This window comes from Haliotis asinina, chromosome 1 (genome assembly GCF_037392515.1).
Source record: "Haliotis asinina isolate JCU_RB_2024 chromosome 1, JCU_Hal_asi_v2, whole genome shotgun sequence".
Lineage (NCBI taxonomy): Eukaryota > Metazoa > Mollusca > Gastropoda > Lepetellida > Haliotidae > Haliotis > Haliotis asinina.
Genome location: NC_090280.1, coordinates 63,846,656 through 64,397,063, shown reverse-complemented (window position 1 = coordinate 64,397,063; position 550,408 = coordinate 63,846,656). Strand labels below are relative to the sequence as shown.

At 41.9% G+C, this 550,408-nt stretch overlaps 6 protein-coding genes and 301 non-coding genes across 316 annotated transcripts; 2 read left to right on the top strand and 305 right to left on the bottom strand.

Moving 5' to 3' along the window:
- Positions 1 to 22,126: 22,126 nt before the first annotated feature.
- Positions 22,127 to 91,362, top strand: LOC137295893 (uncharacterized). Of its 10 annotated transcripts, none has more exons than XM_067827503.1 (4): positions 22,175 to 22,492; positions 47,849 to 48,058; positions 64,665 to 64,702; positions 88,970 to 91,362. In XM_067827503.1, exon 4 carries the CDS (start codon positions 89,048 to 89,050, stop codon positions 90,581 to 90,583), a length of 1,536 nt encoding a protein of 511 aa, XP_067683604.1. In that variant the 5' UTR covers positions 22,175 to 22,492; positions 47,849 to 48,058; positions 64,665 to 64,702; positions 88,970 to 89,047; the 3' UTR covers positions 90,584 to 91,362. The 10 variants fall into 10 exon arrangements, with proteins under 10 accessions (XP_067683573.1, XP_067683604.1, XP_067683631.1 ...); XM_067827511.1 differs by lacking the exon at positions 22,175 to 22,492 and adding an exon at positions 47,565 to 47,626; XM_067827530.1 differs by lacking the exon at positions 47,849 to 48,058 and having other exon boundaries at positions 22,195 to 22,492.
- Positions 91,363 to 119,488: 28,126 nt separating this feature from the next.
- LOC137295975 (uncharacterized) lies at positions 119,489 to 178,941 on the top strand. Its single transcript, XM_067827591.1, has 20 exons — positions 119,489 to 119,684; positions 122,653 to 122,764; positions 124,039 to 124,207; positions 126,185 to 126,359; positions 156,570 to 156,711; positions 158,304 to 158,398; positions 158,668 to 158,994; positions 163,007 to 163,203; positions 163,516 to 163,627; positions 164,941 to 165,071; positions 165,718 to 165,834; positions 167,149 to 167,291; positions 168,242 to 168,356; positions 169,104 to 169,263; positions 170,345 to 170,532; positions 171,827 to 171,955; positions 173,430 to 173,565; positions 176,415 to 176,594; positions 176,985 to 177,081; positions 178,071 to 178,941. The coding sequence occupies exons 1-20, from the start codon at positions 119,603 to 119,605 to the stop codon at positions 178,162 to 178,164; spliced, it is 2,901 nt and encodes a 966-aa protein (XP_067683692.1). The 5' UTR covers positions 119,489 to 119,602; the 3' UTR covers positions 178,165 to 178,941.
- Positions 178,942 to 187,491: 8,550 nt separating this feature from the next.
- LOC137295886 (E3 ubiquitin-protein ligase ZNRF3-like) lies at positions 187,492 to 251,277 on the bottom strand. Its single transcript, XM_067827452.1, has 9 exons — positions 250,949 to 251,277; positions 209,521 to 209,640; positions 199,595 to 199,669; positions 197,829 to 197,978; positions 197,092 to 197,178; positions 193,580 to 193,777; positions 192,681 to 192,783; positions 188,938 to 190,479; positions 187,492 to 188,278 (listed from the first exon to the last, which is right to left on the bottom strand). The coding sequence occupies exons 1-9, from the start codon at positions 251,135 to 251,137 to the stop codon at positions 188,217 to 188,219; spliced, it is 2,526 nt and encodes an 841-aa protein (XP_067683553.1). The 5' UTR covers positions 251,138 to 251,277; the 3' UTR covers positions 187,492 to 188,216.
- A 5,154-nt stretch (positions 251,278 to 256,431) lies between these two features.
- Trnah-gug (transfer RNA histidin (anticodon GUG)) lies at positions 256,432 to 256,503 on the bottom strand. The gene has a single exon. It is a non-coding gene; the product is annotated as a tRNA-His (tRNA).
- Positions 256,504 to 257,050: 547 nt separating this feature from the next.
- On the bottom strand, positions 257,051 to 257,122 carry Trnah-gug (transfer RNA histidin (anticodon GUG)). Its single transcript has one exon. It is a non-coding gene; the product is annotated as a tRNA-His (tRNA).
- A 552-nt stretch (positions 257,123 to 257,674) lies between these two features.
- Positions 257,675 to 257,746, bottom strand: Trnah-gug (transfer RNA histidin (anticodon GUG)). The gene has a single exon. It is a non-coding gene; the product is annotated as a tRNA-His (tRNA).
- Positions 257,747 to 258,293: 547 nt separating this feature from the next.
- Positions 258,294 to 258,365, bottom strand: Trnah-gug (transfer RNA histidin (anticodon GUG)). Its single transcript has one exon. It is a non-coding gene; the product is annotated as a tRNA-His (tRNA).
- A 529-nt stretch (positions 258,366 to 258,894) lies between these two features.
- On the bottom strand, positions 258,895 to 258,966 carry Trnah-gug (transfer RNA histidin (anticodon GUG)). The gene has a single exon. It is a non-coding gene; the product is annotated as a tRNA-His (tRNA).
- A 547-nt stretch (positions 258,967 to 259,513) lies between these two features.
- On the bottom strand, positions 259,514 to 259,585 carry Trnah-gug (transfer RNA histidin (anticodon GUG)). Its single transcript has one exon. It is a non-coding gene; the product is annotated as a tRNA-His (tRNA).
- A 552-nt stretch (positions 259,586 to 260,137) lies between these two features.
- On the bottom strand, positions 260,138 to 260,209 carry Trnah-gug (transfer RNA histidin (anticodon GUG)). Its single transcript has one exon. It is a non-coding gene; the product is annotated as a tRNA-His (tRNA).
- A 547-nt stretch (positions 260,210 to 260,756) lies between these two features.
- Trnah-gug (transfer RNA histidin (anticodon GUG)) lies at positions 260,757 to 260,828 on the bottom strand. Its single transcript has one exon. It is a non-coding gene; the product is annotated as a tRNA-His (tRNA).
- A 552-nt stretch (positions 260,829 to 261,380) lies between these two features.
- On the bottom strand, positions 261,381 to 261,452 carry Trnah-gug (transfer RNA histidin (anticodon GUG)). Its single transcript has one exon. It is a non-coding gene; the product is annotated as a tRNA-His (tRNA).
- A 547-nt stretch (positions 261,453 to 261,999) lies between these two features.
- On the bottom strand, positions 262,000 to 262,071 carry Trnah-gug (transfer RNA histidin (anticodon GUG)). The gene has a single exon. It is a non-coding gene; the product is annotated as a tRNA-His (tRNA).
- A 552-nt stretch (positions 262,072 to 262,623) lies between these two features.
- Trnah-gug (transfer RNA histidin (anticodon GUG)) lies at positions 262,624 to 262,695 on the bottom strand. Its single transcript has one exon. It is a non-coding gene; the product is annotated as a tRNA-His (tRNA).
- A 547-nt stretch (positions 262,696 to 263,242) lies between these two features.
- Trnah-gug (transfer RNA histidin (anticodon GUG)) lies at positions 263,243 to 263,314 on the bottom strand. Its single transcript has one exon. It is a non-coding gene; the product is annotated as a tRNA-His (tRNA).
- A 552-nt stretch (positions 263,315 to 263,866) lies between these two features.
- Trnah-gug (transfer RNA histidin (anticodon GUG)) lies at positions 263,867 to 263,938 on the bottom strand. Its single transcript has one exon. It is a non-coding gene; the product is annotated as a tRNA-His (tRNA).
- Positions 263,939 to 264,485: 547 nt separating this feature from the next.
- Positions 264,486 to 264,557, bottom strand: Trnah-gug (transfer RNA histidin (anticodon GUG)). Its single transcript has one exon. It is a non-coding gene; the product is annotated as a tRNA-His (tRNA).
- Positions 264,558 to 265,109: 552 nt separating this feature from the next.
- Positions 265,110 to 265,181, bottom strand: Trnah-gug (transfer RNA histidin (anticodon GUG)). Its single transcript has one exon. It is a non-coding gene; the product is annotated as a tRNA-His (tRNA).
- A 547-nt stretch (positions 265,182 to 265,728) lies between these two features.
- Trnah-gug (transfer RNA histidin (anticodon GUG)) lies at positions 265,729 to 265,800 on the bottom strand. Its single transcript has one exon. It is a non-coding gene; the product is annotated as a tRNA-His (tRNA).
- Positions 265,801 to 266,352: 552 nt separating this feature from the next.
- Trnah-gug (transfer RNA histidin (anticodon GUG)) lies at positions 266,353 to 266,424 on the bottom strand. Its single transcript has one exon. It is a non-coding gene; the product is annotated as a tRNA-His (tRNA).
- Positions 266,425 to 266,971: 547 nt separating this feature from the next.
- Trnah-gug (transfer RNA histidin (anticodon GUG)) lies at positions 266,972 to 267,043 on the bottom strand. Its single transcript has one exon. It is a non-coding gene; the product is annotated as a tRNA-His (tRNA).
- A 552-nt stretch (positions 267,044 to 267,595) lies between these two features.
- On the bottom strand, positions 267,596 to 267,667 carry Trnah-gug (transfer RNA histidin (anticodon GUG)). Its single transcript has one exon. It is a non-coding gene; the product is annotated as a tRNA-His (tRNA).
- A 547-nt stretch (positions 267,668 to 268,214) lies between these two features.
- On the bottom strand, positions 268,215 to 268,286 carry Trnah-gug (transfer RNA histidin (anticodon GUG)). The gene has a single exon. It is a non-coding gene; the product is annotated as a tRNA-His (tRNA).
- A 552-nt stretch (positions 268,287 to 268,838) lies between these two features.
- Trnah-gug (transfer RNA histidin (anticodon GUG)) lies at positions 268,839 to 268,910 on the bottom strand. The gene has a single exon. It is a non-coding gene; the product is annotated as a tRNA-His (tRNA).
- A 547-nt stretch (positions 268,911 to 269,457) lies between these two features.
- Trnah-gug (transfer RNA histidin (anticodon GUG)) lies at positions 269,458 to 269,529 on the bottom strand. Its single transcript has one exon. It is a non-coding gene; the product is annotated as a tRNA-His (tRNA).
- Positions 269,530 to 270,082: 553 nt separating this feature from the next.
- Trnah-gug (transfer RNA histidin (anticodon GUG)) lies at positions 270,083 to 270,154 on the bottom strand. Its single transcript has one exon. It is a non-coding gene; the product is annotated as a tRNA-His (tRNA).
- Positions 270,155 to 270,701: 547 nt separating this feature from the next.
- Trnah-gug (transfer RNA histidin (anticodon GUG)) lies at positions 270,702 to 270,773 on the bottom strand. Its single transcript has one exon. It is a non-coding gene; the product is annotated as a tRNA-His (tRNA).
- A 553-nt stretch (positions 270,774 to 271,326) lies between these two features.
- Positions 271,327 to 271,398, bottom strand: Trnah-gug (transfer RNA histidin (anticodon GUG)). Its single transcript has one exon. It is a non-coding gene; the product is annotated as a tRNA-His (tRNA).
- Positions 271,399 to 271,945: 547 nt separating this feature from the next.
- On the bottom strand, positions 271,946 to 272,017 carry Trnah-gug (transfer RNA histidin (anticodon GUG)). Its single transcript has one exon. It is a non-coding gene; the product is annotated as a tRNA-His (tRNA).
- Positions 272,018 to 272,570: 553 nt separating this feature from the next.
- Trnah-gug (transfer RNA histidin (anticodon GUG)) lies at positions 272,571 to 272,642 on the bottom strand. The gene has a single exon. It is a non-coding gene; the product is annotated as a tRNA-His (tRNA).
- Positions 272,643 to 273,189: 547 nt separating this feature from the next.
- Trnah-gug (transfer RNA histidin (anticodon GUG)) lies at positions 273,190 to 273,261 on the bottom strand. The gene has a single exon. It is a non-coding gene; the product is annotated as a tRNA-His (tRNA).
- A 550-nt stretch (positions 273,262 to 273,811) lies between these two features.
- On the bottom strand, positions 273,812 to 273,883 carry Trnah-gug (transfer RNA histidin (anticodon GUG)). The gene has a single exon. It is a non-coding gene; the product is annotated as a tRNA-His (tRNA).
- Positions 273,884 to 274,430: 547 nt separating this feature from the next.
- Trnah-gug (transfer RNA histidin (anticodon GUG)) lies at positions 274,431 to 274,502 on the bottom strand. The gene has a single exon. It is a non-coding gene; the product is annotated as a tRNA-His (tRNA).
- A 553-nt stretch (positions 274,503 to 275,055) lies between these two features.
- Positions 275,056 to 275,127, bottom strand: Trnah-gug (transfer RNA histidin (anticodon GUG)). Its single transcript has one exon. It is a non-coding gene; the product is annotated as a tRNA-His (tRNA).
- A 547-nt stretch (positions 275,128 to 275,674) lies between these two features.
- Trnah-gug (transfer RNA histidin (anticodon GUG)) lies at positions 275,675 to 275,746 on the bottom strand. The gene has a single exon. It is a non-coding gene; the product is annotated as a tRNA-His (tRNA).
- A 550-nt stretch (positions 275,747 to 276,296) lies between these two features.
- Trnah-gug (transfer RNA histidin (anticodon GUG)) lies at positions 276,297 to 276,368 on the bottom strand. The gene has a single exon. It is a non-coding gene; the product is annotated as a tRNA-His (tRNA).
- Positions 276,369 to 276,915: 547 nt separating this feature from the next.
- Positions 276,916 to 276,987, bottom strand: Trnah-gug (transfer RNA histidin (anticodon GUG)). The gene has a single exon. It is a non-coding gene; the product is annotated as a tRNA-His (tRNA).
- A 2,567-nt stretch (positions 276,988 to 279,554) lies between these two features.
- On the bottom strand, positions 279,555 to 279,626 carry Trnah-gug (transfer RNA histidin (anticodon GUG)). Its single transcript has one exon. It is a non-coding gene; the product is annotated as a tRNA-His (tRNA).
- Positions 279,627 to 280,173: 547 nt separating this feature from the next.
- Trnah-gug (transfer RNA histidin (anticodon GUG)) lies at positions 280,174 to 280,245 on the bottom strand. The gene has a single exon. It is a non-coding gene; the product is annotated as a tRNA-His (tRNA).
- A 553-nt stretch (positions 280,246 to 280,798) lies between these two features.
- Trnah-gug (transfer RNA histidin (anticodon GUG)) lies at positions 280,799 to 280,870 on the bottom strand. Its single transcript has one exon. It is a non-coding gene; the product is annotated as a tRNA-His (tRNA).
- Positions 280,871 to 281,417: 547 nt separating this feature from the next.
- Trnah-gug (transfer RNA histidin (anticodon GUG)) lies at positions 281,418 to 281,489 on the bottom strand. The gene has a single exon. It is a non-coding gene; the product is annotated as a tRNA-His (tRNA).
- Positions 281,490 to 282,042: 553 nt separating this feature from the next.
- Trnah-gug (transfer RNA histidin (anticodon GUG)) lies at positions 282,043 to 282,114 on the bottom strand. The gene has a single exon. It is a non-coding gene; the product is annotated as a tRNA-His (tRNA).
- A 547-nt stretch (positions 282,115 to 282,661) lies between these two features.
- On the bottom strand, positions 282,662 to 282,733 carry Trnah-gug (transfer RNA histidin (anticodon GUG)). The gene has a single exon. It is a non-coding gene; the product is annotated as a tRNA-His (tRNA).
- Positions 282,734 to 283,286: 553 nt separating this feature from the next.
- Trnah-gug (transfer RNA histidin (anticodon GUG)) lies at positions 283,287 to 283,358 on the bottom strand. Its single transcript has one exon. It is a non-coding gene; the product is annotated as a tRNA-His (tRNA).
- Positions 283,359 to 283,905: 547 nt separating this feature from the next.
- On the bottom strand, positions 283,906 to 283,977 carry Trnah-gug (transfer RNA histidin (anticodon GUG)). Its single transcript has one exon. It is a non-coding gene; the product is annotated as a tRNA-His (tRNA).
- A 553-nt stretch (positions 283,978 to 284,530) lies between these two features.
- On the bottom strand, positions 284,531 to 284,602 carry Trnah-gug (transfer RNA histidin (anticodon GUG)). The gene has a single exon. It is a non-coding gene; the product is annotated as a tRNA-His (tRNA).
- A 547-nt stretch (positions 284,603 to 285,149) lies between these two features.
- Trnah-gug (transfer RNA histidin (anticodon GUG)) lies at positions 285,150 to 285,221 on the bottom strand. The gene has a single exon. It is a non-coding gene; the product is annotated as a tRNA-His (tRNA).
- Positions 285,222 to 285,774: 553 nt separating this feature from the next.
- Positions 285,775 to 285,846, bottom strand: Trnah-gug (transfer RNA histidin (anticodon GUG)). The gene has a single exon. It is a non-coding gene; the product is annotated as a tRNA-His (tRNA).
- Positions 285,847 to 286,393: 547 nt separating this feature from the next.
- Positions 286,394 to 286,465, bottom strand: Trnah-gug (transfer RNA histidin (anticodon GUG)). Its single transcript has one exon. It is a non-coding gene; the product is annotated as a tRNA-His (tRNA).
- Positions 286,466 to 287,018: 553 nt separating this feature from the next.
- Positions 287,019 to 287,090, bottom strand: Trnah-gug (transfer RNA histidin (anticodon GUG)). Its single transcript has one exon. It is a non-coding gene; the product is annotated as a tRNA-His (tRNA).
- A 547-nt stretch (positions 287,091 to 287,637) lies between these two features.
- Positions 287,638 to 287,709, bottom strand: Trnah-gug (transfer RNA histidin (anticodon GUG)). Its single transcript has one exon. It is a non-coding gene; the product is annotated as a tRNA-His (tRNA).
- A 553-nt stretch (positions 287,710 to 288,262) lies between these two features.
- Trnah-gug (transfer RNA histidin (anticodon GUG)) lies at positions 288,263 to 288,334 on the bottom strand. Its single transcript has one exon. It is a non-coding gene; the product is annotated as a tRNA-His (tRNA).
- A 547-nt stretch (positions 288,335 to 288,881) lies between these two features.
- Positions 288,882 to 288,953, bottom strand: Trnah-gug (transfer RNA histidin (anticodon GUG)). Its single transcript has one exon. It is a non-coding gene; the product is annotated as a tRNA-His (tRNA).
- Positions 288,954 to 289,506: 553 nt separating this feature from the next.
- Positions 289,507 to 289,578, bottom strand: Trnah-gug (transfer RNA histidin (anticodon GUG)). The gene has a single exon. It is a non-coding gene; the product is annotated as a tRNA-His (tRNA).
- A 547-nt stretch (positions 289,579 to 290,125) lies between these two features.
- Trnah-gug (transfer RNA histidin (anticodon GUG)) lies at positions 290,126 to 290,197 on the bottom strand. The gene has a single exon. It is a non-coding gene; the product is annotated as a tRNA-His (tRNA).
- A 553-nt stretch (positions 290,198 to 290,750) lies between these two features.
- On the bottom strand, positions 290,751 to 290,822 carry Trnah-gug (transfer RNA histidin (anticodon GUG)). Its single transcript has one exon. It is a non-coding gene; the product is annotated as a tRNA-His (tRNA).
- Positions 290,823 to 291,369: 547 nt separating this feature from the next.
- Trnah-gug (transfer RNA histidin (anticodon GUG)) lies at positions 291,370 to 291,441 on the bottom strand. Its single transcript has one exon. It is a non-coding gene; the product is annotated as a tRNA-His (tRNA).
- A 553-nt stretch (positions 291,442 to 291,994) lies between these two features.
- Trnah-gug (transfer RNA histidin (anticodon GUG)) lies at positions 291,995 to 292,066 on the bottom strand. Its single transcript has one exon. It is a non-coding gene; the product is annotated as a tRNA-His (tRNA).
- Positions 292,067 to 292,613: 547 nt separating this feature from the next.
- On the bottom strand, positions 292,614 to 292,685 carry Trnah-gug (transfer RNA histidin (anticodon GUG)). The gene has a single exon. It is a non-coding gene; the product is annotated as a tRNA-His (tRNA).
- Positions 292,686 to 293,238: 553 nt separating this feature from the next.
- On the bottom strand, positions 293,239 to 293,310 carry Trnah-gug (transfer RNA histidin (anticodon GUG)). The gene has a single exon. It is a non-coding gene; the product is annotated as a tRNA-His (tRNA).
- A 547-nt stretch (positions 293,311 to 293,857) lies between these two features.
- Trnah-gug (transfer RNA histidin (anticodon GUG)) lies at positions 293,858 to 293,929 on the bottom strand. Its single transcript has one exon. It is a non-coding gene; the product is annotated as a tRNA-His (tRNA).
- Positions 293,930 to 294,482: 553 nt separating this feature from the next.
- Trnah-gug (transfer RNA histidin (anticodon GUG)) lies at positions 294,483 to 294,554 on the bottom strand. The gene has a single exon. It is a non-coding gene; the product is annotated as a tRNA-His (tRNA).
- Positions 294,555 to 295,101: 547 nt separating this feature from the next.
- Trnah-gug (transfer RNA histidin (anticodon GUG)) lies at positions 295,102 to 295,173 on the bottom strand. The gene has a single exon. It is a non-coding gene; the product is annotated as a tRNA-His (tRNA).
- A 553-nt stretch (positions 295,174 to 295,726) lies between these two features.
- Positions 295,727 to 295,798, bottom strand: Trnah-gug (transfer RNA histidin (anticodon GUG)). Its single transcript has one exon. It is a non-coding gene; the product is annotated as a tRNA-His (tRNA).
- A 547-nt stretch (positions 295,799 to 296,345) lies between these two features.
- Positions 296,346 to 296,417, bottom strand: Trnah-gug (transfer RNA histidin (anticodon GUG)). The gene has a single exon. It is a non-coding gene; the product is annotated as a tRNA-His (tRNA).
- A 553-nt stretch (positions 296,418 to 296,970) lies between these two features.
- Trnah-gug (transfer RNA histidin (anticodon GUG)) lies at positions 296,971 to 297,042 on the bottom strand. The gene has a single exon. It is a non-coding gene; the product is annotated as a tRNA-His (tRNA).
- A 547-nt stretch (positions 297,043 to 297,589) lies between these two features.
- Positions 297,590 to 297,661, bottom strand: Trnah-gug (transfer RNA histidin (anticodon GUG)). Its single transcript has one exon. It is a non-coding gene; the product is annotated as a tRNA-His (tRNA).
- Positions 297,662 to 298,214: 553 nt separating this feature from the next.
- On the bottom strand, positions 298,215 to 298,286 carry Trnah-gug (transfer RNA histidin (anticodon GUG)). The gene has a single exon. It is a non-coding gene; the product is annotated as a tRNA-His (tRNA).
- A 547-nt stretch (positions 298,287 to 298,833) lies between these two features.
- On the bottom strand, positions 298,834 to 298,905 carry Trnah-gug (transfer RNA histidin (anticodon GUG)). Its single transcript has one exon. It is a non-coding gene; the product is annotated as a tRNA-His (tRNA).
- A 553-nt stretch (positions 298,906 to 299,458) lies between these two features.
- On the bottom strand, positions 299,459 to 299,530 carry Trnah-gug (transfer RNA histidin (anticodon GUG)). The gene has a single exon. It is a non-coding gene; the product is annotated as a tRNA-His (tRNA).
- Positions 299,531 to 300,077: 547 nt separating this feature from the next.
- Positions 300,078 to 300,149, bottom strand: Trnah-gug (transfer RNA histidin (anticodon GUG)). The gene has a single exon. It is a non-coding gene; the product is annotated as a tRNA-His (tRNA).
- Positions 300,150 to 300,702: 553 nt separating this feature from the next.
- On the bottom strand, positions 300,703 to 300,774 carry Trnah-gug (transfer RNA histidin (anticodon GUG)). Its single transcript has one exon. It is a non-coding gene; the product is annotated as a tRNA-His (tRNA).
- A 547-nt stretch (positions 300,775 to 301,321) lies between these two features.
- On the bottom strand, positions 301,322 to 301,393 carry Trnah-gug (transfer RNA histidin (anticodon GUG)). Its single transcript has one exon. It is a non-coding gene; the product is annotated as a tRNA-His (tRNA).
- A 553-nt stretch (positions 301,394 to 301,946) lies between these two features.
- Trnah-gug (transfer RNA histidin (anticodon GUG)) lies at positions 301,947 to 302,018 on the bottom strand. Its single transcript has one exon. It is a non-coding gene; the product is annotated as a tRNA-His (tRNA).
- Positions 302,019 to 302,565: 547 nt separating this feature from the next.
- Positions 302,566 to 302,637, bottom strand: Trnah-gug (transfer RNA histidin (anticodon GUG)). The gene has a single exon. It is a non-coding gene; the product is annotated as a tRNA-His (tRNA).
- A 553-nt stretch (positions 302,638 to 303,190) lies between these two features.
- Trnah-gug (transfer RNA histidin (anticodon GUG)) lies at positions 303,191 to 303,262 on the bottom strand. The gene has a single exon. It is a non-coding gene; the product is annotated as a tRNA-His (tRNA).
- A 547-nt stretch (positions 303,263 to 303,809) lies between these two features.
- Trnah-gug (transfer RNA histidin (anticodon GUG)) lies at positions 303,810 to 303,881 on the bottom strand. Its single transcript has one exon. It is a non-coding gene; the product is annotated as a tRNA-His (tRNA).
- Positions 303,882 to 304,434: 553 nt separating this feature from the next.
- On the bottom strand, positions 304,435 to 304,506 carry Trnah-gug (transfer RNA histidin (anticodon GUG)). The gene has a single exon. It is a non-coding gene; the product is annotated as a tRNA-His (tRNA).
- Positions 304,507 to 305,053: 547 nt separating this feature from the next.
- On the bottom strand, positions 305,054 to 305,125 carry Trnah-gug (transfer RNA histidin (anticodon GUG)). The gene has a single exon. It is a non-coding gene; the product is annotated as a tRNA-His (tRNA).
- A 553-nt stretch (positions 305,126 to 305,678) lies between these two features.
- Positions 305,679 to 305,750, bottom strand: Trnah-gug (transfer RNA histidin (anticodon GUG)). Its single transcript has one exon. It is a non-coding gene; the product is annotated as a tRNA-His (tRNA).
- A 1,172-nt stretch (positions 305,751 to 306,922) lies between these two features.
- Trnah-gug (transfer RNA histidin (anticodon GUG)) lies at positions 306,923 to 306,994 on the bottom strand. The gene has a single exon. It is a non-coding gene; the product is annotated as a tRNA-His (tRNA).
- A 547-nt stretch (positions 306,995 to 307,541) lies between these two features.
- Trnah-gug (transfer RNA histidin (anticodon GUG)) lies at positions 307,542 to 307,613 on the bottom strand. The gene has a single exon. It is a non-coding gene; the product is annotated as a tRNA-His (tRNA).
- Positions 307,614 to 308,166: 553 nt separating this feature from the next.
- Positions 308,167 to 308,238, bottom strand: Trnah-gug (transfer RNA histidin (anticodon GUG)). The gene has a single exon. It is a non-coding gene; the product is annotated as a tRNA-His (tRNA).
- Positions 308,239 to 308,785: 547 nt separating this feature from the next.
- Positions 308,786 to 308,857, bottom strand: Trnah-gug (transfer RNA histidin (anticodon GUG)). The gene has a single exon. It is a non-coding gene; the product is annotated as a tRNA-His (tRNA).
- A 551-nt stretch (positions 308,858 to 309,408) lies between these two features.
- On the bottom strand, positions 309,409 to 309,480 carry Trnah-gug (transfer RNA histidin (anticodon GUG)). Its single transcript has one exon. It is a non-coding gene; the product is annotated as a tRNA-His (tRNA).
- Positions 309,481 to 310,027: 547 nt separating this feature from the next.
- Positions 310,028 to 310,099, bottom strand: Trnah-gug (transfer RNA histidin (anticodon GUG)). Its single transcript has one exon. It is a non-coding gene; the product is annotated as a tRNA-His (tRNA).
- Positions 310,100 to 310,652: 553 nt separating this feature from the next.
- On the bottom strand, positions 310,653 to 310,724 carry Trnah-gug (transfer RNA histidin (anticodon GUG)). Its single transcript has one exon. It is a non-coding gene; the product is annotated as a tRNA-His (tRNA).
- A 547-nt stretch (positions 310,725 to 311,271) lies between these two features.
- Trnah-gug (transfer RNA histidin (anticodon GUG)) lies at positions 311,272 to 311,343 on the bottom strand. The gene has a single exon. It is a non-coding gene; the product is annotated as a tRNA-His (tRNA).
- A 551-nt stretch (positions 311,344 to 311,894) lies between these two features.
- Trnah-gug (transfer RNA histidin (anticodon GUG)) lies at positions 311,895 to 311,966 on the bottom strand. The gene has a single exon. It is a non-coding gene; the product is annotated as a tRNA-His (tRNA).
- Positions 311,967 to 313,136: 1,170 nt separating this feature from the next.
- Trnah-gug (transfer RNA histidin (anticodon GUG)) lies at positions 313,137 to 313,208 on the bottom strand. Its single transcript has one exon. It is a non-coding gene; the product is annotated as a tRNA-His (tRNA).
- A 547-nt stretch (positions 313,209 to 313,755) lies between these two features.
- Positions 313,756 to 313,827, bottom strand: Trnah-gug (transfer RNA histidin (anticodon GUG)). The gene has a single exon. It is a non-coding gene; the product is annotated as a tRNA-His (tRNA).
- A 551-nt stretch (positions 313,828 to 314,378) lies between these two features.
- Trnah-gug (transfer RNA histidin (anticodon GUG)) lies at positions 314,379 to 314,450 on the bottom strand. The gene has a single exon. It is a non-coding gene; the product is annotated as a tRNA-His (tRNA).
- A 547-nt stretch (positions 314,451 to 314,997) lies between these two features.
- On the bottom strand, positions 314,998 to 315,069 carry Trnah-gug (transfer RNA histidin (anticodon GUG)). The gene has a single exon. It is a non-coding gene; the product is annotated as a tRNA-His (tRNA).
- A 551-nt stretch (positions 315,070 to 315,620) lies between these two features.
- Positions 315,621 to 315,692, bottom strand: Trnah-gug (transfer RNA histidin (anticodon GUG)). Its single transcript has one exon. It is a non-coding gene; the product is annotated as a tRNA-His (tRNA).
- A 546-nt stretch (positions 315,693 to 316,238) lies between these two features.
- Positions 316,239 to 316,310, bottom strand: Trnah-gug (transfer RNA histidin (anticodon GUG)). Its single transcript has one exon. It is a non-coding gene; the product is annotated as a tRNA-His (tRNA).
- A 551-nt stretch (positions 316,311 to 316,861) lies between these two features.
- On the bottom strand, positions 316,862 to 316,933 carry Trnah-gug (transfer RNA histidin (anticodon GUG)). Its single transcript has one exon. It is a non-coding gene; the product is annotated as a tRNA-His (tRNA).
- Positions 316,934 to 317,480: 547 nt separating this feature from the next.
- Positions 317,481 to 317,552, bottom strand: Trnah-gug (transfer RNA histidin (anticodon GUG)). Its single transcript has one exon. It is a non-coding gene; the product is annotated as a tRNA-His (tRNA).
- Positions 317,553 to 318,103: 551 nt separating this feature from the next.
- Positions 318,104 to 318,175, bottom strand: Trnah-gug (transfer RNA histidin (anticodon GUG)). Its single transcript has one exon. It is a non-coding gene; the product is annotated as a tRNA-His (tRNA).
- Positions 318,176 to 319,345: 1,170 nt separating this feature from the next.
- On the bottom strand, positions 319,346 to 319,417 carry Trnah-gug (transfer RNA histidin (anticodon GUG)). Its single transcript has one exon. It is a non-coding gene; the product is annotated as a tRNA-His (tRNA).
- A 719-nt stretch (positions 319,418 to 320,136) lies between these two features.
- Positions 320,137 to 320,208, bottom strand: Trnah-gug (transfer RNA histidin (anticodon GUG)). Its single transcript has one exon. It is a non-coding gene; the product is annotated as a tRNA-His (tRNA).
- A 551-nt stretch (positions 320,209 to 320,759) lies between these two features.
- Positions 320,760 to 320,831, bottom strand: Trnah-gug (transfer RNA histidin (anticodon GUG)). The gene has a single exon. It is a non-coding gene; the product is annotated as a tRNA-His (tRNA).
- A 547-nt stretch (positions 320,832 to 321,378) lies between these two features.
- Trnah-gug (transfer RNA histidin (anticodon GUG)) lies at positions 321,379 to 321,450 on the bottom strand. Its single transcript has one exon. It is a non-coding gene; the product is annotated as a tRNA-His (tRNA).
- Positions 321,451 to 322,001: 551 nt separating this feature from the next.
- Positions 322,002 to 322,073, bottom strand: Trnah-gug (transfer RNA histidin (anticodon GUG)). Its single transcript has one exon. It is a non-coding gene; the product is annotated as a tRNA-His (tRNA).
- Positions 322,074 to 322,620: 547 nt separating this feature from the next.
- Positions 322,621 to 322,692, bottom strand: Trnah-gug (transfer RNA histidin (anticodon GUG)). The gene has a single exon. It is a non-coding gene; the product is annotated as a tRNA-His (tRNA).
- Positions 322,693 to 323,244: 552 nt separating this feature from the next.
- Trnah-gug (transfer RNA histidin (anticodon GUG)) lies at positions 323,245 to 323,316 on the bottom strand. Its single transcript has one exon. It is a non-coding gene; the product is annotated as a tRNA-His (tRNA).
- Positions 323,317 to 323,863: 547 nt separating this feature from the next.
- Positions 323,864 to 323,935, bottom strand: Trnah-gug (transfer RNA histidin (anticodon GUG)). The gene has a single exon. It is a non-coding gene; the product is annotated as a tRNA-His (tRNA).
- Positions 323,936 to 324,487: 552 nt separating this feature from the next.
- Positions 324,488 to 324,559, bottom strand: Trnah-gug (transfer RNA histidin (anticodon GUG)). Its single transcript has one exon. It is a non-coding gene; the product is annotated as a tRNA-His (tRNA).
- A 547-nt stretch (positions 324,560 to 325,106) lies between these two features.
- Trnah-gug (transfer RNA histidin (anticodon GUG)) lies at positions 325,107 to 325,178 on the bottom strand. Its single transcript has one exon. It is a non-coding gene; the product is annotated as a tRNA-His (tRNA).
- Positions 325,179 to 325,730: 552 nt separating this feature from the next.
- On the bottom strand, positions 325,731 to 325,802 carry Trnah-gug (transfer RNA histidin (anticodon GUG)). The gene has a single exon. It is a non-coding gene; the product is annotated as a tRNA-His (tRNA).
- Positions 325,803 to 326,349: 547 nt separating this feature from the next.
- Trnah-gug (transfer RNA histidin (anticodon GUG)) lies at positions 326,350 to 326,421 on the bottom strand. Its single transcript has one exon. It is a non-coding gene; the product is annotated as a tRNA-His (tRNA).
- A 552-nt stretch (positions 326,422 to 326,973) lies between these two features.
- Trnah-gug (transfer RNA histidin (anticodon GUG)) lies at positions 326,974 to 327,045 on the bottom strand. Its single transcript has one exon. It is a non-coding gene; the product is annotated as a tRNA-His (tRNA).
- A 547-nt stretch (positions 327,046 to 327,592) lies between these two features.
- On the bottom strand, positions 327,593 to 327,664 carry Trnah-gug (transfer RNA histidin (anticodon GUG)). The gene has a single exon. It is a non-coding gene; the product is annotated as a tRNA-His (tRNA).
- A 552-nt stretch (positions 327,665 to 328,216) lies between these two features.
- Trnah-gug (transfer RNA histidin (anticodon GUG)) lies at positions 328,217 to 328,288 on the bottom strand. Its single transcript has one exon. It is a non-coding gene; the product is annotated as a tRNA-His (tRNA).
- A 547-nt stretch (positions 328,289 to 328,835) lies between these two features.
- On the bottom strand, positions 328,836 to 328,907 carry Trnah-gug (transfer RNA histidin (anticodon GUG)). Its single transcript has one exon. It is a non-coding gene; the product is annotated as a tRNA-His (tRNA).
- Positions 328,908 to 329,459: 552 nt separating this feature from the next.
- On the bottom strand, positions 329,460 to 329,531 carry Trnah-gug (transfer RNA histidin (anticodon GUG)). The gene has a single exon. It is a non-coding gene; the product is annotated as a tRNA-His (tRNA).
- Positions 329,532 to 330,078: 547 nt separating this feature from the next.
- Trnah-gug (transfer RNA histidin (anticodon GUG)) lies at positions 330,079 to 330,150 on the bottom strand. Its single transcript has one exon. It is a non-coding gene; the product is annotated as a tRNA-His (tRNA).
- A 552-nt stretch (positions 330,151 to 330,702) lies between these two features.
- Trnah-gug (transfer RNA histidin (anticodon GUG)) lies at positions 330,703 to 330,774 on the bottom strand. Its single transcript has one exon. It is a non-coding gene; the product is annotated as a tRNA-His (tRNA).
- Positions 330,775 to 331,321: 547 nt separating this feature from the next.
- On the bottom strand, positions 331,322 to 331,393 carry Trnah-gug (transfer RNA histidin (anticodon GUG)). The gene has a single exon. It is a non-coding gene; the product is annotated as a tRNA-His (tRNA).
- Positions 331,394 to 331,945: 552 nt separating this feature from the next.
- Positions 331,946 to 332,017, bottom strand: Trnah-gug (transfer RNA histidin (anticodon GUG)). The gene has a single exon. It is a non-coding gene; the product is annotated as a tRNA-His (tRNA).
- A 547-nt stretch (positions 332,018 to 332,564) lies between these two features.
- On the bottom strand, positions 332,565 to 332,636 carry Trnah-gug (transfer RNA histidin (anticodon GUG)). The gene has a single exon. It is a non-coding gene; the product is annotated as a tRNA-His (tRNA).
- A 553-nt stretch (positions 332,637 to 333,189) lies between these two features.
- Positions 333,190 to 333,261, bottom strand: Trnah-gug (transfer RNA histidin (anticodon GUG)). The gene has a single exon. It is a non-coding gene; the product is annotated as a tRNA-His (tRNA).
- Positions 333,262 to 333,808: 547 nt separating this feature from the next.
- On the bottom strand, positions 333,809 to 333,880 carry Trnah-gug (transfer RNA histidin (anticodon GUG)). The gene has a single exon. It is a non-coding gene; the product is annotated as a tRNA-His (tRNA).
- A 554-nt stretch (positions 333,881 to 334,434) lies between these two features.
- Positions 334,435 to 334,506, bottom strand: Trnah-gug (transfer RNA histidin (anticodon GUG)). The gene has a single exon. It is a non-coding gene; the product is annotated as a tRNA-His (tRNA).
- A 547-nt stretch (positions 334,507 to 335,053) lies between these two features.
- Trnah-gug (transfer RNA histidin (anticodon GUG)) lies at positions 335,054 to 335,125 on the bottom strand. The gene has a single exon. It is a non-coding gene; the product is annotated as a tRNA-His (tRNA).
- Positions 335,126 to 335,678: 553 nt separating this feature from the next.
- On the bottom strand, positions 335,679 to 335,750 carry Trnah-gug (transfer RNA histidin (anticodon GUG)). The gene has a single exon. It is a non-coding gene; the product is annotated as a tRNA-His (tRNA).
- A 547-nt stretch (positions 335,751 to 336,297) lies between these two features.
- On the bottom strand, positions 336,298 to 336,369 carry Trnah-gug (transfer RNA histidin (anticodon GUG)). Its single transcript has one exon. It is a non-coding gene; the product is annotated as a tRNA-His (tRNA).
- Positions 336,370 to 336,922: 553 nt separating this feature from the next.
- Positions 336,923 to 336,994, bottom strand: Trnah-gug (transfer RNA histidin (anticodon GUG)). The gene has a single exon. It is a non-coding gene; the product is annotated as a tRNA-His (tRNA).
- Positions 336,995 to 337,541: 547 nt separating this feature from the next.
- On the bottom strand, positions 337,542 to 337,613 carry Trnah-gug (transfer RNA histidin (anticodon GUG)). Its single transcript has one exon. It is a non-coding gene; the product is annotated as a tRNA-His (tRNA).
- A 553-nt stretch (positions 337,614 to 338,166) lies between these two features.
- Trnah-gug (transfer RNA histidin (anticodon GUG)) lies at positions 338,167 to 338,238 on the bottom strand. Its single transcript has one exon. It is a non-coding gene; the product is annotated as a tRNA-His (tRNA).
- A 547-nt stretch (positions 338,239 to 338,785) lies between these two features.
- Positions 338,786 to 338,857, bottom strand: Trnah-gug (transfer RNA histidin (anticodon GUG)). Its single transcript has one exon. It is a non-coding gene; the product is annotated as a tRNA-His (tRNA).
- Positions 338,858 to 339,410: 553 nt separating this feature from the next.
- Trnah-gug (transfer RNA histidin (anticodon GUG)) lies at positions 339,411 to 339,482 on the bottom strand. Its single transcript has one exon. It is a non-coding gene; the product is annotated as a tRNA-His (tRNA).
- Positions 339,483 to 340,029: 547 nt separating this feature from the next.
- Positions 340,030 to 340,101, bottom strand: Trnah-gug (transfer RNA histidin (anticodon GUG)). The gene has a single exon. It is a non-coding gene; the product is annotated as a tRNA-His (tRNA).
- A 553-nt stretch (positions 340,102 to 340,654) lies between these two features.
- Positions 340,655 to 340,726, bottom strand: Trnah-gug (transfer RNA histidin (anticodon GUG)). The gene has a single exon. It is a non-coding gene; the product is annotated as a tRNA-His (tRNA).
- A 545-nt stretch (positions 340,727 to 341,271) lies between these two features.
- On the bottom strand, positions 341,272 to 341,343 carry Trnah-gug (transfer RNA histidin (anticodon GUG)). Its single transcript has one exon. It is a non-coding gene; the product is annotated as a tRNA-His (tRNA).
- A 553-nt stretch (positions 341,344 to 341,896) lies between these two features.
- On the bottom strand, positions 341,897 to 341,968 carry Trnah-gug (transfer RNA histidin (anticodon GUG)). The gene has a single exon. It is a non-coding gene; the product is annotated as a tRNA-His (tRNA).
- Positions 341,969 to 342,515: 547 nt separating this feature from the next.
- On the bottom strand, positions 342,516 to 342,587 carry Trnah-gug (transfer RNA histidin (anticodon GUG)). The gene has a single exon. It is a non-coding gene; the product is annotated as a tRNA-His (tRNA).
- A 1,170-nt stretch (positions 342,588 to 343,757) lies between these two features.
- Trnah-gug (transfer RNA histidin (anticodon GUG)) lies at positions 343,758 to 343,829 on the bottom strand. Its single transcript has one exon. It is a non-coding gene; the product is annotated as a tRNA-His (tRNA).
- A 1,170-nt stretch (positions 343,830 to 344,999) lies between these two features.
- On the bottom strand, positions 345,000 to 345,071 carry Trnah-gug (transfer RNA histidin (anticodon GUG)). The gene has a single exon. It is a non-coding gene; the product is annotated as a tRNA-His (tRNA).
- A 1,172-nt stretch (positions 345,072 to 346,243) lies between these two features.
- On the bottom strand, positions 346,244 to 346,315 carry Trnah-gug (transfer RNA histidin (anticodon GUG)). The gene has a single exon. It is a non-coding gene; the product is annotated as a tRNA-His (tRNA).
- A 553-nt stretch (positions 346,316 to 346,868) lies between these two features.
- Positions 346,869 to 346,940, bottom strand: Trnah-gug (transfer RNA histidin (anticodon GUG)). The gene has a single exon. It is a non-coding gene; the product is annotated as a tRNA-His (tRNA).
- A 545-nt stretch (positions 346,941 to 347,485) lies between these two features.
- Trnah-gug (transfer RNA histidin (anticodon GUG)) lies at positions 347,486 to 347,557 on the bottom strand. Its single transcript has one exon. It is a non-coding gene; the product is annotated as a tRNA-His (tRNA).
- A 1,170-nt stretch (positions 347,558 to 348,727) lies between these two features.
- Positions 348,728 to 348,799, bottom strand: Trnah-gug (transfer RNA histidin (anticodon GUG)). The gene has a single exon. It is a non-coding gene; the product is annotated as a tRNA-His (tRNA).
- A 1,170-nt stretch (positions 348,800 to 349,969) lies between these two features.
- On the bottom strand, positions 349,970 to 350,041 carry Trnah-gug (transfer RNA histidin (anticodon GUG)). Its single transcript has one exon. It is a non-coding gene; the product is annotated as a tRNA-His (tRNA).
- Positions 350,042 to 350,594: 553 nt separating this feature from the next.
- On the bottom strand, positions 350,595 to 350,666 carry Trnah-gug (transfer RNA histidin (anticodon GUG)). Its single transcript has one exon. It is a non-coding gene; the product is annotated as a tRNA-His (tRNA).
- Positions 350,667 to 351,211: 545 nt separating this feature from the next.
- Trnah-gug (transfer RNA histidin (anticodon GUG)) lies at positions 351,212 to 351,283 on the bottom strand. The gene has a single exon. It is a non-coding gene; the product is annotated as a tRNA-His (tRNA).
- Positions 351,284 to 352,453: 1,170 nt separating this feature from the next.
- On the bottom strand, positions 352,454 to 352,525 carry Trnah-gug (transfer RNA histidin (anticodon GUG)). Its single transcript has one exon. It is a non-coding gene; the product is annotated as a tRNA-His (tRNA).
- A 1,170-nt stretch (positions 352,526 to 353,695) lies between these two features.
- On the bottom strand, positions 353,696 to 353,767 carry Trnah-gug (transfer RNA histidin (anticodon GUG)). Its single transcript has one exon. It is a non-coding gene; the product is annotated as a tRNA-His (tRNA).
- A 553-nt stretch (positions 353,768 to 354,320) lies between these two features.
- Positions 354,321 to 354,392, bottom strand: Trnah-gug (transfer RNA histidin (anticodon GUG)). Its single transcript has one exon. It is a non-coding gene; the product is annotated as a tRNA-His (tRNA).
- A 547-nt stretch (positions 354,393 to 354,939) lies between these two features.
- Trnah-gug (transfer RNA histidin (anticodon GUG)) lies at positions 354,940 to 355,011 on the bottom strand. Its single transcript has one exon. It is a non-coding gene; the product is annotated as a tRNA-His (tRNA).
- A 2,411-nt stretch (positions 355,012 to 357,422) lies between these two features.
- On the bottom strand, positions 357,423 to 357,494 carry Trnah-gug (transfer RNA histidin (anticodon GUG)). The gene has a single exon. It is a non-coding gene; the product is annotated as a tRNA-His (tRNA).
- A 1,170-nt stretch (positions 357,495 to 358,664) lies between these two features.
- Positions 358,665 to 358,736, bottom strand: Trnah-gug (transfer RNA histidin (anticodon GUG)). The gene has a single exon. It is a non-coding gene; the product is annotated as a tRNA-His (tRNA).
- A 1,172-nt stretch (positions 358,737 to 359,908) lies between these two features.
- Positions 359,909 to 359,980, bottom strand: Trnah-gug (transfer RNA histidin (anticodon GUG)). The gene has a single exon. It is a non-coding gene; the product is annotated as a tRNA-His (tRNA).
- Positions 359,981 to 360,533: 553 nt separating this feature from the next.
- Positions 360,534 to 360,605, bottom strand: Trnah-gug (transfer RNA histidin (anticodon GUG)). The gene has a single exon. It is a non-coding gene; the product is annotated as a tRNA-His (tRNA).
- Positions 360,606 to 361,152: 547 nt separating this feature from the next.
- Positions 361,153 to 361,224, bottom strand: Trnah-gug (transfer RNA histidin (anticodon GUG)). Its single transcript has one exon. It is a non-coding gene; the product is annotated as a tRNA-His (tRNA).
- Positions 361,225 to 361,776: 552 nt separating this feature from the next.
- Positions 361,777 to 361,848, bottom strand: Trnah-gug (transfer RNA histidin (anticodon GUG)). The gene has a single exon. It is a non-coding gene; the product is annotated as a tRNA-His (tRNA).
- Positions 361,849 to 362,395: 547 nt separating this feature from the next.
- Trnah-gug (transfer RNA histidin (anticodon GUG)) lies at positions 362,396 to 362,467 on the bottom strand. Its single transcript has one exon. It is a non-coding gene; the product is annotated as a tRNA-His (tRNA).
- Positions 362,468 to 363,639: 1,172 nt separating this feature from the next.
- On the bottom strand, positions 363,640 to 363,711 carry Trnah-gug (transfer RNA histidin (anticodon GUG)). Its single transcript has one exon. It is a non-coding gene; the product is annotated as a tRNA-His (tRNA).
- A 552-nt stretch (positions 363,712 to 364,263) lies between these two features.
- On the bottom strand, positions 364,264 to 364,335 carry Trnah-gug (transfer RNA histidin (anticodon GUG)). Its single transcript has one exon. It is a non-coding gene; the product is annotated as a tRNA-His (tRNA).
- Positions 364,336 to 364,882: 547 nt separating this feature from the next.
- Trnah-aug (transfer RNA histidin (anticodon AUG)) lies at positions 364,883 to 364,954 on the bottom strand. The gene has a single exon. It is a non-coding gene; the product is annotated as a tRNA-His (tRNA).
- Positions 364,955 to 365,506: 552 nt separating this feature from the next.
- Positions 365,507 to 365,578, bottom strand: Trnah-gug (transfer RNA histidin (anticodon GUG)). The gene has a single exon. It is a non-coding gene; the product is annotated as a tRNA-His (tRNA).
- Positions 365,579 to 366,125: 547 nt separating this feature from the next.
- Trnah-gug (transfer RNA histidin (anticodon GUG)) lies at positions 366,126 to 366,197 on the bottom strand. Its single transcript has one exon. It is a non-coding gene; the product is annotated as a tRNA-His (tRNA).
- A 552-nt stretch (positions 366,198 to 366,749) lies between these two features.
- Positions 366,750 to 366,821, bottom strand: Trnah-gug (transfer RNA histidin (anticodon GUG)). The gene has a single exon. It is a non-coding gene; the product is annotated as a tRNA-His (tRNA).
- A 547-nt stretch (positions 366,822 to 367,368) lies between these two features.
- On the bottom strand, positions 367,369 to 367,440 carry Trnah-gug (transfer RNA histidin (anticodon GUG)). The gene has a single exon. It is a non-coding gene; the product is annotated as a tRNA-His (tRNA).
- A 552-nt stretch (positions 367,441 to 367,992) lies between these two features.
- Positions 367,993 to 368,064, bottom strand: Trnah-gug (transfer RNA histidin (anticodon GUG)). The gene has a single exon. It is a non-coding gene; the product is annotated as a tRNA-His (tRNA).
- Positions 368,065 to 368,611: 547 nt separating this feature from the next.
- Positions 368,612 to 368,683, bottom strand: Trnah-gug (transfer RNA histidin (anticodon GUG)). The gene has a single exon. It is a non-coding gene; the product is annotated as a tRNA-His (tRNA).
- A 552-nt stretch (positions 368,684 to 369,235) lies between these two features.
- On the bottom strand, positions 369,236 to 369,307 carry Trnah-gug (transfer RNA histidin (anticodon GUG)). Its single transcript has one exon. It is a non-coding gene; the product is annotated as a tRNA-His (tRNA).
- Positions 369,308 to 369,854: 547 nt separating this feature from the next.
- Positions 369,855 to 369,926, bottom strand: Trnah-gug (transfer RNA histidin (anticodon GUG)). The gene has a single exon. It is a non-coding gene; the product is annotated as a tRNA-His (tRNA).
- A 552-nt stretch (positions 369,927 to 370,478) lies between these two features.
- Trnah-gug (transfer RNA histidin (anticodon GUG)) lies at positions 370,479 to 370,550 on the bottom strand. The gene has a single exon. It is a non-coding gene; the product is annotated as a tRNA-His (tRNA).
- Positions 370,551 to 371,097: 547 nt separating this feature from the next.
- Positions 371,098 to 371,169, bottom strand: Trnah-gug (transfer RNA histidin (anticodon GUG)). The gene has a single exon. It is a non-coding gene; the product is annotated as a tRNA-His (tRNA).
- Positions 371,170 to 371,721: 552 nt separating this feature from the next.
- On the bottom strand, positions 371,722 to 371,793 carry Trnah-gug (transfer RNA histidin (anticodon GUG)). Its single transcript has one exon. It is a non-coding gene; the product is annotated as a tRNA-His (tRNA).
- A 547-nt stretch (positions 371,794 to 372,340) lies between these two features.
- Trnah-gug (transfer RNA histidin (anticodon GUG)) lies at positions 372,341 to 372,412 on the bottom strand. Its single transcript has one exon. It is a non-coding gene; the product is annotated as a tRNA-His (tRNA).
- Positions 372,413 to 372,964: 552 nt separating this feature from the next.
- Trnah-gug (transfer RNA histidin (anticodon GUG)) lies at positions 372,965 to 373,036 on the bottom strand. Its single transcript has one exon. It is a non-coding gene; the product is annotated as a tRNA-His (tRNA).
- Positions 373,037 to 373,583: 547 nt separating this feature from the next.
- Trnah-gug (transfer RNA histidin (anticodon GUG)) lies at positions 373,584 to 373,655 on the bottom strand. Its single transcript has one exon. It is a non-coding gene; the product is annotated as a tRNA-His (tRNA).
- A 1,171-nt stretch (positions 373,656 to 374,826) lies between these two features.
- On the bottom strand, positions 374,827 to 374,898 carry Trnah-gug (transfer RNA histidin (anticodon GUG)). Its single transcript has one exon. It is a non-coding gene; the product is annotated as a tRNA-His (tRNA).
- Positions 374,899 to 376,068: 1,170 nt separating this feature from the next.
- Positions 376,069 to 376,140, bottom strand: Trnah-gug (transfer RNA histidin (anticodon GUG)). The gene has a single exon. It is a non-coding gene; the product is annotated as a tRNA-His (tRNA).
- Positions 376,141 to 377,310: 1,170 nt separating this feature from the next.
- On the bottom strand, positions 377,311 to 377,382 carry Trnah-gug (transfer RNA histidin (anticodon GUG)). The gene has a single exon. It is a non-coding gene; the product is annotated as a tRNA-His (tRNA).
- A 1,172-nt stretch (positions 377,383 to 378,554) lies between these two features.
- On the bottom strand, positions 378,555 to 378,626 carry Trnah-gug (transfer RNA histidin (anticodon GUG)). Its single transcript has one exon. It is a non-coding gene; the product is annotated as a tRNA-His (tRNA).
- A 552-nt stretch (positions 378,627 to 379,178) lies between these two features.
- On the bottom strand, positions 379,179 to 379,250 carry Trnah-gug (transfer RNA histidin (anticodon GUG)). Its single transcript has one exon. It is a non-coding gene; the product is annotated as a tRNA-His (tRNA).
- A 547-nt stretch (positions 379,251 to 379,797) lies between these two features.
- On the bottom strand, positions 379,798 to 379,869 carry Trnah-aug (transfer RNA histidin (anticodon AUG)). Its single transcript has one exon. It is a non-coding gene; the product is annotated as a tRNA-His (tRNA).
- Positions 379,870 to 380,421: 552 nt separating this feature from the next.
- Trnah-gug (transfer RNA histidin (anticodon GUG)) lies at positions 380,422 to 380,493 on the bottom strand. Its single transcript has one exon. It is a non-coding gene; the product is annotated as a tRNA-His (tRNA).
- A 547-nt stretch (positions 380,494 to 381,040) lies between these two features.
- On the bottom strand, positions 381,041 to 381,112 carry Trnah-gug (transfer RNA histidin (anticodon GUG)). The gene has a single exon. It is a non-coding gene; the product is annotated as a tRNA-His (tRNA).
- Positions 381,113 to 381,664: 552 nt separating this feature from the next.
- Positions 381,665 to 381,736, bottom strand: Trnah-gug (transfer RNA histidin (anticodon GUG)). The gene has a single exon. It is a non-coding gene; the product is annotated as a tRNA-His (tRNA).
- A 547-nt stretch (positions 381,737 to 382,283) lies between these two features.
- Trnah-gug (transfer RNA histidin (anticodon GUG)) lies at positions 382,284 to 382,355 on the bottom strand. The gene has a single exon. It is a non-coding gene; the product is annotated as a tRNA-His (tRNA).
- Positions 382,356 to 382,907: 552 nt separating this feature from the next.
- On the bottom strand, positions 382,908 to 382,979 carry Trnah-gug (transfer RNA histidin (anticodon GUG)). The gene has a single exon. It is a non-coding gene; the product is annotated as a tRNA-His (tRNA).
- A 547-nt stretch (positions 382,980 to 383,526) lies between these two features.
- Trnah-gug (transfer RNA histidin (anticodon GUG)) lies at positions 383,527 to 383,598 on the bottom strand. Its single transcript has one exon. It is a non-coding gene; the product is annotated as a tRNA-His (tRNA).
- A 552-nt stretch (positions 383,599 to 384,150) lies between these two features.
- On the bottom strand, positions 384,151 to 384,222 carry Trnah-gug (transfer RNA histidin (anticodon GUG)). Its single transcript has one exon. It is a non-coding gene; the product is annotated as a tRNA-His (tRNA).
- A 547-nt stretch (positions 384,223 to 384,769) lies between these two features.
- On the bottom strand, positions 384,770 to 384,841 carry Trnah-gug (transfer RNA histidin (anticodon GUG)). Its single transcript has one exon. It is a non-coding gene; the product is annotated as a tRNA-His (tRNA).
- A 1,171-nt stretch (positions 384,842 to 386,012) lies between these two features.
- Trnah-gug (transfer RNA histidin (anticodon GUG)) lies at positions 386,013 to 386,084 on the bottom strand. The gene has a single exon. It is a non-coding gene; the product is annotated as a tRNA-His (tRNA).
- A 1,170-nt stretch (positions 386,085 to 387,254) lies between these two features.
- On the bottom strand, positions 387,255 to 387,326 carry Trnah-gug (transfer RNA histidin (anticodon GUG)). The gene has a single exon. It is a non-coding gene; the product is annotated as a tRNA-His (tRNA).
- Positions 387,327 to 388,496: 1,170 nt separating this feature from the next.
- Positions 388,497 to 388,568, bottom strand: Trnah-gug (transfer RNA histidin (anticodon GUG)). Its single transcript has one exon. It is a non-coding gene; the product is annotated as a tRNA-His (tRNA).
- A 1,172-nt stretch (positions 388,569 to 389,740) lies between these two features.
- Trnah-gug (transfer RNA histidin (anticodon GUG)) lies at positions 389,741 to 389,812 on the bottom strand. Its single transcript has one exon. It is a non-coding gene; the product is annotated as a tRNA-His (tRNA).
- Positions 389,813 to 390,981: 1,169 nt separating this feature from the next.
- Trnah-gug (transfer RNA histidin (anticodon GUG)) lies at positions 390,982 to 391,053 on the bottom strand. The gene has a single exon. It is a non-coding gene; the product is annotated as a tRNA-His (tRNA).
- A 1,171-nt stretch (positions 391,054 to 392,224) lies between these two features.
- Positions 392,225 to 392,296, bottom strand: Trnah-gug (transfer RNA histidin (anticodon GUG)). Its single transcript has one exon. It is a non-coding gene; the product is annotated as a tRNA-His (tRNA).
- A 552-nt stretch (positions 392,297 to 392,848) lies between these two features.
- Positions 392,849 to 392,920, bottom strand: Trnah-gug (transfer RNA histidin (anticodon GUG)). The gene has a single exon. It is a non-coding gene; the product is annotated as a tRNA-His (tRNA).
- Positions 392,921 to 393,466: 546 nt separating this feature from the next.
- Trnah-gug (transfer RNA histidin (anticodon GUG)) lies at positions 393,467 to 393,538 on the bottom strand. The gene has a single exon. It is a non-coding gene; the product is annotated as a tRNA-His (tRNA).
- A 553-nt stretch (positions 393,539 to 394,091) lies between these two features.
- Trnah-gug (transfer RNA histidin (anticodon GUG)) lies at positions 394,092 to 394,163 on the bottom strand. The gene has a single exon. It is a non-coding gene; the product is annotated as a tRNA-His (tRNA).
- A 547-nt stretch (positions 394,164 to 394,710) lies between these two features.
- On the bottom strand, positions 394,711 to 394,782 carry Trnah-gug (transfer RNA histidin (anticodon GUG)). Its single transcript has one exon. It is a non-coding gene; the product is annotated as a tRNA-His (tRNA).
- A 1,169-nt stretch (positions 394,783 to 395,951) lies between these two features.
- Trnah-gug (transfer RNA histidin (anticodon GUG)) lies at positions 395,952 to 396,023 on the bottom strand. Its single transcript has one exon. It is a non-coding gene; the product is annotated as a tRNA-His (tRNA).
- Positions 396,024 to 396,575: 552 nt separating this feature from the next.
- Trnah-gug (transfer RNA histidin (anticodon GUG)) lies at positions 396,576 to 396,647 on the bottom strand. Its single transcript has one exon. It is a non-coding gene; the product is annotated as a tRNA-His (tRNA).
- Positions 396,648 to 397,193: 546 nt separating this feature from the next.
- Trnah-gug (transfer RNA histidin (anticodon GUG)) lies at positions 397,194 to 397,265 on the bottom strand. Its single transcript has one exon. It is a non-coding gene; the product is annotated as a tRNA-His (tRNA).
- A 552-nt stretch (positions 397,266 to 397,817) lies between these two features.
- On the bottom strand, positions 397,818 to 397,889 carry Trnah-gug (transfer RNA histidin (anticodon GUG)). The gene has a single exon. It is a non-coding gene; the product is annotated as a tRNA-His (tRNA).
- Positions 397,890 to 398,435: 546 nt separating this feature from the next.
- Positions 398,436 to 398,507, bottom strand: Trnah-gug (transfer RNA histidin (anticodon GUG)). Its single transcript has one exon. It is a non-coding gene; the product is annotated as a tRNA-His (tRNA).
- A 552-nt stretch (positions 398,508 to 399,059) lies between these two features.
- On the bottom strand, positions 399,060 to 399,131 carry Trnah-gug (transfer RNA histidin (anticodon GUG)). Its single transcript has one exon. It is a non-coding gene; the product is annotated as a tRNA-His (tRNA).
- Positions 399,132 to 399,676: 545 nt separating this feature from the next.
- Trnah-gug (transfer RNA histidin (anticodon GUG)) lies at positions 399,677 to 399,748 on the bottom strand. The gene has a single exon. It is a non-coding gene; the product is annotated as a tRNA-His (tRNA).
- Positions 399,749 to 400,300: 552 nt separating this feature from the next.
- Trnah-gug (transfer RNA histidin (anticodon GUG)) lies at positions 400,301 to 400,372 on the bottom strand. The gene has a single exon. It is a non-coding gene; the product is annotated as a tRNA-His (tRNA).
- A 546-nt stretch (positions 400,373 to 400,918) lies between these two features.
- Trnah-gug (transfer RNA histidin (anticodon GUG)) lies at positions 400,919 to 400,990 on the bottom strand. Its single transcript has one exon. It is a non-coding gene; the product is annotated as a tRNA-His (tRNA).
- Positions 400,991 to 401,541: 551 nt separating this feature from the next.
- Trnah-gug (transfer RNA histidin (anticodon GUG)) lies at positions 401,542 to 401,613 on the bottom strand. The gene has a single exon. It is a non-coding gene; the product is annotated as a tRNA-His (tRNA).
- A 546-nt stretch (positions 401,614 to 402,159) lies between these two features.
- Trnah-gug (transfer RNA histidin (anticodon GUG)) lies at positions 402,160 to 402,231 on the bottom strand. Its single transcript has one exon. It is a non-coding gene; the product is annotated as a tRNA-His (tRNA).
- A 552-nt stretch (positions 402,232 to 402,783) lies between these two features.
- Trnah-gug (transfer RNA histidin (anticodon GUG)) lies at positions 402,784 to 402,855 on the bottom strand. Its single transcript has one exon. It is a non-coding gene; the product is annotated as a tRNA-His (tRNA).
- A 545-nt stretch (positions 402,856 to 403,400) lies between these two features.
- Positions 403,401 to 403,472, bottom strand: Trnah-gug (transfer RNA histidin (anticodon GUG)). The gene has a single exon. It is a non-coding gene; the product is annotated as a tRNA-His (tRNA).
- A 552-nt stretch (positions 403,473 to 404,024) lies between these two features.
- On the bottom strand, positions 404,025 to 404,096 carry Trnah-gug (transfer RNA histidin (anticodon GUG)). The gene has a single exon. It is a non-coding gene; the product is annotated as a tRNA-His (tRNA).
- A 546-nt stretch (positions 404,097 to 404,642) lies between these two features.
- Positions 404,643 to 404,714, bottom strand: Trnah-gug (transfer RNA histidin (anticodon GUG)). Its single transcript has one exon. It is a non-coding gene; the product is annotated as a tRNA-His (tRNA).
- Positions 404,715 to 405,266: 552 nt separating this feature from the next.
- Trnah-gug (transfer RNA histidin (anticodon GUG)) lies at positions 405,267 to 405,338 on the bottom strand. The gene has a single exon. It is a non-coding gene; the product is annotated as a tRNA-His (tRNA).
- Positions 405,339 to 405,884: 546 nt separating this feature from the next.
- Positions 405,885 to 405,956, bottom strand: Trnah-gug (transfer RNA histidin (anticodon GUG)). The gene has a single exon. It is a non-coding gene; the product is annotated as a tRNA-His (tRNA).
- A 552-nt stretch (positions 405,957 to 406,508) lies between these two features.
- Positions 406,509 to 406,580, bottom strand: Trnah-gug (transfer RNA histidin (anticodon GUG)). The gene has a single exon. It is a non-coding gene; the product is annotated as a tRNA-His (tRNA).
- A 545-nt stretch (positions 406,581 to 407,125) lies between these two features.
- On the bottom strand, positions 407,126 to 407,197 carry Trnah-gug (transfer RNA histidin (anticodon GUG)). The gene has a single exon. It is a non-coding gene; the product is annotated as a tRNA-His (tRNA).
- A 552-nt stretch (positions 407,198 to 407,749) lies between these two features.
- Positions 407,750 to 407,821, bottom strand: Trnah-gug (transfer RNA histidin (anticodon GUG)). Its single transcript has one exon. It is a non-coding gene; the product is annotated as a tRNA-His (tRNA).
- Positions 407,822 to 408,367: 546 nt separating this feature from the next.
- Trnah-gug (transfer RNA histidin (anticodon GUG)) lies at positions 408,368 to 408,439 on the bottom strand. Its single transcript has one exon. It is a non-coding gene; the product is annotated as a tRNA-His (tRNA).
- A 552-nt stretch (positions 408,440 to 408,991) lies between these two features.
- Positions 408,992 to 409,063, bottom strand: Trnah-gug (transfer RNA histidin (anticodon GUG)). The gene has a single exon. It is a non-coding gene; the product is annotated as a tRNA-His (tRNA).
- Positions 409,064 to 409,609: 546 nt separating this feature from the next.
- On the bottom strand, positions 409,610 to 409,681 carry Trnah-gug (transfer RNA histidin (anticodon GUG)). The gene has a single exon. It is a non-coding gene; the product is annotated as a tRNA-His (tRNA).
- Positions 409,682 to 410,233: 552 nt separating this feature from the next.
- Positions 410,234 to 410,305, bottom strand: Trnah-gug (transfer RNA histidin (anticodon GUG)). Its single transcript has one exon. It is a non-coding gene; the product is annotated as a tRNA-His (tRNA).
- Positions 410,306 to 410,851: 546 nt separating this feature from the next.
- Trnah-gug (transfer RNA histidin (anticodon GUG)) lies at positions 410,852 to 410,923 on the bottom strand. Its single transcript has one exon. It is a non-coding gene; the product is annotated as a tRNA-His (tRNA).
- A 1,169-nt stretch (positions 410,924 to 412,092) lies between these two features.
- Trnah-gug (transfer RNA histidin (anticodon GUG)) lies at positions 412,093 to 412,164 on the bottom strand. Its single transcript has one exon. It is a non-coding gene; the product is annotated as a tRNA-His (tRNA).
- Positions 412,165 to 412,717: 553 nt separating this feature from the next.
- Positions 412,718 to 412,789, bottom strand: Trnah-gug (transfer RNA histidin (anticodon GUG)). The gene has a single exon. It is a non-coding gene; the product is annotated as a tRNA-His (tRNA).
- A 546-nt stretch (positions 412,790 to 413,335) lies between these two features.
- On the bottom strand, positions 413,336 to 413,407 carry Trnah-gug (transfer RNA histidin (anticodon GUG)). The gene has a single exon. It is a non-coding gene; the product is annotated as a tRNA-His (tRNA).
- Positions 413,408 to 413,960: 553 nt separating this feature from the next.
- Positions 413,961 to 414,032, bottom strand: Trnah-gug (transfer RNA histidin (anticodon GUG)). The gene has a single exon. It is a non-coding gene; the product is annotated as a tRNA-His (tRNA).
- Positions 414,033 to 414,579: 547 nt separating this feature from the next.
- Trnah-gug (transfer RNA histidin (anticodon GUG)) lies at positions 414,580 to 414,651 on the bottom strand. Its single transcript has one exon. It is a non-coding gene; the product is annotated as a tRNA-His (tRNA).
- A 552-nt stretch (positions 414,652 to 415,203) lies between these two features.
- Positions 415,204 to 415,275, bottom strand: Trnah-gug (transfer RNA histidin (anticodon GUG)). Its single transcript has one exon. It is a non-coding gene; the product is annotated as a tRNA-His (tRNA).
- Positions 415,276 to 415,822: 547 nt separating this feature from the next.
- On the bottom strand, positions 415,823 to 415,894 carry Trnah-gug (transfer RNA histidin (anticodon GUG)). The gene has a single exon. It is a non-coding gene; the product is annotated as a tRNA-His (tRNA).
- A 552-nt stretch (positions 415,895 to 416,446) lies between these two features.
- On the bottom strand, positions 416,447 to 416,518 carry Trnah-gug (transfer RNA histidin (anticodon GUG)). The gene has a single exon. It is a non-coding gene; the product is annotated as a tRNA-His (tRNA).
- A 545-nt stretch (positions 416,519 to 417,063) lies between these two features.
- On the bottom strand, positions 417,064 to 417,135 carry Trnah-gug (transfer RNA histidin (anticodon GUG)). The gene has a single exon. It is a non-coding gene; the product is annotated as a tRNA-His (tRNA).
- A 1,169-nt stretch (positions 417,136 to 418,304) lies between these two features.
- On the bottom strand, positions 418,305 to 418,376 carry Trnah-gug (transfer RNA histidin (anticodon GUG)). The gene has a single exon. It is a non-coding gene; the product is annotated as a tRNA-His (tRNA).
- A 553-nt stretch (positions 418,377 to 418,929) lies between these two features.
- On the bottom strand, positions 418,930 to 419,001 carry Trnah-gug (transfer RNA histidin (anticodon GUG)). Its single transcript has one exon. It is a non-coding gene; the product is annotated as a tRNA-His (tRNA).
- Positions 419,002 to 419,547: 546 nt separating this feature from the next.
- Trnah-gug (transfer RNA histidin (anticodon GUG)) lies at positions 419,548 to 419,619 on the bottom strand. The gene has a single exon. It is a non-coding gene; the product is annotated as a tRNA-His (tRNA).
- Positions 419,620 to 420,172: 553 nt separating this feature from the next.
- On the bottom strand, positions 420,173 to 420,244 carry Trnah-gug (transfer RNA histidin (anticodon GUG)). The gene has a single exon. It is a non-coding gene; the product is annotated as a tRNA-His (tRNA).
- Positions 420,245 to 420,791: 547 nt separating this feature from the next.
- Positions 420,792 to 420,863, bottom strand: Trnah-gug (transfer RNA histidin (anticodon GUG)). The gene has a single exon. It is a non-coding gene; the product is annotated as a tRNA-His (tRNA).
- Positions 420,864 to 421,415: 552 nt separating this feature from the next.
- Positions 421,416 to 421,487, bottom strand: Trnah-gug (transfer RNA histidin (anticodon GUG)). The gene has a single exon. It is a non-coding gene; the product is annotated as a tRNA-His (tRNA).
- Positions 421,488 to 422,034: 547 nt separating this feature from the next.
- Trnah-gug (transfer RNA histidin (anticodon GUG)) lies at positions 422,035 to 422,106 on the bottom strand. Its single transcript has one exon. It is a non-coding gene; the product is annotated as a tRNA-His (tRNA).
- A 552-nt stretch (positions 422,107 to 422,658) lies between these two features.
- On the bottom strand, positions 422,659 to 422,730 carry Trnah-gug (transfer RNA histidin (anticodon GUG)). Its single transcript has one exon. It is a non-coding gene; the product is annotated as a tRNA-His (tRNA).
- Positions 422,731 to 423,276: 546 nt separating this feature from the next.
- On the bottom strand, positions 423,277 to 423,348 carry Trnah-gug (transfer RNA histidin (anticodon GUG)). Its single transcript has one exon. It is a non-coding gene; the product is annotated as a tRNA-His (tRNA).
- Positions 423,349 to 423,901: 553 nt separating this feature from the next.
- On the bottom strand, positions 423,902 to 423,973 carry Trnah-gug (transfer RNA histidin (anticodon GUG)). Its single transcript has one exon. It is a non-coding gene; the product is annotated as a tRNA-His (tRNA).
- Positions 423,974 to 424,519: 546 nt separating this feature from the next.
- On the bottom strand, positions 424,520 to 424,591 carry Trnah-gug (transfer RNA histidin (anticodon GUG)). Its single transcript has one exon. It is a non-coding gene; the product is annotated as a tRNA-His (tRNA).
- A 1,172-nt stretch (positions 424,592 to 425,763) lies between these two features.
- On the bottom strand, positions 425,764 to 425,835 carry Trnah-gug (transfer RNA histidin (anticodon GUG)). The gene has a single exon. It is a non-coding gene; the product is annotated as a tRNA-His (tRNA).
- Positions 425,836 to 427,007: 1,172 nt separating this feature from the next.
- Positions 427,008 to 427,079, bottom strand: Trnah-gug (transfer RNA histidin (anticodon GUG)). The gene has a single exon. It is a non-coding gene; the product is annotated as a tRNA-His (tRNA).
- A 553-nt stretch (positions 427,080 to 427,632) lies between these two features.
- On the bottom strand, positions 427,633 to 427,704 carry Trnah-gug (transfer RNA histidin (anticodon GUG)). Its single transcript has one exon. It is a non-coding gene; the product is annotated as a tRNA-His (tRNA).
- Positions 427,705 to 428,252: 548 nt separating this feature from the next.
- Trnah-gug (transfer RNA histidin (anticodon GUG)) lies at positions 428,253 to 428,324 on the bottom strand. The gene has a single exon. It is a non-coding gene; the product is annotated as a tRNA-His (tRNA).
- A 547-nt stretch (positions 428,325 to 428,871) lies between these two features.
- On the bottom strand, positions 428,872 to 428,943 carry Trnah-gug (transfer RNA histidin (anticodon GUG)). Its single transcript has one exon. It is a non-coding gene; the product is annotated as a tRNA-His (tRNA).
- A 1,171-nt stretch (positions 428,944 to 430,114) lies between these two features.
- Trnah-gug (transfer RNA histidin (anticodon GUG)) lies at positions 430,115 to 430,186 on the bottom strand. The gene has a single exon. It is a non-coding gene; the product is annotated as a tRNA-His (tRNA).
- A 552-nt stretch (positions 430,187 to 430,738) lies between these two features.
- Positions 430,739 to 430,810, bottom strand: Trnah-gug (transfer RNA histidin (anticodon GUG)). Its single transcript has one exon. It is a non-coding gene; the product is annotated as a tRNA-His (tRNA).
- Positions 430,811 to 431,357: 547 nt separating this feature from the next.
- Positions 431,358 to 431,429, bottom strand: Trnah-gug (transfer RNA histidin (anticodon GUG)). The gene has a single exon. It is a non-coding gene; the product is annotated as a tRNA-His (tRNA).
- Positions 431,430 to 431,981: 552 nt separating this feature from the next.
- Positions 431,982 to 432,053, bottom strand: Trnah-gug (transfer RNA histidin (anticodon GUG)). Its single transcript has one exon. It is a non-coding gene; the product is annotated as a tRNA-His (tRNA).
- Positions 432,054 to 432,600: 547 nt separating this feature from the next.
- Trnah-gug (transfer RNA histidin (anticodon GUG)) lies at positions 432,601 to 432,672 on the bottom strand. Its single transcript has one exon. It is a non-coding gene; the product is annotated as a tRNA-His (tRNA).
- Positions 432,673 to 433,224: 552 nt separating this feature from the next.
- Positions 433,225 to 433,296, bottom strand: Trnah-gug (transfer RNA histidin (anticodon GUG)). Its single transcript has one exon. It is a non-coding gene; the product is annotated as a tRNA-His (tRNA).
- A 547-nt stretch (positions 433,297 to 433,843) lies between these two features.
- Trnah-gug (transfer RNA histidin (anticodon GUG)) lies at positions 433,844 to 433,915 on the bottom strand. The gene has a single exon. It is a non-coding gene; the product is annotated as a tRNA-His (tRNA).
- Positions 433,916 to 434,472: 557 nt separating this feature from the next.
- On the bottom strand, positions 434,473 to 434,544 carry Trnah-gug (transfer RNA histidin (anticodon GUG)). The gene has a single exon. It is a non-coding gene; the product is annotated as a tRNA-His (tRNA).
- Positions 434,545 to 435,091: 547 nt separating this feature from the next.
- Positions 435,092 to 435,163, bottom strand: Trnah-gug (transfer RNA histidin (anticodon GUG)). Its single transcript has one exon. It is a non-coding gene; the product is annotated as a tRNA-His (tRNA).
- A 556-nt stretch (positions 435,164 to 435,719) lies between these two features.
- Positions 435,720 to 435,791, bottom strand: Trnah-gug (transfer RNA histidin (anticodon GUG)). Its single transcript has one exon. It is a non-coding gene; the product is annotated as a tRNA-His (tRNA).
- Positions 435,792 to 436,338: 547 nt separating this feature from the next.
- Positions 436,339 to 436,410, bottom strand: Trnah-gug (transfer RNA histidin (anticodon GUG)). Its single transcript has one exon. It is a non-coding gene; the product is annotated as a tRNA-His (tRNA).
- Positions 436,411 to 436,968: 558 nt separating this feature from the next.
- Trnah-gug (transfer RNA histidin (anticodon GUG)) lies at positions 436,969 to 437,040 on the bottom strand. Its single transcript has one exon. It is a non-coding gene; the product is annotated as a tRNA-His (tRNA).
- A 547-nt stretch (positions 437,041 to 437,587) lies between these two features.
- On the bottom strand, positions 437,588 to 437,659 carry Trnah-gug (transfer RNA histidin (anticodon GUG)). Its single transcript has one exon. It is a non-coding gene; the product is annotated as a tRNA-His (tRNA).
- A 558-nt stretch (positions 437,660 to 438,217) lies between these two features.
- Trnah-gug (transfer RNA histidin (anticodon GUG)) lies at positions 438,218 to 438,289 on the bottom strand. The gene has a single exon. It is a non-coding gene; the product is annotated as a tRNA-His (tRNA).
- Positions 438,290 to 438,836: 547 nt separating this feature from the next.
- Positions 438,837 to 438,908, bottom strand: Trnah-gug (transfer RNA histidin (anticodon GUG)). Its single transcript has one exon. It is a non-coding gene; the product is annotated as a tRNA-His (tRNA).
- Positions 438,909 to 439,466: 558 nt separating this feature from the next.
- On the bottom strand, positions 439,467 to 439,538 carry Trnah-gug (transfer RNA histidin (anticodon GUG)). Its single transcript has one exon. It is a non-coding gene; the product is annotated as a tRNA-His (tRNA).
- Positions 439,539 to 440,085: 547 nt separating this feature from the next.
- On the bottom strand, positions 440,086 to 440,157 carry Trnah-gug (transfer RNA histidin (anticodon GUG)). Its single transcript has one exon. It is a non-coding gene; the product is annotated as a tRNA-His (tRNA).
- Positions 440,158 to 440,715: 558 nt separating this feature from the next.
- On the bottom strand, positions 440,716 to 440,787 carry Trnah-gug (transfer RNA histidin (anticodon GUG)). The gene has a single exon. It is a non-coding gene; the product is annotated as a tRNA-His (tRNA).
- A 6,783-nt stretch (positions 440,788 to 447,570) lies between these two features.
- Trnah-gug (transfer RNA histidin (anticodon GUG)) lies at positions 447,571 to 447,642 on the bottom strand. Its single transcript has one exon. It is a non-coding gene; the product is annotated as a tRNA-His (tRNA).
- Positions 447,643 to 448,195: 553 nt separating this feature from the next.
- On the bottom strand, positions 448,196 to 448,267 carry Trnah-gug (transfer RNA histidin (anticodon GUG)). Its single transcript has one exon. It is a non-coding gene; the product is annotated as a tRNA-His (tRNA).
- Positions 448,268 to 449,442: 1,175 nt separating this feature from the next.
- Trnah-gug (transfer RNA histidin (anticodon GUG)) lies at positions 449,443 to 449,514 on the bottom strand. Its single transcript has one exon. It is a non-coding gene; the product is annotated as a tRNA-His (tRNA).
- Positions 449,515 to 450,689: 1,175 nt separating this feature from the next.
- Trnah-gug (transfer RNA histidin (anticodon GUG)) lies at positions 450,690 to 450,761 on the bottom strand. The gene has a single exon. It is a non-coding gene; the product is annotated as a tRNA-His (tRNA).
- A 1,175-nt stretch (positions 450,762 to 451,936) lies between these two features.
- On the bottom strand, positions 451,937 to 452,008 carry Trnah-gug (transfer RNA histidin (anticodon GUG)). Its single transcript has one exon. It is a non-coding gene; the product is annotated as a tRNA-His (tRNA).
- Positions 452,009 to 452,563: 555 nt separating this feature from the next.
- Positions 452,564 to 452,635, bottom strand: Trnah-gug (transfer RNA histidin (anticodon GUG)). The gene has a single exon. It is a non-coding gene; the product is annotated as a tRNA-His (tRNA).
- Positions 452,636 to 453,182: 547 nt separating this feature from the next.
- Positions 453,183 to 453,254, bottom strand: Trnah-gug (transfer RNA histidin (anticodon GUG)). Its single transcript has one exon. It is a non-coding gene; the product is annotated as a tRNA-His (tRNA).
- A 6,069-nt stretch (positions 453,255 to 459,323) lies between these two features.
- Trnah-gug (transfer RNA histidin (anticodon GUG)) lies at positions 459,324 to 459,395 on the bottom strand. Its single transcript has one exon. It is a non-coding gene; the product is annotated as a tRNA-His (tRNA).
- A 547-nt stretch (positions 459,396 to 459,942) lies between these two features.
- On the bottom strand, positions 459,943 to 460,014 carry Trnah-gug (transfer RNA histidin (anticodon GUG)). Its single transcript has one exon. It is a non-coding gene; the product is annotated as a tRNA-His (tRNA).
- Positions 460,015 to 460,885: 871 nt separating this feature from the next.
- Positions 460,886 to 460,957, bottom strand: Trnah-gug (transfer RNA histidin (anticodon GUG)). The gene has a single exon. It is a non-coding gene; the product is annotated as a tRNA-His (tRNA).
- Positions 460,958 to 461,512: 555 nt separating this feature from the next.
- Positions 461,513 to 461,584, bottom strand: Trnah-gug (transfer RNA histidin (anticodon GUG)). Its single transcript has one exon. It is a non-coding gene; the product is annotated as a tRNA-His (tRNA).
- A 547-nt stretch (positions 461,585 to 462,131) lies between these two features.
- Trnah-gug (transfer RNA histidin (anticodon GUG)) lies at positions 462,132 to 462,203 on the bottom strand. Its single transcript has one exon. It is a non-coding gene; the product is annotated as a tRNA-His (tRNA).
- A 555-nt stretch (positions 462,204 to 462,758) lies between these two features.
- Positions 462,759 to 462,830, bottom strand: Trnah-gug (transfer RNA histidin (anticodon GUG)). The gene has a single exon. It is a non-coding gene; the product is annotated as a tRNA-His (tRNA).
- Positions 462,831 to 464,003: 1,173 nt separating this feature from the next.
- Trnah-gug (transfer RNA histidin (anticodon GUG)) lies at positions 464,004 to 464,075 on the bottom strand. The gene has a single exon. It is a non-coding gene; the product is annotated as a tRNA-His (tRNA).
- A 1,174-nt stretch (positions 464,076 to 465,249) lies between these two features.
- On the bottom strand, positions 465,250 to 465,321 carry Trnah-gug (transfer RNA histidin (anticodon GUG)). Its single transcript has one exon. It is a non-coding gene; the product is annotated as a tRNA-His (tRNA).
- A 544-nt stretch (positions 465,322 to 465,865) lies between these two features.
- Trnah-gug (transfer RNA histidin (anticodon GUG)) lies at positions 465,866 to 465,937 on the bottom strand. The gene has a single exon. It is a non-coding gene; the product is annotated as a tRNA-His (tRNA).
- A 556-nt stretch (positions 465,938 to 466,493) lies between these two features.
- Positions 466,494 to 466,565, bottom strand: Trnah-gug (transfer RNA histidin (anticodon GUG)). Its single transcript has one exon. It is a non-coding gene; the product is annotated as a tRNA-His (tRNA).
- A 547-nt stretch (positions 466,566 to 467,112) lies between these two features.
- Trnah-gug (transfer RNA histidin (anticodon GUG)) lies at positions 467,113 to 467,184 on the bottom strand. Its single transcript has one exon. It is a non-coding gene; the product is annotated as a tRNA-His (tRNA).
- A 557-nt stretch (positions 467,185 to 467,741) lies between these two features.
- On the bottom strand, positions 467,742 to 467,813 carry Trnah-gug (transfer RNA histidin (anticodon GUG)). The gene has a single exon. It is a non-coding gene; the product is annotated as a tRNA-His (tRNA).
- A 547-nt stretch (positions 467,814 to 468,360) lies between these two features.
- Positions 468,361 to 468,432, bottom strand: Trnah-gug (transfer RNA histidin (anticodon GUG)). The gene has a single exon. It is a non-coding gene; the product is annotated as a tRNA-His (tRNA).
- A 555-nt stretch (positions 468,433 to 468,987) lies between these two features.
- Positions 468,988 to 469,059, bottom strand: Trnah-gug (transfer RNA histidin (anticodon GUG)). Its single transcript has one exon. It is a non-coding gene; the product is annotated as a tRNA-His (tRNA).
- A 544-nt stretch (positions 469,060 to 469,603) lies between these two features.
- On the bottom strand, positions 469,604 to 469,675 carry Trnah-gug (transfer RNA histidin (anticodon GUG)). Its single transcript has one exon. It is a non-coding gene; the product is annotated as a tRNA-His (tRNA).
- Positions 469,676 to 470,231: 556 nt separating this feature from the next.
- Trnah-gug (transfer RNA histidin (anticodon GUG)) lies at positions 470,232 to 470,303 on the bottom strand. Its single transcript has one exon. It is a non-coding gene; the product is annotated as a tRNA-His (tRNA).
- A 547-nt stretch (positions 470,304 to 470,850) lies between these two features.
- On the bottom strand, positions 470,851 to 470,922 carry Trnah-gug (transfer RNA histidin (anticodon GUG)). Its single transcript has one exon. It is a non-coding gene; the product is annotated as a tRNA-His (tRNA).
- Positions 470,923 to 471,479: 557 nt separating this feature from the next.
- Positions 471,480 to 471,551, bottom strand: Trnah-gug (transfer RNA histidin (anticodon GUG)). The gene has a single exon. It is a non-coding gene; the product is annotated as a tRNA-His (tRNA).
- Positions 471,552 to 472,098: 547 nt separating this feature from the next.
- On the bottom strand, positions 472,099 to 472,170 carry Trnah-gug (transfer RNA histidin (anticodon GUG)). Its single transcript has one exon. It is a non-coding gene; the product is annotated as a tRNA-His (tRNA).
- Positions 472,171 to 472,725: 555 nt separating this feature from the next.
- On the bottom strand, positions 472,726 to 472,797 carry Trnah-gug (transfer RNA histidin (anticodon GUG)). The gene has a single exon. It is a non-coding gene; the product is annotated as a tRNA-His (tRNA).
- Positions 472,798 to 473,344: 547 nt separating this feature from the next.
- Trnah-gug (transfer RNA histidin (anticodon GUG)) lies at positions 473,345 to 473,416 on the bottom strand. The gene has a single exon. It is a non-coding gene; the product is annotated as a tRNA-His (tRNA).
- Positions 473,417 to 473,972: 556 nt separating this feature from the next.
- Trnah-gug (transfer RNA histidin (anticodon GUG)) lies at positions 473,973 to 474,044 on the bottom strand. Its single transcript has one exon. It is a non-coding gene; the product is annotated as a tRNA-His (tRNA).
- Positions 474,045 to 474,591: 547 nt separating this feature from the next.
- On the bottom strand, positions 474,592 to 474,663 carry Trnah-gug (transfer RNA histidin (anticodon GUG)). The gene has a single exon. It is a non-coding gene; the product is annotated as a tRNA-His (tRNA).
- A 3,451-nt stretch (positions 474,664 to 478,114) lies between these two features.
- Positions 478,115 to 478,186, bottom strand: Trnah-gug (transfer RNA histidin (anticodon GUG)). Its single transcript has one exon. It is a non-coding gene; the product is annotated as a tRNA-His (tRNA).
- Positions 478,187 to 485,262: 7,076 nt separating this feature from the next.
- Trnah-gug (transfer RNA histidin (anticodon GUG)) lies at positions 485,263 to 485,334 on the bottom strand. The gene has a single exon. It is a non-coding gene; the product is annotated as a tRNA-His (tRNA).
- A 552-nt stretch (positions 485,335 to 485,886) lies between these two features.
- Positions 485,887 to 485,958, bottom strand: Trnah-gug (transfer RNA histidin (anticodon GUG)). Its single transcript has one exon. It is a non-coding gene; the product is annotated as a tRNA-His (tRNA).
- A 547-nt stretch (positions 485,959 to 486,505) lies between these two features.
- Positions 486,506 to 486,577, bottom strand: Trnah-gug (transfer RNA histidin (anticodon GUG)). The gene has a single exon. It is a non-coding gene; the product is annotated as a tRNA-His (tRNA).
- Positions 486,578 to 487,127: 550 nt separating this feature from the next.
- Positions 487,128 to 487,199, bottom strand: Trnah-gug (transfer RNA histidin (anticodon GUG)). Its single transcript has one exon. It is a non-coding gene; the product is annotated as a tRNA-His (tRNA).
- A 548-nt stretch (positions 487,200 to 487,747) lies between these two features.
- Trnah-gug (transfer RNA histidin (anticodon GUG)) lies at positions 487,748 to 487,819 on the bottom strand. The gene has a single exon. It is a non-coding gene; the product is annotated as a tRNA-His (tRNA).
- A 550-nt stretch (positions 487,820 to 488,369) lies between these two features.
- Trnah-gug (transfer RNA histidin (anticodon GUG)) lies at positions 488,370 to 488,441 on the bottom strand. The gene has a single exon. It is a non-coding gene; the product is annotated as a tRNA-His (tRNA).
- A 548-nt stretch (positions 488,442 to 488,989) lies between these two features.
- On the bottom strand, positions 488,990 to 489,061 carry Trnah-gug (transfer RNA histidin (anticodon GUG)). The gene has a single exon. It is a non-coding gene; the product is annotated as a tRNA-His (tRNA).
- Positions 489,062 to 491,463: 2,402 nt separating this feature from the next.
- Trnah-gug (transfer RNA histidin (anticodon GUG)) lies at positions 491,464 to 491,535 on the bottom strand. The gene has a single exon. It is a non-coding gene; the product is annotated as a tRNA-His (tRNA).
- A 26,188-nt stretch (positions 491,536 to 517,723) lies between these two features.
- On the bottom strand, positions 517,724 to 524,719 carry LOC137281915 (glutamate receptor ionotropic, kainate glr-3-like). The gene is made up of 9 exons (XM_067813637.1): positions 524,567 to 524,719; positions 522,921 to 523,055; positions 522,609 to 522,797; positions 522,343 to 522,443; positions 522,013 to 522,097; positions 521,484 to 521,802; positions 521,026 to 521,243; positions 520,510 to 520,775; positions 517,724 to 517,931 (listed from the first exon to the last, which is right to left on the bottom strand). Exons 1-9 carry the CDS (start codon positions 524,717 to 524,719, stop codon positions 517,724 to 517,726), a joined length of 1,674 nt encoding a protein of 557 aa, XP_067669738.1.
- Positions 524,720 to 533,081: 8,362 nt separating this feature from the next.
- Positions 533,082 to 537,640, bottom strand: LOC137274481 (glutamate receptor ionotropic, kainate 1-like). The gene is made up of 9 exons (XM_067807691.1): positions 537,488 to 537,640; positions 536,625 to 536,759; positions 536,297 to 536,485; positions 536,013 to 536,119; positions 535,701 to 535,785; positions 535,287 to 535,605; positions 534,052 to 534,269; positions 533,625 to 533,890; positions 533,082 to 533,289 (listed from the first exon to the last, which is right to left on the bottom strand). Exons 1-9 carry the CDS (start codon positions 537,638 to 537,640, stop codon positions 533,082 to 533,084), a joined length of 1,680 nt encoding a protein of 559 aa, XP_067663792.1.
- Positions 537,641 to 545,277: 7,637 nt separating this feature from the next.
- Positions 545,278 to 549,291, bottom strand: LOC137281908 (probable glutamate receptor). The gene is made up of 9 exons (XM_067813627.1): positions 549,139 to 549,291; positions 548,836 to 548,970; positions 548,516 to 548,704; positions 548,161 to 548,264; positions 547,642 to 547,726; positions 547,220 to 547,538; positions 546,341 to 546,558; positions 545,678 to 545,943; positions 545,278 to 545,473 (listed from the first exon to the last, which is right to left on the bottom strand). Exons 1-9 carry the CDS (start codon positions 549,289 to 549,291, stop codon positions 545,278 to 545,280), a joined length of 1,665 nt encoding a protein of 554 aa, XP_067669728.1.
- Between the last annotated feature and the right edge of the window lie 1,117 nt (positions 549,292 to 550,408).

Genomic DNA, 550,408 nt, shown 5'->3' with positions numbered 1-550,408 from the left:
TTGTTGGTGAAGGTTTGTTATAACGTTTTGTTTTTGTGAATGTTTACGTCGCAATGTTGTAAGTCTGTGAAGGTTTATCTCAATGGTTTATAGTTGTGAAGGTTTGTTACAACTGATTGTTGTGTATGTAAAGGCGTATCCCACAATGGTTTATTTTCAGAAAGTTTGGTACAACAAATATTTGTGTTTGTGAAGATATCCGGCACTTTAGCAAAGAAAAAAAGATTCAAGAAGATTTTTGGGCCGCTTCTTCTGAATGAGCCAGCAGTAGATGTGACCTAACACATATGTTTGACAGTAGGGAGCGAGTGAGTATAGTTTTACGCCGCACTCAGCAATATTCCAGTTATATGGCGGCGGCCTGTAAATAATGGACGAGACAATCCAGCGATCAACAGCATGAGCATCGGTCTGCACAATTCGGAACAGATGACATGTGTCAACCAAATCAGCGAGCCTGACCACCCGATCCCGTTAATCGCCTCTTTCAACAAACATATAGTCGGCTTTTATGGGAGGGAGAGGTTCCTGAAGGCCTATTCTACCCCGGACCTTCACGGGTCAGTTATGACAGAACTTTGAGGAATCTACCTAAAATAGTCACGCGTGCCCTACGTACCTGTCCGTTTGAAGCTTATACACGCAAAGCTAACGTGAAGTTACTGAGAAAATTGAACAAAGACGTAGACATCTCAATTCTCGATTAAACAACAACTTTTCGTTCACGAAACAAAGTGAATATGAGTCTCGTGGTTAAAGCCCGTCAAATGTGCGACGTCCATCTACTAATGGGATTGGGTGCCAGGTTTGCTGACTTGCTTCACACCTCATCGCAACCCAGCTGCATAACCGATGCTCATGACGTCAACCTGGATTGTCTGATCTCTCTTCTATCGCAGAACACTGTCATATAGCTTTAATATTGCCTAGCGTGGTAAAACAAGTACACCTGCAAACAAAAAACAAAGAAACACACTCTCCATGCACAATTAAGGCATCAAAGTATTCTCGAACAATCCAGTGTACATACACGAGTACGAGAGGTGTTCAACACGTAATGAACCTATACTACTTTTCTCCATGTCCAATGTTGGAGAACCTTCCATGTACTTTTTAGGGAATCATCAGCTAAGCCATATCCAGATTTTCACATATGTGGGTAAAGTGGTTAACCAGCCACTGGTCATCACAACAGATTGGGGCATAATGTTTCTTTAAAAATTGCAGAAAATGAAAAAGATCTGTCATTTGGTACATCTTTGATAATGATATGCCCACGATCTGGATTACATGGATTATGCTTAGACGTGGCTGTTAAGGGCCTACCCCACGTTAATCTTTCCAAAGCATTATGTCCAGATATTCAAGCTGGGAATATGTTTACGACATATTGAGAGCAGACACGTGTGGCCATTCAGTATGTCAGCCATTCAAACAAAATGGGGATCGTGAGGCTGGAACATCGCAAAACCAATCAGTTTGAGGTTGACAGATGGTGCGTAGAAAAATAAAACACTAAAACAGCTGCATTTGTATCATCCGCTATTTAGGATTTAAACGCACTGTGTTGGGAAATAGATGAATGTTAAGCAGAATTGATAGGCTCTAAATTTCACTTGGAACCGAACGCGTAGCGCTCCATTCTATCAAAACCGATCTAAAATCGAACTACTTCCTTCCGCTGAAGACACTTAGTAATCCGGCATAGGACGAGGGGCAAATTGAATTGGTCTGAGGTAGGACATTTCGAAATATAAAATATCCTGTCAAAAGAAAACAAATTACTATTTATTCAAAGCAGTAACAAAGCGAGTGAGTGAGTTTAGTTTTACGCCGCATTCAGCAATATTCCAGCTATATGGTGGCGGTTTGTAAATAATCGAGTCTGGACCAGACAATCCAGTGATCAACAACATGGGCATCGATCTGCGCAATTGGGAATCAATGACACGTGTCAACCAAGTCAGCGAGCCTGTCCACCCGCCTATTACGACAAGCATAGTCGCCTTTTAGAGCAAGCAAGGGTTGCTGAAGGCCAATTCTACCTCGGGACCTTCACAGGTCAGCAATAACGTTACCGTAACACCCAAGAGCTTGATATCTGGAAGTAGTTGTTGACGGTATTTACATTTTGAGAAGGGTTGAAATTTGAAGTGGCTGTGAAAACTGCTTGACTGGTTGTCGAATCTAAACCCCGCAAGAATCGAAGAACAGGTCCTGTTTTGATCGACCTACGGCCTGTAAGTCATCAAAGACTGTTGATTTTTATGACCGGCGAGTGGCGATCATGATTTCACGTACGTGCCTCCACCCCGGCCTGCGACGAAAGAGATAGTGGTTCCTTGTGCACATGCTACTAACTTTGGATTCCTTGAAACATTGTTTTCATCACTAGGGACTGGATCATGGCCAAACATTTTTCAAAGTGTACGAACATAGATCTCCAGCAGTGACAGTCTTGCGGGGAAGTTAGCGGCGAACAGACTTCTAGTGGTTCAACCTTTGACGTCTATTTTTTGAATGATGCTACAGGACATGATGGAGTATAAGTCGGTGTTTCGCCTGTCTGTTTTCTTGTGAATTTCCAATTCTAAACGAAAGCAAAATTAAATATACCATTTACCACGTAGGCAAATGTTTACTCACGTCTTGCTGCATATTTTGAGTAGAGAAGGATGGATTTTGAAAGGCTTTTTGATTTATATAAGTTAGATATAGTTTCTTTATGTTTGGGGTGTGTATTACAATTGAGTTTGAATAATGTTATAATAGAAAGTAATATCATATTGAGTTTCCCTAATAATCACACAATTGCATTTTTTCGAATTTTATAAATGTTCTATAAGCATTTACATCACATCTGTTGTGTTGAGATTAGCCATATCGGTGGTCAAGCCTAAGTAGTGTGTCAGTGTTGTATACGTGCGCAGTGAAGCGCCGTGAAATCAGATTTTTCAATCCAAATTGACAGCGTCTGATTTTATTGACTGATCAATCAAATTCAAGCATTTCACGAAGCCATGGTAGAATATATATTGACGTGGCTTACGCTGATGTTTCCGGTGACTGTGTGTGAAACATAGACCCATCCCTCCCTATGTGGGATATATTTACATCGCATCAAGAACTGATCCATATAGCAGTTAGTTCAGTCATTCCTCAGAGGTGGTAAGCCCTGTCCATGCTTAACCGGAAGTTGGCCGTTATAAAGATTTCGTAAGATTTTCATACTTTCTAACAGTAAGTGTTTTATGATATCGATAAGTGTTTTATGATATATTGTCTTATTAGCTGAAACGTCATGGATTCTAACCCATATATCTTCTAACACATTACATCTTATTCATATTTGACGAAATTTCTCGACACGTATTTCGCCGAGAAACCGGTCTCTTGACAGACAGGCAGACACGCAGACAGACAGAAGGTTTATTTATGCCATTGGCAAAAAGCTACGCTTACAAAATCCATACCTTCACAGTCGTAGATATTCGTGGATGTTCATAGTTTGATATACAATAATTTTACAGAGAAATGAGGGATGATAACGTAAGATCAAATAATTATAACATATTCATTGTACTTTCCATTTGAAAGATATGATAAACACATTTTACAATACTAATCAGTAGTTGTACATCAGTAATTTGTAACATGTTCACAAAATAATTCATACTTCGTCCGGCAATGCCATGCTTTGGTAAATAATGATTCCTCATGCTTATACTTGGACAAATGAGCAAGGTATGGTATTCACCTTCAAGATCTTATCACACAAATAGACGAAAATAATACAGTACTATCAGTTGGATTCATTTCACGTATTGTGCATTTAGAGGCTAAACGAGGTTGTGTGGCCGCCGTGTCAGGGTTTTATCTTCTGTCTATACATACAAACTGCGATATACGGCATAAAAGCAATAACTGCGAGCGCCGATGGTAGTTGCTTCATCACCGTCAGGGTTGTTGGTTTCTTCTCGCTAAAAACTGTCTTGGTAGTTGCAGGTATCGCATTCTGATTCGTTACCTTTTCCTCTATTGTAGATCACAATTACATCGAAAAGTCGTACTGAGATGATCTGTTCGTTTGCTTTCAGTCACGGGTGGAAGTTACCTTTGTTATTAGACAAACTAGTCACGACCACAAAATTTGAACGAAAATATTATCAGATCTTGAAACTATTCACATGCCATCAACATGTTGGTGTTATTCAGAAGTAATATGACAGAGGGGGTATTCCAAAGGTTGGATTGGCAGACTATAATATCCATTCAGTTCAGACTCTTTCCTTCCGACGACATATATTTTTTTTATTGTAGCTTCGTTCTGCGACTTTTGATCATTGTCACATGGCAGTTAATGTCTCTTCTTGCAAACGTACCCGAAGGGAGACAATTCTGGTAGCGTTAAGAAACACGCCCTTCACTTTAGACACTTTCTCTTATGTCCGTTGGCATATTTTAGTAGATTATTCTTGTTCTGTGACTTTCTAAAGTTAATCCTTCTCAATTTGTTAATATCCCCAGTCGCAAATACATGTATACCCACTCTGGTAGCGTCATGAACCAAACACGACCACCGAGTTCAGTTCTTTTTTCGGCAGATACTGGGTGCGTAATCTCGCCGTGTGAATTCCAGATACTGTCACTCGCCAGTTAAAGAAATATTAAACTGAAGGAAGAATTCACATGATTTAGTATATGTTTGACAAATGTCTTTTTGGAAAGATTGGCGGTTGAGTAGCCTTCATCACGCTGAAGACCCGGGTTCGATTCCCCACACGGGTAGAATGTGCAAAGCCCTTTTCTGTTGTCCCCCGCAGTGATATTGCTCAAACAGTGCTAAAAACGCTGTGAAACCTTTCTCGTTCACTCATAATTGTACCTGTGCACACAGGTTCAGATTGACTGTTAAGTCAAAATACCAGTTATGTCAGCAATATTCCAGCAGGCCCAACGTACATGTATAGGGTTATTTCGCAACTTTTGAGATCTATTCGAACGTGTCATTTCTACCAATATTTATCGGGACAGGTGTGGTGGTGAAACTTAATGGTTGCAGCCTTCACTCGTCGCGCCGAGGTCCCGGGTTTGATCCTCCACATGGGTGCAGTTTCTGAAGCCCTATTCTGGTGTCCCCCGCCGTGATATTGCTGGGATATTACCAACAGCGGCGTAAAACCATACTCACCCACTCACTTAGCGTTGGTCTAGTGCAGTCCCTTAGGAACTGAAAACTGCGAATTTTTGGCAGCATTTATATACACACGTCCTTCGTGTGGGGCGTCTGAAATATGATTCATGTGGATAAGCGAGCTGAAATTATGATTCAACCCGTGCATCTCCATTTGTCTAACAGTAACTGAGTTAGTTTAGTTTAGTTTTACGCCGCACTCAGCAATATTCCAGCTATATGATCACGTCTGGACCAGACAAACCAGTGATGAACATGAGCATTGATCTGAGCAACTGGGAACGAATGACGTGTCAACCAAGTCAGCGAGCCTGAACATCCGATCCCGTAAGTCGCCTCTTACGACAAGCATAGTCGCATTTTATGGCAAACATGGGTTGCTGAAGGCCTATTCAACACTTTTAATAAAATGTGAGTCCCTGAGTCAATTTACAAAATTTTGGAATATATCAGTCATTTCACAAAAACCATTCATTTGACTGAGACACTACATATGTGGGGTGGGGGGGGGGGGGGGGGGAGAGAGAGATGTGGGGGCAAACGTTTTGACATAAACCATAAGCACAATCGGCCTAAACATGCAACCTTGCTTCACGCTGATCAAAATATTCGTGTAACCTCTGCAAAGAATATGGCTGCAGGTTATCAACAGCAGGGCTAATGTTTCGGCCCAGCCTGTGAAATACCTTTTTGAAATCAACCGTTGCAGACTTGCAAGACTTTACTCATACGTGATAGCTACGTTTACACTAAGAGCACATAAATGAAGAATACTGGCAGATGTAGCCATTAGCCTTCTCTCTTATCACCCAAAATAATCCATTAAAAGTTTAGAACGAATCCAAATATTTTCCGAGGTATATTCCTAACAGTATTCGTGAACACCGTTCTGATAAAATGTGTCATATTTTCATATTAGTGAACCATGGTAGTCTGTATTGACGCATAAAGTAGACAGTGATGGCACTCCAAGAGGGTAATGGCCGTGATAGGATATATATTTATATATAACTCCTGAGTTTTCGTACACATATGTAGCAGTATCAGTACATCTGTGCACCAAGCAGTTGCCGAGCTCTCAGTGTGTCAATATGGATGTCATTGCAGGTGCATGTTTGTACTCCTTTACAAAACCATCGTTCACGCCACCCACTGTATGACACCCACACTATACCCACTGTATCACACCCACGTTACACCCACTGTATGACACTCACGCAACACCCACTGTATCACACCCACGTTACACACTAACTGTATAACACCTACACTTACCCACTGTATGATACCCACGATATACCCACGATATGACACCCACAATGTGATACCCACATTTACCCACTGCATTGACACCCATGCTACACCAACTGTACGACACCGACTTGACACCAACTATGTAACACCCACTGTATGAGTGTTGAGATAATGTGACAAGTCTTAACCTTCATTTAACCACCGGAAAGCTAAAACACAAAACAACACCTATTCCTGCAACATTTCTCACTTCGTACCTGTCTCCCCATGTTGCAGAGCACATACAGTCAGTTTAATTAGCGATCCGTGGCACCAATATGACAGCCATTCTACGGAGCAATTACTTTGACGTTATCGTAGACAGTGGTACTTTGTAAGAAATAAAACATTATTCTTGACAGTGTATGACGTTTGATGACGTTTTTTCCACGTTCTTGACAGACATGACCCTCATCGCTGACACATCCTTCCTCCCTCTCCATTTCTCCTCCCCTTACACCTGACACATCCTTCCACCTCCCTCCCCCTCCCTCTATCCTGCCTCGTGTCACTAACCCTCCAGTCTAGGACGCGTGCCTTCTACAGCATGGGACGCTCAGACGTATGCTGGTCGTTTAACAGCGCCTGTGACGTCAAACATGAGTAACAAATGAGATGCTCCGTGTATTCTAGCTTGGACATGGGCAGTGCATGTAATTGTGAGCGGACTGACGGCTTGCATATTAAGCTGTTTTCAAGATTTACCTTTCTTCTGTGACACACTACGAGGAATGTAAGCACTGGTTTCCTAATCACAACCTTATTTGTTGTTTCTCCGATACCGCAATGTGTGAAATAAAGCCCGTCCGGCCGCCCGAGACGGGCTAGATTTCTGACCAACGGATTAAATTTACAGCGAGCCAGCTTAAATTTTGGTAAAAAGTTTAGATAGCATGTTTCAGATATCTGTCTGAATTCACCATGTCAGTCATTTTTAAGATTGTGCGTTACATTTCAACGTGATAATATTATACCAAACTCAAACCACTGCGGTGATATAAACTATCACGAAAACTGTGATACCTGTCGATGCACGAAGTCGGGTTTCTTTGACAATGACTGTTGGGAATAGTCTGTTAGACAATAACTACACCTCTCATGTCCAGTAAATTATTCATTGTAACTAAAACTGAGTTATTCTCTTTGGATTATCTTGTCTGGTTAAACCCATTATGGGCAGGTAACAATGTGTTACCAGCCATGATGTCTGGTTGGGTTTCTCTCCTATTTCACTGGATATCGTAATACTTGTTAAACCTTTAAGTCCTTCGCAGTGATGTGCATGGACTAGACATAAGGCCAACTGGATAAAAACGTATCATCCCTTTGATATTTAATTTCGATTTCTGTTTAAAGAATTTGAGTGACACAAACTATCAAGAAGACTGTAGATTTGAGAGGATTCCAGGTTTGAATCCCAGATCCCAAAGATCTATACTAGATGTAAATGACTATCAAACGGATTCGGTGGTAAGACTCATTGACTTAGCTGAGTATAGATCATTTATTTGGATCGATGCTCAAGATACCTGGGCTCTGCCTGTCCCAGATTGGAATTTCAACAGACCTCCGTCATATAGCTTGAATTCGCTGAGTGGAATGTTAAAATGTCAAACAAGCTAAAGATATGAATTCCAACAGCTGGATGTACAATCAATGATGCCAACAAGATTTCGAATAGCGTCATAAGGCTATTGGTCAAGGATTAGTTGGTCAAGATTTCAGCATTCAATCACTGGTTTGATTAAAGCACATTTTCACAGCTTATTTACAAAGATCGATTCTCGGGATGTTGATCACCGGATTGTCTGGTTCAGACTTGATTATTTACCGACTGCCTTTCAGCACATGTTATTTGTTATGACCCACCTCTACTTCCATTGAACAATACATCTTCAACAGAGTTTTCTCTATCAATGTGCAATATCACTCAAACCCACGTGCATAAATATATGATCAGTTTAAACCTTTCATTTCCTTTTGTGAGTAGTATAGGTACACAATTATCATGCCGTTGTATCCACACAAACTTTATAGTGTTTTAATTCTTTTTGCATAGTTTTCATGTTTGATATAAATGAATAAATGATATAAACAACTGTGATAAATAGTATGTTTTCAAAAAATGTTTTGAAATACTGATATCTACTAAAGGTTTGCTATCTTATGAAGTGCGACTATTGGCTGCCATTCAAGCAGTACAGGAAGTGTACGTAGCATACAGTCATAGCATTTTTGCAGCGTAACACATATATGCAAATGTCAAGAAAAACGGAAGGAAACGTGCATCATAGCTGCGTCTGGCAGAGTGTATTCCAAGAAGTCACCACACTCAAACGTTTCTGATAAGTGAGAAATAGAAATTGTTAAAGCCCTCGATTCCAGGATTGGAACCTGGTACTGGAGGTGGAACTCTTGACCCTTACTCTTACTCAGACCATTTGGTTTAAACATACTTTTATTCCTAACAAATCTGGTTTGGTGAACAAGCCGAACAAGCTGCTTATATCAATACCTTGCCAGTAGATATATCATTTAAAGAAAATACACATGAACTGGGCACAAAAAACCCCGACAAATTCAATCATAGAAGTGCGTTGTGGGTGCCTATGAACACTGAGCTTGCAGTTACACTTCATCATTGCATATACAATCTTCAAAAAAATATTCAAGGACGTGGAGATCAGCGGAAAACAAAGATACGTGACTGAAATTTTGTGAAACAATGCTCTGCTCTTGTCCATATTTAATGTGAATACGGTCATTACTGCAGTCATCACGGTCATTACTGCAGTCATCACGGTCATTACTGCAGTCATCACGGTCATTACTGCAGTCATCACGGTCATTACTGCAGTCCACCAGGTGGTGTTGAAGTCAGTACCTTGTATGGCCACCTCCGGCTGCTACCACTGCCCAACACCTCCTGGGTATAGATCGAATCAGTCTTCCCCCTGGAGAGCATGTGGAGCAACTGTTGAGGATTCTGTGGTGGGTTACGACGTTTGATTAGATCCAGGGGTCTGGAGGGCCAGGGGAGCGTATTGATGTTATTATTGGCCAAGTAGTACAGGGTGACACGTGCTGTGTGGTGCCTGGCGTTGTCCTGTTGCAAGAGATGTCGTTTGCGGTCAACACGGTGAAGGAGGTGCGGACGGAGAATCTGGTCGATGTATCGACTGGCTGTCAGACTGACTTGGACAAGCACACGTTCCGATCTGCGCGTGTATGAGATCGCTCCCCACACCATAACACTCCCGTCCAACAAATCTGTCCACCTGCCTGATGTAGTTAGGAGCAAAACGTTCATGGCGTAGTCTGTAGACACGGTCTCTACCATCACGTCGCCTGAGGAGATAACGGGATTCATCGCTAAAGCATATCCGCCCTAATCTTGCTAGGTTCCATGGCAGCACCGTGTTACAGCATCTCACTCGTCGACGTTGATGTATTCGTGTCAAGGAGGAGGCAACCTTTGGACGTTTGGCGCGTATTCCGACTTCTCGGAGACGAATCCCGATTGTCTGATCGGACACTGTCCGGGCTCCAAACTGTTCTTGTCCCGGGCGGTACGATAGCGGTTACGTAGGTGGGTTACCCGGATGTACCTATCTTGGGCAGGTGTGGTGACTCTAGGTCTTCCTGATCTTGGACGGTCATTTGTCGAATTTGTTTGAAGAAATCGATCCCACAATCGAGTTATTGTGCTGGGATGAACGTTGAAGATTTTCGCAACCTCACTCTTCGTCCAATTGCCTGGTTTCGATCGGCAGCGTGCGCTGTACTTGCAAAGATCGTGGATGAAATTATGAGATTCATTTGGGTCTTTTATAGTCGTGCTCTTGCTCTGCACGTGAGAAACAATCATTGTGTCTGATATTCGTGCTGCATGACATCAACGCACATCATAACAATCTTGATTGATAAAACCGATCAAAATAATTTTTGCTTGCGTTTGGTCAAGCATGATCTTCTAAAACAATCCAGAAACAATGTGCAACCCTAAAAATGTTTGAGTTTACGTATATGTACAAAATTGTAATTATAGTTTTTGAATTTCGTTTAGCGTTTCCTTTTTTGAGTGTATTAGTCTAGAATAATTTACCAAATCGTTTACACTTAAAGTGAGTGAGTGAGTGAGTGGGTTTAGTTTCACCTTGCACTCAACAATATTCCAGCTATATTGTGTCGGTGTGTAAATAATCGAGTCTGGACAAGAAAATCCATTGATCAACAGCACGAGCATCGATCTGCGCAATTGTGAACCGATGACATGTGTCAACCAAGTCAGCGAGCCTGATTACCCGATCCACTTACGACAAGCACAGTCGCCTTTTATGGCAAGTATTGGTTGCAGAAGGCCTATTCTACCCTGGGACCTTTCACGGGTCCTTTACACTTAAAGTTATATTGATACAAGGACTATTATGTTCTTAATGACATGGTTGTTATCTGGAGGTATTCTGTCGAACACAGTTTGGCGAATTACATACTAGAAATAGGTATTATTTCTAACAGCAGTGTTTAACTCAAATGTAGAAGATAATGAACAGTATTTACTTCATCCGCATTCAGGGTTGTTAGAAATGTGACTCTTTTTTCAATTACTTTATCCGTATTTAAATCACTGCGGCCGAACTTAAGTCGAAGGTATACGATCTGGCAAAATCGACTGCCATAATTCAGATCTAGATAATTCATCATTTCCACCGATTGAATTAGCGAATACGAGTAATGAATTCCAAATTTTGATTGTGTCAGGTAGGAACGATTGTTCATGTATGTTATTCCTACAAATTATTTTTTGTACCGTAGATTTATTACGGAGATTATATTGACTTCTTTTCATAGGCAAATCCAGGAATACCGCCACAGAGCTCGTCGGATCAGGTCATATAGAGAGGCGAATACTAATGACCCAGGTAAACAGTTCATGTCTGCACTTCCTTATACTAATTGTGTACTTTGGAAAGCTGTCACTGATTCATTTTGCCTTAGAATCGTGTTCTGGCATTAACTGATGGTGGTCTGATAATCAAAGTTAAATGTTAAATGGCGGACATCTTAGTTTGGAATAATTTTGCCATTAAATATAACTTCTCTTCATTTGGCGCAGCCATCTTTATGTATTGATCAAGATAAATACCACCGACCACACCTGAGACCAAAATGGGAAGACCGGTTTCTTCAGCAAAATGAATGTGTTTTCTAGCCTCTTACAGTAAGCAACCAGTCTTCTGATGCTATGTGGATATGATTAAAGGCACGCTTGCGCATGGATTTAGCTTGTTTTCTTGGTGACCCTTTAGCGAATGTCTCAAACACTTTTTAAACAAAAGTTAAAAGTGCCATGTTTTGGCGGTGTTTACAACCACACAAAGATAACGTTTGGGACTGAAATAGTATATTTGCATTGTTTTTACCATCGCATCTATATGAGTCCAACATTCTCAAAATTACCAATGCGTTTCATTACTTGAAGAGTATATATCTTTTGCGAAACGGGCCAGGATAGTATTATAGTTCCAGAACACTGAGAGAGGCTATGGCGAATGTGCAAAATGTGACAGAGTTAGCTGACTGGCGAAAAACACTTCGTTTGCCTTTAATCAAATGTTTCTGCTTCTGCTTAACAAAGAACTTCAACATCAAGAGTTCGTCTTTATATAGGAATAAATTTCTTTTGACCAATGAAGGTAGAAAAATCATATACACACGGCTTTGTTTAGGTAGTCCTAAGACCAGAAGACTATCGCTGGATCTAACGCACCTTGACTTTTAAGTCAATGCCAGAGCACTAACTATTGTCCCTGACAACCGAAACAAAAACACTGGGCAGTGACTCTGTAAAACATCCTGTCTCATTTATGCACTGCAACGTCATCAGTTACCATGTTAATATAGGACCAAGGTCTGATCACGTCCCAATTTGGAGAGTCTTACATGGGTGCAACGTCCCGCCCTTTCCCACTACGATTTAAAGAACGCAAAACTTCAGTCCAGAAAAAAAAAGACTTCAAATCAGCCATAGTCGACCATACCCAGGTCAAGCCTGACCACGTCATCCATTGAGACAACACCTAAATCCTGCAAACCAACCGCTAAGTCTACAAGATTAGGAAACTTCTAGAAACCATAAAACTCCAACGCTAAAAGGTTATTTTATGTCATGAGCCTATCACCACCTAATAAAAGATCACCAGTGACTGACCCATACCTCGTCCACCAGCTTCTAAGCTCCCTTTTGTGTATTGTAATCCTAACCTATCACTGTGCACATCAACCTACTCTCTTCAGCCATGTCAGGATACACCAACTTATCTATTGTATGAACTCATCCAACATATTGTTTTAATCTCGATTACTCTGTACATCTACCTACTCTGCTTAAATCACTCACCAGCTATCCACTGTACATCAACCTTGTCAGTTGTATATACACACTTGCAGCTATGTATATATTTTCCATGTTACAACTCTATGTATCACTTGTTTGATAACGGTGTTAGTACCTACTTTGAAACGTCGTACTTATTGCAATAAGGAAGTTGACTATCCATAGAACTTGGTTTTCGTTCATCTATACAACTTCTAAAATGCCTTTCAAAGAAGTTACCCGGGATTAGGAATAAACATTGTATTTTGAGAGCCTTGGCGAACTACATTTGTAAACACATAGTGTTGAATCTTAATCTTAATGCAGTATATTAACCACCACCCCAAAAACACAAGTGTAACAACCTATTTATTATATAATGCTTTATAATAAATAAATAAATAAATAAATAAATAAATAAATAAATAAATAAATAAATAAATAAATAAATAAATAAATAAATAAATAAATAAATAAATAAATAAATAAATAAATAAATAAAACGTTACAAGCTCGTCACAATTTTCGTTTGACCACTGAGATGTCTGCGTTAAGTCATCTAGTTCCCTAAACGTTTTATGGTAAAGCACGTTGAAAAATGGCAACAAACGTGTGTGAATCTTCAGAATCCTTCAATTAACCTTTTGAACAACGAATGCACTTTAATATTCGCGTGACATTCTGCACCTGGATTCATGTGCCGTTCTCTCGCTGACACTAACAGTCGGTCGAGGAACCCGAGTTGGTATCTTTGTAAGCCTTTGGACTTCTATCTCCGCTTCCTAATCCACTCTATTATAACTAGACATGATTTTTTTCGATCAAAACACTTGAGAGTGTCGTAACCATGGCCGTCAATCCGAACACGATCGTCGACCCCTGACGCCATGTTTGTTTACACTGTGAAACTAGTCCCTAGAGTTTGCACATGACCTCTCTGATTTGCATCGACATCCGTATATATCATCCCAACCAATACTGAAAATATTCATTGGTTTTATCCTGCAGAGAAACGCTATCCATTTTACGATAACTAGCATTAAGTATCTATGATGGAATACATGTGCAGGAGGATGTAACGTCAATGTGTCTTGAAACACATGTATCTGTCATGTCCCAGGTGTTACTTTTGTGTTTCTTGTCTGTATTATAACCATGGCAGCCACATGATCTTCCAGTGTGTTGTCATAGCAATCTGCCATCAATGCATGCATGCTATTTTTTACTGAACAACAAAAATATGTTATTCAAAATGCATCATAATTCTAAAGAAAGAGTTAGGTCATCGCTAATAATTAACAGTATGTGTCTAGAAATATATTTCGAAAAATGGGACGGGATTTTTTTCAGGTTCAAGGGGTTCAATGCTGAGAACAAATATGGTTCAAATGCACAAGGCCTTTGCCATTTAAAGGGATATGTGTGAATTCCTTGTCTGATACACAAATAGACGTTGCATTACCATCAATAATTCTCGGTTCTATCGCTTCACGTAACGGGTTCATTTAATGTTTATCGGTTGAGCGCACATTCAGAAAAGTTTAAACGTCAAACTAAGTTTCATAATGGAATATGAACACTTGTTTGATACTAAACCTCGCGGTGCTCTTCTAATGATCCTGCAGTTAAGTAAGTAATTCAATGTAAGTGGATTCTCAATGTAACCTATGTATCCGTTTAACGTCATTTTGATAATGGAATATATCGCCGTGTGGATATTACCCGTAGACGGTGGAGTATGAAACCTTCATGTTTATTCCTGCTTCGTCTAATCGTACGATGGATAATTAATTTAGTATCGCATAACGTCCAACTTTAAGACTCCAACATTTAATTGATATTTCGTATTTGTCTTTAAAGCTGCAATCAGACATGTTCTATCTCTTTGGCGGCTGTTTGTGTATATTCTTGTCTGGGCCAGAATATACACTTACTAGCATCATGAGCATCATCTGGGTTAGGATTACATACGATATGATTGATGGAGGTCCTCTACCGTATGCCGATGAGAACAATTTGCAAGATCAAACTGTGCATTAAACACAACGTTTTACAGTGATTGAACCTTACGGTCTGAATCCAATAAAATACTTGTTTGAGAGCGTAATTTTTGCAGCATAACCACTTTAGCATACCCCCACAAACACGGGAATGGTGCCTACAATCCTTGAAGCGCAGTCTTCGGCAAACCCGGAACCAATTCCACGATGATAAGCTTCAGTCTTGCCCCGTCGTCTGCTGAATAAACATCCATATTTCGTAGTATAACTGTACACATTTTGACAGAAGTATGCAATATATATAAGGTTTGGCCTGTGATAACCCTAAATGCTGGTGATAAATCCATTTAACTATTTATGAAACTGATTCCATATACAATTTGGTTCTCTGACAGTCGACAGTATCAACAGTGCCGCAGTTACCAAAGTTCATCAGATTATAGTTATTACTTCGCCTCATCAAATTCTCCGAACGATGAGAGGTCTTGGAATTCTATATTGCTTGCGTGTAAAACTGTGTTTCAATATCTTAAAATATATACTGATTCGAAATGTGGATCATCGCAATGTCTGCCTAATGGCTTGTCTGGCCTGTGACCTTTGTAATCTGGTTTCTGGTTACTCTTGGTAGTCGAGACGTCTATATTTCAGACAGGTCTTTGATAGGTCAAACATGATCTGGATACTAAATTAAAACGCATCATAATAACTCCTCGTGTAGTGGTAGCTGGTGAGTTGCTGAAAGATTTACTGACCAGCTGCATTCATGGTTAGCCGTCAGTGTTTTAGCAGCTGACGAGTGGCTTGAGTATTGTTTGAGTGAGTGAGTTTTGTTATACTCCACTTTAAGCAATGTTTCAGCAATACTAGACTTCACCCATGTGGGGAATAGAACCCGGGTCTAAGGAATGACGAGCGGACGCTTTATCCACTGAGCTACGACATGGCCCACATTTTTGCTGAAATTTGGCAGCAATCTAATCAAAAAACGAACAAACGGACAAGAAGTCTAGATGATGTAAAGGTTACATTTTCCTGTAGTTCACGTGAACGAATTTGTTGAATGAACGTACGATCGGACGGTTGGACAAGAAGCCTGTGTAGTGTAACAGTTTTATTTCCCATGTAGTTTACATCAACGACTCTTCCCTCCGCGCTCCTTGGCAATATTTATGTTCCCTGTTATACAACAGATGGCTATTGCTGAGATGGCGCTGATTAAACACCCTGTCGTGACCTACTTACAAGTTGAGCAAAGACAAAACAAAACCCTCCCAAACCCCATAGATGACGTCAAGTGAGAGCCTCATTGCAGTTTTTTTTCCAGCTATTTTTATGCCCACGAGTTTTCTAAATGAGCTAAGGCGGTAAACTGGCCCTGGCGCGTTGTGCATCTGCAACGTGCCATTTTCCGACCTATGAGCTATCTGCTGCACCTTTACCGGGGCATTGTACTCGACGAGGATAAAAAACATAATCACATGCACGACAAAAATAATAGGTCGTACTATCTCTTGACATGGCCTATACATCTGACAGTATGTGCTCAAAGTGATCGAGTCGTGTTTGTTGACTTGCGTGGAGTTAACAAAAAAACAATCACAAATATAACAATAGTACTGACACTACTACCACTGTTACTACTACTACTACTACTACTACTACTACTACTACTACTACTACTACTACTACTACTACTACTACTACTACAGCGCACAGTCTCCAAACACCAAGTGGTACTTAGAGCCTGATTATTACTAAGCCGGATTCATAACCTAAGCTGTCTGGCGTTGGAAGGTTATAGTCACATGACTTTATCCAAACTTGTACCCATTTTCTGCTGGGTGAACAGGGGCAATTTTGAACACACTCGCTTGCCTAAGGTGAGACCACACGAGTCCCCCTCCGTGATATTTCAGGAACCTCACTCACTCACTAACGATGCTTCAAACTGTTGATTGATTGCAATTGTTGAGAGTCCGGTAGCAATTAATCGATGGTAGAAGCAAAATCCTATCGACGCATCGACTGAGTGTGTACCGACAGTTTAGTTATTGACTTCCGCAGATACATACAAAATGTAGAAAGTACCACATTGTTTGGATGCAGAGTTGCAGCTTGTTTTAATTGTTCACTTGATCTGGGCTCCCGGTTTCTTGTCAGTTATCAAAAGAAACTGAAACGTCTTCAGCTTGTACTTATTTCATATAAACTATACATTCATTTGAGAAATGACGTCAAATAAGACAATTCAAGGAGAAAAATACTATAGCAATAGTTGTTCCCTGTCAATGAAAACATCACCTCTAATATTCCGATACTAAGCTCTCTTCGCGTTAGTATAATTTCCAACTGGACAATATATTTTTAATCGTTTGAAAATACAAACGGTGATGACGATTTGGAGATTTAACGTGCGCTTTCCGACCTAAATTACTGTCGGAAACAGGGAAAAAACTGTATTTATAATGTTACACTGTATCCCTAAAATGTACACAATTGGAAACAGCATGCGTCGAAGTAACCCACATCGGCCAAACTTGACGTTCAGTGGGATGAATAATTGGATATCCAGAAAAGCATGTTTACTCGTAAAATCGGACAAAACCTGCTGAAAATATTAGGTCTCACTTATAACCACAGTGATTACACGATGCAATTAGGTCTCTCAGCCAGGTTAGACGACGGTCCGTCGACAAACTGACATGAATCGCATGCGCTTCCAACAAGCACAAGGGGCCATCTCAACGATATTTTATATGTTTTCATGTGTATTGACTGTTGAATATGTCTCAGTATTGATTAACATTTTACGGGTCTTCCTTTCCTAAAATGTTTGTTGAGATATGTAAAAGTGTATGCTACGAATAAAAAAAGTTTCAATCAGCCATCGTATCAAATGTCTCAAGACATATAGGTGGCATGACCACCCGAAGATCGACACGACTGGACATAATTTGTAAATTGTTATGACATGCCGTTTGCTTCCCGAAAGGATTAACTTATTTCAGCTAATATGTCTCTGCCCCAGCCCGATCCCAATCACCGTCTGCGGCAACCGTTCTGGTTCCGCTTTTGAGACAACCCATCCTACCTGTTTCTTGCTGTAGTGATGGTGTGATCCTTAATAGTTTCAGTATTATAGTATAACCTTATTTTTATTTCAGCTATCGTTTATAAAGAAGTTACGTTTAATTCAAAAATTTGCATTTACAAAGAGCCCTTTGTAATACCATATGATTAATTTGCATAAAGCAATGGTCTGTTCCAAATACGTCATTTTGGACTATGACAAACTCGTTTCTACTCTAATATCTCCACAGCAAAGTCCTTTGATCTCTCTATCACTGAGACCGTAGTTAGGCCGAACTCGGTTTAACAGATATTTCACTTTTTTTATATTATTTACATAGATAGTGCTATGAATGCGAAAAACAGTTTTTGCCCATTTCCGACAGTATTATTTTAAATTTATTTTTATTTCGCACAAAGGCGCGCCAGGCCATTAAGTGTTGAAGAGTTAATTGACCGAAAGATATGGCAACGTTTTGGGGACTTGTTGCACAAATAAACTTACATAATTTTTGAATTTAGAATTTTGCCACAGGTAGTATTCTGAGCTGAATGAAAGTACATCCAAGACCGCGGGTGATCAATTAAGTGTTACCTGTTTCTTGAAGCCCTGGTCATTCTGACCCGGCCATCGTCTTGACAGGGGAACCTAAAAGCCGGCTTAAAGGTCACTTGACCAGGAAGTCCACATATATTCTTATGCAGAAGAACAAACACCGCCTACTACTATCTGACTTTGAACCTTTGACTCGCGTCATTCTGGAACCAGTCAGGGTTCCTCCGCGGTCAGTCATTATGTAACGGGCTTTCGGGCACTTGTTTGAAGGTTAATAGTCAGGAAAGTAACGTTAAGAGTTGTACGCCTCTCTCGAGGGTAATGTAAGGTCTGATGTACACATCTTTGAAGCAGTGTCACCCGTGCCGGTAAACGAAAGGGCGTCTACCTCTCAACCTGCTTTTTATAATCAGCTATTCTTATAAGCCTAAAACTGCTATGACATGGTTTACTTAATTATGTTAAATCTGAGTGTGTTAAATTCACACAATTCAATGTATAACGGTAGTTTAAACAAAGCAATGAAAGTCGTTAAATAAATGTGTGCATGGTTATCTCAAAAACAGCAAATCGAAAAGTTTTCAAACTCCGTACACTGCATACGTCATATTGTTACGTCATACGATTGTTTGCGATACAGGTACACGGCGTAGAGTTTGACGGTTACCATGACAGCGGGTAATGCTCCCGTTTTTCTCATTGTCACCCACCCGGGAGGGGTAAGCTTGTCAAAGGCAAGCTTGTAAAGGCGTCATTCACTTGTGTGCAAAATAGTTTCTAAATTTTGCAAGCAAGTCGGGTCAGGTATGCGTGAAAGTTACACGCCCACAAAATATTTCACCAGTCTGAAATTTGAATTAGATACTAAGCAAACAATTAACAAAAAAAGTAAAAATTCATTATTTACCAGGCCATAATCATATATGATTCAAAAGTGTATAATTACCTAATAAGACAGCGAGGTGTTGTATTTTTTAAAAATGACCACATTACAATTCACTAGTGAGTCAGGTAGTGGCTGCGGAGATTTAGTGACCCGACCGTATTTTTACTAGCTATGGGCTAGGGGGTCAGTTACTATTTCGCACGCTGTCATTGACCAATTGAAATTAAAGTATTTTGCATGAAATAAGATAATTTAAATTATAGGTTGAATACAACAACAAATTCATTGAAAGTTTAAGTTTACACTACCCTTGACATCATTTTGTTTTTTTGCATTCATTTGATTAATAATTGAATAATTAATTCGTGGAAAGGTTGACTTGCGGTAGCTACAAACTAGTAAAGTGTGAAGGACACTGTCGTTTCCGGAACCGCAATATTAATATAGGCTGTGCAAACTTGTATCCCTTACACCAGCTGGACCGGAACTTCGAACCAGATTATCCCTTGCTATAACTAGTATGGTGCCACAGTACCAATGCTTGTGTGGGGCACAAACAGATATCTTCTGATATTTCATTTTTGCCTTCGTATGACAATACTCTCTATCGCAACCATCGTTCCACAACATTTGCATTTGACCACTTCCTAAATGGCATGGTGTAATCACTGGGGTTCAATGCAATATTTTCTAACTCATCCATCATTGAGCAACTCAATACTCTCTGACTCAACCCCATCCTCCGTGCAACTAACAGGCCGGTGTAAGATTGAAAACATACCCTCGTTGAAAAGTTACCCACCGGGTGCCTTTTCAACACTGAATTATTACTCACTTTTCAACACCATTTTATTTTCGGCAATGAATAATCACCCGACTGCGACTGAAAATTAACACGGGTCACCTGTTGAAAAGGTACCCTGGTTGAATATTGACACGCACTCATCTTTTCTTGACTATTGGAAGTACGTTTACAGTGTAGAAACAACGGTTATTTTTCAAAAAAGGTTTTATCAACACGTGACCAGGGTTAATTTTCAATAGCAGCCGGGAGATTATTCAAAAAGACCCCTGGCGTTGAAAAGCGAGTCCGGGTATTAATTCAATGTTGAAAAAGTACCCCAATCTTACGCAGGCACACAACGCAATGCTCTCTAACTCAACGCACTCACACAAGCACCAACCAGCCGCCTACTTATTAGCCCAGACTGATGAAGTCGTCCGTTAGTTATTCGCTTATCTAAACCCTTTCACGCATCCCCTTATATATCATCACCTGAGAGTCCATAGCTCACGTATTCTTGCTTTTATTCATCCATCATTCTCAATTCGGTTCATCATTGTCATATTACATGAGATTTGATGTTTGCTGTTGTGTTCATTATACACTATTGTAAACTTGATTCAAAACTGTATTGAAGGATTCCTACGTTGGAGGGGATTCTACCCACGTGATATACCTGTCTAGCATATATTAGTTGTAGTAGGACTAACGTTCAGATGGACGAAATAACTACATGCGTTTCTTTTTAATGCCGGAAAATATTGTCTTTCAAGATGGGTGGTCGTGACTCATCTGACCGTGAGCAGAGACATTTCCTTGTGGTAAATGATCGCACTGTTTACTGCTTAACTTTTCAACTATACGCTGAGCCTTGTACATAGTTTACATTGTGCAGGATATCAGTTACAGTAAGTATTGTGCAGGTATCAGTAACAGTAAGTATTGTGCTGGGTATCAGTTACAGTAAGTATTGTGCAGGGTATCAGTAACAGTCAGTATTGTGCAGTGTATCTGTTACAGTAAGTATTGTGCAGGTATCAGTAACAGTAAGTATTGTGCAGGTATCAGTTACAGTACGTTTTGTGCAGTTATCAGTAACAGTAAGTATTGTGCAGGGTATCAGTTACAGTAAGTATAGTGCAGGGTATCAGTAACAGTGAGTATTGTGCAGTTATCAGTAACAGTAAGTATTGTGCAGGGTATCAGTTACAGTAAGTATTGTGCAGGGTATCAGTTACAGCAAGTATTGAGCAGGGTATCAGTTACAGCAAGTATTGAGCAGGTATCAGTTACAGTAAGTATTGTGCTGGGTATCAGTTACAGTCAGTATTGTCCAGTTATCAGTTACAGTAAGTATTGTGCAGAGTATCAGTTACAGTTAGTATTGTGCTGGGTATCAGTTACAGTACGTATTGTGCAGAGTATCGGTTACAGTAAGTATTGTGCTGAGTATCAGTTACAGTAAGTATTGTGCAGTTATCAGTAACAGTAAGTATTGTGCAGGGTATCAGTTACAGTAAGTATTGTGCTGAGTATCAGTTACAGTCAGTATTGTGCAGGTATCAGTTACAGTTAGTATTGTGCAGTTATCAGTTACTGTAAGTATAGTGCAGGCTATCAGTTACATTAAGTATTGTGCAGTGTATCAGTTACAGTAAGTGCTGTGCAGGGTATCAGTTACAGTAAGTATAGTGAGTGAGTGAGTGAGTCCGAACCGGCAATTGTGCAGCTGCATGACGGCTGTCTGTACATCGAGTCTGGACCAGACAATCCAGTGACCAACAGCATGAACATCGATCTACGCAGTTGGGATAAGAATACATGTATCAACCAAGTCAACGACTCGACAAGCATGGATAGCTGGAGAACAAGTCTTCAGTTATACAGTCGTGCAATTCGTTTCGTGTCGTGAAGCTTAGCCAAGCGAGACCCAACTGGGAAACTGCGAGATTACGTCACTTTGACAAAGCAGATATCGGCGCCGTCTGCTGGCAGATCTACACCGTTCACTGTTGCACTTGATATCGTTCTGTCAACCATACAACTCGGGAGTTCACCGTGACCAAGTATACGCGAATGCAAGTGAACCTGATATCCACTACGTTACAACTTTCAACCATCGATATTAGTTATCATCACATATACTTTGTCTCATGAAGCGTGAATCGAGGCAATCTCCAGGTGCAGCCACCCGAAACCCAGCTAAGATTACGTCATTTTGACGAGACAGATATCGGCTCCGTCGGATGGGAGATCTAAATCCTTGATTCCTCGACCTGGATATCGCACCACTCGGGAGCATTTAACTTCATGTGGACGGATTATTTTGGGGTAAGTTAACAAGCGGGAAAATGACGTAACATTAGATCTTTAGCCATGTATTATGCATATGGGATGGATGTTTACGTGTCATCTGTATTTGCGAGGTTACCTCTACTCGATAAATTCAAGGTATCCGAATATGTGTCGACAGGTCACACTTGTCCAAAAGGTCCTGATCTGTGGTTTCGAAAATTACCGTTTCAACATCTAATTCGAAGGCACTTCGTTGCGGTGTAAATGCACTCAAGACTGACAACCCGTATTATACCCTTGTAGATCCACCCTGTACTATCGACGTGACAAGCATATACCGCCACACCCGAGCATACGAGGCGATATTTTAGATGGGGGCATTTACATGCTGGTGTGTTGAGCAAAGATGAAGGTTTCGTGGATATACGCTATAGAAGCTGTATATCCCAGTTGTTGGCATATGATGCATACACACATGTATGTATGCATGCACACACACTCACCAACACGCAGACACACACACACACACACACACACACACATACACTTCAGTCACAGATCACCTCAGTTGTCCTACGTCAGTCACAGACCCTCTCAGTTGTCCAACTTCAGTCATAGACCACCAAAGTTGTCCTACTTCAGTCACAGACCACCGAAGTTGTCCTACGTCAGTCACAGACCACCTCAGTTGTCCTACTTCAGACACAGACCACCTCAGTTCTCCTACAGACCCGCTCAGTTGTCCTACGTCAGAGACTCTCTCAGTTGTCCTACGTCAGTCACAGACCCTCTCAGTTGTCCTACGTCAGCCACAACCCACTTCAGTTGTCCTACGTCAGTCACAGCCCACCTCAGTTCTCCTACGTCAGTCACAGACCCTCTCAGTTGTCCTACTTCAGTCACAACCCACCTCAGTTGTCCTATGTCAGTCACAGACCATCTCGGTTGTCCTACGTCAGTCACAGACCACCTCAGTTGTCGTACATCAGTCACATACCACCTCAGCTGTCCTACGTCAGTCACAGACCACCTCCGTTCTCCTACTTCAGACACAGACCACCTCAGTTGTCCTACGTCAGTCACAGACCACCTCAGTTATCCTACTTCAGTCACAGCCCATCTCGGTTGTCCTACTTCAGACACAGACCACCTCAGATTTCCTACAGACCACCTCAGTTGTCCTACGTCAGTCACAGACCATCTCGGTTGTCCTACGTGAGTCACAGATCACCTCCGTTGTCCTACTTCAGACACAGACCACCTCAGTTCTCCTACGTCAGTCACAGCCCACCGAAGCTCTCCTACTTCAGACACAGACCACCTCAGTTTTCCTACAGACCCTCTCAGTTGTCCTACTTCAGTCACAGACCATCTCGGTTGTCCTACGTGAGTCACAGACCACCTCCGTTGTCCTACGTCAGTCACAGACCACCAAAGTTGTCCTACGTCAGACACAGATCATCTCAGTTGCCCTACTTCAGTCACAGACCATCTCGGCTGTCCTACGTCAGACACAGACCACCTCAGTTGTCCTACGTCAGACACAGACCCTCTCAGTTGTCGTACGTCAGTCACAGACCATCTCGGTTGTCCTACGTCAGTCACAGGCCACCTCAGTTCTCCTACTTCAGACACAGACCACCTCAGTTTTCCTACAGACCCTCTCAGTTGTCCTACGTCAGTCACAGACCATCTCCGTTGTCCTACGTCAGTCACAGACCACCTCAGTTGTCCTACTTCAGACACAGACCACCTCAGTTCTCCTACGTCAGTCACAGACCACCAAAGTTGTCCTACGTCAGTTATAGACCACCTCAGTTGTCCTATGTCAGTCACAGATCATCTCGGTTGTCCTACGTCAGTCACAGACCACCTCAGTTCTCCTACTTCAGTCACAGGCCAGCCCAGTTGTCCTACTTAAGTCAAAGACCACGGAAGTTGTCCTACGTCAGTCACAGACCATCTCGGTTGTCCTACGTGAGTCACAGATCACCTCCGTTGTCCTACTTCAGACACAGACCACCTCAGTTGTCCTACGTCAGTCACAGACCACCTCAGTTGTCCTACTTCAGTCACAGACCCTCTCAGTTGTCCTACTTCAGTCACAGACCATCTCGGTTGTCCTACGTGAGTCACAGACCACCTCCGTTGTCCTTCTTCAGTCACAACCCACCTCAGTCTCCTACTTCAGACACAGACCACTCAGTTTTCCTACGGACCCTCTCAGGTGTCCTACGTCAGTCACAGACCATCTCAGTTGTCCTACGTCAGTCACAGGCCACCTCAGTTGTCCTACTTCAGACACAGACCACCTCAGTTGTCCTACGTCAGTCACAGACCACCTCCGTTGTCCTACGTCAGTTATAGACCACCTCAGTTGTCCTACGTCAGTCACAGACCACCTCAGTTGTCCTGCTTCAGTCACAGACCACCTCCGTTGTCCTACATCAGTCATACCTTACCATACCATATCACTGTACTTTATTATTGGCTTACGAAAGGCATAGTGCCACAATCATGTTATGGATCGAGGCCCTCAACCTCAATCCCTTAAGTTCTATTTCTTACATGAATCGTAGCTTACATGACTTTCCGCCCATGTACAGGAATTTACGTAATAAAACCAAGGCTGACCTTGATTATCTCCTATGCACACTAGCTTTCCTTGATTATGCTACCTGGTCCAAAACTTATCTTGATCATCCTGCCTGTTTCCAAGGTTATTTCAATTGTTATCTTACCTCACCCATAAATGTCGTTTTCTGATTGGCTAAACCAATCAATGTATCCCGCTTACAAGCGAGTAACATTTTCAATGTTACCTGTTGGAAATGCCGAACTGTGGGAATTCGCTTGGTACTTCGGACGAGTAGTGTTTGCTCCTCATTATGATCCAATATCCGTACTTCAAACACTTAAAAAATAACAATGAGGTGCTCGGAAAGATAAATACAACTGCGTCCATTGGTTAACGTACCTTCTTTGCTTATGTTCCCCCCGCCCTTCTAGTAAAAAGGTACATCAAACCATGTCCCCTTGTGACTAGGGAACAACTCATGTTATGCCTGTACACATGCTGGCCTTAGATATTCTGTCATACCGGACCTTAGTTAATAATCATCAACCTATCCCCAAAGCTTAATAAAATTGCTTCTTTCCTCACTTTCATAATTGTTAAGGTGTGCATGTATTATCCTACCTTTACATAAGTGTATCTTTACCACTCTGTCTGTATCCGTGCTTACTTACCATTGTACCCACGTCCAGCATCCCTCCTGACTTATTTCTAGCTACCAGACACATTGAATTAGTCTGTCTGAATATCTTTTTTTACATCCCTGAAATGTTCGAAGAAAATAGCAAGATTCTCCTTACACTTGCAAGATTTGGTTCTGTGGTTATTGGCCTCTTTCCACGCATTTTTTACCGACGTTTTGACAGTGGAACTAGGTGAAAAGTGCTGGCTCCATGCCAAAGCGGAGAATGTGAATGAGTAGACAGGTTAAGGCAAGGCAAAGGGAGACGCACTTCCCCCAACCATCGGAGACTAGTCAGGAGACTAGTGCTGGGGGTAGCGAGACTAGTGTGTGGGGTAGGAAGAATGGTGTGGGGGGTAGGGAGACTGGTGTGGGGGGTAGGGAGACTGGTACGGGGAGTAGGGAGACTAGTGTGTGGGGTAAGGAGACTGGTGTGTGGGGTAGGGAGACTGGTATGTGGGTAGGGAGACTGATTTGTGGGATATGTGGTTATGTAGACTGGTATGTGCGTAGGATGACGGATGTGTGGTGTAGGGAAACAGGTATGTGGGGTAGGGAGACTGATGTGAGGGGTAGGGAGACTGGTATGTGGGTAGGGAGACAGGTATGTGGGGTAGTTAGACAGGTGTGTGGTGTATGGAGACTGGTGTGTGGGGTAGTTAGACTGGTGTATATGGGTAGGGAGACTGGTGTGTGGGGTAGTTAGACTGGGATGTGGGTAGGGAGACAGGTATGTGGGGTAGTTAGACTGGTCTGTGGTGTATGGAGACTGGTGTATGTTGGTAGGGAGACTGGTATGTGGGGTAGTTAGTCTCTGACCTATCCACACGTGTCATGACACCCTCTCTTCTGAACATAGACAACTACCATAGCAACAAGAATTCAAAAGTACTTTTCTGTTTCATACCTGGTTGATTTTGAATAGCTATATTACAGTGCACGTGCCTTATCCTGAAACATGGGGCCCAGTCCATGGCTTCATGCACGTTTTGATCAACTAAACTAAGTATGTGGACATTAGGCGTTTCTACATTACACTTTAAATTGTTCACTGGTAACGAGGGGTGCATCAACCCATGGGCCACGAGAGACCAATGAACAGCGTGTTTATCGTACCGAACACCTCAATGTTAATTTGGAATTTCCGTACATCATTCAAGTTCGGCATTCCCAGCGGGTAGCACAGAAAATGGTACTCGCTTTAATCGCAGTTCGTTGAAAAATAATAGACGAGCGCTCAGCCAATCAGAAAGCGACATCTATGTATGTATGAGGTGAGGTAAGATAAAATCTATTCTCATATTCACCATCATCACTCAGGTAATGTACTCTTCTGTTGCTCGATTTACAAATTCGGCGAGGTTTGTTTACAGCCACAGTATAGCCACCCCAAAAGTGCACTTTAATCACTTATACTGTATTTATTTTATTGAAATATGAAATGGATGGATTAAAACCTATCGATTCCGTAAAGCAACATCGTACAGACAACATCAAACATTGACAATGTGAGGATGAGACAAGAATAAAATGTGGCAATCGCTCAATTTATGGTACAATAAGTTCTTTTCCAAAGTCCGAGATCACGATGTTGCTCATAGTACACCATCAAAACGTCCATCCAGTGTGTCTAGTGTTTTGGGTTTGTTTGTTTTTTACTTTGGGGATCGGGTGGTCAGGCTCGCGGGCTTGGTTGACACAGGTGATCCCAACCGGGCAGATCGATGCTCATGTTGTTGATCACTGAACTGTTAGCTCCAGACTCCAGATTATGTTCAGACCGCCGCCATATAGCTGAAATATTGTTAAGTGCAGCGTAACTCAACTCACTCGGTTTAGTGTGCCTGTTTGTGCTAGTGTGAGGCAACTTCATTAGCATGTTCGAGCCTAAAGCAGTTAGAGGACGGTGCTCTCCATGATGCGGACTCTGTACATAGCAGGAATACAACATGGATTTGTCGATGCAGAGTTATTCTCACTGTGTGTTATTTTAAACGTGGGGCGGTGGGGTAGCCTAGTGGTTAAAGCGTTCGCTCGTCACGCCGAAGATCCGGGTTCGATTCCCCACATGGGTACAATGTGTGAGGCCCATTTTCTGGTGCCCCCCGCCGTGATATCGCTGGAATATTGCTAAAAGCGGCGTAAAACCAAACTCACTCACTATTTTAAACACTGACACGGCACCTCTAGGGCTAACCCTGTCAACAGACATCCTTGTCGACGGTTACGAGCTGCGACAATCACACACAAAGCCACGTACGAGCGCTTAGGATGTACAATACTCGTTCACCTTAACTCATTTAAATGGATCGTGAATTTTCAGGGCATATGCTACGTCATAGTCTTTATAATTGTATCCTATATAATCGTATGTATAGATACAGGCGACAGGGACATGTTTGTTACAAATATACTCAAACTGGGAATAATACTGACATGGAAAAGAAAGTACTTCCTCCTGTGCATAATTACATAATGCGAGTATATAATGCGAGTCTCTAATGCATAAGTTCCAGCAAAAAGTGCGCTGTTGAAGGGTTCAGCGTGCGTTATTAAGTATTGAATTATTCAACATCGCGTCGCACATGAGTTGTTATTATGTTATAATTACATTCGTGAAGATCTGTGTTAGAACTGATCTTCAACCTTTGCTTGTCGTATAAAGCTGCTAATGGGATCCGGTTATCAGGCGCAGCGACTTGGTGGATGCATGTCATCGTGACCCAAATGCGTGCTTTTAAGTAGACTGGGTGCAACAAAATTACCCTGACTGTTCATTTAATAAATAGTGACTATAGTGTTAAAGAAAGCAGCTTGTATTAACAACACATGTTTAGACATACGGCGTTTGAGTTAGCAATTTGCCAGTGACATGCATCAACGCATGATTGTGGTAGTTGGTTTGGGGGTTTTAGTTACGCTCCTGTCTATGAAATGCTTTACAGACTGCACCGGTGTGCGAAATAGTTATATGCCGAGAGTTACTGGGCCACAAAATAATTCACTAGTCCGAAACAGTCTGATATAGAAACTGTAAATGAGTACTCAGCGGTAATATATCTCTGAATTTATGAAACAGTTTGCTTTTGATCAAATAGCTTAAATAAGTCAGCATTAATCTGCTACTCTAATGAGCATATTTATCAGGCCATAATCTTGCATGATTTAAAAGTGATTAAAATTGATAAGTCGGAGAGTGTGATATATATAAACTGACCCCATGAAATTCACTATCCACTCGGGTCAGTTGACATTTACTGTCCCGACTGGATTTTTACTAGCCACAGGCTAGCGGACTAGTGGCTATTTCGCACACTGGTTTTTAAATATGGTGTTATATATTGTAATCTTCTTATGTTAAACTGGTGTGAAGGTATAGAGACGACCACACGATATGTTTGACAGTGATTTTGAAAGTTTAGTGACTGACTAATCTTTTTAATGCATGCAGATAACGTATTCGAGGTTGAAAGATTCGAGATAAAAACTATAATTTACTGAAGGATATTTTTTTCCTGAAAATTAATACTCTTAGTTACTGGGTCTGCAGAATATAAAAGCTGTGGGCCCGAGTGGTTTTCTGTCGGCCTCGGGACCACGAACCAACGTTCTTAGGACACATAAAACGCTCGAGTTCTAGTTACATTGAGATCTGTTGATACGACTGACACTGAACTGGTTTTCTATCAGTACAGGGCCACATTTATGGTCCAAGGTATGCTCTAATTATTAATGATTCATAAACAATAAACATTATGAATAACCCTGATTTCTGTATCCTGCTACAACCTCACTAATCCGGATCACTGCATAAAACCGGACATTAACTTGGGCCTCGAACAAGGTTGGTTTTAACATAATCCTTTTGATACGGCGACAGTGTACACAATGTGGCAGCCATGGCTGTCAGAGATAATGATGAACACTTAGAAAGCCTTGTAACATAGTACCAGTAAATATCCGTGTTAGAATGGATCTCCAGTAACCCTGCATGTCGTAAAAGGCGACGAACGTTATCGGGTGGTCCCTTCAATGATACATGTCATCGGTTCTCAGGTGCGCTAATCGATGCTCATGCTGTTGATCATTGGATTGCCTAGCCCAGACTCGATTATTTACAGACACAAGTCATAAAGCTGGAATATTACTGAGTGCGGCGAAATGCTACATTCACTGACTCACCTTATAACATGGAGTAGTAAATGTAGTACTAGTTGTACATTGTACATAGCATGAGTGAGTCTAGTTTCAAGCCGCTTTTAGCAATATGCCAGCAATATCACGACAAGCAATATCATATATAGGCTTAGCACATTGTTTGCATGTGGGGAATCGAATCCGGACCATTGCCGTGACGAGCGAATGCTTTATCCGCCGGGCTACCCCACCGCCACGGATCATTACATAAACACCCGGTACCCTAATATTTGTGAAAGATCATAACACGAACTCCCGGGAACTTGGTGGTTATAATGGATCATGACAGGAACACTCCCAGTACTTTGATAGTTATAAAGGATCATAACACGAACACCCGATAGCTTGATAGTTATGAAGGATCATAACACGAACACCCGGAAGCTTGATAGCTATAAAGGATTATAATACGAACACCAGGTAACTTGATAGTTGTGAAGGATCATAACACGAAATCCCAGGAACTTTGTAATTATAATGGATCATGATAGGAACACCCCCGGTACTTTCACAGTTATGAAGGATCATAACACGAACACCCGAAAGCTTGATAGCTATAAAGGATTATAACACGAACACCCGGTAACTTGATAGTTATAAAGCAGATAAGACTGTCGATTTGAATAAAGCATAATCTATTGACCATGTGATTTTGTTGCAATGAAAGAAAATGAGTGTTATTGGAATATATACACGCCGTAAGTGAATAGGGTTTGTGGAGTAAACTGCTTTGTGCAAAATATGACCCATGTGTACACCTCTGACAAATTTGGATTCCGATACATGGTGCTCGCGTTGCCGCATTTATTTAGGTGTGTGGTTTTAACATATTTGATTGGGGAACAAATTTAGAAAGGACTGGTAAGCAAGTTCAAATGATAATGCTGTTAGGTAAGATTACCGCCGTCCACGTACAGTGGGCCTCGGGCTCGCTAGCTTGGTTGACACCTGTCATCGTTTCCCACTTGCATAGATCAGTGTTCATACTGTTGATCCCTGGATTGTCTGGTCCAGACTTGATGATATCCAAATTGCCGCTATATGGCTAAACTGTTGCTGAGTGTGGTGTAAATTAAGCACAGTCATCCCCTAATGTTGTACATAATGATGTTGTGAGAATGTGAGGACGTGATCTCTGAATGATATCTCTTGGATATTTACAAATTACTTTAGTTTTGTTTTGTAGCTAGGTAGTTGACACAAATAAGAAAATAATACAAAACACAAAGCTCCTATAAAGGAAGTCGTTTTGATGTAACAATAAATCGATGCACTGACTGTAGAATGTCTATATTCGGCTGATATGATATGAGTTATTACCATTTGGCACATCTCGGAGGGAGAAACCTTTCGCAAAAGAGATATGTTCCGGGACTGATCATGCTGTACCGGTAAAAAGGTTGCACCCAGGGTAAACTGTCTTAGAGATTATAAATGTCGTCTCACATTTTACGCTTTACAAACAATGTACAGACACTTCATTTGGCCTGTTTTCCAGTATTGTTGTTACTTTTGAGACATCTCTACTGAACTGCATGCACAAACACCTGAAAAACATAATCATGATGCATTTGGAACTATTTGCGTAACTGTTCGCGATACGATTAATAACAGAATTTATTATGAAACAAATTTCCAACCACTATGCACGCGAAGATACATCCAAAAACTAACATTTTTGTTTATAAAATAATTCACAAATGAACTCAAAACTATTTGAGTAATGTCGTTCCTTCTATCTGATACTACAAACAGCAATTACCGAGGCTATTCGAAGCTTCAAACTATCGATTGTATAAGTGCAATTTTATGCCAAACCATTTCTCACAGATACAGTAAAATTGTGGACACGTTTGGCTACCGATCCCGTAGAATCGGCTATTTTGAGTAGTTTTAAGAAACAAGTTTATGTGTCAAATACCAATAGCCACAACTACATGTACTTCAGTTTAAATTCATGAACAGCAGTAATAAACTACTTATATCTTAAAATCCCTCTTGTTGTGATGGTTATTGTCATGCAGATCCAATTCACTATTTCTTTTCATGCGTTAATTACACCTGCATAAGAAATAACATGTACTTTTATGCTAAAGGATATGGCATTAATTCAGTACTATACAACCGCTCTAATGAATCTACTAAAGATAACCTTGAAAATATTAGAATCTGTCAATTCTTTCATTATATTGTCATATAGGTTTGTGTTGTCAGTGGTGAAAACCAAATTGTACACGAACTAGTACTTTCCAACACACACAGTTCTAATGTTATAAGAAGAAAGCTAGTTGATCAACTTGTTCGTTAGTTACATGTTTTCTCTTCATAGATACACACTATATTATATATATAATTGCTTGTTTACCAGTCTTGTTCCACTTCTGGAAATAAATATGTTTAAAACCATCTCGAATGTTGTTATATTTAGGATACATAAAGAAATAGTGGAATACATCTTAATGAATAGATGTGAATAGATTCTTAAACTGTCCAACAGATGAAAAAATCATAAATTGGCACATTTAATAGATTTGCATCTTATAGTCTTAACTATTTCATTATTCACAAGATTGTAATTACCTTTGTCAGACATTTCCTGGAACAAGATCACATTTGGAATCCACATGGTTTACCGTTTCATAAAATAATGTTAATTTGGGAGGTTGTCTTCGTTTCCTTAAGGAGGTCTGGTCTGTCTCATTTTGTAGGTTCACATGGCCTGTATCTCTGAGTGCACCGCATATTGTTCGTAAGGCAGCTAGTGAAAGCATTCTAGTGACAAGGACTGTTCGTCTGTACATTTGAACCAGATCAGACAGTAATAATCAAATAAAGGTAATGTGAAGGATGTGTAGAATGTATCGAGAGTTGTGCCGTTCTGTAGTTAAAACTAAGAAGACAACTACACCAACTAATCATGATGCAAATTTTCCTTATTATATCATTAATGTGCAAATGCCAAAGCAGCTTTTCCTGAGAAGAAAGGCTAGTGTTCATGAAACTACTTTATTTATAAGGGTACCTTCATCGAAGGGTCATTTGTGCGTAAAAATTGGATAGTTTTACTTTTGCTTGGATTAAATTTCACTTGCCAAGTTTCCACCCATTTACATACCATTCTGATATTCTGTCTAAATCTGAGTTTAGAGTAAATGCACTCGTATAGGGATCGTCTATTATTACATCGAGTGATGTGTCGTCTGTGTAAAGACGTATTTTTATACTGTCGATTCCATCGACTATATATTTCGTCCATGTACACTGAGAATCAATTACCTTCAAGGACTGATCCTTAGAGGAACTCCGGCTATTATCGGTTTTATTTCTGATTCATACCCTTGAATAACTACTCTTGGGGTTGTATTTTGTATATAACTTTGAAACCATTTCAATACATCCCCGTTTATTCCACATTATTTCAATTAATGGATAATCCCTTTGTGCCCAGCTTTATCGAACGATTTACTTATATTGCAGAATACAGTTCTGGCTTCTTTTCCGTTATCTGCAGTTTTAGCAATACAGTTATACAAATGTGTAAGTTGGTAAGCTGTTGAATCTCTCGGCATGAATTCAGATTGCAAAATTTGAGAGACAGTTTGATCTATCGTGAAATATATAATTTAAATATACATTTTTCAAATACGCTGGATAAGCAAGATGTAGCAGTCGCTAACATTACCTGTCTTAGGATTGGTATGACAGATGATTTTTTCCATATATGTGAAAAAAACTGATATGTGAAATGTCTCTTTTTAAAAAAAAGTGGTTAACGCTAGTGACAAGGAAGATGATACCAAGCGTAACAAACGAGTTCCAGTTCCATCAAGCACGTCACGCAAATAGTTTTTACTATTGTGTAAGGCCGTGTTTTGGATACCCCTATTAAGGTAAGCTATTGTTGCCTGATCACCAACAACTATTTAAGACTTATACTCGCGAATATTAAACTACGGATTTGAATCTGACCGTGTTTTATCGATATTGTTGACAATTGTTACTTCTCTTGAGTATGGCAGGTATTCAAATATTTCGAATTCCACAGATAATTTTAAACTCCACAGCGAGTTCAGAATTTTGAGGGGCCATTGATCAACTGACAGAGTTAATAGTGCTAACGCTTAGGGCATACACTTTGAACGTGCAATATATGTATACACATATTAGCATACTAAAATTAACAGTCAATCCTTCATTTGTGCTTTCAAATGTATATCACTTCTTGCTGCTGAAAGAATCACAGAGAAATAACATACAAAAACATATTACTGCCACTACTGTTTTAAGTTTCGGTTATTTCCCATAGCTTGAAAAATGCAAACCGTTTGACTGATAATCTGCATTGTAAATGATTGCATGCATCGTTCTGTATTGGGGAGTCTATGCAAAAAGAAACCAACAGTTACTGTATCTTCCCATCCCTCAACATGTGCATCCAAACAAATGTGGTTTCATCTCGCTTCTGAGTGGTGGAGAAGACCCAAGACCCAAGTTCTATTCCTCACATAGAGGGGTGTAATGTGTCCGAGTGACACTCATTTTTTGTTTCCCGTACGTCGTTATTGCTGGAATATTGCTAAAAAATTAGACTCATTTAACCAGCTTCTAAACCGTGACTATGCATCAGTACAGAGTGCATCTTTATCATTGACATCACCATCATCATCGTCGTCGTCGTCGTCGTTGTCGTCGTCGTCATCTCAGCTTGGATGTAGGAATTTAGTCCACACAGTTTGAGTTACAGTTCAGTTGTACCGTCTCACTGTTGTTGAATCACATCTTTTACTTTCGTCCGGCCCTCACACACGTTGATGCACAGACTACAAATGAAGCAAGTCTAAATTTTCCTGTTTTATTTTCCATAAAAATTATATATTTTCAGAGATTGATCATTACTCTTCACTGAAGCCAACGTACGGTATTTGAGTTATACATGAACATTGTTGTTAATATATTTGGTTACACGTGAACACAGCTGTTTGTATGGCGTTTGAGTTACACATGAACACAATTGTTTTTTAGTGTTTGAGTGATACATGAACACTGTTGTTTATATGGTGTTTGAGTCACACATGAACACTCTTTTCCATACGGTGTTTGACGTACATATGAACTCTGTTGCTTATGTGGTGTTTGAGTTACACATTAACACAATTGGTATTTTTTTCTGTTTGATGTACACATGAACACTGTTCGTTATATAGTGTTTGCGTTAAAACATCAACACTGTTCTTTACATAGTGTTTGATTTACACATCAACACTGCCCTTTATAAAGTGTTTGAGTTACATATGAACACTGCTGTTTATATGGTGTTTGAGTTACACTTGAACGCTGTTCTTTACATAGTGTTTGAGTTGAACATCAACACTATTGTTTACATAGTGTTTGATTTACACATCAACACTGTTCTTTATAAAGTGTTTGAGTTACATATGAACACTGTTGTTTATACGGTGTTTGAGTTACACATGGACACTCTTCATTATAAAGTGTTTGATTTAAAACATCGACACTGTTGTTTACATTGTGTTTGATTTACACATCAACACTGTTCTTTATAAAGTGTTTGAGTTACATATGAATGCTGTTATTTATGTGGTGTTTGAGTTAAACATCAACACTGTTCTTTGTATAGTGTTTGAGTTACACATGAACACTGTTCTTTATGTAGTTGTTGAGTTACATATGAACATTGTTGTTTATATGGTGTTTGAGTTAAACATCAACACTGTTCTTTGTATAGTGTTTGAGTTACACATGAACACTGTTCTTTATATAGTGGTTGAGTTACATATGAACATTGTTGTTTATATGGTGTTTGAGTTACACATGGACACTGTTCTTTATATAGTGGTTGAGTTACATATGAACATTGTTGTTTATATGGTGTTTGAGTTACACATGAACACTGTTCTTTATATAGTGGTTGAGTTACATATAAACATTGTTGTTTATATAGTGGTTGAGTTACATATGAACATTGTTGTTTATATGGTGTTTCAGTTACACATGAACACTGTTCTTTGTATAGTGTTTGAGTTACACATGAACACTGTTCTTTATATAGTGGTTGAGTTACATATGAACATTGTTGTTTATATGGTGTTTGAGTTACACATGAACACTGTTCTTTATATAGTGGTTGAGTTACATATGAACATTGTTGTTGATATGGTGTTTGAGTTAAACATCAACACTGTTCTTTGTATAGTGTTTGAGTTACACATGAACACTGTTCTTTATGTAGTGGTTGAGTTACATATGAACATTGTTCTTTATATAGTGGTTGAGTTACATATGAACATTGTAGTTTATATGGTGTTTGAGTTACATATGAACATTGTTGTTTATATAGTGGTTGAGTTACATATGAACATTGTAGTTTATATGGTGTTTGAGTTACATATGAACATTGTTGTTTATATAGTGGTTGAGTTACATATGAACATTGTTGTTTATATAGTGGTTGAGTTACATATGAACATTGTAGTTTATATGGTGTTTGAGTGACACATGTATTGATACATAACCAAGATGTTACCAACAGGGATATATTCGGCATATTATAGTTCTGTATGGTGTTATCAAATGCATTTATTGGAAAGATACATTTGTCTCAAATGTCCATATGCCTCTCAGTAAAGGAACACATATACAGTATATCTGATCGAAATTTAAATCATTCGGTGCTGGGCCCCGGTGAGTTCCGAATGAATTAGCGTATATGTCTCTCTGCTTGTTCGTCCAACTCTCTCAGTCACAATTACGAATACCGGGGCTCTCCGTGACTTGCCACCTAAAAACTTTCTTCTTTTCCCCCGTGGAGCATCGTGACTCCATTATGCAGACTAGACAACTGGTGTAACAACTTTTCTTTAAAAACACATGAGCTATTAACTAACTTGGCATTAATCAACACAGTCACGTGACAGTATTTATATACTCTCGTGTTTAAAGTAAGTGGTAAGAATTGGGTCAGTGTGACGTACGACGCTCTGCTCCAACCCGCCCTTGGGTTGATGCCACTTTGAGATATTCAACGATAGGTACAGACGGGCGGCAGAGCGTTCCCATGCCGGTAGTAGAGACGACGATTTCCCTGGAGTTGTACTCATTGTGCATCCACTTCCAAACTCTGTACGCGCTGACCTACTTACAGACACCTGCATAACTCTTTTGTCGACGCCGTAAAATAATCCATAATTGATGAACCGGTGAATGCTGGAAGCATGTGCCTTATAACGAGGGTTGGAGACCATCTCGCAATAACGCAACACTCGCAAGACAACCCGTCAGCTGAGCTCAGACCTGCTGGCAGCTGTTCGGCTGAGCCAGTGAAATGGTGCTACCGAAGGCCCAGTAAACGCGATGGAGCTTAGGGGTCACCAGCCGTACACTGACCGCCAGCCGCCTCGCGCAACCTATGACGTCACCGCGCGCGCCGGTCATCGCCCTAACAGTATTGACATTATTGGAGTAGTGACCTTTCTGCTAGAAGATGGAGTGATGGTTTAGTGGAGGGCTGGCCGGCGCTGTAGTTTGTCTCATGTTGTTGGGATTGGGTGGGATATTCCACCTTATCTGTTGAACAGGTGAGCAATGTACGGGTTCGTTACTTCGAGACTTGCTGACTTGACAGTTTAGCTTAGAGCATGAGGTTAGGAGCACGCGGTGTATATAGGTAAGTAAAACGGCCTCTTCCTTCGTCCGCTGTATTTCGCGTCTAGCGTTTTATAACGCGGTCATTTCGTTGGAACGTTCGTGTTTTCGCCTAATCTGCATGCCATTCATGTAGAGCCCCTTGATATATTGATAATGGCCTAGTATACATATCTAATCTAACAAAAGTAATATTCTACTAAATAAACATTATAATATGTGAGAATATATGATCACACATTCATGCAATCATTTTGTGTTAAATACTTTAAAACATGTAATAGAATTTTAAGATACATGACATAGAAATGTATGAGGCGCGTTTTCCAAGTCTCGCTACAGTTACATGTGATGGATATAAATGAATGGAATCACAAACAATTTTGATGTACAACATATCAATGATCAAACCACACATTCCAGTTTCCAGTTCTATAAATATCTGTTTTCACCAAAGTTGGTTCTTTTAACAAATGTAATTTGACACAGTCGTCCGTATATTGGAGAATCATTATAAATTATTCTGTGGATATTTGAATTCATGAATTTGAATATTTTTCGCATAACGCTCCTGCGATGTAAAACAAATGCATGACACGTCTGTCCCCGAATTTAAGTTTCATAAATTTCGTTTGAAAACTGAAAACATTTACACAGCGTTCATTCGATAACTGCTTTGGTACATCGCTGGATGATGATGGAATTTTAAAAATGAAACTAAAGCTGTAAAGCTAAATAAACATTCAAATCAAATAGTGTTTTAAAAATGTCTGTTATTTATCTTTTTATTCTGTATCAGAGATTTATTCCGCTATATTCGTTCCTGTGCATATATACTGAACAAGAATATTTACGCCAACAGATCATGTATGTATGTATGTATGTATGTATGTATGTATGTATGTATGTATGTATGTATGTACATATTTCTGTGTGTGTGTGCGCGTGCGCGCGTGTGTGTATGTATGTATGTATGTACATATTTCTCTGTGTCTGTGTGTGTGTGTGTGCATGTATGTATGTATATGTATGTAAATATGCGTTACAGTACACATGGATGATATGTTAGATATCCTGTTACCCATATTTGTATATGTCGTCCCATATCACAGAGACACACAGTGGTGCAACTGCTTTGTGTGCACTGCCGACTCACTATATAGTTCTCCCGGAGACAAGATCACTCAATATCTCTGTTTTATGTACGCTTGTTGCCATTTTCATACACAGTCACTATTATGGTTTAGAGATTTGCTCAATACTTATAATATGAACAGCAAAATAAACGCTACTCTGTTTTTTTGGTCACGTTTTAAAGAGTAGACATAAACATGAACGCTTACTTTCAGGAGATTTCATTTTTTCGAAACTTCTGTTCTGAATAGTTTTAATCAAAATATTATAGTAATTTACTCTTTTCTTCGAGTTTTCTCCCAGCGTGACATGTGCTCTCCAGATATGTTTTTACCTCCTTTCAGGGCGGTTTTGAGACAAAAATCTGACTTAGGTCATTTTAGCATATACAGCATGCGGTAATATCAATGCATCGAAGTGAAATTTTAACACAATTTAGATCTCCACGTGACGATTACTGGGATATATTATGTCAAAACACTCTTATATCTGACTTAAGTCGTTGTGCTTCTCAACCCTTCATATCCTGTATTACATAACACAAGGTTGACACAAGACCTCTTGCCCGTCAGTCCGAGACGAGAGAACGCTCATAATTGTTTTCGACTAAATGTTGCTGATTGTTGCATATCTCATTTGTCCTAAATGAGCTTCGGCTATATCGATATTACCAGCATGTACGAGACGACTGAACAGTCACTGTTGCTTTCAACTAAACTTTGGTGATTTGGGGCCATATCTATATTACCATTATGTACGTGATGACTGAACAGTCACAGTTGTTCATCTCGCTTCTGAGTGGTGGAGAACCACGCCAAAGACCCAAGTTCTATTCCTCAAATAGAGGGGTATAATGTGTCCGAGTGACACCCATTTTTTTGTTTCCGGAACGTCGTTATTGCTAGAATATTGCTAAAATTTTAGACTCATTTAACCAGCTTCTAAACCGTGACTATGCATCAATACAGAATGCATAATCATCATCATCATCATCATCATCATCATCATCATCATCATCGTCGTCGTCGTCGTCGTCGTCGTCTCAGCTTGGATGTAGGAATTTAGTCCACACAGTTTGAGTTACAGTTCAGCTGTACCGTCTCACTGTTGTTGAATCACATCTTTTACTTTCGTCCGGCCCTCACACACGTTGATGCACAGACCACAAATGAAGCAAGTCTAAATTTTCCTGTTTTATTTTCCATAAAAATTATATATTTTCAGAGATTGATCATTACTCTTCACTGAAGCCAACGTACGGTATTTGAGTTATACATGAACGTTGTTGTTAATATGATGTTTGGCTACACGTGAACACAGCTGTTTGTATGGCGTGTGCGTTACACATGAACACAATAATGTTTGAGTGATACATGAACACTGTTGTTTATATGGTGTTTGAGTCACACATGAACACTCTTGTTTATACGGTGTTTGACTTACATATGAACACTGTTATTTATGTGGTGTTTGAGTTACACATTAACACAATTGGTATTTTTTTCTGTTTGATGTACACATGAACACTGTTCTTTATTTAGTGTTTGAGTTAAAACATCAACACTGTTCTTTACATAGTGTTTGATTTACACATCAACACTGCCCTTTATAAAGTGTTTGAGTTACATATGAACACTGCTGTTTATATGGTGTTTGAGTTACACTTGAACACTGTTCTTTATATAGTGTTTGAGTTGAACATCAACACTATTGTTTACATAGTGTTTGATTTACACATCAACACTGCACTTTACATAGTGTTTGAGTTACACATCAACACTGTTCTTTATAAAGTGTTTGAGTTATATATAAACACTGTTGTTTATATGGATGATATGTTAGATATCCTGTTACCCATATTTGTATATGTCGTCCCATATCACAGAGACACACAGTAGTGCGACTGCATTGTGTGCACTGCCGACTCACTATATAGCTCACACAAGACAAGATCACCCAATATCTCTGTTTTATGAACAGTCACCTTGGTGATTTGGGATCATATCTATATTACCAGTATGCCCGTGACCACAGATGTTTTCAACCCAACTTTGGTGATTTGGGGCCATATCTATGTTACCAGTATGTCCGTGACGACTGATGTTTTCAACCCAACTTTGGTGATTTGGGGCCATATCTATATTACCAGTACGTCCGTGACGACTGAACAGTCACAGTTGTTCTGGACCAGTTTATACTTCGGGAAAGGGAGAAGCAAACCTCATTTTCATGTTTTAAGGGTAATTTAATGAACTTTTAGAAGAAAATCGGGGTGCAGAGGTGTGTCTTTGATCAGTCCACAACACTGTGACAACGTAAATGAGTATGTACAGAAAAACGTTGTGACAACGAAAGCAAAACGTTGTGACAATGAAAGCAAGACGTTGTGACAAAGTTGCGTGAGCGTGAACGTGTTGGCTGTTTAGTCAGAAATGAGCTTGTATAGACCATCGGTGTCTATTTCTTTAGAGATCGCTCTTTTCATGTGAAACATCTGCAAACCTAGAGTGACCTGTCAAAATGATATATCTTGCGGCACCTAGTGACCTAGTGCTGATGTAACATATAAAATATAGATGTCCAACTCGCCTAGTTTTGTCACGAAGGGTGATTAAATTATATGCAAACATCCAACATTTGTAGTGCACGGGACAACATTGCAGTCATGCCGCGAGGTTGTATGTTGAATATTTACACCAATCACCGGATGCAGCTCACGGACAGCATGCCGTATTTCCGACTATTCCCAGAAATCCACCGCCTGATAGAAGTACCGGGCTTTAACAACCATGCGGATGCCACGTGGACAGATGTGATTGGCTCACATGTCCCCAGTCAGATCCTTATTGACAACAACTTACACGTTCTAAATACTGAACATAAGTATTTCCGTAATGTATTTGAGTGAGTTTAGTTTTGCGCCACTTTTAGCAATATTCCAGCAATATCACGGCGGGGGACACCAGACCTGAACCCCAGACTAACGCTTGGTCTTGATTTTAACGATTAAACACATTTGAACTGAAATGGAGCCCAAGGAAGACCAGAGATTCAGAACCTGTGGAAATCTATATAGACTTGCTTCATTCACGGCTTTAGCACTGCAGAGATGACAAGGCAATAGGGAAAATAAAGTGGTTCAGGGACTAGGAGAATAAATGAGCGTTGCAATGTAGTTTACAATGAAACCCAACGAGAAAAATATAAAATCGTTTCGAGTGGTTCGACCAACCTCTGTGTTCACTGACTCGTGACAAGTCTTCATAAACACTTACATCAGTACATGTATTGATGACGATGGCAAGCGTTCCAGTACTATGTTCTGTGCTATCTGCAGTAGGTTTTAAGTTGTGGGTTATCGGCCACAGATACTACTGCTGTGTACATCCAGCACCTAGACTGGCCAAGGAGAGGAGAAGGGAGTTAAGAAAATAATGTGATTCAGGGACTGTGAGAGAGACTAATTGTGCCCATGTAGGGACATGAACCCGGGTCTTCGGCGTGACGTCCTTAACCACTAGGCCACCCTAATACCCCCACTATGCATCCACACGGTATGATGTACTTCCATGCTTAGCATTGTCACAATACCCCTACTATACCTCCGCATGGTATGATGTACTTCCCTGCTTAGTATTGCCACAATACCCCTACTATACCTCCACATGGTATGATGTACTTCCCTGCTTAGTATTGCCACAATACCCCTACTATACCTCCACATGGTATGATGTACTTCCCTGCTTAGTATTGCCACAATACCCCTACTATACCTCAGCATGGTATGATGTACTTCCCTGCTTAGTATTGCCACAATACCCCTACTATACCTCCGCATGGTATGATGTACTTCCCTGCTTAGTATTGCCACAATACCCCTACTATACCTACACATGGTATGATGTACTTCCCTGCTTAGTATTGCCACAATACCCCTACTATACCTCCGCATGGTATGATGTACTTCCCTGCTTAGTATTGCCACAATACCCCTACTATACCTCCGCATGGTATGATGTACTTCCCTGCTTAGTATATACCCGTACTATACCTCCGCATGGTATGATGTACTTCCCTGCTTAGCATTGCCACAATACCCCTACTATACCTCCGCATGGTATGATGTACTTCCCTGCTTAGCATTGCCACAATACCCCTACTATACCTCCGCATGGTATGATGTACTTCCCTGCTTAGCATTGCCACAATACCCCTACTATACCTCCACATGGTATGATGTACTTCCCTGCTTAGTATTGCCAAAATACCCCTACTATACCTCCGCATGGTATGATGTACTTCCCTGCTTAGTATTGCCAAAATACCCCTACTATACCTCCACATGGTATGATGTACTTCCCTAATGTTACAAAACACTAATGTTACACAACACTTCCCAATAGACGTATAGTACTTTCGTAGTGTTACAGAGCACTTCCCTAAAGACGTATAGTATTTCCCTAATGTTACAAAACAGTTCCCTAAAGACGCATAGCACTTCCCTAGTGTTGCAGAGCACTTCCCTAAAGATGTATAGTACTATCGTAGTGTTACACAGCACTTCCCTAAAGACGCATAGTACTTTCGTAGTGTTACAGAGCACTTCCCTAAAGACGTATAGCACTTCCCTAGTGTTGCAGAGCACTTCCCTAAAGACGCATAGTACTTTCGTAGTGTTACAGAGCACTTCCCTAAAGACGTATAGCACTTCCCTAGTGTTACAGAGCACTTCCCTAAAGACGCATAGTACTTTCGTAGTGTTACAGACTACTTCATTAAAGCTACAGAGTAATTATAATGACCTACTGTTAGAGAATGTTACACAGTGAAGTGACCCTATCGTATATTTAGCCTCTGGCCTTTTGTGCGCGGTGTTAACCTTATCGGTGAAATGACTTCATCTATTTCCGCGTGTATCAATAATAATAACATTTTGTCTGTACATTTAGTCTGGGTAATACTATACCAGTCGGCTCACATGGCCTGTGTGGAAGGATATAAAATGAAAGATTAATAGACTATTCTGATTTCCAGGTGCAGTGTTACCTCTACAAGATCTTTCAGACACAATCTCGTAAATGTTAAAGATATATAGTTGCACACAAATACTTTTTCAACCAAATACGTCATTTTACAGACAGGAAATTCATAGAAATTCAGCAAAGTTTATTTCGAAATCTCCGTTTACGTCACACGACGCTCAGTTTAAAGGTGTACGGATCCAAAGCGATTTCACGGTAACAACCCAAATGCGAACCCCAGTAGCTGGGTGGTCAGTCCCTGCTCCTTTGGCTGTGACAGTCCACCTTGGCACTCAATCAATCAATCAGTCAATCATTTACTCTCAGATAACCACGGGGTTGGTGGTACAAGAGCGAATACAAATATTTCATATGCAAAAATACATATGTATGTATGTATGTATGTATGTATGTATGTATGTATGTATGTATGTATGTATGTATGTATGTATGTATGTATGTATGTATGTATGTATGTATGTATAAATGAAAAATCTAATTCAAGATTAGGATTAGTCTGGGTTGATATGTCTTAGAAGGGCTGATAGTTTTGATACAAACTTTGATAAGTTGATCATTTCTTTGGTGTCATTTGTTGAGAATAATTAAACAAAATTTTGCGCACTTGGGTATTTTGTTTTAGGGGTTGATAAATACATTTTCCTAGCGTCGCAAAGATTTGGTCATTCAAAAATATAATGGAATTCGTCATCAATAGAGGTAGATTGACAGAGTTTACAGGCTCTATTACAGCGTGGTATGTTTTCCCAGCGGGCAGATTATATTGGTAGATACCATCTGAAATATCCTTCACTTTTAAGTGTTTTGTAGACGTTTCGACTTTCATATCCCACTATCAAGTAATTATAAATTAGTTTTGAAAGTTTACTGACTCCATTGTGATTGGTTAGTTTATGCCAAAAGGTAATGAGGCGTTTATGTATATTTATCGCGATTGGGAATCTACCGAGCTCCCCATAAAGCATACATCGAGGTGTAGAAGTCTTTAGTCTACTATTAGTTGGATTTCCCCCCCCCCCCCCCCCAAGATATTCCACATTTTCAATACCCCAAATTTCTGAGCCATAAATAAGGATAGGTATTGTCATTGAGTCAAAAGCAGACAACCGACAGTCCAACGGCAATTCGATATTTCGTGCTTTTTTAACAGGCTGAATATGGCTTTAGTGGCACTGTCACCGAGATCCGTCATACATGTGACTAGTCTTCTATTTCTGTGAAACATGAATTTCCAGTGAATTTCCATGTATCACACTATGTTTTAAACGAATTTAATGCCTTCTGTAGACCTTTGAGGAATTTATCGAATAGTACGGCATCATCTGAATACAGTAAAACTAATAATTGAATGAAGAGTTAAATGTATTTGTCTTCAGCATTTTTACAGTCAGAAGCAAGGACGTGTTATTCAATATCATTAATAAAGATTGAAAATGGTAAAGGAGAGTGGTTTTCCACCAGCCGCACGCCATTATTACACGAGAAGTGAGCTGATATATTGTTCCTACATTGCATAAAAGATCTGATACCATTGTACTTTGCCTCAACCAGTGTCAGAAACCTCCCGTCAATGACAATAGTTTACGTTTTCTTCCATAGACCCACTCTCCAAACTGTGTCATAAGCCTTGGTGAAATAACAATATGGTCTTTGTTTTTCACTTTTCTATATCTGCATAAAGCTATAGATAGCAAACAGGTTGTCAGCAGTCGAAAATGATTTCCTAAATCCAGTTTTTGTTGGTGTCAATATATTGTCTTCATCTAGATGGTTTGATAAGCGGTTGTTCAATATTTCAGTAAATAGTTTTCCTAAACAACTTAGAAAAGTGATAGGTCTATACGAACTTGGATGCGAAGTATCTCCTTTCTTTCTGTAAATTGGTTTAATTATTCCACTGAGCCAGTAGTCCGGAAGAGTAGGATTTTTAAATACTAAATTAAAAAGTGCAGCTAACAAGGGGATTAATAAATCACAACTATCAATTAAGTATTCGTTTTGGATAAACTGGGGTGCATTGAGAATGGTGGATGCCCACCAGGCGCCGTTTGTTTGAAATTATCCCGCAGCCACAGTCACTTGACCAGTTCCGAAAATATCACTAGTGATGACACTGCAAATGTATATAACCATTTGCTTATGAGACTAAAACGACAGATGACATGGAACAGCTTTGAGTGTAACCAGCAGATGAATGGCACATTCCTCTATGTGTATATTTATTATTATTATAAGTGTTCTTGTATAGCGCACAAATCAAACTGCAAGGCAATTTCTCTAGGCGCTAGGTATTTTCCCTCGATCACCGGATGTCAATCTCAACAGCACATCGTATTTCAATCGCAACTCCCTGGGGAGTATACAACTCTTGCTGCCACTAGGCGCACCGAGTTTATTGTGGCTCTCTCATCCTAACGAGGTATTGACAGATACAATCCTCATACAAAGTAATAGCCTGTTATTACGGCCATATCTTTAGTCGATTTTAATTTTGATATTTGTGTTTTGCTTATATTCATTTGTTGCAGCATTGAACGAATCATATTTTCGTCGTGAAGTGTAACGAGGCAGACAGCATATATTATATCGCAATTAGGGCGTGTGTGTGTGAAATATGATTCACGTTGGCAATCTATTAAATGTCTAGATATTATAATGTTATAGTCATGTTATGAATTCACTATAAATAGATAGTGTTCTCTTTGTTAAGTTTCAAAATGCATACATATATAAAAATATAGGATTATAAGACCAAATATATAGACGTACACGGACATCGTTATTTTACATTCTTAGCATATTTACCACTGGCAGATGAAGTAAGACTTCAAAATTGTTACCATAATAACGAAGATGAAATACAAATGAGTGAAAACAGTTTGATCAATTTTGATCAATGCATACTTACACTACCAAATGCGCTTGCGGGAGACGCAGAAGAGATCGTAAACCAGTCAAGAATTCTTTGATTTCCCGTACTCACGGGAGAAAAACAATAACAAATGCAACAACCAGGCCGCGGAAATTGCTCTCGATAAGTGTACCTTTACCCGTCCCTTTCTGTGAAAACGATGACTGTCTACATTGCTGCTTTCGTCCGGAAATAATGATCTGCTTCAAAAGAAAATTCTGTTTGTGCACCTCATATAAAATGTCGAATAATATTGGCAGTCAATATGAAAGGGACCCATAAAGATCCAGGTTTGAAGTTATTTTCTGGAACCCATGCTTATCGTAATAGGCGGTATACTGCATAGTTTGGTCACATTTTTAACTTCGGCGTTAAACAAACCAACAAACCTTGTTGAGGCAAGTTTTGATTCGGCAATTTTTTCTCATACCCGTTTTCCTGTCAGTACACATCTATTATGAATTTATTTAAAGTGTGCTCTGCAGGACGTCTGAGATTGATAATACGATGTGCAGTTGAGATTGGCATCCAATAATCGGGGAAAACAAACATCGCCTTGGGCATGTACTAGTTGCGTGGAAATGTGTGCTGTATGATCATATAATACATGGCAATAGGAATGATAAAGTTTTGCTTCAGTTTGATGATAGTTTGAGCATCGATCCATCCATTTCGAAAAATTTGAATAACAATTCTAAACGGACTTAAAACTCCATATTAGAATATAAAGTCACAAAATTTGAGGAAGATGTAGTTGAGAGGGCGACAACTTTGTTTCTGAGAATCAAGAAGAGTTCTGAAGTTGAGACAGTGATGATAATCCGTTTCTTCGAGCTCAGCATTTCGTCACCGATCCTCCCCCTACCGAGAGTCGCCAACAACGTGCAGCTGCACACGAAGGCAGTAGCACTGCGCCAACTGTGCATTACAGGCAGCGGGAGGTGCAGACACAGTACAGCGAGCAGACGTACGGGTCAAATTACTCAGTGTCGACGCAATTATGCTCGGCTTTACACCGAATCAACTGATAATGCTTAGCAGGACTGTAATAAGCCCAGAAGTTCAGAGTAACACGCGCTGAGGTCACGTGACCATAGTGCGAGCACTATAGGGCCGAAGTCATGGCAACCAGTTTTGACGATTAATTTTTGCATCTTTCAGACGATGTGCTAATGTTGTCTATTTTTAGGGTATAGCTCGTCTGCGAACAGCCAGCTCGAGTAGCAAGCAGCTCGCGCAGTCCTCGTGCTCGAGCAGACGATAGATAGGTCGGTTGGAGTGGTAGACGGTACGCCACGGACTGTGTTGTCGAAGGAATGCGACAGACGGTCAGCAGTCGAGCTGGACAAACGGACGTACGAGTCGAGAGTCTGTGGGCAGGCGAGACGGACGGTTGTAGGTGAGTACGGGTCGAAACGAGGCCGTGATCGAGCGTACAGATTGTTCAGAAGTTTTCAAGTGTTCGCGTGTATCGGATGCCCCTAAACTTGTACCACATACAGTGGATATTAACTTTGGCTGTTTAGTGGGTTGGCAAACCTCAATGACGTCACGCTGTGTGTCTGGAAGGGGTGTTTCGCAGGGGACACGGACGCGGGGAGAGTTTAAAAAGTCCCAAGTTTGACAGTTTTGAAGTCGTCCTACGACATCGTTCATTGGATCACTCGATCTCGTTCGAGGTTATTTCTGCCAGTATCAGATGAAAAGACTCTGAGGGTTCCTATAAAAAACAATACGCAGTTATTTAGAGATTTCACCGAATTAGAACGAGTACAACCTCACTCGAAGTTTTCTTTATTTGCGGTTAACAGCTACATTTTTAAATATTTTAATTTATGTATGGCTTGACTTGAGGTGCGAGTTAACCTTGAGGCAACAGATTAAAAATAAGTCAAGCATGGTCTGAAATGAGTTATTTCATTTCAAATATGACATCATAACTGGTTCAAACTTAGTTTCAAATATAATATACAGTCTTTTACTTGAATATGAATTATAAAAATCCACAATAAAAACAAATTACACCATAACACTAGAAATTAATAATTTAAAAATGAACACCAAATTTCTAATGTAACCTAAAACACCAGTTATCACTGCCAGACAAAATATGTATTTAAAAAAATATATAAATATCCACGGGGGCCTGAATAGGAGCTGTAATCTTGTGAGAATATATATTTTACCTGAATAGTACCAGGATATACATATTTTATGTCTCTGATATGAAATATGTAGCTGAAGCGTCTAGCTTGAAGTCAGAATGATGTCAGACTTTGACGCATGGCTCCTATAAAACCAGTGACTGCGTGTATCACACGAGAGCATTGGATTTTATGGCGTTTTAAGCTCCAGCATTAACTTCATTATGCACACATATGTTTAATAGCAGCGTACATATTTATGTAGAGGTAAATGTTTCCAAGAAACAGCACATTTGGCTCCTAAATGGAGAAAAACTATTCAGACACTCGAACTTGTTTCATTTTATCACCAGGCAGATTTGACATACGTGGGTGTGTGTAAGCAGGCCACTATACCTTCCTCAAATAATATTTATAAAGTATCAAGAACATTTTTCATTTTAAAATTCATAGTCTCAATATGATGTTCATGGTGGAAATGTGTAAACAATGTATTGTGTTGATAGGCATGTAATGGGCTCTATAACATGTAGAAGTATTTCACATTAAAAGCTAAAGCTGATTACTATATTTCATATATCGGCAATTTGTTTTCATTATTCCAAAATTCAAAGTGTTTTTAACGCTGGTAGGAAAATGTATCAAGTGATGAAAGCACAATTATTGTTATTATGCTAATATTCTGTATTATTTTAAATCGATTTTTAAATCGATTATCTATGAGTAATAGAGTAAGGATTATTATTGTAAGTGAATGCAAGAACAACGCTATACGTATCAAGATTCAGTTGTGACCATCAACGCTACTATTGTTATATAAGTTATAATGCCTATGTTATAATGTAAATATAGACATTTCGATTCATCGCTGGACAATCAACACACGAGACGTGACAACATGACAATGCCAGTTGTGCATAATATGCAATTTACACCTTGTACTACTTTTATTTATTCACACAACATACAGTTTCGCTTTCCCAAGGCATCACAATGAAGAATATCTCCACCATGAAGCTTAGGACGCTCCGTTCTAAATCAGGTATGGCACGTGTATCGAAAACAATATTCTGCAATTCATATGCGAGAGGGCTGAATATATCAAAGCCCGATTTATCTAAGAATGATCTATCTAAACCAGCTGTATGGGAAATATTCGTCTCCCCAAAATTAAAAGTTCGTCGGTAGCAAAATGAAGATAGAAATTCCTCAGTTTGTATTCCCCAATGTTATGCTTCATGTGTACTATAAGAAAAGATATAAAACGCTGTGACACATTTGGATGGTTGATGGTGTATATGTTACAGTCGGATTGTGAAATCAGTCATTTTGTGAAATGACTAAAAATTTCAGCCGTTTCATGAAATGACTAAGAGGGTCAGCCATTTTGCGTCATTTGTGTAACAACAATGAATATTCTTCAGTAATTTCATGAAATTTCAATGTCATCAATGTGTGGTGGAAATTTCATTTCATCAATGTGTGATGGACAGCGCTTTATGATGTGTGGCTCCTGTGGACGGAGCAAGGGTCAAACACACCTCGTGGTCAATATTATATGAGTAACACGAAAGTCGGGATAAATCATAAAATTATTCAAAATCTTTAATATGTTTCATATAGTAAATCTGACGTATAACTCGGTCCAAAGCACTACGGAGAAGAATTTCCTCATACTTTGTGATTCTCTGTAATTCTGTTCTGTTTGGTCAAACATCCCGGGTACACAAACTGCATGCAAAGTTAAGGGAAAAATATGTGTTTACCTTCGTCAAAGGCTGCTGCTTTTAAAATATTCTTCGGAGTACCATGACACCATGCCAGTGTTGTAAGAAACAATGCCTACATTGTAATACCAAATACCTACATTGTACAGCACTGTAATTGTATTGTGAAGCACTATATGCCTATATTGTAAGATACTATACATATATTGTAAGGCACTCTACCTGTATTGTGAGACATTATACTTATATCGTAAAGCACTATACCTATTTGTATGACACTATACCTATACTGTAACACACTATGCATGTACCAATATTGTAAGACACTACACCTATGTTGGAAGACACTATACCTATATTGTAAAGCACTATTCCTATATTGTATGACACTAAACTACATTGTAAGGTACTATACCTGTATTGTAAAGCACTATACCTAAATCGTGAAGCACTATGCCTAGATTGTATGACCCTATGCCTGTACTGTAAGGCACAATAGCTATTTTGTATGACACTATACCTATGCTGTATGACATGATACCTATGTTTTGTGACACTATACCTATACTGTAAGACACTATACATGTACCAATATTGTAAGATACTATACTTATATTGTAAAGCACTATACCTATATTGTAAAGCAATATACATATATTGTAAAGCACCATACCTATATTGTAAAGCACCATACCTATATTGTAAAGCACTATACCTATATTGTAAAGCACCATACCTATATTGTAAAGCACTATACCTATATTGTAAAGCACTATACCTATATTGTAAAGCACCATACCTATATTGTAAAGCACTATACCTATACTGTAAAGCACTATACCTATATTGTAAAGCACCATACCTATATTGTAAAGCACTATACCTATACTATAAAGCACTTAACCAATATTGTAAGACGCTCCACACATATTGTTAGATACCATACCCATACTGTAAGGGAAAGCAATTTCCCCAACAGATCAATACTAGTTGATCACACTTACATCTGATATCCTAGGCCAGGAGTTCAGAGGTTACGCACCGTCTTGAAACTACCAAATCTATAAAGGTAACAGCAGTCTTATCGAAAATCCTTCTATCTAATCTTAAAGCAAAACAACAACATGCACATTTGAGTTACCCTGCTCGCTAAATGCGGTCGGCTGACTAGTGTATTCATGTTAACGTGCCTCTTATCTGTCACTTAGAATATGTTGCTTTATACGTCAGTAAATGGAAACGAGAGAGCAGAGCTGCTTTCTGTTTAAATAAATAAACAAACAAACAAGCACACAAACAAAAAAACAAACCCAAAACAAACAAACTTGCCCACCGTCATCAATACGTGTACTGATGTAAGTGTTTATGATTATTGTTATGTCTTGACGCTTGTCTTTGAAGACTTGCCACGTATCAGTGAACACAGGGGTTGGTCGACACAGCTCGAAACAATTTTTGTCTTTGTGTATGAATGTAAACTATATTGCCTGGCCTATTCCGTTTGTCTCACGGTCTCTGGAACACATTATTTTCCCTAATGCCTAGTCCTCCCTGCAATGCTATAGCACTAATTAAAGCAAGTCTAGATCTTCTCAGATTCTGAATCCCTGGCCTCCCTTGGGCTCCTTTTCAATTTAAATGAGTTTATTTGTTATGATCAACATTATATATTCAGAGACTTAGTCCAGGCCTGTTTCCTCAAAAGGAGAAACGAAATTTCAGCTTGGAATTGTATCTTCCTCACTACTTTTAGAGGACAAGATCGTTACAACGGAACGTTTGTAGCCAGAATTTCAGCCTGTCCCATGATTGAAGTGATCGTGTTTAAAAACAGATATTTAAAAAAATAGATCAAAAGGAGGTGGATCACAGTGCGGAGGCTATCTAGACTTGCAAAATTATGTCGGACTTGAGAAGGGTTCATATTTAGGTTATCTTCCAGTGTCTAGGTGTATATTTCCGATCTAAAATAGTTTCAGGCTGGTCTGACTCCGTATGGGCCCACTAGCCACTTATCAACTGTTTTAAACGTGGCTGTGATGGCATCTATTGTTAAAGTGTATACGATGATCCATAACGTGCTGCCTGGAGGTAAGCTACGGCTGACCGATACTATTAAAGTGGAAACGTCATTTCTTTTCCTAGTCTACTGACCAGGGGCAGTACATTGTCGTGAAGATGTCCCCCAGGAGCTGTTTCTGTCCCGTTATGACCCGTAGTCTGGACAGTACAATACAGAATTAATAAAGTCTCAGAGTCTCGTTATTTGAGGCTCAATGTCTCTGTAATGGTGTACGTCATTATAACGTAATGGTGGTCTGAACGGCGTTAAGACTCAGTGCCAGTGGAGTAATATGAATAAATTTTGTACACAAATTTTGAGTGCCGCACATGTAGTCCCTCTGTACATATAGTGCTATCCACAGACACGGCCTCACGTCGTACTCACAAACCGATTGTACACTCACCCTTGTAGACAGACTGACAGTACACCCACCTTCACACACACAGCTCTCATCCCTGTATACACACAGATCCACTGTACACACACATACCCACACACACAGCTCTCATCCCTGTACACACACAGACCCACTGTACACACCCTCTCACACACAGCTCTCATCCATGTATACCATACCCCACTATACACGCACCCACACACACACAGAGCTCTCACCCCTGTACACACACAGACCTACTGTACGCACATCCTCACACACAGATCTCACCCACGTACACACACAGACCCGCTATACACGCACCCTCCCACACATACATCTCAACCCTCACATCCCTCTCACACCTGTACACACATCCCCTATCACATTCTCGCTGTTCATCCTACTGTAAACATACGCACACAAAAACACGCTCCTCATCCCTGTACGCAACCCATATCACACAGTCTAACAGTACACCCTAACTGCACACACACCTCATCTCTGTACACACACACCCTTACCCCTATACACTCACACCTCATCCCTGTACTCTCACCCCCCCCCCCCCACACACACACACGCACACATCTCAACCCTGTATACGCATCCCATATCACAGTCTCCCTATACACCACTACTGCGCGCGCGCACACACACACACACACACCTCACCTCTGTACACATATACCCTATCACACAGGCTCCGTGTGCACCCTACCGTCCATCCCTTCACCCCTGCACACACACAAACACACACCTGTCATGACTACTGTTACACACATCCCCAATCACACAGTCTCCTTGTATACCTTTACTGTACACACACACCTACCTCACCCCTGCACACACACACACTTCACCCCTGCACACACACCTCAACCCTGCATACACACCCCATATCACAGTCTCCCTGTACACCCCTACTACGCGCGTGCACACACACACACACACACACACAAACACCTGACCGCTGTACACATATACCCTATCACACAGGCTCCCTGTACACCCTATACACCCTACCGTACACCCCCTCACCCCTGCACACACACAAACACACCTGTCATGACTGCTGTTACACACATACCAATCACACAGCCTCCCTGTACAACCCCCCACTGTACACACACACACCTGACCCCAGACATGAGTGCCATCAACGTTCCTATGCTACCACACAGTCTCTTTCGCTTCCAAGCAACGAATGACACTGGGAATTAATAGAAATCGTGAAATGTGGAGGCGCTTTATGACAGAGTGCCGTTTACCGGCTGCGAGACTTTACGTGCGCTTCTGACGTTCTTAGTACTGAGTGAGTTTAGTTCTTCTGGAATGTACAGTGTATGGAGAGTTTAGTTCTGAAATGTACCGTGGGTGGTGAGTTTAATTCTGGAATGTACCATGTTTGGAGGGTTTAGTTCTGAAATGTACCGTGTTTAGAGAGTTTCATTCTGCATTGTACCTAGTTTGGAGGGGTTAATTCTGGAATGTACCGTGTTTGGAGAGTTTAGTTCTGGAATGTACCGTGTTTGGAGTGTTTAATTCTGGAATGCACTGTGTTTGGAGAGTTTAATTCAGGAATGTACTGTGGGTGGTGAGTGTAGTTCTAGATTGTACCGTGGATGGTTAGTTCAGTTCTGGAATGTACCGTGGGTGGTGAGTTTAGTTCTGGAATGTACCGTGGGTGGTGAGTTTAGGTCTGGAATGTGTGGTTACTGAGTTTAATGTGCCAACATTTCCTACATAATACCGAGTGGGACAAAATCGTTGCGTTTCATGCGAGGCACTCATTCTTAGCGTGACTAGTGAACATCTTTGCTATACGACCTCCCCTGCGAGCCAAAGCGTCAGGTTCTGATTTGACTGAATAAAGTTTCTGATAGTTTCCTAGAAGATGTAGAGAGAGAGAAGAGATCTAAACCTGATTTTTAGTTACATGAAACTCTAACGATACTAATAAAAAATATGTAATTAAAAAGAAATGTATTATTTTGATATTCTGCCGTTTAACGAAGGGTTTTAGCGTGGTATTGTCACATTATATTTTTTTAGTGATGTTCCTGTAGCACGATGCATCCCTTTAACAACATACTGGGATGCATATACCTAAACATGATATCCACTGTATAAACGTTCACGATAAGACGAAAGGTTCAAGGCATCCGGGATATAACGATGTAATGGATTCAAATTTCTTTTTAAGATTTCGCTTTTTAATAGCTCATATTACACACCCGCCATGTTAGTCTGACTGTCGTGGATGCAGAGAACAGCAGTCGGCGATGGATAGGTGGTGCAGAGCATCAACAGGACCTTGAAACCAATACACAATGATATATATTCTCAGTAGTTATATATATTTCTTCATAGTTTCTTCTTTCTTTATTAAACTTGAAATGTGCTCTCTGGCAATAACGATTTGGTAGGCGTTCAAGTTGTATTTGAACTATCACATGAACAGAAGTGCTAGTTCACTACTATTCTTTTGATATATGCCTCTCCTGTGGTGGGTCTTTGCATGTACTTTTAAAATCAATTGGACAGTGGCGCCCGTTACTCATCCATTCTGCTGTTGAGTAAAGCAATCATCTGATTTGCTAAATTGTGAGACCAAATGGTTCAAGTTGCCAACCACATGTTTATTCACATGTGTAGGATTGGGGTGAAACAGTTCTCTTTACGACAGAACGCAGGTCGCTTTCAGAGTTGCCTCCCTAGCGTGTACGGACGTGACGGAAGCGGCCGTTGTTTCAATCCCAGGTTCCAGAACTGGCCTAAAGGATTTTGCATCAACTTACTATTGGTATTTGTAGACTCTGTGAGACATTAATCACGTTAAGCCTGAATATAGTTTGACCAGAATTCGTTGAGAATTTCTATTGGATCAGTGTTTACACAATATCAAGAGCCATGTAGAATATAGTTACTGATTTGCTTTCAAGGGAAACAACTCTCTCCTCATATTTCTAAGGTATGACCAGAGTTGTCTTCATAAACAATATGGTGACGGCAATCTCACTGTGGAAACCTGAAAATGACAGCTTTGGAAAAAGAAAGATTATAATTGATACAATCCGATCGGACTACGATAATTTTGCACATCTTAAGTACAGTCGGGGTGTTTAAGTGGTTGTCAGTGCTGGCTGTCTCGACATTACCAGTAATCGCGGGTTTCAGGACGAGCACAGTGTACACTGTTATTCTAAACAGACATCTTCCACGTGTTGTATGATGACGGGTGGACATTCTATAAATACTACTATTCATAGGCTAGAACAATGTATTGTAAGGAATGGTTTTATGATACGGCTGTCGTATGTCTTTGTATGGGAGTTACGGTCATCTTAGCGCTACGATCACTGCGAGGAAAGGGGTCCCTGGTCGAGATCCTGGACAAACATCAAGGCGGACACGATGTGACCCGAGTTATTCGCTGAAATTTAAAGGAACAGGTGACCCAGGGCGTGTGCTAATGATTAGGAGGATCGCCTGGTTTGAACCCCAAATTAACCTATATTCATAGCCCATATTAAGACTCTTTGTTTTATCCAAAGGTGTTTTATTAATACCTTAACACGTGCGCAGATCGTGTCAAATGAAATATGTGTGAACAACAAGAATAATAATTATAAGGATTCCTAATGTCCAACCAGTGCTGCTCAGTGGCGCTTTGACATGAAAACAACGGATAAAACCTGCGAGGCAATACAGATACATTCAATTCCTCAATTCCTTTTTAGAATGTACAGATATTTCCTTCTAGTCTCTGTTAAACTGGTATATCTTATTCACATCACACAAGTCATTCTTGTACACATTATAATTTAAATTCAGGCTTAGTGACTTGGCTGATTTCTTCTATCGTCATCAAACGCAGGGAGTCGATGCTTACAATATCGATCACTGTAATTTGTTCGTATTTCACAAGATGACCTCGTGGTGCAGATCCGACAATGCCCGAGTTAGAATTGGTCTTGATCAGCCAATCTTTGTCATAAGAGGTAAGTAAGAAGATCGGGTGGTCAGGCTCACTGGCATGGTTGAGACATGCCATCTGTTTCCAACAGCAGCAGATGCTTTATTGATGCTTCTCATGTTGATCATGTTTTCCCTCAGATTACAATTCAACTCTAATTACACTATTTGCCTGTGGTACCTTTCATTGATATTCCTGTCGTTTTAATGGGTATAGGCGTTTGTTGTGGAGCAACCCAAGACGCAGGACTGCACATTGTCGTAAAGAATATCCTTGCATTGACATTGTTCGAGTGAAGCTTCGTCCTCCACTAGAGCACGTCCAACCACCAACTGATAACACCACCCTCCTTACTATCGGTGTGGAGACTCCCCCTCCCCCAACCGCCCATCTACTCACTCAGTCACCCAGTTACAAACTGTCAACCCCGAACATCGTGGACAGAGTTGATCTTCAGTACCCCATCCTTGTCGGAAGAGACGACTCCCGGGATCGGATGGTCAGGCTCGCTGCTTGGTTGACACATATCATCGGTTCCCAGTTGGGTAGATGATGCTCGAGTTGTTACTCACTGGACTGTCGGTTTCATCTTCGATTATTTAGATACCGCTGCCATATAGCTGGAATATAGCTTTCTGTGGCGTTAAACAACAAACACTTTTTCCAAGATGTCATAACAGACACGAGTATGTGACGTATTACTTGTTGAGCATGGATTGCCTGGTCCAGAGTCGATTATTTACAGACCACTGCCTCGTAGTTAGAATATTGCTGAGTGCGGCGTAATACTATACTCACTCGCATATTCGCTGTTTCACTGTATACAAGATTTCAGGTCAAACACACATACAGGATAAGCTACTGGCCCCACCCATTGTCAAGACCACTAACCTATTGTAAGAGGTTGTTTAACGTCCTTCGGTGTCTTGCCCACACATCTTGACACACATATCTAGTTCGGTTATACACAAATACATATATACAGACTAAGGATTGTGTAAAACAGATCCATCATTCGCATATATCAAAACATTTTTACTTCAATATTCCTTTTGATGAAAATTTGCGTGTTGCACGTAACGGTGACTGTAAAACAAGTCTTTTGAAGATTACCGGGTGATGGTGACATCTAGGCTGAGCATATATGATATATAGATGAGGAAGGAATTTGATACCTGTTTACCGTACATTTTTCACCATGTACTTAGTGAGTTTTAATGCGTTTGTTTATTAGAAGCAGCATGCATTTAGTTTCTTTCGCTTTGTAAAGCGTTACGCAAAATATATGACGTATATGCACCAGACACAGGACTGTGCTAAAATTAGACAGTTGAAGGACGATAAGAAATACCTAGACAGTTTAGAGTGACCCGCTAACTGAAACAGACCGTTGCGAACGTGCATATGCTCGTTGTTGCCGGATCTGCTATTGGTTGCTCCGTATCTTGGTCAAGGATAGGCATTCTCTGAAGGTGTCAGGATCCGGAACTCTTTGCTCAACTGAGCTGCAAGAACAGGTGCTGGTTTCGTCCGGACACCTTCTTAAGTGAGAGTTTAAGTTGCCTTCGGTGGCCTGAAACCCTGCCTTACTAACATGTCTTATTATGACGGTGGGATCTGTAAGAGCGTGTTCGAGAAGTCCCAGAAGGGTGAGAGGGAAAGAGTGAGAGAGGAGAAAGACAACAGAAAGAGTCCAAATTATCGCATTATCGCTATTTGTTTTACTTGTGTGTATGTATTTAACGTGATTACGTGTTGCCACTTATATACGCAGGTGTGTGTGTCCTTATGGTAGTGTGCATGTGTTTCTTTGCCATTGTGTGCGTGTGCGTGTGCCTGTATGTTTGTTTGCGTGTGATTGTGTGTTTACCTCTCTGTTAATTTTTGTCCCTCAGTCAGTGTGTGTGTGTGTGTGTTGCTCTGTGTGTGTTTTCGTGTGTTTGTGGAAACTAAGCAATAGATTACAAAAAGGTAAAATACCATAATAAACAAATGATCCCATGAAAATACACCAGCCAGTCGCGTCAGTGCCCGACTGATTTTTACTAGCCACGGACTAGCGGGCCAATGACTATATCGCAGACTGGTTTGGTTAGACTCGTGTGTCTGTGTTTGTGTGTCTCGGCAGATGTGTGTCAGTGTGTGTCACTGTGGTATCACCTCAATGTATTAACCAATGTAAGGAAATAGTTCAGCAGATAAAAATAATAAATACAATTACCGTAAACGTCTTTGATCGTTCATCCATCTTTCCAGGGAGAGTCCATATAATCCTACGTATACAGGACAAAAATACTTAGGGATATTTGTAAATTTTGAAATTATGAATTATGATGTATTTATTCATTGTCCATGTTATCGTGATTCGTGTGGACACAAATCTGGGGCTCGTACCAGCGATCATAAACATTGGGTTACCCCTGAGTAACAGAACTCTTGACAGTGACGCCTCCAGTGCCGCCCTTCTAAGCCACCGTTATTTCACACTTTTTTGCTGCGTGGATCATGATAACGACGATCACGAAGTGAGCTACATAACCTATCTCTATGTACTACATGGGCGGCAGGGGTAGCGTAGTGGATAAAGTGTTCGCTCATCACGCCGATGATCCGGGTTCGATTCCCCACAAAGGTGCAATGTGTGGAGCCAATTTGTGGTGTCCTAGCGGTGATATTTCTAACAGCGTCATGAAACTAATTTGACTCATCGTTTACTAGACACAGTGAGTTCTCGTGTCTTAGACACAGTGAGTTCTCGTGTCTTAGACACAGTGAGTTCTCGTGTCTTAGACACAGTGAGTTCTCGTGTCTTAGACACAGTGAGTTCTCGTGTCTTAGACATAGTGTGTTCTCGTGTCTTAGACACAGTGAGTTCTCGTGTCTTAGACATAGTGAGTTCTCGTGTCTTAGACATAGTGAGTTCTCGTGTGTGTTCTCGTGTCTTAGACATAGTGAGTTCTCGTGTCTTAGACATAGTGTGTTCTCGTGTCTTAGACACAGTGAGTTCTCGTGTCTTAGACATAGTGAGTTCTCGTGTCTTAGACACAGTGAGTTCTCGTGTCTTAGACACAGTGAGTTCTCGTGTCTTAGACATAGTGAGTTCTCGTGTCTTAGACACAGTGAGTTTTCGTGTCTTAGACACAGTGTGTTCTCGTGTCTCAGACATAGTGAGTTCTCGTGTCTTAGACATAGTGTGTTCTTCGATTCTTGTAAGGATCAGTCACATGGCGATCAAAAGTTTTTTTATCATGTTTTGGTTATCGGAAATCAGTTAAAATGTGATATGCCATTGTTTGCCTCTTTCACACTGACGATTTTGTCTTTTATCGTTCCTATCAAATTACTGTCTGTGTACAAGAGATTGTATAGATGATCCTCAATATAGAACGAACCCTTTTCAATTGTTTATGAAAACACGACATTTAACCGGTTGAGGGATTGATCCTTGAAATGAGATCAGTTGGTATTTTCGTAAATGTAGTTTAGACGTACAGCGCCAAGACCTGTTCTAACACCCCCACCAGTCACCCACCCACTGCCCCATCCAAAGCCTGACGTTTACACCCAGAAATATTGCCGTATTAAACAGATGTCTACACCATATGTAAGTAAACAATTGGAACCAAGGATTAGTTTCTTTTATTGTCAAGGGCTGAGACAATGCAGATTTTCCCAATCAATCTGGACTAGGTCAATTGGATTATGGCGGAGTGTGAGTGAGTGAGTGAGTGAGTTTGACACCGCTTTTAGAAACATTCCATCTATATCACGGTTGGGGACACCAAAAAGGGGCTTGACATATTGTGTCCATGTTGTGAATCGAACCCCGGTCCTCTGTGTGACAAGCGAACACTGTAACCACTTGGCTACCCCACCACCCGTTTGATTTAGGAACTCAGAGCCTAGATTTTCGAAGCCCTCTTAGCGCTGTAAGTCGCAAGTCAGTGTTAATGTATGTATCTTAGCGATATGAGAGCCTAAAAAAATTAGACCCAGGTTACAGCCAATCAGGAAGAATGCAGTTGTACAGTGTATAGGCTTTCGTCATGAAACTTTAAATGTTTGTTTGGCATTTCTTGTGCTTTGAAGTGTCAAGATTTTAAAAAAGTAAGATTTTAACATTTTTTTTGTGATGTATATTTTCTTACACAACTGAAACAGACTGTTCTATTGTTACAACTCTTCAAATGAACAGGTAGGTTTTAAGTAAGAAAACTACTCGTCAAACACTTTGTGGAACTCCACAATCAAGTTTAGTCTTGACGAGTAGTTTGCTCTGTACACGGTTACTGATTTATCAATAAGTATAGCCACATCGTCAATCCGCGTGATTGCTATACGTTTCCGCGTATCAGTACGTCTAGCTCATCGGACTTATGTAGTGCTATAGTAGCCAGAGGTTGCGTACCACCTCAAACCGATCATTGTGTACTTTACGTTATTGATTTTAGCCGCCCGTAAATCCTGCTTTCCCATGAAGCACTTGAATCCCGTGCACTGGCTGGCCTAGCAACGCTATACAAACGCCTATAGAATATCGGTCAGCTCAATACTTCACCTTTCAGTCTAGTCTAAAACAGGCCAAAAAACTCGGATAATTGTTATGGGAAAGTAACATTGAACTGTAGACCATTACTTCATATTCTTACATGTAAATAGTTAAATGAGTGTTTCATATTTAATGTAGACGTATCCTGACATTTTCAGGTATTTTTGACGATTGTTATTTATTCTTCAGTGGTATTTTCTCAATGTTATTACCATTTGTGAAATTATGTTATTGACACAGTGTAAAACAGCTTGCAGAGTTTTTGATCATGAGTGACCATATTTCACTTGTTAACCTTATTTCAGTTAATTATTTTATGTACTATTGAATTTCATCATCAACAGCAATGAATATTTAACATCCCACGCGATTATGATCCAGAGTCCGGTTGTTACTATTTAATCTAAAATGATCCTTTTAATAGGTAAATACCGCATGGTTGAAGTTCACCACAATACAGTGTTAGGTGAGCTGCATGACAGACATGCGTATCGATTTGAATGCAGCCACGTATCACAGGTCACGCTGACATGACCTAGGTCACATTGACACTGCCCGTGACACCGACATCCAATACATGTCCATGAATATTTGAAACGCACGCGGCTGTGTAGGGCATTTAGAAAGGGTGTACAGCAAGTAGGACAAACCCGAGTGCCGACACACATTGTATACAAATAGTTATTGTCCCTTGAAAACAGGCGAGTGGGAAGACTAGGCGGTCCTCTTCGGATTATGTTGTAACCGCTAGTAAACAAACTCGTCTCATGTAGGAAGTACGTCGCTGTTGTCCTCCTGACAACTGCTGTTAATAAATCTGCGGAAAACAATAATACACATAGTAGTAACGTTCCTTTCTATTATTATCATCATTAGCTAAATGTAATTTACAAGACTAGATCAACTTCAGAAATTTTGAGGACGCCTGTTTTTATATTTGCACTTATCTGAGCTTTCTGCTCCATAAAACCTTACTTACCATTTATTATATCAGTTGTCCCATTTCATATCACTGTCCCCAGATATGGGACCTATACATGATTATTATCATGTTATGTAATGATCAACGATCGTCTCTCACAGTTCGCAGCTGCGGCTTATTCCACCCATACAAATATGTACGGATGTCGACTATATGTTGTCTACATCATCATGTCATACTATCAAGCTATAATTTATTCATGGTGGTATAAGTTTGGTAGTATGCCACTTCAATCAGTTTGTATGTTTGCATGTATACACAATATTTCAATAACCTGCGATATTTACATATACACGTGTCACCCGTGAGCCTTATCAGAGTTGTGCTCGTCTACCTTTGCTCTTACCATTCCTGCCGATGCCAACGTGAAAACAAAGAGACGTTTTGGCGTGACGCGTGTACCTGATCGGATACGACCGACGGACCCCGAACCTAAACTGACACTTAGTCTCTGATTATGATTATGATAGAAACAAATAATTCACTGAGATATGAGATTCAGTACCTGGGTGAGTGAGTGAGTGAGTGAGTGTGTGAGTGAGTATGGTTTCACTTTCAGCAATATTCCGGCAATACCACAGCGGGGGACACCAGAGATGCAGTACTTGAGTTAATTTGGAATTCGCCATTTAAGGCATAACCATTGCAGGGAGGGCTAGGTAGTAGTGAAATAATGAGGTTCAGGGGCTGTGATGAAATCTTGACTTCTTCATTTAGGACAAAAGCATTGTAAGGAGGGCTAGGCAGTTGGGAAATAACGCGGTTCAAGGACTGTCAGACTTTATTTGCGGCTATAGCATTACAGGAAAGACCCGACAGTAGGGAAATAATGCGATGTCAACGAACACATAAGTCAGTCTGACCGTGGTGTATATTATGCAGCTGGTCGGCACGCTCACATGATACTGCATATGTTGCCGACGGTTATGCATACACTATACATCAAGTAGATATGCATGTACTTGACCGGCTTATACGCGGACGTTTTGTAGTGCGTGTTCAGACTACAAGGCATGCAGATAGTCTGGTATTAGTTGGTTTCCTTGTTGTTTAAGGTCGTATTCATCAATTTCCAGCATTATGACCTAACCCCAGATTTACTGAGACAGTCTGTCTCACAGTCCTCAATGGCATTATTTCCTTACTGTCAAACACTCCCTGCAATGCTATTGAGGTAAATGAACTTAGTCTAGATTTACTCAGATAGTTTGTCTCACAGTCTTGAACCGCATTATTTCCCTACTTGCCATGCACATTCCCCTGCAATACTATTGTGGTGAATGTACTTAGTCTAGATTTCCTCTGATAAATTGTCTCACAGTCCCAGAAGCGTAGTGTTTCTCTACTGCCTTGCCCCCCTGCCATGCTAAGAGTTCAGAATCTCTGGTCTCCCTGGGGTTCCTTCCCAATTTAATTGGGTCAGCTTGTTCCTTTCAAAATTGTATTTACTCACTCTTAGACCAACACCTGTTGCTCACAAAATGTCGATCACCGGTTGTCATTCAGGATAAGTCAGCAAGTAAAACAATGACGGTACTAAGTACTATGAAAATATGGTAACTTTTACTTGGTTGAGAGGTGTTTGGTAAAGTACGGATTCTGAGTTGATGAAGTATATAACCTGTACCACTTCGATTCATTTAGTAATATATGTGGAAAGGTCGTTGAATGTCATTTAGAAGTGATGCACATAAAGGCTGCAAGTGTATGGATGTCCGCCTCGGAAAAAAATGCTTGAGAGTTGTGAGTAAGCTTTGTTATACGCCGCACATAGCAATATTCCAGCAACAGAACGGTGGAGGACACCCACCGGTTGGGGTAACTCTCTCTCTCTCTCTCTCTCTCTCTCTCTCTCTCTCTTTCCCCCTCCTACACACACATACACACTCTTTCACACGCACGCACACACACACACGCACACGCACACACACACGTGTGATAGTCGCCTCTTCCGGCAAACACGGGTTTCTGAAAACCAATTCTAACCTGGATCTTTACGGTTATCATGCATTCGTATGTCCTGTTATTGAACAATTTAATGACCAATTCTGTTCTTTCACCACTAGGTACAGGTAAAACAAAGAACAATATGCTATTGTCGTAGTAGCTGTAGGCTGTTTGTTACTCGTCCTGAAAACGGACACCATCTGTTACGGGAAAACTGAGACTAATTTCCCTTCCAGGTTACTGAGGACCAGTTCCAACCCGATCTTCACGCGTCGTAAGTATTGCTGCTTGTTTTAAGAAACACCGGATCACGAGGTACTACGTGTCTCCACTCACGGTAGTGGTTTATACATTTAGGCCTCCATGACCCGGGTCACTGACTGCTTGATACACCGAGTACACCCTTCCTACCCCAGATAAACCTTCATATGTGTCTATATGGGCCACAGTTCCCAGAAGATATCATTCTGTTGAGGTTGTCGTTTCGTTGCTGTAAATGGTCTCATGGATGAGAAAACAATGGTCAGGCGTACTCACTGAAATATACGTTCTTTTGTATCAAAACCCATTCTCATGCAACTATGAATTTTAAAATTATGTACCAAGTAGTTCAAATCAATACGGCCCTTGGATATTAAAGAAAATATTTACGCCATGAAAACCCACCGACCTCATGAGAAAACGCTGGTTGTACGTACTCACTGGACCAAATATGTTCCTTCGGAGTAAAATACCTTGCCATCCGATCATGTCACAAATAGTTTCAGTTATAAAGGCCTGTCGTTCCTTCTTTTGGAGGAGGAAATATGTTACGTCCTCAAATAATATATTTTTCATCTCAAGTTCAAAACTTCTCTCACTCATGACAAAACAATGGTTGGGTTGCGAGTTTTAGTGAAAAGGAATAATGAGTCATATCATGAAAAGAGGCTGTTAACAAGATAGTTTGTCATATTTTTGTGTTAGCATTAGTAAATTAAATATTTAGAAAATCAAATGTGTGTCTTCAAGACATTATTTGCATGATTTCTAGCACAAATATGACTTTAAAAAGAGCACATGATTTCAGTCCTTTGTGCTCGGTGTAATACCATTGCCCATACAACTTGAATAATATCTGAGGAATGAGGGCATCTAAAGGAATGTGGGTAGCTATAGAAATAAGGGTATCTATAAGAATATAACATCTATACGAATGAGGACATCTATAGGAATTTGACATCTATGGGAATATGGGTGTCTACAAGAATATGACCTGTATAGGAATATGGACATCTACGAGAATTTGACATCTATACGAATAAGGACATCTATAGGAATATGACATCTATAGGAATGTGGGTATATACAAGAATATGGTATCCATAGGAATATGGACGTCTACAAGAATATGACATCTGTATGAATATGACAAATGTATTAATCCATGAATACCAATGTGACCTTATGCCGGCAGCGCTGTCGTATTATTGTAAGTCGCTTCAACTTTCAATATGTCCTCGACACAGAAGATAATGTATCCTTGTCGCTGTGTTTTTTATGCCATTTTTATGTCCCTTACTTCTCGTAACCAACCAGATGGCGTCACCGCACAAATTGGATTTTCTGAACAAAATATACTGCAATGAAATAGATCATGCTATCTAATTTCACAGAAAAAAGGGTGTAGCAGGTTTTGAGGCAGATACCGAGATAATGTGTTGTGTCTAGCAAAAGCTCTCGTGAATCTACTGATCTACTCTAACGCATACAAAGCTTAATCCCAACATAGAATCGACTACAACCACACTCCTCTCCACCCCACGCAATCCCCAAAATAACACGCACACACACACGCACACCTCCACCCCATGCAATTCCCCAAATAACACGAACACACACACACACACCTCCACCCCACGCAATTCCCAAAATAACACGCACGCACACACACACACCTCCACCCCATGCAATTCCCCAAATAACACGCACACACACACACACACCTCCACCCCACGCAATCCCCAAAATAACACGTACACACACACACCTCCGCCCCACGCAGTCCCCCAAATAACACGTACACACACACACCTCCGCCCCACGCAATCCCCCAAATAACACGTACACACACACACCTCCACCTCACGCAATCCCCAAAATAACACGTACACACACACACACACACACACACACACACACACCTCCACCCCACGCAATCCCCAAAATAACACGTACACACACACACCTCCGCCCCACGCAATCCCCCAAATAACACGTTACCCCACAACTAATATCCCCCGCTCTCTCTCTCTCTCTCTCTCTCTCTCTCTCACACACACACACACACACACACACACATTGTCCCACACCTAATACCACCGCTCACCCCCTAAAAATGCTCATATACCCACAACTCCGGTTCTCCCACATTGAACCCACACACACAAACGCTCCCCCAGGGACACACCCAATGAAACCCACACTCCAACGCTCCCCTAGCGACACACTCATACCGAACCCACATTAACCCCACAGTTGACCCCCATATTCACTCCAACGACAACCCCCACACAGTTTCACCCCCTCAGATTATTCGTGTGCTTCCTTAATGTCAGCTGTCAACGATATCTGCCGATGTTTGAAACCCCGTTATGTTGTATTGTAAGTGATCAAATCCCATGTTTTCCGTTACATTAAGTCGTCATTTAGTCTTCCTCCCTGGAATGTATGAAACCAGGCACCAGAAACAAGAACAAAACTAGACGACATTCAACATATAAATACTTTACTTTTAAAATGGCTTACTGGATGATTACAACTGCAAAATATTAAATATTTACACTTTTAGGGTTCACGTTTCAGTTTGTTCGAAAGGCTATTAGACATTTTGGAATATGTTTTCCGGTTGGCTCGGCAGTCGTTCTGTGGAACGGTACATTTAATAATGTGAAAATGATGCTGACGGTAAATTCCCGTCAATGATTCCATTGCGAGTGTCATGGCAGATAAATTTACAAATGAAAAATGCAATGGAATCAATTATACATACACACATGGGTAAAAGAATCCTTCTGTTTATCCTCAATTCCTTCTCAACTTTTTTCGGGCAAGAGGGTTATGGGAGATAGCATTTGGAGAAAGTCCATAGTCCTTTATATTTTCCACGAGTCTCTGACGTATGGACAAGCCACAAACTGATATATACACTGTATAAAATGTGATCAAAACTAAATTTATTTTAGGTATGTTCTTTTTGACAGTGTGTGTTATGTAACAGATGTATAAGTGCCAGGCCTGAGTGGGTTTGTGCGCTTTGTGCGCTTGTGATTCGGTGCCTGACTCTCTGAGGTTTTGGGTTCGAATCCCAGATGGGACTCAACCCATCACAAATACCAGATTTTGTACTGAATTAAGAAAGTGTACTCCCAAACATAACACTGACAACTTTCTAAATGGCACTGTGTATTTAATGTGTGCCATCATGCCACGGGAAATATATTTTTGTTCCTGTTGTACGTTACCATATGAATAATTATGCTGAAGTACACTGAATCGACCTACCATCAGTCAACATTTGATTAACGAAAACAAGTTGATCCTGTGCCATTTCTGACGTTAACACCGCGTCAAGTGATTGTGACATGTTCGTAATCTTGTGTCACGAGCTGAATGTTCAGGATATTTACGTTCATGACTACAATGCATAGCGGTTTTTGTCAAGTATTACACCGGCTGCCCGCACTGTTAGGCAGACATGACGTTAGGCAGCATAAGATACTGCAGAGTGTTCTCTTTGTAATATTAAAATAAAAGATTCCGATTTATGCACATTCCGTAATGAAGAAAAAAATCTATTTGTTACTTGTAATGGGAATGTGAATTTGTGCAAAGCTTTTGTTATGGTTAATCTAATCTTGTGAACTCACTTCGGAACTGATAGTATTTTGGCTGTAACAAAAATATTTTCACTGATTCTGTTGTATTGTTAAGAATATATCAAATGCAAGCTTAATTCTACTTGACCAAATATTGCTCAGTTAAGACGTGAGTGGAGATTGAGATATACTGTTGTAAAATGTATTTTGTTTGACAAAAGCTGCAACGTCGAATTTTATTCTAAATAGTTCTAGGATGATAGTTTATTTAAAGACGACTGAATTAATTTTACTCTTAATTGATCTATGCGCTAATTACAAATAATCTTGTGCATGTGTGTCGGGTGAGTGAAAGGTTTGTTTCGTAAACCTGTACACCTGTATCCCATTAGACTGCTGCTTATCTTCTGACTGAGCGGTTCCCTGGCTCCTGACTTTGAACTGTAGCGGATTCAGAAATACAATCAAAATTACAAAACAAAACTAACTAACTAACCAACCAACCAACCAACCAACCAACCAACTAAAGCAGCACAGCGTGAAACAAATGGCATGCAATTACCTTCTATTTTAAAACGTAATTCTACAACCAGTGACATTCCTGTAACAGGAGAGAAAAAAGATAATGTTAGTCATCATAACATCAAGAATTTATCTGGGGAAAATATATTGAACTGGGGAAAGTCACTGACATGTGATTTATTTCTCCTCTTGATTTTGAATATTTAACTTGAATAGGTTATCCAAAACTTATCAGTAAGTGCTTATTTCATGTGTATTTGATGACATTTCCTTATGAGTCTCCTGAACGAAAATACACTCATGGCTGGAAGAAAGTCTACACACATGTTGGATAACCGCTGAAAATAACATACACAATATGTATTCCTTGGTAGAGGATTTCACACGTCTATTCAGGTTTGTTCTGAGCCCTAATTACCCAGATCAATATGACCTTGTTGATCCTGATCACAATTTGTAGACCCTATATATTTTAGCTACGATATAAGGACCTGCAGAAAACAAAGGCAAAAACTGCGGGTCCGAGTGATTTTCAGTCTGCCTCGGACCTATGGGTCGATGTTAATTTCAAACGTTGCGTCTATTAGTCATGTTTTGGACTGAATTTTTGCAGTTTTTCGGACACTGTTTTCAATCTGGTGACATAACCATAGCGAATATAATTTGTCTGCAAAACCAATTTTCAACTACGTTCTTCCTTTAGCGCTAAAATGTACTTCACCTACTCACTTATGAACGGTTTAAATAAAACATACATTACTAGCACCAACATACCATCAGTTAATTAGAAACCGAAAATGAACTGGAAATAGTTTCGGTTTTTAATTTTGAAAAAAGAGGCATATTTTTCTCCGTCATTTTCAAATTTAATACTTAACAATCTTTGCATTTGTCATTAAAAAGCACCGGTATAGAAAACTATTATCTCAAAACTAATAATGTACTTACCTCCACCATGATGTGCGATCATGTTGAATTTCTAGACACGCATATACCATGAACATGTTTTAGTTAAAAACTGTTTAAATGATGAGCATATTTAGTCTTTCAACAGAATGGGCATTGCTTAGGCCTGAAAATGCATACACATTGGGTTTTAATAAGGGCATAGTCTTTTTCGTGTGATTTTGAACGTGTAAATAAAACATGAAAGCCTGCGTTCCGTTTAGGAATCAAACGCTTTAAAAAAAAATCTGGAGCTATGTTTACATCGCATGAGCCTGTTATAGTGGTTGCAAGAGTTTTATGGTCCCCAGGGAGTAGAGATTGATAATACGACATTCAATGACCAAGGGAAAAAATACCAGCGGCTTGAGCATGTACTATCGTTGCGTGGTCAGTCCTTAGTGTACAGTACACAACCCTGTGCACTCAAAAGAACACACGAATCCGATGGTGGCCACGTGATTACGTGCAAACACCTAGTTGCGGGTAAAGTAACATGCAGTGAACTTGGACAAAGTATTGTGACTATGTGTCCCAGTCCACTCAGCTCTGAATGGGTACCTCGTTAGGATGAGAATGCCACAATATCTAGATGCACTTAGTGGCTGCAAGAGTTGTATGATCCCCCTTGAAGTTGAGATTCATAATGCAAATGTGTTGTTGGGATTGACATCCAGTGGTCGAGGGGAAAAAATACCAGCGCCTTGAGCATGTACCAGTGCGTGGATATGTGCGCTATGTAAATATCCTATATCCTATACTGCGCTATATGAATATCAGATGGTATAGATACACGCGTGTTATATACTAATGTGTTTATAGGCATTGACTACACGAAGGCCTGAACCACTTATCAGATTCAATAGAAACGGATTCCATCGCACATTGTGTGTTGTGATCAGATAGTCTCACGTTGGGGTCAATGTCCCCTGTAGACAGACACGGCGGTAAAAGCACTGCAACGCACGCAACGGTGATCGTGATTACACCAAGGGAAAATCAATAAACAGTAAAGGTGATATGCATGTCACAGCCATTGTCAGAAGACACGGTGCCTATAACCTGTAATCAAGGACGTCTGTCTCGGAATCGGAAAACGGAAAATGACACTGAAAAGAAATCCCTCTTCATAAGAAAGATACACCAAATGCAGAGATGATAGTTGATAGTACGACGATTCTACACAAGTATGTCTTTCTGTATGACCATGAAACAGCCGGTGTTCGGGCAGGTAAAGCGGATCCTGCGTACATTATTGATAACGTTATAAACACACGCAAAGGCAAAGCGGTAAAATCTAAATTGGGAACTGCAACATCAATTTTAATTAATAATAACTGTGAAACAGTGGATGTTTCTGGAAGGGTTTGAATACCCTGCATACATTACTGCACACATTATAAACATACGCGAGGCAAACGGTGAAAACAACATACATAAATTATGTCACTATCGCGCCAGATTTACATATGGCCTGCTCTTGTCTACCAAAGATTATTTTGAAAGCTTCTGAGCAACAATCGCATGAAGCTCTTTAGAAATAGCGTACTCGATAGTATCTCATAGTTATGAGACCTCTGAAAATCCAGACTGGAATTGGTGTTCGGTAACCCGTGCTTGACATCGCATGGACGTGGTTCTCATATCATCGTATCCTATTGGCGTAGATCGACGCTCATGCTGTTGATCACTTGCTTGTCTGGTCCAGACTCGATTATTTACAGACCGTCGCCATATAGCGGGAATATTGTTGAGTGCGGCATAAAACTAAACTCTCCACTCGGTCGTTAATTCGGATTTCACAGGATTGTGTCCGATTTCAGCAATGATGCGATTATGGTTTTAAGGTTATCCCAATCCAATGTAGTAGGACTCATACAACTACAGTGGCTGCTAAACGCCATCGTAAGTTTATATCACGTCGCACATTTATATCCACACCTAATTCAATAGCCAGTTTTATATTGATATTTTAAATCAAAATGTCATTTTGAACTTGCAGTTATAAATATATCTGTCTTTTGTGTGGGCTTTTTTTATATTACCTTTATGTGATGCTTTAGATAATAACACTTATGACTTACTTTTACGTACGTATTCTGTTTTGATGACCACAAATGTTAGCCTGTATCCGAACTAGGGTTTGATGAACTAATTCAAAAATATCATTTGTAAAGGATTTTGCTAGTGCTGAAATCAGTTGTTAAAAATATGAGTCGTGTGTTTTGTGATTGTGCGGTTCAGTGATCCAAGTCATGCCAGCTGTGGATGTTGTCGTGTCGGAGTTGTGCAATGGACGGTTCCTGTAAGTGGTGTTTTATCCAGCTATATCCAATATTATCCAGCTGTACAACGCTCATGTGTTTCTTATGTAATCAATGAACACAATAATACCAAAAACATTCAGTATGCTTCTGCCATTCAAATCTTAATTATATTTATATTTCTAGGTTTTGTCTTTTAAATAATAATTTGCTGCATAGCTGTATGACTGAGTTAAATGTACGCCGCGTTTAGCAATATTTCAGCAATATCATGGTACTGTACACGACACCAGAACTCCAAAAAGCCATCTTTCACCTCTCTTCACCCCGCACCCCCCACCCCCACTCCAAATACACACCAGCTATAGGTCACCACCCCCCAGCCCCACCCCTGACATGGAAACATGCCCATCACAAACCTGGATTCGAATCGAATCTACATAAGTTTCTGAAATGCTCAATGGTCGCAACTTTGTAAGGCGAATTGAAACACCTGGGGTGCCTGAGCTACCCGCCCCCTTCCCCTCCAGCATCGACCCTTCCTTTCCCGCCCAAGCCTCAACCTCCCAAAGCACTGACCTTCTGTATAGTGCATAAAGCTGTTGCCTATGCATTCTACATTACATATTTCTGCCGACGTGGAAGTCACTGTCTCAGCCATAGACGTGCTCGCTGTCACAGTATTTGACGTACTACAGTCATCCTCTGTGGTCGTCAAATGACATGATCATAGAGAGTAAACCACATCGGTTTATATAAAAGACAGGAAAAGCCAGCCGGAGATCGATATTGCCTCGCATCGACTTAAACTCATCTGGGCACTCCGACCTAGTCTGTCGGGGTCATTGAACCATCGGGCGCTCACTGCGCACGCGTTTCCAGGGAATGATGAATATTCAAGGATGGCTTCGATTCTATATATAGGCATGATGCGATACCAGAAGGCGGCCAGTTAGTTCGAGTTGGGAGGATCAATATAACAGGCAAGTAACGCTAAGAGACATGGCGAGTCTGAGCTGAAAGCGGGCTATTTACAGACAGACATACGGTCGTGATCCACGGAGGTTTCTTGTACTGTTTGAAGCAGTCGGATGTTTCAGGTCGGCCGTCTGCGCGCTTCTTAATGTTTATGACGTCATATACCATCTGCCGTGAAGGAAAGAGATAAGTCGATCTCTGTGGGGAAAAAAAATAATCAGCTCATAGGTGGTATATAAAACACATGTTGAAAAAGACATAGGTTATTTAATTAAGTGAGTGAAACGTCACTGCGAATGTTCCATGTGAGTTTCTTTCTTTTCTTTTTATTAGTGAATATTCACAGTCTGAACATTGAAGTCTGGCGACTGCGTAACAGTAACAATGACATCGGAGACAAACTGTGTCTTTAACTAGGTCCATTACCATGCGACTACGTCTATTGTGCTCGTGGCGGTAGCGAATGCAATAAAGGCCATTCACGATTACATGATATAGAAATCATGACCTTCCAACAGAAGCGGAGCAACCGATCAGATTAAAGCTTGAAACTATACCCACAAAAGGCAGGTTCGGGAGTTCGCATAGATGCAGATAAATGCCGGGACCGCACAGATAATATCTGGCATTATGACGACTAAACATGAGTAGGAAAGGGAAATGAGATACGATGCAACATAGAGTGGCCAGAACCAGATACGACAGAAAACGACACGTGATACAGAATTATGTACATATATATAATGTTTTATGTCACGATAGATAAATCAAAACAACACGTCTGTGTTCATGCATAATGCATATCAGAATTATTTTATAATGCCACGATAGGTCGTAAATAACAAAGCAACAAGTATAATATCTCAACTGAAATATGCCATACAAGTCATTTTGAATTACAAAACCCAATGATTATCTTCATGTCACGGTGACACACAAACAACAATGCATTGAATTCTTACAATATAACCCTCCAAATACTGTATATGTCATAGTGACCTAGAAGCCCATTTCTGGTGTCACCGGCGGTGGTATTGCGGGTACGTTGCTAAAAGCGGCATAAAATCATACGCATTTACTCATGATGACCAAAAGCAACAATGCTCTGGATTCATACAATACAGTCGTTTAATCTGTTTTATGTCACGATAACCCACAAGCAACAAACAATAAATTCTTACAACATATCGCTCCGAAATATATGAATGTCATGATGACATACAAGCAAACAGATAAGGTTCTGACAACATAAACAGTGGATTTACTGTTATAATGCATCAATGCAAATGCTGCAATATTAAGGGTCTGAGATACCCGTATGTATTCATCGATGAATATAAGCACTGCGTTGGACACAAATGCATTAACAAAATCAGTCTTAACTTGACAATTTTCAGAGATGTCAGGGCGAAAATGTAGAACTCTCGAGTTGCAGAAATGTCGGGTGCATTGATTCACACATTGATTGATTCATCGCCCATCCATAAACACCCATGCGTTGAACTCATTCTCGGGCTAGATGGAGCCTTAATAGACATGATGCGCATACAGGTATACAATTAGTGACAGTTTCGCAAATCTTGAAAAGTATGTTTTTAATATTATGATTGTTTGCCGCCGGGCTTCGCGTCTTGTCGTTTTTAAAGGTTCTTGTTTCATTTTTGTCTCTGCAACTGCTAAGCTAATTAATTCGGGGACAGACCTCTCTTAAAGTTTGGTAGCGACGTTTTAATAGTGCGGTGACAGTACTTGATAGGTATGTGAGCGTGAATGGGAAATCAATAATTCAACTTGACATTACCTGTTGGTAGCAAGGTACGATGGTATACAGGCATGCCTCGGTTGCGTTCAGACAGACACACGCTGCACACGCGCTGTGACAAGACCGAGCCACAGTCGGGCAGTACTGTCACACCAGGAAGATCCGCGCCACCCAGGGGAATGCTGCAGTGCCCCCGGGATCAGGTGGAGACTTGGAGAAGACGGGAGGGATTTAGGTGGATCAGGGAGACCTATGGTGGATTTGGGAGGCACAGGGTATGGTGGATTTATTTTAGCATTACTTTATGCGATAATGATCGTATTTGCTTAACTGAAATTGGTAAATATTTGTGTGGACCATTTGCTTTATTTTTCGCATGGAGGTATTTTTGGAGATGAGGACTTAGATAAATATTATTTAAGCGGTATCTGGTTGTATTTTGTTATTGAATTCGATTTTGGTTGAGGGATTTCGCAGTGTTGACGTTGAAATGGCACCTTTTACTTTATAGTTTGGGTATCTATATTTCAACATGTAGAACAACATGTTTCTTTTGCGAAATATTTCATACTGTTTACTCGGAGTTTATTGAATATTTCGTTAGCGTATAAATCTATGTATACTGCAAGTTGTAAATGATCTTACGGCCGGGAACAGTAGTCATCACCTATGTCTGACTGCGCTGAGGATGAAATGAACAAGAAATAGTCATTCGTTGTCTACGGAAATACATTTGTGTTTTGGACCTTAATATGCAGTTGTTCAGCGACTGGTGCCAGTCAAGTAAGTCTTTCACAGCACTTAATAATATATCAAAATGTAATTTCCACGGGTAAAAGAAACGACAGTAAGTAAACAGTCTCGTTTATAATTTTCAGTTGTAGTCAATTGTGTAAAATTGTCACATATGGTTGTATCAAATATTTCAAAATGTCCTGCAACGCACATTAATCTTGCCGAAATATTTTTTGTCTTCGGTTCCTGCAACTGTTTGAAAAAAAATCCTATTTGATCGACACTGCTTTTGCCTCCATATGAACCGAATTGAAAGTCAGTAAAATATCTCCAAACCATACTGAGTTGCAAGTATTCTAGTCTCTCGGTGCGGGTCAGCGCTTGACATATTGCACAGTTTCAAAACCCTACAGCTGATGTATTTATGTGGTACTCCTCAGACAAGGAAGTATATGTGTCTGTACAGGCAGCTGTTACTGTATAGCTCTCTAAAGTCGATAGTTTTATTCATCGTTATGCGTGTTCTCGCGTGATTTGTTTTACTGGATGAGGACTGAGGTCACAATGACCTGTGTCAGTAACAATACCTTACATTGCCGATAGTAGACGGCCAATCTAGTTCCCGACTTGTGTTTCGGTGCATGCTAGGCAGTGTCACGAGTGTTTGCCGAAGGATCATTCACTGTATGTAACGAAATTTAAGTTGTTTTTGCTTTAGTCTACTTGGTAATGTGAACGTATGCATGTCTGGAAATGTTCGACTCAGCGGGTAGGCCAAGGCGTGTCGACTGTGTTGTAATTCTCTGTCTGTTTACGTGCGTGCAGATCGACTCCCTTCGTCTTCGTCTATGTCGTGTTCTGTGTGGGGTTATTGTGTCTTCTCTACTCATCTATCTAATATTCTGTTTGTGTATATGTGTGTGGGTATATTCTCTACTCATCTACCTAATATTCTGTTTGTGTATATGTGTGTGGGTATATTCTCTACTCATCTATCTAATATTCTGTTTGTGTACATGTGTGTTGGTATATTCTCTACTCATCTATCTAGTATTCTGTCTGTGTATGTGAGTGGGTATATTCTCTACTCATCTATCTAATATTTTGTTTGTGTATATGTGTGTTGGTATATTCTCTACTCATCTATCTAGTATTCTGTTTGTGTATGTGTGTGTTGGTATATTCTCTACTCATCTATCTAGTATTCTGTTTGTGTATATGTGTGTGGGTATATTTTCTACTCATCTATCTAATATTCTGTTTGTGTATATGTGTGTTGTATATTCTCTACTCATCTATCTAGTATTCTGTCTGTGTATATGAGTGTTGGTATATTCTCTACTCATCTATCTAGTATTCTGTCTGTGTACATGAGTGTTGGTATATTCTCAACTCATGTATCTAGTATTCTGTCTGTGTATATGAGTGTTGGTATATTCTCTACTCATCTATCTAGTATTCTGTCTGTGTATTTGAGTGTTGGTATATTCTCTACTCATCTATCTAGTATTCTGTCTGTGTACATGAGTGTTGGTATATTCTCTACTCATCTATCTGTTAAAACGTTAAGGGTTAAATGTGTGTGGGTAGATTCTCCCTTCGTCAAGCTAGTAATTCTGTATGTGCATATGTGTATGGGTAGATTCTCTAGTCAAGTATCTAGTATTATGTATGTGTATATATGTGTGTGGGTAGATTCTCTAGTCAAGTATCTAGTATTATGTATGTGTATATATGTGTGTGGGTAGATTCCTAATTAATCTATCTAGTATAATGTGTGTTTATATATGTTTGTGGGGAGAGTCTCTATTCATCTATCTAGTATTCTGTATGTGTGTACCTGTGTGGAGATTCTCTATTCCTGTAGCGAGAATTCTTTATGTGTATATGTGTATGGTAGATTATCTATGAATCTATCCAGTAATTCTGTATGTGTATAGTAGATTCTCTATTGATCTGTCTAGTAATTCTGTATGTATATTTGTGTATGGTAGATTCTCTATTCATTTATCTAATAATTCGGTGTGGGGGTAGATTCCGTATTCATCTACCTAGTATTCTATAAGTGTATATGTGTGTAGGTAGATTCTCTGTTCACCTAGTAATTCAGGATGTGTATATGTGTAGGTAGATTCTCTATTCATCTATCTAGCAATTCTGCATGTCTGTATGTGTGATAGATTCTCTATTTATCGGTCAAGTAATTCTGTATGTATATTTGCGTATAGTAGATTCTCTGTTCATTTGGCTAGTAATTTCGTATATGTATATGATTAATTCTCTATTCATATATCTAGTAATTCTGTATGTGTATATGTGCATGTGTGGATTCTATATTCATATATCTAGTATTCTGTATGCATATATGCGCACATATGCGAATGAAGATGTGGGTGAGAACTGATCTTCAGCAACTCATGCGTGTATTAAGAATAACGGGGTCGGGTTGTGAGAATTGGTTGACATGTGTCATAATATCCCAGTTGCGTAGATTGATGCTCATGTTGTTGATCACAGGATTGTCATAGAGTAGAGTAGTTGAGTAGAGCGGCGTAAAACAACAAATAACCAAAACCTGTGCTCGCTACCCCATAGTTTTGTAACAGCCATGTGTGTTTCCTCGTGTTACCAGGCCGGTATGATAGCCTAATTGTTAAAGCATTCGCTCGTCATGCCGAACGCCTGGGTTTGATTCCCCCCATGGGTACAATTTTTTGTGTTCGCCGCCGTGATATTGCTTGAATATTGCTAAAGGCGGCGAAAAACCATACTCACACATTTGTGACACCGTGATGGCAGAGGCTAAGACAGTGATACGTCTTTATATGTGTATAAAGATATATCACAGATATGAACACCCACGATGTAGCCGTACATTCAGCCTGCCACATACAGACCCTCAAACAAATATACACACTACAGCCCGAGCAGTTCTAAAATATGTGGCCAGTGTAGATCACATTTTCAGAAGAATGTCTCTGTGGTCTTTTTTCACACAATTTATGGATATAATTTTAAAGTAGACTATGTTCACGCCTGAGACTAAGTGTTAGTCTACTTTAAATCGCTTCCTGCCCCCTTCCAAGTCAGAGCGAGGTGTGAAAATTACAGTGGTGAACGCCAAACGGGGATACGAAAAATGTAAAGCTAATCAACCATGTTAGCAAGCATCGAGAACATGAGATACTGAGATTGTATAACCAACCATGTCAACACCTTTGCTTGAGGTTTCATCCGTCCACATAAACCCTATGTTCCAGTGAATGGAACCAAAATCATGTCATGTAGCATTTTCTGTATCAGAAGTTTATGCCAATCTCAGGCTTATCCAAAGACACGTTGAGTATAGTGTCTGATATGAGAAACACAAGTGTGTATACAGCAATGAATATTATTGCGTGATTAATTACTGCATTAATCTGAATATGTAAAGTCAAATAATCATTTACGACATACTCACGCAACAGATATTATTACAAAATTCGCCCTGTACATTAACTTAACTGTAATCTTTTCAACCCAGTTGGTTCTTACAAGCGTGTGGAAATTATAGACTGTATATATTGATAGAATATTTAGAGGTGTAATCGTAGTTGCACATATAGAGTGTTATTCACACACATTAACTGACCGTGTTATGTTTATAATATCTGAAGGAATATATACTACCTATAAAAGTTTAGACTCGATGAAAGCGCTCTCTATATGTCATGTATGTACAAAATTGGATTTCTCAACAAACATGGGGGAACCAACTGCAAATATTATTCAGGTGAACTGCACAAGGGTCATACATCAAATTTATTAAAAGCATGCGCAAATATTGCGCATGTGAACAGCTGCGTTTTTGGTCTAAACTTGTATTAAGAGTTCGCCAGTTGTCACAGAGTTTCATAATTTATTTAACTCTTGACAAGCGGTACGAGTTTGTTTTACAACGGATCAGTTCATAACTAAACCGTACGTTTAAACAGTAGGGAACATTTTGCAAAATCTAGTTTAGAATAGTTGAATGAAATACGTGGCTGTACTTACATTAGGGACTATTACTACTGTCACTTTTGATGGGTAGGAAATATTTTCTATAAAATGAAAAAAATGGAGATAGATGCGTTCTTCTAACAATCATCGACTCGCAATACCACCCCACAAAATCAGGAAAATGTACTGACCGTCTTAAAATGGATACGAAACATATCGATCTGTGCAATATATGCTGAGTGAAAATCGAAATATAAGCGTCATCTTGTGAAAGCAATTCTGTGACATAAATGCATCCACAATCTACCTGTTCAAGCATTTGTGTTAAAATGGAATACGGAATCTTTGACCCCTCTCAGGGCTTCAATTCAACACAAGCTCCGCCCACTGCTATATTCAGCCAATAGGGAAGCAGTAGCATGCTAGTGAGCGTGGCATATTGCAGTTAATGACAATTTGTTTTGATCGAAACATACACGCAAACAAATTTGCCGATGGAAAGACATGAGATCACGAGGCCAAACCGTAGTCGCTAAAATGAACAAAATGAATATATTTCAACAGAAAAATAGTTTACAATAAAAATTTCAATACGATGACTAGGAGACCTTAGACTGTTCATTCCGCTGTGGAAATCTTGTGAGAAAATAATCATGTAGCATTGTATATAGTATATAGAAATCACGAAATTATATCTGTGCTAAGGATCTTCAAACCTTTGTGTGTACGTGAGCGTGTGTGCGTGCGTGCGAGAGTGAGTGCATGAGTGCGTGTGTATTCTGATACACTTTTAGCTTCACTTTAGTATCAAAGGGACATTGTTCTTGTTTAAAGACACATGTTAATGTAAATATATAATATAACCATTTCTTGAAGCGTTGTTATAATTTAAGGAACCTGCGCTTATTAATGTAAGAGGCTGAATCTTGTAGAGTCTTTTGTGAAGAGGGTCACCAGGTAATGTGTACTTATATCTGGCAGCACCATGCATGACATGCTTCAGTAGGTGTAGACTAGTGTGGATATCCAGCATATGTCGTTCTAGAAAATGGTAAAACAAATAATGTAGTTGCATTTGAAAAATGTCCATTCCGATAACATACCACAGAAAAAGTTTCACTATGCCAGGGTGTTGGTAACTGTCGGTATATGTTTGATCGTATGACGGGTGACAAGCTGACCATACTACATGAGCACCATTACTGACCAATACACAATACGTGACGCTCTGGAATTTGAGTCTTTTTCATCTAAGTATGAAATGCTGTGAAAAACAGTTTTTTGTTCAACGCTGGATGTACCTTCTCATATGGAAATGAAATGGTCAGTCCAATATTATGGAAATGGTTTTATGTAAACGAAAATAACTAGAATCCGTCGTTGTACTGCGTAGAATTGTTGAATCTGAGGTTGGTTGAATATTATTGAAATGGGTTAATATGAACGTAAATTACCAGAATCTGCTGTTGTAATTGCGCGGAACAGCCATTGTTTGTTGTCATCGACCTTGACTTCATATGAGTTGTACTGAGTTGAACTATGGTGTGTTTTGTTGCAAGATGTGCAGTAATGAGTATATGCATGCTTATGTGATCACGAAAAAAAGAGAGAAAGTAATTATTTTTTATTATGCATGCTCAAATAGACCGTTTATTGCAATGTGATTGTCTGACCTTAGATATGAGTTTTGCATAATTGATTTCGACATTTTCTGCCTTCGTGCTACAGCTGTGTCTTACTTGCACGTGATCAGTTGTCGGGATGCTTACTGTCCATGTGCAGTGTTCGTTGTTGAGCATCATTTGGGATGCAGCAGTTAGGTTGTGGCATCATACAGTTGAATACCCATGCCATCATTTGGTTTATGTTGAAACATGAGTTAATGTTGATGGGATTTTTAACCATGATCATATGCCTGTCTGCCTCCTTGTCGATCAACCCTCCCATCCACCTACCTAATTTACCTACATATTCTTCCATCCACCCACCTACCTAATTTACCCACCTACCTACAAACCCTCCCAAACACCCACCCACTCGCCTACCTTCCCACCTACCCACCTACCAACCTACCCATCTACCTAAACACCTACCTACCCACCTTCCACCCTGCCACCTACCTAATTTAACTACCTAATTTACCTACCTATTTCTGATTCGATCTCGGATATTACTGGAATATATCTGAAACGTCGTTAGACCAAAGCCAGGCTTCGAATCTTAGCGTAGTCTGGCTTTTTAGCCATGCAGTCTGTTTTTGTCTCTTGCCTGAACCGTATACGAGTATTTACATCCAGACCTGCCAGAACGACCGTAGTTGCATATCCTATCATAACCTGTTTGGGTGGCATTTAGAAGTTCGGAACTACAATATAGAACACGCTATATTCCTAACTACCTACCTGCCTACTTCCCCACCCACCCTGCCTTCGTCTGACTTCTTTATTTCATGAGTGTGACGTTTCAATGTAGATTCTTGTACCCTTGTCCAGCAGGTATAATGTTACAAGAAGCTGTATCGAAACATCGCACTCACAGAATATAAAGTTGTCATCCATAAAGTGTGTTCTATATTATATCCTGTCATGTGTATGAATCAGTTGCTCTCCTATTCACAAGATATTCAGTGGTTCAAGCACTTCCACACTGCCCTTGGCCCGTTCTCTTAGCCACGGCAGTCCCAAATCATTTTCAAGCATATTTTCTGCATTTAGGTTGAGAAACTATCGGGAAATGTCAAATTCCACGTTAATGTTTGCCATGCAGGCTGATACACTGCATGTCATTGTGTATGGCCTATCAAACTTGTGAGTCTCCTGTCCTGGGTATGCCTCAGCAAACAACCTGTTTTCTGTGTAAACATTGCCCCATCAAATATGATTACATATGTGCAACTGTTTTGTAGCATCACTTGTGACAGTGCATCCGACCGAAACGTAAACAGGTCAGTGGGGAAACCTGGACACATTCTCCTCTGAAAACACAGGGAAATTGTTTGTGCATCTTAGGAAAACTTTGAGTTTATCTCGCAGAGAGCGCTGGCGCGGAGGTGTTTATACGCCTCTTGTGAAGGGCAATCTGACCCAATGTACCTCCTGAAAATGATACAAAAACGGGATGAGTTATACCCCGTATCACGTCTGAATAGATAGCAAGACTGCCTTTGTTCCCCATCGTTCAGAAAGGTCCTTGTACCTGCTCGCCAAACTCAACACTTATCTCGTCAGCCAGGTTGACATATCAATATTGTTCTACAGAATTTAGTTCTGGTGTCGTTCATGATGCCAGACCATATCCGGAATCAGACTTATTCTACTTTGAGAGCCCTATTTAAATTTATACCTACCATAGCACCATAGCAAGATGGCGTGTATGGAGGTGTGTGTGGCTGAGTGGCATTTGTCATTTTCACAGTTGGTATTAACGTTTGTGCATTGCACGGTGGGTAACTACAGTTCTCAATTTCTTAGTTGGAAAGCGCTTTTATCCATTACTTCGTTGGCAGTAGCATGTGTCTGCTGCTCAGCAGGTAATACCTTTTCCCACTGCTAAGCAGGTAATAACATTTGTCCATTGCTCAAAAGGGAATAACATTTACCCATTGCTCGGTTGGTAATAACATGTGTCCATTGCTCGGGTGGTAATAACATTTGCCCATTGCTCAAAAGGAAAGAACATTTGCCCATTGCTCGGTTGATAATAAGATTTGTCCATTGCTCAAAAGGAAATAACATTTGCCCATTGCTCGGTTGGTAATAACATGTTCCCATTGCTCAAAAGGAAATAACATTTACCCATTGCACGGTTGGTAATAACGTTTGTCCACTTTGTCATTATATTACTTTGCGCATTAATTATTCAGTTGGCAAGACCATTTATCCATTGCTTAATCTTAATGACATTCATCCACGTCTCAACTGGAATTGCATTGGACAATTTCTCAGTTGGTAATGATATTTTGCCGAGTTGGTAATGACATTTGACCGTTTCTTAGTTGTTAGGACCATTTGTCTATAGCTCAGTTGGTGAGACAGTTTGTCCATAGCTCACTTGGTAAGGCAGTTTGTCCATCATTCAGTTGGTAAGACCATTTGTTTGATTCTCAGCTACTTTAGTTGTTCTTACATGCACTTATAAATGTTCGTCATAATAAAGAAGCTGTTATCCGTGGAGTTTAGGCCTAAGTGCATACTAAAACGAATACCCGTGGGTGTGACTACTAGTTTCTGTCTTAAAATGTTTGCAGTTATACGCATAGTGACAGGGCGAATGCTTTTGTATCCCAACATTGCACAACAAGTTAACAGGGTGCAGGGCAAACTTTTAATAGGTTAACTTTGTAAATATTAAGAACGTCGCTAGAGCACACCCAGACCACGAAACTCTGTCACGTCTGTTGCGTTAATTTGACATGCACGACTGCGTTGCCATCGCTTAGAATCTAGTTAGATAGCTGGTCACACTGGAAATATCTTTCGGAAAAAAAAATTTCACGCATTGTGAATTATTACAAATTATTTTTGTTTTGAATATATATGCTTTGTCCATACATATTTGTACATGTGTGGAAAACGAGGGAGGGGGAGAGTGTAGATGATGTGGACGTGTAGGGGTGGGTTTATAGGGATGGGGTGGGTGTGCGTGGAGATGGAGGTTAGAGACATGAATGTGGATTGGTGACTGTGTTAGGGTAGTACTGTTATGCTGGAGTTTTTATGCTTGTTATGCATATTGTTTTCAAGTTTGGTATTGATATGTTTCATCAATTATGCAGCCAGATTTTTTAAAACACTTCGTGCATTTTAGTCAGTCAGTACGATTACCCGTTTAGAAGTAAATGTTTTGTCTTGAGGCGAAAAGTTTACAGATGAGGTGCCCAGTTCTCAAAGAGATCAATTCCTTTATCCAATTTGCAAAATAGGGACAGCTTATACAGGATTGGTTTATTTCTTATGTATTTTAAAAAATATATAGTCTTTTCATTACACAACAAAATATAAGGTTAAGCAATCACGTTTGTCATTACCAGAAGTAATCCCATTTCTGTATGAAGTCTAGGAAATCAAATTGTATGTAGGAAAAGTGACCTGAAACGGCCTGCTTGAAATTCAAGCTGCTTTTGGGCTGTCCAAATCGGTAACAGGACCTGCCACTGGTGTTTATACCACATATTCATTCGAAGTTAAACTAGGCGTATTTTTACATTTATGAACTACACCATTGTTTTTGGTGTCACAGCTGTGTTGCTGTATCATTTGTGAATACATAAACCTCAATCCATTTTGGGGAGTTTAACATTCTTCTTTATTCGGATGTTTCCGAGCAAACCTGTGTATACTAGTAAGAAATGCACATGATGGGTTGATCTATCCGTCACATCGGCGAAAAATTTAGTAAGTGCCATGCCGGCGGCGTTTGCTCTGGGCAGGTGTGTGAAAGTCGGGGTTGGGGTTTGGATTGGGTGGATCACTGGGATAACACGCGTGCATCAGCAATGCATTTAGTTACACTTTAATTAGATAAAGATGAACAACCGTGGACAGAACGGACCTTCAGTGTTGTTAAAGACAAGGGCCATGTGTAATATCCTCCTTTGAGCGGGCGAATGGAGGTATTGATGAATGGACGGATGTATGGATTGATTGATGGAAGGATGGATGTGTGAGGGGGTGGATGTATTGGTATATGGATTGATGGGTGCAGTAATGAATGAGTGGGTGAGGTGACGGATGGATGTATTGATGATGGACGGATGTATGGATTGATTGATGGAAGGATGGATGTGTGAGGGGGTGGATGTATTGGTATATGGATTGATGGGTGCAGTAATGAATGAGTGGGTGAGGTAACGGATGGATGTATTGATGATGGACGGATGTGTGAATTGATTGATGGAAGGATGGATGTGTGAGGGGGTGGATGTATTGGTATATGGATTGATGGGTGGCGTAATGAATGAATGGTTGAGGGGACGGATGTATGGATGTATTGGTGGATGGGTGGGTGGGGGAATGGATTGACAGATGAGTCGATGGGCGGACGGGTGAACAAATGAGTGATTGCCACCCGGAGATAGACAGATATCAAAGTGTCTTCTGTACATAGAAACAGTGTTCCACCATTGCAGGTACAGTTGCAAGTTCTTGTCGCGTGTCACTATCTCTTGTCAGGCAAACGCAAAGCGTCAATATATTTAATTTTGATTTTGTAACAAGTTCATAATGTCGTGCTATGATTATTACATCATGTGTCCACTTCATTTGTATCACCAACCCTAATCAATATATTCGCACAAGTCAGTATTTCAATGCCTTCCTTCAAGCGCACAATTGTGTCTAGGGGAAACACAATTCCTTAGATATCCTCGAACATGAAAGAACATCAAGCCTTTAAGGGCGTGTTTACCCTTTTTCCATCACCTACATTCACCGATAAGTTCATGTAACTTTAACAATCATTTGTCTTATATTCTCCATGGAATATGTGACGACAGATAATTACAAATATTTTCGGGAATTATATATAATTAATACGTATTCAGTCCCACCGTTCATCACACTCTCTGGGGGTTATGCAGTGTGTATAACCATAGAGCAACACTAGAAAGTATCACAGCAATTAAGATTATTCCTTCTGTCCGTGTCTGTGAACCTGGCCGAGATAGTGTACACCAACTGTTATCTGTTGATCGAAATAGAGGTTACACCGTGTCACGATGACCTAGGAGACGCAATGCTGTCAGGGTGTTTTATGCACAGGTTCTCCAGGTATGTCAACGCACTTTGTCTAGTCTGTTTATCGTGTAATTGCATATTCAGATCTTTAGGTATTATTCATCCGATTACCGTATGTGTGTTAAACGTACCTTTGTCATTATTTCGTAATTGTAGGCTCATGTTATACACGTATAAACTTGCAATGTGTCACTTAGTTCGTTCTGCCATGTTTCATAATTGCCGTACAATATATATGTCCAATATCAATATCTATTAACAGGGAGCGTTGGAATATTGTTCTCGACATGATGAAAATACTTTAATTTCAAAGGGATTTTTCATTTACATATAGTCTAATCGTTTGGCAATTGCCACAGGTCACTGTCGAATAAAGCATTAATGTGAAATATATTACCAAACGAATTTGAAGAAAGTATTTCATTGTTTCATTTTTTTCTGTTGGGGTGATTCACTTCTGTATTTTTTAATTCATTAGACTTATTTGAAGTATGAAGGTCATGATATGTTTACTTTGTTTTCAGTACATACATGAAGTCAGTACTCACATTAAACACAACTGACACTTGCGTTCAGTATGCTAGTCATTTCTCAACATGTTTCGTATGTACGTATTTTTATATAAAACCGTTTGTTTATTGATGTCATGTTAAACGTCAAATGCCAAGTGAACGAGACTCGAATAGGGTACACTACCATGGCAAGATTTTGGATACAAGCGTGACTTGAAATCCATGAGATGAGTGTCTGAATAACTTTACATGGTATGGATGGAGCACAGAAATATGAACCAAATGTATTCGTTGATCAGAAACTGATCTGCAGATCCGACCTCCAGGAGAAGGAGGATTCTGAAAATGTCCACTCAATCAATGACTCTTGATCAGTTTAACGGTCCATTTTCTGTATGAGAGGAAGACGTCAGATAGACAGAGACATGGTTCGGGATGGGCGCCCTTCTACTTTAAGTTCTGATAGTGATGTCAATTATTTTACAATCAATCTCTCAACAGTCATACACAAATGTAACATTTATTTGGCAAACCGTTTGTAAAATCGCATATGTAAGAAACAACCGTGAATTTACACCATTGTGTCCATTTAAAGAAAAAAAATTTCTAAATTATCAAAATTATGTAACATTTGGAACTTAAATAAATAAATCATTAAAAATAGATAAATACGATATACATTATGTACGTTTAAGATATAGGCGTGCAGTAGCGTAACATGCTGTCGTGCACACATGCAGAATTTTTGAGAAGGTTAGATAGATGATGTTCGATAACACTCCATTGTAAATATGGATTAACGTTTACAAGACAACCTAAAACAATATTTGTATATATTTAATGTTAAACAACATATTTTACAACTTCATTAATGATCCAACTGGTCCATCTTGCTGTTTTTGTATGAGTGACACCTGCGGAAGTGTATCGTGTGACGCCAGAAATGTCAGATGCACTTATATGCTAGCAACAGGCCTAGGACTAATAACTGTTTTCTACAAAAGAGTATTAATTCATCATGCACAAAAGTGATGATGATGATGATGATGATGATGATGATGATGAAGAAGAAGAAGAGTACCACCAAAGGGACCCCTGACTGGTTCCCTCACTGGCTCAATGTTTAATCCTCCCCAACATAACCTATCGTTCTTAGCCAGTGAATCTGGTCTTACGTGGATATTATTTTAACCCCCTAGAAGCCGACCACTATAAAGCTGGCATTTTGCGCCGTTAAACAACAAACAAAATCATTACACCTGGATCTTCTTCTTACAATGGTCAGTGGTAGCAGTTATGTGCATCATAGATAACGACTACCGGTGTTAGTACGTCTTCTTGATTAGAAAAGGTCAGTGGTTGTAACTGCTGGTCAGTGATCGTGTTTGCCTCCATGATAGCAATGGTCAGTGATCGTGTTTGCCTCCATGGTGACAATGGTCAGTGGTTATAACTGTATCTATATCTACTCATGTCAGCGAAAGTGGTATATATACGTGTGCCTCATTAAAATGGATGGGACCGGTCGGGTAGCCCAGTGGTTAACGCGTCCGCTCGTCACACCGAAACCCCGGGTTCGATTCCTCAAATGGGTACAATATGTAAAGCCCATTTCTGACGTACCCCGCTTTGTTATTGCTGGAATATTATTAAAAGCGGCGTAATACCATACTCACTCATTCACTATTGTATGTAGGATTCAATAGTAACTGCAGTGGTCACTGATTATGAACATGTCTTTGATTATAATTATCAATACTATGCTTTCTGGTATCCAATTTCGATGTGTAACATCAATAACATACAAACCTCATATGTTGGTGAGGTGAAACGGAATGTCTGTCGAGCTCTTGTAGAATAACGTAGCACACTGAACTCGGCTGTCTAACACGACAGTTGAAAACCACGAGGAGCAATATCTGTTTCATATGTTTCTCAGAATTCGTAAGAAAGAAAACGTTGTTTTTACTGACAAATGAAATGATAAGTTGGAGTTAAGAGACTGTACCTTAAGCCTCCTGTATAGATGGGTCGATGGGGTATCCAAGTTGTCAAAGCGTCCGCTCGTCATGCCGAATAGCCGCGTTCGATTCCTGACACGTGTACAGTGTGTAATGGCCATTCCTGATGTCCCCCGCCGTGATATTTTTGGAATGCTGCTAAAATTGATGTAAAACCCAGCTTAATCACCCACTCGTGCATAGATAACATTCCAGTCATGTTCTGAAACTCTGATTTGTTTCTTCTCCAGGTGGTGCCGGGGTGCTGGGGTTTGAGAGAAGAAGATTCGCCTCCCTGGAAGAGTCACCTTCAGGCCACTGAACCTCAGATGCAGACGTTTGAGCTTGAGATGGAAGACGACCAGCCGCTTGATCTGAGCATGAAACCCCGCGAGCTCATGGAGTCTCCTTGCCCCGGGCAGGTGCCTTCTGGGGAGAAACATCATGGGCAGGACTCTCCACTGTGCCTCATCAAAGACTGTGGATGTAACAACCATGGTACCCGGCAGCGAACGGGTGGCGGAAACTCGGTGTATAATGGCGGGAAGTACGGGCCCCCTCCATCAAATGGAGATCGCCCTTTGTTTTCCGATTCCCATAGTGAAATGACTTTAAAGTCGAGATTTATTGATAGAAACGGTGCATACGAGAGCCAGCACATTTGCTATGACCGCGTTGCCGTGCCAAAGCATGACATGTGTCGGCAGAGCGAAGTGGAAGGGGCCTTACACTATAATCGGGCCATTGACGACGAAGAACGGATGGATACTAACGCAGAACACGTTCCGTTTGAAGCTATTTCTCCAGTTGCTCAAAGCAAATTCAAACCTGTGTTTCAGACTTGTGCCCGAACGCATATCGATCACCCCAGTGTTAACTACAGTCTTTCGCCAAAGTATTATGAAAGTTATGAAAGTCGCGAGCACTGTGCACAGTCGTTCCTTGATCTCAGCAACTTTGGAACAACGCGGGGTAGCTTGTGGAAGCCTTGCGGAAACATCGAAGAAGGGTGCAGACCTATACGACGACCTTGGCACGGTGACATGAACGCATCTTCTCCTTGGGTTCGTCCCTGTAGAGATTGGAACAGGGACTTGGTAGAGGGACCCAGGATGCATTGGAGACCCTTCGTGGACACACCGACCTCCCACGGCCATCCTTCGTCTCCAACCACAGCGCACCAGCCATCCGTTGATACACTAAAATCCACAGGTATTGGGAGTGCGGTTCCGAAACCAACCACAGCAGGTTCGCTCTCAGGGACCAGCAAATCCACCCAGCCTAATTCAGGAAGAACGGCGCAGATATCCACTGGCGCCACTTGTTTACAAACAACAAGGACTGTAGGGCACTCCTTCGCCTCAACTGTTCCACTCATCTCTAAGTCTGCAGTCCCACCCAGATCGAACTCTCACTCTTCTTCATTGTCGGCTATCTCAAGGAGCTCTGGTTCGCCGATTTTGGTCCCTAGAGCTCCGTACACGTCCATTCGAGTGACACGGAGCCCCAAAACATTCCACAACGAATCGGTTCGGACAATACAAGATCCTGATCTGAGAGAAGCTTCGCTCAGGCGGTCCCATGATGGCAGCAAACGACATTTGTCCGGGAAATTGGAAGCGCAGGAAAAGGAAAACATCGATTTGACGGACAGTGGAACGGCTACTTCCGGTGTGGCTACATCCGGGGGCTTGAAGATGCCCGCCCTGGACTATTTGATCTCAAAGGTTCTGGTAGAGCGGATTGATGTTCCTTTTAAGCCGTGCAACACGGAGATAAAGAAGATCTATAATGGCGAGAGTAAAGGAAGACTACGCCTTGTTGATCTCATAGAGCTGCAGGTTGAAGAGAGTCTTAAGGCGTAATGACGTTGTTGTTTAGGGATTGTGTTATTTGTTTTCTTTTCGTCATTTGACCAATGGAGCAGGTTTATGAGCAGTATTGATGATTAACTCGGTGATGGCTGATGAGACTCAACCAGGGTATACTTGTGTCTGTGTATGACTGTACATTCGTGATGTGACCGACTTGTATAATGGCAATTGATGTAACACTTCTAACAAGGAATTGTTGCCTGTGATAGCGACATGTTTCACTGCCCGAAAGGTTCAAATCCTTCCACTTGGGATCATATCTCATGGTTATTTGCGCTCGCGCCGTTCACCTTTTGAAGGGAGTTTAGGATTTCTCAATTTTTGATATATATATCTTGCCATTGAGTGCTTCTTACTAAGGTGACTGTTATACACAGAGAAATATGTCGTATTTATTAATGTAACTTATTATTTTGTTTCAGTTTAGATTGAACGACAGATGTGTGTGTCGTCTGGTTGCTATAACAACTACTTCTGTGACGTCACTTTGACGTCACAGCAATAGACTCGGTGGTGATTGGTTAGTCTCCCGTGTCTTTCATCCATGTACCCAGATCTATTAACAAGATTGAACGTGTGATCTGTGAGTCTACCACTCAGTGAGGTTTTTGTCGTCAGCAGTGCAATGAAGCTGGAGTGCAATATTTTCATCAAATCTCACTTTTCTATCAAGGTAACTACCGGAGTATTTTAAGGAAACCAATCTGTTTGGTGTTCATGTTTTCAATGGCTATGCTATTAAATGAAAATAAAAGTATTACGTACACAAAGAGTCCGCTTATTTTTGTCAGTTCTATTATTGAGCCAAACTAGATCTGTCCATATGTTTGCCATGTGTAACACAACTGGCCACAGTCAGTAATATCCATGCTATATGGCCGCGCTTAAACTAACTATTTGTCCCTGAATATGTATATAATTTTGATTGTGACAAATAAACCCATTTAAATGGGAAAGGAGCCTATGTGATGTGGGATATTCCTGAGTAAATGTTGACTTCCTCCATTTAGGAATTAGCACTGCAGAGGAGACTGACTAGACTAGAGTATACTAAAGTCTCGACCAAACAATCCAGTGGTAAAAAAAACATTGATCTACGTAATTGGGATACGATGACTTTAATTCAGAAAAGATGCAGGCCCTAAGGGTTGAAAACCACAAAAAGTTGTGGATCCTAATCAGAATGTGTAGGCCCTATGTTTTCGTAAGTAAATAATATTCTTAGTTATTGAAAAAGCAGTCGGTCATAAGGACCTGAGGAATCAAAAGCTTTGGGCCCGAGTCGTTTTCAATCGGCTTCGGTCCTGGGGACGGATGTTGAGTTACACGTTTAGCCATACTGGAGTGGACAACACTTGTGACCTGTAACAAGGTGTACTTCCGGTTTCTTGCAGATATCGATATCCTTTTCTCCAACACCCGTCATTACTTGTTGTCAAGATGGGCCTCTGCTGCTCTCATGATCTCGAAGCAGTGATTGAAAATATGGTACCCCCATATTTTAGACTTTGTTTCAAAAAGAATTGGTATTCCTGGATATAAACGATTCGTTTTGTTGGTGCAATTTATCGTCAATGTGGAAAATGTTGATACTAACCACAGGGGGCTTGTATTGCTGAAAATAACACGTCCTGGGTGCAACAAGCGTACACTGATGTCCGTATACATATAAAGAGGAAGGGCATGTAACGCACCCCACTCAATTCTGTGTGGGACATTGTGGAATATACAACCGCGATTCTTACTGAAATAAAGCCAGATAAAGTCCATTTCGAATAAATCCAAAATTATCAAAATCGGTGCACTATGTACTGAGTGACATTGCTTGGAACTCGGGAAAAGATAACTTTTTCATTTGTACGCCAAAAACCTGCCTGCGAAAATCATCGCCTCTCGGAGAAGAAATACCATGTATTTCACTTAAAAACACCCGATCGGCGAAAAAACATAACCTTTCCGTAATCGATAGATATTCCGCTTTCGTTCTACAACCTCTCAAATGAAATAGGTTATTCTTTTACCCGCAATACACGACTTTATTGGGAAATTAGCCGTATCGAGTGATCGAGTCCACCATATTTGTCCTTCACCGTCAACAGGTTCGCACCAACACGATTTATAGCGCCACGACATAAAAATAATACCGTTATTTTTGACCAATCAGAGAGCAGCTCGTCGTTGGTGCGAGCCTGTTGAGAGCTCTTTTATATGTATATGGATATCAGTGTACGCTTGTTGGACCCAGGGCGTATTATCTTCAGCAATACAAGCCCCTGTGATAGGAACGACACCTGTTGTAACTCACAAGACACTTCCTTTCTTCATAGCAAGCTCACAAAAAACGTCATAATTGCACACAGTGAGCGAAATATTTTCCAAATTTTTCTAGCCAGTCAGGCCAGTTACAAATGAATTTACTAGCTCACAAAATAATTCACTAGAACGAAATTTGAATGTAGAAACTAAACAAAGGATAACAAAAATTGATATGAGTATGATATTATCGGCTTGAAACGGGTTTCATCATTTAGCTGCTAATCTGATGAACATCTTTATCAGGCCATAATCGTCCATGATTTAAAAGTGTATTTCAACTTAACGAATTGAAGAGACTGACATATTTACAAAATGAACTCATGAAAATTCACTAACCGGTCGGGCCAGTGACTGTGGAGATTTACTTGACCAAATGGATTTTTTTAGACGCGGGCTAACGGACCAGTGGCTATTTAGCACATTGATTGCACTGCAAGGATCCTTTATAGAATCTCACAAAACTGCACCATTTAATTACTAGGATACTATTTTGTAACAATGAAAAAAACGTTGTTTCACAGCAAAGGTTCCCCCATCATTGCAAGAATCCTATTTTCTAACTTGAAAAACACCATAGCTCACGTTGTTTGAAGTTTAAAATAAATTTTAAATAAACTTCGGTTGACTACAATTTCACATTCAGTTATCTCACTGGTCTAATGATTAAACCTGTCAATTTTTGTTTGACAGGTTCCAGGTTCAAACCAAATGAACGACAACGAACCTTTTCTAACAAATTTAACTAATATACATAATGTATAATTTAAATTAGTCTCATTTAAACCCCATGTTTATCACATGATATCCCGAAGAAAGCACGTGTTCTTAAAAAGCATCAGTCTGTGCCTGACCACCATGCTGGAAAGTTGTTTCACCTCACTATCTGCGAATCACTGCATGTTAAGTAACACATGTAAATTACTTTCAACTTAAAACATTTCCCACTTTATTGCTTCATTATCATTTGTGTTAATAATGAATTAGTTTTTGATAACAGTTTAACGAAATAATGTTCAAATGTTCATTCACCCAAAAGTCTTTGTATAATTTCAATGCCCATTGAAAAGTTTGTTAATGCCAAAAGTAAATAACTTTAAAGTGTATTTATCGGCGACGATTATGGAATTGAGTTGCGCATATATTTTAGTTGGGTTTTTTTTAAACTCATCAGAGCTTATCAGATTTCATTGATGCTCAGTTGTGAAACAGTTCTGTGTCTGATTTGTTGTAGTATGTTTCGTGTTCGGTTTCATGGATGAAATGTGTCGAAGTGATAAATATGTAACCTGACACAGATAGAATAAACTCTGATGCGAGAATCGGATTTTTGTTCTTGCATCTACAATCCTAATTAGTAATTAGGAAAAACACCATTACATCATAGCAAAGATCCACTATCATTACAAGAATCCTATGTTGTGGCTAGGAAAAACAGCATAGCAAGGATCATTTATGGCAAGGATCCTCTGTCATTACAAGAATCCCATTCTGTAACTAGGAAAACCACCATTACATCATAGCACGGATCCTCTATCATTACAAGAATCCCATTCTGTAACTAGGAAAAACACCATTACATCATAGCACGGATCCTCTATCATTACAAGAATACTATTTTGTAAATAGGAAAAACAGCATAGCAAGGATCATGTATGGCACGAATCCTCTATCATTACAAGACTCCAACATAGTTAAACAAAACAAATGGTACATTAGCTGAATAACAAATTTCGTCATTACTTGCCATGAATGTTTCGATAATGAACAGTAATATGATTATTTGATTCTTACAATTACCCACACACATGACAGCATTTGATACAAAGCTTCATTCTATCACCCACAAATATTGACAGTGTTTGACAGTTAACATTCTTTCTGTTAACTTAATTTATTTAGGTCATAAGGAGGCCACACGTTGTGAGGTGAGGTGAGGTGAGGTGAGGTGAGGTGAGGTGAGGTGAGGTGAGGTGAAATTGGGTTTAACGTCGCTTTTCAGATTATTTCGCTCATACATGACAACGTGCATGCGTGTGCCTGTGTGGCTATTTGCACTAGCCCAGACTTCAGCTGGCTTTATAGTGCTATTTCACTGATGTACCATGCTGCAGTTACGCATGAACACCCCATTGAGGGTGATTCCGAGCCGACCAGACCTTCTTGTACCCATGAATACTGAGAGCCAAGCAAGGATCAACCAGTATCATGTTTCAAAATCTTTTGGTATCGCGACATTTCCGCTCTCCGAGAGGATGCTCTAACGACTACACCAAGGAGCCGGTTTGTACAGATTGTGAAATAGTGCTTCAACACTTGGATTGGACTTTGTCTGATAATACTACTACTACTACTACTAATAATAATAATAGCAAATGCTCATTTTTCTAAAAAACGATAGATGTTCTACCAAAGTAGCATGTTCATTTAGTTTAGCATTGGCAACAACTGAACAACTGCAGAAGATCGGTACGTCGTTTGAACACGGGCTCCTGTTCCCAGCAGTAGATAGAATTGGAAAACAGTGATGACCCTGCAAATATCTGATATATAGGGCATTAGCAAAGCTAAAATATATCACGTTCTCGCTAAAATATATCCGGAATAATAAACATCCAAATTTAAAGTGTTTCTTTATTACATGAACAACCTATGACCTTGTTTTGTACCAAAGCCAGAGATATTTTCTCAAGTCTTCATATCTTCTATCGCTGATCAACAGTGCATCACCTAGTGTAAGATCAAGGTCATCACAGGAAGGTAATTTACAACGAGATAAGATAACATTGTATTAGGTCAAAAACCAATATACTGTGGTTGAGATAAATGTGCATGTTTGCACATGGTGAGCCAAACACTTCACACATGCTGATTGTCTACTACCCTTGAGACAGAATGGACAATATAGATGATTGTTATCAGATTGCATATATTCAGATTGGTGTCTTTTATTCATGATATGATATATACCCTTAATGCGATTATGTAATACAATACTATTTGCACATTCTAACTTCAATATAAAGTTAAATCTATTAATAAACTGAAACATATTTAACAAAATTATGGTTTAACAGACAGAGTAAACCGCCACATTGACACTCTGGACTTAGGAGGACACCGTGATACTCATCGTCAGAATGGTTTGGACAAAGTGGACGCAATCTGTAGGCCTAGAAATGGTACTTTAGGTACGCACTTCTTTTATTAGTCGTCACCAAGGCCACTTCTATATTGCCTGACATTCTATATTGTCCAACTATCTGTGATGATATGGTTTAGTTTCACTGAAGGAAGAACGCAACGTTTACGAAAGGTACATTTTTGAGTTCATATGTGCCAAAGGCCGAGATGGCACTGGACCTAGCTGGCCTTGTGTCCTGTGGCTTTTGAATGTCTCTCTGTCTGTCTGTCTGACTGCTTGTTTGTATGTCTCCCCCTCTCTCTCCTCTCTCGGAAGGCGAGGGATGACACTACCGCAAAGAGAAGCACACAGCATCTGTATCTCACCGCCATGATAAATGTACAAATATCATTTTATTTTATTTTGGAGATCGCTACCAATTTTATGAAATGTAAACGAACTGGCGTTTTTAAATGGATAACTGAAAATTCACTAGCCAGTCAGGCCAGTGACTGTAGACTTGTAGTACCCATGGGCTCGGGGGAAAAATCTTCATTACTTACATGTCACGCGGAAGGAAGTTATCCCTCAACGTCATAGTCAGCAGATCTGAATCCTTACCTGACGTCATGTCAGTGGATGTTTTCAGTAGAATAACGATGTTTTTACAACACGGGTACGTTTCGTTCCACAAATAGTTCATGTTCACCACCCTGCTCACTTTTTTGAGAGCTTTTATGGGACCACGGCACATTGGCCGGTTGATGGCGCATTGCAAGACAATTTATTCGCGTAAGTCAGATAGTTCCAAAGATTTAAATGTAGATAGTATTGAGGGCTTGTCCAACTTTCATTTTTTTTATGAGAAGTGTTATCGATTGACGTTTGATGATTTCAATACCTTATGAAATATTATCTTAATAATATTTTGAAATCATAAGAAGGAGAACATAGAGCAATTTGTCATAAATTGTAGTCAGTATGATTCATGGAGGGATTCCTTTTTATATTGTTCTGATAGCGTGTTTGTAGGTAATTGTGGCAAGAATTAGAAAAGAATAATCTTTTTAGCACAATCATGTGTAAACCCTGGTTGTTATTAATGGCAATAAAGAGCAAACATTAATTCTGCTGTGTCCACAAACAACAACACCATTCAAAGTTGATAGCATTCTTTGGTTCTTCTAATTCAACGATTATCTAAGATTTAGCAGCACTGTTTCTTTCTTCGAATTCAATGATTATCGTCAAATTTGATAGCATTTTTTTGTGTTCTAATTCAACGATTATCGTCAAATTTGATAGTGCTCTTTGTTTCCTTCTTCTAAGTGAACGATCGTCATCATTGGACAGTAAGGATGTTTCCGAATCGTATATATTTGCCGTAAAATGAAACAGTAGGCCACTTTGATATGAGCCATCTGTGTTTGATGTTTCCAGCGTTGATTCGAAATCGGTTCCTGAAATCTTGGTGTAACTCTTGAGCCTTGGTTTTGTCTCTGATATTGTCAGTACGTTTTAAAAATAGAAATGAAGGTCACATGTCCAGAATGAATTATTTAATCTGTTCATACTTTAGGTACGTACACCATATGTTTCACGAATCAACAACACCATCAGCACCCAGGTCACTCAGTTTACATGCAGGTCACATTTATTATTACACTGTGAATAATGTCGAAACGATAAACCCGATAGAAAAATATAACATTCTTTCATGGAGAATGCTTTCAAGGAAACGCCACTAGAATAAATATATTATCCAATAATAAATATTCCATGGACCAGCGTCAGGTTACAAAAGTTAAATTTCGCAACATCGACTGTATCGATAACTTATGTCAGCATTGCGAGGTGGTTGCTTCGGATACACGCAACTGAACATCAATGCTTTGAACTGGCGTCAGATACTCGTGTGTCTTTTGACGTCTTTTACAAAGATGCTTGTTTGTTTTTCAACGCCACACTCCACCCAAACACACCAGCTATATGGCGGCAGCCTGTGAAAAATGAATCTGGAACAGAAAATCCAGTGATCAAAAGCATGAGCAACGGTCTACGTAACTGGGATAAGATGATCAACCAAGCCAGCGAGTCTGACCACCCGATCCCTTTACTCGTCTCTTACGGCAAGCATGGGTTACTGAAGGTGTATTCAATCCGGATCATCACGGGTTTGGAACAGACAGTGAGTGAGTGAGTTAATATTTAACGTCACGTCGGCAATATCTCAGCCATATCGTGACGATTGGAACAGACAGAATCGCCTACAGTAGATAATCGTCTTCGGAACTCTTACTGACCCCAATACAGTTAAAGCTTATTTCTAGCCTGAATTTGGATAAAACTTGATCTTGTTTGGCCAACTAGTGATTTCAAATTGCACAAACGTATGTTGAATATGTATTCTCAAACACTGTCAGTAAGCATATATGTATTGCAAACATAAGCGTTTTCTGGACAATATGATCGTTTGACTCACAAGAACGACAAAATGATTTGAATTCATGTTGATTTTAAGATGGTAAGGTGGTAACAGACCACTGGAATGTTTAACATTGAATTTATTGGCGCAAGTGGACTTTCAAAATGTGGTGTTGCGTGTTTTACACGATTCAAGGTCAATACCGAGCGTAACCTCCATGTGTCAGCACTCTCCCCTTCAAACCCCCTGGCAGCCTTTGAAGGGGCAGTCTACGCCATTCCTAGTTTAAAGCCGTCTCCAGTTGGGCCAGGTTCTATTCAGGACGATTCCCCTGTTGCATACGACGACTAATCATGTCCTAAATATACCCCAAAGAGTTCAGACTGATGCTCATTCATTCAGGACTGCTTTAGTTTTCGGTATAAATATAAGAACGTGCTAACAAAATGCAGGGTTGCTCATACCATAAGTTTAAAGTATCAGCGGAAATACAAATTAAGGAAAAAATAATACTGAAGTAGACAAACATAAAGTATTTCACAAGTTTGGAAAAGCAGAGGCTCTGAGTTTTCCTAAATCGAGGTCGGATAAGTTTTCACAGTGAAATAAATGACATTGTTTGATAAGACTTTTAGAGGTGACTCTTGCCTATTCCATGCTTTGGCAGACAAAGCGGTCAAATTGTTTTGAAGCTGGTTTCTTATTTACGATCTCCAGCCAAGATTTGTCATTCGACTGGTGTTACTCTGTGACACCGGGCAGTTCTCATTTCACTTCGTCATGCCAGGCTGCAGATACACAGACACAGATTTCATTGTAAAGCTTGGTTTCCTATACTTTCATTGGCTCTACAATGAATCTATGGCCCTCCTTGAATTTACTTTTTAACCGCATTATGAGTACGACAAGTTCATCTTAACTAGTAAGGTCTAGCTGTAATTTCGTCGCAGTTAGTTCATGTTATATTTGGGATTAAACATTATCAGCTAAGTACAGACACAGTTGGGCTGAGTCCCATCTTGTTCATAGTACATCATATTGATGTCATAGTTAGCACTGATGTATGACTAGCTTAGTCGGAATTATTATATTAGCGCCACGCGATTTTAAGGTCAGGTGCAAGAACAGTTTTTGACAACAAGAAAACAGGATGTTTTTATCTAACAAAGCACAAAGCAACACCAGACACCATAACACATTCACTCATGATTCACAGTTACAGGTTTCAAGAAATTACAGTAAATCTGTGTAAGTTCAAGTTCATTCAGGCTACACTTTTTTCTTCCTTAGGGATCATGAAGAAAGAATTAAGAAAGTCATTTAAAATTTGCAAAATTATGACATAACATCCACGTTTTATGAAACTTATCTTGTTCACTTTTGCTGAAGGATATGTTTTTAATAAAATGCTTATCTTGTAAATAATGTCTAAAGTGTTTAAAACTAAGAGTAGTTTTTAAAATCTTACATTTATGTCTGAAGAATACAGCTAACAGCAATATTATCTTATGTTGTTGATCATGTTGACATTTATCATTCAATTACTCCAGAAACCAAACATGCTTGCAAGACCAGAACAAGTAGGGGATTCTTTCGACCCCATACTGACAAAAGGTACATCAGTTGTTTTCAGCTAATTTGATTTTAAATAAAATGTGTTATTTGATAGGCTACAATGTATAATGAACCCATCGCATTTTAGCATCCCTTGTAGCCTTTAAAGGATTTTAAAATATTTTTTTCCCAATCAAGTTCAGCAAGCATTCATTCCCCTTACTCATTCGTGAATTTGAAGTAAACATTTAATTATTTAAACATGTAATTACAAGACTTGGCTCCCGTCTTAACGATTAACTGTATTACTATCTAACTGCTCAAAAGAATTAGCTTTCATTATCTTTAACTTTGTTTCATAAGTTCAAGTTCAAAAGTGTTCTGAAATTCCTCGACAGTACGATATGCTTAGTCTAAACTGATAAAATCACGAATCCGACTAACACCTCTTTCAAACCGAGCAGAACAAAACTTACCCCTCAACCATTTCTAATTGCTTGTTTTATAATAGATTGGTTCTGTGATGAATTCATCAAATGAGTCTGGTTAAATCTTACATGCACACTTGCCGAAAGCAGAAATACAATCAAGCCAAAACTGGGTTTGGAAGAGTAATTCAATTTTGAAATTAGTAATGATTTTATACAAGCAATTCTACTAAGTGGTATTTTTTTATCCACCAGTTGATGCATAACTGAATATCAAATACTTCATTTTCAAACTTCTTTCTCTTCATAACATTTGAATTTGTTAAATATTTTACACATAGAAGCTCGAAACATTCTGGATTCCATTGTATGCTTAAACAAGTTAGAATCTGATTGAATTATTCCTTCCTAATAAAGTCTTTATTACATACCCATGTAAACTTAGGATAGTAAGACAGGGATGCAATGCGGATGGCAAAATTCCATATCGCACCCCAAATTCCGTATTGAACCCCTGTCTACTTTCTCCAAAGCTCATTAAAACAGATTAATCGAACGAGGGTGTATAATAAATGTAGAACGTCAGCTTTGTGCCTTTGGATGGTTTGCATTGAGCGAGGAGATGTCAAGGGAGCAGAGAAACAACTCGTTCTTCTAACTCGTCGTTTTTCTGCTCCCATGGCATCTCTTTCAATGCAAAACATACAAATGCATTATGCTTTAATATGAAGTTGAATATATAGATAGATAGACAGACACACAGATAGACAGACAGATAGATAGATAGATAGATAGATAGATAGATAGATAGATACCTATATATATTCGTATCATCTGCATATTGCGTCAACAGATACTACTCCTTAGTCATTTTAATTCCTTTAATATCATTATTCTTTCTTATACGACAAGCAAGAATCTAGACACAAAGGATGAAGATATACGGAGAAAGAAGATCGCCTTGTCAACAACCTCTTTCAACAGCAAACCAAGAAGACGTTGTACAACGATCGTGTATCATTATAAAGAATATTGAACCATTTGATAATGCCCTCTCCAAACAAAAAATGATAATGTATTTTTTTCATAAATGACCGGAGGATAGAATCAAACGCCTTTTCAAAATCGATTAAAACTCATATTGGAGGACAATCATTAGATTCCGTGTAATTCAGCAAACCATACATCAGTGTTATGTTATCACCAATATGTCTATAAGATTTGAATCCTGTTCGGTCCGGGCTGATCAAGTTTGGGAAAACTACCCATATACCCATATACTAATATACTATCCACGAAACGTTTAGACTTAATAGTGTAAATGCACCCACTTGCTTCAGTCAACTGTCTCAGGCTAGATTTTGCAAAACAATTCACGTCGTTTAAGGAGGCCCTGTTTATACATGAACTTGTTTTTTTGTGAAAGGAACTCAGGTATTGAAAAATCAATGTCATGAAATCCAGTGAAACATAGCGAATTCTTATGAAAACTTTATACCAAAACGCAGCTGTTCACATGTACAATATTTGCATTTGCTCATCAGCAATGTATACATACATACATACATACATACATACATACATACATACATACATACATACATACATACATACATACATACATACATACATACATACATACATACATACATACATTTGAACTAACTGTGCAATTGCAGAGAACTTTTGTTGTCCTTAAAATTTAATTGCATGATTTTTTAAACATAAAATTAGTTTGTACCCAGCTGGAGAGATCACTGAATCCCTCAGCCATAAACACTGCTTTGCTTTTTAAATAGTTGCAAACCACCATCTGCAGCAATAAACTAAATAAATAAAGTCAATGAACACAAGACCAGTTATTTCAGTGAAGAAAAATATTAGTTTGGTACACAAACAGAAACTGTTTTTTAATGTTAATGCACACTTCGGTGCATGCATAGATTTGCTGAAGCTATTGCCGCTGCATTCTCTTTCCACACAGATAACTCAAGTCATGTCTTCCCACGTATGTGGGGAGTGAATGTTTCCAGTGTGAGCTTGAATTAACATGCCGTCTGCAATATCCTTTGGCGTTTATGCTGAAGTCAGAATCATGTCACCATGATTTCAGTGTTTCAGATCCAACATTTTCAAAAACAGCTTTTGTATTGACCATTCTTTGAACTGAAAATGAATCCTACGGAAGTGAATCATTTCATTTTCTAATGTCAGGTTTAATATCCAGACCACGTACAGAACATTTTTTCACTAATTAAAGTTGGAGCCGCAGATTAGGTTAATAAAACAGGTTAAATTAGACGAAGTTGAAACCAACTTTTCAGCGGTTTATTGGCTAGGTGTTAAATAAAGATCTGCATAAAACTCGGTATTATCTTATCGCGGTGACGCATTTCACAACTCTCATGAAGACGTCGAGCCAATTACTTTGTTGGACGAATGGCCAGTATAGTCTGTGTAATGAGATGAGCAGTAGTTTTGACCAGAGAATCCAGCAATCATTCACGTCTTTCGAGTAATCAACCAGATCACGGAAACCTTTGTCGGGTAATATGAGTGGTGTTACCACTAATTATATCAATTCATCGACTGACCATCAAGTGAATGGCAATTAAACAGCAATGGGGAAGTACATATCATTTTACAGTTTCAAGAATTAATTTTATAGCGTCCAAATGTTGACTGAATGGGATAGTAATCACACTGAATTTGAGTTTCTGTGTGACCGGTCCAGAGAGCTGACCGATGTTACTCTCAACTCATGAGCCCTGGACGAGTTACCTGAGGGTCATGGTTTGACCAGGTCAGCGCTGAGGGGTTGTCGATCTCTGTCTGTGATATTCTTGACCGTCTTTAATTAGGTGAAAGAGCAATGGAATATGAATCAGCCTTTGCATAATCCAACAAGCATTAATATGATAAATGCCCTCTCCCCTGTTTTATGGCTTTGAGGCTTGACTTAAGTGTGTTTGTTACTATTAAGCTGACATAGTAGACTGAAGTATTAATATGTATTTGTCTTTATAATCTGTTCTTGATGACCAGCGATCAAAACAGGTCTTCAACAACCCGTGTTAGTTGTGCGAGGCGACTACCGAGATACGATGGTCAGATACTTGGTGGACATATGTCATCATATCCCCAATGATCGATGCTCGTGCTTTTGATCACTGGATTGTCTATTCCATGCTCGATTTTTTTTAACATATATCCGCCAGAAAGCTGGAATATTCCACGTGTGGTGTTAAAAATATGTTATGATCTGTATTCATTCAGGAAGAGGCTGCCTTTTCGGAGTGACTCAGCCAGCTTTCATGTAATGGTTAATAAATATGTGTGAGTGTTTTTGACGGCTCCCGACAGGTGAAGTAACAGATGAGAGTCCCATACTGTATCCTTATGTGGAATCGAACCCCGGACTTTCAGCGTTACAAGCGACCGCGATTACGAGGCGAGCCAACCGCCAACCATCATACGACGATTTCCAGAGGCCAAGGCTGTACTTTTTTCGAGCCAAAAGGAGGAGGATGTTTTGATCCACCTTATAAACCGACCAAAGACTTAAGATATAGTTTTAGTATTTGATATGTACTGTTCAAATCAGCTGGTATGCGACTGGCAGCCGATACTTTGCCTTGTACGTGCAATGCACGTGCTGCTGTGGCCGCGCTAATCATGTCCAACTTTACACCAAAACATAGCTATTCACATGCACGATATTTGCACATGCTTTTCAGCAATCTGATGCATGATCGTCGTGCAATCCATCTGCGTTAGGCTTGTAGTTAGTTGGTGGGGAAATTAATCTTCGATGAAAACCACACATGCATGCATAAGATATAGTGAATGAAGCCCGATCGCCGTTTTGTCACGACTTTTTTCACGAAACTGAAACGATATTGTCGGTGACGACAGTGTGTAAACGTCCAGACCAAAGACAGTTTGTGATTTGATGATGCAGTGTAACTGAACTGCGGCGACAGTTGGCTCATTCACACCTCATACAACTTTCCCTTTACATGAGTGTACCATAAAAGGTTATGACGACATATTTAGAACGTTATGAAATAAATTAGTATCGACGTATGTTACCTGTAGTGAGTAACAGCAGTTCTTATTCTTTTGAAACAGTGGTATTGCGAGGGAGAGACAGCGGTATAGCGAGAGAGAGAACTGCTAGATGTTAAATTTGTATATTATGACAGGGGAAGAGGGGTGGCCTTGTTGTTAAAGCGTTCGTTCGCCACGCCGAAGGACCGGATTCGATTCCGATATGTGAAGACCATTTCTGGTGCCCCTTGGTATTGTTAGAATATTGCCAAAAGCGGCGTAAAACCGATTCACTCACTCCTTATTAAGTGGAACAAAACATTACTGGGGAGAAGATGGCTGTATCATCAGGAAACTGTTTTCAACCACCAAAGTAGATTTTGATGAAATAAAGCAATAAATCTTAGTAGTTCCCTTCATCTGGAATGAGCATGCGCTCACTGTATGGTCTCGATTGCCAAATGCCAATCTCCAATCAGAGGTAATTAAACGTTGTCTTCACTGTTCCGGTTTCAACCTATGCGATCCCATTACCTTTGTAGCACAGATCTACATCCTGGCACATGATGTAACCATGCACATCGAACAGTAGAAATAACCTAATGGGGGTGGACCGTTCCTCGCAAACCCGTGAAGGTCCCATAGGCCTTCAGCAACCCATGCTGGCCATAAAGGGCGACTAACGGGTTCGGGTGGTCAGGCTCGCTGACTTGATTGACACATGTCATCGGTTCCCAATTGAGCAAATCGATGCTCATGTTGTTGATCACTGGATTGTCTGGTGCAGACTCGATTATTTACAAACCGCCGCCATATGGCTGGAATACAGCTAGGTGTGGCGTAAAACTAAAATCAATCACTCAGTAATACGTCATTCAATACAGTCAGTAATACTGTCAGTAATACGCCATTGAATACAGTTCGGTCAAAAATTTGCCATTCAATGCAGTCAGTAATACGGTCAATAATACTCCATTAAATACAGTCAGTAATGCGGTCAGTAATGTCATATAACTCAGTCAGTAATACGGCCAGTGCTACGGCATTTAATACCGCCAGTAATACGGTCAGTAATATGCCATTCAATACCGCCAGTAATACGGTCAGTAATTCGCCCTTTAGTGCAGTCAGTAATACGGTCATCAATACGCCATTCAATACAGTCAGTAATACGGTCATCAATACATTCGATATTAAATATTTTGATAGTGTGGAGTTACCTCTCACATGACTATGAATTTGACCTTTGACGATCAGATAAACATCTGAATCATATCACTGACATGGCAGGGTTTTTGTCCCTCATTGCAATGTCCATCTTCTGAACACAACACAGCTGCAGTCGTCATTAAGGAAACTGCTAGACCACATCGCGCACTTCCCGTAGGAGATTTCCTACTTCAAGAAGCAGCAGCAACACTGTCTTGTCCACACGAAGTCCAGATCCTCTTGCCATAGAGCATGTTTGGGACACAGTGGATGCAAAGACTTCACCAGAGACTCTCAAATACAATCCTGATGTACTGAAACAAGCCATCTGTGACGAATGGAACTCACAACGTCAAACTGACGTCTGAGCCAGTCATCAGGAGTCAGACATATTGAGTTAAGTTACTCCAGATATTACAATAATATGTACTATGAATCAATGTTCCTGTCCATGCTTCTCTGAATTTGCTATTTAATCATCCAGGTAGTAAGTTAAATTGAGGTTTGGGTAAGTTCCTTGTTATGGTTAATTACTCATATTTATACTAATAAAACGTAAGCGTATTGGAATACTTGTTACGTGTGTATTGAGCCGGGTCCAAATAAATAAGTAAATACATATACAGACACAAACAAACAAATCAATAAATAGTCATTCTGATCTTTAAGGAGGAGTGAAAAAATAAATACAGATAATAGTATCGATTCGTTACGGTACAATCGACAGCGCGAATTTATTCGCAACTGTGCACAGAATAGAAAAAAACTGAAAATGCGCGCTCGTATGTGTGTCGGTCTGCCTGTGTCTCTAGTAATGCCTATCGCATTGCTGCGGGGTCGTCAGTCGAGGACCTTCCTGGTATAAATCTTACATGTCATGAACGACCCAAGTGAACGCGACACGGTCACCCATTTAGAGGACATCATTGATGTACTGTGTTCTGTCTCTAATGCTTACAAACATGTTGATACGGCTTAAAACGAAATCTCCCATCCTATAATCCCTTGTCAACGGGTTCAGCGCTAATGAAATAGGAATTTGTGTTCACGTTTATTGACTTTGTCGAATTCCCTTGGGCGTAGTTACATATTTTGCAGTGTATAGGGGTCACTAGGTGACTTGAATAGTTACATCAGTACATGTATCACGTATGTGATATATATTGTAATATATCCTAGGTGTGATAAGTGTGAAATATACTGTAAATGGTATTTTTATAATTACGTGTATCTAGGTTACGAGGTTACGAGGTGAACTGACTAGATATGCAAGTACCGGCCAGTTTCATGGATGTGATATAACTGTAAAATGTATTGTTTGTCATACAATGATATGTATTCTCTATCTGGTTTGTTGCAGCATTTGCTGTTTTTGATATACCGTAATATTGATGCATGTAATATACTGAAATATATACCATATATGATACATGGTACATTACACTGTGTTTTCGATTCTGTAATATCTTCTGTAAGTGATACACTGTAATAGATAATTTATGTGATACATGGTAATGAATACTATATGTGCTATTCCTCGCAATATCTACAGTAATGGACACGCTGTAATAGGGAATGTATATGATACATTGTAAGATATACTCTATGTGCTATTCTGTAATATACTATCACATACTAAAATGAATACATTTGAGTAATTTATGAGACACTTTATAAGCTACCATGTGTTCGCGAGTTTGGAATGGAGATTTATCATGTGTCCGAGTTGAATACCAAACGAGAACGAAGTTCGAGTTTGACATTTAACTCGAAAGCATAATAAATCTGCATATCAAACTTGCGAACACATAATAACGAATTTATCTCGACGACTACCCCCACGAAATACTTTAAATCTGGACTGGAAAGAATGAAACAATCAAAATGGCGGCCGATTGTGTCTATACCTTGAGAACGTACAATGTTTTGTTTTTGCATTCAGAACAAAACCTTACCGTGCAAAACGGTTCAGAACTGAAATAACGCATACAAATTAAGTTAAACAGTCTTATTTGCGTTTAAACGATCATATGCGTGACCTCGTGCAGACATGCCACCTTAGAACTGGTGCAATCAAAGGTTCGAAATCCACGTACAAACTGTTGTATACATAGTAAGGAACTCTCAAATAACACACAACAGCGTAAGCAACAGCTACTCTATTACTTGTGGGTATTCGAGGTAAGATCAGCATGAACTGTATTGGAAAGCACAAACGTCGAAGAGGACACTGGCATTCGACTACGAGAGAGGTTACTGTAGACGTGTCGATGTTCGACAGCCGGTAAACACATGGACACACGTGTAGTGATTGTGGGGATTGTTTATGGTACACTGCTATGAAAGTGGCAATGTGGCCAAGAAACGACAACATTTTTTATCGCTGACCCCTCTCGTGTGGAAGTTAACGCCGCTTGAAAATGTTCTGGCTGACTCCGGACCGGGCGAGAAAACGGGTCGTTTTGGGTTGCCAGCATCAACTTGCGTCGTCTTACGTCAGATTGTGTACTTTGTTTACAACCAATGCAAACAAGGGAGATAACTCTTGACGACATGTTGCTAGGGTCGTCGGCGGTCCAGTTTAACATACAAAAATATATACCTACAGCACGTGACCGGTTTTCACCAATGGGTAGCCGGTATTCCTGTGTAAGTCAAGATAGTGGAATATCCAATATATGTGTCACTTTGTAATAAATGCTGTATGTGATACACTGTAATTTATACTCTGTGTGATACACTGTAATTTATACTCTGTGTGATACACTGTAATTTATACTCTGTGTGATACACTGTAATTTATACTCTATGTGGTGCACTATGGGGCAGCCTGGTGGTCAGCCCGTCAGCGCCAAAGATCCAGGTTCGATTCTCCGCGTACAATGTTATGAAACCCATTTCTAGCGTCCTGCTGCCTTGATGTTTCTGGCTTTAAACAAAACCCACAATCACTCAAATTTTGTGGTGAGCGCTTATTGAATATTGCCTTGTATTCGTCAACAGTTGCTAAGACACATCCCGAGATATGTCCTTGTGTACATTATTAACGCAACATTCCACGAGGCCTTGATAACATGCCGTATGTGGTTACTTATTAAGATTTGAACAAAGGATCCAAAAATACGCGTCATTTCAAGTAGTGCAATATCATGAACACTGTGTGGAAATATGGATCTTTCGGAAACGCATGTGTTTGTTACAATGCGGAACACATTTGAAAAATACCACCACAGAAACAAAAACCTACAATATATTGGCAGACTACGCTGCATGGGTCAGACAGACCGTACGGTAAGCTACACTGCATGGATAAGCTACACAGTACGGTTAGGCTACCCTGTATGGTTGAGCTGCAATGTATGGGTAAGCTATAATGAATGGGCAAGCTGCTCAGTACCGTTAGTTTCAAAGTACGTTTCACTGTATCTATACGCTACAATTTAGTGGTAAGTTACACTGTATTTGTAAGAGACACTGTATCAATATGCTACAATTTAGTGGTAAGCGACACTATATGTGTACGATACACTGTATCTATAAGCTACAATTTCGGTTTTAAGCGACACTATATGTATAACGTACAGTGTATCTATAAGCTACAATTTAGTGTTAAGCGACACTATATGTGTAAGATACACTGTATCTATAAGCTACAATTTAGTGGTAAGCGACACTATATGTGTAAGGTACACTGTATCTATGTGCAACAATTTAGTGGTAAGCGACACTATATGTGTAAGATACACTGTATCTATAAGCTACAATTTAGTGGTAAGCGACACTATATGTGTAAGATACACTGTATCTATAAGCTACAATTTAGTGGTAAGCGACACTATATGTGTACGATACGCTATATCTATGAGCTACAATTTAGTGGTAAGCGACACTATATGTGTAAGATACACTGTATCTACAAGTTACAATTTAGTGGTAAGCGACACTATATGTGTACGATACACTGTATCTATGAGCTACAATTTAGCGGTAAGTGACACTATATGTGTAAGAAACACTGTATCTATATACTACAATTTAGTGGTAAGTGACACTATATGTGTACGATACACTGTATCTATGAGCTACAATTTAGTGGTAAGCGACACTATATGTGTAGGTACACTGTATCTATAAGCTACAATTTAGTGGTAAGCGACACTATATCTGTAAGATACACTGTACCTATAAGCTACAATTTAGTGGTAAGTGACACTATATCTGTAAGATACACTGTATCTATATGCTCAGTCACTGTTCTGTCTTCAGTGGATTATTAATTGTGGAATACACTACATGTCACTAATCTCACTTGATAAATGAACACCTTGAATTCTTTTGTGTTTCTGAAAAGCAGACTTTACACATAGCATTTATAAGAATTGTACAGATCTTGTACAGACCAAGTGCCCAGGGCATCGCAGTCCCCTGTGTGGAGATGAGCTGATCAGACTGGCTCTGATTATGTTACTATATTTGCATGTATGTAACATGTAACAATCCTTTTTTTGTAGGTTGCACCAAAGTAAAACTTCTGCATCCCGCATCCCTTGGACCACTTCATCAACGTTGAAGCTATCACTATTCAGGATCTTGTGTAGCAATGATGAAGCTTTCAAAGTTGAAACTATCCCCTTACATTATCCTGCACATTAACGTTGAAGCTACCTCTATGCATTATCCTGTACATTAACGCTGAAGCTACCTCTATATATTATCCTGTACATTAACGTTGAAGCTACCTCTACATATTATCCTGTACATCAATCAAGTATGTATATTAGCTTCAGTATGTCTTTTATGCTTTCGCTGCACTGGTGTTCCTGTCTATCTGTTTATTGGTAAAATCAGCCTGAACCACTCATCACTCATGACGTCAACCGGCCTGTCTCTCAGATGCTAAGGAGCGATGGGTCCCAATTATCTCAGCTCCAGAACGTAAGGATTTATACTTTTGAAAGCGATAACTGTATTTATGGGATTAAAAGGAATATGTGTCGACCACACTCAAAGACAAGCATATATGTTATGTTGTGTTGTGGATAAGATAAGATAAGATAAGATAAGATAAGATAAGATAAGATAAGATAAGATAAGATAAGATTATGACATTGTTTTTAACAGGTACAGAAATTGATGTCCAAGACTAGATGAGGATTGTCAAAATCCAACAGCAGAACCCACATCATTAGAGTTGGCATATGATCAAAGGTGAGACAGAAGTCACTTGAAAGTGAGTCAGTAGGTGAACACTGCTGACACTACACTAAAAAGTATTCATTGTGTCCCTTGTTGTGACAGGTACAATGACATAAGTAACAGACACCGAGCTGGCTCCCCGCTTTGCGTAAGCTCTGATTTGTTCATCTGGTTCACGTGAAGGTCAGGACTGGAATCTTACATGATGCAACCTCTGCTTCGCGTAGAGGTCACTTCTTGGGCGGAATGGGCAGGCTCGAGGACCTGGTCAGTGCAAGTCCTCCTGAAGTCGGGTGATGGTCATGACAACTATCATTCGATTGGTTTACTCATAGACAGCCGTCATATAGATAAATACTGCTCACTGAACAGTAAAACACACACACACACACACACACACACACACACACACCTCGAAAAAAGGAACAAAACCCACAGACGGCTTTAAATGATACGATATAAGTTTAAAATGATATATACTTCACATTGCTGGGTCTGTCAAACCACAAATATGTTCAACACAATATGTACTTGCCGATACCTTTGGGATACCTTCTTGGAAGATATAAATGAAGATCAGGGTTCGAAATGATCTTCAGTAACCAAGTTATTCCACAAAAGACAACTATGTATATCGTAAGAGGCGACTATCAAGATCGAGTTGTCAGGCTCACTGACTTGCTTGACAGATGTTGTCGTATCTCAGTTGCGTAAATCGATGCTCATGGTGTTGATCACTTTACTGTGTCGTCCGGACTCGATTATTTACAGACCGCCGCCATATAGCCAAACCTTTCCGACGTTAAAAAATCGATCAATCATATTTTCTTTTATCATGAGATATGTAAAAAAAAACGCTTTATTTTAATCTCTGATGCGAGCTGTTCCACCTGAAGTGATTCTATGTGCTGGTGACCTACTGCGACATGAAAGACCATTCTCTGCGACATGCACGCGGTCTGCAACAGCTGTTAACCATTACCACTTGACATAATACATAATTGTTCAAGCTCATTCTGAACAGCTGGAGCCAGAATGACATCCTAGATGTTCCAGTTGTCGGTGCAACTGTAGAATACCCGGGCCAAATTTCAACACATTGGTAGTGTAGTCGTGTGAAGAAGGGCCATCATTAAAATCAAGTGTGGATCATAATTGCATTTTTTGTTTTTGTTATGTTCATAGGAAATGTGCCGAGGAAATCCCGAAAATGTTTATGAACAGAGAAACATGTGCGAAGTTATACGATATTTGGAACACATTCTAATTGCATCAGGGTGCAACAGCTGATCGTCACAGGCAAACTAAGTGCAATGAAGTACAATTTCAATATGGTGCAAGCAAAACTGTACCTAGAAAACGAAGAGACATGATCAATACATTGAGTAAACCGACACGATATTTCTTATATGGGAATTCGTAATTTATTTTTTCTTTTAATTATTTTTTTTAAATATATATTAAAAAACCGCGAAGTATGGATAACGTGTCACGTGTAAACCGCTTGATCATACGTGCCAGGATGTGACATATGACTTTGTAGTGTAGGGCCTCAGGGTATGTAACCAAACGGAAATGTAAAAAATTAACAAACATTGGAATATTAGTGTGAACATTAAAAGTATGTCTGTTTTAATTGCCGTGCATATTCGGACTTCAGACACGCTCAAGTACATGAGCATGACTAAATTGAGAGAAGAATGCCGATTTTTCGAACTTTCTAAAAAACAAAACTGACCATAAGCATTTTGACGCAACAATTACGTCTGTACCTTGTTTACCGAATTTTACGAAATCAAAAAAAAAAAAAAAAAAAAAAAAAATAGACCCGTAAATACGCAGCCAACAAAACCAACCTTCTTCACATTTACAAGAACTCATTTGAGTGTTCAATTGTTCGAGAAGTTTGCGATTTGATCAAGTATTTATTATGCGTTCACAGCTTGTATACCTTTGAGAATGTGGATCATAAATACACCCATCACAAAATGTTTTCCCAAAAACAGAACGTACACGGAGAGCCTCCCAAAACATGCCTTGCAGCCAACACTTTATATTCTCAGTGTGATGGAACGGTGTCCTCTCACTTAACCAGATTCTGGGGAGGATTTGAGGAAATGCTGAATTGGAGACATTAGTGACATTTGCATCAAAGTGGTATTATTTTAATCCTTTTACAGGATTTCAGCAAATGCTCAATTGACATTTAGAAAGCGGTCAAATGTAACATGTGTCACATTTGGGATAACACTTTCTCAGTAAAGTACAAATTCTAGTACTTTTTGGGGGTGAATCCCGCTGAGTGGGTTAGGCGGCTGACTTTGTGTGCTGGCGATTACGTGCGTGACTCTGAGGGTGCGGATTCGAATCCCGGATGGGATTCAACCAAAAACGTACTAGAAAATTGTACTTTACTGAGAAAGAGTTATCCCAAATATACTCAATAAGTGACTTTAGTGACATAATTTTAACTAGTTCAAGATTATTTTTGCAAAAAAAACTATCATTCCCAGCACAAACATTCAGGCCTCTCGTTTCCAAATCACCAGGTGCATTCAAGAATAAGATGACATTATATTTTATCAATCTTATTTTGTCATCTTGCTCTTTGCAGACCTAAAAGTATTTTTGCGGTATGGATGTTTACATTCATGTACATCGTATGCTTAATGTTTTTATGACATTTATCAGAAACCTTTCAGAAACAAAAATATTTGAACCGAAACTTAATATGACAAGCACACACACCAACACACACTAACACACTAACACACAAACACACACACACACACACACACACACACACACACACACTAACACACACACACACACACACTAACACACTAACACACTAACACACTCACACTAACACACACACACTAACACACTAACACACACTAACACACACACTAACACAAACACTTGCAAACATATTAAATCGTGTCAAATTGTAGATATAGACTGCGGTCCATGAACAGAGGCTCACAAACTGCCTTGCTGAATACCTGGTTATATATCTCCTGGTGTCCAGGGCCAAGACGTACCGGATGCGTGTGATGTTCCAACAGAGAGACTTTAACAGGTATTCCTGGTTCCAGTTATTAAAGAGAGGCCTACACGTCGACCTACCTGGGTCTTTCAAATACAACAAATTGATAAGTAGGTAGACAACTTTGCAGGTTATTGTGTAAGCATATTTTTTCCGACCATCTGATTGGTCTAGAGGCGGTCATAGAAAAGCATATTGACTCCAATCCAGGTCCAACGAAAACCCATATTGATTTGAGTTACTGTGATGTCAAGCAATGGCTTCATTCTATTGGTTACATGTTACAGTATTGTTGACATAAAGTTATTGGTTTCTAGTTAAAATAAAATTACAAATAAAAAGTCAAAATTCTTGACTAAATGGATATGTTTTGGTTTTTAGAAGCTTTTATAGTCGATAATTTCACAATAACACAAGTACAGGCTGGAGAATTAAGTCAATATCTGTTTTTATGCATGGACCCGCGAAAACCAATATTGACCTCTGAATTTTTTTTCGTTTCTCGGTCAATATTGCTTTTCGCCAGTCCACAAAAACCAGGTATTGACTCATGATTAGTCAATTATTTGTTACGTTCAATGATTTACCGTGACAAAAGATATAAGAAATCCCCTCAGAACCAGAAAAATATAACACTGACAAGCCAAAATATTCAATGAAATGTATTGACCAAAGAGCAAGATGCAACGATTCACAATAGAGGCTTCTAGTACATTGCAACAGAATCAAATCTAAAGTAATGGGTCACAAAAATAACATCAACTCACCAAAGTCTTGGCTTTCTAAATCATTCACGGATTTCACGTAGATCTGCTAAATCTTTCACAGCTAGCTATCTTGAATGATGTTGATAATCAGACGAAGAGGCAGACAGATAGGCCGAATGATAACACAACTCCTGTATCACTCTGAGTGTAAATCCGTGTGTGTGCCGTCAACACAACAACCAGTCTTATATATACACACAGTCACTGATTCTTAAGCATCGAAGTATGGAACCTTCACAATCGGCCTCGTTAACCAAAAGTCAAAACACACCAAACGGAGGCAACTCTAAAGCGCTGCCTTAAAATGTGTGCCGCCAAAATACTATTACTGCACTCAAAACTCTAAACATTGTGACACAATAATAACTACCACTTAATCAATAATAATAAAAACAACAGTAAACGCACTCTCGTAACAAACTGTATAATATAGGTAGACAACATTGCAGGGTATTATGTAAGCATATTTTTCCGGGCTACCTGATTGGTCTAGTGGCGGTCAGCTGACCGTGGACAGAAAAGCAGAAAATATTGAATTTCGCGGGTCCACCAAAACAGGTATTGGCCAGTTTATAATTGTATATTATTGACACCACCACAATTATGTTTTTTTTAAAAAACAGAAGGTATTCAAATGTTTTTTCACGTCCTGTTATCCCGGGTCAGGACGTACCGAACGATTGGGATGTCGAGACTACGTTCTAGACACTCATTTTCTTGCAGAAACATTGAAATTTAGACAAAAAAACACCACATTTATACCAATCGTTTAAATTAACAAAACGATTAAAAACGCGTTTTCAGACTGCAGACTGTCAATATTGACTGAGTAGGATTTACGCCGCTCTCCAGCACTATTCCATCAATATCACGATAGGAAGATGGCGTGTGAAGAAATATCAGGGAAATATTCAAGTTGGTATCCTTACTTGTCTGAAAGAAGGGACTTTACTTTTAAGATCAAAGTCAGCTTGGGGCTGATAAAAAGACTTGTCAAATCATTTTGGGGCGGTAGGGTGGTTAAAGTGTTTGGAAATGCCTATGACCCGGATTCGATTCCCCTCAATGGTACAAAGTGTGAAGACCATTTCTGGTGTCACCCGTCGTGATGTTGCAGGAATATTGCTAAAAGCGGCGTAAAAGTAAACTCACTCACTCACTCAAATCCTATTTTCTATTTATGCCGGATGGCTGCAGCTTCTAGTATATTTCCGTGGTGGATTTTTCTTTAATCTACTCACACGAAAGAGTTAAATTGGAGACGAATGAGACCATCTACTTCTTCTGTTCAGTAAAAACAAATCTGATAAATATGTAAATTAGGTCAATACACGAACAACTTTCACAAAACGCCATACATGCCATGCGAATCACGGATGACGTCGTAGCGAGTTTAGTCATAACCATATGCCGCCGCTAAGTATTCTTACTCGAATGTTCGATTCTTTTAACATAAATTCACATTGCTGGATTTTTACAGTAATTTTATGACATTATATAATGAAGAGATTATTAACCTCGAGGTTATCGTACCATTAGTATCATACATTAGAAATGAAAAATATGTATTATGCTCCCATATCCCCATTTTATGACATTAATAATACGAAAACACACGAGGTTAATCATTTCCATGACTTGCCTTTGCGTGTGTTTATGTCCTGTGCCCCAGAAGTGGAGTACGAGCCTACATTTTCGTGTATACCTCATTTAATCACTATTTGATGGTGATTCATACAACAGCATGCTCATACACCGGTAACCATAATCACCAATCCACTCTTTTATCAGACGATGATTTCTTTTGAATATGACAAAGCAATACCTTACACTAGTACGTATTAACAGTTTCAATAGTTGCCAAATAGACGTTCAAGAATAAAACATTTGTGACAATGGGGTTAATTTAAAAATATCATATTTTGCACACGCGAACTAGCAGCCTCGTACATTTTCGGTGATACATCCGCTGAGTAAATGTCAGATATTCTTTTCAAATTAGTGAGTAATAAGTTCACACTTACCTGCAGATGATAATGGGCGATTTGTCAAAACATGTGACTGACGCATACTTAACAATATTTAGTACTTAAGTCTCTTCATAAAAAAATTGAACTTCCTTGTGCATTGGGAACTACATGCTCGGTCGGTAATGCATTGTCGTTCCCAAGGTAGTGTTTTCAGTCATTCATTGTCTATATAATTAAAATATGTAAATGCAAATCTTTAATTAACTTCCTGGTAATTCTACAATACTAGTAGATAAAAACCTTGATGATATGAAAGCCGCCAATAAATAACCTGTGTGATGTGTCAGTTACGTCTTTCATCTTCACAGCGACATGGTCGTACTAAATGTCACTTCGCAATTGAAAGAAGGTTTCAGAATAATCATGGCGCCATGTACGAACTTCAAAAGAAACAAACGCTGGTACAATCACAGGCGTATGCAAAATGGAGACCTTTGCAAGCTGTGAGTGAAGCTGACGTTTAAGTCGTCATAAAAATAGCTGACTTCAGATCATTTCTAAATAACTGACAACGAATTCATTAAGGTAATACAAAATCTATTGTCTGGCACTGCTGATTGCATATGCACAAATGGCAGAGAGAACACGACTGAGTGTTTAGAATTTGATTCTAATTACGGTTATTTTAGTAACTTACATACGGATTTACAGATTGTAGTATTTGCCGCTTTTAACAATCTTTAAACAATGGTAATTGTTGTTGCTGGACATTGTAGCTTGAGATGAGTATATGTCAAAATGCAGCAGTTGGTAGGGCTGTGAGTAGCTAAGAGATGTTTTTAGAGGAGATGTGATTTGGGATGCTGATAGGGATGTAGGTAGGGCGTAGGTGCTGGTTTGTGTAGGGGTAGGGCATAAGTGCTTTTAGTGGGTGAGTGGGTGTAGATATTGTTAGTGGGAGGGGTGTAGATTTTGTTAGTGTGAGGGGTGTAGATGTTGTTAGTGGGAAGTGTGTAGATGTTGTTAGTGGGAAGGGTGTAGATCTTGTTTAGTGGGTAGGGTGTAGATCTTGTTCAGGGGGATGTGGGTAGGTTGTGGATGTTATTTTGTGGGGATGTGGGAAGGTTTTGGAGTTCCTTTCTGTTTCTGAATGCCTAACATTTATTTGTAGGTAGGGGTTTTGGTTTGTTTGTTGCTCAGGGAGGCGTATGTGTTTTTATACACATACGTGTGAAACACTGTGCGAAACAAATTGTGGGTGCATCTCTACTAAGCTAGCTCTTTTGTGACTGTCCCTCTAGCGCATGCTTCCTGGCCGTTTTCATAATTGGCATTTTATGTACATATGACGTTTTTAATTCATGACTTCTTAAGTCATTACAGGTCTGTCTCACAGTCCCAGAACCACAGTTCTTGCCCAGCTCTCCGTGTAACGCTATAGCCCTGAATGAAGAAAGATTTCCACCCATCTCACCCGAGGTCATTTTCAGTGTAAATTGGTCCACTGTGTTACTGTCAAAATTGTATACATTCAGAGACTAAGCGTTAGTCTGTAATGATTATCTGTATTAATGCTTACTGACACGGTAAATAGGCAATGTCCAACCCTTAATCGTGAAATTCCAATTCTTGTGGGTTTGTGGTTCTCATAAGGGGCGAAATAGTTTTCCGCGGTAATAGCTGAACGCGTTATATTGCCTCCGGTTCAGTATACCGTAATGCAATCCAAAAATTATTTTTTTTCCGGTTTTCATATCGTCATTTTGTCAAGAGTCTCTTTTCTGAAATATGCAGAAATCGAATCATTTTGTCAAAATCTCTGCATTTCTTTGCTGGATGGGCCGCTATTTTACTGAAATAAGGTCTCGTATACGGAGCCGACACGGACCGAACAGAACGACTTATGCTATCGGCCTTACCGTTTCACCCCCAGTTCTCAAGTATCCGTGAGTTAGTTCTGACGGTAACGTAAGATATAAGTGTTGATCATCTTCGGAGAATAACAATAAATGAAAAGATAGAAACTGATACAGATAGGTTTTATCTCGGTTTTATTATATTTGCAAATACCGAACTATGGTCTATCTAGATCTGTATGCCTGAAAAAAAAAAAAGATTAACAGTCTTTAGTTCATCAAGTGGGAGAATTTGGATTTCGTTCATCGCATTTTCTAAGACTGATAATGTTTCAATTTAATTAAACGAAATTGGAAGCATATAATAAAAAGAAATTGTGTGTGATTGAAACATGATTTATTACACACGCGTTCTAAATGTCTGTCAGACAGCTTAACATATCGAGATTACAAAAAGAGTGGGTGTTGAATGTAGAAAAAATTGCAACAAGATACTTTTTGATTTGTTCAACACGTTTAAAATATATAAGCGTTGCTCACCTCAGTGGTGTAGTGGGTAGAGCGTCCGCACAGAGACCCTTAAGATTACGGGTTCAATTCCCGGCCGCGTCATACAAAAGGACGTTAAAATATGGTACTTGTTGGAACCTAGCGCACTGCTTATATTAGAACGATGTTCAAGGACTGGTTGACTCGGAGTCAGTAGAATGTATCTGAGTGGGGTATTCTTGCCTAATTGATATCTCAGTGAACTAACACTATAAAACCGGCTGAAGTCAGTCCTAGTACACATACACAAGTATGCATGCTGTCATGTATAAGCGAAGTATTCTTAGTACGACATTAAACCACATTTCACCTCACTTTCAATGCCGTTCGCCTATAGATATTGTACGTCCGCTTCGGGAAATTTCATGACAAATGCATTGATGGTGGAAGGGAGACCACTCTCAATAAACGCCCAACCTCGCAATCTTGAGCGGCTTCTCAAAGTTGACTCATGGTCGGGGTCTGCAATTGTATATTTGACTACAAGGAACGCAGAATTTGACGCAACTGATCGACAGCCATGAAGAGAGGCAGGTCATCGTTGGTGGAGGATGAACAGGGAAGAAAGAAGTCTGATGTAGGAATTAAACTGAGTCAAAGGGGTAAGTAGTGATATGTAGCAGAGACCACATACCTTTAATAGCTTTATATGGTCTCTGTATGCAGTAACATCTTGTGTGGTTGCACTGAAATAATATCCCATATTTCTTCTAGTAATCGCCTCAGAGCTTATTCTTTTTCAATGGACTTCCCGAGCCAGGCCACCAGGATCTAGATTCGTCAGTAAACATTCTCCTTGCACTGGATCCCATGCATATTTATATTCATAGAACCCTAATTGCAGCTTTGACAATTACATCGTATCTACAATGTCCATCAACCGGTGCCATTTAGAGGACAGGAAGTTAAGACTAAAGACACCGTTCCTTTAATAGACCTATTTTGGGGTCAAGGTATAATACATACATAAAAATGTACCCGCATTTTGTTAGAGACCCGGCACTTTTTAGAGGCCCGGTGCTTATTTCTAAAGCTGCTACCTTACACCCAATGTTTATTAGAGGCCTGGGCCTCCTTTCACAAAGCACTTAGGTGATCGTAAGAAGAGACCATATACCGATATGGTCTCTGTCGTAAGTCACTAAGGAAAGCTTAATGCGATGCTAAAGCATGGTCAGCAAACGTTAAGGTTAACCTTAGTAAAGGTTGCTTCTTGAAAGGAGCCCCTGGAACTTATTAGATTGAGTGCTTATTGGAGGAAATATGGTACTGGAAGAACATATTTGCAGTAGCTGTCCATATATTCTGCAGAATCATGCAATCAATAATATATTTTCAATCTACCCTGCTTCGACAGCCGAAAGCATATGGTACTTTGTGGTAGTAATTCTATATCTTGGAACACATTGAATCAGTTTGATGTATGCATGCAAGTTTCCAATGTTTTGCAAATGCAAATTGATGAAAGGGAGATAACTCTAATTTTGCTTTTCTTGTCTGCAAAATCTAGCAATGACTGTGATTCAATACCATTTTCAAACAGTTTAAAGTTAACATTGAGGTGCTCGGTGAGCTAAATACTTTGTTCACTGGTCCCTCGGTGCTCATGAGTTGATGTACCTTTGATCATTATTTTCCCCTCGCCATTCTTTAACTCATGCCCCTTCATGACCTTTGAGCAACTTATATTACCCCTCCCTTTCTCTTAATTCTTACACTTAAATTTTCATTCCATCACTCTCAGACCCGTGAAGGTCCTGGGGTAGAATAGGCCTTCAGCAACCCATGCTTGCCATAAAAGGCGACTCAGCTTGTCGTAAGAGGCGACTAACGGGATCGGGTGGTCAGGCTCGCTGACTTGGTTGACACATGTCATCGGTTCCCAATTGCGCAGATCGATGCTCATGTTGTTGATCACTGGATTGTCTGGTCCAGACTCGATTATTTACAGACCGCCGCCATATAGCTGTAATATTGCTGAGTGCGGCGTAAAACTAAACTCACTCACTCACTCACTCCATCACTCTCTACTGGCTAGCGACCAGTTATCACAATCACCAGGCTTGTGCAGACAGCTTGATTAGTACTCCTGTAGTATTACATACTTTGATACCTCACTAAAACAGTGGTCTATGACAGGTAAAATCAATGTAAGTATTTTACCTTGTAGAACTCACAAATATGAATCCTCTCGGAAGATTAGACACAAACACGTTGGGGGGATGCTACGTGACCATTAGTGTGTTGACATAAAATTTCATAAATGATGACAATTAAATTAAAATCATCCTTACTATGTTGTGAATCTATGACATTGCAGTTCAGTCCATATAAAGTGCAGACTATTATTTGTCTAAACAAACCCATAATGCCAGCACTCAGTCACTAAACTTTGAATTGACCTAAATATCCATTCCTGTTTTATTGACTCAACAGACATCATGCAGACGATGCTAACAAAATATAACTAGCACATGACATGTCAGTTTTCACCTTTTTCTTTACTTTTTCCCTGAAAAAATAAACATTACCAAAATTGCAAACAGCTGCTCCAAAACTCAACTGTGGTAAGGTCAACCGCTCAGTGACATCTCCATATTCCCATCAGTTTATATTTGCATCTGTCAGCATTCACATGGAGAGCGAGTTTTGATCTTTAAACAAATTCCAATTATGAAAATTCTTCAATATGTCATGGTTTTAAAAAAGATAGCTTCATTACCAAATTCAGGTTACATTTGGTGAATGACATGAAAAATTCAGAAATGGCGGTAACTGGTCCTGTTAGTTGTTGGGAAAGCACACTAAACACTCCCACACTTCCTGTTGACTGCATTTCTGAGAAACCCAGTCAGAAACTGTAAGCAACTAGGTAACTTCGGGGAATAGCTAATCTATCAAGATAAATTTTGTTTCATTTTGTTCAGAAACAGTGGAGCAAATCATAAGAAATCGTTACAACTGGTCACTAGCCAGTAGCCAAGAAATTATCATCTCACAGTGCACAATCTACAGTACATGTGTACCACACTTACTGCTCATGCTATTCATCACTGCATGGTTGCCCTTGTGTTTAGGAAAAGGTTGCATTATTGTTGATTGTGACAGAAAACAATATTCATGTTGTCTCAGTTGATCAAGCAAGCAATTTGGAAAGCAATCTAGAGAGCATTTTCACTGTACAGAGTAATTAATTTTAAGTAAAGTAATTGTATAACAGATTTTGTTTTACAGATTTTTTTTAAGAATAAGAAAAAAATAAAAAGTTTTTTCCCACACAAAATAGAAAATGCAAATGTTAATGTGATATAAGTGAAATACTCTTGAAATCAGTGTGACAAACTCACTTAAATTATTTTTAGTCGAAATATACAAACTAACAGAGTTACCATGGAAACTCATGTGGGTTTTTACTTTGGTGAGTTTTACAAAAAGTTTTCCCTCATGTCTTTAGGTTTTCTTAGGTCAAAAATCCATACACAAGAAATACAACTGGTCTGTCCTTATGCGTAGCTTGAAATCCGGTGAGACCCAATTTGTATGACTGCAGAGTTTGTTTTATGCCCATAGACTGGTCAATCCAACCACCCACAACCTCAGCAGCCCGAGTTCAGTGGGGGCCATACCTGGCGGAGAGGCAGTGGGGAACTGTCAGGGAGGACAAGTCAACAGATGGAAACTGGTTTGTACTAACAGAGATTTGTCAGATGACATTCACTGCAAGTCTGTTCTGGGTAGACCTACAGAATACCATATATCTACAAACCATATGTTTTAGCTTTACATGGACTTCCTATTATGAAGACAAACTATGAAAAGACAAAATGATAGATGACCATTAAAATCTGATTAGTTGGGACAACCTCCTGTTAGTATAACTAAGCAAAGATTTTGAAAGTGAATTTTAAATTATCACAAACAGAAAATGTTATGCGTGTTTGAAAATTGGATGCATTGCATTTTGTCAGCTGGAACAAATGAGCATGGGAAAGTTACCTGACCCCAACCTTAACCTTAACCATGGGAAAGTTGCCTAACCCCCACCTTAACCCTAACCATGGGAAAGTTGCCTACCCCCAACCTTAACCCTAACCATGGGAAAGTTGCCTAACCCCAACCTTAACCTTAACCATGGGGAAGTTGCCTAACCCCAACCTTAACCTTAACCATGGGAAAGTTGCCTAACCCCAACCTTAACCTTAACCATGGGAAAGTTACCTAACCCCAACCTTAACCTTAACCATGGGAAAGTTACCTAACCCTAACCTGACTCTAACCGTAACCATGTTCATTAAACTAACCCCAAAGAAGACACTAACAAGTATCCAAGGCTCAAAAAACAAAGTAATCTAAGGTATCGAAGTGCTAAAAATTCCAGTTACGCACAATTTTGCATAGTTCTTAAGTTTGGAAGATGGCAGAAGGTATTTTATAGTCTTTCCCTATTCTTATACAATACATTTGAATTATTTACAAAGTTCTGCTCAGCTTCCTTCTACCTTGTAATTGGGATAGTCTAGTGGTTAAACCATTCACTCATCATGCCAAAGACCTTGGTTTGATTCCCAACATGAGTGCAATGAGTGAAGCAAACTTCTCGTAGGCCGATCCTACTAAAAGCACCATAAAACCTAACCTCGCTCGCTCACTCACTCACTCACTCAGTAAATAACTGAATCTGGACCAGACAATCCAGTGATCAACAACATGAGGATCAGTTAACACAACTGGGATGCAATGACACGTGTCTACCAATTCAATGAGTCTGACCACCTGATCCCATTAGTTCCCCCTTATGACAGACATGGATCAGTAGAAATCAATTCTAACCCAGATCTTCACGGGTTCAAAATAATGAGATTGGGCAGACAAGAAATAGTACATATTTTCTGTGGTCTTATTTCCAATGACAATTTTGTCAACATCTCATTCTTCTTTCTCCTGTGTGTGGTCCAGCTGGTCAAGTGTGTCCCATGATGCCGCAGCAAGGACAGCCTATATGTCAGGTGAGGATGGACTGTTTGGAGTGAGTGACCAGAACTGCATCATGTGTTCAGCCGTCGCTTTGTGGAACCACAACGACCCCTGCCTCAAGGAGAGACTGTTTGGTCTAACAGGTCCACAAGTGAGTTTTAATATATAGATATATAGTCTGGTTCATAATTATTGAGAATTTTTCTTCTTACTTTGAGCTATCCTAACACCTCAACTGATTCACTGATACTTAAAACTAAGTAATGGTATAAGGGAGGTAACTCATCTTGGCCTACTGAGTATAGTACAATTAGAGTTACCTCCCTTGAATTTGTAGCAGACGTCATTTTCCTCAGCACTGTTAACAATGTCTGCTGAATTTAAAAGAAGGTTGATTTTTGAGTTGTGTAATCAAGGAATTGATGATGTAAATACATTGGCAGAGAGAACAGGAACTCCTCTTTCTACTGTGTATAGGATTAGGAAGAATTTTAATGAGGGAAAGGATTTTGGGCACCAGAAAGGAGCAGGGAGACACAGAAAATTGGACTTCTCAGATCGCGTCCGGCTGGGAATTTTAGTGTCTAAAAAGCAAAGGGCAAGCATCTCCAACATCAGGTATGAAATGATAGAAAGGGGATCAACAGTTGTATCAAAATCTACAGTTAGAAGAAATTTGATTGATCTTGGATGGGAGAAAAAGACTGGAATTCCTTCTCCTCTCATGAAACAAGAACATAAAGACAGGCGTGTTGAGTGGTGTTTGGCACATGAAAACTTTGACTGGGAAAATGTGATTTTTACTGATGAAAGCTCAATATGGGTATATCCCAATAATGTGAAAATATGGACAAAGTCTGCGTCAGCACCGTTGTATCGACGACCTAAATACAGCCCAAAGTTTCATGTATGGGGAGGGATATCCTTATTAGGAACGACCCCGCTGTGTGTGTTTGAGGGAAATCTGACAAGTCAACGCTACACTAACATATTAGATAATTTTCTCCTTCCAAGTGCACATGTGTTTTATGGAAATGACTGGATTTTGCAGCATGATAATGATCCTAAACACACCGCAAAACATGCCAAGCAGTGGTTTCAGGAGAAAAATGTGACTGCATTACCATTTCCTGCATATAGTCCTGACTTAAATCCCATTGAGAACATTTGGGGGATGATGAAGGAATGTGTGAATCAAAAGGGGTTGACAAAAATTGAAGACATGAAGAGAGAAGTGGTCCGATACTGGGACAGCATAACTCACGAGACACTAACCTCTCTGATAGGAAGTATGCCTACCCGTCTTAGACTGTGCCGTGAAGCTCAAGGAGACTTGATAAAATATTAAATTGTTACCTACACAACATGAAAAGGTCAGTTCACTTTCACAATACATTCAATTTTATCTGATTTGTTCTCGTTTAATAATATGAAATGCTTTAGCTATTCTCAATAATTTTGAACCATACTGTAATATTACTATAATAATAATTCATTTATATAGCACCTAGTATACATCCGACAAGTTGCTCACTGGACACTGATTTTAGAAGGTTGTGGACACATGACTTATCCCACTGGGTACTCATTTTCTGCTGGGTGAACAGAGGCACTCTTGAACTCACTTGCCTAACATGAGACAACAGTGGGCCAGAGGAATGGAGTCAGTTTCATGTGTGTTTTCTTGTGGTGCAGGACTGAAATCCTAGCAGCTCCCAGGAGTCATTCTGCCAAACATGGTCACCCATCCAAGGACTCTCCAAGTTCAATATTGTGTCCTGGGCTGTATGCACAGGACCACACACCACCACCATATTCTTCATAAACTTAATCCAGTCTGTGCACCTGAGTGCATTACACATATAGATCATTATATCAAAGACAGGAATACATTCAGACCTTCCCTTACTAATTCTTAGTAGCTGATGTTGTATAAGAGGAATGGTGGTGCAATCTAATCATTAAAGCATTCTCTCATGATGTTGAATATCTAGGTTCAGTTCCCAACATGAGTACAATAAGTAAAGACCATTCCTGGTGTTCCTTGCCTTAATAAGAGTGGAATATACTAAAAGCAATGATTGTTCCTGAAAATGTTTTGAGTTGGTTAATGGACTGAATGACACAGGGCAACCATGGTGAAGATGTAAAGGAGTTGTACTACTACCTTGACAACAACCCAGGACACACCTACATGAAGGCCTTGTACAAGTACCCGCAGCAGATCTTTCCTTATGATGAACTGATTGCACAGAATGCCAGCAGAGGATCTGACCAACCAGAGTATGAGCTGCTCGATACAGGTGGGTGGGTCCAAGTTAAACAGGTTGTAGGATTTACAGGGTGGACAGCGTTAATGGCCGTAGTAGTATAGGGAATGGGGGTTTTAAAACACTTTCAAGAAAAGTCTCTACAAAGCCTTATTTACTAAATAAGGCTTTGGTTGGGTCATTAGCTCTTGCTACTATTACCCCTACTACAAAAAAGTTGGCGGTAATTACTATGCCTACTTTGTGTTGGTAGGAGGTAACACTGTGCCGTACGGTACGATCAATAATTCTTCTCTTACAAACCCCCTACCCGGCTCATCCCTCAAGTAGTACAAGTTAGGTTCGTCGGCTTTCATATCCACTTTATCTATGTTGTAAGTTTTGACTGACCATATAGGATCGGTGGCTCGCTTACGGCTATCGCCCTCGTGTTCCCCCTACTACTTAACGTCTGTGCCTATGTCACGTTTATATCGATGAAACAGTTTAACGTGAACCGCCTACGATCTCTTTGGTGTTCATAAAGGCTTGCTGGGCTTTTTGTATCCCCTGTTCTATGTACTTTTTTTTCTCGTCCTCGCTGATAGCAGACTTACGAGACTTGGATCGAATATCTTGTTTCATTCCGTTATATTTTTTGAGTTCAGATAGGATTGAACGAAACTCCTCTTCTGAGATCTTACTGTCAGAGAGTGCCGTGGAAATACGCTCACTCACTGTGTTCAGCTTTGCTTCGGCCAGAACCCTGATCTCGTCGTGTTTCAATGCCTTACGATTAAGTCTGCGTGATACTAACTTAAGCGCCAATCCTGCCAACCCTGCCACCCCTGCCGTTATTTCAATACCTAGCACTATAGGTGCAGCCACGATGGTAGCCAACAACCCAACACCTGCCGCCCCTAGTCCCATGCTGGTTGCCATAAGGGTAGTGTCAGCCCCGTCCACGATATTGAAAGCTCTATTGTACTTTTTACATAGTGCTTTCCGCGTGTCACGGTCTTGTTCTAGTTGACGTTTCACATCACATAACTGCCTCAAGCGGAACCCATCTACGGTTTCCAGCGTCTTCGCTACTTCCTCTACGACTGGGTACAGACCCATCTTATAATGTATATTTTGAAAGATATTTTAATTGGGTTTCAGTTAAAAATCTATCAATGAATTTGAAGTCTACAAGTTCTAGACTACTAGTCAGGGCAATAGGTGAGAGGCTAATAGAATTTCCTGTTGTAATAGAAACCCCACGGAGGTTTATTAAGTGGTTTATAGGACCCGTGGTATCCTGTTGTATAACAATACGACAATATTGGTTTATGTAATACCAGCGTATTGAAACCCCGGGTAAAATTTGGTGTACTATTGGGGGAGCTCCATCGAATAAAGCCGTAAAGAAGACTTCTATGATGAGGGTGAAAGGGGAGGATATTCTATCAAGATTACTGCTAAATATTAATTTATTGTGTGGATAAGCACTTAACCCTTTTTTTTCGTAACCAGTAGATGGTATGTGTATTAATGTCCTCTCCGGAATGAAATCCCCGGCCCAGATACCGTTGTTCTTAATCTTAGAGACCAACCTATTATTTAATGTGATATAAGGTGAGGTGAATGTTAAGTTGATCAACCATTTGGGCTCTTTTAAATCTGGTAATGGCACCCGTCTGTACACGTTGTCTTTGAAGTGCAGGATGTATAATTCATCTTCCTCACCAGGCTGATCGAATCCCTCCGTATCTCCTAGGTCGTTAAGCGTAGTGTTGGGATGATGACTGGTCATTATTATACTATTACGATATAATTTCCAACTGGTTTTCTGATAATAATTCAGGGGTTAACTTCATACCCATGAAGTGTATGTTGTCAGGCAGGAAGATATTGATTAGTGATATCTTGTTTTCCACGATCACGTTGACCCCCTGCAGACTGGTCTTGGAGTCGACACCCACCCGCACGTAAACGTTGCAGACTTGATACTGGTGTCGTTTCCCCCACCCGAGTTTGATCCCCTTCACGATCTCGACATCATTCCCCGATGGTTCCCCTAGGTAGACTTTGATGATCAGTGTTGAGTTTGCCGGTAGATCCTCTAGTATAGTGACCACACCTTCGAATTCAGACACCAACTGCAATTTCACGTTTTGTATGGCTGGTTTACTCGATAGCATGTGGGCTGCTATAGTGTTGACTGGGCTGACGACTATGCTACGTCTCTGAGTTGGGACGTAAGCCACGAGCAGGGTTCCATTGTTCACGACTTTGTTTAGGTGGTTGTCTTTGTTATCAGTGAACACGTAGGGGGAGACGAGTCTAATATTGATAGTAGTATAGGGAATGGGGGTTCTGGCTCACTTTCACAAAATGTCTCTACAAAGCCTTATTTACTAAATAAGGCTTTGGTTGGGCCATTAGCTCTTGCTACTATTACCCCTACTATAAAAAAGTTGGCGGTAATTACTGTGCCTTGGTAGGAGGTAACACTGTGCCGTACGGTACGATCAATAATTCTTCTCTTACAAATCCCCTACCCGGCCCATCCCTCAAGTAGTACAAGTTAGGTTCGTCGGCTTTTATATCCACTTTATCTATGTTGTAAGTTTTGACTGACCATATAGGATCGGTGGCTCGCTTACGGCTATCGCCCTCGTGTTCCCCTATGTTATGTTTATATCGAGGAAACAGTTTAACGTGAACCGCCTATGATCTCTTTGGTGTTCGTAATAAAGGCTTGTTGGGCTTTTTGTATCCCCTGTTCTATGTACTTTTTTTTCTCGTCCTCGCTGATAGCAGACTTACGAGACTTGGACCGAATATCTTGTTTCATTCCGTTATATTTTGTGAGTTCAGAGAGGATTGAACGAAACTCCTCTTCTGAGATCTTACTGTCAGAGAGTGCCGTGGAAATACGCTCACTCACTGTGTTCAGCTTTGCTTCGGCCAGAACCCTGATCTCGTCGTGTTTCAATGCCTTACGATGCAGTCTGCGTGATACCAACTTAAGCGCCAACCCTAACACCCCCGCTATCCCAGCTGTTATTTCAAAACCTAGCACTATAGGTGCAGCCACGATGGTGGTTAACAACCCAACACCTGCAGCCCCTAGTCCCATGCTGGTTGCCATAAGGGTAGTGTCAGCCCCGTCTACGATATTGAAAGCTCTATTATATTTTTTACATAGTGCTTTCCGCGTGTCACGGTCTTGTTCTAGTTGACGTTTCACATCACATAACTGCCTCAAGCGGAACCCATCTACGGTTTCCAGCGTCTTCGCTACTTCCTCTACGACTGGGTACAGACCCATCCTATAATATATATTTTGAAAGATATTTTAATTGGGTTTCAGTTAATACTCTATCAATGTATTTGAAGTCTACAAGGGTTAGATTATTACCAATGATAATAGGTGAGAGGCTAATAGACTCTCCTGTTGTAATAAAAACCCCACTGAGGTTTATTAAGCGGTTTATAGAACCCCAGGTGGTCTGTTGTTGTATAATACGACAATATTGACCTACGTGTTCTTTAGACCAGTGTATTGACACCCCGGGTAAAATTTGGTGTACTCTTGAGGTGTTTTCATTGCCTAACTCAAAGAAGACTTCTATGATGAGTGTGAAAGGGATTAATATTCTTTTATTTGGATTACTAAATGTTAATTTATTGTTTGACCTAGTATTTAACCCATTTTTTTTCCTGTCCCACATAGTTATCATACGTAATCCCCTCTCCGGAATGAAATCCCCGGGCCAGATACCGTTGTTCCTAATCTTAGTGGTATACCTCGTATCTGCGTCTAATGTGATATAAGGTGAGGCGAGTGTTAAGTTGATCAGCCATTTGGGCTCTTTTAAATCTGATAACGGCACCAGTCTGTACACGTTGTCTTTGAAGTGTAGGATGTATAATTCATCTTCCTCACCAGGCTGATCGAATCCCTCCGTATCTCCTAGGTCGTTAAGCGTAGTGTTGGGATGATGACTGGTCATTATTATACTATTACGATATAATTTCCAACTGGTTTTCTGATAATAATTCAGGGGTTAACTTCATACCCATGAAGTGTATGTTGTCAGGCAGGAAGATATTGATTAGTGATATCTTATTTTCCACGATCACGTTGACCCCTTGCAGACTGGTCTTGGAGTCGACACCCACCCGCACGTAAACGTTGCAAACTTGATACTGGTGTCGTTTCCCCCACCCGAGTTTGATCCCCTTCACGATCTCGACATCATTCACCGATGGTTCCCCTAGGTAGACTTTGATGAACAGTGTTGAGTTTGCCGGTAGATCCTCTAGTATCTTGACCACGCCTTCGAATTCAGACACCAACTGCAATTTCACGTTTTGCATGGCCGGTTTACTCGATAGCATGTGGGCTGCTATAGTGTTGACTGGGCTGACGACTATACTACGTCTCTGAGTTGGGACGTAAGCCACGAGCAGGGTTCCATTGTTCACGACTTTGTTTAGGTGGTTGTCTTTGTTATCCGTGAACACGTAAGGGGAGACGAGTTTAATATTGAGAAACCATTTGTTATCGGGTAACAACACCCACTTGTCATCTTCGGTGAAGACGAGCATATATGGTTTGTTTTTGGCGACGGTAGTGCTCTCAACATCGTCTAAGTCGAACAGTTTACCTCCGAACGATGGGTATATTACCCAATTATTATCACCGGTGTTGACAAGGGAGTACTTAGTGTTTACTGTTGCTCTTGTGGTATCTATCATATCACTTAGGGTTCCACCGGAGGGGATTTCAACGCGTTTGTAAATGTTGTTTTTCAGTTGCAAGGCATACGATTTACCATCTACTCCGGGAGCGTCGAAACCGCGTGTGTCTCCGAGGTCGGAGATCCCGATATTGACGCATTTTTTCACTCCGGGCCCTTGTGCGCTGGTCATGTTACATGAAGTGTTAAGCTGAGGTATCCTATATTTACAGGATTATGATTTATATCTAACACCGATATTGTCAGCTCAGGTATGTTGCCCTGGGTTAATCTCTTATACTGCCGTGGTGAAAATGACTCGGTTCTACCGTCGTTGAATTTCTCAGTTTTCACCGGCACTGCTCTCAGTATAGTGGAAGGGTGGCCTCCTTGAATGTTATACGTTGTGCTCACCTGACCGAGATGAATGTATAGCTCTCGGTACGGTACTAGGTCGGGTAACTTCGTGCCTGTGACGGTTGTTGTTGGTTTTATCTCGTCAGGAGACATACCGAGCATCCTTGCTAATGGTCGGCCGAGCCTCAAAGGGTTTATTCCATTGTTGATTAACACCACTGTACCGTTTGAGTCGTTCATCTTGAGTTCGGCTCCCAGGGGTTTGAAGACCTCGTCGTTTAGAGAGCACACGCTGTAGTAGCCGTCAGTTATCTGGCTGCAAGTTCCACTGACGAACAGCTTATTGTTGCTGATATTAATGTTAGTCCATTGCGGTAGGTAGGTGATATCGCAGAGTGCGACTTCGAGTTGACCTGACGTGTTATCGATCGCGTGCGTCAGCTGAACGGCCTCACCGCTCGTTATTCCTGGAAGTGTTATGTACATATTATAATATATGAATTATAAATTATAATATGGATTTAGCACACTTGAAAATCGTGGTGAATGCAGATGGTACGGGGTTTAAAACAACCTTTATTGATATCTTTGAAAAGTATGTCGTGTCCGTTAATAACGCGCAGGCGGTGGTAAACTGGAATCAAAACCCAATGCAGTTTTGGCAGAACCAACTCAACTTTGCTGTGTGGTGTGCGACGACAGGGTCGGGTGTGAAACCAGACTACGGTATAGACGAACTGAGTAAGGCGGTTATTTTGTTTCATATTTATTATCAAACGAGACGAATATTGAAGGAAATAAGTGCTCCTCTTCCCCAAGATAAAGCGTGGAGTATGACGAATAACCCCTATGATAGACGCGCTTATGAACGTGTTTGTGGGGAGTTTGAGATTCCAACGAATAAAGACTTTCGCCTTCCTGGTGTGAACCATGGTCTCGGTATAGTTCTCGTGTACTTCTACAGGTCCGGAAAATATTATGCCGGTTCTAAAGATGGTTCATACAACCCAAACCGGCATACATTTACAGGCCCCACAACGAATGAAAAGATCCATGTCAGCTGTATAAAGCAAACCAGTCCTGATGCAGCCACAGCCTGGACTAAAATGATCTCAAAAACATCGAAAGGATTCACTCGTGCTGGTACAATACGCTTGAACGACTCGATTCGAACGTACGTGTGGGCGCTGTTGGGTGCGCAGTCGATGACGCGTTCTAACATCCTCGGTAAGGGAACTGCTTACGACGCTCAGACACAATTCGTTTCCAACGTTGAGGATGCTATCAATTCTCCAGTTGATCTCCCGAGGGCTATCGACCGTTACCAAAACGTGTTAGAATACGCCAGATCGAAAGTCAATTACGTGTTCGGCGTGGGGTTGTACATGGCCCCGAGTGATATGCAACTGAGAATAAAAAAAGTGGTGGGTTATAACAACAAAATAGTTATAGCCACGAAGGATCAAAAGTTGGGTATCAACTCCGATATTAACACCCCCTATATCCCACACATCCCACCACGTGAAAAGGGTATAGTGGCGCCACCTCCGGAGTCTAAAGTTCAACCAACACCACAGGAGGTGGCCCCTCATATGCAGGCCTCCTATCAGCAGCATATTGATAATAAAACAGCCTTAGTGGTTGGTGGGGTAACTTTGGGACTTATTTGGTTAAAGATTTCTTAGCCGCTACGTACACCAGACCCGCCACGGCGACGATGGCTGCCCACAGGTTTTGACTGAGCCACATGGCAGTTTTAGACAGAGCGCTCAACAACCACGAGACGATGCTACCCAGGATGCCGGGAAGGGCTTCGGCGGCTTTACCAGCCAGTTTAGCTAGGCCTTCCCCGAGTTTTTTTATCCAGTCTTTAACACCACCGCTGGGAGTTCCCCCGCCGGCAGGTGTGGGGGTTCCCCCTGTCAGTGACACCACCAGGGTTGATATAATGAAACCCAATGCAGTCAGAATGCTGGCGATGGTGATCCCTTGCTCCCGGAACAATATCCGAATCCTGTTGGCTAAAGTTGTATCCTCATTCAGTATTCTATCGATTGTTTCCCGAATACGACTGATCTGGGATCGAAGCTGTTCACGATTCGAGGAAGCGGCTTCCAATCGTGTACGTCTCTCGTCTTCTAAATCACATATTCGTTCATTGATACGACGCTTCATATCATCGTTTTCAGTTTCGTTGAGTTTGGTTTTTTCCCTAGCGATGTGCTCGTCGATTTCGTTCAGTTTCCCCATGTTGTTCACGAGTTCTCCACGCACGCGTTTCACGGCTTCGTCTAAGCCGCGCAGTTCCCTTACCGGAAAGTCAAACCCCGGTAACGGTTTGTCCCAGTAGGTGCTCAACAGTTTTTCTATGCTGTCTGAGGCTTCTGTAGCACGCTGTGGTGTCATTTCATCTCTAGTGGTGAGGTGGGATCTGGTAGCTTGCAGATCTTCTTTAACGGCCTTAGGTATTGCACCACCGTAATCATTCATGTTTAGATTTTTACGGATAAATTCAACACCATAGCGGCTGGCTAGAGTTGACAAGGCCAGTGGTTTTTTATTGCTCTTGTTAAAGAGGTCAACCCCTGGGTCAGACTTAAGGCGTAGAACACCCTTTGTATCAATAAAAAAATCCTTATGGTATCGACCCTGTGGTTCAACGTAGTTTTTATCTCTTCTTAAACTTTCGAAATAATCATTTACCGTTGTTTCCAAGAGTTCTTGGTTCAATGGTGAACTAGTAAATGAGGTCTCCTGCTCATCATCGAATGCCTGGGCACTAGCGCCCGGCATCTCATCCATAGGTATGTCTTCATCCATTAGTATTAAAAATATATTTCTTTTATATAACAATGTACGGTAGAAAATTAGATCCTTTCAGAAAATTGAGAGAGCCATTAGGAGCCAGAGCCGTGCGACAGTCGGTGACCATCACCAACAATCCCAGCAAGATAGACCAGAACCAAACTCTGCTGGTTAGATTTCCAAACCTTGGTGAGAATGACCTCATTGTACCAGGCACTGTTCGACTGGCGTTCAATATCACGTTGACCTCCGACAACGACAAACGCGAGCTAGTGCGGAACGTGGGTCGAGCTATCATCAAGAAAACGACCGTCAAGATCAGCGGTAACGAGGTGCTGAGCATCGACGACAGCGACGTGTTTCACTGCTACAAGGATCTCTGGAAAAGCGATGGAGAACGAGTCAATGATGTGTACCAGGGTATCAGCAAATCAACCCGGGCGCGCATAGGGTATGTCTTCACGCAAGACCAACAAGACAAGCTATCGGCCGGTGAAAAGGCCATCGCTCTAGCATACGGGAATCGATTCTGCGTGCCGCTCGACTTCGAGTTGCTCACGGGACACGCGCCGTTTTACCAGGCCGCGCTGGGTGATAGGCTCGAATACGAGCTCACGTTTAACGACTATAGCAAAGTAGTGCGTACGCCGAACGGTGATGAGGCCAGTTATGCCATAGACAACATCTCTCTGGAGTTCGACATGGTCACTAGCCCGGAGCTGGCCAGGCAGGTTCGAAGTCAGTACTCTGGGAAGATGGCTATCCTATACGATCGCGTACTGAGACATAGATCAGTCGTGCGAGATAAGAGCGACACTGTGTGGAATATCAACCTGAACGTGCCGGCGAGATCGATGAAAGGTATCCTGGTCGTCCCCGTGGAGGATTACGAGCCATTCCAGAGGGACAGCGAGAAGTTTTTCAACCCCGAGATTGAAAAGGTGGAAGTGACCATCGAGGGCGTGCCCAACCAGCTGTTCAGTCATGGTATGAGACCACACCAGCAGTGGGATGAGATAAAAAAGCTACCAGTGGGGGATTACATAATAAAGGACCTGGACCTAAGCTCCGTGCAGATCGGTGAATACCTGACCACCAAGTACGCCCTATGGTTGGACATGCGATCCACGGATGATGATAAACTGCACGGTAGCGGGCGCCGTATAGATAACGGCAGCGAAGGGATAACCATCCAGATTACTAAGAAGGCTCAAACCGCTGGTAAGTTGAAATTATATCTGTACGTTATTATGGACGCGCAACTTAATATAGACAATGGGAGATTCGTGCAAGCCATCTACTAGTGGGGGAGACCCCCACACCCCCCAGGGGTACCCACAACTACCCACTGACCCACACTGCGCTATCATATGCGGGCAGACTGGCTGTGGGAAGACCGTTTTCGTGTTGGATATGTTGGAGAGTTACTACAAGGATGTGTTCGATAACATCGTTATCATGTGCCCTACTCTGAGCATGAATAAAACGTACGCGCGACCTTGGGTAATGACGGACCCGGACGTACACAAAATCGACCCTGGAACACGCCTGCAGGACTGGTTGAAAGCTCTTCACGAGAAATTTAAAGGGGAACCGACGCTGTTCATACTGGACGACTGCAGCGCTAATCGCGAGATAACAAAAAAGAGAGACATGCTATCGTACCTGGCCTTCTCCGGCCGGCATGCAAATCACAGCGTCTGGGTGCTAACGCAGAAGTTCAACTCGGTGTTGAAAGACCTCAGGGAGCAGACGCGATGGGTGGCCTTATTTCACTGCAAGGATAGGGATTCGTTTGAGGAGTGTTTGAGAGAGAACGATGTGATGAGTAAATTAGAACGGGAACGGGTGAAGAAACAGCTCGCTGAAACTAAACACGCTAAGCTCGTTCTAAAGACCGACCAACCAGTAGCATATATAGTATGCTAAGCAAAGCTAAGCAAAGCTAAGCAAAGCTAAGCAAAGCTAAGCAAAGCTAAGCATATAGCTATGATATTTGAAGTATTTGTCGTGTGCAACTTAACTTTCATTTCTCTGTGTTTTGTCTGCATCGGGTATTATATAGTTAAAACTAAATCTTACTTGTTATATTATAAGATGGAGTGTGAGGAATTGCTCGAACAATTGTCGTTGGAGGGTTCCCCCACGCCGCCCGCAGGCCCCACTGATGACAAGCGAGAGAAACTGGTGGCGTTGGCTGTTGGCGGCAAAGCCAAACATTACTTTGGAGACTACACTCCGGATAAAATTAACAAAATGTCAGCCGAAGAAATCGATAAGCTGTACGCTAGATACGAGTCCCGGCTCGGAGCAGAAATGACAAAAACAATAGGATCGGCTATGACCCAGATATACACCGGTATTGTATCACAATTCCTTCCCATTCCACCAGAGCGCCGACTTTACCTGTGGGAAGACCTCGAGAAAGACCCTTTTATCGAACACGCCGTGAGCTCTATCAGCTGCGGGCTGTACCACAAATATGGTATGTTGTTGGCTCCAGTGACGGCGGCGATTATCACGGCAAAACATTGTCAATTTGAGAGAAAGAATAATAATAATAGTATAGATGGATGCTGCACAGGAAACCCCAGTGAGTCCCGAGGTGACGGAACCAGTGAGTCCCGAGGTGACGGTGGAGACCACTTCAACAGTAACCAGACAGAAGAATCCTAAGAGAGTAGCTGCCGGTAAAAAACGGTGGTGTAACCAACATAAAGTGACCAACCCAACCCGACTGTTGTTGGCTGTAGGTGTAACTGCTGCCTTGGCTATCTCGTGGTTATATACACGTGAGGGAAACCCTCACCGTGAGGTGGTACCTGAGGTGGTAACCCCCACTGTTGGGGGTGTGGGGGGTACCCCCACCGTCGACCCGCATATCATGTTATAATTTTAATATTTTATATCATATACATAATGTCTGAGGGGAAAACGTTCGTCAACGACGCATACCACGCCACAGTGGTCGCTAGTCTAGCCGTAGGGTACGCTCGGTTGACTAAAATGGTGCTTAAACAACCAACTATCAAGCTAGATTTCAACCTGCAGGATATGGGTATGCTCATAATGAACCTTGGTATGGCGATGGCCACAAAAGACATCCTAGTAAAACAAGGAATAATACCTGATAATATAATGAAATAAATATAGGGATGGCCACGATAGCTATGATGGTCGGTGGGGCGTTAGTGAATGCCCTGGCATTTTCCGGGAGTAATTTCCTCTTCTCGAAACTACGAGATGATCACGCGGCTGAAATACAGGAAGAAAGGAAGCGACACGATCTCGCTACTGAGAAATTACAAAGAGCACAGGACGAGTACGTTAAAAAACGCCTCTACGATGTCGATGAAGCAATGAAAGAATACTATCTACTAACTGGTAAACAATTGGAACCGCTCAATAAACCCACACTCGCTCAGTACTACACACCATCCAAGGGACAAATGAATCGTGAACTGGGCTTCATAGTGTTGGGTATAGCAGCTACTGCGTTGGTTGCGAAGCAATTAAACTAAAATACCTATATAAGTAAACATGAGACCCGCTCCATACCGATGCGAATATATACTTATGGGGAAGACCGAGGCCTGTGGTAGGAAATGCAGGAATCAGGGGTTCTGTTGTTTCCATATGGGAAGTCCTAACTACACGTGTTCTGTGTGTGGTATCGGGGTTAAAGGGCACTACTGTTTATGTAAAGCTCACGGAGCGAACGTAGTCAGACATCAACTCATATACGAGAATAAAAAAGGCTACATAAAAGAACGTAGGCGACTGCTCAAGATAGCCACTTAAGAGTTACCTCCCCTTACTGTGAACCAATTAGAGATTATACACACCTACGTATAGCTATGTCTGCGGAAAGTGTGATCGCATCTCTAGTTAAAAACATATTCAAATATGAACTGGCTTTATGGGGAAGCTTCAGATTTAAGATAATATTGGACGTGGTATGGATTAAAGAGGGTTTTAAGTATACTCACCCCTTCGAATGGGAGCGGGATATCGCGACTCAATACCATATAGAACGTTTTTCAAGTCTAAGTGAATACTATAACCAAGGCGAGTGCTGGATTGAAACAGCCACACTATATATTTTACCAGGTACGTGGGACGATTTGACAGAATTACTAGAATTGGACCCGGCTGCCCGAGTTTGGCCTCTTCTGGATTGAAATATTTTTTAATAAGGTTACTGTGAACCAATTAGACATTAGTTCTCTTAGGTGTAAACACGATGTCTACTGTAAGCGAGCTCAAGAGGGTCGCAAAACAGAGAGGTGTTATCGGGTATTCTAGAATGCGGAAGTCAGCATTGTTGAGATTACTAGGTTTAGAAGCCCCTCCTACGGTAAAACAATTAAAAGCTCAAGCGAAACAGCTTGGGCACACGGGTTATTCAAACCTGGGGAGAGCCGGGTTAACCGCATTGTTATCACATGCCCCCGTAGCAAAACCTCCCACTGTAAAACAACTGAAAGCCGAGGCACACGATTTGGGTTTAGGCGGGTATTCCCGTATGAGAAAACCACAGCTTGTAGAATTATTACGACAGAATAGAGCTATTGACCTACAGTTCGTGCGCACTGAGCGCGCTGTAGGTAACTATTTGAGAGGTTGGTGCATGCACGTTGATAGAAACATAGACATTACAGATATCAAGCCTCTGATAGCTGATAAGGTCAACCAGGAACTAAATAACCTAGGAAGTATCAAGTTTCAGATCACAGTGAAAATGTCGCTCGATAAGCAGGTTGGGAGTACCACTGAGTATGTTCAGCCTTACTTCCGAGGTCAACAAGAGGTCGTCACACATGCAGAGACCATTGACGCATCAATCGATACAAGTTTTCAGCAGATACGAGAATACCTAGAACGCTACACACACTTGGGGTCCGGGTGGGCTGTAGATAAAATCGATAATGTCTATCTAGACATAGCTAACTACGTGCCGTTCAGAGGCGGGTCATACCTAGCCTTGCCTCCCTACTATAGGAACAAACATGCCATAGTAAACGTTAAGAATAGAGGAAACGATTGCCTTAGGTTAGCTATCAGGTCAGCCTTATTTCCAGCTGGCAAGAATTCAGATAGGCTTTCTAGCTATCCCCAAGATGATGGGCTTAATTGGGATGGTATAGATGAACCCACCCCAATATCCCAGATCACTAAAGTAGAAAAACAGAACAATCTGGCTATAAATGTCTTTGGGCACGAAGGCAACACAACAATAGTACACAGGGTCAGCCCGGTGAAGGATCGTCAAGTTATCAATATATTCATGATCCAGCGAGGTGAAAAGTATCACTACACATGGATAAAACATCTCAGCCGGTTGTTGCACGACCAATCGGCACACAGAGAAAAGACCCACTTCTGTGAACGATGCCTACACGGTTTCAGTCGAGCTGATTTATTAGAATCCCACCGGGATGATTGTCAAGGTGTGGGGCAGACGGCCATACGAGTCGACATGCCTAAGGAAGGTGAAAATATCCTAAAATTCAGTAACCACAAGAACCAAATGTCTGTACCTTATATTATATACGCCGACTTCGAAGCCTTAGTTGTGGGTGGGGATTCCCCCACACCCCCTAGTGGGGGTAGCTTCACCCACAAGACACAAGAGCATAAAGCCTGTTCGTTTGGATACATTGTCGTCCGTTGTGACGGGGAAACGAAAGCTCCGGTAGTGTATAGGGGGCCTGACGCGGCTGAAAGGTTTCTAAAGTGTTTGCAGGAGGAAGAAAAAATTATTAGGAATACATTGTATAGAATCGCTCCCATGCGTATGACCCGAGCCGACAGGCTAGCTCACGCTAGTAGCACTAACTGTCACGTGTGTGAATCACCACTTAACGGTGATTCGGTGAGAGATCACTGTCACATAACTGGTAAGTATAGAGGCGCCGCTCACAACGCGTGCAACCTCAAGCTTAAAATCAACCCTAAGACAATAAACATCCCCGTTGTCTTTCACAACTTGAGAGGGTACGACTCACACTTGATCATGCAGGCCATCGCGAAAATCGATGGTAATATAACGTGCATCCCCAACAACATGGAGAGATACATCTCCTTCAGCTTAAACGGACTTAGGTTCATTGACTCGTTTCAGTTCCTCCTGTCGTCACTCGACAGTCTGGTCAAGGCCAACAATACCTTCCCTATCACCGATCGATACACAGACGCCGAGACTAGACCCCTGCTTATGAGGAAGGGTGTGTACCCCTATGAGTACATGGATAGTTGGGTCAAGTTCACCGAGACCAGACTACCCCCTATTGACTGCTTTTATAGCAAGCTGAATGAGGCGTCCGTCTCACGAGATGATTACTCGCACGCGACTAACGTATGGAATAAACTGGGTTGTAAGAACCTGGGTGATTATCACGACCTGTACTTGAGGACAGATGTACTGCTGTTAGCCGACGTGTTTGAGAGGTTCAGGCGGACCTGTTTCAAGCAGTATAAACTCGACCCCGCATGGTATTACACCAGCCCAGGTCTGTCGTGGGACGCCTTGCTTAAAAAGACCGGAGTTAATTTGGAATTGCTCACAGATTACGACATGCACCTATTCATTGAGAAAGGCTTGCGAGGTGGGATTTCCATGGCATCCAAACGATACGCGAAAGCAAATAATCAATACGTGAAAGGTTACGATCCTAACAAACCAACCAATCACATTCTCTACCTCGACGCAAACAACCTGTACGGCTGGGCCATGAGTCAGTATCTACCTACAGGGGGATTCGAATGGGTACCCCACGTTGATGTTATGGGGGTTGCACCAGATTCGAACAAAGGTTATATCCTCGAGGTTGACCTAGAGTATCCCAAGGAATTACACACATCGCACAACAGCTACCCCCTGGCCCCCGAACGTATGAGGGTTAACCCAGACTGGATGTCTGAGTACCAACATAACTTGTCAGGTGGGCGTGTGACAGACGTTGAAAAACTCGTGCCTAACTTAATGAATAAGACCAAGTACATCGTTCACTATCGCAACCTACAGCTGTACCTGTCGTTGGGTATGAGGCTGACCAAAATACACAGGGTGCTCATGTTCGACCAGAGCCCATGGATGGAGCCCTACATCAGAATGAACACAGATCTACGAAAAAAAGCCACCAGTGATTTTGAGAAAAATCTCTACAAGCTCATGAACAACTCGGTGTTTGGTAAGACTATGGAGAACCTGAGGAAACGCGTGACCGTGAAGCTGGTTCGGTCGAGTGAGGAAGACAAGCTCAGGAGATTGATAGCCAGTCCGGCATTCAACCGTAGTAAGATATTCACAGACAACCTGGTTGCCCTACACATGAAGAAAAGCCACATAAAATTCAACCGGCCTGTTTACGTGGGGATGAGCATCCTCGATTTATCCAAACACCTGATGTACGACTTTTACTACAACGAGCTCAAGAAACAGTACGGTGACAGGTGTGAAGTGCTGTACACTGACACGGATTCCCTGCTGATGGAGATTCGAACCGAGGACGTGTACGAGGACATGAAAAAACACCTCGATTTATACGACACCAGCGACTACCCTAAGACCCATGCCCTACACAGTACGGTAAATAAAAAGGTCCTAGGTAAGATGAAGGACGAGTGTGCTGGCACGCCCATAGCCGAGTACATAGGTTTGAGACCTAAGATGTACTCCATACTGAAAGCCGACAATAGTGAGATCCGGAAGGCTAAGGGGGTTAAGAAGTATGTGGTGAAACAACACATCAAACACGCCAGATTCAAGGAAGCCCTGTTCAAGACCCGTACCTTTAGACATAAAATGAACACACTTAGAAGTGATGGACATAAGATATACGGACTGACTATAAACAAGACGTCCCTGTCGCCTATGGACACGAAACGTTGGATAGCTATTGATGGAATAAACACATACGCGTATGGACATGAAAAAATTTGAGGCTATTTACTACAGCCCGCGTGGGTACTGGAAAGGAGCTAACGCAGTAGATAAGCTAGCTAAACTAGCGCGAGTACCCCCGGAGGAAGCCAAAGCGTGGCTTGAAAAACAAGCCCTGTGGCAGATCTATTTACCGGCACCACGCTACGTGCCTAGAAGGAGGTTCGGTATTAACATACCTAATAGCATTCACCAGGCAGACCTATTGTTCCTACCCCACGATAAGAGGTACAAGTATGCCTTAACCGTAGTGGATGTAGCCAGTCGTTACAAGGAAGCCGAACCCTTGACCACGAAAGATTCGGCCCAGGTAGCCAGAGGATTCGAACGCATATACAAACGCAGCCCGCTAACGTGGCCAACAGAGCTGCAAGTTGACCCCGGACGGGAGTTCATGGGTGCCGTGTCACAACTGCTAGCCAAACACGATACAAAGGTCAGGCGTGGCACGGCCGGAGCCCATCGCAGCCAAGCCATAGTTGAGAGATTTAATAGGACTTTGGCTGAGCGCTTGTTCGGCTATCAGTATGCTAGGGAGATGACCACCCCTGGAAAACGATCGACTGAATGGGTCACGAGGTTACCCAAGGTGGTGTCGGCAATCAACCATGAAGTCACCCGTCTCACCGGTAAGAAACCGGCAGACGCTATCAAACTAAAATCAATAGTTGCAGAGTCGGCCGCTCCATTGCGTGGGAAGGAGAAACAGATACCAGATAGGGCCCTAGTGAGGTATCTATACCAGCCGGGGGAACACGAGGGCGATAGCCGTAAGCGAGCCACCGATCCTATATGGTCAGTCAAAACTTACAACATAGATAAAGTGGATATAAAAGCCGACGAACCTAACTTGTACTACTTGAGGGATGGGCCGGGTAGGGGATTTGTAAGAGAAGAATTATTGATCGTACCGTACGGCACAGTGTTACCTCCTACCAAGGCACAGTAATTACCGCCAACTTTTTTATAGTAGGGGTAATAGTAGCAAGAGCTAATGGCCCAACCAAAGCCTTATTTAGTAAATAAGGCTTTGTAGAGACATTTTGTGAAAGTGAGCCAGAACCCCCATTCCCTATACTACTTTGATAAACCAGTTGTTATCGGGTAACAACACCCACTTGTCATCTTCGGTGAAGACGAGCATATATGGTTTGTTTTGGACGACGGTAGTGCTCTCAACATCGTCTAAGTCGAACAGTTTACCCCCGAACGATGGGTATATTACCCAATTATTATCACCGGTGTTGACAAGGGCGTACTTAGTGTTGACTGTTGCTCTTGTGGTATCTACTATATCACTTAGGGTTCCACCGGAGGGGATTTCAACGCGTTTGTAAATGTTGTTTTTCAGTTGCAAGGCGTATGATTTACCATCTACTCCGGGAGCGTCAAAACCGCGTGTGTCTCCGAGGTCGGAGATCCCGATATTGACGCATTTTTTCACTCCGGGCCCTTGTGCGCTGGTCATTTTACATGAAGCGTTAAGCTGAGGTATCCTATATTTACAGGATTATGATTTATATCTAACACCGATATTGTCAGCTCAGGTATGTTACCCTGGGTTAATCTCTTATACTGCCGTGGTGAAAACGACTCGGTTCTACCGTCGTTGAATTTCTCAGTTTTCACCGGCACTGCTCTCAGTATAGTGGAAGGGTGACCTCCTTGAATGTTATACGTTGTGCTCACCTGATCGAGATGAATGTACAGCTCTCGGTACGGTACTAGGTCGGGTAACTTCGTGCCTGTGACGGTTGTTGTTGGTTTTATCTCGTCAGGAGACATACCGAGTATCCTCGCTAATGGTCGGCCGAGCCTCAAGGAGATTCTTCCGTTGTTGATTAACACCACTGTGCCGTTTGAGTCGTTCATCTTGAGTTCGGCTCCCAGGGGTTTGAAGACCTCGTCGTTTAGAGAGCAAACGCTGTAGTAGCCGTCAGTTATCTGACTGCGGGTTCCACTGACGAACAGCTTATTGTTGCTGATGTTGATGTTAGTCCATTGCGGTAGGTAGGTGATATCGCAGAGTGCGACTTCGAGTTGACCTGACGTGCGTCAGCTGAACGGCCTCACCGCTCGTTATTCCTGGAAGTGTTATGTACATGTTAGAGTATATATGCTCATTATATAATAGTTTTAAAATGTATTCCCCTGGTGTGTTTTACCCTAAACTGGATGTAGATTTCTCCCCCATGAAGATCGTGGTTGCTCCTGAGTTGTATTTCAATGCCCAGCTTTTAGATGTGTTCGATAAGTATAAGCTTTCGGTGACTAACATTGAGGCAGTCCACGCTTGGTTCAACAACCCTATGCAGTTCTGGCAGAATCAATTCAACTTTGCCGTGTGGTGCGCTACAACGGGGTGTGGTGTGACATTGGCCGACACTCGGCGTGGACCGCTGAGTCAGTCTGTGTTCAAGTTCCACGTGTACTACCAGGTCAGACGTATCCTTAAAGAGATCAGCGCCCCCCTCCCACAGGACAAAGCGTGGGGCGCAACAAACAACCCGTACGATAGACGGGCCTACGAACGTATTTGCAATGAATTCGAAATAAACCCGAAGACGGATTGGCGTTTGCAGGGGCCGAACCACGGGTTGGGTATTCCTTATGATGGCGCGCGATCAGTGAAAGAAGTCAGTGATGATTTACTGAAACGAGATATACTACGCCAGGACTTTGCTTTGTCGAGTAATGAATGGAGGGATGATCGTATGAACTTTAAAGGTGGTGTTGCTTTCACAGTCCAGAAAGTGGAGCAGTCAACCGCAGACGGGTGGAAAATGTTCATGCTTTACACGTCGAAAGGATTCACTCGTGCCGGGGTAGTCAGGTTGAACGACTCGATTCGAACGTACGTGTGGGCGCTGTTGGGTGCGCAGTCGATGACGCGTTCCAACATCCTCGGTAAGGGAACTGCTTACGACGCTCAGACACAATTCGTTTCCAACGTTGAGGATGCTATCAATTCTCCAGTTGATCTCCCGAGGGCCATCGACCGTTACCAAAACGTGTTAGAATACGCCAGATCGAAAGTCAATTACGTGTTCGGCGTGGGGTTGTACATGGCTCCGAGTGATATGCAACTGAGAATAAAAAAAGTGGTGGGTTATAACAACAAAATAGTCATAGCCACGGCGGACCAAAAGTTGGGTATCAACCCCGATATTAACACCCCCTATATCCCACACATCCCACCACGTGAAAAGGGTATAGTGGCGCCACCCCCGGAGTCTAAAGTTCATGTGCCCCCCACACACCCCCATATTCAGGCCTCCTATCAGCAGCATATTGATAATAAAACGGCCCTGGTGGTTGGTGGGGTAACTTTAGGACTTATTTGGTTAAAGATTTCTTAGCCGCTACGTACACCAGACCCGCCACGGCGACGATGGCTGCCCACAGGTTTTGACTGAGCCACATGGCAGTTTTAGACAGAGCGCTCAACAACCACGAGACGATGCTACCCAGGATGCCGGGAAGGGCTTCGGCGGCTTTACCAGCCAATTTAGCTAGGCCTTCCCCGAGTTTTTTTATCCAGTCTTTAACACCACCACCGCCACTTGGGGTTCCGCCGCCGCCAGGTGTGGGGGTTCCCCCTGTCAGTGACACCACCAGGGTTGATATGATGAAACCCAATGCAGTCAGAATACTGGCGATGGTGATCCCTTGCTCCCGGAACAATATCCGAATCCTGTTGGCTAAAGTTGTATCCTCATTCAGTATTCTATCGATTGTTTCCCGAATACGACTGATCTGGGATCGAAGCTGTTCACGATTCGAGGAAGCGGATTCCAATCGTGTACGTCTCTCGTCTTCTAAATCACGTATTCGTTCATTGATACGGCGCTTCATATCATCGTTTTCAGTTTCGTTGAGTTTGGTTTTTTCCCTAGCGATGTGCTCGTCGATTTCGTTCAGTTTCCCCATGTTGTTCACGAGTTCTCCACGCACGCGTTTCACGGCTTCGTCTAAGCCGCGCAGTTCCCTTACCGGAAAGTCAAACCCCGGTAACGGTTTGTCCCAGTAGGTGCTCAACAGTTTTTCTATGCTGTCCGAGGCTTCTGTAGCACGCTGTGGTGTCATTTCATCTCTAGTGGTGAGGTGGGATCTGGTAGCTTGCAGATCTTCTTTAACGGCCTTAGGTATTGCACCACCGTAATCATTCATGTTTAGATTTTTACGGATAAATTCGACACCATGGCGGCTGGCTAGAGTTGACAAGGCCAGTGGTTTTTTATTGCTCTTGTTAAAGAGGTCAACCCCTGGGTCAGACTTAAGGCGTAGAACACCCTTTGTGTCAATAAAAAAATTCTTATGGTATCGACCCTGTGGTTCAACGTAGTTTTTATCTCTTCTTAAACTTTCGTAATAATCATTTACCGTTGTTTCCAAGAGTTCTTGGTTCAATGGTGAACTAGTAAATGAGGTCTCCTGCTCATCATCGAATGCCTGGGCACTAGCGCCCGGCATCTCCGTCATATCTATGTCTTCATCCATTAGTATTAAAAATATATTTCTTTTATATAACAATGTACGGCAGAAAATTAGATCCTTTCAGAAGATTGAGAGAGCCATTAGGAGCCAGAGCCGTGCGCCAGTCGGTGACCATCACCAACAATCCCAGCAAGATAGACCAGAATCAAACTCTGCTGGTTAGATTTCCAAACCTTGGTGAGAATGACCTCATTGTACCAGGCACTGTTCGACTGGCGTTCAATATCACGTTGACCTCCGACAACGACAAACGCGAGCTAGTGCGGAACGTGGGTCGAGCCATCATCAAGAAAACGACCGTCAAGATCAGCGGTAACGAGGTGCTGAGCATCGACGACAGCGACGTGTTTCACTGCTACAAGGATCTCTGGAAAAGCGAGAGAGAACGAGTCAATGATGTGTACCAGGGCATCAGCAAATCAACCCGGGCGCGCATAGGGTATGTCTTCACGCAAGACCAGCAAGACAAGCTATCGGACGGTGAAAAGGCCATCGCTCTAGCATACGGGAATCGATTCTGCGTGCCGCTCGACTTCGAGTTGCTCACGGGACACGCGCCGTTTTGCCAGGCCGCGCTGGGTGATAGGCTCGAATACGAGCTCACGTTTAACGACTATAGCAAAGTAGTGCGTACGCCGAACGGTGATGAGGCCAGTTATGCCATAGACAACATCTCTCTGGAGTTCGACATGGTCACTAGCCCTGAGCTGGCCAGGCAGGTTCGAAGCCAGTACTCTGGGAAGATGGCTATCCTGTACGATCGCGTACTGAGGCATAGATCAGTCGTGCGAGATAAGAGCGACACTGTGTGGAATATCAACCTGAACGTGCCGGCGCGATCGATGAAAGGTATCCTGGTCGTCCCCGTGGAGGATTACGATCCATTCCGGAGGGACAGCGAGAAGTTTTTCAACCCCGAGATTGAAAAGGTGGAAGTTACCATCGAGGGCGTGCCCAACCAGCTGTTCAGTCATGGTATGAGGCCACACCAGCAGTGGGATGAGATAAAAAAGCTACCAGTGGGGGACTACATAACAAAGGACCTGGACCTCGGCTCCGTGCAGATCGGTGAATACCTGACCACCAAGTACGCCCTATGGTTGGACATGCGATCCACGGATGATGATAAACTGCACGGTAGCGGGCGCCGTATAGATAACGGCAGCGAAGGGATAACCATCCAGATTACTAAGAAGGCTCAAACCGCTGGTAAGTTGAAATTATATCTGTACGTTATTATGGACGCGCAACTTAATATAGACAATGGGAGATTCGTGCAAGCCATCTACTGATGGGGGGTACCCACAACTACCCACTGACCCACACTGCGCCATAGTGTGCGGGCAGACTGGCTGTGGGAAGACCGTTTTCGTGTTGGATATGTTGGAGAGTTACTACAAGGATGTGTTCGATAACATCGTTATCATGTGCCCTACTCTGAGTATGAATAAAATGTACGCGCGACCTTGGGTGATGACGGACCCGGACGTACACAAAATCGACCCTGGAACACGTCTGCAGGACTGGTTGAAAGCTCTTCACGAGAAATTTAAAGGGGAACCGACGCTGTTTATACTGGACGACTGCAGCGCTAATCGCGAGATAACAAAAAAGAGAGACATGCTATCGTACCTGGCCTTCTCCGGCCGGCATGCAAATCACAGCGTCTGGGTGCTAACGCAGAAGTTCAACTCGGTGTTGAAAGACCTCAGGGAGCAGACGCGATGGGTGGCCTTATTTCACTGCAAGGACAGGGATTCATTCGAGGAGTGTTTGAGAGAGAACGATGTGATGAGCAAATTAGAACGGGAACGGGTGAAGAAACAGCTCGCTGAAACTAAACACGCTAAGCTCGTTCTAAAGACCGACCAACCAGTAGCATATATAGTATGCTAAAGCTAAGCAAAGCTAAGCAAAGCTAAGCAAAGCTAAGCATAGCTATGATATTTGAAGTATTTGTCGTGTGCAACTTAACCTTCATTTCTCTGTGTTTTGTCTGCATCGGGTATTATATAGTTAAAACTAAATCTTACTTGTTATATTATAAGATGGAGTGTGAGGAATTGCTCGAACAGTTGGGGGTCTCCCCAACGCCGCCCGCAGGCCCCACTGTGGGGGATTCCCCCAAGCGAGAGAAACTGGTGGCGTTGGCTGTTGGCGGCAAAGCCAAACATTACTTTGGAGACTACACCCCGGATAAAATTCACAAAATGCCAGCCGAAGAAATCGATAAGCTGTACGCTAGATACGAGTCCCAGCTCGGAGCAGAAATGACAAAGACAATAGGATCGGCTATGACCCAGATATACACCGGTATTGTATCACACTTCCTTCCCATTCCACCAGAGCGCCGACTTTACCTGTGGGAGGACCTCGAGAAAGACCCTTTTATCGAACACGCCGTGAGCTCTATCAGCTGCGGGCTGTACCACAAATATGGTATGTTGTTGGCTCCAGTGACGGCGGCGATTATCACAGCAAAACATTGTCAATTTGAGAGAAAGAATAATAATAATAGTATAGATGGATGCTGCACAGGAACCAGTGGAGGTACCCCCAACAGTGAGTTCACAGGAACCAGTGACACCAGTGGGGGTACCCCCAACAGTAACCAGGCAGAAGAATCCTAAGAGAGTAGCTGCCGGTAAAAAACGGTGGTGTAACCAACATAAAGTGGCCAACCCAACCCGACTGTTGTTGGCTGTAGGTGTAACTGCTGCCGTGGTTATAACATGGTTATATACACGTGAGCGAACTGAGGGAAACCCTGGGGGTGTGGGGGTACCCCCCACGCCGCCGGCAGGCCCCACTGTCGACCCGCATATCATGTTATAATTTTAATATTTTATATCATATACATAATGTCTGAGGGGAAAACGTTCGTCAACGACGCATACCACGCCACAGTGGTAGCCAGTCTAGCCGTAGGGTACGCTCGGTTGACTAAAATGGTGATTAAACAACCAACTATCAAGCTAGATTTCAACCTGCAGGATATGGGTATGCTCATAATGAACCTTGGTATGGCGATGGCCACAAAAGACATCCTAGTAAAACAAGGAATAATACCTGATAATATAATGAAATAAATATAGGGATGGCCACGATAGCTATGATGGTCGGTGGGGCGTTAGTGAATGCCCTGGCATTTTCCGGGAGTAATTTCCTCTTCTCTAAACTACGAGATGATCACGCGGCTGAAATACAGGAAGAAAGGAAGCGACACGATCTCGCTACTGAGAAATTACAAAGAGCACAGGACGAGTACGTTAAAAAACGCCTCCAGAGGATCGATTTTATTAACGAACAACTCCAGCGTGAAAACCATGCCGTTCAAACATTCAATGATGTCAATGAAGCAATGAAAGAATACTACCTACTAACTGGTAAACAATTGGAACCGCTCAATAAACCCACACTCGCTCAGTACTACACACCATCCAAGGGACAAATGAATCGTGAACTGGGCTTCATAGTGTTGGGTATAGCAGCTACTGCGTTGGTTGCGAAGCAATTAAATTAAAATACCTATATAAGTAAACATGAGACCCGCTCCATACCGATGCGAATATATACTTATGGGGAAGACCGAGGCCTGTGGTAGGAAATGCAGGAATCAGGGGTTCTGTTGTTTCCATATGGGAAGTCCTAACTACACGTGTTCTGTGTGTGGTATCGGGGTTAAAGGACACTACTGTCTATGTAAAGCTCACGGAGCGAACGTAGTCAGACATCAACTCATCTACGAGAATAAAAAAGGCTACATAAAAGAACGTAGGCGACTGCTCAAGATAGCCACTTAAGGGTTACCTCCCCTTACTGTGAACCAATTAGACATTGGTTCTCTTAGGTGTAAACACGATGTCTACTGTAAGCGAGCTCAAGCGGGTCGCAAAACAGAGAGGTGTGATCGGGTATTCTAGAATGCGGAAGTCAGCATTGTTGAGATTACTAGGTTTAGAAGCCCCTCCTACAGTAAAACAATTAAAAGCTCAAGCAAAACAGCTTGGATACACGGGTTATTCAAACCTGGGGAGAGCCGGGTTAACCGCATTGTTATCACATGCCCCCGTAGCAAAACCTCCCACTGTAAAACAACTGAAAGTCGAGGCACACGATTTGGGTTTAGGCGGGTATTCCCGTATGAGAAAACCACAGCTTGTAGAATTATTACGACAGAATAGAGCTATTGACCTACAGTTCGTGCGCACTGAGCGCGCTGTAGGCAACTATTTGAGAGGTTGGCGCATGCACGTTGATAGAAACATAGACATTACAGATATCAAGCCTCTGATAGCTGATAAGGTCAACCAGGAACTAAATAATCTAGGAAGTATCAAGTTTCAGATCACAGTGAAAATGTCGCTCGATAAGCAGGTTGGGAGTACCACTGAGTATGTTCAGCCTTACTTCCGAGGTCAACAAGAGGTCGCCACACATACAGAGACCATTGATACATCAATCGATACCAGTTTTCAGCAGATACGAGAATACCTAGAACGCTACACACACTTGGGGTCCGGGTGGGTTGTAGATAAAATCGATAATGTCTATCTAGACATAGCTAACTACGTGCCGTTCAGAGGCGGGTCATACCTAGCCTTGCCTCCCTACTATAGGAACAAACATGCTATAGTAAACGTTAAGAATAGAGGAAACGATTGCCTGAGGTTAGCTATCAGGTCAGCCTTATTTCCAGCTGACACTAATCCGAACAGGCCTTCTAATTATCCTCAGGATGATGGGCTCAACTGGGATGGTATAGATGAACCCACACCCATATCCCAGATCACTAAAGTAGAAAAACAGAATAATCTGGCTATAAATGTCTTTGGGCACGAAGGTAACACAACAATAGTACACAGGGTCAGCGAAGTGAAGGTCAGCCGGGGGGTACCCCCCGCTCGCGTTATCAATATATTCATGATCCAGCGAGGTGACAAGTATCACTACACATGGATAAAACACTTTAGCAGGCTGTTGTATGACCAATCGGCACACAGAGAAAAGACCCACTTCTGTGAACGATGCCTACATGGCTTCACACGAGATGATTTATTAGAATCCCACCGGGATGATTGCCAAGGTGTGGGGCAGACGGCCATACGAGTCGACATGCCTAAGGAAGGTGATAATATCCTAAAATTCGGTAACCACAAGAACCAAATGTCTGTGCCTTATATCATATACGCCGACTTCGAAGCCTTAGTGGCTGCCGCCGGCGAGGCTCCCAGTGGTGCCTTTACCCACAAAACACAAGAGCATAAAGCCTGTTCGTTTGGATACATTGTCGTCCGTTGTGACGGGGAAACGAAAGCTCCGGTAGTGTATAGGGGGCCTGACGCGGCTGAAAGGTTTCTAAAGTGTTTGCAGGAGGAAGAAAAAATTATTAGGAATGCATTGTATAAAATCACTCCCATGCGTCTGACCCGAGTCGACAGGCTAGCCCACGCTAGTAGCACTAACTGTCACGTGTGTGACTCACCACTTAACGGTGATTCGGTGAGAGATCACTGTCACATAACTGGTAAGTATAGAGGCGCCGCTCACAACGCGTGCAACCTCAAGCTTAAAATCAACCCTAAGACAATAAACATCCCCGTTGTCTTTCACAACTTGAGAGGGTACGACTCACACTTGATCATGCAGGCCATCGCGAAAATCGATGGTAATATAACGTGCATCCCCAACAACATGGAGAGATACATCTCCTTCAGCTTAAACGGACTTAGGTTCATTGACTCGTTTCAGTTCCTCCTGTCGTCACTCGACAGTCTGGTCAAGGCCAACAATACCTTCCCTATCACCGATCGATACACAGACGCCGAGACTAGACCCCTGCTTATGAGAAAGGGTGTGTACCCCTATGAGTACATGGATAGTTGGACCAAGTTCACCGAGACCAGACTACCCCCTATTGACTGCTTTTATAGCAAGCTGAATGAGGCGTCCGTCTCACGAGATGATTACTCGCACGCGACTAACGTATGGAATAAACTGGGTTGTAAGAACCTGGGTGATTATCACGACCTGTACTTGAGGACATATGTACTGCTGTTAGCCGACGTGTTTGAAACGTTTAGGCGGACATGTTTCATGCAGTATAAACTCGACCCCGCATGGTATTACACCAGCCCAGGTCTGTCGTGGGACGCCTTGCTTAAAAAGACCGGAGTTAATTTGGAATTGCTCACAGATTACGACATGCACCTATTCATTGAGAAAGGTTTGCGAGGTGGGATTTCCATGGCATCCAAACGATACGCTAAAGCAAATAATCAATACGTGAAAGGTTACGATCCTAACAAACCAACCAATCACATTCTGTACCTAGACGCAAACAACCTGTACGGCTGGGCCATGAGCCAGTATCTACCTACAGGGGGATTCGAATGGGTACCACACGTTGATGTTATGGGGGTTGCACCAGATTCGAACAAAGGGTATATCCTCGAGGTTGACTTAGAGTATCCCAAGGAATTACACACATCACACAACAGCTACCCCCTGGCCCCCGAACGTATGAGGGTTAACCCAGACTGGATGTCTGAGTACCAACATAATTTGTCAGGTGGGCGTGTGACAGACGTTGAAAAACTCGTGCCTAACTTAATGAATAAGACCAAGTACATCGTTCACTATCGCAACCTACAGCTGTACCTGTCGTTGGGTATGAGGCTGACCAAAATACACAGGGTGCTCATGTTCGACCAGAGCCCATGGATGGAGCCCTACATCAGAATGAACACAGACCTACGAAAAAAAGCCACCAGTGATTTTGAGAAAAATCTCTACAAGCTCATGAACAACTCGGTGTTTGGTAAGACTATGGAGAACCTGAGGAAACGCGTGACCGTGAAGCTGGTTCGATCGAGTGAGGAAGACAAGCTCAGGAGATTGATAGCCAGTCCGGCATTCAACCGTAGTAAGATATTCACAGACAACCTGGTTGCCCTACACATGAAGAAAAGCCACATAAAATTCAACCGGCCTGTTTACGTGGGGATGAGCATCCTCGATTTATCCAAACACCTGATGTACGACTTTTACTACAACGAGCTCAAGAAACAGTACGGCGACAGGTGTGAAGTGCTGTACACTGACACGGATTCCCTGCTGATGGAGATTCGAACCGAGGACGTGTACGAGGACATGAAAAAACACCTCGATTTATACGACACCAGCGACTACCCTAAGACCCATGCCCTACACAGTACGGTAAATAAAAAGGTCCTAGGTAAGATGAAGGACGAGTGTGCTGGCACGCCCATAGCCGAGTACATAGGTTTGAGACCTAAGATGTACTCCATACTGAAAGCCGACAATAGTGAGATCCGGAAGGCTAAGGGGGTTAAGAAGTATGTGGTGAAACAACACATCAAACACGCCAGATTCAAGGAAGCCCTGTTCAAGACCCGTACCTTTAGACATAAAATGAACACACTTAGAAGTGATGGACATAAGATATACGGACTGACTATAAACAAGACGTCCCTGTCGCCTATGGACACGAAACGTTGGATAGCTATTGATGGGATAAACACATACGCGTATGGACATGAAAAAATTTGAGGCTATTTACTACAGCCCGCGTGGGTACTGGAAAGGAGCTAGCGCAGTAGATAAGCTAGCTAAAATAGCGCGAGTACCCCCGGAGGAAGCCAAAGCGTGGCTTGAAAAACAAGCCCTGTGGCAGATCTATTTGCCGGCACCACGCTACGTGCCTAGAAGGAGGTTCGGTATTAACATACCTAATAGCGTTCACCAGGCAGACCTACTGTTCCTACCCCACGACAAGAGGTACAAGTATGCCTTAACCGTAGTGGACGTAGCCAGTCGTTACAAGGAAGCCGAACCCTTGACCACGAAAGATTCGGCCCAGGTAGCTAGAGGATTCGAACGCATATACAAACGCAGTCCGCTGACGTGGCCAACAGAGCTGCAAGTTGACCCCGGACGGGAGTTCATGGGTGCCGTGTCACAACTGCTAGCCAAACACGATACAAAGGTCAGGCGTGGCACGGCCGGAGCCCATCGCAGCCAAGCCATAGTTGAGAGATTTAATAGGACTTTGGCTGAGCGCTTGTTCGGCTATCAGTATGCTAGGGAGATGGCCACCCCTGGAAAACGATCGACTGAATGGGTCACGAGGTTACCCAAGGTGGTGTCGGCAATCAACCATGAAGTCACCCGTCTCACCGGTAAGAAACCGGCAGACGCTATCAAACTAAAATCAATAGTTGCAGAGTCGGCCGCTCCATTGCGTGGGAAGGAGAAAAAGATACCAGATAGGGCCTTAGTGAGGTATCTATACCAGCCGGGGGAACACGAGGGCGATAGCCGTAAGCGAGCCACCGATCCTATATGGTCAGTCAAAACTTACAACATAGATAAAGTGGATATGAAAGCCGACGAACCTAACTTGTACTACTTGAGGGATGGGCCGGGTAAGGGGTTTGTAAGAGAAGAATTATTGATCGTACCGTACGGCACAGTGTTACCTCCTACCAACACAAAGTAGGCATAGTAATTACCGCCAACTTTTTTGTAGTAGGGGTAATAGTAGCAAGAGCTAATGACCCAACCAAAGCCTTATTTAGTAAATAAGGCTTTGTAGAGACTTTTCTTGAAAGTGTTTTAAAACCCCCATTCCCTATACTACTGCCGTTTTACCATCTTTCTTCCATTTATAGATTGATACCGAAAATGCAAGATCAGATAATGGTTTATTGTGTGATAGTCATTTGCGTAAATATTGCATAGATTACAGCACTCACTGGAAACACTAAACTGACCACCAAGCAGATTGCAAAGTGAGCAATACTTTGCAGAGTTGCCAACCTCAATTTGATGATAGTTGCTGCAAATTTGTCAATATGATTGCACTAGAAGTTTTACAAAATTATAAGGAAATTTATTAACATTCACAAATATGTGCAAAAACATATATTTTCAATACTGAAATACATTTCCAGACGTCACCTACCTTCCACTCATCAAATCTAGTGACAGATTTGAACTGGAAGTAACAAACGTAATTTTGGTGAAATTTTGCATAAAAAATCTGAAACATTCAGCAGGTTAGGACCTTGAAACTACTATTTGCAACACTTTGGGACTGGCATCTCTGACTTTGGCACAAGACTTTTAGTGTGTACTGGGTGTATTGCCTTAAAAGCTTAAAGCTTAAAAGCCTTTTACTGTATTGTTCCAGGCGTTGATGTCTTCAGTTTTCTTTGGGAAATCACTGATAAAGAGAAAAAAAAACTGAATATACTACTTTTTTCAGGGGGTTGTAGACATTATTGTGTTTCCTTTCGGAAATAATATTGAAAGTAACAAGGGGTTAAAAAATCCTATCACCTAGCGCCTGGGACAAGTCAGTTTTCATTTCGGGCAATCAAATAATGGCATCTTACTTGTCTGTGGGCTACTTGATAATTTCCATTTATGGTTTCATACTGCAAATAAATTTGGATTTCATTTCATATCTGCTTTTGATGTAGCTAAAAAATTTTGCGTAAATAATAAAGTTATCGCTCTTTGAAATTTATTACTTTTCGATGTGTAGTCCAGTAAGCATTAACATCAAACATTGTGTCATAAAATCAGGGCAAGTGGAAAATTAGTCAGGACAAGTTACTTTCTTCAAGTTACTTGCCTTGTGGCAAGTGGCTTTAAAAAAAATTGAACCCCTCGTAGCAGAAAGTAAAGTGACTGAGAACATGTAACATGTACTAATCTTACGTCCTTGTAGCTTGTATGTTTAACTAATGCCCAGGAGTGGTTGTGGTGATGGGTCCAGGGTAGGTTATCAAAACTGGGTAATCAAAAAAGTCTAGTTGTTAAGGAACTTGCTCGCCTCACTGAAAACCCGCCTTTGATTTCCCACAATGGCACAATATCTGAATCCCATTTCTGTTGTAGGGGTGTTTGAGGATGGCAGATACTGGGATGTGTACGTGGAGTATGCTAAGATGGCTGAAGAAGGCCTCCTCTGTTGTGTGACGGTCATCAACCAGGCAAAGACCACCGAGAAGATCCTTGTCATGCCCCAGATGTGGTTTAGGTAATTCAATGTCCAGTGTAAGGCAACAGTGATTCACCCACACCTTGAATTGAGGTCATTTATTTTTTGCTTCTTCGTACAAACAAAAACATCACATTTCATTTAATTCTCAGAGTTCAGGTGAGTAATCTTTTTTTAGAGTGAAATACATTGTCAACTTGGTGTTGTCTACTAATGACAATTCTCACTGTCTAATTAGCGTGGCATCAACTAATCACATTTCCCCTTATTTCAGTGCGCAATAGCCAAGTGGAAACAAACTGTAAACACAGTTTATTTATTACCCATATGGGTGAGGAGATCCAGTGTAAAATCTTTTTGATATTTGCACAGTGTGCGATTTTGTGTTATATGTGGTACTGTTTTTTAAAAAAAATAACCTTTAAAAAAAAACCCCAATGACACAAAAACACCCCAATCATTTGCATTGTGTGTAGATAAACATGGTTGTCATTAGGCTTACCCCGATCCTGAAAAGGTCTCCACCAGACCCTCTGCCAATGGGGTACCAGCACATCTAATCTATGAAATTTAGAGGCACAAGAATGTTCAATCAGTAAACAGTTTCTCTTCAACTAATGAGAAACAACATCAGTTCATCAATAAATTGTTGTCAAACCCTTGTCACCTCGCCACTGCGACCACTCTTCCTCTGCCTTAGTGCCTTAGTGACTGACACCATGACATTGCAGTCTTTGTCGCATGCCATAAACCTTCATCCTATAGATTCACTATTCTCCGGTGCAATTCATGATGGCGTATACTGCTTAAACAGGACTTTTCCGTCAGTCGATCATCCCACTGACGAGAGTTATCCTTCTTGAAACTGCTGTACTCTACTGGGTCCAATTTTGTGACTGCAACACACCTTCCACAGAACAAAATGTTGTTTAATCTTTAAACCTGTTGAGTTTCTTGACAGAAAACTGTTGCCAAAGTGTTTCAACAATAAACATTCACCCATCACTTGACATACATCAGTCGTGAATGAATGATGTTCTGGAACACTGACTTGATCAAATAACATTTTAGCCATCATTAAGCTCCATGATATTGCACTTATAAGATCATGTTAGTGAATAATAATAAATTATTCCATAAAAGATATTTTTCTTGCATTTTGTTGCAAAGTGATTTTATGAGATACTATTTAGTAGTGTAGTTATGATATTGTTGCTGGAGACGTTAGGTTCAGTATGCACATGAGTATAAATCAAATCAAAACAAATGTTTGAGGTGACGTGTGCTGTTTACTGGGTGGTTTTTATTTGTGGTTTTCTTTTTAACTTACATTATTTGTAATAAATAGAATAACCAACCAGGCTGGGCACTGTGAACATTATTTCAACTCGGGCATATTTCCCATAATCACTCATACCTTGTTGGTTTTTCTCTAGGTCCTCTCTTATATCATTTGGACAAACAGCCTCCCCTGCTCCCATTCATGAATGTGCTCAACCTTTATGAAGCATGCATCATGCCCTCTGACTGATCACATGACACCTTGGTCATGTCATGGGGCGGACACTGTGTGACTGTGAATTAGAGTAAGAATTAAAACCAAAACCATTGTAAGATTTGAATTTTTACAGGAACACATGGGATGACTTGTCAATTGATGCGGTTGGAAGCAAACCCTTCTTCAGCCTCACAGCATCAGGATCGGTGGAAGCTGGCAGCCATCTTGGTATGACAAAGACCTGGCCGGTCTAAAGATGTTAACGGATAGCAGTTTGGGGATTTAAAGTGATGATACAAGGATTGTCAGCACACTATGAATGGAATATTGCTGTGTATGGTGCTACAAAATAGACAAGCAAAACACAATTAACCCTTTGATATCATAATAAAAGTGGAGATATGTTGTCCTGGATATTCAAGGACCTCTTTAATTTTACCTCATCATCATGGGGATTGTTACAGTTATCTTGTGAAACTTACATTCTGTTCATACAGGGAAGTTTCAAGTTGACTTTCATGCAGATACGCAGAACTCAGGGGAGGTGTTGTTTTGTAACAATGAAACACGGCCTGTCACAGAACAACATGGAACTGAAGGCACAGACACACAACAGCAGAGTACTGAACAGTTACAGACCCAGGAAGAGAGTACTGAACAGTCAGAGACAAAGCACCAGAGTACTGAACAGTTAAAGACTCTGCCAGACACACCACAACAGACGTCTGTACAATCAGAGACTCAGCATGATGTACAGCAGTGGAGTACTGGACACCTACATCCAGGCTTCTTTAAAGATGCCTTTCACAGATACATCATACATGGTAAGATGGCTTTCACAGATACATCACACATGGTAAGATGCCTTACACAGATACATCATGCAGGGTAAGATGGCTTTCACAGATACATCACACATAGTAAGATGGCTCTCACAGATATGTCATACATGGTAAGATGGCTTTTGCAGATACACCATACATGGTAAGATGTTTTTCACAGATACATCACACATAGTAAGATTGCTTTCACAGATACATCATAAATGGTAAGATGGTTTTCACAGATACATCATACATGGTAAGATGGCTTTCACAGATACATCATACATGGTAAGATGGCTTTCACAGATACATCATACATAGTCAGATGGCTTTCACAGATGGATCATACCTTTAACTACACTAAAATGGCAATGCACTGAGATATAGTGTGATTGTTTTTGAAACACTAAAATTAGAGGGGATCTGAGAAATGTCAAATGTATAGAAATCATACTAGTTTATCTTTCCACATTTGTCCTTATTGGAATGATGTTATCTGCCACATTCTGCTAAATCAGGTTGTTGTGGCAGTTACAGCATCATATCGTGACATCATTGATAGTACCATGTTGTCATCCATTGTATTGTGACATCATTGATAGTACCATGTTGTCATCTATTGTATTGCGACATCATTGATAGTACCATGTTGTCATCCATTGTATCGTGACATCATTGATAGTACCATGTTGTCATCCATTGTATCGTGACATCATCCATAGTACCATGTTGTCATCCATTGTATCGTGACATCATCCATAGTACCATGTTGTCATCCATTGTATCGTGACATCATCCATAGTACCATGATGGCATCCATTGTATCATGACATCAAGTATATTACAATGTCATCCATTCTATCATGACATCATCCATAAGACTAAGAAAACACATATGTGCATTTATCTTTTTAAAATTTATCTTATATCACATATTGCATTCTCTTTCTTATGATCAACAACTGAGTGGAAACGAACTGTAAGCAAAGTTTATGGCCTGTCTTGTACCGTTTGCATAAACTGACAATTCTGTTCTGACTCCTGGACATCCTCGGTCTCTGTTATGCATGTAGCGTGCCATCTGGCTGAACAGGTGACACCTGAGTCTGATCATTCTCTTTTTGCTGCACCATTGTGCAGATCTGGTGTAAATGAAGTTTAACAAAAAGTCACTATGAATTCCTATTTCCACCGTGGGTAAGAAGATTTTTTAAGGTAAAGAAACTGTTGTCACTGTATGACAAGCTTCTCTTTTGACTCATCTTACATCAGAGATGCACTTTTTTGAGTGGCTTACATGACGAAAGCTTGCTTAATATAAGAATGGGGGCGACAAACTTCTCTTTGAGTAAAATTTTTAGATGCTAAATTGTTTTGCACTGATGTAGACTCACCTGTATTTGTGAACCCATCGACGTCTGTCTGCCAAATATTGTCAGTCCAGTGGTATTACCACTATGTCTATTTGTCTTGAACCCCCTAGGTGCCAGAGGGACATATATGGATAGTGTTTTCCGCCATATTGGATAGTGTCTACAAAAGCACATTTCGCGAAGGCTGGAATTGTGATGTCAATTTTATCAAGCACATATGATGTTCAGCTGCAACAAATGCATCACTGAATTCCCTGTACAATTTAGAGTCAATTTCGCAATGGTCTTTGTCACCAATACCAACATGAAACGAAAGATATCGGGTGGGAAAACAAACGCTGTGCTCGAAAGGCTATGCTTGTTTGAAATGTCAACAAATTAGAAGTAACATTTTCTAGCATTTTCTGAACCGGCATACAGCAGACTATCCATTGCTTTGAATGGCTCAGTACCTTTAGAATATGCACGGAAAAATTATTGTAGCAAGATATGGGAAATTCAAAATAGATGCAATGCAGTGATTTGATAATTCAAAAGAAAAAGTTTCTGTGCAGCGTGACACCATGACAGATGCAAAATCACAGAGAATAACAGCAGTAATTATCATTTCCGGCTTCTCCTCTTACTTATAATAAAAACAGTAAAAACATTTAACAACACACAGATAGTCAGGCCCATTCTGATAACTTACATCTCATATTTATGTACAAATGATCCTTGAATCAAGGGAAGAGTCCTCGCAAAATCCTGTGTACCCATGTCAGCAAAGTCGCCATTTTGGAAGAAAGTGGTCAGTGGTCGTGATGTCGTGTCATTTTTGTACATATTATGTAATTTCTTTTAGGTGAAGGTATGTTGAACAGAGTAAACACAATCACCCTATCTTTCCGATTACACTTTCAGTATTATGATGTATATTTTGCTTGTCGTTCAGATATTTTTTCGTGAAACTAATTTCAGTATCTACATGTAGCCTTGTTAACATCATATCATACAAGTACTGCTACAGTTTCATATGAACAGGTTAATAATCAGCGATTTAATTCTACCTTGTAAGTAAAACTGATTGAAAATGATTTATACATTTGATCAAATGTAAAGACACACATATGTAAAGGGATTTTCTTGTTCATTTAATTTGTGTAGTTTTATAGACAAAACAGTTATGAATATTGATTAGTCAGGTGTGCTATTGTCAGAAAAGTGTTATCATCCGTTATCATTGTTAACAATAATACATGTATAATCAATTCAAATTTGATGAAACATATTGTGTTGACAGGATATCAAACTCAAGCAATATTTATACTGGTTATTTATAATCTTTTTGTGATGTCAGAAAATGGACAAAACTTGCCATGATGTCAGATAAAATGTTGTATTATTTTTGGTAATTTCATTACATTTGCAGATGTGGGTGTTACTCTAACAATAATGATGCAAAATTAGTCAAAATACATCTACACAAACAGGAGAATATGGGAATCTAAGAACTAACATGTTTTGGATAAGACCGTCCAAATCACTATGACCTGCTTCCTCATGATTACACAATGCCATTTAGAAAGCGGTCAAATGCAACATATGTCATATTTGGGATTTCACTTTCTCAGTAAAGTACAAATTCTAGTACTTTTTTGGTTGAGTCCCATCGGGGATTCGAACCCACCAGCAGCTTAGCCTGCTCAGCCTGGTAGTCTAGACTACGTACTTTGTGTACCCCTAGCCTAGACTTCCATGTCGTGGTGGCTGAGCGGGATAGGGTGCTGCCTTTGTGTGCTGGTGATTAGGTGCCTGACTCTGAGGGTGCGGGTTCGAATCCTGGATGGGACTCAACCAAAAAAGTACTAGAATTTGTACTTTACTGAGTGAGATCCCAAATATGACATAAGTTGCTCCCTCATGTTGTACATTGACGTCTTTTCTTTTTTGTGAAATTTGTGAAACTACCAAAAGGTATCTGCTCACATAGGGGAACGTACAGTCATTCAGACATTAGGCTGTATTTGTTTTTTGCTCACTCTTTCCATAAAGACGAAAAGTTTAAAAAATTGTTGTATAGGGTTTTATAAGTGCACAATGAAAAGCGGACAAATTGACGGTTTTTTAATGCATAACAAAATCTTGGACAACATTTAGCAGGGTCTATTTCTCAAACTGCAGAGGTAATTGGACCAACGGATATGAAATTTAATATTGTTCATTTCTGTGTAATGTTATAGCCATATGCAGATTCAAGATCATGCGAGCGCAATTCTCACACTGCGATCACTTTTCAAACCTAATGAAAATGTGTGCCTTTAAAGAAACTTGGCATCCAGGGGGGTTATGGCTCATTCTAATACTGTTTGTCATAAGTGGCGAGTAACAGGATCAGGTGATCAGACTTGCTGTCTTGGTTGACTCATGTCATTGGTTTCCAGTTCTGCAGAATGATGCTCATGTTGTTGATCACTGGTTTGTGTGGTCGTGACAGGATTATATACAGACTGCCACCATATAGTTGGAATACTGCTGAATACTGTGGTGTAAAACTAAACTCACTCACTTCAGAAATCTGAAAAAAGCATTTTTTTTTAGCCTTGTTAATTTTACTGAAATGTCTCTCTCTACCAAAACATGGAAACTCTGTCCTACAGGTGATAGTGCTGCTGTAAACTCTGATCACTGCGGGAGTAAATGTGCTGCCCCCTACTGGCTGACAGTTCCCTCTGGTGGCCACAAGAAGATCTACTGGTCAATACAAAATTCCAAGTCCTACTCGACTCTGAGTGTTTTGCAGATGGATGATGTCATCAACAAGAGAAAAGCTGAAACGAAAATATTTTATGCTAAAGTTAGTTATTCTGTTACATTGCAGTATTGTAGATAGTGTTAAATGTGCATCTGTCCAAAATGTTGTGGCCTCTCGGTGAAAAGAGAGTTTGCAGTGAAAACATACAAATGAATTTCATTTAAAGCAAAAAAGTAAATAAAATAATGTGAAATTAACATTGCAAATCCTCATAAATTGTAATATAAACCGATAAAAAGGCAGTTTGAAACAATGATTACTTGATAAACCACTTTTATCCTGTGTTGAACAAAATTCTGAGAATTTAACATCACATTTGCAAGGTAAAATTGTGACTGAGTCCTGTTTTTCCAGCTGATGTCCCCAAAGTGGAGTGAAGAGGAAGAATCCGTAGCTCAGCAGGCAGTAGCAGGTCTCCTGTGGTCCAAGCAGTTCTACCTGTATGATGTGAAGAAGGCCATTAACAGTAGGTATTTCTGAACCCTGGACTAGGAGTTCTACCTGTATGATGTGAAGAAGGCCATTAACAGTAGGTATTACTGAACCCTGGACTAGGAGTTCTACCTGTATGATGTGAAGAAGGCCATTAACAGTAGGTAATACTGAACCCTGGACTAGGAGTTCTACCTGTATGATGTGAAGAAGGCCATTAACAGTAGGTATTACTGAACCCTGGACTAGGAGTTCTACCTGTATGATGTGAAGAAGGTTGTTAACAGTAGGTAATACTGAACCCTGAATTAGCAGTTCTACCTGTATGATGTGAAGAAGGTTGTTAACAGTAGGTATTACTGAACTCTGGACTAGGAGTTCTACCTGTATGATGTGAAGAAGGTTGTTAACAGTAGGTAATACTGAACCCTGGATTAGTAGTTCTACCTGTATGATGTGAAGAAGGTTGTTAACAGTAGGTAATACTGAACCCTGAATTAGCAGTTCTACCTGTATGATGTGAAGAAGGTTGTTAACAGTAGGTATTACTGAACCCTGGACTAGGAGTTCTACCTGTATGATGTGAAGAAGGTTGTTAACAGTAGGTAATACTGAACCCTCTACCTGCATGATGTGAAGAAGGTTGTTAATAGTAGGTATTACTGAACCCTGAATAAGCAGTTCTACCTGTATGATGTGAAGAAGGTTGTTAACAGTAGGTATTACTGAACTCTGGACTAGGAGTTCTACCTGTATGATGTGAAGAAGGTTGTTAACAGTAGGTAATACTGAACCCTGTACCTGCATGATGTGAAGAAGGTTGTTAATAGTAGGTATTACTGAACCCTGAATAAGCAGTTCTACCTGTATGATGTGAAGAAGGTTGTTAACAGTAGGTAATACTGAACCCTGGACTAGGAGTTCTACCTGTATGATGTGAAGGTGGTTGTTAACAGTAGGTAATACTGAACCCTGAATTAGCAGTTCTACCTTGTATGATGTGAAGAAGGTTGTTAACAGTAGGTAATACTGAACCCTGGATTAGTAGTTCTACCTGTATGATGTGAAGGTGGTTGTTAACAGTAGGTAATACTGAACCCTGAATTAGCAGTTCTACCTGTATGATGTGAAGAAGGTTGTTAACAGTAGGTAATACTGAACCCTGGATTAGTAGTTCTACCTGTATGATGTGAAGAAGGTTGTTAACAGTAGGTAATACTGAACCCTGGATTAGTAGTTCTACAACCAAAGCATATTGTTGTAGTAATGTTCTGACAGTGAGAAATTGTTACGGATATTGTTGTCTCTGACATAAACATAAATGATGGGTCAGTTTAATGTATTCAGGGTTGAGAGGTCAGGATGAGACCGGCACGATTGCTGAAGAGGTTGCCAAGAGGCGAGTGTGGAACAAGGGATGGCAGCATATCAACAACTCTGACATCATCGCTATGCCAGACAAATGGGAGTTTCCTTGGGTAAAACTGCTTAGAGTGGCTAATGTGGTCATCAAATTGATATTTAGTCAGTTCAAGCATTGTCTCCATTGTAACAGACACCTGGTGAACGTTGATTATCTGTCATAGTATAATCTCTATTCTATGTCATATTTATAATTAGATGTCATCGATGAGGGAGTGGGGAGGAGGGGGGGTAATCATAGTCATTTCAGGGGGCGCTTCACTATAATTTGGTTTTGAAAGGTTGATAGCATAGGTGCTGAATGCAGTTTCTGATTGTACACATGCCCCACCATTAGGGCAGAGCGTCCATCACTTGTCACTGTGACGTTTCTTATAAATTTATTCTATATTTCTAGGTCATCATGTTCTGAAGGTGTAGTGAGCCATCCTTCATGTCACTGGCTCTCACGTCTAAGACCTGCATCGATTCTACACTTTGGCACAATTTGTGAAGCCCATTTCTGGTGTCCCCTGCAGTGATATTGTTGGAATATTGCTAGAGGAGGTGTAGTCTTGAACCCACTAACTCATAACAGAATTGAGGCATAAACCATAGATGAATGAGGATGTATAACAACAAACTCGCGTCATCCACTTCTTCCCCACCAAAAATAATAATCATCATCTCAAACATTGTCGTCTCCATCTGTTCCAATTCCAGTATGCTCCCTGGGACCTCGCCTTCCATGTGATCACGTACATCCGTATTGACATTGACTTCTGTAAGCAGCAGCTGGAACTGTTTCTTACAGACAGATACATGAAGGGTGATGGCCAGGTAAATGTTACATATATGAATGGTGAAAAATACTGAAACTACTTCAACATCTCTACAGAATTTTCATGGACTTGAAAAAGTCTGAAATTTGGATAGTTTACCCTAGAAAGCACTAAATACATTTTAGCTTTGAAAAGGCTTTAACTGAATGTGTTTTGCAATAAAAAATCTCGTAGTTAGAAAAACTTTAAGGATATGATTTTACAGGAAACTAATACATAACAAAAAGGCATTATAATGACTGTGAGGGTTAATTAATCTCAATCCTGAAGCAAAACTTTCCAGTGCAGTGATGTAGCAGAGTTATGTCCATCTGATGGTTGGTCTGACATTTGACAAGCCGCATGTCTATTCAGCTTCTTATGTATTACATGTGTTTCTGTATCCTCAATAATCTCCAGGGTATATGTTCTGATAGATCTCCACTATTGCCCTTGATGCATTTACGGTTTGGCAGAGGTACCCTGAAAGCGGTAGAAGGAGTTTATAAGGAGCATAAGTTTTGGAGGTGTCAGACCTGTCAATTTGTGTGAATGATTTTCCTTGTAATTTGGAAAGACGGATCGAGCATGGATCGAACTGTGTGGCTGTGGCTCCGGCTACCATCTTTGTTGACTCTGGTAAGCTCAGTTGTAACAGCCTGTCGGATTGGTTACTGTGAGAAGGCGGAACCAGCAATGGGAGGTTGTAAATTATTGAGCTGAACTCTAAATGCACCCAAGATACTAGTGGAGATTTATCGGAACGTATATTTTGGAGATTATAGAGACCAGTGTTTCTATAGTTCCTAGAGTTGTTGACTGGAGCATAAGACAAAAAAAGGCCCGAAATGTGATGCCTGAAAATCTTTGCAAACCATGTTCTATGGCATGTTAAAAGTGAAAATATTTATGGGAGATCGGTTACTCACTGACGGTGATCGTTTTCTTGGATATTTATTTAATAATGTCCATTTATCATGTACATTTCTCCATGCACAATGCATGCTCGAAACACCCAAACAATTTGTGTGCTGTTATTACCTGTGATAACCAGATATGATGTTAGGTGCTGGAAGGCTATAGTCAGATGACTGTATCCCACCAGGTACCCATTTCCTGCTGGGTTAACAGATGCAAATTTGAGACTCACTTGCCTTGACCATATGTATATCTTGAGTTTTGTTGTGGGGCAGGATTGAAGTCCAAGAAACAACAGCCAAGCTAGCAAACACGCTCACCCGTACAAGATCTCTCGGTGCCTATCAGTGCTTAACTTCATCTGATTTGTGACCTGAGCTGTATGCACTGAACCATACACCATGTTTCTATTCAGCTTCCAGGTTGTGAGTTTAACTTCAGTGACCCCAACCCTCCCCTCCATGCATGGGCATGTCTGTCTGTGTACAGAGCTGAAGATGGTAATGATGAAGACTTCCTGAGTCGTTGCTATCATCCCCTCAAGAGAAACTTCGAATGGTATGTATCACCACAACTAAATCCAATAATTTTCCTTGTAACTTTGATGCATGGCTATAGATGAAATAACTTTTACTGAGCTTCATAACAATTGTTTTGTTTCTAAAATTTATTTTCATATAGGCCAATAACCGTGTGATGTCATCAGTAATTGAACAAAATGCCATTCATTGTTCATGAAGGGATTGTAGGGTAGCCCAGCAGTTAAAGCATTCACTTGTCAAGCCAAAGACACGCCATGATATTGCTGGAATTTTGCTGAAAGGGGTGTAAGACCATACTCACTCATTGTTTAATCTGTCCTGATGACATAATGTGACATGTCAACAATAGAAAAACTGAGCTATAGCCTCCATTTGAAATTTAGGAACCTATGTTTTTCTACATATTCTCAGAAAACACATTGTGGGTATTATAAGGGAATACCTAATCTGTAATGACCCTTCTCAAAATTAGGGATTGTCACACACTCTGGAATGTGTGTTGAAACAACCATCATCTCTGAGAATCAGATGTAAAATACTGATTCATAATAAACATATCATCTGTAATTCCTCATTTCTTGTTGGTTATTTCTAAACAAGTTGGTGGCTGTTTATGGTTATATACAGTATGTGATTAATTGCTCTTAAATCCAGTTGAGGAACTTGTGTCTAGTTATGCTTGTCTAGGTATACTATGTGTTGAAGAAGCCCATGTGTCTAGTAGTGGTTGTGATCCTGCACGTGGGTGGGCCATCTCAGACATACCACTATACGTTGAGGAAGCCCATGTGTCTAGTAGTGCTTGTGATCCTGCAGGAGGGTGGGCCATCTTAGACATACCACTATGTGTTGAAGAAGCCCATGTGTTTAATGGTGCTTTTTATCCTGCAGGAGGGTGGGCCATGTCAGACATACCACTATGTGTTGAGGAAGCCCATGTGTCTAGTGGTGCTTGTTATCCTGCAGGTGGATGAGCTGTCTCAGCCCAGACAACCTCTACACAGGCGGCGGCTTCTTAGGCTTGGACAACATCAGCATGATTGACAGGTCCAGCACACCATCTGGATACAAACTGATGCAGGTGAAGGGGGGGTCAGGGAGGCACAGTCAGTTAGATGACAAGAGACAAGACAAGGGAAAGGGCCCCATTTCTCAAAGAGATCATAGCTGTATGACTGTCTTATGTCTGTGTTAAATATGGAAGTTACAAAGTGCTACAATCACTTTGAGGAATGAGCCCTGAACAGTAAGTAGATGACTAAAGTCAGTCAAACATATATTCAATTTTGACTTAAGTGATGACATTTTGAAACCAAACTCAAGGAACATATTTTCATTGCTCAAACTTGGAAAGACCAGTCAGTGCCTAATGCAGTGATATATAAAGTACTGGTAAAATCGTTGGTCTTTCTCCCACAAGAACCTGATTCAGTCACTGTAAATACTTTCTTGAGTGGAATACATTCATAAATAAGTTGTGTGATAATATATATCTGCCTTGCCATAGGTGTTGGTTTTGATTAACGTTGAAACATGTAGCATCAGCAGTGTTGATGGTGTGATCATAGCAAAGTAATCTGAGGTGAGGGTCAATTTAACCAATTTGACAGACAGCGAGACAAATGATATGTATATATACAGACACAGAGAGGAAGCCCATGAGAGACACGAAGACACAGAGACACACAAGGACACACAGAGACACACACAAAGATGTACACACAAGAGCAAAAATGATGCACACACACAAGGAAACACAGACCCAGATGCAATATCAAACCAATCTGCCCAGTGTACGTAATTATGGATGTTTGCTGTTACTTTCCAGGCAGATGGGTCAGCATGGGTGGCTCTTGCTGCTCTCAACATGACTGAAATATCTCTCCACATGGGTGTCAGTCAACCAAGCTGTTTCCACCAGTCAAAACAGTTCATAGATGTGTTTCTACACATTGCAGTACAGATGAATCGCAACTTTGATGATGGAGGTAACTGTGTTGGTGTTGGTGTTGTTGGTGTTGGTGTTGGTGTTGGTGTTGGTGTTGGTGTTGGTTTTGTAAGTGTTGGTGTTTGTGGAGTTGAATAGAGTGAGTATGTACATGCTACATAGATGAAATCAGTCACACTGACTGTATGTTGCTTGATTGTGATGGAGATGGGTATATTAACACTGTCTAAGTACACTTAGGCTCATTATAATTTGTTGCAGTGCTATTTTCCATTCCATTTACCCTCACTGTTATGCAGTAGCGCTAAATGAAGCAACTAAAGATCCAGTCTAAGTAAACTTAGTCTCAGTGTATTTCGTTACTCTCCACCTCTGAGTCTAACAAAACCTAGCAGAAGGTCACGTCAGGTAACCTTTGAGCGACCAATGACCATCCAATCAAATGCTAGATGGTTAAATAGATTTATCCCGACAACGGCTACTATTTAGGGATCAGATGGACTTTCAAAATATTCAGGTCACTGACACAGATCTCTCAAAAAACAAAAATCCACATATAACACAATTATTTGACCTGCAGTATATACGCTTTGGGGTTTCTGTTGACATGGTTACCATTAGCTGATATTCCCGCAAGATGACATCCTTGAAAATTGCAAAAACACTATTTTCAGCGACTGTTTACTCACTGTTGTCATGGTTGCATGAACGCCGTGTGCATCACCCCAAAGCGAAGGTACGCTAAATAGCATTCAGAATCATTCAGGTATGAACCTTTTCGAGATAAAAAGTTGTAAAAAAAAAGATATGTGCGAATGTACACTTTTGCGATTTGGTAAGCTGTGTTCTGATTGGTCAATCTCAAAGGTTACCTGACGCGACCTTCCATAAGGTTTTGTTAGATTCAGTAGTGGAGTGTAACGAAAAGTACTGAGGATAAGTTTACTTAGACTGCTAAAGATCTTTCTCGCATTAAAGTCTAAACCTCACTAAAGTTCCTTTTCAGTTTAAATGGAGTTCTTTGTTTCCATCAAATATATTTTCATAGACTAAGCATTAGCTACGAACAAACCAACAAGCATGACATACAGTTTCCAGTAAATTCTCCTGTATTTTTCCAGGCTTATGGCATTCAGGAGATCGATTTTACTATGATGTCCTGCAACAAGAGACAAAGCTGATCCCAATACGGCTCAAGTCACTTGTGGGTCTGGTGTCTCTGTTTGCTGTCTCCGTCATTGATGTCCCGGCTGCTGCTGCAGCCGTCACAGAGAGGCTGGAGAAATGTACCGACAAGGAAAAGGAGCATGTGAGATATCCTAACTTGTGTAATACTTTGTGTAAAATTCTGCAGATTTGTGTTTAATATGCATTTTACTATTGCCAAGATATTTTATGGATTTATGCTTATATATTATTTTATTTTATTTTATTTTATTTTATTTTATTTTATTTTATTTTATTTTATTTTATTTTATTTTATTTTATTTTATTTGCTAGTTGTGAGTAAATAACGAAGCATATAGTTTTATGCATGACAGCTTCTTGTTTATTACATGGAGCAACATATGCCCAAAGAACCTAGTTAAGTAAACTCCTGACACATCTGTCAATTGAATGAGCCCTGATTATAACCCTTTGGAGCATATAAGGGATATGACTTGTCATTGTGTGCAACAAAGGAATCCTCCTGTACTGAACCTGGCCCAACTTTACACAGGAAATGTTGTAGACTGCTCTTTCAGAGGATCAGGAGGCTTACAGGGAGGAGAAGAGGAGAAAAGGTGTGGCTATTATAAAGTCACATAGAGGTTACACTCGGTATTGACCTTGAACTGTGTAGGGCACACAGAATGACATTTTAAATGTACACATTCACCAATAAAATCATCATTAAACATTCCAGGGTAATACTTGTGCAGAAATGAGCAATTATCATTATAAATGAACATTGATTCCAATCATTTCGTTGTTTTTTATGAGTCAAAGGATCACACAGCTCAGAAACACAGATATTTTTGCATTGTGGTCACCATGAGAAGGTTTAAGTTCAAGTTTAAAACCTATCATTATCAAAATACAGGGAGCGCTTAATTAAGTTCTTTGTGTATAGAATTGTACATTGTAATCAAGCTAACATGGCTAATGAGATCAGAGAGGTAGGCTCATCCTTCTTTTCGGCAGTCCTATGAAAGAACAGCAAGCATTTTTCCTTTAAGAGTTCCATTTTACACACAAATGTTTGGTCCACAGTGGATGTGCAATGTTTTTGGATGCTTGATGTAACTATGCTTGACCATGGAACAAGAATCTGGATTGAAATGTTGTAATCATGCAACTAAAGAAGTTGTTATCTATAAAGCTTGTTCAATACTGTATGTCCCAACTTTTAATATGCCACAAAAAGAAGTTGATATAAATTGCCCATTTTTATTTCTGTGATCCGTAATCTTTTATGTATTAACTAAACTGTTACACTGACCCGCCTTTTAGTGAATGCCATCTTCTTGTGTCTGTCTGCTGCAGGTATATATTACGGAAGACAACAGGTATTTTCTGTCCCTCGTCCCCAAGTCTCACCTTGTTGTGTCTGTCTGCTGCAGGTATATAAGATGGAGGACAACAGATACTATTTGTCCCTCATCCCCAAGTCTCGGCTGCAGCACATCCTAGAAGCAGTCTGTGATCCTCGCCTGTTTCTGTCTCCATTTGGTGTCCGCTCGTTAGCAAAGGTATGTTATGTTAACCTCAAAAGACTCCTCTTTAAGATTTTGACACAGTTCACTATTTGTTGCAAGGGAGGAGTGCAAAGACAGCCCAGTGTACAGCATGTTGATATATTTAATGTCTGTTATTTTATCACTCTGAAATTTTGATTTCCTTGAATTCTCAAATAATGCTCCCTTATTGAGCATGCACATCCCTGATTGGACTGACAGACAATATGCTGGACCTTGCCAGATGGATTTGTATGCCATGTTGGTTTACTGAAATCAGTAATACATCCCTAATATGAAGATCGCAAGTTCCTGATTTCCATGACAATCTCAAAGGGTGAAATTTTGTTTATCATACAAAATAATTTTTCTTCCTTTTTGATCCATAGATAAACAATACCAGCCAAATCATCTTTGACATATTTCAGCACTACTCTTTGAAATGTCAGAATTAAGTGTATACATAAGCATGTGCGTATTTCAAACTGGATACATGGCAGATAGTTCTTTCTCAAATCAGATAATATAGGGCATTTATACATAAAATCAGATTTCTCTTTGATTGAATTATGTGGATGAAATGTACAAATTCTGTCTTCTATAAATACTTCTCATTATCTGTGTCTCACCTTTTCTTAACTTGAAGACCCTTTTGATGTATTTACAATGGTCCCATGGAGAAGGTAGACTTAGAAAATGCATATTAAAATGCAAAAATGTCTAAATGTGTGTGGTCAGTAATCTTAGAATACCGCTGTAGTTGCTGGAAACGGTCAGTTTTTATAGGGTTGGGTAGCCTGGATACATAGAACAGTGGTATAGAGTTGGACCCAGGTACCCATCTTAGTACCTGTATGTGTTATGATCAGGTGACTAATAGACTAAACAATGGAATATGTTATTTCATCATTTAAAGTTTCTGTTGTCTTTGAAGATTTAGACACAGTTTACAGTTTACAGAAAATGGTTCAGATATTGAAGACATTTTAGTCTCTGAGCTGAAGAATATGTTTCCATTTCTTACAAATTTGATGTCAGGAATCATCCTAATGGGTATCAGGGTACCTGGAATACTCATAATGTCAACGCCATCTGTATTGCTCATTGGAATTGAAAACCAAGAAAACTGGATGTGAAATTTCAAAATGAGCTATTCAGGAAACTAAAAGTCCTAGTTAAACTGATGAAACAATTTAAACAATAAAAATGGGGAACTAAACTTGAATCTCTTTGAAATAAATTGGGTAAGTAACTTAATGTCATAATGTCATGTCATAACACAAGCAAAGCCAGAACTTAAGTGATATCTAAACTCAAGTCAGACCTTAACACAAGCTAAACCAGGACTTAAGCAGCAGCTAAACTCCAGTGTGACCGATCGTTTCCCACATGGTCTGATTGCTTGGGAAAAGTCGGGTACCGCAAAACATTGTGCATTTGTGAGGCCTGTCTAAACTGCTCGTCTCCAGGCCAATCTGTTTGTGAACAGGTCTACGAGAGGGAGCCATACAGCCTGGTCCTAGAGCCTGACACATCACCCTACACAGTCCAATATACCCCGGGGGAGTCCAACTCTGACATGTTCGGTGGGAACAGCAACTGGAGGGGTCCTGTCTGGCTTTGCAGTGAGTGTTGATGATGTTGAGTGTAGTCACTGGGGAGGTTTGTGTAGTCATAAAGTATCATGGCATCCTCTTCTAACCAAAACAACTTTTGTGTCATGAGTATTACTTATGGGGTTGTAGTGAAACACTGAACACATTTCATAAGGGACGTAACATATTTTATCCCTATGTTCAATAAAACAGGACAACACATCATGTGATATACATATGGCCTTGTGATTTGAGGGCAGTAGTGTTGTCTAGTGGTTAAAGTGTTCGCTTGTCACACTGAAGACCTGGGTTCAATTCCCCACATGGGCACAATGTGTGAAGACCGTTTCTGGTGTCCCCCGACGTGATATTGCTGGAATGTTGCTAAAAAACAATATCCCAGGCTGCTAACAAAATGTGGAACTATTTCACACACAGGTGTACACACTGTATGGATAGTAGAATCTTGCCCTCAGAATGAAGACCAATATCACACAGAAGCTCCAGGAACAAGTAAACACAAAAGTGGACTTGTTCCACACCACTGTTACAAAGGAACGCAAAGCCCTCAACTACAAACTATCACGAATAGGCAACCCCCTCAAGTTTCGGTGTGCTAGGATCTAACCTTATGGATATCAGAGGAGAGAAAACAGTATCCAAAAGAACAAAGGAAAGTGAAAAACGACATCTGACTGTGGTGCTTGTCTGCAGAGCAGACAGAGCTAAACTCAAGCCTATGATTATTTTCAAATCGAAGACTATGCCAGAGGACAAATTTCCATCAAGTGTTATCTTGGCAGTATATCCCAGGGGTGGATGGACAGACGACATGCCGGTAAATTGTTCGTTGGAAGATATCTTGGCTTTTAAACCTCCAGTGATGTCACTCTGTTGTCTCGGAAAGGTTTTCTATTTACAGAGTAAACCTCTACAGGCAGTTTCACAAGCATTCTCAAAGAAATCCTTGGGAGTTTCTTCAGAATTGCATGCATCCTTAGGATTTTCAATAGAATTGCCCTCAACCCAGGAATTTTCTCTGAATTGAGCAATATCCCTTGCCTTTGAATTATTTTACTTGCACAAATTTTGATTATCGATGTAACTTTGTCTTGCTATTTCTGAATACGATTGTAAAATATCACATTATTGAAAATGTGCAGTATATTGTACTGATGCCTGGTTTCAAACCTGCAACCCTTCACTTACTGGCTTGGTGTTTTTATCTCCTAGGCTATGGGTGATTGCTGTGAAGACTGATTGTTTGTCAGTATGAACCATGTGTTTCACAAAAGATGGGTAGTGCATGCAGCACGCGTGCAGGACATATGTAGCCTGTGCAAAGAAAAGTATCAGCTGCCAGTTGCATCCCAGTTGATTTCAACAGTAAAGACCAAATATTGAAATTATATCTAAAGTGTATCTTCGGCTCATAATTTAGATACTTTTTGGATTTGATCCTTCACGATAAGACCAGGGGGGACCAGGGGGCATCAGGGGAAGTTCAACACTGCTTGTCTGGGACATGTTTAGCGTGCATTTGTGCCAGACATTGAAGAAAACAGTAGTAGAAAAGAAGATGCACTAGGCTGTAATACCAGGAGGATGTACATCTTTACCACAACTGCTGGATGTGTCAATAAATTAACTATTCAAGACAAACGTGTTGAAAAAGTGGTTGGGTGGATGGTAGATGGTAGATGGTAAAAACACCTCTACCAAATCAAGTGCAATGAGGGAAGGTCCTCATCATGAAGTAGCTGAAGGGGTAAAGGACTCATTAGAAGAGATACCAACTGACATGGTTGATCATTCCTTTCTTCAATGTGGTATTTTACATGCCATGGAGAGTTCTCATGATGAAGCTTTGTATGAGGAGTTCATTTCGACAGAATCGAGAAAGGATAAAGAAGATGTCCTGGGGGTGAAAATCTGGGGGACTATTACAAGGATTGTATATAGATGAAGGAACATGGCAAATTCTGGCCGGTGAAGATGTTAAACTGTCAGTTTCAAGTGTTCTCCTTGGGAGGACTTGTAAATAATGATTTCCATGTCTGACCCTAATCAAATGTGTACTAACCTTATTAACATACCTATTACATATTATGATTATTATTATTGTGCATGCTCAAAACACCAAAAAAAAGAATGTTTCCCTCATGTTTTTCTTATGGGTTCGTATTTCTAGATGCACCAATTTCACAAAATGATGTCCCATGTTGATATCAATTGTGATCGTTATGTCAGTCCAGATTTGAAGAGGTCATCACGCAACAATGTCGTATTTGCCACATAAGATGTAAAGAACATATATAGGGGTTACAGAACAGTAAAATTATTGTCCCCGGAGAGCATACATAAGTCCCAAAACTTTCAGAATTTGGCTCTGCAGACTTTTAATCATAGCATATTCATTGTTTCAATTTATGGCTTGACTTCCATACACTCACCAGTGGCTGAAGGTATGGTGTAAATCCGACTAGGGTTTTGTCAGGTAGCCAAGGCACTGTATGTCCTCTTGGTCCCTAGTATGGTGATCTACCTTCTGTTTGTTGGTGATATATAGCCTAATTTGATACTTTTCTGTCCTTTTTTTAGAATCCAAGTTTAGAGAGAGATGCTAGCATTATGTCTTGATACTGTGATGTCCTAGTCAGTTTTACTGTCCTTCGATGACAGGTTTTATTATTTACATATGTTTATGGTGAACTCTAAAGTCGTTTTCGTCATATAGCTGAAATGCTGCCAATGTGACAATGTGCCATTTTGACGCACTAACTTGGTGATCGTAATGATATAAGAAAGAAAACAAACACAGGTTCCAACATTAGGGGTCAGTGAAATCATCATCAGGGGTGTACATTTTTGTTATCCAGTGAACTATCTGATTGTGGAGAGTCTGGACACAGCCAGTGAAGTGTATGGGAACACTTACAGGATAGAACATCCCACTGGTTCTGGGGAAAAGGTATCACTGACAGATGTTGCGTCAGATGTTGCTGAACGTGTGGTGGCTCTGTTCCTGCCTGACGCTGATGGTGTTAGGCCTGTTCATGGTGGGTGGTGCTGCGTTGTACCAACTTTCAAACACTTACATGTACCTCAAGTTATGCTGAACATTCTTGTCGAGTGAGAAATTCTATAGGGTTTGGATTCGCTTTAAAATGACCAATCATTTCATTTTCTCAAAGCATGTCTTGGATTGTTTCTGAAATGAATTATGAATGCTCTGTAAAATAATGAGAAAGCTTTTGTAATTCTGAGTTAGCTTTTGCACCAAAAAAAGTAACTTGAGAAAATAATGGTAAATATACTGGGCTGTTTTGAGATGTTTTGATAAACCTATTTCTGTCCCGAATGGCAATTCAATCACAAGCTTCAAACCACACCCAATATATTAGAATGTTTTATTTAACACTGAGTTGCTCCTCATTATCGGCCCACAGGCAGCTACACAGAATACTACACACAGCCAGGGTGGAGACACCTATTGCTGTTTTATGAGTTCTTCCATGCCGAGTCTGGCAGAGGCTGCGGAGCCAGGTGAGATAGCATCATTATATATACTGTACCTGTTGAGATAACATTGTTATATACTGCATGAGGTGAGATATCATTGTTTTATGCTGTAGCTGGTGATATAGCATTGTTACATACGATAGCCAGGAGAGATAACATTGTTATATTCTGTAGCTGGTGAGATAGCATTATTATATACTGCAGCCAGGTGAGATAACATTGATATATACTGTAGCTGTGAGATAGCATTGTTACTTGCTGTAGCTGTGAGATAGCATTGTTATATACTGTGGCTGTGAGATAGCATTGTTACATGCTGTAGCTGTGAGATAACAGTGTTATATACTGTAGCTGTGAGATAGCATTGTTACATGCTGTAGCTGTGAGATAACATTGCTATATACTGTAGCTGTGAGATAGCATTGTTACATGCTGTAGCTGTGAGATAACAGTGTTATATACTGTAGCTGTGAGATAGCATTGTTACATGCTGTAGCTGTGAGATAACATTGCTATATACTGTAGCTGTGAGATAGCATTGTTACATGCTGTAGCTGTGAGATAACATTGCTATATACTGTAGCTGTGAGATAGCATTGTTACATGCTGTAGCTGTGAGATAACATTATGAGCTGTCGCCAGGTGAGATATCATTGTTATATAATGTAGCTGGTGAGAGCATTGTTATATACTGTACTTGGTGAGATAACATTGATATATACTGTAACTGGTGAGATATCATTGTTATATACTGTAGCTGGTGAGAGCATTTTTATATACTGTAGCTGGTGAGATAACATTGATATATACTGTAGCTGGCGAGATATCATTGTTATATACTGTAGCCAGGTGAGATAACATTGTTATACATTGAATCCATGTAAGACACCATTGTTATACACTGTAACCCGATGAGATACCATTGTTATTCCCTATGGCCAAGTGAGATAGTATTATTATACCTGATTTTATCATTTTATGGTTTATGTTTGTATTTGCTTGATGTGTTGCAGCCATCAAACAGGCTGGACGGCTCTTGTGCTGGAATTCCTCTACAGAAAACATAGGTGTAGACAAGCCCATGAAGAAAAAGGGGTTAATTCATGACAAGGTGTGTTGGCAGCAAAGATGAAGGACAGAGACGTGTCATTACATTGCCCACTTGAACACCTAAGGAGAGAGGAAGGCTGGAGACAAGTCATCACATTACCCACCTAGAAACTCCAGCATACAGCAAGGCTAGAGACAAGTGATCACATTACCTCCTTGGCCACCCCAGCATACAAGAAGGCTGGAGACAAGTGATCACATTACCTGCTTGGTCACCCCAGTAGACAGGAAGGCTGGAGACAAGTGATCACATTACCTGCTTGGTCACCCCAGTAGACAGGAAGGCTAGAGACAAGTGATCACATTACCTGCTTGGCCACCCCAGTAGACAGGAAGGCTGGAGACAAGTGATCACATTACCTGCTTGGCCACCCCAGCATACAAGAAGGCTGGAGACAAGTGATCACATTACCTGCTTGGCCACCCCAGTAGACAGGAAGGCTGGAGACAAGTGATCACATTACCTGCTTGGCCACCCCAGTAGACAAGAATGCTGGAGACAAGTGATCACATTACCTGCTTGGTCACCCCAGCATACAAGAAGGCTGGAGACAAGTGATCACTTTACCTGCTTGGCCACCCCAGTAGACAGGAAGGCTGGAGACAAGTGATCACATTACCTGCTTGGCCACCCCAGTAGACAAGAATGCTGGAGACAAGTGATCACATTACCTGCTTGGCCACCCCAGCATACAGGAAGGCTGGGGAGCATAATTACACGGAAAATGTCATTCTTGTTTAAATAAATACATCCACTGCGATTAGAAGCACAAAGTATGTTGAAATAGTGTGATATTAGCAAGAGTGTGTCATGTGCCATTTGTCTCTGGCTTCAAAATGACTTCTGGCAAAATTGAGATACATTTAAAGGTCACATGCAACCAAAAAATCAAACATACTTAAAACACAATTATCACTTATCATGGCATCTAATATACATTGCTGCTTGTTAAAAAACAAATAAACAAAATTATAAGTGTACAATCGCGATTCAAAAGTGCAATATTATGTACTTGGACTTACTTCCCTCGAAACAAAGCCCTCGGGAGACCAAACCTAGTCATAGCGGGTGGGTGTGCACTCAAGGGTAACGACGACTTCCGATTGGCTGGATCATTTGCTGATACACTGAGGGCTCATTGTGTGTACAGAAAGATGATCTGTTTGATGGGCAATTTATAAGTATGGCTAGTCACAAAAAAGTAAGATTCTTTATGGATAACAACTTCTTTTATTGCACTTGATGCATTGTTTCAGTATGGATTCATATACCATTGTCAAACAAAATCATATGTACACTAGAATAAGTTGTTATCCCTAGAGAATGTATATAGAGATGTTGGGTTTTGTAAATACATGTTCTCTGAATTTGAGTTTGATCAAATCAAAAATCATTTGGGTAGAGACGGTGAGCTACTTTGTGGCTGGAAACTGTCATTCGTCCAAGTACAGAGCAGGACTTGAAACTGACAAGAGTTTGCACCAGTTTCCGTCAGATCCACTCATCCGAGAAAAATGGATGTAGTTTGTTTGTAACCCACATACTTAAAAACATGTCATGTGTACAGATATCACACCTGCCTAATTACATAATGTGGCAGAGACAGGACTCGGGTTCACGAGACATAAATCAATTTATTTTATTTATGGCATATAGCCTGATAGGTGTTAAGTTCAAATTGCATGTGGTCAATGATTGAAGCTGTCTATTGTATATTGTCTTTAGCAGACAGGCAGGCAGACATACAGATGTCAATAAATCAGACATTGAGCTTTCTCTGTGACAGAGGCTGCTTACTACAATCAACAAGCTTGTTTATGTAACGAGTAGATTATTTACTTGTTTGTGCACACAACCAAGATTAGACTACTGCTCACGACCTCATACTCCGAGCATGCATACTATTTCAAGCTCCGCGAACCTATTCACTGGGCATGCATTATGGGCGCGGCACAGCGCAGCACAGCTGTTGAAACCAGTTTCCCCCCCCAGCACTGAGGGGAATTTAGTGAATCGTTTGAACTCTGATTGCTCAGGCTTTTTTTCATCGCGTTTTTTTTCAACTTTATAGACTGAATTGGCACTTTTCATGATTTGTTTCGGTAAGTGCATACCTAAAGGTATCAGAATCTGCAAAGTTGTGTTTTACGTTGCATGTGACCTTTAAGGATTATTTCACGTTTTTTGTGCATTCATCAAAGGATAAAACTCACAAATTGTTTAAAATTTTGTAGCTGAGTGACTTTATACAAAATATCCACAAGAAAATGTAAGACAGTCCTTGTAATTACTATATAACGTGTAATAATCCTAAATTGGTTATTTTTTTTAAGACTGAATGGTATCTCTGTTTCAGCCAATTCACAGCTTGTGATCCAACGTGGTGTTTACAAATGACAAACACATAATTATACCTGATAAAGAGACAGAACAGAAACTCTGTACCTCAGACAACTTCACCTGTACATGTAATATGTTTATTTGACAGAACGTTTGGACTGTTTTGTATCACATCATATGACCTTCACCTTAGGTATCTTACTCAAGTTTGATAAAGTAACTAGGCAATGCACCACACAAAGTTTATTCGGGGTCAGCGTTGATGGTTTGAAGTTTGTCAGAATCCCTTGGTAAGTGGAGAGGGGCATCCTCGAGGCAATATTTAATTCATGAATTTAGATGTTAATACAAGGAACCAAGAAAGGGATACTGATCTAACAATAACAGATGCAGTGTCAGGAATCTTGTCCAGTGGTGTTACATCTTGTCCAGAGGTGTTACATCTTGTCCAGTGGTGTTACATCTTGTCCAGTGGTGTTACATCTTGTCCAGAGGTGTTACATCTTGTCCAGTGGTGTTACATCTTGTCCAGAGGTGTTACATCTTGTCCAGTGGTGTTATGTGTGTTAACCTAATGTTTCACTTCCAGAGCGTATCTGATTGGGAAATAATCTCTGGCAGAAGCTGAATTTCTTTTTGCTCTGGCATGTGTCCAAACTCAAACCTTGTATTACACAGAGCACTTGTATGTGTGTCTCCTGACTTTCATGAAATCAGAAACCATACTGTTGTTGTTGTTGGACTTAATCATGTACCAGGTATCATCACAGATGTAACATGTTATATCTGGGATTACAATTTCTCAGTAAAGTACAAAATTTGGTAGTATTGTTGTAGTATTGATTCAAACCCACACCCTCAAGAGTCAGGTACCTAATTGTAGATGGGACGCAACCAAACAGAAAGACCAGAATCTCCACTTCACTGAGAAAGTAACATCCCAAACATACCATATGCTACATCTGACCTCTTTCTAAATGCTGTGTGCAGTGTGAAGTTGCACAATACATCGTTTCCTGTGATAGGTATAGGACAATATGTGTGCAGATGACCCTAGAGTTATTATTTATTATCATAGGCTATAGACTCTTTAAAAAATGTAAGGGATCTTCATTTCTTTTTATTAACAATTAAAAATAGATTTATCGGAGTCAATGTTGATATGATATTATTGAATGTTTTGAGAGTGCATCACCATTTGCACTTCCTTACAACCATAGTTATTTGGAATGTAGTTACTTTTGGAAGATGATTGGTGTGTAGCATGTAATTTTCATGTATACGATTTTCATTTTAAAACAAATGACTAGAAACAAACCCTAAATGTGTGATGCAAGAGGAGCGTCAAAATTAATGTTCTAAGTGATTTCTTGACCTTCATCAAAAAACGTCAAAATCAAGAATGGACCCGATTCACGTGTATGGGGCTACTGCGTTATGCACATGCATATCATGCGTTGTGTTTAGGGGTGGTAGTAGAGGGAAATGGTGGTGCATTCATAAGATGTCTATCCTTGAAACGTTTGTCTGTGTTTGCACTTCCTATCCAAATTGAAAGTTAGGTTCCCCTACATTTTTGCGACCAGTGTTTACACAAGATGCTGGTACTTGTTTCCCTTGATCATTGGAGGTAAATCTCAGTGTCACATCAAATCATCAATCTCAACTCACCAGGGAGTATACAACTCTTGCTGCCACTAGGTGCCCAGAGTTTATTGTGGCTCTCTCATCACAACGAGGTACCCAATTCACAGCTGGGTGCACTGCGACACATAGTCACAGTACTTTGTCCAAGGTTACTGCATGTTGGAGTACCCACAGCTAGGTGTTTGCATGTATTCACCTGGCCACCATCTGGTCATATACCAACATGGGTTCTGTTAAGTGCATGGGGTTGTGTACTGTACTACACTAAAACAGTCAGCACACATCTCGTCACAGGTGGGCTCAATCTCGTTGAATCACTAGCTCAGCACTTCATGTAGCTCACTCACTGCACCGATGTCCAGGAATTCCTGATGATGAAGTAAGTTTTGATTCGTGCAAGGTGATGGCTGGGGTTAAACTGGTTTCAAAATATTCTTGAACTTATTGCAAAGACGAACACTTTACAATACCTAAGATATGACGTGACACGCCTCTGAATTGAATCACTTTCAGTAGTGTGTTTCAGTAGTGTGTTTCAGTAGTGTGTTTCAGTAGTGTGTTTCAGTAGTTTGTTTTTTTTTTAATTTACATATGTTTCTGCAATCTGGATAATCTCTTTGTATACGAATTCTTGAAGATGATGGTTCAGCTTCCATGTATCCAGCTCGAGGTATCCAAGGCTGGCCTCCAGGATTGTTTTAATCGTAGTCACAATATTCATGTACTTGAAATACTGCCACCAATGATTTGAAGTTGCTCACTTTGAATAAGTAATCCCTTTGGTAGTGACACCTTCCAGTACCTTGAACTGATGTCAAGAAAAACACACTGTCTTGATTGACATAATCACTTTATAATATTTAATTGTACAGAGCTTAAATCTGTATCACAAGAAAACGACGACTTCTTCCTCTCTCCATCCCAGTAGACAAATGGATCACAGGAACGACAGACATTTACCCTTGTAACAGAGCAACTGCTCACCAGTCAACAAAAACATGACAATTTCCAAACATTTCAAGACAGGAAAGAACTTCACTGTATGCACTGTATTTGAAAAATTATGTCTTCCATTTGTATTAAAAAAAGAGTGGTGCATAAAGAAATGCACTCATGCCAGCTTCAATATTTACAAATATAATATCATAATTGCACATATATCTGAATTTATATTTTATAAAACATTTATTATAAATTAAAATTAAAATTCCCAACTGATGACACCAAAATTGTGGACTTGGGTGTGACCAGGAGAGTTTGGAATCGTGAACATTGTAAATTTCAAACGTAAATACATTACAAATGTTGGCATCCCAATGATTTTATGGTGCTTCAAATAGTTGTACTACTATTACTGAGAGTAGGGGTAGGGTTTTTCATCGGTTTTAACAATATTCCAACATTATCATGGCAGGCAAGAGCTTCACAAATTGTACACATGGAAAACTGAACCTAGATCTTTGGCAGGACAAGCAACTGTTGGGTACTATGTCTTGAAAAACATGTACAACCAGACCAATTATATTTCTTGTTTCACAGATCCACCGTCATATTTTTTTCAAGAATAAGACAAAAAATTGTAATTAATTTTCTCACCTAAAAATAAAATCCTAATGTTAATGTGATATAAGTGAAATACTCTTGAAATCAATATGATAAGCTCGCTCAGCACATTTTTAGTTTATATAAAGAAACCAAGAGTCTACATGGAAACTCCTGTGGGGTTTGGCTGTGAATGGTAACTGTAATAAAAACAAATGTCCTAACTGCCTTTCCTTTCTGAGGACAAAAGTCTGTAAAACAAAAATTAAAATTGGTCTGGTCTAATTAGTAAATTTCTAGAACACTCATGCCCATATACATACAGGAGAGTACACAAAAACAGAAAAATGAAATTTTTCTAAAATTTATATGTTTATATTCCAGCTGACATTCATGCATCCTTGAACAGCACATATAAGTGCATGCGGACTAAGATAACAATTAAATATTATGAACATTACCATCTTTCTTTTCATTATGACTTTATGAAGACAAATGCTTTCCTGAAATAAATTTAGTATTCAGGACGTAATGTATTATGAAGGTTTCAATATGCAATTGAACAATTGTAACCAGTCACACAGTGTTGTACTGGCAGAATAAATTCCAGCAATTGTGTCTTATGCATTTCATTCCACAGTGTGAAGTGTGAACTTACGCTTCCACAAGAATCCACAAGGTCTATAAAAATCAAATGAGGTAGACATTAAAAGCTTGAACCAATCGTGACCATCAAGCTACATTGTTGAACCATTCAGAATGAATGACACTGTACACTTCATCATTATTACCCGATTATTGCATTGAAGGGCAACATAAATATTCACATTAATAAATTATGTGTAAACAGGCAGTACAGGAGTGAAGAAAGCCACATTGCTTTACAATTTGGGTTCTGATCATTCCATATGGTCTCCAGTACAGGTTGAATATGTCTTCAATTGTGAACTGGAAGAAGAAACTGAAAACTTTAACTATTAATTGTAAAAAATAATACTTATCCTATCTCATGGGATAGATTCCTACCCAACTTGCCCCACAAAACAGATGACATTACATTACAGATTATGCCAATACTCCAAGAAAAGAATGATTGGACTTGGGTGTCTGGTGTCTGCCCCTTGTTTTTGGATTGTTTCTCTAACAATATCCCAGCTATATGGTAGCGATCTGTGAATAATCACATATGCACCAGGCACTATAATTGATTAACTCTGCCATCAACTCCTACATTTAGGATATGACATACATCGAACATAATGACACTGACCACCCATCCATTCAGTCACGTCTTCCAACAACCATAGCTTGCAGAGGACCCTCAATCCTTTCAATCACATCTTCCAACAACCAGAACTTGCAGAGGACCATCAATCCATTCAGTCACATCTTCCAACAACCACAGCTTGCAGAGGACCATCAATCCATTCAGTCATCTTCCAACAACCATTGGCTCCTGGGGACCATCCATTCAGACACATATTCCTGCAACCATTGGTTGTTGGAGACCATCCATTCTGTCAAATCTTCCTACAACCATTGGTTGCTAGGGCCATCCATTCAGTCCAGTGTTCACGATGGTTTTTTCAAAGTAACAGGACATTTGGTCCTGTAAGTTTCAGATGTCTGTCTAACCCACTGAAAATTCACAGGACCCACAGAAGTAAGTTAAACAAACGTTTCAGATTTTACATTCCTTATAACTGGCATTGAAATTATTAACATTATATGACAACAAACGTAAGATTTCTAAATCGCAAACAAGTGTCACATGCCACAAATAACAACTTCACACAAAGTCACTGTGAAACATTCAGCCAGACACTCTGGCTGGCGGGTTGGTGATTTCTATCTGACCACTGCCGAATCAGCCAGATTTGTCAGAGGGTCAGACACTATTCATGAACACTGTCAGTCACATCTTCCTAAAACCATTGGCTGCTGGAGACTATCCATCCATTCTGTCACACCTTCCAACAACCATTGGTTTAAGGACCAGCCATCCATTGAGTCACATCGTCCAACAAACATCCACAATGGACCACTATGTGTGAAGTCCATTTCTGGTGTTCCCCACCATGATATTGCTGGAATATAGCCAAGCGCAGCATCAAACCCAACTCACTAACTCCGACAAACGTTGGCTCTAGTGTTTCTCATAAAAATTTTCAGTAATCCTTTTTGTTGAGGACTGATTAATTAATCCTGTATCTCCACCGGTGTGTATGGATAAATCAGAAACACTGATGTTTCATTGACAACATACATGACTCACATATGTAATCAGCGCTTGTGAAACAGTTGTTGAAACACACTTGAGTTTGCATTGTGAAATTCGGTACATACTCACATTTCATTCCTTAAATGCTGACATAAACAAATGCCCTAGTAAAACACAGAACAGATAAAATCTATCAACTCTCTGTTGAAGGGGTGTTAATCAAAGAACATTTTCACAGATCTTCAAAAATACATGTATCTCATTAATTGTGCTTGCTACAAGTGAGTGGGAATTCCAATCATTTTCAACAAAACTCCGACAATATCCCAGTAGGGAAATACACAAGCTTTGGAAATTATGCTCATATCTGTGGCATGACCAATGAACTTTCTAACCAGTAGTTCACACAAAAATCAATGTTTCTACAAAATCATGACTATTCCTTAACTCTCAGATAATCACCCCTTCAACTTGTTGAATTACAATCTTAAAATGCACAACAGAGACTGGCGTGTTGGCAAGACTGGCACATGTAAGGTTCAAGGAAAGAAAAATACATAGAGATGGCTCTGAAGGTGTTCCAGACTCACTCCAGACTGGCAGTGTATTCCATACTGTGAACATGGTGAGAGTGAACAGTGCTACAATGAAAGTCCTGTCTACTGTAGGACATCTTGCTATAAACTAATGTTAATGCAGAAGCCATGCCCGACTGTTTAGAAAAATGTAAGAAAAGTACTTCAGATCTGTGAACTAGTCAATATTCCTTAACTTCAACTGTGTTGATTAGCTCATTGGGAATTGTTCTAACTGTCTTGAAGGTGACAATCATCCTCTGCCTTTTAGCTAGTCCCTTACGCCTGTTGTTCACCGAGACCCGTGAAGGTCCCGGGGTAGAATAGGCCTTCAGCAACCCATGCTTGCCATAAAAGGTGACTATGCTTGTTGTAAGAGACGACTAACGGGATCGGGTGGTCAGACTAGCTGACTTGGTTGACACATGTCATCGGTTCCCCATTGCGCAGATCGATGCTAATGTTGTTGATCACTGGATTGTCTGGTCCAGACTCGATTATTTACAGACCGTCGCCATATAGCTGGAATATTGCTAAGTGCGACGTAAAACTAAACTCACTCACTCACTATTGTTCACCGAAGGATAAAGCCGAGTTTCAAAACAAGAAAGCTCTCAGTTCTATTCCCTTATGACCCCATTAATGTTAAAGAATTCAAAGTTATCCATATATTTGGTACTATTGAGGTAGAATGTATTGGGTGTTTAATTCCATTTTTCTATGAAATAACGTTTTGAAACAAAGTATATTTTCAAGAATTGGAGTTTTGTGCTGAAATCATGCTGAGGTTTTGACACTGAAAATCATAATTATGACGTACAAGGTTTAAATGCATCACCATAGCAATCATGTTGTTCTACAAACAAAATAACTGTTTCTGCTGTCGGCTACAATCTGGTAATGACAAATTGTTCAATGTATCACATATAAACACAGGTGAAAATGTTGTCTCAAGAAGTACAATGACATCCTGGCGAACACAACAAACACAGAGGTAAACAGGATGACACAAGGAATGGTGGCACCATTCTTCATTCAATCGAATCCAGATTAAAGTGATGTCCTACAATTCTGAAGATGGCCAACATGTAAAATCCTTTGTCACATTCATTGTTACATAAGGCTGTTATCAACAATTAAATATTTATGGTAGCGGGGGTGTTTTAAAACATGAACTTGTTTCTCAATTTGATAGAGATGAGTGACAGAGTGAGTTTAGCTAATGCTGCTTTCAGCAATATTCCAGTTTTTATCATGGCAGAAGAAGAAACAATTTTGAGTCTTGTTTTACAAATTTTGCACATCCAGTAAACTTAACTTGAACAGCCCGAAGTAAGGAATATTTTCACAGTATTTTCAAACCTAATTATTCAGTAAAAATTTCCCTCCCTGACAGCACTAGATCCCTTAGAGAAAAGCAACACCTGTCCTGTAGTTAGCCAAGTGTATTACACAGACGATGTTGTGACACTTGGCAAGTCCAGCATGATACAGTGACATAAATTACATTTAATAGACAATAATAACATCACATTCCTGTTTATCTGTTTTCTTCAACACCATTCTGAGCCCTGTGACCTCGTAAATGCGATCTTGTAAAATACACCAACAAATGACCTAATCATAGGGCAGTTCTGACACTGACCACATGACTGAAGTAATGAGGTAACCATGGTAACAAACAAACAATAACAACAAGTCCCTGTAATGAGTGTCTGCTGCTCTACACGCCATTCTCAGGGTCATACTTTTCTTTCTCACCCAGAGGGATTGTGATGAAAGCGCCTGAAAAAAGAAGAGCGAATGAATGATTTATACATTAATTCCTCAGACAGTGATCAATGGTGGCCTGTTAAACTAAGAGAGGGGTGAAGAAGTGCATATCCTGAGAATTTTTCCACCAGTCACACATGGACAACACATCCAAACGGTCTCATTACCGTATTCCCTGTTGATAATAGCTCCAGGCCCTTGATTTACTTAAAACTGACAAATTGGACTCACTAGAACTGTACACAAGTTCAATCAGTTTTTAGATACAAAGCAGTTTAAATGTTTCAACAATAATCCACTGACCCCTTTCTCAGTCAATATTCTTTTATATAAAGACAAAAACTATTGATTATCATAAACATTTTGGGTTCCAGGAAGGGATGATTGTTTAGACTCTTGTTGAGAATGTGCTCATTAAAGTGAATAGTGTATTGAAAATTTCAACTATAAACTGTGCACTTATAATACTTACCCTATCACAGTTAGTACACTCTCTATTATGATCAACAGCTGAATGGAAATGAGCACTAAACGAAGTGCTTCGTCTCTCTTGTACCATTCACCCAATAACAATACAACCTGCTCTGGACACTTTAACCAGTATGCTACCCCACTGCCCCATGTGATCTTTAAACTATTCTAGAAGTATATGTACAGTTGCCAGTTCCTACCTTGTGGCTCTGTGTACAAGACGACCGACCTGCGGGGAACTGGCACATGGGTGAGCCTGCGACACATCTCACACACCACTGGCCGATACGGCATCGGTCGCACCAGTCTGGAGTAGCCGCGTTCTGCACGGAGACTACTTGAACACACTGTCAGCCGATTGGGACGGCTGCTAGCACCATGGGACCCGCTGCTATTCCACTGGTTAAATGTATGAGAATTCCTAGAACGGAAAGACACATGACCCTGGTGACTTCCCTTGCAGTCAAGACAGAGAGAGTAGCGGCGTGTAGCAGAGAAGTGTATCCCACTGCTGTGTGTACGAGTATAGGAGGATGTAATTGCACTATCTCTAAATGTTTGGGATGGAGCACTAACACGATGTTGCCGTATACACACTTGAGGGTCAAGACTTGAACCGAACTTGACCCCTGACTGAAAATCCCGAGATGATGAGAAGGTTCGACTTCTCTGCATAGATATCACAGATGATTTATGTCTTCGACAGACAGAGGGCCCTGCTCCAGCTCCCTGTTGTGGCCGAGTGTTGATGAGAATATGACTAGCGTCTGACTTTTTGTGATTACATGGAGCAGTGTTGTGAACTTTTTGCCATGTATCACACACACGTCCCTGAGCACATTTTTCTCGTTTCACAATGTCAAGGTTGTTCTTGTCACGTGACCTACACGTATGACTCTGTGCCGCTTCCCGGTGATCCGATTCCCGTCTTCCCCGACCAAGTCCACATGAGGGTCGAACATGAACCGAAGGTAACTTTGTCTCACTAGGCAGATGATGTTTCTCATCCCCACTACTCTGAGGACTGTGGTCTCGGTAGAAATAAGAATCATAACTGCTCACGTCACTCGAGTCCTTATTGTCTGAACTGCCATACGTGCTTCTGTTGCTGTCAAACATAGTTGACCCAGCTGACTGCTTACAACAATCACATTCAAGACTTGTGTCGCTGGGGTTAGGGTCCGAGCTACTGCTGCCCCGCACTGCAACAATACTCGCAGCTCGCACTGCCTCACGTTCAGCCTCACTTTCACAAGCACGTCGGACACTTTGTGGCACTGGCAAGAACAACTGTCGATGAGGACCAGCTCGGTGTGAATAGCCACACTGGCCTTGGCAAGATGGTGACATGACATGGGTAGTGGCGGACAAACGGGACGGAAAATACGGTCCGACCGAACGTCGATATGATCCAACCACCATTCTCCTCTCTGGAATACTGTGAATGCAGTCTATATTTTGGTAATAGTGTTCAGTGTGTGTGTTGAAACCTTGCTGCAAGTAGGAGTCAGTGGATGACTGTGATGACCCAACAGTTCCCTCACACGACGGGCAGGTAGTCTGTAACAGGGGATGATGGTTGGGGATGACATGAACTGGTGCAGGGGGAAAGTCTCGGGGAGGATACTGCAGGGGCATGTAGTTGCTGCGCTGACCAGTTGGGGAGACAATGGAATAGCCTGTATTCTGTGTGTTGTTGTCATGGTTACCAGACACATCGTTTGGGGGCAGTTCAACTTGTGCTGCAACAAACATTACAAATATGAAATCTGTTTATTTATGAAAATCTGTAAACAAAACATTAAAAGAAGAATAGAGATTATGAAAATTCATTTAAACAAGTAATATTTTAAAGGTCACATGCAATGTAAAATACAACTTTGCAGATTCTGATACCTTTTGGTATGCACTTATTGAAACAAATCATCAAAAATACCAATTCAACCTTTAAAGCTGAAAAAAAAAACGCGATGAAAAAAAGCCCGTGAAATAGGAGTTCAAACGATTCACTGAATTTCCCCCAGCGTTCAGGGAAAAAGTGGTTTCAACAGCTGTGCTGCGCTGCGCCCATTAATGCATGCGCAATGAATAGGATCGCGGAGCTTGAAACAGCACGCATGCCCGGAGTATGAGGTCGTGAGCAGTAGTCTAATCTTGGTTGTGTACAGAAACATGTAAATAGTCTACTCGTTACATAACAAGCTTGTTGATTGTGGTAAGCAGCCTCTGTCACAGAGAAAGCTCAATGTCTGGTTTATTGACACCTACAACCTTGTATATGTCTGCCTGCCTGCCTAAAGACAACATGCAATACACTGCTTCAATCATTAACCACATGCAATTTGAACTTTACACCTATCAGTCTATATGCCATAAACAAAATAAATTGATTTATGACTGGTGCACCCAAGTCCTGTCTCTGCCACATTATGTAATTAGGCACGTGTGATACACATGACATGTTTTTATGTCTGTGAGTTTCAAACAAACTACATCCATTCTTCTCGGATGACTGGACCTGACGAAAACTGGTACAAACTCTTGTCAGTTTCAAGCCCTGTTTTGTACTTGGACGAATGACAGTTTCCAACCATGCAGTAGTTCACCATCTCTACTGAGATTAGTTTTTATTGGATCGAACGCAAATTCAGAGACCACATATTTCAAATTCCAACATCTCTATATACATTCTTTATGGATAACAACTTCTTCTAGTGCATATGATTTTGTTTGACAATGGTGTATGAATCCATACTGAAACAATGCATTAAGTACAATAAAAGAAGTTGTCATCTATAAAGAATCCTACTTTCTTGCGACTCACCATACTTCTAAAATGCCTATCAAACAGATAATATTTGTGAACACACGACGATCCCTCAGCACATCAGCAAATGAACCAGCCAATCGGAAGCCATCATTACACTTGAGTGCACACCCACCCGCTATGACTGGGTTCGGTCTCCCGTGGGCTTCCTTTCGAGGGAAGTTAGCCCGATTGCAAAATATTGCACTTTTGAATCACGATTGTGCGCTTATAATAATGTTTATTTGTTTTTTTACATGCAGCAATGTATATTATATGTCATGAATAAGTGATAATTGTGTTTTAATTATGTTTGATTTTTTGGTTGCATGTGACCTTTAAGCGGGGGGTGGGAGGTTTCATATGTTACAATAACTGTAAACTGTATTTCAAAGCTCTATCGTCATCGTCATTGTCATCGTCATCACCACTCACCTAACAACATGGGATACCTGTCATTTTTAATATAATGATGGATATTAACAGTAGGTGGTTCATACTTTTCATGTTGAAATCAAGTGGAATAACTTAACATGATGTATGGTATGGAAATCTACCACTGCATGTCCCTTTTGAAATTATGTCACCCTGACCTTGTTGGATCCTGGGGGAGACACTAACATGTGAACGAAGATGACAACTCTAACAATCAATTTCTGTTACCTAATTGCACTTGTGTCAGAGACCACCTCCATGGTGTGCTGGTTAGAGCGTACATCCAAAGAGTGGAAGGTCGTGAGTTTGATCCCCAGCTGTGTCATACCAAAGGACATTAACAGAAGGTACTTGTTGGTCGATGCCTGGTGCTCAGCATTAATGGGTACAACAAGGACTGGTCAGCTTGGAATCAGTATAATATGTCTGAGAGGGGTATTCTTGATTAAACTACAGCATGGTATCTCAGTGAGCTGGCACTATAAAACTAGCATAAGTCTGGGCTAGTACAAGCAGTCACACATACTAACACATGTACATTGTCACATGAGCGTTAACTGTTCCTAAGTATGACATTTAACACCATTTCATTTCATCTCAACTCACAAGTGCCCTATATTATAATTTTCTCCATTCTCTTTCAAAGCTGCCAGCATCTCTATTTCAGGTAATACAGTATTCTATACTCGTAAGTTTGTTTACCTGTGATGTTGACCTTGCACAAGGGACAGGTGCCCTTGTTGAGGAGCCAGGGGTCGACACACGTGCGATGGAAGTCATGGTTGCATGGCAATACTCGCAGAACCTAAACACAGAGAGTATGAATGTTGTATTAGTAGAATTAGTTAAAACCTGACAGCACTGGAGGATCACTGCTTAAGATATTTTACAGAAACTCTGTCTGTTAGTTTCCAGTGCATTATCTCACTACAGTTCTTTTTAGCTTCAAAAAGTGAAGATTCGGGTTAGTCCGGACGGTTACTGGGCTGCTGAAGGCCTATTCTACCCCGGGACCTTCACGGGTCGGGTCTCTAGCGTGTCAAGCAAACACTTTTACCTTTAGGCTACCTCACAAAACCTTCTTTATAAGAAAATTATAAAAATGTTTTGTTTCCATGCATGAATATGGCAACCAATACATCCAACATGTTTCTAATGGAGCACAATAGTGCAGTAGTAAGGCATCTGCCTATGATGCTGAGGGCCCGGGTTTGATCCCTAGTGCAGGAACCTAGGTTTGGGTCCTAAGGTGGGCACATTTCTTTAGCATCCTTGGACAAAATACTTAGATCCACAGACCCAGTTCACCCAGCTGTAAAGTGGGTACCCATGAGGATATGCTGGCAATGTGAGAGATTAGTACACTGGGTATAACAGGCAGTACGTCTGTATGTTGAACAGGGAGTTAAAAATGTATCGGAAAATATGAAAGTCTTATGACTGGGTATAGTAATGTACATAGCACTGGAAGCTGGCAATGCACTTGGATAATGGTGTCATACAAGCTGACGTTTACTGTTACAGTCAGTACTAGTGAAAGGAAGGAATCTGTACATATAGAAGAGAAATATCAAAATTCTTCCATCTGTCTGTGCACAAACCTGTTCCTCCTGATATCCCTCCAGACAGATGGCACAACTCTCTGAGGCAGAGCTTTGGAGGCTTGAGTCGGAGTCGGGCGTATGCACATGTTTGTGTTTGGTCGTCTTCGGTATGTACTTTCTTGTCTCTAGCTTGGCAATAGCTCGTTTGGCAAGATTTGTCATGGACAGCTGACGTTCCCTGTTTCTCCATCTTACCTGAAATACATATGCCTTATACAGTGTGAAGCAGTATGTTTAATGAATCTGGTTTAGTGAAAAAATGTTTCAAACTTGTTTTTAACAATGTTACACCACTATCATGGCTGGGCACACAAAGAGGAGCTTCAAACATTGAAAACATGGTGGGAATCTAACTCATGACTTTGGCACTAACAACAGAAGTTTCAAACCCCATCTCCAGATCCTGGACAAGAGCACCTGTGAAGATCTGGGTTAGAATTTGTCTTCAACAACCTGTGCATGTCATTTGAAGTGACTAATGGGGTTGAGTGGTCAGACTCACTGACTTAGTTAATAACTGCTTACACTGATGATCACATGGATGACTATTGGATTGTCTGATCCAGTATTATTTATATGCCGTCACCATATAGCTGGAACATTGCTTAGTCGTGTGTTAAACACCAAACAAACAAAATAAACAACAGAAAAAACACAGACAAGCCTTAAAAAAAGAGTATGTTATTCATATTTTTTCTTTCTGAATATTATCAATTTTTCATAGCTCTCAAAATTGGTATTCCACACGGTATTCCATCTGCTTTCCATGCGAACATTGTGTACTGGATCTGACAATCTGCTAAAGACACAAACAGTAAACTGTTTGAAGCAGTCATAAAATATTCACAATTCAAGGAAGTGGTGAAACCTGTATATACTCTTCAAAAAAAGTAGGGGAACCTGAACTTTCAGTTTGGATAGGAAGTGTAAACGTTGACAAGTACAGAATCTTATGAACGCACCACCAATTCCCTCTACTACCATCCCTAAACACAACGCATGATATACATGTGCACAACGCAGTAGCCCCATGCACGATGCACTTGAATTTGACGATTTTTCAAGAAGGTCGAGGAATCAATTAGAACATTAATTTGTAAGGAAGTGTAAATGGAGATGCACTCTAAAAACATTCAATATTATCATATGAACATTGATTGACTCTGATAAATCTATTAAGTATTTTTCATTGAAAATGAAAAAATGAAGTTCCGCAACTTTTTGTGAAGACTATATGATGTGGACAAACCAAAATCATCAGAGGCAAGCTGGGATTCAAACACATAATGATGGGAAGCAATTCTGAATAAATAATTGTGACACATGGAAAAACACATTACCTATGCTGAGTGGAATGTTGAGAACATGGGGCCAGTGTTGATGTCACCAAAATTCAGGATGACTCTACTGCTGATGCTGGAGAATACTCACCTTCAGGATGACTCTACGGCTGATGCTGGGGAGTACTCACCTTCAGGATGACTCTACTGCTGATGCTGGGGAGTACTCACCTTCAGGATGACTCTACTGCTGATGCTGGGGAGTACTCACCTTCAGGATGACTCTATTGCTGATGCTGGGGAGTACTCACCTTCAGGATGACTCTACGGCTGATGCTGGGGAGTACTCACCTTCAGGATGACTCTACTGCTGATGCTGGGGAGTACTCACCTTCAGGATGACTCTACTGCTGATGCTGGGGAGTACTCACCTTCAGGATGACTCTACTGCTGATGCTGGGGAGTACTCACCTTCAGGATGGCTCTACTGCTGATGCTGGGGAGTACTCACCTTCAGGATGACTCTACTGCTGATGCTGGGGAGTACTCACCTTCAGGATGACTCTACTGCTGATGCTGGGGAGTACTCACCTTCAGGATGACTCTACTGCTCATGCTGGGGAGTACTCACCTTCAGGATGACTCTACTGCTGATGCTGGAGAATACTCACCTTCAGGATGACTCTACTGCTGATGCTGGGGAGTACTCACCTTCAGGATGACTCTACTGCTCATGCTGGGGAGTACTCACCTTCAGGATGACTCTACTGCTGATGCTGGGGAGTACTCACCTTCAGGATGACTCTACTGCTGATGCTGGAGAATACTCACCTTCAGGATGACTACTGCTGATGCTGAAGAGTACTCACCTTCAGGATGACTCTACTGCTCATGCTGGGGAGTACTCACCTTCAAATTGACTCTACTGCTGAAGCTTAAGAGTACTCATCTTCAGGATAACTGTACTGCTGATGCTGAAGAGTACTCACCTTCAGGATGACTCTACTGCTGATGCTGAAGAGTACTCACCTTCAGGATGACTCTATTGCTCATGCTGGGGAGTACTCACCTTCAGGATGACTCTACTGCTGATGCTGGAGAATACTCACCTTCAGGATGACTCTACTGCTCATGCTGGGGAGTACTCACCTTCAGGATGACTCTACTGCTGATGCTGGGGAGTACTCACCTTCAGGATGACTCTACTGCTCATGCTGGGGAGTACTCACCTTCAGGATGACTCTACTGCTGATGCTGGGGAGTACTCACCTTCAGGATGACTCTACTGCTGATGCTGGAGAATACTCACCTTCAGGATGACTCTACTGCTGATGCTGAAGAGTACTCACCTTCTGGATGACTCTACGGCTCATGCTGGGGAGTACTCACCTTCAAATTGACTCTACTGCTGATGCTGAAGAGTACTCACCTTCAGGATGACTCTACTGCTGATGCTGAAGAGTACTCACCTTCAGGATGACTCTACGGCTGATGCTGAAGAGTACTCACCTTCAGGATGACTCTACTGCTGATGCTGGGGAGTACTCACCTTCAAATTGACTCTACTGCTGATGCTGGGGAGTACTCACCTTCAGGATGACTCTACTGCTCATGCTGGGGAGTACTCACCTTCAAATTGACTCTACTGCTGATGCTGGGGAGTACTCACCTTCAGGATGACTCTACTGCTCATGCTGAAGAGTACTCACCTTCAGGATGACTCTACTGCTGATGCTGAAGAGTACTCACCTTCAGGATGACTCTATTGCTCATGCTGGAGAATACTCACCTTCAGGATGACTCCACTGCTGATGCTGGGGAGTACTCATCTTCAGGATAACTGTACTGCTGATGCTGAAGAGTACTCACCTTCAGGATGACTCTACGGCTGATGCTGGGGAGTACTCACCTTCAGGATGACTCTACTGCTGATGCTGGGGAGTACTCACCTTCAGGATGACTCTACTGCTGATGCTGGGGAGTACTCACCTTCAGGATGACTCTACTGCTGATGCTGGGGAGTACTCACCTTCAGGATGACTCTACTGCTGATGCTGGGGAGTACTCACCTTCAGGATGACTCTACTGCTGATGCTGGGGAGTACTCACCTTCAGGATGACTCTACTGCTGATGCTGGGGAGTACTCACCTTCAGGATGGCTCTACTGCTGATGCTGGGGAGTACTCACCTTCAGGATGACTCTACTGCTGATGCTGATGAGTACTCACCTTCAAGATGACACAGACACAGATGAGGGAGAAGATGACAAACACAGCCACAAAGATGCCCATGTTGAAGTAGTCCTTCCGGCTGATCTACAACACAACATGCCCAGAATCAGACACCTGAGTTGTAGTGGTTTCACAGTAGTTCAGTCCTGCTGCTCTTTGTGCAAAACCAGGCAAAATAAGACACAAACCACACATACACATGATTCAGGGACACCATCTTACCAAACGTTTCCATCTGCCACTACAAAAGGAAGGGTAAATAGAAACAAACTGAAAGTTGATTCAAGTCAGTTGTTCAACCGACACAATTTGCCATGTGATGTAAAACTAGAAGGTTATAAATATTTAGGGATACTGCTACAACAAAGTCAGAAACCTTTCGGTGTCAGGGTGCGAGAGATATATTCTCCAGCACAGAATCCACAAGCACTCTCTTTTCACATGTCACGTTTTATTTCCCTGCTCACACATACATTTCCAACCAGGATGGGATACATTTTATGAAGATCACATGAACCTAGCAGATGACAACTTTCCAAAATGAGGGTAAGATAAGAGGGTTAGTCTCTTACAGCATGGGATTATATTAGAATGTGAAAGACCATCCTGAATTTTGGAAAATGGGGTGGGGGTAAATCAAGTCCAATGGTTAGGGGGAAATGCTCCCAGGGAAATCATATTTGGCAGCACCCAGTGGATCCACCCCTGAGACTGTTAAGGACAGCTGTGCACACCTCGACACTCCTGTCTTCCTTGTCGACAGGGCTGTAAATGAGGCGCAGCTGGGCCTGGTCCTGTGTGTTCACTATATTCATCAGTTTTGCAGCTTCACGGCCACGGATGATGATGACCGGACGATGAAGAGGCTCCACCACACTCTCGAGCTGAAGCACATTTAAAATCATTCTATGATCAATGACATCTGGTCAGGTTAAGCACTTAAAAGATCACTCTATGATCATGATCTAGGGCAGTGGAATGAGTGAGATTAGATTTACTCAGAAATATTCCAGCGATTTGGCTGCAGTCTGTAAATAATCAAGTCTGGACCAGACAATCCAGTGATCAACAGCATGGACATCATTCTGTCCATTTGGGAACTGATGACATATGTGAAGTCAGTAGCCTGACCACCTGATCCCTTTAGTACCCTTCTATGGCAAGCATGGGTTGCTGAAGGCATATTCTACCACAGACCTTCATGGATCCTAGGGGAGTGGAGTGGGGCTGGCACCTTAAAGAAGAAAAATCTGAAAATTTTCCTGAAAATGTCTTAAAACTTCTTTGAACTGCTGAAAAACAAAATGTTTCTAGCCAGATTCATACATCCTACATGTTCACATACTTGTAGCCTCTGGAATAGGGTTGATTTCTTCCTTCACCAGTTTGTATGCATTTTAGGTATTATTCCCAACTCCCTTGGGAGCATACAAACCAAACTTCCTTCTAGCTTTCTAGCAATACAGCAACCTATTTTGCCTGCCTTCATATGAAGCTGAAGCACACCTACAATCACTACAAAATCACACCTGTTAATCTCATCCAAAGGCAGCACGTATACTTAACCCAGTCAATCAGTGATATCTATTCTCCACTTCTGATAGAGGAGAGGTTTCACATTTAACATTTATTAGCAAGATATTTACATGATGGAGTATAAGCACAAAATATCTACAGAATGGCATAGAATTTTCGTTAGCAACAACAAACAAACTTAAGACCAGAGATGGGGAGACCAGAAATGGTTTTCATGCATTTTGTAGATGTAGGGAACTCAGATCTTGGGTGCAATTACCGAACACTCCAACTACTAGGCCACACCATTGCCTTGGATAGGACAAGACAGAATATATCCCAGCACCATCCATCCCTTTGTGGACCTACAGACAAATGAAGTCCAATTGCAGGGGAGCACATTTACTGCCTAACAAAAATAAAAACCCTCATTTTTTCAGAAAAGGAAAACTAAAAAGATTTTGACTATTGAGTTTTGGAAAGCAAGACCCTTGTACTCAAAAGCATATAGTTTCCATGCAGACCAGTCCAGGAATATGTACAACCCAAGTCCCTAACAAAAATAGATCTTTCGTTGAGTGTCCAAAACTTCAACATTCACATGAATTTTTTTACGTTAAATTGCGCAGCAGGCCCGGAGCAATAACTTTAGGCCTATCATGTTCATTGACAAATATGGAGAATATGTGACAGGAAAACATTCGAAACAAACACAAACTTGGACCATTAAAAAATTATTTGGACAGGCATTCTATCAAGTGCATTTGGGAGATGTCACACAGCTTCTTGTGCTTCCGGCATTCTGACATTTATGTACATGTCTTGCTGCAAATCATGACAGAGAGCCTAAGGAAAAGTAAATTGTGCTAATGCACTCAGTAACGAAGTCAGTCTTTGTTTGAATGAGCAGTATATATTTCTGGTGTTATTGACAAGATTCAGACACACCGTGCCAGCAGCAGGAACTCAGTCTCAGATGGCCTACCTCAACAGCAGCATCAGGGCTGTCGGAAACATCGAAGATGACAGCTGTAGCTCCGCGCTGTATGGCCCTCCGTGCCTGCAACAGTAACACTGTCCTCAGTACAATAAACAGAAATATAGTATTGATCAAAGGTCAGGGCAAGGCTCCACCGGAGGAAATGAATCGTACTTGCTTCCAGTGCAATAATAGGTAATAATTTGCTTGCACACAATGCAACCAAGGCAATATCCTACTTTCACTCCGTGCAACCTTAGGTAAAGTCTGTGTGTGCACCAGTGAGTGGAGAGTGAGTTTGGTTTTATGCTGCTGTTAGCAATATTCCAGAAATATTAAGGTGAGGGACACCAGAAATGGGCTTTAACCACCAGGCTACTGCACCATCCATGTACTGCTGAGTCTGCTGTTCTCGTGGTCATTGTGCAGCTTCTTTATAGATACTAAGGGCAAGTTTTAACAGAACAGGCATGACTATGATGAGTCTGATGAGATTTCCATGTTTTTTTATTAGTTTTTAGTTAGTGATATAGTTGGTCTTTGTGAGAAATCAATGACACGGCATAAAAGGAAAAAAAAAAACATGTTCCTTTTTTAACACAGATTATTCAAAGCTATCCAATTAAGCTTCTCAGGTTGGGGACAACCACAGACTAGTGTGTAATACATCATTCATGTCTAATTCCCTAAACAGGATACTCTTGGTAGATGAAAGTTAGGATTTTTTAAAAAGAATTCAATTTTCTAAACACAGAAATTGTATTCATTACACTTGAAAGTGTAGTAGCAGATCCAGCTATAATATGTAGATGATCAACTCAGAAAATAAAATGACTGACAAATTGAGCAATCAAACTATCATGAGCTGCAATGAATTTAAGTCACTCAACCTGAAGAAATGACTTGTTCAACTGCCCCTTACAACAAGCATTATAAGATTGCTTCATTGGTGGGAAGAAGGGTGGGGGAGAGGGACATGAAGGGAGAAGAGTCATAGTGCAGTCAGGAGCTCATACAGATATGCATATATATATATATATACTCTTGAGTGGCAAAAACGTTTAGTCAAAGTGGAGGTTTTTAAAACTGGACTATTCCCCCAAACCCAAAATGTGCTTGCGTAGGTGTAAAAAGAGCAACATGTGACACTCAGAATATATTACTCTGGGTTTCCAACCTCAACATGTTCACCTTTTGAAGACCAACACATCTATAAACAATCATTATTACAATAAAAGTCAAATCATTAGTTCACAAGTGAGTATGGTTTTACACTGCTTTCAGCAATGTTAAGTAAGAAAAGTTCATTCGAACACAGCATGTCAAAGTTGATTTATCACCTGAGGAATACTGTGACACTATAAACTTGGTGAAACAAGTAAATTCAGACAGCCATGCTGTCCATTACTCGGCAGTGAGGAGGAACCAGACAGATTGATCAAGCATTCGATGAGGAGGTGCCTACTGGGATAGATGCAGTCAGTCTTTCTCAGACACAGGGCTACTAGATCAGGGCACTCTCTGCGAAGGCACTCAGTCAGTTGGGTATCGATAGTCTGCATTCCACAATAAATCAACTCACAACAGATTACCACAGGTTTACAATCAGAAAAGACTATATCTAAGAACAGTCTAAACTAATGAATGTCAGGGACATAAAAACACATACGATACTGAGTGGAATTAAGAAGGACAGAGACAACTCATTTAAGATTCAGGAAACCTGGCTGGGTGCTGTTGTACAAAACCACATTAGTGATATGACTATTTTAAGTCTATGTTAAGGTATGGAAGTAATGGTCGCCTTAGTGCTAAGATCACTTTGGTCAATCACACCCTGATCCCCATATTTCAACTCTATCCAGGTATGGTGAAAGTACATTCACCTAATTAGTGTACCCGAGTTGCCTGTCCAGTGAGGTAATCCGGTCTGATCTGGGTCCTATTCTGGATTAACCCAATTAGAGTTCCTGAGTCATATCAAGTTCAGGCCAGACTGACATTATTTCTTGTTTTATGGATCCATCATTCATATTTTCTCAAGAATAATAAAGAAAAAAAAAAATCTTTCCCCACTGAAAAAATATAATCCTGACTTTTATATTGGCTGAAAATGTAGGCTTATAAGAAGATATTTTTTTAGATTGTATTTTGTCCCATATACACTTCTTACATTTCTTCTAGAACACTGAAAGAACATGACTTTGATGGGTGATTTTAGTTTTATTCTCTCCTACCTAGGTTTTCTGAGGACAAAATAAAATTGGTCTGGCCTTACTCTCTATCATACAGCATCACTGAAAGATACTTGTGCTTTCACAGATGAAGCATATTTACTTCAACATTCTCTCCACCACTCACTTAGTCTTAATATAACACAAGATGTGAATATCCAACTTTTTGATAACATACATTAAACATGAATTACACAGTTGAATATCATGTATTTCGGAGCCACAGATATCTTTGTTGAGGCATTTCACCTGACAGCAAATTGACTTGAATTAAATCTCCATTATGCCATTACAATTCTGCTTCGAAGGACATTTTCACATCCCATATGTTTGAAACCTTTCAAAGCCTTTACCCCTTCATTGACTCTTCACAACTTTGAAGTAATGGCAGCCAATCCTTGCCTTTTTCATGTTCTCTCTAGCTGCAGCAGCAGGATACAAAAGGAAAACAAAAACCTATTTGTGTTTCACAAAAAAACAAAACTTTTAACGAATGTGCCATAAAAGATGAAAAAGACCTCTTTTCCTCAATACAAATATGTTCAAACAAAGCGATAATTACTCATTTTTATGCTGTTGCAAAAAGTGAAGTACTTTCACCTTTAAAGAAAGAAACACAAAATGATTATTCAGGCATGACCAGGGCTGTTGGTGTCCAACTGTCGCCAGGTAAGTATATATATCCTACAGCATTTATTCAACCCCATATAGTGTGACTAGGAATACACAAGGGTACTAACTCTGTCTTACATACCACCCAGTTTATTATTTATCAGAGACAGGATTCAACACTACTTCAAAGGGAAGGCTGTGCCTTTGATGTTGGTGTACTATCCTACCTGATTAAATCTAGGTCATGTTTCCTATACTCCCAGTCTGTGTGAAAACTGCCGCTTAGAGTCCATCTCAACCGCCTCACCACAGACATTACAGTGGTGAAACAGCTTCCAACTTTGATCTCCATGTATCATACACCAAGCACACATTATCCCCAATCTATATATTTTATCAGGAGCTGCTGTTTGATATTAGCAGGGAAAAGTTTCTGTGGGTAATGTCTGTGTTTTCAGTCAGGGATTTGGGGAGGAATGTTATTGTGGTTTGGCATGAATGTGTGTATTGATATCTTTGGGAATACTGACTTCTGCAGACTGGCCAATACAAAGTTCAAAATTTAACACCATTTAACAAAGACACAAGTCGGAAAGGCCAACATGTGCATACTTTATCTGAAACAAGCACAGGCAGATTAAGAAATCTCAACCTCAATAAAGCCAGAGATCATTTCACACGTACCAGTACAACATCCATCAATTTGCCTTTCACATAAAGACAAAAAATGCTACTTAAGTTGAGATAGGGCAATACGCCTCAGTAGACTTGAAAGAGCTTTGGCTTGGGTTTCTGTTCTCTGAGGATGAACAGCTATCAAATGAAGTAATCAATATTTTGGAGCAGTCTAATGATTGATCAGCCATTAAAGCAGCACCTATACTTGCCTATTATATATCAAGGCAAACCAAGTTGGCCAACGTACATTAAATACACAACATCCCCCTTGATGTATCTATCACACAGACAAAGTAGCTGGAAGCTGTTTCAGCACTCACAAAATCAAAGGTAATCAATAGTGGTTAGGTCAGTGTGATGGCTGATACACTATTAAATCTGCACCTATGCCCCTCCAACAGTAGACAGATGAGACGGCAGCCAGTAGCAAGTGAATATCAGTCTGGGTGAAATGCTGTTTGAGTGAGTGAGTGAGTGAGTGAGTGAGTGAGTGAGTGAGTGAGTGAGTGAGTGAGTGAGTGAGTGAGTGAGTGAGTGAGTGAGTGAGTGAGTGAGTGAGTGAGCGAGCGAGCGAGAGAGAGAGAGAGAGAGAGAGAGAGAGAGAGATTTTACACCACTTTTTTGGAATATTCCAGCAGGATCATGGTGGGAACAAAACACATTGTACCCATGTCGGGAACTGAATCAAAGTCTTCACCATAATGAGCTTTAACCACTAGACCACCCCCTCACCCCTCAAGATAAATGAGTATACGAGTGAGGCAAGTGATTTTGTTGCTTAAGGCAGTACTATTCCAGCAATATGACAGCGGTCTGTAAATAATCAAGTCTGAACAAGACAATCCAGTGATCAACATCATGAGCATCAATCTATACAATTAGGATATGATGATGTGACACTTAGTAAGACAATGACACTGACTACTTGATCCTGTTAGTCAGTTCTTACTAATCTAGTTCATTAATTAATGGTTCTTGAGACGAGTGAGGGAGGGAGCTAAGTGAAATTTGACCAACTACTGATCATGTTAACAAAGTGGCAAAGTCATGACTTCAGAGCAGTCACTCTGCCGAGTGAGTGAGAAAATGAGAGAGTGAGTTTGGTTCTATGCTGCTTTTAGCAATATTCCAGCAACATCATGGCAGGGTACACTGGAAATGAGCTTTCTGATTGTACACATGAGGGGAATCAAACCCAGGTCTTCAACCCGACGAGCAGGTGCTTAACTCTTAGGCTACCATATCGGGCCGATGTTTAGTGATATGTACAGCAGAATCATCTCTGCTGAGTTCTGCTCTGTATAAGCAACTAATGAAACATTATTTAACATAAGGAACTACATACTCACGTCCAGCTCCCTCTTTTTAATCTTTACAGTTTATATGTGCATGTAGGCCTGAACAGATTCCACAAACAGTTCTTTATGGAAATGACATAAAAATTGCAAAAAGTTAGTTATGATGATGACAGACCTCAAGGACAACATTAACGTAAAGCCTGGAGACTTAAAAATGGTTTAAGTTATAAATCTCAATCACAAAATTATGAATAATATCAACAAAAATGAATCCAAACTATGAAAGTTCCTTCATCTGACGAAAATCAATACACGAAATACATACACAGTGCTCAAAATGATCAAGCTGAACATCACAAGACATGAGCACGAACATTAAATCTACCTCAGTCAATAGTTCTGTCCATTTCCACAAAAATCAGCCCTAAATCTGTTCTTTGCATGAAAACACCTCAGCAGACGTTCCAAAACCCTGGGCCAAGAATGACACTTAGTCTGCAACAACTAGTCTCCAAGCTGGAATCATCAAGACTACAAAGAGAGCAATTTGGTCCTCTGTTGTAGCTTCTTACTTATTTATGTCCGAGCATCAAACGTCTCCTTCAGCATAGGGCTCGGTGCTAGGCAATGTGCTATTGCCTAAAACCACTGCCTTGATGTTTGGTTTAAAAGATCACGCCATCCTAATGTCCATTTGGGCATCAGCTAAAAACATGGCAAGCTGAATGCTAGTCTACATCTGCAGACAAATCTTTGACATTTTGTCATTAGGAATCCTCTTTGTAAGAAGTCACGGCGATCGTCCGCTGTGTGAAGTTGGAATAACCTGCAGTCTGTGTATTCAGGAGTTACCAAGTTAAGGGGGGGATTTGGAGGTATTGTGACAAGATTTAACAAGATTTCCATTCTCTGGCTTACAGGCACTTCTTTGCTAGCTCATAAAAAATGAAACAGACAACGAATATGCTTTCAGAAATGTGAATGTACACGAAGCATTATCAAGTGGATTCAGATAGGATAGTCACCATACCACCAGCTGTGCTTGGTCAAAAATAATATGCTTCAATATAGATCCCTACTCGGTATTATTTTAGAAAGTGAGTGAGTGAGGATTAGAGCAGCTTTGAAAAATATTTGAGCTGCGTGACAAAGAGATAAATTCTTTACACTATGGGGCAACAAGGGAGGCTAGGTTTAACCACCACATAACATTATATCCTTATTCAGGCCTGGAGTTTTATACAAAATGTTACAGGTATTATATACACCATACATTTCCAAAAATAATTAATGCACTTCTCTGAATAATATTAACTATGAGCTGTCAACAAAAAAGTTCAAATGAATTAATGCAACGTTACAGCAAATCAACTCTCCTGCCCTCTACTGGTCAAACGTCATTTCAACTGAATCCCACAGAGTTATGTCCCATGGAGCGCTCTTTACAGACATCCTACACATTAGTTCTGATTGAAACCATTTCAGCAAATACCAACAACACTGTATACGACAGTTTTCAATGCATGGAGCAATTCTTTGCATTCCATATATGGCAAGTGTTATCTGGAAGCTATTCCCCTCCAAGTTTCAATTATTGATTTCAGGCAGGAATAATAAATCTTACACTGCATCAGTAGGAACTGAAAATGTGTGCATATGCCCGTATATGTATAATATGGGCCAAAATGTTTTTGTAAATTGTGCCCTTGAAGAACACCAGATTCTTTCGTGCTTCTATTTACAACATCATGTAGAATGCAGAATGAAAGCATCAGTCTGCAGATAATGTCAAGAAGCACATATACTTAAGGGCCATGCTGAATTTGCATACCAAATACCTCTATCTCACAGTCTCCGAACCGCATTATTTTCCCTATCACCTAACGATCCCTCGAATGCTAAAGCCCTAAATAAAGCAAGTCTAGCTTGCTCCAGGTTCAGAACCTCTCATCTCACTGGGTCGCCTTTTCAATTTAAATGGCTTTATCTGTTACTATTAAAACTGTACTTCAACATCAACTTTTTGGTTCCCATAAACCACCATCTGTAGTACAAGAGCAAAGAATATACAGCAATAACAAACACAAACATGCATCATGGTGATGAGTTATTCACATATCAATTTATAGAAGTGAGAAATAAAAACTGACAGGCGACAGGACCTTGATAAGTGTTGACAAATTGGCCAAACTGTGATATTTTCGGGGGATGAATAATTTTCTGTAGGAATTAAATGCCCTATATTTAAAAAGATTTGTCACCAACTAAATTACAGTTACATAGTCTACATAATCTTTCTTCTCTCGATATGTTATGCCATCTGCCAGTTTCAATCAAAAGATTTAGATTTGAGGTTCTAAATTTCAAAATAGGGGTACAGTTGTGCCCTGTTTATCCGAACCTCAGATATCCGGAAAACGAAAATTCCTTAAAACAAACATGAAAGAATCGAAAGTGCTGGAACATGAAAGAAGTCGGCAGTCTTTGAAGCGTGAGAATATTAACTACCTCTGAGTAGCAAGGTGACATTGAGTTAATTTTGAGGCGTGTCAATTTGTGCGTCATTATAATTAATTAATCTGGATGACCAGGTAAGTCTGGACAGCTGTGAGCAAAAAGACAATTGCTAGCTGCTTTCGTCATGTGGATATTATCCAATCAAATAATGACCCACAAGAAGACATGGCCTTGTCGGAACTTCATGATGCTGTACGATCCTATGCACAAGTTGCAACTGTGACTGTTACTGCCGATGATCTTGTGAATGTCGCCAGAGACGAACTGACCGATGAAAGTCCTCTTGCTTTTCTACACAGCCAGTGCGAAAAGCTATGACTGATTTCTTACATTGAGTCAAAATGTGAAAAAATTGGAGAGTGAGCGAAAGAGCAAGTCATTGTTTCAGTTATCTGCATGTCACCTTGATAAGCAAGGGGTTGATTGATTGATTGATTGAGTGAGTGAGTGAGTATGGTTTCACGCTGCGTTTAGCAATATTCCCTCCATATCACGTTCAAGGACTCCAGGAAGAGGCTTCACACATTGCACAAATGTAGGGAATCCAACCCAGGTCACTTGTCTGGTGGTCACAAACCAATGAACACAATCAGGATTAACCCAGGATTCAAACCACAGGCTACTCTGTTCCGCAACACTGCACAGCTAACTAGAGCGACTTGTCATTCATGTCCCTAATTGTCATCTATACACCACACACAGGGCCCTGACCACAGACTACTGTTTGTACCGTAGCGGACCTACAACTGTCAATGATAAACCAAGCATGTGGATAAGCGTGTAACATTCTAGCTTATGACAAAAGACAATACCAAGCCTGATGTCACACAAAATACCCGTGAGTACTGCATCAACCTTAGTCTGTCACACAGTGTTGAAGCTAATCTTGAAGCAAATGTATAAAAAGTGGTGATGAAAGTCTAGGATATGCAGAGTGGAAGGCAGCGAGTTTGATCCCCGAATGTGTCACACCAAAAGACGTTAAAATATGGTACTAGTTGGTCCCTGTCTGGCGTTTGCTTGTAATGGGTACAAGGACTGGTCGGCTTGGAGTCAGTATAATGTGTCTGAGAAGGGTATTCATGCTTAACTGTGGCATTATTAAACCTGCTTACGTCTAGGCTAGTACAAGCAGGTACACATACATACGTAGGTACATTGTCACCTGAGCAAATTATTATTAGGGATGATTTTTAACCTACCTAGAATATGTGGCAAGTCTAGATTTTCACAGTTTCAGGAAAATGAGGAAAGTCTACAGTCTCCTTTTCATAATATTTTATGTTTACTTTTTACATACACTATTTTTCATAAAAACATGATTTTTTTCAGACACTATAGGTTAGTCTAAACTAACTCTCTAAACCCAACCCAGTCAGACAAATATTGATGAACATATGCAGAGGATTAGTCATAAGAGAATCCAAACTATAACTAATAAATAAAGAATGAAATAATTCCTCTTTATGGAAATCCATACCTGTCATTATTCAGTATGTTATACAATCAGCACAGCTCAACCCTCATCCCAACAGCTGCCAGCTTGACAAGAAGCCGACTTCATTGTAACGATCAGGTGAATCTAATGAAGGCCTGCATATAGAGTTCCCCAAACTAATTCATTATCATTATATTCCAAACCAGCGCATGACAAGATTTCAACATGAAATCATTAATCAAGCAGCCCTGATTGCAGCCATGCTGGTAACAACCTGGTCACACTCACAGATGCTATTATCCTTACAACCAATTCTTACCCTAATTGCGAATTATCAATAGCAATGACAGTCTATTGACATGTTTTTCTTTTATGTTATGATGCATGCAAACTAGACTGATAGCTTCATGGAATTCACTGCTCTGGGTAATTGTCCCTCCTTCTCTCATTGTATCACAATAACTGTTGTCAGACTGCTGTTATGCTTAATCGGCCCAGCTTTGATGTTGGTAAATAGGCTGTATTATACAAGCACTATGGCAGGGGCAGCAAGCCCATAGGACACGTGGCAACAGTAGCCAGTGATTAGTCTCGCTCAACTTGGGCACTTCACCAAATACTCAGACTGGAATAATATCGTGAAATCTAATGTTTAACGTGAACCTTTCTTTAATGTCTTTGAAGAATCCTTTGTGTTCATGCCAAGCAATGTTTCTTGAATTTAAAAGGAAATTAAGATTGATAATGTTTTGAAGAAGGAAATTCTTCTTGATTGGCGTAAATCAGGAAATAATTACACAACAATGACACATGCGGAGCATGTTTTGCCATTTAGCGTAATTTGCAACACATGATTTTCTCTATTTACTGCTGGGAATGAATGCACAATATAATTAATCTTCTTTTCATGGGTTCCTCCATCTACCAATTCTACGCTCCCATCAAACCACACATTGTGGGCATCTAATACCCATTCAAGTCAGCATGAACAGAATTAAGACTCGATGACTGACTACAAATAAAGGTAAAAAGTAAACACTAATTACAAGAAAAGGTGCAGTTTCAGAAGAAATAAATAGCAAATGCATTCTTAAAATCTTTCTTGGAAACGAACAACTTGAGAAAATGAAAACCTGTATATTCAAAATGGCTTACCTTGCCCACAACTGAGAGACATTTGATTGGCTCATGTTCCTCCAATTTGACCACACCCACCCAGCCAAAGTCGTACACGTCATCGTAGATCTGCGTATTACATAGGCCCAAAGGGTGCAGCTGGAAAAAGAGAGATGAAACCTACTATACTGGCAATTTACAAATCTACAGAAGAACAATAAAACAAAACATGACAGAAAATATTCAACATGATTTTTATGAGAAGTAATGGCCTAAAAACATGTTTTAGTGTTTCTGAAAATGGAAAGAATAATATACATTAACATGGTTTTTCACTCTGACAGAGAAACCCTCAAGTCTAGAGAGAGTGTGTTTGGCTTCACACTGTTTCAGCTTTCTCACGGAAGGGACACCAGAAATGGGCTTCAAACATTGTACCCATGTAGAGAATCGAACATGCATCTTCAACTGAACGAGTGAAAACTTTAACCACTAGGCTACCCCACAGCCCCCTTTTTATCTGGAAATCTGCTTTTTGGACAAATTCTGCCAGTGAGTGAGTGAGTGAGTGAGTTTAGTTTTACGCCGCACTCAGCAATATTACAGCTATATGGCGGCAGTCTGTAAATAATCGAGTCTGGACCAGACAATCCAGTGATCAACAACATGAGCATCGATCTGCGCAATTTGGAACCGATGACACGCGTCAACCAAGTCAGCGAGCCTGACCACCTGATCCCGTTAGTCGCCTCTTACGACAAGCTGAGTCGCCTTTTATGGCAAGCATGGGTTGCTGAAGGCCTATTCTACCCCGGGACCTTCACGGGTCACAAATTCTGCCAGCTATGTTCTTGCTGGACACACAAAATCTTACATAGTTGCTTTTCTTAAAATGGTAATTTTCAATGAAAACATGCTTTCCTATTGAATCTTACATAATTTCTACTGGAACAAACACTGGTTTCAGGAATGAAGAAAGTCTGTGGGCTACATTTCACTATACATGTATTATATGAATATACTTTAAGAACATGTTTACTGTAAAATGGAGTGGTACTTTCACTGGATGACTGTGTGGTATGGCTAGGTTGGGCTGAACAATGTAAACAGTACATATTAGCTTTAAGCCAAAGGTAGTGCATAGTAAACATTAGTTTGTTGGAAAAACTGACCGACAAAAATCTCTGCTAATGCAAAGAAAGTCTCAGGGTTCTCCATTATATACTGAGGAAAAAAAATAAGGGATCAAATGAAAGGACAAGTGTTTCCATATTTTTTCTGAGTTTTTCACAAGCCTTTTTGGTACAAAACTTGTGAAGAACCCTTGGAAAAAATTAAGGAACGCATGTCCCTTAGTATATTTTATTTTCATTTATTGTAAATGTTATATATGTTTATTTCAATGTTAGTCTTAAGGTCTAATTACAAGGATGAATGTGGGATTTAAACAGTTAGCAGCTCTAGTACTGTAATATCAATACAGCAAGTAAAGTGCCAGACTGTCAACCCATGTACCCTACCCTGTAACTCCACACACATTACGACTACATGGAATGACCTGTATACTGCAGTACATGTTTCAAATGATACACACTGTCATATCTTTTGTGAAAAACACTATACTGTGTAAAGAACATGTATGAGGTTTTTGTGGTTATCTTTATGGTGTGAACTGAAACCTACAGACTTTCAATCACAACCGATACTTTAATTCTTTATTCAAAACAGCAAAAACGAAACCACAAATTTATGAAAAAAGAAAATTGGATCTATGACTATGCAGCTAAAATTTGAGACTTCTGTTATCAGCCCATAATGCATATTTTTCATGGTTTTATCATATAGGAAATAAGTAAGACTTGAACAATTGGTGCCGGGTACTCTCAAACACCTTATTTAGTAATACAACATGGCTACTTGAATTGCAATGCAATTTATTTGCCAATACACAACCTCAAATCACCTCTATCCAAAATCCAAAACCCATGCAGCCCATCCCCAGGGCCCCTCTCCTACAAAACCATACCAATTTAAAAAAACTTAAACAAATGGTACACCACAACAACAAACACACACTCTTTCTCACCACTTTCATTGTATTTAGAACACAACCCCCGTGTCTAGAAACTCTTTTAACCTTTGAAGTCTGCTTAACTATCCCTCTACAGACACCAGAGAGAGATCTTGTTGATTGTATCCACATTATTGCCAAGACTATCCATGACTACGCTTTTTAATCAGACCATCTCTTGAAGCAATAAAAAAAGATATCAATTTGAGAAATAAACTTCAGAGATATCATAAAACATGTAGATTAATCATGATACACCTCATTCCCCTATCCAGGTGAGATAATTCTCCAATATTTGGACAGGACCAAGCCCTTCCCATTTAACATTCTTTACCCAAGACTAAGCCTTTGTTGTGGTCTTTACCTACGACCTCAATTACCTGTGTTAGGTGACCCCGCACAATGCTAGAATCCCGAGGTCACCCATGGCTCAAGATCAAGTGATACTGTATTGGTGCTCAGCCAGGCTGAGGACAGTGTGCCTGGTTAATGGTTTCACCAGATGTATGGCCGGTTTGATGTTGTGTTACCGAGGGTTATCAGGGATAACCTGTCTTTGTCAAGTTCCCACCGAGGACACAGTGATCTAATTGATTGAGCAGAATGTTGAGATGAATGTACACCTGACACGCACACAGACTATGAAGCACTGATTGTCTTGGACATTTCATTAACCATCCTGCGATAAATCCTTTTAGCAATCATAGACATGGAAGACAAATCACTTGGTTGGTAGTTTCTGGCAGTTATGGTCCAGTATCACGTAGGACATGGGTACTGGCTGTCGTATTGCCCCGTGTGACAGAAACCATTAATAGCCAGTTACACAATAATCAGGGGAAGGCGATAGGGAATAGAATTCTCACAAATGATATATTTCTTGTTGCTTCAGCTTTAGAAGAGATGTCTGGAATTGAGGCTCGATGACACAACGTGGAATAGACTGCTAATGGTGTGATTCCATCACTCCGACCCAGTTTGTCAGAAAGGCATTAAGACTGGTACACATTTGTGATTCAATCCTTATCAAATTAGATTTGTTAGAACTGAGTCCTGAATAACTGAAAACTTGAAGGAAGTCAGCCTCTCAGAGCATGTACTCAGACAACACTGTGTGAGTGAGTGAGTGAGTGAGTGAGTGAGTGAGTTTGGTTTTACAGCATTTTCAGCAATATGCCAGCAATATCATGGTGGGGGACAATAGAAATGGGCTTCACACATTGCTCCCATTTGGGAAATCAAACGCGGGTCTCCAGCGTGATGAGCGAACACTTTAACCATTAGGCTACCATACCACCCCAGTGAGTGAGTGAGTGAGTGAGGGAGCAAATGCTTTAACCATCAGACCCATAAGTATAGTGAGAGTGGGGTGGGTGGGGGTCATGGCTGGTGTTAACATTGCATTTCAGATAATACAACAACATATTAAAGCATATCTTAGAGTGAGGCAGGTCCATGTTATCCACTTTGGAAATGGTCACGTGGGGCTTAGTCCCGACAAACATCAACAAGGATTCAAACCCATGATTGCCATTCAAAGGGGACACCTCTGCTAAGACACTGGACCACCTATCTGTCCTCACTCTGTTTCACCCATCTTTATCCTGCTCCAAAAAGCCCTCCACCCTGATCAATGATGAACATGTAACAACCACCCCCCAACCCCATCAGCCATGTTGCCCCAAGCAGTCTATTTTTGTTGAAGTCAAATACACATCCCAGCAAGATGTACATAGCTGAGGGTGATAACCCAGGAATTTGGGGCCAACATCAATGACTGGGTGTTATCATTGGTAATGATGGTTATCACTCGTCTTTATAGTGTTATCATTGGGTGATATGACAACAGATGGATCCTGGGAAGTCAGCTGAATCTAAACGCCTCTCACTTCTTTCCCAAGTGGTTTTATCATGTTAATCTAGCAATCAACCCAAGGTATTTACTCTACCAATGTCTAACTAGCATACAAACTTGGCACGAACTGACATTAGAAATTCACACAGGAGTGCTCCAAGTCACACTCTGAAAACTTGGTAATTTGGACCTGCTTCAAGACTGTTACCTTGAACATCATCAGGAGTTATTACTTATCTAATTAAGCTCAGTATTAGTTGTTTCCAGACAAAATGACACCACACAAAAGTGAAAACCCACCTGAGGGACGGTATATAGCAGCAAAGAAAAGTGGCAGTGTTATGGAACATTGCATGTAGAGTGGTGAAAAGCATTTTTTCTGTAGAAGACTGCAGTTAGAGCAGAGAAAAGCAGCTCGTCTATGGAATATAACAGTTAGAGCAGAGAAAAGCAGCTCGTCTATGGAATATAATGGTTACAGCGGAGAAAAGCTGCTCGTCTATGGAATATAATAGATAGAGCAGAGAAAAGCAGCTCGTCTATGGAATATAATGGTTAGAGCAGAGAAAAGCAGCTCGTCTATGGAATATAATAGTTAGAGCAGAGAAAAGCAGCCTATCTGTGGAATTAGTAGTCAATTACTACAGTTAGAGCAGTACACTAATGCTAACTCTCTGAATATACTTAGTTTTTGACAAAAATGAATAATTCACTAAACACTGTGAACCTGAGGAAATCTAGACTTGCTTATTTAGGGCTCAAACACTGAAGAGATTGGCGGAAGTAAAATTATTCCAGTTCAGTGACTGTGAGACAGACACAAAGCAGCTCCACAACTGAATACAGTCATACCAAGATGAGAGGCAAATGTCCTCACATAGAAAACAGGAACAATAATGAAATCCTGTTCTTACAGGGACTAAAACAAATTAAACCTTGAGCTCAATGAATGAATGGATTATATATGTGGCTCCCTGACAATGCCAGTTTCTGTGGAAAGTCCACTCCAGTGCCACCTAATGACTACCTTGTCTTAAAAATTATAAAGATCTGGCATGGATGTTGTGTTATTTCTGTCATCAACACATGGACATTAACCTTTAAAACATGGAAATATGCCATAACATTTATTTGACTTATTTTCCTTTCATTCTGGAAATGGTATTGACTGGGATTAGTTTCTGAGTATTTTCCTGACTGTTCCAGTAACCTCCCCAGCTCACACACACAGACACCTCCTTTGACAGACCACACAGCTGGTTCCCAGTGCTTCCTCATTGGTAGATCCTGTTTTTCACTCAACCTGGAGTGACCCAAATAAATCTGATATTTTCCATCTCACTAGCAGGTTGAGAGGTCAGCACTAGAAGCAGCATGTGGCTGCCATATCAACATGGAGAACACATGGGGGTTGAAGAGGTCTGGGCTATGGGTGGAGTTGAGGTCTGCTCAGGGCCCACCCCACCCCCCCCCACCCCCGGCTGGTGGGATCCACAGGATAAGGGATTATTGCTTAGGGATGAAAGAGTATTGCCCTGTTCACCAGAAATCTCTGATTGTTTGAATGAATATATCTGATCTGATCTCCAAGGCACATATTCCCAATGACAGGAGTAGTGTTTTCAAGATTCCACTGCAGATGTGGTACTTTCTTTTGTTCCTATTCACAGGTCCTTTTTCTTGGACATACTTTCCTCAATGACCGATATACTCCACTTTCAAATCCATTTTTCCTCTGCCATTAGACCTGTGTCCTGAAAAATCTTCTAATTACCCTTTGCTAAATGACTTTCCTCCTCCTTCCCCTCGTCTTACGTCTTTCTTTACTTAGTATATTTAAGGCCATTTAATCCTGCTATTTGTCTTTATGTTTCAAAGGCCTCTTTCCCCTGTGTCCAGATAGTTTTCTATACCCTTGCCCATCTGAGTTAGAATTGGTCCTTTTCTATTCATGCATGATGCAAGAGGTTTACTAACAGGATCAGGTGGTCAGGCTCCCTGACTTGTTGACACATGTCAATGTATCCAGTGATGGGGATCTATGCTCATGCTGTTGAAAACTGGATTTTTTGGGCCAGACTGGATTTTGTATAGGCTGTATGGCAGGAATATTGCCAAGTGCTGTCTTAAACAACAACCACACACTGCATCCCCTTCCCCCTATCCCACAGTCAGATGTCATGCTGCATCCCCTTGCCCCTATCCCACAGTCAGATGTCATGCTGCATCCCCTTGCCCCTATCCCACAGTCAGATGTCATGCTGCATTCCCTTTCCCCTATCCCACAGTCAGATGTCATGCTGCATCCCCTTCCCCCTATCCCACAGTCAGATGTCATGCTTCATCCCCTTCCCCCTACCCCACAATCCCATTTCTCCTGCACCCCTTCCCCCACCCCACAATCCCATTTCTCCTGCACCCCTTCCCCCTACCCCACAATCCCATTTCTCCTGCACCCCTTCCCCCTACCCCACAATCCCATTTCTCCTGCATCCCCTTCCCCCTATCCCACAGTCAGATGTCATGCTGCATCCCCTTCCCCCTACCCCACAATCCCATTTCTCCTGCACCCCTTCCCCCTACCCCACAATCCCATTTCTCCTGCACAACTTCCCCCTACCCCACAATCCCATTTCTCCTGCACCCCTTCACCCTATCCCACAGTCAGATGTCATGCTGCATCCCCTTCCCCTATTCCAGTTTCACATTCTGCTACATGCCCTTTCTCCTTCTCACAGTCCCCCTTTCTCCAGTGTCTGATTTCAGTGTTACAAAATTGCAAAGTAAGGCTGACATTCTCTCAGTCCAGGTCATAGACAGCATATACCATCATAATATGCAAGATGAAAATGAGCACAACACCCCAGAATGTGATCCAAGATATTGATTCCAGGCTTTTTCATTACACAATAAAAATCCCAAAATATCATACATTCTCCCATGTCTCATGAAACATTTTCTAATCTCATTTTTCATCCACTTCAAATGAAACATCAACCCCAAACATTCATAGCAGCCATAAAAATGCCCCCTGCAGTCATTCTCGGAACAAAACACACTTTAACAAAGAACCCAACATAAACATAAAAGATTGATGTATGAAAGTGTTATGTCACAGTAAGCCAGGGGTTCCAATCTGACATAACAAGGAAATACCCTCCGGACCTCTCTCCAGTGAGGTCACACCGTCCACTTACACCCCCAAAGTCACAACACTTGCAGTTACAGATAAAATATAACACAGAAATATTAGAAAAATGTCCACAAGTTATCACAAATATGCCAAACATTGCAAGCTGATATTAGCGACCACATGCTGCTATCTGTTCTGTTGCTATCTGGGGTGGTGGTTAAAGTGTTCATACGTTAAGCTGAAGACCTAGGTTCGATTCCCCACATGGGTATACCATGTGAAGCTCATTTCTGAAGTCCCTTGCTGTGATATTGCTGTAGCAGCGCAAAACCAAACGTATTCACTCTATTGCATGTGACCAGTGTCACATTTCTTGTTTGTGATGACATGGATTGTAACATTCAGTGACCGTGTTGTTTGCAAATCAATTACCTCTGCTTTATTTTTAATACAGTCAGCAGCTGTTTGTCTTGCTAATTTGGGGATTTGCCATTAACTATATGTAAGTCATTATCTTCAGGAGAAACTGGTTGTGTGCTCTACAACCATCCTCTGGTGGGAAGTTAATATCAAACCAGGGTGGTGGGGCAGCCCAACGGTTAAAGTGTCTACTCCTAATGCAGAAGACCCAGCTTCGATTCTCGACATGGGTACAATGTGTGAAGCCTGTTTCTGGTGTACCTGATGTGACATACTGCCAAAAACAGGGTAACACCAAACTCACTCACTAATGTCCTACCTGGGATACTCCACCACTTCCATCTCTTAGTGGGCAGTTTATTTCTGACCATGGGTCTACAACGATTATGTCCTGAAAAATCACAAGCTGTAGCAAAGGCTGGCCTGTAATGTGCTCTTTACAAAGACAAGGCATTTCCATGGAGGGTTAAACAGTGGGACATATTATCCAGAGGGGCAACAATCAAACACTTTTCTGAATAACAATGGCCAAGTTTCCTAAGAGGTTGCCTACTTCCTTCTGTAATTCATTGACAAGAGCCATGAAACAAATTATTTTCCTGGGTGATTGAGTGAGTTTAGTTTTACGCTGCACTCAGCAATATTCCAGCTATATGGCAGCAGTCTGTAAATAATCGAGTCTGGACAAGACAATCCAGTGATCAACAACATGAGCATCAATCTGCCCAACTGGGAACCGATGACATGTGTCATCAAAGTCAGCAAGCCTGACCACCCAATCCCATTAGTCGCCTCTTACGACAAGCATAGTCGCCTTTTATGGCAAGCATGGGTTGCTGAAGGCCTATTCTACTCTAGGACCTTCATGGGTCTATTTTCCGGGGAGACTGACAAGAGCTGCAACATACTGCGTGAGTGAGGGGTGAAATAGAATTTTATAGTACAAAACTGGAAAAAGGTGGGACATTGATATGCAGAAAAAAACATCAATTGAGATGCTTAAGAGGATCGTGTTTGTCATAAATCTTCAGTATTGCAAATGCCACAAACAAGGCACCGATTTCTCGAAACAAACTTAAGTCTGAGTTTTGACTTAAGTTCATGTTTTTGCTCAAATTTGAGAAAATGCAGGACCATGCATTTTCCAGAATGAAAGGAAATTGGTATCCAGCTCAAACATAGTAGACAATCTGAATTTGGTGGACAGATTTCTTTAATTGTTTGGACTTTTTTAGTCTAAATAATGCAGTTGAGATAAAAATTCAGCTGTTTCAAATTATCAAACTCAGTTTGAGATTTGAGTTAAATCTTAAGTTTGTTTCGAGAACATATACGTAAGAATTTTGTCATGACAGTAATAACTAATGTCATGGCTTCACACGACTGACTGGTGGCTGAACAGTCTGCTTGTCATGCTGAAGATCTAGGTTCAATTCCCCAGATGGGTACAAAGTGTCCAGTCCACTTCTGGTGTTCCTTGCTGTGATATTACTGGAACATTGCTAAAAGCATCATGAAGCCAGACTCACTCACTGACTCACTAGATTTTCACTAAATTGGTCTGTGAGGGAAATGTTTTTGGAATTCTAGATAAACTGAAAACACACAAGGTTGAATACATGTAATGCAGCACCATGAGGGAAACGTCATTATTCAACCAAGAATATGTAAGGTATCACTTACACTGCCATCAAACCCCATATTGTAAGGAGATATTTTCCTCCCATTAAACCCATACAAGTGCTAGGTCTCCTGGCCTATCAAAGCCTAATTTACCAGACCTGAGGCAAACTGATCCAATCATTGTACAACCCCGAATGGCCATGTTGTGAGGGTGATAGGACATATTAACCTGATTCCTGCCTGCTACCTGGACCAAAGGCCACACTGAAGGTCAACCTGGTACGCACATTTATTTACAATTTTATGTAAATGTTTTCACAAGCCAGAGTTGACTTTGATATTAAAAATATGGTTAATTTGAACTACATCAAATAATTAGAAAACACTGAAAAGGAAATGAAATATTGGACAAAGAGAACTTTAACACCAATGGGTAGATATATTGTGTTTAAGTCATTATTACTGCCTAAACTAAACCATGTATTCAGCACTATACCAAGCCCACCTTTTAATATAATATAATTGTTTCAAAGAACTGTTTTCAGTTTGTTTGGAAATTTAAAGCAGATAAACTCAAGAGAGATACAATGCCATTACGTAAGCCTTAGAGTTGTGTCATAAGTGTGCCCATAGTAGAAAATGTTATAGCAGCTCAGAAGTAAGCCTGTAAGTAAACCCAAATGGATGTTTCTTTTGTGATCATTTAGTTGAGGCAAACATCATAAAATTGACTGATGCTCTCTACAAGGAAAACAATACTGTCCAAAAGATAAACAACCAGTTTCGAAAAAACCCACTGTCATTATATGCATCATATTTAGACTGTTGTGAAACTATTGAACGATGTGTTGTAAAAGTAATGAACAAGTCAATTTGGTAAAATAATAACATAACAATTGATAACAAGTGTCTGCAACTAACATGGCAATGTATCCCACTGCTAAAGAAGAATGAAATATTTATAACATATTCATTACTTTTTATTTTGTGTTCACACACAAGATGCATGAAATGACTGGTGCCTGGATAAACACCCAATGTAGGCTGTCAAAAAAACTGAGGACTTCGGTTGCAATGGTTTATGGAATATTGCATCAGCAGGAGTTTGAAAAGTGGTCAAAGAGTTGTGGTGACCTTGAAAATACGGACAAGGTCAACAAAATCGACCGGTGTCTGTGTAATTACCCAATGTAGGCTGTCAGGAAATTTGACGGCACTTGGTACAACAGTTCATGAGATATCACGTATGTACGCACATATTTCTTCAATGATTTCAAGGAATTAATTCAAAAAAGGTTTCAAGGGTTGAAACATCTATCGCCCAATACTTACAAAGGATCAACTTTAGTAACTACAGGTCTCTCAAAACCAATATTACCTTATAATATTACTAAAGCCACCATTACTTCAGGTGGTAGATTATTTTATGAAATTCTGCAAAATTCCAAATTTACAAAACTTAAAATCTAGAGCAAATGGAGATGTATTTTAGTAAACGCATTACTGATAGAGAAAGGATAAATTATAGTTTGATGGCAAAATGATGTACACAAAGCAGTGACTTAAGATGGTTTCAGTTTAAGATTTTACATAATATTCTTAGCACTATTTGCTATTTATGTAAGACTGGATATGTCAAGTCACCCGTAGGTTCAGTGTATAATGATCCAGATGAAACTATGGCACAAGTGCTTTGTAATTGTCAATAGGAAATAGATATTTGGACAAAATCTACTGAATATATTGACGGATATAAGAAGAGTAAAATTCCATGACGTGAAGGACATATATTTTTTATTTAAAGGTAAACATGACAATCCTCTTTACGAAGTGATAATAATAATAATCAAGTGTATGTTGTATAAATGTGATAATAAAGCAGTGAAACCCAATTTTCAATGGTTTCAAAGAGAATTATTAAAATATAATGAAATTTCAAAATTCATTGTATTCTTCATTGTAACTTTGCGAGTTTTCATTCTATTTGATATGACTGTAAATGTACTTTGTATGTACGTGTAGAATCTTAACAGGTAATGTACACACTATGTATGTAGATCAACTCTGTTCAGTGTACACGTAAAATACTTTCAAATGGAGAATATAAAACTGCTGTATTATTAATTGTGACATAAAATATGGAAATAAAAAAAATATATATACTATTTAACAGTATCTTCCTTCTGTGTTTAGAATTCATTCTGTCTTCAACTGTCAGAAGAGACAGAAAAAGGTACAAAATAGTTTTCTCCATGAAAAAGCAAAATTTTAATTACTGTATGTGATCATTGTATTGTGTTGATATTACACTTTCCTCCTAACTTTGGATTAATGTGGGAACATTATATCTGCACTATCATCTAATCAAAAAGAAGGAATTTGTGATCTCCAGATGACTTTGAAACTAATGAAGCGTCTGTGTCTTAGATATAAATATACAATATACAGTAAAAAATTAGCTACAAACCTGATAGAAAATATGTTTTCTGATTAGTCAGGGAGGTGGGGTAGGCTAGAGGTTAAAGCATTTGCTCATCACGCCAAAGATGCGGGTTCGGTACACCATATACAAGGTGTGATTTCTGTTGTCCCCTGCCAGGATATTGCGAATATTGTTTAAAGTAGAATAAAACTCACTCACTCAAACCAATCCACATTTTACACCATAAATACCTAATTACATAAATTTAAAAATCAATCGCTTTCTGTATAGACACTATGCAAATGTTAGGATTAATCCTGTGTAAGCTGGGACTTATTTTGTGGTGTCTAATCATTAAAATGTAATGAAGTGTAATCCCTGTATTCTAATCAAAACATTACCTTAAATAACATTACTACAAGTATGAAGAACAAGAACATAATTTACGCACACATATAGCATATGTGAATAATGACGCTCTTATCCAAACATAATATACCAAAATGATCATTATACGCTCAAATTCCAAAACCATAAATGTCAGCTAATTTACACATCCTTAAGATCTAAGCAGTACAAAGCCTATTAGCTTATTTATCAAATGTTAATCCCCCAAATGGTTTTCAATACAACCTAATCGTGCTGTGACTGGTCACCTTGATCAAAGCAATGGCATTCCACATGTGGTATTTAAGTCAAGACTAGAACTAATCAAACCTCAAAATAGCCATGATAAAACAATAAATGTTTTGTTATCAGAGTGCAACATATGGTATACTAATAATTGTTTGAAGTTCTCCTTTTGATGATGATAAAATACAGGCTTAATTAGGCATATAAAATAAACATTGTCACTGGGATATTACAGTTGGATATTCTTGAAAGTTATACTCCTGTAATCAACTGTTTAGTGGAAATGTCAACATCTTAAATAAAACTTAAGTTGTCAGTGTCTGTGACTCTTCCAGTATAACCTCAAACTGTCCCCATTTTACAGTCTATGTCAGTCTTAACTGCAACATTACTGATGGTGATGATGATGACGGTGAAGATGGTGTTAGTTATGATGATGATAATTGTAATGATGCTGATGATGGCAATATTAGTGATGATGATGAAGTTAGTGATGAGGACAGTAATAGTGATAATGATGTTAGTGCTGGTGCTGATGATGATAATGATGATGATAATGATGTTAGAACTGCCGCAGCTGCTGCTGCTGATGATGATAATGATGATGATAATGATGATGATAATGACGATAATGATGTTAGAACTGCCGCTGCTGCTGATGATGATAATAATGATGATGATAATGATGATGATAATAACGATGATAATGATGTTAGTGCTGCTGCTGCTCTTGCTGATGATGACTAATCAGATGGCCACAGGCCTGTTATTCATGACCCATCATATAACCCATTAGCAAATCTCTCTGAATCCCCCAACATCTCTGTTCCCTGCTAGTATCAGAAGCACGTCCCATCCTATCCTCTGTTTCCATCTGACAGTGAACATACATCTCAATTAAAAAAGCATGCTGGGACTTGTCCAACCACAAAATGCCCATTCAACTAAAATGAACTGTGACAGAAAACACCAATTTGGTCCTGGATGGACAACACAGGTAGTAAAGCAGACGCTCACTTCAAAGCCTGCAACTATTCTAGGAGAAATCATTGCTTTAATCCGACTAAACTCTGGGCATGCGATTCATTACCCCCGGCCTGTGGAGAAAGCAGCAGCCATCAGCTCGAGAAGAGATTACAGCAGACTTGAGTATCACCTGTGCCCAGCTTTCTTTGATGTGACGGCAATGAGCTGATTAAGTCCTATTGTTCTCACCTGCACTGCTTGGGTCAAATATATCAGTCACAGGAACACGTTTTATGGACAGAGGGAAAAACTCACACCTTAGCTATTCTCTTTGAAACTATTCTTGTCACTCACATCAATGGTGGAGTTTCCTCGTAAGCTTTTCCTCTGACGTAACCATTCGCTAAAAAGCAGCATTTTTTAATTCTTTTGAGGACTTCTTATAAATGGAATCCATCTAACATTCTGTCGTAAATTCTCTTTGATATATTCTATACTGGTTTCAAGAGATGAATATTTCACAGCCATCTCCCCGGGATGTTTCAAGTGATAGAGATCACTCAAAAAGTCAACACCATTGAGCCTTCTATAATAACAGTACAAATAGACAAAGAAAAAATCACATGGGATTTGATTCCAAGCATCCATTATGCCTCTAAAAGCAGTTCAAAAAGAGACAATTGAAACAAAATATTGCTAGCAATCTTGGTAACATTAAACACATCGCCTGTTGCCACTGACTATCATGAAAGTGTTCATGCCTTCTTTTCCTTGACTCCTTAACATACCACCATCTTAAGCAACACAAAGAATGGGGATATCGATCATGTCTTGTGGTCTAACTAGGTGGAGTGAGTGAGTGAGTGAGCGAGCGAGCGAGCAAGCGCATACAAGGTCAATCAGAGAGTGTATAAGAGAGAATGATCGGGTATGTGTGAGTGAGTCAGGAAGGATTTACACCACTTTTAGCATTTTCCAGCAATTCCATGTTGGGGGACACCAGAAATGAGCTTCATACTGTGAACCCATGTGTCGATTTGAACCCAGGTCATCAGTGTGACAAACGACCATATTATCCACAAGGCTACTCCGTTGTCCCCTGTGAGTGAGTGAGCGAGCTTGAGTGAGTGAATGAGTATGCTTCAGTGAGTGAGAGAGTCAATGAGTTAGTGAGTCAACAAACATATTTATCTCATCCACTGATCTGACACTCAATGGCACAGCTACTAATCCATGTCCACATCTTCTGGTCGTGCACGTTACAAGGACCAAGGACCAAAGTATCAATGTGCCAGATAATCTGTATCACAGAGTAATTACTCATATGGTTTCATACACACAGAGCATTTAATAGTTTTTGGTGGTAGTCAGTATATTTGTAGTTCCTTAGGGCTACACTTTTTGATAATTCTAAACCAATGAACAGATATTTTTCAAAGAATTCTTCTGAAAATACTTCCCTGAATCGTAGTGTTATGGAAGCAGACTGAAACTAATTCTAACAAATAGTGAGCGGGTTTACATCACACACACAATATTTCAGCTATACTGTGATTCAACATGGAAAACCTTCCTGAGTCTTTGATCCCAAATACATCAACGTGAGTCAATAAAAAGTGCAAACCTCAAGACTGCCAACAAGTTCCAATTACTTTCGATGATAAAAAGCATTTTCAAGCTAAATATAGTATTTACTCACTAAAAACCTTGTACCCATAATTAAGAAAGCTCAACACATATCAGTCCAGAACTGAAATTCTCAATCTGCTACATGCTACATTGATGAAAACCTTCAAAGGTCACCAAAACAGGCTGCAATACAACAGTTGGAAGTCATTATGTAATTTATGAGCGGAGATGTGTAAGGAATTTGGCAAATGTGCCCCATTGATGTCACCCTGGAAAATAGCAACTCCTTGCATTCCAGCTGTTTATACCAGCTTTGATGTCATGCACTCAGCGGCACTCCCAGCCTCACTCCCACCGTCAACAACTACATGGTGCATCATACATCACAACTCCATAGAAGCACATACCGACACAAGGACAAAAACATACTTCAGAAAATTCCTAGTGTTGTTGGAATGAAAGAAAGTGATACTCACTAACTTGATTGTCATATGGTGTGATGTAACTGTTCTCATGTCCACATGAAAAAATACGTCTCTCAAAGACAGATTATTGTTGAAAATTTTACAAACAGCCTGGTAACATGCAAAATATAGAGTGTGAGTTAGGTTTCATGATGCTTTTAACAATGTTCCAGCTATAATATTACATGGACATCAGAAATAATGCTTTGAAGAGGAATTAACTTGAGATACCTCATAAAGACAAACCAAGGAATATTTATCAACCTGGAGAATGATATCCTTACGAAATGTGTCAGACAAGATCAGTAGCAAAAAGAATTCCAGATGTATTGGCTTCGTTTATTAACAAAGATCAAAAAGGATTCTTCACTAATAGCTGTATTGGAAAATGCACAAGGCTGATATACGATAGATAGATTATAGAGAATCTATGGAAATTCCTGCAACATTACTACTGATCGATTTCGAAAAAGCGATTAACTCCGTAGACTGAAACTTTATTGAAGAAGTTTATGCGTTGTTAAATTTTGGGGAATTTATGAAAAAATGGATTAAGACACAAAATTGTAATGCAAGCTCAAGTATTAGTAAATGGTTTTGGTTCCGACTGCTTTAATAGAACTAGCGGCTTAGACAAGGAGATCCCCTTTCACCTTACATCTTCATTATATGCGCTGAAATTTTATGTGCAATGATTCAAAACAATCCATAGGAAAGGGATATAACAATTGAAAAATACAGAATATACAGTTTCCCAGTTTTCCTTGTTTTTGGACGATAATGGAAAGTGCCAACAAAATACCTTACCAATATTCGATGATTATGCTTCATTTTCAGGCTTGAGAATAAACACCTAAGCCACAAGGCTACCATCCTGAGGTGAAGTGAGTTGAGGTGAGTTGAGGTGTGGTGAGGTGTGGTGAGGTGTGGTGTGTTGAGGTGAGGCGTAGGGAGGTGAGGTGAGGTGAGGTGAGGTGAGGTGAGGTGAGGTGAGGTGTGAGGTTTACCAGAAATGGACTTTACACACAGTACCCACATGGGGAATCGAACCCAGGTCTTCCTTGTGACAAGTGAACACAATAACTACTAAGCTACCCCAGTGTCCATAAGACACAGTTAACTGGTACAGAATCCCTTCACAATACACTTCCGTATAACAGAGCATGTCCACTTGATATCACCTTGACTGGACTTGGTTTAACTAAACACAATATTCTGTAATCATGGGACTAGATTGTACCTTTCACTGTTTTACAAGCAGTGGAAAGGTTCGTGGTTATCGGTCCAGTACAACGCTGTGGTTAGATACCAAGCCAAGCTAATATCACCAAGACACAACTGGACCTTACAGTATCCCACCAGGCTTCTGATACCACAACACATTAGCCTACTGCCCTGCTATTTTAAGGAATGTGTAACAGTGAGTTTGCTTTTAGACTCACTGCTTTCATCAAGAAGTATTTCACTTTCAGGCAAACCACAGGTGTCGGCTCCATAAAGGGGAGGACAGTTGAAAGTGATGCCCTTCTTAAACATTTACCCTTCTTGTGAGAGTGAATTCTCAGCAATATTTTGGCTATGTGGCCGTAGTCTATGAAGAATTGAGTCTGGACCAGACAATCCAGTGATCAAGTGCAAGAGCATCAATCTCTGCAACTGGGTTGGTTTGTTGTTTAATGAGGCACTCGTCATATTCCAGCAATATCATGAAAATCTGTAAATACTGAATCTGGATCATCAAGTGATCAACAACATGAGCATCATCTATTCAACTGGGAAACCTTGATATCTGACAATCAACTGAGTGAGTCTCGCCTATCCACATGGGGCTGTGGGGTTGCCTAATGATTAATATATTAGACTAAGAACTGAGTTCGATTCCACACAAGGGTACAATGCATACAGCCCAAATTCACTTTGTTGGTTGTCTGACTACTTAGCAGTATTCCAGCTGGCAGCATAGATTACTCTTGAGATGTGATCAATAGCATGAGCGTCAGTCCACATGAGTAACAATGTACACCACCAGGTCAACTTCCCACAGAAAGAGAGAGAACGAGAGAGAGAGAGAGAGAGAGAGAGAGAGTGAGTCTTAAGTGACATTAATAACTGATCCAGTGTTTGTAAGTAAACATGCTAATGTCCCTCCACAAAGACATCTCAAGTTGTGCCATTTTTCTGGATTTCCAAATATGCTGTCATCAGTCTTTAGTAATGGTAGGTGTGACAAACAGATCACAATGATGTTTTCTGATCAAGTGTTTCACTCATAATACCTTAATATTTTGATCCTTTATCAAACACGCCATCTGTCCATACATGTTTACATTGTAAAACAGTCCAAATGACAATGTCGGCAGGTCAAAGACGCTAACCCATCACTGAAGTCTCGTCTTCACCATAAAGCCATCCAGTCCCTCTCCTTTCCCTTGCAGCGCCTCAGCCAGCAGATAACAGCCCTCTCATTTACACACGCATGTGACTTCTCATAGCTCAGTCCACAAAAAGCCGTCCACAGCTATGCCTATTATTTACAAGATCAAACGTAGTGGGTAACGGATACTGTCATTCGACTTTACACGCCCTTTACCCCCCACCGATTCTGTCCTTGTCTACCCTGCAAATAAAAATGTCTTAAAAATAATGATGCACTGATATGGACAATTGTGGAATTTTGGGGATTATTTATAGTTTTTTTGTTAGTTCTTTACTGTTCATTTCAAAACACTCTAAAGTACTTGTATTTGGAATCAGCTAGGTTGATATATTCCTTGGCATGAGCTTGGAGAATAACATGATTGGGAGACTACTTGGTCTTGCTTGTGGAGATCATCAGAGTCCTCATTTATCCTCCAATTTATCCTCCATATCACAGGATGATATCAGACAATCTGGAACTTTGGTTTGGGTTAGGTAACAAAAATATGAGGAAATAATTTGTTGTTGACTTACTGCTTTGCAATCAATCACTCAGTTTCTGGACTGATTTTGATTATATGAGGTCAGACCAATTTTGTTTCTTGTTTTACGGATTCTTGTCCTCTGAAAACCTTACAGAAGGCAGTAAAGAAATAAAAATACAATTTCCAGTCAAAATAATATTCCTTCTAAATGCTCTAAGTAATTACTTATGGCAATTTATGAAGTAAATATATGTAAAAAACAATCTAAATAGTATTTTCTTGTGAGTTTACATATTTAGTCAATAAAAACATTAGGATTTTATTTTTTGAGAAACTTTTTTTATCTTATTCTTGAAAAAATGCGGCAGACAGATCCATAAAACAAGAGACAAAATTGGTCAGACCTGAATACAAATTAAAAAAAATATACACCCTCATTTGGAAATTAACACAAACTTCTGACTGAAACCCTTATACAGACTATTCAGACAGATCTGCTGACACTCCTTGGATATTACCCATCTTGACATTCCTAGTGCACCCACCATCCTTGACATTCCTAGTGCACCCTCCATCCTTGACATTCCTAGTGCACCAACCATCCTTGACATTCCAAGGACATTCAACCATCCTTGACATTCCAAGGACATTCAACCACCCTTGACATTCCATGGACATTAACCACCCTTGACATTCCTAGGGCATAAAACACCCTTGACATTCCTAGGGCATAAAACACCCTTGACATTCCTTGGGCATTATCCACAATTGATATTCTCAGGACATTGACCATCCTTGACATTCTTAGGGCACCAGCCACCCTTGACATTCTTAGGGCACCAACCACCCTTGACATTCTTAGGGCATCAACCACCCTTGACATTCTTAAGGCACCAACCACCCTTGACATTCTTAGGGCATCAACCACCCCTGACATTCTTAGAGCATCAACCATCCCTGACATTCTTCGGACATTATCCACAGTTGATATTCTTAGAGCATCATCCACCCTTGACATTCTTCGGGCATTCCCAGGACTTTCCCCACCTTAACATTCCAAACAATCTGCTGTCTAGTTGTTTCCTAAATGAAATGTGTCATGTTAAACAGATGACAAAACATGTTCTATTCATCACAAAAAAGCATGTTTCTCAACATTAAGCACACAAGCCAGACCTCTCTCTCAATTCATCAGGAACACGAAATGGCTTCGTTTTTGATACTATCTGCAAACATTTCCAGTCAATTTAATTCTCTTTAATGTTGTCACATAAAAGCTGGGTTTACACACTGGTTCATGCCTGAAGTGTCACTGCCGCTATGAAGGTAGACGGGGGACCTAAAATCACTTCAAAGGTAGACAAGGGACCCGCAGTTGATGGGGACCTACACTCAGTATAAACTGCTCTGTAGATAATCAAGCCTGGTCTGAACAATCCAGTGATCAACACCATGAGCACTGATCTACAGAACTGGGTTAAGATAACATGTGTCAATCAAGTCAGCATACCTGATAACTCAATCCTGTCAATCGCCTGTTAACAATAATGCATTGCGGGAGACTAATTCTAACCCAGATCTGTACAGGTGTGGTGCCCCAGATACAAAGACAGATCTATTACATTGGGACACTAATATTTAATACTGTGTACTTCCTCACATGTTAATCTGAACATATTCCATGTTTTTGTAATAATTAATAAGGGCGATGGCCATCCTAGTGGTTAACTTAAAGCACTGACTCACTATGCTGAAGATTCAGGTCTGATTCCCCACATGAATACAATGTGTGAAGCCTATCTCTGGTGTCTCCCTGTCATCATATTGCAGGAATGTTGCTATAAGTGGTGTAAAATCTTACTCATTCACTCACTAGTAATTAATAAGGATTTTGTGGAAGCTCTAATTCCATGATACTACACAGCAGATGCCAGGTTCCTACAGGTTCCCACAGGTTCCTACAGGTTCCCACAGGTTCCCAACAGGCATACCCCTAAAAGATTCCCAGACACAGGTTCAGGCACTTCAGCTTAGTGAGTGGGCTGCTTCATCCCCTTAGCCGGGCCTTCACTGAGGAAGTATGTCCCACCTTGTACTGGGTGATTTATAGGCGCTGGACCATGAACAAACAGTGTTTGTAGAAGCAGGATGTTAATAAAGGTGAAAGATGCCTTGGCCAAGTCAAGTGTGTCCGCCTTTGAAAGTAGTGATAATATCACTAGGTACATATATCACCTGTGTTAACTAGGGCAAGATGAAACCTTTTAGGAAGGATTTATAGGACCAAAATTCAACTGAGCCTGTGTCAGAGATATTTTACTTATAATTGCCTATTTGAAACAAGTTGGTTTGCATATCGGGGATGTTTTATCCATGAGTGTAAATATAAAATATGGTCTTGAACATTTCTGGGGACACAGTCTGAACATTAATTTTTGTAACTGGTTTGTTGTTTAACACCACGCTTAGCAATATTCCAGCTATTCCAATATGACAGTGTTCTGTAAATAATAAGAGTCTGATAATCAAACCAGACAAGCCACTGATTGCATCAAGCATCACTGAGAGTGAGACACAATGACATTTGGCCGCCAAGTCAGCCAGCCTGACCAACCAATCTTCTTAATCGCCTTTTACGACAAGTATGGGGTACTGAACATCAGAACTAACATGGATCTAACTAACACAGCTATCCTCCTAAGGATGTTGGAATGTGACAAAACATGTAAAGTGTTTCAAAACTCACCCTGTGTATCATAACAACCCTCGTATCAAAGGGCTAAATGACTGACCCCACAAACACTTGGTTTTCCCATCCATCCAGTGCTTCATATAGTATGCTGGTAATGGCACACAAACCTTCCACTAATATATGGTCATCCAAAATACATTAACATTTGTAGAAATGTGTTACCTGTTTAATGTCACACTATGTTTCAGCCATAGGATGCCAGCATATTTACCAATTGAGGTTCCATCAGTACAATGACTGACTGAGCTTGGTTGAACTCCACTTTCTGAACATTTTAGGAAAATTCATTAGTCTCAAGGAAGGAAAGTTAACTTTATGACACAGGTCTGGGCAATGGGTTTGTGGGTGAGTAAGTGAGTGAGCGAGCATGGTTTTAGCCTGCTTTTAGCAATATTCCAGCAATATCTCAGCACAACACACCAGAAATGGTCTTCCTGCATTGTACCATGGGTCTAAGCATGACACTTTTATTGATGAGGCGACCCCCATCACCCTGCTTACCACAAGAAATATATGTGAATGAGAATGATGTTGGTGAACATGGCGATATGATCAAGGGCCCACACCCATTCTTAATATCTTAAGGTTGCAGCACTGAGTACTACAGTGTTTCAGACAATGGACTCTCTCATCCTTGTCAATAATCACATTGAACATAAAAGTTCATAGTTACCCATAATGGAATGTATCCAAATGACTTAAACAACATAGAAAAGTGTGTACACAGAGTCAATGCAAGGTTAAATGGCCTACAATAGTGTACAGCACCTTGGAACCACTGAAGTGGGAGATAACAGATATATAGCCCAAAAGTCACTAGCCTGACTTAACCAGCTTAACTGTAATGTAAACAGTACAGACCAGGGTCCTGATCCACAAAGCACTTCTAGCGCTACTACATTTGTATGTCTATGATAAACTATACAGTTACGACATGTCGTAACATTACAAACGCTTTGGGGAATACTGGAATAGTAGATAAATACTGCTGGAATACTTGGTAAATGTTAGTGCACCATCCCTTGATATCAACAGTGTTGTTCTATGGGATTTCTTCATATCCCAGCAAAGACAGTTACTGGAAGAATGATGGCTGCTTACATGGCCTGGTGGACTATCATGTCTTGGTTTGGTGTTAAATTCAAAGTGTGCCATGAAATACACACAATTTGTGTGCAGGAAGATTAACTGGGTGAATGAGTAGTTGAAGTTTTTATACCATAGTGATCAATATTCAAGTGATATGGTAGCCTGCAGTGAGGTAGGGTGAAATGGGGTTTAATGTTCAAGATTATTGCACGTATACAATGACCTGTAAATGTGTGTGTGGCTGCTAGACTCACCTTACAGTGCCACAGTTGGCTATGGAGACCACACTCGGAAATGTTGTGCTGAGTTACTTAGACATATTCTTCTGAATATATCAGATCTAGTTTACTGTATCTATCAGACATATTTTACTGAATATATCAGATCTAGTTTACTGTATCTATCAGACATATTTTACTGAATATATCAGATCTAGTTTACTGTATCTGTCAGACATATTTTACAGTGTCTCTCAGACATATTTTACTGAATATATCAGATCTAGTTTACTGTATCTGTCAGACATATTTTACAGTGTCTCTCAGACATATTTTACTGAATATATCAGATCTAGTTTACTGTATCTATCAGACATATTTTACAGTGTCTCTCAGACATATTTTACTGAATATATCAGATCTAGTTTACTGTATCTATCAGACATATTTTACAGTGTCTCTCAGACATATTTTACTGAATATATCAGATCTAGTTTACTGTATCTATCAGACATATTTTACAGTGTCTCTCAGACATATTTTACTGAATATATCAGATCTAGTTTACTGTATCTATCAGACATATTTTACAGTGTCTCTCAGACATATTTTACTGAATATATCAGATCTAGTTTACTGTATCTATCAGACATATTTTACAGTGTCTCTCAGACATATTTTACTGAATCTACCAGACCTACTTTACTGAATTTATCAGACATATCTTACTGACTGAATCTTTCAGTTGCAGTTTTCTGAATGGCATTTAGAAGTTAGCGCGATGTAGGAGAGATCTATGGATTTATAGATGCTTTGTTATTAATTTGCTTGGAATTTAGTGGATAGCTACAAAGAACCACTATGAAAAATCCAACCAACCAATCAAACAAAACAGTGCAGAGATCAATGCTCACGCTGTTGATCAGCGGATTGTCTGGTCTAAACTGTAATATTGTGAGTGTGGCATTAAGACAAACCAACTAAACAACCAAACCAATTGCATAGACTGATGCTCATGCTGTTGATCAGTGGACTGTCTGGTCCAAACTCAATTATTTACAGGCCATCGCCATATCGCTGGACTATTACTGAGTGTGTCAATAAACAACAAACCAACCCAACTGCACAGGTCAATGTTCATGCTGTTGATCAGTGGATTGTCTGGTCCATACTCAATTAGTTACTGACTGTAAGTGTAACCATATAGATGGCACACTGCTGAGTGTTGTGTCAAACAACAACCAATCAACCAACCATACAACATTGATACACAAGGCAAGGCCAGTTATCATGTCTCCACAGCCTCCTAATAGTTTGTTTGATGTATTGTCTTGTCTATTCATCTAAGCTTTGAAGTTTGCCATGTTCAGAAACACAGCTTTAATACTCAACCTCTACCGCCAACAAGCATACACTTTTAATATTCTCAAAAGAGAAATTAATGAAACAAACGTTGCCATGGTAACAGCACCATAATCATCAGAATATCACTTTAATAAAAATTCAACCTTACACAGAGTAATATAGTTATTTCAAAGTATTCTTAGATGTAGTGTGCTCCTTTTCAATGCTATATCATAAACAATACCACTGAGAATCTTGCAAACATGTCTGCAGAATCACAGTCATGGAGAGCTATGTTCACAGATCCCTGAAACAGGGGTGATCTCTGAGTTGGTTTGATCAGTGGTGGGGTGATCTCTGAGTTGTGTGATAATGTCAAACTTTAGAAAATGTTTGTGTTCAAATTTTTCAGTTACTGAACAAGCAGGTCTTGAACAATTCAGTGCAACGAAATTAACTCTCATCCTCGGACACAGCCTTGTACGGCGTCTGGTCCTGAACCACATCATAGGTGCTGATCAATGATATCACTATCATCAAGGCCAATCCCAAAGTGTTGTGAATAGTACTTTAAAGGATCAAAATTAGCAGTTAGACCATAAAATTAGTAGTAAGCTAAATATTAAAATCATTATGGACTCTTTGAAAAATCAAGTGACACTAATCAAGAGTGAATCTTTAATTTCACGTACCACCAACAGCATTATGTTTCTTCTTGATGTCTCTTTTTGGTGAAAATGTATTGAATCCACATAAAACATATGTTTTTGTCTTTAGATCTGAATTGGAATGAATTTTCTTGGGGAAATTTCTAGTGCACTTCTATAAGCGTAGGTTGAGGCTCAAGTTTGTAGCATCTTAGCGACATGCCTCACAAATAACTCATCTCTCAACTCCTTTATAAAAGAAATTTGTCGCAACATTTTTTTCTTCCCGACATTTCACAAAAACATTCAGCTAAAGGAACATTGTTGATAACATGCATGGAGGACTAGGTGTTGATACACTGCCCAATCATAATCATGAGCTAACAATTTTTTAGCTTGTAATTTTTTAGGGTTTTTTTCATGTCCCTCCCATCAGCTATGAAAATCAGTAGATTACTGAAAGTGTGAGTAATTTTGTTTCCAACATTCAGGACATTCACTGGGAATCTCGTTTCATCCTAATGTCCCTTTCATCTCTTCCACAGATCTAATGCACTTAAATTAAATATTTATTGCCAAAATTTAAGATGAAAGAAAACTTTCACTATGAAATGATGGATCTAATAAACTGCATCCCGTTTATATCAATTTCCAGCATGTGTTAGTATAAAGACAGCACACATCCCTGAGCATGATGAAAGTAGAGAATGTCAGCTGGTCTCTCCCTGGTGTATGTGGTGCTGGATACAACATGGACGGCCAGATCAACAATGTCAGCTGGTCTCTCGCTGGTGTACGTGGTGCTGGGTACAACATGGACGGCCAGATCAACAATGTCAGCTGGTCTCTCGCTGGTGTACCTGGTGCTGGGTACAACATGGACGGCCAGATCAACAATGTCAGCTGGTCTCTCGCTGGTGTACGTGGTGCTGGGTACAACATGGACGGCCAGATCAACAATGTCAGCTGGTCTCTCGCTGGTGTACCTGGTGCTGGGTACAACATGGACGGCCAGATCAACAATGTCAGCTGGTCTCTCGCTGGTGTACCTGGAGCTGGGTACAACATGGACGGCCAGATCAACAATGTCAGCTGGTCTCTTGCTGGTGTACGTGGTGCTGGGTACAACATGGACGGCCAGATCAACAATGTCAGCTGGTCTCTCGCTGGTGTACATGGTGCTGGGTACAACATGGACGGCCAGATCAACAATGTCAGCTGGTCTCTCGCTGGTGTACGTGGTGCTGGGTACAACATGGACGGCCAGATCAACAATGTCAGCTGTCTCTCCCTGGTGTATGTGGTGCTGGGTACAACATGGACGGCCAGATCAACAATGTCAGCTGGTCTCTCGCTGGTGTATGTGGTGCTGGGTACAACATGGACGGCCAGATCAACAATGTCAGCTGTCTCTCCCTGGTGTACCTGGTGCTGGGTACAACATGGACGGCCAGATCAACAATGTCAGCTGGTCTCTCGCTGGTGTACATGGTGCTGGGTACAACATGGAACATGTTGTTCATGTTGCCACAGGGCAAGTGGCTTCAAGAAAGTAACTTGTCCTGACCAATTTTTCACTTGCCCTGATTTTGCATGATGTGAATGTTTACAGGAATATTTATCGAAGAGTGATAATTTCACTCTCTGCTAGCTCTACCTTATCATTCTTGCCAACTTTAATAGCTTCATTGTGAGCAGATATGAAATTAATCCAAGATTATTTGCAGTTTGAAACCATAAGTTGAAATTATCTAGTAGTCCACGGACAAGGAATTTTTGAAAAACTGATATGTCTTTGGTGTAACATAACTTCACAGGATAATCAAGAATGAATTTTTTCTGCTACTTAGATACTTGCATTACTTGATAGTTGTTACAACGTGCAAAGATAGACAAATAGTTTAGCTTTCTTTGATGAGCACACATGATGAAGAAATAATGGATGGTGACAACACTGACTGATAATTATTTTGTGAACAAATATTTTTGCTCACTCTAAAGCATGCACTGATCGCACCCAAGTGAAATCCATGTCTTGGAGGAATCTAACCCCTCTATAGAGTATGCAAGCAACAAATGAACACAAAAAAACTGAAAGTATCTCCTTACCATCTACAGCCTTTAGAAAACTGTGTTTACATCGGACAGAAGTCACATGAAATGAGTATATAACTAGCTCTAATACCACTCCAGCGATATTGACTTAGTGTTACAAGAGGCATATACAACACATGCACACTGTACAAATTGGTTGACAATGACAAGAGGGTCAGTTAGTTTAGAGGCCTGACTATACAGGCAATGCAGGAGCAGGCAGCAGCGAGCAGCTTGTTCCTCTACATAGCTGTGTTTCAATTACCATCGCCAAAGCCTGAAATTAAGTAAACACAGTGCATAAACCGAGCGTTTTTTTCTAGGGAGAATATCCCTTTGAAGTTTCTGCACCCATGGACAAATATGCTACGATAATACCCTGTGAAAAAATGTTGTTTTTGTTGTTAAGATTAATTGCGATGTATGCACAGAAAGATATGATGTTGTGATGATGTGATTAGCACAGAGAAATGGTCACGGCATGTGTCGAGAATTATACATCAAACAGCTCGTCATACAGCAAGTTGTAACACTTCCTCAGGGGATATGTCATGGGAGGTGGGGGTCTGATAAGAACTGCTGAGGAACAGAGGAGCGATGTTACATGGTCTTGTCATCTGCGCATCTAAATATCTCACGTGAAGATAGGATTCCTTGAGAAGACGTTTAACCACAAACCTTCATATTTTTTAAAGTCGCATCATAAAATACCTCTTTGAAATATTCATGACTATCTGCATTCAAACTGTTTCTAGCAATAGGCTGGAGAAAAACATTTATAAAGAATTAGAGAGTAGCAGTCTTTGATCTTTGCATGATAGCAATAATATTCGCATTTGATCAATATTTCCTGCATTAGGAATTTTATCTCCTTCAATTTCCCAATCCATTTATAGAAAATCACCATCATGAAATAATTTCATTTTGGGGCTATTTACAAATAATGATGATTTGATTATAACTATATGGCAACAGTTTCTAATCAGCTTGCATGATCGTCATGTAGACTGTGAGGATGAAACGGAAAAATTAAAGCTGGTCATGTTAAGAGGAACATCTAAAGGCTATCATTTCACCCCAGGGACCTGAACATCACTGGAATATATGCGGAGACATCATTTGAAACACAGCTGACTTTGTGGTGGAGAATTTGATATGACCACAGGGAAATGTTCTTTGATATTCAGGCCAGTCGGGTGATATCATGAATCACTTGACTTCATGGATATTGACTAGATGAAGAATTGAAAAAGCTACATGGAGAATGATTGTGTGCCACAGCTGTATGTTATTGTCAAATCTATTTTTCAATTTTCATTACTGGATGAATAATCTGATGGTTTTATTTCTCATTTCCAACTTTCCATTACATGGACTTTTCTGACGGAAGCCATATCTAATGGTTTAATATCACTCGGAGTATTTCCAGCTACAATGCATCAAAGAGAAATTATGAATAACAAAAGGTAATCTCTCCATTGCTTGAAGTGATTTCACGGTTTGTCATTTCCGTTTCATGAATAAGACATGGTAACCCTTAATTAAACTTAGCATGCAAATATAAAAACAGGATCCAAGGTAGAACACTTGAAAAACGATAGACTTGGTTATGAAATTTGCATGACAAACAGTGCTGAAACATGTATAATCCATATTAATATCATCCACCTGTTCCCTGGGAAGATGAAGAGCACTCTCCCAGCCCAGACAATGAGGGAAGAACCCTGAGTGAAGGGTAAAACAAAATCACATTGTAAATTCTCATATTTAACAGTAATAGGATCCTGACAACATCAAGGGAGTGAAATTTGTGATGAATACACTGCTAATGACTGTTCAATGGTTTCGTGAGGTGTTCCACAGGGAGCATATTGCCTTTCTCATTAACAACACAAGATGAATAAATGGGAATTGTAACCTAGAGCTACATTAAGAGATTTACCAAGAGCTAGTGAAGATATGGGGTTTTACCTACAGTAACACTTAGTCTCTCAATACATATAACTTTGACAGCAAACAATAAACCCACATAAATTGAAAAGGAGCTCCAAGCTTTGGCTTTGGCATTGCAGGAAAGGCTAGCCACTAAAAATGCGGTTCAGGGACTGTAAGACAGACTAGGTTTCATACGCCAGCTAAGTCAGAGGTTTAACACTTGCCCTGTGAAAATGTGGTTTTACAATAGGGGACTAGTCACAATAGGGGGCTAGTCAATGGGTTTTATGCTAATCCAGTAAATATGAGGTCTCCTACCCCAGAGCTAAATTAGTAAATGGGTTTTCATCCTTGTCTCATGAACTTATGGTGATGTCAGGTGAAGTGAGGCTTAAAATAATGGTTAAGATTATCTTGCTCATATGCTGATGTGCATGCATGTGCATGTGTGGTTGGCACTAGCCAACTAGTCCTCGTTGTACCACTAATGCCTGGCGCCAGTGAGGGACCGACAAGTACCATATTTTAACATGTTTTGGTATGATGCGTCTGAGGACCAAACCCACGGCATAGGGTTTTATACTGAAGTGATTTAGTGAATTAGTTTTACCTTGGGGGTGAGTGAGTGAATGGGTTATCCTGTAGCAAAGTTACAGAACATAGTTTTTCCATACCTCAAGAGTAAATTGCATATTAACACATAGCCAAGATAGAAAATTGTATTTGGTTTCACAAAACAGCAAGCAAAAGTGGTTTTATGATGGCTCAGTGACTAAATAGAGTTTTAGCTCTCATCCCTTAAGTAAATAGCATGTAGATGGTCAGTGACTGTAACCTAAGTGATTAATGGCTAGTAATTAAAATAAAATCAGGACAATGGCCTTTCAATTTCTGGAAGTGTTAAAGGTGATAAAACTGCCTGAAGTCAAATACTAGTAACATAATAATGCTTTGAAGTTTGGGTACGGGATGCTCTTCCTACTTAGAGGTACTTTGATTGTGAGTTGAACAATGAGGGTGCTGCAGGTGTGTAAGTCTGCTGTTGTGGTGAACACATTTGCACCAGCTGTAGGATGATGTGTCAGTTAACTAGGATGGTGTTTCATTTACCTAAAGCATGGCATGTCACTGAACTGTAGGATGGTATGCTCCTTACTAGGATGGTGTATCATTTAAGTGTAGCAAGACATGCCATTTAGTTGCAGCATGACATGTCATGTGGTAAATCAAACTGTAGGATGAAACAAACTCTCACACACAGGAACAACAGTGCTGAAAGATGAAGTAAGATAAGAAGATTGATAATTCTGTCTCTAACAAAAATCCAAACTTTATCAGAATACTGAAGGATCAACAAGAGACTGCTAAAAATCATGTCCCAAGAGGCCCACTGTTCCAAGCTGCAAAACTGTTCCAAGATGCCCATTGTTCCAAGATGTCCATCGTCCCAAATTGCTCATTGTCCCATAACTTCCAAGATGCCCACTGTCCCAAGATGTCCATCGTCCCAATTGTTCACTGTCCCAAGATGTCCACTGTCCCAAGAGGCCCACTGTTCCAAGATTCCCACTGTCCCAAGATGCCCATTGAATGAAGATTCTCAATGTCCCAAGATGACCACGGTCTAAAAATGTCCATTGTCCCAAGATGTTATTTTCCCCAAGATGCCTACTGTCTTAACAGAAATTGAAGTACAAAGTATGAGTTATGCTTCATGCATATTCAGTAAAATATTTCAACTTTGTATGTATCTGGCCCAGAGTTCCCAAAACACTCCAAACTGGAACAAAACATGATCTTGTTCCACACAGTGCGGTGTAGCAGTACAAATATAACTCAGTTCCACATTACGGTATTGACTGCAAAGATGGTATATCTTGAAATGTTATTGCATAATAACCACACAAAAAATCCCTTATTTCACATAAAAAAATTATAACAGTTTCATTGTTTAAAATCAAATATAAATCTAAACAGCAAAAGGTACACATTTCTTGCATCAAGACACTCTTCCTTAGGTCCAAAACTTGATTGCTATTCATGCCAAAATATGGATGAAACCCAGATACAAGCTGTATTTTGCTTTGATAATTCCAATATTCATCCTCTTCCATGGCATTTGCTGAGCATACTGTATGAATTCATCATTAATTTTCTTGTGTAGGACAAACATTTTGTGATTAAACCCTGGTTACTGAGATAACTTTTCAGAACTGGAGTGAAGTTAGCGACACAGAGGTACATGAAAGTAGATCTTGCTCCTGACTTCAAGTGAGACGGCTGTTATTCTGGCGTCTAAGTACTCTTAGCACCATTTCAGAGCTCTTTGGTCTAATCATTCATCGTCCTCAAAGTGGCAAGCATAATTACCCAATAGAAACAAAGCACTAGGAAAATATCAACTTAAGAGAAACAGTTTTTCTAGCTTCCTTTGTAGGAGAGATCAAAGACGAGTCAAAGCATCTAAACTACATGTAAACACAGCCAGAGGGTATTTATAGATGGGAAAGTGACCGATTTGTGCAATCAAATGGCGACCTAAGTGATTCTGAAAGTGATCAGAGACAGCAGGATAAAAATTACCTGGGTGCCGAGTCGCTTTTTGATTGTACCTTCAGGCCAGGCTGTGATGTCACAGCACAGTCTTGCAAACTGACAGGTAGCAAACTGCCTCGGTTATGGTGACAACATGTTTCTATGATGTGACAATACAGAGGACAGATGTGTCAGAAACCCTGATGGATCTCCTGACAAAATTGCCACTACATGTCTTAATCAAAACTTCCTACAAAACACTCTTCTCATTTTCAAAAAACAAGTACCCACTTTGAATATGTCAAAATCACTTGGCTGACAGATGTGTCTTGACAGAGTCCAGCCAACCCTGCTCTTAACTTTACTTGCCTCTTAAAAATAGCTCACAAAATGTTTTCTCTTTCATCAAAAAGTAACTGTTTTTTGTAGTCATAAATCACAGTTTCTATAAGCTGAAGTACAGATTCTGTCTAGAGGGTGGTTAATAATATTCTATTGTGCTTAACCAGACAATAGTGAAGTTATGCATTCTGGGTAGGCAAGTAGTGTATATGGTATTTTCTTGTCACTGGTGTTCAAAATTGCTGAAATATTGTCAAAAGCATCATAAAACCCACTAACTCACTCATAGCCCATTTTCTTCTAAAGCAGCTTTGATACAGGGAATTTTAGCTTGACATACAGACCCTGAAACTAATATGCATAAGAAAGTCCATATCAGCCTAGAATATGTGGCAAGTTTAGATTTCCACAGTTTCTGACAATGATTATTTTTTGTTAACAGTTTTTTTCATTCTGTAAAATTTGTTCAATTCAGACACTAAATGTTAACCTAAAGGATTTTCTTGTCATCCAGTCTCAAAGCATCTACACAGCAATGGTTATCATCCAAGTACCATGGTACATAGCGGTCTTAGCACTAAGGTTATTGTAACTCACATACTTTAACATAACTTATCATAGGCTTAGCACTAAAGTGATCATAACTCACATACCTTAACACAGAATCATAAGTCTTAGCACTATGGTGATTGTAACTCACATACCATAACTTAGGATCACGATAGCCTTTGTGCTAAGGCGAAGGTCATATAGAGTATTAAAATCCCTTTCATTTCTTTTCTGGTAAAGATTGCTCTTTATTATAGGACATTCAGACAGAGAACATAACCAAGCAGTCAGTGTATGTTCAAGGCACTAGTGTTTTTTCCTCGATCACTGGATGTCAATCTCAATGGCACATCACATTATCAATATAAACTCCCCAGGGATCATACAACTTTTGCAGCCATGAGGACACCAAGTTGTTGTGGCTTTCCATCCTTATGAGGTACTCATTCATAACTGGATGGACTGGGACAGGGTGACAGTACTCTGTCAAAGTTTACTGCACGCTGCTGTACCCACAACTAGGTGTTTGCATGCATTCATGTAGCTACCATCTGGCCATATACCAAAGGATTTGTGGCTTGTTTTAGGTACACAGGGTAATGTAGAGTACACTTGGGGTTGACTCCAAGGTTTTTACACCTAGTCACTGGTGGACTTGATCCCTACACATCAAGCTTGCTAGATCACTTGCCTTGCACTGTAGACAGCTTGCCCACCACATCTCAGGTCAACAGTATTGCTGGCTAAACATTGACCTCTCAATCTATAAAAGACTTAAGATTTATGACTATGTGCAATTGTAGGACATCAGTCAAATTCAAGTGAAATCAAGTGAAGTACACCACATGGTGCCAGCCTTGGAACAAAAAGTAATCATGGAGAGTCCCTTGAACTAAAAAATAATTACTGATTGTCCTTTGGATACAAAAACTATTACCGAGAGTCACTCAAACTAAAATATGATTAATAAGGCTCCCTGGAACTCTAAAACTTTTACTGAGAGTTCTTTGGACACCCACATTATTACTGATAGTTGTCTGAATGTAAAAACAGATAGATCTAGGTAAATCACTGCCCAAAAGGTGAAAGGAGGGCAGGAAACAATATCACCTTGAAGTTAGGCAAAGACAAGTAACCGCTAAGCCCCTTCCCCTGAAGGAGAAGATTAAACTTGCCCAATTTACTTCAGAGCAGCTTAATAAGCTCTCCATCCTCATCTCCATAAGACTAGTACCCACAATCAAAGTGGAGCTCCACCTAGCAAACAGGGGCATGGATAAAGAAATTAAACTTGCTAAAAAAGTTTAAGCAAATATAGGCTTTACATGCATAATGGGCCACCATCTTCAAAGAGATTCCAAAACATGACTCTTTAATAATAATTTTCGAATCTTTAAGTCTGTTTGGTGTAACTTGATGAAGTCATTGAAGTTGCTGATAGGCTATCCTGGTTGTCTATTCATTGGGAGGGAGGACTCCCCCTCTACTAGGTCGCTTTTGTCAATGGGCAGACCTGACCTCTGTTCCTCTTGAACTGATCTTGTTTCAAAGTCAACGAACCATGTCAAGGTCATGCATGCTTCAACTCCTGGTCTAAGTGATGTTTTGTCCTGAATGGCCGACTAAAAGGTGCTAAGAGTGATGGGACATCACCAAAGGGTAATATTCAACTGTAGAGATTTGTATCTTGTCGACACTTTGTATGTCTAAACGTGCATTCACACAAAACTCAATGCCCAGTAGATGGGATCTATCCCGAATATCAGCAATCACTGCTGAACCAGTTTAACTATCTTTGTAAAAGAATTAAAAATATATAAAACACATCAAACCATCAGGGGTCCATGAATATTGACAAAGTCTTCAGCCTTCATCCTTTGGTGTTCATATAACAGGGTTTCTTGAGGGTTAATGCCTGGCAGGGCAACCCTCCACAGTTAATGCCCATCTGAAAGTGTCCATTGAAAACTGGGCTGAAATGTAATACACCTTTACATTGAATGAACAGGTGCTCTACATCAGAAGCAAAGAGATGGAGTTGAAATGGCTTACTTGACCCCACGATTTAGGGGAGGGAAATTGGGGACTTTCGCAATTGTAAACATGGGTTCAGCTGTAGCAGGGCATTGTCATCTTATACCGGAGTTCTCTTCTAATGAAGGCACACCATGATTTCATACAGGAATATTTCATTCCCCTGTTACCTCATCCAATAATACAGTGAGTGAGTGAGTGAGTGAGTGAGGTTTTACATCATTTCTAGCAATATTACAACAATATCACAGCAGGGAACACCAGAAATGGGCTTCATACATTGTGCCCATGTGGGAAATCAAACCTGTGTCTTAGGTGTACTGAGCGAATGCTTTAACCATATTGTGCGCCTCAACTAAGAGGTAAGACTGTGCCCCTTCAACCAGTGGAGAGATTGTGTTCCTCAAACCAGCTGTGGGTCTGTACCACTCATAGTAGTGTCTGAGCTACTAAATATGAGATTCAAACAAGTCCCTGTGGCAGCAGTGCAGCACCTGACCCACAGAGCCACCTGTTTATCCTCAGTAACCAAAGTTACTCTTGGTGTCAGCAGCCTATCTGAATCTGAGATCCAAACAAAATCCAGTGGCACCACTACTGCACCTGTGTACCATCGTGTCAGAGTCGTCACCTGAGATCCATTCTATTATTACATGACGCCAGTCATAGGACACGTCCTCTGATTAAAAGGGCGCATGTTCTGGAAAGCAGGTAGAACGCATTGTTGTTTTCAAGGTGAAAAACCCTCTTCGATTGTTCAAGTAAACTTAAAACCAGAGTTTCACTTGGATAAAATTACAATGCAGCCAGGTAGCTTCAGCCTGTCCTAAACTTTTTAAAGGGTGACACTTGGCTGGAGATGCAAGACAATTCTACAAACATATTGTACACAGTTCGCATTACTTCTCCATTTATACAATTTAGAGAACAATTTTAACAATAGCCCCTTGCCAATGTTGAATGATCTTTGAAACAAATTCATTTCTCATAAATCCAATTAATACCTGAATGGGATTTTTCGGTTTATTCATATTGTATAAACTTTATAAATATACATATATACATATATTAAGTACACAAGATGACACATACATTATATAAGCTTACTTTCACTCACAACATCATATATTAACCTGTCTGGGGTTTTTTCAAAACATTACGAAAAGCTCTTTCTTAAGAAAATGTTTCATCTTATGAGTGGCTCAATATTTACAAATACTGACATCAAAAAAGCTGTATAGGCTGACATTTAATGCGTATGATTTTACAACAATTAACTTCAACATATGTTCAACCCCTTATTTGTTTAATTAATTTTATAATTAAACTAAACATTTTCAAACCTTTGTTTCATCTTTAATTAAATACTACAAGGTTTATCAATGGTATGTAACTATATTGTTTTAACTGCACCTTGTAAGCCATCTGACTGGGCGTTACTATGTTATGCTGACATAGAATGCTATAAAATTTGCAAATGACAAAGCCTGTCATTATCATAACCTATTTTACTCTACAATATTCAGTGTGATCCATACAGTTGTGACATTAACAACTGGCAGTTAGAATGAAGGTATTTACCTCGCTCTAAAACACTGGTAACTACCTTCAATCGCCCAGTAAAGTACTGAAATAGTGTAGTGTATTGTGACCAAAGTAAAATGTAATGATAATGTTTGTCAGTATTTGAAGTTTGAGATTCTTTTTGAGAAACTGACTCAAACAATCTTTCATGTCCCTCAGGAAACGATACATTTGTACACCACACAAGGCTAAAGTGAGCTCTCAAACATAATTATTAAACTGAAACATCAAGGTGTTAAGTCCCAAATACTACTCAAGATTTGCAAAGAACTAAAACTTTAGACTCGAAGATGACTACTTTGGTCTCCATCAATAGCATACAGCATCTTGAATAGCATACAGCATCATGAATAGCATACAGCATCTTGAATAGCATACAGCATCATGACTGGAATATCTGTATTAAATTTCATAGTCCCCAAACAAGTCTTGCTAAATTTCATTGCAAAATTAGTTTGTTTGTTTGTTTTTTTAAATGCTAAAACAGCTTTGTTGTGTCATGAAAGATGATTGAATGCATATTTCATCCAGTACAGAAAAATTTCTCTTTGATTTCTTGGCCGACACAGGTGTACCACCTGAAAAGACTTGTAAATTTATTGTAAGTCTGAAAAATGTCACGATAATCTAAACAAAAATTCCCTTTAAAAATCTGAAAACACGCCAACCACATATTGAAAGTTTGTCCTCAAGCAGTAAAAGAGTTCCCAAAGACATTAAGCTAACTCTTGCAGGCATTAAGCTTATTAAATGACAAGCAACAGTAGACGTACATCCAGCCATCACACCTGGTCTATTAACATGTACCACAATTAACACTTCATAGTCAATTTGGTGTCCGCCCAATACATAGACAACCCTTTTTCATATGTTGCACCATGTAGACAGGTTGTTGTGGTTATGTTGTTACAAGTAAGTCTTAACTCTGCTCCAAGGTTTCATACTCTCTGTTTATATAGTTCAAACAGTTGAGAGTAGATGATTTTAAGAAGTAATCTTTGCCTTCCCAGTTTTGATGACAAGCACTTTTATAGATAGACAACTTCTTTATTGCAGTGCTTGCGACATTTTGCTGTAGACACCATTATCAAACAAACATGTCACTGCATTCACTGTAATAAACTTATTATTATGAAGTTGTTCATCCACAATTTTAATGTGCTCCTCTCATAGTAGCAGCCTCTAAATGCCATTTCAGGAACTTCTTAGTTTTGATTGCCTCAACAATGAAAAAAAAAAAAAGATCTTAAAATGGCACTGAGTCAAGCCAGTTAAGTTAGTGTTGTTATCATATGACCATAAAAGGGTAGTGCAAAATGAATTTAGATGCATGAACACTCCTAATGCTTTAGTTCATGTCATGCTCCTCAACAATATTAATGGCAGCAAGTATATGTATCATAAGAGCTTAGTACCGAGTGAACAAGAAGAGAGCTGAAAAGACTTACTGGAAGTGTGTTACAACTGCTTGTCCTGTCAACAATCTCAACATGGTTGGCTACCTGCACAACCAGAGAGCTCCTGACTTCCTCATGCAAGTTGGTGTGTTGAGATCCAGACTTGATGACCATTCTAGGACAGGCACAACAACCCTGATTCCGCAAGTTTAAGCAAGAAGAATGTGTAACTTCAGAAGCTATTAGAGATCACCAATGATGCTCTACTGACACAGAGATCTATGACACAGCATGAACCAGCATGTTCCTGCAGCAACTCAAGACTGTTCCTATACTGCTGCATATGCTGGCTGATATCAACCAGTCCCTCCTGGATTCTGCGATTGCAGAAAAAATCGCGGAATTTACCTTTCCATGCCGAAAAACGTCTGGTCCGCAAAAAACGCATTTTCTTGCAGAATACGTGCAGAATTTGCCACTTTTCTGCTGCAGAATTTGCCTATTTTAAACACAGTGAAAACGGACTGACAGCCAAAATGAAAAGTAGAGATAATGTCAAAAGTAGGGTCGGTTACACATAAAACAAACTGACATATTTACTGTGACAACATTTTCAAAATAATCATGATTAAAGATACTTTATTAATAACGCAAGTTTTGGGCATCTTTCAAATAATATTAGATGAACTTAGCACTACAATTACATTCTCAAAATCGATTATTTTGAAAAATGAAATTGTTTCAGATTGGGTTTAAATATAAAATTGTTATGTGCATGAAACAGGAAGTTGTTTGCATCTAAGTTACAAATGAGAGGAGAGAAATAACTTCCAGCGAGTGTTTAATTCTCAAACATAGAAAAAGGTGTGGGTGTTTACTCAAGATGTGATGTGTACTGCCGACTTAACATTATGTCTGTGTTTGAGTGAGTGAGTCTAGTTTTACGCCGCACTCAGCAATATTCCATCTATATGGCGGCAGTCTGTAAATAATCGAGTCTGGACCAGACAATCCAGTGATCAACAACATCAGCATCGATCTGTGCCATTGGGAACCGATGACATTTGTCAATCAAGTCAGCGAGTCTGACCACCCGATCCAATCTTTGAGAATTAAACTATGAAGGTCTGTATAATGTTTTTGTTGTTTTTCCTAAATGTTTTAACTGCAGAATGTTTTGCAGAATATTGAAAAATAGGGTGCAGAATTTGCTTAAATTTGCCGTGGAATCCAGGAGGGACTGATCAAACTAGAAGACCAGTGGCCGACAGAAGACAGATTCCTGTATACACATGAGGGGTGTAAAGAATGGTGAAGAACTGAAGAAGCCTGTGAGATGTCCACATGCTCTCCCTCTAGAGCCAGAGGATAGTGTAGAAGATGTGTGGTTACACAATATAGCTGATGCCCTTACTGGGTGGCATCACAAGGTGAACAAACTTGCAAAGAAAAGCCACCCCAGCATCTACAAAGTTGTATGACTGTTGCAACCGAGGTTAAGATTCAACAAATTCAAGGACATGGACGAGAACCAACAAGAATGGAAATACCATGCCACAGACTCCAGGCTGAGGTCCATGAAAGACTATTACTACGCCTTGGGTAGCTATATTAAGAAATGAACTGAAGTCGGAATATATCTGAATCAGTGAATGTTAACATGGTTAATGGATAAAGAATAGTAAGTATGAATGTTCAATCAGTTTTAACTTCATGTCAAGATGCTCAAAGGAACTGACCATACCATACAATGTTGAAGTTTATTGAGACGTTACAGTCAAAGCAAGCCTTGATATTTCACATTATTCTTATCACAACACAAAATCAGTAGAACATGATGTCAACCACTGTTACATCCAGTTTGTTGATGCACAATATAGACACCACATGGGTGGGACTGCACAGTATTACCTGTATACCACTGTATCAGAATATGCTTTTCAAAATATATGTGTCTAAAATATTGGGTAAAGATCATACATTAAGTTTTTTGTGAATTACATCAAAATCTACACACTATTTCATTCCACCAAATGATTTTCATCATTATTCATTGACAAAATGGCATACTGTAATGCTGTATAAAAAAAACTGAAAAAATTACTATGCAACCTAATGTTGCAACCATATATGTTCAGGAATCATAATGTCGAAAATAGGATTGACATCCACAGTTAGTGTCACTGACTGTCGAACACTGAAGTTCCAAATACATTGCAATACATGTACCTGAATCACAATATATTGCAATAAGACCCATGAAGGTCCGAGGCAGAATAGGTTTTCAGCAGGATACGTCACTGGTTCCCAGTGGTGCAGACTGATGCTCATGCTGTTGATCACTAGGTTGTCTGGTCCAGATTTGATTATTTACAGACCAAACTTAAGTCACTCACTCACTCAAAATATTGCAATACAATTTATTTGTGAATACACAGCCCTAGTTACAAAGTACCAAATACTGTTTGTCCACAACCCAGGATTGAGCAGTCACTTTACTAAGAAAACCTTACTTCAAGTACTACTAAGTGGATAATTGACAGGTGCATCTCTTTAGGCTGCTGAGAAACTAATCACTCTGATCAATCAATAAGTACTTTACGAATACTTATCCATTTCTTTTTATTTGTACACTTATATATGCATCACAAGAAGATTCACATACACAGCTCATACATCCAAGAATATTTCAGGTCAAAAACATAATTCTTCTTAAAAATGGAACTGCAGATACAGTCAGTTTCAAAGATGAATTACCCATATTCATTAAAGCGTGTGTGAAACATACTTCAAAATGCTGCAGTTAGTGTTAACATGAGGGCATAAATATTTCTTTTCTTGGCTAAAGGATTTTACCAGTGTGGCTGTAAGCATGATAAAAAAATGTTTTTGTTGATTTGAGAAAGATTCCTGACCCACACTAAAGACAACTCTAAACATCTGCCTGTCTTTGACATTGTATATAATTTCGGCTGGTAGTTCCGATTCTGTCCACTGAAGATTATGGAGTCCTTATTGTCTTCTGGCTACTAATAACTTTGATCCAATGTAAGCACTGACATGGGCTTACAAGAGAGGACATTGAGAGAAGAGCTCCCTCGTGGTTCTATCAATACTTGAAATCCATCTCATTTCCTCATTCCACGACTCAATCACAATCCTTGTAACATCCATCTTTCCCCTAAGGGCTGAGATGCACTTATCCTTCAAAAATAATCTCACTAACCTACTGTCCCTCTTGAAATGATCAGGGACAGGAACATTGTGGAAGGTTGGGGGTGAGGGGAGAATCAAGAGGTTGATGTGGGGTTTCACTGCCATGGTTACCAGACTGTAATGCTTTTATCATCCTTCTGTGGTCTATCAAGTTCCACTTATCGGTCTTGAAAACGAGCTGAGAATATATTGATAAACAGGACTCGACCTGACAACACATGACTTTAACGAGTCATTACCAGCTACCATCAAGTCGCTTGTGTGGAAAATAATGTCTGTATCGTGTAGTTACTGTCCACTCCATCAGTGACCAAGCAGCTGATAGGGTGACTTAATGACACTGGAGCCACTACAAGTCATGCTGAAAATCCAGACCATTCGGAAAATATTAGAACACTGAGTGAGTTCAGTTTAAAGCTTCTTGGAACAGTTTCAGTGATGTATCAGGAGGTCTGCCATCTGAAGAAAAAGCCTAAATGACATTTTTCACATAAATATATAATTTCTTAGAATATGAAGACATTGTGTTTTCTGGCTATTTAAAGGGAAAAAAGCCCATCATATGGGTTATATATGGTGTTTCCTCATGTCTTACAATGATCCAGAAACTTCACAATGGGGGAACACCTTAAACGGGCTTTATTTGTGGAGTCAAACAGTCCTTGCGTGATGAATGAGCAGCTTAATACCTCACCTACCTCAGTGCCTATTTTGTGTCATAGACAACAGTCTGAAACTGATGATGATGTATGGCAGGTAGATTGTGCAGATTTGCTGTAGACAGTGGCAAAACTTTATATTGGATGATGATTAAGATGAATTTATGATACCAGCCATATTCCTTTAACATCGCAAATAGTGACATTTCACACTGCAGAAATCAAATGTGGGCTTTCATTTTCATAGAACAAAATTTGATGGTATAAAGCTATCCTGAAGACAACTGTACAGTATAGTGATGATGATGATGATGATGATGGTGATGATGTTGATGATACTACTTATACTTTCTTAAACATACAACACACTGGCATACATAACAAGTCTTACATCATGTTATTCGGTCTCCAAATAAATGTTCAATGGTTATTTATTTACCCTGCTCCAAATGACAACGGCAGGTAGCAAATAGAAATAGCACCTCTACGGTGGCGTTCTTGTCTGAAAATTTAATCCGTCAGGTGTATTCAGCCCAAGTCAAGCTATATAGAGGTTTATCCCGGCCACCGGACTGGCGGTTAACAAAATACAAGAGTGCAAAGCATGGAATGCGCACATCGGTCCCTTTAACACTGCCTCAATCAAGCCCACGACTCAGTTGTTGACAACTCAGTTCATTCATAACAGCTACGTCGCCCTAAAACTGTGTACAACTTTCACGTCTCCATGTTTCCATTTAACAATCTAGAATTGTTCTAGAGGATACACAGTGGTACCTTCTAATAATGTAAACAAGCTTGCATCCTTGCCCTTGATAGCCACAGGTCGGGAGGGTCGGGTCTCCGCGCGTGGAGCTCTCGTTCGACCTGTGCATGTTTCACGTGCAGCACGGACCGCTCGTGCTGTATGATACACTCTTTAGGTGACGGAAACAAAACCGTAGATGTCTTACCTGCATCAGCTGTCCTTCGGCGCTGACTCGGGCACCTGCAGCTGAGAATTCTCCATTTAGTCGGTACGATCTTGTCTTGTAATCGCCATTTTCCACAGAATTGAACAGTACTATCTCCAGAATTCCGGTGTTTTGTGTCATTCCAGGCGATGCCACTAACACACACAACAAGAAGACAACCAGATTCATCTTCCCGGAAAGTCTCCGGAGTTTAGGACGAGGGACATCGCTTCCCTGGGTCTCCTATCGACATACACACACCCGCACCCTCTCTCGCCGCTTCTCTAGCGGTAAGGCTAGCATACCAGTCAATGGCGGCGTGCATCAAAGCCTTTGGAGAGTCACGTGGTTTCTAGGGTTTCCCCGCCTACAGGGAGAGACACGATTACGCTCTACCGACCGCACCGTGCTCGCTTAGCTTCAGACCGAGCTTAAAAAAAACTAAAAAAAAAAAAACACGCCTTTGAAGTTACTGGTATAGAGAGAATTTGTAAACATGGAGGACATTCAAAAATGGCCGGTTGGGTATGAATCGTAGAAATACGCGTGGTTAATCAATAATGTAAATAAATTAAAAATAAAGGAATAAAAATAATTAAAATCCATATGTCAGCGTAAATGGTTTCTTTTCCTTACAAACGCATCTTTAATGTTAGTTACCATCTTTTTCGGGGGAAAATATATCCGATCAATGACCATTCATATATCGTCCATTCGATAGTGGACATGAAAATTTTATTATACACCTTGTTGGGTTGAGTAATGCTATTAGTGTTCAATACTATTCGAGTTGAATACTGTTATAGGCAATTAAAGGGATAGACGGTATGGGGAGGATGTGTCTCGGGCTTAGGTAGAGTAACTGCTCATGGGGAAGCTGACATAAAACGTGTCTGATATAGGCGAGCGGTGCATGAGTTCCTCGTGTTTAGCCACCGTCAATTTTTGACGAGTTTATGGACTACAATATATCGTGCAGTCTTTTGTTTTCACGAAATGCAAGGGCGGGTACCATGTATTGAAAAAAGGGTGGGGTTTGGAGTGGGATTCGAGGAGGGAGTGGACAGTTCATGTTCACCCATCTCCTCGCGAGTTTCAGTTGTCGTTATTACAAATTTCGTCACAAAATTGTTGGGGTGGCTGCGCACCCTTGTGAACAACCCCCACTCACCCCCACCCACACACCTCTCACACCTCACACACGCACACACCACCGCTTTTGAAAATGTAGGCATGGCATTGCGGCGAACTGAAGTGTTCAGTGTGAACGGTGTAGTAAATCTTGTCTGGATTATGGAGAACCAGCCCCCGTGGTAGGTGGAGCGTTTACCCGGAGAGCGGAAGGAAGATGTTCGATACTGGCTCAGTACCGTAAAAAAACAACATAACATCAAACATGAAAAAACGGAGGCTGGTCAGTAGTTTCTGGGTGCATGGGTGTTCCTGTTCGAGAAATGTTCATGATAAATCCACCATTAATGCCAACAATTACAAGATGTGGGTGCAGTCTGTTTATACTCGCTGCTTTTAACAAGATTCCTGTAATATCACAGCGGGGGACACCAGAATGGTATTCACCATTCGTTGGAGTGTTGGAATTTTATTGCTGAAAGCGGCGAAAATCCGAAATTACATGCTCAGTACTATATACTAGTATATTACACCCGAGACTTACTTATGCAAAACAGTGGAAAGTGTCGTGGGTTCGAATCCTTTTTTCCCCTGGTGAATAGCCCCTCTTCGTTGAGATAAACACCTGTTCGGAGCTTTTGAAAATGAAACTAAAAGATTCTGACATATGCAGTTGTTGTATTCACCTAAGGGCAACAATCTGTCATGTATAATGGAACTGTGTTGAAGCTAAGGCGTTATTTTGGAATGAGCTTGAGATCTGGATCAATAAATACCTCAACAAGGAAATCGAAATAACAAAATGATTGGTTTGGTACTTCAAAACCAAAATAAAATAAAAAACCCTTACTGGCCAACAAAACGCTAAACCGTATAATTTTCCCTGCAAGAAGACATAGCTATATATGTAATGAAAAACATAATCCCCAAATTAATTAACTATCTGAAAACCCTAGAATTCACCTTGCAGAAAAACTGGATAGGATATATAGTGCGTGAAAGCCAACTATATCCATTGGGACATCAAACGGATGTCCTGAGTAACGACGGCGTGGCCTGACGGGTAACGTGTTCGATCGTTACGCTTGAGTTCAATATTGAAGGCCATTTTGGTATCACGATACTAATGGTGAACTGCTAACGGAGACAACCCCCGTCCCAAACTAATAATGGTTATTATTGTTATAAACCTTTACCTGTGAACACCTGATATGTTACTCGGGGTTTTGAAGTTAAGTGATAAAAAATGACATAAGATCCTCCTTTCAATACAAGAACGCATTTGAAGGGTTTATTGTTGCCTCACCCATACGCTGTACTCAGCTGCGTCACTATTCCAGCTATATGGCAGCAGCTTGGACCGTAGAATCCAGTGATCAGCTGCATGGATCTGCGCAACTGCTGTACGATTGCATATCTCAACCATGTCAGCGTGCCTGGCAACCCCGTTCATGTTCATAGTTACATCAAGCACTGGTTGCTGAAGATAAGTTCTTATCCGGAGTGAGTGAGTGAGTGAGTTTAACTTAACGCCGCGCTCAGCAATATTCCAGCCATATGGCGGCAGTCTGTAAATAATCGAGTCTGGACCAGACAATCCAGTGATCAACAACATGAGCATCGATCTGCGCAATTGGGAACCGATGACATGTGTCAACCAAGTCAGCGAGCCTGACCACCCGATCCCGTTAGTCGCCTCTTACGACAAGCATAGTCGCCTTTTATGGCAAGCATGGGTTGCTGAAGGCCTATTCTACCCCGGGACCTTCACGGGTCTCTTATCCGGATCTTCACGGGTATGACATGCATTTTACCTTACATATATTGTAGTTCGGAGATGATGAGCTAAACACTTCTCCAGTGTTTTTACACGTGCACATTCTTCAATGACTAATAGTCGCAGTGGGGTGGCCTGTAGGGTAAAGTGTTCACTCGTCACACCGAAGACATGGGTTCGATTACCCACATGGGTACAATGTGCGATGCCCATTTCTGTCGTTCCCTACGCCAAAAGCGGCGAAAAAACATACTCACTCGTTCACGTTTTGAAAAAGTCTAAAGTCAGTAGGTTCAACTGACCATTTGCGTTAGGTTTTGTCACGCTGGGCAACAAATTTGCCATGTTCTTTTTCTTAAAATCCTTTGTAATGGGCATTACGTCTGAAAGGTATAAACGTTAAGATATATCACACAACAAAGGAGGCGACACGTGTCAACTGTTTTGTTCTCGTGTCACCATTTAACTTTTCTGGGGTTCGCGTTTCCTGTTACGATACCGACAAATCATTCATTTACAACACTAAAAGTTTGTCACGAACGGAAATAATTCGAAACATTTATCATACTTATGATTAAATTAATGCTTGGAATTAGTTATCAAGTCAACATAACCTGCAACACTGGCATTATTCTGCTATCACTTTGTTGGTTGCATCACTATGGCGGAACCTTCAGAAGGTGTGTACCTTTACTGAGCAAATCTAGTTTTGTGATTATTCTGGGGGATATATTCTTTGAATTTGAACGCTCTGTCCTCCCTGAAAAATATAACCGCGCCCCCACGTAACGGGTGAGTAGCATGATCGGGTGGTCAGACTCAATGACTTGGCTGACACATGTCATTGTATCCCAAATCAGTAAATCGATGCTCATCCTGTTGATCACTGAACTGTCTGGCCCAGACTTTATTATTTACGGAGGGACGCCACATAGCTGGAATATTGCCGAATAAGTTAACTCACTCACTTACTCAAATAGTAGGTCATATCCTACGTGCCTTACACCTGTCATTGCAACGTACTCTCTCAACCTTCATTAATTACACAATTCTTTTTTAAGCTGTGTAGACAGTTGTGTGGTGTCGTGTGCAGGCCTATACATGATGATAGCGTCATTCCACGCATGGATACACTGCCATGAACTTCCAAATGTCATCTTCTTTGTGGAGTATAATTCTAATTTGTGGAAAGCTAATGAACGTCATATTGACAACTGGGTTCCTTTCAGCTTAAGAAACTTTACTTCTCGAGGTCATATTTCATGACGCACCAGCTATCGTGAAATCATTTCTGCATTCAGTCAGCCAGTATTTAAAGCAGCCATCGATCTGTCCACCCAACAACCAATTCATCCATCCATACATTTAAAGCACTGAGGGCCTGCGATCAGTGAACCGCAATCAATCAGCAACACCTCGATCGATGAACACAGATTCCATCACAGTTGGGATGTGATCACATGTGTCGGCCTTGCCAGGCCACCCGATCCAAATATTGGCCTGTTACGACAATAATGGTTTCCTGAATTCTTACCCAGATTTTCGCGTGTGAAAGCATGGTAGGATAAAGAGAAGATTTTAGGAACGTCTCAATCCTAAACGACATCAAATGCCCGCAGATAGAATACTACAACCAAAATTCAAAGCAGCACACGTAAAATGAGCGCATCCCTTCAAAGGAAATAGACGAGATTATTGCGCCGGAATACCACCAGTTTAACACTCAACACAAAACGTTTTTTAGGACTTTCATATTTTTCATATCATATATTATACTAAGTTTCTCAGAGAATACACATCGAAAAAACATTCACTCATACAACATTTCTACAATTGAAAAACTCACACATTTCCAAAAACCTCCAATACTTGTTGATGCAGCAATAAACAAAAGCTGGCACCCCAAATAAAATCATAGAAAAAGCTGGTAATTTCAATCTGTCAATAAAAAGAGTAAAACGCCTTGAACCCAATTCAAACCGAGGTACTAGTCACAACGCACTTGACACGCAAACAATTTCACCAAAGACTACGTAACAGTGGGAGACAGAAAAGACGGCAGTCTGGGAAAATGCAGAGAATTTCACCTTGCAAAAGTTGGGGTAACATGCCGTGACCAGGATTCGAACTGGGGTTCTTGCGGCCACAACGCAAAGTAAAAACCACTACACAGTTTCGGTTATCTCACACCCTATCATCACAAAGACGTTTTTCGTGATAGGGTGAGCGATGCAGTGAGGGTTAGGATTTGGACAAGGAGTCTGGCTAGGGTTCGAATCAGAATGAGGGCTGGGGTTAGGATCAGGGCTAGGCTTACACTCCGACACTGTTAAGGTATAGGGCTAGGGTTAAACGTAGAGTTAGGACCAGGCTTTGGATTAGGGGTAGGGTGCGGGTTGGGGTTAGGGTTAGATGTCCCCAATCTTAGCCAAAACATGTCCACTAAAATACTGTGGCGGAATGATCAGAATTTTTTTCTGCAGTAGTTTGAAATGGGCCGACTTCTGCATGTAGCTGTTGTAACTTCGGTCATTAAAAAGAAAGAATTCTGATATCCCAAAATGAAAAGTGTAGATGCCGTGACCAGGATTCGAACCTGGGTTCTTGCGGCCACAACGCAAAGTCCTAACCACGAGACGATCACGGCTGTTCTACAACATGAAAGGGCCAGGAATTTATACACATTTTCAGTCTTTTCCTTCCTACGATCAGCCATTAAACACATCGCTTTGTCACAGTATAATGTTGATGACGCCCTCTAAAAACAGCTGGAAGTCCCACACAAGTCAGTGAGCAAAGAGTTTCCGCCATTTACTAATGACATCAGCAATGTACTTGATGATAAGAGTAACTTTCAGTCATAGTATGAAGGATATGAAGGCGCTCAAATGAAATCAAAGAGTAAGTTGCTGTAGAAGATGGACAAGTTTCCCTGCATGACATGAAAGTTTGAGAAGGAGGTGAAAGACTTAGGCAGCTACATCAGCTACACGTGGGCCATAAAACGTAGTAAAACTAGGTGCCTCTATAATCAGTGTAGCAAGTGGATGGCTGTAGAAAATGGCTTCATTTTGAAAACTTCTGCAGTTGAGACGCAAAAACATTTGAGCAAAGGCTACGTCCTAGTGGGCGACAGGAAAGACAAGCGTCTGGGAAAATGCAGAGAATTTCACCTTGCAAAAGTTGGAGTAACATGCCGTGACCCGGATTCGAACCGGGGTTCTTGCGGCCACAACGCAAAGTCCTAACCACTAGACGATCACGGCTACATCTCACCCTCTTATCAGAAAGACATTTTTCGTGCTGTAGTGACTGGCACTTAATTTCTTTTCACTCTTACCGGAATATGTTGGGGTACAATATTTTAGGCCTGATGAGAAATCAAACAAAACTAACTGAGTTGTCCTCATTTCCAAAGTCACTTTACTACTCCAACAGTACTAGTGAAAAAAATGAGGGTTAGGGTGAGGGATACAGTGAGGGTTAGGACTGCTGCAAGGAGTCTGGGCTAGGGTTGGAGTCAGAGTGAGGGCTGGGCTTAGGATCAGGGCTAGGCTTACACTCCGACACTGTTAAGGTATGGGGCTAGGGTTAAACGGAGAGTTAGGACCAGGGTTTGGATTAGGGGTAGGGTGCGGGTTGGGGTTAGGGTTAGATGTCCCCAATCTTAGCCAAAACATGTCCACTAAAATACTGTGGCGGAATGATCAGAATTCTTTTCTGCACTAGTTTGAAATGGGCCGACTTCTGCATGTAGCTGTTGTAACTTCGGTCATTAAAAAGAAAGAATGCTGATATCCCAAAATGAAAAGTGTAGATGCCGTGACCAGGATTCGAACCTGGGTTCTTGCGGCCACAACGTAAAGTCCTAACCACTAGACGATCACGGCTGTTCTACCACCTGAAAGGGCCGGGGATTTATACACATTTTCAGCCTTTTCCTTCCTACGATCAGCCATTAAACACATCGCTTTGTCACAGTATAATGTTGATGACGCCCTCTAAAACCAGCTGGAAGTCCCACACAAGTCAGTGAGCAAAGAGTTTCTGCTATTTACTAATGACATCAGCAATGTACTTGATGATAAGAGTAACTTTCAGCCATAGTATGAATGATATGAAGGCGCTCAAATGAAATCAAAGAGTAAGTTGCTGAAGAAGATGGACAAGTTTCCCTGCATGACATGAAAGTTTGAGAAGGAGGTGAAGGACTTAGGCAGCTACATCAGCTACACGTGGGCCATAAAACGTAGTAAAACTAGGTGCCTCTATAATCAGTGTAGCAAGTGGATGGCTGTAGAAAATGGCTTCATTTTGAAAACTTCTGCAGTTGAGACGCAAAAACATTTGAGCAAAGGCTACGTCCTAGTGGGCGACAGGAAAGACAAGCGTCTGGGAAAATGCAGAGAATTTTGCCTTGCAAAAGTTGGGGTAACATGCCGTGACCCGGATTCGAACCGGGGTTCTTGCGGCCACAACGCAAAGTCCTAACCACTAGACGATCACGGCTACATCTCAACGTGCTGTAGTGACTGGCACTAAATTTCTTTTCACTCTTACCGGAATATGTTGGGGTACAATATTTTAGGCCTGATGAGAAATCAAACAAAAATAACTGAGTTGTCCTCATTTCCAAAGTCACTTTACTACTCCAACAGTACTAGTGAAAAAAATGAGGGTTAGGGTGAGGGATACAGTGAGGGTTAGGACTGCTGCAAGGAGTCTGGGCTAGGGTTGGAGTCAGAGTGAGGGCTGGGCTTAGGATCAGGGCTAGGCTTACAATCCGACAGTGTTAAGGTATGGGGCTAGGGTTAAACGGAGAGTTAGAACCAGGGTTTGGATTAGGGGTAGGGTGCGGGTTGGGGTTAGGGTTAGATGTCCCCAATCTTAGCCAAAACATGTCCACTAAAATACTGTGGCGGAATGATCAGAATTCTTTTCTGCACTAGTTTGAAATGGGCCGACTTCTGCATGTAGCTGTTGTAACTTCGGTCATTAAAAAGAAAGAATGCTGATATCCCAAAATGAAAAGTGTAGATGCCGTGACCAGGATTCGAACCTGGGTTCTTGCGGCCACAACGTAAAGTCCTAACCACTAGACGATCACGGCTGTTCTACCAGCTGAAAGGGCCAGGGATTTATACACATTTTCAGCCTTTTCCTTCCTACGATCAGCCATTAAACACATCGCTTTGTCACAGTATAATGTTGATGACGCCCTCTAAAAACATCTGGAAGTCCCACACATGTCAGTGAGCAAAGTGTTTCCGCCATTTACTATTGACATCAGCAATGTACTTGATGACAAGAATAACTTTCAGCCATAGTATGAAGGATATGAAGGCGGTCAAATGAAATCAAAGAGTAAGTTGCTGTAGAAGATGGACAAGTTTCCCTGCATGACATGAAAGTTTGAGAAGGAGGTGAAGGACTTAGGCAGCTACATCAGCTACACGTGGGCCATAAAACGTAGTAAAACTAGGTGCCTCTATAATCAGTGTAGCAAGTGGATGGCTGTAGAAAATGGCTTCATTTTGAAAACTTCTGCAGTTGAGACGCAAAAACATTTGAGCAAAGGCTACGTCCTAGTGGGCGACAGGAAAGACAAGCGTCTGGGAAAATGCAGAGAATTTCACCTTGCAAAAGTTGGGGTAACATGCCGTGACCCGGATTCGAACCGGGGTTCTTGCGGCCACAACGCAAAGTCCTAACCACTAGACGATCACGGCTACATCTCACCCTCTTATCAGAAAGACATTTTTCGTGCTGTAGTGACTGGCACTTAATTTCTTTTCACTCTTACCGGAATATGTTGGGGTACAATATTTTAGGCCTCATGAGAAATCAAACAAAAATAACTGAGTTGTCCTCATTTCCAAAGTCACTTTACTACTCCAACAGTACTAGTGAAAAAAATGAGGGTTAGGGTGAGGGATACAGTGAGGGTTAGGACTGCTGCAAGGAGTCTGGGCTAGGGTTGGAGTCAGAGTGAGGGCTGGGCTTAGGATCAGGGCTAGGCTTACACTCCGACACTGTTAAGGTATGGGGCTAGGGTTAAACGTAGAGTTAGAACCAGGGTTTGGATTAGGGGTAGGGTGCGGGTTGGGGTTAGGGTTAGATGTCCCCAATCTTAGCCAAAACATGTCCACTAAAATACTGTGGCGGAATGATCAGAATTCTTTTCTGCACTAGTTTGAAAAGGGCCGACTTCTGCATGTAGCTGTTGTAACTTCCGTCATTAGAAAGAAAGAATTCTGATATCCCAAAATGAAAAGTGTAGATGCCGTGACCAGGATTCGAACCTGGGTTCTTGCGGCCACAACGGAAAGTCCTAACCACTAGACGATCACGGCTGTTCTACCAGCTGAAAGGGCCAGGGATTTATACACATTTTCAGCCTTTTCCTTCCTACGATCAGCCATTAAACACATCGCTTTGTCACAGTATAATGTTGATGACGCCCTCTAGAAACATCTGGAAGTCCCACACATGTCAGTGAGCAAAGTGTTTCCGCCATTTACTAATGACATCAGCAATGTACTTGATGACAAGAATAACTTTCAGCCATAGTATGAAGGATATGAAGGCGGTCAAATGAAATCAAAGAGTAAGTTGCTGTAGAAGATGGACAAGTTTCCCTGCATGACATGAAAGTTTGAGAAGGAGGTGAAGGACTTAGGCAGCTACATCAGCTACACGTGGGCCATAAAACGTAGTAAAACTAGGTGCCTCTATAATCAGTGTAGCAAGTGGATGGCTGTAGAAAATGGCTTCATTTTGAAAACTTCTGCAGTTGAGACGCAAAAACATTTGAGCAAAGGCTACGTCCTAGTGGGCGACAGGAAAGACAAGCGTCTGGGAAAATGCAGAGAATTTCACCTTGCAAAAGTTGTGGTAACATGCCGTGACCCGGATTCGAACCGGGGTTCTTGCGGCCACAACGCAAAGTCCTAACCACTAGACGATCACGGCTACATCTCACCCTCTTATCAGAAAGACATTTTTCGTGCTGTAGTGACTGGCACTTAATTTCTTTTCACTCTTACCGGAATATGTTGGGGTACAATATTTTAGGCCTGATGAGAAATCAAACAAAAATAACTGAGTTGTCCTCATTTCCAAAGTCACTTTACTACTCCAACAGTACTAGTGAAAAAAATGAGGGTTAGGGTGAGGGATACAGTGAGGGTTAGGACTGCTGCAAGGAGTCTGGGCTAGGGTTGGAGTCAGAGTGAGGGCTGGGCTTAGGATCAGGGCTAGGCTTACACTCCGACACTGTTAAGGTATGGGGCTAGGGTTAAACGTAGAGTTAGAACCAGGGTTTGGATTAGGGGTAGGGTGCGGGTTGGGGTTAGGGTTAGATGTCCCCAATCTTAGCCAAAACATGTCCACTAAAATACTGTGGCGGAATGATCAGAATTCTTTTCTGCACTAGTTTGAAAAGGGCCGACTTCTGCATGTAGCTGTTGTAACTTCCGTCATTAGAAAGAAAGAATTCTGATATCCCAAAATGAAAAGTGTAGATGCCGTGACCAGGATTCGAACCTAGGTTCTTGCGGCCACAACGCAAAGTCCTAACCACTAGACGATCACGGCTGTTCTACCAGCTGAAAGGGCCAGGGATTTATACACATTTTCAGCCTTTTCCTTCCTACGATCAGCCATTAAACACATCGCTTTGTCACAGTATAATGTTGATGACTCCCTCTAAAAACATCTGGAAGTCCCACACATGTCAGTGAGCAAAGTGTTTCCGCCATTTACTAATGACATCAGCAATGTACTTGATGACAAGAATAACTTTCAGCCATAGTATGAAGGATATGAAGGCGGTCAAATGAAATCAAAGAGTAAGTTGCTGTAGAAGATGGACAAGTTTCCCTGCATGACATGAAAGTTTGAGAAGGAGGTGAAGGACTTAGGCAGCTACATCAGCTACACGTGGGCCATAAAACGTAGTAAAACTAGGTGCCTCTATAATCAGTGTAGCAAGTGGATGGCTGTAGAAAATGGCTTCATTTTGAAAACTTCTGCAGTTGAGACGCAAAAACATTTGAGCAAAGGCTACGTCCTAGTGGGCGACAGGAAAGACAAGCGTCTGGGAAAATGCAGAGAATTTCACCTTGCAAAAGTTGTGGTAACATGCCGTGACCCGGATTCGAACCGGGGTTCTTGCGGCCACAACGCAAAGTCCTAACCACTAGACGATCACGGCTACATCTCACCCTCTTATCAGAAAGACATTTTTCGTGCTGTAGTGACTGGCACTTAATTTCTTTTCACTCTTACCGGAATATGTTGGGGTACAATATTTTAGGCCTGATGAGAAATCAAACAAAACTAACTGAGTTGTCCTCATTTCCAAAGTCACTTTACTACTCCAACAGTACTAGTGAAAAAAATGAGGGTTAGGGTGAGGGATACAGTGAGGGTTAGGACTGCTGCAAGGAGTCTGGGCTAGGGTTGGAGTCAGAGTGAGGGCTGGGCTTAGGATCAGGGCTAGGCTTACACTCCGACACTGTTAAGGTATGGGGCTAGGGTTAAACGTAGAGTTAGAACCAGGGTTTGGATTAGGGGTAGGGTGCGGGTTGGGGTTAGGGTTAGATGTCCCCAATCTTAGCCAAAACATGTCCACTAAAATACTGTGGCGGAATGATCAGAATTCTTTTCTGCACTAGTTTGAAAAGGGCCGACTTCTGCATGTAGCTGTTGTAACTTCCGTCATTAGAAAGAAAGAATTCTGATATCCCAAAATGAAAAGTGTAGATGCCGTGACCAGGATTCGAACCTAGGTTCTTGCGGCCACAACGCAAAGTCCTAACCACTAGACGATCACGGCTGTTCTACCAGCTGAAAGGGCCAGGGATTTATACACATTTTCAGCCTTTTCCTTCCTACGATCAGCCATTAAACACATCGCTTTGTCACAGTATAATGTTGATGACGCCCTCTAAAAACATCTGGAAGTCCCACACATGTCAGTGAGCAAAGTGTTTCCGCCATTTACTAATGACATCAGCAATGTACTTGATGACAAGAATAACTTTCAGCCATAGTATGAAGGATATGAAGGCGGTCAAATGAAATCAAAGAGTAAGTTGCTGTAGAAGATGGACAAGTTTCCCTGCATGACATGAAAGTTTGAGAAGGAGGTGAAGGACTTAGGCAGCTACATCAGCTACACGTGGGCCATAAAACGTAGTAAAACTAGGTGCCTCTATAATCAGTGTAGCAAGTGGATGGCTGTAGAAAATGGCTTCATTTTGAAAACTTCTGCAGTTGAGACGCAAAAACATTTGAGCAAAGGCTACGTCCTAGTGGGCGACAGGAAAGACAAGCGTCTGGGAAAATGCAGAGAATTTCACCTTGCAAAAGTTGGGGTAACATGCCGTGACCCGGATTCGAACCGGGGTTCTTGCGGCCACAACGCAAAGTCCTAACCACTAGACGATCACGGCTACATCTCACCCTCTTATCAGAAAGACATTTTTCGTGCTGTAGTGACTGGCACTTAATTTCTTTTCACTCTTACCGGAATATGTTGGGGTACAATATTTTAGGCCTGATGAGAAATCAAACAAAAATAACTGAGTTGTCCTCATTTCCAAAGTCACTTTACTACTCCAACAGTACTAGTGAAAAAAATGAGGGTTAGGGTGAGGGATACAGTGAGGGTTAGGACTGCTGCAAGGAGTCTGGGCTAGGGTTGGAGTCAGAGTGAGGGCTGGGCTTAGGATCAGGGCTAGGCTTACACTCCGACACTGTTAAGGTATGGGGCTAGGGTTAAACGTAGAGTTAGAACCAGGGTTTGGATTAGGGGTAGGGTGCGGGTTGGGGTTAGGGTTAGATGTCCCCAATCTTAGCCAAAACATGTCCACTAAAATACTGTGGCGGAATGATCAGAATTCTTTTCTGCACTAGTTTGAAAAGGGCCGACTTCTGCATGTAGCTGTTGTAACTTCCGTCATTAGAAAGAAAGAATTCTGATATCCCAAAATGAAAAGTGTAGATGCCGTGACCAGGATTCGAACCTAGGTTCTTGCGGCCACAACGCAAAGTCCTAACCACTAGACGATCACGGCTGTTCTACCAGCTGAAAGGGCCAGGGATTTATACACATTTTCAGCCTTTTCCTTCCTACGATCAGCCATTAAACACATCGCTTTGTCACAGTATAATGTTGATGACGCCCTCTAAAAACAGCTGGAAGTCCCACACATGTCAGTGAGCAAAGTGTTTCCGCCATTTACTAATGACATCAGCAATGTACTTGATGACAAGAATAACTTTCAGCCATAGTATGAAGGATATGAAGGCGCTCAAATGAAATCAAAGAGTAAGTTGCTGTAGAAGATGGACAAGTTTCCCTGCATGACATGAAAGTTTGAGAAGGAGGTGAAGGACTTAGGCAGCTACATCAGCTACACGTGGGCCATAAAACGTAGTAAAACTAGGTGCCTCTATAATCAGTGTAGCAAGTGGATGGCTGTAGAAAATGGCTTCATTTTGAAAACTTCTGCAGTTGAGACGCAAAAACATTTGAGCAAAGGCTACGTCCTAGTGGGCGACAGGAAAGACAAGCGTCTGGGAAAATGCAGAGAATTTCACCTTGCAAAAGTTGTGGTAACATGCCGTGACCCGGATTCGAACCGGGGTTCTTGCGGCCACAACGCAAAGTCCTAACCACTAGACGATCACGGCTACATCTCACCCTCTTATCAGAAAGACATTTTTCGTGCTGTAGTGACTGGCACTTAATTTCTTTTCACTCTTACCGGAATATGTTGGGGTACAATATTTTAGGCCTGATGAGAAATCAAACAAAACTAACTGAGTTGTCCTCATTTCCAAAGTCACTTTACTACTCCAACAGTACTAGTGAAAAAAATGAGGGTTAGGGTGAGGGATACAGTGAGGGTTAGGACTGCTGCAAGGAGTCTGGGCTAGGGTTGGAGTCAGAGTGAGGGCTGGGCTTAGGATCAGGGCTAGGCTTACACTCCGACAGTGTTAAGGTATGGGGCTAGGGTTAAACGTAGAGTTAGGACCAGGCTTTGGATTAGGGGTAGGGTGCGGGTTGGGGTTAGGGTTAGATGTCCCCAATCTTAGCCAAAACATGTCCACTAAAATACTGTGGCGGAATGATCAGAATTCTTTTCTGCACTAGTTTGAAATGGGCCGACTTCTGCATGTAGCTGTTGTAACTTCGGTCATTAAAAAGAAAGAATGCTGATATCCCAAAATGAAAAGTGTAGATGCCGTGACCAGGATTCGAACCTGGGTTCTTGCGACCACAACGTAAAGTCCTAACCACTAGACGATCACGGCTGTTCTACCAGCTGAAAGGGCCAGGGATTTATACACATTTTCAGCCTTTTCCTTCCTACGATCAGCCATTAAACACATCGCTTTGTCACAGTATAATGTTGATGACGCCCTCTAAAAACAGCTGGAAGTCCCACACAAGTCAGTGAGCAAAGAGTTTCTGCTATTTACTAGTGACATCAGCAATGTACTTGATGATAAGAGTAACTTTCAGCCATAGTATGAATGATATGAAGGCGCTCAAATGAAATCAAAGAGTAAGTTGCTGAAGAAGATGGACAAGTTTCCCTGCATGACATGAAAGTTTGAGAATGAGGTGAAGGACTTAGGCAGCTACATCAGCTACACGTGGGCCATAAAACGTAGTAAAACTAGGTGCCTCTATAATCAGTGTAGCAAGTGGATGGCTGTAGAAAATGGCTTCATTTTGAAAACTTCTGCAGTTGAGACGCAAAAACATTTGAGCAAAGGCTACGTCCTAGTGGGCGACAGGAAAGACAAGCGTCTGGGAAAATGCAGAGAATTTCACCTTGCAAAAGTTGGGGTAACATGCCGTGACCCGGATTCGAACCGGGGTTCTTGCGGCCACAACGCAAAGTCCTAACCACTAGACGATCACGGCTACATCTCACCCTCTTATCAGAAAGACATTTTTCGTGCTGTAGTGACTGGCACTTAATTTCTTTTCACTCTTACCGGAATATGTTGGGGTACAATATTTTAGGCCTGATGAGAAATCAAACAAAAATAACTGAGTTGTCCTCATTTCCAAAGTCACTTTACTACTCCAACAGTACTAGTGAAAAAAATGAGGGTTAGGGTGAGGGATACAGTGAGGGTTAGGACTGCTGCAAGGAGTCTGGGCTAGGGTTGGAGTCAGAGTGAGGGCTGGGCTTAGGATCAGGGCTAGGCTTACACTCCGACACTGTTAAGGTATGGGGCTAGGGTTAAACGTAGAGTTAGAACCAGGCTTTGGATTAGGGGTAGGGTGCGGGTTGGGGTTAGGGTTAGATGTCCCCAATCTTAGCCAAAACATGTCCACTAAAATACTGTGGCGGAATGATTAGAATTTTTTTCTGCACTAGTTTGAAAAGGACCGACTTCTGCATGTAGCTGTTGTAACTTCCGTCATTAGAAAGAAAGAATTCTGATATCCCAAAATGAAAAGTGTAGATGCCGTGACCAGGATTCGAACCTGGGTTCTTGCGGCCACAACGCAAAGTCCTAACCACTAGACGATCACGGCTGTTCTACCAGCTGAAAGGGCCAGGGATTTATACACATTTTCAGCCTTTTCCTTCCTACGATCAGCCATTAAACACATCGCTTTGTCACAGTATAATGTTGATGACGCCCTCTAAAAACATCTGGAAGTCCCACACATGTCAGTGAGCAAAGTGTTTCCGCCATTTACTAATGACATCAGCAATGTACTTGATGACAAGAATAACTTTCAGCCATAGTATGAAGGATATGAAGGCGGTCAAATGAAATCAAAGAGTAAGTTGCTGTAGAAGATGGACAAGTTTCCCTGCATGACATGAAAGTTTGAGAAGGAGGTGAAGGACTTAGGCAGCTACATCAGCTACACGTGGGCCATAAAACGTAGTAAAACTAGGTGCCTCTATAATCAGTGTAGCAAGTGGATGGCTGTAGAAAATGGCTTCATTTTGAAAACTTCTGCAGTTGAGACGCAAAAACATTTGAGCAAAGGCTACGTCCTAGTGGGCGACAGGAAAGACAAGCGTCTGGGAAAATGCAGAGAATTTCACCTTGCAAAAGTTGTGGTAACATGCCGTGACCCGGATTCGAACCGGGGTTCTTGCGGCCACAACGCAAAGTCCTAACCACTAGACGATCACGGCTACATCTCACCCTCTTATCAGAAAGACATTTTTCGTGCTGTAGTGACTGGCACTTAATTTCTTTTCACTCTTACCGGAATATGTTGGGGTACAATATTTTAGGCCTGATGAGAAATCAAACAAAACTAACTGAGTTGTCCTCATTTCCAAAGTCACTTTACTACTCCAACAGTACTAGTGAAAAAAATGAGGGTTAGGGTGAGGGATACAGTGAGGGTTAGGACTGCTGCAAGGAGTCTGGGCTAGGGTTGGAGTCAGAGTGAGGGCTGGGCTTAGGATCAGGGCTAGGCTTACACTCCGACACTGTTAAGGTATGGGGCTAGGGTTAAACGTAGAGTTAGGACCAGGCTTTGGATTAGGGGTAGGGTGCGGGTTGGGGTTAGGGTTAGATGTCCCCAATCTTAGCCAAAACATGTCCACTAAAATACTGTGGCGGAATGATCAGAATTCTTTTCTGCACTAGTTTGAAAAGGGCCGACTTCTGCATGTAGCTGTTGTAACTTCCGTCATTAGAAAGAAAGAATTCTGATATCCCAAAATGAAAAGTGTAGATGCCGTGACCAGGATTCGAACCTGGGTTCTTGCGGCCACAACGCAAAGTCCTAACCACTAGACGATCACGGCTGTTCTACCAGCTGAAAGGGCCAGGGATTTATACACATTTTCAGCCTTTTCCTTCCTACGATCAGCCATTAAACACATCGCTTTGTCACAGTATAATGTTGATGACGCCCTCTAAAAACATCTGGAAGTCCCACACATGTCAGTGAGCAAAGTGTTTCCGCCATTTACTAATGACATCAGCAATGTACTTGATGACAAGAATAACTTTCAGCCATAGTATGAAGGATATGAAGGCGGTCAAATGAAATCAAAGAGTAAGTTGCTGTAGAAGATGGACAAGTTTCCCTGCATGACATGAAAGTTTGAGAAGGAGGTGAAGGACTTAGGCAGCTACATCAGCTACACGTGGGCCATAAAACGTAGTAAAACTAGGTGCCTCTATAATCAGTGTAGCAAGTGGATGGCTGTAGAAAATGGCTTCATTTTGAAAACTTCTGCAGTTGAGACGCAAAAACATTTGAGCAAAGGCTACGTCCTAGTGGGCGACAGGAAAGACAAGCGTCTGGGAAAATGCAGAGAATTTCACCTTGCAAAAGTTGTGGTAACATGCCGTGACCCGGATTCGAACCGGGGTTCTTGCGGCCACAACGCAAAGTCCTAACCACTAGACGGTCACGGCTACATCTCACCCTCTTATCAGAAAGACATTTTTCGTGCTGTAGTGACTGGCACTTAATTTCTTTTCACTCTTACCGGAATATGTTGGGGTACAATATTTTAGGCCTGATGAGAAATCAAACAAAAATAACTGAGTTGTCCTCATTTCCAAAGTCACTTTACTACTCCAACAGTACTAGTGAAAAAAATGAGGGTTAGGGTGAGGGATACAGTGAGGGTTAGGACTGTTGCAAGGAGTCTGGGCTAGGGTTGGAGTCAGAGTGAGGGCTGGGCTTAGGATCAGGGCTAGGCTTACACTCCGACACTGTTAAGGTATGGGGCTAGGGTTAAACGTAGAGTTAGGACCAGGCTTTGGATTAGGGGTAGGGTGCGGGTTGGGGTTAGGGTTAGATGTCCCCAATCTTAGCCAAAACATGTCCACTAAAATACTGTGGCGGAGTGATCAGAATTCGTTTCTGCACTAGTTTGAAAAGGGCCGACTTCTGCATGTAGCTGTTGTAACTTCCGTCATTAGAAAGAAAGAATTCTGATATCCCAAAATGAAAAGTGTAGATGCCGTGACCAGGATTCGAACCTGGGTTCTTGCGGCCACAACGCAAAGTCCTAACCACTAGACGATCACGGCTGTTCTACCAGCTGAAAGGGCCGGGGATTTATACACATTTTCAGCCTTTTCCTTCCTACGATCAGCCATTAAACACATCGCTTTGTCACAGTATAATGTTGATGACGCCCTCTAAAAACAGCTGGAAGTCCCACACAAGTCAGTGAGCAAAGTGTTTCCGCCATTTACTAATGACATCAGCAATGTACTTGATGATAAGAGTAACTTTCAGCCATAGTATGAAGGATATGAAGGCGCTCAAATGAAATCAAAGAGTAAGTTGCTGTAGAAGATGGACAAGTTTCCCTGCATGACATGAAAGTTTGAGAAGGAGGTGAAGGACTTAGGCAGCTACATCAGCTACACGTGGGCCATAAAACGTAGTAAAACTAGGTGCCTCTATAATCAGTGTAGCAAGTGGATGGCTGTAGAAAATGGCTTCACTTTGAAAACTTCTGCAGTTTAGACGCAAAAACATTTGAGCAAAGGCTACGTCCTAGTGGGCGACAGGAAAGACAAGCGTCTGGGAAAATGCAGAGAATTTCACCTTGCAAAAGTTGTGGTAACATGCCGTGACCCGGATTCGAACCGGGGTTCTTGCGGCCACAACGCAAAGTCCTAACCACTAGACGATCACGGCTACATCTCACCCTCTTATCAGAAAGACATTTTTCGTGCTGTAGTGACTGGCACTTAATTTCTTTTCACTCTTACCGGAATATGTTGGGGTACAATATTTTAGGCCTCATGAGAAATCAAACAAAAATAACTGAGTTGTCCTCATTTCCAAAGTCACTTTTCTACTCCAACAGTACTAGTGAAAAAAAATGAGGGTTAGGGTGAGGGATACAGTGAGGGTTAGGACTGTTGCAAGGAGTCTGGCCTAGGGTTGGAGTCAGAGTGAGGGCTGGGCTTAGGATCAGGGCTAGGCTTACACTCCGACACTGTTAAGGTATGGGGCTAGGGTTAAACGTAGAGTTAGAACCAGGGTTTGGATTAGGGGTAGGGTGCGGGTTGGGGTTAGGGTTAGATGTCCCCAATCTTAGCCAAAACATGTCCACTAAAATACTGTGGCGGAATGATCAGAATTTTTTTCTGCAGTAGTTTGAAATGGGCCGACTTCTGCATGTAGCTGTTGTAACTTCGGTCATTAAAAAGAAAGAATGCTGATATCCCAAAATGAAAAGTGTAGATGCCGTGACCAGGATTCGAACCTGGGTTCTTGCGGCCACAACGCAAAGTCCTAACCACTAGACGATCACGGCTGTTCTACCAGCTGAAAGGGCCGGGGATTTATACACATTTTCAGCCTTTTCCTTCCTACGATCAGCCATTAAACACATCGCTTTGTCACAGTATAATGTTGATGACGCCCTCTAAAAACAGCTGGAAGTCCCACACAAGTCAGTGAGCAAAGTGTTTCCGCCATTTACTAATGACATCAGCAATGTACTTGATGATAAGAGTAACTTTCAGCCATAGTATGAAGGATATGAAGGCGCTCAAATGAAATCAAAGAGTAAGTTGCTGTAGAAGATGGACAAGTTTCCCTGCATGACATGAAAGTTTGAGAAGGAGGTGAAGGACTTAGGCAGCTACATCAGCTACACGTGGGCCATAAAACGTAGTAAAACTAGGTGCCTCTATAATCAGTGTAGCAAGTGGATGGCTGTAGAAAATGGCTTCACTTTGAAAACTTCTGCAGTTTAGACGCAAAAACATTTGAGCAAAGGCTACGTCCTAGTGGGCGACAGGAAAGACAAGCGTCTGGGAAAATGCAGAGAATTTCACCTTGCAAAAGTTGGGGTAACATGCCGTGACCCGGATTCGAACCGGGGTTCTTGCGGCCACAACGCAAAGTCCTAACCACTAGACGATCACGGCTACATCTCACCCTCTTATCAGAAAGACATTTTTCGTGCTGTAGTGACTGGCACTTAATTTCTTTTCACTCTTACCGGAATATGTTGGGGTACAATATTTTAGGCCTCATGAGAAATCAAACAAAAATAACTGAGTTGTCCTCATTTCCAAAGTCACTTTACTACTCCAACAGTACTAGTGAAAAAAAATGAGGGTTAGGGTGAGGGATACAGTGAGGGTTAGGACTGTTGCAAGGAGTCTGGCCTAGGGTTGGAGTCAGAGTGAGGGCTGGGCTTAGGATCAGGGCTAGGCTTACACTCCGACACTGTTAAGGTATGGGGCTAGGGTTAAACGTAGAGTTAGAACCAGGGTTTGGATTAGGGGTAGGGTGCGGGTTGGGGTTAGGGTTAGATGTCCCCAATCTTAGCCAAAACATGTCCACTAAAATACTGTGGCGGAATGATCAGAATTTTTTTCTGCAGTAGTTTGAAATGGGCCGACTTCTGCATGTAGCTGTTGTAACTTCGGTCATTAAAAAGAAAGAATGCTGATATCCAAAAATGAAAAGTGTAGATGCCGTGACCAGGATTCGAACCTGGGTTCTTGCGGCCACAACGCAAAGTCCTAACCACTAGACGATCACGGCTGTTCTACCAGCTGAAAGGGCCGGGGATTTATACACATTTTCAGCCTTTTCCTTCCTACGATCAGCCATTAAACAAATCGCTTTGTCACAGTATAATGTTGATGACGCCCTCTAAAAACAGCTGGAAGTCCCACACAAGTCAGTGAGCAAAGTGTTTCCGCCATTTACTAATGACATCAGCAATGTACTTGATGATAAGAGTAACTTTCAGCCATAGTATGAAGGATATGAAGGCGCTCAAATGAAATCAAAGAGTAAGTTGCTGTAGAAGATGGACAAGTTTCCCTGCATGACATGAAAGTTTGAGAAGGAGGTGAAGGACTTAGGCAGCTACATCAGCTACACGTGGGCCATAAAACGTAGTAAAACTAGGTGCCTCTATAATCAGTGTAGCAAGTGGATGGCTGTAGAAAATGGCTTCACTTTGAAAACTTCTGCAGTTTAGACGCAAAAACATTTGAGCAAAGGCTACGTCCTAGTGGGCGACAGGAAAGACAAGCGTCTGGGAAAATGCAGAGAATTTCACCTTGCAAAAGTTGGGGTAACATGCCGTGACCCGGATTCGAACCGGGGTTCTTGCGGCCACAACGCAAAGTCCTAACCACTAGACGATCACGGCTACATCTCACCCTCTTATCAGAAAGACATTTTTCGTGCTGTAGTGACTGGCACTTAATTTCTTTTCACTCTTACCGGAATATGTTGGGGTACAATATTTTAGGCCTCATGAGAAATCAAACAAAAATAACTGAGTTGTCCTCATTTCCAAAGTCACTTTACTACTCCAACAGTACTAGTGAAAAAAAATGAGGGTTAGGGTGAGGGATACAGTGAGGGTTAGGACTGTTGCAAGGAGTCTGGCCTAGGGTTGGAGTCAGAGTGAGGGCTGGGCTTAGGATCAGGGCTAGGCTTACACTCCGACACTGTTAAGGTATGGGGCTAGGGTTAAACGTAGAGTTAGAACCAGGGTTTGGATTAGGGGTAGGGTGCGGGTTGGGGTTAGGGTTAGATGTCCCCAATCTTAGCCAAAACATGTCCACTAAAATACTGTGGCGGAATGATCAGAATTTTTTTCTGCAGTAGTTTGAAATGGGCCGACTTCTGCATGTAGCTGTTGTAACTTCGGTCATTAAAAAGAAAGAATGCTGATATCCAAAAATGAAAAGTGTAGATGCCGTGACCAGGATTCGAACCTGGGTTCTTGCGGCCACAACGCAAAGTCCTAACCACTAGACGATCACGGCTGTTCTACCAGCTGAAAGGGCCGGGGATTTATACACATTTTCAGCCTTTTCCTTCCTACGATCAGCCATTAAACACATCGCTTTGTCACAGTATAATGTTGATGACGCCCTCTAAAAACAGCTGGAAGTCCCACACAAGTCAGTGAGCAAAGTGTTTCCGCCATTTACTAATGACATCAGCAATGTACTTGATGATAAGAGTAACTTTCAGCCATAGTATGAAGGATATGAAGGCGCTCAAATGAAATCAAAGAGTAAGTTGCTGTAGAAGATGGACAAGTTTCCCTGCATGACATAAAAGTTTGAGAAGGAGGTGAAGGACTTAGGCAGCTACATCAGCTACACGTGGGCCATAAAACGTAGTAAAACTAGGTGCCTCTATAATCAGTGTAGCAAGTGGATGGCTGTAGAAAATGGCTTCACTTTGAAAACTTCTGCAGTTTAGACGCAAAAACATTTGAGCAAAGGCTACGTCCTAGTGGGCGACAGGAAAGACAAGCGTCTGGGAAAATGCAGAGAATTTCACCTTGCAAAAGTTGGGGTAACATGCCGTGACCCGGATTCGAACCGGGGTTCTTGCGGCCACAACGCAAAGTCCTAACCACTAGACGATCACGGCTACATCTCACCCTCTTATCAGAAAGACATTTTTCGTGCTGTAGTGACTGGCACTTAATTTCTTTTCACTCTTACCGGAATATGTTGGGGTACAATATTTTAGGCCTCATGAGAAATCAAACAAAAATAACTGAGTTGTCCTCATTTCCAAAGTCACTTTACTACTCCAACAGTACTAGTGAAAAAAAATGAGGGTTAGGGTGAGGGATACAGTGAGGGTTAGGACTGTTGCAAGGAGTCTGGCCTAGGGTTGGAGTCAGAGTGAGGGCTGGGCTTAGGATCAGGGCTAGGCTTACACTCCGACACTGTTAAGGTATGGGGCTAGGGTTAAACGTAGAGTTAGAACCAGGGTTTGGATTAGGGGTAGGGTGCGGGTTGGGGTTAGGGTTAGATGTCCCCAATCTTAGCCAAAACATGTCCACTAAAATACTGCGGAATGATCAGAATTTTTTTCTGCAGTAGTTTGAAATGGGCCGACTTCTGCATGTAGCTGTTGTAACTTCGGTCATTAAAAAGAAAGAATGCTGATATCCAAAAATGAAAAGTGTAGATGCCGTGACCAGGATTCGAACCTGGGTTCTTGCGGCCACAACGCAAAGTCCTAACCACTAGACGATCACGGCTGTTCTACCAGCTGAAAGGGCCGGGGATTTATACACATTTTCAGCCTTTTCCTTCCTACGATCAGCCATTAAACACATCGCTTTGTCACAGTATAATGTTGATGACGCCCTCTAAAAACAGCTGGAAGTCCCACACAAGTCAGTGAGCAAAGTGTTTCCGCCATTTACTAATGACATCAGCAATGTACTTGATGATAAGAGTAACTTTCAGCCATAGTATGAAGGATATGAAGGCGCTCAAATGAAATCAAAGAGTAAGTTGCTGTAGAAGATGGACAAGTTTCCCTGCATGACATGAAAGTTTGAGAAGGAGGTGAAGGACTTAGGCAGCTACATCAGCTACACGTGGGCCATAAAACGTAGTAAAACTAGGTGCCTCTATAATCAGTGTAGCAAGTGGATGGCTGTAGAAAATGGCTTCACTTTGAAAACTTCTGCAGTTTAGACGCAAAAACATTTGAGCAAAGGCTACGTCCTAGTGGGCGACAGGAAAGACAAGCGTCTGGGAAAATGCAGAGAATTTCACCTTGCAAAAGTTGGGGTAACATGCCGTGACCCGGATTCGAACCGGGGTTCTTGCGGCCACAACGCAAAGTCCTAACCACTAGACGATCACGGCTACATCTCACCCTCTTATCAGAAAGACATTTTTCGTGCTGTAGTGACTGGCACTTAATTTCTTTTCACTCTTACCGGAATATGTTGGGGTACAATATTTTAGGCCTCATGAGAAATCAAACAAAAATAACTGAGTTGTCCTCATTTCCAAAGTCACTTTACTACTCCAACAGTACTAGTGAAAAAAAATGAGGGTTAGGGTGAGGGATACAGTGAGGGTTAGGACTGTTGCAAGGAGTCTGGCCTAGGGTTGGAGTCAGAGTGAGGGCTGGGCTTAGGATCAGGGCTAGGCTTACACTCCGACACTGTTAAGGTATGGGGCTAGGGTTAAACGTAGAGTTAGAACCAGGGTTTGGATTAGGGGTAGGGTGCGGGTTGGGGTTAGGGTTAGATGTCCCCAATCTTAGCCAAAACATGTCCACTAAAATACTGTGGCGGAATGATCAGAATTTTTTTCTGCAGTAGTTTGAAATGGGCCGACTTCTGCATGTAGCTGTTGTAACTTCGGTCATTAAAAAGAAAGAATGCTGATATCCAAAAATGAAAAGTGTAGATGCCGTGACCAGGATTCGAACCTGGGTTCTTGCGGCCACAACGCAAAGTCCTAACCACTAGACGATCACGGCTGTTCTACCAGCTGAAAGGGCCGGGGATTTATACACATTTTCAGCCTTTTCCTTCCTACGATCAGCCATTAAACACATCGCTTTGTCACAGTATAATGTTGATGACGCCCTCTAAAAACAGCTGGAAGTCCCACACAAGTCAGTGAGCAAAGTGTTTCCGCCATTTACTAATGACATCAGCAATGTACTTGATGATAAGAGTAACTTTCAGCCATAGTATGAAGGATATGAAGGCGCTCAAATGAAATCAAAGAGTAAGTTGCTGTAGAAGATGGACAAGTTTCCCTGCATGACATAAAAGTTTGAGAAGGAGGTGAAGGACTTAGGCAGCTACATCAGCTACACGTGGGCCATAAAACGTAGTAAAACTAGGTGCCTCTATAATCAGTGTAGCAAGTGGATGGCTGTAGAAAATGGCTTCACTTTGAAAACTTCTGCAGTTTAGACGCAAAAACATTTGAGCAAAGGCTACGTCCTAGTGGGCGACAGGAAAGACAAGCGTCTGGGAAAATGCAGAGAATTTCACCTTGCAAAAGTTGGGGTAACATGCCGTGACCCGGATTCGAACCGGGGTTCTTGCGGCCACAACGCAAAGTCCTAACCACTAGACGATCACGGCTACATCTCACCCTCTTATCAGAAAGACATTTTTCGTGCTGTAGTGACTGGCACTTAATTTCTTTTCACTCTTACCGGAATATGTTGGGGTACAATATTTTAGGCCTCATGAGAAATCAAACAAAAATAACTGAGTTGTCCTCATTTCCAAAGTCACTTTACTACTCCAACAGTACTAGTGAAAAAAAATGAGGGTTAGGGTGAGGGATACAGTGAGGGTTAGGACTGTTGCAAGGAGTCTGGCCTAGGGTTGGAGTCAGAGTGAGGGCTGGGCTTAGGATCAGGGCTAGGCTTACACTCCGACACTGTTAAGGTATGGGGCTAGGGTTAAACGTAGAGTTAGAACCAGGGTTTGGATTAGGGGTAGGGTGCGGGTTGGGGTTAGGGTTAGATGTCCCCAATCTTAGCCAAAACATGTCCACTAAAATACTGCGGAATGATCAGAATTTTTTTCTGCAGTAGTTTGAAATGGGCCGACTTCTGCATGTAGCTGTTGTAACTTCGGTCATTAAAAAGAAAGAATGCTGATATCCAAAAATGAAAAGTGTAGATGCCGTGACCAGGATTCGAACCTGGGTTCTTGCGGCCACAACGCAAAGTCCTAACCACTAGACGATCACGGCTGTTCTACCAGCTGAAAGGGCCGGGGATTTATACACATTTTCAGCCTTTTCCTTCCTACGATCAGCCATTAAACACATCGCTTTGTCACAGTATAATGTTGATGACGCCCTCTAAAAACAGCTGGAAGTCCCACACAAGTCAGTGAGCAAAGTGTTTCCGCCATTTACTAATGACATCAGCAATGTACTTGATGATAAGAGTAACTTTCAGCCATAGTATGAAGGATATGAAGGCGCTCAAATGAAATCAAAGAGTAAGTTGCTGTAGAAGATGGACAAGTTTCCCTGCATGACATGAAAGTTTGAGAAGGAGGTGAAGGACTTAGGCAGCTACATCAGCTACACGTGGGCCATAAAACGTAGTAAAACTAGGTGCCTCTATAATCAGTGTAGCAAGTGGATGGCTGTAGAAAATGGCTTCACTTTGAAAACTTCTGCAGTTTAGACGCAAAAACATTTGAGCAAAGGCTACGTCCTAGTGGGCGACAGGAAAGACAAGCGTCTGGGAAAATGCAGAGAATTTCACCTTGCAAAAGTTGGGGTAACATGCCGTGACCCGGATTGGAACCGGGGTTCTTGCGGCCACAACGCAAAGTCCTAACCACTAGACGATCACGGCTACATCTCACCCTCTTATCAGAAAGACATTTTTCGTGCTGTAGTGACTGGCACTTAATTTCTTTTCACTCTTACCGGAATATGTTGGGGTACAATATTTTAGGCCTCATGAGAAATCAAACAAAAATAACTGAGTTGTCCTCATTTCCAAAGTCACTTTACTACTCCAACAGTACTAGTGAAAAAAAATGAGGGTTAGGGTGAGGGATACAGTGAGGGTTAGGACTGTTGCAAGGAGTCTGGCCTAGGGTTGGAGTCAGAGTGAGGGCTGGGCTTAGGATCAGGGCTAGGCTTACACTCCGACACTGTTAAGGTATGGGGCTAGGGTTAAACGTAGAGTTAGAACCAGGGTTTGGATTAGGGGTAGGGTGCGGGTTGGGGTTAGGGTTAGATGTCCCCAATCTTAGCCAAAACATGTCCACTAAAATACTGTGGCGGAATGATCAGAATTTTTTTCTGCAGTAGTTTGAAATGGGCCGACTTCTGCATGTAGCTGTTGTAACTTCGGTCATTAAAGGGGCACTGATGCGGAGCAATTTCCGTGGACTGGTGTAAACTTTTGTTATTGTTTTTCTCATGTGCGTACCCGGATGATATCCCAGAATTCGTGACTGGTTCGTGACCTCTGCTGCGCATTCCGTAAGCGCAATTGATAGTTTAATTATAGACAGATCAACTTAGGTGAAGTCATTTTTACTTCATTACAAATGTATTGTGAAAACAAATGAAACACTTAGAAGGTTAATTATCTGCCAGTGGTAGAAATGGTAAAAAACTATTAGGACGGAAAAATAACGAAGCCAATGTACGTCTCTATATTTTGTCTCATAACCCTAATTGGTTTATTGTCATATTTGTATGATTCTGAAAATTAATAAAAAAACACACGATCTGCTTATACTCATAGTAAATTTCTAACATAACAGCAACATTTATACATTGTATAGATTGCCAATGTGGATCCTATTTCACACACATACGCGATCTAGTGTGTGTTTTCTGTCATACAGATTCTGCTGAATGCTACAACAAATAAATTAAAACAAAATGCAAATAATGAATGTAAAACAGACTAATTTTATAGCAACAATGTCAGGCTACTACCTTGTTCAGGAATGTATCCATCAATATCCACGTAAAAGAAATCGTATTCCATTCATCTGCAGCTGGTAAATAATCCTGCTCTGTGTCGCATGTCTTACAACTGTCTCATTTGCGAAAAAGTAACACATCGTTTCACGTCTTTCGTTGGTGAAAACCAGATAAACCTCTCATTGGTCTCCCAAGATAGCACACCTGGCAACTAATTGTATGAGTAATTGTACTAATTAATTTAGTTAACCAATAATGACCAATCAATCAATCAACAATCAAGGGTGGTTAATTCTTTGAAGGGAGGATGTTGTTTTTGCACTCACTCTTTACGACAGGGTGTAGTCATCTACACACACTGCCTTTTGACAAACCCGCTAGGAGATAAAAGTAATTAATCAATCAGTGTGTTATCGGTTAATCCTTTGATCGATGTTTATTTTTGTAACTCAGCTGATAAACCCTCTTGCATCACTTACATGCCCATATTACATAACATACAATACATTTGCCATTACAGACCTTAATTTATAATGTTGAGTATTTACTCCAGACAGGAGAAATGCCAAATGGGAACCTTTGTTGAGTGACCGAAGTTGTGCTACTACTAATTATACCTGTTATAAATTCATTAATTGACCATCCAGAGAATGATGACAAATAACACGTGTAGGTTTACACCATCAAACGCGAGTTACAGCAAGGAGGATGTAATCTCTGTGTCGCATGCAGCCTGAAAACACTTATGGGCCGAAACTGTTTTGAGGATACCAACGGAATTTCGTTACATAAGGAATACACACAGGCATTTGCTGTGTACTTGGGTAAATAGGTGAAATAAGGGTTTTTTTACGTAAGAAAATTTTCAGATTTCTCTACCAAAGGCAAAGTCATCGTTTTTTGTTTACGAATTCAAATAAATCAACTGTGTGTTTTTATTATCATAAATAATAAACTATTGTAGCTACGATAGCTACCAAAATTTACGTATGATATTTGCTATCACAGCTGAACCAACACTCAAAACTACCTATATATATAAAGCTTTGCAATCTTCCGTACTGAAACAAATGGCTTGCTACGTGCCTGTAGACATCATATTTTCATGTAACATGATTAAATATCGAGGTTAAAAACACAGAAATAGGATCAAATTGGATCAGTAACTATACTATCCAAGCATCCGAAAAGAACTACGCTGCTGGGATATTTGGTTACGATCAGACAAGGAATACCATGGATATTTTTGAACAAATGGCATATGATGGGCATCCGGCCTCCTGACTGTTAAGGTGAAGAAATTCTGCTAATATGGACAGGAGCCCAGTTCCTTTGTCCGTCGCGGTCGAAGGAGCGGGCGCTGACAATTTGCGGTTTGGTTTCGTAATTCGACCGTTGGCGAGAAACATTATTCGCTCCGCATCAGTGCCCCTTTAAAAAGAAAGAATGCTGATATCCCAAAATGAAAAGTGTAGATGCCGTGACCAGGATTCGAACCTGGGTTCTTGCGGCCACAACGCAAAGTCCTAACCACTAGACGATCACGGCTGTTCTACCAGCTGAAAGGGCCGGGGATTTATACACATTTTCAGCCTTTTCCTTCCTACGATCAGCCATTAAACACATCGCTTTGTCACAGTATAATGTTGATGACGCCCTCTAAAAACAGCTGGAAGTCCCACACATGTCAGTGAGCAAAGTGTTTCCGCCATTTACTAATGACATCAGCAATGTACTTGATGATAAGAGTAACTTTCAGCCATAGTATGAAGGATATGAAGGCGCTCAAATGAAATCAAAGAGTAAGTTGCTGTAGAAGATGGACAAGTTTCCCTGCATGACATGAAAGTTTGAGAAGGAGGTGAAGGACTTAGGCAGCTACATCAGCTACACGTGGGCCATAAAACGTAGTAAAACTAGGTGCCTCTATAATCAGTGTAGCAAGTGGATGGCTGTAGAAAATGGCTTCACTTTGAAAACTTCTGCAGTTGAGACGCAAAAACATTTGAGCAAAGGCTACGTCCTAGTGGGCGACAGGAAAGACAAGCGTCTGGGAAAATGCAGAGAATTTCACCTTGCAAAAGTTGGGGTAACATGCCGTGACCCGGATTCGAACCGGGGTTCTTGCGGCCACAACGCAAAGTCCTAACCACTAGACGATCACGGCTACATCTCACCCTCTTATCAGAAAGACATTTTTCGTGCTGTAGTGACTGGCACTTAATTTCTTTTCACTCTTACCGGAATATGTTGGGGTACAATATTTTAGGCCTCATGAGAAATCAAACAAAAATAACTGAGTTGTCCTCATTTCCAAAGTCACTTTACTACTCCAACAGTACTAGTGAAAAAAAATGAGGGTTAGGGTGAGGGATACAGTGAGGGTTAGGACTGTTGCAAGGAGTCTGGGCTAGGGTTGGAGTCAGAGTGAGGGCTGGGCTTAGGATCAGGGCTAGGCTTACACTCCGACACTGTTAAGGTATGGGGCTAGGGTTAAACGTAGAGTTAGAACCAGGGTTTGGATTAGGGGTAGGGTGCGGGTTGGGGTTAGGGTTAGATGTCCCCAATCTTAGCCAAAACATGTCCACTAAAATACTGTGGCGGAATGATCAGAATTTTTTTCTGCAGTAGTTTGAAATGGGCCGACTTCTGCATGTAGCTGTTGTAACTTCGGTCATTAAAAAGAAAGAATGCTGATATCCCAAAATGAAAAGTGTAGATGCCGTGACCAGGATTCGAACCTGGGTTCTTGCGGCCACAACGCAAAGTCCTAACCACTAGACGATCACGGCTGTTCTACCACCTGAAAGTGCCGGCGATTATTACACATTTTCAGCCTTTTCCTTCCTACGATCAGCCATTAAACACATCGCTTTGTCACAGTATAATGTTGATGACGCCCTCTAAAAACAGCTGGAAGTCCCACACATGTCAGTGAGCAAAGTGTTTCCGCCATTTACTAATGACATCAGCAATGTACTTGATGATAAGAGTAACTTTCAGCCATAGTATGAAGGATATGAAGGCGCTCAAATGAAATCAAAGAGTAAGTTGCTGTAGAAGATGGACAAGTTTCCCTGCATGACATGAAAGTTTGAGAAGGAGGTGAAGGACTTAGGCAGCTACATCAGCTACACGTGGGCCATAAAACGTAGTAAAACTAGGTGCCTCTATAATCAGTGTAGCAAGTGGATGGCTGTAGAAAATGGCTTCACTTTGAAAACTTCTGCAGTTGAGACGCAAAAACATTTGAGCAAAGGCTACGTCCTAGTGGGCGACAGGAAAGACAAGCGTCTGGGAAAATGCAGAGAATTTCACCTTGCAAAAGTTGGGGTAACATGCCGTGACCCGGATTCGAACCGGGGTTCTTGCGGCCACAACGAAAAGTCCTAACCACTAGACGATCACGGCTACATCTCACCCTCTTATCAGAAAGACATTTTTCGTGCTGTAGTGACTGGCACTTAATTTCTTTTCACTCTTACCGGAATATGTTGGGGTACAATATTTTAGGCCTCATGAGAAATCAAACAAAAATAACTGAGTTGTCCTCATTTCCAAAGTCACTTTACTACTCCAACAGTACTAGTGAAAAAAAATGAGGGTTAGGGTGAGGGATACAGTGAGGGTTAGGACTGTTGCAAGGAGTCTGGGCTAGGGTTGGAGTCAGAGTGAGGGCTGGGCTTAGGATCAGGGCTAGGCTTACACTCCGACACTGTTAAGGTATGGGGCTAGGGTTAAACGTAGAGTTAGAACCAGGGTTTGGATTAGGGGTAGGGTGCGGGTTGGGGTTAGGGTTAGATGTCCCCAATCTTAGCCAAAACATGTCCACTAAAATACTGTGGCGGAATGATCAGAATTTTTTTCTGCAGTAGTTTGAAATGGGCCGACTTCTGCATGTAGCTGTTGTAACTTCGGTCATTAAAAAGAAAGAATGCTGATATCCCAAAATGAAAAGTGTAGATGCCGTGACCAGGATTCGAACCTGGGTTCTTGCGGCCACAACGCAAAGTCCTAACCACTAGACGATCACGGCTGTTCTACCACCTGAAAGTGCCGGCGATTATTACACATTTTCAGCCTTTTCCTTCCTACGATCAGCCATTAAACACATCGCTTTGTCACAGTATAATGTTGATGACGCCCTCTAAAAACAGCTGGAAGTCCCACACATGTCAGTGAGCAAAGTGTTTCCGCCATTTACTAATGACATCAGCAATGTACTTGATGATAAGAGTAACTTTCAGCCATAGTATGAAGGATATGAAGGCGCTCAAATGAAATCAAAGAGTAAGTTGCTGAAGAAGATGGACAAGTTTCCCTGCATGACATGAAAGTTTGAGAAGGAGGTGAAGGACTTAGGCAGCTACATCAGCTACACGTGGGCCATAAAACGTAGTAAAACTAGGTGCCTCTATAATCAGTGTAGCAAGTGGATGGCTGTAGAAAATGGCTTCATTTTGAAAACTTCTGCAGTTGAGACGCAAAAACATTTGAGCAAAGGCTACGTCCTAGTGGGCGACAGGAAAGACAAGCGTCTGGGAAAATGCAGAGAATTTCACCTTGCAAAAGTTGGGGTAACATGCCGTGACCCGGATTCGAACCGGGGTTCTTGCGGCCACAACGAAAAGTCCTAACCACTAGACGATCACGGCTACATCTCACCCTCTTATCAGAAAGACATTTTTCGTGCTGTAGTGACTGGCACTTAATTTCTTTTCACTCTTACCGGAATATGTTGGGGTACAATATTTTAGGCCTCATGAGAAATCAAACAAAAATAACTGAGTTGTCCTCATTTCCAAAGTCACTTTACTACTCCAACAGTACTAGTGAAAAAAAATGAGGGTTAGGGTGAGGGATACAGTGAGGGTTAGGACTGTTGCAAGGAGTCTGGGCTAGGGTTGGAGTCAGAGTGAGGGCTGGGCTTAGGATCAGGGCTAGGCTTACACTCCGACACTGTTAAGGTATGGGGCTAGGGTTAAACGTAGAGTTAGAACCAGGGTTTGGATTAGGGGTAGGGTGCGGGTTGGGGTTAGGGTTAGATGTCCCCAATCTTAGCCAAAACATGTCCACTAAAATACTGTGGCGGAATGATCAGAATTTTTTTCTGCAGTAGTTTGAAATGGGCCGACTTCTGCATGTAGCTGTTGTAACTTCGGTCATTAAAAAGAAAGAATGCTGATATCCCAAAATGAAAAGTGTAGATGCCGTGACCAGGATTCGAACCTGGGTTCTTGCGGCCACAACGCAAAGTCCTAACCACTAGACGATCACGGCTGTTCTACCACCTGAAAGTGCCCCCGATTTATACACATTTTCAGCCTTTTCCTTCCTACGATCAGCCATTAAACACATCGCTTTGTCACAGTATAATGTTGATGACGCCCTCTAAAAACAGCTGGAAGTCCCACACATGTCAGTGAGCAAAGAGTTTCTGCTATTTACTAATGACATCAGCAATGTACTTGATGATAAGAGTAACTTTCAGCCATAGTATGAAGGATATGAAGGCGCTCAAATGAAATCAAAGAGTAAGTTGCTGAAGAAGATGGACAAGTTTCCCTGCATGACATGAAAGTTTGAGAAGGAGGTGAAGGACTTAGGCAGCTACATCAGCTACACGTGGGCCATAAAACGTAGTAAAACTAGGTGCCTCTATAATCAGTGTAGCAAGTGGATGGCTGTAGAAAATGGCTTCATTTTGAAAACTTCTGCAGTTGAGACGCAAAAACATTTGAGCAAAGGCTACGTCCTAGTGGGCGACAGGAAAGACAAGCGTCTGGGAAAATGCAGAGAATTTCACCTTGCAAAAGTTGGGGTAACATGCCGTGACCCGGATTCGAACCGGGGTTCTTGCGGCCACAACGCAAAGTCCTAACCACTAGACGATCACGGCTACATCTCACCCTCTTATCAGAAAGACATTTTTCGTGCTGTAGTGACTGGCACTTAATTTCTTTTCACTCTTACCGGAATATGTTGGGGTACAATATTTTAGGCCTCATGAGAAATCAAACAAAAATAACTGAGTTGTCCTCATTTCCAAAGTCACTTTACTACTCCAACAGTACTAGTGAAAAAAAATGAGGGTTAGGGTGAGGGATACAGTGAGGGTTAGGACTGTTGCAAGGAGTCTGGGCTAGGGTTGGAGTCAGAGTGAGGGCTGGGCTTAGGATCAGGGCTAGGCTTACACTCCGACACTGTTAAGGTATGGGGCTAGGGTTAAACGTAGAGTTAGAACCAGGGTTTGGATTAGGGGTAGGGTGCGGGTTGGGGTTAGGGTTAGATGTCCCCAATCTTAGCCAAAACATGTCCACTAAAATACTGTGGCGGAATGATCAGAATTTTTTTCTGCAGTAGTTTGAAATGGGCCGACTTCTGCATGTTGCTGTTGTAACTTCGGTCATTAAAAAGAAAGAATGCTGATATCCCAAAATGAAAAGTGTAGATGCCGTGACCAGGATTCGAACCTGGGTTCTTGCGGCCACAACGCAAAGTCCTAACCACTAGACGATCACGGCTGTTCTACCAGCTGAAAGGGCCGGGGATTTATACACATTTTCAGCCTTTTCCTTCCTACGATCAGCCATTAAACACATCGCTTTGTCACAGTATAATGTTGATGACGCCCTCTAAAAACAGCGGGAAGTCCCACACAAGTCAGTGAGCAAAGTGTTTCCGCCATTTACTAATGACATCAGCAATGTACTTGATGATAAGAGTAACTTTCAGCCATAGTATGAAGGATATGAAGGCGCTCAAATGAAATCAAAGAGTAAGTTGCTGTAGAAGATGGACAAGTTTCCCTGCATGACATGAAAGTTTGAGAAGGAGGTGAAGGACTTAGGCAGCTACATCAGCTACACGTGGGCCATAAAACGTAGTAAAACTAGGTGCCTCTATAATCAGTGTAGCAAGTGGATGGCTGTAGAAAATGGCTTCACTTTGAAAACTTCTGCAGTTGAGACGCAAAAACATTTGAGCAAAGGCTACGTCCTAGTGGGCGACAGGAAAGACAAGCGTCTGGGAAAATGCAGAGAATTTCACCTTGCAAAAGTTGGGGTAACATGTCGTGACCCGGATTCGAACCGGGGTTCTTGCGGCCACAACGCAAAGTCCTAACCACTAGACGATCACGGCTACATCTCACCCTCTTATCAGAAAGACATTTTTCGTGCTGTAGTGACTGGCACTTAATTTCTTTTCACTCTTACCGGAATATGTTGGGGTACAATATTTTAGGCCTCATGAGAAATCAAACAAAAATAACTGAGTTGTCCTCATTTCCAAAGTCACTTTACTACTCCAACAGTACTAGTGAAAAAAAATGAGGGTTAGGGTGAGGGATACAGTGAGGGTTAGGACTGTTGCAAGGAGTCTGGGCTAGGGTTGGAGTCAGAGTGAGGGCTGGGCTTAGGATCAGGGCTAGGCTTACACTCCGACACTGTTAAGGTATGGGGCTAGGGTTAAACGTAGAGTTAGAACCAGGGTTTGGATTAGGGGTAGGGTGCGGGTTGGGGTTAGGGTTAGATGTCCCCAATCTTAGCCAAAACATGTCCACTAAAATACTGTGGCGGAATGATCAGAATTTTTTTCTGCAGTAGTTTGAAATGGGCCGACTTCTGCATGTAGCTGTTGTAACTTCGGTCATTAAAAAGAAAGAATGCTGATATCCCAAAATGAAAAGTGTAGATGCCGTGACCAGGATTCGAACCTGGGTTCTTGCGGCCACAACGCAAAGTCCTAACCACTAGACGATCACGGCTGTTCTACCAGCTGAAAGGGCCGGGGATTTATACACATTTTCAGCCTTTTCCTTCCTACGATCAGCCATTAAACACATCGCTTTGTCACAGTATAATGTTGATGACGCCCTCTAAAAACAGCGGGAAGTCCCACACAAGTCAGTGAGCAAAGTGTTTCCGCCATTTACTAATGACATCAGCAATGTACTTGATGATAAGAGTAACTTTCAGCCATAGTATGAAGGATATGAAGGCGCTCAAATGAAATCAAAGAGTAAGTTGCTGTAGAAGATGGACAAGTTTCCCTGCATGACATGAAAGTTTGAGAAGGAGGTGAAGGACTTAGGCAGCTACATCAGCTACACGTGGGCCATAAAACGTAGTAAAACTAGGTGCCTCTATAATCAGTGTAGCAAGTGGATGGCTGTAGAAAATGGCTTCACTTTGAAAACTTCTGCAGTTTAGACGCAAAAACATTTGAGCAAAGGCTACGTCCTAGTGGGCGACAGGAAAGACAAGCGTCTGGGAAAATGCAGAGAATTTCACCTTGCAAAAGTTGTGGTAACATGCCGTGACCCGGATTCGAACCGGGGTTCTTGCGGCCACAACGCAAAGTCCTAACCACTAGACGATCACGGCTACATCTCACCCTCTTATCAGAAAGACATTTTTCGTGCTGTAGTGACTGGCACTTAATTTCTTTTCACTCTTACCGGAATATGTTGGGGTACAATATTTTAGGCCTCATGAGAAATCAAACAAAAATAACTGAGTTGTCCTCATTTCCAAAGTCACTTTTCTACTCCAACAGTACTAGTGAAAAAAAATGAGGGTTAGGGTGAGGGATACAGTGAGGGTTAGGACTGTTGCAAGGAGTCTGGGCTAGGGTTGGAGTCAGAGTGAGGGCTGGGCTTAGGATCAGGGCTAGGCTTACACTCCGACACTGTTAAGGTATGGGGCTAGGGTTAAACGTAGAGTTAGAACCAGGGTTTGGATTAGGGGTAGGGTGCGGGTTGGGGTTAGGGTTAGATGTCCCCAATCTTAGCCAAAACATGTCCACTAAAATACTGTGGCGGAATGATCAGAATTTTTTTCTGCAGTAGTTTGAAATGGGCCGACTTCTGCATGTAGCTGTTGTAACTTCGGTCATTAAAAAGAAAGAATGCTGATATCCCAAAATGAAAAGTGTAGATGCCGTGACCAGGATTCGAACCTGGGTTCTTGCGGCCACAACGCAAAGTCCTAACCACTAGACGATCACGGCTGTTCTACCACCTGAAAGTGCCGGCGATTTATACACATTTTCAGCCTTTTCCTTCCTACGATCAGCCATTAAACACATCGCTTTGTCACAGTATAATGTTGATGACGCCCTCTAAAAACAGCTGGAAGTCCCACACATGTCAGTGAGCAAAGAGTTTCTGCTATTTACTAATGACATCAGCAATGTACTTGATGATAAGAGTAACTTTCAGCCATAGTATGAAGGATATGAAGGCGCTCAAATGAAATCAAAGAGTAAGTTGCTGTAGAAGATGGACAAGTTTCCCTGCATGACATGAAAGTTTGAGAAGGAGGTGAAGGACTTAGGCAGCTACATCAGCTACACGTGGGCCATAAAACGTAGTAAAACTAGGTGCCTCTATAATCAGTGTAGCAAGTGGATGGCTGTAGAAAATGGCTTCACTTTGAAAACTTCTGCAGTTGAGACGCAAAAACATTTGAGCAAAGGCTACGTCCTAGTGGGCGACAGGAAAGACAAGCGTCTGGGAAAATGCAGAGAATTTCACCTTGCAAAAGTTGGGGTAACATGTCGTGACCCGGATTCGAACCGGGGTTCTTGCGGCCACAACGCAAAGTCCTAACCACTAGACGATCACGGCTACATCTCACCCTCTTATCAGAAAGACATTTTTCGTGCTGTAGTGACTGGCACTTAATTTCTTTTCACTCTTACCGGAATATGTTGGGGTACAATATTTTAGGCCTCTTGAGAAATCAAACAAAAATAACTGAGTTGTCCTCATTTCCAAAGTCACTTTACTACTCCAACAGTACTAGTGAAAAAAAATGAGGGTTAGGGTGAGGGATACAGTGAGGGTTAGGACTGTTGCAAGGAGTCTGGGCTAGGGTTGGAGTCAGAGTGAGGGCTGGGCTTAGGATCAGGGCTAGGCTTACACTCCGACACTGTTAAGGTATGGGGCTAGGGTTAAACGTAGAGTTAGAACCAGGGTTTGGATTAGGGGTAGGGTGCGGGTTGGGGTTAGGGTTAGATGTCCCCAATCTTAGCCAAAACATGTCCACTAAAATACTGTGGCGGAATGATCAGAATTTTTTTCTGCAGTAGTTTGAAATGGGCCGACTTCTGCATGTAGCTGTTGTAACTTCGGTCATTAAAAAGAAAGAATGCTGATATCCCAAAATGAAAAGTGTAGATGCCGTGACCAGGATTCGAACCTGGGTTCTTGCGGCCACAACGCAAAGTCCTAACCACTAGACGATCACGGCTGTTCTACCAGCTGAAAGGGCCGGGGATTTATACACATTTTCAGCCTTTTCCTTCCTACGATCAGCCATTAAACACATCGCTTTGTCACAGTATAATGTTGATGACGCCCTCTAAAAACAGCGGGAAGTCCCACACAAGTCAGTGAGCAAAGTGTTTCCGCCATTTACTAATGACATCAGCAATGTACTTGATGATAAGAGTAACTTTCAGCCATAGTATGAAGGATATGAAGGCGCTCAAATGAAATCAAAGAGTAAGTTGCTGTAGAAGATGGACAAGTTTCCCTGCATGACATGAAAGTTTGAGAAGGAGGTGAAGGACTTAGGCAGCTACATCAGCTACACGTGGGCCATAAAACGTAGTAAAACTAGGTGCCTCTATAATCAGTGTAGCAAGTGGATGGCTGTAGAAAATGGCTTCACTTTGAAAACTTCTGCAGTTGAGACGCAAAAACATTTGAGCAAAGGCTACGTCCTAGTGGGCGACAGGAAAGACAAGCGTCTGGGAAAATGCAGAGAATTTCACCTTGCAAAAGTTGGGGTAACATGCCGTGACCCGGATTCGAACCGGGGTTCTTGCGGCCACAACGCAAAGTCCTAACCACTAGACGATCACGGCTACATCTCACCCTCTTATCAGAAAGACATTTTTCGTGCTGTAGTGACTGGCACTTAATTTCTTTTCACTCTTACCGGAATATGTTGGGGTACAATATTTTAGGCCTCATGAGAAATCAAACAAAAATAACTGAGTTGTCCTCATTTCCAAAGTCACTTTACTACTCCAACAGTACTAGTGAAAAAAAATGAGGGTTAGGGTGAGGGATACAGTGAGGGTTAGGACTGTTGCAAGGAGTCTGGGCTAGGGTTGGAGTCAGAGTGAGGGCTGGGCTTAGGATCAGGGCTAGGCTTACACTCCGACACTGTTAAGGTATGGGGCTAGGGTTAAACGTAGAGTTAGAACCAGGGTTTGGATTAGGGGTAGGGTGCGGGTTGGGGTTAGGGTTAGATGTCCCCAATCTTAGCCAAAACATGTCCACTAAAATACTGTGGCGGAATGATCAGAATTTTTTTCTGCAGTAGTTTGAAATGGGCCGACTTCTGCATGTAGCTGTTGTAACTTCGGTCATTAAAAAGAAAGAATGCTGATATCCCAAAATGAAAAGTGTAGATGCCGTGACCAGGATTCGAACCTGGGTTCTTGCGGCCACAACGCAAAGTCCTAACCACTAGACGATCACGGCTGTTCTACCAGCTGAAAGGGCCGGGGATTTATACACATTTTCAGCCTTTTCCTTCCTACGATCAGCCATTAAACACATCGCTTTGTCACAGTATAATGTTGATGACGCCCTCTAAAAACAGCGGGAAGTCCCACACAAGTCAGTGAGCAAAGTGTTTCCGCCATTTACTAATGACATCAGCAATGTACTTGATGATAAGAGTAACTTTCAGCCATAGTATGAAGGATATGAAGGCGCTCAAATGAAATCAAAGAGTAAGTTGCTGTAGAAGATGGACAAGTTTCCCTGCATGACATGAAAGTTTGAGAAGGAGGTGAAGGACTTAGGCAGCTACATCAGCTACACGTGGGCCATAAAACGTAGTAAAACTAGGTGCCTCTATAATCAGTGTAGCAAGTGGATGGCTGTAGAAAATGGCTTCACTTTGAAAACTTCTGCAGTTGAGACGCAAAAACATTTGAGCAAAGGCTACGTCCTAGTGGGCGACAGGAAAGACAAGCGTCTGGGAAAATGCAGAGAATTTCACCTTGCAAAAGTTGGGGTAACATGCCGTGACCCGGATTCGAACCGGGGTTCTTGCGGCCACAACGCAAAGTCCTAACCACTAGACGATCACGGCTACATCTCACCCTCTTATCAGAAAGACATTTTTCGTGCTGTAGTGACTGGCACTTAATTTCTTTTCACTCTTACCGGAATATGTTGGGGTACAATATTTTAGGCCTCATGAGAAATCAAACAAAAATAACTGAGTTGTCCTCATTTCCAAAGTCACTTTACTACTCCAACAGTACTAGTGAAAAAAAATGAGGGTTAGGGTGAGGGATACAGTGAGGGTTAGGACTGTTGCAAGGAGTCTGGGCTAGGGTTGGAGTCAGAGTGAGGGCTGGGCTTAGGATCAGGGCTAGGCTTACACTCCGACACTGTTAAGGTATGGGGCTAGGGTTAAACGTAGAGTTAGAACCAGGGTTTGGATTAGGGGTAGGGTGCGGGTTGGGGTTAGGGTTAGATGTCCCCAATCTTAGCCAAAACATGTCCACTAAAATACTGTGGCGGAATGATCAGAATTTTTTTCTGCAGTAGTTTGAAATGGGCCGACTTCTGCATGTAGCTGTTGTAACTTCGGTCATTAAAAAGAAAGAATGCTGATATCCCAAAATGAAAAGTGTAGATGCCGTGACCAGGATTCGAACCTGGGTTCTTGCGGCCACAACGCAAAGTCCTAACCACTAGACGATCACGGCTGTTCTACCAGCTGAAAGGGCCGGGGATTTATACACATTTTCAGCCTTTTCCTTCCTACGATCAGCCATTAAACACATCGCTTTGTCACAGTATAATGTTGATGACGCCCTCTAAAAACAGCGGGAAGTCCCACACAAGTCAGTGAGCAAAGTGTTTCCGCCATTTACTAATGACATCAGCAATGTACTTGATGATAAGAGTAACTTTCAGCCATAGTATGAAGGATATGAAGGCGCTCAAATGAAATCAAAGAGTAAGTTGCTGTAGAAGATGGACAAGTTTCCCTGCATGACATGAAAGTTTGAGAAGGAGGTGAAGGACTTAGGCAGCTACATCAGCTACACGTGGGCCATAAAACGTAGTAAAACTAGGTGCCTCTATAATCAGTGTAGCAAGTGGATGGCTGTAGAAAATGGCTTCACTTTGAAAACTTCTGCAGTTGAGACGCAAAAACATTTGAGCAAAGGCTACGTCCTAGTGGGCGACAGGAAAGACAAGCGTCTGGGAAAATGCAGAGAATTTCACCTTGCAAAAGTTGGGGTAACATGCCGTGACCCGGATTCGAACCGGGGTTCTTGCGGCCACAACGCAAAGTCCTAACCACTAGACGATCACGGCTACATCTCACCCTCTTATCAGAAAGACATTTTTCGTGCTGTAGTGACTGGCACTTAATTTCTTTTCACTCTTACCGGAATATGTTGGGGTACAATATTTTAGGCCTCATGAGAAATCAAACAAAAATAACTGAGTTGTCCTCATTTCCAAAGTCACTTTACTACTCCAACAGTACTAGTGAAAAAAAATGAGGGTTAGGGTGAGGGATACAGTGAGGGTTAGGACTGTTGCAAGGAGTCTGGGCTAGGGTTGGAGTCAGAGTGAGGGCTGGGCTTAGGATCAGGGCTAGGCTTACACTCCGACACTGTTAAGGTATGGGGCTAGGGTTAAACGTAGAGTTAGAACCAGGGTTTGGATTAGGGGTAGGGTGCGGGTTGGGGTTAGGGTTAGATGTCCCCAATCTTAGCCAAAACATGTCCACTAAAATACTGTGGCGGAATGATCAGAATTTTTTTCTGCAGTAGTTTGAAATGGGCCGACTTCTGCATGTAGCTGTTGTAACTTCGGTCATTAAAAAGAAAGAATGCTGATATCCCAAAATGAAAAGTGTAGATGCCGTGACCAGGATTCGAACCTGGGTTCTTGCGGCCACAACGCAAAGTCCTAACCACTAGACGATCACGGCTGTTCTACCAGCTGAAAGGGCCGGGGATTTATACACATTTTCAGCCTTTTCCTTCCTACGATCAGCCATTAAACACATCGCTTTGTCACAGTATAATGTTGATGACGCCCTCTAAAAACAGCGGGAAGTCCCACACAAGTCAGTGAGCAAAGTGTTTCCGCCATTTACTAATGACATCAGCAATGTACTTGATGATAAGAGTAACTTTCAGCCATAGTATGAAGGATATGAAGGCGCTCAAATGAAATCAAAGAGTAAGTTGCTGTAGAAGATGGACAAGTTTCCCTGCATGACATGAAAGTTTGAGAAGGAGGTGAAGGACTTAGGCAGCTACATCAGCTACACGTGGGCCATAAAACGTAGTAAAACTAGGTGCCTCTATAATCAGTGTAGCAAGTGGATGGCTGTAGAAAATGGCTTCACTTTGAAAACTTCTGCAGTTGAGACGCAAAAACATTTGAGCAAAGGCTACGTCCTAGTGGGCGACAGGAAAGACAAGCGTCTGGGAAAATGCAGAGAATTTCACCTTGCAAAAGTTGGGGTAACATGCCGTGACCCGGATTCGAACCGGGGTTCTTGCGGCCACAACGCAAAGTCCTAACCACTAGACGATCACGGCTACATCTCACCCTCTTATCAGAAAGACATTTTTCGTGCTGTAGTGACTGGCACTTAATTTCTTTTCACTCTTACCGGAATATGTTGGGGTACAATATTTTAGGCCTCATGAGAAATCAAACAAAAATAACTGAGTTGTCCTCATTTCCAAAGTCACTTTACTACTCCAACAGTACTAGTGAAAAAAAATGAGGGTTAGGGTGAGGGATACAGTGAGGGTTAGGACTGTTGCAAGGAGTCTGGGCTAGGGTTGGAGTCAGAGTGAGGGCTGGGCTTAGGATCAGGGCTAGGCTTACACTCCGACACTGTTAAGGTATGGGGCTAGGGTTAAACGTAGAGTTAGAACCAGGGTTTGGATTAGGGGTAGGGTGCGGGTTGGGGTTAGGGTTAGATGTCCCCAATCTTAGCCAAAACATGTCCACTAAAATACTGTGGCGGAATGATCAGAATTTTTTTCTGCAGTAGTTTGAAATGGGCCGACTTCTGCATGTAGCTGTTGTAACTTCGGTCATTAAAAAGAAAGAATGCTGATATCCCAAAATGAAAAGTGTAGATGCCGTGACCAGGATTCGAACCTGGGTTCTTGCGGCCACAACGCAAAGTCCTAACCACTAGACGATCACGGTTGTTCTACCAGCTGAAAGGGCCGGGGATTTATACACATTTTCAGCCTTTTCCTTCCTACGATCAGCCATTAAACACATCGCTTTGTCACAGTATAATGTTGATGACGCCCTCTAAAAACAGCGGGAAGTCCCACACAAGTCAGTGAGCAAAGTGTTTCCGCCATTTACTAATGACATCAGCAATGTACTTGATGATAAGAGTAACTTTCAGCCATAGTATGAAGGATATGAAGGCGCTCAAATGAAATCAAAGAGTAAGTTGCTGTAGAAGATGGACAAGTTTCCCTGCATGACATGAAAGTTTGAGAAGGAGGTGAAGGACTTAGGCAGCTACATCAGCTACACGTGGGCCATAAAACGTAGTAAAACTAGGTGCCTCTATAATCAGTGTAGCAAGTGGATGGCTGTAGAAAATGGCTTCACTTTGAAAACTTCTGCAGTTGAGACGCAAAAACATTTGAGCAAAGGCTACGTCCTAGTGGGCGACAGGAAAGACAAGCGTCTGGGAAAATGCAGAGAATTTCACCTTGCAAAAGTTGGGGTAACATGCCGTGACCCGGATTCGAACCGGGGTTCTTGCGGCCACAACGCAAACTCCTAACCACTAGACGATCACGGCTACATCTCACCCTCTTATCAGAAAGACATTTTTCGTGCTGTAGTGGCTGGCACTTAATTTCTTTTCACTCTTACCGGAATATGTTGGGGTACAATATTTTAGGCCTCATGAGAAATCAAACAAAAATAACTGAGTTGTCCTCATTTCCAAAGTCACTTTACTACTCCAACAGTACTAGTGAAAAAAAATGAGGGTTAGGGTGAGGGATACAGTGAGGGTTAGGACTGTTGCAAGGAGTCTGGGCTAGGGTTGGAGTCAGAGTGAGGGCTGGGCTTAGGATCAGGGCTAGGCTTACACTCCGACACTGTTAAGGTATGGGGCTAGGGTTAAACGTAGAGTTAGAACCAGGGTTTGGATTAGGGGTAGGGTGCGGGTTGGGGTTAGGGTTAGATGTCCCCAATCTTAGCCAAAACATGTCCACTAAAATACTGTGGCGGAATGATCAGAATTTTTTTCTGCAGTAGTTTGAAATGGGCCGACTTCTGCATGTAGCTGTTGTAACTTCGGTCATTAAAAAGAAAGAATGCTGATATCCCAAAATGAAAAGTGTAGATGCCGTGACCAGGATTCGAACCTGGGTTCTTGCGGCCACAACGCAAAGTCCTAACCACTAGACGATCACGGCTGTTCTACCAGCTGAAAGGGCCGGGGATTTATACACATTTTCAGCCTTTTCCTTCCTACGATCAGCCATTAAACACATCGCTTTGTCACAGTATAATGTTGATGACACCCTCTAAAAACAGCGGGAAATCCCACACAAGTCAGTGAGCAAAGTGTTTCCGCCATTTACTAATGACATCAGCAATGTACTTGATGATAAGAGTAACTTTCAGCCATAGTATGAAGGATATGAAGGCGGTCAAATGAAATCAAAGAGTAAGTTGCTGTAGAAGATGGACAAGTTTCCCTGCATGACATGAAAGTTTGAGAAGGAGGTGAAGGACTTAGGCAGCTACATCAGCTACACGTGGGCCATAAAACGTAGTAAAACTAGGTGCCTCTATAATCAGTGTAGCAAGTGGATGGCTGTAGAAAATGGCTTCACTTTGAAAACTTCTGCAGTTGAGACGCAAAAACATTTGAGCAAAGGCTACGTCCTAGTGGGCGACAGGAAAGACAAGCGTCTGGGAAAATGCAGAGAATTTCACCTTGCAAAAGTTGGGGTAACATGCCGTGACCCGGATTCGAACCGGGGTTCTTGCGGCCACAACGCAAAGTCCTAACCACTAGACGATCACGGCTACATCTCACCCTCTTATCAGAAAGACATTTTTCGTGCTGTAGTGACTGGCACTTAATTTCTTTTCACTCTTACCGGAATATGTTGGGGTACAATATTTTAGGCCTGATGAGAAATCAAACAAAAATAACTGAGTTGTCCTCATTTCCAAAGTCACTTTACTACTCCAACAGTACTAGTGAAAAAAAATGAGGGTTAGGGTGAGGGATACAGTGAGGGTTAGGACTGTTGCAAGGAGTCTGGGCTAGGGTTGGAGTCAGAGTGAGGGCTGGGCTTAGGATCAGGGCTAGGCTTACACTCCGACACTGTTAAGGTATGGGGCTAGGGTTAAACGTAGAGTTAGAACCAGGGTTTGGATTAGGGGTAGGGTGCGGGTTGGGGTTAGGGTTAGATGTCCCCAATCTTAGCCAAAACATGTCCACTAAAATACTGTGGCGGAATGATCAGAATTTTTTTCTGCAGTAGTTTGAAATGGGCCGACTTCTGCATGTAGCTGTTGTAACTTCGGTCATTAAAAAGAAAGAATGCTGATATCCCAAAATGAAAAGTGTAGATGCCGTGACCAGGATTCGAACCTGGGTTCTTGCGGCCACAACGCAAAGTCCTAACCACTAGACGATCACGGTTGTTCTACCAGCTGAAAGGGCCGGGGATTTATACACATTTTCAGCCTTTTCCTTCCTACGATCAGCCATTAAACACATCGCTTTGTCACAGTATAATGTTGATGACGCCCTCTAAAAACAGCTGGAAGTCCCACACAAGTCAGTGAGCAAAGTGTTTCCGCCATTTACTAATGACATCAGCAATGTACTTGATGATAAGAGTAACTTTCAGCCATAGTATGAAGGATATGAAGGCGCTCAAATGAAATCAAAGAGTAAGTTGCTGTAGAAGATGGACAAGTTTCCCTGCATGACATGAAAGTTTGAGAAGGAGGTGAAGGACTTAGGCAGCTACATCAGCTACACGTGGGCCATAAAACGTAGTAAAACTAGGTGCCTCTATAATCAGTGTAGCAAGTGGATGGCTGTAGAAAATGGCTTCATTTTGAAAACTTCTGCAGTTGAGACGCAAAAACATTTGAGCAAAGGCTACGTCCTAGTGGGCGACAGGAAAGACAAGCGTCTGGGAAAATGCAGAGAATTTCACCTTGCAAAAGTTGGGGTAACATGCCTTGACCCGGATTCGAACCGGGGTTCTTGCGGCCACAACGCAAAGTCCTAACCACTAGACGATCACGGCTACATCTCACCCTCTTATCAGAAAGACATTTTTCGTGCTGTAGTGACTGGCACTTAATTTCTTTTCACTCTTACCGGAATATGTTGGGGTACAATATTTTAGGCCTCATGAGAAATCAAACAAAAATAACTGAGTTGTCCTCATTTCCAAAGTCACTTTACTACTCCAACAGTACTAGTGAAAAAAAATGAGGGTTAGGGTGAGGGATACAGTGAGGGTTAGGACTGTTGCAAGGAGTCTGGGCTAGGGTTGGAGTCAGAGTGAGGGCTGGGCTTAGGATCAGGGCTAGGCTTACACTCCGACACTGTTAAGGTATGGGGCTAGGGTTAAACGTAGAGTTAGAACCAGGGTTTGGATTAGGGGTAGGGTGCGGGTTGGGGTTAGGGTTAGATGTCCCCAATCTTAGCCAAAACATGTCCACTAAAATACTGTGGCGGAATGATCAGAATTTTTTTCTGCAGTAGTTTGAAATGGGCCGACTTCTGCATGTAGCTGTTGTAACTTCGGTCATTAAAAAGAAAGAATGCTGATATCCCAAAATGAAAAGTGTAGATGCCGTGACCAGGATTCGAACCTGGGTTCTTGCGGCCACAACGCAAAGTCCTAACCACTAGACGATCACGGCTGTTCTACCAGCTGAAAGGGCCGGGGATTTATACACATTTTCAGCCTTTTCCTTCCTACGATCAGCCATTAAACACATCGCTTTGTCACAGTATAATGTTGATGACGCCCTCTAAAAACAGCGGGAAATCCCACACAAGTCAGTGAGCAAAGTGTTTCCGCCATTTACTAATGACATCAGCAATGTACTTGATGATAAGAGTAACTTTCAGCCATAGTATGAAGGATATGAAGGCGCTCAAATGAAATCAAAGAGTAAGTTGCTGTAGAAGATGGACAAGTTTCCCTGCATGACATGAAAGTTTGAGAAGGAGGTGAAGGACTTAGGCAGCTACATCAGCTACACGTGGGCCATAAAACGTAGTAAAACTAGGTGCCTCTATAATCAGTGTAGCAAGTGGATGGCTGTAGAAAATGGCTTCACTTTGAAAACTTCTGCAGTTGAGACGCAAAAACATTTGAGCAAAGGCTACGTCCTAGTGGGCGACAGGAAAGACAAGCGTCTGGGAAAATGCAGAGAATTTCACCTTGCAAAAGTTGTGGTAACATGCCGTGACCCGGATTCGAACCGGGGTTCTTGCGGCCACAACGCAAAGTCCTAACCACTAGACGATCACGGCTACATCTCACCCTCTTATCAGAAAGACATTTTTCGTGCTGTAGTGACTTGCACTTAATTTCTTTTCACTCTTACCGGAATATGTTGGGGTACAATATTTTAGGCCTCATGAGAAATCAAACAAAAATAACTGAGTTGTCCTCATTTCCAAAGTCACTTTACTACTCCAACAGTACTAGTGAAAAAAAATGAGGGTTAGGGTGAGGGATACAGTGAGGGTTAGGACTGTTGCAAGGAGTCTGGGCTAGGGTTGGAGTCAGAGTGAGGGCTGGGCTTAGGATCAGGGCTAGGCTTACACTCCGACACTGTTAAGGTATGGGGCTAGGGTTAAACGTAGAGTTAGAACCAGGGTTTGGATTAGGGGTAGGGTGCGGGTTGGGGTTAGGGTTAGATGTCCCCAATCTTAGCCAAAACATGTCCACTAAAATACTGTGGCGGAATGATCAGAATTTTTTTCTGCAGTAGTTTGAAATGGGCCGACTTCTGCATGTAGCTGTTGTAACTTCGGTCATTAAAAAGAAAGAATGCTGATATCCCAAAATGAAAAGAGTAGATGCCGTGACCAGGATTCGAACCTGGGTTCTTGCGGCCACAACGCAAAGTCCTAACCACTAGACGATCACGGTTGTTCTACCAGCTGAAAGGGCCGGGGATTTATACACATTTTCAGCCTTTTCCTTCCTACGATCAGCCATTAAACACATCGCTTTGTCACAGTATAATGTTGATGACGCCCTCTAAAAACAGCTGGAAGTCCCACACAAGTCAGTGAGCAAAGTGTTTCCGCCATTTACTAATGACATCAGCAATGTACTTGATGATAAGAGTAACTTTCAGCCATAGTATGAAGGATATGAAGTCGCTCAAATGAAATCAAAGAGTAAGTTGCTGTAGAAGATGGACAAGTTTCCCTGCATGACATGAAAGTTTGAGAAGGAGGTGAAGGACTTAGGCAGCTACATCAGCTACACGTGGGCCATAAAACGTAGTAAAACTAGGTGCCTCTATAATCAGTGTAGCAAGTGGATGGCTGTAGAAAATGGCTTCACTTTGAAAACTTCTGCAGTTGAGACGCAAAAACATTTGAGCAAAGGCTACGTCCTAGTGGGCGACAGGAAAGACAAGCGTCTGGGAAAATGCAGAGAATTTCACCTTGCAAAAGTTGTGGTAACATGCCGTGACCCGGATTCGAACCGGGGTTCTTGCGGCCACAACGCAAAGTCCTAACCACTAGACGATCACGGCTACATCTCACCCTCTTATCAGAAAGACATTTTTCGTGCTGTAGTGACTGGCACTTAATTTCTTTTCACTCTTACCGGAATATGTTGGGGTACAATATTTTAGGCCTCATGAGAAATCAAACAAAAATAACTGAGTTGTCCTCATTTCCAAAGTCACTTTACTACTCCAACAGTACTAGTGAAAAAAAATGAGGGTTAGGGTGAGGGATACAGTGAGGGTTAGGACTGTTGCAAGGAGTCTGGGCTAGGGTTGGAGTCAGAGTGAGGGCTGGGCTTAGGATCAGGGCTAGGCTTACACTCCGACACTGTTAAGGTATGGGGCTAGGGTTAAACGTAGAGTTAGAACCAGGGTTTGGATTAGGGGTAGGGTGCGGGTTGGGGTTAGGGTTAGATGTCCCCAATCTTAGCCAAAACATGTCCACTAAAATACTGTGGCGGAATGATCAGAATTTTTTTCTGCAGTAGTTTGAAATGGGCCGACTTCTGCATGTAGCTGTTGTAACTTCGGTCATTAAAAAGAAAGAATGCTGATATCCCAAAATGAAAAGTGTAGATGCCGTGACCAGGATTCGAACCTGGGTTCTTGCGGCCACAACGCAAAGTCCTAACCACTAGACGATCACGGTTGTTCTACCAGCTGAAAGGGCCGGGGATTTATACACATTTTCAGCCTTTTCCTTCCTACGATCAGCCATTAAACACATCGCTTTGTCACAGTATAATGTTGATGACGCCCTCTAAAAACAGCTGGAAGTCCCACACAAGTCAGTGAGCAAAGTGTTTCCGCCATTTACTAATGACATCAGCAATGTACTTGATGATAAGAGTAACTTTCAGCCATAGTATGAAGGATATGAAGGCGCTCAAATGAAATCAAAGAGTAAGTTGCTGTAGAAGATGGACAAGTTTCCCTGCATGACATGAAAGTTTGAGAAGGAGGTGAAGGACTTAGGCAGCTACATCAGCTACACGTGGGCCATAAAACGTAGTAAAACTAGGTGCCTCTATAATCAGTGTTGCAAGTGGATGGCTGTAGAAAATGGCTTCACTTTGAAAACTTCTGCAGTTGAGACGCAAAAACATTTGAGCAAAGGCTACGTCCTAGTGGGCGACAGGAAAGACAAGCGTCTGGGAAAATGCAGAGAATTTCACCTTGCAAAAGTTGGGGTAACATGCCGTGACCCGGATTCGAACCGGGGTTCTTGCGGCCACAACGCAAAGTCCTAACCACTAGACGATCACGGCTACATCTCACCCTCTTATCAGAAAGACATTTTTCGTGCTGTAGTGACTGGCACTTAATTTCTTTTCACTCTTACCGGAATATGTTGGGGTACAATATTTTAGGCCTGATGAGAAATCAAACAAAAATAACTGAGTTGTCCTCATTTCCAAAGTCACTTTACTACTCCAACAGTACTAGTGAAAAAAAATGAGGGTTAGGGTGAGGGATACAGTGAGGGTTAGGACTGCTGCAAGGAGTCTGGGCTAGGGTTGGAGTCAGAGTGAGGGCTGGGCTTAGGATCAGGGCTAGGCTTACACTCCGACACTGTTAAGGTATGGGGCTAGGGTTAAACGTAGAGTTAGAACCAGGGTTTGGATTAGGGGTAGGGTGCGGGTTGGGGTTAGGGTTAGATGTCCCCAATCTTAGCCAAAACATGTCCACTAAAATACTGTGGCGGAATGATCAGAATTCTTTTCTGCACTAGTTTGAAATGGGCCGACTTCTGCATGTAGCTGTTGTAACTTCGGTCATTAAAAAGAAAGAATGCTGATATCCCAAAATGAAAAGTGTAGATGCCGTGACCAGGATTCGAACCTGGGTTCTTGCGGCCACAACGCAAAGTCCTAACCACTAGACGATCACGGCTGTTCTACCACCTGAAAGGGCCGGGGATTTATACACATTTTCAGCCTTTTCCTTCCTACGATCAGCCATTAAACACATCGCTTTGTCACAGTATAATGTTGATGACGCCCTCTAAAAACAGCTGGAAGTCCCACACAAGTCAGTGAGCAAAGTGTTTCCGCCATTTACTAATGACATCAGCAATGTACTTGATGATAAGAGTAACTTTCAGCCATAGTATGAAGGATATGAAGGCGCTCAAATGAAATCAAAGAGTAAGTTGCTGTAGAAGATGGACAAGTTTCCCTGCATGACATGAAAGTTTGAGAAGGAGGTGAAGGACTTAGGCAGCTACATCAGCTACACGTGGGCCATAAAACGTAGTAAAACTAGGTGCCTCTATAATCAGTGTAGCAAGTGGATGGCTGTAGAAAATGGCTTCACTTTGAAAACTTCTGCAGTTGAGACGCAAAAACATTTGAGCAAAGGCTACGTCCTAGTGGGCGACAGGAAAGACAAGCGTCTGGGAAAATGCAGAGAATTTCACCTTGCAAAAGTTGGGGTAACATGCCGTGACCCGGATTCGAACCGGGGTTCTTGCGGCCACAACGCAAAGTCCTAACCACTAGACGATCACGGCTACATCTCACCCTCTTATCAGAAAGACATTTTTCGTGCTGTAGTGACTGGCACTTAATTTCTTTTCACTCTTACCGGAATATGTTGGGGTACAATATTTTAGGCCTGATGAGAAATCAAACAAAAATAACTGAGTTGTCCTCATTTCCAAAGTCACTTTACTACTCCAACAGTACTAGTGAAAAAAAATGAGGGTTAGGGTGAGGGATACAGTGAGGGTTAGGACTGTTGCAAGGAGTCTGGGCTAGGGTTGGAGTCAGAGTGAGGGCTGGGCTTAGGATCAGGGCTAGGCTTACACTCCGACACTGTTAAGGTATGGGGCTAGGGTTAAACGTAGAGTTAGAACCAGGGTTTGGATTAGGGGTAGGGTGCGGGTTGGGGTTAGGGTTAGATGTCCCCAATCTTAGCCAAAACATGTCCACTAAAATACTGTGGCGGAATGATCAGAATTTTTTTCTGCAGTAGTTTGAAATGGGCCGACTTCTGCATGTAGCTGTTGTAACTTCGGTCATTAAAAAGAAAGAATGCTGATATCCCAAAATGAAAAGTGTAGATGCCGTGACCAGGATTCGAACCTGGGTTCTTGCGGCCACAACGCAAAGTCCTAACCACTAGACGATCACGGTTGTTCTACCAGCTGAAAGGGCCGGGGATTTATACACATTTTCAGCCTTTTCCTTCCTACGATCAGCCATTAAACACATCGCTTTGTCACAGTATAATGTTGATGACGCCCTCTAAAAACAGCTGGAAGTCCCACACAAGTCAGTGAGCAAAGTGTTTCCGTCATTTACTAATGACATCAGCAATGTACTTGATGATAAGAGTAACTTTCAGCCATAGTATGAAGGATATGAAGGCGCTCAAATGAAATCAAAGAGTAAGTTGCTGTAGAAGATGGACAAGTTTCCCTGCATGACATGAAAGTTTGAGAAGGAGGTGAAGGACTTAGGCAGCTACATCAGCTACACGTGGGCCATAAAACGTAGTAAAACTAGGTGCCTCTATAATCAGTGTTGCAAGTGGATGGCTGTAGAAAATGGCTTCACTTTGAAAACTTCTGCAGTTGAGACGCAAAAACATTTGAGCAAAGGCTACGTCCTAGTGGGCGACAGGAAAGACAAGCGTCTGGGAAAATGCAGAGAATTTCACCTTGCAAAAGTTGGGGTAACATGCCGTGACCCGGATTCGAACCGGGGTTCTTGCGGCCACAACGCAAAGTCCTAACCACTAGACGATCACGGCTACATCTCACCCTCTTATCAGAAAGACATTTTTCGTGCTGTAGTGACTGGCACTTAATTTCTTTTCACTCTTACCGGAATATGTTGGGGTACAATATTTTAGGCCTGATGAGAAATCAAACAAAAATAACTGAGTTGTCCTCATTTCCAAAGTCACTTTACTACTCCAACAGTACTAGTGAAAAAAAATGAGGGTTAGGGTGAGGGATACAGTGAGGGTTAGGACTGCTGCAAGGAGTCTGGGCTAGGGTTGGAGTCAGAGTGAGGGCTGGGCTTAGGATCAGGGCTAGGCTTACACTCCGACACTGTTAAGGTATGGGGCTAGGGTTAAACGTAGAGTTAGAACCAGGGTTTGGATTAGGGGTAGGGTGCGGGTTGGGGTTAGGGTTAGATGTCCCCAATCTTAGCCAAAACATGTCCACTAAAATACTGTGGCGGAATGATCAGAATTTTTTTCTGCAGTAGTTTGAAATGGGCCGACTTCTGCATGTAGCTGTTGTAACTTCGGTCATTAAAAAGAAAGAATGCTGATATCCCAAAATGAAAAGTGTAGATGCCGTGACCAGGATTCGAACCTGGGTTCTTGCGGCCACAACGCAAAGTCCTAACTACTAGACGATCACGGCTGTTCTACCACCTGAAAGGGCCGGGGATTTATACACATTTTCAGCCTTTTCCTTCCTACGATCAGCCATTAAACACATCGCTTTGTCACAGTATAATGTTGATGACGCCCTCTAAAATCAGCTGGAAGTCCCACACAAGTCAGTGAGCAAAGTGTTTCCGCCATTTACTAATGACATCAGCAATGTACTTGATGATAAGAGTAACTTTCAGCCATAGTATGAAGGATATGAAGGCGCTCAAATGAAATCAAAGAGTAAGTTGCTGTAGAAGATGGACAAGTTTCCCTGCATGACATGAAAGTTTGAGAAGGAGGTGAAGGACTTAGGCAGCTACATCAGCTACACGTGGGCCATAAAACGTAGTAAAACTAGGTGCCTCTATAATCAGTGTAGCAAGTGGATGGCTGTAGAAAATGGCTTCATTTTGAAAACTTCTGCAGTTGAGACGCAAAAACATTTGAGCAAAGGCTACGTCCTAGTGGGCGACAGGAAAGACAAGCGTCTGGGAAAATGCAGAGAATTTCACCTTGCAAAAGTTGGGGTAACATGCCGTGACCCGGATTGGAACCGGGGTTCTTGCGGCCACAACGCAAAGTCCTAACCACTAGACGATCACGGCTACATCTCACCCTCTTATCAGAAAGACATTTTTCGTGCTGTAGTGACTGGCACTTAATTTCTTTTCACTCTTACCGGAATATGTTGGGGTACAATATTTTAGGCCTGATGAGAAATCAAACAAAAATAACTGAGTTGTCCTCATTTCCAAAGTCACTTTACTACTCCAACAGTACTAGTGAAAAAAAATGAGGGTTAGGGTGAGGGATACAGTGAGGGTTAGGACTGTTGCAAGGAGTCTGGGCTAGGGTTGGAGTCAGAGTGAGGGCTGGGCTTAGGATCAGGGCTAGGCTTACACTCCGACACTGTTAAGGTATGGGGCTAGGGTTAAACGTAGAGTTAGAACCAGGGTTTGGATTAGGGGTAGGGTGCGGGTTGGGGTTAGGGTTAGATGTCCCCAATCTTAGCCAAAACATGTCCACTAAAATACTGTGGCGGAATGATCAGAATTTTTTTCTGCAGTAGTTTGAAATGGGCCGACTTCTGCATGTAGCTGTTGTAACTTCGGTCATTAAAAAGAAAGAATGCTGATATCCCAAAATGAAAAGTGTAGATGCCGTGACCAGGATTCGAACCTGGGTTCTTGCGGCCACAACGCAAAGTCCTAACCACTAGACGATCACGGCTGTTCTACCAGCTGAAAGGGCCGGGGATTTATACACATTTTCAGCCTTTTCCTTCCTACGATCAGCCATTAAACACATCGCTTTGTCACAGTATAATGTTGATGACGCCCTCTAAAAACAGCTGGAAGTCCCACACAAGTCAGTGAGCAAAGTGTTTCCGCCATTTACTAATGACATCAGCAATGTACTTGATGATAAGAGTAACTTTCAGCCATAGTATGAAGGATATGAAGGCGCTCAAATGAAATCAAAGAGTAAGTTGCTGTAGAAGATGGACAAGTTTCCCTGCATGACATGAAAGTTTGAGAAGGAGGTGAAGGACTTAGGCAGCTACATCAGCTACACGTGGGCCATAAAACGTAGTAAAACTAGGTGCCTCTATAATCAGTGTAGCAAGTGGATGGCTGTAGAAAATGGCTTCACTTTGAAAACTTCTGCAGTTGAGACGCAAAAACATTTGAGCAAAGGCTACGTCCTAGTGGGCGACAGGAAAGACAAGCGTCTGGGAAAATGCAGAGAATTTCACCTTGCAAAAGTTGTGGTAACATGCCGTGACCCGGATTCGAACCGGGGTTCTTGCGGCCACAACGCAAAGTCCTAACCACTAGACGATCACGGCTACATCTCACCCTCTTATCAGAAAGACATTTTTCGTGCTGTAGTGACTGGCACTTAATTTCTTTTCACTCTTACCGGAATATGTTGGGGTACAATATTTTAGGCCTGATGAGAAATCAAACAAAAATAACTGAGTTGTCCTCATTTCCAAAGTCACTTTACTACTCCAACAGTACTAGTGAAAAAAAATGAGGGTTAGGGTGAGGGATACAGTGAGGGTTAGGACTGTTGCAAGGAGTCTGGGCTAGGGTTGGAGTCAGAGTGAGGGCTGGGCTTAGGATCAGGGCTAGGCTTACACTCCGACACTGTTAAGGTATGGGGCTAGGGTTAAACGTAGAGTTAGAACCAGGGTTTGGATTAGGGGTAGGGTGCGGGTTGGGGTTAGGGTTAGATGTCCCCAATCTTAGCCAAAACATGTCCACTAAAATACTGTGGCGGAATGATCAGAATTTTTTTCTGCAGTAGTTTGAAATGGGCCGACTTCTGCATGTAGCTGTTGTAACTTCGGTCATTAAAAAGAAAGAATGCTGATATCCCAAAATGAAAAGTGTAGATGCCGTGACCAGGATTCGAACCTGGGTTCTTGCGGCCACAACGCAAAGTCCTAACCACTAGACGATCACGGCTGTTCTACCAGCTGAAAGGGCCGGGGATTTATACACATTTTCAGCCTTTTCCTTCCTACGATCAGCCATTAAACACATCGCTTTGTCACAGTATAATGTTGATGACGCCCTCTAAAAACAGCTGGAAGTCCCACACAAGTCAGTGAGCAAAGTGTTTCCGCCATTTACTAATGACATCAGCAATGTACTTGATGATAAGAGTAACTTTCAGCCATAGTATGAAGGATATGAAGGCGCTCAAATGAAATCAAAGAGTAAGTTGCTGTAGAAGATGGACAAGTTTCCCTGCATGACATGAAAGTTTGAGAAGGAGGTGAAGGACTTAGGCAGCTACATCAGCTACACGTGGGCCATAAAACGTAGTAAAACTAGGTGCCTCTATAATCAGTGTAGCAAGTGGATGGCTGTAGAAAATGGCTTCACTTTGAAAACTTCTGCAGTTGAGACGCAAAAACATTTGAGCAAAGGCTACGTCCTAGTGGGCGACAGGAAAGACAAGCGTCTGGGAAAATGCAGAGAATTTCACCTTGCAAAAGTTGGGGTAACATGCCGTGACCCGGATTCGAACCGGGGTTCTTGCTGCCACAACGCAAAGTCCTAACCACTAGACGATCACGGCTACATCTCATCCTCTTATCAGAAAGACATTTTTCGTGCTGTAGTGACTGGCACTTAATTTCTTTTCACTCTTACCGGAATATGTTGGGGTACAATATTTTAGGCCTGATGAGAAATCAAACAAAAATAACTGAGTTGTCCTCATTTCCAAAGTCACTTTACTACTCCAACAGTACTAGTGAAAAAAAATGAGGGTTAGGGTGAGGGATACAGTGAGGGTTAGGACTGTTGCAAGGAGTCTGGGCTAGGGTTGGAGTCAGAGTGAGGGCTGGGCTTAGGATCAGGGCTAGGCTTACACTCCGACACTGTTAAGGTATGGGGCTAGGGTTAAACGTAGAGTTAGAACCAGGGTTTGGATTAGGGGTAGGGTGCGGGTTGGGGTTAGGGTTAGATGTCCCCAATCTTAGCCAAAACATGTCCACTAAAATACTGTGGCGGAATGATCAGAATTTTTTTCTGCAGTAGTTTGAAATGGGCCGACTTCTGCATGTAGCTGTTGTAACTTCGGTCATTAAAAAGAAAGAATGCTGATATCCCAAAATGAAAAGTGTAGATGCCGTGACCAGGATTCGAACCTAGGTTCTTGCGGCCACAACGCAAAGTCCTAACCACTAGACGATCACGGCTGTTCTACCAGCTGAAAGGGCCGGGGATTTATACACATTTTCAGCCTTTTCCTTCCTACGATCAGCCATTAAACACATCGCTTTGTCACAGTATAATGTTGATGACGCCCTCTAAAAACAGCTGGAAGTCCCACACAAGTCAGTGAGCAAAGTGTTTCCGCCATTTACTAATGACATCAGCAATGTACTTGATGATAAGAGTAACTTTCAGCCATAGTATGAAGGATATGAAGGCGCTCAAATGAAATCAAAGAGTAAGTTGCTGTAGAAGATGGACAAGTTTCCCTGCATGACATGAAAGTTTGAGAAGGAGGTGAAGGACTTAGGCAGCTACATCAGCTACACGTGGGCCATAAAACGTAGTAAAACTAGGTGCCTCTATAATCAGTGTAGCAAGTGGATGGCTGTAGAAAATGGCTTCATTTTGAAAACTTCTGCAGTTGAGACGCAAAAACATTTGAGCAAAGGCTACGTCCTAGTGGGCGACAGGAAAGACAAGCGTCTGGGAAAATGCAGAGAATTTCACCTTGCAAAAGTTGTGGTAACATGCCGTGACCCGGATTCGAACCGGGGTTCTTGCGGCCACAACGCAAAGTCCTAACCACTAGACGATCACGGCTACATCTCACCCTCTTATCAGAAAGACATTTTTCGTGCTGTAGTGACTGGCACTTAATTTCTTTTCACTCTTACCGGAATATGTTGGGGTACAATATTTTAGGCCTGATGAGAAATCAAACAAAAATAACTGAGTTGTCCTCATTTCCAAAGTCACTTTACTACTCCAACAGTACTAGTGAAAAAAAATGAGGGTTAGGGTGAGGAATACAGTGAGGGTTAGGACTGTTGCAAGGAGTCTGGGCTAGGGTTGGAGTCGGAGTGAGGGCTGGGCTTAGGATCAGGGCTAGGCTTACACTCCGACACTGTTAAGGTATGGGGCTAGGGTTAAACGTAGAGTTAGAACCAGGGTTTGGATTAGGGGTAGGGTGCGGGTTGGGGTTAGGGTTAGATGTCCCCAATCTTAGCCAAAACATGTCCACTAAAATACTGTGGCGGAATGATCAGAATTCTTTTCTGCAGTAGTTTGAAATGGGCCGACTTCTGCATGTAGCTGTTGTAACTTCGGTCATTAAAAAGAAAGAATGCTGATATCCCAAAATGAAAAGTGTAGATGCCGTGACCAGGATTCGAACCTGGGTTCTTGCGGCCACAACGCAAAGTCCTAACCACTAGACGATCACGGCTGTTCAACCACCTGAAAGGGCCGGGGATTTATACACATTTTCAGCCTTTTCCTTCCTACGATCAGCCATTAAACACATCGCTTTGTCACAGTATAATGTTGATGACGCACTCTAAAAACAGCTGGAAGTCCCACACAAGTCAGTGAGCAAAGTGTTTCTGCCATTTACTAATGACATCAGCAATGTACTTGATGATAAGAGTAACTTTCAGCCATAGTATGAAGGATATGAAGGCGCTCAAATGAAATCAAAGAGTAAGTTGCTGTAGAAGATGGACAAGTTTCCCTGCATGACATGAAAGTTTGAGAAGGAGGTGAAGGACTTAGGCAGCTACATCAGCTACACGTGGGCCATAAAACGTAGTAAAACTAGGTGCCTCTATAATCAGTGTAGCAAGTGGATGGCTGTAGAAAATGGCTTCATTTTGAAAGCTTCTGCAGTTGAGACGCAAAAACATTTGAGCAAAGGCTACGTCCTAGTGGGCGACAGGAAAGACAAGCGTCTGGGAAAATGCAGAGAATTTCACCTTGCAAAAGTTGGGGTAACATGCCGTGACCCGGATTCGAACCGGGGTTCTTGCGGCCACAACGCAAAGTCCTAACCACTAGACGATCACGGCTACATCTCACCCTCTTATCAGAAAGACATTTTTCGTGCTGTAGTGACTGGCACTTAATTTCTTTTCACTCTTACCGGAATATGTTGGGGTACAATATTTTAGGCCTCATGAGAAATCAAACAAAAATAACTGAGTTGTCCTCATTTCCAAAGTCACTTTACTACTCCAACAATACTAGTGAAAAAATGAGGGTTAGGGTGAGGGATACAGTGAGGGTTAGGACTGCTGCAAGGAGTCTGGGCTAGGGTTGGAGTCAGAGTGAGGGCTGGGCTTAGGATCAGGGCTAGGCTTACACTCCGACACTGTTAAGGTATGGGGCTAGGGTTAAACGTAGAGTAAGGACCACGGTTTGGATTAGGGGTAGTGTGCGGGTTGGGGTTAGGGTTAGATGTCCCCAATCTTAGCCAAAACATGTCCACTAAAATACTGTGGCGGAATGATCAGAATTCTTTTCTGCACTAGTTTGAAATGGGCCGACTTCTGCATGTAGCTGTTGTAACTTCGGTCATTAAAAAGAAAGAATGCTGATATCCCAAAATGAAAAGTGTAGATGCCGTGACCAGGATTCGAACCTGGGTTCTTGCGGCCACAACGCAAAGTCCTAACCACTAGACGATCACGGCTGTTCTACCAGCTGAAAGGGCCGGGGATTTATACACATTTTCAGCCTTTTCCTTCCTACGATCAGCCATTAAACACATCGCTTTGTCACAGTATAATGTTGATGACGCCCTCTAAAAACAGCTGGAAGTCCCACACAAGTCAGTGAGCAAAGTGTTTCTGCCATTTACTAATGACATCAGCAATGTACTTGATGATAAGAGTAACTTTCAGCCATAGTATGAAGGATATGAAGGCGCTCAAATGAAATCAAAGAGTAAGTTGCTGTAGAAGATGGACAAGTTTCCCTGCATGACATGAAAGTTTGAGAAGGAGGTGAAGGACTTAGGCAGCTACATCAGCTACACGTGGGCCATAAAACATAGTAAAACTAGGTGCCTCTATAATCAGTGTAGCAAGTGGATGGCTGTAGAAAATGGCTTCATTTTGAAAACTTCTGCAGTTGAGACGCAAAAACATTTGAGCAAAGGCTACGTCCTAGTGGGCGACAGGAAAGACAAGCGTCTGGGAAAATGCAGAGAATTTCACCTTGCAAAAGTTGTGGTAACATGCCGTGACCCGGATTCGAACCGGGGTTCTTGCGGCCACAACGCAAAGTCCTAACCACTAGACGATCACGGCTACATCTCACCCTCTTATCAGAAAGACATTTTTCGTGCTGTAGTGACTGGCACTTAATTTCTTTTCACTCTTACCGGAATATGTTGGGGTACAATATTTTAGGCCTCATGAGAAATCAAACAAAAATAACTGAGTTGTCCTCATTTCCAAAGTCACTTTACTACTCCAACAGTACTAGTGAAAAAAAATGAGGGTTAGGGTGAGGGATACAGTGAGGGTTAGGACTGTTGCAAGGAGTCTGGGCTAGGGTTGGAGTCGGAGTGAGGGCTGGGCTTAGGATCAGGGCTAGGCTTACACTCCGACACTGTTAAGGTATGGGGCTAGGGTTAAACGTAGAGTTAGAACCAGGGTTTGGATTAGGGGTAGGGTGCGGGTTGGGGTTAGGGTTAGATGTCCCCAATCTTAGCCAAAACATGTCCACTAAAATACTGAGGCGGAATGATCAGAATTCTTTTCTGCACTAGTTTGAAATGGGCCGACTTCTGCATGTAGCTGTTGTAACTTCGGTCATTAAAAAGAAAGAATGCTGATATCCCAAAATGAAAAGTGTAGATGCCGTGACCAGGATTCGAACCTGGGTTCTTGCGGCCACAACGCAAAGTCCTAACCACTAGACGATCACGGCTGTTCTACCACCTGAAAGGGCCGGGGATTTATACACATTTTCAGCCTTTTCCTTCCTACGATCAGCCATTAAACACATCGCTTTGTCACAGTATAATGTTGATGACGCCCTCTAAAAACAGCTGGAAGTCCCACACAAGTCAGTGAGCAAAGTGTTTCTGCCATTTACTAATGACATCAGCAATGTACTTGATGATAAGAGTAACTTTCAGCCATAGTATGAAGGATATGAAGGCGCTCAAATGAAATCAAAGAGTAAGTTGCTGTAGAAGATGGACAAGTTTCCCTGCATGACATGAAAGTTTGAGAAGGAGGTGAAGGACTTAGGCAGCTACATCAGCTACACGTGGGCCATAAAACGTAGTAAAACTAGGTGCCTCTATAATCAGTGTAGCAAGTGGATGGCTGTAGAAAATGGCTTCATTTTGAAAGCTTCTGCAGTTGAGACGCAAAAACATTTGAGCAAAGGCTACGTCCTAGTGGGCGACAGGAAAGACAAGCGTCTGGGAAAATGCAGAGAATTTCACCTTGCAAAAGTTGTGGTAACATGCCGTGACCCGGATTCGAACCGGGGTTCTTGCGGCCACAACGCAAAGTCCTAACCACTAGACGATCACGGCTACATCTCACCCTCTTATCAGAAAGACATTTTTCGTGCTGTAGTGACTGGCACTTAATTTCTTTTCACTCTTACCGGAATATGTTGGGGTACAATATTTTAGGCCTGATGAGAAATCAAACAAAAATAACTGAGTTGTCCTCATTTCCAAAGTCACTTTACTACTCCAACAGTACTAGTGAAAAAATGAGGGTTAGGGTGAGGGATACAGTGAGGGTTAGGACTGCTGCAAGGAGTCTGGGCTAGGGTTGGAGTCAGAGTGAGGGCTGGGCTTAGGATCAGGGCTAGGCTTACACTCCGACACTGTTAAGGTATGGGGCTAGGGTTAAACGTAGAGTAAGGACCAGGGTTTGGACTAGGGGTAGTGTGCGGGTTGGGGTTAGGGTTAGATGTCCCCAATCTTAGCCAAAACATGTCCACTAAAATACTGAGGCGAAATGATCAGAATTCTTTTCTGCAGTAGTTTGAAATGGGCCGACTTCTGCATGTAGCTGTTGTAACTTCGGTCATTAAAAAGAAAGAATGCTGATATCCCAAAATGAAAAGTGTAGATGCCGTGACCAGGATTCGAACCTGGGTTCTTGCGGCCACAACGCAAAGTCCTAACCACTAGACGATCACGGCTGTTCTACCAGCTGAAAGGGCCGGGGATTTATACACATTTTCAGCCTTTTCCTTCCTACGATCAGCCATTAAACACATCGCTTTGTCACAGTATAATGTTGATGACGCCCTCTAAAAACAGCTGGAAGTCCCACACAAGTCAGTGAGCAAAGTGTTTCTGCCATTTACTAATGACATCAGCAATGTACTTGATGATAAGAGTAACTTTCAGCCATAGTATGAAGGATATGAAGGCGCTCAAATGAAATCAAAGAGTAAGTTGCTGTAGAAGATGGACAAGTTTCCCTGCATGACATGAAAGTTTGAGAAGGAGGTGAAGGACTTAGGCAGCTACATCAGCTACACGTGGGCCATAAAACGTAGTAAAACTAGGTGCCTCTATAATCAGTGTAGCAAGTGGATGGCTGTAGAAAATGGCTTCATTTTGAAAGCTTCTGCAGTTGAGACGCAAAAACATTTGAGCAAAGGCTACGTCCTAGTGGGCGACAGGAAAGACAAGCGTCTGGGAAAATGCAGAGAATTTCACCTTGCAAAAGTTGGGGTAACATGCCGTGACCCGGATTCGAACCGGGGTTCTTGCGGGAAAAAAGCCAAGTCCTAACCACTAGACGATCACGGCTACATCTCACCCTCTTATCAGAAAGACATTTTTCGTGCTGTAGTGACTGGCACTTAATTTCTTTTCACTCTTACCGGAATATGTTGGGGTACAATATTTTAGGCCTCATGAGAAATCAAACAAAAATAACTGAGTTGTCCTCATTTCCAAAGTCACTTTACTACTCCAACAGTACTAGTGAAAAAATGAGGGTTAGGGTGAGGGATACAGTGAGGGTTAGGACTGCTGCAAGGAGTCTGGGCTAGGGTTGGAGTCAGAGTGAGGGCTGGGCTTAGGATCAGGGCGAGGCTTACACTCCGACACTGTTAAGGTATGGGGCTAGGGTTAAACGTAGAGTAAGGACCAGGGTTTGGACTAGGGGTAGTGTGCGGGTTGGGGTTAGGGTTAGATGTCCCCAATCTTAGCCAAAACATGTCCACTAAAATACTGTGGCGGAATGATCAGAATTCTTTTCTGCACTAGTTTGAAATGGGCCGACTTCTGCATGTAGCTGTTGTAACTTCGGTCATTAAAAAGAAAGAATGCTGATATCCCAAAATGAAAAGTGTAGATGCCGTGACCAGGATTCGAACCTGGGTTCTTGCGGCCACAACGCAAAGTCCTAACCACTAGACGATCACGGCTGTTCTACCAGCTGAAAGGGCCGGGGATTTATACACATTTTCAGCCTTTTCCTTCCTACGATCAGCCATTAAACACATCGCTTTGTCACAGTATAATGTTGATGACGCCCTCTAAAAACAGCTGGAAGTCCCACACAAGTCAGTGAGCAAAGTGTTTCTGCCATTTACTAATGACATCAGCAATGTACTTGATGATAAGAGTAACTTTCAGCCATAGTATGAAGGATATGAAGGCGCTCAAATGAAATCAAAGAGTAAGTTGCTGTAGAAGATGGACAAGTTTCCCTGCATGACATGAAAGTTTGAGAAGGAGGTGAAGGACTTAGGCAGCTACATCAGCTACACGTGGGCCATAAAACGTAGTAAAACTAGGTGCCTCTATAATCAGTGTAGCAAGTGGATGGCTGTAGAAAATGGCTTCATTTTGAAAACTTCTGCAGTTGAGACGCAAAAACATTTGAGCAAAGGCTACGTCCTAGTGGTCGACAGGAAAGACAAGCGTCTGGGAAAATGCAGAGAATTTCACCTTGCAAAAGTTGTGGTAACATGCCGTGACCCGGATTCGAACCGGGGTTCTTGCGGCCACAACGCAAAGTCCTAACCACTAGACGGTCACGGCTACATCTCACCCTCTTATCAGAAAGACATTTTTCGTGCTGTAGTGACTGGCACTTAATTTCTTTTCACTCTTACCGGAATATGTTGGGGTACAATATTTTAGGCCTGATGAGAAATCAAACAAAAATAACTGAGTTGTCCTCATTTCCAAAGTCACTTTACTACTCCAACAGTACTAGTGAAAAAATGAGGGTTAGGGTGAGGGATACAGTGAGGGTTAGGACTGCTGCAAGGAGTCTGGGCTAGGGTTGGAGTCAGAGTGAGGGCTGGGCTTAGGATCAGGGCTAGGCTTACACTCCGACACTGTTAAGGTATGGGGCTAGGGTTAAACGTAGAGTTAGGACCAGGGTTTGGACTAGGGGTAGGGTGCGGGTTGGGGTTAGGGTTAGATGTCCCCAATCTTAGCCAAAACATGTCCACTAAAATACTGTGGCGGAATGATCAGAATTCTTTTCTGCACTAGTTTGAAATGGGCCGACTTCTGCATGTAGCTGTTGTAACTTCGGTCATTAAAAAGAAAGAATGCTGATATCCCAAAATGAAAAGTGTAGATGCCGTGACCAGGATTCGAACCTGGGTTCTTGCGGCCACAACGCAAAGTCCTAACCACTAGACGATCACGGCTGTTCTACCAGCTGAAAGGGCCGGGGATTTATACACATTTTCAGCCTTTTCCTTCCTACGATCAGCCATTAAACACATCGCTTTGTCACAGTATAATGTTGATGACGCCCTCTAAAAACAGCTGGAAGTCCCACACAAGTCAGTGAGCAAAGTGTTTCTGCCATTTACTAATGACATCAGCAATGTACTTGATGATAAGAGTAACTTTCAGCCATAGTATGAAGGATATGAAGGCGCTCAAATGAAATCAAAGAGTAAGTTGCTGTAGAAGATGGACAAGTTTCCCTGCATGACATGAAAGTTTGAGAAGGAGGTGAAGGACTTAGGCAGCTACATCAGCTACACGTGGGCCATAAAACGTAGTAAAACTAGGTGCCTCTATAATCAGTGTAGCAAGTGGATGGCTGTAGAAAATGGCTTCATTTTGAAAACTTCTGCAGTTGAGACGCAAAAACATTTGAGCAAAGGCTACGTCCTAGTGGTCGACAGGAAAGACAAGCGTCTGGGAAAATGCAGAGAATTTCACCTTGCAAAAGTTGTGGTAACATGCCGTGACCCGGATTCGAACCGGGGTTCTTGCGGCCACAACGCAAAGTCCTAACCACTAGACGATCACGGCTACATCTCACCCTCTTATCAGAAAGACATTTTTCGTGCTGTAGTGACTGGCACTTAATTTCTTTTCACTCTTACCGGAATATGTTGGGGTACAATATTTTAGGCCTGATGAGAAATCAAACAAAAATAACTGAGTTGTCCTCATTTCCAAAGTCACTTTACTACTCCAACAGTACTAGTGAAAAAATGAGGGTTAGGGTGAGGGATACAGTGAGGGTTAGGACTGCTGCAAGGAGTCTGGGCTAGGGTTGGAGTCAGAGTGAGGGCTGGGCTTAGGATCAGGGCTAGGCTTACACTCCGACACTGTTAAGGTATGGGGCTAGGGTTAAACGTAGAGTTAGGACCAGGGTTTGGACTAGGGGTAGGGTGCGGGTTGGGGTTAGGGTTAGATGTCCCCAATCTTAGCCAAAACATGTCCACTAAAATACTGTGGCGGAATGATCAGAATTCTTTTCTGCACTAGTTTGAAATGGGCCGACTTCTGCATGTAGCTGTTGTAACTTCGGTCATTAAAAAGAAAGAATGCTGATATCCCAAAATGAAAAGTGTAGATGCCGTGACCAGGATTCGAACCTGGGTTCTTGCGGCCACAACGCAAAGTCCTAACCACTAGACGATCACGGCTGTTCTACCAGCTGAAAGGGCCGGGGATTTATACACATTTTCAGCCTTTTCCTTCCTACGATCAGCCATTAAACACATCGCTTTGTCACAGTATAATGTTGATGACGCCCTCTGAAACAGCTGGAAGTCCCACACAAGTCAGTGAGCAAAGTGTTTCTGCCATTTACTAGTGACATCAGCAATGTACTTGATGATAAGAGTAACTTTCAGCCATAGTATGAAGGATATGAAGGCGCTCAAATGAAATCAAAGAGTAAGTTGCTGTAGAAGATGGACAAGTTTCCCTGCATGACATGAAAGTTTGAGAAGGAGGTGAAGGACTTAGGCAGCTACATCAGCTACACGTGGGCCATAAAACGTAGTAAAACTAGGTGCCTCTATAATCAGTGTAGCAAGTGGATGGCTGTAGAAAATGGCTTCATTTTGAAAGCTTCTGCAGTTGAGACGCAAAAACATTTGAGCAAAGGCTACGTCCTAGTGGGCGACAGGAAAGACAAGCGTCTGGGAAAATGCAGAGAATTTCACCTTGCAAAAGTTGTGGTAACATGCCGTGACCCGGATTCGAACCGGGGTTCTTGCGGCCACAACGCAAAGTCCTAACCACTAGACGATCACGGCTACATCTCACCCTCTTATCAGAAAGACATTTTTCGTGCTGTAGTGACTGGCACTTAATTTCTTTTCACTCTTACCGGAATATGTTGGGGTACAATATTTTAGGCCTGATGAGAAATCAAACAAAAATAACTGAGTTGTCCTCATTTCCAAAGTCACTTTACTACTCCAACAGTACTAGTGAAAAAATGAGGGTTAGGGTGAGGGATACAGTGAGGGTTAGGACTGCTGCAAGGAGTCTGGGCTAGGGTTGGAGTCAGAGTGAGGGCTGGGCTTAGGATCAGGGCTAGGCTTACACTCCGACACTGTTAAGGTATGGGGCTAGGGTTAAACGTAGAGTTAGGACCAGGGTTTGGACTAGGGGTAGGGTGCGGGTTGGGGTTAGGGTTAGATGTCCCCAATCTTAGCCAAAACATGTCCACTAAAATACTGTGGCGGAATGATCAGAATTCTTTTCTGCACTAGTTTGAAATGGGCCGACTTCTGCATGTAGCTGTTGTAACTTCGGTCATTAAAAAGAAAGAATGCTGATATCCCAAAATGAAAAGTGTAGATGCCGTGACCAGGATTCGAACCTGGGTTCTTGCGGCCACAACGCAAAGTCCTAACCACTAGACGATCACGGCTGTTCTACCAGCTGAAAGGGCCGGGGATTTATACACATTTTCAGCCTTTTCCTTCCTACGATCAGCCATTAAACACATCGCTTTGTCACAGTATAATGTTGATGACGCCCTCTAAAAACAGCTGGAAGTCCCACACAAGTCAGTGAGCAAAGTGTTTCTGCCATTTACTAATGACATCAGCAATGTACTTGATGATAAGAGTAACTTTCAGCCATAGTATGAAGGATATGAAGGCGCTCAAATGAAATCAAAGAGTAAGTTGCTGTAGAAGATGGACAAGTTTCCCTGCATGACATGAAAGTTTGAGAAGGAGGTGAAGGACTTAGGCAGCTACATCAGCTACACGTGGGCCATAAAACGTAGTAAAACTAGGTGCCTCTATAATCAGTGTAGCAAGTGGATGGCTGTAGAAAATGGCTTCATTTTGAAAACTTCTGCAGTTGAGACGCAAAAACATTTGAGCAAAGGCTACGTCCTAGTGGGCGACAGGAAAGACAAGCGTCTGGGAAAATGCAGAGAATTTCACCTTGCAAAAGTTGGGGTAACATGCCGTGACCCGGATTCGAACCGGGGTTCTTGCGGCCACAACGCAAAGTCCTAACCACTAGACGATCACGGCTACATCTCACCCTCTTATCAGAAAGACATTTTTCGTGCTGTAGTGACTGGCACTTAATTTCTTTTCACTCTTACCGGAATATGTTGGGGTACAATATTTTAGGCCTGATGAGAAATCAAACAAAAATAACTGAGTTGTCCTCATTTCCAAAGTCACTTTACTACTCCAACAGTACTAGTGAAAAAATGAGGGTTAGGGTGAGGGATACAGTGAGGGTTAGGACTGCTGCAAGGAGTCTGGGCTAGGGTTGGAGTCAGAGTGAGGGCTGGGCTTAGGATCAGGGCTAGGCTTACACTCCGACACTGTTAAGGTATGGGGCTAGGGTTAAACGTAGAGTTAGGACCAGGGTTTGGACTAGGGGTAGGGTGCGGGTTGGGGTTAGGGTTAGATGTCCCCAATCTTAGCCAAAACATGTCCACTAAAATACTGTGGCGGAATGATCAGAATTCTTTTCTGCACTAGTTTGAAATGGGCCGACTTCTGCATGTAGCTGTTGTAACTTCGGTCATTAAAAAGAAAGAATGCTGATATCCCAAAATGAAAAGTGTAGATGCCGTGACCAGGATTCGAACCTGGGTTCTTGCGGCCACAACGCAAAGTCCTAACCACTAGACGATCACGGCTGTTCTACCAGCTGAAAGGGCCGGGGATTTATACACATTTTCAGCCTTTTCCTTCCTACGATCAGCCATTAAACACATCGCTTTGTCACAGTATAATGTTGATGACGCCCTCTAAAAACAGCTGGAAGTCCCACACAAGTCAGTGAGCAAAGTGTTTCTGCCATTTACTAATGACATCAGCAATGTACTTGATGATAAGAGTAACTTTCAGCCATAGTATGAAGGATATGAAGGCGCTCAAATGAAATCAAAGAGTAAGTTGCTGTAGAAGATGGACAAGTTTCCCTGCATGACATGAAAGTTTGAGAAGGAGGTGAAGGACTTAGGCAGCTACATCAGCTACACGTGGGCCATAAAACGTAGTAAAACTAGGTGCCTCTATAATCAGTGTAGCAAGTGGATGGCTGTAGAAAATGGCTTCATTTTGAAAGCTTCTGCAGTTGAGACGCAAAAACATTTGAGCAAAGGCTACGTCCTAGTGGGCGACAGGAAAGACAAGCGTCTGGGAAAATGCAGAGAATTTCACCTTGCAAAAGTTGGGGTAACATGCCGTGACTCGGATTCGAACCGGGGTTCTTGCGGCCACAACGCAAAGTCCTAACCACAAGAGGATCACGGCTACATCTCACCCTCTTATCAGAAAGACATTTTTCGTGCTGTAGTGACTGGCACTTAATTTCTTTTCACTCTTACCGGAATATGTTGGGGTACAATATTTTAGGCCTGATGAGAAATCAAACAAAAATAACTGAGTTGTCCTCATTTCCAAAGTCACTTTACTACTCCAACAGTACTAGTGAAAAAATGAGGGTTAGGGTGAGGGATACAGTGAGGGTTAGGACTGCTGCAAGGAGTCTGGGCTAGGGTTGGAGTCAGAGTGAGGGCTGGGCTTAGGATCAGGGCTAGGCTTACACTCCGACACTGTTAAGGTATGGGGCTAGGGTTAAACGTAGAGTTAGGACCAGGGTTTGGACTAGGGGTAGGGTGCGGGTTGGGGTTAGGGTTAGATGTCCCCAATCTTAGCCAAAACATGTCCACTAAAATACTGTGGCGGAATGATCAGAATTCTTTTCTGCAGTAGTTTGAAATGGGCCGACTTCTGCATGTAGCTGTTGTAACTTCGGTCATTAAAAAGAAAGAATGCTGATATCCCAAAATGAAAAGTGTAGATGCCGTGACCAGGATTCGAACCTGGGTTCTTGCGGCCACAACGCAAAGTCCTAACCACTAGACGATCACGGCTGTTCTACCAGCTGAAAGGGCCGGGGATTTATACACATTTTCAGCCTTTTCCTTCCTACGATCAGCCATTAAACACATCGCTTTGTCACAGTATAATGTTGATGACGCCCTCTAAAAACAGCTGGAAGTCCCACACAAGTCAGTGAGCAAAGTGTTTCTGCCATTTACTAATGACATCAGCAATGTACTTGATGATAAGAGTAACTTTCAGCCATAGTATGAAGGATATGAAGGCGCTCAAATGAAATCAAAGAGTAAGTTGCTGTAGAAGATGGACAAGTTTCCCTGCATGACATGAAAGTTTGAGAAGGAGGTGAAGGACTTAGGCAGCTACATCAGCTACACGTGGGCCATAAAACGTAGTAAAACTAGGTGCCTCTATAATCAGTGTAGCAAGTGGATGGCTGTAGAAAATGGCTTCATTTTAAACTGTTTGAGAGGCATTCTAGAAGTTTCTGAGATAAAGATGACAAGAATTTTTATGGATGATCAACTTCTTTATTGCAAAACGGTATAAGAATCTATACCGAAACGTCGCTACCCGGCAATAAAGAAGTTGATCATCCATAAAAACTCTTGTCATCTTTGGCTTCATTTTGAAAGCTTCTGCAGTTGAGACGCAAAAACATTTGAGCAAAGGCTACGTCCTAGTGGGCGACAGGAAAGACAAGCGTCTGGGAAAATGCAGAGAATTTCACCTTGCAAAAGTTGGGGTAACATGCCGTGACCCGGATTCGAACCGGGGTTCTTGCGGCCACAACGCAAAGTCCTAACCACTAGACGATCACGGCTACATCTCACCCTCTTATCAGAAAGACATTTTTCGTGCTGTAGTGACTGGCACTTAATTTCTTTTCACTCTTACCGGAATATGTTGGGGTACAATATTTTAGGCCTCATGAGAAATCAAACAAAAATAACTGAGTTGTCCTCATTTCCAAAGTCACTTTACTACTCCAACAGTACTAGTGAAAAAATGAGGGTTAGGGTGAGGGATACAGTGAGGGTTAGGACTGCTGCAAGGAGTCTGGGCTAGGGTTGGAGTCAGAGTGAGGGCTGGGCTTAGGATCAGGGCTAGGCTTACACTCCGACACTGTTAAGGTATGGGGCTAGGGTTAAACGTAGAGTTAGGACCAGGGTTTGGACTAGGGGTAGGGTGCGGGTTGGGGTTAGGGTTAGATGTCCCCAATCTTAGCCAAAACATGTCCACTAAAATACTGTGGCGGAATGATCAGAATTCTTTTCTGCAGTAGTTTGAAATGGGCCGACTTCTGCATGTAGCTGTTGTAACTTCGGTCATTAAAAAGAAAGAATGCTGATATCCCAAAATGAAAAGTGTAGATGCCGTGACCAGGATTCGAACCTGGGTTCTTGCGGCCACAACGCAAAGTCCTAACCACTAGACGATCACGGCTGTTCTACCAGCTGAAAGGGCCGGGGATTTATACACATTTTCAGCCTTTTCCTTCCTACGATCAGCCATTAAACACATCGCTTTGTCACAGTATAATGTTGATGACGCCCTCTAAAAACAGCTGGAAGTCCCACACAAGTCAGTGAGCAAAGTGTTTCCGCCATTTACTAGTGACATCAGCAATGTACTTGATGATAAGAGTAACTTTCAGCCATAGTATGAAGGATATGAAGGCGCTCAAATGAAATCAAAGAGTAAGTTGCTGTAGAAGATGGACAAGTTTCCCTGCATGACATGAAAGTTTGAGAAGGAGGTGAAGGACTTAGGCAGCTACATCAGCTACACGTGGGCCATAAAACGTAGTAAAACTAGGTGCCTCTATAATCAGTGTAGCAAGTGGATGGCTGTAGAAAATGGCTTCATTTTGAAAGCTTCTGCAGTTGAGACGCAAAAACATTTGAGCAAAGGCTACGTCCTAGTGGGCGACAGGAAAGACAAGCGTCTGGGAAAATGCAGAGAATTTCACCTTGCAAAAGTTGGGGTAGCATGCCGTGACCCGGATTCGAACCGGGGTTCTTGCGGCCACAACGCAAAGTCCTAACCACTAGACGATCACGGCTACATCTCACCCTCTTATCAGAAAGACATTTTTCGTGCTGTAGTGACTGGCACTTAATTTCTTTTCACTCTTACCGGAATATGTTGGGGTACAATATTTTAGGCCTGATGAGAAATCAAACAAAAATAACTGAGTTGTCCTCATTTCCAAAGTCACTTTACTACTCCAACAGTACTAGTGAAAAAATGAGGGTTAGGGTGAGGGATACAGTGAGGGTTAGGACTGCTGCAAGGAGTCTGGGCTAGGGTTGGAGTCAGAGTGAGGGCTGGGCTTAGGATCAGGGCTAGGCTTACACTCCGACACTGTTAAGGTATGGGGCTAGGGTTAAACGTAGAGTTAGGACCAGGGTTTGGACTAGGGGTAGGGTGCGGGTTGGGGTTAGGGTTAGATGTCCCCAATCTTAGCCAAAACATGTCCACTAAAATACTGTGGCGGAATGATCAGAATTCTTTTCTGCAGTAGTTTGAAATGGGCCGACTTCTGCATGTAGCTGTTGTAACTTCGGTCATTAAAAAGAAAGAATGCTGATATCCCAAAATGAAAAGTGTAGATGCCGTGACCAGGATTCGAACCTGGGTTCTTGCGGCCACAACGCAAAGTCCTAACCACTAGACGATCACGGCTGTTCTACCAGCTGAAAGGGCCGGGGATTTATACACATTTTCAGCCTTTTCCTTCCTACGATCAGCCATTAAACACATCGCTTTGTCACAGTATAATGTTGATGACGCCCTCTAAAAACAGCTGGAAGTCCCACACAAGTCAGTGAGCAAAGTGTTTCTGCCATTTACTAATGACATCAGCAATGTACTTGATGATAAGAGTAACTTTCAGCCATAGTATGAAGGATATGAAGGCGCTCAAATGAAATCAAAGAGTAAGTTGCTGTAGAAGATGGACAAGTTTCCCTGCATGACATGAAAGTTTGAGAAGGAGGTGAAGGACTTAGGCAGCTACATCAGCTACACGTGGGCCATAAAACGTAGTAAAACTAGGTGCCTCTATAATCAGTGTAGCAAGTGGATGGCTGTAGAAAATGGCTTCATTTTGAAAACTTCTGCAGTTGAGACGCAAAAACATTTGAGCAAAGGCTACGTCCTAGTGGGCGACAGGAAAGACAAGCGTCTGGGAAAATGCAGAGAATTTCACCTTGCAAAAGTTGGGGTAACATGCCGTGACCCGGATTCGAACCGGGGTTCTTGCGGCCACAACGCAAAGTCCTAACCACTAGAGGATCACGGCTACATCTCACCCTCTTATCAGAAAGACATTTTTCGTGCTGTAGTGACTGGCACTTAATTTCTTTTCACTCTTACCGGAATATGTTGGGGTACAATATTTTAGGACTCATGAGAAATCAAACAAAAATGACTGAGTTGTCCTCATTTCCAAAGTCACTTTACTACTCCAACAGTACTAGTTAAAAAAATGAGGGTTAGGGTGAGGGATACAGTGAGGGTTAGGACTGTTGCAAGGAGTCTGGGCTAGGGTTGGAGTCAGAGTGAGGGCTGGGCTTAGGATCAGGGCTAGGCTTACACTCCGACACTGTTAACGTATGGGGCTAGGGTTAAACGTAGAGTTAGGACCAAGGTTTGGATTAGGGGTAGGGTACGGGTTGGGGTTAGGGTTAGATGTCCCCAATCTTAGCCAAAACATGTCCACTAAAATACTGTGGCGGAATGATCAGAATTCTTTTCTGCAGTAGTTTGAAATGGGCCGACTTCTGCATGTAGCTGTTGTAACTTCGGTCATTAAAAAGAAAGAATGCTGATATCCCAAAATGAAAAGTGTAGATGCCGTGACCAGGATTCGAACCTGGGTTCTTGCGGCCACAACGCAAAGTCCTAACCACTAGACGATCACGGCTGTTCTACCACCTGAAAGGGCCGGGGATTTATACACATTTTCAGCCTTTTCCTTCCTACGATCAGCCATTAAACACATCGCTTTGTCACAGTATAATGTTGATGACGCCCTCTAAAAACAGCTGGAAGTCCCACACAAGTCAGTGAGCAAAGTGTTTCCGCCATTTACTAATGACATCAGCAATGTACTTGATGATAAGAGTAACTTTCAGCCATAGTATGAAGGATATGAAGGCGCTCAAATGAAATCAAAGAGTAAGTTGCTGTAGAAGATGGACAAGTTTCCCTGCATGACATGAACGTTTGAGAAGGAGGTGAAGGACTTAGGCAGCTACATCAGCTACACGTGGGCCATAAAACGTAGTAAAACTAGGTGCCTCTATAATCAGTGTAGCAAGTGGATGGCTGTAGAAAATGGCTTCATTTTGAAAACTTCTGCAGTTGAGACGCAAAAACATTTGAGCAAAGGCTACGTCCTAGTGGGCGACAGGAAAGACAAGCGTCTGGGAAAATGCAGAGAATTTCACCTTGCAAAAGTTGGGGTAACATGCCGTGACCCGGATTCGAACCGGGGTTCTTGCGGCCACAACGCAAAGTCCTAACCACTAGAGGATCACGGCTACATCTCACCCTCTTATCAGAAAGACATTTTTCGTGCTGTAGTGACTGGCACTTAATTTCTTTTCACTCTTACCGGAATATGTTGGGGTACAATATTTTAGGACTCATGAGAAATCAAACAAAAATGACTGAGTTGTCCTCATTTCCAAAGTCACTTTACTACTCCAACAGTACTAGTTAAAAAAATGAGGGTTAGGGTGAGGGATACAGTGAGGGTTAGGACTGCTGCAAGGAGTCTGGGCTAGGGTTGGAGTCAGAGTGAGGGCTGGGCTTAGGATCAGGGCTAGGCTTACACTCCGACACTGTTAAGGTATGGGGCTAGGGTTAAACGTAGAGTTAGGACCAGGGTTTGGACTAGGGGTAGGGTGCGGGTTGGGGTTAGGGTTAGATGTCCCCAATCTTAGCCAAAACATGTCCACTAAAATACTGTGGCGGAATGATCAGAATTCTTTTCTGCAGTAGTTTGAAATGGGCCGACTTCTGCATGTAGCTGTTGTAACTTCGGTCATTAAAAAGAAAGAATGCTGATATCCCAAAATGAAAAGTGTAGATGCCGTGACCAGGATTCGAACCTGGGTTCTTGCGGCCACAACGCAAAGTCCTAACCACTAGACGATCACGGCTGTTCTACCAGCTGAAAGGGCCGGGGATTTATACACATTTTCAGCCTTTTCCTTCCTACGATCAGCCATTAAACACATCGCTTTGTCACAGTATAATGTTGATGACGCCCTCTAAAAACAGCTGGAAGTCCCACACAAGTCAGTGAGCAAAGTGTTTCTGCCATTTACTAATGACATCAGCAATGTACTTGATGATAAGAGTAACTTTCAGCCATAGTATGAAGGATATGAAGGCGCTCAAATGAAATCAAAGAGTAAGTTGCTGTAGAAGATGGACAAGTTTCCCTGCATGACATGAAAGTTTGAGAAGGAGGTGAAGGACTTAGGCAGCTACATCAGCTACACGTGGGCCATAAAACGTAGTAAAACTAGGTGCCTCTATAATCAGTGTAGCAAGTGGATGGCTGTAGAAAATGGCTTCATTTTGAAAACTTCTGCAGTTGAGACGCAAAAACATTTGAGCAAAGGCTACGTCCTAGTGGGCGACAGGAAAGACAAGCGTCTGGGAAAATGCAGAGAATTTCACCTTGCAAAAGTTGGGGTAACATGCCGTGACCCGGATTCGAACCGGGGTTCTTGCGGCCACAACGCAAAGTCCTAACCACTAGAGGATCACGGCTACATCTCACCCTCTTATCAGAAAGACATTTTTCGTGCTGTAGTGACTGGCACTTAATTTCTTTTCACTCTTACCGGAATATGTTGGGGTACAATATTTTAGGACTCATGAGAAATCAAACAAAAATGACTGAGTTGTCCTCATTTCCAAAGTCACTTTACTACTCCAACAGTACTAGTTAAAAAAATGAGGGTTAGGGTGAGGGATACAGTGAGGGTTAGGACTGTTGCAAGGAGTCTGGGCTAGGGTTGGAGTCAGAGTGAGGGCTGGGCTTAGGATCAGGGCTAGGCTTACACTCCGACACTGTTAACGTATGGGGCTAGGGTTAAACGTAGAGTTAGGACCAAGGTTTGGATTTGGGGTAGGGTACGGGTTGGGGTTAGGGTTAGATGTCCCCAATCTTAGCCAAAACATGTCCACTAAAATACTGTGGCGGAATGATCAGAATTCTTTTCTGCAGTAGTTTGAAATGGGCCGACTTCTGCATGTAGCTGTTGTAACTTCGGTCATTAAAAAGAAAGAATGCTGATATCCCAAAATGAAAAGTGTAGATGCCGTGACCAGGATTCGAACCTGGGTTCTTGCGGCCACAACGCAAAGTCCTAACCACTAGACGATCACGGCTGTTCTACCACCTGAAAGGGCCGGGGATTTATACACATTTTCAGCCTTTTCCTTCCTACGATCAGCCATTAAACACATCGCTTTGTCACAGTATAATGTTGATGACGCCCTCTAAAAACAGCTGGAAGTCCCACACAAGTCAGTGAGCAAAGTGTTTCCGCCATTTACTAATGACATCAGCAATGTACTTGATGATAAGAGTAACTTTCAGCCATAGTATGAAGGATATGAAGGCGCTCAAATGAAATCAAAGAGTAAGTTGCTGTAGAAGATGGACAAGTTTCCCTGCATGACATGAACGTTTGAGAAGGAGGTGAAGGACTTAGGCAGCTACATCAGCTACACGTGGGCCATAAAACGTAGTAAAACTAGGTGCCTCTATAATCAGTGTAGCAAGTGGATGGCTGTAGAAAATGGCTTCATTTTGAAAACTTCTGCAGTTGAGACGCAAAAACATTTGAGCAAAGGCTACGTCCTAGTGGGCGACAGGAAAGACAAGCGTCTGGGAAAATGCAGAGAATTTCACCTTGCAAAAGTTGGGGTAACATGCCGTGACCCGGATTCGAACCGGGGTTCTTGCGGCCACAACGCAAAGTCCTAACCACTAGAGGATCACGGCTACATCTCACCCTCTTATCAGAAAGACATTTTTCGTGCTGTAGTGACTGGCACTTAATTTCTTTTCACTCTTACCGGAATATGTTGGGGTACAATATTTTAGGACTCATGAGAAATCAAACAAAAATGACTGAGTTGTCCTCATTTCCAAAGTCACTTTACTACTCCAACAGTACTAGTTAAAAAAATGAGGGTTAGGGTGAGGGATACAGTGAGGGTTAGGACTGCTGCAAGGAGTCTGGGCTAGGGTTGGAGTCAGAGTGAGGGCTGGGCTTAGGATCAGGGCTAGGCTTACACTCCGACACTGTTAAGGTATGGGGCTAGGGTTAAACGTAGAGTTAGGACCAGGGTTTGGATTAGGGGTAGGGTACGGGTTGGGGTTAGGGTTAGATGTCCCCAATCTTAGCCAAAACATGTCCACTAAAATACTGTGGCGGAATGATCAGAATTCTTTTCTGCAGTAGTTTGAAATGGGCCGACTTCTGCATGTAGCTGTTGTAACTTCGGTCATTAAAAAGAAAGAATGCTGATATCCCAAAATGAAAAGTGTAGATGCCGTGACCAGGATTCGAACCTGGGTTCTTGCGGCCACAACGCAAAGTCCTAACCACTAGACGATCACGGCTGTTCTACCACCTGAAAGGGCCGGGGATTTATACACATTTTCAGCCTTTTCCTTCCTACGATCAGCCTTTAAACACATGGCTTTGTCACAGTATAATGTTGATGACGCCCTCTAAAAACAGCTGGAAGTCCCACACAAGTCAGTGAGCAAAGTGTTTCCGCCATTTACTAATGACATCAGCAATGTACTTGATGATAAGAGTAACTTTCAGCCATAGTATGAAGGATATGAAGGCGCTCAAATGAAATCAAAGAGTAAGTTGCTGTAGAAGATGGACAAGTTTCCCTGCATGACATGAACGTTTGAGAAGGAGGTGAAGGACTTAGGCAGCTACATCAGCTACACGTGGGCCATAAAACGTAGTAAAACTAGGTGCCTCTATAATCAGTGTAGCAAGTGGATGGCTGTAGAAAATGGCTTCATTTTGAAAACTTCTGCAGTTGAGACGCAAAAACATTTGAGCAAAGGCTACGTCCTAGTGGGCGACAGGAAAGACAAGCGTCTGGGAAAATGCAGAGAATTTCACCTTGCAAAAGTTGGGGTAACATGCCGTGACCCGGATTCGAACCGGGGTTCTTGCGGCCACAACGCAAAGTCCTAACCACTAGAGGATCACGGCTACATCTCACCCTCTTATCAGAAAGACATTTTTCGTGCTGTAGTGACTGGCACTTAATTTCTTTTCACTCTTACCGGAATATGTTGGGGTACAATATTTTAGGACTCATGAGAAATCAAACAAAAATGACTGAGTTGTCCTCATTTCCAAAGTCACTTTACTACTCCAACAGTACTAGTTAAAAAAATGAGGGTTAGGGTGAGGGATACAGTGAGGGTTAGGACTGTTGCAAGGAGTCTGGGCTAGGGTTGGAGTCAGAGTGAGGGCTGGGCTTAGGATCAGGGCTAGGCTTACACTCCGACACTGTTAAGGTATGGGGCTAGGGTTAAACGTAGAGTTAGGACCAGGGTTTGGATTAGGGGTAGGGTACGGGTTGGGGTTAGGGTTAGATGTCCCCAATCTTAGCCAAAACATGTCCACTAAAATACTGTGGCGGAATGATCAGAATTCTTTTCTGCACTAGTTTGAAATGGGCCGACTTCTGCATGTAGCTGTTGTAACTTCGGTCATTAAAAAGAAAGAATGCTGATATCCCAAAATGAAAAGTGTAGATGCCGTGACCAGGATTCGAACCTGGGTTCTTGCGGCCACAACGCAAAGTCCTAACCACTAGACGATCACGGCTGTTCTACCAGCTGAAAGGGCCGGGGATTTATACACATTTTCAGCCTTTTCCTTCCTACGATCAGCCATTAAACACATCGCTTTGTCACAGTATAATGTTGATGACGCCCTCTAAAAGCAGCTTGAAGTCCCACACAAGTCAGTGAGCAAAGTGTTTCTGCCATTTACTAATGACATCAGCAATGTACTTGATGATAAGAGTAACTTTCAGCCATAGTATGAAGGATATGAAGGCGCTCAAATGAAATCAAAGAGTAAGTTGCTGTAGAAGATGGACAAGTTTCCCTGCATGACATGAAAGTTTGAGAAGGAGGTGAAGGACTTAGGCAGCTACATCAGCTACACGTGGGTCATAAAACGTAGTAAAACTAGGTGCCTCTATAGTCAGTGTAGCAAGTGGATGGCTGTAGAAAATGGCTTCATTTTGAAAACTTCTGCAGTTGAGACGCAAAAACATTTGAGCAAAGGCTACGTCCTAGTGGGCGACAGAAAAGACAAGCGTCTGGGAAAATGCAGAGAATTTCACCTTGCAAAAGTTGTGGTAACATGCCGTGACCCGGATTCGAACCGGGGTTCTTGCGGCCACAACGTAAAGTCCTAACCACTAGACGATCACGGCTACATCTCACCCTCTTACCAGAAAGACATTTTTCGTGCTGTAGTGACTGGCACTTAATTTCTTTTCACTCTTACCGGAATATGTTGGGGTACAATATTTTAGGCCTCATGAGAAATCAAACAAAAATGACTGAGTTGTCCTCATTTCCAAAGTCACTTTACTACTCCAACAGTACTAGTTAAAAAAATGAGGGTTAGGGTGAGGGATACAGTGAGGGTTAGGACTGTTGCAAGGAGTCTGGGCTAGGGTTGGAGTCAGAGTGAGGGCTGGGCTTAGGATCAGGGCTAGGCTTACACTCCGACACTGTTAAGGTATGGGGCTAGGGTTAAACGTAGAGTTAGGACCAGGGTTTGGATTAGGGGTAGGGTACGGGTTGGGGTTAGGGTTAGATGTCCCCAATCTTAGCCAAAACATGTCCACTAAAATACTGTGGCGGAATGATCAGAATTCTTTTCTGCAGTAGTTTGAAATGGGCCGACTTCTGCATGTAGCTGTTGTAACTTCGGTCATTAAAAAGAAAGAATGCTGATATCCCAAAATGAAAAGTGTAGATGCCGTGACCAGGATTCGAACCTGGGTTCTTGCGGCCACAACGCAAAGTCCTAACCACTAGACGATCACGGCTGTTCTACCAGCTGAAAGGGCCGGGGATTTATACACATTTTCAGCCTTTTCCTTCCTACGATCAGCCATTAAACACATCGCTTTGTCACAGTATAATGTTGATGACGCCCTCTAAAAGCAGCTTGAAGTCCCACACAAGTCAGTGAGCAAAGTGTTTCTGCCATTTACTAATGACATCAGCAATGTACTTGATGATAAGAGTAACTTTCAGCCATAGTATGAAGGATATGAAGGCGCTCAAATGAAATCAAAGAGTAAGTTGCTGTAGAAGATGGACAAGTTTCCCTGCATGACATGAAAGTTTGAGAAGGAGGTGAAGGACTTAGGCAGCTACATCAGCTACACGTGGGTCATAAAACGTAGTAAAACTAGGTGCCTCTATAGTCAGTGTAGCAAGTGGATGGCTGTAGAAAATGGCTTCATTTTGAAAACTTCTGCAGTTGAGACGCAAAAACATTTGAGCAAAGGCTACGTCCTAGTGGGCGACAGAAAAGACAAGCGTCTGGGAAAATGCAGAGAATTTCACCTTGCAAAAGTTGTGGTAACATGCCGTGACCCGGATTCGAACCGGGGTTCTTGCGGCCACAACGTAAAGTCCTAACCACTAGACGATCACGGCTACATCTCACCCTCTTACCAGAAAGACATTTTTCGTGCTGTAGTGACTGGCACTTAATTTCTTTTCACTCTTACCGGAATATGTTGGGGTACAATATTTTAGGCCTCATGAGAAATCAAACAAAAATGACTGAGTTGTCCTCATTTCCAAAGTCACTTTACTACTCCAACAGTACTAGTTAAAAAAATGAGGGTTATGGTGAGGGATACAGTGAGGGTTAGGACTGTTGCAAGGAGTCTGGGCTAGGGTTGGAGTCAGAGTGAGGGCTGGGCTTAGGATCAGGGCTAGGCTTACACTCCGACACTGTTAAGGTATGGGGCTAGGGTTAAACGTAGAGTTAGGACCAGGGTTTGGATTAGGGGTAGGGTTCGGGTTGGGGTTAGGGTTAGATGTCCCCAATCTTAGCCAAAACATGTCCACTAAAATACTGTGGCGGAATGATCAGAACTCTTTTCTGCAGTAGTTTGAAATGGGCCGACTTCTGCATGTAGCTGTTGTAACTTCGGTCATTAAAAAGAAAGAATGCTGATATCCCAAAATGAAAAGTGTAGATGCCGTGACCAGGATTCGAACCTGGGTTCTTGCGGCCACAACGCAAAGTCCTAACCACTAGACGATCACGGCTGTTCTACCAGCTGAAAGGGCCGGGGATTTATACACATTTTCAGCCTTTTCCTTCCTACGATCAGCCATTAAACACATCGCTTTGTCACAGTATAATGTTGATGACGCCCTCTAAAAGCAGCTTGAAGTCCCACACAAGTCAGTGAGCAAAGTGTTTCTGCCATTTACTAATGACATCAGCAATGTACTTGATGATAAGAGTAACTTTCAGCCATAGTATGAAGGATATGAAGGCGCTCAAATGAAATCAAAGAGTAAGTTGCTGTAGAAGATGGACAAGTTTCCCTGCATGACATGAAAGTTTGAGAAGGAGGTGAAGGACTTAGGCAGCTACATCAGCTACACGTGGGTCATAAAACGTAGTAAAACTAGGTGCCTCTATAGTCAGTGTAGCAAGTGGATGGCTGTAGAAAATGGCTTCATTTTGAAAACTTCTGCAGTTGAGACGCAAAAACATTTGAGCAAAGGCTACGTCCTAGTGGGCGACAGAAAAGACAAGCGTCTGGGAAAATGCAGAGAATTTCACCTTGCAAAAGTTGGGGTAACATGCCGTGACCCGGATTCGAACCGGGGTTCTTGCGGCCACAACGTAAAGTCCTAACCACTAGACGATCACGGCTACATCTCACCCTCTTACCAGAAAGACATTTTTCGTGCTGTAGTGACTGGCACTTAATTTCTTTTCACTCTTACCGGAATATGTTGGGGTACAATATTTTAGGCCTCATGAGAAATCAAACAAAAATAACTGAGTTGTCCTCATTTCCAAAGTCACTTTACTACTCCAACAGTACTAGTGAAAAAAATGAGGGTTAGGGTGAGGGATACAGTGAGGGTTAGGACTGTTGCAAGGAGTCTGGGCTAGGGTTGGAGTCAGAGTGAGGGCTGGGCTTAGGATCAGGGCTAGGCTTACACTCCGACACTGTTAAGGTATGGGGCTAGGGTTAAACGTAGAGTTAGGACCAGGGTTTGGACTAGGGGTAGGGTGCGGGTTGAGGTTAGGGTTAGATGTCCCCAATCTTAGCCAAAACATGTCCACTAAAATACTGTGGCGGAATGATCAGAATTCTTTTCTGCAGTAGTTTGAAATGGGCCGACTTCTGCATGTAGCTGTTGTAACTTCGGTCATTAAAAAGAAAGAATGCTGATATCCCAAAATGAAAAGTGTAGATGCCGTGACCAGGATTCGAACCTGGGTTCTTGCGGCCACAACGCAAAGTCCTAACCACTAGACGATCACGGCTGTTCTACCACCTGAAAGGGCCGGGGATTTATACACATTTTCAGCCTTTTCCTTCCTACGATCAGCCATTAAACACATCGCTTTGTCACAGTATAATGTTGATGACGCCCTCTAAAAACAGCTGGAAGTCCCACACAAGTCAGTGAGCAAAGTGTTTCCGCCATTTACTAATGACATCAGCAATGTACTTGATGATAAGAGTAACTTTCAGCCATAGTATGAAGGATATGAAGGCGCTCAAATGAAATCAAAGAGTAAGTTGCTGTAGAAGATGGACAAGTTTCCCTGCATGACATGAAAGTTTGAGAAGGAGGTGAAGGACTTAGGCAGCTACATCAGCTACACGTGGGCCATAAAACGTAGTAAAACTAGGTGCCTCTATAGTCAGTGTAGCAAGTGGATGGCTGTAGAAAATGGCTTCATTTTGAAAACTTCTGCAGTTGAGACGCAAAAACATTTGAGCAAAGGCTACGTCCTAGTGGGCGACAGGAAAGACAAGCGTCTGGGAAAATGCAGAGAATTTCACCTTGCAAAAGTTGGGGTAACATGCCGTGACCCGGATTCGAACCGGGGTTCTTGCGGCCACAACGCAAAGTCCTAACCACTAGACGATCACGGCTACATCTCACCCTCTTACCAGAAAGACATTTTTCGTGCTGTAGTGACTGGCACTTAATTTCTTTTCACTCTTACCGGAATATGTTGGGGTACAATATTTTAGGCCTCATGAGAAATCAAACAAAAATAACTGAGTTGTCCTCATTTCCAAAGTCACTTTACTACTCCAACAGTACTAGTGAAAAAAAATGAGGGTTAGGGTGAGGGATACAGTGAGGGTTAGGACTGTTGCAAGGAGTCTGGGCTAGGGTTGGAGTCAGAGTGAGGGCTGGGCTTAGGATCAGGGCTAGGCTTACACTCCGACACTGTTAAGGCATAGGGCTAGGGTTAAACGTAGAGTTAGGACCAGGGTTTGGACTAGGGGTAGGGTGCGGGTTGAGGTTAGGGTTAGATGTCCCCAATCTTAGCCAAAACATGTCCACTAAAATACTGTGGCGGAATGATCAGAATTCTTTTCTGCAGTAGTTTGAAATGGGCCGACTTCTGCATGTAGCTGTTGTAACTTCGGTCATTAAAAAGAAAGAATGCTGATATCCCAAAATGAAAAGTGTAGATGCCGTGACCAGGATTCGAACCTGGGTTCTTGCGGCCACAACGCAAAGTCCTAACCACTAGACGATCACGGCTGTTCTACCACCTGAAAGGGCCGGGGATTTATACACATTTTCAGCCTTTTCCTTCCTACGATCAGCCATTAAACACATCGCTTTGTCACAGTATAATGTTGATGACGCCCTCTAAAAACAGCTGGAAGTCCCACACAAGTCAGTGAGCAAAGTGTTTCCGCCATTTACTAATGACATCAGCAATGTACTTGATGATAAGAGTAACTTTCAGCCATAGTATGAAGGATATGAAGGCGCTCAAATGAAATCAAAGAGTAAGTTGCTGTAGAAGATGGACAAGTTTCCCTGCATGACATGAAAGTTTGAGAAGGAGGTGAAGGACTTAGGCAGCTACATCAGCTACACGTGGGCCATAAAACGTAGTAAAACTAGGTGCCTCTATAATCAGTGTAGCAAGTGGATGGCTGTAGAAAATGGCTTCATTTTGAAAACTTCTGCAGTTGAGACGCAAAAACATTTGAGCAAAGGCTACGTCCTAGTGGGCGACAGGAAAGACAAGCGTCTGGGAAAATGCAGAGAATTTCACCTTGCAAAAGTTGGGGTAACATGCCGTGACCCGGATTCGAACCGGGGTTCTTGCGGCCACAAGGCAAAGTCCTAACCACTAGACGATCACGGCTACATCTCACCCTCTTATCAGAAAGACATTTTTCGTGCTGTAGTGACTGGCACTTAATTTCTTTTCACTCTTACCGGAATATGTTGGGGTACAATATTTTAGGCCTCTTGAGAAATCAAACAAAAATGACTGAGTTGTCCTCATTTCCAAAGTCACTTTACTACTCCAACAGTACTAGTGAAAAAAAAATGAGGGTTAGGGTGAGGGATACAGTGAGGGTTAGGACTGCTGCAAGGAGTCTGGGCTAGGGTTGGAGTCAGAGTGAGGGCTGGGCTTAGGATCAGGGCTAGGCTTACACTTCGACACTGTTAAGGTATAGGGCTAGGGTTAAACGTAGAGTTAGGACCAGGGTTTGGATTAGGGGTAGGGTGCGGGTTGGGGTTAGGGTTAGATGTCCCCAATCTTAGCCAAAACATGTCCACTAAAATACTGTGGCGGAATGATCAGAATTCTTTTCTGCAGTAGTTTGAAATGGGCCGACTTCTGCATGTAGCTGTTGTAACTTCGGTCATTAAAAAGAAAGAATGCTGATATCCCAAAATGAAAAGTGTAGACGCCGTGACCAGGATTCGAACCTGGGTTCTTGCGGCCACAACGCAAAGTCCTAACCACTAGACGATCACGGCTGTTCTACCAGCTGAAAGGGCCGGGGATTTATACACATTTTCAGCCTTTTCCTTCCTACGATCAGCCATTAAACACATCGCTTTGTCACAGTATAATGTTGATGACGCCCTCTAAAAACAGCTGGAAGTCCCACACAAGTTAGTGAGCAAAGTGTTTCCGCCATTTACTAATGACATCAGCAATGTACTTGATGATAAGAGTAACTTTCAGCCATAGTATGAAGGATATGAAGGCGCTCAAATGAAATCAAAGAGTAAGTTGCTGTAGAAGATGGACAAGTTTCCCTGCATGACATGAAAGTTTGAGAAGGAGGTGAAGGACTTAGGCAGCTACATCACCTACACGTGGGCCATAAAACGTAGTAAAACTAGGTGCCTCTATAATCAGTGTAGCAAGTGGATGGCTGTAGAAAATGGCTTCATTTTGAAAGCTTCTGCAGTTGAGACGCAAAAACATTTGAGCAAAGGCTACGTCCTAGTGGGCGACAGGAAAGACAAGCGTCTGGGAAAATGCAGAGAATTTCACCTTGCAAAAGTTGGGGTAACATGCCGTGACCCGGATTCGAACCGGGGTTCTTGCGGCCACAACGCAAAGTCCTAACCACTAGACGATCACGGCTACATCTCACCCTCTTATCAGAAAGACATTTTTCGTGCTGTAGTGACTGGCACTTAATTTCTTTTCACTCTTACCGGAATATGTTGGGGTACAATATTTTAGGCCTCTTGAGAAATCAAACAAAAATGACTGAGTTGTCCTCATTTCCAAAGTCACTTTACTACTCTAACAGTACTAGTGAAAAAAAATGAGGGTTAGGGTGAGGGATACAGTGAGGGTTAGGACTGCTGCAAGGAGTCTGGGCTAGGGTTGGAGTCAGAGTGAGGGCTGGGCTTAGGATCAGGGCTAGGCTTACACTTCGACACTGTTAAGGTATAGGGCTAGGGTTAAACGTAGAGTTAGGACCAGGGTTTGGATTAGGGGTAGGGTGCGGGTTGGGGTTAGGGTTAGATGTCCCCAATCTTAGCCAAAACATGTCCACTAAAATACTGTGGCGGAATGATCAGAATTCTTTTCTGCAGTAGTTTGAAATGGGCCGACTTCTGCATGTAGCTGTTGTAACTTCGGTCATTAAAAAGAAAGAATGCTGATATCCCAAAATGAAAAGTGTAGATGCCGTGACCAGGATTCGAACCTGGGTTCTTGCGGCCACAACGCAAAGTCCTAACCACTAGACGATCACGGCTGTTCTACCAGCTGAAAGGGCCGGGGATTTATACACATTTTCAGCCTTTTCCTTCCTACGATCAGCCATTAAACACATCGCTTTGTCACAGTATAATGTTGATGACGCCCTCTAAAAACAGCTGGAAGTCCCACACAAGTCAGTGAGCAAAGTGTTTCCGCCATTTACTAATGACATCAGCAATGTACTTGATGATAAGAGTAACTTTCAGCCATAGTATGAAGGATATGAAGGCGCTCAAATGAAATCAAAGAGTAAGTTGCTGTAGAAGATGGACAAGTTTCCCTGCATGACATGAAAGTTTGAGAAGGAGGTGAAGGACTTAGGCAGCTACATCTCCTACACGTGGGCCATAAAACGTAGTAAAACTAGGTGCCTCTATAATCAGTGTAGCAAGTGGATGGCTGTAGAAAATGGCTTCATTTTGAAAGCTTCTGCAGTTGAGACGCAAAAACATTTGAGCAAAGGCTACGTCCTAGTGGGCGACAGGAAAGACAAGCGTCTGGGAAAATGCAGAGAATTTCACCTTGCAAAAGTTGGGGTAACATGCCGTGACCCGGATTCGAACCGGGGTTCTTGCGGCCACAACGCAAAGTCCTAACCACTAGACGATCACGGCTACATCTCACCCTCTTATCAGAAAGACATTTTTCGTGCTGTAGTGACTGGCACTTAATTTCTTTTCACTCTTACCGGAATATGTTGGGGTACAATATTTTAGGCCTCTTGAGAAATCAAACAAAAATGACTGAGTTGTCCTCATTTCCAAAGTCACTTTACTACTCCAACAGTACTAGTGAAAAAAAATGAGGGTTAGGGTGAGGGATACAGTGAGGGTTAGGACTGCTGCAAGGAGTCTGGGCTATGGTTGGAGTCAGAGTGAGGGCTGGGCTTAGGATCAGGGCTAGGCTTACACTTCGACACTGTTAAGGTATAGGGCTAGGGTTAAACGTAGAGTTAGGACCAGGGTTTGGATTAGGGGTAGGGTGCGGGTTGGGGTTAGGGTTAGATGTCCCCAATCTTAGCCAAAACATGTCCACTAAAATACTGTGGCGGAATGATCAGAATTCTTTTCTGCAGTAGTTTGAAATGGGCCGACTTCTGCATGTAGCTGTTGTAACTTCGGTCATTAAAAAGAAAGAATGCTGATATCCCAAAATGAAAAGTGTAGATGCCGTGACCAGGATTCGAACCTGGGTTCTTGCGGCCACAACGCAAAGTCCTAACCACCAGACGATCACGGCTGTTCTACCAGCTGAAAGGGCCGGGGATTTATACACATTTTCAGCCTTTTCCTTCCTACGATCAGCCATTAAACACATCGCTTTGTCACAGTATAATGTTGATGACGCCCTTTAAAAACAGCTGGAAGTCCCACACAAGTCAGTGAGCAAAGTGTTTCCGCCATTTACTAATGACATCAGCAATGTACTTGATGATAAGAGTAACTTTCAGCCATAGTATGAAGGATATGAAGGCGCTCAAATGAAATCAAAGAGTAAGTTGCTGTAGAAGATGGACAAGTTTCCCTGCATGACATGAAAGTTTGAGAAGGAGGTGAAGGACTTAGGCAGCTACATCAGCTACACGTGGGCCATAAAACGTAGTAAAACTAGGTGCCTCTATAATCAGTGTAGCAAGTGGATGGCTGTAGAAAATGGCTTCATTTTGAAAACTTCTGCAGTTGAGACGCAAAACCATTTGTGCAAAGGCTACGTCCTAGTGGGCGACAGGAAAGACAAGCGTCTGGGAAAATGCAGAGAATTTCACCTTGCAAAAGTTGGGGTAACATGCCGTGACCCGGATTCGAACCGGGGTTCTTGCGGCCACAACGCAAAGTCCTAACCACTAGACGATCACGGCTACATCTCACCCTCTTATCAGAAAGACATTTTTCGTGCTGTAGTGACTGGCACTTAATTTCTTTTCACTCTTACCGGAATATGTTGGGGTACAATATTTTAGGCCTCATGAGAAATCAAACAAAAATGACTGAGTTGTCCTCATTTCCAAAGTCACTTTACTACTCCAACAGTACTAGTGAAAAAAAATGAGGGTTAGGGTGAGGGATACAGTGAGGGTTAGGACTGCTGCAAGGAGTCTGGGCTAGGGTTGGAGTCAGAGTGAGGGCTGGGCTTAGGATCAGGGCTAGGCTTACACTTCGACACTGTTAAGGTATAGGGCTAGGGTTAAACGTAGAGTTAGGACCAGGGTTTGGATTAGGGGTAGGGTGCGGGTTGGGGTTAGGGTTAGATGTCCCCAATCTTAGCCAAAACATGTCCACTAAAATACTGTGGCGGAATGATCAGAATTCTTTTCTGCAGTAGTTTGAAATGGGTCGACTTCTGCATGTAGCTGTTGTAACTTCGGTCATTAAAAAGAAAGAATGCTGATATCCCAAAATGAAAAGTGTAGATGCCGTGACCAGGATTCGAACCTGGGTTCTTGCGGCCACAACGCAAAGTCCTAACCACTAGACGATCACGGCTGTTCTACCAGCTGAAAGGGCCGGGGATTTATACACATTTTCAGCCTTTTCCTTCCTACGATCAGCCATTAAACACATCGCTTTGTCACAGTATAATGTTGATGACGCCCTCTAAAAACAGCTGGAAGTCCCACACAAGTCAGTGAGCAAAGTGTTTCCGCCATTTACTAATGACATCAGCAATGTACTTGATGATAAGAGTAACTTTCAGCCATAGTATGAAGGATATGAAGGCGCTCAAATGAAATCAAAGAGTAAGTTGCTGTAGAAGATGGACAAGTTTCCCTGCATGACATGAAAGTTTGAGAAGGAGGTGAAGGACTTAGGCAGCTACATCAGCTACACGTGGGCCATAAAACGTAGTAAAACTAGGTGCCTCTATAATCAGTGTAGCAAGTGGATGGCTGTAGAAAATGGCTTCATTTTGAAAGCTTCTGCAGTTGAGACGCAAAAACATTTGAGCAAAGGCTACGTCCTGGTGGGCGACAGGAAAGACAAGCGTCTGGGAAAATGCAGAGAATTTCACCTTGCAAAAGTTGGGGTAACATGCCGTGACCCGGATTCGAACCGGGGTTCTTGCGGCCACAACGCAAAGTCCTAACCACTAGACGATCACGGCTACATCTCACCCTCTTATCAGAAAGACATTTTTCGTGCTGTAGTGACTGGCACTTAATTTCTTTTCACTCTTACCGGAATATGTTGGGGTACAATATTTTAGGCCTCTTGAGAAATCAAACAAAAATGACTGAGTTGTCCTCATTTCCAAAGTCACTTTACTACTCCAACAGTACTAGTGAAAAAAAATGAGGGTTAGGGTGAGGGATACAGTGAGGGTTAGGACTGCTGCAAGGAGTCTGGGCTATGGTTGGAGTCAGAGTGAGGGCTGGGCTTAGGATCAGGGCTAGGCTTACACTTCGACACTGTTAAGGTATAGGGCTAGGGTTAAACGTAGAGTTAGGACCAGGGTTTGGATTAGGGGTAGGGTGCGGGTTGGGGTTAGGGTTAGATGTCCCCAATCTTAGCCAAAACATGTCCACTAAAATACTGTGGCGGAATGATCAGAATTCTTTTCTGCAGTAGTTTGAAATGGGCCGACTTCTGCATGTAGCTGTTGTAACTTCGGTCATTAAAAAGAAAGAATGCTGATATCCCAAAATGAAAAGTGTAGATGCCGTGACCAGGATTCGAACCTGGGTTCTTGCGGCCACAACGCAAAGTCCTAACCACCAGACGATCACGGCTGTTCTACCAGCTGAAAGGGCCGGGGATTAATACACATTTTCAGCCTTTTCCTTCCTACGATCAGCCATTAAACACATCGCTTTGTCACAGTATAATGTTGATGACGCCCTTTAAAAACAGCTGGAAGTCCCACACAAGTCAGTGAGCAAAGTGTTTCCGCCATTTACTAATGACATCAGCAATGTACTTGATGGTAAGAGTAACTTTCAGCCATAGTATGAAGGATATGAAGGCGCTCAAATGAAATCAAAGAGTAAGTTGCTGTAGAAGATGGACAAGTTTCCCTGCATGACATGAAAGTTTGAGAAGGAGGTGAAGGACTTAGGCAGCTACATCAGCTACACGTGGGCCATAAAACGTAGTAAAACTAGGTGCCTCTATAATCAGTGTAGCAAGTGGATGGCTGTAGAAAATGGCTTCATTTTGAAAACTTCTGCAGTTGAGACGCAAAACCATTTGAGCAAAGGCTACGTCCTAGTGGGCGACAGGAAAGACAAGCGTCTGGGAAAATGCAGAGAATTTCACCTTGCAAAAGTTGGGGTAACATGACGTGACCCGGATTCGAACCGGGGTTCTTGCGGCCACAACGCAAAGTCCTAACCACTAGACGATCACGGCTACATCTCACCCTCTTATCAGAAAGACATTTTTCGTGCTGTAGTGACTGGCACTTAATTTCTTTTCACTCTTACCGGAATATGTTGGGGTACAATATTTTAGGCCTCATGAGAAATCAAACAAAAATAACTGAGTTGTCCTCATTTCCAAAGTCACTTTACTACTCCAACAGTACTAGTGAAAAAAAATGAGGGTTAGGGTGAGGGATACAGTGAGGGTTAGGACTGCTGCAAGGAGTCTGGGCTAGGGTTGGAGTCAGAGTGAGGGCTGGGCTTAGGATCAGGGCTAGGCTTACACTTCGACACTGTTAAGGTATAGGGCTAGGGTTAAACGTAGAGTTAGGACCAGGGTTTGGATTAGGGGTAGGGTGCGGGTTGGGGTTAGGGTTAGATGTCCCCAATCTTAGCCAAAACATGTCCACTAAAATACTGTGGCGGAATGATCAGAATTCTTTTCTCCAGTAGTTTGAAATGGGTCGACTTCTGCATGTAGCTGTTGTAACTTCGGTCATTAAAAAGAAAGAATGCTGATATCCCAAAATGAAAAGTGTAGATGCCGTGACCAGGATTCGAACCTGGGTTCTTGCGGCCACAACGCAAAGTCCTAACCACTAGACGATCACGGCTGTTCTACCAGCTGAAAGGGCCGGGGATTTATACACATTTTCAGCCTTTTCCTTCCTACGATCAGCCATTAATCACATCGCTTTGTCACAGTATAATGTTGATGACGCCCTCTAAAAACAGCTGGAAGTCCCACACAAGTCAGTGAGCAAAGTGTTTCCGCCATTTACTAATGACATCAGCAATGTACTTGATGATAAGAGTAACTTTCAGCCATAGTATGAAGGATATGAAGGCGGTCAAATGAAATCAAAGAGTAAGTTGCTGTAGAAGATGGACAAGTTTCCCTGCATGACATGAAAGTTTGAGAAGGAGGTGAAGGACTTAGGCAGCTACATCAGCTACACATCAGCTAAAACGTAGTAAAACTAGGTGCCTCTATAATCAGTGTAGCAAGTGGATGGCTGTAGAAAATGGCTTCATTTTGAAAACTTCTGCAGTTGAGACGCAAAAACATTTGAGCAAAGGCTACGTCCTAGTGGGCGACAGGAAAGACAAGCGTCTGGGAAAATGCAGAGAATTTCACCTTGCAAACGTTGGGGTAACATGCCGTGACCCGGATTCGAACCGGGGTTCTTGCGGCCACAACGCAAAGTCCTAACCACTAGACGATCACGGCTACATCTCACCCTCTTATCAGAAAGACATTTTTCGTGCTGTAGTGACTGGCACTTAATTTCTTTTCACTCTTACCGGAATATGTTGGGGTACAATATTTTAGGCCTCATGAGAAATCAAACAAAAATAACTGAGTTGTCCTCATTTCCAAAGTCACTTTACTACTCCAATAGTACTAGTGAAAAAAAATGAGGGTTAGGGTGAGGGATACAGTGAGGGTTAGGACTGCTGCAAGGAGTCTGGGCTAGGGTTGGAGTCAGAGTGAGGGCTGGGCTTAGGATCAGGGCTAGGCTTACACTTCGACACTGTTAAGGTATAGGGCTAGGGTTAAACGTAGAGTTAGGACCACGGTTTGGATTAGGGGTAGGGTGCGGGTTGGGGTTAGGGTTAGATGTCCCCAATCTTAGCCAAAACATGTCCACTAAAATACTGTGGCGGAATGATCAGAATTCTTTTCTGCAGTAGTTTGAAATGGGCCGACTTCTGCATGTAGCTGTTGTAACTTCGGTCATTAAAAAGAAAGAATGCTGATATCCCAAAATGAAAAGTGTAGATGCCGTGACCAGGATTCGAACCTGGGTTCTTGCGGCCACAACGCAAAGTCCTAACCACCAGACGATCACGGCTGTTCTACCAGCTGAAAGGGCCGGGGATTTATACACATTTTCAGCCTTTTCCTTCCTACGATCAGCCATTAAACACATCGCTTTGTCACAGTATAATGTTGATGACGCCCTCTAAAAACAGCTGGAAGTCCCACACAAGTTAGTGAGCAAAGTGTTTCCGCCATTTACTAATGACATCAGCAATGTACTTGATGATAAGAGTAACTTTCAGCCATAGTATGAAGGATATGAAGGCGCTCAAATGAAATCAAAGAGTAAGTTGCTGTAGAAGATGGACAAGTTTCCCTGCATGACATGAAAGTTTGAGAAGGAGGTGAAGGACTTAGGCAGCTACATCAGCTACACGTGGGCCATAAAACGTAGTAAAACTAGGTGCCTCTATAATCAGTGTAGCAAGTGGATGGCTGTAGAAAATGGCTTCATTTTGAAAGCTTCTGCAGTTGAGACGCAAAAACATTTGAGCAAAGGCTACGTCCTAGTGGGCGACAGGAAAGACAAGCGTCTGGGAAAATGCAGAGAATTTCACCTTGCAAAAGTTGGGGTAACATGCCGTGACCCGGATTCGAACCGGGGTTCTTGCGGCCACAACGCAAAGTCCTAACCACTAGACGATCACGGCTACATCTCACCCTCTTATCAGAAAGACATTTTTCGTGCTGTAGTGACTGGCACTTAATTTCTTTTCACTCTTACCGGAATATGTTGGGGTACAATATTTTAGGCCTCATGAGAAATCAAGCAAAAATAACTGAGTTGTCCTCATTTCCAAAGTCACTTTACTACTCCAACAGTACTAGTGAAAAAAAATGAGGGTTAGGGTGAGGGATACAGTGAGGGTTAGGACTGCTGCAAGGAGTCTGGGCTATGGTTGGAGTCAGAGTGAGGGCTGGGCTTAGGATCAGGGCTAGGCTTACACTTCGACACTGTTAAGGTATAGGGCTAGGGTTAAACGTAGAGTTAGGACCAGGGTTTGGATTAGGGGTAGGGTGCGGGTTGGGGTTAGGGTTAGATGTCCCCAATCTTAGCGAAAACATGTCCACTAAAATACTGTGGCGGAATGATCAGAATTCTTTTCTGCAGTAGTTTGAAATGGGCCGACTTCTGCATGTAGCTGTTGTAACTTCGGTTATTAAAAAGAAAGAATGCTGATATCCCAAAATGAAAAGTGTAGATGCCGTGACCAGGATTCGAACCTGGGTTCTTTTGGCCACAACGCAAAGTCCTAACCACTAGACGATCACGGCTGTTCTACCAGCTGAAAGGGCCGGGGATTTATACACATTTTCAGCCTTTTCCTTCCTACGATCAGCCATTAAACACATCGCTTTGTCACAGTATAATGTTGATGACGCCCTCTAAAAACAGCTGGAAGTCCCACACAAGTCAGTGAGCAAAGTGTTTCCGCCATTTACTAATGACATCAGCAATGTACTTGATGATAAGAGTAACTTTCAGCCATAGTATGAAGGATATGAAGGCGCTCAAATGAAATCAAAGAGTAAGTTGCTGTAGAAGATGGACAAGTTTCCCTGCATGACATGAAAGTTTGAGAAGGAGGTGAAGGACTTAGGCAGCTACATCAGCTACACATCAGCTAAAACGTAGTAAAACTAGGTGCCTCTATAATCAGTGTAGCAAGTGGATGGCTGTAGAAAATGGCTTCATTTTGAAAACTTCTGCAGTTGAGACGCAAAAACATTTGAGCAAAGGCTACGTCCTAGTGGGCGACAGGAAAGACAAGCGTCTGGGAAAATGCAGAGAATTTCACCTTGCAAAAGTTGGGGTAACATGCCGTGACCCGGATTCGAACCGGGGTTCTTGCGGCCACAACGCAAAGTCCTAACCACTAGAGGATCACGGCTACATCTCACACTCTTATCAGAAAGACATTTTTCGTGCTGTAGTGACTGGCACTTAATTTCTTTTCACTCTTACCGGAATATGTTGGGGTACAATATTTTAGGCCTCATGAGAAATCAAACAAAAATAACTGAGTTGTCCTCATTTCCAAAGTCACTTTACTACTCCAACAGTACTAGTGAAAAAAAATGAGGGTTAGGGTGAGGGATACAGTGAGGGTTAGGACTGCTGCAAGGAGTCTGGGCTAGGGTTGGAGTCAGAGTGAGGGCTGGGCTTAGGATCAGGGCTAGGCTTACACTTCGACACTGTTAAGGTATAGGGCTAGGGTTAAACGTAGAGTTAGGACCAGGGTTTGGATTAGGGGTAGGGTGCGGGTTGGGGTTGGGGTTAGATGTCCCCAATCTTAGCCAAAACATGTCCACTAAAATACTGTGGCGGAATGATCAGAATTCTTTTCTGCAGTAGTTTGAAATGGGCCGACTTCTGCATGTAGCTGTTGTAACTTCGGTCATTAAAAAGAAAGAATGCTGATATCCCAAAATGAAAAGTGTAGATGCCGTGACCAGGATTCGAACCTGGGTTCTTTTGGCCACAACGCAAAGTCCTAACCACTAGACGATCACGGCTGTTCTACCAGCTGAAAGGGCCGGGGATTTATACACATTTTCAGCCTTTTCCTTCCTACGATCAGCCATTAAACACATCGCTTTGTCACAGTATAATGTTGATGACGCCCTCTAAAAACAGCTGGAAGTCCCACACAAGTCAGTGAGCAAAGTGTTTCCGCCATTTACTAATGACATCAGCAATGTACTTGATGATAAGAGTAACTTTCAGCCATAGTATGAAGGATATGAAGGCGCTCAAATGAAATCAAAGAGTAAGTTGCTGTAGAAGATGGACAAGTTTCCCTGCATGACATGAAAGTTTGAGAAGGAGGTGAAGGACTTAGGCAGCTACATCAGCTACACATCAGCTAAAACGTAGTAAAACTAGGTGCCTCTATAATCAGTGTAGCAAGTGGATGGCTGTAGAAAATGGCTTCATTTTGAAAACTTCTGCAGTTGAGACGCAAAAACATTTGAGCAAAGGCTACGTCCTAGTGGGCGACAGGAAAGACAAGCGTCTGGGAAAATGCAGAGAATTTCACCTTGCAAAAGTTGGGGTAACATGCCGTGACCCGGATTCGAACCGGGGTTCTTGCGGCCACAACGCAAAGTCCTAACCACTAGAGGATCACGGCTACATCTCACACTCTTATCAGAAAGACATTTTTCGTGCTGTAGTGACTGGCACTTAATTTCTTTTCACTCTTACCGGAATATGTTGGGGTACAATATTTTAGGCCTCATGAGAAATCAAACAAAAATAACTGAGTTGTCCTCATTTCCAAAGTCACTTTACTACTCCAACAGTACTAGTGAAAAAAAATGAGGGTTAGGGTGAGGGATACAGTGAGGGTTAGGACTGCTGCAAGGAGTCTGGGCTAGGGTTGGAGTCAGAGTGAGGGCTGGGCTTAGGATCAGGGCTAGGCTTACACTTCGACACTGTTAAGGTATAGGGCTAGGGTTAAACGTAGAGTTAGGACCAGGGTTTGGATTAGGGGTAGGGTGCGGGTTGGGGTTGGGGTTAGATGTCCCCAATCTTAGCCAAAACATGTCCACTAAAATACTGTGGCGGAATGATCAGAATTCTTTTCTGCAGTAGTTTGAAATGGGCCGACTTCTGCATGTAGCTGTTGTAACTTCGGTCATTAAAAAGAAAGAATGCTGATATCCCAAAATGAAAAGTGTAGATGCCGTGACCAGGATTCGAACCTGGGTTCTTTTGGCCACAACGCAAAGTCCTAACCACTAGACGATCACGGCTGTTCTACCAGCTGAAAGGGCCGGGGATTTATACACATTTTCAGCCTTTTCCTTCCTACGATCAGCCATTAAACACATCGCTTTGTCACAGTATAATGTTGATGACGCCCTCTAAAAACAGCTGGAAGTCCCACACAAGTCAGTGAGCAAAGTGTTTCCGCCATTTACTAATGACATCAGCAATGTACTTGATGATAAGAGTAACTTTCAGCCATAGTATGAAGGATATGAAGGCGCTCAAATGAAATCAAAGAGTAAGTTGCTGTAGAAGATGGACAAGTTTCCCTGCATGACATGAAAGTTTGAGAAGGAGGTGAAGGACTTAGGCAGCTACATCAGCTACACGTGGGCCATAAAACGTAGTAAAACTAGGTGCCTCTATAATCAGTGTAGCAAGTGGATGGCTGTAGAAAATGGCTTCATTTTGAAAGCTTCTGCAGTTGAGACGCAAAAACATTTGAGCAAAGGCTACGTCCTAGTGGGCGACAGGAAAGACAAGCGTCTGGGAAAATGCAGAGAATTTCACCTTGCAAAAGTTGGGGTAACATGCCGTGACCCGGATTCGAACCGGGGTTCTTGCGGCCACAACGCAAAGTCCTAACCACTAGACGATCACGGCTACATCTCACCCTCTTATCAGAAAGACATTTTTCGTGCTGTAGTGACTGGCACTTAATTTCTTTTCACTCTTACCGGAATATGTTGGGGTACAATATTTTAGGCCTCATGAGAAATCAAACAAAAATAACTGAGTTGTCCTCATTTCCAAAGTCACTTTACTACTCCAACAGTACTAGTGAAAAAAAATGAGGGTTAGGGTGAGGGATACAGTGAGGGTTAGGACTGCTGCAAGGAGTCTGGGCTATGGTTGGAGTCAGAGTGAGGGCTGGGCTTAGGATCAGGGCTAGGCTTACACTTCGACACTGTTAAGGTATAGGGCTAGGGTTAAACGTAGAGTTAGGACCAGGGTTTGGACTAGGGGTAGGGTGCGGGTTGGGGTTGGGGTTAGATGTCCCCAATCTTAGCGAAAACATGTCCACTAAAATACTGTGGCGGAATGATCAGAATTCTTTTCTGCAGTAGTTTGAAATGGGCCGACTTCTGCATGTAGCTGTTGTAACTTCGGTCATTAAAAAGAAAGAATGCTGATATCCCAAAATGAAAAGTGTAGATGCCGTGACCAGGATTCGAACCTGGGTTCTTGCGGCCACAACGCAAAGTCCTAACCACTAGACGATCACGGCTGTTCTACCAGCTGAAAGGGCCGGGGATTTATACACATTTTCAGCCTTTTCCTTCCTACGATCAGCCATTAAACACATCGCTTTGTCACAGTATAATGTTGATGACGCCCTCTAAAAACAGCTGGAAGTCCCACACAAGTCAGTGAGCAAAGTGTTTCCGCCATTTACTAATGACATCAGCAATGTACTTGATGATAAGAGTAACTTTCAGCCATAGTATGAAGGATATGAAGGCGCTCAAATGAAATCAAAGAGTAAGTTGCTGTAGAAGATGGACAAGTTTCCCTGCATGACATGAAAGTTTGAGAAGGAGGTGAAGGACTTAGGCAGCTACATCAGCTACACATCAGCTAAAACGTAGTAAAACTAGGTGCCTCTATAATCAGTGTAGCAAGTGGATGGCTGTAGAAAATGGCTTCATTTTGAAAACTTCTGCAGTTGAGACGCAAAAACATTTGAGCAAAGGCTACGTCCTAGTGGGCGACAGGAAAGACAAGCGTCTGGGAAAATGCAGAGAATTTCACCTTGCAAAAGTTGGGGTAACATGCCGTGACCCGGATTCGAACCGGGGTTCTTGCGGCCACAACGCAAAGTCCTAACCACTAGAGGATCACGGCTACATCTCACACTCTTATCAGAAAGACATTTTTCGTGCTGTAGTGACTGGCACTTAATTTCTTTTCACTCTTACCGGAATATGTTGGGGTACAATATTTTAGGCCTCATGAGAAATCAAACAAAAATAACTGAGTTGTCCTCATTTCCAAAGTCACTTTACTACTCCAACAGTACTAGTGAAAAAAAATGAGGGTTAGGGTGAGGGATACAGTGAGGGTTAGGACTGCTGCAAGGAGTCTGGGCTAGGGTTGGAGTCAGAGTGAGGGCTGGGCTTAGGATCAGGGCTAGGCTTACACTTCGACACTGTTAAGGTATAGGGCTAGGGTTAAACGTAGAGTTAGGACCAGGGTTTGGATTAGGGGTAGGGTGCGGGTTGGGGTTGGGGTTAGATGTCCCCAATCTTAGCCAAAACATGTCCACTAAAATACTGTGGCGGAATGATCAGAATTCTTTTCTGCAGTAGTTTGAAATGGGCCGACTTCTGCATGTAGCTGTTGTAACTTCGGTCATTAAAAAGAAAGAATGCTGATATCCCAAAATGAAAAGTGTAGATGCCGTGACCAGGATTCGAACCTGGGTTCTTTTGGCCACAACGCAAAGTCCTAACCACTAGACGATCACGGCTGTTCTACCAGCTGAAAGGGCCGGGGATTTATACACATTTTCAGCCTTTTCCTTCCTACGATCAGCCATTAAACACATCGCTTTGTCACAGTATAATGTTGATGACGCCCTCTAAAAACAGCTGGAAGTCCCACACAAGTCAGTGAGCAAAGTGTTTCCGCCATTTACTAATGACATCAGCAATGTACTTGATGATAAGAGTAACTTTCAGCCATAGTATGAAGGATATGAAGGCGCTCAAATGAAATCAAAGAGTAAGTTGCTGTAGAAGATGGACAAGTTTCCCTGCATGACATGAAAGTTTGAGAAGGAGGTGAAGGACTTAGGCAGCTACATCAGCTACACATCAGCTAAAACGTAGTAAAACTAGGTGCCTCTATAATCAGTGTAGCAAGTGGATGGCTGTAGAAAATGGCTTCATTTTGAAAACTTCTGCAGTTGAGACGCAAAAACATTTGAGCAAAGGCTACGTCCTAGTGGGCGACAGGAAAGACAAGCGTCTGGGAAAATGCAGAGAATTTCACCTTGCAAAAGTTGGGGTAACATGCCGTGACCCGGATTCGAACCGGGGTTCTTGCGGCCACAACGCAAAGTCCTAACCACTAGAGGATCACGGCTACATCTCACACTCTTATCAGAAAGACATTTTTCGTGCTGTAGTGACTGGCACTTAATTTCTTTTCACTCTTACCGGAATATGTTGGGGTACAATATTTTAGGCCTCATGAGAAATCAAACAAAAATAACTGAGTTGTCCTCATTTCCAAAGTCACTTTACTACTCCAACAGTACTAGTGAAAAAAAATGAGGGTTAGGGTGAGGGATACAGTGAGGGTTAGGACTGCTGCAAGGAGTCTGGGCTAGGGTTGGAGTCAGAGTGAGGGCTGGGCTTAGGATCAGGGCTAGGCTTACACTTCGACACTGTTAAGGTATAGGGCTAGGGTTAAACGTAGAGTTAGGACCAGGGTTTGGATTAGGGGTAGGGTGCGGGTTGGGGTTGGGGTTAGATGTCCCCAATCTTAGCCAAAACATGTCCACTAAAATACTGTGGCGGAATGATCAGAATTCTTTTCTGCAGTAGTTTGAAATGGGCCGACTTCTGCATGTAGCTGTTGTAACTTCGGTCATTAAAAAGAAAGAATGCTGATATCCCAAAATGAAAAGTGTAGATGCCGTGACCAGGATTCGAACCTGGGTTCTTTTGGCCACAACGCAAAGTCCTAACCACTAGACGATCACGGCTGTTCTACCAGCTGAAAGGGCCGGGGATTTATACACATTTTCAGCCTTTTCCTTCCTACGATCAGCCATTAAACACATCGCTTTGTCACAGTATAATGTTGATGACGCCCTCTAAAAACAGCTGGAAGTCCCACACAAGTCAGTGAGCAAAGTGTTTCCGCCATTTACTAATGACATCAGCAATGTACTTGATGATAAGAGTAACTTTCAGCCATAGTATGAAGGATATGAAGGCGCTCAAATGAAATCAAAGAGTAAGTTGCTGTAGAAGATGGACAAGTTTCCCTGCATGACATGAAAGTTTGAGAAGGAGGTGAAGGACTTAGGCAGCTACATCAGCTACACATCAGCTAAAACGTAGTAAAACTAGGTGCCTCTATAATCAGTGTAGCAAGTGGATGGCTGTAGAAAATGGCTTCATTTTGAAAACTTCTGCAGTTGAGACGCAAAAACATTTGAGCAAAGGCTACGTCCTAGTGGGCGACAGGAAAGACAAGCGTCTGGGAAAATGCAGAGAATTTCACCTTGCAAAAGTTGGGGTAACATGCCGTGACCCGGATTCGAACCGGGGTTCTTGCGGCCACAACGCAAAGTCCTAACCACTAGAGGATCACGGCTACATCTCACACTCTTATCAGAAAGACATTTTTCGTGCTGTAGTGACTGGCACTTAATTTCTTTTCACTCTTACCGGAATATGTTGGGGTACAATATTTTAGGCCTCATGAGAAATCAAACAAAAATAACTGAGTTGTCCTCATTTCCAAAGTCACTTTACTACTCCAACAGTACTAGTGAAAAAAAATGAGGGTTAGGGTGAGGGATACAGTGAGGGTTAGGACTGCTGCAAGGAGTCTGGGCTAGGGTTGGAGTCAGAGTGAGGGCTGGGCTTAGGATCAGGGCTAGGCTTACACTTCGACACTGTTAAGGTATAGGGCTAGGGTTAAACGTAGAGTTAGGACCAGGGTTTGGATTAGGGGTAGGGTGCGGGTTGGGGTTGGGGTTAGATGTCCCCAATCTTAGCCAAAACATGTCCACTAAAATACTGTGGCGGAATGATCAGAATTCTTTTCTGCAGTAGTTTGAAATGGGCCGACTTCTGCATGTAGCTGTTGTAACTTCGGTCATTAAAAAGAAAGAATGCTGATATCCCAAAATGAAAAGTGTAGATGCCGTGACCAGGATTCGAACCTGGGTTCTTGCGGCCACAACGCAAAGTCCTAACCACTAGACGATCACGGCTGTTCTACCAGCTGAAAGGGCCGGGGATTTATACACATTTTCAGCCTTTTCCTTCCTACGATCAGCCATTAAACACATCGCTTTGTCACAGTATAATGTTGATGACGCCCTCTAAAAACAGCTGGAAGTCCCACACAAGTCAGTGAGCAAAGTGTTTCCGCCATTTACTAATGACATCAGCAATGTACTTGATGATAAGAGTAACTTTCAGCCATAGTATGAAGGATATGAAGGCGCTCAAATGAAATCAAAGAGTAAGTTGCTGTAGAAGATGGACAAGTTTCCCTGCATGACATGAAAGTTTGAGAAGGAGGTGAAGGACTTAGGCAGCTACATCAGCTACACATCAGCTAAAACGTAGTAAAACTAGGTGCCTCTATAATCAGTGTAGCAAGTGGATGGCTGTAGAAAATGGCTTCATTTTGAAAACTTCTGCAGTTGAGACGCAAAAACATTTGAGCAAAGGCTACGTCCTAGTGGGCGACAGGAAAGACAAGCGTCTGGGAAAATGCAGAGAATTTCACCTTGCAAAAGTTGGGGTAACATGCCGTGACCCGGATTCGAACCGGGGTTCTTGCGGCCACAACGCAAAGTCCTAACCACTAGAGGATCACGGCTACATCTCACACTCTTATCAGAAAGACATTTTTCGTGCTGTAGTGACTGGCACTTAATTTCTTTTCACTCTTACCGGAATATGTTGGGGTACAATATTTTAGGCCTCATGAGAAATCAAACAAAAATAACTGAGTTGTCCTCATTTCCAAAGTCACTTTACTACTCCAACAGTACTAGTGAAAAAAAATGAGGGTTAGGGTGAGGGATACAGTGAGGGTTAGGACTGCTGCAAGGAGTCTGGGCTAGGGTTGGAGTCAGAGTGAGGGCTGGGCTTAGGATCAGGGCTAGGCTTACACTTCGACACTGTTAAGGTATAGGGCTAGGGTTAAACGTAGAGTTAGGACCAGGGTTTGGATTAGGGGTAGGGTGCGGGTTGGGGTTGGGGTTAGATGTCCCCAATCTTAGCCAAAACATGTCCACTAAAATACTGTGGCGGAATGATCAGAATTCTTTTCTGCAGTAGTTTGAAATGGGCCGACTTCTGCATGTAGCTGTTGTAACTTCGGTCATTAAAAAGAAAGAATGCTGATATCCCAAAATGAAAAGTGTAGATGCCGTGACCAGGATTCGAACCTGGGTTCTTTTGGCCACAACGCAAAGTCCTAACCACTAGACGATCACGGCTGTTCTACCAGCTGAAAGGGCCGGGGATTTATACACATTTTCAGCCTTTTCCTTCCTACGATCAGCCATTAAACACATCGCTTTGTCACAGTATAATGTTGATGACGCCCTCTAAAAACAGCTGGAAGTCCCACACAAGTCAGTGAGCAAAGTGTTTCCGCCATTTACTAATGACATCAGCAATGTACTTGATGATAAGAGTAACTTTCAGCCATAGTATGAAGGATATGAAGGCGCTCAAATGAAATCAAAGAGTAAGTTGCTGTAGAAGATGGACAAGTTTCCCTGCATGACATGAAAGTTTGAGAAGGAGGTGAAGGACTTAGGCAGCTACATCAGCTACACATCAGCTAAAACGTAGTAAAACTAGGTGCCTCTATAATCAGTGTAGCAAGTGGATGGCTGTAGAAAATGGCTTCATTTTGAAAACTTCTGCAGTTGAGACGCAAAAACATTTGAGCAAAGGCTACGTCCTAGTGGGCGACAGGAAAGACAAGCGTCTGGGAAAATGCAGAGAATTTCACCTTGCAAAAGTTGGGGTAACATGCCGTGACCCGGATTCGAACCGGGGTTCTTGCGGCCACAACGCAAAGTCCTAACCACTAGAGGATCACGGCTACATCTCACACTCTTATCAGAAAGACATTTTTCGTGCTGTAGTGACTGGCACTTAATTTCTTTTCACTCTTACCGGAATATGTTGGGGTACAATATTTTAGGCCTCATGAGAAATCAAACAAAAATAACTGAGTTGTCCTCATTTCCAAAGTCACTTTACTACTCCAACAGTACTAGTGAAAAAAAATGAGGGTTAGGGTGAGGGATACAGTGAGGGTTAGGACTGCTGCAAGGAGTCTGGGCTAGGGTTGGAGTCAGAGTGAGGGCTGGGCTTAGGATCAGGGCTAGGCTTACACTTCGACACTGTTAAGGTATAGGGCTAGGGTTAAACGTAGAGTTAGGACCAGGGTTTGGATTAGGGGTAGGGTGCGGGTTGGGGTTGGGGTTAGATGTCCCCAATCTTAGCCAAAACATGTCCACTAAAATACTGTGGCGGAATGATCAGAATTCTTTTCTGCAGTAGTTTGAAATGGGCCGACTTCTGCATGTAGCTGTTGTAACTTCGGTCATTAAAAAGAAAGAATGCTGATATCCCAAAATGAAAAGTGTAGATGCCGTGACCAGGATTCGAACCTGGGTTCTTTTGGCCACAACGCAAAGTCCTAACCACTAGACGATCACGGCTGTTCTACCAGCTGAAAGGGCCGGGGATTTATACACATTTTCAGCCTTTTCCTTCCTACGATCAGCCATTAAACACATCGCTTTGTCACAGTATAATGTTGATGACGCCCTCTAAAAACAGCTGGAAGTCCCACACAAGTCAGTGAGCAAAGTGTTTCCGCCATTTACTAATGACATCAGCAATGTACTTGATGATAAGAGTAACTTTCAGCCATAGTATGAAGGATATGAAGGCGCTCAAATGAAATCAAAGAGTAAGTTGCTGTAGAAGATGGACAAGTTTCCCTGCATGACATGAAAGTTTGAGAAGGAGGTGAAGGACTTAGGCAGCTACATCAGCTACACATCAGCTAAAACGTAGTAAAACTAGGTGCCTCTATAATCAGTGTAGCAAGTGGATGGCTGTAGAAAATGGCTTCATTTTGAAAACTTCTGCAGTTGAGACGCAAAAACATTTGAGCAAAGGCTACGTCCTAGTGGGCGACAGGAAAGACAAGCGTCTGGGAAAATGCAGAGAATTTCACCTTGCAAAAGTTGGGGTAACATGCCGTGACCCGGATTCGAACCGGGGTTCTTGCGGCCACAACGCAAAGTCCTAACCACTAGAGGATCACGGCTACATCTCACACTCTTATCAGAAAGACATTTTTCGTGCTGTAGTGACTGGCACTTAATTTCTTTTCACTCTTACCGGAATATGTTGGGGTACAATATTTTAGGCCTCATGAGAAATCAAACAAAAATAACTGAGTTGTCCTCATTTCCAAAGTCACTTTACTACTCCAACAGTACTAGTGAAAAAAAATGAGGGTTAGGGTGAGGGATACAGTGAGGGTTAGGACTGCTGCAAGGAGTCTGGGCTAGGGTTGGAGTCAGAGTGAGGGCTGGGCTTAGGATCAGGGCTAGGCTTACACTTCGACACTGTTAAGGTATAGGGCTAGGGTTAAACGTAGAGTTAGGACCAGGGTTTGGATTAGGGGTAGGGTGCGGGTTGGGGTTGGGGTTAGATGTCCCCAATCTTAGCCAAAACATGTCCACTAAAATACTGTGGCGGAATGATCAGAATTCTTTTCTGCAGTAGTTTGAAATGGGCCGACTTCTGCATGTAGCTGTTGTAACTTCGGTCATTAAAAAGAAAGAATGCTGATATCCCAAAATGAAAAGTGTAGATGCCGTGACCAGGATTCGAACCTGGGTTCTTGCGGCCACAACGCAAAGTCCTAACCACTAGACGATCACGGCTGTTCTACCAGCTGAAAGGGCCGGGGATTTATACACATTTTCAGCCTTTTCCTTCCTACGATCAGCCATTAAACACATCGCTTTGTCACAGTATAATGTTGATGACGCCCTCTAAAAACAGCTGGAAGTCCCACACAAGTCAGTGAGCAAAGTGTTTCCGCCATTTACTAATGACATCAGCAATGTACTTGATGATAAGAGTAACTTTCAGCCATAGTATGAAGGATATGAAGGCGCTCAAATGAAATCAAAGAGTAAGTTGCTGTAGAAGATGGACAAGTTTCCCTGCATGACATGAAAGTTTGAGAAGGAGGTGAAGGACTTAGGCAGCTACATCAGCTACACGTGGGCCATAAAACGTAGTAAAACTAGGTGCCTCTATAATCAGTGTAGCAAGTGGATGGCTGTAGAAAATGGCTTCATTTTGAAAGCTTCTGCAGTTGAGACGCAAAAACATTTGAGCAAAGGCTACGTCCTAGTGGGCGACAGGAAAGACAAGCGTCTGGGAAAATGCAGAGAATTTCACCTTGCAAAAGTTGGGGTAACATGCCGTGACCCGGATTCGAACCGGGGTTCTTGCGGCCACAACGCAAAGTCCTAACCACTAGACGATCACGGCTACATCTCACCCTCTTATCAGAAAGACATTTTTCGTGCTGTAGTGACTGGCACTTAATTTCTTTTCACTCTTACCGGAATATGTTGGGGTACAATATTTTAGGCCTCATGAGAAATCAAACAAAAATAACTGAGTTGTCCTCATTTCCAAAGTCACTTTACTACTCCAACAGTACTAGTGAAAAAAAAGAGGGTTAGGGTGAGGGATACAGTGAGGGTTAGGACTGCTGCAAGGAGTCTGGGCTAGGGTTGGAGTCAGAGTGAGGGCTGGGCTTAGGATCAGGGCTAGGCTTACACTTCGACACTGTTAAGGTATAGGGCTAGGGTTAAACGTAGAGTTAGGACCAGGGTTTGGACTAGGGGTAGGGTGCGGGTTGGGGTTAGGGTTAGATGTCCCCAATCTTAGCGAAAACATGTCCACTAAAATACTGTGGCGGAATGATCAGAATTCTTTTCTGCAGTAGTTTGAAATGGGCCGACTTCTGCATGTAGCTGTTGTAACTTCGGTCATTAAAAAGAAAGAATGCTGATATCCCAAAATGAAAAGTGTAGATGCCGTGACCAGGATTCGAACCTGGGTTCTTTTGGCCACAACGCAAAGTCCTAACCACTAGACGATCACGGCTGTTCTACCAGCTGAAAGGGCCGGGGATTTATACACATTTTCAGCCTTTTCCTTCCTACGATCAGCCATTAAACACATCGCTTTGTCACAGTATAATGTTGATGACGCCCTCTAAAAACAGCTGGAAGTCCCACACAAGTCAGTGAGCAAAGTGTTTCCGCCATTTACTAATGACATCAGCAATGTACTTGATGATAAGAGTAACTTTCAGCCATAGTATGAAGGATATGAAGGCGCTCAAATGAAATCAAAGAGTAAGTTGCTGTAGAAGATGGACAAGTTTCCCTGCATGACATGAAAGTTTGAGAAGGAGGTGAAGGACTTAGGCAGCTACATCAGCTACACATCAGCTAAAACGTAGTAAAACTAGGTGCCTCTATAATCAGTGTAGCAAGTGGATGGCTGTAGAAAATGGCTTCATTTTGAAAACTTCTGCAGTTGAGACGCAAAAACATTTGAGCAAAGGCTACGTCCTAGTGGGCGACAGGAAAGACAAGCGTCTGGGAAAATGCAGAGAATTTCACCTTGCAAAAGTTGGGGTAACATGCCGTGACCCGGATTCGAACCGGGCTTCTTGCGGCCACAACGCAAAGTCCTAACCACTAGAGGATCACGGCTACATCTCACACTCTTATCAGAAAGACATTTTTCGTGCTGTAGTGACTGGCACTTAATTTCTTTTCACTCTTACCGGAATATGTTGGGGTACAATATTTTAGGCCTCATGAGAAATCAAACAAAAATAACTGAGTTGTCCTCATTTCCAAAGTCACTTTACTACTCCAACAGTACTAGTGAAAAAAAATGAGGGTTAGGGTGAGGGATACAGTGAGGGTTAGGACTGCTGCAAGGAGTCTGGGCTAGGGTTGGAGTCAGAGTGAGGGCTGGGCTTAGGATCAGGGCTAGGCTTACACTTCGACACTGTTAAGGTATAGGGCTAGGATTAAACGTAGAGTTAGGACCAGGGTTTGGACTAGGGGTAGGGTGCGGGTTGGGGTTGGGGTTAGATGTCCCCAATCTTAGCGAAAACATGTCCACTAAAATACTGTGGCGGAATGATCAGAATTCTTTTCTGCAGTAGTTTGAAATGGGCCGACTTCTGCATGTAGCTGTTGTAACTTCGGTCATTAAAAAGAAAGAATGCTGATATCCCAAAATGAAAAGTGTAGATGCCGTGACCAGGATTCGAACCTGGGTTCTTTTGGCCACAACGCAAAGTCCTAACCACTAGACGATCACGGCTGTTCTACCAGCTGAAAGGGCCGGGGATTTATACACATTTTCAGCCTTTTCCTTCCTACGATCAGCCATTAAACACATCGCTTTGTCACAGTATAATGTTGATGACGCCCTCTAAAAACAGCTGGAAGTCCCACACAAGTCAGTGAGCAAAGTGTTTCCGCCATTTACTAATGACATCAGCAATGTACTTGATGATAAGAGTAACTTTCAGCCATAGTATGAAGGATATGAAGGCGCTCAAATGAAATCAAAGAGTAAGTTGCTGTAGAAGATGGACAAGTTTCCCTGCATGACATGAAAGTTTGAGAAGGAGGTGAAGGACTTAGGCAGCTACATCAGCTACACATCAGCTAAAACGTAGTAAAACTAGGTGCCTCTATAATCAGTGTAGCAAGTGGATGGCTGTAGAAAATGGCTTCATTTTGAAAACTTCTGCAGTTGAGACGCAAAAACATTTGAGCAAAGGCTACGTCCTAGTGGGCGACAGGAAAGACAAGCGTCTGGGAAAATGCAGAGAATTTCACCTTGCAAAAGTTGGGGTAACATGCCGTGACCCGGATTCGAACCGGGGTTCTTGCGGCCACAACGCAAAGTCCTAACCACTAGAGGATCACGGCTACATCTCACACTCTTATCAGAAAGACATTTTTCGTGCTGTAGTGACTGGCACTTAATTTCTTTTCACTCTTACCGGAATATGTTGGGGTACAATATTTTAGGCCTCATGAGAAATCAAACAAAAATAACTGAGTTGTCCTCATTTCCAAAGTCACTTTACTACTCCAACAGTACTAGTGAAAAAAAATGAGGGTTAGGGTGAGGGATACAGTGAGGGTTAGGACTGCTGCAAGGAGTCTGGGCTAGGGTTGGAGTCAGAGTGAGGGCTGGGCTTAGGATCAGGGCTAGGCTTACACTTCGACACTGTTAAGGTATAGGGCTAGGGTTAAACGTAGAGTTAGGACCAGGGTTTGGATTAGGGGTAGGGTGCGGGTTGGGGTTGGGGTTAGATGTCCCCAATCTTAGCCAAAACATGTCCACTAAAATACTGTGGCGGAATGATCAGAATTCTTTTCTGCAGTAGTTTGAAATGGGCCGACTTCTGCATGTAGCTGTTGTAACTTCGGTCATTAAAAAGAAAGAATGCTGATATCCCAAAATGAAAAGTGTAGATGCCGTGACCAGGATTCGAACCTGGGTTCTTTTGGCCACAACGCAAAGTCCTAACCACTAGACGATCACGGCTGTTCTACCAGCTGAAAGGGCCGGGGATTTATACACATTTTCAGCCTTTTCCTTCCTACGATCAGCCATTAAACACATCGCTTTGTCACAGTATAATGTTGATGACGCCCTCTAAAAACAGCTGGAAGTCCCACACAAGTCAGTGAGCAAAGTGTTTCCGCCATTTACTAATGACATCAGCAATGTACTTGATGATAAGAGTAACTTTCAGCCATAGTATGAAGGATATGAAGGCGCTCAAATGAAATCAAAGAGTAAGTTGCTGTAGAAGATGGACAAGTTTCCCTGCATGACATGAAAGTTTGAGAAGGAGGTGAAGGACTTAGGCAGCTACATCAGCTACACATCAGCTAAAACGTAGTAAAACTAGGTGCCTCTATAATCAGTGTAGCAAGTGGATGGCTGTAGAAAATGGCTTCATTTTGAAAACTTCTGCAGTTGAGACGCAAAAACATTTGAGCAAAGGCTACGTCCTAGTGGGCGACAGGAAAGACAAGCGTCTGGGAAAATGCAGAGAATTTCACCTTGCAAAAGTTGGGGTAACATGCCGTGACCCGGATTCGAACCGGGGTTCTTGCGGCCACAACGCAAAGTCCTAACCACTAGAGGATCACGGCTACATCTCACACTCTTATCAGAAAGACATTTTTCGTGCTGTAGTGACTGGCACTTAATTTCTTTTCACTCTTACCGGAATATGTTGGGGTACAATATTTTAGGCCTCATGAGAAATCAAACAAAAATAACTGAGTTGTCCTCATTTCCAAAGTCACTTTACTACTCCAACAGTACTAGTGAAAAAAAATGAGGGTTAGGGTGAGGGATACAGTGAGGGTTAGGACTGCTGCAAGGAGTCTGGGCTAGGGTTGGAGTCAGAGTGAGGGCTGGGCTTAGGATCAGGGCTAGGCTTACACTTCGACACTGTTAAGGTATAGGGCTAGGGTTAAACGTAGAGTTAGGACCAGGGTTTGGATTAGGGGTAGGGTGCGGGTTGGGGTTGGGGTTAGATGTCCCCAATCTTAGCCAAAACATGTCCACTAAAATACTGTGGCGGAATGATCAGAATTCTTTTCTGCAGTAGTTTGAAATGGGCCGACTTCTGCATGTAGCTGTTGTAACTTCGGTCATTAAAAAGAAAGAATGCTGATATCCCAAAATGAAAAGTGTAGATGCCGTGACCAGGATTCGAACCTGGGTTCTTTTGGCCACAACGCAAAGTCCTAACCACTAGACGATCACGGCTGTTCTACCAGCTGAAAGGGCCGGGGATTTATACACATTTTCAGCCTTTTCCTTCCTACGATCAGCCATTAAACACATCGCTTTGTCACAGTATAATGTTGATGACGCCCTCTAAAAACAGCTGGAAGTCCCACACAAGTCAGTGAGCAAAGTGTTTCCGCCATTTACTAATGACATCAGCAATGTACTTGATGATAAGAGTAACTTTCAGCCATAGTATGAAGGATATGAAGGCGCTCAAATGAAATCAAAGAGTAAGTTGCTGTAGAAGATGGACAAGTTTCCCTGCATGACATGAAAGTTTGAGAAGGAGGTGAAGGACTTAGGCAGCTACATCAGCTACACGTGGGCCATAAAACGTAGTAAAACTAAGTGCCTCTATAATCAGTGTAGCAAGTGGATGGCTGTAGAAAATGGCTTCATTTTGAAAGCTTCTGCAGTTGAGACGCAAAAACATTTGAGCAAAGGCTACGTCCTAGTGGGCGACAGGAAAGACAAGCGTCTGGGAAAATGCAGAGAATTTCACCTTGCAAAAGTTGGGGTAACATGCCGTGACCCGGATTCGAACCGGGGTTCTTGCGGCCACAACGCAAAGTCCTAACCACTAGACGATCACGGCTACATCTCACCCTCTTATCAGAAAGACATTTTTCGTGCTGTAGTGACTGGCACTTAATTTCTTTTCACTCTTACCGGAATATGTTGGGGTACAATATTTTAGGCCTCATGAGAAATCAAACAAAAATAACTGAGTTGTCCTCATTTCCAAAGTCACTTTACTACTCCAACAGTACTAGTGAAAAAAAATGAGGGTTAGGGTGAGGGATACAGTGAGGGTTAGGACTGCTGCAAGGAGTCTGGGCTATGGTTGGAGTCAGAGTGAGGGCTGGGCTTAGGATCAGGGCTAGGCTTACACTTCGACACTGTTAAGGTATAGGGCTAGGGTTAAACGTAGAGTTAGGACCAGGGTTTGGATTAGGGGTAGGGTGCGGGTTGGGGTTAGGGTTAGATGTCCCCAATCTTAGCGAAAACATGTCCACTAAAATACTGTGGCGGAATGATCAGAATTCTTTTCTGCAGTAGTTTGAAATGGGCCGACTTCTGCATGTAGCTGTTGTAACTTCGGTCATTAAAAAGAAAGAATGCTGATATCCCAAAATGAAAAGTGTAGATGCCGTGACCAGGATTCGAACCTGGGTTCTTGCGGCCACAACGCAAAGTCCTAACCACTAGACGATCACGGCTGTTCTACCAGCTGAAAGGGCCGGGGATTTATACACATTTTCAGCCTTTTCCTTCCTACGATCAGCCATTAAACACATCGCTTTGTCACAGTATAATGTTGATGACGCCCTCTAAAAACAGCTGGAAGTCCCACACAAGTCAGTGAGCAAAGTGTTTCCGCCATTTACTAATGACATCAGCAATGTACTTGATGATAAGAGTAACTTTCAGCCATAGTATGAAGGATATGAAGGCGCTCAAATGAAATCAAAGAGTAAGTTGCTGTAGAAGATGGACAAGTTTCCCTGCATGACATGAAAGTTTGAGAAGGAGGTGAAGGACTTAGGCAGCTACATCAGCTACACGTGGGCCATAAAACGTAGTAAAACTAGGTGCCTCTATAATCAGTGTAGCAAGTGGATGGCTGTAGAAAATGGCTTCATTTTGAAAGCTTCTGCAGTTGAGACGCAAAAACATTTGAGCAAAGGCTACGTCCCAGTGGGCGACAGGAAAGACAAGCGTCTGGGAAAAAGCAGAGAATTTCACCATGCAAAAGTTGGGGTAACATGCCGTGACCCGGATTCGAACCGGGGTTCTTGCGGCCACAACGCAAAGTCCTAACCACTAGACGATCACGGCTACATCTCACCCTCTTATCAGAAAGACATTTTTCGTGCTGTAGTGACTGGCACTTAATTTCTTTTCACTCTTACCGGAATATGTTGGGGTACAATATTTTAGGCCTCATGAGAAATCAAACAAAAATAACTGAGTTGTCCTCATTTCCAAAGTCACTTTACTACTCCAACAGTACTAGTGAAAAAAAAGAGGGTTAGGGTGAGGGATACAGTGAGGGTTAGGACTGCTGCAAGGAGTCTGGGCTAGGGTTGGAGTCAGAGTGAGGGCTGGGCTTAGGATCAGGGCTAGGCTTACACTTCGACACTGTTAAGGTATAGGGCTAGGGTTAAACGTAGAGTTAGGACCAGGGTTTGGATTAGGGGTAGGGTGCGGGTTGGGGTTGGGGTTAGATGTCCCCAATCTTAGCCAAAACATGTCCACTAAAATACTGTGGCGGAATGATCAGAATTCTTTTCTGCAGTAGTTTGAAATGGGCCGACTTCTGCATGTAGCTGTTGTAACTTCGGTCATTAAAAAGAAAGAATGCTGATATCCCAAAATGAAAAGTGTAGATGCCGTGACCAGGATTCGAACCTGGGTTCTTGCGGCCACAACGCAAAGTCCTAACCACTAGACGATCACGGCTGTTCTACCAGCTGAAAGGGCCGGGGATTTATACACATTTTCAGCCTTTTCCTTCCTACGATCAGCCATTAAACACATCGCTTTGTCACAGTATAATGTTGATGACGCCCTCTAAAAACAGCTGGAAGTCCCACACAAGTCAGTGAGCAAAGTGTTTCCGCCATTTACTAATGACATCAGCAATGTACTTGATGATAAGAGTAACTTTCAGCCATAGTATGAAGGATATGAAGGCGCTCAAATGAAATCAAAGAGTAAGTTGCTGTAGAAGATGGACAAGTTTCCCTGCATGACATGAAAGTTTGAGAAGGAGGTGAAGGACTTAGGCAGCTACATCAGCTACACGTGGGCCATAAAACGTAGTAAAACTAGGTGCCTCTATAATCAGTGTAGCAAGTGGATGGCTGTAGAAAATGGCTTCATTTTGAAAGCTTCTGCAGTTGAGACGCAAAAACATTTGAGCAAAGGCTACGTCCCAGTGGGCGACAGGAAAGACAAGCGTCTGGGAAAAAGCAGAGAATTTCACCTTGCAAAAGTTGGGGTAACATGCCGTGACCCGGATTCGAACCGGGGTTCTTGCGGCCACAACGCAAAGTCCTAACCACTAGACGATCACGGCTACATCTCACCCTCTTATCAGAAAGACATTTTTCGTGCTGTAGTGACTGGCACTTAATTTCTTTTCACTCTTACCGGAATATGTTGGGGTACAATATTTTAGGCCTCATGAGAAATCAAACAAAAATAACTGAGTTGTCCTCATTTCCAAAGTCACTTTACTACTCCAACAGTACTAGTGAAAAAAAAAGAGGGTTAGGGTGAGGGATACAGTGAGGGTTAGGACTGCTGCAAGGAGTCTGGGCTAGGGTTGGAGTCAGAGTGAGGGCTGGGCTTAGGATCAGGGCTAGGCTTACACTTCGACACTGTTAAGGTATAGGGCTAGGGTTAAACGTAGAGTTAGGACCAGGGTTTGGATTAGGGGTAGGGTGCGGGTTGGGGTTGGGGTTAGATGTCCCCAATCTTAGCCAAAACATGTCCACTAAAATACTGTGGCGGAATGATCAGAATTCTTTTCTGCAGTAGTTTGAAATGGGCCGACTTCTGCATGTAGCTGTTGTAACTTCGGTCATTAAAAAGAAAGAATGCTGATATCCCAAAATGAAAAGTGTAGATGCCGTGACCAGGATTCGAACCTGGGTTCTTTTGGCCACAACGCAAAGTCCTAACCACTAGACGATCACGGCTGTTCTACCAGCTGAAAGGGCCGGGGATTTATACACATTTTCAGCCTTTTCCTTCCTACGATCAGCCATTAAACACATCGCTTTGTCACAGTATAATGTTGATGACGCCCTCTAAAAACAGCTGGAAGTCCCACACAAGTCAGTGAGCAAAGTGTTTCCGCCATTTACTAATGACATCAGCAATGTACTTGATGATAAGAGTAACTTTCAGCCATAGTATGAAGGATATGAAGGCGCTCAAATGAAATCAAAGAGTAAGTTGCTGTAGAAGATGGACAAGTTTCCCTGCATGACATGAAAGTTTGAGAAGGAGGTGAAGGACTTAGGCAGCTACATCAGCTACACGTGGGCCATAAAACGTAGTAAAACTAGGTGCCTCTATAATCAGTGTAGCAAGTGGATGGCTGTAGAAAATGGCTTCATTTTGAAAGCTTCTGCAGTTGAGACGCAAAAACATTTGAGCAAAGGCTACGTCCCAGTGGGCGACAGGAAAGACAAGCGTCTGGGAAAAAGCAGAGAATTTCACCTTGCAAAAGTTGGGGTAACATGCCGTGACCCGGATTCGAACCGGGGTTCTTGCGGCCACAACGCAAAGTCCTAACCACTAGACGATCACGGCTACATCTCACCCTCTTATCAGAAAGACATTTTTCGTGCTGTAGTGACTGGCACTTAATTTCTTTTCACTCTTACCGGAATATGTTGGGGTACAATATTTTAGGCCTCATGAGAAATCAAACAAAAATGACTGAGTTGTCCTCATTTCCAAAGTCACTTTACTACTCCAACAGTACTAGTGAAAAAAATGAGGGTTAGGGTGATTGATACAGTGAGGGATAGGACTGCTGCAAGGAGTCTGGGCTAGGGTTGGAGTCAGAGTGAGGGCTGGGCTTAGGATCAGGGCTAGGCTTACACTCCGACACTGTTAAGGTATAGGGCTATGGTTAAACGTAGAGTTAGGACCAGGGTTTGGATTAGGGGTAGGGTGCGGGTTGGGGTTAGGGTTAGATGTCCCCACTCTTAGCCAAAACATGTCCACTAAAATACTGTGGCGGAATGATCAGAATTCTTTTCTGCAGTAGTTTGAAATGGGCCGACGTCTGCATGTAGCTGTTGTAACTTCGGTCATTAAAAAGAAAGAATGCTGATATCCCAAAATGAAAAGTGTAGATGCCGTGACCAGGATTCGAACCTGGGTTCTTGCGGCCACAACGCAAAGTCCTAACCACTAGACGATCACGGCTGTTCTACCAGCTGAAAGGGCCGGGGATTTATACACATTTTCAGCCTTTTCCTTCCTACGATCAGCCATTAAACACATCGCTTTGTCACAGTATAATGTTGATGACGCCCTCTAAAAACAGCTGGAAGTCCCACACAAGTCAGTGAGCAAAGTGTTTCCGCCATTTACTAATGACATCAGCAATGTACTTGATGATAAGAGTAACTTTCAGCCATAGTATGAAGGATATGAAGGCGCTCAAATGAAATCAAAGAGTAAGTTGCTGTAGAAGATGGACAAGTTTCCCTGCATGACATGAAAGTTTGAGAAGGAGGTGAAGGACTTAGGCAGCTACATCAGCTACACGTGGGCCATAAAACGTAGTAAAACTAGGTGCCTCTATAATCAGTGTAGCAAGTGGATGGCTGTAGAAAATGACTTCATTTTGAAAGCTTCTGCAGTTGAGACGCAAAAACATTTGAGCAAAGGCTACGTCCCAGTGGGCGACAGGAAAGACAAGCGTCTGGGAAAAAGCAGAGAATTTCACCTTGCAAAAGTTGGGGTAACATGCCGTGACCCGGATTCGAACCGGGGTTCTTGCGGCCATAACGCAAAGTCCTAACCACTAGACGATCACGGCTACATCTCACCCTCTTATCAGAAAGACATTTTTCGTGCTGTAGTGACTGGCACTTAATTTCTTTTCACTCTTACCGGAATATGTTGGGGTACAATATTTTAGGCCTCATGAGAAATCAAACAAAAATGACTGAGTTGTCCTCATTTCCAAAGTCACTTTACTACTCCAACAGTACTAGTGAAAAACATGAGGGTTAGGGTGATTGATACAGTGAGGGTTAGGACTGCTGCAAGGAGTCTGGGCTAGGGTTGGAGTCAGAGTGAGGGCTGGGCTTAGGATCAGGGCTAGGCTTACACTCCGACACTGTTCAGGTATAGGGCTATGGTTAAACGTAGAGTTAGGACCAGGGTTTGGATTAGGGGTAGGGTGCGGGTTGGGGTTAGGGTTAGATGTCCCCAATCTTAGCCAAAACATGTCCACTAAAATACTGTGGCGGAATGATCAGAATTCTTTTCTGCAGTAGTTTGAAATGGGCCGACGTCTGCATGTAGCTGTTGTAACTTCGGTCATTAAAAAGAAAGAATGCTGATATCCCAAAATGAAAAGTGTAGATGCCGTGACCAGGATTCGAACCTGGGTTCTTGCGGCCACAACGCAAAGTCCTAACCACTAGACGATCACGGCTGTTCTACCAGCTGAAAGGGCCGGGGATTTATACACATTTTCAGCCTTTTCCTTCCTACGATCAGCCATTAAACACATCGCTTTGTCACAGTATAATGTTGATGACGCCCTCTAAAAACAGCTGGAAGTCCCACACAAGTCAGTGAGCAAAGTGTTTCCGCCATTTACTAATGACATCAGCAATGTACTTGATGATAAGAGTAACTTTCAGCCATAGTATGAAGGATATGAAGGCGCTCAAATGAAATCAAAGAGTAAGTTGCTGTAGAAGATGGACAAGTTTCCCTGCATGACATGAAAGTTTGAGAAGGAGGTGAAGGACTTAGGCAGCTACATCAGCTACACGTGGGCCATAAAACGTAGTAAAACTAGGTGCCTCTATAATCAGTGTAGCAAGTGGATGGCTGTAGAAAATGGCTTCATTTTGAAAGCTTCTGCAGTTGAGACGCAAAAACATTTGAGCAAAGGCTACGTCCCAGTGGGCGACAGGAAAGACAAGCGTCTGGGAAAAAGCAGAGAATTTCACCTTGCAAAAGTTGGGGTAACATGCCGTGACCCGGATTCGAACCGGGGTTCTTGCGGCCACAACGCAAAGTCCTAACCACTAGACGATCACGGCTACATCTCACCCTCTTATCAGAAAGACATTTTTCGTGCTGTAGTGACTGGCACTTAATTTCTTTTCACTCTTACCGGAATATGTTGGGGTACAATATTTTAGGCCTCATGAGAAATCAAACAAAAATGACTGAGTTGTCCTCATTTCCAAAGTCACTTTACTACTCCAACAGTACTAGTGAAAAAAATGAGGGTTAGGGTGATTGATACAGTGAGGGTTAGGACTGCTGCAAGGAGTCTGGGCTAGGGTTGGAGTCAGAGTGAGGGCTGGGCTTAGGATCAGGGCTAGGCTTACACTCCGACACTGTTAAGGTATAGGGCTATGGTTAAACGTAGAGTTAGGACCAGGGTTTGGATTAGGGGTAGGGTGCGGGTTGGGGTTAGGGTTAGATGTCCCCACTCTTAGCCAAAACATGTCCACTAAAATACTGTGGCGGAATGATCAGAATTCTTTTCTGCAGTAGTTTGAAATGGGCCGACGTCTGCATGTAGCTGTTGTAACTTCGGTCATTAAAAAGAAAGAATGCTGATATCCCAAAATGAAAAGTGTAGATGCCGTGACCAGGATTCGAACCTGGGTTCTTCCGGCCACAACGCAAAGTCCTAACCACTAGACGATCACGGCTGTTCTACCAGCTGAAAGGGCCGGGGATTTATACACATTTTCAGCCTTTTCCTTCCTACGATCAGCCATTAAACACATCGCTTTGTCACAGTATAATGTTGATGACGCCCTCTAAAAACAGCTGGAAGTCCCACACAAGTCAGTGAGCAAAGTGTTTCCGCCATTTACTAATGACATCAGCAATGTACTTGATGATAAGAGTAACTTTCAGCCATAGTATGAAGGATATGAAGGCGCTCAAATGAAATCAAAGAGTAAGTTGCTGTAGAAGATGGACAAGTTTCCCTGCATGACATGAAAGTTTGAGAAGGAGGTGAAGGACTTAGGCAGCTACATCAGCTACACGTGGGCCATAAAACGTAGTAAAACTAGGTGCCTCTATAATCAGTGTAGCAAGTGGATGGCTGTAGAAAATGGCTTCATTTTGAAAGCTTCTGCAGTTGAGACGCAAAAACATTTGAGCAAAGGCTACGTCCCAGTGGGCGACAGGAAAGACAAGCGTCTGGGAAAAAGCAGAGAATTTCACCTTGCAAAAGTTGGGGTAACATGCCGTGACCCGGATTCGAACCGGGGTTCTTGCGGCCACAACGCAAAGTCCTAACCACTAGACGATCACGGCTACATCTCACCCTCTTATCAGAAAGACATTTTTCGTGCTGTAGTGACTGGCACTTAATTTCTTTTCACTCTTACCGGAATATGTTGGGGTACAATATTTCAGGCCTCATGAGAAATCAAACAAAAATGACTGAGTTGTCCTCATTTCCAAAGTCACTTTACTACTCCAACAGTACTAGTGAAAAAAATGAGGGTTAGGGTGATTGATACAGTGAGGGTTAGGACTGCTGCAAGGAGTCTGGGCTAGGGTTGGAGTCAGAGTGAGGGCTGGGCTTAGGATCAGGGCTAGGCTTACACTCCGACACTGTTAAGGTATAGGGCTATGGTTAAACGTAGAGTTAGGACCAGGGTTTGGATTAGGGGTAGGGTGCGGGTTGGGGTTAGGGTTAGATGTCCCCACTCTTAGCCAAAACATGTCCACTAAAATACTGTGGCGGAATGATCAGAATTCTTTTCTGCAGTAGTTTGAAATGGGCCGACGTCTGCATGTAGCTGTTGTAACTTCGGTCATTAAAAAGAAAGAATGCTGATATCCCAAAATGAAAAGTGTAGATGCCGTGACCAGGATTCGAACCTGGGTTCTTGCGGCCACAACGCAAAGTCCTAACCACTAGACGATCACGGCTGTTCTACCAGCTGAAAGGGCCGGGGATTTATACACATTTTCAGCCTTTTCCTTCCTACGATCAGCCATTAAACACATCGCTTTGTCACAGTATAATGTTGATGACGCCCTCTAAAAACAGCTGGAAGTCCCACACAAGTCAGTGAGCAAAGTGTTTCCGCCATTTACTAATGACATCAGCAATGTACTTGATGATAAGAGTAACTTTCAGCCATAGTATGAAGGATATGAAGGCGCTCAAATGAAATCAAAGAGTAAGTTGCTGTAGAAGATGGACAAGTTTCCCTGCATGACATGAAAGTTTGAGAAGGAGGTGAAGGACTTAGGCAGCTACATCAGCTACACGTGGGCCATAAAACGTAGTAAAACTAGGTGCCTCTATAATCAGTGTAGCAAGTGGATGGCTGTAGAAAATGGCTTCATTTTGAAAGCTTCTGCAGTTGAGACGCAAAAACATTTGAGCAAAGGCTACGTCCTAGTGGGCGACAGGAAAGACAAGCGTCTGGGAAAAAGCAGAGAATTTCACCTTGCAAAAGTTGGGGTAACATGCCGTGACCCGGATTCGAACCGGGGTTCTTGCGGCCACAACGCAAAGTCCTAACCACTAGACGATCACGGCTACATCTCACCCTCTTATCAGAAAGACATTTTTCGTGCTGTAGTGACTGGCACTTAATTTCTTTTCACTCTTACCGGAATATGTTGGGGTACAATATTTTAGGCCTCATGAGAAATCAAACAAAAATGACTGAGTTGTCCTCATTTCCAAAGTCACTTTACTACTCCAACAGTACTAGTGAAAAAAATGAGGGTTAGGGTGATTGATACAGTGAGGGTTAGGACTGCTGCAAGGAGTCTGGGCTAGGGTTGGAGTCAGAGTGAGGGCTGGGCTTAGGATCAGGGCTAGGCTTACACTCCGACACTGTTCAGGTATAGGGCTATGGTTAAACGTAGAGTTAGGACCAGGGTTTGGATTAGGGGTAGGGTGCGGGTTGGGGTTGGGGTTAGATGTCCCCAATCTTAGCCAAAACATGTCCACTAAAATACTGTGGCGGAATGATCAGAATTCTTTTCTGCAGTAGTTTGAAATGGGCCGACGTCTGCATGTAGCTGTTGTAACTTCGGTCATTGAAAAGAAAGAATGCTGATATCCCAAAATGAAAAGTGTAGATGCCGTGACCAGGATTCGAACCTGGGTTCTTGCGGCCACAACGCAAAGTCCTAACCACTAGACGATCACGGCTGTTCTACCAGCTGAAAGGGCCGGGGATTTATACACATTTTCAGCCTTTTCCTTCCTACGATCAGCCATTAAACACATCGCTTTGTCACAGTATAATGTTGATGACGCCCTCTAAAAACAGCTGGAAGTCCCACACAAGTCAGTGAGCAAAGTGTTTCCGCCATTTACTAATGACATCAGCAATGTACTTGATGATAAGAGTAACTTTCAGCCATAGTATGAAGGATATGAAGGCGCTCAAATGAAATCAAAGAGTAAGTTGCTGTAGAAGATGGACAAGTTTCCCTGCATGACATGAAAGTTTGAGAAGGAGGTGAAGGACTTAGGCAGCTACATCAGCTACACGTGGGCCATAAAACGTAGTAAAACTAGGTGCCTCTATAATCAGTGTAGCAAGTGGATGGCTGTAGAAAATGGCTTCATTTTGAAAGCTTCTGCAGTTGAGACGCAAAAACATTTGAGCAAAGGCTACGTCCTAGTGGGCGACAGGAAAGACAAGCGTCTGGGAAAAAGCAGAGAATTTCACCTTGCAAAAGTTGGGGTAACATGCCGTGACCCGGATTCGAACCGGGGTTCTTGCGGCCACAACGCAAAGTCCTAACCACTAGACGATCACGGCTACATCTCACCCTCTTATCAGAAAGACATTTTTCGTGCTGTAGTGACTGGCACTTAATTTCTTTTCACTCTTACCGGAATATGTTGGGGTACAATATTTTAGGCCTCATGAGAAATCAAACAAAAATGACTGAGTTGTCCTCATTTCCAAAGTCACTTTACTACTCCAACAGTACTAGTGAAAAAAATGAGGGTTAGGGTGATTGATACAGTGAGGGTTATGACTGCTGCAAGGAGTCTGGGCTAGGGTTGGAGTCAGAGTGAGGGCTGGGCTTAGGATCAGGGCTAGGCTTACACTCCGACACTGTTCAGGTATAGGGCTATGGTTAAACGTAGAGTTAGGACCAGGGTTTGGATTAGGGGTAGGGTGCGGGTTGGGGTTAGGGTTAGATGTCCCCACTCTTAGCCAAAACATGTCCACTAAAATACTGTGGCGGAATGATCAGAATTCTTTTCTGCAGTAGTTTGAAATGGGCCGACGTCTGCATGTAGCTGTTGTAACTTCCGTCATTAAAAAGAAAGAATGCTGATATCCCAAAATGAAAAGTGTAGATGCCGTGACCAGGATTCGAACCTGGGTTCTTGCGGCCACAACGCAAAGTCCTAACCACTAGACGATCACGGCTGTTCTACCAGCTGAAAGGGCCGGGGATTTATACACATTTTCAGCCTTTTCCTTCCTACGATCAGCCATTAAACACATCGCTTTGTCACAGTATAATGTTGATGACGCCCTCTAAAAACAGCTGGAAGTCCCACACAAGTCAGTGAGCAAAGTGTTTCCGCCATTTACTATTGACATCAGCAATGTACTTGATGATAAGAGTAACTTTCAGCCATAGTATGAAGGATATGAAGGCGCTCAAATGAAATCAAAGAGTAAGTTGCTGTAGAAGATGGACAAGTTTCCCTGCATGACATGAAAGTTTGAGAAGGAGGTGAAGGACTTAGGCAGCTACATCAGCTACACGTGGGTCATAAAACGTAGTAAAACTAGGTGCCTCTATAGTCAGTGTAGCAAGTGGATGGCTGTAGAAAATGGCTTCATTTTGAAAGCTTCTGCAGTTGAGACGCAAAAACATTTGAGCAAAGGCTACGTCCTAGTGGGCGACAGGAAAGACAAGCGTCTGGGAAAATGCAGAGAATTTCACCTTGCAAAAGTTGGGGTAACATGCCGTGACCCGGATTCGAACCGGGGTTCTTGCGGCCACAACGCAAAGTCCTAACCACTAGACGATCACGGCTACATCTCACCCTCTTATCAGAAAGACATTTTTCGTGCTGTAGTGACTGGCACTTAATTTCTTTTCACTCTTACCGGAATATGTTGGGGTACAATATTTTAGGCCTCATGAGAAATCAAACAAAAATAACTGAGTTGTCCTCATTTCCAAAGTCACTTTACTACTCCAACAGTACTAGTGAAAAAAATGAGGGTTAGGGTGAGGGATACAGTGAGGGATAGGACTGCTGCAAGGAGTCTGGGCTAGGGTTGGAGTCAGAGTGAGGGCTGGGCTTAGGATCAGGGCTAGGCTTACACTCCGACACTGTTAAGGTATAGGGCTAGGGTTAAACGTAGAGTTAGGACCAGGGTTTGGATTAGGGGTAGGGTGCGGGTTGGGGTTAGGGTTAGATGTCCCCACTCTTAGCCAAAACATGTCCACTAAAATACTGTGGCGGAATGATCAGAATTCTTTTCTGCAGTAGTTTGAAATGGGCCGACGTCTGCATGTAGCTGTTGTAACTTCCGTCATTAAAAAGAAAGAATGCTGATATCCCAAAATGAAAAGTGTAGATGCCGTGACCAGGATTCGAACCTGGGTTCTTGCGGCCACAACGCAAAGTCCTAACCACTAGACGATCACGGCTGTTCTACCAGCTGAAAGGGCCGGGGATTTATACACATTTTCAGCCTTTTCCTTCCTACGATCAGCCATTAAACACATCGCTTTGTCACAGTATAATGTTGATGACGCCCTCTAAAAACAGCTGGAAGTCCCACACAAGTCAGTGAGCAAAGTGTTTCCGCCATTTACTATTGACATCAGCAATGTACTTGATGATAAGAGTAACTTTCAGCCATAGTATGAAGGATATGAAGGCGCTCAAATGAAATCAAAGAGTAAGTTGCTGTAGAAGATGGACAAGTTTCCCTGCATGACATGAAAGTTTGAGAAGGAGGTGAAGGACTTAGGCAGCTACATCAGCTACACGTGGGTCATAAAACGTAGTAAAACTAGGTGCCTCTATAGTCAGTGTAGCAAGTGGATGGCTGTAGAAAATGGCTTCATTTTGAAAGCTTCTGCAGTTGAGACGCAAAAACATTTGAGCAAAGGCTACGTCCTAGTGGGCGACAGGAAAGACAAGCGTCTGGGAAAATGCAGAGAATTTCACCTTGCAAAAGTTGGGGTAACATGCCGTGACCCGGATTCGAACCGGGGTTCTTGCGGCCACAACGCAAAGTCCTAACCACTAGACGATCACGGCTACATCTCACCCTCTTATCAGAAAGACATTTTTCGTGCTGTAGTGACTGGCACTTAATTTCTTTTCACTCTTACCGGAATATGTTGGGGTACAATATTTTAGGCCTCATGAGAAATCAAACAAAAATAACTGAGTTGTCCTCATTTCCAAAGTCACTTTACTACTCCAACAGTACTAGTGAAAAAAATGAGGGTTAGGGTGAGGGATACAGTGAGGGATAGGACTGCTGCAAGGAGTCTGGGCTAGGGTTGGAGTCAGAGTGAGGGCTGGGCTTAGGATCAGGGCTAGGCTTACACTCCGACACTGTTAAGGTATAGGGCTAGGGTTAAACGTAGAGTTAGGACCAGGGTTTGGATTAGGGGTAGGGTGCGGGTTGGGGTTGGGGTTAGATGTCCCCAATCTTAGCCAAAACATGTCCACTAAAATACTGTGGCGGAATGATCAGAATTCTTTTCTGCAGTAGTTTGAAATGGGCCGACGTCTGCATGTAGCTGTTGTAACTTCGGTCATTGAAAAGAAAGAATGCTGATATCCCAAAATGAAAAGTGTAGATGCCGTGACCAGGATTCGAACCTGGGTTCTTGCGGCCACAACGCAAAGTCCTAACCACTAGACGATCACGGCTGTTCTACCAGCTGAAAGGGCCGGGGATTTATACACATTTTCAGCCTTTTCCTTCCTACGATCAGCCATTAAACACATCGCTTTGTCACAGTATAATGTTGATGACGCCCTTTAAAAACAGCTGGAAGTCCCACACAAGTCAGTGAGCAAAGTGTTTCCGCCATTTACTAATGACATCAGCAATGTACTTGATGATAAGAGTAACTTTCAGCCATAGTATGAAGGATATGAAGGCGCTCAAATGAAATCAAAGAGTAAGTTGCTGTAGAAGATGGACAAGTTTCCCTGCATGACATGAACGTTTGAGAAGGAGGTGAAGGACTTAGGCAGCTACATCAGCTACACGTGGGCCATAAAACATAGTAAAACTAGGTGCCTCTATAATCAGTGTAGCAAGTGGATGGCTGTAGAAAATGGCTTCATTTTGAAAACTTCTGCAGTTGAGACGCAAAAACATTTGAGCAAAGGCTACGTCCTAGTGGGCGACAGGAAAGACAAGCGTCTGGGAAAATGCAGAGAATTTCACCTTGCAAAAGTTGGGGTAACATGCCGTGACCCGGATTCGAACCGGGGTTCTTGCGGCCACAACGCAAAGTCATAACCACTAGAGGATCACGGCTACATCTCACCCTCTTATCAGAAAGACATTTTTCGTGCTGTAGTGACTGGCACTTAATTTCTTTTCACTCTTACCGGAATATGTTGGGGTACAATATTTTAGGCCTCATGAGAAATCAAACAAAAATGACTGAGTTGTCCTCATTTCCAAAGTCACTTTACTACTCCAACAGTACTAGTGAAAAAAATGAGGGTTAGGGTGATTGATACAGTGAGGGTTAGGACTGCTGCAAGGAGTCTGGGCTAGGGTTGGAGTCAGAGTGAGGGCTGGGCTTAGGATCAGGGCTAGGCTTACACTTCGACACTGTTAAGGTATAGGGCTAGGGTTAAACGTAGAGTTAGGACCAGGGTTTGGATTAGGGGTAGGGTGCGGGTTGGGGTTGGGGTTAGATGTCCCCAATCTTAGCCAAAACATGTCCACTAAAATACTGTGGCGGAATGATCAGAATTCTTTTCTGCAGTAGTTTGAAATGAGACGACGTCTGCATGTAGCTGTTGTAACTTCGGTCATTAAAAAGAAAGAATGCTGATATCCCAAAATGAAAAGTGTAGATGCCGTGACCAGGATTCGAACCTGGGTTCTTTTGGCCACAACGCAAAGTCCTAACCACTAGACGATCACGGCTGTTCTACCAGCTGAAAGGGCCGGGGATTTATACACATTTTCAGCCTTTTCCTTCCTACGATCAGCCATTAAACACATCGCTTTGTCACAGTATAATGTTGATGACGCCCTCTAAAAACAGCTGGAAGTCCCACACAAGTCAGTGAGCAAAGTGTTTCCGCCATTTACTAATGACATCAGCAATGTACTTGATGATAAGAGTAACTTTCAGCCATAGTATGAAGGATATGAAGGCGCTCAAATGAAATCAAAGAGTAAGTTGCTGTAGAAGATGGACAAGTTTCCCTGCATGACATGAAAGTTTGAGAAGGAGGTGAAGGACTTAGGCAGCTACATCAGCTACACGTGGGCCATGAAACGTAGTAAAACTAGGTGCCTCTATAGTCAGTGTAGCAAGTGGATGGCTGTAGAAAATGGCTTCATTTTGAAAGCTTCTGCAGTTGAGACGCAAAAACATTTGAGCAAAGGCTACGTCCTAGTGGGCGACAGGAAAGACAAGCGTCTGGGAAAATGCAGAGAATTTCACCTTGCAAAAGTTGGGGTAACATGCCGTGACCCGGATTCGAACCGGGGTTCTTGCGGCCACAACGCAAAGTCCTAACCACTAGAGGATCACGGCTACATCTCACCCTCTTATCAGAAAGACATTTTTCGTGCTGTAGTGACTGGCACTTAATTTCTTTTCACTCTTACCGGAATATGTTGGGGTACAGTATTTTAGGCCTCATGAGAAATCAAACAAACATAACTGAGTTGTCCTCATTTCCAAAGTCACTTTACTACTCCAACAGTACTAGTGAAAAAAATGAGGGTTAGGGTGAGGGATACAGTGAGGGTTAGGACTGCTGCAAGGAGTCTGGGCTAGGGTTGGAGTCAGAGTGAGGGCTGGGCTTAGGATCAGGGCTAGGCTTACACTCCGACACTGTTAAGGTATAGGGCTAGGGTTAAACGTAGAGTTAGGACCAGGGTTTGGATTAGGGGTAGGGTGCGGGTTGGGGTTGGGGTTAGATGTCCCCAATCTTAGCCAAAACATGTCCACTAAAATACTGTGGCGGAATGATCAGAATTCTTTTCTGCAGTAGTTTGAAATGGGCCGACTTCTGCATGTAGCTGTTGTAACTTCGGTCATTAAAAAGAAAGAATGCTGATATCCCAAAATGAAAAGTGTAGATGCCGTGACCAGGATTCGAACCTGGGTTCTTTTGGCCACAACGCAAAGTCCTAACCACTAGACGATCACGGCTGTTCTACCAGCTGAAAGGGCCGGGGATTTATACACATTTTCAGCCTTTTCCTTCCTACGATCAGCCATTAAACACATCGCTTTGTCACAGTATAATGTTGATGACGCCCTCTAAAAACAGCTGGAAGTCCCACACAAGTCAGTGAGCAAAGTGTTTCCGCATTTACTAATGACATCAGCAATGTACTTGATGATAAGAGTAACTTTCAGCCATAGTATGAAGGATATGAAGGCGCTCAAATGAAATCAAAGAGTAAGTTGCTGTAGAAGATGGACAAGTTTCCCTGCATGACATGAAAGTTTGAGAAGGAGGTGAAGGACTTAGGCAGCTACATCAGCTACACGTGGGCCATGAAACGTAGTAAAACTAGGTGCCTCTATAGTCAGTGTAGCAAGTGGATGGCTGTAGAAAATGGCTTCATTTTGAAAGCTTCTGCAGTTGAGACGCAAAAACATTTGAGCAAAGGCTACGTCCTAGTGGGCGACAGGAAAGACAAGCGTCTGGGAAAATGCAGAGAATTTCACCTTGCAAAAGTTGGGGTAACATGCCGTGACCCGGATTCGAACCGGGGTTCTTGCGGCCACAACGCAAAGTCCTAACCACTAGAGGATCACGGCTACATCTCACCCTCTTATCAGAAAGACATTTTTCGTGCTGTAGTGACTGGCACTTAATTTCTTTTCACTCTTACCGGAATATGTTGGGGTACAGTATTTTAGGCCTCATGAGAAATCAAACAAACATAACTGAGTTGTCCTCATTTCCAAAGTCACTTTACTACTCCAACAGTACTAGTGAAAAAAATGAGGGTTAGGGTGAGGGATACAGTGAGGGTTAGGACTGCTGCAAGGAGTCTGGGCTAGGGTTGGAGTCAGAGTGAGGGCTGGGCTTAGGATCAGGGCTAGGCTTACACTCCGACACTGTTAAGGTATAGGGCTAGGGTTAAACGTAGAGTTAGAACCAGGGTTTGGATTAGGGGTAGGGTGCGGGTTGGGGTTGGGGTTAGATGTCCCCAATCTTAGCCAAAACATGTCCACTAAAATACTGTGGCGGAATGATCAGAATTCTTTTCTGCAGTAGTTTGAAATGGGCCGACTTCTGCATGTAGCTGTTGTAACTTCGGTCATTAAAAAGAAAGAATGCTGATATCCCAAAATGAAAAGTGTAGATGCCGTGACCAGGATTCGAACCTGGGTTCTTTTGGCCACAACGCAAAGTCCTAACCACTAGACGATCACGGCTGTTCTACCAGCTGAAAGGGCCGGGGATTTATACACATTTTCAGCCTTTTCCTTCCTACGATCAGCCATTAAACACATCGCTTTGTCACAGTATAATGTTGATGACGCCCTCTAAAAACAGCTGGAAGTCCCACACAAGTCAGTGAGCAAAGTGTTTCCGCATTTACTAATGACATCAGCAATGTACTTGATGATAAGAGTAACTTTCAGCCATAGTATGAAGGATATGAAGGCGCTCAAATGAAATCAAAGAGTAAGTTGCTGTAGAAGATGGACAAGTTTCCCTGCATGACATGAAAGTTTGAGAAGGAGGTGAAGGACTTAGGCAGCTACATCAGCTACACGTGGGCCATGAAACGTAGTAAAACTAGGTGCCTCTATAGTCAGTGTAGCAAGTGGATGGCTGTAGAAAATGGCTTCATTTTGAAAGCTTCTGCAGTTGAGACGCAAAAACATTTGAGCAAAGGCTACGTCCTAGTGGGCGACAGGAAAGACAAGCGTCTGGGAAAATGCAGAGAATTTCACCTTGCAAAAGTTGGGGTAACATGCCGTGACCCGGATTCGAACCGGGGTTCTTGCGGCCACAACGCAAAGTCCTAACCACTAGAGGATCACGGCTACATCTCACCCTCTTATCAGAAAGACATTTTTCGTGCTGTAGTGACTGGCACTTAATTTCTTTTCACTCTTACCGGAATATGTTGGGGTACAGTATTTTAGGCCTCATGAGAAATCAAACAAACATAACTGAGTTGTCCTCATTTCCAAAGTCACTTTACTACTCCAACAGTACTAGTGAAAAAAAATGAGGGTTAGGGTGAAGGATACAGTGAGGGTTAGGACTGCTGCAAGGAGTCTGGGCTAGGGTTGGAGTCAGAGTGAGGGCTGGGCTTAGGATCAGGGCTAGGCTTACACTCCGACACTGTTAAGGTATGGGGCTAGGGTTAAACGTAGAGTTAGGACCAGGGTTTGGATTGGGGGTAGGGTGCGGGTTGGGGTTAGGGTTAGATGTCCCCAATCTTAGCCAAAACATGTCCACTAAAATACTGTGGCGGAATGATCAGAATTCTTTTCTGCAGTAGTTTGAAATGGGCCGACGTCTGCATGTAGCTGTTGTAACTTCGGTCATTGAAAAGAAAGAATGCTGATATCCCAAAATGAAAAGTGTAGATGCCGTGACCAGGATTCGAACCTGGGTTCTTTTGGCCACAACGCAAAGTCCTAACCACTAGACGATCACGGCTGTTCTACCAGCTGAAAGGGCCGGGGATTTATACACATTTTCAGCCTTTTCCTTCCTACGATCAGCCATTAAACACATCGCTTTGTCACAGTATAATGTTGATGACGCCCTCTAAAAACAGCTGGAAGTCCCACACAAGTCAGTGAGCAAAGTGTTTCCGCCATTTACTAATGACATCAGCAATGTACTTGATGATAAGAGTAACTTTCAGCCATAGTATGAAGGATATGAAGGCGCTCAAATGAAATCAAAGAGTAAGTTGCTGTAGAAGATGGACAAGTTTCCCTGCATGACATGAACGTTTGAGAAGGAGGTGAAGGACTCAGGCAGCTACATCAGCTACACGTGGGCCATAAAACGTAGTAAAACTAGGTGCCTCTATAGTCAGTGTAGCAAGTGGATGGCTGTAGAAAATGGCTTCATTTTGAAAGCTTCTGCAGTTGAGACGCAAAAACATTTGAGCAAAGGCTACGTCCTAGTGGGCGACAGGAAAGACAAGCGTCTGGGAAAATGCAGAGAATTTCACCTTGCAAAAGTTGGGGTAACATGCCGTGACCCGGATTCGAACCGGGGTTCTTGCGGCCACAACGCAAAGTCCTAACCACTAGACGATCACGGCTACATCTCACCCTCTTATCAGAAAGACATTTTTCGTGCTGTAGTGACTGGCACTTAATTTCTTTTCACTCTTACCGGAATATGTTGGGGTACAATATTTTAGGCCTCATGAGAAATCAAACAAAAATGACTGAGTTGTCCTCATTTCCAAAGTCACTTTACTACTCCAACAGTACTAGTGAAAAAAATGAGGGTTAGGGTGATTGATACAGTGAGGGTTAGGACTGCTGCAAGGAGTCTGGGCTAGGGTTGGAGTCAGAGTGAGGGCTGGGCTTAGGATCAGGGCTAGGCTTACACTCCGACACTGTTAAGGTATAGGGCTATGGTTAAACGTAGAGTTAGGACCAGGGTTTGGATTAGGGGTAGGGTGCGGGTTGGGGTTAGGGTTAGATGTCCCCACTCTTAGCCAAAACATGTCCACTAAAATACTGTGGCGGAATGATCAGAATTCTTTTCTGCAGTAGTTTGAAATGGGCCGACGTCTGCATGTAGCTGTTGTAACTTCGGTCATTAAAAAGAAAGAATGCTGATATCCCAAAATGAAAAGTGTAGATGCCGTGACCAGGATTCGAACCTGGGTTCTTCCGGCCACAACGCAAAGTCCTAACCACTAGACGATCACGGCTGTTCTACCAGCTGAAAGGGCCGGGGATTTATACACATTTTCAGCCTTTTCCTTCCTACGATCAGCCATTAAACACATCGCTTTGTCACAGTATAATGTTGATGACGCCCTCTAAAAACAGCTGGAAGTCCCACACAAGTCAGTGAGCAAAGTGTTTCCGCCATTTACTAATGACATCAGCAATGTACTTGATGATAAGAGTAACTTTCAGCCATAGTATGAAGGATATGAAGGCGCTCAAATGAAATCAAAGAGTAAGTTGCTGTAGAAGATGGACAAGTTTCCCTGCATGACATGAAAGTTTGAGAAGGAGGTGAAGGACTTAGGCAGCTACATCAGCTACACGTGGGCCATAAAACGTAGTAAAACTAGGTGCCTCTATAATCAGTGTAGCAAGTGGATGGCTGTAGAAAATGGCTTCATTTTGAAAGCTTCTGCAGTTGAGACGCAAAAACATTTGAGCAAAGGCTACGTCCCAGTGGGCGACAGGAAAGACAAGCGTCTGGGAAAAAGCAGAGAATTTCACCTTGCGAAAGTTGGGGTAACATGCCGTGACCCGGATTCGAACCGGGGTTCTTGCGGCCATAACGCAAAGTCCTAACCACTAGACGATCACGGCTACATCTCACCCTCTTATCAGAAAGACATTTTTCGTGCTGTAGTGACTGGCACTTAATTTCTTTTCACTCTTACCGGAATATGTTGGGGTACAATATTTCAGGCCTCATGAGAAATCAAACAAAAATGACTGAGTTGTCCTCATTTCCAAAGTCACTTTACTACTCCAACAGTACTAGTGAAAAAAATGAGGGTTAGGGTGATTGATACAGTGAGGGTTAGGACTGCTGCAAGGAGTCTGGGCTAGGGTTGGAGTCAGAGTGAGGGCTGGGCTTAGGATCAGGGCTAGGCTTACACTCCGACACTGTTAAGGTATAGGGCTATGGTTAAACGTAGAGTTAGGACCAGGGTTTGGATTAGGGGTAGGGTGCGGGTTGGGGTTAGGGTTAGATGTCCCCACTCTTAGCCAAAACATGTCCACTAAAATACTGTGGCGGAATGATCAGAATTCTTTTCTGCAGTAGTTTGAAATGGGCCGACGTCTGCATGTAGCTGTTGTAACTTCGGTCATTAAAAAGAAAGAATGCTGATATCCCAAAATGAAAAGTGTAGATGCCGTGACCAGGATTCGAACCTGGGTTCTTGCGGCCACAACGCAAAGTCCTAACCACTAGACGATCACGGCTGTTCTACCAGCTGAAAGGGCCGGGGATTTATACACATTTTCAGCCTTTTCCTTCCTACGATCAGCCATTAAACACATCGCTTTGTCACAGTATAATGTTGATGACGCCCTCTAAAAACAGCTGGAAGTCCCACACAAGTCAGTGAGCAAAGTGTTTCCGCCATTTACTAATGACATCAGCAATGTACTTGATGATAAGAGTAACTTTCAGCCATAGTATGAAGGATATGAAGGCGCTCAAATGAAATCAAAGAGTAAGTTGCTGTAGAAGATGGACAAGTTTCCCTGCATGACATGAAAGTTTGAGAAGGAGGTGAAGGACTTAGGCAGCTACATCAGCTACACGTGGGCCATAAAACGTAGTAAAACTAGGTGCCTCTATAATCAGTGTAGCAAGTGGATGGCTGTAGAAAATGGCTTCATTTTGAAAGCTTCTGCAGTTGAGACGCAAAAACATTTGAGCAAAGGCTACGTCCTAGTGGGCGACAGGAAAGACAAGCGTCTGGGAAAAAGCAGAGAATTTCACCTTGCAAAAGTTGGGGTAACATGCCGTGACCCGGATTCGAACCGGGGTTCTTGCGGCCACAACGCAAAGTCCTAACCACTAGACGATCACGGCTACATCTCACCCTCTTATCAGAAAGACATTTTTCGTGCTGTAGTGACTGGCACTTAATTTCTTTTCACTCTTACCGGAATATGTTGGGGTACAATATTTTAGGCCTCATGAGAAATCAAACAAAAATGACTGAGTTGTCCTCATTTCCAAAGTCACTTTACTACTCCAACAGTACTAGTGAAAAAAATGAGGGTTAGGGTGATTGATACAGTGAGGGTTATGACTGCTGCAAGGAGTCTGGGCTAGGGTTGGAGTCAGAGTGAGGGCTGGGCTTAGGATCAGGGCTAGGCTTACACTCCGACACTGTTCAGGTATAGGGCTATGGTTAAACGTAGAGTTAGGACCAGGGTTTGGATTAGGGGTAGGGTGCGGGTTGGGGTTGGGGTTAGATGTCCCCAATCTTAGCCAAAACATGTCCACTAAAATACTGTGGCGGAATGATCAGAATTCTTTTCTGCAGTAGTTTGAAATGGGCCGACGTCTGCATGTAGCTGTTGTAACTTCGGTCATTGAAAAGAAAGAATGCTGATATCCCAAAATGAAAAGTGTAGATGCCGTGACCAGGATTCGAACCTGGGTTCTTGCGGCCACAACGCAAAGTCCTAACCACTAGACGATCACGGCTGTTCTACCAGCTGAAAGGGCCGGGGATTTATACACATTTTCAGCCTTTTCCTTCCTACGATCAGCCATTAAACACATCGCTTTGTCACAGTATAATGTTGATGACGCCCTCTAAAAACAGCTGGAAGTCCCACACAAGTCAGTGAGCAAAGTGTTTCCGCCATTTACTAATGACATCAGCAATGTACTTGATGATAAGAGTAACTTTCAGCCATAGTATGAAGGATATGAAGGCGCTCAAATGAAATCAAAGAGTAAGTTGCTGTAGAAGATGGACAAGTTTCCCTGCATGACATGAAAGTTTGAGAAGGAGGTGAAGGACTTAGGCAGCTACATCAGCTACACGTGGGCCATAAAACGTAGTAAAACTAGGTGCCTCTATAATCAGTGTAGCAAGTGGATGGCTGTAGAAAATGGCTTCATTTTGAAAGCTTCTGCAGTTGAGACGCAAAAACATTTGAGCAAAGGCTACGTCCTAGTGGGCGACAGGAAAGACAAGCGTCTGGGAAAAAGCAGAGAATTTCACCTTGCAAAAGTTGGGGTAACATGCCGTGACCCGGATTCGAACCGGGGTTCTTGCGGCCACAACGCAAAGTCCTAACCACTAGACGATCACGGCTACATCTCACCCTCTTATCAGAAAGACATTTTTCGTGCTGTAGTGACTGGCACTTAATTTCTTTTCACTCTTACCGGAATATGTTGGGGTACAATATTTTAGGCCTCATGAGAAATCAAACAAAAATGACTGAGTTGTCCTCATTTCCAAAGTCACTTTACTACTCCAACAGTACTAGTGAAAAAAATGAGGGTTAGGGTGATTGATACAGTGAGGGTTATGACTGCTGCAAGGAGTCTGGGCTAGGGTTGGAGTCAGAGTGAGGGCTGGGCTTAGGATCAGGGCTAGGCTTACACTCCGACACTGTTCAGGTATAGGGCTATGGTTAAACGTAGAGTTAGGACCAGGGTTTGGATTAGGGGTAGGGTGCGGGTTGGGGTTAGGGTTAGATGTCCCCACTCTTAGCCAAAACATGTCCACTAAAATACTGTGGCGGAATGATCAGAATTCTTTTCTGCAGTAGTTTGAAATGGGCCGACGTCTGCATGTAGCTGTTGTAACTTCCGTCATTAAAAAGAAAGAATGCTGATATCCCAAAATGAAAAGTGTAGATGCCGTGACCAGGATTCGAACCTGGGTTCTTGCGGCCACAACGCAAAGTCCTAACCACTAGACGATCACGGCTGTTCTACCAGCTGAAAGGGCCGGGGATTTATACACATTTTCAGCCTTTTCCTTCCTACGATCAGCCATTAAACACATCGCTTTGTCACAGTATAATGTTGATGACGCCCTCTAAAAACAGCTGGAAGTCCCACACAAGTCAGTGAGCAAAGTGTTTCCGCCATTTACTATTGACATCAGCAATGTACTTGATGATAAGAGTAACTTTCAGCCATAGTATGAAGGATATGAAGGCGCTCAAATGAAATCAAAGAGTAAGTTGCTGTAGAAGATGGACAAGTTTCCCTGCATGACATGAAAGTTTGAGAAGGAGGTGAAGGACTTAGGCAGCTACATCAGCTACACGTGGGTCATAAAACGTAGTAAAACTAGGTGCCTCTATAGTCAGTGTAGCAAGTGGATGGCTGTAGAAAATGGCTTCATTTTGAAAGCTTCTGCAGTTGAGACGCAAAAACATTTGAGCAAAGGCTACGTCCTAGTGGGCGACAGGAAAGACAAGCGTCTGGGAAAATGCAGAGAATTTCACCTTGCAAAAGTTGGGGTAACATGCCGTGACCCGGATTCGAACCGGGGTTCTTGCGGCCACAACGCAAAGTCCTAACCACTAGACGATCACGGCTACATCTCACCCTCTTATCAGAAAGACATTTTTCGTGCTGTAGTGACTGGCACTTAATTTCTTTTCACTCTTACCGGAATATGTTGGGGTACAATATTTTAGGCCTCATGAGAAATCAAACAAAAATAACTGAGTTGTCCTCATTTCCAAAGTCACTTTACTACTCCAACAGTACTAGTGAAAAAAATGAGGGTTAGGGTGAGGGATACAGTGAGGGATAGGACTGCTGCAAGGAGTCTGGGCTAGGGTTGGAGTCAGAGTGAGGGCTGGGCTTAGGATCAGGGCTAGGCTTACACTCCGACACTGTTAAGGTATAGGGCTAGGGTTAAACGTAGAGTTAGGACCAGGGTTTGGATTAGGGGTAGGGTGCGGGTTGGGGTTGGGGTTAGATGTCCCCAATCTTAGCCAAAACATGTCCACTAAAATACTGTGGCGGAATGATCAGAATTCTTTTCTGCAGTAGTTTGAAATGGGCCGACGTCTGCATGTAGCTGTTGTAACTTCGGTCATTGAAAAGAAAGAATGCTGATATCCCAAAATGAAAAGTGTAGATGCCGTGACCAGGATTCGAACCTGGGTTCTTGCGGCCACAACGCAAAGTCCTAACCACTAGACGATCACGGCTGTTCTACCAGCTGAAAGGGCCGGGGATTTATACACATTTTCAGCCTTTTCCTTCCTACGATCAGCCATTAAACACATCGCTTTGTCACAGTATAATGTTGATGACGCCCTTTAAAAACAGCTGGAAGTCCCACACAAGTCAGTGAGCAAAGTGTTTCCGCCATTTACTAATGACATCAGCAATGTACTTGATGATAAGAGTAACTTTCAGCCATAGTATGAAGGATATGAAGGCGCTCAAATGAAATCAAAGAGTAAGTTGCTGTAGAAGATGGACAAGTTTCCCTGCATGACATGAACGTTTGAGAAGGAGGTGAAGGACTTAGGCAGCTACATCAGCTACACGTGGGCCATAAAACATAGTAAAACTAGGTGCCTCTATAATCAGTGTAGCAAGTGGATGGCTGTAGAAAATGGCTTCATTTTGAAAACTTCTGCAGTTGAGACGCAAAAACATTTGAGCAAAGGCTACGTCCTAGTGGGCGACAGGAAAGACAAGCGTCTGGGAAAATGCAGAGAATTTCACCTTGCAAAAGTTGGGGTAACATGCCGTGACCCGGATTCGAACCGGGGTTCTTGCGGCCACAACGCAAAGTCATAACCACTAGACGATCACGGCTACATCTCACCCTCTTATCAGAAAGACATTTTTCGTGCTGTAGTGACTGGCACTTAATTTCTTTTCACTCTTACCGGAATATGTTGGGGTACAATATTTTAGGCCTCATGAGAAATCAAACAAAAATGACTGAGTTGTCCTCATTTCCAAAGTCACTTTACTACTCCAACAGTACTAGTGAAAAAAATGAGGGTTAGGGTGATTGATACAGTGAGGGTTAGGACTGCTGCAAGGAGTCTGGGCTAGGGTTGGAGTCAGAGTGAGGGCTGGGCTTAGGATCAGGGCTAGGCTTACACTTCGACACTGTTAAGGTATAGGGCTAGGGTTAAACGTAGAGTTAGGACCAGGGTTTGGATTAGGGGTAGGGTGCGGGTTGGGGTTGGGGTTAGATGTCCCCAATCTTAGCCAAAACATGTCCACTAAAATACTGTGGCGGAATGATCAGAATTCTTTTCTGCAGTAGTTTGAAATGAGACGACGTCTGCATGTAGCTGTTGTAACTTCGGTCATTAAAAAGAAAGAATGCTGATATCCCAAAATGAAAAGTGTAGATGCCGTGACCAGGATTCGAACCTGGGTTCTTTTGGCCACAACGCAAAGTCCTAACCACTAGACGATCACGGCTGTTCTACCAGCTGAAAGGGCCGGGGATTTATACACATTTTCAGCCTTTTCCTTCCTACGATCAGCCATTAAACACATCGCTTTGTCACAGTATAATGTTGATGACGCCCTCTAAAAACAGCTGGAAGTCCCACACAAGTCAGTGAGCAAAGTGTTTCCGCCATTTACTAATGACATCAGCAATGTACTTGATGATAAGAGTAACTTTCAGCCATAGTATGAAGGATATGAAGGCGCTCAAATGAAATCAAAGAGTAAGTTGCTGTAGAAGATGGACAAGTTTCCCTGCATGACATGAAAGTTTGAGAAGGAGGTGAAGGACTTAGGCAGCTACATCAGCTACACGTGGGCCATGAAACGTAGTAAAACTAGGTGCCTCTATAGTCAGTGTAGCAAGTGGATGGCTGTAGAAAATGGCTTCATTTTGAAAGCTTCTGCAGTTGAGACGCAAAAACATTTGAGCAAAGGCTACGTCCTAGTGGGCGACAGGAAAGACAAGCGTCTGGGAAAATGCAGAGAATTTCACCTTGCAAAAGTTGGGGTAACATGCCGTGACCCGGATTCGAACCGGGGTTCTTGCGGCCACAACGCAAAGTCCTAACCACTAGAGGATCACGGCTACATCTCACCCTCTTATCAGAAAGACATTTTTCGTGCTGTAGTGACTGGCACTTAATTTCTTTTCACTCTTACCGGAATATGTTGGGGTACAGTATTTTAGGCCTCATGAGAAATCAAACAAACATAACTGAGTTGTCCTCATTTCCAAAGTCACTTTACTACTCCAACAGTACTAGTGAAAAAAATGAGGGTTAGGGTGAGGGATACAGTGAGGGTTAGGACTGCTGCAAGGAGTCTGGGCTAGGGTTGGAGTCAGAGTGAGGGCTGGGCTTAGGATCAGGGCTAGGCTTACACTCCGACACTGTTAAGGTATAGGGCTAGGGTTAAACGTAGAGTTAGGACCAGGGTTTGGATTAGGGGTAGGGTGCGGGTTGGGGTTGGGGTTAGATGTCCCCAATCTTAGCCAAAACATGTCCACTAAAATACTGTGGCGGAATGATCAGAATTCTTTTCTGCAGTAGTTTGAAATGGGCCGACTTCTGCATGTAGCTGTTGTAACTTCGGTCATTAAAAAGAAAGAATGCTGATATCCCAAAATGAAAAGTGTAGATGCCGTGACCAGGATTCGAACCTGGGTTCTTTTGGCCACAACGCAAAGTCCTAACCACTAGACGATCACGGCTGTTCTACCAGCTGAAAGGGCCGGGGATTTATACACATTTTCAGCCTTTTCCTTCCTACGATCAGCCATTAAACACATCGCTTTGTCACAGTATAATGTTGATGACGCCCTCTAAAAACAGCTGGAAGTCCCACACAAGTCAGTGAGCAAAGTGTTTCCGCATTTACTAATGACATCAGCAATGTACTTGATGATAAGAGTAACTTTCAGCCATAGTATGAAGGATATGAAGGCGCTCAAATGAAATCAAAGAGTAAGTTGCTGTAGAAGATGGACAAGTTTCCCTGCATGACATGAAAGTTTGAGAAGGAGGTGAAGGACTTAGGCAGCTACATCAGCTACACGTGGGCCATGAAACGTAGTAAAACTAGGTGCCTCTATAGTCAGTGTAGCAAGTGGATGGCTGTAGAAAATGGCTTCATTTTGAAAGCTTCTGCAGTTGAGACGCAAAAACATTTGAGCAAAGGCTACGTCCTAGTGGGCGACAGGAAAGACAAGCGTCTGGGAAAATGCAGAGAATTTCACCTTGCAAAAGTTGGGGTAACATGCCGTGACCCGGATTCGAACCGGGGTTCTTGCGGCCACAACGCAAAGTCCTAACCACTAGAGGATCACGGCTACATCTCACCCTCTTATCAGAAAGACATTTTTCGTGCTGTAGTGACTGGCACTTAATTTCTTTTCACTCTTACCGGAATATGTTGGGGTACAGTATTTTAGGCCTCATGAGAAATCAAACAAACATAACTGAGTTGTCCTCATTTCCAAAGTCACTTTACTACTCCAACAGTACTAGTGAAAAAAATGAGGGTTAGGGTGAGGGATACAGTGAGGGTTAGGACTGCTGCAAGGAGTCTGGGCTAGGGTTGGAGTCAGAGTGAGGGCTGGGCTTAGGATCAGGGCTAGGCTTACACTCCGACACTGTTAAGGTATAGGGCTAGGGTTAAACGTAGAGTTAGAACCAGGGTTTGGATTAGGGGTAGGGTGCGGGTTGGGGTTGGGGTTAGATGTCCCCAATCTTAGCCAAAACATGTCCACTAAAATACTGTGGCGGAATGATCAGAATTCTTTTCTGCAGTAGTTTGAAATGGGCCGACTTCTGCATGTAGCTGTTGTAACTTCGGTCATTAAAAAGAAAGAATGCTGATATCCCAAAATGAAAAGTGTAGATGCCGTGACCAGGATTCGAACCTGGGTTCTTTTGGCCACAACGCAAAGTCCTAACCACTAGACGATCACGGCTGTTCTACCAGCTGAAAGGGCCGGGGATTTATACACATTTTCAGCCTTTTCCTTCCTACGATCAGCCATTAAACACATCGCTTTGTCACAGTATAATGTTGATGACGCCCTCTAAAAACAGCTGGAAGTCCCACACAAGTCAGTGAGCAAAGTGTTTCCGCATTTACTAATGACATCAGCAATGTACTTGATGATAAGAGTAACTTTCAGCCATAGTATGAAGGATATGAAGGCGCTCAAATGAAATCAAAGAGTAAGTTGCTGTAGAAGATGGACAAGTTTCCCTGCATGACATGAAAGTTTGAGAAGGAGGTGAAGGACTTAGGCAGCTACATCAGCTACACGTGGGCCATGAAACGTAGTAAAACTAGGTGCCTCTATAGTCAGTGTAGCAAGTGGATGGCTGTAGAAAATGGCTTCATTTTGAAAGCTTCTGCAGTTGAGACGCAAAAACATTTGAGCAAAGGCTACGTCCTAGTGGGCGACAGGAAAGACAAGCGTCTGGGAAAATGCAGAGAATTTCACCTTGCAAAAGTTGGGGTAACATGCCGTGACCCGGATTCGAACCGGGGTTCTTGCGGCCACAACGCAAAGTCCTAACCACTAGAGGATCACGGCTACATCTCACCCTCTTATCAGAAAGACATTTTTCGTGCTGTAGTGACTGGCACTTAATTTCTTTTCACTCTTACCGGAATATGTTGGGGTACAGTATTTTAGGCCTCATGAGAAATCAAACAAACATAACTGAGTTGTCCTCATTTCCAAAGTCACTTTACTACTCCAACAGTACTAGTGAAAAAAAATGAGGGTTAGGGTGAAGGATACAGTGAGGGTTAGGACTGCTGCAAGGAGTCTGGGCTAGGGTTGGAGTCAGAGTGAGGGCTGGGCTTAGGATCAGGGCTAGGCTTACACTCCGACACTGTTAAGGTATGGGGCTAGGGTTAAACGTAGAGTTAGGACCAGGGTTTGGATTGGGGGTAGGGTGCGGGTTGGGGTTAGGGTTAGATGTCCCCAATCTTAGCCAAAACATGTCCACTAAAATACTGTGGCGGAATGATCAGAATTCTTTTCTGCAGTAGTTTGAAATGGGCCGACGTCTGCATGTAGCTGTTGTAACTTCGGTCATTGAAAAGAAAGAATGCTGATATCCCAAAATGAAAAGTGTAGATGCCGTGACCAGGATTCGAACCTGGGTTCTTTTGGCCACAACGCAAAGTCCTAACCACTAGACGATCACGGCTGTTCTACCAGCTGAAAGGGCCGGGGATTTATACACATTTTCAGCCTTTTCCTTCCTACGATCAGCCATTAAACACATCGCTTTGTCACAGTATAATGTTGATGACGCCCTCTAAAAACAGCTGGAAGTCCCACACAAGTCAGTGAGCAAAGTGTTTCCGCCATTTACTAATGACATCAGCAATGTACTTGATGATAAGAGTAACTTTCAGCCATAGTATGAAGGATATGAAGGCGCTCAAATGAAATCAAAGAGTAAGTTGCTGTAGAAGATGGACAAGTTTCCCTGCATGACATGAACGTTTGAGAAGGAGGTGAAGGACTCAGGCAGCTACATCAGCTACACGTGGGCCATAAAACGTAGTAAAACTAGGTGCCTCTATAGTCAGTGTAGCAAGTGGATGGCTGTAGAAAATGGCTTCATTTTGAAAGCTTCTGCAGTTGAGACGCAAAAACATTTGAGCAAAGGCTACGTCCTAGTGGGCGACAGGAAAGACAAGCGTCTGGGAAAATGCAGAGAATTTCACCTTGCAAAAGTTGGGGTAACATGCCGTGACCCGGATTCGAACCGGGGTTCTTGCGGCCACAACGCAAAGTCCTAACCACTAGAGGATCACGGCTACATCTCACCCTCTTATCAGAAAGACATTTTTCGTGCTGTAGTGACTGGCACTTAATTTCTTTTCACTCTTACCGGAATATGTTGGGGTACAGTATTTTAGGCCTCATGAGAAATCAAACAAACATAACTGAGTTGTCCTCATTTCCAAAGTCACTTTACTACTCCAACAGTACTAGTGAAAAAAATGAGGGTTAGGGTGAGGGATACAGTGAGGGTTAGGACTGCTGCAAGGAGTCTGGGCTAGGGTTGGAGTCAGAGTGAGGGCTGGGCTTAGGATCAGGGCTAGGCTTACACTCCGACACTGTTAAGGTATAGGGCTAGGGTTAAACGTAGAGTTAGAACCAGGGTTTGGATTAGGGGTAGGGTGCGGGTTGGGGTTGGGGTTAGATGTCCCCAATCTTAGCCAAAACATGTCCACTAAAATACTGTGGCGGAATGATCAGAATTCTTTTCTGCAGTAGTTTGAAATGGGCCGACTTCTGCATGTAGCTGTTGTAACTTCGGTCATTAAAAAGAAAGAATGCTGATATCCCAAAATGAAAAGTGTAGATGCCGTGACCAGGATTCGAACCTGGGTTCTTTTGGCCACAACGCAAAGTCCTAACCACTAGACGATCACGGCTGTTCTACCAGCTGAAAGGGCCGGGGATTTATACACATTTTCAGCCTTTTCCTTCCTACGATCAGCCATTAAACACATCGCTTTGTCACAGTATAATGTTGATGACGCCCTCTAAAATCAGCTGGAAGTCCCACACAAGTCAGTGAGCAAAGTGTTTCCGCATTTACTAATGACATCAGCAATGTACTTGATGATAAGAGTAACTTTCAGCCATAGTATGAAGGATATGAAGGCGCTCAAATGAAATCAAAGAGTAAGTTGCTGTAGAAGATGGACAAGTTTCCCTGCATGACATGAAAGTTTGAGAAGGAGGTGAAGGACTTAGGCAGCTACATCAGCTACACGTGGGCCATAAAACGTAGTAATATAGGTGCCTCTATAATCAGTGTAGCAAGTGGATGGCTGTAGAAAATGGCTTCATTTTGAAAGCTTCTGCAGTTGAGACGCAAAAACATTTGAGCAAAGGCTACGTCCTAGTGGGCGACAGGAAAGACAAGCGTCTGGGAAAATGCAGAGAATTTCACCTTGCAAAAGTTGGGGTAACATGCCGTGACCCGGATTCGAACCGGGGTTCTTGCGGCCACAACGCAAAGTCCTAACCACTAGACGATCACGGCTACATCTCACCCTCTTATCAGAAAGACATTTTTCGTGCTGTAGTGACTGGCACTTAATTTCTTTTCACTCTTACCGGAATATGTTGGGGTACAATATTTTAGGCCTCATGAGAAATCAAACAAAAATGACTGAGTTGTCCTCATTTCCAAAGTCACTTTACTACTCCAACAGTACTAGTGAAAAAAAATGAGGGTTAGGGTGAAGGATACAGTGAGGGTTAGGACTGCTGCAAGGAGTCTGGGCTAGGGTTGGAGTCAGAGTGAGGGCTGGGCTTAGGATCAGGGCTAGGCTTACACTCCGACACTGTTAAGGTATGGGGCTAGGGTTAAACGTAGAGTTAGGACCAGGGTTTGGATTAGGGGTAGGGTGCGGGTTGGGGTTAGGGTTAGATGTCCCCAATCTTAGCCAAAACATGTCCACTAAAATACTGTGGCGGAATGATCAGAATTCTTTTCTGCAGTAGTTTGAAATGGGCCGACGTCTGCATGTAGCTGTTGTAACTTCGGTCATTGAAAAGAAAGAATGCTGATATCCCAAAATGAAAAGTGTAGATGCCGTGACCAGGATTCGAACCTGGGTTCTTTTGGCCACAACGCAAAGTCCTAACCACTAGACGATCACGGCTGTTCTACCAGCTGAAAGGGCCGGGGATTTATACACATTTTCAGCCTTTTCCTTCCTACGATCAGCCATTAAACACATCGCTTTGTCACAGTATAATGTTGATGACGCCCTCTAAAAACAGCTGGAAGTCCCACACAAGTCAGTGAGCAAAGTGTTTCCGCCATTTACTAATGACATCAGCAATGTACTTGATGATAAGAGTAACTTTCAGCCATAGTATGAAGGATATGAAGGCGCTCAAATGAAATCAAAGAGTAAGTTGCTGTAGAAGATGGACAAGTTTCCCTGCATGACATGAACGTTTGAGAAGGAGGTGAAGGACTCAGGCAGCTACATCAGCTACACGTGGGCCATAAAACGTAGTAATATAGGTGCCTCTATAATCAGTGTAGCAAGTGGATGGCTGTAGAAAATGGCTTCATTTTGAAAGCTTCTGCAGTTGAGACGCAAACACATTTGAGCAAAGGCTACGCCCTAATGGGCGACAGGAAAGACAAGCGTCTGGGAAAATGCAGAGAATTTCACCTTGCAAAAGTTGGGGTAACATGCCGTGACCCGGATTCGAACCGGGGTTCTTGCGGCCACAACGCAAAGTCCTAACCACTAGACGATCACGGCTACATCTCACCCTCTTATCAGAAAGACATTTTTCGTGCTGTAGTGACTGGCACTTAATTTCTTTTCACTCTTACCGGAATATGTTGGGGTACAGTATTTTAGGCCTCATGAAAAATCAAACAAACATAACTGAGTTGTCCTCATTTCCAAAGTCACTTTACTACTCCAACAGTACTAGTGACAAAAATGAGGGTTAGGGTGAGGGATACAGTGAGGGTTAGGACTGCTGCAAGGAGTCTGGGCTAGGGTTGGAGTCAGAGTGAGGGCTGGGCTTAGGATCAGGGCTAGGCTTACACTCCGACACTGTTAAGGTATAGGGCTAGGGTTAAACGTAGAGTTAGGACCAGGGTTTGGATTAGGGGTAGGGTGCGGGTTGGGGTTGGGGTTAGATGTCCCCAATCTTAGCCAAAACATGTCCACTAAAATACTGTGGCGGAATGATCAGAATTCTTTTCTGCAGTAGTTTGAAATGGGCCGACGTCTGCATGTAGCTGTTGTAACTTCGGTCATTGAAAAGAAAGAATGCTGATATCCCAAAATGAAAAGTGTAGATGCCGTGACCAGGATTCGAACCTGGGTTCTTGCGGCCACAACGCAAAGTCCTAACCACTAGACGATCACGGCTGTTCTACCAGCTGAAAGGGCCGGGGATTTATACACATTTTCAGCCTTTTCCTTCCTACGATCAGCCATTAAACACATCGCTTTGTCACAGTATAATGTTGATGACGCCCTCTAAAAACAGCTGGAAGTCCCATACAAGTCAGTGAGCAAAGTGTTTCCGCCATTTACTAATGACATCAGCAATGTACTTGATGATAAGAGTAACTTTCAGCCATAGTATGAAGGATATGAAGGCGCTCAAATAAAATCAAAGAGTAAGTTGCTGTAGAAGATGGACAAGTTTCCCTGCATGACATGAACGTTTGAGAAGGAGGTGAAGGACTTAGGCAGCTACATCAGCTACACGTGGGCCATAAAACGTAGTAATATAGGTGCCTCTATAATCAGTGTAGCAAGTGGATGGCTGTAGAAAATGGCTTCATTTTGAAAGCTTCTGCAGTTGAGACGCAAACACATTTGAGCAAAGGCTACGCCCTAATGGGCGACAGGAAAGACAAGCGTCTGGGAAAATGCAGAGAATTTCACCTCGCAAAAGTTGGGGTAACATGCCGTGACCCGGATTCGAACCGGGGTTCTTGCGGCCACAACGCAAAGTCCTAACCACTAGACGATCACGGCTACATCTCACCCTCTTATCAGAAAGACATTTTTCGTGCTGCAGTGACTGGCACTTAATTTCTTTTCACTCTTACCGGAATATGTTGGGGTACAATATTTTAGGCCTCATGAGAAATCAAACAAAAATGACTGAGTTGTCCTCATTTCCAAAGTCACTTTACTACTCCAACAGTACTAGTGAAAAAAAATGAGGGTTAGGGTGAAGGATACAGTGAGGGTTAGGACTGCTGCAAGGAGTCTGGGCTAGGGTTGGAGTCAGAGTGAGGGCTGGGCTTAGGATCAGGGCTAGGCTTACACTCCGACACTGTTAAGGTATGGGGCTAGGGTTAAACGTAGAGTTAGGACCAGGGTTTGGATTAGGGGTAGGGTGCGGGTTGGGGTTAGGGTTAGATGTCCCCAATCTTAGCCAAAACATGTCCACTAAAATACTGTGGCGGAATGATCAGAATTCTTTTCTGCAGTAGTTTGAAATGGGCCGACGTCTGCATGTAGCTGTTGTAACTTCGGTCATTGAAAAGAAAGAATGCTGATATCCCAAAATGAAAAGTGTAGATGCCGTGACCAGGATTCGAACCTGGGTTCTTGCGGCCACAACGCAAAGTCCTAACCACTAGACGATCACGGCTGTTCTACCAGCTGAAAGGGCCGGGGATTTATACACATTTTCAGCCTTTTCCTTCCTACGATCAGCCATTAAACACATCGCTTTGTCACAGTATAATGTTGATGACGCCCTCTAAAAACAGCTGGAAGTCCCACACAAGTCAGTGAGCAAAGTGTTTCCGCCATTTACTAATGACATCAGCAATGTACTTGATGATAAGAGTAACTTTCAGCCATAGTATGAAGGATATGAAGGCGCTCAAATGAAATCAAAGAGTAAGTTGCTGTAGAAGATGGACAAGTTTCCCTGCATGACATGAACGTTTGAGAAGGAGGTGAAGGACTTAGGCAGCTACATCAGCTACACGTGGGCCATAAAACATAGTAAAACTAGGTGCCTCTATAATCAGTGTAGCAAGTGGATGGCTGTAGAAAATGGCTTCATTTTGAAAACTTCTGCAGTTGAGACGCAAAAACATTTGAGCAAAGGCTACGTCCTAGTGGGCGACAGGAAAGACAAGCATCTGGGAAAATGCAGAGAATTTCACCTTGCAAAAGTTGGGGTAACATGCCCTGACCCGGATTCGAACCGGGGTTCTTGCGGCCACAACGCAAAGTCCTAACCACTAGACGATCACGGCTACATCTCACCCTCTTATCAGAAAGACATTTTTCGTGCTGTAGTGACTGGCACTTAATTTCTTTTCACTCTTACCGGAATATGTTGGGGTACAATATTTTAGGCCTCATGAGAAATCAAACAAAAATGACTGAGTTGTCCTCATTTCCAAAGTCACTTTCCTACTCCAACAGTACTAGTGAAAAAAATAAGGGTTAGGGTGATTGATATAGTGAGGGTTAGGACTGCTGCAAGGAGTCTGGGCTAGGGTTGGAGTCAGAGTGAGGGCTGGGCTTAGGATCAGGGCTAGGCTTACACTTCGACACTGTTAAGGTATAGGGCTAGGGTTAAACGTAGAGTTAGGACCAGGGTTTGGATTAGGGGTAGGGTACGGGTTGGGGTTAGGGTTAGATGTCCCCAATCTTAGCCAAAACATGTCCACTAAAATACTGTGGCGGAATGATCAGAATTCTTTTCTGCAGTAGTTTGAAATGGGCCGACTTCTGCATGTAGCTGTTGTAACTTCGGTCATTAAAAAGAAAGAATGCTGATATCCCAAAATGAAAAGTGTAGATGCCGTGACCAGGATTCGAACCTGGGTTCTTTTGGCCACAACGCAAAGTCCTAACCACTAGACGATCATGGCTGTTCTACCAGCTGAAAGGGCCGGGGATTTATACACATTTTCAGCCTTTTCCTTCCTACGATCAGCCATTAAACACATCGCTTTGTCACAGTATAATGTTGATGACGCCCTCTAAAAACAGCTGGAAGTCCCACACAAGTCAGTGAGCAAAGTGTTTCCGCATTTACTAATGACATCAGCAATGTACTTGATGATAAGAGTAACTTTCAGCCATAGTATGAAGGATATGAAGGCGCTCAAATGAAATCAAAGAGTAAGTTGCTGTAGAAGATGGACAAGTTTCCCTGCATGACATGAAAGTTTGAGAAGGAGGTGAAGGACTTAAGCAGCTACATCAGCTACACGTGGGCCATAAAACGTAGTAATATAGGTGCCTCTATAATCAGTGTAGCAAGTGGATGGCTGTAGAAAATGGCTTCATTTTGAAAGCTTCTGCAGTTGAGACGCAAACACATTTGAGCAAAGGCTACGCCCTAGTGGGCGACAGGAAAGACAAGCGTCTGGGAAAATGCAGAGAATTTCACCTTGCAAAAGTTGGGGTAACATGCCGTGACCCGGATTCGAACCGGGGTTCTTGCGGCCACAACGCAAAGTCCTAACCACTAGACGATCACGGCTACATCTCACCCTCTTATCAGAAAGACATTTTTCGTGCTGTAGTGACTGGCACTTAATTTCTTTTCACTCTTACCGGAATATGTTGGGGTACAATATTTTAGGCCTCATGAGAAATCAAACAAAAATAACTGAGTTGTCCTCATTTCCAAAGTCACTTTACTACTCCAACAGTACTAGTGAAAAAAATGAGGGTTAGGGTGAGGGATACAGTGAGGGATAGGACTGCTGCAAGGAGTCTGGGCTAGGGTTGGAGTCAGAGTGAGGGCTGGGCTTAGGATCAGGGCTAGGCTTACACTCCGACACTGTTAAGGTATAGGGCTAGGGTTAAACGTAGAGTTAGGACCAGGGTTTGGATTAGGGGTAGGGTGCGGGTTGGGGTTGGGGTTAGATGTCCCCAATCTTAGCCAAAACATGTCCACTAAAATACTGTGGCGGAATGATCAGAATTCTTTTCTGCAGTAGTTTGAAATGGGCCGACGTTTGCATGTAGCTGTTGTAACTTCGGTCATTAAAAAGAAAGAATGCTGATATCCCAAAATGAAAAGTGTAGATGCCGTGACCAGGATTCGAACCTGGGTTCTTGCGGCCACAACGCAAAGTCCTAACCACTAGACGATCACGGCTGTTCTACCAGCTGAAAGGGCCGGGGATTTATACACATTTTCAGCCTTTTCCTTCCTACGATCAGCCATTAAACACATCGCTTTGTCACCGTATAATGTTGATGGCGCCCTCTAGAAACAGCTGGAAGTCCCACACAAGTCAGTGAGCAAAGTGTTTCCGCCATTTACTAATGACATCAGCAATGTACTTGATGATAAGAGTAACTTTCAGCCATAGTATGAAGGATATGAAGGCGCTCAAATGAAATCAAAGAGTAAGTTGCTGTAGAAGATGGACAAGTTTCCCTGCATGACATGAACGTTTGAGAAGGAGGTGAAGGACTTAGGCAGCTACATCAGCTACACGTGGGCCATAAAACGTAGTAATATAGGTGCCTCTATAATCAGTGTAGCAAGTGGATGGCTGTAGAAAATGGCTTCATTTTGAAAGCTTCTGCAGTTGAGACGCAAACACATTTGAGCAAAGGCTACGCCCTAATGGGCGACAGGAAAGACAAGCGTCTGGGAAAATGCAGAGAATTTCACCTTGCAAAAGTTGGGGTAACATGCCGTGACCCGGATTCGAACCGGGGTTCTTGCGGCCACAACGCAAAGTCCTAACCACTAGACGATCACGGCTACATCTCACCCTCTTATCAGAAAGACATTTTTCGTGCTGTAGTGACTGGCACTTAATTTCTTTTCACTCTTACCGGAATATGTTGGGGTACAATATTTTAGGCCTCATGAGAAATCAAACAAAAATAACTGAGTTGTCCTCATTTCCAAAGTCACTTTACTACTCCAACAGTACTAGTGACAAAAATGAGGGTTAGGGTGAGGGATACAGTGAGGGATAGGACTGCTGCAAGGAGTCTGGGCTAGGGTTGGAGTCAGAGTGAGGGCTGGGCTTAGGATCAGGGCTAGGCTTACACTCCGACACTGTTAAGGTATAGGGCTAGGGTTAAACGTAGAGTTAGGACCAGGGTTTGGATTAGGGGTAGGGTGCGGGTTGGGGTTGGGGTTAGATGTCCCCAATCTTAGCCAAAACATGTCCACTAAAATACTGTGGCGGAATGATCAGAATTCTTTTCTGCAGTAGTTTGAAATGGGCCGACGTTTGCATGTAGCTGTTGTAACTTCGGTCATTAAAAAGAAAGAATGCTGATATCCCAAAATGAAAAGTGTAGATGCCGTGACCAGGATTCGAACCTGGGTTCTTGCGGCCACAACGCAAAGTCCTAACCACTAGACGATCACGGCTGTTCTACCAGCTGAAAGGGCCGGGGATTTATACACATTTTCAGCCTTTTCCTTCCTACGATCAGCCATTAAACACATCGCTTTGTCACCGTATATTGTTGATGGCGCCCTCTAAAAACAGCTGGAAGTCCCACACAAGTCAGTGAGCAAAGTGTTTCCGCCATTTACTAATGACATCAGCAATGTACTTGATGATAAGAGTAACTTTCAGCCATAGTATGAAGGATATGAAGGCGCTCAAATGAAATCAAAGAGTAAGTTGCTGTAGAAGATGGACAAGTTTCCCTGCATGACATGAAAGTTTGAGAAGGAGGTGAAGGACTTAAGCAGCTACATCAGCTACACGTGGGCCATAAAACGTAGTAATATAGGTGCCTCTATAATCAGTGTAGCAAGTGGATGGCTGTAGAAAATGGCTTCATTTTGAAAGCTTCTGCAGTTGAGACGCAAAAACATTTGAGCAAAGGCTACGCCCTAGTGGGCGACAGGAAAGACAAGCGTCTGGGAAAATGCAGAGAATTTCACCTTGCAAAAGTTGGGGTAACATGCCGTGACCCGGATTCGAACCGGGGTTCTTGCGGCCACAACGCAAAGTCCTAACCACTAGACGATCACGGCTACATCTCACCCTCTTATCAGAAAGACATTTTTCGTGCTGTAGTGACTGGCACTTAATTTCTTTTCACTCTTACCGGAATATGTTGGGGTACAGTATTTTAGGCCTCATGAGAAATCAAACAAACATAACTGAGTTGTCCTCATTTCCAAAGTCACTTTACTACTCCAACAGTACTAGTGAAAAAAATGAGGGTTAGGGTGAGGGATACAGTGAGGGTTAGGACTGCTGCAAGGAGTCTGGGCTAGGGTTGGAGTCAGAGTGAGGGCTGGGCTTAGGATCAGGGCTAGGCTTACACTTCGACACTGTTAAGGTATAGGGCTAGGGTTAAACGTAGAGTTAGGACCAGGGTTTGGATTAGGGGTAGGGTACGGGTTGGGGTTAGGGTTAGATGTCCCCAATCTTAGTCAAAACATGTCCACTAAAATACTGTGGCGGAATGATCAGAATTCTTTTCTGCAGTAGTTTGAAATGGGCCGACTTCTGCATGTAGCTGTTGTAACTTCGGTCATTAAAAAGAAAGAATGCTGATATCCCAAAATGAAAAGTGTAGATGCCGTGACCAGGATTCGAACCTGGGTTCTTGCGGCCACAACGCAAAGTCCTAACCACTAGACGATCATGGCTGTTCTACCAGCTGAAAGGGCCGGGGATTTATACACATTTTCAGCCTTTTCCTTCCTACGATCAGCCATTAAACACATCGCTTTGTCACAGTATAATGTTGATGACGCCCTCTAAAAACAGCTGGAAGTCCCACACAAGTCAGTGAGCAAAGTGTTTCCGCATTTACTAATGACATCAGCAATGTACTTGATGATAAGAGTAACTTTCAGCCATAGTATGAAGGATATGAAGGCGCTCAAATGAAATCAAAGAGTAAGTTGCTGTAGAAGATGGACAAGTTTCCCTGCATGACATGAAAGTTTGAGAAGGAGGTGAAGGACTTAAGCAGCTACATCAGCTACACGTGGGCCATAAAACGTAGTAATATAGGTGCCTCTATAATCAGTGTAGCAAGTGGATGGCTGTAGAAAATGGCTTCATTTTGAAAGCTTCTGCAGTTGAGACGCAAACACATTTGAGCAAAGGCTACGCCCTAGTGGGCGACAGGAAAGACAAGCGTCTGGGAAAATGCAGAGAATTTCACCTTGCAAAAGTTGGGGTAACATGCCGTGACCCGGATTCGAACCGGGGTTCTTGCGGCCACAACGCAAAGTCCTAACCACTAGACGATCACGGCTACATCTCACCCTCTTATCAGAAAGACATTTTTCGTGCTGTAGTGACTGGCACTTAATTTCTTTTCACTCTTACCGGAATATGTTGGGGTACAATATTTTAGGCCTCATGAGAAATCAAACAAAAATAACTGAGTTGTCCTCATTTCCAAAGTCACTTTACTACTCCAACAGTACTAGTGAAAAAAATGAGGGTTAGGGTGAGGGATACAGTGAGGGATAGGACTGCTGCAAGGAGTCTGGGCTAGGGTTGGAGTCAGAGTGAGGGCTGGGCTTAGGATCAGGGCTAGGCTTACACTCCGACACTGTTAAGGTATAGGGCTAGGGTTAAACGTAGAGTTAGGACCAGGGTTTGGATTAGGGGTAGGGTGCGGGTTGGGGTTGGGGTTAGATGTCCCCAATCTTAGCCAAAACATGTCCACTAAAATACTGTGGCGGAATGATCAGAATTCTTTTCTGCAGTAGTTTGAAATGGGCCGACGTTTGCATGTAGCTGTTGTAACTTCGGTCATTAAAAAGAAAGAATGCTGATATCCCAAAATGAAAAGTGTAGATGCCGTGACCAGGATTCGAACCTGGGTTCTTGCGGCCACAACGCAAAGTCCTAACCACTAGACGATCACGGCTGTTCTACCAGCTGAAAGGGCCGGGGATTTATACACATTTTCAGCCTTTTCCTTCCTACGATCAGCCATTAAACACATCGCTTTGTCACCGTATAATGTTGATGGCGCCCTCTAAAAACAGCTGGAAGTCCCACACAAGTCAGTGAGCAAAGTGTTTCCGCCATTTACTAATGACATCAGCAATGTACTTGATGATAAGAGTAACTTTCAGCCATAGTATGAAGGATATGAAGGCGCTCAAATGAAATCAAAGAGTAAGTTGCTGTAGAAGATGGACAAGTTTCCCTGCATGACATGAACGTTTGAGAAGGAGGTGAAGGACTTAGGCAGCTACATCAGCTACACGTGGGCCATAAAACGTAGTAATATAGGTGCCTCTATAATCAGTGTAGCAAGTGGATGGCTGTAGAAAATGGCTTCATTTTGAAAGCTTCTGCAGTTGAGACGCAAACACATTTGAGCAAAGGCTACGCCCTAATGGGCGACAGGAAAGACAAGCGTCTGGGAAAATGCAGAGAATTTCACCTTGCAAAAGTTGGGGTAACATGCCGTGACCCGGATTCGAACCGGGGTTCTTGCGGCCACAACGCAAAGTCCTAACCACTAGACGATCACGGCTACATCTCACCCTCTTATCAGAAAGACATTTTCGTGCTGTAGTGACTGGCACTTAATTTCTTTTCACTCTTACCGGAATATGTTGGGGTACAATATTTTAGGCCTCATGAGAAATCAAACAAAAATAACTGAGTTGTCCTCATTTCCAAAGTCACTTTACTACTCCAACAGTACTAGTGACAAAAATGAGGGTTAGGGTGAGCGATACAGTGAGGGATAGGACTGCTGCAAGGAGTCTGGGCTAGGGTTGGAGTCAGAGTGAGGGCTGGGCTTAGGATCAGGGCTAGGCTTACACTCCGACACTGTTAAGGTATAGGGCTAGGGTTAAACGTAGAGTTAGGACCAGGGTTTGGATTAGGGGTAGGGTGCGGGTTGGGGTTGGGGTTAGATGTCCCCAATCTTAGCCAAAACATGTCCACTAAAATACTGTGGCGGAATGATCAGAATTCTTTTCTGCAGTAGTTTGAAATGGGCCGACGTTTGCATGTAGCTGTTGTAACTTCGGTCATTAAAAAGAAAGAATGCTGATATCCCAAAATGAAAAGTGTAGATGCCGTGACCAGGATTCGAACCTGGGTTCTTGCGGCCACAACGCAAAGTCCTAACCACTAGACGATCACGGCTGTTCTACCAGCTGAAAGGGCCGGGGATTTATACACATTTTCAGCCTTTTCCTTCCTACGATCAGCCATTAAACACATCGCTTTGTCACCGTATAATGTTGATGGCGCCCTCTAAAAACAGCTGGAAGTCCCACACAAGTCAGTGAGCAAAGTGTTTCCGCCATTTACTAATGACATCAGCAATGTACTTGATGATAAGAGTAACTTTCAGCCATAGTATGAAGGATATGAAGGCGCTCAAATGAAATCAAAGAGTAAGTTGCTGTAGAAGATGGACAAGTTTCCCTGCATGACATGAACGTTTGAGAAGGAGGTGAAGGACTTAGGCAGCTACATCAGCTACACGTGGGCCATAAAACGTAGTAATATAGGTGCCTCTATAATCAGTGTAGCAAGTGGATGGCTGTAGAAAATGGCTTCATTTTGAAAGCTTCTGCAGTTGAGACGCAAACACATTTGAGCAAAGGCTACGCCCTAATGGGCGACAGGAAAGACAAGCGTCTGGGAAAATGCAGAGAATTTCACCTTGCAAAAGTTGGGGTAACATGCCGTGACCCGGATTCGAACCGGGGTTCTTGCGGCCACAACGCAAAGTCCTAACCACTAGACGATCACGGCTACATCTCACCCTCTTATCAGAAAGACATTTTTCGTGCTGTAGTGACTGGCACTTAATTTCTTTTCACTCTTACCGGAATATTTTGGGGTACAATATTTTAGGCCTCATGAGAAATCAAACAAAAATAACTGAGTTGTCCTCATTTCCAAAGTCACTTTACTACTCCAACAGTACTAGTGACAAAAATGAGGGTTAGGGTGAGCGATACAGTGAGGGATAGGACTGCTGCAAGGAGTCTGGGCTAGGGTTGGAGTCAGAGTGAGGGCTGGGCTTAGGATCAGGGCTAGGCTTACACTCCGACACTGTTAAGGTATAGGGCTAGGGTTAAACGTAGAGTTAGGACCAGGGTTTGGATTAGGGGTAGGGTGCGGGTTGGGGTTGGGGTTAGATGTCCCCAATCTTAGCCAAAACATGTCCACTAAAATACTGTGGCGGAATGATCAGAATTCTTTTCTGCAGTAGTTTGAAATGGGCCGACGTTTGCATGTAGCTGTTGTAACTTCGGTCATTAAAAAGAAAGAATGCTGATATCCCAAAATGAAAAGTGTAGATGCCGTGACCAGGATTCGAACCTGGGTTCTTGCGGCCACAACGCAAAGTCCTAACCACTAGACGATCATGGCTGTTCTACCAGCTGAAAGGGCCGGGGATTTATACACATTTTCAGCCTTTTCCTTCCTACGATCAGCCATTAAACACATCGCTTTGTCACAGTATAATGTTGATGACGCCCTCTAAAAACAGCTGGAAGTCCCACACAAGTCAGTGAGCAAAGTGTTTCCGCATTTACTAATGACATCAGCAATGTACTTGATGATAAGAGTAACTTTCAGCCATAGTATGAAGGATATGAAGGCGCTCAAATGAAATCAAAGAGTAAGTTGCTGTAGAAGATGGACAAGTTTCCCTGCATGACATGAAAGTTTGAGAAGGAGGTGAAGGACTTAAGCAGCTACATCAGCTACACGTGGGCCATAAAACGTAGTAATATAGGTGCCTCTATAATCAGTGTAGCAAGTGGATGGCTGTAGAAAATGGCTTCATTTTGAAAGCTTCTGCAGTTGAGACGCAAACACATTTGAGCAAAGGCTACGCCCTAGTGGGCGACAGGAAAGACAAGCGTCTGGGAAAATGCAGAGAATTTCACCTTGCAAAAGTTGGGGTAACATGCCGTGACCCGGATTCGAACCGGGGTTCTTGCGGCCACAACGCAAAGTCCTAACCACTAGACGATCACGGCTACATCTCACCCTCTTATCAGAAAGACATTTTTCGTGCTGTAGTGACTGGCACTTAATTTCTTTTCACTCTTACCGGAATATGTTGGGGTACAATATTTTAGGCCTCATGAGAAATCAAACAAAAATAACTGAGTTGTCCTCATTTCCAAAGTCACTTTACTACTCCAACAGTACTAGTGAAAAAAATGAGGGTTAGGGTGAGGGATACAGTGAGGGATAGGACTGCTGCAAGGAGTCTGGGCTAGGGTTGGAGTCAGAGTGAGGGCTGGGCTTAGGATCAGGGCTAGGCTTACACTCCGACACTGTTAAGGTATAGGGCTAGGGTTAAACGTAGAGTTAGGACCAGGGTTTGGATTAGGGGTAGGGTGCGGGTTGGGGTTGGGGTTAGATGTCCCCAATCTTAGCCAAAACATGTCCACTAAAATACTGTGGCGGAATGATCAGAATTCTTTTCTGCAGTAGTTTGAAATGGGCCGACGTTTGCATGTAGCTGTTGTAACTTCGGTCATTAAAAAGAAAGAATGCTGATATCCCAAAATGAAAAGTGTAGATGCCGTGACCAGGATTCGAACCTGGGTTCTTGCGGCCACAACGCAAAGTCCTAACCACTAGACGATCACGGCTGTTCTACCAGCTGAAAGGGCCGGGGATTTATACACATTTTCAGCCTTTTCCTTCCTACGATCAGCCATTAAACACATCGCTTTGTCACCGTATAATGTTGATGGCGCCCTCTAAAAACAGCTGGAAGTCCCACACAAGTCAGTGAGCAAAGTGTTTCCGCCATTTACTAATGACATCAGCAATGTACTTGATGATAAGAGTAACTTTCAGCCATAGTATGAAGGATATGAAGGCGCTCAAATGAAATCAAAGAGTAAGTTGCTGTAGAAGATGGACAAGTTTCCCTGCATGACATGAACGTTTGAGAAGGAGGTGAAGGACTTAGGCAGCTACATCAGCTACACGTGGGCCATAAAACGTAGTAATATAGGTGCCTCTATAATCAGTGTAGCAAGTGGATGGCTGTAGAAAATGGCTTCATTTTGAAAGCTTCTGCAGTTGAGACGCAAACACATTTGAGCAAAGGCTACGCCCTAATGGGCGACAGGAAAGACAAGCGTCTGGGAAAATGCAGAGAATTTCACCTTGCAAAAGTTGGGGTAACATGCCGTGACCCGGATTCGAACCGGGGTTCTTGCGGCCACAACGCAAAGTCCTAACCACTAGACGATCACGGCTACATCTCACCCTCTTATCAGAAAGACATTTTTCGTGCTGTAGTGACTGGCACTTAATTTCTTTTCACTCTTACCGGAATATGTTGGGGTACAATATTTTAGGCCTCATGAGAAATCAAACAAAAATAACTGAGTTGTCCTCATTTCCAAAGTCACTTTACTACTCCAACAGTACTAGTGACAAAAATGAGGGTTAGGGTGAGCGATACAGTGAGGGATAGGACTGCTGCAAGGAGTCTGGGCTAGGGTTGGAGTCAGAGTGAGGGCTGGGCTTAGGATCAGGGCTAGGCTTACACTCCGACACTGTTAAGGTATAGGGCTAGGGTTAAACGTAGAGTTAGGACCAGGGTTTGGATTAGGGGTAGGGTGCGGGTTGGGGTTGGGGTTAGATGTCCCCAATCTTAGCCAAAACATGTCCACTAAAATACTGTGGCGGAATGATCAGAATTCTTTTCTGCAGTAGTTTGAAATGGGCCGACGTTTGCATGTAGCTGTTGTAACTTCGGTCATTAAAAAGAAAGAATGCTGATATCCCAAAATGAAAAGTGTAGATGCCGTGACCAGGATTCGAACCTGGGTTCTTGCGGCCACAACGCAAAGTCCTAACCACTAGACGATCACGGCTGTTCTACCAGCTGAAAGGGCCGGGGATTTATACACATTTTCAGCCTTTTCCTTCCTACGATCAGCCATTAAACACATCGCTTTGTCACCGTATAATGTTGATGGCGCCCTCTAAAAACAGCTGGAAGTCCCACACAAGTCAGTGAGCAAAGTGTTTCCGCCATTTACTAATGACATCAGCAATGTACTTGATGATAAGAGTAACTTTCAGCCATAGTATGAAGGATATGAAGGCGCTCAAATGAAATCAAAGAGTAAGTTGCTGTAGAAGATGGACAAGTTTCCCTGCATGACATGAACGTTTGAGAAGGAGGTGAAGGACTTAGGCAGCTACATCAGCTACACGTGGGCCATAAAACGTAGTAATATAGGTGCCTCTATAATCAGTGTAGCAAGTGGATGGCTGTAGAAAATGGCTTCATTTTGAAAGCTTCTGCAGTTGAGACGCAAACACATTTGAGCAAAGGCTACGCCCTAATGGGCGACAGGAAAGACAAGCGTCTGGGAAAATGCAGAGAATTTCACCTTGCAAAAGTTGGGGTAACATGCCGTGACCCGGATTCGAACCGGGGTTCTTGCGGCCACAACGCAAAGTCCTAACCACTAGACGATCACGGCTACATCTCACCCTCTTATCAGAAAGACATTTTTCGTGCTGTAGTGACTGGCACTTAATTTCTTTTCACTCTTACCGGAATATTTTGGGGTACAATATTTTAGGCCTCATGAGAAATCAAACAAAAATAACTGAGTTGTCCTCATTTCCAAAGTCACTTTACTACTCCAACAGTACTAGTGACAAAAATGAGGGTTAGGGTGAGCGATACAGTGAGGGATAGGACTGCTGCAAGGAGTCTGGGCTAGGGTTGGAGTCAGAGTGAGGGCTGGGCTTAGGATCAGGGCTAGGCTTACACTCCGACACTGTTAAGGTATAGGGCTAGGGTTAAACGTAGAGTTAGGACCAGGGTTTGGATTAGGGGTAGGGTGCGGGTTGGGGTTGGGGTTAGATGTCCCCAATCTTAGCCAAAACATGTCCACTAAAATACTGTGGCGGAATGATCAGAATTCTTTTCTGCAGTAGTTTGAAATGGGCCGACGTTTGCATGTAGCTGTTGTAACTTCGGTCATTAAAAAGAAAGAATGCTGATATCCCAAAATGAAAAGTGTAGATGCCGTGACCAGGATTCGAACCTGGGTTCTTGCGGCCACAACGCAAAGTCCTAACCACTAGACGATCATGGCTGTTCTACCAGCTGAAAGGGCCGGGGATTTATACACATTTTCAGCCTTTTCCTTCCTACGATCAGCCATTAAACACATCGCTTTGTCACAGTATAATGTTGATGACGCCCTCTAAAAACAGCTGGAAGTCCCACACAAGTCAGTGAGCAAAGTGTTTCCGCATTTACTAATGACATCAGCAATGTACTTGATGATAAGAGTAACTTTCAGCCATAGTATGAAGGATATGAAGGCGCTCAAATGAAATCAAAGAGTAAGTTGCTGTAGAAGATGGACAAGTTTCCCTGCATGACATGAAAGTTTGAGAAGGAGGTGAAGGACTTAAGCAGCTACATCAGCTACACGTGGGCCATAAAACGTAGTAATATAGGTGCCTCTATAATCAGTGTAGCAAGTGGATGGCTGTAGAAAATGGCTTCATTTTGAAAGCTTCTGCAGTTGAGACGCAAACACATTTGAGCAAAGGCTACGCCCTAGTGGGCGACAGGAAAGACAAGCGTCTGGGAAAATGCAGAGAATTTCACCTTGCAAAAGTTGGGGTAACATGCCGTGACCCGGATTCGAACCGGGGTTCTTGCGGCCACAACGCAAAGTCCTAACCACTAGACGATCACGGCTACATCTCACCCTCTTATCAGAAAGACATTTTTCGTGCTGTAGTGACTGGCACTTAATTTCTTTTCACTCTTACCGGAATATGTTGGGGTACAATATTTTAGGCCTCATGAGAAATCAAACAAAAATAACTGAGTTGTCCTCATTTCCAAAGTCACTTTACTACTCCAACAGTACTAGTGAAAAAAATGAGGGTTAGGGTGAGGGATACAGTGAGGGATAGGACTGCTGCAAGGAGTCTGGGCTAGGGTTGGAGTCAGAGTGAGGGCTGGGCTTAGGATCAGGGCTAGGCTTACACTCCGACACTGTTAAGGTATAGGGCTAGGGTTAAACGTAGAGTTAGGACCAGGGTTTGGATTAGGGGTAGGGTGCGGGTTGGGGTTGGGGTTAGATGTCCCCAATCTTAGCCAAAACATGTCCACTAAAATACTGTGGCGGAATGATCAGAATTCTTTTCTGCAGTAGTTTGAAATGGGCCGACGTTTGCATGTAGCTGTTGTAACTTCGGTCATTAAAAAGAAAGAATGCTGATATCCCAAAATGAAAAGTGTAGATGCCGTGACCAGGATTCGAACCTGGGTTCTTGCGGCCACAACGCAAAGTCCTAACCACTAGACGATCACGGCTGTTCTACCAGCTGAAAGGGCCGGGGATTTATACACATTTTCAGCCTTTTCCTTCCTACGATCAGCCATTAAACACATCGCTTTGTCACCGTATAATGTTGATGGCGCCCTCTAAAAACAGCTGGAAGTCCCACACAAGTCAGTGAGCAAAGTGTTTCCGCCATTTACTAATGACATCAGCAATGTACTTGATGATAAGAGTAACTTTCAGCCATAGTATGAAGGATATGAAGGCGCTCAAATGAAATCAAAGAGTAAGTTGCTGTAGAAGATGGACAAGTTTCCCTGCATGACATGAACGTTTGAGAAGGAGGTGAAGGACTTAGGCAGCTACATCAGCTACACGTGGGCCATAAAACGTAGTAATATAGGTACCTCTATAATCAGTGTAGCAAGTGGATGGCTGTAGAAAATGGCTTCATTTTGAAAGCTTCTGCAGTTGAGACGCAAAAACATTTGAGCAAAGGCTACGCCCTAATGGGCGACAGGAAAGACAAGCGTCTGGGAAAATGCAGAGAATTTCACCTTGCAAAAGTTGGGGTAACATGCCGTGACCCGGATTCGAACCGGGGTTCTTGCGGCCACAACGCAAAGTCCTAACCACTAGACGATCACGGCTACATCTCACCCTCTTATCAGAAAGACATTTTTCGTGCTGTAGTGACTGGCACTTAATTTCTTTTCACTCTTACCGGAATATGTTGGGGTACAATATTTTAGGCCTCATGAGAAATCAAACAAAAATAACTGAGTTGTCCTCATTTCCAAAGTCACTTTACTACTCCAACAGTACTAGTGACAAAAATGAGGGTTAGGGTGAGCGATACAGTGAGGGATAGGACTGCTGCAAGGAGTCTGGGCTAGGGTTGGAGTCAGAGTGAGGGCTGGGCTTAGGATCAGGGCTAGGCTTACACTCCGACACTGTTAAGGTATAGGGCTAGGGTTAAACGTAGAGTTAGGACCAGGGTTTGGATTAGGGGTAGGGTGCGGGTTGGGGTTGGGGTTAGATGTCCCCAATCTTAGCCAAAACATGTCCACTAAAATACTGTGGCGGAATGATCAGAATTCTTTTCTGCAGTAGTTTGAAATGGGCCGACGTTTGCATGTAGCTGTTGTAACTTCGGTCATTAAAAAGAAAGAATGCTGATATCCCAAAATGAAAAGTGTAGATGCCGTGACCAGGATTCGAACCTGGGTTCTTGCGGCCACAACGCAAAGTCCTAACCACTAGACGATCACGGCTGTTCTACCAGCTGAAAGGGCCGGGGATTTATACACATTTTCAGCCTTTTCCTTCCTACGATCAGCCATTAAACACATCGCTTTGTCACCGTATAATGTTGATGGCGCCCTCTAAAAACAGCTGGAAGTCCCACACAAGTCAGTGAGCAAAGTGTTTCCGCCATTTACTAATGACATCAGCAATGTACTTGATGATAAGAGTAACTTTCAGCCATAGTATGAAGGATATGAAGGCGCTCAAATGAAATCAAAGAGTAAGTTGCTGTAGAAGATGGACAAGTTTCCCTGCATGACATGAACGTTTGAGAAGGAGGTGAAGGACTTAGGCAGCTACATCAGCTACACGTGGGCCATAAAACGTAGTAATATAGGTGCCTCTATAATCAGTGTAGCAAGTGGATGGCTGTAGAAAATGGCTTCATTTTGAAAGCTTCTGCAGTTGAGACGCAAACACATTTGAGCAAAGGCTACGCCCTAATGGGCGACAGGAAAGACAAGCGTCTGGGAAAATGCAGAGAATTTCACCTTGCAAAAGTTGGGGTAACATGCCGTGACCCGGATTCGAACCGGGGTTCTTGCGGCCACAACGCAAAGTCCTAACCACTAGACGATCACGGCTACATCTCACCCTCTTATCAGAAAGACATTTTTCGTGCTGTAGTGACTGGCACTTAATTTCTTTTCACTCTTACCGGAATATGTTGGGGTACAATATTTTAGGCCTCATGAGAAATCAAACAAAAATAACTGAGTTGTCCTCATTTCCAAAGTCACTTTACTACTCCAACAGTACTAGTGACAAAAATGAGGGTTAGGGTGAGCGATACAGTGAGGGATAGGACTGCTGCAAGGAGTCTGGGCTAGGGTTGGAGTCAGAGTGAGGGCTGGGCTTAGGATCAGGGCTAGGCTTACACTCCGACACTGTTAAGGTATAGGGCTAGGGTTAAACGTAGAGTTAGGACCAGGGTTTGGATTAGGGGTAGGGTGCGGGTTGGGGTTGGGGGTAGATGTCCCCAATCTTAGCCAAAACATGTCCACTAAAATACTGTGGCGGAATGATCAGAATTCTTTTCTGCAGTAGTTTGAAATGGGCCGACGTTTGCATGTAGCTGTTGTAACTTCGGTCATTAAAAAGAAAGAATGCTGATATCCCAAAATGAAAAGTGTAGATGCCGTGACCAGGATTCGAACCTGGGTTCTTGCGGCCACAACGCAAAGTCCTAACCACTAGACGATCACGGCTGTTCTACCAGCTGAAAGGGCCGGGGATTTATACACATTTTCAGCCTTTTCCTTCCTACGATCAGCCATTAAACACATCGCTTTGTCACCGTATAATGTTGATGGCGCCCTCTAAAAACAGCTGGAAGTCCCACACAAGTCAGTGAGCAAAGTGTTTCCGCCATTTACTAATGACATCAGCAATGTACTTGATGATAAGAGTAACTTTCAGCCATAGTATGAAGGATATGAAGGCGCTCAAATGAAATCAAAGAGTAAGTTGCTGTAGAAGATGGACAAGTTTCCCTGCATGACATGAAAGTTTGAGAAGGAGGTGAAGGACTTAAGCAGCTACATCAGCTACACGTGGGCCATAAAACGTAGTAATATAGGTGCCTCTATAATCAGTGTAGCAAGTGGATGGCTGTAGAAAATGGCTTCATTTTGAAAGCTTCTGCAGTTGAGACGCAAAAACATTTGAGCAAAGGCTACGCCCTAGTGGGCGACAGGAAAGACAAGCGTCTGGGAAAATGCAGAGAATTTCACCTTGCAAAAGTTGGGGTAACATGCCGTGACCCGGATTCGAACCGGGGTTCTTGCGGCCACAACGCAAAGTCCTAACCACTAGACGATCACGGCTACATCTCACCCTCTTATCAGAAAGACATTTTTCGTGCTGTAGTGACTGGCACTTAATTTCTTTTCACTCTTACCGGAATATGTTGGGGTACAGTATTTTAGGCCTCATGAGAAATCAAACAAACATAACTGAGTTGTCCTCATTTCCAAAGTAACTTTACTACTCCAACAGTACTAGTGAAAAAAATGAGGGTTAGGGTGAGGGATACAGTGAGGGTTAGGACTGCTGCAAGGAGTCTGGGCTAGGGTTGGAGTCAGAGTGAGGGCTGGGCTTAGGATCAGGGCTAGGCTTACACTCCGACACTGTTAAGGTATAGGGCTAGGGTTAAACGTAGAGTTAGGACCAGGGTTTGGATTAGGGGTAGGGTGCGGGTTGGGGTTGGGGTTAGATGTCCCCAATCTTAGCCAAAACATGTCCACTAAAATACTGTGGCGGAATGATCAGAATTCTTTTCTGCAGTAGTTTGAAATGGGCCGACTTCTGCATGTAGCTGTTGTAACTTCCGTCATTAAAAAAAAAGAATGCTGATATCCCAAAATGAAAAGTGTAGATGCCGTGACCAGGATTCGAACCTGGGTTCTTTTGGCCACGACGCAAAGTCCTAACCACTAGACGATCACGGCTGTTCTACCAGCTGAAAGGGCCGGGGATTTATACACATTTTCAGCCTTTTCCCACCTACGATCAGCCATTAAACACATCGCTTTGTCACAGTATAATGTTGATGACGCCCTCTAAAAACAGCTGGAAGTCCCACACAAGTCAGTGAGCAAAGTGTTTCCGCATTTACTAATGACATCAGCAATGTACTTGATGATAAGAGTAACTTTCAGCCATAGTATGAAGGATATGAAGGCGCTCAAATGAAATCAAAGAGTAAGTTGCTGTAGAAGATGGACAAGTTTCCCTGCATGACATGAAAGTTTGAGAAGGAGGTGAAGGACTTAGGCAGCTACATCAGCTACACGTGGGCCATAAAACGTAGTAATATAGGTGCCTCTATAATCAGTGTAGCAAGTGGATGGCTGTAGAAAATGGCTTCATTTTGAAAGCTTCTGCAGTTGAGACGCAAAAACATTTGAGCAAAGGCTACGTCCTAGTGGGCGACAGGAAAGACAAGCATCTGGGAAAATGCAGAGAATTTCACCTTGCAAAAGTTGGGGTAACATGCCGTGACCCGGATTCGAACCGGGGTTCTTGCGGCCACAACGCAAAGTCCTAACCACTAGAGGATCACGGCTACATCTCACCCTCTTATCAGAAAGACATTTTTCGTGCTGTAGTGACTGGCACTTAATTTCTTTTCACTCTTACCGGAATATGTTGGGGTACAATATTTTAGGCCTCATGAGAAATCAAACAAAAATGACTGAGTTGTCCTCATTTCCAAAGTCACTTTACTACTCCAACAGTACTAGTGAAAAAAAATGAGGGTTAGGGTGAAGGATACAGTGAGAGTTAGGACTGCTGCAAGGAGTCTAGGCTAGGGTTGGAGTCAGAGTGAGGGCTGGGCTTAGGATCAGGGCTAGGCTTACACTCCGACACTGTTAAGGTATGGGGCTAGGGTTAAACGTAGAGTTAGGACCAGGGTTTGGATTAGGGGTAGGGTGCGGGTTGGGGTTAGGGTTAGATGTCCCCAATCTTAGCCAAAACATGTCCACTAAAATACTGTGGCGGAATGATCAGAATTCTTTTCTGCAGTAGTTTGAAATGGGCCGACTTCTGCATGTAGCTGTTGTAACTTCGGTCATTAAAAAGAAAGAATGCTGATATCCCAAAATGAAAAGTGTAGATGCCGTGACCAGGATTCGAACCTGGGTTCTTGCAGCCACAACGCAAAGTCCTAACCACTAGACGATCACGGCTGTTCTACCAGCTGAAAGGGCCGGGGATTTATACACATTTTCAGCCTTTTCCTTCCTACGATCAGCCATTAAACACATCGCTTTGTCACAGTATAATGTTGATGACGCCCTCTAAAAACAGCTGGAAGTCCCACACAAGTCAGTGAGCAAAGTGTTTCCGCATTTACTAATGACATCAGCAATGTACTTGATGATAAGAGTAACTTTCAGCCATAGTATGAAGGATATGAAGGCGCTCAAATGAAATCAAAGAGTAAGTTGCTGTAGAAGATGGACAAGTTTCCCTGCATGACATGAAAGTTTGAGAAGGAGGTGAAGGACTTAGGCAGCTACATCAGCTACACGTGGGCCATAAAACGTAGTAAAACTAGGTGCCTCTATAATCAGTGTAGCAAGTGGATGGCTGTAGAAAATGGCTTCATTTTGAAAACTTCTGCAGTTGAGACGCAAAAACATTTGAGCAAACGCTACGCCCTAGTGGGCGACAGGAAAGACAAGCGTCTGGGAAAATGCAGAGAATTTCACCTTGCAAAAGTTGGGGTAACATGCCGTGACCCGGATTCGAACCGGGGTTCTTGCGGCCACAACGCAAAGTCCTAACCACTAGACGATCACGGCTACATCTCACCCTCTTATCAGAAAGACATTTTTCGTGCTGTAGTGACTGGCACTTAATTTCTTTTCACTCTTACCGGAATATCTTGGGGTACAATATTTTAGGCATCATGAGAAATCAAACAAAAATGACTGAGTTGTCCTCATTTCCAAAGTCACTTTACTACTCCAACAGTACTAGTGAAAACAATGAGGGTTAGGGTGAGGAATGTAGTGAGGGATAGGTCTGCTGCAAGGAGTCTGGGCTAGGGTTGGAGTCAGAGTGAGGGCTGGGCTTAGGATCAGGGCTAGGCTTACACTCCGACACTGTTAAGGTATAGGGCTAGGGTTAAACGTAGAGTTAGGACCAGGGTTTGGATTAGGGGTAGGGTGCGGGTTGGGGTTAGGGTTAGATGTCCCCAATCTTAGCCAAAACATGTCCACTAAAATACTGTGGCGGAATGATCAGAATTCTTTTTTTGCAGTAGTTTGAAATGGGCCGACGTCTGCATGTAGCTGTTGTAACTTCGGTCATTAAAAAGAAAGAATGCTGATATCCCAAAATGAAAAGTGTAGATGCCGTGACCAGGATTCGAACCTGGGTTCTTGCGGCCACAACGCAAAGTCCTAACCACTAGACGATCACGGCTGTTCTACCAGCTGAAAGGGCCGGGGATTTATACACATTTTCAGCCTTTTCCTTCCTACGATCAGCCATTAAACACATCGCTTTGTCACCGTATAATGTTGATGCCGCCCTCTAAAAACAGCTGGAAGTCCCACACAAGTCAGTGAGCAAAGTGTTTCCGCCATTTACTAATGACATCAGCAATGTACTTGATGATGAGAGTAACTTTCAGCCATAGTATGAAGGATATGAAGGCGCTCAAATGAAATCAAAGAGTAAGTTGCTGTAGAAGATGGACAAGTTTCCCTGCATGACATGAAAGTTTGAGAAGGAGGTGAAGGACTTAGGCAGCTACATCAGCTACACGTGGGCCATAAAACGTAGTAATATAGGTGCCTCTATAATCAGTGTAGCAAGTGGATGGCTGTAGAAAATGGCTTCATTTTGAAAGCTTCTGCAGTTGAGACGCATAAAACATTTGAGCAAAGGCTACGTCCTAGTGGGCGACAGGAAAGACAAGAATCTGGGAAAATGCAGAGAATTTCACCTTGCAAAAGTTGGGGTAACATGCCGTGACCCGGATTCGAACCGGGGTTCTTGCGGCCACAACGCAAAGTCCTAACCACTAGACGATCACGGCTACATCTCACCCTCTTATCAGAAAGACATTTTTCGTGCTGTAGTGACTGGCACTTAATTTCTTTTCACTCTTACCGGAATATGTTGGGGTACAGTATTTTAGGCCTCATGAGAAATCAAACAAAAATAACTGAGTTGTCCTCATTTCCAAAGTCATTTTACTACTCCAACAGTACTAGTGAAAAAAATGAGGGTTAGGGTGAAGGATACAGTGAGGGTTAGGACTGCTGCAAGGAGTCTGGGCTAGGGTTGGAGTCAGAGTGAGGGCTGGGCTTAGGATCAGGGCTAGGCTTACACTCCGACACTGTTAAGGTATAGGGCTAGGGTTAAACGTAGAGTTAGGACCAGGGTTTGGATTAGGGGTAGGGTGCGGGTTGGGGTTGGGGTTAGATGTCCCCAATCTTAGCCAAAACATGTCCAGTAAAATACTGTGGCGGAATGATCAGAATTCTTTTCTGCAGTAGTTTGAAATGGGCCGACTTCTGTATGTAGCTGTTGTAACTTCGGTCATTAAAAAGAAAGAATGCTGATATCCCAAAATGAAAAGTGTAGATGCCGTGACCAGGATTCGAACCTGGGTTCTTGCGGCCACAACGCAAAGTCCTAACCACTAGACGATCACGGCTGTTCTACCAGCTGAAAGGGCCGGGGATTTATACACATTTTCAGCCTTTTCCTTCCTACGATCAGCCATTAAACACATCGCTTTGTCACAGTATAATGTTGATGACGCCCTCTAAAAACAGCTGGAAGTCCCACACAAGTCAGTGAGCAAAGTGTTTCCGCATTTACTAATGACATCAGCAATGTACTTGATGATAAGAGTAACTTTCAGCCATAGTATGAAGGATATGAAGGCGCTCAAATGAAATCAAAGAGTAAGTTGCTGTAGAAGATGGACAAGTTTCCATGCATGACATGAACGTTTGAGAAGGAGGTGAAGGACTTAGGCAGCTACATCAGCTACACGTGGGCCATAAAACGTAGTAAAACTAGGTGCCTCTATAATCAGTGTAGCAAGTGGATGGCTGTAGAAAATGGCTTCATTTTGAAAGCTTCTGCAGTTGAGACGCAAAAAACATTTGAGCAAAGGCTACGTCCTAGTGGTCGACAGGAAAGACAAGCGTCTGGGAAAATGCAGAGAATTTCACCTTGCAAAAGTTGGAGTAACATGCCGTGACCCGGATTCGAACCGGGGTTCTTGCGGCCACAACGCAAAGTCCTAACCACTAGACGATCACGGCTACATCTCACCCTCTTATCAGAAAGACATTTTTCGTGCTGTAGTGACTGGCACTTAATTTCTTTTCACTCTTACCGGAATATGTTGGGGTACAGTATTTTAGGCCTCATGAGAAATCAAACAAAAATAACTGAGTTGTCCTCATTTCCAAAGTCACTTTACTACTCCAACAGTACTAGTGAAAAAAATGAGGGTTAGGGTGAGCGATACAGTGAGGGATAGGACTGCTGCAAGGAGTCTGGGCTAGGGTTGGAGTCAGAGTGAGGGCTGGGCTTAGGATCAGGGCTAGGCTTACACTCCGACACTGTTAAGGTATAGGGCTAGGGTTAAACGTAGAGTTAGGACCAGGGTTTGGATTAGGGGTAGGGTGCGGGTTGGGGTTGGGGGTAGATGTCCCCAATCTTAGCCAAAACATGTCCACTAAAATACTGTGGCGGAATGATCAGAATTCTTTTCTGCAGTAGTTTGAAATGGGCCGACGTTTGCATGTAGCTGTTGTAACTTCGGTCATTAAAAAGAAAGAATGCTGATATCCCAAAATGAAAAGTGTAGATGCCGTGACCAGGATTCGAACCTGGGTTCTTGCGGCCACAACGCAAAGTCCTAACCACTAGACGATCACGGCTGTTCTACCAGCTGAAAGGGCCGGGGATTTATACACATTTTCAGCCTTTTCCTTCCTACGATCAGCCATTAAACACATCGCTTTGTCACCGTATAATGTTGATGACGCCCTCTAAAAACAGCTGGAAGTCCCACACAAGTCAGTGAGCAAAGTGTTTCCGCATTTACTAATGACATCAGCAATGTACTTGATGATAAGAGTAACTTTCAGCCATAGTATGAAGGATATGAAGGCGCTCAAATGAAATCAAAGAGTAAGTTGCTGTAGAAGATGGACAAGTTTCCCTGCATGACATGAAAGTTTGAGAAGGAGGTGAAGGACTTAGGCAGCTACATCAGCTACACGTGGGCCATAAAACGTAGTAATATAGGTGCCTCTATAATCAGTGTAGCAAGTGGATGGCTGTAGAAAATGGCTTCATTTTGAAAGCTTCTGCAGTTGAGACGCAAAAACATTTGAGCAAAGGCTACGCCCTAGTGGGCGACAGGAAAGACAAGCATCTGGGAAAATGCAGAGAATTTCACCTTGCAAAAGTTGGGGTAACATGCCGTGACCCGGATTCGAACCGGGGTTCTTGCGGCCACAACGCAAAGTCCTAACCACTAGACGATCACGGCTACATCTCACCCTCTTATCAGAAAGACATTTTTCGTGCTGTAGTGACTGGCACTTAATTTCTTTTCACTCTTACCGGAATATGTTGGGGTACAGTATTTTAGGCCTCATGAGAAATCAAACAAACATAACTGAGTTGTCCTCATTTCCAAAGTAACTTTACTACTCCAACAGTACTAGTGAAAAAAATGAGGGTTAGGGTGAGGGATACAGTGAGGGTTAGGACTGCTGCAAGGAGTCTGGGCTAGGGTTGGAGTCAGAGTGAGGGCTGGGCTTAGGATCAGGGCTAGGCTTACACTCCGACACTGTTAAGGTATAGGGCTAGGGTTAAACGTAGAGTTAGGACCAGGGTTTGGATTAGGGGTAGGGTGCGGGTTGGGGTTGGGGTTAGATGTCCCCAATCTTAGCCAAAACATGTCCACTAAAATACTGTGGCGGAATGATCAGAATTCTTTTCTGCAGTAGTTTGAAATGGGCCGACTTCTGCATGTAGCTGTTGTAACTTCCGTCATTAAAAAAAAAGAATGCTGATATCCCAAAATGAAAAGTGTAGATGCCGTGACCAGGATTCGAACCTGGGTTCTTTTGGCCACGACGCAAAGTCCTAACCACTAGACGATCACGGCTGTTCTACCAGCTGAAAGGGCCGGGGATTTATACACATTTTCAGCCTTTTCCCACCTACGATCAGCCATTAAACACATCGCTTTGTCACAGTATAATGTTGATGACGCCCTCTAAAAACAGCTGGAAGTCCCACACAAGTCAGTGAGCAAAGTGTTTCCGCATTTACTAATGACATCAGCAATGTACTTGATGATAAGAGTAACTTTCAGCCATAGTATGAAGGATATGAAGGCGCTCAAATGAAATCAAAGAGTAAGTTGCTGTAGAAGATGGACAAGTTTCCCTGCATGACATGAAAGTTTGAGAAGGAGGTGAAGGACTTAGGCAGCTACATCAGCTACACGTGGGCCATAAAACGTAGTAATATAGGTGCCTCTATAATCAGTGTAGCAAGTGGATGGCTGTAGAAAATGGCTTCATTTTGAAAGCTTCTGCAGTTGAGACGCAAAAACATTTGAGCAAAGGCTACGTCCTAGTGGGCGACAGGAAAGACAAGCATCTGGGAAAATGCAGAGAATTTCACCTTGCAAAAGTTGGGGTAACATGCCGTGACCCGGATTCGAACCGGGGTTCTTGCGGCCACAACGCAAAGTCCTAACCACTAGAGGATCACGGCTACATCTCACCCTCTTATCAGAAAGACATTTTTCGTGCTGTAGTGACTGGCACTTAATTTCTTTTCACTCTTACCGGAATATGTTGGGGTACAATATTTTAGGCCTCATGAGAAATCAAACAAAAATGACTGAGTTGTCCTCATTTCCAAAGTCACTTTACTACTCCAACAGTACTAGTGAAAAAAAATGAGGGTTAGGGTGAAGGATACAGTGAGAGTTAGGACTGCTGCAAGGAGTCTAGGCTAGGGTTGGAGTCAGAGTGAGGGCTGGGCTTAGGATCAGGGCTAGGCTTACACTCCGACACTGTTAAGGTATGGGGCTAGGGTTAAACGTAGAGTTAGGACCAGGGTTTGGATTAGGGGTAGGGTGCGGGTTGGGGTTAGGGTTAGATGTCCCCAATCTTAGCCAAAACATGTCCACTAAAATACTGTGGCGGAATGATCAGAATTCTTTTCTGCAGTAGTTTGAAATGGGCCGACTTCTGCATGTAGCTGTTGTAACTTCGGTCATTAAAAAGAAAGAATGCTGATATCCCAAAATGAAAAGTGTAGATGCCGTGACCAGGATTCGAACCTGGGTTCTTGCAGCCACAACGCAAAGTCCTAACCACTAGACGATCACGGCTGTTCTACCAGCTGAAAGGGCCGGGGATTTATACACATTTTCAGCCTTTTCCTTCCTACGATCAGCCATTAAACACATCGCTTTGTCACAGTATAATGTTGATGACGCCCTCTAAAAACAGCTGGAAGTCCCACACAAGTCAGTGAGCAAAGTGTTTCCGCATTTACTAATGACATCAGCAATGTACTTGATGATAAGAGTAACTTTCAGCCATAGTATGAAGGATATGAAGGCGCTCAAATGAAATCAAAGAGTAAGTTGCTGTAGAAGATGGACAAGTTTCCCTGCATGACATGAAAGTTTGAGAAGGAGGTGAAGGACTTAGGCAGCTACATCAGCTACACGTGGGCCATAAAACGTAGTAAAACTAGGTGCCTCTATAATCAGTGTAGCAAGTGGATGGCTGTAGAAAATGGCTTCATTTTGAAAACTTCTGCAGTTGAGACGCAAAAACATTTGAGCAAACGCTACGCCCTAGTGGGCGACAGGAAAGACAAGCGTCTGGGAAAATGCAGAGAATTTCACCTTGCAAAAGTTGGGGTAACATGCCGTGACCCGGATTCGAACCGGGGTTCTTGCGGCCACAACGCAAAGTCCTAACCACTAGACGATCACGGCTACATCTCACCCTCTTATCAGAAAGACATTTTTCGTGCTGTAGTGACTGGCACTTAATTTCTTTTCACTCTTACCGGAATATCTTGGGGTACAATATTTTAGGCATCATGAGAAATCAAACAAAAATGACTGAGTTGTCCTCATTTCCAAAGTCACTTTACTACTCCAACAGTACTAGTGAAAACAATGAGGGTTAGGGTGAGGAATGTAGTGAGGGATAGGTCTGCTGCAAGGAGTCTGGGCTAGGGTTGGAGTCAGAGTGAGGGCTGGGCTTAGGATCAGGGCTAGGCTTACACTCCGACACTGTTAAGGTATAGGGCTAGGGTTAAACGTAGAGTTAGGACCAGGGTTTGGATTAGGGGTAGGGTGCGGGTTGGGGTTAGGGTTAGATGTCCCCAATCTTAGCCAAAACATGTCCACTAAAATACTGTGGCGGAATGATCAGAATTCTTTTTTTGCAGTAGTTTGAAATGGGCCGACGTCTGCATGTAGCTGTTGTAACTTCGGTCATTAAAAAGAAAGAATGCTGATATCCCAAAATGAAAAGTGTAGATGCCGTGACCAGGATTCGAACCTGGGTTCTTGCGGCCACAACGCAAAGTCCTAACCACTAGACGATCACGGCTGTTCTACCAGCTGAAAGGGCCGGGGATTTATACACATTTTCAGCCTTTTCCTTCCTACGATCAGCCATTAAACACATCGCTTTGTCACCGTATAATGTTGATGCCGCCCTCTAAAAACAGCTGGAAGTCCCACACAAGTCAGTGAGCAAAGTGTTTCCGCCATTTACTAATGACATCAGCAATGTACTTGATGATGAGAGTAACTTTCAGCCATAGTATGAAGGATATGAAGGCGCTCAAATGAAATCAAAGAGTAAGTTGCTGTAGAAGATGGACAAGTTTCCCTGCATGACATGAAAGTTTGAGAAGGAGGTGAAGGACTTAGGCAGCTACATCAGCTACACGTGGGCCATAAAACGTAGTAATATAGGTGCCTCTATAATCAGTGTAGCAAGTGGATGGCTGTAGAAAATGGCTTCATTTTGAAAGCTTCTGCAGTTGAGACGCATAAAACATTTGAGCAAAGGCTACGTCCTAGTGGGCGACAGGAAAGACAAGAATCTGGGAAAATGCAGAGAATTTCACCTTGCAAAAGTTGGGGTAACATGCCGTGACCCGGATTCGAACCGGGGTTCTTGCGGCCACAACGCAAAGTCCTAACCACTAGACGATCACGGCTACATCTCACCCTCTTATCAGAAAGACATTTTTCGTGCTGTAGTGACTGGCACTTAATTTCTTTTCACTCTTACCGGAATATGTTGGGGTACAGTATTTTAGGCCTCATGAGAAATCAAACAAAAATAACTGAGTTGTCCTCATTTCCAAAGTCATTTTACTACTCCAACAGTACTAGTGAAAAAAATGAGGGTTAGGGTGAAGGATACAGTGAGGGTTAGGACTGCTGCAAGGAGTCTGGGCTAGGGTTGGAGTCAGAGTGAGGGCTGGGCTTAGGATCAGGGCTAGGCTTACACTCCGACACTGTTAAGGTATAGGGCTAGGGTTAAACGTAGAGTTAGGACCAGGGTTTGGATTAGGGGTAGGGTGCGGGTTGGGGTTGGGGTTAGATGTCCCCAATCTTAGCCAAAACATGTCCAGTAAAATACTGTGGCGGAATGATCAGAATTCTTTTCTGCAGTAGTTTGAAATGGGCCGACTTCTGTATGTAGCTGTTGTAACTTCGGTCATTAAAAAGAAAGAATGCTGATATCCCAAAATGAAAAGTGTAGATGCCGTGACCAGGATTCGAACCTGGGTTCTTGCGGCCACAACGCAAAGTCCTAACCACTAGACGATCACGGCTGTTCTACCAGCTGAAAGGGCCGGGGATTTATACACATTTTCAGCCTTTTCCTTCCTACGATCAGCCATTAAACACATCGCTTTGTCACAGTATAATGTTGATGACGCCCTCTAAAAACAGCTGGAAGTCCCACACAAGTCAGTGAGCAAAGTGTTTCCGCATTTACTAATGACATCAGCAATGTACTTGATGATAAGAGTAACTTTCAGCCATAGTATGAAGGATATGAAGGCGCTCAAATGAAATCAAAGAGTAAGTTGCTGTAGAAGATGGACAAGTTTCCATGCATGACATGAACGTTTGAGAAGGAGGTGAAGGACTTAGGCAGCTACATCAGCTACACGTGGGCCATAAAACGTAGTAAAACTAGGTGCCTCTATAATCAGTGTAGCAAGTGGATGGCTGTAGAAAATGGCTTCATTTTGAAAGCTTCTGCAGTTGAGACGCAAAAAACATTTGAGCAAAGGCTACGTCCTAGTGGTCGACAGGAAAGACAAGCGTCTGGGAAAATGCAGAGAATTTCACCTTGCAAAAGTTGGAGTAACATGCCGTGACCCGGATTCGAACCGGGGTTCTTGCGGCCACAACGCAAAGTCCTAACCACTAGACGATCACGGCTACATCTCACCCTCTTATCAGAAAGACATTTTTCGTGCTGTAGTGACTGGCACTTAATTTCTTTTCACTCTTACCGGAATATGTTGGGGTACAGTATTTTAGGCCTCATGAGAAATCAAACAAAAATAACTGAGTTGTCCTCATTTCCAAAGTCACTTTACTACTCCAACAGTACTAGTGAAAAAAATGAGGGTTAGGGTGAAGGACACAGTGAGGGTTAGGACTGCTGCAAGGAGTCTGGGCTAGGGTTGGAGTCAGAGTGAGGGCTGGGCTTAGGATCAGGGCTAGGCTTACACTCCGACACTGTTAAGGTATAGGGCTAGGGTTAAACGTAGAGTTAGGACCAGGGTTTGGATTAGGGGTAGGGTGCGGGTTGGGGTTGGGGTTAGATGTCCCCAATCTTAGCCAAAACATGTCCACTAAAATACTGTGGCGGAATGATCAGAATTCTTTTCTGCAGTAGTTTGAAATGGGCCGACTTCTGTATGTAGCTGTTGTAACTTCGGTCATTAAAAAGAAAGAATGCTGATATCCCAAAATGAAAAGTGTAGATGCCGTGACCAGGATTCGAACCTGGGTTCTTGCGGCCACAACGCAAAGTCCTAACCACTAGACGATCACGGCTGTTCTACCAGCTGAAAGGGCCGGGGATTTATACACATTTTCAGCCTTTTCCTTCCTACGATCAGCCATTAAACACATCGCTTTGTCACAGTATAATGTTGATGACGCCCTCTAAAAACAGCTGGAAGTCCCACACAAGTCAGTGAGCAAAGTGTTTCCGCATTTACTAATGACATCAGCAATGTACTTGATGATAAGAGTAACTTTCAGCCATAGTATGAAGGATATGAAGGCGCTCAAATGAAATCAAAGAGTAAGTTGCTGTAGAAGATGGACAAGTTTCCCTGCATGACATGAAAGTTTGAGAAGGAGGTGAAGGACTTAGGCAGCTACATCAGCTACACGTGGGCCATAAAACGTAGTAAAACTAGGTGCCTCTATAATCAGTGTAGCAAGTGGATGGCTGTAGAAAATGGCTTCATTTTGAAAACTTCTGCAGTTGAGACGCAAAAACATTTGAGCAAAGGCTACGTCCTAGTGGGCGACAGGAAAGACAAGTATCTGGGAAAATGCAGAGAATTTCACCTTGCAAAAGTTGGGGTAACATGCCCTGACCCGGATTCGAACCGGGGTTCTTGCGGCCACAACGCAAAGTCCTAACCACTAGACGATCACGGCTACATCTCACCCTCTTATCAGAAAGACATTTTTCGTGCTGTAGTGACTGGCACTTAATTTCTTTTCACTCTTACCGGAATATGTTGGGGTACAATATTTTAGGCCTCATGAGAAATCAAACAAAAATGACTGAGTTGTCCTCATTTCCAAAGTCACTTTACTACTCCAACAGTACTAGTGAAAAAAAATGAGGGTTAGGGTGAAGGATACAGTGAGGGTTAGGACTGCTGCAAGGAGTCTGGGCTAGGGTTGGAGTCAGAGTGAGGGCTGGGCTTAGGATCAGGGCTAGGCTTACACTCCGACACTGTTAAGGTATGGGCCTAGGGTTAAACGTAGAGTTAGGACCAGGGTTTGGATTAGGGGTAGGGTGCGGGTTGGGGTTGGGGTTAGATGTCCCCAATCTTAGCCAAAACATGTCCAGTAAAATACTGTGGCGGAATGATCAGAATTCTTTTCTGCAGTAGTTTGAAATGGGCCGACTTCTGTATGTAGCTGTTGTAACTTCGGTCATTAAAAAGAAAGAATGCTGATATCCCAAAATGAAAAGTGTAGATGCCGTGACCAGGATTCGAACCTGGGTTCTTGCGGCCACAACGCAAAGTCCTAACCACTAGACGATCACGGCTGTTCTACCAGCTGAAAGGGCCGGGGATTTATACACATTTTCAGCCTTTTCCTTCCTACGATCAGCCATTAAACACATCGCTTTGTCACAGTATAATGTTGATGACGCCCTCTAAAAACAGCTGGAAGTCCCACACAAGTCAGTGAGCAAAGTGTTTCCGCATTTACTAATGACATCAGCAATGTACTTGATGATAAGAGTAACTTTCAGCCATAGTATGAAGGATATGAAGGCGCTCAAATGAAATCAAAGAGTAAGTTGCTGTAGAAGATGGACAAGTTTCCCTGCATGACATGAACGTTTGAGAAGGAGGTGAAGGACTTAGGCAGCTACATCAGCTACACGTGGGCCATAAAACGTAGTAAAACTAGGTGCCTCTATAATCAGTGTAGCAAGTGGATGGCTGTAGAAAATGGCTTCATTTTGAAAGCTTCTGCAGTTGAGACGCAAAAACATTTGAGCAAAGGCTACGTCCTAGTGGGCGACAGGAAAGACAAGCGTCTGGGAAAATGCAGAGAATTTCACCTTGCAAAAGTTGGAGTAACATGCCGTGACCCGGATTCGAACCGGGGTTCTTGCGGCCACAACGCAAAGTCCTAACCACTAGACGATCACGGCTACATCTCACCCTCTTATCAGAAAGACATTTTTCGTGCTGTAGTGACTGGCACTTAATTTCTTTTCACTCTTACCGGAATATGTTGGGGTACAATATTTTAGGCCTCATGAGAAATCAAACAAAAATAACTGAGTTGTCCTCATTTCCAAAGTCACTTTACTACTCCAACAGTACTAGTGAAAAAAAATTAGGGTTAGGGTGAGGGATACAGTGAGGGTTAGGACTGCTGCAAGGAGTCTGGGCTAGGGTTGGAGTCAGAGTGAGGGCTGGGCTTAGGATCAGGGCTAGGCTTACACTCCGACAGTGTTAAGGTATGGGCCTAGGGTTAAACGTAGAGTTAGGACCAGGGTTTGGATTAGGGGTAGGGTGCGGGTTGGGCTTAGGGTTAGATGTCCCCAATCTTAGCCAAAACATGTCCACTAAAATACTGTGGCGGAATGATCAGAATTCTTTTCTGCAGTAGTTTGAAATGGGCCGACTTCTGCATGTAGCTGTTGTAACTTCGGTCATTAAAAAGAAAGAATGCTGATATCCCAAAATGAAAAGTGTAGATGCCGTGACCAGGATTCGAACCTGGGTTCTTGCGGCCACAACGGAAAGTGCTAGCCACTAGACGATCACGGCTGTTCTACCAGCTGAACGGGCCGAGGATTTATACACATTTTCAGCCTTTTCCTTCCTACGATCAGCCATTAAACACATCGCTTTGTCACAGTATAATGTTGATGACGCCCTCTAAAAACAGCTGGAAGTCCCACACAAGTCAGTGAGCAAAGTGTTTCTGCCATTTACTATTGACATCAGCAATGTACTTGATGATGAGAGTAACTTTCAGCCATAGTATGAAGGATATGAAGGCGATCAAATGAAATCAAAGAGTAAGTTGCTGTAGAAGATGGACAAGTTTCCCTGCATGACATGAACGTTTGAGAAGAAGGTGAAGGACTTAGGCAGCTACATCAGCTACACGTGGGCCATAAAACGTAGTAAAACTAGGTGCCTCTATAATCAGTGTAGCAAGTGGATGGCTGTAGAAAATGGCTTCATTTTGAAAACTTCTGCAGTTGAGACGCAAAAACATTTGAGCAAAGGCTACGTCCTAGTGGGCGACAGGAAAGACAAGCGTCTGGGAAAATGCAGAGAATTTCACCTTGCAAAAGTTGGAGTAACATGCCGTGACCCGGATTCGAACCGGGGTTCTTGCGGCCACAACGCAAAGTCCTAACCACTAGACGATCACGGCTACATCTCACCCTCTTATCAGAAAGACATTTTTCGTGCTGTAGTGACTGGCACTTAATTTCTTTTCACTCTTACCGGAATATGTTGGGGTACAATATTTTAGGCCTCATGAGAAATCAAACAAAAATAACTGAGTTGTCCTCATTTCCAAAGTCACTTTACTACTCCAACAGTACTAGTGAAAAAAAATTAGGGTTAGGGTGAGGGATACAGTGAGGGTTAGGACTGCTGCAAGGAGTCTGGGCTAGGGTTGGAGTCAGAGTGAGGGCTGGGCTTAGGATCAGGGCTAGGCTTACACTCCGACAGTGTTAAGGTATGGGCCTAGGGTTAAACGTAGAGTTAGGACCAGGGTTTGGATTAGGGGTAGGGTGCGGGTTGGGCTTAGGGTTAGATGTCCCCAATCTTAGCCAAAACATGTCCACTAAAATACTGTGGCGGAATGATCAGAATTCTTTTCTGCAGTAGTTTGAAATGGGCCGACTTCTGCATGTAGCTGTTGTAACTTCGGTCATTAAAAAGAAAGAATGCTGATATCCCAAAATGAAAAGTGTAGATGCCGTGACCAGGATTCGAACCTGGGTTCTTGCGGCCACAACGGAAAGTGCTAGCCACTAGACGATCACGGCTGTTCTACCAGCTGAACGGGCCGAGGATTTATACACATTTTCAGCCTTTTCCTTCCTACGATCAGCCATTAAACACATCGCTTTGTCACAGTATAATGTTGATGACGCCCTCTAAAAACAGCTGGAAGTCCCACACAAGTCAGTGAGCAAAGTGTTTCTGCCATTTACTAATGACATCAGCAATGTACTTGATGATGAGAGTAACTTTCAGCCATAGTATGAAGGATATGAAGGCGCTCAAATGAAATCAAAGAGTAAGTTGCTGTAGAAGATGGACAAGTTTCCCTGCATGACATGAACGTTTGAGAAGAAGGTGAAGGACTTAGGCAGCTACATCAGCTACACGTGGGCCATAAAACGTAGTAAAACTAGGTGCCTCTATAATCAGTGTAGCAAGTGGATGGCTGTAGAAAATGGCTTCATTTTGAAAACTTCTGCAGTTGAGACGCAAAAACATTTGAGCAAAGGCTACGTCCTAGTGGGCGACAGGAAAGACAAGCGTCTGGGAAAATGCAGAGAATTTCACCTTGCAAAAGTTGGGGTAACATGCCGTGACCCGGATTCGAACCGGGGTTCTTGCGGCCACAACGCAAAGTCCTAACCACTAGACGATCACGGCTACATCTCACCCTCTTATCAGAAAGACATTTTTCGTGCTGTAGTGACTGGCACTTAATTTCTTTTCACTCTTACCGGAATATGTTGGGGTACAATATTTTAGGCCTCATGAGAAATCAAACAAAAATAACTGAGTTGTCCTCATTTCCAAAGTCACTTTACTACTCCAACAGTACTAGTGAAAAAAAATTAGGGTTAGGGTGAGGGATACAGTGAGGGTTAGGACTGCTGCAAGGAGTCTGGGCTAGGGTTGGAGTCAGAGTGAGGGCTGGACTTAGGATCAGGGCTAGGCTTACACTCCGACAGTGTTAAGGTATGGGGCTAGGGTTAAACGTAGAGTTAGGACCAGGGTTTGGATTAGGGGTAGGGTGCGGGTTGGGGTTAGGGTTAGATGTCCCCAATCTTAGCCAAAACATGTCCACTAAAATACTGTGGCGGAATGATCAGAATTCTTTTCTACACTAGTTTGAAATGGGCCGACTTGTGCATGTAGCTGTTGTAACTTCGGTCATTAAAAAGAAAGAATGCTGATATCTCAAAATGAAAAGTGTAGATACCGTGACCAGGATTCGAACCTGGGTTCTTGCGGCCACAACGCAAAGTCCTATCCACTAGACGATCACGGCTGTTCTACCAGCTGAAAGGGCCGGGGATTTATACACATTTTCAGCCTTTTCCTTTCCTACGATCAGCCATTAAACACATCGCTTTGTCACAGTATAATGTTGATGACGCCCTCTAAAAACAGCTGGAAGTCCCACACAAGTCAGTGAGCAAAGTGTTTCCGCCATTTACTAATGACATCAGCAATGTACTTGATGATAAGAGTAACTTTCAGCCATAGTATGAAGGATATGAAGGCGCTCAAATGAAATCAAAGAGTAAGTTGATGTAGAAGATGGACAAGTTTCCCTGCATGACATGAAAGTTTGAGAAGGAGGTGAAGGACTTAGGCAGCTACATCAGCTACACGTGGGCCATAAAACGTAGTAAAACTAGGTGCCTCTATAATCAGTGTAGCAAGTGGATGGCTGTAGAAAATGGCTTCATTTTGAAAACTTTTGCAGTTGAGACGCAAAAACATTTGAGCAAAGGCTACGTCCTAGTGGGCGACAGGAAAGACAAGCGTCTGGGAAAATGCAGAGAATTTCACCTTGCAAAAGTTGGGGTAACATGCCGTGACCCGGATTCGAACCGGGGTTCTTGCGGCCACAACGCAAAATCCTAACCACTAGACGATCACGGCTGTTCTACCAGCTGAAAGTGCCGGGGATTTATACACATTGTCAGCCTTTTCCTTCCTACGATCAGCCATTAAACACATCGCTTTGTCACAGTATAATGTTGATGACGCCCTCTAAAAACAGCTGGAAGTCCCACACAAGTCAGTGAGCAAAGTGTTTCCGCCATTTACTAATGACATCAGCAATGTACTTGATGATAAGAGTAACTTTCAGCCATAGTATGAAGGATATGAAGGCGCTCAAATGAAATCAAAGAGTAAGTTGCTGTAGAAGATGGACAAGTTTCCCTGCATGACATGAAAGTTTGAGAAGGAGGTGAAGGACTTAGGCAGCTACATCAGCTACACGTGGGCCATAAAACGTAGTAAAACTAGGTGCCTCTATAATCAGTGTAGCAAGTGGATGGCTGTAGAAAATGACTTCATTTTGAAAACTTCTGCAGTTGAGACGCAAAACCATTTGAGCAAAGGCTACGTCCTACTGGGCGACAGGAAAGACAAGCGTCTGGGAAAATGCAGAGAATTTCACCTTGCAAAAGTTGGGGTAACATGCCGTGACCCGGATTCGAACCGGGGTTCTTGCGGCCACAACGCAACGTCCTAACCACTAGACGATCACGGCTACATCTCACCCTCTTATCAGAAAGACATTTTTCGTGCTGTAGTGACTGGCACTTAATTTCTTTTCACTCTTACCGGAATATGTTGGGGTACAATATTTTAGGCCTCATGAGAAATCAAACAAAAATAACTGAGTTGTCCTCATTTCCAAAGTCACTTTACTACTCCAACAGTACTAGTGAAAAAAATGAGGGTTAGGGTGAGGGATACAGTGAGGGTTAGGACTGCTGCAAGGAGTCTGGGCTAGGGTTGGAGTCAGAGTGAGGGCTGGGCTTAGGATCAGGGCTAGGCTTACACTCCGACACTGTTAAGGTATAGGGCTAGGGTTAAACGTAGAGTTAGGACCAGGGTTTGGATTAGGGGTAGGGTGCGGGTTGGGGTTAGGGTTAGATGTCCCCAATCTTAGCCAAAACATGTCCACTAAAATACTGTGGCGGAATGATCAGAATTCTTTTCTGCAGTAGTTTGAAATGGGCCGACTTCTGCATGTAGCTGTTGTAACTTCCGTCATTAAAAAGAAAGAATGCTGATATCCCAAAATGAAAAGTGTAGATGCCGTGACCAGGATTCGAACCTGGGTTCTTTTGGCCACAACGCAAAGTCCTAACCACTAGACGATCACGGCTGTTCTACCAGTTGAAAGGGCCGGGGATTTATACACATTTTCAGCCTTTTCCTTCCTACGATCAGCCATTAAACACATCGTTTTGTCACAGTATAATGTTGATGACGCCCTCTAAAAACAGCTGGAAGTCCCACACAAGTCAGTGAGCAAAGTGTTTCCGCCATTTACTAATGACATCAGCAATGTACTTGATGATAAGAGTAACTTTCAGCCATAGTATGAAGGATATGAAGGCGCTCAAATGAAATCAAAGAGTAAGTTGCTGTAGAAGATGGACAAGTTTCCCTGCATGACATGAAAGTTTGAGAAGGAGGTGAAGGACTTAGGCAGCTACATCAGCTACACGTGGGCCATAAAACGTAGTAAAACTAGGTGCCTCTATAATCAGTGTAGCAAGTGGATGGCTGTAGAAAATGGCTTCATTTTGAAAACTTCTGCAGTTGAGACGCAAAACCATTTGAGCAAAGGCTACGTCCTACTGGGCGACAGGAAAGACAAGCGTCTGGGAAAATGCAGAGAATTTCACCTTGCAAAAGTTGGGGTAACATGCCGTGACCCGGATTCGAACCGGGGTTCTTCCGGCCACAACGCAAAGTCCTAACCACTAGACGATCACGGCTACATCTCACCCTCTTATCAGAAAGACATTTTTCGTGCTGTAGTGACTGGCACTTAATTTCTTTTCACTCTTACCGGAATATGTTGGGGTACAATATTTTAGGCCTCATGAGAAATCAAACAAAAATAACTGAGTTGTCCTCATTTCCAAAGTCACTTTACTACTCCAACAGTACTAGTGAAAAAAATGAGGGTTAGGGTGAGGGATACAGTGAGGGTTAGGACTGCTGCAAGGAGTCTGGGCTAGGGTTGGAGTCAGAGTAAGGGCTGGGCTTAGGATCAGGGCTAGGCTTACACTCCGACACTGTTAAGGTATAGGGCTAGGGTTAAACGTAGAGTTAGGACCAGGGTTTGGATTAGGGGTAGGGTGCGGGTTGGGGTTAGGGTTAGATGTCCCCAATCTTAGCCAAAACATGTCCACTAAAATACTGTGGCGGAATGATCAGAATTCTTTTCTGCAGTAGTTTGAAATGGGCCGACTTCTGCATGTAGCTGTTGTAACTTCCGTCATTAAAAAGAAAGAATGCTGATATCCCAAAATGAAAAGTGTAGATGCCGTGACCAGGATTCGAACCTGGGTTCTTGCGGCCACAACGCAAAGTCCTAACCACTAGACGATCACGGCTGTTCTACCAGTTGAAAGGGCCGGGGATTTATACACATTTTCAGCCTTTTCATTCCTACGATCAGCCATTAAACACATCGCTTTGTCACAGTATAATGTTGATGACGCCCTCTAAAAACAGCTGGAAGTCCCACACAAGTCAGTGAGCAAAGTGTTTCCGCCATTTACTAATGACATCAGCAATGTACTTGATGATAAGAGTAACTTTCAGCCATAGTATGAAGGATATGAAGGCGCTCAAATGAAATCAAAGAGTAAGTTGCTGTAGAAGATGGACAAGTTTCCCTGCATGACATGAAAGTTTGAGAAGGAGGTGAAGGACTTAGGCAGCTACATCAGCTACACGTGGGCCATAAAACGTAGTAAAACTAGGTGCCTCTATAATCAGTGTAGCAAGTGGATGGCTGTAGAAAATGGCTTCATTTTGAAAACTTCTGCACTTGAGACGCAAAACCATTTGAGCAAAGGCTACGTCCTTCTGGGCGACAGGAAAGACAAGCGTCTGGGAAAATGCAGAGAATTTCACCTTGCAAAAGTTGGGGTAACATGCCGTGACCCGGATTCGAACCGGGGTTCTTGCGGCCACAACGCAAAGTCCTAACCACTAGACGATCACGGCTACATCTCACCCTCTTATCAGAAAGACATTTTTCGTGCTGTAGTGACTGGCACTTAATTTCTTTTCACTCTTACCGGAATATGTTGGGGTACAATATTTTAGGCCTCATGAGAAATCAAACAAAAATAACTGAGTTGTCCTCATTTCCAAAGTCACTTTACTACTCCAACAGTACTAGTGAAAAAAATGAGGGTTAGGGTGAGGGATACAGTGAGGGATAGGACTGCTGCAAGGAGTCTGGGCTAGGGTTGGAGTCAGAGTGAGGGCTGGGCTTAGGATCAGGGCTAGGCTTACACTCCGACACTGTTAAGGTATAGGGCTAGGGTTAAACGTAGAGTTAGGACCAGGGTTTGGATTAGGGGTAGGGTGCGGGTTGGGGTTAGGGTTAGATGTCCCCAATCTTAGCCAAAACATGTCCACTAAAATACTGTGGCGGAATGATCAGAATTCTTTTCTGCAGTAGTTTGAAATGGGCCGACTTCTGCATGTAGCTGTTGTAACTTCGGTCATTAAAAAGAAAGAATGCTGATATCCCAAAATGAAAAGTGTAGATGCCGTGACCAGGATTCGAACCTGGGTTCTTGCGGCCACAACGCAAAGTCCTAACCACTAGACGATCACGGCTGTTCTACCAGCTGAAAGGGCCGGGGATTTATACACATTTTCAGCCTTTTCCTTCCTACGATCAGCCATTAAACACATCGCTTTGTCACAGTATAATGTTGATGACGCCCTCTAAAAACAGCTGGAAGTCCCACACAAGTCAGTGAGCAAAGTGTTTCCGCCATTTACTAATGACATCAGCAATGTACTTGATGATAAGAGTAACTTTCAGTCATAGTATGAAGGATATGAAGGCGCTCAAATGAAATCAAAGAGTAAGTTGCTGTAGAAGATGGACAAGTTTCCCTGCATGACATGAAAGTTTGAGAAGGAGGTGAAGGACTTAGGCAGCTACATCAGCTACACGTGGGCCATAAAACGTAGTAAAACTAGGTGCCTCTATAATCAGTGTAGCAAGTGGATGGCTGTAGAAAATGGATTCATTCTGAAAGCTTCTGCAGTTGAGACGCAAAAACATTTGAGCAAAGGCTACGTCCTAGTGGGCGACAGGAAAGACAAGCGTCTGGGAAAATGCAGAGAATTTCACCTTGCAAAAGTTGGGGTAACATGCCGTGACCCGGATTCGAACCGGGGTTCTTGCGGCCACAACGCAAAGTCCTAACCACTAGACGATCACGGCTACATCTCACCCTCTTATCAGAAAGACATTTTTCGTGCTGTAGTGACTGGCACTTAATTTCTTTTCACTCTTACCGGAATATGTTGGGGTACAATATTTTAGGCCTCATGAGAAATCAAACAAAAATAACTGAGTTGTCCTCATTTCCAAAGTCACTTTACTACTCCAACAGTACTAGTGAAAAAAATGAGGGTTAGGGTGAGGGATACAGTGAGGGTTAGGACTGCTGCAAGGAGTCTGGGCTAGGGTTGGAGTCAGAGTGAGGGCTGGGCTTAGGATCAGGGCTAGGCTTACACTCCGACACTGTTAAGGTATAGGGCTAGGGTTAAACGTAGAGTTAGGACCAGGGTTTGGATTAGGGGTAGGGTGCGGGTTGGGGTTAGGGTTAGATGTCCCCAATCTTAGCCAAAACATGTTCACTAAAATACTGTGGCGGAATGATCAGAATTCTTTTCTGCAGTAGTTTGAAATGGGCCGACTTCTGCATGTAGCTGTTGTAACTTCCGTCATTAAAAAGAAAGAATGCTGATATCCCAAAATGAAAAGTGTAGATGCCGTGACCAGGATTCGAACCTGGGTTCTTGCGGCCACAACGCAAAGTCCTAACCACTAGACGATCACGGCTGTTCCACCAGCCGAAAGGGCCGGGGATTTATACACATTTTCAGCCTTTTCCTTCCTACGATCAGCCATTAAACACATCGCTTTGTCACAGTATAATGTTGATGACGCCCTCTAAAAACAGCTGGAAGTCCCACACAAGTCAGTGAGCAAAGTGTTTCCGCCATTTACTAATGACATCAGCAATGTACTTGATGATAAGAGTAACTTTCAGCCATAGTATGAAGGATATGAAGGCGCTCAAATGAAATCAAAGAGTAAGTTGCTGTAGAAGATGGACAAGTTTCCCTGCATGACATGAAAGTTTGAGAAGGAGGTGAAGGACTTAGGCAGCTACATCAGCTACACGTGGGCCATAAAACGTAGTAAAACTAGGTGCCTCTATAATCAGTGTAGCAAGTGGATGGCTGTAGAAAATGGATTCATTTTGAAAGCTTCTGCAGTTGAGACGCAAAAACATTTGAGCAAAGGCTACGTCGTAGTGGGCGACAGGAAAGACAAGCGTCTGGGAAAATGCAGAGAATTTCACCTTGCAAAAGTTGGGGTAACATGCCGTGACCCGGATTCGAACCGGGGTTCTTGCGGCCACAACGCAAAGTCCTAACCACTAGACGATCACGGCTACATCTCACCCTCTTATCAGAAAGACATTTTTCGTGCTGTAGTGACTGGCACTTAATTTCTTTTCACTCTTACCGGAATATGTTGGGGTACAATATTTTAGGCCTCATGAGAAATCAAACAAAAATAACTGAGTTGTCCTCATTTCCAAAGTCACTTTACTACTCCAACAGTACTAGTGAAAAAAATGAGGGTTAGGGTGAGGGATACAGTGAGGGTTAGGACTGCTGCAAGGAGTCTGGGCTAGGGTTGGAGTCAGAGTGAGGGCTGGGCTTAGGATCAGGGCTAGGCTTACACTCCGACACTGTTAAGGTATAGGGCTAGGGTTAAACGTAGAGTTAGGACCAGGGTTTGGATTAGGGGTAGGGTGCGGGTTGGGGTTAGGGTTAGGTTAGATGTCCCCAATCTTAGCCAAAACATGTCCACTAAAATACTGTGGCGGAATGATCAGAATTCTTTTCTGCAGTAGTTTGAAATGGGCCGACTTCTGCATGTAGCTGTTGTAACTTCCGTCATTAAAAAGAAAGAATGCTGATATCCCAAAATGAAAAGTGTAGATGCCGTGACCAGGATTCGAACCTGGGTTCTTGCGGCCACAACGCAAAGTCCTAACCACTAGACGATCACGGCTGTTCTACCAGTTGAAAGGGCCGGGGATTTATACACATTTTCAGCCTTTTCCTTCCTACGATCAGCCATTAAACACATCGCTTTGTCACAGTATAATGTTGATGACGCCCTCTAAAAACAGCTGGAAGTCCCACACAAGTCAGTGAGCAAAGTGTTTCCGCCATTTACTAATGACATTAGCAATGTACTTGATGATAAGAGTAACTTTCAGCCATAGTATGAAGGATATGAAGGCGCTCAAATGAAATCAAAGAGTAAGTTGCTGTAGAAGATGGACAAGTTTCCCTGCATGACATGAAAGTTTGAGAAGGAGGTGAAGGACTTAGGCAGCTACATCAGCTACACGTGGGCCATAAAACGTAGTAAAACTAGGTGCCTCTATAATCAGTGTAGCAAGTGGATGGCTGTAGAAAATGGCTTCATTTTGAAAGCTTCTGCAGTTGAGACGCAAAAACATTTGAGCAAAGGCTACGTCCTAGTGGGCGACAGGAAAGACAAGCGTCTGGGAAAATGCAGAGAATTTCACCTTGCAAAAGTTGGGGTAACATGCCGTGACCCGGATTCGAACCGGGGTTCTTGCGGCCACAACGCAAAGTCCTAACCACTAGACGATCACGGCTACATCTCACCCTCTTATCAGAAAGACATTTTTCGTGCTGTAGGACTGGCACTTAATTTCTTTTCACTCTTACCGGAATATGTTGGGGTACAATATTTTAGGCCTCATGAGAAATCAAACAAAAATAACTGAGTTGTCCTCATTTCCAAAGTCACTTTACTACTCCAACAGTACTAGTGAAAAAAATGAGGGTTAGGGTGAGGGATACAGTGAGGGTTAGGACTGCTGCAAGGAGTCTGGGCTAGGGTTGGAGTCAGAGTGAGGGCTGGGCTTAGGATCAGGGCTAGGCTTACACTCCGACACTGTTAAGGTATAGGGCTAGGGTTAAACGTAGAGTTAGGACCAGGGTTTGGATTAGGGGTAGGGTGCGGGTTGGGGTTAGGGTTAGGTTAGATGTCCCCAATCTTAGCCAAAACATGTCCACTAAAATACTGTGGCGGAATGATCAGAATTCTTTTCTGCAGTAGTTTGAAATGGGCCGACTTCTGCATGTAGCTGTTGTAACTTCCGTCATTAAAAAGAAAGAATGCTGATATCCCAAAATGAAAAGTGTAGATGCCGTGACCAGGATTCGAACCTGGGTTCTTGCGGCCACAACGCAAAGTCCCAACCACTAGACGATCACGGCTGTTCTCCCAGCCGAAAGGTCCGTGGATTTATACACATTTTCAGCCTTTTCCTTCCTACGATCAGCCATTAAACACATCGCTTTGTCACAGTATAATGTTGATGACGCCCTCTAAAAACAGCTGGAAGTCCCACACAAGTCAGTGAGCAAAGAGTTTCCGCCATTTACTAATGACATCAGCAATGTACTTGATGATAAGAGTAACTTTCAGCCATAGTATGAAGGATATGAAGGCGCTCAAATGAAATCAAAGAGTAAGTTGCTGTAGAAGATGGACAAGTTTCCCTGCATGACATGAAAGTTTGAGAAGGAGGTGAAGGACTTAGGCAGCTACATCAGCTACACGTGGGCCATAAAACGTAGTAAAACTAGGTGCCTCTATAATCAGTGTAGCAAGTGGATGGCTGTAGAAAATGGCTTCATTTTGAAAACTTCTGCAGTTGAGACGCAAAAACATTTGAGCAAAGGCTACGTCCTAGTGGGCGACAGGAAAGACAAGCGTCTGGGAAAATGCAGAGAATTTCACCTTGCAAAAGTTGGGGTAACATGCCGTGACCCGGATTCGAACCGAGGTTCTTCCGGCCACAACGCAAAGTCCTAACCACTAGACGATCACGGCTACATCTCACCCTCTTATCAGAAAGACATTTTTCGTGCTGTAGTGACTGGCACTTAATTTCTTTTCACTCTTACCGGAATATGTTGGGGTACAATATTTTAGGCCTCATGAGAAATCAAACAAAAATAACTGAGTTGTCCTCATTTCCAAAGTCACTTTACTACTCCAACAGTACTAGTGAAAAAAATGAGGGTTAGGGTGAGGGATACAGTGAGGGTTAGGACTGCTGCAAAGGAGTCTGGGCTAGGGTTGGAGTCAGAGTGAGGGCTGGGCTTAGGATCAGGGCTAGGCTTACACTCCGACACTGTTAAGGTATGGGGCTAGGGTTAAACGCAGAGTTAGGACCAGGGTTTGGATTCGGGGTAGGGTGCGGGTTGGGGTTAGGGTTAGGTTAGATGTCCCCAATCTTAGCCAAAACATGTCCACTAAAATACTGTGGCGGAATGATCAGAATTCTTTTCTGCAGTAGTTTGAAATGGGCCGACTTCTGCATGTAGCTGTTGTAACTTCCGTCATTAAAAAGAAAGAATGCTGATATCCCAAAATGAAAAGTGTAGATGCCGTGACCAGGATTCGAACCTGGGTTCTTGCGGCCACAACGCAAAGTCCCAACCACTAGACGATCACGGCTGTTCTCCCAGCCGAAAGGTCCGTGGATTTATACACATTTTCAGCCTTTTCCTTCCTACGATCAGCCATTAAACACATCGCTTTGTCACAGTATAATGTTGATGACGCCCTCTAAAAACAGCTGGAAGTCCCACACAAGTCAGTGAGCAAAGAGTTTCCGCCATTTACTAATGACATCAGCAATGTACTTGATGATAAGAGTAACTTTCAGCCATAGTATGAAGGATATGAAGGCGCTCAAATGAAATCAAAGAGTAAGTTGCTGTAGAAGATGGACAAGTTTCCCTGCATGACATGAAAGTTTGAGAAGGAGGTGAAGGACTTAGGCAGCTACATCAGCTACACGTGGGCCATAAAACGTAGTAAAACTAGGTGCCTCTATAATCAGTGTAGCAAGTGGATGGCTGTAGAAAATGGCTTCATTTTGAAAACTTCTGCAGTTGAGACGCAAAAACATTTGAGCAAAGGCTACGTCCTAGTGGGCGACAGGAAAGACAAGCGTCTGGGAAAATGCAGAGAATTTCACCTTGCAAAAGTTGGGGTAACATGCCGTGACCCGGATTCGAACCGAGGTTCTTCCGGCCACAACGCAAAGTCCTAACCACTAGACGATCACGGCTACATCTCACCCTCTTATCAGAAAGACATTTTTCGTGCTGTAGTGACTGGCACTTAATTTCTTTTCACTCTTACCGGAATATGTTGGGGTACAATATTTTAGGCCTCATGAGAAATCAAACAAAAATAACTGAGTTGTCCTCATTTCCAAAGTCACTTTACTACTCCAACAGTACTAGTGAAAAAAATGAGGGTTAGGGTGAGGGATACAGTGAGGGTTAGGACTGCTGCAAAGGAGTCTGGGCTAGGGTTGGAGTCAGAGTGAGGGCTGGGCTTAGGATCAGGGCTAGGCTTACACTCCGACACTGTTAAGGTATGGGGCTAGGGTTAAACGCAGAGTTAGGACCAGGGTTTGGATTCGGGGTAGGGTGCGGGTTGGGGTTAGGGTTAGGTTAGATGTCCCCAATCTTAGCCAAAACATGTCCACTAAAATACTGTGGCGGAATGATCAGAATTCTTTTCTGCAGTAGTTTGAAATGGGCCGACTTCTGCATGTAGCTGTTGTAACTTCCGTCATTAAAAAGAAAGAATGCTGATATCCCAAAATGAAAAGTGTAGATGCCGTGACCAGGATTCGAACCTGGGTTCTTGCGGCCACAACGCAAAGTCCCAACCACTAGACGATCACGGCTGTTCTCCCAGCCGAAAGGTCCGTGGATTTATACACATTTTCAGCCTTTTCCTTCCTACGATCAGCCATTAAACACATCGCTTTGTCACAGTATAATGTTGATGACGCCCTCTAAAAACAGCTGGAAGTCCCACACAAGTCAGTGAGCAAAGAGTTTCCGCCATTTACTAATGACATCAGCAATGTACTTGATGATAAGAGTAACTTTCAGCCATAGTATGAAGGATATGAAGGCGCTCAAATGAAATCAAAGAGTAAGTTGCTGTAGAAGATGGACAAGTTTCCCTGCATGACATGAAAGTTTGAGAAGGAGGTGAAGGACTTAGGCAGCTACATCAGCTACACGTGGGCCATAAAACGTAGTAAAACTAGGTGCCTCTATAATCAGTGTAGCAAGTGGATGGCTGTAGAAAATGGCTTCATTTTGAAAACTTCTGCAGTTGAGACGCAAAAACATTTGAGCAAAGGCTACGTCCTAGTGGGCGACAGGAAAGACAAGCGTCTGGGAAAATGCAGAGAATTTCACCTTGCAAAAGTTGGGGTAACATGCCGTGACCCGGATTCGAACCGGGGTTCTTCCGGCCACAACGCAAAGTCCTAACCACTAGACGATCACGGCTACATCTCACCCTCTTATCAGAAAGACATTTTTCGTGCTGTAGTGACTGGCACTTAATTTCTTTTCACTCTTACCGGAATATGTTGGGGTACAATATTTTAGGCCTCATGAGAAATCAAACAAAAATAACTGAGTTGTCCTCATTTCCAAAGTCACTTTACTACTCCAACAGTACTAGTGAAAAAAATGAGGGTTAGGGTGAGGGATACAGTGAGGGTTAGGACTGCTGCAAAGGAGTCTGGGCTAGGGTTGGAGTCAGAGTGAGGGCTGGGCTTAGGATCAGGGCTAGGCTTACACTCCGACACTGTTAAGGTATGGGGCTAGGGTTAAACGCAGAGTTAGGACCAGGGTTTGGATTCGGGGTAGGGTGCGGGTTGGGGTTAGGGTTAGGTTAGATGTCCCCAATCTTAGCCAAAACATGTCCACTAAAATACTGTGGCGGAATGATCAGAATTCTTTTCTGCAGTAGTTTGAAATGGGCCGACTTCTGCATGTAGCTGTTGTAACTTCCGTCATTAAAAAGAAAGAATGCTGATATCCCAAAATGAAAAGTGTAGATGCCGTGACCAGGATTCGAACCTGGGTTCTTGCGGCCACAACGCAAAGTCCCAACCACTAGACGATCACGGCTGTTCTCCCAGCCGAAAGGTCCGTGGATTTATACACATTTTCAGCCTTTTCCTTCCTACGATCAGCCATTAAACACATCGCTTTGTCACAGTATAATGTTGATGACGCCCTCTAAAAACAGCTGGAAGTCCCACACAAGTCAGTGAGCAAAGAGTTTCCGCCATTTACTAATGACATCAGCAATGTACTTGATGATAAGAGTAACTTTCAGCCATAGTATGAAGGATATGAAGGCGCTCAAATGAAATCAAAGAGTAAGTTGCTGTAGAAGATGGACAAGTTTCCCTGCATGACATGAAAGTTTGAGAAGGAGGTGAAGGACTTAGGCAGCTACATCAGCTACACGTGGGCCATAAAACGTAGTAAAACTAGGTGCCTCTATAATCAGTGTAGCAAGTGGATGGCTGTAGAAAATGGCTTCATTTTGAAAACTTCTGCAGTTGAGACGCAAAAACATTTGAGCAAAGGCTACGTCCTAGTGGGCGACAGGAAAGACAAGCGTCTGGGAAAATGCAGAGAATTTCACCTTGCAAAAGTTGGGGTAACATGCCGTGACCCGGATTCGAACCGAGGTTCTTCCGGCCACAACGCAAAGTCCTAACCACTAGACGATCACGGCTACATCTCACCCTCTTATCAGAAAGACATTTTTCGTGCTGTAGTGACTGGCACTTAATTTCTTTTCACTCTTACCGGAATATGTTGGGGTACAATATTTTAGGCCTCATGAGAAATCAAACAAAAATAACTGAGTTGTCCTCATTTCCAAAGTCACTTTACTACTCCAACAGTACTAGTGAAAAAAATGAGGGTTAGGGTGAGGGATACAGTGAGGGTTAGGACTGCTGCAAAGGAGTCTGGGCTAGGGTTGGAGTCAGAGTGAGGGCTGGGCTTAGGATCAGGGCTAGGCTTACACTCCGACACTGTTAAGGTATGGGGCTAGGGTTAAACGCAGAGTTAGGACCAGGGTTTGGATTCGGGGTAGGGTGCGGGTTGGGGTTAGGGTTAGGTTAGATGTCCCCAATCTTAGCCAAAACATGTCCACTAAAATACTGTGGCGGAATGATCAGAATTCTTTTCTGCAGTAGTTTGAAATGGGCCGACTTCTGCATGTAGCTGTTGTAACTTCCGTCATTAAAAAGAAAGAATGCTGATATCCCAAAATGAAAAGTGTAGATGCCGTGACCAGGATTCGAACCTGGGTTCTTGCGGCCACAACGCAAAGTCCCAACCACTAGACGATCACGGCTGTTCTACCACCTGAAAGGTCCGTGGATTTATACACATTTTCAGCCTTTTCCTTCCTACGATCAGCCATTAAACACATCGCTTTGTCACAGTATAATGTTGATGACACCCTCTAAAAACAGCTGGAAGTCCCACACAAGTCAGTGAGCAAAGAGTTTCCGCCATTTACTAATGACATCAGCAATGTACTTGATGATAAGAGTAACTTTCAGTCATAGTATGAAGGATATGAAGGCGCTCAAATGAAATCAAAGAGTAAGTTGCTGTAGAAGATGGACAAGTTTCCCTGCATGACATAAAAGTTTGAGAAGGAGGGGAAGGACTTAGGCAGCTACATCAGCTACACGTGGGCCATAAAACGTAGTAAAACTAGGTGCCTCTATAATCAGTGTAGCAAGTGGATGGCTGTAGAAAATGGCTTCATTTTAAAAAATTCTGCAGTTGAGACGCAAAACCATTTGAGCAAAGGCTACGTCCTAGTGGGCGACAGGAAAGACAAGCGTCTGGGAAAATGCAGAGAATTTCACCTTGCAAAAGTTGGGGTAACATGCCGTGACCCGGATTCGAACCGGGGTTCTTGCGGCCTCAACGCAAAGTCCTAACCACTTTTTTTTTTTCATTAACATATTTATTCACAAAATTGTAGAATTACAGTCGCAGACAGTGCTTACAGTACCACCTCATAAATAAAATATGTATCACAGATTTGGCGTGGCAGTGCCTAACATTTCAATTGAAAAGAGAGGAAGTATATTTTCATAGAAATGTTCAGAAGTTTTTTATAGGTTGCAATGAAGAAATATACCCGAATAAATGTATAATATATTTAATGTAGCTAATCTGAGTACCTCTGTATTTATAAAGCATGATGTAATATTCTAATCTAACGGTGAGTGTAGAACAATCTCATTTCCATCCAACGATATGAATGTATTGCTCATGACATATTTTTGAATGAAAATGTGTGATTTATTTGCTTTGGAATATTTAAAGAACAACAGGCTAAAATGACGTCTTATCAATGATTTGAAAAATGCCTTCATGTGAAATGAAATCATGTTTTGGCTCAATATCACCCTCCTTTTAAATACAGCTAGACGATAAATTGACAATACAATGTCCATGAATGCTTTAGACGACAACTTCTTTTCTGGTAGGAACCCAAACAATAACCAGATAGATAACTGTCCAAAACTAAAACCTGTGTCCTGGCACACATCTGTCAACATTTCAATGATGAGGTCTTGCAAGGGCGATAACTCCTTGCAGAAGACGAACAGATGTAAAATATCTTCTGTTTGTATGTGACATACTGGACAAACATCAGTGTATGACAGTCCAATTTTTAGAAGTTTATCATATGTGAAAACAATATTATTTGCAATTTTAAAATCTAACTGTATGGAGTCTGTTGATTTATCTTTTTCCCATATATTCATCCAAATATCTTTCCAATTAATATCCAGTGCAAGCTGATTCCACCAAGCGATAGCTACTGGTTCCTTGAAATGTTTTTTCCTGAGAACTTCATAACAAAATTTTGTTGTGAATAAATCAACAGACAGATTCTGGTTTTGAACAGTGCATGTTATGTTTCTTGATGGGGAGTTAGTGGCAACCTCTGACAAAATGATCTTTTTCCACTCTGACGGAAGTGCTAATAAAATAATGGCATAACATTGTTGTATGGTACCTACATCCATCTCAGGTAAGGTGTCATGGATTATATTAACAATAATGTGTCCAGACATGAATTTTGGAATAACTTCAAAACAAATGTGCTTGATGCAAATAATTCCACTTGAAATAAATGACTGAAACATAAGAGTTTTTCCACTGAATGTAATCAATGGATTCTTAAATATTGGCTGATTCATGATATCATCTACCTTTTTAAGTAATGGTCTTTTTCCTTCATTCAATTCATTCCATGCAGCTAGTAACTCTGCATAAAATGGACTTATATTCTGTAAATAGGCTTTATCATATTCAAGGCTTAAAGCATCAATTCCTAAGTTCATTTTCAGAAGATGTGACATAAAATATACAAATGTTTGTTTCCAAATACAACTGAGCTGACAATTGACATAGGCTCTCAGTAATTTCAGCCTTAAAGCATATTTTTTTAAACGTAAATCTGGTATATTAAGACCTCCATCTAAACAAACACCAATGCATGTACCGTGTGCTATTTTGGCAGGTTTGTTATGCCATAAAAAGTCTCTAAACATTTGTGTAAATTTATTCTCCACCCAATATGGAACAGGTAGTACAGTGAACATATACCACAAACGAGAGCTCATAAGGATATTAATAACAATGGCTCTGCCTTGTAAGGTTAACTGTCTACGCAGCCATGAATTTAACAGTGCTTGTATTTTGTCTATTTTCTTCCTCCAGTTTAAAGTTTCACACATCGCTTTGTCGATGCCGAAATAAATGCCCAATACTTCTATACAATCTCTTTTCACTTTAACCGGAATGTTGATTGAAAAATCTCTAAACCTTGTTTTACCCAATAACAAAATTTCCGATTTTTCAATATTGATTCTTGCACCCGTTGCCTCACAATAGAAGTTAACTGTACTAAATGTTTCAAGGACAGAGTTAACATCTGAGACAGTAACTGTTGTGTCATCAGCATGTTGGTATATCAAAGAATTAATATCATTACTGATGTTAATTCCATGAATATCAGGATTGTTTTTTATTATTAAATTCAGTGGCTCTGACACCAACACATATAGCAGAGAGCTCATTGGATCCCCCTGCCTAACTCCACGAGTTAAAGTGAAGTATGGTGTCAAATGACCATTGCATTTCACAGAACTCTTTATATCAGTATATAGGATCTTAATCCATGAAATGAAAAAATCTCCAAAGTTAAATGTCCTAAGAATTTGAAATAAATATTGGTGCGATACCCTATCAAAGGCTTTTTCTTGATCTATTTTAATGAGATAGGAGTCATCATTATGATTACTGACAACATCAATGACATCTCTAACAGAATGTAGGTTACTGGCTGTGTCTCTTCCTGGTATGCAACAAGATTGTTCAGGGGAGACAACTGAAGCCATCACATTTCTCAACGACAACACTCTAGAAATGAGCTTAGAGTCTACATTAATCAATGAGATAGGTCTGTAACACTTAATGTCCCTTTTGTCACCTTTCTTTTTATAAAATAAACTAATAATACTCTTTTTCATGGAGCGAGAAAGATTATGCTCTTTGTATATACCATCTACAACTTCTAAAAAGAAGGGACATAAAATATTCCAAAACTTTAAATAAAACTCAACAGTTAGGCCGTCCGGACCCGGTGATTTATTCTTTTTCATTCCTTTGAGTGCTTTTGTAAGCTCACTCTGAGAAATAGGTACGTCACATGATTGTTTTTCTTCTTCAGAAAGTTTTTTCCCAATATTATTAATGAGACTTTGTTGTTTTACGAAATCACATTGCTCAGCAGTAAATAAGGATGAGTAAAATTGCTGAGCAGTATCTAAAATATCCTCTGTATTCCTGGCTATAGTACCATCTTCCTTGTACAGTGATTTTATTGAATTAGCCTGTTGTTTACTTTTTTCAAGGTTCAAAAAGTAAGACTCCAGCGTGCACTGAGCTTTTGACCTGAGAATAGCACCCTTGCATTTATTATTCTCATACACCTCTAGTTCACTTTCCAATAATTGTAAATCGGTAGATTTATAGCCAGGAATGGAGGATATTTTATGATATTCAATTCTAAGCTTATTTTGAATTTTATAATAATCAGCTTTTGCTTCCCTGTTTTTCTTAGATGCATAAAATCTGGAAAATGTTTTAAATTTGTATTTTAAGTTATCCCACCATATCAATGGATCTGTTTTAAGTAAAGGGCATTGTTTTGCCTCCTCTATTAATGCAATAATTCGTAAGTAGAATGTGAAATCTTCCAGAAGCTGATTATTAAAAATCCATACGACAGGACCTCTTTCTACTGAAGAAAAGTCCAATCTGAGGGCTACTATACTGTGATCGCTCACAGAGGAATATCTAATGTAACTATTTACAGCACTTGTAATGAGATCTCTTGAAACAATTATCAGATCAATTCTAGATTGTTTCATACTTCCTAACACAGACTGTATTCTGGTAAATTCTTTTTTGTCATAGTTTTTATATCTCCATATATCAACTAGGCTGTTGTCAGAAAGAAAATCGTTTAAAACATTGCTACTTTGAATATTAAACGATATATTGTTGATGCCTTTATCAAGTAAAGGATTTAATATCTCATTAAAATCCCCAGCACAAATTATGTGTTCTTTCTCAATCCATGTTGTCAAATTCTTGAAAAAATGTATTCTCTCTTTACTCTCATTTGGGGCATACACGTTTAATAAAGCAACTGATCTTCAATAGCTAGGGAAGCCTTTATTAATCTTCCTTCTTCATCTTTTCTAAGCAGCTTAACATTTTGCTCAAAACCATCTGAGACTAATATAGCTACACCTCTTCTATCATTTTCTGCATTAGAATATAAAATAGTTCCTGGCCACAAATGTTTATATTTTTCTATATATATTCATCCGACCAAAACGTTTCCTGCAAAAAAGCAATATTGACTTGAGAATTCCTAATTAGTGCAAATACATTTTGCATTTTGGCTATATCCCGGAGTCCATTTACATTCCATGACCATATTGTGACCATTGCAGAAAAGAGAAATAGATGCTTACTAGACAACATTATGGAATTTCCATAACATTTTCCAACACACCTGATAATTCTCTTCTGTCATTGACCTTTTCTGCTTTCTTTTTCTTTTGTTGGTCTTTTTTACTTTCTCTCAATTTATTTTTCAAGTCATTGTTTTGTAATACCGTCTCTGATAATTTAGGCTGCAGTTTGTGCCTTCTTGCACGTTTACGCGAAGCAATTGTCCACTTTACAGATGATACACCGGTTGGTTTTTGAATGTCTTTATCCTCTTCTCTTGTGTCCAGGCTTTCCTGAAACAAAGCGTTCTTGTCTGTGGTGTCCTTGTCCTCCTTCTCGCAATCAGAAATATCCTCAGCAAATGGAATTACTTGCGTATTATCTTCCTTCGCCGTTTTTTCAGTTCCTTGTAATTTTGTCTCTTCTTTTTGATTTCTCTTGGTTTCTTCTGTTCCACCTGCATGATTCTCCTTTGACGCGGAAATATGTTCCAGAGGAACCTCATCCCAGGATTTTGTTGGGGCTAACTCCCTCTCCAACTCTGAATCAGAATCGCTAAACCTTTCCTCATCCTCTATATCGTAGAAACAGTTGCAGATTTCAATTGAACGAAAACAGATATGACAACTACGTTCCTGATTTTCTTCTGCTTTGCAATTTCTGGCAATGTGTCCACTTCCACTGCATTTATAACATTTGGTGTTAGGACAATCCTTCACCACGTGACCTCCAGAATTGCACTTGAAGCATAACCGTTCTTGGTTATTGTGTATAACTCTAAAATACCTGTATCCATCCAGGGTGTTAAACCCCATTGAATACGGTAATGAGTTACATTCAGGGGGAAATACCACCCTCACATATCTTGTACCATCAAAAATGTGTGTGCCTTTAAGAGTTCTGTGCTTGATGTCACTTTTCATAGTTATTCCTCTCTTACTGAGAAGTTTTTCTATTTCTTCATCATCGATGTACGGTGGGAGATGAAGAAATGACACCACTACACTGTCACTCTGAAGCAGTCTGAATGAGATCTTCTGATCTTCTATAACTAAGTCATTTGTTCCAGCAAGAATCCTTGCCTCGGTGCTGTCAGGGACTGTTACATCAAAGCAATCTGTGCCTTTCAACACACATGCCCACACATCAGATACATACTCCAACAAAACATTGCAAAACCGTGCTTGCGGTTACAACTCTGTTGTCTCCTACATGAACTTCAATTGTGCAATCCTTCTGATACTTTCTTTTTGAATAGGAGTCCGCCATTTTGTCTCCAGTCAGCAAGATATCAACAATACAGCGACCGTATATAGCACGCACCTAAGTGCTTGCTAACGAGGTAGGTTCACATACAACTACATTGTAAATGTTATCCTACCTTTGGGCACCAAATTCAAGTTTAGACGTCCCTTTAAATGACGATCTCAGAGAAAGCTTGTCACTCTCTCGTAAATCCGTCCATACACCTCCAATTCAAGGGAGGTAAGCTCAAAGTCCTAACCACTAGACGCTCACGGCTACATCTCACCCTCTTATCAGAAAGACATTTTTCGTGCTGTAGTGACTGGCACTTAATTTCTTTTCACTCTTACCGGATACATATGTTGGGGTACAATATTTTAGGCCTCATGAGAAATCAAACAAAAATAACTGAGTTGTCCTCATTTCCAAAGTCACTTTACTACTCCAACAGTACTAGTGAAATAAAACGAGGGTTAGGGTGAGGGATACAGTGAGGGTTAGGACTGCTGCAAGGAGTCTGGGCTAGGGTTGGAGTCAGAGTGAGGGCTGGGCTTAGGATCAGGGCTAGGCTTACACTCCGACACTGTTAAGGTATAGGGCAAGGGTTAAACGCAGAGTTAGGACCAGGGTTTGGATTAGGGGTAGGGTGCGGGTTGGGGTTAGGGTTAGATATCCCCAATCTTAGCCAAAACATGTTCACTAAAATACTGTGGCGGAATGATCAGAATTCTTTTCTCCACTAGTTTGAAATGGGCCGACTTCTGCATGTAGCTGTTGTACCTTCTGTCATTAAAAAGAAAGAATGCTGATATCCCAAAATGAAAAGTGTAGATGCCGTGACCAGGATTCGAACCTGGGTTCTTGCGGCCACAACGCAAAGTCCTAACCACTAGACGATCACGGCTGTTCTACCACCGGAAAGGGCCAGGGATTTATACACATTTTCAGCCTTTTCCTTCCTACGATCAGCCATTAAACACAAAACACATCGCTTTGTCACAGTATAATGTTGATGACGCCCTCTAAAACAACTGGAAGTCCCACACAAGTCAGTGAGCAAAGAGTTTCCGCCATTTACTGATGACATCACCAATGTACTTGATGATAAGAGTAACTTTCAGTCATAGTATGAAGGATATGAAGGCGCTCAAATGAAATCAAAGAGTAAGTTGCTGTAGAAGATGGACAAGTTTCCCTGCATGACATGAAAGTTTGAGAAGGAGGTGAAGAACTTAGGCAGCTACATCAGCTACACGTGGGCCATAAAACGTAGTAAAACTAGGTGCCTCTATAATCAGTGGAGCAAGTGGATGGCTGTAGAAAATGGCTTCATTTTGAAAACTTCTGCAGTTGAGACGCAAAAACATTTGAGAAAAGGCTACGTCCTAGTGGGCGACAGAAAAGACAAGCGTCTGGGAAAATGCAGAGAATTTCACCTTGCAAAAGTTGGGGTAACATGCCGTGACCCGGATTCGAACCGGGGTTCTTGCGGCCACAACGCAAAGTCCTAACCACTAGACGATCACGGCTACATCTCACCCTCTTATCAGAAAGACATTTTTCGTGCTGTAGTGACTGGCACTTAATTTCTTTTTTACTCTTACCGGATATATATGTTGGGGTACAACAGTTTAGGCCTCATGAGAAATCAAACAAAAATAACTGAGTTGTCCTCATTTCCAAAGTCACTTTACTACTCCAACAGTACTAGTGAAAAAAATGAGGGTTAGGGTGAGGGATACAGTGAGGGTTAGGACTGCTGCAAGGAGTCTGGGCTAGGGTTGGAGTCAGAGTGAGGGCTGGGCTTAGGATCAGGGCTAGGCTTACACTCCGACACTGTTAAGGTATAGGGCTAGGGTTAAACGTAGAGTTAGGACCAGGCTTTGGATTAGGGGTAGGGTGCGAGTTGGGGTTAGGGTTAGATGTCCCCAATCTTAGCCAAAACATGTTCACTAAAATACTGTGGCGGAATGATCAGAATTCTTTTCTGCACTAGTTTGAAATGGGCCGACTTCTGCATGTAGCTGTTGTAACTTCTGTCATTAAAAAGAGAGAATGCTGATATCCCAAAATGAAAAGTGTAGATGCCGTGACCAGGATTCGAAGCTGGGTTCTTGAGGCCACAACGCAAAGTCCTAACCACTAGACGATCACGGCTGTTCTACCACCTGAAAGGGCCAGGGATTTATACACATTTTCAGCCTTTTCCTTCCTACGATCAGCCATTAAACACATCGCTTTGTCACAGTATAATGTTGATGACGCCCTCTAAAAACAGCTGGAAGTCCCACACAAGTCAGTGAGCAAAGAGTTTCCGCCATTTACTGATGACATCACCAATGTACTTGATGATAAGAGTAACTTTCAGTCATAGTATGAAGGATATGAAGGCGCTCAAATGAAATCAAAGAGTAAGTTGCTGTAGAAGATGGACAAGTTTCCCTGCATGACATGAAAGTTTGAGAAGGAGGTGAAGAACTTAGGCAGCTACATCAGCTACACGTGGGCCATAAAACGTAGTAAAACTAGGTGCCTCTATAATCAGTGGAGCAAGTGGATGGCTGTAGAAAATGGCTTCATTTTGAAAACTTCTGCAGTTGAGACGCAAAAACATTTGAGAAAAGGCTACGTCCTAGTGGGCGACAGAAAAGACAAGCGTCTGGGAAAATGCAGAGAATTTCACCTTGCAAAAGTTGGGGTAACATGCCGTGACCCGGATTCGAACCGGGGTTCTTGCGGCCACAACGCAAAGTCCTAACCACTAGACGATCACGGCTACATCTCACCCTCTTATCAGAAAGACATTTTTCGTGCTGTAGTGACTGGCACTTAATTTCTTTTTTACTCTTACCGGATATATATGTTGGGGTACAACAGTTTAGGCCTCATGAGAAATCAAACAAAAATAACTGAGTTGTCCTCATTTCCAAAGTCACTTTACTACTCCAACAGTACTAGTGAAAAAAATGAGGGTTAGGGTGAGGGATACAGTGAGGGTTAGGACTGCTGCAAGGAGTCTGGGCTAGGGTTGGAGTCAGAGTGAGGGCTGGGCTTAGGATCAGGGCTAGGCTTACACTCCGACACTGTTAAGGTATAGGGCTAGGGTTAAACGTAGAGTTAGGACCAGGCTTTGGATTAGGGGTAGGGTGCGAGTTGGGGTTAGGGTTAGATGTCCCCAATCTTAGCCAAAACATGTTCACTAAAATACTGTGGCGGAATGATCAGAATTCTTTTCTGCACTAGTTTGAAATGGGCCGACTTCTGCATGTAGCTGTTGTAACTTCTGTCATTAAAAAGAGAGAATGCTGATATCCCAAAATGAAAAGTGTAGATGCCGTGACCAGGATTCGAAGCTGGGTTCTTGAGGCCACAACGCAAAGTCCTAACCACTAGACGATCACGGCTGTTCTACCACCTGAAAGGGCCAGGGATTTATACACATTTTCAGCCTTTTCCTTCCTACGATCAGCCATTAAACACATCGCTTTGTCACAGTATAATGTTGATGACGCCCTCTAAAAACAGCTGGAAGTCCCACACAAGTCAGTGAGCAAAGAGTTTCCGCCATTTACTGATGACATCACCAATGTACTTGATGATAAGAGTAACTTTCAGTCATAGTATGAAGGATATGAAGGCGCTCAAATGAAATCAAAGAGTAAGTTGCTGTAGAAGATGGACAAGTTTCCCTGCATGACATGAAAGTTTGAGAAGGAGGTGAAGAACTTAGGCAGCTACATCAGCTACACGTGGGCCATAAAACGTAGTAAAACTAGGTGCCTCTATAATCAGTGGAGCAAGTGGATGGCTGTAGAAAATGGCTTCATTTTGAAAACTTCTGCAGTTGAGACGCAAAAACATTTGAGAAAAGGCTACGTCCTAGTGGGCGACAGAAAAGACAAGCGTCTGGGAAAATGCAGAGAATTTCACCTTGCAAAAGTTGGGGTAACATGCCGTGACCCGGATTCGAACCGGGGTTCTTGCGGCCACAACGCAAAGTCCTAACCACTAGACGATCACGGCTACATCTCACCCTCTTATCAGAAAGACATTTTTCGTGCTGTAGTGACTGGCACTTAATTTCTTTTTTACTCTTACCGGATATATATGTTGGGGTACAACAGTTTAGGCCTCATGAGAAATCAAACAAAAATAACTGAGTTGTCCTCATTTCCAAAGTCACTTTACTACTCCAACAGTACTAGTGAAAAAAATGAGGGTTAGGGTGAGGGATACAGTGAGGGTTAGGACTGCTGCAAGGAGTCTGGGCTAGGGTTGGAGTCAGAGTGAGGGCTGGGCTTAGGATCAGGGCTAGGCTTACACTCCGACACTGTTAAGGTATAGGGCTAGGGTTAAACGTAGAGTTAGGACCAGGCTTTGGATTAGGGGTAGGGTGCGAGTTGGGGTTAGGGTTAGATGTCCCCAATCTTAGCCAAAACATGTTCACTAAAATACTGTGGCGGAATGATCAGAATTCTTTTCTGCACTAGTTTGAAATGGGCCGACTTCTGCATGTAGCTGTTGTAACTTCTGTCATTAAAAAGAGAGAATGCTGATATCCCAAAATGAAAAGTGTAGATGCCGTGACCAGGATTCGAAGCTGGGTTCTTGAGGCCACAACGCAAAGTCCTAACCACTAGACGATCACGGCTGTTCTACCACCTGAAAGGGCCAGGGATTTATACACATTTTCAGCCTTTTCCTTCCTACGATCAGCCATTAAACACATCGCTTTGTCACAGTATAATGTTGATGACGCCCTCTAAAAACAGCTGGAAGTCCCACACAAGTCAGTGAGCAAAGAGTTTCCGCCATTTACTGATGACATCACCAATGTACTTGATGATAAGAGTAACTTTCAGTCATAGTATGAAGGATATGAAGGCGCTCAAATGAAATCAAAGAGAAAGTTGCTGTAGAACATGGACAAGTTTCCCTGCATGACATGAAAGTTTGAGAAGGAGGTGAAGAACTTAGGCAGCTACATCAGCTACACGTGGGCCATAAAACGTAGTAAAACTAGGTGCCTCTATAATCAGTGGAGCAAGTGGATGGCTGTAGAAAATGGCTTCATTTTGAAAACTTCTGCAGTTGAGACGCAAAAACATTTGAGCAAAGGCTACGTCCTAGTGGGCGACAGGAAAGACAAGCGTCTGGGAAAATGCAGAGAATTTCACCTTGCAAAAGTTGGGGTAACATGCCGTGACCCGGATTCGAACCGGGGTTCTTGCGGCCACAACGCAAAGTCCTAACCACTAGACGATCACGGCTACATCTCACCCTCTTATCAGAAAGACAGTTTTCGTGCTGTAGTGACTGGCACTTAATTTCTTTTCACTCTTACCGGAATATGTTTGGGTACAATATTTTAGGCCTCATGAGAAATCAAACAAAAATAACTGAGTTGTCCTCATTTCCAAAGTCACTTTACTACTCCAACAGTACTAGTGAAAACAATGAGGGTTAGGGTGAGGGATACAGTGAGGGTTAGGACTGCTGCAAGGAGTCTGGGCTAGGGTTGGAGTCAGAGTGAGGGCTGGGCTTAGGATCAGGGCTAGGCTTAAACTCCGACACTGTTAAGGTATAGGGCTAGGGTTAAACGTAGAGTTAGGACCAGGCCCGTTTGGATTAGGGGTAGGGTGCGGGTTGGGGTTAGGGTTAGATGTCCCCAATCTTAGCCAAAACATGTTCACTAAAATACTGTGGCGGAATGATCAGAATTCTTTTCTGCACTAGTTTGAAATGGGCCGACTTCTGCATGTAGCTGTTGTAACTTCCATCATTAAAAAGAAAGAATGCTGATATCCCAAAATGAAAAGTGTAGATGCCGTGACCAGGATTCGAACCTGGGTTCTTGCGGCCACAACGCAAAGTCCTAACCACTAGACGATCACGGCTGTTCTACCAGCTGAAAGGGCCGGGGATTTATACACATTTTCAGCCTTTTCCTTCCTACGATCAGCCATTAAACACATCGCTTTGTCACAGTATAATGTTGATGACGCCCTCTAAAAACAGCTGGAAGTCCCACACAAGTCAGTGAGCAAAGAGTTTCCGCCATTTACTGATGACATCACCAATGTACTTGATGATAAGAGTAACTTTCAGTCATAGTATGAAGGATATGAAGGCGCTCAAATGAAATCAAAGAGTAAGTTGCTGTAGAAGATGGACAAGTTTCCCTGCATGACATGAAAGTTTGAGAAGGAGGTGAAGAACTTAGGCAGCTACATCAGCTACACGTGGGCCATAAAACGTAGTAAAACTAGGTGCCTCTATAATCAGTGGAGCAAGTGGATGGCTGTAGAAAATGGCTTCATTTTGAAAACTTCTGCAGTTGAGACGCAAAAACATTTGAGCAAAGGCTACGTCCTAGTGGGCGACAGGAAAGACAAGCGTCTGGGAAAATGCAGAGAATTTCACCTTGCAAAAGTTGGGGTAACATGCCGTGACCCGGATTCGAACCGGGGTTCTTGCGGCCACAACGCAAAGTCCTAACCACTAGACGATCACGGCTACATCTCACCCTCTTATCAGAAAGACATTTTTCGTGCTGTAGTGACTGGCACTTAATTTCTTTTCACTCTTACCGGAATATGTTGGGGTACAATATTTTAGGCCTCATGAGAAATCAAACAAAAATAACTGAGTTGTCCTCATTTCCATAGTCACTTTACTACTCCAACAGTACTAGTGAAAAAAAATGAGGGTTAGGGTGAGGGATACAGTGAGGGTTAGGACTGTTGCAAGGAGTCTGGGCTAGGGTTGGAGTCAGAGTGAGGGCTGGGCTTAGGATCAGGGCTAGGCTTACACTCCGACACTGTTAAGGTATAGGGCTAGGGTTAAACGTAGAGTTGGGACCAGGCTTTGGATTAGGGGTAGGGAATGAATGAATGAATGAATGAATGAATGAATGTCTTTATTTCCTCCAGATAGGTCTGAAGATCCAGAAAACATGGTCATGCAATTATATAACTAGGTAACAGAGTATTCAACAAGCGTACATACACACACACACGCATATATATATACATATATGTACAAGCATAGGATATGGGAATATTTCTCCAAATATATACAGGTCACCAACCGTCAGGTCTTGGCTAGATTATTACCACAAGTGATTGAGGATATCTTTTAGTTTATACAAATATTTTGAGAACTCTATAATAGTAAAATGCCGTGTTGTTTCATCAATATCACTGTTATTGGCCCCTAGAAAGAATGCTAGCATGTCATTCTCTTCCATCATCTCTATTTTGACATACATTTCAACATCAAGATTATCTATTAGAGTTGAGAAGAATACATCCCTCTCTGAAAGCAAGCATCCACAGTTTAGGATAACATGGAGATAGTAATCATTAGCAAAAGTGTTACAGTTTTTACATTCTTTTGATATTTTGGTTCCGGATCCAATTCTTATTACATACTGCAGTTCTTCTCTCAGTTCTGGATATAACAATGTCATGCTGTATAACATATGAGGTGAAAGTGCTGTGTGTATTTTAAAATATCGAGACAGGTCAGCTCTGCATGATAGTTTGTATTTCCATGCTTTTTCCTCGTGGATACTTATTTCATTTACTACAATCTTTCTCCAGTTATTTTTCGTCGGGAATTGTCCGGTGCAGATATAGTGAAATACATGGTGCATTAGGTTATATTTCTTAGCTGTTGATAGCAACACGCCACATAAACTGTCTAAGTTCTTAGAATGAGAGTAATAGAGTGAGGTAGATGCACAAAATATTGTTTTACAGATTGGGACACATGATATATTACAAAGACGCCCAAGCAGCTGTAGTCTGCATTTATCGATGTAGCCAACCATTGTCCAGAGTCCTAGATCAGCAATAGTGGCATCAGTGGGAGAGCGTTTATCAAAACCTTGTACAATTCTGGTAAAGTAGCGCTGTATACTTTCAGTTAGTTCAAGATCTTTACCATAAAGAGTGGGTAATAATTCACAGCCATAGAAACTCGTTGTTAATATCATTCTTTTCCATATCTTAACACTTGCATACTGATGTAGATCCCTGCTGTTTAGACCAACAGAGATGAGGGAACTAACAGTGCGCCTTGCTTTAGTACAGCTGTCCTCAATATAAAGCTTAAAAGAAAGATTACTTTGGAGAAGGACACCCGCGTATTTTACACGATCAGACATAGGTATGTCATGATCTCCAAGGTGATAAGCATGCGTACGGATTAGTTGCTTCTTTTTATGAAACACCACAATGTTACTTTTTGATGCATTATAGGTTAGTCGCCATTTGGATGCATAATTAGCAACTGTGTTTAGAGCTAATTGTAGACTTTTAGGACTGTAACTAATAAGTGTAGTATCATCAGCAAGTAATACACATGGCAACCTGATATTATATAAGCATATTCCAGTGTCTAGCTGCCGGAGTTCAGTTATGAGGTCATTTATATACACAAGAAATAACCAAGCTGAAATGACTCTACCCTGACCGATGCCTTGTCTAACAGCAAAAGTGTTTGACTGTTCACCCTTATACTGAACGCACGCATACATGGAAGTATAGCAGTGACGTAACAGAGACCACATTTTACCTCTTATACCTAGGTGATAGAGTTTAACAAAGAGACCTGATTGCCATATTCGGTCAAAGGCCTTCTCATTATCTAGGAATGCGGTGTAGATACATGACCCCCTATTAAGATAGGTTTGCACACATTCAATAAGGGTAAATAGCGCCATGACTGCGCCATGTTCTTTCCTAAATCCGAATTGTAGCACATCGGGAAAATTACAAGTATTTTGGGAGGTCCACTTTTCTAGTCTTTCTAAAAGAATTTTCTCAAAAAGTTTACTTAAACAAGATGTCAGCGTAATGCCTCTATAATTGGCAGGGTTTGATTTATCCTTTTTACCCTTGTAGATGGGTATAATCATACCGTGTCTATACGCAGTGGGTGTGTACTGCAGTCTAAGAATAGCACTGAATAGTAGTGCTAATTTCTTTACCAAAAGCTCACCACCAAACATCACATGTTCATTATTAATTTTGTCAGGGCCAGGCGATTTGTTTCTACCCAGTTTCTGTACATATCTTGTGATGTCATGGACGGATATGTCTGCACATAGTGCACTATCAACACATGAATTGGTTTCATTGCTAGAGGCTATCTTGTCAATTTCGCAGTCAATTCGATGTTTGAAATCTTGGTCAAATGTATCGGAATGGTACGGTTTGGCTAAATCTGCATAGTATTTACCCCATAGCTGACAGATGTCAGTGGGAGATGTTGCGCTGGAGTTATCATATGTTAGTTTATCAACCCCGATTTTGTGCTTACGTAGCTTCCGCACAGACTTATAGAATGTATTCACATCGGTCTCACAGGTATTTTCTAGGTCTGAGTACAGATTCTTAGTATAGGCCCGCTTTGACTGTCTATGGCGTCGTCGGAATTCTCGCTTGGCCTGCTTATATGTTTTATACGAATCGAAATTATCTCCCCTTGGCTTATCCTCGTACAACCATCGCCTCCTAGCAACGCGCATGTTAAAATGATCTTTGTGCAGCCCATCCTGCTTCCAGTAAGGTTTTAAATGCGCTTTAAAGCTACCAACTGGTAGACACTCACTACTGGCATGGATCATACATTCGCTTATCACTGTACTAAATGATTCAATAGCATCCCGTGTATGAATTGGTGAACAAATTGGTGAACAAATCTCTGCATTGTTAAGCAGATTATCGAGACAGTTCCTGTATGAAGAGATCTCAATACTGGAGGCTTTGTCCCATTTAATAAAATGAGCTTCTTTAACCTTTGCCTTTGTATTATCACTTATTTGAATGGTAGCTATACATGGAAAGTGATCAGATATATCATAATGAGTGAAAAACACTTCACTTGATGTGACATTATTATGTAAATAAGAGGGAATCAGAATGTAATCAATGAGAGATTTGTTCACGTTGTCCTTGCTTCTGAAGGTATGTGAACTAGTATAATTAATAACATTGACTAAGTAACGAGTACTAACAAAGTGAGACAGAAGTTTGTCGCGTGATGACATAGATCGCTTACATATATCCGAGTTGAGATCACCAAGGATAATTGTCTCGCCCTTGACACACAGCTCATCATATAGGTCACAAAGTTCGTCAAGGGCCGTGCTGTACGTAGAATGAAGGGCATTGGTGGATGGAAGGCGACATGCAATTACGTATATGTCAGCGGAACATGGGTGAGTTAACTTAACAGCAACACAACTGTTCCCAGACGAACTTACACACTGTGCTTTCCAACTGGAATGAGTGTTCTGCAATAGAGCAATACCACCAGACCCTCGTGTGCTGGTAGTTGCATCATCACATATGTAGGACAGAAGTTTATAGCATTTCAAATCATTCAGACATTGAATATTGCTTGTCTTCAACCAGTGTTCTTGTATAGCAATGATGTCGACATAATCCGGTAAAACAGAGTTGATTTTGTGTGTAAGGTGCAAAACACCGCGCACATTCCAGGTCAACACACTTAGCGCAACCATCACAGATAAAAGAGTTAGTGCGTACAGATCCATTTTGTTAATAGCTGTTTTCTCTGTATTGTTGCTGTTTCTGTTCATTTTGACGATACCTTGGCACATAGTCCCGACACACAATGTCCTCAGGCCAGAAGTATTCGTCATTGATCATGACGTCATAATCATTTAGTGGCAAGTTGACTTGTACAGTATATGTTTCCGATTTATCGAAGTGGATCCGTTTCTTCATGAGACGGACGTAAGTTACACGGACGTGACGTTCTTGGGCATATTGGGATATGACGTTCTTTAGTTCCTCGAAGGACTTGTCTGCCTTGATGTTAGACAGAACAATTCGCTTCGTTCGAACATGCGATACACCCTCCAGGGTGTTATAGGATTTACTGAGGGATCGTATGGGATAGCCTTTATTCTGTGGGTTACTCACTTTATTTCGTTGGGTAGATTCCTTCATTAATCCACGTGTGTCGTACTTTGTGGTCTCATTAATATCTCCATTAAACTCAAGGCCATGGGAATTCTCTGTGTGTAGTTTCCATATATATTCTTTGTCAGAGAGATCTACAATATTACTCGGCCCTTGGTGACTAGCTTTCCTAAGAGTTTTCGAAGGTCCTGTGTCAGACACAGGCACTTCAATGGCAGAGTCAGCATATGTGGTCTCCATATTGAGGTTCGACTGTCCATCATTATGACTCGCAGGAACATTTATGAGGACATTGGTGGTCGAAGTTCTGTCGTCAATGATGTCAGAGTCATCTGTCGATTTGGCTTCAGGATTTGTATCACGTGTCTGAGTGCTAGCTTTTGATACATCATGAGTGTTTGATAGGGTTACCTTGGAAGGAAGGCTAGAAATTTTGTTATCCAGACTTTTCAGTTTCGCATCAATTTGGTAGTTAGCACGTAATAATTCATGTTCCAGTTCTGTTATCCGATCCTTTAGTGACTTAATTTCCTGTCGTTCTAGTTTCAACTGTGCACTGAGTTCTGCACGTCGTGCGTCAGATTCCTCTAGTTTTACAGTCAGATGTTGGATTTCCTTTGTCTTGGAGTCAATCATCGAGTTTTTCAATGTAATGTCAGTGTTCAATTTAGTTTCGATGGCGCTAATTTGATTTCGTAAAGATTCATTCCCATTCACTACGCACTGCTTCAGCTGTACTAGGTGACTCATCACATATGCTGTATTGTCTAACTCACCTTGCGGTAGTGTTGTATTCTGTACTTGTGCAGGATCCTCCTCTGTGTGTGTGGTAGATAGAGATTGGTTCCTGATGCTCGCCTTGCTGAGCACCTTGCACTGTAACACATGGTCCTGGATACCTCCCTCAATGAAGTGGAATAGATAGTAGATATCCTGTGCATATTTTTCCAGAACACTCTGGGGTCCTCCATTATTGTTATTTCTCCGTCTGACAAGTGCACCCGGGGGAAAATTACTGCATGTGTCTTTGGCGTAATCGTAAAGACTCTCTCTTATGTGGTTAATTTGAGCAACATTGTTTTCGTATATTTTGACAAGTCCTTCTTCAAAGCATTGCTTGTCACTCTGTCCAAATTTCCGCTTGATTTCCAGATAGATTTGTGTGTCTTGGTCGTCGCCGCTAGGCTGAGTGCTGTAAAGTTCATCAGAGTCTCCCATTGTTGGTCAATCAGAACGTAAGCTAGGCTGTATCTGGGTCACCACTTGTCCCTCGTACAGGCAAGACAATGGGAATAAGTAAGATTTTTTGTTTGTATCAAGTAATCAAGAAATAAAGTTCATTGTGAGCAAACAAACTCACGGTTGACATCATGCGTATGTACACAACATTCTGGGTGGTGTTTTAAGGGTATAACCACCTTTAAAATACATAATATTCACCTTTTCATACCAGCAGTTTGAATCACGACCTCTCCACCCGACGCATGCGCATTTCTAAAATACTGTGGCGGAATGATCAGAATTCTTTTCTGCACTAGTTTGAAATGGGCCGACTTCTGCATGTAGCTGTTGTAACTTCCGTCATTAAAAAGAAAGAATGCTGATATCCCAAAATGAAAAGTGTAGATGCCGTGACCAGGATTCGAACCTGGGTTCTTGCGACCACAACGCAAAGTCCTAACCACTAGACGATCACGGCTGTTCTACCACCTCACAAGGCCAGGGATTTATACACATTTTCAGCCTTTTCCTTCCTACGATCAGCCATTAAACACATCGCTTTGTCACAGTATAATGTTGATGACGCCCTCTAAAAACAGCTGGAAGTCCCACACAAGTCAGTGAGCAAAGAGTTTCCGCCATTTACTGATGACATCACCAATGCACTTGATGATAAGAGTAACTTTCAGTCATAGTATGAAGGATATGAAGGCGCTCAAATGAAATCAAAGAGAAAGTTGCTGTAGAACATGGACACGTTTCCCTGCATGACATGAAAGTTTGAGAAGGAGGTGAAGAACTTAGGCAGCTACATCAGCTACACGTGGGCCATAAAACGTAGTAAAACTAGGTGCCTCCATAATCAGTGGAGCAAGTGGATGGCTGTAGAAAATGGCTTCATTTTGAAAACTTCTGCAGTTGAGACGCAAAAACATTTGAGCAAAGGCTACGTCCTAGTGGGCGAGAGGAAAGACAAGCGTCTGGGAAAATGCAGAGAATTTCACCTTGCAAAAGTTGGGGTAACATGCCGTGACCCGGATTCGAACCGGGGTTCTTGCGGCCACAACGCAAAGTCCTAACCACTAGACGATCACGGCTACATCTCACCCTCTTATCAGAAAGACAGTTTTCGTGCTGTAGTGACTGGCACTTAATTTCTTTTCACTCTTACCGGATATATATGTTGCGGTACCATATTTTAGGCCTCATGAGAAATCAAACAAAAATAACTGAGTTGTCCTCATTTCCATAGTCACTTTACTACTCCAACAGTACTAGTGAAAAAAATGAGGGTTAGGGTGAGGGATACAGTGAGGGTTAGGACTGCTGCAAGGAGTCTGGGCTAGGGTTGGAGTCAGAGTGATTCGAACCTGGGTTCTTGCGGCCACAACGCAAAGTCCTAACCATTAGACGATCACGGCTGTTCTACCACCTGAAAGAGCCAGGGATTTATACACATTTTCAGCCTTTTCCTTCCTACGATCAGCCATTAAACACATCGCTTTGTCACAGTATAATGTTGATGACGCCCTCTAAAAACAGCTGGAAGTCCCACACAAGTCAGTGAGCAAAGAGTTTCCGCCATTTACTGATGACATCACCAATGTACTTGATGATAAGAGTAACTTTCAGTCATAGTATGAAGGATATGAAGGCGCTCAAATGAAATCAAAGAGTAAGTTGCTGTAGAAGATGGACAAGTTTCCCTGCATGACATGAAAGTTTGAGAAGGAGGTGAAGAACTTAGGCAGCTACATCAGCTACACGTGGGCCATAAAACGTAGTAAAACTAGGTGCCTCTATAATCAGTGTAGCAAGTGGATGGCTGTAGAAAATGGCTTCATTTTGAAAACTTCTGCAGTTGAGACGCAAAAACATTTGAGCAAAGGCTACGTCCTAGTGGGCGACAGGAAAGACAAGCGTCTGGGAAAATGCAGAGAATTTCACCTTGCAAAAGTTGGGGTAACATGCCGTGACCCGGATTCGAACCGGGGTTCTTCCGGCCACAACGCAAAGTCCTAACCACTAGACGATCACGGCTACATCTCACCCTCTTATCAGAAAGACATTTTTCGTGCTGTAGTGACTGGCACTTAATTTCTTTTCACTCTTACCGGATATATATGTTGGGGTACAATATTTTAGGCCTCATGAGAAATCAAACAAAAATAACTGAGTTGTCCTCATTTCCATAGTCACTTTACTACTCCAACAGTACTAGTGAAAAAAATGAGGGTTAGGGTGAGGGATACAGTGAGGGTTAGGACTGCTGCAAGGAGTCTGGGCTAGGGTTGGAGTCAGAGTGAGGGCTGGGCTTAGGATCAGGGCTAGGCTTACACTCCGACACTGTTAAGGTATAGGGCAAGGGTTAAACGCAGAGTTAGGACCAGGGTTTGGATTAGGGGTAGGGTGTGGGTTGGGGTTCGGGTTAGATGTCCCCAATCTTAGCCAAAACATGTCCACTAAAATACTGTGGCCGAATGATCAGAATTCTTTTCTGCAGTAGTTTGAAATGGGCCGACTTCTGCATGTAGCTGTTGTAACTTCGGTCATTAAAAAGAAAGAATGCTCATATCCCAAAATGAAAAGTGTAGATGCCGTGACCAGGATTCGAACCTGGGTTCTTGCGGCCACAACGCAAAGTCCTAACCACTAGACGATCACGGCTGTTCTACCACCTGAAAGGGCCAGGGATTTATACACATTTTCAGCCTTTTCCTTCCTACGATCAGCCATTAAACACATCGCTTTGTCACAGTATAATGTTGATGACGCCCTCTAAAAACAGCTGGAAGTCCCACACAAGTCAGTGAGCAAAGAGTTTCCGCCATTTACTGATGACATCACCAATGTACTTGATGATAAGAGTAACTTTCAGTCATAGTATGAAGGATATGAAGGCGCTCAAATGAAATCAAAGAGTAAGTTGCTGTAGAAGATGGACAAGTTTCCCTGCATGACATGAAAGTTTGAGAAGGAGGTGAAGAACTTAGGCAGCTACATCAGCTACACGTGGGCCATAAAACGTAGTAAAACTAGGTGCCTCTATAATCAGTGTAGCAAGTGGATGGCTGTAGAAAATGGCTTCATTTTGAAAACTTCTGCAGTTGAGACGCAAAAACATTTGAGCAAAGGCTACGTCCTAGTGGGCGACAGGAAAGACAAGCGTCTGGGAAAATGCAGAGAATTTCACCTTGCAAAAGTTGGGGTAACATGCCGTGACCCGGATTCGAACCGGGGTTCTTCCGGCCACAACGCAAAGTCCTAACCACTAGACGATCACGGCTACATCTCACCCTCTTATCAGAAAGACATTTTTCGTGCTGTAGTGACTGGCACTTAATTTCTTTTCACTCTTACCGGATATATATGTTGGGGTACAATATTTTAGGCCTCATGAGAAATCAAACAAAAATAACTGAGTTGTCCTCATTTCCATAGTCACTTTACTACTCCAACAGTACTAGTGAAAAAAATGAGGGTTAGGGTGAGGGATACAGTGAGGGTTAGGACTGCTGCAAGGAGTCTGGGCTAGGGTTGGAGTCAGAGTGAGGGCTGGGCTTAGGATCAGGGCTAGGCTTACACTCCGACACTGTTAAGGTATAGGGCAAGGGTTAAACGCAGAGTTAGGACCAGGGTTTGGATTAGGGGTAGGGTGTGGGTTGGGGTTCGGGTTAGATGTCCCCAATCTTAGCCAAAACATGTCCACTAAAATACTGTGGCCGAATGATCAGAATTCTTTTCTGCAGTAGTTTGAAATGGGCCGACTTCTGCATGTAGCTGTTGTAACTTCGGTCATTAAAAAGAAAGAATGCTCATATCCCAAAATGAAAAGTGTAGATGCCGTGACCAGGATTCGAACCTGGGTTCTTGCGGCCACAACGCAAAGTCCTAACCACTAGACGATCACGGCTGTTCTACCACCTGAAAGGGCCAGGGATTTATACACATTTTCAGCCTTTTCCTTCCTACGATCAGCCATTAAACACATCGCTTTGTCACAGTATAATGTTGATGACGCCCTCTAAAAACAGCTGGAAGTCCCACACAAGTCAGTGAGCAAAGAGTTTCCGCCATTTACTGATGACATCACCAATGTACTTGATGATAAGAGTAACTTTCAGTCATAGTATGAAGGATATGAAGGCGCTCAAATGAAATCAAAGAGTAAGTTGCTGTAGAAGATGGACAAGTTTCCCTGCATGACATGAAAGTTTGAGAAGGAGGTGAAGAACTTAGGCAGCTACATCAGCTACACGTGGGCCATAAAACGTAGTAAAACTAGGTGCCTCTATAATCAGTGTAGCAAGTGGATGGCTGTAGAAAATGGCTTCATTTTGAAAACTTCTGCAGTTGAGACGCAAAAACATTTGAGCAAAGGCTACGTCCTAGTGGGCGACAGGAAAGACAAGCGTCTGGGAAAATGCAGAGAATTTCACCTTGCAAAAGTTGGGGCAACATCCGTGACCCGGATTCGAACCGGGGTTCTTCCGGCCACAACGCAAAGTCCTACCCACTAGACGATCACGGCTACATCTCACCCTCTTATCAGAAAGACAGTTTTCGTGCTGTAGTGACTGGCACTTAATTTCTTTTCACTCTTACCGGATATATATGTTGGGGTACAATATTTTAGGCCTCATGAGAAATCAAACAAAAATAACTGAGTTGTCCTCATTTCCATAGTCACTTTACTACTCCAACAGTACTAGTGAAAAAAATGAGGGTTAGGGTGAGGGATACAGTGAGGGTTAGGACTGCTTCAAGGAGTCTGGGCTAGGGTTGAAATCAGAGTGAGGGCTGGGCTTAGGATCAGGGCTAGGCTTACACTCCGACACTGCTAAGGTATAGGGCAAGGGTTAAACGCAGAGTTAGGACCAGGGTTTGGATTAGGGGTAGGGTGTGGGTTGGGGTTTGGGTTAGATGTCCCCAATCTTAGCCAAAACATGTCCACTAAAATACTGTGGCCGAATGATCAGAATTCTTTTCTGCAGTAGTTTGAAATGGGCCGACTTCTGCATGTAGCTGTTGTAACTTCGGTCATTAAAAAGAAAGAATGCTCATATCCCAAAATGAAAAGTGTAGATGCCGTGACCAGGATTCGAACCTGGGTTCTTGCGGCCACAACGCAAAGTCCTAACCACTAGACGATCACGGCTGTTCTACCACCTGAAAGGGCCAGGGATTTATACACATTTTCAGCCTTTTCCTTCCTACGATCAGCCATTAAACACATCGCTTTGTCACAGTATAATGTTGATGACGCCCTCTAAAAACAGCTGGAAGTCCCACACAAGTCAGTGAGCAAAGAGTTTCCGCCATTTACTGATGACATCACCAATGTACTTGATGATAAGAGTAACTTTCAGTCATAGTATGAAGGATATGAAGGCGCTCAAATGAAATCAAAGAGTAAGTTGCTGTAGAAGATGGACAAGTTTCCCTGCATGACATGCAAGTTTGAGAAGGAGGTGAAGAACTTAGGCAGCTACATCAGCTACACGTGGGCCATAAAACGTAGTAAAACTAGGTGCCTCTATAATCAGTGGAGCAAGTGGATGGCTGTAGAAAATGGCTTCATTTTGAAAACTTCTGCAGTTGAGACGCAAAAACATTTGAGCAAAGGCTACGTCCTAGTGGGCGACAGGAAAGACAAGCGTCTGGGAAAATGCAGAGAATTTCACCTTGCAAAAGTTGTGGTAACATGCCGTGACCCGGCTTCGAACCGGGGTTCTTGCGGCCACAACGCAAAGTCCCATCCACTAGACGATCACGGCTACATCTCACCCTTTTATCAGAAAACATTTTTCGTGCTGTAGTGACTGGCACTTAATTTCTTTTCACTCTTACCGGATATATATGTTGGGGTACAACATTTTAGGCCTCATGAGAAATCAAACAAAAATAACTGAGTTGTCCTCATTTCCAAAGTCACTTTACTACTCCAACAGTACTGGTGAAAAAAAATGAGGGTTAGGGTGAGGGATACAGTGAGGGTTAGGACTGCTGCAAGGAGTCTGGGCTAGGGTTGGAGTCAGAGTGAGGGCTGGGCTTAGGATCAGGGCTAGGCTTACACTCCGACACTGTTAAGGTATAGGGCAAGGGTTAAACGCAGAGTTAGGACCAGGGTTTGGATTAGGGGTAGGGTGTGGGTTGGGGTTAGGGTTAGATGTCCCCAATCTTAGCCAAAACATGTCCACTAAAATACTGTGGCCGAATGATCAGAATTCTTTTCTGCAGTAGTTTGAAATGGGCCGACTTCTGCATGTAGCTGTTGTAACTTCGGTCATTAAAAAGAAAGAATGCTCATATCCCAAAATGAAAAGTGTAGATGCCGTGACCAGGATTCGAACCTGGGTTCTTGCGGCCACAACGCAAAGTCCTAACCACTAGACGATCACGGCTGTTCTACCACCTGAAAGGGCCAGGGATTTATACACATTTTCAGCCTTTTCCTTCCTACGATCAGCCATTAAACACATCGCTTTGTCACAGTATAATGTTGATGACGCCCTCTAAAAACAGCTGGAAGTCCCACACAAGTCAGTGAGCAAAGAGTTTCCGCCATTTACTGATGACATCACCAATGTACTTGATAAGAGCAACTTTCAGTCATAGTATGAAGGATATGAAGGCGCTCAAATGAAATCAAAGAGTAAGTTGCTGTAGAAGATGGACAAGTTTCCCTGCATGACATGAAAGTTTGAGAAGGAGGTGAAGAACTTAGGCAGCTACATCAGCTACACGTGGGCCATAAAACGTAGTAAAACTAGGTGTCTCTATAATCAGTGTAGCAAGTGGATGGCTGTAGAAAATGGCTTCATTTTGAAAACTTCTGCAGTTGAGACGCAAAAACATTTGAGCAAAGGCTACGTCCTAGTGGGCGACAGGAAAGACAAGCGTCTGGGAAAATGCAGAGAATTTCACCTTGCAAAAGTTGGGGTAACATGCCGTGACCCGGCTTCGAACCGGGGTTCTTGCGGCCACAACGCAAAGTCCTAACCACTAGACGATCACGGCTATATCTCACCCTCTTATCAGAAAGACATTTTTCGTGCTGTAGTGACTGGAACTTAATTTCTTTTCACTCTTACCGGATATATATGTTGGGGTACAACATTTTAGGCCTCATGAGAAATCAAACAAAAATAACTGAGTTGTCCTCATTTCCAAAGTCACTTTACTACTCCAACAGTACTAGTGAAAAAAAATGGGGGTTAGGGTGAGGGATACAGTGAGGGTTAGGACTGCTGCAAGGAGTCTGGGCTAGGGTTGGAGTCAGAGTGAGGGCTGGGCTTAGGATCAGGGCTAGGCTTACACTCCGACACTGTTAAGGTATAGGGCAAGGGTTAAACGCAGAGTTAGGACCAGGGTTTGGATTAGGGGTAGGGTGCGGGTTGGGGTTAGGGTTAGATGTCCCCAATCTTAGCCAAAACATGTCCACTAAAATACTGTGGCGGAATGATCAGAATTCTTTTCTGCACTAGTTTGAAATGGGCCGACTTCTGCATGTAGCTGTTGTAACTTCCGTCATTAAAAAGAAAGAATGCTGATATCCCAAAATGAAAAGTGTAGATGCCGTGACCAGGATTCGAACCTGGGTTCTTGCGGCCACAACGCAAAGTCCTAACCACTAGACGATCACGGCTGTTCTACCACCTGAAAGGGCCAGGGATTTATACACATTTTCAGCCTTTTCCTTCCTACGATCAGCCATTAAACACATCGCTTTGTCACAGTATAATGTTGATGACGCCCTCTAAAAACAGCTGGAAGTCCCACACAAGTCAGTGAGCAAAGAGTTTCCGCCATTTACTGATGACATCACCAATGTACTTGATGATAAGAGTAACTTTCAGTCATAGTATGAAGGATATGAAGGCGCTCAAATGAAATCAAAGAGTAAGTTGCTGTAGAAGATGGACAAGTTTCCCTGCATGACATGAAAGTTTGAGAAGGAGGTGAAGAACTTAGGCAGCTACATCAGCTACACGTGGGCCATAAAACGTAGTAAAACTAGGTGTCTCTATAATCAGTGTAGCAAGTGGATGGCTGTAGAAAATGGCTTCATTTTGAAAACTTCTGCAGTTGAGACGCAAAAACATTTGAGCAAAGGCTACGTCCTAGCGGGCGACAGGAAAGACAAGCGTCTGGGAAAATGCAGAGAATTTCACCTTGCAAAAGTTGGGGTAACATGCCGTGACCCGGATTCGAACCGGGGTTCTTGCGGCCACAACGCAAAGTCCTAACCACTAGACGATCACGGCTACATCTCACCCTCTTATCAGAAAGACAGTTTTCGTGCTGTAGTGACTGGAACTTAATTTCTTTTCACTCTTACCGGATATATATGTTGGGGTACAACATTTTAGGCCTCATGAGAAATCAAACAAAAATAACTGAGTTGTCCTCATTTCCAAAGTCACTTTACTACTCCAACAGTACTAGTGAAAAAAAAATGGGGGTTAGGGTGAGGGATACAGTGAGGGTTAGGACTGCTGCAAGGAGTCTGGGCTAGGGTTGGAGTCAGAGTGAGGGCTGGGCTTAGGATCAGGGCTAGGCTTACACTCCGACACTGTTAAGGTATAGGGCAAGGGTTAAACGCAGAGTTAGGACCAGGGTTTGGATTAGGGGTAGGGTGCGGGTTGGGGTTAGGGTTAGATGTCCCCAATCTTAGCCAAAACATGTTCAGTAAAATACTGTGGCGGAATGATCAGAATTCTTTTCTGCACTAGTTTGAAATGGGCCGACTTCTGCATGTAGCTCTTGTAACTTCCGTCATTAAAAAGAAAGAATGCTGATATCCCAAAATGAAAAGTGTAGATGCCGTGACCAGGATTCGAACCTGGGTTCTTGCGGCCACAACGCAAAGTCCTAACCACTAGACGATCACGGCTGTTCTACCACCTGAAAGGGCCAGGGATTTATACACATTTTCAGCCTTTTCCTTCCTACGATCAGCCATTAAACACATCGCTTTGTCACAGTATAATGTTGATGACGCCCTCTAAAAACAGCTGGAAGTCCCACACAAGTCAGTGAGCAAAGAGTTTCCGCCATTTACTGATGACATCACCAATGTACTTGATGATAAGAGTAACTTTCAGTCATAGTATGAAGGATATGAAGGCGCTCAAATGAAATCAAAGAGTAAGTTGCTGTAGAAGATGGACAAGTTTCCCTGCATGACATGAAAGTTTGAGAAGGAGGTGAAGAACTTAGGCAGCTACATCAGCTACACGTGGGCCATAAAACGTAGTAAAACTAGGTGTCTCTATAATCAGTGGAGCAAGTGGATGGCTGTAGAAAATGGCTTCATTTTGAAAACTTCTGCAGTTGAGACGCAAAAACATTTGAGCAAAGGCTACGTCCTAGTGGGCGACAGGAAAGACAAGCGTCTGGGAAAATGCAGAGAATTTCACCTTGCAAAAGTTGGGGTAACATGCCGTGACCCGGATTCGAACCGGGGTTCTTGCGGCCACAACGCAAAGTCCTAACCACTAGACGATCACGGCTACATCTCACCCTTTTATCAGAAAACATTTTTCGTGCTGTAGTGACTGGCACTTAATTTCTTTTCACTCTTACCGGATATATATGTTGGGGTACAACATTTTAGGCCTCATGAGAAATCAAACAAAAATAACTGAGTTGTCCTCATTTCCAAAGTCACTTTACTACTCCAACAGTACTGGTGAAAAAAAATGAGGGTTAGGGTGAGGGATACAGTGAGGGTTAGGACTGCTGCAAGGAGTCTGGGCTAGGGTTGGAGTCAGAGTGAGGGCTGGGCTTAGGATCAGGGCTAGGCTTACACTCCGACACTGTTAAGGTATAGGGCAAGGGTTAAACGCAGAGTTAGGACCAGGGTTTGGATTAGGGGTAGGGTGTGGGTTGGGGTTAGGGTTAGATGTCCCCAATCTTAGCCAAAACATGTCCACTAAAATACTGTGGCCGAATGATCAGAATTCTTTTCTGCAGTAGTTTGAAATGGGCCGACTTCTGCATGTAGCTGTTGTAACTTCGGTCATTAAAAAGAAAGAATGCTCATATCCCAAAATGAAAAGTGTAGATGCCGTGACCAGGATTCGAACCTGGGTTCTTGCGGCCACAACGCAAAGTCCTAACCACTAGACGATCACGGCTGTTCTACCACCTGAAAGGGCCAGGGATTTATACACATTTTCAGCCTTTTCCTTCCTACGATCAGCCATTAAACACATCGCTTTGTCACAGTATAATGTTGATGACGCCCTCTAAAAACAGCTGGAAGTCCCACACAAGTCAGTGAGCAAAGAGTTTCCGCCATTTACTGATGACATCACCAATGTACTTGATAAGAGCAACTTTCAGTCATAGTATGAAGGATATGAAGGCGCTCAAATGAAATCAAAGAGTAAGTTGCTGTAGAAGATGGACAAGTTTCCCTGCATGACATGAAAGTTTGAGAAGGAGGTGAAGAACTTAGGCAGCTACATCAGCTACACGTGGGCCATAAAACGTAGTAAAACTAGGTGTCTCTATAATCAGTGTAGCAAGTGGATGGCTGTAGAAAATGGCTTCATTTTGAAAACTTCTGCAGTTGAGACGCAAAAACATTTGAGCAAAGGCTACGTCCTAGTGGGCGACAGGAAAGACAAGCGTCTGGGAAAATGCAGAGAATTTCACCTTGCAAAAGTTGGGGTAACATGCCGTGACCCGGCTTCGAACCGGGGTTCTTGCGGCCACAACGCAAAGTCCTAACCACTAGACGATCACGGCTACATCTCACCCTCTTATCAGAAAGACATTTTTCGTGCTGTAGTGACTGGAACTTAATTTCTTTTCACTCTTACCGGATATATATGTTGGGGTACAACATTTTAGGCCTCATGAGAAATCAAACAAAAATAACTGAGTTGTCCTCATTTCCAAAGTCACTTTACTACTCCAACAGTACTAGTGAAAAAAAATGGGGGTTAGGGTGAGGGATACAGTGAGGGTTAGGACTGCTGCAAGGAGTCTGGGCTAGGGTTGGAGTCAGAGTGAGGGCTGGGCTTAGGATCAGGGCTAGGCTTACACTCCGACACTGTTAAGGTATAGGGCAAGGGTTAAACGCAGAGTTAGGACCAGGGTTTGGATTAGGGGTAGGGTGCGGGTTGGGGTTAGGGTTAGATGTCCCCAATCTTAGCCAAAACATGTCCACTAAAATACTGTGGCGGAATGATCAGAATTCTTTTCTGCACTAGTTTGAAATGGGCCGACTTCTGCATGTAGCTGTTGTAACTTCCGTCATTAAAAAGAAAGAATGCTGATATCCCAAAATGAAAAGTGTAGATGCCGTGACCAGGATTCGAACCTGGGTTCTTGCGGCCACAACGCAAAGTCCTAACCACTAGACGATCACGGCTGTTCTACCACCTGAAAGGGCCAGGGATTTATACACATTTTCAGCCTTTTCCTTCCTACGATCAGCCATTAAACACATCGCTTTGTCACAGTATAATGTTGATGACGCCCTCTAAAAACAGCTGGAAGTCCCACACAAGTCAGTGAGCAAAGAGTTTCCGCCATTTACTGATGACATCACCAATGTACTTGATGATAAGAGTAACTTTCAGTCATAGTATGAAGGATATGAAGGCGCTCAAATGAAATCAAAGAGTAAGTTGCTGTAGAAGATGGACAAGTTTCCCTGCATGACATGAAAGTTTGAGAAGGAGGTGAAGAACTTAGGCAGCTACATCAGCTACACGTGGGCCATAAAACGTAGTAAAACTAGGTGTCTCTATAATCAGTGTAGCAAGTGGATGGCTGTAGAAAATGGCTTCATTTTGAAAACTTCTGCAGTTGAGACGCAAAAACATTTGAGCAAAGGCTACGTCCTAGCGGGCGACAGGAAAGACAAGCGTCTGGGAAAATGCAGAGAATTTCACCTTGCAAAAGTTGGGGTAACATGCCGTGACCCGGATTCGAACCGGGGTTCTTGCGGCCACAACGCAAAGTCCTAACCACTAGACGATCACGGCTACATCTCACCCTCTTATCAGAAAGACAGTTTTCGTGCTGTAGTGACTGGAACTTAATTTCTTTTCACTCTTACCGGATATATATGTTGGGGTACAACATTTTAGGCCTCATGAGAAATCAAACAAAAATAACTGAGTTGTCCTCATTTCCAAAGTCACTTTACTACTCCAACAGTACTAGTGAAAAAAAAATGGGGGTTAGGGTGAGGGATACAGTGAGGGTTAGGACTGCTGCAAGGAGTCTGGGCTAGGGTTGGAGTCAGAGTGAGGGCTGGGCTTAGGATCAGGGCTAGGCTTACACTCCGACACTGTTAAGGTATAGGGCAAGGGTTAAACGCAGAGTTAGGACCAGGGTTTGGATTAGGGGTAGGGTGCGGGTTGGGGTTAGGGTTAGATGTCCCCAATCTTAGCCAAAACATGTTCACTAAAATACTGTGGCGGAATGATCAGAATTCTTTTCTGCACTAGTTTGAAATGGGCCGACTTCTGCATGTAGCTCTTGTAACTTCCGTCATTAAAAAGAAAGAATGCTGATATCCCAAAATGAAAAGTGTAGATGCCGTGACCAGGATTCGAACCTGGGTTCTTGCGGCCACAACGCAAAGTCCTAACCACTAGACGATCACGGCTGTTCTACCACCTGAAAGGGCCAGGGATTTATACACATTTTCAGCCTTTTCCTTCCTACGATCAGCCATTAAACACATCGCTTTGTCACAGTATAATGTTGATGACGCCCTCTAAAAACAGCTGGAAGTCCCACACAAGTCAGTGAGCAAAGAGTTTCCGCCATTTACTGATGACATCACCAATGTACTTGATGATAAGAGTAACTTTCAGTCATAGTATGAAGGATATGAAGGCGCTCAAATGAAATCAAAGAGTAAGTTGCTGTAGAAGATGGACAAGTTTCCCTGCATGACATGAAAGTTTGAGAAGGAGGTGAAGAACTTAGGCAGCTACATCAGCTACACGTGGGCCATAAAACGTAGTAAAACTAGGTGTCTCTATAATCAGTGGAGCAAGTGGATGGCTGTAGAAAATGGCTTCATTTTGAAAACTTCTGCAGTTGAGACGCAAAAACATTTGAGCAAAGGCTACGTCCTAGTGGGCGACAGGAAAGACAAGCGTCTGGGAAAATGCAGAGAATTTCACCTTGCAAAAGTTGGGGTAACATGCCGTGACCCGGATTCGAACCGGGGTTCTTGCGGCCACAACGCAAAGTCCTAACCACTAGACGATCACGGCTACATCTCACCTTCTTATCAGAAAGACATTTTTCGTGCTGTAGTGACTGGAACTTAATTTCTTTTCACTCTTACCGGATATATATGTTGGGGTACAATATTTTAGGCCTCATGAGAAATCAAACAAAAATAACTGAGTTGTCCTCATTTCCAAAGTCACTTTACTACTCCAACAGTACTAGTGAAATAAATGAGGGTTAGGGTGAGGGATACAGTGAGGGTTAGGACTGCTGCAAGGAGTCTGGGCTAGGGTTGGAGTCAGAGTGAGGGCTGGGCTTAGGATCAGGGCTAGGCTTACACTCCGACACTGTTAAGGTATAGGGCAAGGGTTAAACGCAGAGTTAGGACCAGGGTTTGGATTAGGGGTAGGGTGCGGGTTGGGGTTAGGGTTAGATGTCCCCAATCTTAGCCAAAACATGTTCACTAAAATACTGTGGCGGAATGATCAGAATTCTTTTCTGCACTAGTTTGAAATGGGCCGACTTCTGCATGTAGCTCTTGTAACTTCCGTCATTAAAAAGAAAGAATGCTGATATCCCAAAATGAAAAGTGTAGATGCCGTGACCAGGATTCGAACCTGGGTTCTTGCGGCCACAACGCAAAGTCCTAACCACTAGACGATCACGGCTGTTCTACCACCTGAAAGGGCCAGGGATTTATACACATTTTCAGCCTTTTCCTTCCTACGATCAGCCATTAAACACATCGCTTTGTCACAGTATAATGTTGATGACGCCCTCTAAAAACAGCTGGAAGTCCCACACAAGTCAGTGAGCAAAGAGTTTCCGCCATTTACTGATGACATCACCAATGTACTTGATGATAAGAGTAACTTTCAGTCATAGTATGAAGGATATGAAGGCGCTCAAATGAAATCAAAGAGTAAGTTGCTGTAGAAGATGGACAAGTTTCCCTGCATGACATGCAAGTTTGAGAAGGAGGTGAAGAACTTAGGCAGCTACATCAGCTACACGTGGGCCATAAAACGTAGTAAAACTAGGTGTCTCTATAATCAGTGGAGCAAGTGGATGGCTGTAGAAAATGGCTTCATTTTGAAAACTTCTGCAGTTGAGACGCAAAAACATTTGAGCAAAGGCTACGTCCTAGTGGGCGACAGGAAAGACAAGCGTCTGGGAAAATGCAGAGAATTTCACCTTGCAAAAGTTGGGGTAACATGCCGTGACCCGGATTCGAACCGGGGTTCTTGCGGCCACAACGCAAAGTCCTAACCACTAGACGATCACGGCTACATCTCACCCTCTTATCAGAAAGACATTTTTCGTGCTGTAGTGACTGGCACTTAATTTCTTTTCACTCTTACCGGATATATATGTTGGGGTACAATATTTTAGGCCTCATGAGAAATCAAACAAAAATAACTGAGTTGTCCTCATTTCCAAAGTCACTTTACTACTCCAACAGTACTAGTGAAAAAAAATGGGGGTTAGGGTGAGTTATACAGTGAGGGTTAGGACTGCTGCAAGGAGTCTGGGCTAGGGTTGGAGTCAGAGTGAGGGCTGGGCTTAGGATCAGGGCTAGGCTTACACTCCGACACTGTTAAGGTATAGGGCAAGGGTTAAACGCAGAGTTAGGACCAGGGTTTGGATTAGGGGTAGGGTGCGGGTTGGGGTTAGGGTTAGATGTCCCCAATCTTAGCCAAAACATGTTCACTAAAATACTGTGGCGGAATGATCAGAATTCTTTTCTGCACTAGTTTGAAATGGGCCGACTTCTGCATGTAGCTCTTGTAACTTCCGTCATTAAAAAGAAAGAATGCTGATATCCCAAAATGAAAAGTGTAGATGCCGTGACCAGGATTCGAACCTGGGTTCTTGCGGCCACAACGCAAAGTCCTAACCACTAGACGATCACGGCTGTTCTACCACCTGAAAGGGCCAGGGATTTATACACATTTTCAGCCTTTTCCTTCCTACGATCAGCCATTAAACACATCGCTTTGTCACAGTATAATGTTGATGACGCCCTCTAAAAACAGCTGGAAGTCCCACACAAGTCAGTGAGCAAAGAGTTTCCGCCATTTACTGATGACATCACCAATGTACTTGATGATAAGAGTAACTTTCAGTCATAGTATGAAGGATATGAAGGCGCTCAAATGAAATCAAAGAGTAAGTTGCTGTAGAAGATGGACAAGTTTCCCTGCATGACATGCAAGTTTGAGAAGGAGGTGAAGAACTTAGGCAGCTACATCAGCTACACGTGGGCCATAAAACGTAGTAAAACTAGGTGCCTCTATAATCAGTGGAGCAAGTGGATGGCTGTAGAAAATGGCTTCATTTTGAAAACTTCTGCAGTTGAGACGCAAAAACATTTGAGCAAAGGCTACGTCCTAGTGGGCGACAGGAAAGACAAGCGTCTGGGAAAATGCAGAGAATTTCACCTTGCAAAAGTTGGGGTAACATGCCGTGACCCGGATTCGAACCGGGGTTCTTGCGGGCACAACGCAAAGTCCTAACCACTAGACGATCACGGCTACATCTCACCCTCTTATCAGAAAGACATTTTTCGTGCTGTAGTGACTGGCACTTAATTTCTTTTCACTCTTACCGGATATATATGTTGGGGTACAATATTTTAGGCCTCATGAGAAATCAAACAAAAATAACTGAGTTGTCCTCATTTCCATAGTCACTTTACTACTCCAACAGTACTAGTGAAAAAAATGAGGGTTAGGGTGAGGGATACAGTGAGGGTTAGGACTGCTGCAAGGAGTCTGGGCTAGGGTTGGAGTCAGAGTGAGGGCTGGGCTTAGGGTTCCACTACACTATATCAATATCACATGCTGCCCGAGCGAGGACCGTATGGAAACAACTCAAACGGACAGAGGCCTGTGACAGCTGTGATTGGATGAAATAGTGTAAGATGTGTATGTGTTTTAAAAGCACATCCACCCTGTTATTAAAACTGACCACAATTTTAAGTATTTAGTGCTGTCATTTTTATCCCCATGGATTATGCTTATGTGTGTACCTATATTTTGAAGTAGGTGACATTCGGTGCGGAGCTGGGGGTTGATGTGTTCCGCTTCCTGTGCTTGGCAAATGTGCCGGACAAGTTGGCCACAACTTGTGTTTTATTGTAGTTTAGAGGCCAGACAGTGCCCATGTGTACATGGAATGGCTGTTGATAGCCTGGATATTTTTTTAAAAAAATATAAGGTTACTATAGAAGTCTATGGGAAAACATTTGGTGTTGTGTAACCTGTAGGGTTCGAGCACATTTCAGTAATTCATACTTTACATGCTTTCCTGTGTTTATTTCACCATGGAAACAAGTCAGTATGAATGTGGAGGCAAATTTAAAGGTAATGGGAGTAAAGATGGGGCTGTATTGAGTGGAATAGATTGTTCTAGTGTTGTGAATATGAACGTTGCTTCGTTTTGAGGCCAAACAGTGGTAATAGACCCCTATGGTGAGTTCTACCTTTGATTAATGGTTACCTGCTTCTACATTTGTTGGAACTGATGAATTTGACAACAAAGTAAGCCAAAATCAACACTATTATAACAATGTGAGTGTCTGAGGTTATCCCCTGAGGGTCAAATTAAAGTTAAATGATAAGAAAATCATGAAATATGTTCATTGCACAGCAGAACATGTCACAAACCCTTGTTTTAAATGTAAACATTGAAGCATATGGTCAGTTCTGTCTGTCTGACCCATTTTGCATGTGAATCAACTTAATTTTCTTTCCTTATTTTAAAAAAAATCCCCCTTTTTAACACATATGACTTTCAAAATTATTTTTTGTTTTATCTGCAACTGTCTCATTGCTGTTTTGGATTTTATGATTTGACATTTAATGTAATAGCAACATTATTTTCAGCTTGCAGAATGCCTGTTGATGAATGGGGAGGTGTGTATGCACACATACAGCAGAAACAGAAGCCTTCACATACAATGTGGTATTTCGACAAGCTGGTCTGAAGTCTGTTGTTGACTGCGTCTAATCAAGCACACGCCCATTTCTTCGATATGTCTTACCACCTTGTAGCAGTTGCAGTACTTGGATATGTAGGTACATACAGTACATTTAAGTACCCCAGTCCAGTTAAAACACCACAATGTCTGACTGGTAACTTCCCCCACTCGGTCGTCGTCATCCATTGGAAGTTTCTGACCATGATCTCTTAATGCCTCACTGTGCAGTATTTCTTTTTGCCAGACATGAATTAAGGGCTGTACATGAACCCAAGAAGTTGATTAGATGTAAATAATAACAATTGACCCTTGTAGAGTGGGTCTGACCAGAAATTTTATTGACATGAGAGTGTGTGATGTCTTTAAATTATCTCCCTTGTTTACCCATATACAATATGTCTTCTTGTCACCCAGTAACCCATAAATTATTGCAGAGAAACACTGGTTTTAGCTGATACTGTCAAATACTGTTAACTGTGAATAGAAATATTCAGTTTTGGGCAGGTTAACCAATAAATTTCCAAAATTATGAGGATATTTCCACTTTGTACCCTCTAAACTGGCTTATACATGAAACTGTCCAGTCTAACAACCTCAAAACAATTCACAGTAAATAGTTTTGATTTCCTGGAAGTTTTTAAAAGTCTTAGCTTGATGAATCAATAGAGTCAAGCATAAGTTCCTATCATGCTGTGGTCAAAAAGTGATTTCATCTGTTTAAGGGGTCATTTGCCTTGATCGACGAACAGGCGGCAGGGTACTCTGATCAGTGTTCCAGACACCTAGGCATTATGCATCTCCTCACTTAGTACTTTTTGACAAACTTCATCAACCAGCCTTACATATGTCAAGATTCTAAAGCTGCTTAATGTGAAATCTCCCCAATATCTGGCCTATAGTCCATGATTTTGGTCGTTCAAAATATATTCTGGGTTGATATGATCTAGGCAGCCCCAGTCATGTATGGAATCAACCCATGACCCCCTTCTTTTGTGAAATAGGAGTGAACTCCCATGGTATATACATGATTTGAAAACTTTCTCTATGAAAGCAGAAATGCATTTTTGCAAAGCTTTGATGAAGTAGACATGATGTAACTCTTACACCTCTATCAGTGCAGCAAATCTCTTTATTCTTTTGCCATAATAGATATGTTGGACAGAAAAGAATATTGAGGTTTCATGCAGTTTTATTTTTTTTCTGAGAAGTTTCATGTATGTACAGTACATAAATCACAGATTGGCCTTGTGCAGATGCAGACCATTTTTTCTACAGGTTCCACTACACTATATCAATATCACATGCTGCCCGAGCGAGGACCGTATGGAAACAACTCAAACGGACAGAGGCCTGTGACAGCTGTGATTGGATGAAATAGTGTAAGATGTGTATGTGTTTTAAAAGCACATCCACCCTGTTATTAAAACTGACCACAATTTTAAGTATTTAGTGCTGTCATTTTTATCCCCATGGATTATGCTTATGTGTGTACCTATATTTTGAAGTAGGTGACATTCGGTGCGGAGCTGGGGGTTGATGTGTTCCGCTTCCTGTGCTTGGCAAATGTGCCGGACAAGTTGGCCACAACTTGTGTTTTATTGTAGTTTAGAGGCCAGACAGTGCCCATGTGTACATGGAATGGCTGTTGATAGCCTGGATATTTTTAAAAAAAATATAAGGTTACTATAGAAGTCTATGGGAAAACATTTGGTGTTGTGTAACCTTAGGATCAGGGCTAGGCTTACACTCCGACACTGTTAAGGTATAGGGCTAGGGTTAAACGTAGAGTTAGGACCAGGGTTTGGATTAGGGGTAGGGTGCGGGTTGGGGTTAGGGTTAGATGTCCCCAATCTTAGCCAAAACATGTCCACTAAAATACTGTGGCGGAATGATCAGAATTCTTTTCTGCACTAGTTTGAAATGGGCCGACTTCTGCAAGTAGCTGTTGTAACTTCGGTCATTAAAAAGAAAGAATGCTGATATCCCAAAATGAAAAGTGTAGATGCCGCGACCAGGATTCGAACCTGGGTTCTTGCGGCCACAACGCAAAGTCCTATCCACTAGACGATCACGGCTGTTCTACCACCTGAAAGGGCCAGGGATTTATACACATTTTCAGCCTTTTCCTTCCTACGATCAGCCATTAAACACATCGCTTTGTCACAGTATAATGTTGATGACGTCCTCTAAAAACAGCTGGAAGTCCCACACAAGTCAGTGAGCAAAGAGTTTCCGCCATTTACTGATGACATCAGCAATGCACTTGATGATAAGAGTAACTTTCAGCCATAGTATGAAGGATATGAAGGCGCTCAAATGAAATCAAAGAGTAAGTTGCTGTAGAAGATGGACAAGTTTCCCTGTGTTCTGAAGGGTTTGTGATTGTGTTCACGGGCGTTGTGGTTTGATGGCATAAACGCAGCCGTTTCGGAGCATGTCATGGACTTTTTCGTGCTGCACGGGATTTTGTGCACCGTTCATCTGGGCATCTTGAACATGTGGCAGATTTTGAGTGTTGAGCGCTGGAGACAGAATAGACGAGTAGCTCTCCAGTAGTTTGTGACACAAAACAGTAAAATAGAAATAGGAATAAGATTTAGAGAGAGAGATAGATAGATAGATAGAGTAGGATTAACTAAATAGACAGGTTTGCATATTTAGTTTAATTTCCACTGCGTTACATTGGTAGCAGAGCGTGGTTGCTCTGACTCTGCACTAGCTACACTTAGGGATAGTAATAGTTTTTTTATAGGTTTCATAGACACATGCTTTTATTTTGGTAGTTGTTTCATTACATTGGTTGATAAATCAACAAACATGTCTGATATAGACAAATCAGAAGATAAAGTGAAGAAGTCTGTAAAGGTTACTTGTGATGTTAACAAGCTGGAGTTAAGAATTGCCCAGCTTAAAAAACAAAAGACAGCAGCTAAGTCTGCACTGACAAAAGCTCAGAACACGATGCTGAGTTTAATTGATGGAGAGCATCTTCCCACAAAGAAAGCAGTTAGGGATGAGATAGATAAGGTGAGTTCACTGCAGGATAAGGTTGTTAGCTTATTGTATGAACTCTCCAAGGCATACGACCAAGGTAATGATTGTGATCAAGCTAAAAAAAACCAGTAAAGAAATAGATGATGTACTGGAAGTTAGTGATGAGACTATACAAACCGCAAGAATTCATTTGAGCGGCAGGTCAGATGAAAGTTCATCTACTAGTTTAAGATCAGGGATGTCAAGACTGTTTCGCACAAATGACACAAAGAAACACATCACTGTTACACATGAAGCTACAGGTGTTAATGAATGCAATAAACAAGGTGTTCCATATGTAGATCAGAGAGATGATGCTTGGAAGGGAATTAATACAGCATCACAAGATGACAGAATAGGTGATGATATGCGGACTAAACTCAAACGCGTTTCAATTCCTGTGTTTCATGGCAACATCAAAGAATATGAAAGCTGGAAGGCTGCCTTCATTGCATGTGTGGACAAAGCCAATGCTACTAATGAATACAAGTTGTTACAGCTAAAACAATACTTAGCTGGAGAGGCTTCTGAGGTCATTTCAAGGTTAGGGCACACTGCAGCAGCTTATGATGTAGCTTTAGAACGACTGGAGAGAAAATATGGAGGTAAGAGAAGGCAAATCGCTTTGAAAATGGAAGAAGTTTATAACTTCAGACCAATTCGTCCAGGTAACGCCAAAGATCTAGAGAACTTCGCAGACCTTTTAGACATCACTGTTGTCAGTCTCAGAGAAGCTGATAAAATAGAAGAACTGGGTGACGGTTGTCTGTATTCCCAGCTGATGCGAAAAATGACAGGATCAATGATAACAAATTATCAAAGATGGTTGTTTGAAATCCAACGTCAGGAATCAGTGGAATGTTTAAGAGAATGGGTGCTTAAAGAATCTGAATTTCAAACAGTTGCATCTGAGGTAAAACTAGGCATCACTGAAAAGCCTAAAGAGAAGGAACATAGGTACAGTCAAAAGTCAGGGTCATTCTTTGGCAGGCCACAGGTACAGTTCTGTAACTTCTGTCATGAGAAGGGTCATCAAATAGGAATTTGTAAACGTTTCAGAGAGTTAGATATCCAAAACCGATGGACTAAAGCTAAAGAACTGAAACTGTGCTTTCGGTGTTTAGGTACGCGTCATGTTGGGAAATTATGTCGCACAAACATCCCATGTGGTATTGAAGGATGTCGGTCGACACATAATAGATTACTACATGACAGTAACTGGGTAAAATCACAGACAAGGAACTATGGAAACAGTAGCAACAACTCTGAAAATTGTAAAACAGAAAATAAACAAACAACCACAATGTCATCAACAACAAATGGATATTATGTATCTTCCCTCAGAACAGTTCCAGTTATTCTAAAGAATGGCTCGCGAAGAATAAAGGTCAATGCTCTTCTTGATGATGCTAGCACTCAGACATACATTAATGAAGACGTAGTATCAGAGTTAGGGGTACATGGTCAAAGACAGACAGTATCTGTTAATGTTCTGAACAGCAAGCAGGAAACCTTTAATAGCATGACTGTTGAAGTAGGTTTAGAAAGTGTTGATGGTTCGGTGGACATAAACATATCTGCGCTAACTACAACAAAGGTCACAGGAATGATGAAGGTTATTGACTGGCAAAAACATGCACGTGATTGGAAACACTTACATGACATTGAGTTTCCAAAATTGAGTTCCAGACCAATTGTGGACATATTGATCGGCATGGACTATTTGGAACTCCATTGTTCTCAAACAGATGTTTGCGGTCAGCCTGGTGAACCAATAGCAAGGTTAACACCATTGGGTTGGACGTGCATTGGTAAAGTGCATGACCCAGGGACAGATAACAGACAATTGACAGATGCATTCTTTATTCATGGTGGTAAAACAACAAGTGATGATAAAGAACTTGAGGCATTGGTAGATAGGTTCTGGGAGGTTGAATCCATTTCGGTATACAAACCTGTGCTGACAAGAGATGAGGAAATGGCTGTGAATGCTGTAAAAGAATCACTTACCCATGATTCACAGAGGTACACAGTTGGTGTTCCATGGAAGGAAGGTTCAAAACTTCCTGAAAGTAATTATGATATTGCTTTCAATCGCCTGAAACAAATTGAGAAAAAGTTAACAAAAAATGTGACAATTCAAACAGCATATGAGGATGTGATAACACAGTATGAGAAAAAGGGATACATAAGAAAAGTACCTGAAAAAGAAATTAAAACAAAAAAATCCTGGTACTTACCACACTTTCCTGTTGTCCGGCCGGAAAGAAATACAACTAAGGTTAGGATGGTTTTTGATGCCTCAGCGAAATGTGACAGCGTGTCCTTAAATGATGTTGTGCAACAAGAACCAAAGCTGCAGAACAATTTGGTTGAAATACTTCTAAGATTTAGAAAACATCCTATTGCAATCATATGCGACATTGCAGAAATGTACTTACAAATTCAGATTCCTAAACATGATCAGCCTTTCTTCAGATTTCTTTGGAGGTCAATGAATACGGAGAAAGAACCAGATGTGTATGAATTTTCACGGGTAGTCTTTGGAATGAATTGTTCGCCCTTTCTTGCACAGTATGTTACACAGGAACATGCTAAGTCATGTGAGAATCATCTTCCTTTAGCAGCAGAAACAGTAGCGAAATCAACATACATGGATGACACAATGGATTCTGTGGAGACAGAAGACAAAGCACTACAGCTTTATGATCAAATAAATGAACTGTGGACAACAGCTGGTATGCATGCCAGGAAGTGGGTCTCCAATTCCGTGAAGGTGCTTGAATGCATTCCAGTTGCAGACAGACTATCTGAAATTAATATTCAGATGTCCGAGCTGCCATCTGTGAAAGCTCTAGGATTACTTTGGAATGCAGAGAATGATAAATTTCAGTTCTGCTACAAAGTTACTAATGGCCACTTCAATGTGTCAAAAAGAGCTTTCTTGAGAGAAATTGCAAAGATATTTGACCCTCTAGGGCTTCTAGCTCCATTTACAATTAGGGCAAAGATTATTTTGCAACAGGTGTGGTTGTCTGGTGTAGGATGGGATGACAAGATGAGTCCTGACTTAGAGGAAAAGGTCTTACAGTGGTATATGGAACTGGCAGATTTGAAGTCATTACGTTTTCCAAGGTGGATAGAATTTAGCTCAGAGATTGCCATTCCATGTCTGCATGTGTTTGTTGATGCATCGCAAGATGCTTTTGGTGCTGTGATATACTTGGTGAGTGGTCATGGAGAGAGAATAGTTAGTCAGCTTGTTGCTTCAAAAAGCCATGTTGCTCCAATTAAAGCTGTAAGTGTTCCACGGCTTGAATTAATGGCTGCTGTTCTTGGAGTGAAACTCCTTCTGATTGTTGCAAAAGGTCTGGAAATGTCAGTTCATGATGCAAAGCTGTGGTCTGATAGCATGAATGTTTTATGGTGGATTAAGAACCACAGCAGAAGTTTTAAGCCATTTGTGGCTAATCGTGTGGGTTACATTCAGGAGATGACAAAACCTTGTCAGTGGATGCACGTACCAACAAAGCTGAATGCAGCTGACATACTTACCAAAGGAAGTAAACCTGAAACTCTGGGCACAACAGCATGGCACCATGGTCCTGAGTTCTTAGCGCACGATGAAAGTCAATGGCCAGAGCAGAAAAATGATTTCGAGAAGGTAGATCTGGAAAAGAAAACTAGATCAAACTTCAAAGTCACTATGAATGTTCAACATGATGATACGCCATGGCGTTTAGATCCATGTAGGTTTTCTGACTGGAATAGACTTTGTAGGATCTTTGCATGGGTCTACAGGTTTCTAAACAACTGTCGGACAGCAAAAAATGTCAGACAGAAAAACAGTCTTGTTCCAGAAGAACTTGAGGAGGCTGAAAGAAAAATAATAGCAAATGAACAAAAGGAAGCATTTCCAACTGAGTATATGGCACTGAAACAGAGCAAGAGAGTAGCATCCAAGAGTAAACTCATTGGATTGCAGCCTTTTCTGGATGAAACGGGAGTGATGAGGTTAAATGGCAGATTGAGATTTGCAGATGTGCTCTCTTGGGAGGCTAGGTTTCCAATAATCATTCCCAGGAAAAGCTGGGTGACGAAACTCATAGTGAAACACCACCATGAAAAGTGTCTTCATATGGGAACCAACACCACACTGGCCTCATTGTCGTCAAAGTTCTGGATTGTATCCTCAAGAGAGGAGATCCGTGAATGGGAGAATGAATGTGCTTGGTGCAAAAAACAAAAGGCAAAACCAGCAGAACAGCTCATGGGAAGTCTTCCAAAAAGTAGAGTAGTAAGTTCAATGAGAGCATTTGTTCAAACTGGAGTGGACTTTGCTGGTCCGTTTCTTACGGTACAGGGCCGAGGAAAAAGCCGTCATAAGAGGTATTTGTGTCTCTTCACGTGTCTAGCTACTCGAGCTGTACACCTAGAGATTGCTTACGGACTAGACACAAACTCATTCTTAAATGCTCTTTTCCGTATGGCACATAGACGAGGATGGCCCAAGGAGATGGTATCTGACAACGGCACAAATTTCGTTGGAGCCGTAAAAGAGCTTAAACAGTTGGTGAAATCTTTAGATTCAGACACCATGAAATCAAAGTTGTCAAACAGAGGCATAGTTTGGAGGTTTAATCCGCCAAATGCTCCTCACTTTGGAGGAATTTTTGAATCCATGATCAAGTCAGCTAAGCGTGCGATTTATGTGATACTTGGGTCAAGTGATGTCACTGATGAAGAATTGATGACAGCCTTTACGGGTGTTGAAGCTCTGTTAAATTCTAGACCACTCACATATCAGAGTGCACACGTTCAAGATGATGTTCCTCTTACTCCAAACCATTTTCTTCATGGACAACTAGGGGGAGACTTTGCTCCAGAAATAGACTCCACTTCTTATGCCCCTCAAAAGCGTTGGCGACGGATACAGGAACTCATCAGGCATGTATGGAGGAGATGGATGAGAGAGTGGCTTCCAACTTTGAATGTCAGAAAAAAGTGGGTCACACCCTCAAGAGATTTCAAAGTTGATGATGTTGTTATTCTCGTGTCACAAGATAACCCACGAGGAACTTGGCCTCTGGGAAGGGTAGTAAAAACATACCCAGGAAAGGATGGCCACGTCAGGGTGGTTGAAGTACAAGTTGGACAATCGAGGTTCACTAGGCCAGTGACTAAGGTTTGTCCTCTGGAATATAGCAATTGAACCAGAAAGAACAAGTTACCAGTGTAAATAAAGTAGAATGTTCAAGTTTAGAACAGTGTTTGTTGTAAATAGGTTGAATATTTTAGCATTTATTTCGTTGGTTTGAGATTGCATTGCTGTTGATAGATGATGATAGACAGGAGTCTATCATGGAAGGGGGCATGTTCTGAAGGGTTTGTGATTGTGTTCACGGGCGTTGTGGTTTGATGGCATAAACGCAGCCGTTTCGGAGCATGTCATGGACTTTTTCGTGCTGCACGGGATTTTGTGCACCGTTCATCTGGGCATCTTGAACATGTGGCAGATTTTGAGTGTTGAGCGCTGGAGACAGAATAGACGAGTAGCTCTCCAGTAGTTTGTGACACAAAACAGTAAAATAGAAATAGGAATAAGATTTAGAGAGAGAGATAGATAGATAGATAGAGTAGGATTAACTAAATAGACAGGTTTGCATATTTAGTTTAATTTTCATTGCATATATTTTACATTTCATTACATTACAACGGAATTTCACTTTTAGTTGATTACAAGGGGATTTCATGTTTAGTTGTTTAAAGGGGAGTTCATGTTTAGTTAGTTAAAAGATTTGGTTTGAAAGGTAAGTCGAAATTTATATTTTAGTTTAATTTCCACTGCGTTACACCCTGCATGACATGAAAGTTTGAGAAGGAGGTGAAGAACTTAGGCAGCTACATCAGCTACACGTGGGCCATAAAACGTAGTAAAACTAGGTGCCTCTATAATCAGTGTAGCAAGTGGATGGCTGTAGAAAATGGCTTCATTTTCAATACTTCTGCAGTTGAGACGCAAAAACATTTGAGCAAAGGCTACGTCCCAGTGGGCGACAGGAAAGACAAGCGTCTGGGAAAATGCAGAGAATTTCACCTTGCAAAAGTTGGGAAAACATGCCGTGACCCGGATTCGAACCGGGGTTCTTGCGGCCACAACGCAACGTCCTAACCACTAGACGATCACGGCTACATCTCACCCTCTTATCAGAAAGACACTTTTCGTGCTGTAGTGACTGGCACTTAATTTCTTTTCACTCTTACCGGAATATGTTGGGGTACAATATTTTAGGCCTCATGAGAAATCAAACAAAAATAACTGAGTTGTCCTCATTTCCAAAGTCACTTTACTACTTCAACAGTGCTAGTGAAAAAAATGAGGGTTAGGGTGAGGGATACAGTGAGGGTTAGGACTGCTGCAAGGAGTCTGGGCTAGGGTTGGAGTCAGAGTGAGGGCTGGGCTTAGGATCAGGGCTAGGCTTACACTCCGACACTGTTAAGGTATAGGGCTAGGGTTAAACGCAGAGTTAGGACCAGGGTTTGGATTAGGGGTAGGGTGCGGGTTGGGGTTAGGGTTAGATGTCCCCAATCTTAGCCAAAACATGTCCACTAAAATACTGTGGCGGAATGATCAGAATTCTTTTCTGCACTAGTTTGAAATGGGCCGACTTCCGCATGTAGCTGTTGTAACTTCGGTCATTAAAAAGAAAGAATGCTGATATCCCAAAATGAAAAGTGTAGATGCCGCGACCAGGATTCGAACCTGGGTTCTTGCGGCCACAACGCAAAGTCCTAACCACTAGACGATCACGGCTGTTCTACCACCTGAAAGGGCCAGGGATTTATACACATTTTCAGCCTTTTCCTTCCTACGATCAGCCATTAAACACATCGCTTTGTCACAGTATAATGTTGATGACGTCCTCTAAAAACAGCTGGAAGTCCCACACAAGTCAGTGAGCAAAGAGTTTCCGCCATTTACTGATGACATCAGCAATGCACTTGATGATAAGAGTAACTTTCAGCCATAGTATGAAGGATATGAAGGCGCTCAAATGAAATCAAAGAGTAAGTTGCTGTAGAAGATGGACAAGTTTCCCTGCATGACATGAAAGTTTGAGAAGGAGGTGAAGGAGTTAGGCAGCTACATCAGCTACACGTGGGCCATAAAACGTAGTAAAACTAGGTGCCTCTATAATCAGTGTAGCAAGTGGATGGCTGTAGAAAATGGCTTCATTTTGAAAACTTCTGCAGTTGAGACGCAAAAACATTTGAGCAAAGGCTACGTCCCAGTGGGCGACAGGAAAGACAAGCGTCTGGGAAAATGCAGAGAATTTCACCTTGCAAAAGTTGGGGTAACATGCCGTGACCCGGATTCGAACCGGGGTTCTTGCGGCCACAACGCAAAGTCCTAACCACTAGACGATCACGGCTACATCTCACCCTCTTATCAGAAAGACACTTTTCGTGCTGTAGTGACTGGCACTTAATTTCTTTTCACTCTTACCGGAATATGTTGGGGTACAATATTTTAGGCCTCATGAGAAATCAAACAAAAATAACTGAGTTGTCCTCATTTCCAAAGTCACTTTACTACTCCAATAGTACTAGTGAAAAAATGAGGGTTAGGGTGGGGGATACAGTGAGGGTTAGGACTGCTGCAAGGAGTCTGGGCTAGGGTTGGAGTCAGAGTGAGGGCTGGGCTTAGGATCAGGGCTAGGCTTACACTCCGACACTGTTAAGGTATAGGGCTAGGGTTAAACGCAGAGTTAGGACCAGGGTTGGGATTAGGAGTAGGGTGCGGGTTGGGGTTAGGGTTAGATGTCCCCAATCTTAGCCAAAACATGTTCACTAAAATACTGTGGCGGAATGATCAGAATTCTTTTCTGCAGTAGTTTGAAATGGGCCGAATTCTGCATGTATTTGTTGTAACTTCCGTCATTAAAAAGAAGAATGCTGATATCCCAAAATGAAAAGTGTAGATGCCGTGACCAGGATTCGAACCTGGGTTCTTGTGGCCACAACGCAAAGTCCTAACCACTAGACGATCACGGCTGTTCTACCACCTGAAAGGGAAAAGGGATTTATACACATTTTCAGCCTTTTCCTTCCTACGATCAGCCATTAAACACATCGCTTTGTCACAGTATAATGTTGATGACGTCCTCTAAAAACAGCTGGAAGTCCCACACAAGTCAGTGAGCAAAGAGTTTCCGCCATTTACTGATGACATCAGCAATGTACTTGATGATAAGAGTAACGTTCAGCTATAGTATGAAGGATATGAAGGCGCTCAAATGAAATCAAAGAGTAAGTTGCTGTAGAAGATGGACAAGTTTCCCTGCATGACATGAAAGTTTGAGAAGGAGGTGAAGGAGTTAGGCAGCTACATCAGCTACACGTGGGCCATAAAACGTAGTAAAACTAGGTGCCTCTATAATCAGTGTAGCAAGTGGATGGCTGTAGAAAATGGCTTCATTTTGAAAACTTCTGCAGTTGAGACGCAAAAACATTTGAGCAAAGGCTACGTCCCAGTGGGCGACAGGAAAGACAAGCGTCTGGGAAAATGCAGAGAATTTCACCTTGCAAAAGTTGGGGTAACATGCCGTGACCCGGATTCGAACCGGGGTTCTTGCGGCCACAACGCAAAGTCCTAACCACTAGACGATCACGGCTACATCTCACCCTCTTATCAGAAAGACACTTTTCGTGCTGTAGTGACTGGCACTTAATTTCTTTTCACTCTTACCGGAATATGTTGGGGTACAATATTTTAGGCCTCATGAGAAATCAAACAAAAATAACTGAGTTGTCCTCATTTCCAAAGTCACTTTACTACTCCAATAGTACTAGTGAAAAAATGAGGGTTAGGGTGGGGGATACAGTGAGGGTTAGGACTGCTGCAAGGAGTCTGGGCTAGGGTTGGAGTCAGAGTGAGGGCTGGGCTTAGGATCAGGGCTAGGCTTACACTCCGACACTGTTAAGGTATAGGGCTAGGGTTAAACGCAGAGTTAGGACCAGGGTTGGGATTAGGGGTAGGGTGCGGGTTGGGGTTAGGGTTAGATGTCCCCAATCTTAGCCAAAACATGTTCACTAAAATACTGTGGCGGAATGATCAGAATTCTTTTCTGCAGTAGTTTGAAATGGGCCGAATTCTGCATGTATTTGTTGTAACTTCCGTCATTAAAAAGAAGAATGCTGATATCCCAAAATGAAAAGTGTAGATGCCGTGACCAGGATTCGAACCTGGGTTCTTGTGGCCACAACGCAAAGTCCTAACCACTAGACGATCACGGCTGTTCTACCACCTGAAAGGGAAAAGGGATTTATACACATTTTCAGCCTTTTCCTTCCTACGATCAGCCATTAAACACATCGCTTTGTCACAGTATAATGTTGATGACGTCCTCTAAAAACAGCTGGAAGTCCCACACAAGTCAGTGAGCAAAGAGTTTCCGCCATTTACTGATGACATCAGCAATGTACTTGATGATAAGAGTAACGTTCAGCTATAGTATGAAGGATATGAAGGCGCTCAAATGAAATCAAAGAGTAAGTTGCTGTAGAAGATGGACAAGTTTCCCTGCATGACATGAAAGTTTGAGAAGGAGGTGAAGGAGTTAGGCAGCTACATCAGCTACACGTGGGCCATAAAACGTAGTAAAACTAGGTGCCTCTATAATCAGTGTAGCAAGTGGATGGCTGTAGAAAATGGCTTCATTTTCAAAACTTCTGCAGTTGAGACGCAAAAACATTTGAGCAAAGGCTACGTCCTAGTGGGCGACAGGAAAGACAAGCGTCTGGGAAAATGCAGAGAATTTCACCTTGCAAAAGTTGGGGTAACATGCCGTGACCCGGATTCGAACCGGGGTTCTTGCGGCCACAACGCAAAGTCCTAACCACTAGACGATCACGGCTACATCTCACGCTCTTATCAGAAAGACACTTTTCGTGCTGTAGTGACTGGCACTTAATTTCTTTTCACTCTTACCGGAATATGTTGGGGTACAATATTTTAGGCCTCATGAGAAATCAAACAAAAATAACTGAGTTGTCCTCATTTCCAAAGTCACTTTACTACTTCAACAGTACTAGTGAAAAAAATGAGGGTTAGGGTGAGGGATACAGTGAGGGTTAGGACTGCTGCAAGGAGTCTGGGCTAGGGTTGGAGTCAGAGTGAGGGCTGGGCTTAGGATCAGGGCTAGGCTTACACTCCGACACTGTTAAGGTATAGGGCTAGGGTTAAACGCAGAGTTAGGACCAGGGTTGGGATTAGGAGTAGGGTGCGGGTTGGGGTTAGGGTTAGATGTCCCCAATCTTAGCCAAAACATGTTCACTAAAATACTGTGGCGGAATGATCAGAATTCTTTTCTGCACTAGTTTGAAATGGGCCGACTTCTGCATGTAGCTGTTGTAACTTCCGTCATTAAAAAGAAAGAATGCTGATATCCCAAAATGAAAAGTGTAGATGCCGTGACCAGGATTCGAACCTGGGTTCTTGCGGCCTCAACGCAAAGTCCTAACCACTAGACTTTTTTTTTTCATGAAAATATTTATTCCCATGATTGTAGAATTACAGACGCAGACAGTGCTCACACTACTACCTTATAAGTAAAATATCTATCACAGAGTTGGGGTGGCAGTGTCTAACAATTCAAGTTATAAGAGAGAAAGTATGTTTTCATTGATATCTTCAGAAGTAATTTATAGCTTACAATGAAGAAATGTACCCGAATGAATGTATAATATATTTAGTGTAGCTAATCTGAGTACCTCTGTATTTATAAAGCATTATGTAATATTCTAATCTAATAGTGAGTGGAGAACAATCTAATTTCCATCCAACGATATGAATGTATTGCTCATGACATATTTTTGAATGAAAATGTGTGATTTATTTGCTTTGGAATATTTAAAGAACAACAGGCTAAAATGACGTCTTATCAATGATTTGAAAAATGCCTTCATGTGAAATGAAATCATGTTTTGGCTCAATATCACCCTCCTTTTAAATACAGCTAGACGATAAATTGACAATACAATGTCCATGAATGCTTTAGACGACAACTTCTTTTCTGGTAGGAACCCAAACAATAACCAGATAGATAACTGTCCAAAACTAAAGCCTGTGTCCTGACACACATCTGTCAAAATTTCAATGATCAGTTCTTGCAAGGGAGATAACTTCTTGTAGAAGACGAACAGATGTAAATTGTGTTCTGTTTGTATGTGACACACTGGACAAACGTCAGTGTTTGACAGTCCAATTTTTAGAAGTTTATCATATGTGAAGACAATATTATGTGCAATTTTAAAATCTAACTGTATGGAGTCTGTTGATTTATCTTTTTCCCATACATTCATCCAAATATCTTTCCAATTAATATCAAATGCAAGCTGATTCCACCAGGCGATAGCTACTGGTTCCTTAAAATGTTTTGTCCTGAGAACTTCATAACAAAATTTTGTTGTGAATAAATCAACAGACAGATTCTGGTTTTGAACAGTGCATATTATGTCTCTTGATGGGGAGTTTGTGGCAACCTCTGACAAAATGATCTTTTTCCACTCTGACGGAAGCGCTAATAAAATAATGTCATAACATTGTTGTATGGTACTTACATCCATCTCAGGTAAGGTGTCATGGATTATTTTAACAATAATGTGTCCAGACATGAATTTTGGAATACCTTCAAAACAAATATGCTTGATGCAAATAATTCCACTTGAAACAAAATGACTGAAACATACGTGTTTTTCCATTGAATGTAATCAATGGATTCTTAAAACCTAACCACTAGACGATCACGGCTGTTCTACCACCCGAAAGGGCCAGGGATTTATACGCATTTTCAGCCTTTTCCTTCCTACGATCAGCCATTAAACACATCGCTTTGTCACAGTATAATGTTGATGACGCCCTCTAAAAACAGCTGGACGTCCCACACAAGTCAGTGAGCAAAGAATTTTTTTACTAATGACATCACCAATGTACTTGATGATAAGAGTAACTTTCAGTCATAGTATGAAGGACATGAAGGCGCTCAAATGAATCAAAGAGTAAGTTGCTGTAGAAGATGGACAAGTTTCCCTGCATGACATGAAAGGTTCAGAAGGAGGTGAAGGATTTAGGCAGCTACATAGGTGCCTCTATAATCAGTGTAGCAAGTGGATGGCTGTAGAAAATGGCTTCATTTTGAAAACTTCTGCAGTTGAGACGCAAAAACATTTGAGCAAAGGCTACGTCCTAGTGGGCGACAGGAAAGACAAGCGTCTGGGAAAATGCAGAGAATTTCACCTTGCAAAAGTTGGGGTAACATGCCGTGACCCGGATTCGAACCGGGGTTCTTGCGGCCACAACGCAAAGTCCTAACCACTAGACGATCACGGCTACATCTCACCCTCTTATCAGAAAGACATTTTTCGTGCTGTAGTGACTGGCACTTAATTTCTTTTCACTCTTACCGGAATATGTTGGGGTACAATATTTTAGGCCTCATGAGAAATCAAACAAAAATAACTGAGTTGTCCTCATTTCCAAAGTCACTTTACTACTCCAATAGTACTAGTGAAATAAATGAGGGTTAGGGTGGGGGATACAGTGAGGGTTAGGACTGCTGCAAGGAGTCTGGGCTAGGGTTGGAGTCAGAGTGAGGGCTGGGCTTAGGATCAGGGCTAGGCTTACACTCCGACACTGTTAAGGTATAGGGCTAGGGTTAAACGTAGAGTTAGGACCAGTGTTGGGATTAGGGGTATTGTGCGGTTTGAGGTTAGGATTAGGGTTAGATGTCCCCAATCTTAGCCAAAACATGCCCACTAAAATACTGTGGCGGAATGATCAGAATTCTTTTCTACACTAGGATGAAATTGCCCGACTTCTGCATGTAGCTGTTGTAACTTCGTTCATTAAAAAGAAAGAATGCTGATATCCCAAAATGAAAAGTGTAGATGTCGTGACCAGGCCAGGATTCGAACCTGCGTTCTTGCGGCCTCAAGGCAAAGTCCTAAACACTAGACGATCATGGCTACATGTCACCTTCTTATCAGAAAGACATTTTTCGTACTGTAGTGACTGGCACTTAAATTCTTTTCACACTTCACGGAATATGTTGGACTACAATATTTTAGGCCTCATGAGAAATCAAACTAAAGTAACTGAGTTGTCCTCATTTCCAAAGTGACTTTACTACTCCAATAATGATGTTAAGTTCAACGTTGAATAGTAAATGGTGGGTTAGACATCTGATGGTTCCAGCCACATGAAGTAATAAAAGTAAGTGAGATATGGGTGACTTTGAAACGTATACTGTTATATAAGGCAATAGGAAAGGAAATTACTAGTGAAAGAAATGAGGGTTAGGGTGAGGGTTACAGTGATTGTTAGTGCTGGGGTTACGATCAGGGCTAGATTTACACTCGCACTCTGTTAAGGTGTATTGCTGTGATTAAAACTGGAGTTAGGTCTAGGGTTTGGATGAAGGTTTAGTGGGTAGGACTGGGTTTTGGGGTTGAGTCGCGGTGAAGGTTAAATGTCCCTAATGTTACCGAAAGTATGTCTACTAAATGACTGTAGCGTAAGGAACAGAATTCTTTGGAAATACTTCATCTGCATAGTTGATTTGAGATTACATCTTTCAGACATCTTTCAAATATACACATCATTCTGTTTCAATACAACTGACAATATAAGCAACTGTTAATGAAATCCGAACAAAATCAGGAGACTTTAGAGCATTTAGAATGCCACGTCATGCCACTTTTGTTATTGTATTAAGTAACGTATCACGGCGATTTGTATCCAGACATTTAGTGAAATAATATTTTATGAACATGTCAGTGTTATAGACGTAAACTATACAATCGATAACACATCAGCATGTATCTATTTTATCAGCCCATTTGTATAAGAAAGTACAATATTGGTATCTTCTGAAATACATTGCATTCAATATTACGACTGAATACCTATTACAGTACAGAGTGCTCGTTTAAAATAATGTTTATGTCATTGTTTTGATTCTACAAAACTGACCAGACGTGGGAACTGCACCAAACCATTCCAGCGCTACATCCCTAATATTTGTGAAGATGAACGCACAGTCGGTATGTACCGTATGCAAAGATGGAGTATAATCTCAACCGTCAAGTGTTCCTTAATGGACCAATTATAAAATTCGAGTGTTAACCAAAGAGCTATTACCGTGGACCTACTTATACCATAAATCCATGACAGACAAATGACATAATCCGTGAGTTGGTGTAGGAGTTAATAGCAATTGTTATATATTGATTGTCTGTAGAATGCACTAATGTGGACTCGAGCGTTATGTATAAATGTGTACACCTACAGTTAAAACTAAAAGTCGAAAAAAACTGGTGTGTCGTGACTTTTTATCCAATATAAAACCAGTTACGACGGAATACGAAATGCACTGCACTGTATGCTACTTGAGATACTAAAAAATCTTGAATACGTCTGGCCATTGTTTTTATGCCGGTTTCAAAACTTCCAATCAATTCCTTTGCAAACAGTTCCTAAATTCGTTTCTCAAACTGTCAACATAGTTAGGAGATCATACTTACGTTCGATAGGTCTTCATTGAAAACACAACCCACAAGGATGATGACAAAGTACAAAGATGCTCAAAGTCGTCATGAAATGAAGTGTTTGGTGACTTTCATCTAATCAATTTATTGTTTTTCCATACGAAACATAGCGGCTAGGTCACAAGACTATTAGTTCATTTCTCATGGCAAGTCAACAATTAGATGTTGGTCTAAGGATTTCTGATGAGTATTTTTCTCGACATTCCGAGCCATGATGTTGTTCGCATGTACATATACATGTAGCTGGTCATTTGGTGCTTGTTGTCGATTTCTCCTGTATTGGTTTTGTAACCTTAACAGGTTTGTAGAAATTTAGTTTAATAATAATTGGTTCTCGTTGATACTGTTACTAATATAATGCTGAGTTAGTTTGGAGTCCTGTGTCCATTTATGATGAACAGCGACTAAATGACACTACCAGTAAGTCAACAACTGGAAGTTGGTTTAAACAGGATATTCAAAACATTCAGATTTTTTCCGAGGCCTCGGGGATATCATTCGTTGCAATTACATGCATTTGGGATGAAGACAGAAGTCACCAATATTCCTGATGCACATTTGATCAATGTGCCTGAAACGGAGAAGTAAAATAAAATTTCAAGATATTTCGATCGATTTACATAGTCAACCAAATATAGCTGACTTTAGGAACTGACATTTTCACACCTAACATGGTGAAGCATTGAACGCCCACGACTGCTCGTGAAGAATAAACAATGTTTACTTTTTGCTGGTGGCTTTTGTGTTTATGACTGTATCAGTACTTCCAACCTATTGTTGAAAACAATTGTCCATTTATATGTTTTGAAATTTGCTTTTGAAATTGGATAAGGAATATCATGCTTCCCTTTAATTATGGATTTTTCTGACGGAGGAATAGTACACAAAACACCATGATTGTGTATTGAACGCAGCCGCACACCCGTCAGAAACGGACAATGTTCATTGACTTCTATCTCTGTTCCTGTAGGTTTTCTCGAATACATATATTTACCAAGCAATTCATACACAGGAAACACAGTCACCAAATGTCTAATCAACCAAACCATTCCTTTATTTCTTGCAGTAAGCCGGTTGATCTGGACATTTCTGATTTGAACGTCTAGAGCCATGGACGTTGTACACTTGTACCGGTATGTTACTGGCCTTTTGCTCTTTGTGGGGCGCTCCTGCACTCGTTTCGAGAACTTGACAGGTTTGTAGAAACACAATTACATTATACTTGTTCTCTTTGATATTGTCAAAATATAGTATATCATTTCGTAGTATAATATATAATCGTCGTTGTGTGAACCTTGTCTAAAGCAAACTCCTAGTGTGCATCTATTTACACATAATTGAGTCGAGCTTCATTACATTGCCGCCTGTTAAGTGAAATCTTATACGTATGGATCCACATTATTACACGGCACATTAATATAATTTTAAGTGCGCATGTAGTGGTTCCTAAAATTGTCCCCTCTAATTGTATGAACATGAAGAATGACATGTACATTTCAGCTACCAGTGTACACGATATTTCATTTCATTATTTATTTACAGTGCCCTCCGCAGTAATATTTGGAAAGAATGAACTTCATCACCTGTTAATTATGATGTCTCTCAATGCGGGCTCATCCTTGATTTTGGTTGGAGATACATCGATGAGTAAGTGAATCTTCCATTGGTCCTTTTAACAGAAGACCTATTTGTGAGGTAATCAAAGCATCCTGTACTCAATCATATGTGATTACATAACTCTGCCCCCATTATCAAAGGCAACATCTATCATTGTGAATGTCAATATTATTTCTGTTGTTATCTCACATTTCCATCGTCTCACAGGAAGAGATACAAGTGACATTATTGAGAAGTGGACAACACAGCATGGTGTGACTGTGGTGTTCTTCCAAATGCATACCTTAGAACAGAGTCTTGCTGGCTTGATGGAGAAAACCCTAGAGAAGAACCGAATCAACATTTATCGCAAAGTGTTAAATTTTGTCGTCTTCTGTGACGACATTAACGACTGCTTGTCTCGCATAACAGACATCGTAAGTTTAACGTATTACATGTACAGTTTCGTGCCATAATTATGTCATAAAATGGTCACTAGGCAGCGGTAGTAAGAAAGGGAGGGGGGGGGGGGGGCAAATTAAAATACTTGGTGTGCTCAAATTTCACAGGGAGCATTCTCATGGGTCACAGGTAATGTAGGGGCAATAACTCTCGTCGTCTACTTCACCTAAACACATTCAAGGTCACATGATTAAAATAGCAAATGGGGGAAAGGTTTTCAAGGTTGTCAGGAAAGTCACATGAATTTAGCTAGATTTAAACAGGCAGATATTGCAGGTGAAAGCACCATTTCAAAGTTTTTGAAGAGAGTTAATTTGGAGAATAAGACAGAGAATATGCCCAGACGTGGTAGGCCTCCAGTTTTGACAGCTAGTACAGACAGTTTTGAGAACTTTCAAAAACAACAAAAGATCACTTGGGGATATTATAAGTATTGTAAATGAGGCATTATCAACTAAAGTAAGTGAGAGGACGGTTCAAAGACATCTCCACCAGCTGAATTACAGGATCAGATCAGTGAGAAGAAAATTGACAGCAAGTCCTGTGAACAGATTAAGAAAATGCCATGGTGCAGGTCATATTTTCATTGGAAAACTCACACTAATTGGTCCAAAGTGATATTCAGTGATGAAAGTCAAATTGTCCTTGGGAAAAATTACCAAAATGTCTGTATGGAGAACACTTGGTGAGGAGTACAGACCATATTATTGACAGCAAGTTCCGTGATTTTCAAGGCGAGGACTATCAGTGATGAGTTCGAGATGCATTTCCTATCATGGAGCTGGTGCACTGGTCCTAATTGATGGAAATATCAACATTGGGAAGTACGTGTCTATTTTGGACGAAAATCTGTTTCATGTCATTACCAAACACTTTACAAACTGTGATTATCGTTTCCAAGATAATGCCCCATGCCACAAGTCTCATTTTATAAAAGATTGTTACACAGCTAATGAAATCAAATGTTTATCCTGGCCATCAAAGTTACACCAGACTTGATGATCACTGAAAATCTGTGGCTACAGAGTTTCTCACACCATCAAATCTAGAAGGAACTTTTTCAGCAGATTATCAGGATTTGACGGTCAATACCTCTGCTTAATGTTCCGACACTATACCTATCAATTCCAAGAAGAATAAGAGCTGTCAGAAAAAATAAAGGTCACATCTCAGAGTATTAGGCATCCAAAGTTTATTTCAGGGGTAAGTAAATCTCAAGTTATACTTTTCTGTGACCCTCTATACATTTTGCCCCTAAATATGGAGACCATTTTATGGCATGATTATGGCGCATCACTGTACGTCAACAAAAATATTCAGATAAGGTGTTGAATTGCGTGAACGAATTTCGAACACCTCCCAAATAGACGGCAGTTTTTGACATTTTACAGTGCATTAAGAGGCACATTCACCGACGTTCATATGCTGTAACCATAGACGTATCGAAGACGCATCACACGCATGCATATTTGCTTCCATAAGTATTTGTGTACACACGTATTTTCAATATAAATGGCAATTCCTGTGAATCACCTTGTGCCCAGTATACACTCTCTCTGTCTCAGGCCTCCAGAAAAGACAGGGAATACGGACAAAGGACGCTGCTGCGTCACTTTTCGAAATGGATTTTCCTCACGGTGGACCCACCATTGTCATCAGAGGTGCATGCTGATCTGGACAACGTAGCGATAGCAGTCAAGGTATTATATTATGAGAGATAATCTGATATGAACCTGACACTGACCGATCAGAGCAACCACCATTGACTGAGTATATGTATTGCTGTATTGAACATTATTTTCAGGAAAAGCATATATTTGCTAGCCCTATTGTGAAAGTCAGTACTCTCCTCTGGAAGCCCAACGGTCGACAATGGTCACCAGTCGGCAACGTTACAGATATCAGGAAAATATACGCCGCCTCCGTAGCTCCCCTCTTCCCCAATACAAAATACATGTTGAATGGACGAAACCTGAAAATTGGGATCTTGGAGGTAAATACATGGAGCCACAGTTACAAGTTTAAATGCTTTAAAAAGCAGAGAATCTGGATGACATTTCGGAAATAAGAAATTGAGCCATCTAACTGGAGCAAAAGATCCAATTAACAACGGTATCCTTGTATTTTAACAATATATATTAAGAAGATAACTTCAGCAAAATAGATTTACACGAAACACGAAACACGAAACACGAAACACGAAACACGTAAACAAAACCACAACCTGACCTGCAACCGGAGACAACCTTTCTTGTGTATTTGAACAAAATATATAACCCACTGGATTTAGAATAAATTATCCTCATATATACTCGTCTTGTCTGCAGTGGGAACAATTTTGCACGAAAACAACTTCAACAAATGGATCCGTTGTGTACACTCGTGCCTGCAAGGACCTATTTGATAGCCTCAGTGAACATCTCAATTTCACGTACGTCTTACTAATACCCATTTCTATTAGTTTCATTTGTTATTCTTCTGCATGTGTTTTTGTTTGTTTGTTTATTTCTTGTTAAGGCAATATTCCAATTACTTGGCATTGGTCTGTAAATAACTGACACTCCAGTGGTCAATATTATGTCCACGTAACTGTAATCCGATGTACAAACCATGACATCGAGTCCGACCACCCAATCTCGATAGTGCCTTCTTGTGACAAACATAGACCAAATTCAACCATCTCCAATGCTCTTGTTACTGTTTTATTGTCAAGAACATACATCCATAACTATAGGGATAATGAAACATACAACTGACAAATAAGCAGAATTAGAAGTAATTGTGTTAATATTACTGTCCTTGCCAATTTTCACTGCCATACCAGTTCACTTTCATCAGGTATCCGTTATTTTCAATGACCAATATTTTCTCATATCACTTCAGATATGAACTGATCGAACCTCCAGACCAGTCTTGGGGTGAATTGACAGAAACATGGAGCGGCCTCCTCGGTATGGTTGCACGAAATGTAAGGAGTAAATGTTTAGAATCGATCTGGTTGTCTTGGGGTGAATTGAAAGACACATGGAGTGGTTTCCTTGGTATGGTTGCACAAAATGTAAGGAGTAAATGTTTAGAATCGATCTGGTTGTCTTGGGGTGAATTGAAAGACACATGAGTGGTTTCCTTGGTATGGTTGCATGAAATGTAAAGAGGAAATGTTTAGAATCGATCTGATTGGATAATTATGTAGATCCACTGGAACATAACACATTGTATCATTTCCAATTTTATAGGAGGTTGACCTTTCTGGCATACCTTACGGACTAAGCCTTAAGAGAAGCAAGTCCTTTGCATTTTCTTCTATTCTGTACAAATCAGAATGTGAAGTCGTCCATAGGAAACTGTTTGCTACTGACAACCACTGGATGTTGTTGGTGTCTGTATTTAAATGGGAAGTTTATGTTTGCGGACTGCTGACGATGGCATGGTGCATAGGGCTGTACACGTTGCTCGAACAATACGAAGATCAACATGCGGACATTCCTGCATGTCCACCATCAAAGTCGGACAGTGTCATGTCGGCGGTTCGTGTGTCGCTGCATCAAGGTATTCCAAAGTGGGGACAGTGATGGCTTTCAAGGTTTGAGGAAAGATTTAACAGCATCACTGATTAAATGTTCGGAAATTAAGAAAATGCATTTAATTTCAGTACTGGGAATGATTTTTACACAAATTGATTATTTATGGGGCAAACAAATTCTATAGTCAACTTATTTGCAATGAGTGCGACGTTTCGGTACTAACATCGTTATCAAGAACAAACTCACTTTCCTCGACGTCCTGGTAAAGAAAGAAGACAACGAGCTCTTCACCACTGTCTACAGGAAACCCACACACGCCGACCAATATCTTCACTTTACCCTCCAACCACATTATACAGGATTACAAAAGCATCATTTTCACCCTCATCCTAATAGCCAAGAGTATCTGCTCAACAACAGAAGCCTTAGAAACCGAGGTAAACCGCCTTCGTCTACTATATTAACCAATGTCCCCAGAAGGTAGTCAACAATGTCATCAGATCCACCCTCAAACCAAGAGATAAAGCCACACCGCCGGCAATCAACACCTTTCGTAATAACTTTCTCGTATGTGCCACCAGGCAAGGCGACACCTTCAGCAGCATGCTAGCGTAGACGTTCTGTTCCAGAAAAGCAAGACCATCCAGAACCTCCTCCAAGCCACAGGCAAACCACCAGCAACAACGAAACGTGACCCTTTGGGGTAGTCTACCAGATTATTTGTGAATGTGGAGATATTGGTGAAACATCCCGCCCGCTCCCACTGCGAATTAAAGAACATAAAACCTCAGCCCAGAAAAATGACTCCAAATCCGCCATAGCTGACCACACCCAAGCCCACCCTGACCATGACTTCCTATGGAACAGCATCGATATCTTGGAAATCAAGCGAGCAGGCCACAAGATTAAGACACTCCTGAAGCCATAAATACCCAACGCTTCAACTCCACCAGGAATCTTGATAAAGGCTATCTCATCTCCCCAGCCGATCACCACCTAATCAAGGTCTATCCACAAATGGCTTCCAGGCTAACATGCATTGTAATCACAACTTTGCACTTCAAACTACTTACTAATTATCAAAGCCCAAAATGTATCAGCCCTACTGTAATCACAACCCATCGTGTGAATCAATCTACTCTGCTCAATCACTTTCAGATATCCAATGTGCATCAACCTTGTTAATTGTATATGCTCAGAAAATTTCAAATTGTTATATCACTTGCTTAATAACGTACCTACTGTTAGTACCTACGCCGATACGTCATTTGCTTGATAACGGTGTTAGTACCCGTGCCGATACGTCACGTACTTGATAGCGAAACGTCGCACTCATTGTTGTGAAGAAGTTGACTATACATAGAACTTGTTTTCTTTCATCTTTATATGCCTATCAAAGAAGTACTAATGTGCTAAATTTGTGCAAACGGCTATCATTAAACTCACGTAATTGATAATGAACAGAACCCTCTCATCATTTATAAGAATGCTCGATCCACTCACTAATAGATATTCACCCGTTCAGCTAAATAGGGATTTTCATCAGATGTGACACTGGTCACAGATGTGTCAAATTTGGAAATTTAAATATTTTCCACATCTGACCTTTTAATGAAGCCCTGAATGTTGTAACCTTGATCAAACAATTGCCAGATACACTTTGAAGCTTCTTTTTGAAATCTAAGACCACACTATAAACCACAATACAAACCACAATTTAAGCGTCTCTAGTGAAGAAAAGGATAAACTAAACATGTACAACTATCAACACTTTTAAGACAAAAACTATGTTATAGTGTCAATAAATGTATGAGGAAAGGTTTAAAACATTCATGAAATAAACGCAAATCTGTAGTTTTTGCATCAATTTAAACGAATAAAAGTCTATACAAGTAGGTAATTTTAGATAACGGAGACGTTGAGCGTTGAGTACATTTATGATGACTTAGCACGGGCCCGACGTCGGTTCTCCTGACTCGCAATCCAATCTCTCTCATGTTCCGTATAGTTTGACCGAATATCCTCCGAAGTCCAGCCACTATGGCTGTTGTACTGTCTAGTTCTGGATTTTGTTATAACCAGAAAGTGCATGAACTTTGCTGTACAATTTTACGTGGAAGGTGAATTCTGTTGCGTTGTGATGATGCTTTTTAATCCTTGCAATAAATCTCATCGTAATCAAAATTTTCAGATAAAGTCGATTTTTCACTTTTGTTACATATTTTAACGGATGTTTTAGTACAATGCGTTTCTTTTTTTTCGAAGGAATATATTAAATGTTCCCGAAGTATGTTACACCATAATATTGTCAAATGTTGGTCGAATTTCTCAAAACAAGTCAACTCAAAAGACATTAAATATCACACAAATTATTCCTATGACAACGGTTTATCTGCAGCCATATGACAAAGTGAGATGTTTTAACACCGCCTGAGTAGTACATATGAAACATTGCCATGACAGGTTCCCTTCAACTCCCACAGAAGAGATCTGGCCGTGTATTCTACGCCAGCTGGTGGATGTTTTGCATCACCATTGTTGCAGTATACACAGGTAACCTGGTTGCAATTATATCAGTGGTGAAAGAGAGAAGACCCTTTAATACGATGGAAGAACTTGCGGAAAATGAAGATTTCAAAATAATACTCCGTAAAGGATCATCGTTTGAAGACATATACAAGGTCAGTAGCATGAACCCTTTGTGAACTGTGTAATTGCATTGACTCCCCCTTGTCATACTGTTGGGAGTGATACACATGGACGTAAACCATACATAGGGACCTCTGTCTTCTGAGCTGGATTCTCAGTCCAAATATTCACAGCTGTACGTTTTGTCCTCTTTTCTCACTATGTGAATAATATTTTCTACCCCCCAAAAATATTAATTTGCTTACGCACCATGGCATTTGAATGGAAAATCTTGTCTATTGTAAGGCAATTAAAATCCAAATATTTATTGCTTTGATTATCTATCGTGAACACAATTTGATGTCATTAATCAAATGCGAAGTTCCTCACGCCCCCGATGTGAAACCAACCTATCTCAGCTGATATCAATCTACTTTTTGAACGCTTTTCAGAATTCTAATGATAGTGTGAGTAAGAAAATCTGGACAAAGGTGTTGGCCACAAGATCTGCAAACATCGGAAATTCTCTCGACGAAGATCGATATTACAAAATGCTCGTACAGACTGGCTACTACACATTCATGATCGATTCAGCCACTGTTGATGGTATGGAAACTACAGTTAATAACCTACGAAGGATGACATGTGGTCTTGGTCCAGTCTATCTGAGCCTGCCCTTTCCTCTCAATTCACCTCTTGCAGAGATATTTTCAGACAAGTAAGTAGTAAGTGTGTTTATGTTTATACCTCAATGATATTAGATACAAGAGTCAATCATGGAATGCCTCAGTCATTTTAAGTCTCTGGTCACGCGTACACAACTCTGGTAACGGGTGTGACCACCTCTAGCAGCAATACACGCTAGAAAGGTATCGATATCGTCAGCCCCCCGAATGACGTCACTTGTTCCTGATAGCGTATGCAAGTTCTTGTCGGTTCATTGGAGGACTTGGTCGTCTTCTCACCTGGTGATTAAAGTGATCTCACACAGCACAAGTCCGGTGAGCATGCTGACCATGGCGAAACATGGATCTTCATGACGTTTTGGACAATTTGCAGTATGTGGGGCCTGGTTATGTCGTGCAGCAGACGTGTTCCCGGTTGTTGCTGGAATTGCCATGGGGTGATGAAGGTCATCTCTGTATCTCTGAACGTTCAAGATTCCATGTACTACGACCAATCGTGTACGATGATTCCCAAATATTCCTCCCCACACCATCACACCGCCTCCTCCAAAGGATGCCCTTCTTGAACGCAGTTCGGCGCTAGTCTTTCTGCCCAGCGACGGTATACTCGCAGCCGACCATCATTATGGAACATGGAAAATCGACTTTCGTCTGTACAAAAACACTCGCTGCCATTTTCGTACCAGCCAGCGACGTACAGTCCTTGCCCACTGTAACCTACAACGGTGATGTTCCTGGTTCAATGCCGTTCCACGCAGAGGACGCAGAGTCCCGATACCTGCTGCACGTAGACGTCCTAGCACGGTACGTCGTCTGATGACATGTCCTAGAGCCGTTTCCGTTGCCGGGACGACCTGGTTGCGCAGATGCAGAGTACGCAGATGGTGGTCTTTCTGTGGGGTCATCACATGTGGTTTGATCCTGGCTTGTCTTGCTGTCGTTAGTTTATCTGTAACGCTGGAAAGGCCTGGCTATGGTACCACGTGTACAGTTCAAAGCCCTTGCACTACGACTGCTGTTGGCATTCATCTGCCTCATATATATGACCCTTTCTCTCTCTTGTGCTCTTAGCCATGGCATACATTTGGTGGTTTTCTGTTAGCTGAGATGTATGGCCACCGATTCGCTGCCTTTTTATACCAGTTCTCGACAAGCATTTTGCAAAATCACTTTTTACCATTTTTCGCAAATTGACGTTCTTCTACACAGCCAACATATGGGCGCATGATTAGTCCGTGTCCGTACAAACCGTTTCGGCCTAAAAGGATTTAGCTAACTTGAACAAATTTGCCAACATTTCAAAATAAAAGGTGTTCACTTTCTTTTGCTCATGAGTTAATATATACGTTAGTGCAATATACTTACACTTGCCGGAAGTGTTGTGATGTGTTGATAATGAAATGTGTAATTTATAGAATTCTAAACGGAAAAGCGGAATGTTCAATGAATTACGAAAACGTTGAATCAGATATTGTACAATCGAATGACAAATCCTTTTTATTTTCAGACTCATTCGTCTTTATGATACCGGTGTATTGGACGCCTTGTTAAGAAGGTGGTACAGAACACAGCGTGCGGAATATATACCAGCAAGGCCGGAGATAGATATCAGCAGCTTGCGGAGTGTATGGGTCATGTGTGGATCAGGAATTACAGTAGCCTTACTTACAATGGGAGTCGAATGTTTCCTCAACTGCCGAACAAACAAAACTTGATGGAACAGCCTCTGTAAACGAACATAAACATCACAAGCATCGAAAAAAACACAGAGGCACAATACACGCTGTATGTCGTAGCATGCCAAGGTATACAATACTGTTCTCTAGTATAGGGACACATAGTGGCCACAGAGATCATGTAAAGTAATAGGAATGAGTTGGAAATTCTTTGACTTCTTTGAGTAGAACACTAGACACTAATGTTTGGCATAAACAATGATTGAATTATTGTTTTACAAGCTAATCATACAGAATCATGATGCATTTTAAAGGCAGGTGTTAATCGGTCAATGTCATCATTTACGAGTCTACACAGATGATAAAATGTTTTAGACTAAGCGACTTGTAGGCTATTCCAGTTACTTCATATGACGTGTTGCACCATATAAGACACTGCACTCAAAACATTTCTTTCTAAATTAAAATACATTTTAATGCTCTATGAATGTTTGATCGTATCTTTTGTATCCTATTGTAGCGAGGGAATTAATGAGCGTGGTTTTAGGCTCCTTGTACCAGTAGTGCAAAGATGCTGACATCTTATTTATTTATACAGCATCGTATTCAGCGACAAATGTTATACGCTTTGCACTAATCACAGGCATGACTCGCTAACGTTTGACCACAAGGGTGTCAAAGGATGGCGAGTATATCTAACCACCATATTCAGGCCTAGCAGATCTCTCTCTCCTCTCTCTCTCTCTCTCTCTCTCTCTCTCTCTCTCTCTCTCTCATAGTACAATCTATTCATAGCATAGATTTTGCAGACGACATGCTATGTCTCATTTTAACATTTTCTAAAAGGCATTGTGAGAGTAAGGAAAGATGTTAATATATGGATGAACAACTTCTTTATTGCTATGACAGCGACGTTTCGGTATAGGTTCTAACACCGTTATCAAGCAAATGATACTCGCCATGAGAACAGAGGAGTATATACAAGTTAGAGCAGATGTTTGTGTACTACAATAGGAATAGGAAGCCAGACAGTATAACAACACATGGACTTATAAAAGGAAGCCTGCTAAAACACATGTAATCCAGTGGTACACATAAGCTGAGGATATCAAGGATGAGGATGTATACTAAAGGGGGGTTGGGTGTGGGGGTTGGAGATATCACTGAAGAGCATCTTTGATGAGTTGATGGTATGCTGGAGGTATAGCCTTAGTCACGGTTGATTGTTGGCTCGAGTCTTTTGATGTAGATGGCTTCTTGATGTTTCCTGAGTTTAAAAGTCTTTGAAGTTGGGGTTTGGATTCAGTCCCACTGGATACCGTGGTTGGGTTGTCTTTGATGCGATCTGATAGGACTGATTTTGAGGCAAGTTAGGATTACGAAGTCTGATGCTCTTTTATGCGGGTTTGGGAAGGTCTTGAGGCCTCACCTTCGTAGGTGTATCCACTATTGTATGGTAAACCTATCCCACTGGTTCTTGTGTCTGGGTGGTAGGTGGTTTTCGTGGTGTCAAGGATGCTGCTGTTGTTTCTTTTGAAAACCACATCTATCTTGGCTTGTTTTTAGGAGTCTCTGGACAATGCCGTAGCATGAGAGGCTGATGACAAAGGGTGCAGACTGTGGATTTCTGTGTGTTGTTGAAGTTCTCTTTATTGTTTAGATGTTGCCTGGTGGAGCAGATCCATCATAGAACGTCGAGTCTATAACATCTGCTCCACCAGGCAAGACCTCACCACTGACCTCCACCCTCTAAAACATCTCCTCTGACTTCTGACTTGTATACATGTTCCCCTATCATCATGCTGTTCATCACGTACTTGATAACGCTGTTGGGACGTACACCGAAACGTAGCTCTCACAGCAATAAAAAAGTTGTTCACCAATATATTGTCATCCTTCCTCAATTTACGGGGGCCAGAGAGGTTTATAAAGTTTATGATCCTGACTACTCGTTCTCAGAATTCAACAGATGGCCAAGTGTGTGAGATCGCCGACTTTGTTTGCTGAAGATTTGGTGTCCCTCTCTTAGAGTTTGGGTTCGCATCTCGATTGGGACTGTCACAATGTACTAGAATCCGTACACTCCCGAGAAAATATAATCCAACATTATATTAATCATATGATACATGTATTACGTATATCTAGTTATATCTAGTATATCTATATACTAGTATATCTAGTGTTCTTGTGTCCCTTTTGAGAGAAAGGTGTCTTCCGTCGCATTACCTGAGACAGTGATTCCTTTGCCTAATATGTCAAGAATGTGTCATTTTCAGTTCATATGATTTTCACAGTTGCTGGACGTTTTGCACAGATTTACTGGAATCTATGCTAGATGATCTAGGTTTGATATACTGTAGAGCTGACGTGTTCTAATTGCTATATGGCGCAAGCTGCCTTCACTGACGGTGTGCATGAAATACATGTATATTTCCTGGAATCTGAATATCAAAACAAAATGTTGATATCATTTTCTGATAGTATTTTCATGTTTCATTTTGCTGCGACAACCATATGTATCGTTTTGAGGTTTCCTCACACCCAGCTCGAACTATACGATTGTCGCATAGTGTTTTCGCACTTTACATCCATCACAAATATTGATGAGTATCAACATGAATGAGACATGATACAGAGTCATAAGTATGATACCCGTGAAGGTCCCGGGGTAGAATAGACCTTCAGCAACCCATGCTTGCCATAAAAGGCGACTCAGCTTGTCGTAAGAGGCGACTAACGGGATCGGGTGGTCAGGCTCACTGACTTGGTTGCCACATGTCATCGTTTCGAAATGCGCAGTTCGATGCTCATGTTGTTGATCACTGGATTGTCTGGTTCAGACTCGATTATTTACAGACCAAATAGCACGCCAAATAGCGGTAATATTGCTGAGTGCGGCGTAAAACTAAACTCACTCACTCACTCATAAGTCTGATTTAGTGTGGCAGCTATATGTTTCAGATATTGTATTCTTCATTGCACAGGACGATCCGTACGTTCTCCATGATTTTATCCCACGATGTTTAACTTGGCATTTCAGATAGCTGAACCAACACAACGGCGTGATCGTGTGATTGATCGTGCACCCGTGTGTACACACGTGTGCATACACATCTGCTTGCTTTGCAAGTATAGAAAAATCAACAGACATATACAAACACATTAACAATCCTAAGACCAGACAAACAGCATTAGACCTAATGGAAGATCTGGATCTTAAAGACGCTTGGTGTGAACAAACGTTTGGTGAAAGACGGAGAGCCAACTCCTTTCAAACAAGCTAGACTTGGCTTCTTTTAAACCTCACAGCAAATGCTATCATATATGATATGATATATGATAGTGATATATCGCCTAGTATCGTATATGATCACTCCCTCACAGAATTATTACTCTCACTTTCAAATATGCCTCATGGCCGAGGCTTCTGGAAATTTACCACTTCTTTAGTGCATGATAGAAAACATGTGGAAACGATAAAATCCACAACAATATCTACACTTGATCAATATAAAATCGGTAATGAAAATAAGGACCATGACTTGTCATGTTGTATTGAGGATCGGTTACTATGGGGATCTCCACTATTAACGTTTAGAGGAAAGACAATTTATCATGCCTCAGCTCAAAAGAAAATTATGCTGCATAAAGAAAACAAGTTGAAATTACAATTATCCTCCCTGGAAGTAAGAGTAGATAAATCAGATACAGACATGGCAAAAAATGATGTACTAAAAGAAATTAATACATTTAGGACTGATTTACATTAGATGGCATCAATGGAAGGAAACTAGATGATGCTAATAAGATCAAAGGCTACATGGATAGAACAGGGCGAAAAACCAACAATAATATTTCTTGAAACGAAGCCAGACATTTCTGAAATAAATCCTTTGTAGAATTAGATACAGGTGATGACACAGTCCTATATGACTTTGATACTCTATCAAAAGAAGTGAAGTCTGATTATGCAAAACTACATACACAATAAGGTATAAGTCCTTTAGATATAGATGAACTTTTAAATGATATTGCCACACCAAAACTAATTCATGAACAAACAACTACTATAGAAGGCGAATTAACGAGCTTCAATTTAAAAATAAATCTTGGAATGATCTTCGCGAATTCTTGAATAAATCTCCGACAGTGCTTTTCGGACTGGAAATTTATCGGTTTCCTAGGTTTTAAAAGAACTGGCGACCCATCTCGCTTCTAAATATACTTTTCAAGATTGCTGTGGCAGCCATTGCCAACAGAATTAAACCTTTTCTCCAAAATATTATCAATGAAGACCAAACGTATTTCATAACTGCAAGATACATGGGAGAAATCACTAAATTTATGACCTACTGGAACTTACCGAAACATATGAAATCCCTGGACTACTCATGTTGACTGACTTTGAGAAGGTTTTTGACACGTTGATGGTTCTGAACTGGATGGTTCTGAACTGGATGGTTCTGAACTGGATGGTTCTGAACTGGATGGTTCTGAACTGGATGGTTCTGAACTGGATGGTTCTGAAAGAGGTCTTTATGCTGCTTTGAATACATTCTTTGCCAGATTCTCTGGGCTGAACATTAATAATGAGACATAAACAAAGCTATTTTGGACAGGATAAGAAAGAGAAGACTAAAATGATGACTTAAATTTCACTGGTCCCACACTGAATTACCACTTTTAGGTAGTCATTCTGACAGATTCTAATAATAAAGTTGAAAAAATATTCTGATAAATTGTCTCAAATGACGAAAGATATCTAGTCAGCATGTTCACTCAGTCCCTTTAGAATAAAGAGCTTTTAAATCACTCCTCCTTCCTAATTAAATATAGTTTCTACACGCTCATGTCCTCAACATCATGTTTTAGATTTATTTGGAATGGGAAACCAGACAAAGTTAATGGGGACATAATTACATCTCTCCCTAAATAAAGTGGATTAACGCTACGAAATTATAAAATCAAAGAGACAAATGCTGTTCAAAAGCTTGGATGGGTACAAAATTAATACGGAAATGAAATAGGTGGGACTATGTGGGGTAAGAACGGTAACATGTGAAATTAATCTATGGTCTGCAGATAGTAATTATATTTAAAATGTTGTTACTCCTGCTTTAACTAATTAGTTTTGAAAGCACGTGTTACTTGCTTGGGTCTGTGTCACATCCTAGCAAAAGTGTATTAATAAGTGAAAAAAATATATAAATAAGAAAAAAAAATACTCTGTGCGGAGATGTTTAAACTTCATGTCATCACCTTAGCTTTCAGTTCAATTCCCTCTTGGATAAACTCGCGTTATGCTGTCAGGTAGCATATCGAAATGGCCTTTTCAATCTATAAAACAACAGCAGGATGTTGGCAAAGACCGCATTTCCATGGTTTCATTGGAAATCAAATGTCCCAGTCGGGAAGTATAAATGCAGATGCACAGTGAGAAGAAGCATGACAAGAAGATTAGTTGGAATCAACAAGCCAGAATATTATTTGGATACACGACTCCAGTAAGATTATAGAGCATGTCAAAAGAAAATTACATTTCTCAATTTGGTCAAGAGTGGTAAAATATATATATTGATATCGTTCAATAGATACAGGTTATACAGGTTTAAGAATGAATGTAGGTAGGTATTAAGTTTGTGTGGTCATGCTGACACCACGAAAACGGCACAGAGAGTCCTCGGACTAGTGACCGGGTTTGGCATTTCAGTCCAACACGTGACACATTTGGTCTCACCTTCGACAAGTGACTTTGTTCAAAATTGCCACTGTTCACCCAGCAGTAAATGGAATAGAAGCGTTTCATGCATGTGCGCTATTATTAATACCATTATTATAACATGGAAAGGGTTCCATATTATGCTTATTCTGGAGGTATCTAATAGTTAAAACTCTGACATGTAAAAATGATGAAAACATCGACACAGGGTTTGATAAACAAACAACACAGTCACTATATGGGTGAAATAATGCCGAGTTAACTCTAGATCTTAACTAATTCACTCACTTTCCATATTCGTAAGAACCATATCAGTGCCAATTGTATGATACTCGCTACATGAAGAGCATACGATCATGACTTATAAATTAATGAAGATAAGATCGGGTGTTTGGGAAAAGGCAAGTGTATTATTTTGGTCCTTTGGCACCCTTTAAAAACGCTCCTCAAGCGTCACGGGTTAGATTCCCCACATGGGTAAAATGTGTGAAGTATATTTCTGGTCTCCCGCGCCGTGATATTGCTGGACTGTCGTTAAAAGCGGCGTAATTCTAAACTCACTCACATTTGTTATACACAACATGGGTACAAGTCAGGCTTTGGGATACGTGTCAAAACGGTTTGGCACAAAACGAACACATTTAAATGTTCATCGAAACGCAATCTCATACCGGTGAAGGTCCGGGTTGGAATATTGGTCCTCGGTAACGTATGCTTGTCATAGGAGGCGACTAACGGGACTAGGTGGTCAGGCTCACTGACGTGGTTGACACATGTCATCGGTTCCCAATAGCGCTGATCGATGCTCAAACTGTTCATCGCTGGTCTGTCATGCCCGGACTGGATTATATGAAGACCGATGCCATATACCTGGAATATTGTTGAGTGCGACGTAAAGTTAAACTCATTCACGTACTCGTCTTCAGTGCCATTCATTCATATATGACGTTATGTTTATATGAAAACATTACTCGGGTGATGTATCCATACCAAGCTAACACAATGGCAGCTCGGGCACATCGAAGGTCGATAATGGCAGAATCACGAGGAGCCGATAGCGGGAGATGAAAACCACCCGGCTATGTCGCCAAGGATAGAATATCTATCGTGGTGTAGAGTCCAGATCTAAACTGGACAGCTACGATGGTGTGCGGGAGATGGCGTCGGCCTCGTCACTATAGGGTGTAGGCGTATTGTTATACGCCTTTCACTTTCTTTGTAAAGTACAAATTCTAGTGCTTTTTTTGGTTGAGTCCCATCCGGGGTTCGAACCCGCACTCTCAGAGTCAGGCACCTAATCGCCAGCACAAAGTCAACCGCCTAGACCGTCCCAAATATGACATATGTTGCATTTGACCACTTTCTAAATGGCATCGTGTAATCATAGCTTTCGGCCGTGGGAGCTGTGCCAATTTACACTCATCAGAGGGGTACACAAAGTACCCAGTTTAGACTACCAGTTGTCCGACTAGCATTTTTGTGGAAGTCGCGGTGGCTGAGCGGGTTAGACGGCTGACTCTGAGGATGCGGGTTCGAATCCTGGATGGCACTCAACCCAAAAAGTACTAGAATTTGTACTTTACTGAGAAAGTGAAATCCTAAATATGACATATGTTGTAGGCGTATTGTTATCACAACCCATGGAAGTAATGACAGGAGAACACAATTCATCATTATTCACAGAATGTGAAGAGCTATAGGATGTAGCTATATAACACGGCTTAAAATGCGCAGACATGTTGTCATTTGCCAAGTGAACTTTCTTTGTACCTATGAAGAATATCGTTAAGATTTTGTATAATTCTCATAACACAACAATGACTGGGAATGTTTTAGTGGTTCGATTATCTTCCGTTTTCCGCATTAAATCTTTTCATCTTACAATTGTTTACCATCATGTTCTTCTTATTTTTAACTTATAGCACAACACATATACATACTGCCTTGAGGAGTTCCGAATCTTCCAAATGAATTTCAAATAAAACAGGATGTCATACAAATGTCAACAAGAATTTCCAGAGTCGATCGTAGGATTCACACAAAGTGTACAATGCCATTGACGTGAGCTCTTGTCAGTGCATTAACTCATGTATATTTGATACCAGTATTTTGACGAAGGTTAATCGATTGATGAAAGTGATTTGATCTTGAGTAGTTTACATTTACTGTGCACCATTCTGCAATTTACCTTCCACAGTTGTGGGAAGGATTGTAGATACTTGTGTAGATACACACTCGGACAGCAGTTGCCATTTTGGAGTCATATAATGGGAAGAATACATTTTAGCATTAGGGCAGGTCTAATGACAAGATATATATGGCTTAATTCCTGTTAATCTCCATTTGAAATCCTCATCACTAGTACAATGGCCATTGTCAACATATTGCCACTGTATCACTTTCAGTTCGTTGCTGTCAATATTGTTGTCACTGGATTGGCTGGTCCAGATTGTTTATTCAATTATTTAACGATTGTACATCGGCGCAGCGTTAAACCACAGATAACCAATTTTGAATGCTCATGTATTGTTGTAAAATTCTTATTTTGAAGGATTTGATGCCAACTCATGTTTTGAGTTGTTTCATCTGAGGCTATTGCATACATCTGTAGTTCCAGTCACAAACAAAGCAAGGAAAACTGAGTACCTACTCTCGAGGACATAAAAACATCTTTTATTTTATGATAGATTACGACTAATAACGGTGGCAGATATACTGCTTTGAGAAAAACTTCAAAACACTGATTCTGTTCATACTGTTGAAGTAAATCTGTCATACTGTCTTGGCCATATCGTCGTATATCATACAAGCTGAGCCATATAGTCGCCCACCTGCACCAACAATAAAAATTTAAAAAACCCAACCAGTCCTTGCTTTTACGTAGTTATGGATATACTCAACTCCTAGTGTTGTAAAGGCTACTGTAATTCCTGGTACAGATATAAGATAGACAGTCAGCAACTCGCTCACGTAAAGTTTCGAGTTTCGACACACTGCGCACATTTTCATTCTGTTCAGCCTTGGGTCATTTTCTAGCCCAGGTTTCCAGCAAGCCGTTATCAAAGAGCCGAATGAATCTGGAACAGTGCAATGTGTATTTGTAAAGCTCTTGTATGTGAATAAGTATAGTTGCGGTATGTTAGCCTTGTGATTGAAGCTTTGGACCGTTGAGTGAACACTTGAGGTCGATTCTGCGCATTCTTCAAATGTATGAAGTCAGTTTCCAGCTGCCTAGTTGCTACGCGTAGGTTAAACCATACTAATACCGTCCATCAGTCACACTAAATATCTAGTTACTAATCTTGTGTCTTTCATTCCAGTGATAAAGTGCTACAGCTCTTATATCAAAGGAAAATATTTCTTGAGTGTGCATTAAATGTAAAACGATTTTAGTACCTACCCAAATTTGCCTAAGCTGCTAAGAGCTGATGTGATGATGTAAACCCAGCCAGGGCCTATGCAGGAAGCAAATATCCCGTAAGTCTCCATGGTTCATAGTATGGTGATCTACCTTCAGTTGTTGACGATCAATTTGTATTGTCCACAAATAGTTTTCTACTTTTAAAGATATATACTAAACTACCTTGCAAAATAACGTATAGGTTATTTTCAGATTTAAGTAAAATACATAATATGGTAGCTACTCAGAGCATATATTTGTATATATATCAATGCTTCATGCACATTTCAATATCTAAACATTGCTAGGGAATGATGTACGATTTTTGGAAAGCATTATTTACCATTTTGGTCGTTATGCGAAAAATAACAATGATATTTTCAGGCAGACTTTAATTAAGTGATAATTCAAATGTCAATATTGCTTGTGACCCGAGTCATTATTTACCATTTTGGACATTTTACACATCTTGAGTGGCTCTTGAAGTGTGGTGTCTTGTGTTGTCAAGCTGAAACAACGTTCCCCGTGGTCGATTGTTCAAGAATGGCTGTGCAGCTGGTTCCAAGAGTTGAAGCCTGTATTCGTTTGTGTTGAGATTTCCCTGGATTATAACCAAATCCGTTTTTTCATCACCACACATGGCACCCCCTACCATTACGCCACCCGCGCCGTATAGATGAACCACATGAACACAAACCGAGGCCTATCGTTCACCCCGGCGCCTATGTATCCTTTATCTTAATGTGTTACTTAATGTGGGACGTGCAATAACGTCTGCTATATACCGAAGTTCTGCACGTGCAACATGGACAAAGTACTGTGACTGTCTGTCCCAGTCCACACAGCTGTGAAAGGGTACCTCGTAAGGATGGGAAAGCCACATTACCTCGGTGGGTGTGGTAGAATGCAAGAGTATGATCCCCAGAGAGCTGATATTGAAAATACTATGTGCCGTTGTGATGGACATGCAATGATCTAGGGAAATAGCAAAGCGCCCTTGAGCAGTTGAACTAACTGGATATCGGCGTTACACAAATATCTAGTCCTATCGTATTGTATCCACCTCTATACTGCACATATCACTGCTATGTAGATTTCCATTTGTGTCTTAAAGTTATTTTGAAATTTCAAAAAAGCATAATACTTTTTTTGCAAGGGGGTTTAGCTAGTTGTAACTCATTTTGTGGTAATCGATTATGTTTAGTGTCCTTCGTTTAATAAGTCATATGTATGCATGTATTAAGAATAGAATTTACAACTAGTTTTAGTCACGATATTTCTGATGTGACTTTAAATCTTAGATCAATCACTCAACACGAAATTCAATGTACAAAATGAGATCCATATGTAAAGCAGAAAATATGTAGATTGTTCATATTATTAACAATTTATTATACAACAGTCCCAACGCAAGCACTGTGTAGGACAGATAAGTTATGATACATTATAGCACTAAATAATAGAATTACATCATAGAATAAAAAAATCACTATCTCACTTAAGCACAGTAGACATTACACTCTTCAGAAAAGGGATGATTTCTTCTTTGCAACTTCCATTTCGAACAATATATCACCAGCTCGAGTCTTTGGTGTTTAGATTTCACAAGATTTCACTTACAATAGCGTGGTCCTTTCATAAGGATTTCAAACAGCACCATGCCACTCCGTTCAAGAGGGTGTTTCATCAAGGTTATATCGTTCAAGAACGACACTGAGAACGGCAGCTACAGCTGCCACTGACAACACTGAGAACGGCAGCTACAGCTGCCACTGACAACACTGAGAATGGCCGTTACTGCTGCCACTGACAACATTGAGAACGGCCAATACTGCTGCCACTGACAGGACAGAGAATGGCAGCTAAATATTCTGCTGTTACTGAGAGTGACTCCAACCCCATTGTTTCACTTAAAAACATATAACAAGCATTGTCATATTAAGTGATTTATTTTGTGAAATTAAATAAGATTTGTTCTCAAGCGGCCTTATATTTGAACACACTGAATGGAGGGATGCGTTCTCATGCGCCGAGCAAGATATCAACAACCTAAGATCTACCGACTTGGATACAATATCTCAATAGGTTATTGTTTTCTTAAGTAAGTGGAGTATTTTCTACAACGTTTGAGATAAGTGTATCGCTGTTTTTCTGACCTTCTTCAGAAACCTTTTAATCAGTTTTAGACGGCATTTCATGCTCTGCCAGTGCTGCAAAACCTGATCCCAATGTCATTATACATATTGAATAAACATCACCAGACCTGACAGTATATAACACACTGTTACCACAGTGTTTTTTTCTCATTTGTATATCCATTGATTAGGTGATTATATTGGGTCACAATTTTTCGAGTTTTGAGTGTGGATCACATGCGGGTCACATTTCATATCATGTATGTTCACAGGCAAAAGTACTTTAGCGGCACACCTTTTTTGATACCGGTCCAAAGTTGATTTCCTTGAGTGGTCGTTTTCCTTGATGACATCCGGCTAAAGAGAAAGTCCTGTTTTTTTGTGCTGACAGAAATCACACATAGCCTAACACTGAATTACACTGGAGATTTATACATCTGCCTATAGACATCGTAGTTATGTGAAAACATCAGACCTACATTCACGATAGCAACTTCGTGCCTGACTGCTTTCAGTGTGAACAAGCTTCATTTAGTACATCAGGTTTTACTGCAAACGCCAATACACAGGTTAGTTCATATTTCATGTTTATTAACCATTTCCTTAGATTTTGACTCAGTTGCATTTTATTAGAAATCTGTATTGTGATGTATTCTAACTTTTTCATTGTTTGCTCAATACACTATACGACTGTAAGATTAAAATACCTGACGCCATACTATTATAATCATCCAAGTGTTAGAATATTAATTTCACGATTAACACATACTACCATATCACTTCTACAGAATCTGGAAATGCACATCTATTTATATAGAAACGATAGTATATGAATGTCTTTTATCTGCTTATATAAACTTTAATGTCCCTTTGCTGAAGTGTATCAAAAGCAAAACAGATTTGCACCGCAGCCTATAAGGAAAACACTCTGGAATAGCTGTTATCTCTGCGTTGCTAGCAAAACAGAGACATTGTTCATGCGGCGTCTTTACTATCTGTCCTTATCTAAAATTATTGAGGAAAACACTTCCTGCCTTTCATGTCATATTAAACGTGAAAATCACTGTCTGCGTACAAACAATTAATGCATTGAGAAACATATGCTATGCTAATCACAACACTTGATTGTGATCCACAAGTACGCACATAATTTGATTATGAATACAACGTTAAACTACATGCAAATAATAGAATCACATGGGTCAATTGCAAAACAAAACAGGACCTTACACAGGACCTGCTTTTGCCTATCGATCACGTTATCGGTTCCATCGACAGTGGAAAAGGCAAGAAAGGTAAGTTATGTTTCAGCAAGACATGGAGATTAATACACATATAAAATCAAGCCCCAAACCATTTCCATTGGTCGTATCTAAGGTTAAACTGAAAAAAATCATGTGTAACATGGTAACAGCTAAAGCATTCGAATTCAATGGGCACAAGAAGCTGTAACTTGACATACAATATTTTTACTGAACTGTCTCCAAAATGCTATGCCAAATCTAATCTTAAGTTCATTGTTTGTTCTTATCAAACACAGGTGCATGTACAAGAAAATTCTCAAATCTTTGTCCGGGGTAGAATAGGCCTTCAGTAACCCATGAGAGGCGACTGACGGGATCGGGTGGTCAGGCTCGCTGACTTGGTTGACACATGTCATCGGTTCCCAGTTGTGCACGTCGATGCTCATGTTGTTGATCACTGGATTGTCTGGTCCAGACTCGATTATTCACAGCCATATAGCTGGAATATTGCTGAGTGCGGCGTAAAACTAAACGCACCCACACACTCACCCTTGCATGGAAAGCCTGGGGCTGCTACAGTGAATTACAATTATTCCTCTCGATTGTAGTCATATTACTTATACCTGTGTGAACATACTCAAGGAAATGATCAAATATTTATTATTCTTTGGCTGGTAATGAACATCTAAAGCATTCCGATACAATTATTTTGAGGTGAATGTCACGAATAACACACAATGTGTCCAACCACATAACTGTAATGGCGTGTTAAACAAACCTTGGAAATATCTTTCGATAATTCTACCGGTGTTTAAATATTACATCAGTCATCGTTTGCAGCATACATATAATATTTAACACAACCTGAACACAGTTATACGCACACATTTTCCATAGAATGTTCAGTCTTTGTTTGCATGGTAGTTGAGGAAACGTTCAACCCCCAATATGATAAGAGCTCCAACGATTCCTGATCCACACATGACCCACACACTCCTCAAGTCACTCATACTAGCCTTTGTCCTTGCAGGTATATCCTTGTCAGGTTTTGAGGTATACCATTTTCTTGCCCAGGCTTCCTGCACTCCGTTATCGTACAGACGAATAAGTCTGAAAACAATAACAAGCAAATTTGTAAGACCAACTATTAAGATTTCAATTCAGTGCTTTTTTTCGTTGTTTTGGGGTTTATCAACGTAACCAGTGTGTAATTTAGTGCACATCAACTATTTTCGTTTAGGTTGTTTCAACTTACTTAATCATGAACAGGCAAATATGAAAACAATTACTAAAAAGTTCACAAATGAAAGCAAAGTATACCAACGCATATACATTGTATTACTGGATACCATCATTCGGATATACTCGGCGTCATTACTGAAGGGTCAAACTACACTCACGTGCCAAAGGAACGTCCCCGTGTATAGTATTTTCTCTCAAACAACAGTGTCAAACGAAATACGTATGTTCAAGGCTCTATATCAATAAAAAAAACTATATTTCACAATTCGGTAGCCTATCATAAAAATAAGGCTTGATTCAAAATGTTTGTAGGCTTAGTTTACAAACAGCTGTTGATGGATGCTACCATACACCTTGCTTAATATAAAGTTCCAACAGACAGGAAAATCTTTAGTAACGCGTTTGGCAATCTCGACACGACATGCCTCGACGCGACGTCGCACAGAGTGGACAAGTCGTATGATCACTAGATGTGGTACCTGTAGCCATTGCAGGAGCTGAATCAACGCATTCCTGGGCGACGGAGGCGGTAAACGCCTTCGGATGCGACGCTGGTCCCACAGTTGCTCAGTAACATCCCCGACCGTCAGGTCTGTTAATTAGAACCAGCTTTCATTTGTGAAAAAAAATCTCCACCCCAATTTCGTTGCTTCTACTGACGAACACGCGTTCACGCGTTAGCGTCATGCCAGGTAGGCCCGAATGTCATGTACACGATCAGCTTTCTGTCCATCTGCTGACTCGATGACTTTGACTGATGACGTCACAGTTACAAATCAGTTCCTTAGATGAAACACCTGTAAATGGTGGTCTTCCTGCAGGGTGGTGACCCTTGGTCTGGCTGCTGTCCTGCCAGATTGTCTCAAGCGTGTGACAAATCTTCCAACTGTTCGTTCGCCCATGATTCGTGCAGTATGAGGGCACATAGCTCCCACCTCCAGCATACCAGCTGATCGTTCTCATAGTTCTGATGTTCATCGCGGTATCATTTGTTGGTCATACGGGTATAAGTGATGACAGAGAACAGTTCAGCGAGTGTTTTACATACAAAATGCATGCGGGTACTTTTCTACACGTGCGGGAAGTTATGGCGCTGAAAGTCGTCTTAATCCGCTTAAGACATTTAGCAGGTGTTTTTCCTTCACATATAATGTTAATGTGTGTTTGTGAGATGTGCGCCCAAGGCCCCAACCTTACTTCACGTATATGGCCACTTAGACCTCATGTATGATAGTTTTTTTAGTATGGGGACGTTTCTTTTACACGCGAGTGTATTGATTGTACAATCTTCGTTTTTGTTTGAAATAAATGCAACTGAATGTTTTACAATGAAGTATAAGAGTATATAAATCACAGGCCGTTGAAATGCCATTGTTGCATTATTGCGTTCTGTAATGCCCGACATATTTTACTTTCAAACTGTCACCGTGGAACTCCAACGCCCCTAAATCCGTTCTATCCGTGGAAAGTGGAGGACAGTAGACAAGCTGTGATGCTTTTTCACTGTCGTTCTCTGTTCAGGTTAGAGTGATACGGTTTTTTGACACTTGCGGAAAGGGGTCAAGCAATAGGCCTTTTGGAATCTGGTCAAATTCAGCGGCAGGTTGCTGTCCGCATTAATGTCAGTCATATTGCCATTGGTAGACTGTGGGAAAGATTTCAAACCAGTGGGTCAGTGGGATATACACGTCGACCAGGTCGCCCCAGAGTCTCAACTGTGCGAGACGATAGGCAAATTAATAACACTGCATTGGAATCTAACAGATTCATTAAGACAGCAGATCTTCAGACAGAACTACACTTCAATGTAAGGACATGAAGGAGCTCGGTTCATTGACATTTAAGGCAACAGGACATCACTGTTGGTGACCTGCAGATCCTCCAGCACTAACGCCACGTCACAGGCAGGTGCATTCGAGATGGAATATGCATCAAGGACACTGGAAGTCAGTTTGCCCTCTTTGGATGGTCGGCAGAGGAGTTATCGCCACAATGCAGAGCGAATTACAGATGTAACTGCGGCCACGCATAACCGATTTGGCGGGGTGTCGGTCTTGGTTTGGATAGGGATAGCCTCTAACGGATGTACCCCACTGCATGTGGGCGACGATAATCTTACCAGATACCGTCACCTGAGTGCTATAGCAGTACCATTTATGAAAGCTACGCATGGCTTTTACTGCAAGACGACAACACCAGGCCCCCTATGTCAAGGAATTCCCCAGGCAGCAGGGTGTGGAGCGGATGGAGTGGCCAGCATGCTCACCGGTCTATTGAACTGATGTTTGCTAGTGCTAGTTGAACTTTTTGTCTGGGTGTCACTAAACATTATGAGGACACTCTTAGTTATTATTTTTGATAAACATGCATTTACATATCCTTAATGTCTTTTGACCCTTTGTTAATGACGCCTAGGATATGTAACATTTGTTACTTTCGCACGTACTTGTCTGCAAATAACTCCACAAGAGGCGAGTTGAGTGGAAAGGGTAGACTTAGATATTCTGGACCAGTGCCACATTTCATTCTTCGTAGATTATTAACCGTTTTCTCAATGCCATCAATATTGGCTGATCCAGTTATGTATGCGTAGTGGCCAGATTGTAGGAGCATCTTATAGTGAAGATCCTCGTCCAGTGAGTTTTGGATGCTTGCAGATCTGGTTTCCAACACCTTGGTCCAAATTTTCTTACGTACACTGTCATTAGAATACTGAAAATGGATAGGAACTCAGCTGAAAGAAGTAGTCGACACTGGGCCTAAGCCGCAGTTATATTCACATTTGTTTTATACAGTGTGTAAAAAGGTTTATCAGTAAATGTTTCGATGTTTAGCCCCTTCCAAATAGGAACGTTCCCATTCATGTCCTACCTCAGTGAGCCTTTCTCATAATACAACAAGGTGGCCCAATAGTAAGCATAAACAAATGTTCCACAGTTCTCAAAGAATTCGAGCTACTGACCTTGTAGATATCTTCGTGAGACGATCCTTTATTAATGATAATCTTGAAGTCATCATTTTCCGCCAGTTCTTCAATCGTATTGAAGGGTATCTTTTCTTTCACAACTGACATAATTGCAACCAGGTTTCCTGTGTAAACTGCGACAATGATGATGCAAAACAACCACCAGCTTTCGTAGAATATACGGCCGGATGTGTTCTGTGGGAGATGCTGGGAACCTATGGAAGCAGTGTTTCCAGTGGTTAAACTTACCAATCAAAAGAAGTTCACAAATAGTTCTAGCGATAACAGGTATTTCTAAAATGGGTAGAACTTTATACTACCAGGTATGGACATGTCAAGTATCATATTGAGATTGTGTATATGTTGTGGTATTTAATTGAATATAATTTATAATTTCGTTGATCTAACGCAATAGCCAACATTGTCCTAAAATCTGAATGACAGATGATGGGTACCTTGACGTAGCGGTACAAGAAGCGCCGTCATGACATGGTCTGATGTTGATGGTGGACATGAAAGAATATTATCAAGTTGACCTCCAACACTGTATCGTTCCAGCAATGTATGCAGTCCTATGCACCATGCCATTGTCAACAGTCCGCATACATACACTTCCCATTTAAATACAGACACCAACAACATCCAGTGGTTGTCATTAGTTGACAGTTTCCTATGGACGACTTCACATTCTGATTTGTACAGAATATAAGGAAAAGCAAAGCTCTTGCTTCTCCTAAAGGTAATTCCGTAAGGTATACCAGAAAGGTCGACATCCTGAAATATACGAAATGGAAGGAATTAATGTGCAATGTTCACGTGAATCATATACGTTTACAAAACAGATTTGGTTACTGTATATTTTCTGCTTGTGTACTTCTGCAGTCACATACAACCTGAAATGAACGAAGTGAAAATCGATGAATGTTAAATGTTCAGGTAGATCTATGTGTGCAAAGAGAATGAGTCAATATATTATTTCCTCACATTTCGCTCTACCATGCCAAGAAGACCGCTCCACGTGTCTGACAATTCACCCCAAGACTGGTCAGCGGGTTCGATGAGTTCATATCTGAGGTGAAATCGAAAAAAAACATGGACAAAACAGTGTACGAGGAATGTCATTTTTACGACACATGATTATGCGATTTCGTGACAGTTGAAGGGAACGGACCAACTTAATATGATTACAGTCAATGGTTACGTTTATCTTCAGTAGCACTCTCCACAAGCTTAGTTGCTGTGGTAGCAATAAGTAGTAGCAATGAGAAATATCAGACTGACAAAACAACACGGATGGTTATTATCAAGACGTACGTAAAATTGAGATAGTCGCCAAGGCTGTCAAATAAATCCTTGCAGACCTGAGTGTACACATCCAACCCATTCGTTGCAGATTTCTTGCAAAATGGTTTCCACTGCAGGAGAGACGTGTAAATTAGTATCCAAATATTTGGCCCCACAATGCATTCTACATTACCATCTCAATTTCTTGAGAAATGTACGTTTATGGCAACTCTTTTGTGTGATATAAATTATGAAAAAAATGTGTTAAGCATCTAAGAGAGGTAGCAGTTATTCACTTCCAAAACAGCGATTTTCAGTTTTCTTCCATTCAACATATATGCTGTATTGGGAAAGAGAGGAGCAACGAAGTTGGCGGATATCTCCCCGTTATTTGTCACGTTGCCGACTCGTGACCATTTTCGACCATTGGGCTTCCACAAGAGCGTACTGATTATTACAGTAGAGGTACCAGATGTGTTGTTTTCCTGAAACGGATGTAACAAAAATAGTTTATCAGTTAAATAATGATACTCGGTTAGTGTTGGTTTTCATGCAGCTTTAGTCTTTCAAAATCTTTAAGGTATATTTTCTTATTGGAATCAAATCACCTTGACTGCTGTGGCCATGTTGTCCAGCTCAGTATCTAATTCTGCTAACAATGGTGGGTCAACATTGAGGAAAAGCCATTTCGAAAAATGACGTAGCAGCGTTCCTTGTCCATGTTCCTTGTCTTTTCTAGAGGACTAGGACAGAAAGAGCAAATCGTGAATGTATACTAGCTAAGTACTGGGACAGAAAGAGCAAATCGTGAATGTATACTAGCTAAGTACTGGGACAGAAAGAGCAGATCGTGAATGTTTACTAGCTAAGGACTGGGACAGAAAGAGCAAATCGAGAATGTATACTAGCTAAGGACTGGGACAGAAAGAGCAGATCGTGAATGTATTCTAGCTAAGGACTAGGACAGAAAGAGCAAATCGTGAATGTTTACTAGCTAAGGATTAGGACAGAAAGAGCAAATCGTGAATGTATTCTAGCTAAGGACTAGGACAGAAAGAGCAAATCGTGAATGTGTACTAGCTAAGGACTAGGACAGAAAGAGCAAATCGTGAATGCATACTAGCTAAGGACTAGGAGAGAAAGTGCAAATCGTGAATGTATACTAGCTAAGGACTAGGACAGAAAGAGCAAATCGTGAATGTATGCTAGCTAAGGACTAGGACAGAAAGAGCAAATCGTGAATGTATACTAGCTAAGGATTAGGACAGAAAGAGCAAATCGTGAATGTATGCTAGCTAAGGACTAGGACAGAACGAGCAAATCGTGAATGTATACTAGCTAAGGATTAGGACAGAAAGAGCAAATCGTGAATGTATGCTAGCTAAGGACTAGGACAGAAAGAGCAAATCGTGAATGTGTACAAGCTAAGGACTAGGACAGAAAGAGCAAATCGTGAAATGTGTACTAGCTAAGGACTGGGACAGAAAGAAAAAATCGTGAATGTATACTAGCTAAGGACTAGGACAGAAAGAGCAAATCGTGAATGTATACTAGCTAAGGACTGGGACAGAAAGATCAAATCGTGAATGTGTACTAGCTAAGGATTAGGACAGAAAGAGCAAATCGTGAATGTATACTAGCTAAGGACTAGGACAGAAAGAGCAAATCGTGAATGTGTACTAGCTAAGGACTGGGAAAGAAAGAGCAAATCGTGAATGTGTACTAGCTAAGGACTAGGACAGAAAGAGCAAATCGTGAATGTGTACTAGCTAAGGACTGGGACAGAAAGAGCAAATCGTGAATGTATACTAGCTAAGGACTGGCACAGAAAGAGCAAATCGTGAATGTATACTAGCTAAGGACTAGGACAGAACGAGCAAATCGTGAATGTGTACTAGCTAAGGATTAGGACAGAAAGAGCAAATTCGTGAATGTGTACTAGCTAAGGACTGGGACAGAAAGAGCAAATCGTGAATGTATACTAGCTAAGGACTAGGACAGAAAGAGCAAATCGTGAATGTATACTAGCTAAGGACTGGGACAGAACGAGCAAATCGTGAATGTATACTAGCTAAGGACTGGGACAGAAAGAACAAATAATCAATGCACATTATATTCATGATAAAGTAAGTATGCAATTATGAGACAGCGAAACATGCTCTCTGAATGACTACTTGCAATTAAAACCAATCTATTAAACATAAACGATTAATGTGTAAAAGAAAGTAAAACGTGCTTTTGGGCGTATACGTACAATGTTTGTGATGCGTGGCAAGCAGTTTTTGATACCGTCACAGAAGATGACAAAGTTGAACAATTTGTGATAAATGTCGATTCGATTCCTCTGGAGAGTGTTCTCTATTAAGCCAGCAAGACTCTGTTCAAAGGTGTGTATTTGGAAGAACATTACAGTCACCTCGTGCTGTAAAGTCCAGTCCTCAACCGTGTCATGCATGTTTTGTACTGTCAGGAAATGGAAACGTGCAATGTTATAGCAACTTTGTCTGACAGTCACACACAAAGGCATTTTTTCAGACACGTGGCCGATTCAATGATGCTTTGAATTTCCGTTCTTGAATTTTAGGGACTAGTAACTGTACAAAAGATAAACTTGCCTTTCCGGCTATAATTTCAGACCGATAAAAATATCACTTACCCACTGATGAATGACCAACAAAAATCAAGGAAGAGCCCAGTCGGAGCGACATCGTGCTTAACAGTTGATATAGTTCATTTCTTCCAAGTAGTATCCCAGAGGGTGCTGTTTCATTCACTTTTATATGAAATCGTAACACAGTATCTTAAACAAGAAAAGCTGATTCTTGCGACTTTACGCAACACCATGAAACTATCACGGGACATTTATTTAATGTCTAAAGGGTATTTCTCATTCGTATTAACAAAACAAGAAATGCTTTACCATCAAATGTACTCTTAGCAACGACATTTATTCCTCAGTATGAACCACAGTGCACATACAATAGTCTTCCCTTCATATACACGAAAACTTATTGTCCCTCGCGTATGAGATGTGCAAGTGCAAAACTTAACGATTATATTAAAAAAATACCCACTAAACTATTGCAGTGTAATAACAAGCATATTATGGAGACTTTTTCCACACACCTTGGTTCTTGAAAGGAGTATATGACGAACTGACGAAAAGCACAAAATGACCAGTTACGAATATGTACATCTGCACAATATCCATGGCCCAGGACTCTTGTGTGTCTTTCAACATAAATCCCTGGACCACCGTCCAATTGCCAACGTTCTACAGAAAATGATTGAAAGGTATGCTGTGTTTATTGTGTTTTGCACATAAACAGCTTAGTAAATATGCATCCCTGAGTGAAAAAGAATAGGATGGAGATATATATCAGTTAACACTGTGCATTCCCGATGAGTTGAAACGTTTGTTCAATACATGCCATTTGTGTTTTTAGACAAATGCAAAGAAGAACAGCCTTCTCCCCTAATGTAAAGGAGTAATATGATCTGCTTTCAATATGTGTCTATTTCAACAGCAATTGTTTAATGAAACACGTTTATGAGGCAACGGCTGTAGCAGAAATAACATATGTGAACGCACCCCAAGTGTCACTGACATGGAAGTAAGCATTAATCTATGTTAAAATGTGTATCAGAACTACTGGTCATATATATATATATACACTCATGCACAAGTCCATAGATGGGAATTTGATAAAGTGAACATATATTATACTAGCTAAGGACCCGGACAGAAAGTGTCATGAGTGTTTCGGTGATTATTGAAAAAGGATGTTAAAACATTCCTATTTTTAAATCCATTTTACAATATATAATGGGAGCAGTCGCGTGTTTCACAAAAGGGGCATGCACGCACATAAGTGTGAGACCGGACTCCTCAATGATTCATAATGCAGATCAGTCGATAGACTCCAGCTCCCTTTGATTTCAGAGTTTATTCAAATATTTGAATCTGTCAAACCAGAAACCTAATATGGTGTTGGCCGAAACTTACATTAGCCTAATATGCATGAAATTGATAGTGCTTTGTTTATCCAGCCTCTAGTATAATAGACATATTAAGGGCCGTTAACGATCGAGTAGACAATCCATCTTTAATTCGGAAACGAATCTATTTTACCCCCATTTGTACCTCAATTCAACAGTCCAGTAACATAACATGACGCCCTATCACGTAACTCTTTGTTCTATGTCTATACAAGGAACATGTAGTATACATTTGTATGTATATGTTCATATGACCACATGTTTTCTGCATCAAATCTAGATGAAACAGAGTACCAAAATATAAAAGTGTTCTATGTTAGTTACAGACTAGGTACTTTCCTCAAAATAATCCATACACACTACAAATATATCGGCAAAAACGCTAATTTCGTAAAAAGAGTATAAGGTGTGTAAGTAAATTCTGCTTTACAGTATGTCACTGTCATAGATAGTTTGTAGAACTGAACTTCACATATCTTATGACACAATTAAACAATCAGGACTTCTTTGTACGACTACATCCCCGGAGTGACACATTCTGTTATACAAGCAAAGAATGCCATTGCATTAATGAAAATATTTAGTATTTCTGAACTCAACGTATAGTTTCTTACAAACAGAGGTCAAAGCACACTAAATGCAAGTATATGGTGACGTGTTTATTGATTGTCTCTTCATGGGAATCGATTGTTCTCCCATCCATGAGGATCTGTTGGGCTGTCTCGCAAGGTTTAAGTAACGTTTCAGGAATATTACTGATGTAATATCGTTCAATGACCACCCAAAGCTCTTTGACAAATTTACCAACCTAACTATGAAGTTAGGAAGACAAGAAAGGGCACAAAACGGTACCCAACGCAGTTCCTTGTATAGTATGACAATAAAAATTATTGAGAATTTTAGAAATGTGTTTTAATTAGATTTCTAGTATAAACAACCTTGACCAGCTATTAAGTGCTTGGTTTCATTCATTATATCAGGACATCAGATCAGCCAAAGTGATTTCAAGTAGAACAGGCATCCTTTTGTCCACTGTTTATCTATATTGCAAATTGATATGGCATTGAGCACCAGGGAGACGCAGGTAAGCCCAGAACATTGACTGTCGTTGACAAGAGGCAGCTTGGAATTCATATTTCTAAAAACAAACGAAGGAGTTCAGAAAGCTTAAGTCTGGTTATGACTGACAGAGGAACCGTGGCTGTCTGTAAAGAGACAGTTAGAAGTGAGATGCAATGATTACGGAACGTGAACCAAAGGAGCGAATGTTGAACTGGTGCTTACAACATAGAAATTTCAACTGGGACAGTGTGCTTTTCTCAGATGAAAGTTCTATGTGGCCATTTCCAAATACACTGAAATCCTGGACGAAGCAAACTGAAAAACGTCTGTATCAGTACCCAAAGTACAGTCCGAAATGTAACGTGCGGGTAGGCACTTCTGTGTTAGGGGCAACGCCCCTTTGTGTATTTGAAGGGAATATGAACAGTGAGCGTTGAATGGAAAGTTTTCGATTTTCCAGCAGGACAACGACTCCAATACATCAATGACAGCGTGGTTTTGGACCCAAAATATGACTTCATTAGATTGGCCGAGCTATAACCCTGACCTAAACCCAATAGAAAATATATGGGAACTTATGAAGAAAGTGTCAAGAAATCTGACAAATATTGCTGAAATGAAAGAAGATGTGGTCCGATATTGGGACAGCATAAACCACGACTTACTATCTTCTTTGATCAGTAGTATGCCCCGCAGCATTGAAGCCTTGCTGCCCATGGTAATTTGACAAAATACTGTTCACCTGCCCAATGGGGACTTGACAAAATACTGTTCATCTGCCTTTGAATCTAGAGTTATGTTCTGCTAAGATTCACATTTAATACGTGAGTAAAGGGTGAAAAAGATACAATCTTTAAATTCTCAGTAATTTCTGGTCATATTATACCACATGTTTTTGTTTGTTTTTTCAGGTAAACACTTGTCCTTGCAATAGTACATGCTGGGTGTCACTGGTGGGATCAGGATTCACCCACCTGCTATGGTCAGTATCTCATATTGGGATTCCAAGGCTAATGTCACAAGAACGTTTACGTCTTGTATATGACGACTTGATTAAATATGAAAAAAAAAACAAACCAGCTGGCCGAGTATATCATTACCACCGATCATGTCTTAATATGTCCAACACATGTTGACTGTATCGTTGAAGTTGTCTCACAGTTGTGTCCATAGGGTCACTTCCCGTTGCAGAGATCAGGAACATGAAGTTAGAAACGGCGAACAGTGTCAATATACATTATTTCACCCCTTTAAATGTACCAGGGGATCCTTGTGACCCTGGGTACATTTAAAAAATAAACAACGAAACTGCAGTTTTCCATATTTGAACCTCAAGTTGACTTTTCTTCATATTCGGGGATCGGCATTTGAATCCGCAATCTGAATATTTTGTTCAGATTCGGAATTATGACCAACAGTGTCAATATACATTTTTCTAAGGTACTGGGGCCCCAACTAAACCTGGGTAACTTAAAAACATGAACACCCAAAGCTACATTTTGTATGTGCGTGCGTGTGCGTCTTTGTGTGTGTGTGTGTGTGCGTGCGTGCGCGCGCGCGTGTGTGTGTGTGTGTGTGTGTGTGTGTGTGTGTGTGTGTGTGTGTGTGTGTGTGTGTGTGTGTGTGTGTGTGTGAATGTGCTTGCCTGCGTGCTGGCAGGCAGGTATCCGAACTAGGTGCTTCTTATGAGCCTGGGTATCTTAAAATCATCAACAACCAAAGTACAGTTTTCCATATTTGAAGCTTATGTTTGAGTGTTCTTCGCATTCTGGTTTCGGCATTTGAATCCCGAATCTGAATGTTTTTTTAATATTCGATATTCGAATAGCAAATCGGAATTTTTGTTCAGATTCGGAATTATGGCGAACAGTGTCAATTTACATTATCTCACCCCTTCAAATATACTAGTTGTTCCTTTGAGCCTGGGTATCTTAAAAACATAAACAACAAATGTGCAGGTGTCCATATTTGAACCTCATTCCAATTCCGAATCTGAAAATTGTTTTCCAGATTCGGGATTCTTTTTTGTCACTGATGTGAGTGTGTGTGTATGAGTTCTTAAGTCACTCCTGCAATACTTCAGCCTTATGGTGAATGAGGAGAGGTTATATGTTTGTTATAAATTAAGGTAAATTATGAAACTCCCTGAAGAAAGGACAGTAAAATAACTAGTTTAATTTATAACTAGTGATGAACTCTAAAATATTTTAACTATATATAACAACAGAAAATAAAGGCAGGCTATATATTTTCAGCGGCTATTAGCCACAAATGTAAAGAACATACATACCACGATTAAAACTAGTAGTAGGTTTAAATTTACCTTGAATGTTTTGGGACTTACGTACCCTCTCAGAAGGACAATAATTTTACAATACTTCGACACCTTTTTATTATATGGCCACTAACCATTTCAGTTATTCATCTAAAATACCAATGATAAAATATTTATCGTTTTTACAAACCATTTATCAAAATTATCTAATACTTCTATATTTTTTAAAGGTCACGTGCAACCAAAAGCTCAAACATAATTGAAACACAATTATCACTTGTTCATGACATATAATATACATTACTGATTGTGGAAAAAAAAAAATTATAAGGGTACAATCGCGAATCAAACGTGCAATATTTTGTAATTGAGTTTACTTCCCTGGAACCGAAATATCTGTGAGACCGAACCCAGTCAGAGCGGGTGGGTGTGTACTCTAGTGTATCAAAGTCTTTTCATTGTCTGGTTCATTTGCCGATACACTGACGGTTCATTGTGTGTGAGTATAGAGACGATCTGTTTGACTGGCATTTTAGAAGTATGGTGAGTATAAGATAGTATGATTCTTTATGGGTAACAAAGTCTTTTATTGTATTCGATGCAAGTTTTGATGTGGATCCTTATACCGTTGTCAAGCAAGAGTTATGTTAGGGTTTGTGAATACATCTTCTCCTCATTTGCGTTCAAACCAGTCAACAAATACCGAGATGGTGACCTACTGCGTGGGTGGGAACTGTCGTTCGTTCGGGTAAAACTCTGGGACTTCTAGGACAATCTGAGTTTGCACCGTTTTCCACTTGATCCAGTCATCCGAGCAAAATGGATGCAGTCGGTTTGCAAACAACAAACATCATGTGTCTGTGATAGAGACTTCCTATCACTATCAACATATTTTTCCATCTTACGCATTGAAACATTTTAGTTTTCTCATGTCATATTTGGGATTACACTTTCTTATTAAAGTAGAAATTCTAGTACTTTTCCTTTTGAGTCCCATCCGGGATTCGAATCCGCACCCTCAGCGTCATGAACCTAATCGCCAGGACACAAGGTCAGTCGCTTATTCCCAAATATGACATATGTTACATCTGACCACTTTCTAAAATGGCATAGTGTAATGTACATTTCTAGATTTCAAAATTGATTTGGAAATCTAGAAAAATAAGACAAAGAAAAATAATAAGTAGCAAAAGACAAAATCAGGATTTTTAAAAAAGATACTGTTAAGAAACTTACTTTAAATTGTGTCCAGATGTATGAGAAATAACTGTGGAACATCTCAACTCAGTAACTTTAACGAGACACGGAAATTTCTATGTAACAGAACTCTGACTGTTCTTCCAAAAATATAATATAGTCTCCCCCCCCCCCGTCTTTGGCACCAAAGGAAAGTCAGTTTGAGTGTCACATGGAGACGTTTGGTGGCGCTGAAGTCAATACCGAGTGTGACCACAGAGGGCATCCAGAATTTCACGGCATCGCTTCGGCATGGAACAAATAAGTCTGAGAATCTCGTGTTGTCCAATCGCAGATCACTCTGCCTCTAGGGCTGGGGGTTGCGGCGTCGCACCCGTCTGACCAGGGCATCCCACAGATGTTCGATCGGGTTTAAGTCCGGTGATCTGGAGGGCCAGGGGAGCACATTGGTGTTGTGGTTCTGGAGGACGTCTCTCGTGTGACGTGCTGTGTGAGGCCGTGCACTGCCCTGTTGAAACAACTCCCTCTGACGATCAATGATTGGAATGAGGTGTTGGCGTTGGCGTTGGATTTCGCCACAGTTCCTTTGAGCTGTCGGGTTGCCCTGGATCATCACCAAATCACTTCTCCAAGGTAATTCCCCCACATCATAACAATGTCTCGGAGAAATCTGTCCATCTGGGTAGCTGTTCGATGAGGCAGGTGATGTACCCGGATGGAGCGATCCTGTGCCGCAGTGGTCGCTCGAGGTCGCTCAATACGAGGGGCATCTGCTACCGAATTCTGCCGGCGATATCTCTCCCAAAGCTGTGAAACGGTGCTTTGGTGAACATTCATGCGTCAAGCAACTGCATGTTGAGACTGATCAGCTTTCAGCAGACCAATTTCGATATGACGATTGTCTTCACTTAGACGTGACATGTTGCGTTCGTGAACAATATTCCAAATACAGTGAATAATCAGTGACAGACTACGACAACCTTTTATACCCATCATTGAGACTATTTGATCCATAACGTTCACGTGCATTGCATGTACATTGTGTGTTCTGTGACACTACACGTCGGTATTGAAAATCATGCCGTTAAATACGCCGTCGGGTATTTTACGGATGGTGCACATGTGTTTTGTTGTGATGTTTCAAGACATAAACACCATAGGACTCACAAACAGAAAAAGTTGTTGTAAAATGAATCACGTTTAATTCATTACTACATGACATTGCAATTTCTGCAGACAGACTGGAGTCACCGTAGACATACCAAGACGTGGACGCCCACGCAGCAGAAAGTTTCATCCTTCTTTGAGAGGATTTTAAGAAGTTCATTAAGGAAGGACGTTAACGTTTCTGTTGGCGTTTAGACAAAAATGTGCAGTTACTACTCTCTTAAAAAGTACGGAATCGGAAAACAGAATTGTAAGCAGAATACTACGTCAACAACGTCAAACATCACGTCAAACATTTCAAAGCATGCCTGTTCATAACAATCACCAAAACGTTTTCTCATTCTGGTCAAAATCGTAGGTTTTACTTCCTACACAGCCGCTTTACTAGAATAATGAAATGTGTGGTTGGTTTCTGAACCACATAGTACCGCTTTACCTTTTTATTCATTCACATACAGGTGGTGCTTGGGAAGCTTAGTGATGAGGTCATACCAAAGAACCTCACATGATATTGCTGGAACATTGCGAAACGCGGGGTAAGGTTGAACTCACTCACTGATTCATATTTGAAAATTGTTGTCAGATAACGTCTAACACTTGCTAATATCTGAAACACTTTGTCATAGCTGTGATCACTGCCAAATGGTGATGATATCAGGTGTTCATGTGCAAATATTGATTCTTTATCTGATGTCGCGATTGACCCTTAATTGAGAGGCCGCTGACCCTTAATCTGGACTGGGATATAGAAAGTTTTTGGAAGCTTGTATATTTATTCATGTTCCGATACATGGTTTTGTATTCTGATATCCTTGACCATGCTACCGAAATATATATGGTGCCCACTGGTGCCATCTTGTCTATTGAAAGTCTTTCAGCCGCAGAAATACAAGCAAAATCACAATTCCTGATGGATTTTCATGAGGTTAACATACTTAGCCAAGAGTAACAAGTGAAAGAACACGCAATTCCTGTATAGTGCTAAACTTAAAATGTCATGCTAATATTATCTAGGTTACGTAGTGCACCCACTATTATGTTTTCCTATTCCGTGACATATAATATTCAATCACGTTTTCCTTATCCGGTACACTAGGACACGTTCAACTCCTAATATAGTACAGGCTACTGTGATGCCTGATAGACATAGGACCCAGACACTCCGCAAGTTACACAGGTCAACCTTTGTCATTGCAGGTACTTGGTCCTTCTGTTGTGTGCCATACCATTTCCTACCCCAAGCTTCCAGCACGCCGTTGTCAAACAGGCGAATGATTCTGAAAACAATTGCATGTACCTTTGTAAATAAATAGAACTGCTTAGGATTTCATGGGGGTTTGGGGGGGTTTCCTTTGTTCATTTTGGTCATAATGTCTAATTCCTTTTCTATTCTGTTCAATGATTTTTGCGTGTTAAACGAATGTTTGTAGATATGCACGTTGTTCTTCAATGCCCACTGGTTTATCATGTTTGTGTCTTCCTAGATCATTTAATAAAGAATACATTTAATAATGAAGATAACTGTTACGAAATAGACCACACATGGAAACGAATTATATCACGTTCTTTTCTGAAAGTTCTACAAATATAAGATTGCGCTTTTAGTACTCACTTGTCTGAAAATAACTCCGCAAGAGGTGAATTGAGGGGGAATGGCAGGCTTAGATAGTTCAGGCCAATGTTGCATTTCATCCTTCGTAGGTTACTGAGAGTTTTTTCCATGAAGTCAGTCTTGACTGAACCGGTTATGTACGCGTAGTAACCAGACTGTAGCACCATCTTATGATGTAAATCCTCGTCCAGAGAGTCTTGAATGTTTGCAGATCGGGTGTCTAACACTTTTGCCCAGATTTTCTTACTTACACTGTCATTATTATCCTGAAAATCGTTCAGAAAGTACATTCAGTATATATTAACTGACAAGAGTGGTTTGGGGAAATAGGACATAAATAGCTTAGTGATTCTCGACATGTAAAACCGTACCGAACTTAAAGAAAGTATAACGACAATGCAATTACACAGTTAAAAATTATACTAACCTTGTACATATCCTCATAAGTTGATCCTTTAGGAAGAATAATCTTGAAATCCTCATTTTCTGCAAGCTCTTCCATTGTATTGAAGGGTATCTCTTCTTTAGTCACTGATATGGTTGCTAACAGATTACCCGTGTAGACTGCGACAATGGTGATGCAAAGCAACCACCAGCTTGCATGGAATATACGGCCAGACAAGCTCTGTGGGGGATGCATAGAACCTGTGAAGGCAAGGATTCCAGTCGTTGAATTTACGACTAAAAAAAAAATACAAATCGTGCCATAGTTTCTTATTAAAGCGATACATATACTGTGTTTAAAAGCCAGATGTATACAATAAGCTTATAATAGCATATTATTTAAAACCAAACATTAATTATAACAATAGAGTTATTATTTCGTAATATGCATCCGAGTTTCAACATAATAGCGTTATCTCCATTCTACCATAAGCGCGTCATAAAGACACCCAAATCGAACTATTTACAATCGCGACTGTGCCCCCACTCAATTTGGTCCAGGTATAAAACCAATCGCAATCCAGTATTTACTGTGGAGGACATCTGTCCAAATTTCATACATCAGTGATGAAATCAATATCCGATGCAAGTCCATATTGTGAGTGGTAACATCTGTGATTATCTTTGTTCAAGAGAAGACCTGTAAATAGGTAGAAATCGTCAGCAACACACGTTTGCCACTAAATGCGACTATGCTAACGGGATCGAGTGGTCAGGCACGCTGACGCAGCGAGCAACCATGCCATCGGTTCCCAAATGCGCAGGTCGATGCTCATGCTACTGATCACTGGATTGTCTGGTCCAGACTCGGTTATTTACGGATCGCCGCCATGTATTTGTATTTGGAATATTGCTTAGTGCGGCGTAAAGCTGAACTCATTCGCTTTCTCACTCAATTTTCAGGTGAAGAATTGGCTAGCTTTCGTCATTATTTATGATTGGTGCCACCGTTGTGGGTACACCCAGTTTACTTAAATACTTTACTGAATTAAATAGCGATTTACAAAGGCTTATTCTGGAGTTTAAAATTATGAGATTGTAATGCTATACATAAACATATCTTATAGATACATTCGGAATGATGTACTTTTCAGTATTTATTATTTGCACTATTTCAGCATATTCGAGTAACTAAGGACCATATTCCGGAGTTTGTACTGAACATGTACATTATCAAAATTATTATTTCCCTCCGTCAGACCAACTATATCCATCTACCTTGCCGTAGCGGCACGCGAAACGCCATGAAGATACTATCTGATGTTGATGGTGGACATGCAGGAATCTCCTCATGTTGATCTCCAACACCGTAGCGTTCCAGCAATGTGTAGATTCCAATACACCACGCCATCGTGAGCAGTCCGTATGCATACACTTCCCATTTAAATACAGACACCAACAACATCCAGTGGTTGTCATTAGCTGACAGTTTCCTATGGACTACCTCGCATTCTCCGTGGTACAGTATATAGGAAAATGCAAAGGCCTTGCTTCTCTTGAGGGAGATTACGTAAGGAATGCCAGAAAGGTCGACCTCCTGAAAGAAACCAGGGAATGAAAAGTCCAATAAGTTTTGTTCCAGTGGACTCTAAATGTTTGAAAACAGTTGGGCTCAATACATTATTTCCTTACGTTTCGCGAAAGCATACCAAGAAGACCGCTCCATGTTTCTGACAATTCACCCCAAATCTTGTCAGGAGGTTCGATCAGTTCGTACCTGAAGAGAAATCGAAGCATCTTGGTCATAAAACAACATTACATCTATCACATGTTTGACATGAGTTAGTATTATAGCTGAACAGGACGATTATAATATTCCTATATTATTCATTTCAGTAGCTGACTCATAACCATTATGGCACCATGATAACAATGACGTTAGTGGTAACAATGGTAAATGTCTAACTGATACAAATAATTGGGATGGTTATTCAAAATACGTACGTAAAATTAAGGCATCCCCTGAGGCTGTCGAATAAATCCTTGCATACTTGAGTGTACACAATGGACCCATTCACTGGAGAAGTTGATTTCTTGCAAAATTCTCCCCACTGCGGAAATGAAGTTTCTATCGTTAGAATATTTTGACTAGTAGGAGTTTATGTTCATGCTAAAACAATTTGCGCGAGAACCACTGTTTTACTGTAAAACTAGTTTTCAACATTACAAAAATCGATGGACAATATCAAAACCCGTTTTAATGTGTACAAGTGGTCGCGGTTGTTAACCTCCAAGATGCCAATTTTCAGTTTTCTTCCATTCAATATGTATGCTGTATTGGGGAAGAGTGGACCATCGAAAGTGCAATGTATGTCCCCGTTGTGTGTAATCTGGCCGACTGGGGACCACTTCCGATTGTTAGGCTTCCACAGGAGAGTACTGATTTTCACAAACGAGGAACCAGCCGTGTTCTTTTCCTGAAAACGAATGTAGATAACACCTTGTTGAATCAAATAGTATTCAGTGGTAAAAAGAATTTGATACTCAGATGATATGTCTGTGTCTCTTCAATCATTTGGGTTGCATTTCGTTTTAGCATATTTCTTATCTAATCACCTTGACTGCAATTGCTATGTTGTCCAGATCAGCATGCACGTCTGCTAACAATGGTGGCTCCACAGTGAGGAAAAGCCATTTCGAAAAATGACGTAGCAGCGTTCCTTGTCCATGTTCCTTGTCTTTTCTAGAGGACTAGGACAGAGAGAGCAAATCGTGAATGTGTACTAGCCATCGGGAGATATATGGAGATATATCTCCATATTGGGAGATATATGGTATTGAACCATTGTTGATACAATAATAATGGATGCTTTAAGAATGCATCACCGCATGGATTTCATTCGAAGCAAAGTTGTTCGTTCTGTTTTTTATTTGTTCTTTTTTAGGTGACTGGAGAATGACATAAACATTTCAGGTTTACAATTTTCAGTCAGTAGTGTGTGGACCATACGCAGATGCAAAAACATTACTGGAAAAAATTCTACAGTGATTTATCGACCTGCCTGAAAAACGTTAAGATTCATAATGGCACCTCATGCATGTGTAGGAGGATCCCACGTTGTCCACATGCTTCCCATGCAATGTGTTGGCGTGTGGTGATAACGTGAAATGATGCTGCACAGACAAGATGAATGTCATTGTACCGTTCCTCAATAGGCTTTCTTTTTATGACTTCAAAGTTTGGATTCCCGTACATTTTGAAGGGTATATATTGGGACTACACGGATACATATGTAAAGAAATGTGGATGGGTACGATTCGAAGTGACAGTAGTTTTGGCAGCAGCACATAGAAAAAACTGAAATGTCAAAAGCTGTTTGTTTGATCTTTTTTACAATTAACCAGCTCATAACCTGCATACGATAAGAAAATGATGTATTCTGTAAATGAGCATGAAACAAATAATTCGTTAAACTTACAATATCTGTGATGAGTGACAAACAGTTGCTAATACCATCACAGAGGACAACAAAATTAAACATTCTGCGATAAATGTCGATTCGGTTCTTCTCGAGGATTTTCTCCATCAAGTCAGCAAGACACTGTTCAAAGGTGTGCATCTGGAAGAACATGACAGTCACACCGTGCTGTGTTGTCCACTCCTCAATAATGTCATCTCTTCCTGTTGGAAAAAGGAAGTGCAAGATAACATCAGAAATAATATTAACATGTACAGTGATCGATTTTGTTTTTGATAATCGACGCAAATGTATGTAATCATAGATCAAAGATCAAAATTACTGTTCTCGAATTGTATGGACGAATGGAATAGTCACTTACTCATAGATGAATCACCAACAAAAATTAAAGATGAGCCCGGATTGAGAGACATCATATTTAACAGGCGATGAAGTTCATTATTCCCAAATACTAGTCCGGAAGGCACTGTGCAGGAAAGCATGAAATGAAATATCTTGTACATTAGTATCTGGAAAAGGAATATTCGCTTTATGTGTTTAGCATGTCAAAATAATGATAACTAGAGGTGCCAAAATTCGGTAATATCAAATGTACACTTAACAATCATATTAGTATACCCTAAAGTAAAGAGAGCACATGTCAAACTAGTTTCTCAACATATGGGAAAAAGGATGATGAATATCTGCATGATCCCTGCTAAAGAGGGACAATCTAATGGTCTGTGTTGAAGAGAGCTCGAGTTAATCACATCGGTTCATAATGTGTGGCCTCAATGCAACAAACTATGCACCAGCATACTATAATATAATGATATAGTATTAGAGACAATGTAAAAAAATCCAATAATTGTACAATTGAGTTTCTACAAACCTGTCAAAGGATTCGGAGCAAAGGAGGAACCTACGGGAAGGACCAGATGACCAGTTACATATATGTACATGCGTACCACGTTCATGATGTTCAGATGTTTCTACCATATTAAATAGAAATCCCAAGACCAACAGCGAACCATTCACTTGCTACAGGAAGTGTTGTCATGTAGTCGATGTGCTTCCTGTGTATGAATTGATGGGTAAATATGCATTCGTATTACTAATGGAACGAAGATACAAGTTAGGTATCATTGACAATCTTGGCGCGTGTGTCGAGCACTTTGTCGCGGTGATTTGAGGACTGACTTTTAGTCAAGACAAAGATAAATCACGTATTAAAGGCCAGTGTTATCTGTTGTGTTGTAGATTGCGTAAGCAAATGGGGAATTGTTTTCAACAGAGCCGATTGGAAGTCCTGACATAAATGCAAAACCCATCGGCATTAAAGTGAGAGAGTGAGTGAGTTATTATTTAGCCTCACACGAATGAAGTAAGCATTGTACATTCTTGATTTGTTATGTGGTTTTCATACATCATCATGTTGGACGTTTGTGGGGGAGTTTGCACACAAAGAGGAAACAACATTTGATGGCTCGTATAATCTGTTGAATGTGTGAATCGATTTAAATTTATTATATATATATGAGGTGTAATAAGCGACATCTTGATTAAATGTGCAGCAAGATTTGTGTCTTGGTCCACAATTCTATGAAACACCTTTTGGTGACATGCTATGGTAGTGGTGGGAAAACAAAATACGATGGCCAGAGATATGGCGATAGCCAACCTTCCTGTATATACACTGTGATTTACGTATTGTGGTCATGTTGTCTTTCAGTGTTGATGCATACTCAATGCCTGCGTAATAAACCCAGTAAGCGAGTTGGTTAAAATTGTGGTTTTATCAACATTCCAGCTGTCACGTTAAACACTTTGGTGAAAACCACGACCGCTGGCATAGTGACGATAGATGTAGAAACACAATCGATGCAAACCTGGATTCGAACGCACGGTCCTGAGTACCCAAATCTACCACGAATGGCGAGCCCTTCGAAAGAGGAGCACTTGCAGTATATATTGCAGTAAGTGCGTGTAGGATTTCGGATGGCAATAACCTGGTGCACTGCGGTTCCGGAGAATGTATGGCACCTAGTGTATCTCAGTGACAATGGGTCGACAAGACGACTTGCTTCTACATCAGGTTTCTTTTCGCTAGCTTGGGGAGATTGTCGCTCACATCGTTGTCTTGGTATTATGAAATTATTGTAACACATATGCCCGTCTCCTGAGTCCTCCATAGGTTGTATGTACCGATACCAACGTCCAAAGAGTGTGTGCTGACAGATATTAAATACTTTGTAGATCGTGCAAACAGTATTCTGATGACGTTCTTCTATATCTGATGACACATAATTCATGGTCGAAATCTATGCCACAACCAACAGCCTCACAAGGCTTCATTAACATGCATGCTAGGGTAAACAACCTCACTAAAGATCAAGCCGTACCTAAAGAGCTGTTTAGACTTCAAAAACAGATACCCCAAATCACAATAAACTTCGGTAACATGCACTGACACCAAAAACCACACTAAACTTTGGTAACACTCACGTAACACTCAAACCCATACAAAACGTCAGTAACATGCAAGTGACACCCAACAATATCACTACACTTCAGTAAAAGGCACGTGACACACTCGCACTCAGTATCACACACGTGACTTGAACCAACCTCACTACACAGTAACTAGCACGTCAGCAACATCCTATCCACCCCCAACAAAGTCACTGGTCAGTCTGACCGACCAAGTTTGGTTTTACGCCCATTTATAGGCAATATTCCAGCAGTATCACGGAGGGGGACACCATGGGCTTCACACATTGTACCCATGAGGGGATTCGAACCTAGGTACTCGGCGTGACGAGCCAACACTTTAACTACAAGGCTACACTACCCACCCACCGCCTCACACACACGCACACACACACCAGCCACCCCACTCCCAACAACCTCCCTAGTGTGCAGTAACATACAGGTCGCACCAAACAACCTCATGAGTGTTGCATTCAGTATTCTACCGGCATACGAGTAGATCATATCACCACAACCTCACTATATTTCAGTCACATGCAAGTCATGTCAACACAACTTACACCACAATGAGGTAGGTTGATAGTATGCACCATGCTCATCCACACCGACGTAATGTTACAAGACCTTTACTAATGAAACCAGGTGAGCAGATGAGAGGCAACTGAATGATCTGGGGATCAGGCTGGCTGATTTTGCTGGTACGTGTCCTCGTATCCCACTTGCGTAGATGGATGCTCAATCACCAGATGGGGTTCCCCAGAGTCGATAATCAGCAGAACACAGCTATCTAGGTGGGGTATTGGTAAGGTAGTGAGGTATGAGCGCCAGCTGATGAGCCTGTGAATACTTTGGTGTTGAGTCCATGGTGTCGGAGTCTCAAGGTGTAAAGCGATTTAGTCTCGCTAGACTTTGTATTCTTCATGTCAGGAGTTGCTCATCACTTAGGTTCCTCGGTGATCGCAAGTCCACTCATGGCAGTATATCAATAATCGAAATAGGTTTGTATCCAGTAACAGTAATATGCGTGTCTATGTGTGTCTGTGTGTGGTATGTATGTACGTGTATCTGAGTATGCGTATGTGTCCATTGGTGTGTGGCTCTGTGTGTGTGTGCATGTGTACACGAGCCTTATCCACATGTATGGACACCGGAGTAGACCAATCCAATTTCATCCATTTAAATACTGACAGTACAGCAAGCGTAGTCTTATTGTTTGTTAGTTATTCAGTGTGTGTGAGAGTGTGTGTGTGTGTGTGTGTGTGTGTGTGTGTCCGTATCTAACATCATGACGGATGTGTCTTCCCTTGCCTACATATCAAAAACAAACATACTTCTGATAGAGTTACGCTCGCTGGTAAGATAGTGTCATACCACCCTGGATACACGATATTAAGAGAACATTTAGTGACTTATGGCATGGCAGTGGGTGAAGCTCGGGATATCATATTTATATATCCACCTCAGACCCACAATAGTCCATCGAACACATATCTACACAGGGAAAGACTTCACTGCCATCATTTTGTAAACCGCGTATGGTAGTAATCCAAGGCAAACATCTCATGACATAAAGAGAAGGAGGATATAATGAGTATAACAGCGAGAAACTGTAAACTGTGACATATGATGGTCAAGGTCTGACACCACTAGCCACAGGAAGCCAGTTGTATGCTGTAACCCCGGATCAGACAGCAGGTGTGTTGTATTGTGCTATACAGAAGAAACCGATGAAGATGACTGTGTCCAGTAATGTGAGTACAGAAGTGACCACACTGAATGTCATGCTAAGGAATATGGGACTGCATAGAGGCACCATCCTACTGGTGTTGGCACAAACAACACTGTTGCATACACTCTAAATTCAAGTCAGTAGGAAAGGGACGGATGCTTTACTCATGTGTTTGATTCCCTGAATTCTATTATCGATCTGTTACCAATAATAACATAAACACTCGAATATATTACAGGTACAAAGTATTATTTCGAGATAATATTTAGAGATAATTTCTGTTGGCTAATAATAATGACATGCTGTGTTCATCTCAAAGTTGCAAGGGTCATTTTATTCCTATTGTGCCACGTGATTTCCTTGTCAATACGAGGTCAGGCAATAGACATTTTTAATTAAATGTTATTAACGGGGCATTGATCCACTGATATAACTGTCACCGATACTTTGCCTTTCAGGCAAATGGAATGTGTTTCAGAGAAATTCACTTTAAATATGTAGGTGCCACATTTATGATAACTTACTATTCTATGTTTTCAATGTAAAGCTAGGTTACCTGCATATATACCGACCTTAAATTGCGTCAATCTCATGTAACCAAGCTGTCATCATTTTCAACACACGTGTATTTGATCTTCCATGTTTGTCCTTCATATACCAAATGTAATGGCCACTGTATGGTGTAGACTGGATTGGCGTCTATACGAAAACTAGCGGAAACGGCTACACAGTAGAATGGCGACAGAGAAATTGGCTGTAACGGCGACACATATTTGATATACAGGTTTGAAGCTAAATCAAGAGGGGATTGTCAAATATTCAAGAGTGGTCTCATGGTGACGAAAAACATTATTGACTACAGCCTGTTCGTCTTGAACTTGGGGTAATGGGGTAACATTAACGTTGGTGAGCTCAGAACAGTTGTTGACAGCATGAGGCGTTGATGCATATCTGTGATTCAGGCCAATGGAGGTCACACACGATACGGACATTTGTGGCCTCAGAGCTCCTTCTCGAGTTTGGGAGTGTGGAGACGTTGTTGGGAACACTGAACACGGCTTTTGGTGATTTTCTAGCCGATAAATGAAATACGACAATAGTATGATTTGCAATACACATTTTTTGTTTCATATGATTTATGTCATTTTGTATACGAGCGTGCTAATCGTTTCTGGTTGAGTATATAGCTATAGAGTATATAAATATTTTCGTAGACTTTGTTTCATTGGGAAAAGAGTTCAGACGGGTGAGTAAATATTGCTTCCTGCAAGTATCTAATTCTTTGCAGTGAAGAATATAATGATACCCATCTGCCATGCTTTTAGAAATACACAGATGACACGTTCTCTCATCCCTTGGAATATTCTACCACCGGTCTGTGTGAATTGTGTTCACATTTTGAAACCAGCCACTGCGTTGTTTACATTGATGGATTTTTTCAAAGCATACGAGAGTGTAGTATTGTCGTATATATTTCTAACGTGCGAGAGCCTGGGATTACCTTTTCTATTTGTTGTTTTCTGGAATGATAAATAATTGTGGGTAGATAGGTTGATAAGCTTAGGTAAACCTCCCTGGTACGTTAACTTCTTCCAGTTTAATAAACGTGTTTATAGTATAGTTCTAATGGGAAATCTGCCTATTTCTCCATAGAGCATGGAACGAGGGTTGAGTTTCTTAATCCTGCAATGAACCTTAAGAAATTTAAGGCTAACAATAAGCAGTTTAAAGGCAAAACTAACTTTCAGCAAAAGAATACAATACGATGAATAATAATAGTCATTAAGTTCAACGCATCTTGCACCCCGCGTTGGTCACATAGATGAAACGATCGGATGTTTCAAATTCGACCAGGACCCCCTTTCACAAAACGCTAAGGAGATAGTAAGTCACTAACAACCTTAGTGCAATGTTAAAGAATGAGGGTTTGCCTTAATAAAGGTAGCTTGAAATGAGCCACTGGTTATTTTAGTATTCGCCAATATCAACTGTTGTGTGTACTATAGTATTCGCCAATATCAACTGTTGTGTGTACTATAGTATTCGCTAACATTAACTGTTGTGTGTACTATTGTATTTGCCAATATCAACTGTTGTGTGTACTATTGTATTCGCCAATATTAACTGTTGTATGTACTATAGTCTTCGCTAATATCAACTGTTGTGTGTACTATAGTATTCGCCAATATTAACTGTTGTTTGTACTGTAATATTCGCCAATATTAACTGTTGTGTGTACTATAGTCTTCGCTAATATCAACTGTTGTGTGTACTATAGTATTCGCCAATGTCAACTGTTGTGTGTACTATAGCATTCGCTAATATTAACTGTTGTGTGTACTATAGCATTCGCCAATATCAACTGTCGTGTGTACTATAGTCTTCGCTAATATTAACTGTTGTGTGTACTAAAGTATTCGCTAATATCAACTGTTGTGTGTACTATAGTATTCGCTAATATTAACTGTCTTGTCCCAAGCACTTATATTATTGGGTCTCCAAATGTGAAGTTTCATTTCTAGTTGAGTGTATATTGTTTTACTATCGTTCTGGCACTAATGTTGACTGCGACACTTCTGTCAGCTACTGGACAGTCACAACGATGTCGACATAATGGTGGAATTATCTCCATGACGCCAGTCGTATGAACTCTTAGGCTATATATGAATTAGTTGTATTATCACACTTCTACCAAGGTCAGCTATTCCATGGGAGTGTCATTTCTGTTCTAATTACAACATCACAACAACATTTTAGAAAAAAACCCAGCATTTTGCAATTTCACTATCTTGTGACGTAACAGCACATATGGTTTAATGTGCATTGTACTTTGTCTGTTTCTTCCTGCAAATTATGTGATATATTTCCTTAGAATATAAACATGCACATACGTATCACATGTGCTTCGTTGTGATACAGGACTGCCAAACCCGGTCGTACGTCAGAGAACTATTTGACGTTTTCGTAATGAGAGCATGTGAAGTCATTGTACTAGCTTGAGTGAAAGTAAAGCTCTTTATTTTCATCTTTGCCGAAGACGACGTTTGAGGGCAATCCTTCCACAAATATACATAGCATATACTACATTCATTCAATAAAGGCGAGATTACATCATATTCACACTCGTTAAAAACGTCACAGAATACGAAACATATTCACCCTCACCAACTTCTAAATGCCTTTGAAGAATTTCGCCTGAGTGTAAAAAGCCAAGCAGCTATGAAGATTATTTGAATGGTTCACTGAAAATAACTGATGATGCTACATGTACCATGTACAAAACACAATAAGGATATCGCGTAGCAAAGCGGTAAGGCAAAGTGGATACAACAAGGAGGCATAACTATATGCATGACATAAACACTTGATAAACAGATTCTAGTACATTTTACGGGTAAAACAATGGCTCCTCAATTCTTTTACTACAATTCCAAAGCTACAATCAAACACGTAAACCCATGCGTAGCATACAGAACCACGGCATTTTGATTGGAAAGAAATGTTCAAATGTCTGGCATGGTTCATATGAAGATACATATAATTCAGTAATTGTTTAGGCTATAATTTAGACTACAATTACTAAAATTGTGGTTCAGCGGTAGTTAAGTAAACATTCGAGTCCTAACATAACAAAGGATACTGTAATTCCTGTTGCACACATGACCCATACACTCCGCAAGTTACTAATGTCTATCTTCGGCCTTGCTGGTACGTATTCCTCACGTTGTGTGTTGTACCACTTTCGTGTCAATGCTTCCAATACACCGTTATCATACAGACGAATGAGTCTGAAAATAGAAACACTTACATTACGTAATATATAATTCAATATTTGCTTTTCGTTTATCGGCTTGGAAACTTTGCTATGTTGTAATTCAATTTTTCCGTTTACATCTCCATATGTTTTTCATTATTGACAAATTACATTGACATATTATACGCATATATAAGTGGATAATAGTTATACACGAAAAACATAAAATAGTGCTTACTTGTCTGAAAATATTTCTGCAAGAGGTGAATTAAGTGGAAAGGGCAGGCCCAGATAAAGTGGACCAAAACCACATTTCATCCTTCGTAGGTTATTAAATGTAGTTTCCAAACTATCAGCAGTGGCTGAACCGGTCATGAATGCGTAGGATCCAGTCTGAAGGAGCATCTTATAGTGATGATCTTCGTCCAGAGAGTTTTGTATATTTGCAGATCGGGTACCCAACACCTTTGTCCAGATTTTCTTACTCACACTATCATTAGAATTCTGAAAAACGTTTAGAAAGTACATTTATTGGAAATCAGCTGAGACGGGTTGGTTTCACATAAGGGGCGTGAGGAACTTCGCATTTCATTCGTGACATCAAATTACATTCAGAAAAAATGATCAATATTCTTAAGAAAAGCGAAACAATTTTGCATTGTAAATGGCAATATGTAGACAAAAGTTCCCGTCTAATGTTCATGGTACATATGGAGATTAATATTATACTTTTGGCAGCAAATTCCATTCACATAGAAAACCTCTGTGGCTGTTTGCACTGAGAATCCACTTCAGCGAATAGAAGTCTCCATGTCTGATTTACTGCCTTGCGCACCTTTCCAGAGGATGAAAAGGATGAGTCACTATTAACACACAGTTTACACACTTTTATGCTACTGACCTTGAACAGATCTTCAAAGGATGATCCTTTACGAAGTATTATTTTGAAGTCTTCATTTTCTGCAAGTTCTCCCATCGTTTTAAAAGGCCTTCTGTCTTTCACCACTGACATAATTGCAACCAAGTTACCTGTGTATACTGCAACAATGGTGATGCAAAACATCCACCAGCTGGCGTAGACTATGCGACCAGATCTGCTCTGTGGGAGATGCAGGGAACCTGTGAAGGTAACGTTTGCTTCTGTTAAATTTACTACTCGGACGGCGTTAGAACATCTAATACTTTCATATGGCTGCAGATTAACTGTTGTCATTGAAAAGAATCAGTTGTTATATAAATTTTGTTGAGTAGTATATATTTGTGTGAATGTTTGACATTTTCTCGGGTACCCGTGAAGGTCCCGGGGTAGGATAGGCCTTCAGCAACCCATGCTTGCCATAAAAAGGCGACTATGCTTGTCGTAAAAGGCTACGAACGGGATCGAGTGGTCAGGCTTGCTGACTTGGTTGACACATGCCATCGGTTCCCAATTGCGCAGATCGATGCTCATGGTGTTGGTCACTGGATTGTCTGGTCCAGACTCAATTATTTACAGACCGCCGCCATATAGCTGGAATATTGCCGAGTGCGGCGTAAAACTAAACACACTCATTTTCTCAGGTGAACGGTGGACTGCCAGTGGCAACTCCTTATGAGTATGGTACGCTCACATGTTCTACAATATTCACTATTGGAGACAACAGTTTGCACAATTTTAGCAAAATAGATTAACTGCGTAACCACGTTCCCTAGTACTTCAGAGGTAAAAACTCATTTTGTATTTCCGAAGATACAACAATAACGTATTTTGAAAGTAAACTTTGTCCTTTAATCTGGATACCTTGATGGAGGGGCACACGAACTGCTGCCATGACACTTTCAGATGTTGACGGTGGACATGCAGAAATCTCTGCATGTTGATCTCCAACACTGTGCCGTTCGATCAATGAGTACAGTGCTATACACCATACCATTGTCAACAGTCCGCAAACATACACTTTCCATTTAAACACAGACACCAACAACATCCAGTGGTTGTCATTAGTTGACAGTTTCTTATAGACGAATTCGCATTCTGTTTTGTCCAGAATAGAAGAAAATGTAAAGGACTTGCTTTTCTTAAGGTTTAGTCCGTAAGGTATACCAGAAAGGTCGAGTTCCTGGAAAAAAAACAAAAACAAAAAACAAAAAAGGTGGAATTGATTGAATGCATAATATTCCCTTATATCTACATCAGATCTATTCTATACAATCTCTTCTTACATTTCGTTCTACCATACCGAGGAGGCCGCTCCATGTTTCAGTCAGTTCACCCCAAGACTGGTCAGGAGGTTCGATCAGTTCATATCTGAAGTGAAATCGAAACATTTGTCACTGAAAATGAAAAGTACTTGTTGGAATTGAAATGACGTGGCAGCAAAACAGGGCAGCCAATATATTCACATAAATACATCTGAGACTAATGTTTATTTTCAGCTGTACACTTCATCAGCTCAGTTGTTCTGTCTATATTGTGAAATTGGCAATAAACAATAACAAAATTCTCCAGGTTAAAATTAATCCATGTTTGCCACTATCGGGATTGGCTTGTCAGACTCGTTGACTTGGTTGACATATCGTATCGCGTAGATTGTCGCCAATGATGTAGATCATGGGTTTTCTGGTCAACATTCGATTATTTGCAGACCGCTGGGATATTGATGCGTGCAGCGTTAAACAAACAAAAGAATAACAAATAAAAGACTGATACAAATGATATAAATGGTTATTGGTAAGACGTACGTGAAGTTTAGATATTCACCGAGGATGTCAAATAAATCCTTGCAGACATGACTGTACATAATGGACCCATTTGTTGAAGTTGTTAGTTTGCAAAATTGTCCCCACTGCAGACAAGAAAAGCATCTGTCAGAAATCAAATATATATCGGGAGACCAATTTGTTTTAGCCTCTTTTAGCCACATGCACGAGAGAAGTTATTTCGGTTGCAGTATATTGCAAAACTACGATGAATGCGTTGCTATTTCTTCTTCATGAAATATAATAAAAATATACCGTTAGGTTTGTGACAACCCTTATATCTTATGCGAAATGCCCTAAGCCATTTAAACATGGAACTGTGATTACATATATTTACCTCCATGACGCCAATTTTCAGTTTTCTTCCATTCAAGATGTATTTTGTATTGGGGAAAAGAGGAGCTACAAAAGTTGGGTATATTTTCCCGTTTTCTGTAACGTTGCCGACTGGTGACCATTGTCGACCGTTGGGCTTCCATAGGAGAGTACTGACTTTCACAACAGAGCTACCAGATACACATTTTTCCTGAAAGTCAAACTGAAAAACTTCTTAGGGATTAAAATAATTCTCAATGCAGAAATACCCATACTCAATCAATGATATTTTCTCAATCATTTTGCCCAAGTTGCATGTCTGTTAATTTCATTATAAATTACCTTGACTGCTATTGCTATGTTGTCCAGATTATTCTGTATTTCCGGTAACGTTGGCGGATCTACGTTTAGGAAAACCCATTTCGAAAAATGACGTAGCAGAGTTCCTTGTCCGTATTTCTTGTCTTTACTGGAGCACTTTGCCATATGAAACAAATAATGAATGCACATAATATTCATGATGACATTTGTATGAGGCTGCGAAAATACGATATTTCGTTTTGAATGATAGAATTTACAGGTAAAACAAGTGTCAAACACATATCTTTATTACTTTGTAAAGAAATGTAAAACGTGTGTACGTACGATATTAGTGATGCGTGGCAAGCAGTGGTTGATACCGTCACAGAAGGCGATAAAGTTTAACAATTTACGATATATGTTTAGCCTGTTCTTCTTGAGACTTGTCTTTATTAACTCGGTTAAACTCTGTTCAAAGGCTTGCATTTGAAGGAACATAACAGTCACACCATGCTGTGTTGTCCATCCTTCAATAAAGTCATGCATGTCTCTTCCTGTTAGGAAATGGAAACGTGGTTTAGTAACAGGAACACTTCTTACATGTATTATAGGCAGGTTTGCCTTTGATAACAGGAGCAAACTGTGCAGTCCAAAGATCAGAAGACATTTTATATTTCTTTGAAGTACTTTTCATAAAATTATAGAATAAATAAAATATACTTGCCGATAGATGACTGACTGACAAATATCAAGGATGAGCCTGGATTCAGAGACATTTTGTTCAGTAGGTGATGAAGTTCATCTTTGTCAGCTTTTATTCTGGAGGGCGCTGTTTAAAGTGAGATGAAAATATAAGGAACATCAGTACCTTGAAATGGAAAATCTGATGCGGTGTGATCAATGAATAATGTCTGTTTTACAGTAAAAGTGAGATTAACATATAAAATGGCTTATCTACAAACCTGCTAAGTACTCGGTAAGAGTACTGGACGAACCGAAGATAAGCACCAAATGAGCAGTGAGGCACATGTACATGCGTGCAACGTCCATGGCTCAGGGCGAGTACAGACGTAATCCCTAGAACAGCTTCAATTTGTCAACTGCAGCAAAAGGAATAGTTTGATGTTAAGTACATGCTTGTGTCCACTAGGCGCCGTGTGCCATCTACATGAATGGCTAGGTAAACTGCATTTGCATCCACTAATGGAGGTGTTAGAATAACTTATAAGAAACAGAGGCAATGCAAAGTACATAGACCTAGTATGGTCTACTTGTTCTGTTTTTTTTTTATGTTAACAGCAAATGTTTAATGGGAACACGTTGGTGGAGGAACGTTCGTCAGCAGAATCGATAACAAATATTGACACAACCATAAAGTCAAGTGGCAAAGATGTCCGTGACTTAATTAGTGGACTTGGTGATGAAGAAATAAAACCGAGGAAGCAAGCATCCATCACATACATGAATAAGTTTTCAATATACATCGTCGGTACATCTTGCCATTTGACCGTACGCCGAATGTAACCAAAATGTTCGAGTGTACGTGCAATGAGTACAATAGCAACCATAAACATCCCAAGACTGTATATTCCAAAATCGAAACAATATGTGCTTT

Coding starts and splice junctions, on each gene's coding strand:
- LOC137295975 (XM_067827591.1), top strand. CDS start 119,603: ATGAAGAGAGGCAGGTCATCGTTGGTGGAGGATGAACAGGGAAGAAAG. Junction 158,399..158,667: donor GGAAGCTGGCAGCCATCTTG/GTATGACAAAGA, acceptor CTGTTCATACAG/GGAAGTTTCAAGTTGACTTT. Junction 176,595..176,984: donor TGGTGTTAGGCCTGTTCATG/GTGGGTGGTGCT, acceptor ATCGGCCCACAG/GCAGCTACACAGAATACTAC.
- LOC137274481 (XM_067807691.1), bottom strand. CDS start 537,640: ATGTTCTTCCAGATGCACACCTTTGAACAGTGTCTTGCTGACTTGATG. Junction 534,270..535,286: donor TCGCGTGCCGCTACGGCAAG/GTAGATGGATAT, acceptor TTGCCTTCACAG/GTTCTATGCATCCCCCACAG. Junction 533,891..534,051: donor CTTATGAGGATATGTACAAG/GTTAGTATAATT, acceptor AACGATTTTCAG/GATAATAATGACAGTGTAAG.
- LOC137295893 (XM_067827464.1), top strand. CDS start 74,828: ATGCCTCGGTTGCGTTCAGACAGACACACGCTGCACACGCGCTGTGAC. Junction 75,032..88,969: donor GTGGATTTGGGAGGCACAGG/GTATGGTGGATT, acceptor TTTCTTCTCCAG/GTGGTGCCGGGGTGCTGGGG.
- LOC137281915 (XM_067813637.1), bottom strand. CDS start 524,719: ATGTTCTTCCAAATACACACCTTTGAACAGAGTCTTGCTGGCTTAATA. Junction 523,056..524,566: donor TGCCACGCATCACAAACATT/GTACGTATACGC, acceptor TTTCTGTCCTAG/TCCTCTAGAAAAGACAAGGA. Junction 522,444..522,608: donor TGAAAATCGCTGTTTTGGAA/GTGAATAACTGC, acceptor TCTCTCCTGCAG/TGGAAACCATTTTGCAAGAA.
- LOC137281908 (XM_067813627.1), bottom strand. CDS start 549,291: ATGTTCCTTCAAATGCAAGCCTTTGAACAGAGTTTAACCGAGTTAATA. Junction 548,265..548,515: donor TGAAAATTGGCGTCATGGAG/GTAAATATATGT, acceptor TCTTGTCTGCAG/TGGGGACAATTTTGCAAACT. Junction 546,559..547,219: donor TCGTGTGCCCCTCCATCAAG/GTATCCAGATTA, acceptor TTACCTTCACAG/GTTCCCTGCATCTCCCACAG.
- LOC137295886 (XM_067827452.1), bottom strand. CDS start 251,137: ATGAATCTGGTTGTCTTCTTGTTGTGTGTGTTAGTGGCATCGCCTGGA. Junction 193,778..197,091: donor GTGTCTGTGTCATCTTGAAG/GTGAGTACTCAT, acceptor TATGTATTTCAG/GTAAGATGGAGAAACAGGGA. Junction 188,279..188,937: donor CTTGTACACAGAGCCACAAG/GTAGGAACTGGC, acceptor TTCTTTTTTCAG/GCGCTTTCATCACAATCCCT.